The sequence below is a fragment of the Camelus dromedarius genome, chromosome 26, assembly GCF_036321535.1.
Source record: "Camelus dromedarius isolate mCamDro1 chromosome 26, mCamDro1.pat, whole genome shotgun sequence".
NCBI lineage: Eukaryota > Metazoa > Chordata > Mammalia > Artiodactyla > Camelidae > Camelus > Camelus dromedarius.
The window spans coordinates 23,905,198-24,481,913 of record NC_087461.1 but is presented as its reverse complement, the minus strand read 5'-3'; the positions used below and the strand labels follow the sequence as shown (position 1 = coordinate 24,481,913).

At 41.5% G+C, this 576,716-nt stretch overlaps 4 protein-coding genes, 1 long non-coding RNA gene, 3 other non-coding genes and 3 pseudogenes across 12 annotated transcripts in view; 4 read left to right on the top strand and 7 right to left on the bottom strand.

The window, feature by feature from the left end:
- Positions 1-130,664, top strand: part of FAM107B (family with sequence similarity 107 member B) — a 192,227-nt gene extending 61,563 nt beyond the window's left edge. Inside the window, exons 2-5 of one of the 4 annotated variants that reach the window (XM_010998236.3) lie at positions 18,937-18,997; positions 119,206-119,389; positions 126,867-127,017; positions 127,980-130,664. In XM_010998236.3, the coding sequence (XP_010996538.1) occupies positions 18,937-18,997; positions 119,206-119,389; positions 126,867-127,017; positions 127,980-128,096 (513 nt within the window). In that variant the 3' untranslated portion in view covers positions 128,097-130,664. Of the gene's footprint in view, positions 1-18,936; positions 18,998-63,431; positions 63,562-108,832; positions 109,651-115,293; positions 115,827-119,205; positions 119,390-126,866; positions 127,018-127,979 lie in introns of those variants that run through there. The other 3 variants (XM_031444563.2, XM_031444564.2, XM_010998237.3) reach the window with 3 other exon arrangements.
- Positions 115,244-117,588, bottom strand: LOC135319411 (uncharacterized). Its single transcript, XR_010377967.1, has 2 exons — positions 117,425-117,588; positions 115,244-116,042 (listed from the first exon to the last, which is right to left on the bottom strand). It is a non-coding gene; the product is annotated as an uncharacterized LOC135319411 (long non-coding RNA).
- A 20,703-nt stretch (positions 130,665-151,367) lies between the features above and the next one.
- Positions 151,368-152,092, bottom strand: LOC105104516 (nanos homolog 2). Its single transcript, XM_064479256.1, has one exon. The coding sequence runs from the start codon at positions 152,049-152,051 to the stop codon at positions 151,506-151,508; it is 546 nt and encodes a 181-aa protein (XP_064335326.1). The 5' UTR covers positions 152,052-152,092; the 3' UTR covers positions 151,368-151,505.
- A 1,558-nt stretch (positions 152,093-153,650) lies between these two features.
- On the bottom strand, positions 153,651-153,722 carry TRNAT-GGU (transfer RNA threonine (anticodon GGU)). The gene has a single exon. It is a non-coding gene; the product is annotated as a tRNA-Thr (tRNA).
- Positions 153,723-173,763: 20,041 nt separating this feature from the next.
- Positions 173,764-188,178, bottom strand: LOC116154975 (RNA-binding protein Nova-2-like; annotated as a pseudogene).
- A 37,642-nt stretch (positions 188,179-225,820) lies between these two features.
- On the bottom strand, positions 225,821-226,717 carry LOC105101457 (CUE domain-containing protein 2-like; annotated as a pseudogene).
- A 6,865-nt stretch (positions 226,718-233,582) lies between these two features.
- Positions 233,583-233,655, bottom strand: TRNAV-CAC (transfer RNA valine (anticodon CAC)). The gene has a single exon. It is a non-coding gene; the product is annotated as a tRNA-Val (tRNA).
- Positions 233,656-256,512: 22,857 nt separating this feature from the next.
- On the top strand, positions 256,513-479,106 carry MPP7 (MAGUK p55 scaffold protein 7). 2 transcript variants are annotated; one of them, XM_064479543.1, is made up of 17 exons: positions 256,568-256,689; positions 316,196-316,357; positions 346,542-346,660; positions 384,597-384,674; positions 387,001-387,081; positions 397,922-398,053; positions 410,381-410,462; positions 411,276-411,361; positions 414,515-414,589; positions 414,799-414,995; positions 415,469-415,533; positions 441,289-441,459; positions 462,919-462,999; positions 471,982-472,075; positions 473,121-473,229; positions 474,392-474,535; positions 476,155-479,106. In XM_064479543.1, the coding sequence occupies exons 2-17, from the start codon at positions 316,321-316,323 to the stop codon at positions 476,332-476,334; spliced, it is 1,731 nt and encodes a 576-aa protein (XP_064335613.1). In that variant the 5' UTR covers positions 256,568-256,689; positions 316,196-316,320; the 3' UTR covers positions 476,335-479,106. The 2 variants fall into 2 exon arrangements, with proteins under 2 accessions (XP_031300421.1, XP_064335613.1); XM_031444561.2 differs by lacking the exon at positions 346,542-346,660 and having other exon boundaries at positions 256,513-256,689.
- Positions 406,210-406,994, top strand: LOC105101456 (protein yippee-like 2; annotated as a pseudogene).
- Positions 479,107-504,823: 25,717 nt separating the features above from the next.
- LOC105101458 (CPX chromosomal region candidate gene 1 protein-like) lies at positions 504,824-507,478 on the bottom strand. Its single transcript, XM_031444482.2, has 3 exons — positions 507,118-507,478; positions 506,667-507,060; positions 504,824-505,042 (listed from the first exon to the last, which is right to left on the bottom strand). The coding sequence occupies exons 1-3, from the start codon at positions 507,429-507,431 to the stop codon at positions 504,824-504,826; spliced, it is 927 nt and encodes a 308-aa protein (XP_031300342.2). The 5' UTR covers positions 507,432-507,478.
- Positions 507,479-530,071: 22,593 nt separating this feature from the next.
- LOC116150607 (U6 spliceosomal RNA) lies at positions 530,072-530,178 on the top strand. Its single transcript, XR_004134339.1, has one exon. It is a non-coding gene; the product is annotated as a U6 spliceosomal RNA (small nuclear RNA).
- The last annotated feature ends 46,538 nt before the right edge of the window (positions 530,179-576,716 follow it).

Below are 576,716 nucleotides of genomic sequence, written 5' to 3'. Positions count from 1 at the left end.
GATGAAACTGACCACTTGAACAAATTGATCACTAGAAATGAAATTGAATTAGCAATAAAAATCCTCCCTAAAAATAAAAGTCCAGGACCAGATGGCTTCACCGGGTAGTTCTACCAAACATACAAAGAAGAACTCATACCAGTCCTTCTTAAATTCTAGTCTGCTTTGTACAGTCTTTAGATCAGTTCTCATCTCAGCCATGAGTTTACCAATTCTACTTGGCTCTTCTTTATGGCTTCAATTTCATTTTTGACACATTTTATATCTCTAAACACTATCTCTTTTAGTTCCTTCAGTACTTTGATCATTCCTTTTTTGAAATCTTGATCTAGTAGGCCATCATGTCTATTTCATTGCTCATTCTTTCAGGGAATTTCTCTTGCTCTTTTAATTGGGAATAGTTCCTTTTCTTCTTCATCTTGCTCATATCTCTCTGGTGCTGTGGCTTATGGAGTATCAGTTATCTATTGTGGTCCTTAAGGAATTTATTTATTTATATATCTATTTACCTATGCAGGAATAAAGCTTAAAAAAAAGAGAGAGAAAAGAAGATTTGAAAGCAGTGTATAATCAATAATAGGAGAGCAATGTGAATCAGACTAGCAATCGAGTTGAGACATCTTTTTAAAAGTCCTTAAAAAAGAAAAAGAAGATCAAAAAACAATATTTGAAACCTGTGTATAGTCAATAACAGGATATCAAAACCAAAAGAAATGAAAATGAAATCAGGTGGATTTCTTAAAATAATAATAATAAAAATACTTTAAAAGAAAAATTTTAAAGGGATTAAAACTAGAAGCATATACAATTGTTTAGAAAGTAGAAATTTAAAAGGTAATAGAAAATAGAACAGATAAGAAAAGATAGAGAATTTTAAAAGAAGGGAGAAAAAAAGTTTTGAAAACAGTTTATAATGAATAATAGAAGAGCAAGTTGAAGCAGAACAGCAATCGGGTTGAGACGTCTTTTGAAAACCTTTAAACAAGGAGGAAAGAGGGGAAAAAAATTGAAACCTGTGTATAATCAATAACAGGAGATCAAAACCAAGAGAAATAAAAATGAAACAAGGTGGATTTTTTTAAATAATAATAAAAAATATTTTAAAAGAAAAATTTAAAAGGGATTTGAACTGGAAGCATATATAATTGTTTAAAAAGTAAAAATTAAAAAGGTAATAGAAAATAGAAAAGGTAAAAACAGAGTAAAAAAAAGGGGGGGGGGTGTTCTCCTGGAGACTGTGTGCTCTTAATGAGAAGTCTTCTGTCTTTGCCCAGTTTCACAAACTCAGCTTGCTGTTTCCAGAGGCCCTCCATTGACGCCCTCGTCTGTGCTGTTCCCAGTGCCTGTTGGCAAGCAGATTGCGCCCCCTCCCAGCACTGTGGTCAGGGGCTGCGTTCCTGCCAGGAAGGTGGGTGGCCACGAGCCCTCTCCCGGCGCCGGTCGCCCTGCAGCTCTGTGCCGCTGCCCGCTCCACCTCGGGTCAGTGCCCCACCCCTGCTGCATGCCAAAACTCAGCTCCTCCTTTGTCTCGGTGGTGCGAGTTCTCTGAGGTACTTGGGCGGAAGGATCCTATCTGCCTCGGGCTGTCTCCGTCTGGCCTTTGAGGATGCTGAGCCCTTAGGTACAGATTCAGATTTCATCCCCGCCCCTGCCTGGGTGCTAAGCGCCAGAGGATATGGCTGCTGTGCCTGCCCTGCTTCTCTTCGCCCAAAAACTTTCCGCGGGTTTTCAGAGATGGGGGTATGCACCCTTCCCCCCAGGGCACATCATCTATGTTGTTTTATGGAGGGCCCAGGTCGTTCTGCCCTGTGTACCCACTCATCCATGGCACGCAGCACCCTGCAGTTCCCCCGGGCTGCTCAGTGCAGCCACCGCAGTCCTCTGCCCAGCTCAGGCAGCCTGGCCCATCCCCCAGCTGCCTGCTCGCATCTGGGGCTGGGTGTCGCGGGGACCCTTTGTGCCTGTTTAACTTACTTCTGTCAGTCAAGGGCTGATCCATACAGATTCACGCCTCGGAGGCCCCCCCTCCATCCTGCTGGCCTCTCCATTGGAGAAGGGGAGACCCAGTGAACAAGCGCCAGTCCTCCTTTGCCGCTTCCTCCCCGCAGGACTGGTCCTGCACTATTTTGCCTTTTCTTCTTTTTTTTTTTCCTTTTCTCCTACCAGATTTTTGGCATCTTTGTCTTTTGAAGAAGACGAGGTTCTGTCGGAGTTCCACAGGTGCTCTGGGTGGCTGCGTGGGTCCGTGGACGTGAGTCTTGGTGTATTTGTGGGAGAGGGTGAGCTACGAGCATCCTTCTACTCCGCCATCTTGGCCTCCTCCAGAACTGTTAGACACTTAGGACAAAATTACGTGATTGGAATTCTCCTCCTAAGCTTTAAGATCTCTAAGACCTGATTCAAGGAAGTGGCTGTCAGTCATTTAACATTCTTTGAGGATGGACCTGTAGGCCATGTGGACATGTGATCTCCTAGCAGAGAAAGGTGGCTCCTACTGTCTATAAAATGGGAATTATGAATGTTGCTGCTCTCAAAAGGCAGTTTACAGAAAATGCATGAGGTTTACTTATCATCAGCTGGAAACAGAACTTAGATTTGCCCAAGCATTTTACTATTTTTTTCTCTCCTTTCCACTCCCCCTTTAAAAATCCTTATTTTAAAACCATCATGACTGGTTCTCTGCTCAACCATTTCTGCTGCTACTGAACCTGGAAACAAACCAGAAATGGTAGCCTAGGATGCTCCCCTGACCAGAAATGACAAACTTAAAAAAAAAAAAAAAATCGAGGTAGTGTGTCTGGAAAAAGAAGACTTTAAGACCAAACTCTACATCAAGCCCTGCTGTGGGTGTGAAAACCGGAAGGACTTCGTTACTGATTGCTAAAGCAGGGCTGGTTACTAAGACTTAGAAATGAGTCAAACTGTCCATTTTAAAAGGTGAATTTTTGTTTTGTGGTTTGTTCACGTTCAGAAAGATCCAAACCCGACTCTGCTCTGGGAGAGCTGGTCTTCCAGCTACCAAGCGCTGAACGCAAGGCTTTCTGTTGCATTTTTTAAAAGATAATAAATCTGATTATTAAGTCAAAGGCTTTATGAAAAGAAGAAACAACATTACAACAGAAGGTTAATTCAATCGCATCCAGCCTAGGAAAAATGCTGAGAGTAAGATAGATCTTTAGACATATACACACATCCTACATTGTGTATATACATACGATATTGTGTATACACATTAATACACCATGTATTTCTCTTTATCCCTTACGAATATTTTGTTAAGCACACTTGTTTGTGGGAGAAATTGTCATAATTCCTTCATTTCCTTATTTGTGTATTCACTATTCTTCAATTGCAAAGATGGCAGAGCATTTTTATTTCTGCAATAGTTTTTTTCAGGTGGGCTGCTATTGCTAGCAGCAGGAATCCAGACCTCTAAAAATTTGCTTTAAAACATTGCTAATGTTGTGACAATTGTTTTAATTATATTTTGTTTGCTAAGAAGTACATTATGAGTGCAATTAGCTACCTCTCAACCCTCCCTTGGAGAGGAACTGCTGTGTGGCTCTACTCAAAAGACCGCCAACAGGACAAATTTTCAGCGGGCTACTGTTCCCAAAGGTCACCATGATGATACCACACAAATCCCTCTTCCCTCGCCCTTTTGTTTGGGGGTAAAAAAAGGAAAAATAAAAAAACAAAAAAGAAACCTTGCCTGGGACCAGCCATGCTGTCTATCTGGTCTGCCTTTCCTGATGTGTAACCCGAGCTAACGGACTGGAGGCCTTCTTTTCTGTTCCCACATTTGATGATTCTATGAGAGACAGGAAACTGTGATTGGAACTGTTGTGACCATTTAAACGGGAGGGCTTGGCCTGGCACTGATTGTTAGAGCACGTTAAATGAGATCAGCAGGGTGTCAGGGAACACGAGGTTAAACTGGGACATTAAAGAATGTTTTAAGAGACGTGGCTGAAAATCAGACGAACTCTGTGTTCACTTCATGAGAAATCAGCAGGAGAGAGGCGTTTTCCAAGGCAAGCAAGACGGCGTTTCACTTCGGGATCTCGTTGAAGACTAACCTGAGGCTCTTGCTGGTTTAGAGCACGTGCGGGGCCACATGTGGAGCGAGGTGGGATGGGGTGCGTACGCACGCGTGCGGACGTGTGCGTGTGTAGGTACATGTGCGTGAGCACGTGCACCCCATGTGTCAGCCGTTGTCCTGATGCTTCCCTGTGATCAGAGGAACGTTAACAGTGAGCTCAGGGAAACGGCTGCACTCACCCCGTGCCATTTCCCCCCTCTTGCTGTGGCGTCAAAGTGACCAGCTGGGCCTTTAGCTCCTCCCAGGGCTGATGCGATTTCAAATAACATTGGCTGTCAGAGCTGCCAGTGGAAAGTGGAAGTCGTTTAGTCCATTTCAACATCTGGGAAGGAGAGCACCATTGTTGTTTATGGTGGAAACATGGATGCCCCAGGAACCACAGCCGATTATGCATTGTGGATCCAGCTCAGGATACAGAGATAAACCCAGGCTGGGTGTCTCAGCTTCCACTCCCGTCCCCATTTTTATTGTCATTTCAGAATCAGGACATTCATCTTTTTATTGGATCTCGTCTGATGTCGGCACGAATTACTCTCTCCACATTTAATTCTCTGCCAACACCGAAATGCCCCCAAGGCTTCCATATGGAAATAAGCCATCCACTCCATTTTTTTTTTTTTCTCTTGAGTTCTGAAAGTTACAAGTGGAGGAGCCATATGCTCCCCCTCATCTCCCAAGGTGCCCTAGAGGATGCCAGGCTTTATGGCTATTCATGGTGACAGTACTTCCCTCCAGCTTCATAAATTGCCCAAAGAAATGGCTTACCTTCAAAGAATAGTCTTTCCACTGGGGATTATTTCTCAACTCTGTTGATTTTCTCCTGGATTTTGCTTGACCTCATTTAGTCAACTACTTTCCTTGCATCATAATTGTCATTATTGCTTTTTTTTTTTTAATCCCTAAGGCTCTTGATTGTCCTCCCCACTCACAGGCTCCCTGCACACCAAACCAGTCTGCACACTATTTCCAGACTGCTCTGCTTGATGGGCAGTCTTTCTGGTCCAACGTGAGCTTCCCACTGCCTTGCAAACTAAGTGAAAAGCCTTCCCACGGCACTCAAACACTGTACCATGTGGTTGATACTATTTCCCCCTCCCCTACAAATGTCCTCTCTAGGACCAAAACCTGTGTCCTACTATTCACATCGCATGCCATACTCTTCCTGCCTTTCCTCGTATTGTCTCTTTATTCTGGAACTATGAACCCCTTCCTCCCATCTCTTGCTGCTTACAGTATGCCCACTTTCCAACTCATCAAGATTTCCTAGTCCTGGGGGGAGGGGTGGGAATAGCTCAGTGGTGGAACTTGTGCTTAGCATGCGTGAGGTCTTGGGTTCAACCCCCGGGACCTCCATTAAAAATTAAAAAATAATTTTCCTAGTTCCCCCCAGAAGATCTGGTTGCATTCTTCTCATAACCTCCACAGCATGTGCTCCTGCCACTTTTATGGTGGTCAGATCTACTGGGACTGCTGGATATTTTGTTATGGTAGACACAGGCAAACAGATGCAGACTGTTGGGTAGTTTGAATTCCAGTTAATGAAAGTCACAAGCCATCAGCACCCAGTGATGTAATTTATCACAGCTGGGTTGAGTCGCTAGATTTCTCCAAAACAACAGAGGGCCACAGGGAGGAGTGACTCCCTCCTTGTAACTTTTGTGTGTCTCTTCAGAGCCCATGTGTGTTGCATGATCTCTCCAGGTGGTTTCTAGCTCTAAGACCTATAACTCTGTGAATGACTTCTAGTTGTTACAGCTCGTAAAAGTCACAGGCCAATATATGATTCTCACCTGGCACATAAAGGATCAGAGACGTTAGTAACCTGGGCTAGTGCAGCAAAGCAACACTCGTTCTGAAACCAGACTTGAGGTGTCTGAAGCTCACAGTCCCACTGCCTCACCTTCTTTTGTTGATCAATTACATACAGTAAAGATGAGATGATAATTTATCATCTAAATTGACACTTTTGAGAGTGAAAGGGGACACCATTAATAATCATTCTGGAGTGACAGGCATAAATCATGATTCATAGGTACTTTGGGTGTAGGGGGAAAGTAAGGTAGTTTTGTTTTTTCTTTAATGAGGTCATCAACAGATCTTAAATTTGGATTCTTCAAAATGTATGGGGTACTCTAAATTTGCAAGCAGTTGTATTCCTTGCTACTCATGGAAACCCTCCTGCATGGTTAGGTTGGCTGCCGTTGTATCCAAAGGAAGCATACAGGGAAGCTGCCCTACCCCAGCCCCAGTGTGGTTAACCACAAGTGGAACAGCCTTAAATTTCAGATGTTTCCCTTCTCTCCCCTCCTGTGTCACCCCAATCTCTACTACCTCCTCAAAGCAATCATTATTAGCTAGTTCAAGGGGAACCAGAGCCTCCATGGAAGCAAATCTCAGGTGTGCCCCGGCTACGTCTTGCCTTTCTTCTTCATCCCTGGGCAAATTGTTAGCTGATGTCCGATTCCACCATGCAGACTCAGAAGAGGACTCCTGTGAGGTTGGTTCCCCAGCCGATTTCTCACTGTGTGGAGATAATTACAGGGAGTACACCAAAACTGTTGTATAGCTCTTTGCCTCCAAACCTGTAATTGGCTCTTATTCACCAAACACCCTCTGGTCTTGGCCATGAACTGTCTTTTCCTGGAGGAGATGATGCAGTGGAGTAAAGACCCATGAGTGTTGGATAGAGGCTTGAGTTTCAATCCAGACGCTAACACTACTGCTTAGCGTTTTATGCCTCCATTTTCTGTGAAATGAGGAAAACCATGCCTGTTTCATAAGGACTTCCATGAGGAAGAAATTCAGCATTCTATGTAAAGCTTTTAGGTCCCTGCTGGGGTCATGGCGAGTCTTGGTCACCACTGTCAAAGCCTTTGACCCCAAAGCAGCAGACTTGCCGCTCAGCCAGGGAAGAAACAGTCCACAGCATCTCCTGCAGGGTGCAGAACTGTTATCGACCATGCCTGGGACTTCCTCCTCTTGCTTTTTTTCTTTTAGAGACATGGGCTTTGGAGGATGAAGCGAGTCTAGAGTCTAAACTCAGAGTCCTCATCTTCCCCTTGTCCATAGCTATTGAGATCGTATTTTATGAACCCCCCCAAATAAAATATATTGTCTTGACAGTTACAAAGAAGATTGTAACTGACAGTGTCTCATAAAACCCAGACAGGGCGGTTTCCTAATCCATGGTGCTTTCCACATAGCAGGCAATGCCTGTGGAAAGAATGAGTGAATGAATGAGACACCACGATTACCAACACTGGTGTGGATATGTTTACACATTTATATGTACATTTATATATATATTCCTACAAATAAAAAATTTTATGTATTAAATTTATATAAAAATATAAACTTATACACGTTTTGTATGTATGTACATAATTTTGCATCCTCGTCTCCCTGACACAGTCGCTATTTGCTCGATCAGCCAAGGTCCCAACAGGAAACAGATGGCCCACAGATTAGAAGAATTCAAGAGGAGCTTAATAAAGCGACTGTTCACAGAAGTGTGGGTGAGATGGGAGGGACCACGGGGGACCCGAGTAACAGTGGTAGAGCTGTTACCAGTCCTGGGCCCTCAGGGGTGAGGGCCGGGAGGGAGTTGCCGCAGGAGCCTGGATAAAAGAGCGTTTCCTGAGAAGGCTGCCTGGGTAGGAGGCCAGTGGGGTGAGCGCCTTGACCTCAGAGTCCTCCCTGCCTCTGTGTCCTGCTCGTTTTCTAAGGGGCTGAGCCCAGGGGGAGCCGGAGGCTGAGGGAACCCAGGATGCATTTATCAGCAGGATGCGGGAGCAGGATGGGGGATGTGGAGGATATTGGGTTTGTGCACTATCTCTGAGATCCTGGCTATATTTTCTAAGAGGACATTAAAAGTGACTGTTATTAGAGTCTTGGTTTCTTGAAGTTGTTCCCTGCCTGGAATACCACCTCCCTCTTTGCTACATAGTGTCACCTCCCCTTCTATTTGCCTCTGGTCACCTGCGGACACCCAGATGCCTTCCTCTTAACGCCCCTTGCACTTGTCGCCATTTCTCCTCCAGGGAGGTTTGGTCCTCCTGCCCCACGCCCTCCCCCAGCCCAGCAGCAGGAACATAGCAGGCGCTCAGTTCCTGTCAGTTGAGCAAATGACTCAGTTGCCCACAAAAAGAAAGGAAGCTTGCCATTCGATGTCTATACTTGGTTCCCCTGGTTTTCTACATTAAAGCCCAGAACTGCCCCTCCCCTGGCGAGCACATCTCTTGTCCCTTAGAGGGGCAGACAGGTGAAGACCCAGGGAGAGAGGTGGAGGCCAGTGAAGTCTGGAGCATGGGCAGCGGTAGGAAGCTGGGAAGCTGCGATCAGCTGGAAGGTGGGCAGTTGGGGTGCTCAGACACTCAGCCAGGTCTGGAAAAAGGAAACTCTGTCTATTAACGCCTGGGAAAAGAACTCCGGGCATCGTTTAGGTTAATACTCAAATTCCCAGTAACTCCCCTTCTCTTTCTGGAAGCTCAGACAAAAGAGATGCTGAAACAAGAGTCTGATAAGGGATCCTGATTAGAAGGGCAGAGGCCTGGACGGAAGCTGGGGAGGCTGAGCAACTGAGACTTCTTGTCCCCAGACTCATTCTCTGTTGTTGTTTAGTTCACTTTTGGTTGGTGGTGTGTGCGTGTGTTTGCACTCACATGTGCATATCTGTGTGTGAGTATTTACATGTATGTATTTATATGTGTTCATGCACATTTGTGCATGTGTATATGTGTATGCTCGTGTCTATATGTGTATGTGTGTCTGTCTTTGTGTGTGTAATTGTGTGTGTCTTTGTGTTTTGTGCATTTGTGTGTGTATATATTTGAGTATGTGTGTATGTTTTCTATGTGTGTATGTGTTCGTGTCTGTGTTTATGTATGTGTGTTTGTGTGTGTGTATATGTGTTTGCATATTGTATAGTTATATGTTTATGTGTGTTTATGAGTGTTTGTGTGTGTATAAGTTACTCCCGCCCCTCTGGTCTAGGAGAGGTCCTATCAGGCTCTATCCAGGAGTCAGAATTGGGCAGAGAAGCATTTCTAGGCAGAAAGAGAATGAAAATGAAAGAAAATAACTCTTGACAGCGCTTTTCATTATAACCCACTCCTCCCACACCCACACCTGTTCCTTCTCTTGCTGAGTTTTCCCGTGGGCTCCAGGTGGATTGAAATTGTGTAGTGACATTAGCCCACAAACCATAGAGATCTGTTGAGCAATCACAGTGTGCGAGGTGACCGAATTCTACTCACTGTGTTGGGTTTGTATTTGCACAGAACTGCCTGGGTTCTGTTGAAGCAAAAAGATAAATGCTGACCTTTGTAATTATCTCTTCACAAATAACAAGAATGTTGACTCTGCTGTTGTTCAAAAGAGCTCAGGGTGCTTTCCTGGCTGCCTCCCTTATTTGATCTGGAAGCCTGGCGGTGAGGTTGTAAAGGGCTTTCCATCTCGTTAAGGAGAAAATAAAGCCAGAGAAGTATGAACGCGGTCAGAATCACATAATTACGTGGGCTTGGAATTACATGGCTCCTGCCTCCCCCTTTTCATCAGATGTCGTGTCCTTTCTACAAAGATGTTAACAAGGATTCATGGAAGGACATTAAAAAAATTCTTTTTTTTATATACTGAGAGGATGAGAACTATATACTGACCCAGGGAAATCCTTAATCCTCTCTAGTAAGCTTTGCCAGGCTTTTTTGAGCATAAAGCATCTGTGGGGGAAATTCCTGAAAAGCAGTAAGTTCCACGGCACTGCTGTAATGAAAAGAGCTGGCAGGGTTATATTTTTAAAATGATGTTGCTTTAAGAGGTGTGCTTAGCCAGGACCCTGTATACTGATGGAGCCCAGGAGAGGGCTGGACAGCTTTGTCCCTGGCTTCCTCTTTCCTCTCTCCCTCCCATTCTTTAGCTGGCATCGGCAACTTCAGTTTAGCCCTTTTTCTCAGGATGAATCAAGACAACATTTTAAGTTCATTTGGGCAATTTATAAATAATACTCTATATCAATTCAAGCTTCAGGAAAAGAGGTTGCATTTCTGACCTTGAGTTTCAACTTCCTTACAGAAGCTTCAGCTAGGACTAGAAAAACTTAGGTTTACCCCAAAAAAATTCACCTTCAATTTTCCATTTGTTCTTGAAGTTTCTACGGAAACCAAGAGTTGTTGGGTGTCACCACTGAGGGGTGTAACTTCTGCTCAGAGACAAAATTCCAGCTTCCATAAATGTCATGGCTTAGAATAATTGAGGTTAATGTCACGGCTTCTGAAAGTGAGATTAATCAGGGTATGGAACCCAGCACTCAGAAGTCATCTCCAGAGTTCTTATGGAAGCTCGGAGAAAGTGTTCATGCTGGTGGGCTTGGTCTCCTCCTTCCCTGCGTCTGGACCCCTGACAAGAGACCACCTATGTTCTGATCCCTCTGCCTGAGCTCTGAGGGACGGACGGAGCAAAGTGGGGCGTGTTCCTTTACTGGCTGGTGAGCAAAGGGTCCGGTCTTGCCTTTCTTTCCAGCTGTGTGACTGTGGAATTTAAATTCTTCATGTGGAAAACAAGGGTGGGAAATAATAAGTATGTGTATCCATCTCTGGCCCCAGTTCCTGACACAGAGCTCTTAAAACCCTTGTAAGTAGGGGTGCTGGGGGGATCTTAGTTCTCACAGCTGATCTTTGACCTGGGTTCTAGACACAGGGCTCTTAAACCCTTGTGAATTTCCTAAGTGATGAGAGCATCTGACACAGAGCTCCGAGATCCCTGAGAATTTCCTGCTTGATGGGTGTGCCTTCGGTTCTAATGATGTGACTCTTCGTGGGCTCCTGGGTGGGGGCTGGTCATCAGAAAGACCAGGACATGGTCAGAAGCTTGAAACTTTCAGCCCCTCCCCAGTCTTCAGAGAGGGGAGAGGGGCTGGAAATGGAGTTAATAATCGATCATGCCTATGTGAGGAAACCCCATAAACTTACCAGAAGTGTGGGTTTTGGAAAGCTCCTGGATTAGCAAACACATCTACACACTGTAACCATGGAAACAGAAGCTCCTGAACCCAGGACCCTCCCAGACCCCACTCTGTGTACATCTTCATCTGGTCAGTTGCACCTTTTAATATATCCTTTGTAGTAAATCAGCAATAGTAAGGAGACTGTTTTCCTGGGTTCTGGGAGACACTCTAGCAGATTACCTAACCTAGGGAAGGGGTTGTGGGAACCTCTGGTTTGTAGTCAAGTCGGACAGATGTTATGGGGAAACCTACTACTTACAATTGGCGTCTGAAGTGGGAGGCAGTCCTGTGGGGCTGAGTCTTTAACTTGCCGGGTCAGTGTGAATGCTGGTTAGTATCAGAACTGAACTGAATTGTGGACACCACCCAGCTGGTGGTGAATTGTTCAGTGTGGGAGAAAAATCTAGTGTCAGAAGTGTTGTGAGACTATGCATGTGTGTGGAGAGGGGGTATATGGGAAGTTTCCATATCTTCCTGTCAATTTTGTTGTACACCTAAAATTGCTCAAAAAAAAAGTCTTAAAAACAAGAACACTCAGTGTTAAGGTAGACATTTTTGGCAAAATTTTGATTTCAGTTATATATATGTATACATATTATATATGTGTGTGTTTGTTGGGTTGTGATTTTTTTAGGTCAAAAAAGTTTGCAAGCCTCTGTAGTTAAGTTACACTGGCAAATGAAAGCACGAATTAACCTCAAAAAAAGTGTTGTGAGTAGAGGAAAGCAGTGCGTTTTTCTGAGACGGAATCCAGTGAAATCACTTGAAGACAGCACTTTATAAACCGAAAGGGACTAGATAGATGTATTATGAATTTTGTGAACCAGTATGGAGACCAGCAGAAACTCTCATTCTTTCATCCACAATGTACAGATGAAATCCTTCCTGCCCAACCCCTCTCAAACCTGCATTGTCTTCCAGGGACAGTTGGCAGTGTGCCCTGCGGGGCTGGAAGTCACGTCACATGTGTGCATGGCTTCCTAGATGTCAGTTTTAAGCAAATAAAGATTTGGGGAGGAAACGTTCTTCTTTAAACAGTTACTCATTCATTCATTCAACTGGTGTTTAGAGGGCACTGAGGGGGCAGAATTAGGGGCAAGAGCTGCTGGGGAGGCATGATTCTCTCTTGTCACTTATTCAAGACCTGTAATGCAAGTCTATGTGCCAGGTACGTAATGATCCCCAGTGGATCAAGGTGTCAGGCTGCTCAGGCTACTATGACAAACTACCGTAGACAGGGCGGCTTAAACAGCAACCTGTGTGTCTCACCACCTAGAGACCAGGAAGGCCAAGATCAAGGTGCTGACCAACGAGTCAGCGTCCGGTGGTTCATAGATGGCCATCTTCTCACTGTATCCTTATGTGGAGGAGGGGGCTGAGGAGCACTCTGGAGTCTCTTTTATAAGAGCACCAGTCCCACTCATCAAGGCTTCACCCCCATGACCTAATCACCCCTTAGAGCCCCACGTCTTATACCATCACACTGGGAATTAGGATTCAACATAGGAATTTAGGAGTAGGGGAAACCACCAATTCACACAAATTCAGTCCATAGCGATCAGTGTAGGCAACTCACCTTACCACTTCTGTCCCCTGGTAGTTTGACAGTTTGCTTTAATTCAAATATTTTTGCAATCATTATGTAACTTGAAAGTTTGGACCAGACTGTTGAATTACAGCCATAAGGGTTGTGTCAAACTTTCCTATGCTTCTGGTTCCGAAGTTTCCACCATGTGACAGATGTTTTGTTCTGTGGTTTTCTTGGCCTGGGGCTCTCTAAACCTCGAAACTCACAATGGTATGTCTGCGAAATGACTGTCCCTAGCTAAGAACAATCGCTCATTCCTTTGCAGAGCTATTCTATCTGGGTTCTTCTTTACCCAGTGATCTCTTCCGTTAGTCCTTTCACTAAGCATAGCTGTTCAGCAACTTGCTGCTCTTTCCACTTAAGATTACACATTCTAAAAATAACACAGCAAGGAGCAAACATTGAAGAAGGCAGGATGGTACTGCTGAGAGAGCGGGGGCTCTGACCTAGGCAGGCGGTGTGAATCTAGCCCCACCTGAAGCATGCTCCTTCAGTCAACGTCTTCAACCCTCTAGGGCCTCTTCTGCCTGGTGGGGACCCAAATGTCACCACCACAGTTTCCCTGGCAGTGTTGTAACTTCTTGTCTACAGAGTACCTCTTATATCAGGGACATTGCCTCCAAACTTCCGAGGCATTCATCCCATGTTCATCCTAAAACTTTAGGTCTGTTCTACCGACCCTTTTACCATGTAATCAGATCTGTTTTAATATACACATAAGGTTTTCCCTCCCAAATTTTGGAGTGAAATTGATGCTTCAGAGAGAGGCTTTGCATATCTCTAGCATATAAGAGCTTACGTCCAGGATGGACCTATACTTCAGAAGTGTGGTTGTTCAGACAATATTCAGGGCTGAAAATATTCAGCAGGCATGCATCAGGCAGAACATATTGCCTGCTAAAATATTAAAAACTTTTGTTTCAACTTGTAGATAACTTCTCCCCAAGCCGTGAGTGGCATCTCTTTCCCACATCGCCCCTATCCCCCGCTCCCTGAACTCTGTGTGGTCCAGGAATTAAAAGGTTAACGCCTGTACTCCAGGGACCTCCAGGACCCTCCCTATTCTGATTAGTTGGTGGCCTGTACTATACATGCTGTTAAATATTTTGAACATCACCTGTGTCACATGTAACTTATATAAAGTTCCTGGCACATGCTAGGCACTAAATAAGCAGTAGGTATTTTTAGTCCTGTGGCTTTGGAGAATTCAGTCTACTTGGAGTGTATAGTCTGAACACCACTGTGGCCAGCATCCCTTCCTCCCCCACGTCTGGACACATGCTTCCTTCCCTTGGAGACCTGCACCTTCCCCATTCTCTGAGGTTCTGATAGGGCTTCCAACCACAGCACCCCCACACCACACCCACTCCAGTGGTTCACGGGATGGGCGGTGATGTAGGGCTGGAAAGCCATGGTCCCTATTGCCTGACAGCCATGTGCATATGACCCAAGATGGACTGGAGTCTTTCCCTAGGACTTTATACAATCCACAATGGGCAGAGACAAATGGAACCAGGATCCTCAATCTTTGGTAAAGAATCCTTTTTCTTGCAGGGGAGGATATAGCTCAGTGGTAGAGTGCTTAGCATGCACGAGGTCCTGGGTTCAATCCCCAGAACCTCTATTAAAAAAAGAAAAAGAATCCTTTTTCTATTTCAAACAAACTACATTCTGGTTTCTAAACATGCTTTTCTAGAGTGAAATGCCCACTGTCAGTGTTGCAAAACTAAATGATGTTAAATTAATATGACTCAGAGTGTGCTGGTGGAGGTATACTGTTACTGTGTATACAGGTTTCTTCCTTTCTTCCTTTCTTCCTTCCTTCCTTCCTTCCTTCCTTCCTTCCTTCCTTTCTTTCTTTCTTTCTTTCTTTCTTTCTTTCTTTCTTTCTTTCTTTCTTTCTTTCTTTCTTTCTTTCTGCTATTGTTCAAGGAGGTGACTTTTAGGCATGGCTGGATTTGGGGCCTGAACTCCCTCACTGTAACATTGTAAACACTAGGGTTGTTGTTTAGTGTGGTGTATTGTAAATATTTACAATTTTCTGTATATTATGATGTTTTTGACATCTTAAAAAGCCTTTCTGGCTAATCAATTCCTAGAGAGAGGAAAGGGTCCAGCCGGAAGCATGCCTGTGATACACAAACAACCGATTTGGAGCCAGATCTCCTCTGTCCGGCCCATGCATCTGGGGAGACAATATCCCTCTGCCTTATACATCCTGGGATCAGGTGCCAGGCAACTAGGGACCACGTCTGCAGCTCAAAAACTGCTGAAATTATTCATACTAGCCCAACCTGTTTTACCTTCCCCCTGGAAACACCAATGGCCTAAACACTCTGCTCACCCCTGCCTCCGCCTCTGGACCACACTTGTGTCTTGCCCACGTGACCCTGCAAGGTGTGCTGTGCCTCCAACTCTTGGACCAGAGAGTGTAATAAACTTTGGTTTTTTTCCTAAACCTCTCTGTCTCCTCTGTGGCTGTACCTGACTGACCATCCCACAAAGAATACAAAATACATAGCCTCTCAATAAAACATCTTGGGGGTTAGTCCTCAGAGGAAATAGATCAAAAGCCCAATTTTGGCCAGACATTAACAGCACCTCCTTGGTACATCACCCTTGTCACATTCCACTTAATTAGATTGTAGGTGTGTGAGGTACAGAAGCCAGTGACCAACATGCCCCACTCCCAGCTTCTGGGAGCTAAGGTGTCTACTGGGATGTGTCAGCTGGGACTGGTTCTGTTAGAAGTGACAGAAAACCTAATAAAAATGGTTTCAATTTTAAAAATCAGTGTATTTTTGTTTGTTCATTTTTTACTTTTCCTTTTTTTTTCAGTTTTATTAGGTAGGATTGTTACAACTTGACTGCACATGTACAATGTATTGCATGTAAATACATACACACAATATGCTGCCCATATTTTTTAAATTGACATATATGTACTGTTCATTGTTTCTAAGAATGTTTAGAGCTTTAGCTTTTTAAATGTTTGGTTTTTAAAAGGATGTATTTTCTGACTTTGGCTGAGAAATCAACGGTTAGGGTGCCTTCAGGTATGGCTAGATCTGGGGTTCTAATGATATCATCAGGACTCAGTATCAGTCTGTCTCTTGGCTCTGCCTTCCTCTGTGTGGGCTTCTGTCTCAGTTGCATGTGACAGCAGTAGCCCAAATCTCACATCACAGTTATCTCAGAGTTCAAGAACAGTGGGTAAGAATAGAAGCCATAGTCCTGGATGTCCCAGAGGAAAATCTCTCATTAGCCCTGTTGGGGTCACATGACCACTCTGAACCAATAACAGGGAAATGCCGTGGACTAATGGGCCCAGTCCTGGGTCACACGACCACCCCTGGAGTGTCGGGTAGGGAGATGGGGGGGGGGATTGAGTTTGTTTCACAGGAACCACAATTCATTATGAGAGGGGGGAAGGATGACTTTAAAGAGGAAATCAGGACACACTTATTGGAAAGCATGAGGGAATGCCAGGCAGCTAAACCAACAGATGTCTACTACGGTTGGACTGTTCTCATTTTATTCTAGCTTTGCTGGGGGAAAGCCAGTAAGAACAAATTCAGCAAATCCCAGGCTTGCACTGAAGAGAAGAAACTCAAGAATTTGTGGAGTTCAGCCTTTTTTTCTCTAAATAGAACGTAGTTTATCCTATTGAAGACAGATGCTTGTTTATTCTATGCTGAGAGCTCTCCGGCCAAGCAGATTTCAAATATCCTTCCATCTGCAGATCCTTCCAGGGCTTTGCAGTTTTTACTAGCTAATGAGAAGATTGGGGGAGGGGCAATTTAAAATGAAGTCATAAATATGTTTGGAAGGAAGTTAAAGGGCTAAGTTATTTCACAGTTCTGGAATTCAGAGCAATGAAAAAAGTAAACAGTCTTATTGGCACAAAGGCGAATCCTTTCATCCACGAAACAACTTTATTTAGGTTATTTTGGCATCTTAAGAGTCTTTTCCCGTGACTGTATTATAAAATAACTCCTCGTGTTTTCGTTCTACACTGTTCTGTTGGGACTTGTGAAACAAGAAATTGCTGCATTTAGTTGCTCTGTAATGGGGTTTTCTATCACTTATGTGTCCTTTGGTGTACTCTTAATTCGCATCCTTTCTAGAAATGTGATTTTGAAAGCAATTTTCTTTAACATTTCTTGTAACACATAAATTTGAGATAATTAGACCAAAGGCTTGTTTGTCCAAATTGCCCATGCCAATGCTATTTCATGGGTTTTAAAAAATAGGACATATTTTTGAAACTGGTCTCTGATGGTGAACACCTGAAGGTGTTTTTCAGTCTCTGAAGAAACATTTGTTTCCAGCACAGGTGAAATCAATTCCTTTATGAGTTGATACCAATGGTGATCTAAATGACACTACTCTTTAAGAACAGAAAAGGACATTTCTTTATCTTACTAACCAAGCTTGAGAGTCTGGTGGATTCTCAACTAGCTGAGATGTGACCCAGGAGCTGCAAACTCAGAACACATTGGAGATTACTCCTGTGATGGATAATATCAGTTTTTGAGTCCTATTGTTTCACTCTGGATAGAGAGTAGTTATCATTTATGGAACCCTACACCTATATGCTTTATTACAGTCCAGAACATCTTCTATTGGGCTAAATTCTTAGGAAGAACAAAGTATAGGCAGAAAGTGTGACAGCTAAGGAAGGAAGCTGAGTAGGGGACTACCTACACTATAATTCAAGAGATGTTAGAAGGAATCTTCGCTAAAAATTGAGGTCCATATAATGAAAAAGAACATGAAAAAGAATATATATGTGTAAAGATATATATGTATAACTGAATCACTATGTTGTATACCAGAAATTAAAACAACACTATAAATCAACTATACTTCAATTAAAAAAAAAACCTAAAAATAGTCTCACCATATGATCCAGCAATCCCATTCCTGGGCATAAATTCTGAGAAAACTCTAATTCTAAAAGGTACATGTACCCCAATGTTCATAGCAGTACTATTCACAATAACCAGGACATGAAACAACCCAAATGTCCATCAACAAGTGACTGGATAAAGAAGATGTGGTATATATACACAATGGAATACTACTCAGCCATAAAAAATAATGAAATAATGCCATTTGCAGCAACATGGATGGACCTAGAGATTATTATATTAAGTGAAGTAAGTCAGACAGAGAAAAGCAAGTGTCATGATATCACTTATAAGTGGGATCTAAAAAAAATGACACAAATGGACTTATTTACAAAACAGAAGGAGACTCACATAGAAAACAAACTATGGTTACCAAAGGGGAAAGAGGGGATGGATAAATTAGGAGCCTGGGATTAACATATATGTACGACTATACATAAAATGGGTAAACAACAAGGACCTGGGGAACTATATTCAATATCTTGTAATAACCTATAATGGAAAAGAATCTGAAAAATATATGTGTAGATAGATATACATGTCCAACTGAATCACTTTGCTGTAAACCTGAAACTGACACAACATTGTAAATCAACTATACTCCAATAAAAAAATTTTTTAAATGACCCCTTTAAAGAAAACCAAGGTCCCACAGATATAGCCCACAACAAGCACTCGGCAAATATTTGTCCAATGAAGAAAATAAATCAAAGGATCAGCATAAAGTCACCTTGCAGATAAAATGAGAAAACCCTCAGTTAGGCATTCCTCTTAATTCCCCGCCCTCCCTCCTAGCTGGGCCTACTGCCGCCAATGCTACAGGGGTCACGGTTGTCATTAAAGAATGTCAAACCAGAACTCAGAGAAGAAAGTGTTCACTTACCTCCCCAGACAGAAAAATAACTGTGGGCTTGGAATAGAATTTTCAAAAGTAACTGAAATTGGCTTTTTGAATTGTGAAAAGCACAACAAACAAAACAAAACAAAATAAAATTCTTTGTGTTACACCATATGGCAGAATTTTTCTCTTATGGAAAAACCTGCCACCATGTTTAAGTACCTGATGTCCCCAACCTTATTAGTCACAGAGGGCCCCCATGTTGTACGCCTTCAGGGACAACATTCAGACACCTCTAGGTGAGTGGCACTGCGAGTTCGTAACCCAGCACCCCCAGAGTTACACCTACTGTTAAGTGTGTTGCTTACCCAAAGCCTCAGTTCATAAGGGCATGGTTTAATTTTTTCGGATCTCAAATTAGTAAGTTTGCAAAAAGAATTAATGTGTTATTTTTCCTTTCTTCCTGTTTTTCTGGTTTGTCAGACTGGAACTCAGGAAGAGGAAGGATGCCCAAAAGAACCTAAATGCCCCGGGTTGGAAAAGAAGACGGCCTCAGGTACAGCATGTTCAGTGCGGAGCCTCCTTTCCCGGGCTGCTGTTGCTGACAGCCAGGCTCACAGAATCCGAAAGCTTCGCGGATTGCAGAGGAAAATGTCTATGTCCCCAGTGATGGGAAACACGACTAGAAGTGCCACGTGTGGTGTATTCCAGGCACGACGTCTGGACCATCTGGTCATGATGCAGAAAACAGCTCCTTCTCTTTTTCTTCCTTTTATTGATTTCAGTTCTTGCTGAACCGATACTTGCAATGCAATAGATGATGATGATGATGAAGCAATTTCAAGTTCGGTAATACGAAAATAAGTAGTGTCACTTTTTACTTGTGTATTTACGATTACCTTGGAAAACGTTATTTAGGTGCATTTGCTGTTTTCTTTTTTAATGTTTGTGTATAGTTAAGTATGCAGCTTTGCTAAAGCTGTTTACCTCATAGCAGGTCTCTGTATGAGATAATACGGAAAGAAACAAATGGCAAATGAGTTCATAACTTAGTTTCTGTTTATGATCAGCAATGATAATGACAAGTAATGGTCATAAAAATACACACTAGTTGAATGGACTGAATAATAATGAAGGCTAAGTCTTAATACTCTCAGCTTCTATTTTCCAGCGGCTTTTAGTCTGGTGTTTGATATGATTAGGGGTTAGATGAAGGCTCCAGATGTGTGTGCTGCCGGCAGAAGCTCATGTTTGTAATTTAAGGAAGATCAGGGAGCAGAATTAAGAAAATGGAAATGGTGACGAAAAGAATATGCAAAGTGAGAGGGGAAGTTGCCACCTGGCTCTGATGTAGATGGGGGAGAGAGAATGAGCAATTAACCAGCTCCACCCTCTCCCTCTACACCCCTCCCACATGTCGGCCCCACCAGTAGCAAACACTGTTTCAGTTTAATGCCTCTTCCTAGGATATTCTCCCCGTGCAGATCCTTGTTTGACTGGCTTCTCTCCAATCAGTTCTCAGCTGAAATATCCAGTCCCAGAGGCTACCTTGTCATTCCTCAAAATCACTCTTCATCCCGTTGCCCATTTTTAGTTTTTTCATAACACTGATTATGATCCCAAATCATCTTTCTGTTGATTGGTTTCTTTACTTATTGTCCCCTCAGGAGATTGTGGCATATGAACTTGGTCTGGAATGATAGATATGAAATCTATTTGCGGAGAGAGGCACATTAGCTGGAGTGTTTATGAAGTGAAAACCAAAATGATATCTAGTTGGAGTTCTGCCCATTTTCTGACTGATGACCTAATCCTTTGGCATCTTTCACCTTATCCTGAGGTCTATAATTTGTACTTGCAGGGGCCACCCAGGGGCCAATGACAGGTTAATTGGGAGGGGGGTTAAATTTTACCACAATCATAACCCATCCTTTGCTCTCTAATAATTCAGCATCTATGTACATTTGAGGGCTTTTTAAATAAGTGACCTGCCTGTAATGGACAGAACCTGATGCCTACTCAGAATCAGGTAGCATTTCCCCTTGACTTCATGGGTACATTAGGTGAGTGGACAGAGTAGCCCATTTGTAGTAAGTCCCTTTTAATGTGATACAGAGTGGGTTGCTGTCAGTTGGTGCTCCATTTCAGCCAGACCAGCCCTGTGGAGACTCGGCAGCTGGATGAGGATTACTTTTGCCTCCAGCCTGCACCTTCTCAGTACAGTGAGGCTCCTCATCACTTCCTTACCCCCCAGTTTCTCTACCATCAGACGGACACACGGTCAGGCACGTACATGTGATTTCAAATCATGATATTTTCTCTTGTTCAGCCTATGGGTATTTTTAAGCCACATACCTACCTGTGGAATGAAAAAAATGCAGTGGCTGTTAGGGGGATTTTAAGTATCAGTAAGCAGATAAAGAAGACAAGGCATTTCTGGCTACAATCACCATGCAGGATTAGTTACTTTCTCAACCTGAGCATAGCATGGCCCTGAGTCATGGGAACACTCAGCAAAGATTCCATCAGACTCCAAAGGGTGTTCCTCTGGAGCAGGGATTACATCTGTTTCCAAAGGAGGTTAGATCCTTTATTGAAAGGCGCCACTTTAAAAACTTACTATGCACTTCTGATATAATATTCAATGCAAAAATGAAGAAAAGGGTGGAAAGTTAAGCCTGGGTTAAGCGTATCCCTCTGCAAAGGGAAAAGGAAGGAAGAAGCAAGGGACCCGTGAACAATGGTGATGTGCGTGGGGGTCCCATGGAGAAGAGTTTTCCATCAACTTCACAGCCCCTTTGATGTGACCATGATGTTGTTCATAGAGCAGAGGGAAAAAGCAAAGATACTTCACTAGCAGTGACAAGGCGGAGGCCATGACTGCAAACAGGGAGAACTCTGCGTCAGCAAGGGGCACCATTGGAAGCCTGATGACACGACCCAATAAACCAGCTACTGGAAGATGCAGAGGGCAGGGCAAGAACGACAGGCTCTCGCCGGGGCTCAGGCCTCGTTTCTCAGCAGCTGCTGCATCAAAGCTGTCAGACTTCTCAGTCCACATGCCTCACACCCCTACCTCCCCTTGTGTCTTTCTTTCCCTAGATAATCACTTTCCTTCTTGCCTCCCCATGGAATGTGTTCCTTTCCCGCAGCTTTCTGTGATTGCTCAGACTTTTTATTTCGGGGAAGATTCTCATTGTGAGCCTTCATTTAACCTGTTTCTGGTCTACAGAAGGGCCCCTGGAACAAGCCAGGTATCCCATACCCGTACTACAGCCTGTAAAAGGCATCAGTAGTGAACAGGATTAAAACAGAACATTACTTCCTCAGTACAGAGCTTTAGGATGACAGCTGACAGAGAGAAACAACAGATCTTACCCAGGCTGATCTTACTTGGAGCCAAAAGGAAAGAAGTCACGTGGTGCCAGTTTTCTAGAAAGAGGGATATTAGCAACCTTTCCCATGTGGTCTGTCAGAATTTGTTCATTCATTGCCCTGAGGGCAGTGAGACTGATGAATGGTCCAGCTCTGCTTTCTTGAGAGAACGCTTTTAAAAAATGAATTGGATCCTTTCTGGTGGCTGTGTATCAAAAAAAAAAAAAAAGTAAAATGTGTTCTTAAAATGTGGGCTCCGTCTTGCCATATTTCTTGCCCTGCGCTGCTTTAGAAGCAAGCCAAGGGATTCTGAATGCTGAAACAGGTTTAAATGTGTTAAAATCAGAGAAGAGTTTGTGGAATCCCTGTTATCTTTCTGTTTGCCCTCACCCTGTGCTGTTAACAGGGGCCCCAAGATGGCAACTCTTTGTTCATAAGAGGCGGGACAGTCAAAGGACTCCATCAGAATAGCCTCCTTTTGCTAAAGGTCCCCGGGGCCCAGTGGGGCCGAGTGGGGCTGGGTGGGGCCCCGCGCCCTCTCCGAGCTGGCTGTCTGTGTCCTCCTCTGCACTTAATCAAATTTTCGTTTCCTGTGGTTCGTAGGTTTTTCAAGTGTCAAGTCACAAACCCCAAATGGTTAAAATCCTTTAACTAAAACTGGAGACAATGAGGGGAAAATACCTGTATTTTTGTAACCTTAGGAGGAAGTGAGACCAGGGTCCCACTCTTAAGTGACCTGATGGTGCTGTGCGTGTGGGGCCAGCCCCCTGCGGCCACTCCGAGGTCAGGCTTTCTGGCTGAGAGTCCCAGGAGGTGACAAAATGAGACCTGTTCTCTGTTCATTCAGGCAAATACAAGGTCTGCTTTTCCTTCCATGTCGCAGTAGAATGGTCAAAATGAGGTTTCCGCCCCAGCCAACTTTATTTCAGTGTCACTCTGTTTGGATTGTGCAGAAAAGTTATTTCTCTGTCTTACCAATTTTTCTGAGGCTCCAGCCAAAGGATGAACAGGAATCTGTTCAGGTAGGGAATTAGAAAACAGACAGGTGGTGTATTTCCTTTACCTGGAATTTTACTTTCTTTTTAGTCTCTCAAACTTGGAATAGATAAGGGTTCTCAGGGGCCTTTTATTAGAGAAATTGCTCCTGCAGGGTAGATGACTTTCAGTGGAGATCTAATCTCTAGACTCCTCTGTAGGATGTTTTGGTCTGCTTGGCTCCCGTCCCCACCCCGGGTCAGGTATTTGCTGTATTAAGACTTTCTTGGACCACCTGGAGCAAAATTGCAACCTCGCCCTAATTCTTATCTCCTTGCCCCACCTTGCTGGTTTGAAAACCACTGACTCTCACCAAACACACCAGATCCTTTACTGGCCAGTTTTCCCCTCTAGAATGTAAGCTCCATGAAGGCAGGACCGTTGTGTGTTTTATGCGTTGTGAACACCTGGCAGGTAGCAGGTGCTCCAGAAATACTGGTAGGATGGAGAATGAATGCTTTCTCTTTCCTCTCTCTCTCTCTCTCTCTCTCTCTCTCTCTCTCTCTTTTTAATGAAGTATAGTCAGTTTACAATGTTGTATCAATTTCTGGTATACAGCACATTGCTTCAGTCATACATGAATATTCTTAAAAAAAAAAAAAAAGACAAATGCTCTCTTCTTTTTGACTCTTGCTAAAGCAACAAGAGCCATGGGAAACCTGACACTCTGAGGATCTTTTTCTATTTGCTTTTTCCCCAGCTCCTGGAATATGGAAGAACTCCACATAAATGGCTGTTTGGCTAAAATACACATAAATGCGTGCATGAATAATTGAGCCTGGTTGACCACACAACTTTCGATATAAAAACCATCGTTCAGTTGGGTGTTTAACAAACACTAAGTGAGCCATCCTGATGGCGGGGGGCTGGTGTCGAAAGTGAGGGAGATATGGGTCTTGCCTTCAAGGAGTTCAGTGTACTGTCTTCCTCTGAGTTGATTTCTTTCCATTCCCTTAACCATAGGACGGACAGTCTGAGGGCTCCTGGGAGGACTTTTATTAGAGAAAACGCTACTAGGGGTTGTAGATGACTTTCACCAAAGTCCTGGTCCTTAAACTCCTTTAGGGGACTTTGCTATCATGGTCCTGTTTTAGCCTAAGAAATCCCACTATTTTGTCTCTACTTCAAATAATAGTGACAAGATGTTCACTATCATATAAATTCTTCCAAAGAAACAAAGGCAGCCACGTGCTTGTTGCAGGAGGTTTCCCAGAGGCACACAGTCCTCTGAAGGTGATAGGTTCCCTCTTGAGAGAACTAAAATACTGCCGGACAGGCGCTCTAACATATATTCATAAAGAGGAAGACGTTTCTAGAGTTTACTTGCAGGTCTTGTGTTATCCATGTAGGAGAATATCTTTTTTTTACCCCAGATTTTCTTCACCTGCTAAGTCAGTTGGGCTTCCGAGAATCGGAGATGCTTCTCTGGTGACTGGGGGTGGGAGGATGCGGGGGTGGGAGTAAGGTCTGTCTTTGGCAGGAGAAGGTAGCAAGGAAGTGCTTTGAGTCTGAGGTAGAGGAAGACTTCCTGGCCTGAGTGTTAGAGACGTGCCCGTCCGCTCCCAGCTCACCACCGTTTCCTGGGGTAGGAAGGTATCAGACGAAGGAAATCAGGTTTCCAAGTTCTTGGAGCTCTCCTCAGCAAAATCTCTTAAGTGACAGTCCCACCCACAGCGCTAAAACCACAGCATCCATCCTCCTCAGGGTCACCCAGAGAGCGGTCTCGGCTTTTTCTCCTCTTTTCATGGGCAGAGAGCTCATTGCTTCCAGATTTTTCATTCTGGAATTTCAACAGGCCACTTACCATTTGTAAGTGGAACAACACAAGTATAAAACAAAATGAAGGTTTGCTTTGGTCTTGTGTGTTCAAGGTACACTTGGTGCATTATTGATGGACTGTGACCTTGAAGAGAAGCGGACGCCCGCCTGCACAGCTGATGTTTGGTTTGGATATTGTGCCCAATGTTCCAGGAGACACCGAGCTTTCTTTACCCTGTACGGCTCCCCATCCAGTCCTGGGACCCCTTAGAGTGGTGGAAATCGAGGCAGAGGGCTTTCCAGAAGTTCATCCAGGTCATAAAGTGAATCAGTTATCAGGAATGAAATTTTCAGTGTGGTAACACTCAGAGCAGAATTACCTCATATTTGTGTGTGTGTGAGAGAGACAAGATGTGTCTCTAAGCTATTTCACTTTCTTTTATTATTTTCTTGTTTGTTTAAAGTTTTTAATGGGTCTTTTGAAAGACCCTCTTAGAGGAGAAAGGATTGGGAAGGCGACATTTACATCCCGAAGCAACAATGATTGAAGTAGCTTGTGCATTAAATAAATCAAACTGGAAAGTGATGGACTTTAAAGTGGGGAATCTCTGTCCCCACTTCCCTCTTCTCACATCCTCTCCCCTGTGCACGAACGTGGAGACGGCACTTGGGTACCCAGCCAGCTCTCTCCTGGGGGTGGACCTTCCCTCCTGCCTGGATCTGCAGAGTAGAAACCATCACCTCGCCACTCCAGCTGGTTATGGTCACAAAGGCTCTGAGGAGAGAGAGTGTGAAGTTTTTCTCTCTCCAAGATTGTTGTCATTGTTGTTGCTACTTACCCATGTTTCTCCGCAAACATTTAAGTGAAGTGGCATTTTTGGTCCTGGGGTCCCCCGAACTCAGCTGCTTTATTTCCTCACACTCCCCACACTCCAGTTCAGCCTGGCTTCATTGCAGCTGGACTTTACTGTGCACATCATGATTCCTGGTGGATCAGCCCCTATTCCTGAATTTGTGTATAGAAGGGGCACAGGGGCAAGCAGTATGGTTGGAAAGACAGTAATGGCCTTGTCCTGAAGCTGCTTTTGTACAGCACTGAGGAAATGTGATTGTTTGGGTCAAAGGTACAGGAGGCAGGATGGATGAAGTTGGGGGTGTGCCCAGCCGGTGCCGCCCACGCCTTCTTTCACTTTGGCACACACTGGCCCCACTTCCAGCACCTGCAGGTCTCTGCCTGAGGCTTTCTCTTCCAGAAACTGCTCTCAAGCCCCCCAAGAGTAGCCCCCAGTAATCACTGAGGGGAATTGGTCAGTCAATCCCTCTGCTCTCTGGCCCCTTGGGAAGCACATTCCACTGGCTTTCCACAGAGTTACGCCCCTTCATCCCTGGAAGTCATGGGCTGGATAAGCCCTGCACCAGCTGCTCCCCTCCCATATCTGCACCCCACACCCCTCCTGGTGTGTCCTTCACCTGCCAAATAAACTGGGGGAACCAAACTAAGAGAGAGTCCCTTGGCACAGTCACTATTGAATGCATCATAACATTTAAAAGCATCCATGAGATCTCAAAAAGAAAAACTTCCAAAAATGTTTTTAAAAACCTAAATGTAAAGTAGCTGCTTTGATTACTACCTTGTTCACTGGTCAAAATGGTGGCATGCCCAAGCTTCTTAAAATTCCCTTCTTCTGATTGCAGTCCTCTATCCTTACCTGTCCCCTGGGGCATGGTTAATGACTAGTAAGAAGGAATGAGAATCTTCCATCTCAAACTTGACTATCACAAAGCATATTTGCTTAGGTATTGCCATAGTTTGATGCATTTTGATCATGCTTGATTAGAGTTTAATAGTGGATTTGAATCATGTATTTTTGAGTCTCAAGCATGGGAACTCATGTTCAGCTTAATTACTGATAGGTCCCATGTGAACTTGAATCATGATCTACTGTTTTGAACCTGGTTAAAAGCAGCTTAGGAAAGAACACCTCTGGCTCCTTATCCTTCAGCACAGAGAGATGATGGGAGAAAGAGACAATAAAACATGATAGCAAACTGCTAATGAAGACCTTCCTCTAACAAATTATAGCTGAGAGCTGATATCCAGTCTGCATGCTACACAGATATTCAGAAACTGAGTAATCCTGAAAACCTGCAAGGTGATTTTAGCTGCTCATGGCTGATGTTACAGAGTCAGCTCAGCTTGTAGGCGCATTTTGTTTGGCCTGATGTCTTTAATTTTTTTTAATTGGTTGCCAGTGTTTAAAAACTGGAAACCTTTGTATAAAAAATCTTGGGTCTGATTTCTTTCAAGAAATTATAAGAACTGGCCAAACCAGGCCTGCATCCTTAAGTGGTTACAAAAAAAAAAAAAAATCAGCTGGAGTCACATCCTCCAGATGGTCCTCACCATCCTGCCTGTGGTCTGAGAAGCAGGTAAGATTCGTGGGGGCCGTTGCTATGGAAACAGGAGGACACGACAGCAGCAAGTTGGTGAGCACTTACCTCGGCCAGTGATCTCTGCACAATTCTCTGACACTCCCTGCAGTTACTGTTTCCTCTTTGCAAGAGGCTAATACTATAGGCGTCTTGTGATTTCAGTGACAGAGGTTACAGACATTTTGCAGCTCTGCAGGGCACCACCAGGAGACGGAACCACTTAGTGGCTGGGTGTGGCTGATTGGCTAGAGGTAGATTCCGTTTCACACCTGATGACACATGATGCTGGAGGACTCAGGGACCGCTTCTCCTCTGGGTCTTACCCTTTCCTGGGAACTGAATGGCCACTGTGTTCTCACTGAGAGGACTGCAGTAAAGCAACTTCTGTTTCTGCCTTTGCTCAGCAAGCCTGGTGTAAAATCTGCTTTGTGAGCATTTGCCCATCTGGCTGTGTGACTGGCACCTTTTAGATAGAGTTTGATCAAGCATGGCTCCTGGGTGTATAGTAATCATGGAAATGTTCAGCTTTCCTATCCAAGGAGAAGTTGACAAAAGGGACAAATTGCCCTTGGCTTTTTCCAAGCCATAGAAGCAGAACAGATCAAGGACTCAAAAAGTCAGGCCATGTTTTGCCTGACTTCCAGTCAATTCTAGTATTTGGCCATGACTGTAAATACTGTGGCACCCATTCATAGGGTCACATGGTTTGTTTGTCTGTGTCCTCAACAAGGGTGTTTGGAGCCTGCCTCTATGCTGGGCACTGAGATGGGGCCTTCAGTCTTGCCTTCTTGCTTTTTTGTTCACCTGGAACCAGTTATTGCCCTCAACCCTAACAGCCATTTTTCCAGAAGATAATATTTTGCCTTTTTCTTCTGTGCCTGAGTTCTTCTCAAGGCTGCCCTGCTCTAAGTGGGTTCATAGTACATAGTTCCTTCCAACAATTTGGAAAAGGCTTAAGGAAAACGGATAATTGTGTTACTTCCTTCAGGTGACTACAACTGTCTCTGCTCCTGGCCTCCTACAACCGTGGATCGTATCCTGAGTTAATCTGGTCCAGCTGCCATTTTTGGTGTTTGCATGTGCGGGACCACATCATCTGAATTGCTCTTTTCTAACAACTGAACACAAAGCATCTGATAACCATGCTGGCCTGATCTCTAACAATAACATTAGCCAACGTTTATTAAGCACTTGCAATGCGTTAGAGACTGCGCTAAGTGCTTTACATGGATTTCTTATTTAATCCTCTTAACAGTGCTATGGAGAAGGTACTATGTTATCCACACTATGCAGATAAGGAAACGCAAGCTTAAAAAAATTTATTTATCCCAACGTAAGTCTAGCTGAGTCCAAAGCCCTATACTCTGAGCTGTTTTAGCAACTCTGTAAATACCAAGTGTCTCCTGGACAGAGTTGAGAATTTCTGAACAGTACCATATGAGAGGGCTGATTTTACATCTCTCTGATTTGAGCCAGTTTATCAGCAGGGACCTTAGCTCTGGTGCCCTTTAGAAAGGCTAGGCTTCTAGTTTCTCGTAAGGAGGTGACAGCTGGGGTAGAGTTCTTGGAATTGGCCTTGAGTGTATAAAGTCATGTTTGATGGAGATGAAGTAAAGAAATGAGAATCTACCTTTTTTTTTTTTTTTTAGTTTGGTGATGTCAAATATCTGTTTTCAGTCTGCTTCACTCTACTAGGACATGGTGTTTAAATCTGGTAGAATCAAAATCAATAGTAAACTTCCCCCAAACTTAGCTCTTCTTTCCAACTGTATGATTTCCATTTATGGTGTCACTGTTCATCTTGGCTTCAAGCTTCTAGGCCATGTTTGATTCCTTCTATCTACTTAACCTCTATATCAATCTTATTGAGTTCCTTTGTAGTATTTCTTGTATCCATTCCAACTTTTCCATCATTCCTGCTGTTACACTACATTTTGGGTCATTATTCCCTCATGTCCAGACTATTTTCATAGTTTCCTCACTGGACTTTCTGCATCCAGGTTTTACCTGCTCACCCTGCACACCACTGTCTGGGTACTTACTCATCTATTAAAAATCACACCTAGGCTGGAAGGTCCAAGTCCATTACTATAGCCTCCATGAATAGAGTAATGAAGTACATACTGAGAAGTAATGTCACCCAAATCCCTCTTACGGCCCATAATTTACAATCACGTGTGAACATGTCTTATCCCTGCCAGTTGTTTATCCAATATTCATATTATCTCCTCCAGCCACAGGGTCTGATAGTGTTGGATGCAATTTTAAGCGCAGGGCTAAAACTACATTTTTCAGCCACCCTTGCAGATAGGGCTGGCTGATGAATACATAAGCTAGGTTGTCAGGAGGTCTTAATTCGATTCTTCCAGAAGTAGATCCTGAGGCAAGGAGTCTAGCATAGGTTGTTTAGAGGAGAGCTTAGGAATAGACTGTGGAGAGAAACAGCATAGGGCAGGCAGCCAACCAAGGGCTGGTTATTAAGAAAACAATCACTGTTGGTGACTGGAGTTTAATCCTCCCAGGGAACTATGGGAAGCAGGTGAGGGGCAGGCAATTTTAAGTTGGGACCATGCGCACTGAAGATGATAAGAGTGAGGGAATATGGCTGGATGTTATTTTTAACAGACTATTTTTTAAGAGTAGTTTTAGGTTGACAGCAAACTTGAGTGAAAGGTACAGAGTTTTCCCATGTGCTCCTTGCCCCTCATCTGCATAGCCTCCCTCATTATCAGCATCACTCACCAGAGTTGCAATCAACAAACCTACATTCATCCATCATAATCACCCAAAGTCCATAGTTTGCATTAGGGTTCACTGTCGGTGTTGTATGTTCAGTGGATGTGGACAAATGTGTAATGACATGCATCCATCATTAAAATATTACACAGAGTAGTTTCATTGTCCTTAAAATCCTCTGGCTCCACCTATTCCTCCCTCCCCACTCCCCAGCTCCTGGCAACCACTGATATTTTACTGTCTCCATAGTTTTGCATTTTCCAGAATGTCACAGAGTTGGAGTCATACAATATGTAGCATTTTCAGATTGGCTTCTTTCACTTAGTAATATGCATATTCATGTCTTTTCATGGCTTGATAACTCATTTCTTTTTAGCACAAAATAATATTCCATTGCCTGGATGCATCACAGTTTGTTTATTTATTCACCTACTGAAGGACATCTTGGTTGCTTTGAAGTTTTAGCAATTATGAATAAACTGCAATAGATACTTTCATGCGGGTTTTTGCATGGATAAAGCTGGTGGGCAAGTTTTCACCTCCTGTGGGTAAATACCAAGGAATGCAATTGCTCAATCATATGGTCACAGCGTATTTTGTTTTGGAAAAAATATGCCAAACTGTCTTCCAAAGTGGCTGTACCACTTTGTATCCATACCAGCAATGAATGAAATTGCCTGTTGGTCCACATCCTCACCAACATTTAATGTTTTCAGTGTTTTGGATTTTGGCCGTTTTAGTAGGTACGTAGAAGTATCTCATTGTTTTATGGCTGGGTTTTTAAAAAAATTAAATTTTTTCTATGAGCCTATATTATATGTATAACTGAAAAATTGTGCTCTACACTGGAATTTGACACAACATTGTAAAATGATTATAAATCAATTAAAAAATGTTAAAAAAATAAAATAAAATGGGGAAAAGCTAATGATTTCTTGTGAAGTCAAAAAAGGAGTACATAAAGTTATTTATATAATTACAACTACAAAACACAAAAACTGATACATAGCTTTACACAATGTGGGGAAAGGAAACAGAATGCTCACAGCATTTGTTTACCTTTATAATCCTGGCTTCCAGCACAAAGAATATGCAATACATATTTGTGGTTCTTAAATAAGTATTGGAATTAGGGATGAATTAATCTATTTTCCAAAATCTCCATAATGAGATGCTTTAAGTTTCATGAGGAAAAAAATGTCACTATATACACATAAGCCTGATTTCACAGCCCCCCAGAACCATAACATGGGGGAAGGGGCTTTCATGGTGTCCATAGAAAGATTTCAAAGGTAGCATCTACTACCATGGGGCCTCTGGAAAATTCCCCTAAGAGCACACACCCCTCCTGCTTCCTATCTGGAAGCTGACAGGCTATCATGGCAGCCGTCTTGGACCACAGGGCGGCTTTGAGGATGTAATCACATATTAAAGACAGTGGGGATAAAGCACAGAAGAAGCCTTCGTTTCTGGTGCCCATAGGGCTCAATACCAAGTCTGGACTGCCTCCCTGCAGGTTCCTTTTCTGTGTCAGAACCACAGATAAAACCTGTCTCCTTTACTGCTCTGTTGTTTTTGCTACTGTCCTTTACCGCCACACCTGATCCTCACTCACGTTCATCTTAGGAAACCAGAAAGCTCCTGGAAGGGAGGATTGTATCTGTGCGTCTTCGTCTTCAGGGTGGCACTGGGCACCATGCACATAGAACCAAACCTCCGGTAAATCTTTGTGAAATAAACGAACTGAACGCAAGGGACTCAGAGAACTAAGTGTAAATGATGTGAGCATCTGAGAATGAATAAAACATTGTCTCTGTTCTCGATAGTGAAATTGTGTGTGCGCACATGCATACATGCCATTGTCTCTTTCTGTGCGGGACACATGTAGGTCAATAAAGGTGGGAGGGGTCAGCCCTCTGTCTCTTTGAATAAAGACAAGATGCCCACTCACCTCTTGTTCTCTCCTGGCGCCCTTGGAAAAGCCAGGCCTTGCCTGGTGTTACCATGATGACTGTGCTTTGAGAGCTAGTTCCTTTCCTTGGAAGCTGAAGGAAGATTATTCTAGGGATGTGTGAATAGCTCGAGTTGGCTGCGCGTGAGCCAGAGGAAGTGGTTCCCTAGCAACGGGAACCTCTGAGCATTCGCCTGCTTTCTGTCTTCTCTCCTCGAGCTCCCCGGTCAGACACCCACCAGAGGGACCACACCTGCTCTGACTTCAAGGGGCAGCACGACCCCAGCAGTTCAGTTTTCCCAGCCAAATGGCCCTGTTCCTCTTCTGCTCAGGCTTCCTCTTAAGGTCTGGGGCCTGTTTTGCTCCTGATCAGACCATAATTACCTCAGATCACATTTCCTTTTTTTTTTTTTTTTTGTCTTTATGATTTTGACCAGAAATGGAAAATTCTGAGGTGCCTGAGGAGATTTTTGTTTTGTTTTGTTTTGAAGAATACTAGCTTTTGTACGTTCTTTTTTTTTTTTTTCAAGTGAGCTCAATCTCTTAAGGAAAAGTTTAGCAGACTTTTTTTTTTTGCCTTGAAGAGTTAATTCTCACCCCAATCTTACTTTGTTTTTCCACAGAAGCCAAATTCACCTTATATATGTCAGCGCCTTGATACACAGTTGAATACCCAAGATGGCTGGGGAAATAATCTGGTGTCTTCTCACAACATGGCCTCAGTCTAGCAAAATGCTAGGTTCTTGAGCCAGTCATCCTTATGGGGCCATGGATCCTCTTCGTGTTCCAGTGCCCAGAGCCCAGTTTTAGAAAGTGTAAGTCTGTTCAGACCACAGCACGTAGCTGGAGCATGGGTTCAGAACTGCTGCCTGGAAATGCCCTGCTTCATCCTGGAATAGTAATCTATGTGAGAACTGCAATCTCAGAGGAGTTGGTGATATATCTTTATGGACCACTTGGCTGGTATCAGTTGGTAACATTGACTATCTGGCCGAAACTGCTGGCCATGCATGACAACATGCAGCTCATTGTAACTGAGCCTAGCAGCACCTGCAGTTCTTGTCATCTGTACCTTTTAAAATATCTTCACTCATTCATTTAACCAACAGATATTTCTAATTGAGGGTCTCCATGTGTGTCTAGAGACCATGGTGTGTCTTGTGAGAAAAACACATCTGTAACCTTGGGGAGTGGGGGTTTGTCACTTTAAGAGAGGAGGTAAGATACATACCCAAGTAACTATCAAGCAGGATCATAGCCTAAACAGGGATAAACCAGACAGTTAGACATCAGCTCTTTTGAGTTGATGGAGAGAGAGTGAACCCACTTTTCTGAGTGACCTAGTAGAGAGAGGGTGAGAAAAGAAAGCCGAGGAGTTACACCCATTCTGTAGACCGAGGACTTGGTCTCCAAAACAATTCATCTAACTCTTTTGATCAACCTTAATGTTTATTAAAACAACAGAATGAAACAGCAAAATCCCCTGGTGCTTCCATCCAGATGGACTCTTTCTAATCAGTGTTAAGGGCTTGGCATACGTCTGCCAAAGTGGCATAAAACAGAGACCAGGAAAAGAACTTATCTGAGATCTGGGAAAAGAAAAAATGAACCCTAGCTTAAGGGAAATTTGAAAGGCGACTGTTTATCTTATTTTCCTCCCAGGCAGTATTTTCCACTAGTAAATGAGAAAGGAGGAAAAATGCATCTCAGTAGCCAAACCCGCTGGGAGCCAGGCTCTCTTGTTAATAGCTGTCTCCCCTACAAGTTGAGTCTATCCAGGGTGGATTGTGTGCATGGTCACGGCCACGGTCATGGTTAACCAGATAAAAACAAGTTATAAATCAATGGAGATGTGGGAAATGAAGCACCACCCAAAATCAGATAGCCACTGTGTGTGTTTTCTCAGGCTGGCTGAGAATAAAGCAGAGCAGAAATCTAAGTTATTCTTAATACATTTAGGTGCCAAGCCATTGGGGATCAGTTCTGACTTTCAAAGAAATAGCCACTGCCTTCTGTGGAATTGACACTTATTAAAGATTTCTGAAGTGGCGAGGGCAAGAAAGGCAAAAAGGGAGCCTTTTGTAGCCTAATAAGTGATTTGTACCCTCGGGCAGAAAGGACAGTGAGGTCTCAGTTGTGAAAAAAGGACGGAATTCCCCAAGGATGTGTCCTGAGTCCTGAGGCGAGGGCTCTGCTGTGACTGAGCATTTCCTGTGGCATAGTTCTCTCTCCCCAACACACTCAGGATTTTCAACTTTGAACCTAATTGCTTATCAGAAGTTCTGGGCTGATTATTATTTTTAAGATGTTGCAAACAGATGCCCCATGACTTTTGATGAGCATGTCCCAGACAGGGTATTCTAGAGAAACAGAACCAACAGGATGTGTATCTATCTGCCTACCTTCCTATCTATCTATCTATCTATCTATCTATCTATCTATCTATCTATCTATATGTAGATAGATAAGTAGGTAGCTGGAGATACAGGGGAGGCAGTGACATGGTGCCAGTCCAAAGGCCAGCAGTCTTAAGACCCAGAAAGAGTTGATGTTTCAGTTTGAGTCCAAATACAGGAAAAATTCTCTCTTACTCAGGGGAGGGACCGTCTTTTGGTTCTCTTCAGGGCTTCAGCTGATTAGATGAGGCCCACTCACATTGAAGAGGGCAATCTGCTTCATTCAGCCTACTGATTTTTTTTTTTTTTTGTCTTTTGTCTCTTTTTTTCCTTAGTCTACTAATTTCAATGTGAATCTCATCTAAAAACACCCTCACAGGAACCCACAAAATAGAGTTTGTCCAAATATCTGGGCAACTCATAGCCCAGTCAAGTTGATACATAATTAATCCCTGACAGGCTTTGCCTCTGAAGCCCATTCAAAGTAGGGAAATCAGTATTTATTGAGCCCCTCCTAGACCAGACACTCTATGTTTATCTCTTCTTTTAAATCAAGAGGTCATTTTTCACCCACTTTGCAAAGCTGGGTGTGAAGATGGTGAGATAGATAAAGTATATAAGAAAGACCTCTCCTGTCTTTCAAATAGGAATAAAAGTTTCCTCAAAAAATAAACTTATAGAAAAGAGACACAGCCATACCAATGCCTGCAAAAGTAGGACATTCTTCCTAATACTTTCACAATCGTTTTTATTGAACCTGCCATTGAAATGCCTTGAGATGAAGCAGGACAGATACAGCTTCACCCTGCAGGCAAAGAAATGGAGTCACAGAGAAAGCAGACAACTTGCTTAAGGTCACATGGCAACTTTGAAGCAAACCTAAGACCTGAAGTTCACATTTTCTAACTTTACAGGATGGAGGAAAACTTCAGGCACGTCTGTAATATTTATGTCTGCTAATGCACATGGTGCTGACTGGCCTTACCAGTGGCAGGTGTCGTAAGTGGGAAAGATTATGGCTTCCAAGTCAGACAAGTTAGATGTGGATCCCAACTCAACCTTTGTTTTGTTGTTTCACTTTGGGAAATTTCCTTAGTTGTAAAATAAGATAGCAACACTGATCTCATTAGCTAGTGTGAGGTTAACACAGTGTAATACAACGAGTGCACAAGGCCAGGTATGTGGTAGAGAATTAAGTAGAGAATTAAGTGAGAAGAGTCCCCAGACCATCATAAGCATCCAGTAAGTGTTAGCCACCATCATTACTGCTGTTGGGCTGCTGTTTCTGATCCCCAGTGTACATTGGCCTCCCCCTTCCCAGTTCTGCCATCTTACTACACCAACAAGATGGGGTACATAGAGGGGGAGAGACTAAGACAGAGGGAGAGGAAATATCCTTCCTTCTCATACTTCATCTGTCTTCCTCATTACTGGCACCATTAGTTCATTTCTAAATAAGTAATATGACAACAGATTTTTTTAAAAAATTCCCATGATTTCATTCAAGTTTTTCTCTGCAATGGCTGCTGAAGTCCTAGGTCTGAAGGTCAGGCATCTGAAACTTGCAACTCTCTGTCTAACCCAAGTACAGTGCTCAATGCAGTGACTTGTATTTACCCAAACCACTGTTGCCTTCAGTTATTCAGAAATCTCACAGGTCAGAGGACCCCAAGCTCTCCAAGTATGTTTTGTCTATTTACCTTTCAAAATTGGTAGTTATTACACAGCTTGGTAATTGGAGGCGTTGGTTATTTACCTGAGAAGAAACAATTGGATCATAACTCCTGTAAGGCAAGTTTTCTATTTAATAAAAACGGGAATAGGAAAAATGTTGGAACTCGGCATTTCCCTTGGAGGAAAAGAATATACCAATGGATTTTGGAGTATTTTGTCTCCTCTGGCCTCCAGCTTAGGAATCACTAACTAGCCATGTGGCCGAGGACAGTTTGACTACTTTGCTGATCTGAGCCTCAGTCTGCTTGTCATTAAATTAAGAGATTGGAATGCATTATCTATAGGGCAACTTCCAGCTCTAAAATTCCATAATTCTAGCTAGGATCTACACAAGGTGCTATCCTAGGAAATCCAGCAAGTGAAAAGGAAACCCACAGGTTTTAAAGTGGAAATCATCTCTTTATTATCGGTATCTGCTACCCAGCCAGGTTATATTGGGCTTATATGAGAGCTCTAGTGGTCCAAAGTTGGTCAGACCTCTGTTTTATTTTGAGAAGAACTAAAGCATATGAGAATTTCCCTTGAGACACATGGATCCAAAGGGAGTTGACCAAGGATGTGGTAATGTGAACAGTGAAGGCAGATGAAATAATCGATTACTTCCTGTCATTCTGGAGAAATCATTCATTCATGTACATGCTCTTTTGACCAACATTTAAGAGGCGGTGTGGTATGTGGTTAATGGTTCAGGCTCTGGAGTCAGATGCCCTGGGTTCAAATTCTGGTCCCACCACTTCTGTGCTTTGTAGCCTTGAGCAAGTTACCTAACTTCTTATTTTCCTCATCTGCAGTCCTCATCTCAGAGGCTCCCTGTGATAGATAAAAGTGTTACTACACATAGTATAGTGTAGTATACAGATACGGTGCCCAAAACATAGAAGTCTTTCAAGAAGCGTAGCTTGTTACCATAGCCAAACTCTATGTTAGATACAACTGGGAACTCAGAGATGTCTCTATGGGCAAGATAATGAAGGACATATAAATGAGGAAGGGGGCTGGCAGTCAGGGCAAACTTCATGGAGGAGGTGGCTCCAGCTGAGTCTCAACCTTGAGATAAGCCCTCGTTAGACAAAGAAGAAAGGTCATTTCATGCAACCTGAGACAGTGTCAACTACAGCAGGAAGGCACAAATCCTCCTTGTATTCAGTTGACTGTATTGGGTCGGGGTGGAGTTTAGGTGAAAGGAGAAGGCTCAGTGGAAGATAAGCTGAAAATATAGGTGAAGCCTGTGGAAAACTTCTTGGGGTGGGGGTGGGGTGATACTCTGTCCCATGGAAGCTGTTTTAAGTGGAAAAAAATGCCATAACCATCAAGCCCTCTGGTTTGGCGCCACTCTGGAAGCAAAGCTGGAATTGCAATAGAAGAGAAGTCAGGGAATGGGGCTGGACTTGGATCTGGGGTCTGATAGATCCTAGAGTTAGTCTGGTAGGAATAGGAATTTTGTAAATGTTTGCATATTTCTTGATTCTCAGATCCATGTTGATTTCATTATCCCAAGCTGCAACTCTGTACCCATTTAACACTAATCCTCCACTACCACCTCCCCCCAGCCCCTATATTAACCATCATTCTCCTTTCTATCTCTTTAAATTTGACTACTCTAGATCCTATATATAAAGGGAATCATACAATATTTGCCCTTTTGTGTCTGGCTTATTTCACTCAGCATAATATCTTCAAAATTGATCCATGTTGTAGCCTGTGTCAGAGTTCCGTTCCTTTTAAAGCCTGAATAATATTCTATTGTATGTATCTACTACGTTTTGTATACCCATTCATCTCTCAGTGGACACTTGGGTTGTTTCCACATTTTGACTGTTGTGAATAATGCTGCTATGAACATGGGTGTACAAAGACCAGTGCAAGCCCCTGCTTTCAGTTCTTTGGGGTACATACCCAGAAATGGAGCTGCTGGATCACACATTACATCTGCGTCTAATTTTTAGGAACCAGCATACTGTTTTCCACAGCAGTTACACCATTTTACCTTCTCTGTTAGCAGTGAGCAAGGTTTCCGGTTTCTCCACATCCTCATGAACATTTTCTCATTTTTCTGAGCATAGCCATCCTAATAGGTGCAAAGTGGCAACTTCCGTTTTGAGAAAAGCAATGCTTTACTGTGGGGCTGTCTCTTACATTGCAGGGGGTAATACCCCTGCCACTCTTCAACTCACTGGCAGAAAATACTGATTTTTTTTTTCTGTTTTCATAGGTACTGAGCAACAGCTAAACTCTCTGTTTAGTTCTTTCAACATTAGTGGGGCTGCTTGAGGTCTAACTGTTCAGACATAGTTTAAAGGTCAGCCCAGAGATTTGGGCAAATTTTATGCAGAAAATTTGGGGTTCCCCTGCCTTCTGCTCTCTTGTCCCAGGTTTCTCCTCCTCACTTTCCAGCTATCGTGGTTCCCCCACCTCTGTCCTATGGTTCTTCATCCCAGAAAGACTGCAGGTTTCTATTCAAGTTTTCACTACTCTTCCTTCCCCATGTTACTGAGCCAAACTTGGGTCCATTCACCTACGCTCAGTAAAGCCAATCTACTGACACAAGGTCATGGTGAAGGAAAGTGCAGCATTTATTGTAAGGCATTGTAAAAGGAGAAAGGGTGGCTCATGTTCAAAACCTCTGAACTCCCCAAAGAGTTTCAGCAAAGCATTTTTAAAGGCAAAGTGAGGGAGGGGCATCCCAGGGGATGTGATCAGTTGTGCACAATTCTCTGATTGGTTGATGGTGAGGTAACAGGGCAGGGTCACAGGGGTTAACATGATCAATTCTTAGGCAACAGTAGGTCTAGGGGCTACATGCTCGTATCATCAAGTAGTTAACTTCTTTGGTGGTGGTTTTAGCATCTGGAAAACAGCTCAGGAAATAGCATCAGATACTATTATCTGGGTACTTCGGAAAGGGGCTACAGCAGAGGACTGGGGAAGGGGTCTGTCCCATGAAGGCCACAGAGGGTCCTGCTCTGTTATACCCATGCTACCCACCACAACCCCACCCCGTCCCACCTTACTTCAGGCTAAAGGCTATAAAAGAGGGAAACTCAGCTAGTGCCAAATGAGGACCACTCTCTGGGTTCTGCCTGCTTTTAGGTCACTCATGAAGCCTTCGGTAATTGTTTTTGGATTTTATTTGAAGTTGACAGTTGTTTTCTGTGGGAGAGTTGACTCCATCATTACTGGAAGCAGAACCTTACCCCCTTTCTCACTATCCACTCCCTCTCATCCTCTGAAAAGCTAGTACTGTCCTGAGAATAAACCCAGTCTTGTCTGCCTATTTTCCAAATACTGAACACTGAGTATTGATTTTGAAATCTTAAGAGCTACTTTATATAACTTTAAAAATAATAATTGATAATAATTAATAATTATTTATCGATGATAACTGATAATTACTTATTAATTGAGCAGTTAAAATTCAATAATCTTAAAATTACAGCTCAGGAGAAAAAACTCACAGTCCACGTCATAGCACTAAGGGAAAAGTCTGCAATGGCTTCACTTTCTTTACTTGTAGTTATGCGAGTTGAGGCTTCATCATCACAACTCATTTAATCTCTCCCCTAAATTTTGTTTATGCTCCACAAAATGGCACAACGATTAACCAGAAATGTTTTAAATATCTAGCTATGTGGGATGTAAGAGAAATACGAGGTTAATCCTGCAAAACAAATGTCTAGCATGTCAGTATTTTCTCTGGTGGCCTTGGGAAAAAAAGTTGTCAGTTTTCAGATTGGAAAATCGCAATTCTGAGATATGGGGGTTAAGAAGAGATTTGTCTGCCTTCATCCATTTATTTATTTGCTCAACAAATACACGTTAGATTCTATTACATATTAATTCGTTTGTGTAATGAAAATTAATTTAGTAATTTGTGGACTAGTGATTAGCTGGTGTGGTCATACATTCATTTGTCAATAAATTTCATTTACTTCATGAATTTAATTTAGTTAATTTATGGATGAATCCATGCATTAATTTAATTCATCAGTAAACTTCTATGCGTTATTCCAAGGCACTGCAAGATCCTGAAGTGCCTTTTGAAGTATCAATGTAAGTATTAGTTTTGCTCAGGATGGTTTGAGCATGAATTTCACCTTCTTGCACTATTATTTGAAAACCAGGAGCCCATGCATAGTACATGTATCAGTTTTACCAAGTATTATGTAAAGATGCCATTTTCTGTTTGTCAATTTCACAATGAAAGACCTAGGTAAATTTCTCATGCTTTTTTGAAGGGGACTTGATTCAATGACATTCATTTTGCCCATTCATTCTGGCAAATGGGCCTCTGGCTCATCTCTGAACCCCTCCCCTCTCTGGCACTTCTTGTCCTGTACCTCCTGGTTTCTGTCCTAAGCTGGTCAGCCTCTCGATTCCTGGGGAATGTCCTCAGACTCTCCTTTTCTATCTCATATCCACCTGTCTTCTATCTCTCACCCTTCTTCATCCCCATCCTTTCCCTAAGAAAAAAAAATTACTTTGGGATTTCCTTTATGTAATAATTTTTATGTGCAGTTTCTGAATCCTATTGGAGGGGATTCTAATTCTGATGGTCAGGAATCTTCACTTTTTTCCCACAGATATACAACCTGCATGGTCTACAGGGACTTGAACTTACAAGAGCCTTACACTTGGCTTGATGCTCTGCTGTCACCATCTCAAAATGCTTCAATCATTTTTTTTAACAAGGTGCATTTTTAAACATTTTTTATTTTGCACTGGATCCCCCCCCCCCAAAACTAGGTAGCCAGTCCTGCATTTGGAAGAGGTGCTCAGTGGGTCAGGAATTGTGCAATTCATTAGGGAGGGAAAAGGAGCAATCAGAGCTATTTATGACATCATGGGATGGGGGATGAGGAAGTTAGAAAAGGAAGAAAAATGGGGTCATCTTTCAGTCATACTTCTTCCCCCTAGGAATCTCCTTAAATCACAGAGTCAGGGTTGGAGGGTATGGTGGTAGTTTTCTTGTAAATCCATCAGGCACCTGTTCAAATGATCACAGTCAATTCTCGTCTCGAGGAATCTCTGCCAAATTCTAGAAAAGGAATTTATCTCTAAAACATGGATCGATTTTAAAAGCTCTGCCATGGAATTTACACACTGACTTATCTCCTTCATCTAACAGATAAACTCATGTAAAAGATGGACAAGTTTATTCCAGGAAAGCCGGGAGCAAAATCTTGTGGCAATAAGGTACTTTACAGATGTTGGCTATAAGGAGTTGTTACAGTGGTTCAGGAAAGAAATCCTGGGAGATTAAATTAGGAAGAAGGTTGTGATGTAGACCTTCTGAAGAGGTACTAGGGGGTGCCCAGGCAGAACATGAGGGAAAACATTGAGATTCGTAAGTAAGTGGAAAACACATGAGATAACTTCAAACTGTCCTGAGGGGAAAAATTGTCTACGTCAATCTGAATAGAAAGGTCCTTGTAATGATTTGTACAGCGGAAAGAGAGGCAGAGTTGAGACAGCAAATTCATGACTTTCTGTTTGCTTTGTGTTGGTCCTTTTGTTGGCTCTCAGTTAGTGTAAAATAGTAACAAAAGTCCATTGGGTAAATTGTTTCAAACAGACTAGATCTCATTGGAATTCAAGGATTTTCAAACTATAGCATTTGAAGACTCTTGGCAAAGTTCTTTCTTTTAATAATTGACTGCTTTTGAAGAGAGATCGTTTTTAGAACGTGATTTTGAACATGGGAGCTAAGTAAAGCATATAAATGTAAATTTTAGCTCTGTCGAGATGCACTGTTTTATGTCTTATTTGGAGGGGATTCTTGGCAGCTGTAGGCATTTGTAGGTGATCGTGTATTTTACGAATGATTACTCTGGTCAGTCTTGCAAATCAATTTTTTTTCTGCAAGTATGTTTCCATTGTGTCTTTTAACATGGAGAGAGAAGTGATGGTGCCATGAACTCAACAACCAAGTCTAAACATTGCATACGAGGCCTTAAGTGCTTCCTTTAATACAAACTGCTAAAGTGAGCAAGGGAAGTATATCTTGCTGTTTTCATGAAATTCCTGATTACTGCACTGAGCTTGAGGTATGGAGGGCAGGAAATTCTGCAGCCAAGGAAACCCCTCTCCATATCCAGCATCCGGCGGAAGAAGATAAACTCCATCAAAGAGTATTACCATGATCTATATCTTTTTTTTACTGTGAAACCTCATATAAGTATATATGTTCATGTATCTTAGGTGAAAAGACTGTTTACTCTTCTATGACTTATGTACTATTTAATATCAATATTTGATTTTTAAAAGTCAATTTAAAAGTCAGGATTTTTCTTTAAGTTTATAAATCTTATTTGCTTTATATAATAGAATACCAAAAAAATTCTAGAAATCACTCTTTGATTACCCTTTGGATCCCCTTTAAAACCTAAGCTCTTTAAAACATTTTTAATTGCATCTATATTTATACAGTTTATATATTTGGCTTTATTTCTAAGTCCTTCAGTTGTCCCTTTCACACTAAAAGTTCCCAAAACTTACTTAAGTAATTATATATCTAATATATATAATATGATAATATAGCCATTATGCATATCTACTTATATATAATCTTAAATTCTGCAAAATTTTTCAGTACTGTTTATGAATTGGGTTTTACCTTGTCAACTTAAAAATTGTGAGTCTAAATCAATTACCCATGTCATTTATTCTTTTAGACAACACAAACATTTCAAATGCAAGACACACAAAATTTTACACACAATTTAACATAAAAATTTAAATACGAATTGCATTTACTTAATTATCTTTAGACTGTTCTAAGCTGGCCTGGTGGTATACCCCCCAAGGAACCAATTATAGTATCCCATATTAATTTCATTTCTCTTCCCAAGTATTTTCCCCAAGCATTTGGGGAATATTTTTCCAAGGAAGTGGAATTTCCATTCCAAGTGCATTGGGGTGACCTCAGAGATTCAGTAGCATACAAATTAGAGAGACTGGCCTGGGTGTGAAATGAAGAGCCACTGACATCCAGCATAATTTTTTTCACCTGTAGACTGTCACATTGAACCTTTTTTAAAAACTGAGGTGAAATTCATGTAAGATAAAATTAACTTTTAAAGTAAGAAATTCAGGGCATTTAGTACATTCACAATGTGTGAGACCACCCCCTTTACTTAGTTGTAAAACATTTCCATCACTCCAAAATAAAGCCCTGAACCCACTAGGCAATTACTCCCCATTACTCACTACCCCAACCCCAGGTAACCACTAATCCACTTTTTATTCCTATGGATTTACCTATTCTGGAGATTTCATATAAATGGAATCATACAACATGGGAATTTTTGCATCTGGCTTCTCTCACTTAGCATATTTTTGAGATTCATCCATGTTGTAGCATGTATCACTACTTTATTCCTTTTTGTGGGCTGAATAATATTCCGTTGTATGGCTACACCACAATTGGTGTATCTATCTATCCATTAACAGATGTTTGGGCTATTTCCACCTTTTGACTATTGGGAACAATGCTGCCATGAATGTGCCTGTACACACATTTGTGAAAACACCTGTTTTCAGTTCTCTTGGGTATATACCTGGGACTGGAATTGCTGGGTCATGTGTGTGGTAATTCTCCATTTTGCTTTTTGAGAAACTGCCAAACTTTTTCACAGCAGCTGAACCATTTTATATCCCCACTAGCAATGTAGGAGGGTTCCAATTTATTGACATCCTACCCAACACTTGTTACTTTCCATTAAAAAAAAAATTATAGCCATCCTAGCGGGTATGAAGGGCTATCTTATTATGGTTTTGATTTGCATTTCCCTAATGACTAATGATGTTTGAGACTTCTAATTAATGGCTTCTGCCAACGGGAGACTCCAGGTCATTGTCCTATCCTGTAGGTCCTCTGAATTCATGCTCATTCTTTTGTAATTATTCTCAATTGTGTCCTCTGATTAGGGCAAATTATATTATGTGACCCTCCTTCCATATCTTAATTCTATTCCCCCTGTTTGCTCCACAATCTAATTGGATTCAACCAATCTATGTAATGCTTGTTTCTGCTCTGAATTCTTTTCATATTCTCTCTGGCAGAGCTGTGACTTTAAACAGCTTGTATGACATCTTTCAGCTTGTCTCTCCTGTCTGTTTAGTTGCATGGTCAACTTCTAAAGTCATTCTAATTATAACATGCTAAGTATAATATTAAATATATAGGGAGGTAGGAAATTTCAGACTATGATAAAAGTACTTTTGGGCAGAATCAGATTGCAGTACTTCAAGAATTAATAACTACTCATTTAGGAAATTTTCCTTTTTAATTTAATGACCACAATGGGGACTGCAGTGTTCAAGCAATGACAGTTTACCTAAATTGCTTGGCACTGGGGGGCAGTCATTGGTGCCTGGGAGGAACTAGGCTCACCGGGGCCTGCCTTGTAAATATCCTCTCTAAAGCTCACCTTCAGGCCACGATCACATCTAATTAGGAGTGTCCTGAGAGGGGAGAGATGAGAACAGGGAGCACAGGTCAACTGGTACAGAAGAAAATCAGGATCACAGATGAGGATTTATTGTGTGACGGCCAAGGGATGGAGCGAGGCACCGGCAGCTCATGTGAGGACGGATCAGACGCGAATTCAAGGTCACTGATCAGGTCCTCTGTGGTACTTTCTAGGCATGGCCCAAAGAGCTTGGAGATTTACAAGACACCTGATGCTGTATGATGATCCATCTCAAATATCACAATGTTTCCATGAAAGTCAGGTCCTGTGACAGCTAAGGCCTCAGATGAGAAACCACATAGCAGACATGTTGGTGGGGAATCTGCTCTTTTGCATCTATCTCCAGTCCAAGTCTTCCAGCTCTTGGACAATTGTCCAGCACAATTGAAAAGTCAAAATTGCCATTCAAACATAAAACAGCATTGTTTTTCTCGTCCCCCTAATGAATTGTATATTGAAGACAGAGGAGAGGGGAGGGGTCTGTGTTAATTCAAGCTACAAAGAAGAGTCTTATGTAAATCCGGCGACACCCAGGGACTGGCAGTGACCAACAGTGGCCGGCCCTCAAAAAACTAAATGAAATCATCACCGTAACAGGAGGTGGCTTTTCTCTCCTCTTCTGCTTTGCCAGCTTCAAAACCACTGCGATCTTAAAAGAGTCCCAAGAGGACTTTGGGGGAACCCAGTGTCCCCAGCCTCTCGTTGGCCCTAATGAGGGAGGAGGATGTGCTTTGCTTTGATGTACAGCTGTAGGTTTTTTTAATGGGGTGGGCAAGAGATCAGATTCCACAAGGACATCTCCTTTTAAGCCTTGATTATTCAGCAGCCCTGTTGAAATTGCTATTCATTTATCTACAAGCAGCTGCACACAGGGTTGGACGGTCTGTTTGTCATGTCACACTGAGCGGGGCTGGGCTTAGGCACTCCTAATATTTATTCAATTTCAATTATTCCTCGGTGCCACTTTTTTTTCTTCTTCTAAGCAATAGCACTACATTCTGAAGTTGCTAGAATTTCACCATAAAAATGAGCAAAAGAAATCTGATCTGGATTGTAAACCACAGCTCTGTTCCCATAGGAGCCAAACCCTTTCTGTCCCTTCCCCCTTTCCTCTTCTACAAGACATGAATGCCTATTTTGGCACATCATGTCACAGCTGCAAAGCAGGCTGGTCCCTCCTGTTTGCCTGTTCTCATGGGCTCCCCACAGGGCTGCCAGAGCCATCACAGTCATGATTGTCAGGGCCCAGCTTGGAGCAGTTACAAATTCTGTATTTCAGAGCAGGGGCCAAGCTCCGCTCACTGTCCCAGAAAGGTGTGTGTGGTTGAATGAAGTCTTGTTATAGCATCAAAGCAGAAGGAACGAAGGGTGACCCTGAGATGGAGCACAGATTTGGTGCCAAGTTGGAAAACTGGCAGGGCTAGAAGGGATACACACACACACACACACACACACACACACACACACACACACAAGTGACATTCTGATCAACAAATTTATTGTCACGCATCTAATTCAGTGGACCACCAGGAGCACAAGTGTGTCTCACTCTTGAATATTTACTGAGCACGATAAACTTAGTTATGTATGTGCTCTTGGTTTACAAGATCTCTGTATTATTTTTTTAATATTTTATTTCATTTGTTTTTTAAACATTTAATACAATTTTTAAAGATTACTTTCCATTTATAGTTATTATAAAAAAATTGGCTATATTCCCTGGTTGTACAGTACATCCTGGAGCCTAATTTACACCCAGTAGTTGGTAACCCCTACTCCTCTCCCCTATATTGCCCCTCCCCCAGACCTCTGCATTCTTGATTTAAGGGTTCCACTCCCCCTGTTCTTTTCCTCCCTGCACATGTCAGCTGCTTGAGCTGTTTCACTGAATTTGCTATACATGCAGATTTCATGCCTAAATATGGATTTCTACCCAGGGACGTTCAAGCGCCTTGGGAGCTGACCCCCAACTTCTCTTACTTTGAGATAAAATGGGCTGAACAATTCCTGGGCCCAGGGGGAACCGGCTCTGTCATCTCTTCCCCGATCTTTTCAACCAGTGTTGGAGTAGCTTCCACACGTCTCTCATCTCCTGATGGATTTCGTGGTTTTATTTATTCTTAGTATCACTAGATCATTTGCTTTGTTCACAGGCATCTTTCAGAGACCAGTGATTACTGAATGGTCCTCCATGTGTTTTCTGAGTTGGGCACCTGCCTCACCTGCCTCTATATTGTTTCATGTTTGCTAAGAATCACGTGAGGCAAGTACCATGGTACCTGATGACACTGGCAACTGACATTTGACCATCCTCCATTACCCAGAAGAATGCTTTGTAACTGATGTTGGCAATTTCACTAAAAATCGGTGTCCTCAGCAATATTGAGTGTTACTGTGGAGAAAGATGAGTTTGACATTTTTGCTTAAGAGTAGAAAAATCCTGGGAAAATGGACAGCTGTAACTGACTTTAGAATGTAAAGCCCACCTGTGAGATCTTTATCTTGAAGTCTGAATTCATCACATCCTCCATATATATTTGTGCTCCTTTTGCTTTTTCCATATCTCTGTGCTGCTCACTCTCCATGGAATACTTGTGCCTTTTCTGTAGGTGATGCCCTTTAAACAGATGTCCACTGAGCCACCTCCTGGATTGACTGTCACTCTGAATTCTCTCTGTCAGATGGACAGAGTGAGTCCCATGCATCCTAGACTCTTGCAGCTGATGGACTGTTCTCCACACACTCCTGCTTCTACAGATTGGATTGTTTTCTTACTGAGGAAAAGAGGTGTTTGCTTCAAACTTGTTTATGCCTATTGTTATTATAATACTGTAATATAATTAAACATGAAATAAGTCAACAGAATGTGAGTGCCAGATGAAAGGGGATGGTTGTTACAAAAATCAAATCAAATACTTGGGAAAGAATGACAATGAGCTGCTGAAGACAAATGGCTGTCAAATTAGGTGTGGGCGAGTGACTTCTCTAAGATGAGTGAAGTAGTAAAAATCAAGAAGGATTCTTTACTCAGATTTCTTTGTAATTGCCTCCCCATTCCAGCTCCCATTTAAATAAACAAACTGGAAGTCGTGTAGTTAATTTGTTATGGGTATGGTTTGTACAGGAAGGAAGGCAAAAGAACTCCAATTAGAAGGTATATACTTAAAACAAAATCTTGACCCTACAACCAAGTAACCTGGTAAATAAATGCCCAGTGTAAGTTAACGTTCAATTAAGGGTTCAAGATGTAGATTATTTGATATAATTGCCTGCTCTGGTTAATTGCTCATCTACCTGAACCTAGAGCCAAAAAAAGTTTCTCCAGTGCACAGACCCTTTAGCATACATCTTGGGTGATGTCTCCTCCGGGAAGCCTTCTCTGAGTCTCCTCCCCAGCCCGAGCTAAGCCTCTCTCATTTCGGCTCCCACCTGTTTGTCCATCACGATATTTTATTACATCATAACTATTTGCATAGTTGTCTGTCTCCTCCACTGGGCTGTGAGCTTGCTGAGATCAGCGAACACATTTTTAATCTCTAAATTCTTAGGTCCTGAAACACTGCCCAGCCCCAGTGTGGATGCACGAAGGCTCATTGAATGAAGGTTGAGAAACAGACTTCTTTAAAGGTGTTGATGGAATAACCAAGATTAAAAAAAAAAAAACAGGTGTATCACTTTATGGAAAGACTGTGAAAAAACTTTGTTGGTAGAAGGGATTCGTTTCTCTGACATTTGAGATGTGTTCTGTAATGAGCTTAAAGAGCAAGTGCCTGGGAGTCATAGAGCAACTAAAATGAATTTTTAGGTATTGTGTGTTGTCTGGACATGTCTTCTCCTAACTGCGAGATATTTTTGTAGGTCTTTTTCACCTTGCAGAATTTTTGCCCCCCACTCCTTTTTTTTTTTTTTTTTTAACCCTCCCTGGTCTGTATTCTCTTTCCAGTAAGTAACAGGCAAGCTGTGGACCAGGGCTGGTACCACCCCACATCGACTGGGAAAGCCTCAAAGAATCTGAATCCTTCCGTTTCAAATCTTGTTTATTCTCCTTCCTCTCTTCCCTAACCTCAAATCCACATGTGTGTCTAGTCTAGGAGTCTAGGGGACTTCTCAAGGCCATGTATCCTGTTTCCTTTAATAGACTTGCAGCCCAACTAAGCTAAGAATTATCTTTTTTTTTTTTTGTCCTTTACATTCTTTAATTCCTTGGTCTTAACTCTTTAATTATACATCTTGCTTTAATTTTCCCTTGCCCTGTGGCATTTGGCTTATGTCTAGCCACAAAATGTTCCATTTTGTATACATTTTAAAAACTGATCCGCATGAGGAAATATTTCATCCAAAGTGAATTGTACAGTTTGAACACTCAAGAGCTTAGAATCAAAGAGTTTGCAATAGGAGTCAGTCGCAGAACACAAATGACACAGGAGCAGTTGAACAGAGAACTTTTTAAACGAATCTGTTTAAATCAAGCATCAGTTTAATGGGTGCTTTGAAAACATGTAAAATATGGAACTGAATCTGATTCTTCTCATTTGCTGCAAACATGCCCCTTTCCATGGAGTCCCCTGAAAGGGTTGCCAAATTTGAAAAACAGAGAAGCTAAGTAATAAAACTCTCCTTATTGCCAGTGAATGATTATCTACATTAAAAATCCCAAGGGATTCTTTAAAAAAATTTCCTAGAAGTAGTATGAGAGTTTATTAAGTTCATAGGATACAAGGTCAACATATGGAAATCAATTGTAGTTCTATAATTCAGTGATAAATAATTAGCAGTTGAAATTTTTAAAAATGTATCCTTTAGAATAGCATCAAAGCTATGAAATGTGTAGGGATAACTTTAATAAAATATGTGCAAGGTCTGTGGGCTGAAAAGTGCAAAACATTAATGAGAGAAATCTAAAAAGACCTAAATAAATGGAAAGATATACCATGTTTATGGATTAGAAGACTAAATATTGTTAAGGTGTCAGCTCTCCCCAGATCGATCTGCATATTTAATATGATCTCAATTTAAATCCCAGGAAGTTTTTTGAAAAAAGATTGACATGTTGATTCTAAGGTGTATATAGAAAAACAAAGAACCTAGCATAACCAAAGTAATTTTGAAGAAAACCAAAGTTGGATGACTCATGCTAACTGATTTCAAGATTTATTATCAAGGAAGACAAATAATATAGTGTGATATTGATAAAAGGATAGAGCTAGAAATACATGGGACAGAATGGGAAATCCAGAAATAGACCCACATTTATATAGTCAGCTGATTTCCAGCAAAGCTACCAAAGTAATTTGTATGCATAAAAAAAAATGGTCTTTTCAATAAGAGAGGCTGGAGCAATTGCAAATCCATATGCAAACAAAAAAGAAAGAAAAAAAAAGTGAAACTCACCTTTACTTAGCACCATATGCAAAAATTAATAGAAATATTAATTGAAATAGATCATAAACCTAAATATAAACACAAAAAACTATAAAACATCCAGAAAAAAACATAAGAGAAAATATTTTTGACCTTGGCTTGGGCAAAGGTTATTTAGGTACAAAACAAAAACACAAACCATAAAAGAAAAATGGGTAACTAGGACATCATTATATTTAGTTTTTTCTCCTTCAGAAGACATTGTTAAGAAAATAAAAAGAGAAATCACAGGCTGGGATAAAACATTCACAAAACATACACCTGATAATGGATAAAAGAACTCTTAAGACTCTTTTATCCATTATCACCAAGAAAACACACAACAAATAAGAACTGGACTTGAACAGACAGTTCAGTAAACAAAATATATGGATAGCAAGTAAGCACGTGAAAAGATGCTCAAAATCATAGGCCACCAGGGAAATGAAAACTAAAACCACAATGAGCTATCACTATACACTTACTAGAATGGCTAGAACAGAACAGGACAACATCAAGTGCTGGCAGGCTGTAGAACAACCAGAGCTCTCTTGTGTCGTTGATGGGAGTGGAAGCACAGGTGCTGTGGAGAACAGCCTGGTAGCTCCTATCCAGCAAAATGTATGCTTACCATATGTGTTAGTTTTCTAGGACTGCTGTGCAAAGTATCCCAAACAGGTGGCTTACAACAGATATTCATCATCTCACACTTCCGGGAAATCAAGTTGTCAGCAGACCCACACTCCCTCTGAAACTTATATGGGATTATCGTTCCCTGAATCTCCAACTGTTGGTGTTTGCCAGCAACCCTTGACGTTCCTTGGCTTATAGGTCCATCACTCCAGTCTCTGCCTGTGTTGTCACATAGCCATCTTCTTTTTGTGTGTCTCCGTTTCTGTGTCTCTTCCCCTCTTATAAGTTTACCAGTTAGATAAAGGGCCCACACTACTCCAGTATGACCTCATCTTTTAAAATTACATCTGCAATGACTTTGTTTCCAAGTAAAATTACATTCTGGGGTACTCGGGATTAGGACTTCAACATATCTTTTCAGGGGGAAGCAATTCAACTCATGATACCGTACAACCCAAAAATCCCACCCCTAAGTATTTACTTAAGAGAAATGAAAACATATGTCCTCACAAAGACCTATATGAGATGTTTACAGCAGCTGATTCATAGTCACCCAACCCTGGAAAATGTAGAAACATTCATCAACTATAAATGGATAAATTGTGGTACATCCATGCAATGGAGTATCTTTTGGAAATAAAAGGACCAAACTACTAACACATCCAAAACCATGGATGAATTTCAAAACTTCACATTTAGTGAAAGAAGCCATACAGAAAAGACTGCAAACTGTTTAATACCATTCATTCAGCATTCTAGAAAAGGCAAAAAACTGTGAGGCAAAAAGTCAGAGGAGCAGTTGCAGGGCCTAGAGGTGGGAGCAGAGTATTGATCACAAAGGGGCTTGAAACCACTTTTCCAGGTGATGAAATTGTTCTCTCTCATAATTGTGGTGGCAGTTATACAACCACATACATTTGTCAAAATTCAGAGAGCTGCACATTCAAAAGAGTAAATTTCACTGTGTGTAAATTATACCTCAAGAAAACTGACTTTCACAAAAATGTTTATATACTGCAGTGTGAAAATCAAAAGTACTTAAAAAAAAAAAAAAGACCCAAGACTCTTTGAGCTCTCACTCAAAGAAGTCTGTTTATAAACTATTCAAATCTGAGGAATTAAAGTTTCTAACAAAGATTGTTAAACATTGTAGGGTTAACTGAAATTAATGAAGGTCATTATAGTTTCCCCTGGCTGGAAATCAGGAAAGGAAATCTCCAAGGGTCAGGGTCTGTGCTTTGGGGGAATGGCCCTCTAATAAATACAGGGAGCAGCCCTCAAGATAGCCCAGATTTAGAAAATCTAAATGTCAAGCAGTAACCAGGGCCCAGCCCAGACCTTGCATGTGCCTGGGGCTATTTCTTTGGCATTTACCTGAATGTTCCCCACGCCTTATTTCTATTCTCCTGACAGCTCTTCCTGAGATGGACTGTGTTCTGCCTTCCCTACCAGGACAACTACTCCTGGTATTCAACTGTCTTGACTCCGGTCTTATCCTTCTATTTTTGTCAGAGCTCAAACACAGACAGCTACTTCCATGTTTCCTCAATTCAAGGAAGCCATAAGTTATGAAATTATGATACAGGCACACCTCAGAGATATTGTGGGTTCAGTTCCAGAGCATGGCAATAAAGTGAATATAGCAATACAGCAAGTCACACGACTTTTTGGTTTCCCAGTGCATGTAAAAGTTATGTTGTCGGTTTTTATGGCTGAGTAGTATTCCATTGTATAAATATACCACATCTTCATAATGCCATTTGCAGCAACATGGATGCTCCTGGAGAATGTCATTCTAAGTGAAGTAAGCCAGAAAGAGAAAGAAAAATACCATATGAGATCGCTCATATGTGGAATCTAAAAAACAAAAACAAACAAACAAACAAAAACAAAGCGTAAATAAAGGACAGAAATAGACTCACAGACAGAGAATACAGACTTGTGGTTACCAGGGGGGTGGAGGGTGGGAAGGGATAGACTGGGATTTCAAAATTGTAGAATAGACTACACTGTATAGCACAGGGAAATATACACAAAATGTTATGATAACTCACAGAGAAAAAAATGTGACAATGAGTGTGCATATGTCCATGAATAACTGAAAAATTGTGCTGAACACTGGAATTTGACACAACATTGTAAAATGATTATAAATCAATAAAAAATGTTAAAAAAAAAAAGAATAGTAAAGAGAAAAAAAAAGTTATGTTTACACTACTGTGGTCTATTAAGTGTGCAATAACATTATGTCTTTAAAAAAAAAAGTACATATCTTAATTTAAAAAATACTTTATTGCTAAAAAATGATAACCATCACCTGAGCCTTCAGTGAGTTGTAGTAGGCACATCAAAGGTCACTGATCACAATCATCGTAACAGATATAATTGTAATGAAAAAGCTGACATATTGTGAGAATTACCAAAATGTGACACAGAGACACAAAGTGAGCAAATGATGCTGGAAAATGACACCGATGGACTTGCACAAGGCGGGACTGCCACAGACCTTCAACTGGTTTAAAAAAAAAAAAAAAGCAGTACCTTTGAAGCACATAAAGAAAGTACAATAAAATGAGGACAAAAAGCAAAGAAGGAATTCTACATTAAGACACATCTTGGATGTACCAAGTAAAGCAGAGATGCTCACAGACACAGTCCAGAACTACGGCAGCTTGACACTGAGATGCTGAGCGTGGTTCTCACGGAAGGGGGCTTGGCGGGGCCCCTCTCCCTGCTGGGGCGCTCACTGCTTCTATGACATCTTGCCACAAAGCAAACGCTGAACCCTATTTTCACTTTTCGACTTTTCTGTTAAAAGCATAAATCTTCTTTGGATTTTTTCGGTTAGTGAAAACAAGTATGTCTTTCGTAAAAGTGAGGTGGTAAAAAGCAAACTTTCCAGACTCGGGGGCTACTTGTATTGAGCGGCAGAGACAGAATGCACCATTTCATCTTCAATTGTATTCTGTGTAGAGCAATTTTGTTTCTTAAACTGTGTCTCCCACGTGGTTTGACTCCTTCTTGGGCAAGACCAGGGCTCTGTCTCTGTCAGCCGTTTCTAGTTGAGGAGATGTCTGTCTTCCCCAGGGAAAGGCCCTCCCCCTTTGTAGATACTCTTATCTTGATATATAACAACCACTTACAAGGGGCCGACCAAGAATCCCACACATGCCTCAACAGGAAGGTTTGTTTCCTGAGTCTAAGTCACAGTGAAAACCAGGGCATGACCTTCACAAAAAAAATCTTAAAATATCCCGTGTCTTTCTCTCTGCTAATTTCCTTTTCCTTCCCAGCCTCTTTGTTTCCTCTGCTCCCCTCCCACCCTACTCTTGTCCCCAGTAACTTATTCCTTTTCTCTCTCCCTTTTCTCTTATTGTTCCTTATCCCTTTCCTTCTCTTCCTCCTTCTGCTCTTATCCGCTCACCTGCATTTCTTATTTTTACTTTATTTTTCTACATTTGCTATTGTCTCTTTAACAATAGTTAACAGTTAAATAAGGGACTGTGTGTCTGAGTGTGTCTTTCATGATAGCTGTTCTTAATCAAGGGTTGTCCTTATAAACTAGGAGAAAATCTGCCGCAAACTTGCCCACTGTTTACTCCCAGCACCCCTCCACTTTTTCATACCAGGCAGACCTAAGTGAGCAACAATACCCTTTATCAGCCTCTTGGTGTGATTCCAGCTCATGCATATTCATATTTCTACCTCATTAGTAGTCCCCTGGGCTGACTCTGTGTCATCGGGAGAGCACTGAGAATTGTGAAAATCTCAGTTGAAACAATGTCCCTTGTCTTCCCATTTGCCTGGATATATTTCGAAGCCCAAGCTTCCAATTGTTCCATAGACTGCTGATCAGATTATTTTCCTTCGTAGAAAACTGAGACTTAACAAAAGTTATTCCAGCAAATGGGCAATGTACCTTTAGCAAAATTCCTCATAAAGATACTCAGTTGGGCCTTTCACAAGGAGATCAGAATTGTTTTTTGAAATAATGCCTCTAAGAACCTTTTTATAACAAAGTAGGGAAATAGCTAACATCTTTTGGAAAGATTTAAAATAATTGTTGTAGAAACAGACTCATAGGCATACAAAACAAACTTATGATTACCAGGAGAGAAGAGGGTGGGAAGGGATAAACTGGGAGTAACCAATATCTTGTAGGAACCTATAAAGAAAAATAATATGAAAATAAACATATGTATGTGCACGTATGACTGAAACATTATGCTGTCCACCTGGTGTAAACCGTGTGGAGTGGATGTGAGGAAGGGAGTATTGGTGGCTGCCCATCCACTGAGGATTATCTGTGGTCCAGGCAGAATTGGATAGCGATGGAGAGAAACATGTGACTATGAGAGAAATCCAGTGAAAGCAATGGATTGGTTTTGGGACCCAAGTGGATGTGGGGCCTGAGAGAGGAAATAAAGATTGTTCTAAAGTTATAGGAGGGTGACTGTCAGGGGTCCTCTTGATAAGGGGCAGCTGGGAAGTAGGGAAGTTAAGAGTGAAAAAGAAGTTCTGCTTTTAATTGGTCACGTTCATAAATTGTCTCTCAAAAAGATTAAGCCCATCCCTAACCAAGCCATGAGTATCATTAATCATCCTTAAAATAAATTTCCATAGTACCTGATTCCTCCTAATTCTGTGACAAAATTTTAATTGCCGATTCAAGCCCCTGAAAGTTTCTGGGACTCTTCCGGTTTCCTATTTCACCCTGAGTTGTTTGTAGCAAGTGGAATTTTTCTAGGAATTTTTCCATTTCATTTAACTTTTCAGATAAAGTTTTTCCTTGTGTTTTGATATTCCGAGCATCCATACTCTTTGAGTGTCTGTAGTTTTGTCTTTGTCTCCATTCCTAATATATATTTTTTTACTTTGTCTCTCTGTCCCATTTTGTACAGAGGTTTGTCAATTTTATTGGTCTTTCAAAGAGAAAGATAGCTTCTATTATATTTTTGCATTTCTTTCATTTAGCCTTTTGAGGGGTTGCTTCTGCTCTCATGGAGATGAGAGCAGATGGCTTAGCAGTTGTAGGGAGGAATGATCTGGAAAAAGCAGGTGCATGTCAAAGTACAGTTTCTTGCTATGTGTCTCAGCTGTTAACTTGCAAAAGGGCGACCATTGGGGCAAACTGGAATCAGAACAAGGTAGGTTGCTCCAAGTGATGACAGTGACTGAGGCCAATGGGGAGGATTACAAAACATCTCCAGAAACTATCCTTCAGCCGCCCCAGAGGAACTCTGCCCTTTTATCATTCGTTCTTTCTCTCTTTTTCCTTATCAGGTTCAAGTCTTTATTAATGTTAACATTCCCAGCCACAGGTGACACTAGGCAGCATTTTACTCCAGATTAAATTTTGGTGGAACACATAAAAGAATGTTATCAGTCAAAGAACATTTTTTAAAGTCTGGTAATCATTAGTACTTCAAATGTGTGTCTGAGATACAAATCTCTGGGCTGAGTTAATCAGCAAACTTTCTCTGGCAAGACTTAGCGTTAGCTGCAGTTCGGACTTTAGTTGCAAGCCCAAAGTGGACTGAGCAGTTTCCCCTTCCAGCCAAGACTCGGTGGCAACAGAAAAATATTATTACTATAATTTTGAGATATAAGACATATGTATATACACTCCTGTCTATATATACATATGTGTGTATGTGTAATAGTCCTGTAATTTTTAAATGGAAGATACATACATCTAGATGTAGATTACTAGAGAATCATTAACCACTACATCCAGAGGAAACAGCTTCCAGTGAGTTAGATATCTTGTCCAAAGTCACCAAGCTATTTGGTAGCAGAGCCATGATTTAGACCTCTTCTGTCCTAGCCTACACTTTATTCTCTAACTCTATGAACTTATTTTATTACCTTGCTTAAAAGATACATGAGTATATATAAAAGGCATTCAACCAGGAACCCTACTTCAGGATGACACCTGCACCCCAATGTTCATAGCAGCACTATTTACAATAGCCAAAACATGGAAACAGCCTAAATGTCCATAAACAGGTGACTGGATAAAGAAGATGTGGTATATTTGTACAATGGAATACTACTCAGCCATAAAAACCGACAACATAATGCCATTTGCAGCAACATGGATGCTCCTGGAGAATGTCATTCTAAGTGAAGTAAGCCAGAAAGAGAAAGAAAAATACCATATGAGATCGCTCATATGTGGAATCTAAAAAACAAAAACAAACAAACAAACAAAAACAAAGCGTAAATAAAGGACAGAAATAGACTCATAGACAGAGAATACAGACTTGTGGTTGCCAGGGGGGTGGAGGGTGGGAAGGGATAGACTGGGATTTCAAAACTGTAGAATAGATAAACAAGATTACACTGTATAGCACAGGGAAATATACACAAAATGTTATAACTCACAGAGAAAAAAATGTGACAATGAGTGTGTATATGTCCATGAATGACTGAAAAATTGTGCTGAACACTGGGATTTGACACAACATTGTAAAATGATTAAAAATCAATAAAAAATGTTAAAAAAAAAGGCATTCAACCAGTTATTACCGTTATTGAAGGAATACTCCCTGTTAATAGAAATGTACCTAGCATGTGTAGCAAGAAGAAAAAATGGCGCACAATATAGAATGTTCCCAGTGAATTGGACACTCATTTTCTAGGTTAGTTATTAGAACTGGGACATGTAGAGGGAGTGCCTTTACTATGCCTACATGCAGAGACGGTTTGTTTCCTTATTAGTGTCTAATACTGAGTTATCTTAACGTTTTTGACAGGATGAGGGTTTGAGTGTTTCTTCCCTTCTCTTTGCTTTAAAAGATTTTAGTTTTAATATACAGGAAGACTCTCAGGAAATCCTTTTTTTTTTCCCTGGTTTTGGATTTATTTAAAGAAAAAGACATAAAACTCAGGTCTTTGCATCATGCCGTGGCTGTTTATGTAACTAGCAGCTATTTCTCTTGATTTTTAGGCGATATTTAGTGGCAGATTTGAATCGCCATTTTATAGTTATATAAATATATGTAAACATATAACCTTTTGATGTTAAAATTATGAATAGCAAAGAGCAAGTGTTCTGTAAAAACAAAATTAAGCATTTTAGGCAACACATGCATTAAAGGTTTTGACATGAAATCTCTCCTAAACTTTAAACTCTCTAGAAAAGGCAAAGTGTTCTGTTACATTATGAACCACAGCTCTGTTGTGGAGTTTGCAAAATGCTTTGTAGCAGACAGCTATGGAAGGAGAGGGTGTTCATTTTTCTTACTGGTGCCCTTAGCATATTTAATGAAGTGCCTCCATTCCTTGGCTCACAAATACTCATGCAAAGAGGCTGTTTTAACGGAACAGCACCTGATCTAGCTTGCAGCACATTCTTTTTGACGTGGGTCTGTCATTTTGATCCTTTCTAAGTACTACTGATTTTAAAAGGTACACGTATGCTATATTTGCTTGGCAAGCTATACATCATTTCACAAAACATTTCCACAAATGAGTTCTATAAGTCTCTTCATCAAAAAGCATTGTCTTCGCAGATACAGAACACTGCCTTCACATGATGCAACACTGGTACAAAGCAGTTAAGCAAAATAAAGGAGAATATTATACTCATATTATTATGCTATTTAAGTGACAAAATTAGCGTGCTGTAATTTGTTTTTCTTTCCCTGTTTTTTAGTATTCAGGTCATCAGGGTTTAATGAAGACTTACTACCCAATGAGCTGTGTGGGAGCTAGGTTATTAACCTCATGGGAATTGCTTCTTAGGGCCTGGCTTCTTTTGTTTTACTTAAGTAGCTGATCAGCTTGTATGTGATACTTCCTCAAGGCCCCCATCTTCGGCCTACTCTCACGTTCTGTAAGTTTTACACACAAGAACAACTGTCCATCTTCTGATCAGTTCATCTATTTATATTGCCAGTTGTATGGGCAGAATTCTGTCCCCTGGTGTACACACACCTTTTCCTAGTTATTCAGTTATACACCAATCTGGGTACTGTTGGGAAGGGATTTTGCAAATCTAAGAAAGTTCTCAAATCAGTTGACCTTAAGATAAGGAGATGGTCTGGGTGGGCCTGACCTAATCACCTAAGCACTTTACATCTGGTCTAGAGGCAGAGATGGAGGAAGGTGGAGCTAAAGGAGGGCAGAGATTGGAAGCACTAGAAGGATTTGATGGTCCATTGCTCACTAGACAATGGAAAGGGCCACAACATAAGGTATGCAGGCAGCTTTTAGGAGCTGGGAGTGGCTCTCAGTTCAACCAATAGGAAAATGGGAATCTCAGTCCTACAACCACAAGGAACTGAATTCTGCCAATCCAGGACCTTGAGCTCTGGATGAAATGAGCCATGAGTCCTGCCAAGATCTTGATTTTCTGCTTTGGGGGGCCCTGGGCAGAGAATCCATCCAGGACATGTCTGACTAAAGCAGCGAGGAGCTAATATCTATGGGCTGAGTCTGTCATAACTAGTTATGCAGCAACAGATAACTAACAACTGGTTTACAGCCTGTTCAATCTTAGCTTCTTTAGGGTCCTAAAGCTTTTCTCATCTTCCCCTGCCTCTAGTTCTTATTTTAAACCAGAAACAAAAAAGCGGAAATCAAATATCTACTTTGATCTCTCAATTCAGGACGTGAGGCCAGTTGTAATTTATTGAATCCATTGTGGGTTTTATGTTCAATTGCAAAGGGCTTTTGGTTTGTCTATAATCAGAGTGATTCAGCTGAAGACGTCTACTATCCCCTGTGACAGCTGCCCTCCACTGTGTAGGTTCTTAACTCGGACGGAGGGGAAGATTATTTGCAAAGATGTCTGCAATTCCTCCAATCGTAAGTGGCATCCTAGTACTCAGGTCCCTTTGTAATGTGACTCCTGCTTCTACCATCAAGGGGTGGAGCCCCAAATCTTGGAGTTGGGCTAGCTGTGTGACATTTTCAAAGCATAGAATGTAGCAGGATGATCTTGAGGCCAGACCTCAGGAGGCCTGACAGCTTCCTCTTTCATCAGCTGCCCTGGGGTGAGGTCCCCACGATCCTGCACCTGAGGTACTCAGGCAGACAGCTCCAGGCAACTTCTGGACATGGAGGCCACCCAGGACAAGCCAGTCCCTGGCCAACCTCCCAACTGACAGCAAATACATGGTGGAGCCTAGCTAAGACAAGGCGGAGCAGAAACAAGGTCTCCCAGCTGAGTCTTATCCAAATCGCCAACCCACAGCATTGCGAGCAAATCATTCATTCTTATTTTAAGCCTCTACATTTTGGCGTGTGTGTTATGCAGAAATAGCTGATACAGATATTCAAGAACATGACTTTTTAAATATGGATTTTAAATTAAGATTTCATTTCTTTTTGAATTGATTACTATCTATTCAAATGACCACGCACACAGTGCAAAATTTAAGATACGAAAAGGTACACATATAAAAATAGGGGGTATAGCTCATTGGTAGAGTGTGTACTTAGCGTGCATGAGGTCCTTGGGTTCAATTCTCAGTACCACCATCAAAAAACTATTTTTAAAAACTAAAACTTAAATTTCCCTCCTCTACAGCACTGTTAAGCCTTCCTCATCTGCTTGGAGCTTTTTAGGATGATGGTTAGGGCATAAAGCAACTATTTCAAGATTGTGCATAAGGAAAATGACCAAGTAGGAGATAAAAAAGTAATATATCTCATTCCAAACTGATTTGCTTTGCTCTGCTTTATGTCCCCACATGTTCATCGCTGCTTTCCTCAGTTTTCCTTAGGAATGAATTTTGAAAAGGCCCCAGATGTCAAAGTAAAAAGGATGAGGTTAAAGCTGAGTCTACGGGTGGCCTTGCGGGTGAGTGTTAGAAGATGGAAAATTATTATGTACACTTTCCAGTAAAGTGCGATCAGCACTCTATCACCAAGGATTAGCTAAAGGGCTCAAAAAACCACTCTGGGGAGCATTTTCTTTGTTTTGCATTTGGGGAAAGTGAGCAAGGGTGCTTGATATACCTGGTGAACTGTGCCAGCCCAGGAGTAGAAACCCAAGGAGGTGCCTATGTCACTGGTCCCTGAACTTCCTGCAGACCAGGCCACAACCAGAATATGGAATCTACAGGACATCAGCCTCAGGCTGAGGGTTGGGTGCCACCTGATGCACCCTTAGGAAGTCTAGCTGTGCCCTGATGATCCAGCCTGATTCATGGGACAAACATCCATCATGCACCTAATGTGGTCCAGGCACTGATGTGGATGCAAGTGTAAGTATCACCCTAGCCCATAATCTTTAGGTTCTTATCTCCCAGGTGCACCCACAGTGACTGCAAGGGTCCCGTGCTAAACTAGACACTTGATCCCACCTGGATTAAAATCCTCCTGAGATGCCAGGAATGTGAAATGCAGGCCCAAAAGGGTAGCCTTAATGAATGGGCATTGGCGTCCTGTCTTTTAATAAAGCTTTGACTCAAGAAGTTCAAAATCAGCACTTGATCTCTTTTTATTGTTTTTTGTTTAAAAGAATAATGGTTCCTGATACAAAGGAAAGGCCAAGGCTAAGAGCCTGTGGGCATTAAGATTCCAGTCTATCGAATGAGTTGCCCGTTTCTGTTTCCAGGGTAAGGAAAAGTCTGTGTGGTCACCTATCACATCCAGACTCTGTCCACTGTCCTGGCATCATAGAAGTCTGTCCAGGCTGCTTTGGGGTGACATTACAGGCTCACTGGTGGGTCAGTGCTTTTCCAGGGTTAGAATCTAGAATCCAATGCACACTTCTTGTATTAGTCTCTTTGCTTTGCTCAAACAAACAACAGACACTTATTGTCTCACAGTTCTAGAGGTTGGAAGTACAAGATCAAGGTGTTAGCAGAGCTGGTTTCTGGTGAGGTGCCTTCCTGGCTTACAGATCACTGCTTTCTAGCTGTGTCCTCACATGGCCCCTGTGTGCATGCACAGAGAGATCTCTGGTGTCTCTTCTTCTCATCACCAGCCCTACCAGATTAGGTCCCCACCCTCATGATGTCATTTAAACTTAATTAGCTCCCCAAAGGTCCTACCTCTAAATACTGTCACATTGGGGGTTAGGGTTTCAATATATGAATTTTGGGAAGACATGACTCAGTCTCTCGCATTTCTTATACTCCAGACACTACGTTAAGCAGGAGGATGTAAAGATATGTATATATGTCAAGTATCAACTTTGCTCAAGAAGGGCACATATTTATAATACAGTGCACTCATTATAAGGCAGTGCTAAGAATGGGAGGGGCAAGAAAGTCCATTCAGTTTGAGCAGGTCAGGAAGGCTTTTCAGAGGAACTTGGGTCTCAGAGAGGAGTGGCGCTCTTGGGGGGCTGGAGCCAAGGTGAACGTGTGCTAGGCCGAGGGGAGGCACGTGGAAAAGCCTAACAGGTGGCAGATTCTTTCGTCCAGTCCTCATATTCACAAAACAGGGCCATTTACACATATAGTGTTCTGGTGGAGGGAGCAACAGGTTCTTGTCTGGGCAGTGCAGCAAGGGCACAGGGGCGTTGTCAAGATGATGCCAAGAAGTATGCTGCTGTATGGGATACTGCACGAAGGAGCTTGAACTGGGTCATGCAGTAGGATTTGGGCACCTGACAAACGGTTTGAAGAGCAGATTTGCACTTGGAAAGGGGGAAGCAGTTTGGAGGAAAAGCGTAGGTGAGACTGGAGGCTGGAGACAGTGGGGAGGCCACTGCCACCGTGTGATAACTGACCCCAGAGGCCAACTGTGGCAGAACCAGTGGGACGGGTGTCGGGTGGGCTACCCAGGCATCCCATAGAATGTGAGTACTGGGAAGTGACTCCTCTGTGGGGAGTGAGGGGAAAATTGAGGCTGAATCCCAGGTTCTGGTTTGGTGCCCAGTGGACCCATTGTTGAGAATAGAAACAACACAACCCAAGGACGGGGGAGAAGTAAGGCTTGTGGGAAATGCCATGGATAAAGTTCACACAGGTCAGTTTCCTGGGCTGGGAAGGAGCTCATGTCTACATCCTGTGGCAGGTGATCCCACCCCTCAGTGGGCTTAGTGGCCTAGCGATGACCAGGCTCTCAAGTGCCATACACTGAGAGCATCTTTGAAGGAAGTAGCTTATTTATCAAAATCTACCAGTGATATGACTTTTTTGTGTGATCATGACCAAGCTGTTTCAGTCAAAAAAGCTTCCCAATAAATAAACCCTTATTCATCTGTTGCCAAGAAAATTACAAAGGTTTGATCTAAAATCCATTACCTGCTATCTTTATATTGTCTGTTACTCTGAAACAGATACGTCCCATTTTTGTACCTGCTGTGATTCAGGTAGATTGTAATCTAAGAGGCTCAGGGTTGGGCAGAGAAGCAATTTGCTGTAAGAGAGCTGAGAAAAGTGAATATCAGAGAGAAAAAAAAGCGGTGAAACAAACCCCTTTCTCCTTTCCAACAAATTTAAATCTCCAAGTACCCTTTGAGGAGAAGGAATCTGAACAAATTCCCAGGTCACTGGGTTTCAAGCTCTGGTTTGAGAGTAAATTCTTACAATGACAACAAATCTGATTCTTTGTGTGTCCCCCCACCCATTCCCTTTGAGTTTTCTTCGGTGACGTATTGGCAGAATTTCAATAGGAATAGTGTCTCTGAGTGTCACAGGCGTGGAGTGGAGGTGGAGGCCAGACACCCACCAGCCAAACACTCCCGAGTACTTGGGGTCCTGAGTGTGTGTGTGTGTGTGTGTGTGTGTGTGTGTGTGTGTGTGTGTGTGTGTGTGGTGTTTAATTGTGGGCCCCACAAACGGGTTCCCGCCGCCTTTAATTTCCCATTTCTCTCTCTCATCTGTTGACACTCAGTATTTTTCTTCCAATATTCCCTCTGCTTCGAGAGTTTCCGAAGCCAACCAAACTGAAGCCACAGAAGGAAAACCTCCCGGGGCCAGATTCGCAGACTTTCTCCCTGCTCAGTCCCCGTGGGCCGGAGCGCGGAGCAGCAGCCAGCGCGGCGGGGCGTGTCTGGGGCGGGGCCTCGGCCGCCTAGCCCCGCCCCCGCCCCGCCCCGCCGCTTAATTCGGACTCGCGGGGCCGCGGGGTGTGAAACAGCCGCCCTGCGCCGGACCGGCCCCCGTCGCCGTCTGAGCCGCCGCCCGCGCCGCCTCCGCGCCGCCCTGAGCCGCCGGGCCGCTGGGCGCCGCCGCAGCCTCCCGGAGCGAGCGCCGGGGAGGGAGCCGCGCGCCTTTGTGCGCGCGCCGAGGTGGGTTCGCCTCCCGCACTTACTTTGCACACAAAGACTGGGAGCTCGGAGGAGGCGGGGTGCCCGCCGGGACCCGGCGCGGCCGCCTGCCCGCCCGGACGCGCAGCACGAGGGACCCCCGGGCGGGAAGGGCGGCCGGACTTACCCTCCCCGCGGCCGGCGGTGGGGCAGGGGTCCCTGCGGGCGCGGGAGGACGGCGCCCGGGCCACCCCTCGCCGTGCCGGCGGGCGGGCGTGGGGCGCGGGGTCGGGGCGTGGCGGGGGGGCGCGCACGGGGGTCTCCCGGCCCAGGGGGTGCTGGGGAGTCGGGGGGCGCCGCGGGGGAGGCGAGCCGGGGCGGCCTCCTGACTCGTCTTATTGTTGCTTCCTTGGCCTTGAAAATGGAGAGACCCTGCCTGCCGCGGGGGATGCGCTGCCCACCCGGTGCGCCGCGCGCGGCCAGATGCCGAGCCCTGGGCGCCCGGCTCGACCCCCGTTGCCCCGGCCGCCACCGAGCCTCCGCCTGGGCAAACAAAGGGGCCGCGCCGGTGGTGGGGGTGGTTGGCCCGCTGGTTTAAAGGTGGACTGGGGCACCGTTTCCAAAGAGTCTGCAAGTAACTTTTCCATTTTTGACTTCTGTCCTCTTCTACTACTCCAGTGAACCTGGTGTGTTGGGTGGCGTCTGCACCCAAGAAGTCCTAAAATTTTGGTTTTCATAATTTCTCCCCAAGCATCTCCAGGTCCCCCGGGGATGGCGTGGACGTGTATGGCTAAGTTTTGACAGGCTGTGTAGGGGGTGGTAACAGTCCCTCTGAAATGGGAAGATGTCCTGTTGAGGAAAAATTGCAAGTATTCTCAGCAGTAGGCCACCACACACTTCCTTCCTCCGAAGGACTTTAGGCAGTGCCAGCAGAGCCCAGTTATTCGATTGGAATGAGTGTGATGTTCGAGATAAGTACAGAAAACTGGGTTGAGGCCTGTTAGTCTTGGCATTTGTAACTTGAGAATTTCTTGCTAACCTGTACTTAATTTTCTCCCGAGGCAATGTGCCCCGTTTCACGTTGGAGATTTTAGCTGTCCATGTTGCTTTAAGTTGACACACTATCTGGGTTGTCTGTCTAGAGAAGATTTCGTGGTGCTAGTAGTTTCCAGTATAAAACTTTTCAGTATAAAATTATATGGTTATTAAAACATTGGAAAGAAATGTAGGGAAAGAAAAAGTCACTTAGGTTCCCAGCCACCCCAACATAACCTTGATGAAGGTAAAGGCATCTTTGCATGATTTATGGCTTGGCAGGCATGGGTGTGTGTGTGTGTGTGTGTGTGTGTGTGTGTGTGTGTGTGTGTGTGTGTGTGTGTGTGAATAAATGGGGGAGTTACTGATTATTAATCTTTACTGCTCACATCAGTCGAAAACATGACCTCTAATAACCATCGTCTACAACAGTGTTTTGCCAACAAGTTGTTAGAAATATATTTTCGTATAGCCTTGCAACTAACCACCTGTACACGAGGGAGAGGGAGGAAGTAGAACAAAGGAAGTTCCACTTAATAGGGAAGAATGGACTGACAGAAACATTTTATGGACTGTATTCTTTGGATTTCAAGGAGTAGTTTGGGACTGACAATTGTTTTAAAAAAAATTAAAAGTCAACCTTTCAGCTTTTAAAATATTTTAAAAATAAAATTGTGTTCTGAGAGTCATGAGAAATACGGAATGGAAAGGAACTTTTTTTTGTAGAACAAGAAATATAGCTGGTTTTATAACTGCTAAAACACCTTGCTACTAAAAGACCTTGCACTGAGAAAGTAAAATAAGAAGGCTTTTCCTGTGTGTACTGAGTAGTTTTGAGTGTGTGTGTTCTGTGAAAAAAACAAAAACCACGTTGTTCAGCCACAGAGTGGGCCACCGAATGTTTGTCCTTACATACTTTTATTTTCCACTTGTAAAGTTTTCCAACATTTAATTTCTCCAGTGTGCAAAGTGAGAAGAGGTCTTGGAGACAATTGTGTAGAAGCACTAGATTGATCGCTAGGATGATGCAATACTTTTTGAAGGTAGAAGAATTTACAAGAAGGAAGTTGTGGTTAGGTACCGTCAGGTGCAATCTTTGTTCCTGTTTCTAACATGGGACTCCTTAATCTGCATGCGTGCTTGGGGGGGGGCCCTGTATCCCCAAGTTTCACATCCTCATGTTCAACCAACCGAGGATTGAATCTGCAGGTGCCAAACCTGTGCACAAAGGGCCAACTGTATTCATTGTTCTACACCATTTTGTATCAGAGATTGAGCATCTGTGGATTTTTTGGTGTCTGAGGGGGTCCTTGAACCAGCACCCTGTGGATTCAGAGTGTGGACTGCAGTGACCTGTGAGTGTGTGTAGTATATAATGTGCTGTAAAAATGGTACCTTTCTACATACAGAAGTCAAAAGAAACCAAAATAGGGAATATCAGAATCTTTACATCTTATTTTTCAACCTTCCTATGGCCTTGAACAGTCTAAGCAGTACAGCCAGGCTGGACATGAGGTCGGAGTTGAGTAACTTTGCTCTTAAAAGGTCTGTTGCTTTGTGGGTAGGAGAGAAAAGTTTGGGAATAGTCCAAGGTTGCAGACCTGCAATGGCCATTTGTGATGGGCAGCCACTGGTCCCTGTGGACTGGAGATTCCATTCCTAGGATGTTTAACATAGACTTGGTTTGTGCTTGAGAGAAGTGCCATGGGAAGTCCTGTTCCTGCACTGTTTGTAGTAGGATGAGTGCTGTCGTCCATTTATTCATCCCTTTGATTTCTTTATTGTTTAAAATGTCACTAGTAATGGTGGAAAAATTTTTTACTGATCTTTGGAGGGAGTGGTTGAAGGGTGGAAAACTTTTCTCCAAAAAGAGGGAATGTAGTAGATTAGTAATTTGGCTTCATATTCTTAATGTCCCATCTACTCTTTCCCTCCAGACTTCTCTGTGCAAACATTTGGAGAGAATGGGCCAGAAAGCTTTGTGGGGTGAGATCTAGATTTTAGGCATTTTTAGAAGTCCTTGGATAGCTTGAGATAGTGACTTGTCGGCTTTCTTTAGGTCTGGAGAAAGTAGCTGTGGGCACTGACCCATCTTGTGTCTCACTTTGGCCTCACGTTGTATAGGGCAAGCTCTGTGTGACCGAGAAGTCCGTGCGCACGGCCTGGGGCCATGATGATCTGATGAGACTCCACTGCTTTTCCTTGTGTAATTTCCTTGTCTCATCTTTTCCTTTGTGAACCAGACCAGTTTCTCCCTTTTCCTTCTAGTGCAAAATGCTGGACCCTGTCCATCTGTACTTTAAACTTTTCCTTATGCTCAGTACCTAGGGAACTCCACTGGAAAGATGCTTTTACTTCATCTGATTTGTTGATCCCAGGATCCCATCAGTAGGAGAAAGAAAATCACTGGCGGCTGCCACTTCGCCGTGGTAAATGGACAAGGGGCTATTTCTAAGGCTGATGGGGGAAGCTGTTTCCTGTTCAGTCCTTCATTGAACAAACATTTCCTTCCATCTTCCCATGTGGTGGCACTGTCCCAGCATTGGGTATACTGCAGTTGACAAGACTGATGGGGTCCCTGTCTGCGTGGCAGGGCAGATGAGAAAGATATTTAAAGAATTGTATAAAATTACACAGATTGTTTAATGACAGTGATGAGAAGAGCTGTGCAGGGAAGGTAGTCCTTTGTGAGTTAAGGTATCTTGGAAAGAAGGGGGTAGACCCTAGTGAAGGCTGCGGGATTAGGTTTCTGACTGGAAGGTGAAGGGTCTGGTGGGGCGAGGCATGGAGTGGGGTGAGTGTGATTTGCCCAGGGCTGCTTGATGTAAGAACATGGTGGTAGGGCCTCAGTGGAACAGATTTGGAGGACTGTTTGGTTTTGTCTAGAATTTGGCTGAGGGATTGGGACGCTTTCTAGTGCAGAATTGAGGAGGGACTGGGAAACCCTGGTATTGTTCCTGTGTTCTCGCTGAAGGCCAGTGGCCTGGGGAAGCCAGCTGAGGTGGGCGTATGGTGATCTCAGCTGATCTGGGGCACTCCTGGGAGCTGAGGGCTAGTGTTATGTGGGTTGAGGGGGGCACGTGACTACATCTGGGCGCACCCGAGGCTCTGTTACAAAAGATAAGACAAGGGGCTTGTGGGGAAATTGTGGGAAGACTTACTTAAGAATGTTTTTCAAACTGGGGTGAACTGTAGGAAGGAAAATGGGGGGAGATGCAGAAGGAGGAAGTAGTGTTGCTTTAACATGAGGTGAACTCTTAACAGTTCAGTCCTATCAAAAACTTCATTAAGGCCAAGCAGCTGGTGCAAAGCAGGTGTAAAGTAGGAGCTGTAGTCTGTGCTGTGTGTGGCGGGGGAGGTGGGAGGGAGACGTGGTTTGATGACAGTGTTGCCTACACACAGCAAAGTCTTGGGGTTCTGCCTTGTGAAGAAGAGCACCCCTTGCCCCTCTTTGAGGCCATGAAGCATTGCAACCTCTGGGCTGTCCGCAGTGCTGTTCCTGGCTGTGCTACCAAATCATAAATCCTTCGCAGCTTCTGTGGGGAGAAGTCTTGAACGGGGGATTGCAGAGCCTAGGGAAAAGATAGAAAAAATGCAGGTAGACCAGCTGTCCACATGCTGGTGGGCTGTAGGCACGTGTTGTCTAGAGGACTTTCTTGCCTCATCCTCTTCTCCTTTCTGTTGTCAGTGCCAGCCTGTGTTACAGCAGAGTGTCTGTGGGTCACAGCCCAGCTCAGTGCCGGCCCTGGGTGAGAGGGGTGGGATTGGGGAACGGGGCACGTTTCTTACTGTGCTGTAGGGGAACGGTTTGGAGCTTTGAAGCCAGACCTGTCTGAGTTGGAACCCAGGCCCCAGCTTTGTGATCTAAAGCTGTTTGCGAGGTGAGCTTAGCAAGATCTGCCTCCCACGGTGCGGCGCCGGCCTGAAGCCCCAGACACGGTCTCAGAGACATGGCCGGCCACGGGGCTTAGGGTCTTGAGCCTTTGCCCACAAAGCGTCAGTAACAGCGGAGGTGCCACGATGCCACCGAGGGGCACGGCGGGCGGGGTGAGGGGAGAATGAGGGACTTTCTCCCTGCTCTCTTCGCCCGGCGCCGCAGGGTACATTCATGCCCTCAGGAGTGTTTTAAAGATAACTGGGCTCCAGTGTTAGAAGTGGCATGATTTAGTCTATCCTTGGATACAGGCTTGGCGCTCTTCGTGGAGTGTCACAGTCAGGTGTCTGGGAGAGGCTGCGATCCTGTGGTGTAAGCTGTCTTGTGTCTTTGTGAGCCTAGCGTGCTCTGTGAGTGTTACAGTGAAAACTCACATTTTACCCAGGTTTTTCAGGCATCTGGGCCTGATCCATGCTAATGAGCTTACAAAGCCGTACAGTCACATTATAAACTCCCGCAGTAGAAATAATCGGAAGGTGTTCACCAGTGTCTGATAGAGCTGTGTCAAGTTCCCCTGTGCTGCCGGGAGTTAGGAATGTCATTATGGGGAGGTATGTGTAGAAGGACTTTCTTTCAAATGTTCTTTTCCCTTACAACTCAGTGTCATTTAAAATAAAGCTGTGGTCGGCGTCTTCCTTTCCTTTTTTTCACCGACGCCCAGAGTAGTGTGTGTTGGAAAGAGAGAGGCCTAGTCTTCTGAAATGTTCAGAATCCCAGGCCCAAGTTCACTGTTAATTAGTATGTGTATGGTTTTCGAGCAGGTCATTTATTTCTCTGTGTCTCCTTCCTCATCTGGACCGTGGAGGTCATCCTCCTTGGCCCCCTCCTAGAGCGGTCTGCAGGGCGAGGTGAGAGCCTGCGCTCTCTGTGCCCGGTGGCACACCCGGGGATGTGACTTGTCCCTCCTGGGACTGCCCTGGGGTTCTGATAGTGTGCCGGCCACCCCTGTAGGGCAAGGTGGCACTTGGATGGTGAGAGAGGGGGCAGGGCTCAGAACAGGAGGACCGCGCATCATCCCTGAGGCTCCTGCTAGAGAGACCGCAGTCATTCCGTGCTCGGGGGGCGAGGCACCGTGGGTGGTGCTAGACTGTCAGACTGAGTCGGTTAACCCAGTAGGGCTTCCACCTTCTGATCTGTGAAACAGAACAATGACACATGTAATAATATTATTATTTTTATTATTACCTACTAACAGTTCCTGAGCACTCCCTAGCTTGCAGGTGCTGTGCTAATTGCTGTGTGTCTTTATTCCTTCAGCGATTTTTTAATTTTATTTTAAAAAATATTTCATATTTTATTTTTCTCTGTGCCAGGCACTGGGCCAGACTCTGGGGCCAGGACGGTGCGTGGGACTGACAGAGTCCTGCCTGCCCGGAGCGTCTGGTCCAGTGGGAAGACAGCGTGTAAACGAGTGTGCAGATAATACGATTCCAGGTGGTGTCGGTGCTGTAAGAAAAGTCAGTCCGGTCAAGGGGCTGGAGTCAGGCAGGGGAGGAAGTGGGGTTTTGAGTAGGGTGCGGCCCCTGTGAGGAGGGGAACTGGAGATGTGAGGGAAGGAGGGGGTAACCTGGCCCCTCTGTCTGTGCAGAGGCCAGGGGCCAGGGCGCTCACCTGCTGAGCTGGGAGACCCCACGGATTCTGAGCAGGAGGTGGTGGGGACAGGCCTTGTGCGGGGTAAGTACCCTGGTGGGTGGCCGCCAGGACTGCAGGGGGCAGGAGTGGCAGCAGGGGGACCAGTGGGAGGCTCCTGTGAGTCCCTGGGGGCTGGGACGAAGTGGTTTGATGGATACCCGAAATATTTTGAAGATGGAACCCTCAGGACTTGATAGTGGGTTGGAGCTGACATGTGAGAGGGAAAGAAGTCACGAGTGACACCTGCGTGTTTAGCCTCCGTGACTGGGTGAGGGGTGGTACCAGTTATTGGTCTGAGAAGCCTGGGGGAGGATGATGAAATGTGCACAGACAGCCTCTGAAATCAGGACTGTTAGGATTCCCATTTCCCGGATGTGGAAAGTGAGGGTTAGAGAAGTAACAAGTTTGCCATGTAGGACAAAGCCAAGCCCTGGGTTGTCAACCGTTTTCCAAAACTCTGAAAGGCCTCAGTTTGCTGTCATAATAGATTGGTATGAAAACCTGTGCAAACACTTTGAAAACACTTTTTGTTCCCCAGTGCAGCTTTATTGAGGTATATACTGTACAATTCGCCCAGACTTGCTCCTGACTGGCAGTAGCCTTGAGGAGAGGGGATGTGATACGGGGAAGTCAAACCAAATAAAATACAGTTCCATAATTTCTAGTAAATTTGTGCAGTTGAGCAACGTCGCTAGACCAGTTTTAGGCTCTGTAGTCAGTTCCTGTTCCCATCCCCAGTTTCAGGCAAACGCCGATAGGGTCATGCCTTTTCTGGAACGTCCATACATGGAGTCATACAGTCTATGGCCTTTTGTCTGGTTTTGTTCGTTGAACCGAGAAGTTTCCAAGGTTCATCCACTGTTGCATAACACATCTGCTTTCAAGGCACATTCTTTGCTTTTGTCCAAAAGAGGTGCTCTGTGCTGATGGGAATGATTTCCACCGAGATGGGCCTTCAGATTCTGAGACAAATAAAAGCATTTCCCGAGCACTGACTGTTAACATCAGGCGTGGCTTTTCGTTCGCTACCTCCTGTGGTCTTCCGACACATTCCACGAGGGAGGCCCCAGTAGTGCTGGTGTATGGAAAGTAAGAGCTTGCCCCGGATTATAAGAGCTGGGGTCAGACTGGGGCCTTCTCTCTGCAGATTTATGCCTCAGCCGCTCCTCCTCCGTGTTTCCTTAACCATGTGATGAACCTTTTGACGTCTTAGTCTCAGAAAGGGCTTGGAATCCCAGTTGGAATAGTGCACTTCCGTGCAAATCTAAAACTACAGTTTTAAGGAGGGTATTTGCACGACATTTTAATTTTGGCCTTACAGCGTGGAAATAGCATCTTCAGGTCATCTGTATGTGAGAGCTTTGTTGGGTGTGGTGTGAGGGTGGTGCCACACTGAACACCCGTAATTTTGTCATTAGGCAGAGCTCGTGTGTTTGAGTTGTGTTTTAAATACTATGTTTACCAATAATGCCATTTTTTGGTACGAAGTTTCCCAGGACTGCTACCTTATTATTAATGGGTGGGATTTAATTAGGCATCATGCATTTTTTCAGAATGTTCGTGTCACTATACTAGATATTAATGCGTTTCCCCCTCCACGTAACAATTCTGTATTTAAACAAGTTTTTCCAGCTCATGTATCATCCGTTTTGGAGGATTTCGTGTTCCCCATTGAGCGTTCTTTGTGCATCACAAGTGTCTGAAAACTGTGGGAAGAGTTTCAAACACTTCACATCTTACTGTCTGTACTTTTTTTTTTTTTTTTAAGATTATCAGGTAGCTTGGTAAGAGCTAGTTACATCATTTAGCCATGAAAAGTGATAACCTCTTTGGAATAAGGACTAACTTTGCCGCAGGATTCTGCCCTTGGTTTCTGTAAGGCACTTCGTACTGGTGTCACAGTTTCCTGACTTTCTAAAATGGGATCATGGCATCGGTAAACTGACTCCTTAAGTCTGGTACGTCTTTCATTGTTAGGGATTTCGGATTATAGTCTCAGTTTACTAGCTCAAAATAGCAAACCGAAAAAGGAGGCTTTTTATTTTAGAATACTTGGTTTTAAGAGTTAAAAATGAACAGTATTAAATTTTGATCTGGAAATATTTCCTTCACATCTTTGTTAATCTCTGCCTTATGGTTAGAGCCGCAGGGGAGTCTACTCTTTTTGAAAAGGGCGAACCCAGAGAAATGCCAGGTCTTGAAAGTTGGGCGGCCGGGGACAACCATTGTTCCACACCCGTTGGACAATTCCGGAGAGTGGCAGGTTAAAAACCCTTATAACTTGAACTAGAAGCTTTGGGAGACTTAGGATTTGGGGCAGAGATTGAGACTGAAATAGCGTAGTGAAGAAAACTATCTTGAGTTCCCATTGCACTCTGTTTAGCGTTACTGTTTGCCTTTGCTGGACAGCTTGCTCCCCTGATGCAGATCAACAGCCCACAGAGCTCTGAAGTTGGACACAGGTCCCCATGGATTTCTGTCTGTGGTGTGGACTTGCTTCCGACTGGCAGTAGCCTTGAGGAGAGGGGGTGTGATACGGGGAAGTCAAACCAAATAAAATTTAAATTGCCAGAGGTATAAGTGGATGGAGCTGTTTATGGAAGATGTGTGCCCTGAGCTTTATGTACATTGTGCCTCAATTATTAAAAAACAAACAGGCAAAAACTACACAAATCCTACAGGGACAGGAGCTGCTGGGGTGGAGCATTGTTCAAGAATGTTCAAGAATCAAAGTGACCTCTTGGATGTTCATCTCGTTTCCTTCTCTCCTGGTTCATAGGTGCCCTGCTTGCTTCAAATGCTGACTTATCTGCTCAGAGCATTGATTTTATGCTTTGTACAGGAATGGGTTTCATGTGAAGCTCAAGGCTGCTAGAATCCTGTTGACAAAAATTGTGCAGGCACCTGTAAATTTCCTCTCTAGAGTGCCACAGGAACTGGTTCTTGCTCTGCTAGCCAAGGTCTTCTGAATCTTCTTACTGAGGGTTTCCCCTTCCTGTGCAGAGCTGGGAGTGGCCCAGTTTCTGCTCATGGGCCCTGCCCTTTCAGTTGGGGAGTGGCTGGATGTGCAGTTCCAAAACATCAGAAGGCGAGGGGTGGGGGCAGCCCCGGGATGTGCAGGACTCTCCACACTCCCTGCACTGATTTCACCCCTCGTTAGTTTGAAAGTGTCTTTGAATAGTTGGTTTCTTCACACCAGGGTCTGAATAAAGCCCACATGTTGCATCTGATACGCTTCTTGAAGCTTTAACTCTAGAACAGCTCTTCTGCCCCACCCTGTTCTCCCTGAGTTACTGCTTTGCTGAAGAAGCAGGTCAGTTGTCTTGTAGAATGTCCTGCAGTCTGTACTTGGCTGAGAGTTTTCTCTTTAAATGTGTTCCACTAGTCTCTGTATTTCTGAAAGTTAGTGCTAAAGCTTGATGAGATTTGTTGATGAGAAACAATAAAACATCCAGTTATCTTACCAGCAGAATGGGTTTACTGGGAAACAGCAAAAAAGAATTGCAATTCAGGATGTGCAGCTTAGGGTGAACCACAAGCAAGTCCAGAGAACGAAGCAGAGGAACGTTCTTTTATAGGGGAGAAGGGGGGTTGGGAGGGGCTGTTATAAACAGTCCATTGGAGCAAACTGGGAGTTCAAAGTATTGTGGCTTTTCATTGGCTGAGATGTGACAGTCTCTCCTCCCTTCCTCCCGCTGGGTGGTAGAGTGGCTACCTTCTTCCTGTTGGAGAAGCAGTTGACACAGAGTGATAGGACGTGAGAATACCCCCTTTTGGCCTCTTGATTCCATTTTAAATGAGGTTTCTGTTCATTTTCGTAGGTTTATATTCAGCTTTTAGGGGCAAGACTAGTTGGTGGTGGTACACTCTTTGTGTCCCATCATCTCAGGACTGTCTGATTGTCTCCCCTGTAGTGATATTGTGGTTGCTCATTGGGCTCATGTGGTGGCAGCTTGATCCTTTCATGATGAATCAGCCTTTCTCCCAGTTCTGTTAGCATCCACTGAGGACTGTTGCCTGAATTGATTATTTCATTAGAGGTTGTCAATTCTTCTGTCTTAATGAGCATGTTAGTGAGTGCAAGATGAGGTTTAAATGGGCCAGGGTGCTTCTACTTGGGGACAGCTGGAGGATTAATAGAGAAGCAATAACTGGCTTGGCTTTATCCAAGCATAGCAGGTACTTCCAGTCATTAGAGCTAATTACCATGCACGCAGTCTTTTATGAATATACTGCTCTCGGTTCATTTTATTGTAAGTCTTGTTTTGCAGCAGTGTTAAATTCTGTTGGTATTTACTAACTTGGGTGCCTGGCCACCACCTAAACTAAGAGATCACACCATGGGTTTGTTTATGAGTCAGAATTCCATGTGGTGGTGTAGACTATGATAGATTATCTTTGTCAACAATTGTTTAAAATTTCCTGACACATAAGGGAATTTATGCCCCATCTTCCCTTATAAAAGAGTAAGGAAGTCATTGATGAGTTTAAATGAACAGGAGGAGAATGATAAATCTGAAATAGCTGGGTTTCTCTTCTGCCGAGATATCAGAGAAATGGACCTCTGCTGGCAACTTGCGACTTCATTGTTAAGATCAGAAAGGATAGATTATTGCCTTGTTTCCAGCAGGAAGTAATTGGGAGTTCCTTTCAAAGGAGGGGGGTTATAGCAAATGAATTTAATTTGTGTGTGCTCCATCACTGCCAGGGGACACTGGGACATGTTACAGTAGCAGTCTGACTTGGGGACAGTCCCAACATTTCAAGGCCCCTGGGATGGAAATATATTGATTCCTCCTGTCATGGGCAAGCCTTCCTTTTGCCAGAATGTGCTCCTGGAAACCACATTGTGAAAAGGACCTTCATAAAGCTGGTTCTAGGATCCCCACAGGCACAGTCTCATGATTAAGGAGTTGTGCCAGTGACCAGACAAACAAATCGTGGCTGTGACCAATAAGTCATAAAGGTGGGACCTTTAAGGACCCTAAAAGAATTTGAAATTGTAAACTGTCCTGAATTGTCACAGAGGGATTGAGCTTGAGGAAGCCTTGGAGATCAAGAGATCTCTAATGTAGACTCTTTTTTTTTTTTTTTATGAATAAACCAACACTCAGATGTGTTAACTAGCTTGACCAAGACCACACAGCTAATTATTGGAAGAATTGGAACTAGAACTCATCCCAGAATAACAATCACTGACACCTGGGTGTTTTTATATGTGGGGTAAATGCTTTCTGTGCGTCATGTTTCGAAGCTGATCCTATGACGCAGGACTCTAACTGGCTGTACTTCACTGAGGAGGACTCTGGGACCTAGAGACTGGCAGTAGTTTATCCAAGGTCACACACAACTCAGATACAGTCAGCCCTCCGTATCTGCAGGTTCCACATCTGTGGATTCAACCAACTTCTGGTTGAAAATATTAAAGACTATTTTTTCCAGAAAGTTCTGAAACGCAACCTTGACTTTGTTAGGCGCCTTATTTATGTAACGCTTCCATTGCACGTACAACTATTTTCATAGCATTCACGTTGTACTAGGTATATGAGTAATCTAGAGGTGATTTAAAGCACACGGGAAGATTTGATTTATATGCAAGTACTACACCACTTTATGTAAGGGACTTAAACACCTGTGGGCTTTGGTGTCCCAGGAGTCCTGGAACCCAGCCCCCTGTGGATAGGGAGGGACGGCTGTACACTCACTGCAGAGAATGTGAGCTTGTCCTCCCCGCGGCTGTGCCTGTTCTGCACGCTTTCTGCTCTCCTTCCTTCCTCCTTTCCTCTTACTCTTCCTTATTATTATTATTGTTATTATTGAACTTTATTATTCCTCACTTAAGGAATTATTCCTGCTTCGCCCCTCCCACCCTCATGGGCGTCTGCACCAGATGTGCTGAGCCCCTTGTGTGAGCCCTGGTTGATTGGAGGGACGGGCTGGGAGCTGAGGATGGAGGGCCAGAGCTGGAGCTCTGGAGCCTAACTGGAGAGAGGACCAGAGACCACGGGGCTTAAGGGTGTGGATATGGCTGAGAGCCGGCTCGGGTGCTGTAACAAACACCAGAGACTCGGGGGCTTAACAACAGACGTTTGTTTCTCACAGTTCTGGAGGCTGGGAGTCCATGATCAAAGTTCTGGCAGATTTAGTGTCTGAAGAGCCAGGGCCCTCTTCCTGGTTTGCAGACGGCCATGCTGCTGCAGCCCCACACGGCGGACAGAGATCCTCTCTTGTGTCTTTTCTTATCAGGGCACTAATCCCATTCACATGACCTCATGACCTCATCACCTCCCAAAGGCCCTGCCTCCAGACACATGAGGAGTTAAGGCTCCAACAGTGAATCTCGGGGAGATGCAAACACTGAGCCCCCATAGCAGTGGGCCAGGTGAACAGAGGTTTAGGATCTATACACAGGCAGGGGTCTTAGAGACAAAGACATGATCTGTCAGGAGGGCAGGTTTTCGGTGGCCCAGGATGGAAGTGCAGTAGGGAGGCTGCGAGGAGAAGCGAGACAGAGGCTGTGGGTCAGCAGAGGAGGGAATCAGGCCAGTGGGTCACCCATCACCAGGAGCCCACAAGGATGGTGATGCGAAAGAAAGGTTCTCACCCCATTCATTTGTTGGTTCACCAGCTCCTGTAAATGCAGGAATGGATTGCTTAGTGAGGGCAGCCGGACGAGACCCCCCAGGCAGGAGGGACCCAGGGTCAGCATGTGGGGAGAGGAGCAGCCCACCTGGTGCCACCTGATTTGTCACGGGGAGCTTGGGACGCGTCTTCTTGTTCCAGGGTAACTGTCAGGAGAGCCGTCATCCACACCCAGAGTGACCTGGTCTGCTTGGTCAGTCATATCGTCAGGCTGAGTACACGTGTCCTCGGTTGCTGATGAGTGTTTGTTGTGCACGTGACTAAAGCCCTGATCAAAAGTGTGTGTGACTTGAGGTTCTCGGGTGAGCCCAAGGCTTTTAACCTGCCTCACTGAGGCAGCTTTGCTGTGGTCTCCTTGTCTACTTACTGGACCCTGAGAATATTCTGCATTACATGTTTGGGCGTTCTCTTCTCTCTCGGGTTGCTTCCGATGACTGTATTGGCGGCTGTCCGCTGATGCTGTGGACTGCGGATGCCGCAGTGCAGCTGTGGTGGCACAGCTGTCATTGCACCACTTTGCCTGGAGCCGCTTGGGAGATGCTGCTCTGTCCCTGGGGCTCCCTGGGCTGCAGGAGCCCCACCTAAGGGACACCTTGGTGGCAGGGACTGGTGAGAAAAGGAAAGAGGAGAGGAGGGGGAGGACAAGGATGCTGTGCCTCCCTTTACTTGTCAGCCTGATGAGAAGGGTTTTGGAAAGTCTTACTTGCCTGGCTGGGGATTGGGGCGTGATGGAGGGGAGGGAGATGGGGTGAGCAGGGCCCAGGACGCTGTTGATAACACACCCCTGTGTTTCTGGATCTGTTTGGCATGGGTCCCTCTGTGCTTCCTGGTAAGAGCTTCATTCCCCAAAGGAAGAGTTGACAAATCTTTGGTTTGGATACCAGCGTCACACAGGATCTTGTGCTCTGAGATGGCTTCGTTTGTGATGAAATGGGGTGAAAGGCTCAGAGGGCCTGAGTGCCCTGGGCGGAGAGAGGCCTCAGCTGCACCTCGCCAGGAGGAACTTCCGCACCTGCAGGTTTCTCTGTGGTTACGTGATCGTGGACTGTGTTTTCCATCTCTAAGTGGAAACTGCGAGGGCAGAATCTTGTCACCTTCTTCTCGTCCTCCTGAGGGTCAGGGCTTCTTCCTGAATAAGGCTGCTGTCCTGGGTTGGACAGGGACGCTGGATTCAGACCCTGAGTGTTGCTTCATAAAGTTCCTAAGGCTCCTGGAGAGAGCCGGGCCTCTTCTTTGTTTCAGAGTCAGCGCCGGTCCGCATCTGAGAGCTGCAGGAGTAGCTCGGAGTCCTTTTGAAAGCATTGTTTACTTCTGTCACCGTATCATTTTCTTCCCACGTTTCCTGAGCTCAGAACCCTCCCTCCTGAGGACTTGCCTTGAAACGCACACGCGCGCACACACACACACACAAATAACACAATGGATCGTTTTAGGGGGAAACATTTTCCTGTACTTGATACTGTGTCCCCAGGCCCTGGTTCTCGAGAAGCATCAGCCTTGTGATTCCCTGCAGAGGGTCCCAGCCGCGTCGAAGTACAGAAGACCCTCCAGCGGGTGGACGATCTTGTTTGTTTTCCTTTCCTTTGCTTCTGTTGGTTAAATGCTTCCACTGTGAACGTCTCCCCATCCTTCCTGGCAGCTGATGTTGGCAAGTAAACGTGCAGGTTGGTCAGGCCGAGCCTCATCTTCTTCCTGCAACCCCACCCAGCCTGTCTTAATGATTTGGGTGGGGTGGTGTGTCAGACCATGACTTCTGTGACCCCTTTTAAAAGAAAAGAAAACAAAGGGGGAGTGCTGTGCCACACACTGGTGATCTGCCCCAGATGAAAGAATACGCAAATGGAAAAGGACAGCCAGTGGGTGCGTGGGTGGATGCCCAGGGAGGTGAGCTCGCACCCCGTTTTCCGAGTTTCGTGGTCCGTACATGGGTCTGCATTTCATGTCGCTTGTCATTAACGAACAGCAGATACTTTCCCTGGGGTCTGTTTAGTTCTAGGTTACATACATCTCCCTGAAGAGTCCTGACTATTTTATTAGCTAAAAGGAAAAGGGTATGCCCTCTCCTCTCTGGCTGGGTAGCTTGGGTCAAGTATGTAAGTTTTCTCTGTCCAGTTTCTTTAAATAGAGAAGCAGTGTGAATTGTTAGGCTCTGAATCACACTGCCTGGGCCCACCTTCTGGGTCTGCAGTTTACTAGCTTGATCAGTAACATGGGGATGATACTGCACACTCACAGAGTTTTACAGTAACGCAGCTGGTGCCCCGGCAGCCTGCCTGCATATAGTGCAGTCAGTTCTCAGATCAGTGTCGAAGAATGTGGTTGTTGATAATAACGTAAACCTCAATGCTCAGGTGCTGTTTTTAGGGGAACTGTTATCTGTCTCCTAGAGGTGTGGTCACCATCTGTTCTCTCATTGTGATCTGAGGGAATTGTCTGAGAACTGTGCATGCATTTCTGGGGTTGACAAGGAAGAGTATTTGAAATCGGGAGTGCCTGGAGAACCCGGATCCCTTGGGTAACTTGCAGCAAACAGGATGTTGACAATACGCTCTCTGGCTGAAGACAGAGTTTTATTCTAATGTACCTGGAGTTTCAGGTGCTGTCACCAAGACTGTGTCCACGGAATGCCCACACAGAAAGCCGTCAGCCCGAGCCAGGATCCCACACAATTTTAAGCGACCAGCCTCAACTCCTACAGTGTATCTCCTTATGGCAACTGGGCTTTGACTTCAAAACTGTTGCAGGTGTGGGCCCCTGCGGCTGAGGCCCCAGTTAGACGTCCCCTGGGACCTGCCGATGGCTTTCGGGTGGCTGGGGGTGGCTGGGCGGGGTGTTAGGCGTCTCACAGGCCAGCTGATCTCCACCGTGTTTGGTGGCCTGGGGCTCTGATGCCTGACGCAGCTGCTCTTTCAAGTGAGGGAGTGCATGAGAGGCTGGCCTCGCCCTGCCGCCTCCCTGACCTAGTTTCTAGGTACTTCCCTCTTTCGTGTGTTCCAGCCACATGGCCTCTTTTCTGTTTTTCCTAAACAAGCCAGCTCTCGCTTGCCTGGGGCTGGAGGGGCTTTCCAGAGCCGCTCTCTGGAAAGCACATGCCAGATACTGAGGCCCTTCAATCACTCTTTGCAAAGTCAGCCCCCGACCTGCACCCCCCTACCCTGCGTCCTTGTCCCCCTGACACTTCCCCAGGCGTGTTGCAGACACCTCGCCTGCTTACTGGGTTTCTCGCCTGCCTCCCGCCCGCCCTCACCCAGGAACCGGTATTTCCAGCACAGAGATACTCACTGCCTTGTTGCAGCCTCTGCTGGGACCCCAGGTGTCATCAGGTGGGTGAGCTGGCCTCTTCCACTTCCAGAGCGACACAAGATAAGAGGTTGCTAGCTTTTAGTCACCCAGGATAACTAAGCATCCTGTCTTCTCAATAAGCCAGCAGAGGACCTATTTGGAAAGAACATTCTGTAGAATACATGATTTTAAGTTCCATCTTAGCATGAAGTCAGGATCTTGGGAAGCCAAATAGATTAGCATTTCCTTTCAGTGAATTAAAATGAGTGAAAGGCCAGGCAGAATCCTATGCCTTTGGCCTTAAACAGGTTTTGATTTGTCTTTTTTAACAGACAATAGCCATGTGTTCAGCTCACTTTTATTTTATAGGATATTAGCCACACGGTTGCCCATTGTTCTTTATCTGAGGTCCAAGTCGGGAACTTCTTTGAGACCATTCTGTCATGATATTTTTTATCCTTTCTTGAAGACAGAAGACGAGATGCCGATTTTCCCCCATGATGAGAAGTATATAACTTTTTTTTTTGGTCTTGGCCACTAGGAAGCTCAAAACCATATTTAACGCTCAGATCTGGAAATTGTATTAGCCCTAATGTATCCCACTTTGGCTGTTTCTTCTGTAGCGTGGCCTTAACTTTTAAATTCTGTTCGTCTCTTTGCATGTATCACTTTTATTTTGAGGTGCCCTGAATCTTCTTTGGGCGGAACTAGAGAATGACAGAACGATTTTACCCGCCTCTGGTCTCCTAATGAGAGGTACTGAGTAGCCAACTTGGCTTTCAAATTCTTACCTCGTGTGTTTTCGCTCGGGTGATGCAACTGGCAGGAAAAGTCTTTTTTCACTTAGGTAGAGTTTCCATTTCTTTGGCAGATAAGCCCAAGGAAGCAATTTCAGGGTAGTTGCCAGCTGGGTAGGGAGGTAGGAACTTGTAAGTAACCAAGTACAATTCCAAAGTGACTTTCTTTGACTGGTTTTATCTGGTTTATTCCAATTGCAAGACTTTGGTTACTTTGCAGGAGAAAACTTTAAAATAAATAGGACTGTTAAAGGGAACCAGCTAACTTGAATCTGAATTATTAAATTTCTTAACAACAATTTCTGAAGTGTTGCTGTTTCCAAAGGATTTGAGTGTTTTCCCTCAGTAACTTAGCCCCGTCCTGTGTTCAGAGATTCACACTAGTTGTGGGAGTGTTTTCAAGTGATGCTTAAGTAGGTGAACCTGCATTTGAGAAGCTTGTGTTCTAATCAGTTAGTTTTCAAAATTGGTAACTATTTTTATAAGCAATTTAGGGAATATCTTTTCCCCTAGAAATCAGAGGAGCTTAATGCATAGTATGAGTGCGTCTTTTCCATGTATTTGAAACGGAACAGGGCAGTGAGGGTGGGGGTCTTTTCTGAGAGGCCTGTAAAATTTATAGGAAGTGAATGTGGGTTTGTTGTTTTTTGTTTTTGTTTTTGTTTTTTGCTTTGTTATTATTTTGGTAAAGTCTTAAAATGAAACTTGTGAATGAGGCTCTCATTTCCAGCATGCGTTTGAATGAAAAAATTCTGTGCTTTATGGAGAGTCTGATTGAAAAAGGCACGTAAGGGTAGTGGTCAGTTGCAGGTGAATTAAACCACCGCATCCTTGGGCTTAGCGTGTGCTCCTACCCCTGCAGTTTTGCTACCAGCAGTGATTTGTCAGGCAAGACGTGTGTGTTTCTTTTCTGCCTCTTTCCCCCTCATTTTAATCTCTTCTAAAATAGCTGTGGTTTTCTTTTACTCAACAGCAATTCCTAAGTAAATTCTTTCTAGTGACTGAGGTGCACTTTGTGTTTTTTCTTCCCTTATCAATGGCCCCTAGTTGCTTCCTGTGGGGAGAGATCAGAAAGGAAGGATGATGCTATATTTATAGCAAGGACAAAGGTAAACAATCCGTGAGATCCCATCCCTTGTCAAATCTGAGATGGGTTTTTGTTTTCCTCCCAGTGAAGACTGGTCATATTTATAAGACCAGGGTGTTATTCCAGAATCTCCAAAGGAACTTGTATCTGTCAGAGAGAAGGAACTTGTTTATTCTAGATTTTTCCTTCCCTCTGTGTCTGACATTGAGAAAATTACTCAAAGGGGTTTGGCAAAGTGAAGGGAGAGGAAAAATGGCTTGAGTTGGTGGAATGTACCAATTCATCTGATGTTCGTTAAACTCCTAGTGTAAGAACCAGCGTCCTGGGCACAGGTGAGTACGCAGGACACTTACCCTCAGGGAGATTACATCTTGTTGGGGAGGCCAGGCCCATCCTTTGAGTTAACAAGGGTGTTGGACAAAGTAGCTGTTCATTCTGTTGTGAGTGAAGTCGGTAGCATTTTGCTTATGGGAAGAAAGCTTTGTGTTTCTATGGACTTGCTCTGAGCCTAGAGACTCAGAGCCCATGAGGCGCTCTTTAAACATAAAAATAGGTGTCAACCTCAGGTCCGAGTTCAGTTGGGAAGAACTGGGGAAAGGAGCCGTTCTTAGGTGGTGGTAGTGACAGCGCCTCTGCTCGTGCTGGGTTTAACTCGCTGGGTTTTCTGGCCTGCCTCAGCCGCAGAAACGTTAATTGCCTGACAGTGTTTATTTGGAGAAAAAATGACTTTCATGCTGGAGTTGTCTGTGAACAGAAAACTGGATTATAAGTAAGTACATTTATTCACATTTGTGGTAAAAAACCTTGGGCCTCCTTAACCAGAATTCCCACTGTGGATGTGTGTTGTCATGGTGTAAGTGCAGATCTAAGTTTTAGGGAAACTGGATCTGAGATTAAGATGAAAAAATAAGGCTCCCACCCTTTCCTACCGTCTTGAGAGCTGAAATCCTCAGATCTTAACCTTTTAAAAGGCAAGGGCAAGCACTGTAATAGCAGTCACTGTTGCTTTGAAGTGAAAGGAACAATTTTTTGGTAAAAAAAAAAAGCCTCACATGATTATTTTTATTTTGATCTACTGCTTGAAATCAGTGTTTTAATTTCTTCAGTTTCCTAGTTTTTAACAGAAGTGACACATTACTGATCGCAACATACGTTGGGAAGATTTAACCTGCTACAAACTCCCTTTCTGTATTCAGTGATCTGGTCATTTCTCTTAATTGAATTTTCATAGTGTTTCAACATTTTCAGCCACAGGTGTTTTCTGAGCATTACAAATTTCTTTAATTTTGTAGTAAACATTCTTCTGTCTGTTTTATAGTTGGAGGAAACTAAGGCTCAGTGGTGTAGGCTGAGCACGCTGTTAGGATTCTAATTGTTTTAGGGAAAAAAGCGCCCAGTCTTCCCTTCTCATTTGCTCCGTTCTCACACCGCTGCCCCACTCAGAACCCTCTGGCACCAGATATTTGGAGACCCTCCCGACCAGGCAGTTCTCTGTGACACCAGCTGAGTGTCTGACAGCTCAGTTCTGGTGCTGTCTGCCTGGGGCTCAGTCCCCTGGGCCTGCCCCCTCCCCTCTGCAGAGGCCAATCTCAAGTAGTAGGTCCCCAGGTTATCCCACAGCTTCCGTCCGGCTCGGCTACAAATCAGAGGTTCCCAGGACCTCTTCCCCCTTGGATTCAGCTGTTTGCTAGGCCAGCTTACAGGGCTCAGGGAGACACTACTGTGTACCAGTTCTTGTGAGGCTATGATTAAGGACACAGAAGAACAGCCAGAGGAAGAGACACAGGGAAGGGGCAGGGGCCTGGGAGGGTCCTGAGCACAGGGGCTTCTGTCCCCGTGGACTTGGGGTGTGTCATCCGCCCCATGTGCGGATGTATTCCCCAGCCCGGAAGTGCTCTGAGCCCCATGCTTCGGGGATTTTTATGGGGCTTCCTCACATAGGCCTGGTCAGTAACTAAGCCCATTTCCAGCCCCTCTGCCCTCTCTAGAGAAGTGTGGGTTGGGGCTGAAAATTCCAAGCTTCTAGTCTTGGCCTGGTCTCTCTGGTGGTCACCCCCATGTAGGAGCCACCCAGAGTCACCTCATTAGAACAAAAGATGCTCCTGGTGCGCCTACCACTTCGGGGTTTATCAGGTTTGAAGAGCTCTGTGCCAGGGATGGGATCAAAGACCAAATACTAGAGGAAGAGATGCCCCTATTGCTCTTTTTCAGGAGTTCTGGGCCTGGAACTGGGGACGGGACCAGTATGTTCATTTTCCGCTGCCTGACGCTGAGGCTGTAGGTGACAGATTGCTTCCCAGTTGCGCTGACTTCACCGGTATCACATAGTACAGGAAGCCTTCGTCTTTCAGGGGAACTTCTAACTGCTTTCTAACTCAGGGGGTTTTATTTTTGTTCTGTTTTTTTTTTTTTAACTGTGATAAAATATACATAATATAAAATTTACCAATTTAACCATTTTGAAGTGCACAGTTCAGTGGCGTCCAGAGCTTTCACATTGTTGGGCAACCATCATCACCATCCACCTCCAGGACTTTTTCGTCTTCCCGGATGGAGACTCTGTACCTGTGAACACTAACTCCCTTTCCTCCCCTGCCCCAGCCCCTGGCAACCACCCTGGCACCTTCTATCCCTATGAGAAGGACTGCTCCGGGTCCTCTGTGTAAGTGGGTCACACAGGGTTCGTCTCCTTGTGACTGGGCCTGTTCCACTTAACGTAAGGTCTTCACGGTTCACCCGTGTTGTAGCATGTGCCAGGATTTCATTCCTTGCTTTAAGACTAAGTCATATTCCGTTGTGTGTATCAACTACATTTTGTTGGCACATTCATCTTTGGATGGCCCTAGCTCTGTTTTTTATACTGTGAGTCACAGCCAGCATTTTGAAACATAAAATACAGTAGGAAATGTTTGCCCGTATTACAGATCAGTTCTGTTTTGTGAACTGTGTGTACGTGTGTGCGTGTGTGCGTGTGTGTGTGTGTTCTAAACCTTCTTGGTTCAGTCTGTTGTTTACAGGCAGAGCAGAGCTGAACCCCTAAGCATCTCCCAGGTCTTGTGACACTTGTCACATAGAGAGCTGTGCAGGGTTTCCCTGTTTTGGGAGGGATAGATTAGGAAAGAAGGAGCTGGAAAAGCAGGTGAACTCCTGGGGCCTGGCTGTTTGTTTTAAGTGTCACATGTCCCCAGTGATACTCTTGGAAGGAATGCCAGAGCCACACAGCATGTTTGTAAACAGTTCTCAGGGTTTTCCATGGAGCCTCCCTGCTGTCTCTCCGGTGCTTCCCCCGCCGGGCGCTGAGTGAACCGGGGCCGCATCCCTGCGAGAGCCTGCGTCTCCGGGTGCCGGGCGTGGGCGGGCTCCGGGCGGACTCTGGACCGGAGCTGCGGTTGGCATGCTGGTACGGCTCCTACCTGCCGCTACAGCTGTCCTTTCACACTCTTTGCCTTGCTCCAGATTTGCTACTTCCTACTGATTTAATGCCAACGATCTTAAACTGGAAGGAGACTTCCTTGGTTTAGAGAGTCAGAGGTCACTCCGGTATTGGGACAGAGTCGGGACTAGGGAACTCAAGGCCCTTCTTCCCTGGGTTGTGTTTTTATTTTCCCCCACTGTCTTAAACACTTCCCCCTAAATAGAAAAAATGCCAGCATGTTTCATGAGTGGACTGTAATGTCCTGAATTATGATCCTTAGGAGTGCGGATTTTGCTTGTGTTAAAGCCTGTATGCGGTAGGTATTGGGGTGTTGTTAACAGTGAGTGTTAAAACTCAACCCCCTCTAGCTGGGGAGGGTGTTCATAAGTAGTTAGAAAGGTGAATCAACATGGTCACAGTGTGTGACTGTTGGGCTGGGGACCATGGACATGCAGGCCTGGGGAGACCCCAGTGCATTTTTTTTAAATTTAATTTTTCAATTGGAGTATAGTTGATTTACATGTTTCAGGTGTACAACACAGTGATTTAGGTACACACACACACACACACACACACACACACACACACATATATGAATATTTATTCTTTTTCAGATTCTTTTCCGTTATAGGTTATTAGAGATCCTAGTGCATTTAATGTGTGTGTGTGTGTGTGTGTGTGTGTGTGTCTGGTTCCACCACTTAATGAGGGAGCTGATTCATAGGGGAAGTATTGGCTTCCCTTCACAGATTTCAGTCAACTTGTATGAGGGGCATTTGCTCGCAGACGGCGGATGTCTCTGCACAGTCAACACGCACTGCTCAAGACAGCGTGTTCTGTTGGTCTGGAGGGTCGGTAACTGGTACCGGAGTTGGAACAGTTTGTTTTTCACTGTTTGCTCTTGCTTCTGTGCCTGATGAGGTCATTCAGTTGCACACAGAGATGGATACCAAACTCCCCTGCTCTCTGAAGTTGCTACAGCCTCTCCCTTTGAACTTCAACTCGGACTTTTTTTGATTTCCAGAAGGAGCACTTCTTGGTGGGGGGGAGGGGTGGGAGTAAATTCATGCTCTGGGCGCTTTTCTTTTTCACTGGAAAAAAGCGCTGCTCTTGGGAGGTGCATTCTCACTGTGACCTTTTTATTTGTTGCTTTGATCGAGGAGCCTGCACAAACCCAAAGAGATCAGCGTTCGCTTATGCCTCATGTAGGTGACTAGTGTGGAATGATTTTCTGGGCACACTTCATCTTACTAAAGAATGATTTTAAAGCTGTGAATGTTGATGACTAAACCATAATTAGGAAAGTGTGTATCTGAGGTCAGAATAAACCTGGAGATCTTCCCCTGGGTCATTGAATAATCTAGTCCTTCAGATAGGTGAACTTGAACTTGTACGTTCAACAGAACAGCAGACCTACACAAGCCTAAACACCAAGTCACGTCTTGCTGTGGTTTTGGAAGCCATGTCTCTGCCAGGGGAGAGCTTTCTCGGAGGCTGGCTGTCTTACAGCCATAAACTGTCCTTCTTCCCCGACGATTTCTTCAAATGCCCAACCATCTGTCAAACTCTGGGTGACTTGCCCTTTGCTCATCTTTTAAAAATACCTTTTGAGGCTCAGGAAGTTTTATCTCCACTCTTTTATCCAGGCTGTGCTCAGTGTCTGGGGTCCTGATGATTAGACTGTGCTTTTTCACTGAAGATCTCCACTTCCGGTACAACGTGACTCTCCAGTGAAAATCCCAGGACTGATGGGTATTTTGAAGTATTTCATTTTAGCAAAATAGCACTTGCTCTGTGATCGTTTGCTCATGGTCTCCACTTTACCCCAGTTGTGGGGATTTAAAAAAAAAAAATACAAGCTTGAGAAAACGGTAGCAAAACACCCTGTATACCTTGGTTTTATTCTTGCTGCTTGTTCCTTGGTGGGGTTTAGGAGAGGCAATTTGGTGTCCACGATGGAAACGGCATTTTCAGTCTCTGCTAATACCTATCTGATGGCGAGAGGGGTTTTTATGCTCTCCTTCATCATGGGTCCTGATTTCCACAGTGGCAGTGACTTGTGTTCCTGCCTGCTCCTTCACCACACTCCTGCCTGGCCTAGGTGTGTACAGATAAGTGGTGACAAAGTGATGTTGATACAGCTAAACAGACCACACACACACACACACACACACACACACACACACACACACACACACACACACACTCACGCACCATTTTTCTTTCTAGGTGCATTTGCAGTGTCTTTCCGTTTGAGGAAAACGTACGGGCTACCCTTATTAACCTGTCCTGTGCGCATTCGTATTTATTTACATAAAAGTAAAATTTTCAACAGGAGAGATATATGTCATGTTAAGTAATACTGGCTTAACTTTTGAAAGCTTTAACTTATCAAGGAATTTTCTTTCTGCAACTAAGGAAAATAATTTGGAAATACCTATTTATTGGTAACCACATTGGGAGAAAATGGGCTTAGTTGATGGGATTTTCTGCTCAGGCGTCTGCGTTCTGGTTTTGTGCTGCCTCTGGTTGGGTGCTGGGTGGAGGCTCTGTCTGTCTGTCACTTCCCTGGATCCTGGGAATCTGGAAAACACACCTGTGAGGCAGGTGAGTCCCCCTTCTCCTTTAGGAAGCCCAGCCCTGAGTTGCCGGGGAAGGTGGGGAACCTGTGGGCTGGATGAGAGCAGAGGCAGAGGGCCCGTGATTTCCCTCCCGGGTCCTGAATGTTGAGGAACCGGCATGTCTCCTGGAGATCTGTGAGCTTACCGTGTTTTTCTGTTTGGTTAGGGCCCTGCTCGCCCAGGCCTGGCTCACTGACCCGAAATTCAGAGGTCCCACTCGTTGGCCAGAACCTTCCATCCTCCCAGTTCATCTGACAGACCCTTCCAGGTGTCATCAGACTTTTGTCCTTCCAGGTCCACTTCAGCCCCTGCTTTTACTCCGCGTGTCCATCATGCCCTGCCTCCCCTTTCTAATTCTCTGGCCAGCATTTCAGCTGAGCACTTATCAATCCACCAGATTCCCTCCCGTCTGCCGGCAATCTTGGCACATCCCAGCCCTGGAGGTGCGGGCCACCCACTGTCCCCTCACCTGTCCCTGGACTGCCAGCTGATGCCAGGGAAGGTCACACAGATGCTGCTGTAAAGTTCTGGTCCCCAACTTCAGCTCCGCCTGGAAATGAAGTGATTTCTTCAACGACAGTCTCACTCTCCACAATGACTAGTTTCAATTCTCTCAACCCTTTTTTTTTTTAATTGAAGTACAGTCAGTTACAATGTGTCAATTTCTGGTGTACAGCACAATGTCCCAGTCATGCATGTGTATACATATATTAGCTTTCATATTCTTTTTCATTATAGGTTACTACAAGATATTGAATATAGTCCCTGTGCTGTACAGAAGAAACTTGCTTATTTATTTAAAAAAATTGTTTTACTTTATTTTTATTTTTGGGGGGAGGAGGTAATTTGGTATTTATTTATTTATTCATTTATCTATCTATCTCTGTGGAGGTACTGGGGACTGAACCCAGGACCTCATGCATGTTAAACACGTGCTCTACCACTGAGCTAAACCCACCCCTATCTCAGCACTTCTTAAATCTCCTATTACACAGTCAGCCCCAGCCCTCCTGCTTGTCCATCACTCTCAGCGGATCATCTTCACACTGCCCCTTGATGAATCTGCTTGCTCCTGGGTCCTTTTCTCATCTTTCTGTGTATGTGCAAAAGGTATCCATCCCCCCTCACTTTCTAAGAACCAGCTTCTCCACAGCCATCTTCTCCCTCTCTCCATTTCAATCTCTGTCCTAGTGTTTCTTTCTCGGGGATTTATGAATGCTCAAATCTCTCCCATCTTAAAGCAAAAACAAAACAGAAAGAACAGCATGAAATCCAGGCCTTCCCCAGGGCCCTCCTCTTTCAGCTGCCACGTTCTCTCTCCTTCCCTTTGTTTAAACTTTGATTAAACTGTTTGAGAGGGTGTTCTACTTTCTGGCTTATAGGAGTCACCTGCTGCTGCATAGCAAGTTATCATAAATTTAGTGGCTTAAAACAACACGCATTTCTTATCTCACAGTTTCTGCGGGTCAGGAATCCAGGCACAGCCTGTCTGGGTCCTGTACTTCGGGGTCTCTCCAGGCTGCAGTCCACATGTGCACCAGGGCTGTGGTCTCACCTGAGGCTCGGCTGGGGAAGACTCTACTTCTAAGCTCCCTGAGGTTGTTGGCACCCTCGGTTCCTGGAGGTCACTGCACTTGCGTGACACAAAGGATTCCATGTACTTGATGGCAGCATCCTTACGGATGGTGAGGGAGGGAGGCAGAGAGACATACACTCCAGCAAGATGGGGTCACGGGAGTGCTATCCCATCACCTTTGCCTTATTAGAAATGAGCCGCAGGTCCTGCCACACTCAGAGGGAAGGGATTAAACTGGAGGATGAACAGTGGGAGATGAAAATCGGGGAGGCCACCTTAGTCTGTCCACCATGTCTCAGTTGGTTCATTTCCATTCACGCCTTAACCACTGTATTCTTTTTTTTTTCCTTTTACATTCTTTTCTCTTTTTTTCCCCTTTTTTTAAATTTACGTATAATCAGTTTACATTGTTGTGTCAGTTTCTGGTGTACAGGATGATGTTTCAGTCATACATGTATGTACGTATATTTCTTTTCATATTCTTTTTCATTATAGGTTACAAGGTATTGAATATAGTTCTCTGTGCTATGGAGTAGAAACTTGTTGTTTATTGATTTTATATATAGTAGTTTGTATCTGCAGTCTCAAACTCCTAATTTATCCCTTCCCACCCTCTTTCCCCCAGTAACCGTAAGTTTGTTCTTTGTGAGTTTCTGTTTTGTGAATAAGTCCATTTGTGACATTTTTTTTAGGTTCTGCATGTAAGAGTTATCATATGGTATTTTTCTTTCTCTTTCTGGCTCACTTCACTTAGTATGACAATCTCCAGGTCCATCCATGTTGCTGTAAATGACATTATTTTATTCCTTTTTATGGCTGAGTAGTATTCCATTATGTCGATGGACATTTAGGTTGTTTCCATGTTTTGGTTATTGTAAATAGTGCTGCTATGAATATTAGGGGTGCGTGTATCTTTTCAAATTGAGAGTTCCCTCTGGATATATGCCCAGGAGTGGGATTGCTAGATCATATGGTAAGTCTATTTTTAGTATTTTAAGGAATCTCCATACTGTTTTCCATAATGGCTGCATCAAACTACATTCCCACCAACAGTGTAGGAGGGTTCCCTTTTCTCCACACCCTCTCCAGCATTTATCATTTTTATTTTATTATTATTTTTTAATTTTCACTACTTTGCTGAAACTGATCTCAGAGGCAGAATTGGCTACAAAATGCAGGGCTCAGTGCAAAATGAAAATGTAGAACTCTTTGTTCAGACATTGTTGAGAATTTCAGGATGGCGACAGCAAAGCATTAAACCAAGTTCTTGGCCCAGCCGAGCCCAGGGACTGCAAGGGCCCAACCCATGAAGCCAGCCTTGCAGGGAGGCCCTCCTCCCAGTTGCTGAATCCAGAAGGTGCTCCCTTGTGGTCTTTCTCACTTGACCTCTCAGCAGTTTTGTTTGACTGTTTGCTGCTGGAAGCATCTTGCTTTCTGAAACATTCTCACATCTCTGAGCTACTGACACCCTGCGCTCCCCTGGTCTCATTCTCTTTCTGGGTCCTCCCCTTCAGTCTCCTCTGCTTTACCGACCCTTTTATATTTGGGGCCTTGGGGGGCACCTTTGTCACCCTGTTGAGTGATATCCGCAGTTTCCACGGCATCAGGTGTTTGTGGATTTGGGGCTCTGAAATCTATGTGTCTAGCCTGGATTGACTCCGAGCTCAAGAGCCTCTGTCCAGAGCTTCCTTTGTGGTGTAAGTTCCCTTGGGTGTTTTAAGAACATTGAAAATGCAGTGTGTCTAAAGGTGGTCTTGTTTTCTCTGATCCACCAAGCGTGTTTGTCCTCAGGGCCTTCCATTTTGGTGAATGGCTCTGGGTGAGTCTGCATTTCTGGATATGCTCTGTCTGCTCCTGTCCTGAGCCCTTCCTCTCTTCTTCCGATCGGTCTCACTTATGTTTGAGGTCTGTACCTCCACGTGGCTGGGAGGGCTCTCCCTGGGCCTGAACTTCATCCTTCCTCCCGATGGTCATGTTCTCAGGGTCCCCTGCGCTCCCTCTGACAAACCCAGCGTAATGCATCGCTCCTCCTTTGTTAAGTGCCTGCTTCCCTACTTAGGATGTGAGCCTCATGAGAGCAGGGACTGGTTTGTGTTCCCTGCTTTTTCCTCACTGTCGAGAAGCTGGGTGCCTGCTACACCCTTAATATATATGTATTTTAATGAAAGAGTTTTTAAATTTTTCAACCTGGTTTTTTTTAAGTGTGACTGTTTTCATTCCTTTGTAGAAATGATATGTTTTGGAAAAACGAGACAATTGTGTAGAAACCTTGTGACACCAGGAATCTCTATAACGTTGTAACAGTTTTGGGCCTTTTGGCTGGATTGTTGTTGATGAGAAAGTAGAGTTGCAACAGGAACTAAATGGGTGTTTTCCTGTTGCCACTGAGTTGTGGGCCCTGATGGTTGGAGGGGAACATGTGCTGCTTGGTCTGCAGAATTCACAGAATTGCTTGTGTAGTTTGGTAGAAGGAAGTAAAAACAGGTTAACTGTGAAGATAAGTGTGTATCAGGTACCATCATCTGAACCACTCTGCTCTTACGCCAGATGTATTTTGATAATTTTTTATTTTTATTTTTTTAACCAGCCAGCAAGGAGAGATGCTTGTGGTTAGAGGGCCACATCTCTGATTTTCTGGGGTCCTGTTTTCCTTGCAGTATCTGCTGTAAAAAAAAGTGGTTCATAATAGAACGCTGAAATATCTTGAAGTATTTGGGGGCCTAATTTAGAGACGAAATGTGGGCCAGGAGAGGGAGCATTCCACTCAGCGAAAACACTGCTGAAGTCTCAAAGGGCCTGAATCAGTCTCATTTTAAGCAGAAGTCAGATAAATGCAGACAAAGCTATACATAGGTTTATTAGTTAAAGAGGCCCTTTACTCTACGGCCCATTCGTTCTCAGACTTTTTGATCTCAGGACCTTTACATTCTTGGAAAGTATTTGAAGGCCCCTCACAGAGCTTTTCCTATTGTAGTATCTGTTGATTATTTACTGTGTTAAGAATTAAAACTGATAAATTTTAAAATTCACTGAAAAATAGCAAAGATTAACAACAAACCCATTACATGGCAACAAAAGACCATTTGTATTGAAAAATAACTTTTCCAAAACAGAAAAAAAAAAGAAGAAAATTATGTTTGTGCAGATTTCTTTAATGATTTCTCAAAATGAAAAATAACTTCTCCAGAGTGAAAAAAATTAGAAGAGTGACATTTTGGGGGAACATTTTTGCAAATCGATTGCACAACCAGTTTTAATAGAGAATAGCTGGGTTCTTATATCTGCTTCTGCATTCAGTCTGTCGATAGGTTGTTTTGGTTGAAGTATGTGCATAAAATCCAACCTCACACAGGTATGTAACTGGTAAAGGCATGAATACTGAAATAACCTTTGCAGAGAATTATGGACAGTCTTGATCCTACACCAAAACTTGACGAGTCGGAGTTAGTTACAGTATGGATTCTGAAACCACAACAGTGATCTTTTCTTGCTCTGTTACATTAAAATTCATTAAATTATCTTTCGTTTCAGATAGGATGGAAGAGGGATAGGTGAGTCAGCTATAACACGCGTGTATAATACGTATTACACAACCATATTTTAAAAGTGTTTTATCACAGATGAAATGTTTACAGATAATAGTCTACTCGGTATGATCCTAATTTTGCTTAAAAAAATGAAAAGAGGTGTGTGTTTGCACTAACTGAAAAGAAAATACATCAGAACAAGGGTATGTTTCGTGACGCATTCATGGATATTTTATTTTCTTTGGCTTTTTTGATTTTCCAGATTTTTTACAATCAGCATGTTGCTGCTAAAACCAGGGAAAAATAAGTTTTTTTTTTTAATAGAGAAATAATTATGTCTGTTAAACTTTCTCTCATCCAAAGGTCACCTTTTACATGAAGACTTCAGTGTTTACAGTTGGAGTGGAGACAAAGATCCCTTTTTCTCCTCGAGTTTTTGTTTATTTCATAAACTAATGTAACCTTTCTATGGCTCTTTGACTTCAGAACGTTCCCTCTTAATTTTAACAACAGTTAATTGATTTATTAGAGAAACTTTATTCAAAACGTATTCCAGAAGAGTATTGACTGTTGAACTGTTGAACTTTTATGGCAGGGACGTAATTTGCTTTTCCTCATTTCTGTTACACCTCAGGCAAGCACTTTGATTCTTACCTACGTAAACGGCAAAAGGGTCTTGTCACACAGTGGTAACAGAGCTACTGTTATAGCTGAGAAATATCCAGGTTATTAGCATGTAATTAACCCCTCAGTCATTGCCTCTGAGTCGTTTTGTCAGTGGTGTGCTTTGTATTCCTCTTTATGGTTTTATGGCTGGAAGTCGAAGTGTCTTTAGAGAGATGCAGAGGGCCCCTCACATCCAGGGATTAGCTCCCTGCTCACCTCTGGGTTTAGAAAGGGTGCTTGCTCACTGTTCTGAGCTGACGTGGTATTACTGTCCCAAAGTATTGCCGCTTTAAAGCTCTTGTCCTCTGCCCGTGGACAGGAGTCCAGATCTGCGGATGGTCTGTTGTCCTGAAAATGGAGGATTTCATCCTGTTGGTATTTCTTTGTTTTATGTTCCTTATGACATGATTAAGTGGTATTAAGATGTCCACATCCACAAAGCAGGAGATGAGCAGTTTTGCATACCCCACCTATGATCTTAAAGATATAAACGTCATTACTTCGATGTTTCCAACTGAACATAATACAGCTCTGTGGCTTTAGTTAATAAGTTAGTGACTGTCAGTGTTGGCAGTCTCTCCCAAGTCTGTTTACTAAGGCACACCTCTCTTTGAAGTATCAGCAGTGATGGGAAACTGCTTAATTGCTCATTCTGATCCTGTTTTACATTAAAAGGTCATTCTAGCCTCTGCTTAAAACAACTGAGAGGTTTTTACTTGATGGTATCCCTCATGGTTAAAGACATCATTAAATTTGGAAATACTCTAATTTAATTTCCATCAGATTTGATGAGTTAAACATTTTAGAGGCTAGAAAATGCACTCCAAATATACCTAGTGGTTGGTTCCTTTTATGATTGAAACCGTTTTTGAGTTTACTTTTTAAAAATTATTTATTTATTTAATGGAGGTACTGGGGATTGAACCCAGGACCCTGTGCATGCTAAGCTGGCACTCTGCCACTGAGCTGTATATACCCTCCCTCCCCCCTCAACTTTGAATTTATTTCTTGGATCTGTCATCATCTTTTATGTAATAGTTGGGGCTTGGAAGGTATCCCAGATTCTAAGTAAGGAATGAGGAACGTTTATTACTATTGTATTATCATAACCAGAAACTACCAGGGCATTTAGAATATAATCTGAAATCCTTGCCACAATCCAGAGAAGATAGACTTCATGAGGGCAAGAGCTTTGATTCCTTTGCTGCTAATTCCATACTATTTAGAACAGTGCCAGGCACTTAACAGACGTGGGATAAATAATTGGTGAATTCATGGAAGAATGAACTCACCAGATTCCTTCTGGGGGCTGCTGTAAACAGTATGCATTTGCTTTCCAGGAGCTATTAGCAGGAGTGAGCGTGCAGGCTGGCCATGTGTGGCTTGACTCAAACTGCATGAGGCACCCGTGCCTGAAGGTCAGATGTTCAGAGAGCAGACTTCAGTGGGACAGCCAGAGAGGTGGTCATTTAGGCTCATGTCTGTCCGCGCCTCTTAGAATCGTCATGTGCTCAGTAGGTGGAGAAAATGGGGGCATGATGGGGAGCAGTTTTGAATTTTTAATTTGTAATCACTGGGACTTTGGCACACTTGGATGTGGTTTTTTGATGATAGGCATGGAGATGGCGTGGACAACCTTGATTGAAGTCCTTGTTGAGAAGCATTGGTGTGTGGGACAGGGGTCATGGGCTCAGTCAGAACGAATGGCAGCTGTTTTATTTGTGTGCCTAAAAGAGTTTATGTCACGCCATCCTCCTTGGGGACCTGCCACACCTGTGCCTAACTGACCATGTCACGGGGAAAACAGCAGGTTTCAGGGCCCTGGGTTCCCTGTTCCTCCAACCTCCTTGGCCTATTTCCGCCACTTACCTGGTGAGTCCTCAGTTCGGTCAGGCTGGTCTCTCCGTTGCTTCTCCCATCTGTGGGCCCCCGGTGCTTTTTAAAGTACCCTGCTTGGTCATTGCTTATCGCTCTGCCTGGCCAGCCCTGACTTCCGAGGCTCGCTTCAGTGCCGTTCCACGCTCCGACTTGTCTGTTTTCCCTGCTCTGTACAGTTTAGTTCTGAATGTGATATTAATGTGACTTATCTTGGTTTCGTTTTTACAAAAAGACTACTCTTCAGAAGACCATCTTTTGTAGTCCCTAAGCCTGTGATGGGCATTTGTTCCAAATGAAAAAAAATAAAGCATAGGAAATCCAGAATGCTGTTGGGACACGCTTGCTTTTGGAGCGCTCAGCTTTCCCCGTCCCAGGACGTGGGCACGTGAGGGGCGCTGAGCTAATACTGTTTGATCGTCTGGATCAAGCCATTGCGTGGGGATGGGGATGGGTTGGGAGGGGACTGGCATCATGAAGGCTGGGTAAGAAAGGAAGGCAGGCCAGCAGGACTGGAGTACTGGAGAGACAGGTGCGGTGTGAGAACCCAGCCCGGGGCGGGTCAGGCAGGGAGTGAGGGCCACTGTCGGGGGTTTAGTCAGGCTTTTGAGGAGTTACTTGACCTGATTTATATTATAAGACAGTCCCATGGGAGGAAGATCAATTCTTAGTGCAGGCTTCCTGCTTTGACATTTTTTTTATTTAATAATGCAAATATCAGGACTGCATTTTTTGCCCCGAAACTGTTGGTATGTGGGTATATTTGAGAAGCAGGAAGGACAAGGCAACTTTCTACATTTTCACCCTGAAATTACGTTGCAGCTGAACTGTGAGGCCAGGTGGGCAGCCCAGACCACACCCTCCGGGTTCCTGGCAGGAAGAGCACACAGTAGGCAGCTGATCTCCCTGGAGGCTGGCACAGCCTTGTGGGGTCTGGAGCAGGGCTCTCGTCCGTCAGGGCTGTGACCCAGGGGAACACCGTGACCCAGCCGATAGCTGGCAAGCCTAGTGCTGACTGCTGGCACATTAATTTTTGCAGTCATGGCATCCCGGCTGAGCCAGAACAATCCAGAAACTGAGATCAGCACTTGTAGATCTTTTGTGCCTTTGGGAAGAGTAACCAGGGACTGCTTTGTTGTAAATTTCTGATATCAAATTACCCATGGTGAAATCAGTTGGTTCTGATGACAGGAAGGCCATTTGAAAGCAGTTGTTATTAATCCAGTGGGGCTTCTTCCCACACGGAGGACTGAGAGGATGCTCTGCCCTCTTCCTGGTGTGGGCTCTCCCTCTTCCTGGTCACCCCCAAGCATGAAAAGTCCCAGCACGCTGGCAGTGAAGGGCTGCACTTCAGACACAGGCTTTAATGTCAATTTTTTCTGGGTCACAGCCCTGCCTAGGAGTCACACTATTATTGTGTGTTTATAGTTGCAGATGGATACAAAACAGATTTCTCACATTTCCCTTTGCGGAGGGGATGCGAGAGTGTGTGTGGCTTTGAAAGGCCTTTCTCTTGGAGCCTGACTGTGTTGCCTGGTGCAGTGTCTGTGTGTGTGTGTGTGTGTGTGCGCGCGCGTGCACGTGTGTGTGTGAGTCTGCAAGTTTGGGTCAGACTGTCCTGATTACTGAAAAGCTCTTATCTTCTGGTCTAGGGCTCACAGGTGAGGAAACTGACCCCACAGGGCACTGTCATTTTCTGGAGGCACAGAGCCTGTCAGTGGCAAAGCTGGGAATAGGACCTGGCATTTCTGATACTTGGACCTGTGCCCTTTGACAAAACATGTTTAGTTATTTGTAAAGAAAATGGTCAGTAATTGATGCAGTGAGGAGCTGAATAATGTCCAATTATTCCAAGCCACTGAGTTGAATCTTTTTAAATCTACAGCGAACCATTTTAAGAGAAAACAAAATTTATTTCTTGCTGGTGAGGTGGAAACGACTTATTTTAAAAAATGAGAATGAGGCAAAATGAAAAGATTAAAGACAAACAAAATGTTATTCTGGGATACTTTGTTTTATAATCAGGCATTAAGTTAGAATGTCAGTGGGACTGACATTTAATGATTCTAAATTTGTAATGTCATCAGCACTTAATTAAAATAATGGATGTATTAGTGAATCCACTTTTGTTAGATAATATATTTAATCTTATAGTTAGTTTCATAATTAATTTTCTTCTAAGGGTAAAAAACACTATCTCTTCAGATTGTTAAATAGCTTTATGATAATAATGTCCTGTTTTCTGCATATTAATACATTATGTCTAAAGGACATAAACTGTTCTCCAAGTCAGGCTTAATGGGTTGTATTGCCCTTTGGTTTGGCAAACTCATGATTTCTTAATACTTAGAAAGTAGTTAATATAATTAGTGGTAGATGTATAGTGTAGCACAAAGAATTAAACTGCCAAATACCTGTCTGAGCAGGCATTGTTGTCCACTGTTGCTATGACAACTAACAGCTTAAGTCTTGTATGTGGCCAGTTTGTTTACACCTTAGAGGCACATCCTCACAAGGTTAATCTCTGTTTTAAAAAGTGACCCGATTCAATAATTGGGTGATGGTGTATGATCGACCCATCTTTCATCAACTTGATTAGATTAACTTGGTTGATGTATTTTTATTATTTCCATCCAGCAGCCTCCTGTCAGGGCTTCTGCTGACCTGCTTTTGGGGGTAAGGAAGTGTAGGGGGTAGCATTTGTCCACTCGTGTAGACAGGAAAGAGAGGGAGAAATGTAACCCTGTTTTGAAAAGTTCTGTTGACACATTAACTCCTTGGTCCTGGTACTTCCCGTTTCCAAAATTGATTTACTGCAGGCCTGCCCTCCCTTGTGAGCCTGGTTATCGCCTTCAGCAGGATTCCTGGCACGTTTGAGGCCCTGCCCCTCTAGTTCCTGCTGGGTCCCCCAGCCACTGCGGGCCCAGCCCTGCTGCTCCCCCGCCCTCTTCTGTCCCTGGTCAGGACCTTGTTGGGTAAATAAAGTTTAACCAGCAGGTCAGGGCTGTTCCAGGGCCCTCCTTCTGCGCATCTGTGTCCCAGCCTTGATGGCTCTCTGCCTCTCTCTCTTGACTTTGAACTAAGCCTCACAACGCTGCCCGGCCTCCCTCCCTTCAGTAAATACACTCAGGATATGTGTTACATGCTCTGCCCACAGCGCTGATGAAATGGGTCCTGTTCCCTCAAGTCTGGAAAAGCTGTCGGTGGGGGAGCTGTGTTCGAGGCGGGGGTAGGGGGGTGAGGGAAGGTGGAAGGAAAAAAGATAAAATTCCTGACTCTGAACAATAGATAAGATGTTTTTGACTTTGAACAGGTCAAGCCTGCTTACCTGAGCTTACCTGGTGGCAGCTGTGTTTCTGAGTCGTGGTGACCGTGAGTCCTTAGTGTAAGAGGCATTAATCCAAAGAGCAACCCTGAGAGGGAGGAAAAGATGAGGAACCCTGGGCTCAGAAGCATCCCCCCGACCCTGCCACGCAGAAATTTGGAAGTGGGTTAGTTTCTGTTTGAATTCTGGCCTTCCCATGACAAACTGTACGGGTCTGGGTAAGGGGGCTTAGCCTCTCTGGCCCCCAGAGTCTACCCCAAGCATTGTGGAAATTCACTGAGGTGATGGATGTGGGCGTTTAGGACTGCGCTCAGCCCACAGCTAATATTTATTGAGTAATTATTTTAAATGCTTTTTGTTGTTGTTGAACTACGGTCGTCCCGCTGATACGTGACAGAGCTTGACTTTCTCAGACTTTAAAGCTTAGCTCTTTCTACTATTTCGTACCACCATCACTGTTGCCACGTCTCATTTCACAAGGAAGAAAAATGGGTTACTTCCTAGACTTCTCCCTTGCCAGTTTCTGCCTGATTTCCCACGTGGTGGGTCTCCATACGACCTCTTGACTGCTGGGTTGCAGGTACCTGGGACCGGAAAACTTCCTTCACTCATTGTTAACTCTAGTGAAGTGTGTGGACGTCTGTTCTGCTTTCTAGCAAATATGAAAATATAATAATTATTTCGGTATTAAGAATCTGAGTGACACTAGTTTTTAAAAAGTAGGCAATTGCCATTACAGTTAGTTTTAAATATTGAGGGACTATGTCTCTCATTTTCTTTGTGAACAGAGAAGCTATGAAATCAATCTGCGTTTAAAGAAACACATTACTAAGGGGAGAAAATACTTCCTCATCTTCCCTGTTCTCCACGTCCCATCGTCACAGGGGAGAAGTGTGACCGAGCCGTGAACAAATGTGATTCTCTAATCCTTACCTTGTATTCACTTGTGCATTCACACACAGCTGGAGGATGGTTATTCTTGAATGACTGGAGTAAAGATATTTTAAAGATGAGGCAGAAGGGAAGATGATGACTTCAGTATCAGTAATAGAAGCCCAGGTAACCTCTCTGAAAGGTAATGGTTTTAAGTGGTTCCCACTGGGAGGGGTGATGAACGTGGGCACACCGCACTCAACCTGCAAACATCCCATGAATATCTCCGCTGCAGGTTTTCAGGTGCCTTCCCTGGGCCTCAGCGTGCTGCCAAATTACTGTGGCAAATTTAAGTAAATGAATTAGGACGGGATTTTCCAAGCTGCTTCCATTAGTGGGTCATGGAATCAATTTAATGGGTCATGACAAGCATTACACAGAAAAAGAAATAGTGAAGAGTATCAGTGTATATAGGATGTGGGAAAGGCTGGTATCATTTCTGGAAACTTTTACTTTAACTAATTTTAGTGTGGGCATGTTCCTGGGACCCTGCGTGTGAAGAGGGTTACAGACAGGAAAGTTTGAAATCCATTGATTGATCTGATTGATTGATTGATTGGTATTTTAGAAAGTTGATCAGCTCTAGAGCAAATCTTATTGTGCATAGAAGGGAAGTGCTTTAACTGAGTTCTTCACGTTAGTTTTCATGTATTGCTGTCAGACAGAATGAAATCTAGGAATAGTCACACAGATTTTTTTTTTCTCAGAGCTAATACATATTTTATAGCTGGAAGATAAGGTTTATGACTTCAGTTTTGAGGATCCATAGATAAAATTAGGAACATAAAGTTGATGGTGTCCTTTCTGATTCTCATGTCACATGGACCGTTGTGTTTGTAGATTTTGTACTGTAGACTGAATTAAAAAATCTTAAATTGATCCTAAGTACTCTATTTGTTTGACATTTCATGAGATTACAAACTAAAGAGTAGCGATTTTCTCCTTTGAACTCTGAATGGCTTTGAAAACCTTTTAAAAGACTTATTTCCCATGTCCCTTTGGGTACATTTGACTTTTAAATACTTAATTTAAGCAGGTAAACTCTCCTATCTTAATTGAGCTTTTTAGATTTTGTTTTAAGGCATAAGGGAAGTAGTTAGCTGTCATGATACATCTATGGTTTCTTGTTAGAGAATTATTTTATAATTGCTCTTCTGGAAGCAATTAATGATTTCCTTTATAACCAGCTGTAAGTAGAGGACACGTTCTCATTATGAATGTGTTGACATGTCACTTGTTCTTGCCCTTTTCATTTAATTAAATTAACCAGTCGCTCCTGTTGTGTGTGGCTTTTAAAACAGACACAGTTAAAGTTCTGAACCTTTTCACAAGAGCTGTGGGAGAAGTCAGAAACTGATGGGAAGTTTCTGGGTGCTGAGTTGTTGAGTAACGAATCCTATTGCAACAAAAGAAATTAAAACGTTTCAAACGTGGGTAACTTCAGGGGGAGAGAGAAGCAGAGTTCTCCATTTCATGTATGGGCAGAGTTCTCCATTTCGGGTTGGGCAGAGAGCATTTACTGAGCCTGCCCTGTTCTTTTATTTAATCAGTATTGCTACTCCAGACATGTCAAGACTTGGGGAAAACATATAAAGCAAATAGTATTGTTGGTTAGTGGCAGATTTGTCTGAGATGCCAGAGTGAGTAACCTGATGGAGGATGTACGGGTACTCAGGGCAGGAGTCCTAAGCCCTGGGGGCTGTAGACAGGGGTAGGTGGTTTGAGTTCTGCCTACCTCCTTGGATGGGGGAGGAGGGGTGACTGTTAAGGCTTTAAGAGAGGGAGAGTTCCCTTGCAGATGGAAGCTACTAAGTAAATATGAGAGTGTTGCAATAGTCATAAATTGTACGTAAAAGTTTATATATAAATAAACATCCTTAAAACATCTTGTTTGAAGATGAATAATATCATTTAACTTACGTAGGTTCTGAATCATGATTTTGATTTAATTTTTTTTTTTTTTTTTTGTAAATGGAGGTACCAGGGATTGAACGCAGGACCCCGTGCACACTAAGCACGCACTCTACCACCGAGCTCTACCCTCCCCACCCCTCCCCGGCTCTGGATTATGATTGATTAATCTGTTGCTTGTCACTGAAGTTAAATAATTATATCTCTCAGGCCTCTGTTTACTCCAGGAATATATAAATTTGAAATTTTGTCTGTGCTGTAATTAACAGTGAGCCCCTTCCTATTCTAATAAGAAGAAAGGCATTAACACTTCTCAGATGTTGTGGCACCTGATGTCCGCTCGTTTAAATGCAGGTGACTAGTTCGTAGGCTTCTTTTTTCTGTGTCCCTTGTTTGCCAAGTAAGTGGCTTTCATTCTTTCCCCATTCTCATTGTGACAGTTTTTCTCTGCTGGTTCCTGTGGAGGAAGTCCGGGCTTCAGCGAAGGCCCTGAGAAGGTCATACCCGCTTCTGGATGGGCTGTGCCTGTGAGGTGGGGGTGACCGAAATGACTGTTTATGGTGTGTAGACAGCCTCATGGAGCTGGGGGTGCCCCGTTTTTGTTCTCCTGTGACTGCAAGACAGCCAGGGCCAGGCGTCTTAGGATGATGAGCCTCCGGAGGGAGTTGAGTTATGTGCGGAGTTCAAGCAGAGAAGGTGAAGAGTCAGTGTAGTTCCTCCCTTTTTCCGGGGCCCACACTCACTACAGGTGTGTTTACATTTGAACTTTTGCCCAAATACCCTGAGGTTAAAAAGGGAGGCTTTGCTTAGAAGGAAAAGCTAAAGGCTGAAGGTGTTCCCATTAAAAAGCCCGTCCTTGTTGCTTCTGTAGCGTTCATCACAGATGCTGTGAGGACTAAGAGTTCATCGTTGCTGTGGTTCCCCTTCAGCTTTGGAGCGGAGGAGCAGAGTAGCTGTGACCTCACCCAGAGGGGCCCAAGGGCCCCTCAGCAGGAGGTTGGGTGCCTTTGAAGACAGTTAGCTGAACTGAGTGTGTGTCCTAGTCAGCTCCAGCTGCCGTAACAAAATACCATATGTAACATTGCAAACTGACTATACTCCAATTTAAAAAAAAGTAAAAAAAAAAAAAAAAAAAGCTATGCCATGGGGGAAAGAAAAGCATAGCTGGGTGGGGTAAACATCAGACATTTATCTCTCACAGTTCTCGGGGCGGGAAGTCCAAGATCAAGGTGCTGGCTGCGTGGGTTCCTGGTAAGGACTGTCTTCCGGTCTCACAGATGGCAGCCTTCTGACTATGTCCTTATGGGGGGGGTGGGGCGTGTGTAGCACCAGCTCTGGTGTCTCTTCCTCTTATAGGGACACTGGTCTCATCATGGGGGCCCCACCCTTGTGACTTCATCTAATCCCCATCGTCTCACAAAGGCCCCACCTCTAGGTACTGTCCCGTGGGGGACAGGGCTTCAGCAGGGGAATTTGGGGGGAACACCATCTGCCCACAGAAGTCTGTGTGTGACGGAGTTGACTGTCCACCTGACCCTCACTGCTGCCCCCTCTTCTGCTGGAGTGCCAAGCCCCCATCTTCCTGGCATCCTTTGTGCCTTGGTGATCCCATCACACAGTTCTGGCCAGTGAGGTGTGAGAAGGGCCCCAGGGGCTTCTGGGAGTGGCCTCCCTCCCAGATAAAGAGACCTGGGGCTGGGGGGCTTTCCCAGTCTGCCTCTCCTCCTGGAGCTGCCAGGGCTACCAAGGCAGAGCTGAGCGATGAGAAGACCCCGGGCCCCCATGACACCACTGAGCCCTGAAGCAGCCTCAGGCATCCTCACAGCACAGTCTTGTGGGAGGTGACAGTGAGCCCTGGTGGTTGCAGCTCCTCTTAGGCGGGTGTTGTTACATGTTCGCGGGGCTTCCTCACTGATGGAGTCCGGGCACAGCCTTCCTCCTTCTGGAGTTGGAAGGAGGTACAGTCTTAGGAAGACCTTATCCCTGAGACCACCCTGGGCTTCCCAGCCTAAGGTGTCCGTATCACACCATTGGTGGTGGGCCTGAATTGTCCACAAGCCGGAAGCCTGGGACGTCAGGGGCCACGTCTCACTCCTGCCTAGCTCTTTGGGGCCCGGCCTGAGGCCCAAGCAGAGGAGGGACGCTCCTGGTTCTGGGCTTGCTGACAGCGTTTGGCTTAATAACCCTGTCTTGGTTTTGGTGTCCTCACAAGACTGGCTATTTGTTGTTCACAGAAGGCGCACGGGGCAACCTGAAGAGGGCAGGTGGGCAATCAGACTTCAATCAGAAGCACCTGGGCGGTGTCAACAGCTGCTCTCTGGGGTTTAGCTGGAGCCAGACAGTCCTCCAAACACCCAGATGGAGACGTGCCTCAGTCCTCACGCCAGTTTTTCACTGTGGAAGCAGAAATCAACTTAAGAGTCAGCTCATATTTTCCTAATTGTGAAACAGGTTAACCCTTCAGAAAAACACGTACTTGTAACCATTGTTTCTCGTGTGGAGATCTCTTTTGAAAGTGAAAAATGAAGTTTTCCAGACCAACCGTGACTGTGCTGTGTTTCAGAAGTGAAAGTTCATTTGAGTGATTGGAAGTCAGAACATCGTCTCCCATAGAAATAAACCTGTTCAGCCCACAAGATGGTTGACATACAGTGTATTTGAGGTGGAAAGTTGTAAAATACAGGATAACTGCCTGTCGTTTTACCAGTAAGAAACAGACCCGGAGAAGTGACAGGACAGGGCTTAGGTTTGTGGATCTTTTATTTAAGGTTCTTTGTACCTCATGTTCCTAGTAACTTATTAAGACAAAAGAGTGTTGAATCCCCCCAGCCAGCCACCACCAGGAATGTCTGTGTCATTTTAGAGAGGTTCGGTTCACTTAGCTTCTGCAGCAGGGGGAGTGTAGCCCGGAAAAGCATTGGATTGTTTGTGCTTGTGCTGGGGGATTTGAAAGTGGGGTTAGAGAAATGGGGCCAGACCTGGTGGGATGCAGTCAAGAAGCAGGCACAATTCAGTGAGTGGGGATCTTAACTAAATTTTTATATCGGAGGTGGGAGATTAAGGTGGGGTTAGAGCTGTCACTTCATAAAGAATTAGCAGCCACACCTAGTGAGAGAAGGGGGCTGTCCATTCATTTTCAAGGAGGTGCTTAGGGGCTTAGCATGTGTGTCCAGCGCTGAGCCTTTTTCAGGTACGAATGGCAGGATTGGGGGCGATTTTCAGTAAGCCCTGTCTCAACTTCTTCCGTTGTCAGTACAACTGATTTTCACATTTCCAGTCATTTTATTTGATTTTATCCTGAATATGGATGCTTGAAGAAGGGTGGGTTTTAACAGGAGAAGGATGAGACGGTAAACAGAGTGACGAGGATGTCTGAACTACTGTGTCTGAGCAGTCACTGGTTTCTAGCAGTGTAGTTGCTCAGCGTTACTGTCTCAGGTTACAGGCAGATGAGTAGTTTTCTCCTACCCTGAGAGGCATTTTTTGTTTGTTTTGATCGTCACAGTGACATTGTACTCCTGGAATTTGGCGGGACATAGAAGCAGATGGAAGTGTGGTGCTGTTACTGAAATCTAATTTAAGCACATTCTCATCTTTAAAGATGCCACCCGGTTATTGATCAGGAGGTAACATCAATGGTGGTGCAGTGCCAGTGCCAGAGACACACCCCAGGTCAGTAGAAAATGTAGGAAATCAATTTAGAAAATTCAGGGTAGTTCCATACAGGAGTGAGGAGTGAGAGGCCGTGAGGTGCAGCGAAGTGGGGGCCAGAGGCAGACGTCGGTTTTGGTCCAGGTTTGGCCACCTTCTCTGAGCGTAGCCAGGCGTCCCATCTCCCTGGCCTCGGGCTCCTCGTCTGTAGCACTGAGCAGGGCGAACAGATGGTCTCTGTGCTCTAAGTTTCTCTAAGTCACTTGAAGATAGTCTCCTTCTCTGAAAATCTTTGTTTGGTTGCCCATTTGGACCAGATCATGCATTTTATGGACTTACTAGTCCTCTCTTGACGGCTGGAATATTTGAGGCCTTTGAAAATTAGTCCAGCAGGAAGTTTTTTCTGGTCTGTGTAGTTTCCTTCCCCTCAGGAGTGTCTAGGCCTAAGCTCACCGTCTTCTCAGTCCGTCCCCTCTGGAGCTTCCTGAAATGAATGACTGAGGTGTTTCCGCCTTAGAAAATCACATATGGTAAACGTGCCAAGGGAGGCTCCTTTATTCAGAAATTTGCAATTGGGAAATTAAAGTCTTGTAGCATTTGTTTGCAAATTTGAATTTTGTGAATATAAAATAGCATAATATAAAAATTTGAGTTTTATGTTTACAAATCTATGCATGCAAATTTTGAATGCAGAAAGTAAGAAAAACTGATCAGAAGTTGCCTCATTTCAGAGGTGATAGTCCAGGCGGTTTGTGAAGGGTGTTTAGGGAATTCCCAGTGGCAGCCCCACTTAGCGGGTGGTAGGAGGGCCTTCCATGTTGAGTCAGTATCGCGCTGTGCTGTCACTCAAGGGCTTTAAAGTTGCCGCTAGCGTGGGCTAGTATTTAACGTGCACTTAAATTGAAACACCTTTCTATAGCCTCCCAAGATGTCAGGCAGGTCTTTACCTCCAGGTATGTCAATGATGGTGCCAGTGACGGTGCCACCTCCCCTCTGCCCCCGTCAGTAACTTTGCTGAAATATGGTGAAGACGATACAGGGTGGGTGGGACGCGTCACGCTGTTGATTTAGGGGAAGGAGCACCGAGCAGACTTTCACGTTTAAGAGTTGCCCTAGAGGGGCCCTGAAGCAAAGTGGGGCGGGGTGTGGACCCTGGTGCCCACTGCGGGAGCTGCCGCCTGCCAGCTTTGTAGCCTTCAGTGAATTACCCAGCCTCTCTGGGCCTCAGTGTACAATGGGGCAAATTTTAGCGTCTACCTCAAAGGTGGCGAGGCACACAGTGAACGTGAGAACACAGACGGCCGGGCCCTCCCCCAGCGACGCTGACCCAGGGCCTCTCAGGGAGGGCCTCTGCATCCAGCAGGCTCCCCGGCTTGTTCCACAATTCCGAGGAGCTTTGGTTCCCACAGACACACTGACTGGAAAATAAAGGACATACTGCTGTGGAACCTGATGTTTTTTCTCCCATTTGTACATTCCTTTCATCATTTGTTCTAATAATATGATTTGTAAGCTGCGTTGTGTTGCATTATTAGATATGTAAGCGGTTTCCTTCTTTTGCACTATCATGAATCGTAGGCAAAATATTGTCATACGTACGTTTTGTGGACATGTCTGGTTATCTCCTCGGAGTAAATTCCTGGAAGTGGAATTACCAGATTCACAGGTGTGTACGTGTTACAGCCTTTTGTCACATCCCACCAACACGCTCCCCAGGCCGGAAGTAGCAAGAATTTATCTTCTTACGAGTAGTCTGTGAGAGTAGACAGTGATTTTTCTAAATGTAAGGCACTGAGGAGAAAGAACTGTCATTAACTTTATGGAAATTCTGTGTATTTCAGCTTTGATGTGGGACTAGACAGGAAGAATGGAGGTTTATAGGGAGGACAGAGGCATCAAGAGGACCTAGGGGTAGAGCAATAGGGCTGAACTGTGGCTTGATTTCAGGGTCATTTTAGGGTTCAGACTTGCATTCAGCTGATCACAGTGTAATGTATACTTGCTGTGGGTTATTGTATGCAAAGAAGGGTAAATAGTGCTTCTTTTTCATTTATTGTGTATGGAATCTGTGTGATTCCTGGCCAGAGTCTCGAGGGGCCCCCTGGATTGGGGATTTGGGTTTAATAGAATCTAGTTCACGCTCCATCCTACATGGACATCTCCAGCTCTGGACCGAGCGGTTGAGACCCTTCTAGAGGGACTTGGAGGGAGGAAGGGTGGCTGCATCTGGGGAAATCCACCATCAGGCCCAGAAAGCTTGCTCAGCGTAGATGCTCTGCACGGGGAACAGGGAGGAGCAGAAGTGGAGGCCACAGGTGGGGTATGCGTGGAAGGGAAGAGGGGCTCCCTCCCCGCGTCCACCTGGCCCTGATGATGGGGCCAGAGTCCTGCAGCCTCAGGTGCTAAGCCACTGAACTCTCCTGTATTATCAGAATGTTAGAACCAGTAAGGGATTGCAAGGGTCATCTGGTCCAGCCTTCTCTTTTTACAGATAAGGAAAGGAAGTTAAATAATTTATTATTTTCAATTAAGCTTCGCCTCATATGTTTTTAAAATCAGATAGTTCACCTTGGAACAGGATAGGCTGGGCTTTCTTTCCTTGTTCTGGGAGAGCTGAGCTTTTGAGAACTGATATGGCGGATTGGTGGACAGGGAGGCCGACCGCAAGGGTGGCCCTCTGCTCAGCCCTGGAATTCTGAGCTGACTTCATGCCCAGCCCGCACTGCCCCTGAGTCACAGGAGCTTCCCTTGTGTCTCTCTTCAGATCTGCACATGCCTTTCTGGTTCCCAGAGGCTTCCAGGTAACCTTGGACATAGGGGAGCTCTCTCCTTGTGCCAGCCCCGTGTTTTCTAGAATTTACACATGCTAGTTTTCTTAGTGCAATTCCCCAAAAATGGTTTTCTTCATTTTCTTTTAGTAAAGAAACACATGTGACAAATATTTCTTTTAGGAAACAGCAGGCGCTCTGAACACAGCTGTGCCTTCTGCCACTGGGTGACACTGTCAGACCACAGAACTGGTAAAATCGAGGGTCCCTGAGTTTCAGATCTCATCCAGCTGCTTTACGCAGGATAGAGAGAAACTCGGAATCACTTAATGGTCATCTGTCAAATGTTATTTGATAAGTGGAATGTATCAGCTGAAGGCGATTTTAAGGCCAGTGAGTTTAAGGTATTCAATTATTAAATCTGTTCGTTGGGCAGCATTTCAGTTGCTTACAGGTTTGTGCGGATTAACGGGCGGCATAGTAATGAAGTGCTAATTACGTCATGGGGATATTTACGCAAGCCAGTGTACTCAGAATTTACTTCCCAGCAGACAACAAGCTGGGTTATCTTTCTGTGACAAAAGATTCAATGTTCATACACAGCAGTTCATGCTGTGGACTTTTAGGGAGGGTTTTGGGGGATCATCTTATGTCAGAGGGAGCAGAATCTGCTGGTTTAGAGAAATGGGCACTTGGTTCCCTGTGCTGATCTGTATCATGAGAACCAGGAACTTGTCTCTGACTCATTCTGAGCTCCTTCAAGGTCAGATGAGGACAGTTTGTTCAGCGCGTGAGTTGCCCCCATCCCACACCCCGCCCCGTTTTTGGCCCCTTCTGTAGTCTGAGCTCTACGCTTCACCTGTCAACTGGTTACATGTGGTTGAACGAGACATGGAGGGCACACCGAAATGTTTCTGGGGAAAAGAAATGAGGAAAAGTCAAGCCCTCCTTCTGTGAGTTTAACGTGAGGGGTAAGAAAACTAGTTTTAACAGAAGCAGGCGTTAAGTATCCTTAGAGAAGTTTTAGCAGTGTCCTGTTGGGACAGAATGGAGGGAAACCCCAAGAGGACTCAGGAAATGCTTCAGGGGAGGAGCTACTTAGCTTGGATTCTGTAATCCTCAGTGTCTGCCCCCTTCATTCAGAGTAGCTTTGTGGGTGCCCACGGGGCGCCGCACAGTGTGGTGCTGGGAACGCAGGACGGAGTCAAGCCAGGCCCGCTGCCGGCCCCGGGGGCGCTCAGCCACAGCCACTAGAGTCTGTGGCCCCGGCTTTCTCTTAGTCCTTCTTCGTCATCTGGTCACCACGTGTCCGCCTGTCCTTTAACAGCGTGTGTCTGAGGCGTGGTGCCAGAGCTGGAGGGGGTGATACGAGTCGGAGGGCTCTTGCCTTCTGAAGGGATGCACATCTGACCTTCGAGGGAGAAGGCCGGAGACACAGGCAGAACTGGCGGGCGGTAAGTGTCAAGCTTAACGGGGGAAAGGAGCACCGAGGAAGGCCACCCGACACTGCAGACGAGGGGTGGTGGCCCGGAGGAGGGCGGCGGCAGGCTGGCGGAGAGGGGGGCTTCACACGGAGACTGCTCACGTTGAGGGAGGGCTCAGAGCACATGGGGCGCAGGGCGGGCGCGAGGGAGGACTGCGGGGCCAGGGGCCTGCTCCCGAGAGCTCCTGGCACCGAGGGAGTGGGGCAGAGGAGGACGCCTGGGACTCGGGTGCAGGGAGAACCAGAAGCCTTCCAGGTCGCGGAGGAGCTGGACGGCAGCTCTGAATCCCAGGGACAGGCTGAGGAGACTGGGCCCCAAGAAGCCAGGAGCCCTGGGGCCTGAGGAAAACCCCTGGACGTGGGCTGCTAGGCAAATAAGGTGCTTCCTGTCATCTCTTCCTCTTGGGGATCCCCCGGGTGCGTTTTGTCCTTGGGGCTGCCTCGCAGGTCGCAGCCCTTGCGGCCAGACCCTGGGGGCCAGAGCACGGGACCCTTCACCTGAGAGGACTTCTGCAGTGGGAAGGCCAACCTTTGCTGAGGCCCTTCCGGGTTGGGATGCGTGTCGGTTTGTACCCGGGCCCGCTGTTGTATTGGGCTTTGCCTGGTTGAGAAGCCTTCTGTGCTGTGGGGCTGCGGGTGGGACTTGGGGGGCTGGAGCACGGGGTGGCCGGGCCCACCTGGGGGACGGTCTCCCTGCAGCTGCCGCCTGTCCCTGCCCATGGTGACGCCCGCGCCTGGTGGCCCTTTCTCCTTCCTCTCGGACGTGGGCTGCCCATGGCTGATGCGGAGGGGCACATCCCCCTCCCCCAACTCACTGCTCACAGAGTTAGGTAGTACTGCCGTCCACCAGGGAGTTCTAGAATCTTCTCTGGAGGCAAATGGAGGAAATGTGCAGAACATGCGTCTCATCTGAAGTTCTGGGACTTGTTCAGGTGTCTGAGTGGAAAAGTCACCAAGATCTGCCACCTCTAGGACCGGGGGATGTTACCATTGGCTGAAGGCCCTGGAAGGGTTTTATTCACCTCTTTAACCAGCTTCCCTTCCTCCCTCAATTGAGCAGCTTAGCGCATTTTTATCTGTTTTATATTAGTTTTGTTCTACCTGGAGACTTTTTTCCTCACCTCCCCCAGAGTGTTTTTGGTTTTGTTTTCATTTTTCTCAGTGTATCTTGCCTTCACACTTTTCCAAGGTAGCTTGAACATCCAACTTTCTAGCAAAACCAGATTATTCAAGAACTGCTTTTCTTTTTCTTTTCCTTTTTCTTCTTTCTTAACTTTTACTTAGGCTTTGAGCATGATCTCATTGGGCAACATAGCAAACTCCTTTCTCTTCTTTTTTTGGCTGAACGTTGAACTTTGGGGAGCTAGAAGGCAGAAGGAATTCAATCGCAGGGTTAGTTTGCTGCTTCCTAGGAAAGCAACCCAAACTTTCATTTGCCGGCTGTCAGCATCAGTTTCTTCTGCTCAGGCCCCAGCGGGATCACGGGCGCCCATCTCTGGTGCGAGCGTTCTCTGAGGTCCTTTTCTTTCTGGTTACCCCCCGGTTGTGTTTGAGCAATTTTGTGTTAGCTTATAGATGCACTGTTAACAGTCTAGAAGCTTGATGATAAGCACGCGGGAGCAGTGTGCTCCTTCCACTTTCAGCGCCAACAGAGTGAAAGGCACAAGTGTAAAATGGTTTTTTTCAGGATGTTTTTGTTGTCTGTCCTCCACTCATGCATTATGCTTTTATAGATTCCTCATACTTATATGACCGCTCTATGTGCACAACAATTATTACAACAGATGACAGGAATCAGAGCTACGCGGCCATTCAGTTGTGCAGGTGGGAAGACTGAGGCTCGGAGAGGGGACATGACCAGGATTTTCACGGTCTCGGCAGTCTCAGGCTGCAGGCTCCTCTCTGTGCCTGTCTGGGATTTTGTTTTCTCCCCTCCATGTTCTCCTTCCCGACCCCTCTCTCACCTGCCTAAGTCCAAACTGGAAAAATGAGCAGAGCCCAAGATGGGGTTCACCCATGAAGCTTGGTCTAAACCAGTGCACTTGTGGTCATGGTCACCCGTTTTCACCCTGGTAGGACGTTGATCGATGGAGAGTTGGGTTGATGAATGAATTTGTTGAAACTATTTAACTGTCCAGTTTATTGAGCATCAGACACATGGGCAGGTTCTACGTATGGTGAATGCTTTCTGTAAGTTTTCTTTAATGCTTACGACAGTTCTGCAAATGTGGTTATGCGACCTCTGACTTACAGGTGAGGAAATTGAGACTCAGGTTAAGCAATTAGTACAAAACCACATAACTGGTAAGCGGTGTAACCAGGGTTTTATAATCCAGGATGGGTGGTCTTCAACCCGGTGGTATGACTTCTCCTGTATTGAACAAGGTTTAAAATGGATGCGGTAACAAAATTGTAATGATATAGTAGTGACTAAATATAGTAGTGACTAAAATAATTTTAATCGCTACTTAATATGTACTGTATTTATTAAAGTGTAACACACATGCAGAGAAGGGTCTGAAGCCAAAAATGTGAACCGGCGGGTGGATTTTCAGAGTGAGCACACCTGCGTAACCAGAACCTGTACCAGGAAACAGAACCTTACCAGCACCACAGAAGCCCCCTCTCTCCCCTTCTGCTCTCTGTCTGCTCCCAAGGTTGCCATTATCCTGACATCTAACGCCGGAGGTTGGTTTTGCCTGTTTTGAACGTCCAGGATGGACTCTTGTGTCTGGCTCCTTGTGCTGAAGGTTATGTTTACAAGAGTCAGTGATGCTCTGTGGTAGCCATCACCTGTTCGTTCGCACTGTCGTGTGGTCCTCCGTTGTAGCAGCACACCCCAATTTACTTCTCCGTCTAACTGGGAATGGATGTTTGGGTTGCTTCCAGTTTGGCGCTGTTATGAAGAGTGCTACTCTGAACATTCTTATAAAAACATTTGTAAGTTTGTTTAAAAAAAAAATGTGTCTTTCCTACCACCCATCCCCACTTTAATATAATTTTCTGCAAGATGTTGTCTGGTTGGGATGATAAAGCTATGATGTTTGAAAGCCTCTAAAATCTTTTTGAGAGGGAGAGAGGAATCATCCTGTTGTTGTTAAACCTGTTCTCTCCTCCCACCCCGCCATCATCCCCGCCCAGAAGAGTGGAATGCTTAAGAGCATCCCCTTTGGAATCGGACGGACCCAAGTTCAAATCCCAGTCCTTGCCCCTTAGTAGCATGTGACCTGGGGCAGCGGTAACAGGGTTATTTTTATTAATCAACGTTTGTTGCCAGTGACAGCACTCATCACGGGTGACATTTACGGAAGGCTTAGTGTTGCTAGGCCCTGCACTGGGTAAACATTATAACTCTATGAGATAATCTGCCATTCTTTTTTTTTTTTTTCTAACTGGTGAGGAAACGTGGCTCCAAGTCACACAGTAAGTGAGAGTGCTGGAATTTAGACCCAGCCGGTGAGATCTGGAGCCCATGTTCCTGAAGCTGTCTGAGTCTCCTCTGAGGACTTACGGGGAATAAAAGTTCCTCCCTCACATTGTGAGGCTTACATGATGGGGGAGAAGCTTGTGCATCACATCGAGGGAAGATGCCCCGTGACTCCACACTGGCTTGCTTTCTTGGCGTCTGATGATTTCAGTGTGCACTTTTATGAACAGTCTGAGGGTCGGGTGAGGTGTCACTGCTCTGTTGTCATCGTGAAAGTGGACCCCTCGTTATCTGTGGAGCCATCGCCACCTACTGGTTGGTCCCGCCTCCCTGAGACCAGCTCATCTTTTACCTTGATTGGCGCGTGTTCTGTCTTCCCGATGTTTTTCTTGCCTTCTTTCCCATTTTCTAAATATAAAATATGTGCTTTTTTTTTTTTTAGTAAAATTACATTTTTGGGGGATGAAAACACTGATGGGAAAGTGAGTTTGGTATTTTCCCAAGCGTGTGTCACTGTTTGGCATTCGGACAGCGGCAGCTTTGCAGCCGGTTTATTGAGTCTGAAGTTGCAGCCGTCGTGGGCCAGGCAGAGTGGGAAAGTCACATCCCCATGCTCGTGTGGGTTGCGCTGGTTGGGCGTCATTGGTAAGTCTTAGTTTAGGTTTGTGGTCACACAGATCATGTGGGCACTTTATGGAGGCCTCTGGGTACCAGATGGTGCCACCGTCACCTGGCACCGAGACTGAAGTTTTAGGTTTGCCCCAGGCTCAGGCATTTGTAAGTGAAGCTCTTTGCTGTTAGGAAGAAATCTCCATCTTAACTCACTCTCTGCTCTCCCAAGGCCTTTCCCCTCACACCCAGCCTCCCTTCTGGAACCGTGGGTGCTGAGGGAGATTGTGCGGGTGCACGGACAGCCTTTCCCCTTCCAGGGTCACCCAGGCCGGGACTTTGCCCCACTGCAATCTTAAATGACTCGGGTTTTTCAGAGGATGGTGAAGGAGTTGTAGAGTCCCTTAGAGACAGCCCGGGAGGCAAATGCTCTTAAAAACTCCCTTGAAAGTACTTCTAACTTCCTAGAAGAAGTTGCAGCCGTTCAAACAGTGAATTGTCTAGCTTTGCTGGGTTCTAGTACAGCTGTAAACGGCGTGCACAGACAGGTTTCAGGTATTGTTTTCAAAAGGGTTCATTTACTAGTGCCTCTACGTAGAATTAGATTTTAAAGATTGAGGTAAACATAAAACGCGTAATTGCTAAATTCTGATTTTTCATCTCACAGGGCTAGGTTTTAAATTTTTTATCTGTGTGATGTAGAAATATGTAAATGAACTACTGGAGACAAAAATAGTATGATGGGAATCCCAGATGCAGTAAAGATTCGTTTTACTAGTCCAGTTGTGAATTTTTTTCTGTGGGGATGGTTATTCGCCTCTGGAAAGCAGTCAACACCAAATACCCAGGACAGGCAGAGGCCTGGGCCCAGAGCAAACCTCTGACAGGAGGGAAAATGCAAAGCAAGGACTCAGAATGCATTTTTAAGGATGGGATTTCCTTATTCCCTGGGACAGTGGAGTTTAGTAAGGATTTCCATTTGTTGATTCACAGGAATTAAAGGCAGAATTCTCATCAGGTGGCAGTTGTCAGTCCAGAGCTTTAGAATCTCTCTAAAATGCAAACCTGAGTTGTTATTCAATGGCTTAAAATCTTTCAGTGACTCCCCTCCACCCCAGAGCACCATCAGGGGTCCTCACCATCAGCCCTGTTACCTTGCTACACCCTGCAGTCTAGCTGGGGCCAGTCAGAACTCCACATAGCACGCTGAAGGTGTGATAGACCTTTTTACACTTTCCAGAAGGTTCTTAAGAAGTGTAGCATGAGTGGGTCTCAGAGCCGTTGAATGTTACCAGCGAGAACGTGGAGGGGCTTCTGTGCCCCTTTCCCGCCTCCAGTGGTGAAGGAGGCCAACCAGAGAGGAATAGAAGGGGGAAATGTGCCTTCATTTCAGTTTCTCTGGGTCATTTCGTTCAGCTCTTACGTTTTTGAAGAACTCTTATGTTTCAAAGGCCTAGAGAGGTGGAATTTTGTGTACCGGGTTTCCCAGACCTCGGAATAAGATACGGAAAGTTGTTGGTCACATAAGTTTGACTAATAATAGTTTCGGTTTATTGAGTTCTTACAGACACGCTGGAGACCGTGCCGAGGACTTACGTCCCCATGCCAGCCTGTTCTCACAGGAGCACTCACTGTAGCAGGTGGGAGAGCTTAGGGGCAGGGATGCTAAGCTCTGTCCAAGACCTCAAGCCAGGTTTTCTTCTCCTGTACTGAACCGACAGTCATTTTCCTTCACTGACTTGACAGTTAAAACAAAACAAAACTTTATGAATGAGTAACTGGGCCAGGGGAATGTATATGACAGTTTATTTTTGGAAGAATGTTTTATGTAGCAATAATAATACCCACTTACAAAGCGCCTTTACTTCCAGAGGTATTTCTGGCTCCTCTTCCAGGCTGTGGATTCCTGGATGCTCAGACTTCACCTCCTTGCTTTGGACTCCAGACGGCTCAGGGGCTCCCTCTCCTGGCTGTTAGCCCTGGACTCTGTCACTGTGTTTAAGGACTGTTCATTGACCCAGTCCAGGGGGTCTGAGGAAGATGCACATACACCAGACGGGGGCTTTGCAGTGAAGCGATGATACAGTTTATGTCCGTCACACCAGGTGCAGGTCAGTAAGTGCTAGAGAATTCCGTCGTTGTCTAGAGGTTAGAGAACTGCACCTGGGGAATCAGAGCAGGCTTCATGGAAGGTTTGGCATTCTCTGGATCTGAAGGGATGAGGGCGGTCTGGCCTTGCGGGGGTCCAGGGATGGGCAAGAAGAGGATCAGCATCCCTGCTGGAGGGCACGGTGCAGGCAGAGAACCCCCATGAGGAAGGCAGGGACCTGTGGAAATACGGGGAGCAGTGAGTGGTCATTTTCCTTTGATGGGAGGCCGCGATCTGGGAGCCGGGAAAGTTCCCTTAGGGTCAGAGCTGCATTTCCCAGCCGTGGTAGCAGTGGGGGAGATGGTTGGCAGAGGGAAGAACGTGGAGCCAGGGGCTCGTGGAGGTGGTTACTCCAGGGTGGAAAGTCACTGAAATGGAACCGGATCCCAGGTCCATCACCATCACCACCACTGCCGGGAGCACAAGGGCTCCCAGACTTGCTCACAGCCAACTCGCCCTCCTTCCTGTGAGTGACCTTGTCCCAGACGCCTGTGTGGTCTGCTGCTGGGAGGCCACATGGACTCCTTCTGCTTGGTTGGTCCACACACTCAACTCAGGCCGAGGGCCTTCTGTGCCCCCTTTCCCACCTCCTGGGGGAGGAAGGGCAAAGCAGTGAGCGAAGGAGGAAAATGCTGGCGCCTCCATTTACAGCAGGGCTCCTGCGGCCACAGCGCACCTGCCCCAGGGTCGGGCTCTCTCCAGGGGGAGACAGGCCGAGGCCCATCCCATTACCCTCGGCCTGCACAGAAGAAAGACTTCCCAGACCCTAAGTCTGGAGAGGATGCCAAAAAAATCCATGCTGGAGCTTGTTTCCTAGATTCAGAAGCGAAGCCTGTTCATTCCGTATACTGAGGGCTCTACCCACCTCCTGGCGCCCCGGCCCTGATCCCCGGGAATGCGGGGCCAGGGCATCTCCTGCTGCCTCTGGTCATGGGAGTGCAGCTGTGCGGGCGCGGGGTTGGGGCAGGGAGGAGGGCAGGCAAGGTGAGAGACCTTGGCCGTCAAATCACTAAGACCAGGGAACAAGCCACCCAGGGTGTGAGCCCTCACTGCCCTGGCTGCTTGCAGGCAGTCACCCCTGAGGGGTCTGGCCGTCGCTCGGACTCACAGTCCCAATCGGACATCCTGACCTCATCTCCCATCTGCTCTGCCCACAGCCTCCCCACCATGACACCTCTGTCCTGGTCGCTCAGGCCAAAAACCTTAGAGTCCTCCGCATCTCTCACACCCTGTATGTTGTCCTTTAGGACGTCCCAGGGGACTGGGACAAAAATACATCCTACCCAGCCTGTCCTCCGCCTGTGCTGCAACCATCTGGTCTAAAGCATCTCTTACCTGGGTCCCTCTCACAGCCGCCGCCCTGATTCTCCTCGGCTGCCTTCGCCTGCTCTAAACTCAGTAGTTAGAGTAATATTTTAAACTCAGGGCTCAGAGCTTGTCACTTCCCTGCCCAGAACCCTGAATGCTCCCTGTTGTCACTCTGCCTTCAGGTTCCCGCATCATATCCCCGCCACCCCCCACCTTCCCCCATGTCGCCATGGGTTCCTTCTCTGTCCTCACCTTCACTCACCCTCATTCCTCCTTAGACCCACCAGGTGCTCTTCTGTCTGGAACACTCTTCTGCACATCCACAGGGCTCCCTGCCCCTGCTGACACATTGACCTTAAGAGGCAGGAATCTATTCCGATTTGACATCACGGAGACCATCTGTCGTCCAGGGCACAGAAACACATCCTTTTATGGAAGCCTGTCGGCCTTCTTGTCTACTGATTAACTAGGCTGAAACTGCCGTTGGCTTTTAAAGATAAGTGGGGCTCCACACAGGTGTGTACGGTGCCTCTCAGGGTTCCGCCAAGGGGCACATTTCTCCATGGAGCAGCGTATTAATAACGTCAGGCCGGCCGTGGTGGGGTCGCTGACTCGGCACGTGTGAAGTTTGTGATTCTCCGTTTGGTGAAGGCTGCAGCCATTCTGATTTTTAAAAGATCAATGCAAGTAGCAATGAGAATCCCAAGCTAATTAGGAACATTTGATGTAATTTGTTAGATAAATATATTACATTATCGTTTGGTAGTTTGGGGCCTTAATCATGCAGTTATACTTAAAATATGTGAACAGATGGAGCATCTACGGTTTTTCTATTTCAGTTGATTTGTTTATCCTTTGGATTTTTATCCACTTTATTTTCACACTAATTTTCTAAAGATTTTTCTATAAAAAATGTTTAGCATCATAATTTGGTAGACTGAACATGGGTTTTAAGATCAGACGGTGTTCATTTTCATTCATTTCAGTTTGAGATTTACACCACTGGCAAAATGAGCCTGAGCGAGTTACTGAACTTATGTTCCTCCGTTTATTGTCTGTGAAGTGAGATTCTGGTTCTGCTGTCGGCACGATTGTTGTCAGGATCAGATAAGATCCCGCACCTGCAGGCGCCGTATCTAAAGCTCTGAGTAACTGCTGGCCTCCACTTGAACCAGCGTTTACTGCAGGACGCGTTGGAGTCCAGCCATGTTTGGGGACAGTTCAGGGGGTTAGGAAGACATCAATGATGACTTTGAGCCCAAAACCCCTGCTTGTAGCTGACTGCCTCTGGGCGCACCTCCGACTTCTGGTTTGGAGAATGGTCATCCTGCAGGACAGGGAGCGGGGCAGAGGAACCCTTGCCCTCTGGAGCGTCTGCTCTTGGTGGCCAGTAACAACTGAGTCAGTCTGTGGTTTAGGTAAAGCAGGGAGGTGCTGGGGCGGGCGTGCAGGGTAAGCAGCGCAGTTAGGAGGTCGGGCCTCTCCAAGAAGGTGGCATTTGGAGGAGGGCCCAGGATATTAACAGGATAAGCCCCTGGGGCGCTCACATGAGCAGGAGAGAGACCGGGACCAGTGACTGGCAGGATCTGCGCCCAGGGAGACCTGCGCCCTGGCAGTGACGCAGGGCTGGGGCTCTGTACGTTTCTAGTGTGTGTTAATTTTGAGACTGAAGGGGGCATGAAGGAAGTGGGTCTGGTGCCGGGGTGGGGGGTACTCATTTTGAGGCTAAACTGGCATGTAGACATGTGGTGGGAAGCACTGAGTAACCTGGGTCGCAGGGTGCGCCTGGCAGTGGCCACCGGGCTGTGGGGCTCTCTTGCTTCCATCATGAGCAGCTCGGAGTACCATGGTTCCCCCTCTCCTTGACGCCCCCATTGCTCTGACAAAGCACCAGAAGAGTTTGCAGGGAGGGAGTGAAGGGCCGGAGGAGGAGGCCGGGTGTGAGCTGCTGTCCGTGACCCTGCCCTGGGCCCCGGCCTCTGCGGAGATGTCCGGCAGAGGAGACCACAGTGAATCTCACCTTTCTGTTTCAGACTGCACACCGGAGGATCCTGACCTGAAGGACACGTACCTCGTTCCAAGGAACATCATGGCCGAGCCGGACTACATACACGATGACAATCCCGAGCTAATTAGGCCTCAGAAACTAGTCAATCCTGTCAAAACATCCCGGAACCATCAAGATCTTCACAGAGAACTTCTTATGAATCAAAAAAGGTAGGATGGCTTTTTGAGCAGTTTTCCTTAGGGGACTTTTAAGGTAACTAGATTTAACTTTAGTTACATTTACAAACGCTTCAAGGGGTTTTTGTTTCTGGACCATATTTAACTCTTCCTCACTCCTTCCAACATCCTTGACTTGGGGCATGTGAAGTCAGGCCTGGAGGCCCCGCTGCCCCAGCGTTACCCAGAGCACCGTAGTCCTGCCTCCGCATCACAGGTGGACGCACATTTTAAAATGTGTGTGGAAGGGGCTGGATTAAGGATAAAAGAGGGGAATTATACTGAGTACCTTATAATGGCCTGTAATGAAAAAGAATGTGAAAAGGAATATATACATATATGTATAACTGAATCACTGTACTGTGCACCAGAAATTAAGACAACATTGTGGATGCAAAAACACGGAAATAGACTCATAGTCATAGAATACAGATTTGTGGTTGCCAGGGGGGAGGGGGGTGGGAAGGGACAGACTGGGAGTTTGAAATTCATAGATACTGACAGATATATATAGAATAGACAAACAAGATTATACTGAATAGCACAGGGAAATATATACAAGATTTTGTGGCAGCTTACAGTGGAAAAGTATGTGACAATGAATATATGTATGATCGTGTATAACTGAAAAATTGTGTTCTACACTGGAAATTGACACAACATTGTAAACTGACTATAACTCAATAAAATAATTTTTTTAAAAAATGCAAAAACAAAAAATTACAGGTCAGGTTCTTGTGTGAACTTGGAGAAAAAAAATTTCCTTATGTGATTTATGCATCGGAATTCTAACAAGTCAGTTGGGATATAATTGTCATATATTTATTATCAGAAAAATAAATACTACGATAATAAAAGTAAAAAGGAGTCCTCAGTCAGAGAAGAATACAGTGTGTCTGGAACCACATCAGACTTCACAATAGATGAAGACCCCCCTTTCTCATATTTTTGTTTGTTTTTAGGTAGGATTTTAAATTATTACTGTCATCATTTTCATTATTATTAATTTTTGTTTTTTTGGAGAGGAGCAAAATATTCACCTTTGATCTTCTTTGTAAACCATTTGTGGGTTCCATCTGTGCCGTGCATAATTTGGGGTGTTGATTTTGGTGTACTCCGCTTTTTAAGTGATTCTGAGCAGGGGGACTGGGAGAGCCTGTGGTAAATAGTTGCTTTATTAGGACACAGGGTTACTTTCTTCATTTAGGGTCTGTTAAACTTCCCTGAGAAGTGTTTTCAGATCTTCAGAATCCAGCTGTTTGTTGGTCTGAATTGTGGAACTGTGGGTCACTCATCCGCCCACTCTTCGCTAAGCCCTGGTGGAAAGATGGCCACTCCCCACTGCACTGAAGGAGATGCAGACCAAGCTAAGCATTGGGGTAATGTTTTAGAGGGAAGGTCTAATAAAAATAAAAACAAAAATTTTTTAAAGGGGCTCAGGGGACGTTTTTATGGTAGTTCTCCCACTGAATATACCTCTGCCGGAACTCCCGACTCCTGTCCCAGGACTCTGTGTAACGCATCTCCCCCTCCAGAGCGTGCGATGTGACTGACTTCCTTTCTGTCCCCTGCACATGAGCGTGCTTGTTGGAGTAATGCTTATCAAACAGCTCTTGCGTTTGATCCTTTTCGAATAAGGGCTTAGCTTCTACCTGTCTTTGTTACAAAAGAGAAAAAAAAGAAACATACTACCCCAAAACCAACCATGGATGTGGTATCATCGTGCCCAAAGCAGAAAAGGACTGTGGAAGTTCCTAAACAGGCCACAGAATTTGGAGGCAGTCCTACCTGGGAAACCATGTCTGCATTTTGGTGGGAAGATGGAAAGTTTAATATACTCTACAAGAGAGGAGCTAAATAGTTCTCTAAGTGAAATGGTTTTCTGATTGTCTTCACTTCTAGGATCTTAGTTCCCTTATCTGTAAAGTAGGAGCAAGGACTTACTTGATCTCGAAGAAACATTCTAGCTCGAACTCTGGTTGGTTTTTGTTTGCTGTTTCCTGTCTATGTAAAGGCCCCATGCAGAGCAGAGGCAAAGGTAAACCCAAACTGGCAGAACAGTTGTTCTTTGAATTAGAGGCTACACACTGTTCTGCAGAAACTTAGTTAGCAGCCTGGGTCACATCTCTGTAAACCACTACAGTTTTGTGCCATTGAATCTGTTTGCAGATTTCCTGGAGTTGGCATGTTCTGTGAAAACGGACCTCCCTCCTGTCTGCCTTTCTCTCGCCGATGCTATCTTTTCTTGTTTGCTCAGCTGACTCCTTAGCCAGGCCCAGCTCAACTAATTTTGGAGAAGGTTCATGTTGCCTCCGGTCCCATGATCTATAGAGGACGTGGGCTTTGAGGTCGAGGAGAGGTGGTATAAACCCTGGTTTGCCATTTAACTTGACCTACCTGTATGGTCTTGGACAAGGTCCTCCAACTTGAGATCTGTTTTTTCATTTATAAAGTGGGGACAAACATATCTTTCTTTAAAAAGTGAAAGTAAATAAGAACATGTAGAAATACCTGTTAAAACAGCTGGCATGTCGCAGGTGCTCAGCCAGTCCCCTCCATCCTCCACTTCCTGTGTAGCATCACCTGAAAGTTCCCATTGCTTTTTCCCCTTTTTCTCTGAAAGGTTCTGGTCTGATTGAACAAGAACATTCTTTAAAAAAGAAAGAAAAGGCAAGTTTCAAAAATCAAATGAATATATCTTATCTTATGTCTTCAGTTTTTCAAGGGAAAGTCTGAGTTTTATAGGATCCTCTTATTAAAGATACAGCTGGTTTGAGAGTAAAAACTTCTCAGGCAGTTTTTTTTTTCTTTAATTCATCTTCTGTCTTTCATACACATACTTTTTAGAGACTTTTGGTTTTTTATTTGTAAGTTTTAGTGCCAAATAATAGAAAGTATCCCACCAGTAATATGTATATATTTGGTTAAAGGTTATTCATACTTGGTTACTGGTTTGTACCGTAATGAACATCTGTTTACTTTTTTAAACTTTGTAAAGGACCTTCCCATATCTTATCTGGTGATCTCTCCGGTAACCCAGGGTGTGTTGTCTTAGAGTCGTTCTAATTCAACCTGTGAAGGAGAGGAAAAGAGAAACAGGCTAAGGAGTCTTCTCGAGATCATGCGACCGTTTTTTTGGAATAAAAAAGGGTAAAAATCACCATAGAATCACAGGCAGTTTAAATTAAAGGCAGCAATGAGTCGAATAAAATAATAATACAAATTAGAAGATGGGGTAGGGGTAGGAGAGGGAGACAGAACTGAGACCAACACAAGACAAGCTTTCGTGGAGCTTTATGCCTTTGCTCTTCATGCTGCACATTTGGCTCAAAGCCCCGCAGCAGGTCAGAGAGCTGCTCAGGTCACCTTCCAGAGACCGTGAGGTGGAAGCAGTCACGGTTCAGGGGAGCATGTTCTTGTGGGGACGCTAGTGCTGTGTCCTGCACTCTTTCCAGTGCAGCATTCTGCTCCTCCACTCGCCGTCTTTTGGACTCAGCTAAGTTTCAGGTTAAAAGTCTTTACATTTTGGTCTGGCCACAGTTTGCCGCCAGGTCTGACTGTTAAGTCGGCTTCTCAGATTGTTGAGGTGTTCCCAGTGCGTACAAAGGCAGACTGCAAGAAGCTTTATTTTTTGTAGTGAAAAGATCAGTGTTCAAGAGGTCGTAAGAAAACAAGAATATTTTCTAATATAATTTAGAGAGAGTCTGTCTTCTCTAAGAAGAGTACTTTTTGGGGCAGATAAAGCCACACAGGTCCTGAGACGGATCACTACCACAGGTTCTTGACTTGTATATTTCAGTCGACAGTTTCCAGGTCCCTGCATTTTCCGTTGCTCTTAACTTTGTATGCTTTGCTAGACAGATAGTTCCTCGATAAATACTCACAGCTGTGCAGCATGGAAAAAAAATATGGAAAGTTGAGGTAGAAATATTTTGCATTTGGATCCATGCAGGTAGAAAGGGCTCAGCCATGCATACAGGGGAGGGCAGGCCAAACCAGAAGATGCCAGGATTCAAGATCCAGGGCTTGAAAGCCAAAGGCAGCCCTCCACCACCCCGCTAGGAAGGAAAGAAAACTAGGCCCGGAGATGTTTGGCTGGGTGGGCTGGGGAGGAGATGCTCTGTTGGAGTTTGCGCCAGACCTGCCTCTGCCCCGATGCCCCCCCGGACAAGGAGGCAGTTTCCCTTTTGCGGATTTACACGTGGCTGGAGCAGAGGTGGGGGTGCAGTGAACGCGGACTGTTCCCGTCGGCCCCCAGATCAGTTCAGTGGTTTATATGAAATGTGAACTGGACCTTTAAAAGTTGTCTATACGTTTTCATTGCAGCAGTGGGAATTTAAATTGTTTGGAAAGCCGTTTGGCAGCACACATTAGAATACAGAATGCGCAGACGCTCAGTGAGCAGTCCTACTTCTGTGAACGCAGCCCACAGAAATGCTTGTGTAGGCATATGACGTACGTGGACAGGGGAGTCCAGTGGGGAGCAATCAGAACCAACCTGAGTGCCTCTCATTTAGAGACAAATTTTGTGTGGCAAAATCGTGGCACTTGTGCGCTCTGATGTCTTGTGCGGTTGTTACAAGTGAGGAGGAGCTGCGTTTGTTAAGGTGTGGACGGTGTGGAAGGGCACAGACTGAACTGTTCTTAGCTGTGGGGCGGGACTGGAGCGGGCCCTGGGCACAGGGCCTCTGCCTTGTAACTTCTCAGGGCCTCCAGTCACATAGAGCACAGTGCAGGCGGTGTGCGCCGGAGCCCTCTGACAGGGAGCGTTTAGGTGTCCTTCCACTTTTTATTTTTCATGTATGTATATAGATCCACCTAATCTGCTTTGTTTTTTTTTTTTTTTTCAAAGAGCACTTGTTAATTTGAAAAATCATGTTGGCCTACTGTGATATTCACAGGAAGCAGTTCGGGTATGACTGTGGGTCTTGAGTGGTCCACAGCCCCCAGGCCCGGAGCAGCTCCCAGTCATAAAGAGATTGAAAGTTCATGTTAACTGCAAATGTCAGAACTGATTATAGAGAGAATCCACTGTTGTCATGCAAAGCCTGTAATTTTTATGAAATTTAGAGAAGCTCATTTCTTTCTGTCTCTGCTATCTCTGCGATCTGATCCAGTTTTAGACTCAGAATCACATAGGCAGTGCTTGACTTTCTCCATTCAGCACAGGAAGTTAAGTGAGTTGCTGCGATAAAATATTAACTAAATTTGTATGACTTTTTGACTATTGTTAAGTGTAGAACATTTATCATATAAGCACCATTTTCCTGAGTTTTATGTTATTTAATATTTTATCTTACTGCACCGTTGTGTAAAATCCTCTGAACAGAAAAAGAATACCGTGTATTAGTTAAGCCCATTCACATGTTGCGATAGAATGTCAGCTTAATGTGGCATACGTCAAAGTTTGTTCAAAAGCTTTTGCATAACCCAGAAGGACTTGATAGCGGTTGAGGTTCATTTTGCCAGTGAAATACAGTTTGAAATTTAAATTATACAGGTAGCTAAATTCTTTCTCCCAAAACTTAAATCTCTTAACTCTGTCTGTAGTATCATATGAGGCTTTTCAATAGTCATGAAATTGAGTGGTTCTTTACTCAGATTATTTACAAATTTTCCTGTGCTCAATGACACTTAAGTCTATTGGAGTGAAGTACCATCAGCAACTTTTTTTTTAATTGCACTGATTAAAGATTTAATTTCTGGAATAATCTGTACTTCTGTCCTCCTCAGACAGTCTTAATAACTGTGAAACAAATCATAATTAAATCACAAAAGTAACCTGTCTCTTTTGTTTCACTGGAAATTTGGCTGAATTTAATGTTTTCTGTTTTGTTTTTAAACCACAAGTTCTGCTAATGACAGTTGTGGGGAGGGGAGGCATACACGCTACTTTGACTCTGTGTCCTTAATCTTCAGTGATGGAATATACGGATCTTTACTTTGTAAACAACAAGTTTGAAACATCATTTACTATTATTACAGCTAGACAGATGAGGAAGTGTGACATATTGAGGACTGGTTTGCCAATGTGATAGGGTGAACTTGAAAGGGATTGAGGCCAGGGTGTTGAGATTCTTAGAACCAGAGCACATTTTGGAAATTATTAGATTTAACAGGCACTCAGATGACTCCTGGTTGGTTAGTCACATTAGTTGGTAGAAGCAATTTGGACAGCCACCACCGAGGTAGACAACGCCGGCTGCACAGACCAGAAGGCGTCATCAGGAAGGCCGGCAAGTGTGTGGGAAGGTGCACCGGCCGTCCCCGTCCTGTGCTGGGTCAGCAGCGCTGGTGCCCGCAGCCCGGAGAAGCACGCGTGCCTGTTCCATCCCGTGTGTGTACATGTGTGTGCACGTGTACGCATGTGTGGATGCAAGAGTGTGGTTACGCTGTCACTTACACCCTCTGCTGCCTGAAGTGGGTAGTGTTTTTCCTGTTCTGTGGTTTGTTTCATTTTTACTTTAACTGCCCTTCATGACCTGTAACATTGAGTTGAGAGGACTTCAGGGCAAAGGGAAGAGGGAAGACGGCGAGGAGGAGGGGCCGGCTGGGCGCACCGGTCCAGCTTGGCCTTGAGGCACCCCTAGGACTTGGTGGGGGATGGAGCCCAGGTGAGTCCTGGCTGACCCATTAACATGGACAGAAATCCCGCCCGAGAAAGTGCTAATGAACGTCCTGCCCCGGACCTGCCTCAGACACGTGAAATGCCAGTTGGTGGGAGTGGCCTGGGCTGTGGTTCTGTTTTGCTCCATTTGAGGAGACAGCAGGCTAATTTCTCTCTCAGAAGCGTTGAGCTTCCCTAAAGCCTGACTTTGTGCCGTGACAGCAGTTGAACCTCACATCTGGACCAGTTCCGCTGTGAAGAGCACTGGGCTAGGAGTCAGGGACCATGTTCTCTGTAGCCATGCCCCCCAGCTGTATGAAGCCTTGAGCATGCCTTTAAGAAGTACAAGAACCCTCTCCTAAGTCTGAAAAATGATGGGTTGAAAGGGGTTTCCGGGACCATTTTTTGTTGTTGGAATTTCTGTACTAGGTTCTCTCAAGGCTGCATTTAGTACATGGGATCAGGGGTTGGATCTTGGGACGCTTCCCCTGAAACCCCAAGTGGAGGCATCTCCCTCTGTCGTGGGTGATGGTCACATCCATCGAGGGAGCCCCTGTTCCCCTCTTCCCCACCCTAGACCGCCCTCACCAGCCTCCCTTGCATGGCCTCGTGTCTGGCAGACAGTAGGCGCTCAATACATTTTCATCGAATGATGACTTTTGTTTACTCTTGGAAGATGCTGTTGCCCTTTCATGCCCGTGGGTTTCTGAGGCCCCCAGTGTTGACTGTTAGCTGGTGGTAGGCGTCACGGTCATGCTCAGTCACTAGACCCCTTTCCCTTGTTGGATGCCTTGGATTTGTGTCCACAAAGGATGCATCCATTAAGTCAGAACTTTTAAATTTTGTTAACACTTTTTTTTGCAGGGGTCTTGCCCCTCAGAATAAGCCAGAACTGCAGAAAGTGATGGAAAAGAGAAAACGAGATCAAGTAATAAAGCAGAAGGAAGAAGAAGCACAAAAGAAGAAATCTGACTTGGAAATAGAACTATTAAAACGGCAGCAGAAGTTGGAGCAGGTGAGGATGCCAGGGGTGAAAGGCAGTTTGTTCGTGCTGAGGCAGACTGGACGTGCAGCACTGCGTGAGTTTAAGGGGTGCAGCCTGTGGATTCGGTGCATTTGTATCGCAGCACAGTTGCCGCTGTAGCATTGGCCAACACCTCTGTGGCATCATATAATTATCATTTCTTGTAGTGATGGGAACAGTAAGACCTCGCCTCTTAACAACGTTAATGTTTATAATCGTTTTGGTGCCTGTGATCCTTCTACTGTGAATTAGGTCTCCAGGGCTTATGATTTATCTCCAGTTGCAAGTCTGTACCCTTAAATAGCACCTTTCCCATCCCCTCCCCCCGGCTCCTGCTAGTGTCCATTTTACTCTCTGCTTTTCCATGTCATGTTTTTAGATTCCACATGTAAGAGAGATCATACAGTACTTGTCTTTCTCTATCTTGTCCTGAGAGATGAGGAACTAGCAGAATTTCCCGGACATGTCAGATGTATATGTTTATATACCATGAAAGGGAAATCTGAGACAGTTGTCCGCAGATGGACTAAAATCCATTCAGGGTGCAGAGAAGGATTCTGTTGAGGACCTAGTAGAGATTCGGGGGGCAAAGCCCAAACTGGGGAACTGAATTCACAGCCCAGTGCTGGGAGCTCAAGCAGTGAGTGAAGTTCAGCTTCAGTAAGACTGCAGAGCAACTGGGCGCTGAGCTTGGCCCTTGTTTTAAGCCTTAGGCTTGATTTTGTAGGCTCTGGTCATCCCTTGGTATTTCAGTAAGAACCAGTCAGCTGCTGCTCCCATGCAGAATTCGTAGCCGAGGACCTAGATCCAGGCAGACATATACAGTGGCAACCAGGAGAGACTTTCTTCCAGTGGGAAATGACGTCCTTAGGGACTTTGGAAAGAGGAAGTGTTTTTGGAAAGCCTCTCAGTTTGTAAGTAATTTGTAAATAATTTTCCTGTTTCTCATTTAGCTTGAGCTTGAGAAGCAGAAGTTGCAAGAAGAGCAAGAAAACGCCCCAGAGTTTGTGAAGGTGAAAGGCAATCTCAGAAGAACAGGCCAAGAGGTGGCCCAAGCGCAGGAGTCGTAGGCCGCAGAGACCGCACCCGGCCCGGCACGCGCTTAATCTCGGGGCTGCAGCCCCTGGAGAGAGTCTTTGCCAGCAGAGAACTGTGACTTTAAAAAGGATTCAGTTTCGGTTTCCCGACCGTCTGGGTGGATAAGTTACCTGTGACGGTTGCAGTTCCAATTGGCTCAGCGAAGGATGTCGACCAGCACTTAAGTTGGGATGATGGACCTGTATTCAAAGACTTAAAGAAAAAAATAACAACAACAAATAAAGGAAGAGGACACTGGAATCAATTCTTGAGAGTTGCACTACTTGGTTTTTCTTTCAGTCCAAATTTAGTGGGGCACAGAGCCTTTTTTCTTTTAAAAATTAAAGGAAGTGTGTTACATCTTCTTTAGTCACCTACTCGATAATTTAGATTGCATAGAAATGCGTTTGATCTGTTAACGTCCACTGTTTGTAAATTCTGTTTTCTTAAATGTACACTTTCACCCATGTCAGACTTAACACCAGAGAATGCTCATATTAATGTTGAACACAGCTGTTACCTTTGTTGGCATTTAAATTCAGAAATAGGAGAGAAGTTAAAAAAAAAAAAAAAGGATACAAAATACATAAACAAAACTACATAAGCATCCACCTTGATCTTATTTTAATTCCTTTTGGTTCTCTGATGATATGTGGTGACTTCCCACTTCAGAGAAGGTGCCTCATATAAATCCATGTATTGCTTTGATAACTGTTAGGGGGTTTGTTTTATTTTGTTTTTTAAGTTTCTTGCTCAGCATGTCCTTTTCTGTGAAACAATCTCCCAATCCTTTGAGGAATAAAAACTAGTCCACATAACCCAACTTCAGTGTCAAAAGCAGAGACTCCAAATCTTTTGGTTTCTGCTGAGAGCAGTGTGGCGAGAGCTCCCACCAAGAGCTGGGAAGGAGGAGTTCTTTAGGTATTTTAATGTGAAACAAAAGTAGATCGGTCTCAAGGAGGCCCAGTTGGAAGATTTATAGCATTTCTACATTTTGGTTGTTACTCGAATCCAAGCTTTGAAATTTTCTGAATGATCCCTCATTTCTTTGCCCTTTTTTTTTTTTCTTGTGAAAGACTTTTCACCACTGTCTTACTGCCGGTGATGCTGTTGGTGAGGGTGACGTTGCCGACTACTGTACTGCATCTCTCAGGACTAGGGGGGAGGCGGAGGCCTCCCCGTTTACCTTCCAGCTGGCATGAGCTCTGAATTACCAGTCACAGCCAGATTCTTACACAAATTCACCTTCTATTGCCAGTGTGGGCAGGGAAACGTTCTCCTTGGGTTGGTCTGGAAGAATCCGTGGATTCAGTGTATTCTTGGCAGAAATGGTTCAGCCAGTAATTTGTCCATCTCAGGCTCTTCTTATAACTCCTTTTAAGAGTCTGAAAGCTGGATCCCCAATTTTTGAATCCTTAATAAGCAGAGCAGAGATGCACCTCTGTGGGGGTGCAGCAGTTTTCGTGGTTGGGAGTAGGCTCGTGTCATTCAACCCTAACGTGAACAAGGCAGAAGGGAGCGCACAGAAAACGCACTGCTGGTTAGAGAACGTACTGATGATGCCTGAAATGGATCGTTCCTCTCAGCGGCAAGTATTATTTAAATAAAATACCAGATGCTTAAGATAAAATGTTGCTCTATGTAATATGCCTTTGAAGGATGAAATGGTAACTTTTTCTCCATCATTCTTTTTGAGAGAAGAAAGTGTGTTAACCGATCATCTTGAAAGTACGTTTCTGATTGCACATTGACTAGGGTTCTTTTCTTTGGGTATGCGGACTAATGATGCGAATTGTAAAATGAAGATTCAGAACTAGCTGGGAGCCTTTAATCCAACTGGGTGTAGGATCTTTGGATCCTGTATCTTTAAAGCAGCTCTGCCACTTGATAGAGTTCTCAACGGCCCTGACAGGCTCCTTAAAAGGACCAGTTCTGTGCCTAGAACTTACCTGGAATTCATCCTTCACTGGGAAAAAAATAAGTCAGAAAAGCGTTTCCCTTCTGATCTCACAAATCTACAGCTCTTTGTGGTTAGTAGTACAAGGTGTGGCCGAAAGGAAACTTGTAAATAGTGTCCAGTGATGTCTGCTCACGGAGCAGAGGGGTGTGCAGGTAGGGAAGCTCGGTTCCAAGCCTGAGTTTAAAAAGTCATCATTCCCGCCCCCCACTCCTACCACATGCTTTAAACTGTACAGTCCAAACCCTAGGACTCATGAACATCCAAGCAGTTTTGTGCTTTGAGCCGCTTTTTGACCAAAAAGGCTCCATTTTTCCACTCTGTGGTTTTCTTAAACTCGTTCAGTGTTTTCTAGTCTCCAAGTAGTAAAGTAGCGTTGCTTTCTGAACTATCACAGTTGACTTTATTCTTCTACTCTGAAAAATCTTGACTTGTTTGAGTGTATATATTATATATAAAGGGGGCCTTAATGGATTTGTTTTCATAATTTAATATTTTTTGTATTTGCTCTTGTATAATTGTTTTTAACGGAAAGTATTACAGAATTGAGGGTGGAATTCTTAGAACCAAAGTTATTCTTAATAAAAATCACGACGTGCTTGGATCCCGCAGCCGTGTTTGTCTGATCTGTTTAAGACGGGTATCTGGAACTGAAGTTGGGGGCGGGTGGTGCTGTGTTCAGTGCGAGGATTAGAAAGTGGCTCTAGGGTTTCCCACTGATGGTCTTCCCCCAAAATCAGTTCTGTCCTCTTGCCTTGAGTCGGTCAAGGCTGGCAATCTATTATGTCAAACAAACACACTAAGTTATTATGCTACACTTTGCTTAGAATACACAGTATTTTAGCAGCAGCTATCAGTCCTTCAGATCACAGTTTTCTGAGTTAAGCTTGGCAGGACAGTGGGAGATACATATTTTTTTTATTGCTTCTGAGGCTAGTACATCTGGCATATCATGTAAATGTGACCGTGAAATTATTTTGCTTATTCAGCTAAATTAATTCCATCCTCAAAGATATTAGGAAGCTATACACATGACTCCATTATACTATTGGTTAAAATAGTTTGGAGATTCAAGTCTCTTTAGTTTATTAATTATGCTTTTATCTCCCACTCACCCAATTACTATTCAGCTTGGTCACCCAACTCTGTTGAGTGCCTTTGGACTCTTAAAAAAATAAATCTGCTCAGGGCAGTGAAGATTTGTCTAAGGTTATACCATGAGCTGTAAAGACCAGTGCAGGAGATGGGTCCCCAAAATAATTTGAAGAGTAGCTGCATCCTTAGAATAATGAGGCAGTTTTCCAAGGTGACCGTTTTGAGGCCATCAGTCCATTTCATTGGACCACTGTCTGTCATAGATTTGAAAGAAGACAGAGGTCAATTAATGTATCATAAGACTTTAAGTTGCTATTGTGCAGCTAAAGGAAGTATTAGAATACCACCAGGCTGGCATGTGCTAGTATGTTGAAAAATGCAGTGTTTTATGTCAAAGTCTTCAGCTAAATAAAATCTTGATGAGCCAGCCTTACAATCTCACGACTATAATTTGCACTTTTTTTTTCCCTCATGAGAAAATGCAGTCTGATGTTCAATTGGGGATGTTTTGGAACGTCTTCCCACCAGCCCCTAGATTTCCTAGCAAGATGGTAATGCCAACCAGAGTCTGGTGAAGAGGGCACTGGGTTCTTTATTGAAAGCAGGCTGATAGCTGTGGGGGCGGTGCTGCTCCCGGGCCCCTCAGAGTTTGGAAGCAGGAGCTGTGGGTGTAACTGTGAATCTGTATTCTCACATTTACCCTGGTATTCATTTTTTGCATCTACAGTTATGAAAATCCTGAGTTGGCGTCAATACCCCAGTTCTATCCCAGTGGCACCTTCTAGCTTTCCACCTTCCCACATGGCAGCCCTTCTCCAGCAGTGAGCATATGGCTGCCGCCCTCCTCCACACACATACTGTTTCCTCCAGCCCCCTGCACGCAGCCCATCTCCTGTCCTTGCTCAGCAGTGACCTTTGACTGAATTATTCAGGAAGGAAGGGAGGAAACACCCATTTCTCTTGAGCATTTAAACATTTATTGTGAATTTAATTAAATTGCCTCAAACAACTTAAACTGCAATGACAGATGTGGTATGTTTTGAACCTTAAACAGTACATGAAACATGCTTGACATGTTAGGGTTCTCCAGAGAAACAGAGCCAATAGGAAATGTATAGACAGAATAGGTGTATGGAAACATATATAAAATGAGACCTATTATGGAAATTGGGTCGTAGAATTTGGAGGCCCAAAAGTCCCACCATCTGCAGTCTACAAGCAGAGACTCGGGAAAGCCAATAATGGTATAATTAAGTTTGAGTCTTAAGATCTTGGAACCAGGGATGCTGATGGTGTAAGACTCAGTCCAAGGACAGAAGACCAATGTCCCAGCTCGGCAGTTGGAGAGAGACAGAGTGTGAAACCTTTCTTCTGCATTTTGTTCTATGTAGAACGTTTTGTTTCAGGCCCTTAACTGATTGACTGGTGTCCACCCACACTGGAGAGGCTGATCTACTGAGTCCACCAATCAATTCAAATGCCACTCTCAACTGGAAACACCATCACAGACACACCAAGAAATGTGTAATCTGGGCACCATGTGGCCCAGTCAAGTTGGCACAAAATTAACCATTACACTTGAGTACATTAAAAACATAACTTACATAAACCTATTGAAAAAAATCAACTTCTGAGCTTTAAGCCCAATATTTTTATATGTTAAAAATACCTTTCTACTATTGTCATATTTATTTTTATGTCTTTCTGGGGATTCAGTTACACTTTATTTCCTAGGCTTGTAGTCATCTTACCAAGGCTAAAAGAGAAGGCATACGTCCTCAGACTAACTGAGGACTAACTAACTCACTAACTAAAAGAGAGGATAGTCTAGATTATTGACAGTGGGGCCTGGCTGCAGAGGTCAAGCTGATTTAGCCGTGAGCTGCAAGTCCTCTTACAATTAATTCTTACTTGCTTTATCATGGGATTTTTAATACCTTGCTATTTATACTACTTAATTTTTTGGAACTTGGTGTCTTTCCCAGAAACGGAGTATGTTTCACTTTTGCATAGCTAGCATCACCTAACTCGCTGTCCTGCCTTTGTGATACACTGACCTTGTCCATTACGTTATTGAAAGCTTACGTATGCCTTATCAATATCTTGTATAACTAGCACGCTCATATTGAGATTTTGTCTGCTAAGAGTCATCAAGTCTGTGGTGAGTTCTTTTCTTTGAGACATTTGGCCTTATATTGCCTTGGACATACCGTTGGGTCCTTTTAATTTTATTCCTATGCTCATTTATACTTTATGATGTGTGACCACTGCTGATGATCGCTCTTCTTGTGCTACAGTTTTCTAGTTTATCTTTCAGAGTCTCTTATTTATTCCTTCCTGTGTGCAGAGCTGGAAATAAGCACATGCCCAGACTTTATGAAACTGCACATTCTTTAGTTCAAATGGTAGAGTGTATACTTAGCATGTGCAAGGCCCTGGGTTCAATCCCCAGTACCTCCTCTAAGAATAAATAAATAAAATTACCTGCCCCCCAAAAAAAAACTAAATTAAAAAAAAGAAAATGTATGTTCTTAGTAGAACAAACAAAATACCCTCATCTACAAACATTCACTTAAACATACACTATAAGCAACCTTGTTTTGTATTACAATTCCTTTTTCTCTAGAAGATCATGAATCTGAACTTTTATAGATTCAACTTATAATTTTCCTCCCATACTTTTGGATGCTCGGAATATTATAACTTGGTTAGCAACAGCCTTTCAAGCTTATTCCCTATTTTTGTTTTTTGCTCCTAACAAGTACGAAATCATCCTTAGTTTGTTACAATAGAATGTTTCAGGTCATTCTGATATTTTTTCCGGACATATGATGTAAGACTATGTGCCTTTCAAGGAGTCCTGGTTCCTCCCAATGGAGAATAGAAGTAGAGATCAAGACCTGGCATGAGAGGTGCCCAAAAGAGTTGCTAGTAGACAAAATGCCCCTGCAATTTTAGTAACGACCGCGCGAAAAACCAGAATATCACCCTGATTTTCCATTTTAACCCCTTTGTGTTTCTTTTCCCTGTTTTTCCAATAGTATGAGACTCACTGAACCAGAAGTCTTTTCATTACATTCATAAAGATTCACTGAAATATTTTCTTTTAAAGTGAGAATTATAATGGGGGACTTGCCTGATCAGATACCAAAATACACTTTCAAGCAATGGTAATTTAACTGAGCTGATGCTGGCCTTGAGTAGACAAATAGTCAGTGGAACAGAATATAAAATCCAGAAAGAGACTCATGGGTGGGAGAGGCTTTCCTAAGCAAGACATCTAATCCAAATCATTAATGAAGAAAATGGACAGATTTATCTAGTGAACATTAAATATTTTTGTGTAAAAAGAAAGAGATACAAGAAAATGGAAAGACAAGTAACAGACTTAGATATACTACATATATAACAGCAAATGAATAATATCTATATTGTATACAGAATGTCTATAAATTGTCAATCCAATAAAAAATGCACAAAAACAACAGGCAATTTTCAAAAAAGTATACACAAATGGCCCATCAATATATGAAGAGATGCTCATTGTCACGCGTATCAGGAAAATGCAAGTTAAACAACAATGAGGTAATTTTACACAAATATTCACAAAGCAAAAATTATATAGGTTGATAACAGCTATTTTTGGTAAGGATGTGGAAAACAGGTACTATTACATATACACCTTTGGTGGGAATGAAAAATTAGCAAAGCCAATTGTAAGGCGCACGTGTCTCCTTACCCACTGGAAGGAATATGGTCAAAGCACATACAAGTGTTGACGAGGATGCTGATGGGATGTAAAGTGGTGCAGTCGCTTAAGCCTTGCGGTTTCTTAAGTCATGACTCAGCAATTCCACTCCTAAGTATGTGCCCACGAGGGATGCAAATGTGCATCCATATGAACTCTTGTTCATCACAGCATTATTCACAGTAGCTGAAAAGTGGGAACAACCCTGTTGGAGGTGGCCGTGGAGAGGATATGACTGCCAGGCAATCTGAGAACTGGCCCTGGGCGATCGGAGTTTCCTCCCATTCTCCTTGTGTCTCCAGTGGACGCTCTCCTCATTGTTTCCACAGTGGGAGCCATTTTCAAGGATGCAGTCTTGAGAGAGCACTGTTTTGCTGAGACCATCTGGATGGTATATATGACTGAACCCAGTTAAAGCCTCTATAGAAACTTCTAAGATTTGGCGTGCAGGTGCAGAGATCCACTCGGTCACCTAAGACAAGCTTTGTAAGTAAATTCTTCTGCTTATTCAACCTGCCACCTACCAATCTGGAGTAGTCTGCCTCTTTCTTTGGTCTCTCCTTGCCCTCCAGGTACAGAGGCCAGGTTGTGAGCCAACAAACCCATATGTTTATCAACTGGTGAATGGATAAGCAAAATGTGGTATACCCATGCAGTGGAGTATTATTCAGCCATGAAAAGGAATGAAGTACTGATACATGCTTCAACATGAACAAACCTCAGAAATACTACCTTGAAGTGAAGGGAGGCAGACACAAAAAACCACACAGTGCACAGTTTTTGGTGTGCAATGTCCACAGTAGAAAAAACCATAGGGACAGACAGCAGATTAGGGCTTCTGCTGAGGGCTGTATGGTAGAAATGGGGAGTGGCTGCAGATGAGTGTGAGATTTCTTTTTGGGGGTGATATAAATGACTTAAAATTAAATTGTGGTGATAACACACAACTCTTTAAATATACTAGTATAAACATGAATATACGAACACCCACTTAAAATGGGTAACTTTTATGGTATGTGAGATATCTCAGCCAAGGTTTCAAAAATGCACATATCCTTTGCCACACAATTTGATTTCTAGAAATATGGCCTTCAGAAGTATTCGTGTGTACAAAGGTTGCTGTTCAAAGATATTGCAGCTTTTCTCATAATTTCTCTCGGAAACAACCCCATTCTATAGTGGTAGCCTACTAGATGAAGTGTAATACATCCCTTATTCCCTAGGATGGACTATAATGATTATCTTTTAAAAATAATAAGGTATTATTTTATTTACATATACAGAAAAGCCTTCGAAGCTATACTGCTATGTAAAAAAGCAATCTGCAGGTCAATACACATAGTATAATCCTATTACGTGAAAAAATTGTAATTGTATGTACTCATACAACTGTATTACTCCCTACAAATAGGACTGGCAGTTTATTTATCATGTCCACAGTGGTTACTTCTGGGCAAGGGAGAGGAATTGGAGTCAGAAATAAAGGAAGTCTTCCACATTTAATCTGCATAGTTTAATATTTTTAAAAATTTTGCACAATTAAAATGTGTTCCTGAATCATCAGTGTTTAAAAGCGCATTAAGAAACAAAGAAGAAAACTTGGGGGAAGTGTGTGCTTCATATAAAACTATCTCCTAAAAATTAAATGGTATACGTTTCATAACGGTTTGTGTGGAGAATGCATGTGTGGTGAGAAATTATGATGGACTGATCTCAGCGTTTCCAAACAGCAAAGTGAAAGTGAATCCATTTTAGGAAACTTGTCATGAACCCAAGTATTTTAAGCACACAGACCTGTGATTGAAGCAGAGTCAAAGGAAATGAGGGTCTAGGGGAGGGAAAGAGAAGCTGAGACTCAGAGAGACACTGAGGAAAATTTCAGCTCTTTGTCGTCCCCCAGTGATGAGACAGAGACCTAAGCTGGGGCTCTCTGGAAGGGATCCAGCTGTAGACTTCGCCTTGAAAACAATTCTGCCCTTTAACTATTTCCTCTGCTTCTGGAATCTAAGTTAGTGCAATTACAGTATTGGTTTTTCCTACTGTTGTTTTTATTGGCTTGAGGTCAAGGTGACCAGGAATGGGAGGACATGCAGCTCAGTCACGAATCACTGGTGCCCTGGGCACGTGGGGCCTTGGCGGAACTTTGGGCTGGCCCATCACAGCCTTCCTGGCACGTCCTCCCTCTTGGACAAGGCTGAAACTTCTATTTACCTTCCCCTTGCTTCCAGGAGGACCCTTCATCATATGACTAAGAATACTGTTATTTCCCTTTCTGCTACTTCTGGATGAATGCTTAAGACTTAAGCTTAGAAGAGATGCTATAGCCAAGGACTGGAGAAATGCTGGCTCTGTTAGGAGCTGGAATGTGGACTGGCTTAGAGTAGAATTTGCATCGGAGAACACAGGTGGCAGCATCAACCGTCCTGACTTCACTGCTGAATCAGGAGATGCGCCCACATGGGTACCTCCTTGGTCATTTGTCCAGTTATCAACTTGTTCAAGAGGATTCAGGAAACCATCACGCCTGTATCAGCCACGTACCAGCAAAGAGGGGGACAGCATTACTAAAGCACCCACTGGGGACCAGGAGGGCAGACTCCTACTCGATGATCTGTGAACCAGAATCAGCGTCCACAGGTAGCCCCTCCAGAGTTAATTCAACCAAGGGAACATTCACTGCGAAAATTCAAACAAGCGAACACGATTTTCTGGTTAAAACTTGTAAACTGACTTTAACTGGATGAGCTGTGTGTGTCTCTTTCGTTCCCAACCGCTTTCAATGTTTCTCAAAGATAAGCAGTCAGATCAATCAACTAAAAGTACTTACTGAATATGTTTACAAGATATCTTGCTAGAAGCTGGTTTCACCCCTCGGGCTGTTTATAATCTTGTCCAGAGGCAAAACATTGCAGAAGTTGAAACATATAGTAACAAGCATTAAATTAAATAAAGTGCTGCATGAACACCTAGAAGATAAGCCCTATAGGAGCAAATTAAGAAAAGAAAATAAATACAGTAAATCATGTGGTTTTATGATTACAGAGATGCTCTCATAAATGTTCTGAGGGGAAGCAGTGGAAATGAACAGTTCAAATGATATTTTAAATGAAATGTGCATCTTATTTTTCCTTGACCTTCCTCTTTGCTGCACAGACTCTTCAGAAAATAAGCCTGGAGAGTTTGAAAACCCAGGTTTTTATGAGGATCAGTTATAGGAGAGCGGATTGCAAAGAGGAGGGGGTAGCCAGGAAACTCACAGCCCCGCCACGCACAACAGCATGTCGCGTTGCTAGGTAACATCTGACATTGTTTATTTCCAAAGAATTTCCTGAGGTGTTTAAGGTTAGGCTGTGGGTGAGTTTAGATCTGCTTCCTCTTGTGAACCCTGAAGAGCCGCATGGTTTGCTGGGGCATGATTAATAACAAGCCAGTGGCCAGCTGTCCCTGGGTACCTTTAGTGAGTACGCAGGAATGAACAGGGCTCCGGGGAAGGACGCTTGTCCTGTCCAGGCTGTTTGTCCATTTTTATCACAATCCTCAGTGATGGGGATACAAAATCATATTAGGTCCTGGTCTTTTTAGAGCTTGAAATCTAAGGAGGAGAAAGTATCTTTCAGATAATCACACAACGATCAGAACATGACAGCCAGTGTGTGCCACGTGGTTTGTGCCACGTGGTGTGTGCCACAAAGTCCCCCAAAGAAGCTGGAGCCCAGGCAGTGAGGGTGAATCCACAGCACAACAAATCTAGCCAATTAGAAACTACTAGACAGACAGAAAGATCATGGGCAAGTCCAAGTAGAACAAAACTGAACACATGAAATTACCTTTTCTCTTCTGCATTTTATTTTTCAGGCAAGGAAGTTTAACGTACGATCCAAGACTTGGAGGATCCCAAATGTAGGCTATGTATTTACTCTTACTGATAAGCTATTAGTTTTAAGAATAAGTCCCCTTTCCCCTCATTCTCAAAGCAACTCATTAACCAGCCCTCCCTTCTTACATAATGAAACAGAAAAGACATCTTAAAGGCTGATCATACGTCATCCAGCCAGGCGAGTTATATTTTGCGAACTTGCAACCTTGAGGCTCTAATGAATCACCTTGCTGTATCAGAGGTGACGACTTTCTTTACCTCATTTTCCCTAATGGCCTGCTTCTCACACAACATCTTGGGGAATCTGGCCCGCTGCGCTGGCTTTTTCTGCAGTGCTGCGTCATTTTCCTCCATTTATTTTACCCCTGGTGGCTTTTGGCTCTGGGTATCCAGTCTCACCCTGCCTCCTGTTCCATGATGGAGCAGAGAGAGCGGATGGGCGTTGGGGCCCCAAAGAAGCCAAGTGAGGGAGCAGCCAGCTAGAGGGGTGGCCGTCCCAGGAGTCAAGAGGAGACCCCTTATTTCCTGAGCCCACCCTCTCCTCTCCAGAGGGTGAGCTGACACTTTGTCTCAGCTCACATTTATCGAGTGCTGCTGTGCGCTAGCCAGCATGATGGTCAAACATGAGGAGGCTCGAGTCCCCATCCTAGAGTTTATGCTCCTTGCAGGCTTTCAAGTAAACAAGTGTCCCCAACATGGAAGAAGCCTCCCACATGTTGAGCCTCCCTGACAGAGGCAGATATAGAGAGTGCGGGGGCCACAAAAGAGCAATTTATATTCTCCCAGAGAGTATGAGGGAAGGGCCAATGCAGGTGTCACGAGAGAGAACTGCGGCCTTACTGGTGTCGCCAACAGGGACATGCCTATAGGCTCACACACACGTTTGTATAAGAGCAGGACGTGGTGATTCCAAGGCCACAGCCAGCTCCCAGCCTCTGTGCTCCCCTTCCCAGTGGAACTAATTGTTGGACTAATTCCCACCAGCTGACAGAATGAACCAGGAGGTATCTGGGGCTGTCTGCTTTTAGTGGGAGGGCTATGTGTGTGTGTGTGTGTGAGAGCGAGAGGAAGAGAGAGACTGAGAGAGAGAATTCACATATTCACATTGGGTGTGGGTTTGGAGTTTTGGGGAAACTCAAGTGGGCAAGAGGGTGAGGTTAGAACCTCAGGCTCTGGTTGGAATCTCAGCCGCACTGATTCCTAGCTTTGCAATCCCGAGAAAATAAAGTCTCTGGCCTCAGTTTCCTCATCTGAAAAATGGGGATAATGAACATATCCGCCTCTCTTAGTCACTGCATGAGTGACGGGAGTCAGCCCATGTGAAGCAGGTTGCAGACCTTAGCGGCTGTTAGCGTTCCTGTTCCGCTATTTGTGTCTGGCCTCTGTGTGGTATTCATGAGGTTCCAGCAAGTGCAGCCCCAATCAGCAGAGACCCGTGCGGTCTGGGGAGCTTCAGGACCTCACTGATCAGCGAATCAACGCCTGCGGCCAGGGCGACCCCAGTACCAGACCCTCTGCCACGTGGTGTGATTTACAGCCATAACACCCACCTGCTCCCGAATTCCCCTGCTAAAAGCTGAGGGCGTCAACCTTGAAAATCCTGACTACAGTTTAGATCTGTGACAGTTCTGCCATGCCGACACATGGGGAGAGAGGACAATTACCCTCTACCGCCAGGCAGACACCTTGAAGCGTCCTCAGACGCTGGGGACAGGCAGGATGATCCCTCTGGGCTGGGGGAGGGAGGAGACAGGCAGGCCGAGCACAGGCGCAGAGGGGCGTGTGGCAGCCAAGCAGGTGCCCCAAGGAAGCTGAGAGGAGGATGGTGGGGGCTGCATGGGGGTGGCGGCAGAGGGGTGTGGGGGTTGGGGGTTGGTGTCTGGGGCCTGCTGCCCAGCAAAGAGTAGGTGTACAGGAAATACCTGCCATTACAAGACGGGTCCTGATAAACAAGTGGGACCTAATTAAACGTACAACCTTTTGCACAGCAAAGGCAACCATAAGCAAAACAAAGCGACAACCTACAGAATGGGAGAAAATATTTGCAAAGAGTGAAACTGACAAAGGCTTAACCTCAAGAATATATAAACAGTTCATATGACTTAATAAGAAAAAAAAACCAACTCAGTCCAAAAATGGGCAGAAGACCTAAACAAGCACATTTCCAATGAAGACATACAAATGACCAACAGGCACATGAAAAAATGCTCAATATCACTAATTATCAGAAATGCAAATCAAAACTACGAGGTATCACCTCATACCAAAAGAAGGGCCATCATTCAAAACTCCACAAATGATAAATACAGGAGAGCACACATCATCTCCCCAAGCCCACATCATATCCTCAAACCCACATGATATCGCCGAGCCAGCATCCTGTCCCTGAGCCTGCGTCGTGTCAGCGAGCCAGCGACATGTACGCGAAAGCAAATCATCTCCCCAAGCCTACATTTGCCCAAGCATATATCATCTCCCAAAATCCGCAACATCTCCACAAGCCCGATCTCCCCTAGCCTACAACATGTCCCTGAACCCATGTCATCTCCCAGAGCCCGCATGATCTCCTCGACCCCGCATGATGTCCCCAACTTCCATCATCTCCGAAAGCTCACATCATCTCCCCAAGCCCATATTTCTCCAAGCCCACATCAAATCCCCAAGCCTGCATCATCTACCCAAGCCTGCGACACCCTCCGAAGCCCACATCTCCCTAAACCAAATCACCTTCCCAAACCCGTAACACCTCCCCAAGCCCAGGTCATGACCCCGTGCCCACATCATGTCCCCATACCCACATCATCGCCCAGAGCCAGCATCATCTCAGCAAGCACGCATCAAGTCCCCAAGCTCACATCATCTCCCCGTGTCCACATAATGTCCCCAAGCCAACATCTCCCCAAGCCCACAACATCTCTGCAAGCCCACATCATGTCCCCAAGCCTGAATCATCTCCCTGGTCTCGCATCACCTTCCAAGCCTGCGTCATGTCTCTGAGCACGCGTGAACACTGCAAGCCAGCAGCATGTCCGTGAACCCACAGGATCTCCCTGAGCCTGCATCATCTCCCCAAGCCCCCATCACCTCCACAAGCCCACATCTCCCCAAGCCTACATGTTTCCCCGAGCCCACAGCATCTCCCCAAGCCAAATCATGTCCCAAAGCCGGCATCATGTATCAAAGCCCACTTCTACCCAAGCCCAAATCATCTCCCCAAGCGCACATCATCCCCCCGAGCCTGTGTCATATCCCCGAGCCAGCGTCACGTCCCAGAGCCAGCGTCATACCCGGGAGCCCACATAATCTACATGAGCCCATTTCATCTCCCTCAGCCAACACCATCTACCCAAGCCCAGTCATCTCCCAAAGCCCATGTCATCTCCCAAAGCCCACATGATCTCCTCAAGCCCAAGTCATCTCCCCAAGCCTAGTCATCTCCCCAGGTCCAATCACCTCCCCAAGGCCACGTCATCTTCCAAAGTCCACATGACCTCCACAAGCCCATGTCATCTCCCGAGCCCGAGTTATGTCTCTGAGCTCGCATCATGTCCCCAAGCCTGGGTCCTCTCCCCGAGCCACATCATCTCCTCAAGCCTAATCATCTCCTCAAGTCTGCGTCGTATTTCAAAGCCCACATCTCCCCAAGCCCACATCATCTTCCCAAGACGCATTATCTCCCAAAGCCCACATCTCCCCAAGTCCACATCATGTCCCCAAGCCCACGTCATCTCCCGGAGCCCATATGATCTCCCCAACCTCCATCATCTAAAAAAGCTCACATCATCTCCCCAAGCCCACAATATCTCCCCAAGCCCATATTTCCCCAAGCCTACATCAAATCACCAAGCCTGCATCATCTACCCAAGACTGCGTCGTCCTCCGAAGCCCACATCTCCCTAAACCCACATCATCTCCCCAAGCCCGTAACACCGCCCAAAGCCCATATCAGGACCCTGTGCCCACAAGATGTCCCCATGCCCACATCATCGCCCGGAGCCAGCGTCATCTCCCCAACCCCGCGTCAAGTCCCCAAGCTCACATCCTCTCCCCGTGTCTGCATAATGTCCCAAAGCCCACATCTCCCTGAGCCCACATCATCTCTGCAAGCCCACATCATGTCCCCAAGCCCGAATCATCTCCCTGATCTCGGGTCACCTCCGAGCCTGCGTCATGTCTCTGAGCACGTGTGATCACTGCAAGCCAGCGTCATGTCCGTGAACCCACAGGATCTCCCCGAGCACACGTCATCTCCCCAAGCCCCCATCATCTCCACAAGCCCACATCTCCCCAAGCCTACATATTTCCTCGAGCCCATAGCATCTCCCCAAGCAAAATCATGTCCCCAAGCCGACATCATCTATCCAAACCCACATCTACCCAAGCCCAAATCAACTCTCCAAGCGTACTTCATCGCCCCGAGACTGTGACATAACCCAGAGCCAGCGTCATGTCCCAGAGCCAGCATCATACCCAGGAGCCCACATGAACTACATGAGCCCGTTTCACCTACCACTGCCCAGGTCATCTCCCTGATCCCGAGTTCTGTCTCTGAGCTCGCATCATGTCCCCAGTCATGGGTCATTTCCTCGAACGAAAATCAACTCCTCAAGCCCAATCATCTCCCCAAGCCCACATCATATTCCAAAGCCCACATCTCCCCAAGGCCCACATCATGTCCCCGAGCCCACGTCATCTCCTGGAGCATGTATGATCTCCCTGAACTTCATCATCTCAGAAAGCATACATCATCTCCCCAAGCCCACGATATCTCCCCAAGCCCATATTTCCCCAAGCCTATATCAAATCCCCCAGCCTGCATCATCTACCCAAGCCTGCGACATCCTCCGAAGCCCTCATCTCCCTAAACCCACATCACCTCCCCAAGCCCATAACACCTCCCAAAGCCTACATCATGACCCCGTGCCCACATCATGTCCCCATACCCACATCATCTCCCAGAGACAGCATCATCTCCCCAAGCCCGCATCAAGTCCCCGAGCTCACATCCTCTCCCCGTGACCGCAAAATCTCCCCAAGCCAACATCTCCCTGAGCCCACATCATCTCTGCAAGCCCACATCATGTCTCCAAGCCCAAATCACCTCCCTGATCTCAGGTCACCTCATGAGCCCGCGTCATGTCTCTGAGACGGCGTGATCACTGCAAGCGAGCATCATGTCTGCGAACACACGTTATCTCCCTGAGCCCGTGTCATCTCCTCGAGCCCCCATCACCTCCACAAGCCTACATCTCCCCAGGCCCACATATTTCCCCGAGCCCAAATCATCTCCCCAAGACGAATCATGTCCCCAAGCCGGCATCATCTATCCAAGGCCACATATGCCCAAGCCCAAATCACATCCCCAAGTGTACTTCACCTCCCCGAGCCTGTGTCATATCCCCGAGCCAGCATCATGTCCCAGAGCCAGCATCATATCCAGGAGCCCACATCATCTACGTGAGCCCTTTTCATCTACAGGGCCTGGGTCATCACCCTCAGCCAACACCGTCTACCCAAGCCCAATCATCTCCAGAAGCCCATGTCATCTCCCAAACCCGACGTGATCTCCTCGAGCTCAAGTCATCTCCCCAAGCCCAGTCATCTCCCCAAGCCCAGTCATCTCCCCAACCCCAATCATCTGCCCAAGACCACGTCATCTCCCAAAGCCCACGTGATCTCCACAAGCCCACGTCATCTCTCCGAGCTTGAGTTATGTCTCTGAGCTCGCATCATGTCCCCAAACCTGGGTCATCTCCTCGAACCAAAATCATCTCCCCAAGCTACATCATCTTCCCAAGCCCACATCATATTCCAAAGCTCACATCTACCCCAGCCCACATCATGTCCCCGAGCCCATGTCATCTCACCGAGCCCGTATGATCTCCCCGATCTCCATCATCTCTGAAAGCTTACATCATCTCCCCAAGCCCACATTAAATACCCAAGCCTGCATCATCTACCCAAGTCTGCATCATCCTCCGAAGCCCTCATCTCCCTAAACAGGAATATCTTCCCCAAGCCCATAACACCTACCAGGCCCACATCATGACCCCGTGCCCACATCATGTCCTCATGCCCACATCATCGCCCAGAGCCAGCATCATCTCCCCAAGCCCGCGTCAAGTCCCTGAGCTCACATCATCTCCCCGTGTCCACATAATGTCCCCAAGCCAACATCTCCCCAAGCCCACAACATCTCTGTAAGCCCACATCATGTCCCCAGGCCCGAATCATCTCCCTGATCTCGCATCACCTTCTGAGCCTGCGTCATTCTCTGATCTTGCATGATCACTGCAAGCCAGCATCATGTCTGTGAACCCACAAGATCTCCCTGAGCCCGTGTCTTCTCCCCATGCCCCCGTCATCTCCACAAGCCCTCATCTCCCCAAGCCTACATATTTCCCTGAGCCCACAGCATCTCCCCAAGCTGAATCATGTCCCCAAGCTGGCATCATCTATCCAAGCCCACTTCTACCCAAGCCCAAATCATCTCCCCAGGCGTACTTCACCTCCCCGAGCCTGTGTCATATCCCCGAGCCAGCGTCATGTTCCAGACCCAACGTCATATCCGGGAGCCCACATCATCTACGTGCGCGCATTTCATCTATAGGGCCTGGGTCATCTCCCTCATCCAACACCATCTACCCAAGCCCAATCATCTCCGGAAGCCCATGTCATCTCCCAAAGCCCACGTAATCTCCTCGAGCCCAAGTCATCTCCCCAAACCCAGTCACCTCCCTAAGCCCAATCATCTCCCCAAGGCCACATCCTCTCCCAAAGCCCATGTGACCTCCACAAGCCCATGACATCCCCCCGAGCCTGAGTTATATCTCTGAGCTCGCATCATGTCCCCAAGCCTGGGTCATCTCCCCAAGCCAACATCATCTCCTCAAGCCCAATCATCTCCCCAAGCCCACATCGTATTTCAAAGGCCACATCTCCCCAAGCGCATATCATTTCCCGAATCCCACATGATCTTGCCAAGCCCACGTCATGTGCCCTAGATGGCATAATATCCACGAGCCCAAGTCATCTATGCAGACCCGTGTCATCTACTGGAGCCCACTTTATCTCAAGGCCATGTCATCCTCCGAGCCAACATCTCCCCAAGCACACATCCTCTCCCCAAGCTCACATCATCTCCCCAAGCCCACATCATGTTTCCAGACCCACATCTCCCCAAGCCCACATCATCTCCCCAAGCCCACATCATCTCTCAAAGCCCACATTTTCTACCCAAGGAGACATCTCCCAAAGACAGCATCATCTCCCAATCCCGCATCATCTCCTGAAGTCGCGCCATCTCCCAAATCCCATGTCATCTCCCCAAGCCCGCATCATCTCCCCAAGATGCAAATTCTCATGCAAACTAGTTCAGATTGGGTGGAAAGGGAATGGTGGGGACCAGCAGTGTAGTTGATGTTGTGAGTTCACAAGAAACTCCTCACCCTCACCCCTTCACACACACACACACACACACACACACACACACACACACACACACACACAAACTCACCACAGCACAAACACACTGCAGTGACTGATAAAGTGTTTTAAAATATTTGAGAGACTATCATTGTATCCCCTGACAGGAAAAGTCATTTCTTGTGTATTTGACTCCTAAACCTTCAGGACCTAGACTCATGAAGATTGTATCACAAATACTGAGGGGATTCCGAGGTATAGAAGTGGAGGCACCCCTCTCCCTCCCCATCCTGGTTCTCCCACCCATGCACACTCCATTATTCAGGATGATAATGTTCTATCAAGTCACCACTCATTCTGAATTGGCTAGTACTGAACTATTTGCTCCAAAAGGAAATACAGGGTTAGGTTCCTGTGAGCTTCTGGTCTCAGTGTTTTCATCAATATTTGCCCAAATCCTTGTAAAACAGGCCCATCTTATCAGTGCTGGAAACCTGCTTATTCACATAACCCTGCGCAGGCGTTTTAAAAATTCCTCCTGACCTGCAGAACCTGCCTCACCTGCAAGTTTCACCTTTTTCATGCTGTGTTGGCTTTTGAAATGGGTGAGCCAGCACTGGCCCAGGGGAGTTTAATGTTTTCCTGGCCCTGAGGAATGTGATCGTGAATTTCTTTGGCTTTTAGCCTCAGAGGAATGGTGTCCATTAAGCTTTTTTTTTTTTTTTTCCTCCAATCAGTCCTCATCTCTGAATCCACAAATTTAGCCCCTTTTCTATCTCTTCCATAGGTTCATCACACACCAGAGACGTGACATTAGCACTTGGCAGCGTGACTTGATGTGCAGGTCAGTGAATGTCTTCTTCCTTTTTCTGGGTGTCCCATATGATTGATTCCTTAGCATTAAACTAAAGACACAGCACTGTGACTCCTGCCTGAACACAGCTTATTGTAACACACGCATTCTCTTCAAAAGGCATATCGTGACATTCTTGTGCTCGGGAGTACTAGGCAGCACTCTGCTTGGGGGCCATTTCAAACAGTGTGACCACCGTAAAAAGCCACAGAAACGTGAAAGACGCAGCACTAAGTAGGCTGCAGAAAGGACAGCTGTTCAGTGTGAGCTGACACAAGAAGGCGGTGCTGCCTTGTTCAGCCTCTGCTGAAAATGTTTGCACAGGACGACACTACATGTCCTCAAAAGATGGCAAAAGTGCCACCAGTATCAATTTTGTGGCTACAAAGACATCTTGGCAAGTTGGCAAATTTGAAAAACAGAATCTGCAAGTGATGAGGATTAACTCTGGGAATGATGCACTTTGGCTTTGGGAGGACCAGTTTTTAATCCTTTAGGGCTGCTCTAACAGAACACCATCTATTGAGTGGCTGAAACAACAGATACGTATTTCTCATAGTTCTAGAGGCTGGGAAGTCCACAATCAAGGTAGAGGCAGATTTGGTGTTTGGCGAGGGCCCTCTTCCTGGCTTGTAGATGGCTGCTTTTTCCCTCTGTCTTCATATGGTGGAAGGGACAAAGGAGCTCTCTTGGGTCTCTTTTAATAAGGGCACTAATCCCACTCATGAGGATTCCACCCTCATGACCTCATCACCTTGCAAAGGCTCCACCTTCAAATAGCATCACACTGCGGAGTATGAATCTGGGGGACACTAACATTTGGCCTTTAGAAGCCAACATCGTATACTGATTGTTAGTTCTGAATCTATACCAAAATCCTGTAGTAAGGCTGTAACATTCCATCAGTTCTCTTCCAGCTGGTGCTGGCGGACTATGGAGAGCCATCTGTAATCCAGGTCCCAAGTTTCCCCATCAGTCAGCTGCTACTCCAAGCCGTGGACTATCAGTGTTCCGTTCTCCACAGCGTCCGAATCTACCAGATCAGACACCTGATCCAGGAGCCCCATTTCTGTGCGTCTTCCCCAAAACCATTTCTGGACAAAATACTCTAGCAGTCAGGGTTCAGTCAGGCAAACATGTCATTCAGGCTATTTAAAACTGGAAAATACTCCACTCAGTGTGTTCAGGGCTCCCACAACCGCTGAAAGGACTACAGAAGCAAAAGCCAGGAGAGGCAATGCTGGCACCTGGGAAGTCAGGACGTTCAGGAACCCTGGGAAAGTGGCAGTGATGGTCTCGGCCACCTGTGGCACCCTAACACGTGATTCCCAGGACCTGCATCATGTATGGAAACCGTTCTCACATCCACAGAAGCCTGCTAATCTGGCCCCATTTCTAAAGCAGTAATGGCCTCTGTTTCTCTTTCACCTTCCAGGTCTCAAGCAAGGGCCAGGCATGAATGGAAGCCATGCTAGAAGCATGGAGCGAGGGACCTCTCCAGATTTCCAGCCCATACAGTGCCAGGAAGAGTGTGGACAGGGGCAGGGATGGTGCCAAGATAACAGTCAATCTATGGGAAAGGAAAAAAAAAAAAAGCAGTCATAGAGCAATATGCACAAAATAACAGCACTTAGGGGAGAACTTTTACACGATAAATCTGCATCCTATAGCTGGATCAGCACACAGACAGACGTCTAGAAGGAAACACCGAGCTGACTACTGGAGGTTACTTTGTGGCTGGTTGGGATGGGTAAAATCATAGGCAGATGAGTTTTATTCAAATTTTTGGGAAATCTTTTTGCTGTGAGAATGTATGTTCAGATACAGGAAATAAATTGGGTGGTAAAAGGATGGAGGAATGTAAGGTAAAAACCTGAGAGATGTTGGATTAAGAAAATGTTCTTTCATTTTTTTTTGAAGAGAATGCCAAATCTTATGTATATTTATAGACTGAGGGAAGGAGCCAAAGATTCTGAAGATGTTGGACATAAGAGAGCAGGGACCAGTGGGGCAAGATCTCGGTGGGATCCGGAGAGGATGGGTGACAGTTCAAGGTGGTGTCTTGGCCATGGAGACTGAGGGCACACAGGCAGGAGCAGGTGCAGCCAGCAGACTGCAGATAAACCGGGAGGAAGAGCAGAAGAAAGCTGAGAGAAATTAGGCGTGATAGCCAATCACGGAGAGTCAAGCAAGGCCCCCAAATGAGAGTGGAAGGGGCAGCGGACAGAACAACCATTGTGACTGTTCCGAGGGGTTGTGTCGCCTGACCGCTGAGGATGCTGCAGTGTGTTTCAGGGTGTGCGGATCCCACGCCCCTGAGCTGAGAGTTTCAAGCATGGTGTTTCTGAGAATCACCAACCTCTCCCATGACATCGTGATGTAAAGCAGGGCTTCTCGACCTCAGTTTTACTAACATTTGGGATCGGAGAACTCTTTGCTGTGGGGAGCTGTCCTGTGTACTGTAGTGTTTAACAGTATCCCTGGCCTTAATCCACTAGATGCCTGCAGCATCCCCAACACACACACACACACACACACACACATTTCCATGACGACTATGTGGATGGGGTAGGGAGCATGATCTTATCTCTTACTCAGCCGGCCTCCTGCTTATTCTGCAAACACACCAGAGCCAATCCCACCTTGGGGCCTTTGAACGCACCATCTCCTCTGCCTGGAACACCCTTCTCCTGGTTTCCTCAATGTATTTGGACTCTGCTCAAGAGTCACCTCCACAGAAAGGTCTCCTCTGAGCACCCCGTATAAAACAGCCTCTCCTTCCCTCCTCATCCTTTCACTCTGCCCCCTTTTCCTTCACAGCACTTATCACCCACCTGACATGATAGTCTCTGTTTATTCAGTGGTTGTCACTGCACCCTCTTCCCACCTAGAATGTCACCTTCATGAGGACAAGGGTCTTGTCTGCTTTGCTCACTGCGATGCCTGCCGATGTCCAGAACGGTGCCTGGAATCAAGCAGGAGCTCAGCAAACACACGTGGAGCGATGGAATATCAGAAGCCCTGGTATTTAGCACGTGCAACATGTTGTGCACCTGCACAGTTCCCCAGGGCTGGGGACCACAGGTTCTATCACCTCTCCAGTGGGGTCCAGGAGCCCAGAGTTTAATAACAACTGTAAAGTTGGTCCCGGAAGACCTGGGCTCTAGCAGGGTGGGAGGGGACCCTGGACAGAGCCCGAAGAAGGATGCAGAAAGGGAATCTGCGGTCAAGGTGAAGGTTGGTGTTGGGGTCCAGTATACAGGTGGCCTGTGTCCGAGGATGTGGGGGGGCCACGTTCGTGGGAGGGACCAAGGACTCCTTCCTGCTCCGCCTCCCGCTTCCCATGTTTTGGGGCAAATACGGGTCCCCCCTCCCCCACCCTCTGAGGAAACAGACATAGGGATTTCAAAGTCAACCAGAAATGCTCTTTATTCACTAGAGCTCAACACCCGGGTCCAGCCCTGGGCCAAAAACCAAACAACTTAAAATCTGACTCAGGGCTCTTTTTTGCCCCTAAAATAAAATCTAGGGAGTCGCCATGCCCATCCAGGCACAAAACCCACTTTTCCTGTGGGAGCTTCGTGAACTTTACTGTTGCAGGAGAAAACAAAGGAACTTTACAAAACTATCGCAACTTGTGGGTGGGTGGGAGGTGGCAGAGAGACGCCTTCCACTGGGGAAAGGACCCATCGGTGATTTGCCATTGGGGGCAGGAGCGCAGTGAAACTGAATGAAATGAACATAGGAAGAACAACTAGGCGGAGGTCAAGGGTATCGGCTGTCGGCTCACCCCAAAGCCCTCCACCCCCGATAAGCCTGCAAAGATATGGTGCCCCGCTGCTGTGGCCCCTCCTCCCTCCAGCTCCTGATGGATGGGCTGTTGAGGGCAGGGCAGGACCCATCCGGTGCCGTCCACGATGAAACAGTGGATCTACCAGTGGCTGAAGAAGGTGGAGAAGGCGGGTTGAAGTCAGGATCCCATCTTGAAGTTCGTGGGCTGGAAGGTCCAAGCCAGCCTGTTCCCTCTCTCCACATTCTGAGGGGCAGACTGGGAGAGCACAGTGGGGTCCTGTAGGGCCAAGGGTCCAAGAATTCCAAAAGGAATGGAACCCCAGGGGCTAAGAAGTCAAAGGGGCAGGGCTGGTGGCCCAGAAGGACTAAAGATCCATGAACCGTGGCCCAGAAGGAGCCACAGGGGCCGGGGTCCTGCTGCACCCAGAATCCACGGATATCTCCAGGACAGAACCCTTAGGGCTGAGAGGTCCAAGGGGCAGGGCTGGCCAGGCTCTCCATAGCCTCCATTGTTTCAGGATCCAGCAGGGATGGAGCTCTGAAGGTCAGACATTCCAAAGGGCTGGGTGAGTCCATGGGAGGTGGGTGAGCCCAGGGACTTGGTAGGACTGAACCAGGAGGGCTGGGGGTGCGGGGGCTGAGCACCTCATGGTCCTCAGCAGTTGACCTTGCGGCCGGCCGAATTGCGCCCACTGCGGCGGTAGAGAGACTGATAGCCCCCGTTGAGCGAGCAGTACTTGAGCGTGTGGGCCTGGTCACCCGTGGCCCCGCACAGGGGACACACGTAGTGCCGCAGGATGGGACACACCACCACACCCCCCGGGGTCTTCAGCCGGTGCGAGGTGTACACGCGGCGAGACTCCCCATTGTGCTTGCAGAAGTTGCAGAGGGTGGCCAGGGCCTCACTAGGGCCCCGCCCTCCCGGTCCCTGCTCTTGCTGGGCCTCAGGTCTCGGCTCCCCAGGTTTCAGCTTCCCATGTCTCGGCTTCCCAGATCTCAGCTGCCCAAGTCTCGGCTCCTCAGAGCTCAGCTCCCCAGGTCTCGGCTCCTCAGTGCTCGGCTCCCCAGGGCTCAGCTCCCCAGGGCTTAGCTCCCCAGTCCCTGGGGCCTCCTGCACTTGTCCCGGACTCTGGATCAGGGCCGACACTACCTGGCTCAGGTTGAAGTAGTCCTTCCACATGTCGAAGGGTGGCAACTCCATGGCCGCCTGCAGGGGTGGTAGGTGGCTGGAGAGAGATGGGCTGGGGCCCCCGTGGACTGGAGCAGCAGATGGTTTTCTGAAGCAGAGAGGAACTACACCCATTTTTATATTCCTCAAAGACCCTTCTGAACAAAGGTGGAGCTTAGGATTTAAAGGGCCCACTCCTCACCCTTGGTCCCCATCTGACTTTAATCCCCCATGGATAACTGGAAGGGGGTCATTCCCCTCGTCTCTCGTCCTTGCTCTAACTGCCAGGTGCTGTGATCTGGAAAGGCCCTTCCCCCTGGGCCTCAGTTTCTTTATCTGGTCAATAAAGTCCCATGTCTGCAAATTCCCCCACCCCCCCTCCCTTCAAGGCTGGGGGCTGCCCTCTCTAGAGCCATTCCTAATAACAACAACAGCCCCCGACTATGAGCTGGTCGCTGGGCTCCCACAGTTACCTTCATGATCTGACTTCACTCCCACAACAACTCCGCATGGGTAACACAGTTACTATTCCTTTTTCTTTTTTTTTTTTTTAATTGATTTATAATCATTTTACTACTACCCCATTTTCTAGACAAGCTGCTGAAGCTCAGAGAGGAAAACTCCTACTGGCCCAGAGGCACACAACACGCAAGTGGCAGAGCCAGGGCTCGCAACTCCGAAGCAAATGCTTCTTCTATCTCTTTTGAATTAAAACCTGATTTTTTGTCACATCTGGAATTAGGAGTCACTGATTCAACACAGATTTCTTGAGCATGCACCGGAGTGTTCAATGTTTTTGAAAAAGGGTCTCTTTGAACCTCATAACCATTCAAGGAGGCAGGCACCAGAGTTTCCATTTTCTAGAAAGGCTATGAGGCTCAGAGAGGTTAAGGAAGATACTCAAAGTCACGCAGCAGGGAAATGGCAGAGTTGGGACTGACACCCAGCTCTGACTCCAGAGACACTGGGAATTGATCTAAGAAGCAGAAGAGGACCCTGGCGTGACGCAGACTCCTTTAGAATGCCCACACTTCCCCCTTGGCCTGGCACATTTTCCCAGATCCTTTCTGAGCTTCAGGACCAAGTAAAAGCCTGGCCTCCTGCCCATGCCAACTCCAGGAATTCTTCCTCCACCTGTGGTCCCCAGTTGGTCTCCCTGACCGCTCAACATCCAATCACTGAAGTCCCTAGTGTTGGGCGCTGGAAACTTGGCAGTGAGCACATCTACCCTGTGCCTGTTTCACAAACAACCAGTCTAGCCAGCTAATGAGAAAACAGCAGCCCATAAAGACCCGATTACACAGACAGGGTGCTCTGAGAGAGGCTGAGCTGGGAGAGGTGACCGGAAGCTGAGATCACATAGAACAGTCTTCCAGGAAAAGGAACACGAGATATGGAGCCCTGAAGTCTGGGGACAGCAAGGGGGCTGGAGCGGCCAGAATGGGGTGAGAGTCCCCAGATGAGGCCAGCCCGGGAAACATGGGCTGAAAATAAATTTTTTTTATTATAAATTGCTGTCTTTTAATTTCTCCTTTGCAGTTCAGTTAGGACATGATCTTAATTTTCTTTTCTTTTTTTTTTTTTTTACTATATTTTTATTTTATTATTTATTTATTTTATTTTTCCCCTTTTCGGAGGCACTGGGGATTGAACCCAGGACCTTGTACACACCAAGCATGTGCCCTACCACTAAGCTATACCCCCACCTTCCCAATTTTAAAAATAAAATGTGTGTGTTGGTGGGCTCTATTACCTAGGAACTTAATTTCAGAATCCTCAAGGGGCATCTCAATATGTTAGATAAAGTGGGTGTCAGGTCTCACTGGGTTAAGCACCCGTGATGTAGGTCAGTATCAGCCCATTGGTCTTTGTCTTCGGAGCAATAGGGAGCCACTGAAGGGTAAAAGCAGGGGAAGGGCAAATGAGAAATGTTTTAGGATGCTCCTCTGGTTGCTGTCGATTGAATAGAGGCTATCCCCATCAGTTCACATTGTCTTGAGCTGATCAGGGAGTGAAGTCTGAACAAAGTCTGTTGAGGACTCCTTGATGGCAGATACTAGGTCTTGCCTTCGGAAGGAGCTTAATACATGCTCATTGAGTGAATGTATCATCTCTGTGGATGGGCTCAAGGTTGGGAGGGGACAAAGGGAGGAATTTATGAATGTCAGAGGAAAGGTCTTTTTGTGGTGTGATTTCCCAGCTTTCTGTAATTTCTTTTTTTTTCCCTGGGGGAAAAATATGTTGTTGTTTTTTTTATTGAAACATCGTTGATTTATAACATTGTGTTAGTTCTGGTGTTCACCCTAGTGATTCAGCTATACATATATATATTCTTTTTCATATTCTTACTCATTATAGGTTATTACAAGATACTGAATATAGTTCCCTGTGCCAAACAGTAGGACCTTGTTGTTAATCTGTTTTATATATAGTAGTTAGTATTGCAAATCCCAAACTCCTATTTTAGCCCTCTGTAATTTCCTTTTGAAGTAATGATTTGGATAGTGGCTTGTTTGATGTCTGTCCTCACTGGTAACCTGTGAGCCCCAGGAGGTCAGCCCCAGGTGATGATGTTCCCAGCATCACCCAGCACAGGGCCAGGCGGCCACAGAGCAGGTCAGGGGATGTTAGCAGGATGAGTGTCCACAGATCAATAATAAGTCATTCAAATGGGTGATTCCTGTGTCTTAAGTGCTTATGGTGTTCTTTATTGTTCAGCTCTAATGTCTCCTCCTCCAGGAAGTCCGCCAGACCCTCAGGCTGGGTCAGCCTTCTCTGAGTGCCCCCTTCCCAGCCCTGCCTACACTGAGTCATCACTGACTGGGGTTGGGTCTGTCTCTCCTTCTGGACCATGAGCCTGTGAGGGCAGGGCTAAGGCTGTTCCACAAGTACGTTTATGTGCTTCATGTCATTTAACTCTCATTGCTTTCCTAAGTACCATTATTATTCCTGATTTGCAAAGGCAGCAACTGATGTTCAGAGAAGTTAGGTGATTTGTCTGTGGTCACACAGCAGGCAGGCAGCAGAGCTGGGATTCCAACTTGGGTCTGCCCCAGTCTAGTCTTTGCCCTTAACCACTGCCCTACATTGCCTCAATAAATACTCAGTAGAATGAATGAATAAATGAATGCATCTGGGAGCTACCCAGTGGCTTCCAGATCACCTGGTCAAGTTTCCCCTACTTTCTTATTTTTCAGATGTAAATGAGGCCTCAAGATGGGAGGGATCTGAGTTTCAGTCTCTTAAAGCCATGGTTCCCGGCCAAGGTCCCTGGATTCACCTGCACATCAGGTAACTTCTGGAAACCCATTAATAAAAGTACACCTGTGGTCATAGGGTGGGCTGTGAGGTTTTCTGCTTGTTCATCTCCCTGAAGAGGTAAATCAGACCTCTGTGTTATAATATTGGGGTCATGGGGTTGGGCGGTGGGGTGACTTGAGCACAAAATCCACCCCCCCCCCACCACAGTTCACTGGGTGGGTAGCATCCTGGGTAATGTCTCAGTAATCAGCCCTGGGTTCAAGCCAGGTTTTACCACCTGCTCACTGAGTGGCTGTGGGCTTATTATTTAATCTTTCTTAGCCTCAGTTTTTTCATCTGTCAAGAGGAAATGACATCAGTGCTCGTCCAGGGGCCATGGACTGTAATTGTGTTTGCAGACAGCACAGAGCTTGGCTCGTGGGATATGCTGATGACACGTTAGCCATGATAATTGACAAGATTAAGGCAATAATCTCAAGGGGACTTATTTACTGAGCATCTCCTCAGGGCCAGCACTATGCTCAGGGCTATACCCACGTCTGTTTCCCTGTACCATCCCCAGACCCTGTGAAGCAGGGTCTAGCAATAGCCCCATTTTACACTTGAGCCACGGGCGTTTCAGAGAGGCCGAGGGGCTTGTCCAAGGTTATATGGACAATGAGTGGTAGGCTGGAACTGGAACCCAGGACTGGCTGAAGAGCCTGCCAAGGTGTTCAACAGAAAGCAAGGGAGCAAGAGGGACTTGCCAGGCATAGGGACAGAATGAGGTGAAAACCAGGAAGGATGAGGGGATCTGAGTGACATAGATTTTCACAGGGAGAAGCTGTTGGCCATCAGTGGACATATTCCAGGGCAGGAGAGACCGAGGTCCGCCATGTGGCAGGAGAAGGCTCCTGGAGGGAGGACCCAGGATGGGTGAGGGGGCCTCTGCACCAAGTGCTTTCCACAAAGTCACAGCTGAAACCTCCAGCATGAGAGGTGCGAGCTTCCCGTGAGCAGCAGGGCCGGGCCCCAGGGACCCAGTCAGTGTTGGTCGCTGCAGCTGAGGCATCTGCTGGGAATCTGAGAATGACTAAGGAGTGGAGCGGCTTTCGAGGCTCCATGACTTCCTTTAACAATTGTGCCTATTGTTTGGAGACTCTCAGATTCTGTTGCTTGTGAGTTTTATTTTCTTTCTTACAAAAAAATTTTTTATATTGACGTAAGTTTACAATGTGTTAATTTCTGGTATACAGCATAGTGAATCAGATATATATATGTGTGTGTGTGTGTGTGTATTCCTTTTCATATACTTTTTCATTGTAGGCTATTACAAGATATTGAATATAGTTCCCTGTTCTATAGAGTAGGACCTTGTTTATCTTTTTCTTTTCTTTTTGTTTTTTCCCTGATTGTTTTCTTCTAGAACTCTGTTATTGGGGCCATGACTACCCTCCTCCCCCCCACATCTGAGTGGTGCTTTATTGGATCAGTAGCTGCAAGACAACCCTTCTCAGATAAGCTTTCTTCCATGGTGTGGTTGTTGCCATGTACTGAGGGACAGTCAAAGAAATTCATCAGCCTGGTGTTTACTTGATCATAACCTCCACCCCCATGCCAAAGCCTTACCACTCTCTGCTGACCAGACGCCATGGCTGCCCTGTTTACTTGTGAGTTTCCCTCTCAGTCTCACACCTGCCAGAAAACAGCTCATGGGGGGTCCAGAGAGGGGGAGGAGAAGCAAGAGGGAATCTGGAGGAAAGAAACCCTGAGAAAGAGGAGGAAAGACACACAGAGAGGCAGCAAAGACTCCCAGAGGGACTGAGGGATGCACTTGTGCAGGGACCAAGACAGGGGAGATGAAGACCAAGGGAAAGAAAGACTGTCAGAGACCAAGAAGGTCATGGTCATTGTCATTGTGGTCTCTATTTATTAGATGCTGGCCCATGTGATATCACGAAACCCTCACAACAACCTTGTCAAGTAGTGTTATAATATCCCCATTTTACAGAGCAGCAAACTGAGGCCCAGGGAGGTGACATCTCCCGTCCATGTCATCCAGTTAGCCTGGACTCATATCCAGGTCTGAAGAGAGAGAAGAGGGACACATTCACAGGAATCGAAAGGGACAGAGGTTCCAGGAGAGAGAGATGGAAATAAGAGGCGGAGAAGCACAATAAAGTGATACGTGGCACGGGTGTTGGGCATGTGGCTGCTGCAGCCAGAAGGCTTGGGTGAAATCTTGGCATTGCCACTTCCAGATGCGTGGTTTTTAGCAAGTGATGTCACTTCCCTGGGCTTCGTGTCCTCCCATTTCACAAAAAGGGAGGTCACTGATGACTCTCTACTATGGGGCTGCTGACAACTAACAACACAGGTAGCCATTAGCATAGGTACACAGTGAACTTTAGCCATTATTTTTAGTTTTATTCCCTTGCTAAAGATTTACCGAAGAGTGCTAGGCAGGATAGGAGACTGTGCAGGCACAGAAAGTGGAGACTGCTCATTCATTCAACAAACCTTTACTGAATACCTAACATGCATCTGGCCCTGTTCTAGGTGCCAAAGATAAAGCAATGATCAAAAAATATAAAAATCCCTGCCTTTATGGAGCTGGAATTTTATATAGATAACAAATAAGATATGCAAGTGAAATATAGTATGTCAGGTAATTCTGTGTGCTGTGGAGAAAAAATAAAGTGTGTAGGGAGATAGAGAGTGGTCAGGGAAGCCCTCTTGGAGGAGGTGATATTTGAGAAGAGTCTTAAAAGTGGTGAGAGAGGGAGCTTTGTAGATATGTGGGGGGAAAGTGCCCCTAACTCAAAGAACAGCCAGTGCAAAGGCCCTTCGGTCAGAGTGTAACTGCTTTTATAACTGGCACTCTGGGTGATTCTGATTTGGAGGTAGGGCTAAAAGAGGTAATTAAATTAAAATGAGGCCCCCATTAGGGTGGGCTCTAATCCAGTCTGACTGGTGTCCTTATAAGAAGAAATTAAGACACATAAAGGGACGCCAGGCACATGGGTGCATAGAGAAGGGCCCATGTGAGGACACAGAGTTCTCAGAGGTGGCCATCTGCAAGTCCAGAGCCCTGAGAAGGAACCCAACCTGGTGACACCATAACTTGGGCTTCTAGCCTCCAAAACTGTGAGAAAATTAATTTGTTAAGTCATCCAGTGGGTGGTAATTTGTTGTGGCAGCCCTAGCAAATGAATACAACCTACATTCTTAAAAGTCACTTCTGCAGACTATAAGACTACACTAGGGGTTATATTCTTTAAGCACGTTGGCACGTGGGCAGGGCTAGGAGAAATCCCACAATTAAATATAAATGGTCATCAGTCAGAGGTAATCAGGACTGGGTTGTTTCCTAATTCCTGAATCTCAATCCTTGGCACTGTTTCTCCAAGTTTGGGAGTACAGTGGGGTGATGGTGGTCCAAGGGCCAACAGAAAGAACTTGGGATCTTGTTAAAAATGCAGCCTTCTGTGTCCCACACCAGAGAAGCAGATGCTTCTGAGGATGTCTTAAAGTATCTGCTTTTTGGGGGGAAGGTATAGCTCAGAGGTAGAGTGCATGCTTACCATGTTCAAGGCCCTGGGTTCAATCCCCAGTACCTCCATTAAAAAAAAAAAATTCATTTTTAACCAGCACCCTGAGTGATTCTGACGCACACTGAAATTTGAGAATTCTCCTTCAGAACTTTTTTTAAAAGTTTTTTTTCTTTGGGGAAGTGGGATTAGGTTTGTTTGTTTGTTTGTTTATTTATTAAAGGAGGTACTGGGGATTGAACCCAGGACTTTGTATGCACTCTACCACTGAGCTATACCCTCCCCTAGCCATGGTGTCACTTCAAACATAAATACTTCAGTATGTAACTAGAAAACAGATTATTTTTAAAGCATAATGATACAACATTATATCTAAATATCAATCATAATTCCTTAATGTTATCCAGTGTTCAAAACTCAAATGGTCAAATTTCTCCGATTATCTCATAATCCTCATGGCATCAATAAAATTTTTTCAAACTTAGTACACCAGATACGTTTATTTACAAATTATGTATATATTTGTGTTGTTTCCTCTACTAATATTTTATGTTCCTTATAAATTTACACCACCTGAAAAATCAAGAAAGAAAAAAGGAACCAGATAAAAATCAACAATAGAAACAGGTTCTAATATTTTCTCCTGGCCTCCTGCTGGGCTATCTTGCATGCCTCCACTTTGTTTTTTATTTATTTTTATTTTAAATTTTATTATTATTATTTCTTTTTTGTGTGGGGGGGGCAATTCAGGGAACTTAACATAGATGACCAATATCACCAAATATATATGTTCAAAATTTCCTAATCATTCCAGCATTCTAATAGAGTCTTTTACAGTTGTGTTTGTGTATGTGTGTGTGTTCCTTTAAATCCAGGATCCAATTCAGGATCCTTGCTGCAGTTAGTATAATATCTCTTCAGTCTCTTTGAATCTACAATAGTCCCCTTCCTTTTTTTTTTTTTTTTTTTTGTGATATTGATACATATTTTTAAGAAGGCCAGGTATTTAGGAAAATGTCCCTCAGTTTGGATTTGTCTGATATTTCTGCAAAATTAGATGTAAGCATTTCAAGCAGTTTTAGTGCATAAATGCTATTGTGCTAGGAGGGATGTCCCCTGGGGGCACACGATGTCAGTTTTCCTGTCATTGGTGACACTGAGTTCCAACTCTTGGTTAAGGCAGTACACACTAGAACTCACCAGGGTGTATGTGCCCTCTCCTCTTTGTAATTACCAAGTAATTGATGGAATAACACTTTCAGACTCTGTGAATATCCTGTTTAGTATACATTTTAACATTTTTAAAAGTGCCTGCTATTAGAGAGGAGACAGAAACCAAGAAAACATTTTAGCTGGGGGTGTGGCGGCAGGAAGACAACAGACCAGCAAATAAAGGAATAGTTACAAAGTTCAGAATGTGAACCCCTGAATAGGGAGCTTATCTTGTTTATTCCTGTGTCTGTGCCTAAATTAGCAGCACCTGGCACATACACTCATTAAAGACATGTTGAAATGCATGAATGAATAGCATTAAGTGCTATGCGGAGTCTGAAAACAGGGTTATTTGCTAAAGAGACTCTGGGGTGGGGTGAGGTGGGGTGTGTGGCTATTTTAGGTAGGATGTTATTAGGGATGTCAACACCCCTATGCTTAGAGGTCTTTTGAATGGAAAGAAGGGGAAAACAAATGTAAAATGTCACTGAGGCAAGACAAAATTTGCTGTGTTTGATGAGCGGAGGGAGGGCTCCGGGTCAGGATGGGGGGGAAGTTGAGAAAAGAAGTGAGGCTGAGCCTAGGTTCCCTCAAGATCAGGTTGGTGGGCTGGTGGATGGAGTGGGATTTTGCAGACCACGTGCGTCGTGAGGAATTTACATGGGAAGCCACTGGGTCAGGGAGTTGCAGGGAATGTGGTCCAAGGTCCCTTTCACCCTTGCCTGGAGAGGGACACCTCTTTGTCTATGTCTTTCTCTGTGCGTCTCTCACCATTGCAGAATCTGGTACAAGCTCTATGTAAACGTGTGCAATTTTGTGTGTGACTTCAGAGGGTTCACGGAATTCTCGGGTACAGACTGTCTGGTTTGGGCGACACCACACTCCTCACACAGGTGAAGGGAGACTCACAGCTAGTCGTAATAACTAGCATCTACAGAGCATTTAGGCTATGCTATGCTTTGTTCTGAATGCTTTGTAAGCAGGTAACTCAGTGTTCACAACAACCCAAAGAGGAAGATCTTGGGAAGGTCCTTGGTGATCCTCATTATCCAGATGGGAAAATGGGAAACGGGATAACTGCCTTTCCCATAGTCACACAGGTGGTCGGTGACAAAGGTAGGGTGACAAACCTGGAGTCTCTCTGGCTTTAGCCATTAGGCTAGGACCGCCTCCAAGTTAACTCAATCTCAGAGGTCAAGGATGCCCTAAAGTCCATCCTGGGTCTTACCAGATGTCTCAAGCCCAGCCAGAAACTCTGGTAGGTTATTTGACTCCGCATCTGCCAGGAAAGCTGGGCAAATCAGGGGCTGTCACTGGTAGGTTGGGTGAGGACCCCAGGCTTGGGGCAGGGGTGGCTGGATTGGGGGTCCCACAGCTGGCAAGGTGGGTGTGGAGGGAGGATCATCCAGTCAGGTGTGCATAGTGTGCGTTTGTTGCTTGTTACCTCGTGTCTGCTGCTGGGGGTCTGTGGGAGTACTTGAGTCTTAGTACATCAAGGCAGTGGCTCGGGAAGTTTGCATGGTTTCAACTCCAACCTCATGCCTCACTAGCTTGGTGACTTTGGGCAAGTTACTTAGCGTCCCCGAGCCTCCTTTTCCCATGAAATGGAGATAATCACAGTTTCTCCTTCATAGGGCATTGTGATTATTCAAGATGGTGCTTGTTAGGTGCTGGGCATAGGGCCCAGACTGTGCTGGGGGGTTCATGAAGGGTAGCCACCTCGATTCAGTGTGTCATTTTGCAGTGTGTGCTGGGTGAAATTCCACCAGTTTCCACTATGTGTCCATTGGGTGTTACGTTTGCCATCCTGTGTACTCCTGAGCGGTTGGAGTAGCTACCTTGGTACTAGTCACTCCTCCCTAGATTTCTCTGGTTTTGGTCTTTCTCTCTGGGCCTTTGTCTTCTACCCTTCTGGGCATCTGCTGCCCCCCCATCTCCTCTTCCCTTGGATCCTCCCTCCATCTTTGGATCTCTGTCTCCTTCTCTCTCTGTTTTTTTACTCACTCCTTCTTGGTCTCTGTTCCCCATCTACCTAGGTTTCCATTTCCCCCTCTCTTTGTCTCTGTCCTTTCTCTCTGGATCTTTGTCCCCTTCTCTCTCTAGGTCTCTGTCCCCTAGTCTCTCTGAGTTCTCTCCTTATTCTCTCTGGTCTCTGATCACTTCTATCTGTCTCTTTAACCCCAATCCAGTTCTAGATCCAAATCCAGCCCTAATCTTAGCCACAGTCCTAGCCTTGACTGTGATTCTAGCTATAACCAGAATCTTAACTCTATACCTCGCCTTCACCTTATCCTAACTCTAACCATGTCTATAACCCATAAACCACGGCTAGTTGTCATCTTTACCTGAATCTGAACCATTTTCAACCCCAAACCAAACTCCACTGATATTGATTGCTACTGATCCTTAATCTTAGCCTTAGCCCGATTTAATTTCTACTCCTAATTGGAACCAAACTCCAGTCCTGAGAGCTTTATGTGGCTTGGAGTCATCTCTGACTTCTTTTTCTTTCACTTCCCACATCCAGTCTACCAGGAAATGCTGTCAGGTTTACTTTCTAATTCTATCAGTGTCCAGCTGTTTTTCTCCACCTCTAGAGCCACCTTCTGGTCCAACCACCATCATATTGTACTTGGACTTTGATAGTAACCTTCTTACTGGGCACCTCCCATTTATTTCACTCTCCTAGCCCCCGTCCCCTACAGACTGTTCTCTACATGATGACCAGAGGGATCCTGTTAAAACCGGAGTCAGCTCACATCCCTAGCCAGAACCCTCCCATGGCTTCTGTCTCTTTAAGAGTAAAAGTCAAAGTCCCATATTGGCCCCCAAGATCCCAAATAATATGGCCCCCTTTGTCTCCCCTCTGACCTCATTTCCTCCCACCCTCCCCTTGCTCACTCTTGCCTCCTTGTTATTCCACACATACTCCAGGCACATCCCACCCCAGGGCCTTTGCACTTGCTATTCCCTCTGCCTGAAATGCTCTTTCCCCAGATATCGACATGTCCACTCCCACTTCTCCTTCAGGTCCTTACTCATATGTCATGTTTTCGGTAAAGCCTTTCCATTCCCCTTATTGAAAGTTGCAATGCCCCTCCCTTCCAGCACTTTCTATTTCCCTTCTCTGCCTCATTTTTCTTCATGATATGTATTATCATCTAGTATACTATATAATTTTTAGTTATTTACCCTGCTTGTTGCCTCTTTCCCCCAGTTGAGTGTAAGCACCCTAGGATAGGGAAATTTGTTGCCTCTTTTGTTACCCAGTGTCTAGAACAGTGCCTGACACATAGTAGGTACATAATAAATATTTTTGGAATAACCATGTACTTTCTGAGAAGAATGCAGTTCTATTTCTCTGCAGGTCTGAGGTCATTGGGTAAGAGGAAGAACAGTGAGTAGAGGAGAGGGTTGAGGTTGCCACAGCTTCCAGGAAAGCAGGCTGAGCTGTCAGTTTCATCTGGCCAGCTGAAGGGCCGGGCTCTGTCTCCAAACCCTCGTGGCCACTCCAGCTCTGGCCAGGAACTCACCAAACTGTTTCAGTTCATCTTGTTCACCTGTGGGGGCTGGATTTTCCCACCTGCAGGGAGAGCAGCTGAGAAATGCCATAGCATGGGTCCTCTTCCTGGCTTGTCCACTGAGCCAGGGGTCACCCATATCTTCCCTCCCTATAGCACTGTGTCTCTGCTTCAGCTTAGAATAGGGTGTGGGTCAAGAGAAAGACTCCCTAAATACTAGAGCTGAAACTAGGGAAAGAGGTGAGGGTGAGGCAGGGAAGCTATGAAGCTTGGCACTGATCATGCACCCAGCGATGAAAAAGAGGACAGAGAAAGGACTGAAACAAAACTGGACAGTGAAAAAAGGCAAAAACCAGAGACGAACAGAAAGACTGAATGTGAGAAACACGTGCCCAGAGAAACACAGATGGACAGAGAGAGTGCGTGCAATAATGGGGAGCCAATGGGTAACCTCAACATCTTTTCCACTTAGTGTCTATTCTACTCTCCCATGGCACTTTCCTGGAACTGCAGAGACCGGCAAGATAAAATTGCATTTCCCAGAATGCCATGTGGTTGGAGGGATTCTGGATGGAGGTTTAAGTTCCACCAATCAGATGCCTCCGCGGGAAGCTTGCATTTCCCACCAAGGTAAGCTGGCTGAGAGACAGCCACGAGGCTCTGCCAATGTAGATCTCAGTGAGGTGGTGGTGTTCAGGGGCCAGTGATTAACTTCCTGATCGCAGAGTGGAGCAGCAGTTTTTGGGGCAGCCCTTTCTGGGTGGTGGATTTGGGAGTGCCCTGGAGGTTGTTTCTTTTGACAGGCTCTGTCTGTGTCCCTTAATAAATCCCTTTTTGCTTACACTGGCCCGAGTGGATCCTGTCTGCTGTGACTGGCCGATAATAATGAGTACCCACACGGGGAGAAAGAGATACAAAGGCAGGCAGAAACAGGAAAAGTGATCCAGAGTGGTGTACAGAGACTCCACCTTCCAGCAGAGACAAGGAGAGAGAGCGAGCTCTGTAGGAATACAGTGGATAAAATTTAAAAAAAAGAGAGAGAGAGAGAGAGAGATGGAAAGGTGGAAGATGTGCTGAGACAGACACTCAGAAATACTGAAAGTAAACTGAGGCAGAGAGGAGCAGTATAGAGCCCTCCCCAGAATGCTGGAGTGGGAGTGTCGGTAGAGAGGACCCTTCAGCAACTAAACTAAGGCACAGCAGTTGGAGGCAGGAGGATGGAGGGGATGTTGGGGAGGTCCCTGACTTGCCAGGATCCCCAAGGAGCATTTTTCTGGCAGAATGTCTCTTTTTCCCAATGCCTAGTCCCAGCCCCAACTTCGACAGCCCTGACTGAGGAAGGAGTAGTGACCCCGAAGGTAATCCCCACCTCTCTGTCACTTCCCCTTAAGGTCTTACCCTCAAAGACCAGCCCCTTTGAGGACTTGGGAAGGGGGACTCAAAGGCTTTTGATGTCTGACGCAGATTCCTGAGGGTAGAGGAAGGCTGAGGAGCTAAGAGGAGTGGAGGGATCAGAGAGAGGAGGCCTCTCCAGACAGAGCTGGGGAGGGTGAGGCAGAGAGAGGGGGAGACCCAGGGGCAGAGAGAGCGCGGCTGTGAGCTATGTGTGCCAGATTTAGGATCCCAAGTAGTGGACTTGGATGCCTTGGCTCCTCGGACTGGTTCTGGCTTTGCTGCGGCCCCTCAGATCTCTTTGTCCTCCTCCCTCTAAGGTTGCCCGATAAAATACAGGGTTCCCAGTAACACTTAAACATAAGCAACGACTAACGTTTTAGTGGAAGGATGGCCCCAATATTGCATGGGATCTACTTAAGAAAATTAATGGGCTTTTTTAAATTTGACATTGAAATTTCACCGGACATACTGTATTTTTATGTGCTAAATCTGCAGCCTTATCTCGATCTCCGTCCTGTTTCTGCCTTTTTTCCTTTTCCTGTTTGTGCTTGTTTTCTCTCTCTGCCGGTCTATTTCCACCTTTTTCTGTTCATTCTTGATGATCTTGCTGTAATGTGCGATGGCCTCTCAGATCCCTGCTGAGACCACCCCACACCCACCCCAGCTCCCTCCTTCCCTCCTCCTCCCACCCCAGCCCCCTCTCTAGGGGCAGCTCTCTCCTCCAGGCGACGCTTCCATCTTCTTTCTTCACCTCTTTCCTCTTTGCAGCCCCCCTACTTCTGCAATCCCCCCCCCCACCAGGGGAGAAGATCTGGAGGTTTTGAGGGAGTTAGGAATGCCCCATTACTCACCTGCATCCTGATTTCACCTCTTTTCCTTTCCATCTCCTGGGCCAGAGAGGTCATCCAAGTTTCCCAAAGTCACACAGCAGAACTGAGACCAAACGCCACCTCCCCTACCCCCACCCCCCAGACTCTTCCAAGGTCCCAGATTCCTGGTGGAAAATTTATTTACTTTTTCTGAAAATGGGCCTGGCTTGGTGATATTTTTGAATATCGGGTCACAGGCCAGGACCAGAGATGTCTGTGGTGCAAGGGATGGTAGACTTTTGAGCATCTGCTACGTGCTAAGAGGTGGGGATACGGCTCTTAGGCTGTACGCACGAGAGCTGTGACTTGTCAAGGTTGTTGCCATGTCCCCATGTCTGAGAACATAGTAGTTGCTCAATAAATGTCTGCTGAATGAATGAATGAATGAGTGAATGAATGAAAAACTACACCCCAAGGAATTGAGGACTCCTCTCCATGTCTGCCCTTCTCACCCCCACTGCAGTCTGTTTCATACTTTGTCCTCACCTCAGTCTTCTTTTACCTCCCATCGCCTCTCTTGGTTTCTGTCTTTCACTAGAATCATTGTTTTTTGTTTGCTTTTTTTTTAACAGAGGTACTGGGGATTGAACTCAGGACCTCATGCATGCTAAGCATGTCCTCTATCGCTGAGCTATACCCAACCCCCTCTAGAATAATTTTTATTGTTATTTTTCAGCTGGAAGGTTCACGCCGGTGGCCACCATGTGCTGAGCATCTCCCCTGTGTCAGGTACCAAGGGGGTGATTTTTCTTGCAAAATCCTTCTGGAATATTCCAGAAGGTAAATACAGCTTGGTCGGGTGATTTCCAGATGTGGAGACTAAGACCAGCCAGAGGAAGCAAGGTGCCCTGGTCACACGAAAACCACCACATCTGGCCTCCCCCTAAACTTCTCTTTTTTTTGGTGGGGAGAGGTAATTAGGTATGTATTTATTTATTTATAATGGAGGTACTGGGGATCGAGCCCAGGACCTCATGCATGCTAAGCACGTGTTCTACCGCTGAGCTACACCCTCCCCCCTAACCTACGTCTTTTGTCTCTCCACCTCCAACTTCATCCCTCCTCCTGCCTGGCTCATCATCCCTTGCCCAGCTGCATCTCTGACACCTCCAAAATGTTAGGAAGTTGGTATTAAACATGTACCACGGGGTTGCAAACACACACGTGGCCAGGGGCCAGGCATGTGACAGAAATGAGCAGGAAGGGCTGAGGTTGGCTGCCCTGGTTGGTGGGCAGTGAGTGACTGCCCCACTCCGGCCAGTTATAACCAGGTGGCAGTTGCCACTCAGGGATGCTACATCTCATTTCCTGAGAGGGGCACATTTTCAGGCCAAGTCTCCCAAGGTGGAAATGCTGGCACCAAAGTCGCACAACACTGTTCAGGCCAAGTGGGGTGATTTGTGCACCAGACCTGCCTGCTGGCTGATGGCTTGCAGTCTCTGAATTGTCTTTAGTCCCATGTGCCAGGCTCTGTGCTAAGGAAGAATTTCCAGATTCCAATAGAATGTCTGCTACATGAAGGCAGAGACATTTGAGTCTCTTCTGTTCATTGTTTTATCTCCAGCACCTACAACAGTGCCTTACCTGCAGTAGGTGCTCAACAAATGTTTTCAAGTGAATGATATATGGAATCCTAGCATAAACTACAGAAATAACATTTTAAAAAAATCTCCATTTTACAGACAGAGAGATGGAGGCTCAGAGGCTCAAAGTCCCAGGGTTACAGAGCAGCACTGGGATCTAAACTTACCCGACTCCCAAACCATAACCCTGGGCTGTCCTGACTCTACCTGGGGCCGTGCATTTGTGATGCTGTGTGGGGATGTGCATCCCCAAGCGTGTTTGTGGGATTGTGGTGCCGAGTATGTGTGGTGGCGGTATCAGTCCTCCTGATTGGACGCTGAGGCCCTGGAAACTAACCCGGGCCACTTGCTCTGCTTAGGCACACCCTGGGCGGTCACCCAGTCCAGAGGGAACAATCCGCCCCTTCCCTACCCCCTCCCCAGGACCCATCCTCGGGGTCCCCCCTCCCTTAGATGCCCAGAGCCCTGGGGGAAAGCGGGAAAGAATTCAGGATGAGGGTGGGGGTGCGGGGAAGAGGAAGAGGGAGGGGGATGGGTTAAGAAGGAGTGTGTGATGTCAAGCAAAAAAGACAACATTAGACACAGATGCTGAGATGGCGTTTATCGCGGCAAAAAATGGTGAAGTCGCCGAGGGAGAAGTGGGGGGGAGGGGTGTGGTGGGGGCCATGGAAGCTAATACAGGGTGCACTAGGTCACATGACAGACACTGGGGGGGTAGGTGGGGTGGGTGGGGGGTGGGCATGGCCCAGGCATGGCAATAGGGGGAGGGGGAGAGGAGAGGGCAGTGGGCCCCAGCCAGGAGCTTCTGGTGGTGGGGAGGAGGTGGGCAGCAGGTCTGGTCGCAGAGGATGGAAGGAATCAGTTAGAGGGGGTTGAATGGAAGCACTGGAGGCATGGCCACATGGCAGGTGGTCTGGGCCCAAGAAGTGAAATGTGGGAGTTGGGCAGCAGGCAGGGGGCCAGTCCTGGGCTTGGAGCTTTGAATCTAAGGATTGGGGGTACCCAAGGGGCCTTAGGGGTCCTCCAGCTCCTACCTCACCATTTTTCAAGAGAGAGAACACACCTGAGAGGCACTAGCTTAAGGGCCTAAGGAGGATTTAGCAATCAGTTCTCTAGAGACAGTCCTACCTCCACCCCCACTCTCCTCCCCTGTCTGTCCCAAACACAGAAAGAAGGAAGAGAGAGTCTAACTCCTCTGACTCCACCATTCTCTCACTGGGGCTCCTTAGAGAACTTGGAGGATGAACCCATTTCTCAGATGGGGAAAACTGAGCCATCCTTTCAGGCTACACCTTTTCATACCTCTACCACCTCCCTGCCAGGGAATCCGTGTCCCCCATCCCTTTAGGAGTAATACTGATATCTTGAAATCCTTAACACTGGTGGTAGGTGAGGGGACACATTTTGGGATTCTCCCAAATCAAACCAGGATGTGGGCCATGCCTCCAGTGGCCTGAGATGCCAACACAAAGGAAAAAAAAAAAAAAAGACTCCCCACGTCCCCTGGCTCAAACTCAGTACAAAAGTAACTATTTACAGTGAAGGGGTGGGGAGTGGGAGGGGCACACAAAGGAGTGGGCCAGAGTGAGTTCTCCACTTGGGGGAGGCCACGCCCCTGACCCTGCCTTTGAAAGGGACAAAGCCAAACAGCATAGATATTTATAAAGGGTCTCTATCCCCAGGCCGGGAATACCCGAGGGGTGAGGGATGGGGTTGGGGCATGGGATGGGGTGCGGGTGGGGAGGCATGGGCGGTGGGAGGAGATGGAGGAAAGGTAGCTATTGCCCCTCACCTCCTCCCTGCCCCCCGCCGGACACAGTTTTCCGTGGGATGAACACAGAGTTAATCAAAAAGAGTTCGATCAGCGAGTCTGACGGTCGAGTGGGGCGGACTGGAGCAATGAAGCCGCAGGTCCCGGTGGCCGGTGGTGATGGAGTCACTTAGAAGATGAGAGGTTGGTGGTTTTGAGGGTGGGGCATGGGGGAAGAAGCGAGTAGGGGAGGGGGATTAGGCAGTCCCCCCCCCCAATTATGTCTGGGAGGCAAGAGTATCCTGGACTGGCTGAGAAAGGGTTAAAAACCAGCCGCCTTCACCACCACCACCCTCGCCGAGACTCTCCCCACGTCCCTCCCGGCCACCCATCAGTCCCCCACCTAGCGGGGCGGAGGGCGCTGAGACGGACCAGACACACGACGGCGGCGGCGCCACGGAGGGAAGCCCGCTCCACCAAGGCGTCCAGGCGGCTAGCTGCAATGGAGAGGGATCGCGACAGCAGGGCTGGGTGTCGCGACTCCACGAGAGCCGTGAAACCAGCGTCCCTGGCCCGCAGTACCCGAATTTGGGCATCGCGATCCCGTTCTCCCCATCGTGACATCCAGTTTAGGCTTTCGCGACAACCTGCCTGGGGGTTCTGGACGGCGGGGGCAGGTGCGCATCTAACAGGAAGGCTGTGGCGACAGGTGTGCACCCAGTCAGCAGCCTGGACGCCTCAGATGCCATCCTCATCGCCACTCTTAGTTAATACTTTTTTCCACCGCTCAGTCTGTCACAACCTCTGATCCCGGTCTTGAAAGAGCAATAATCAAGGCAGGGGAATCCACTCGCCTTCCAAGCAGTAGTAGGCCACCAATCAGAAACAAAATAAAGAGGGCGTGGGGTGGAGGGATAGGCAGGAGAAACAGAACAAGGGGATGCTGAGTGATTTGGGGCTGAAGAAGGGGAAAAGAAATACCACTTAGAGAAGAGTGGCACCATATTCTTCCAAGTATAGCTCCCCCATCGTCTATTAAGCGGACTCTTAAAAACTCCATCTGGGATATTTATACTTCCCTCCTACAAGTCCAGGGCAGGCGTTAGGGCGGGTAAAAATGGCCCGATCTTGGCCTTCTGATCCTTTAATAATTATTGCAGTGCCGCCTCCTTACTCGTGTAGAGATGGCTGGGACAGGGTGGAAGAAGGTGGCTGGGGCAGGTTGGCTCAGAGACCCCCTGAGATGGGGGATGAAGGAGGTGAATTTGGCACATTGAACCCCTTCTTCTCATAAGTGCTTTGAGGTCCCTCTCTCAAATCCAGCTGGCACCATCCCTCAGGCCAGAGGAGGAGGGGTTGAGCTTGTCTCCCCCTCCCCAGGTTCTACAGATTTGCCCAAAGGAGGCAAGTGGGGTTCTCCCTGGCTGGTGGAAACTGGGGGGATCCAAAGGATTAGGGTTAGTTGAAGGGGACTTTTTTTTTCTCTTTTTTTTTTTCTTACAAAGATTCTAAGAAAAACTCAGGGGTAGGAGGGCTGAGGAAGGGGGACCCAACTGAGCTAAGTGTCCAGAGACTTCTTCAGTGCCTCTTAGGGGCCTCCTCAAAGAGGGAAACAGAGTAAGGGAGGGGGTTGAGAGCAGAAGAGGGAGAAGACAGACACAGACAAAGATAGAGACAGGACAGGTAACAATGGAAGACACAGGGAGAGAAAGGAGAAAGCCACTGGGAGCCAGAAAGGGGAAAATGCTGGGCGCTAGGGGTGGGGGGTGTTGGGGGCTGGAGGGCAAATGGGAAAGAACAAAGAGACAATTCAATGCAGCAAACACTTATTAAGCACCTACTGGGTGCTGAAGAGCAGGGTGCAGGGAGGCCACTCAGAGTCTCTGAGATCTGACTGGCTAACAGAGAAGACGAGGAGAAAAAAAAAGAGGTGATGGGTTTTTCAATGATCCCCATCCCTGACCCCACATCTGTGTCCCTTCTGGACAAACTGCAGCACAGAAGATTGAGGTCAGATTGCAGAAGGGACTTTTAAGGGATGGGGAAGATGGGAGAGTGAGTTTCCTAGGGTAAAATGGGAAAAGGGGTGTGGCTCTCCACTCACCAACATAGTGAATGAAATAGCTCACTGAGCTAGTTAACTACCTTTCATATGGCCCTGGCTGGTGGGGTAGGGGGTCCCCAAAAAATGTGAATAGGGAGGGGGCTGTCACACAGATACCCCAAGGTAACACTTTTCAAGAGGCCCAGCCTCCAGAGACATGTCTGTGTGAGAGGAGTACTAGACCCCGCTGATTGGGACCCAGAAATAGGTCTACAGAAAGCATCTGAGAAGCCAAGGGCAGCTGAGGATGCAAATGATATGCAAATGAGTGCTTTCAAATCCCACCTTCCTACTCCCAGACCTTACTTCAGCTCTCCCTGGCTCCTTCCCCTCCTTCTGGGGGTCTGGGCAGTTGTAGGGGGAATAGTCCAGCTAGATACTGCAATACCCACGTGTGAGTGGAAATACTGTGAAATACTGTAAGGTCTTTTGTGAGGTGGAGGGGGGCAATGACCCACAGGGCCACCTCCACCTCTGACCCCAAGAGCCCCCAACGACAGTAGATATGTACAAAGTTACATCAAGAATTGTTTTGGCACTCAAATCTCCATCTGGGTTCAGTCTGGAGATTAGGGGTGGGGACAGCAGCAATGGGAGGTTGAAGGATGGGGAAATGGAGTCTGCCCCCCATTCTGGAGATGAAGAGGGCATGGAAAAAGTCACCCTAGTGCCCAAGCTACAGCCTCCGATCAGGTGGAAGGACTGGGGTGGGAAATTCAGTGCAAGGTTCCTTGAAGGCTATTGCTTTCTAGGGACTTTCACATTTTGATTTGCGGGTGGCTCTCTAGTGAGGGGCAGGGGTCTTCCAGGCTTTAGGGGTGGGAATTGTCTCTGGCTTTTCTTCCCTCCTTTTCTGGGAGAGAGACGAGGATGCCGGATTCCCCTAAAGCCATGGAGAAAGGAAGGGTCTGGAAGACCTAGGAGGGGGACAATTGGGGGAGAGGGTGGGCATGGGGTGCCCCTCCCCCAGAGATGCTGATGATGGAACCAGGGCACGGAGGGCCCTGCCTTGGGTTGGAGGAAGTGGAGGTGGTCTCCATTGGGGAGGGGGAGATGGATAGGGGTAAGGTGGGTCTCAGCTATCCTAAGTCCATGGGTTGTCAGGCCCCGAAAACTCAGCCTGCCAACAAGGTCTTAGAGCTGACCACAGCCACAGTGCCCAGGGAGCCACTCACAAACCAACTCTCGGGGCTGCCTGGCTTGGCAGATTTCATCAGAACATTCTAGGTCCTCAGAGCCTATGGTGAGAGCACCAAAACATTCTGATCCATCAGACACCACCAGAGTACTCCAGCTTGCTGGAAACCACAAGTCAATCTATGCATTAGACCACACGAAGCATTCTGGCTCATGAGACCCTGCCGTGGCTCACTGAACACTCCTGGGCCGCCGTGGCCTGACAGAGCCACCACACACTTGGCTCACCAGACTTACGAAGCAAAGCCACACAGACGCAAGCATGCACGCGAGGCGGGGGTGGGACTGGGGGTCTTTACGGTTGTCACTAGCATCATCTCCCAGCCTTCCCTGCTGGGGGAGTCAGACTTGGTGTGTTTGGATGGAGATGACCCTGACAGTAGTGGGTCTTTTCAGAGTCCTCCAGATTAGATCCAAGTCCCTCCCCTCATTCTCCTCCTAGGAAGACCCCCAAGCCAAGACTCACCGAAGAGGGGTGTGGGTAGAGAAGGAGGAAAAGTGACTGGCCAAGGCCCGATGCAGGAAGTGCATACGTCACCCTGATGACATCGCAGGAAGTAACATGCCCCCAGGATATCACGGAAGTAACCTTCACGGAAGGCTCATTGAGACCTCATAGGAAGTACCTGTCTCTCCTGTCGTCACAGGACATGACCTCTGGTTGCAGCTACTTCCTGTGACATCACAGGGAGCGCCAGAAGCACTCCGAGAAAGTGCTTGACTCAGTGACATCACAACAGGGATCTTCATACCCATTACTCTAGGAAGAGCCACAGGAGATGCCACAGGAAGTTGGTCCAGCCTCTCGCAAGAGTCTTACCCACCAGACTGGCCGAATCCCAGAGCCGGCCTCATTCCCAGCAGCACCACACCCCCCCAACACCCCTTTACCACCTGACAACAAGAGTGAAAAGCTGCACCTAGGAGGGGCAACTCCAGTGGGGGGAGACTAGCTGAGAAAATCTGGGAACTCTGGGGTCCCTGCTCCAAACGCCCCGTTTCAGCTCAGACTCCTCTGTTCCCTTTCCTCCCAGCATTTCCCTCAGATCTGGAGCTGGAAGAGGAGAGGTGGGGTGCAGTTTCAGGGAGGCCCCTCATTCTAGGTGACCCAGAGGCTCCCTCCCCTCCTCCCATATGGAAACAAAAACTTACAAAGGAGGAAAAATCCTTATCAAAGGGGAGGGGGGAAAAGGAGGGAAAGAAAGAGAAAATAACACTTTGTTTTCTATTAAAATCAACAAAATGCAATATATACAGATATCACACAGACCTGGGCCTTGGGAGAGGAGGGTCAGGCCCAGCCAAGCACAGGGAGGGAGGAAGGAAGGAGGGGTCAGTTCAGGACTGGGGAGGGAGCTTCTGGGCCCCATCCCCAGCCATCACTCAATCCTGCCTATGACTACCAGAAAGGAGGGGTGCACTCAGGCCTAACCCAGCCCCATCCCAAGAGAAGCAGGACTCTACCGAGCTGAGGTCAGGAGTCGGGGTGGGCGGAGGAGGAGGAGGGGCAGGAGGAGGAAGAGTAGGGACAGGGAGACGGGTGGGAGCACACACCACAGGCCTCATCCCACTTTCTGGGGGTTTGAGGCCCTCACTCCCTGCTCGTAGGTCACCCGCTGGCTGATGAGGTGTTGAGCGGCTTGCGTGGCCGCGGGGCTGCCAGGGATGGTGGCCCGCCGGCTCCGCGTGCCTGGCAGGAACTCTCCCTTCTTGGAGATCTGGATGCGGGCGCCTGTCAGCTCCTGGTACTCCACCAACGTCTTGCCCCCCTTGCCCAGGATGGCTCCCACCAGGTTCTCAGGCACCGCAATCTCCAGCAGCTCTCAGCTGCCAACTTCTCCGCAGTCAGGAAGCCCCCAGCCGCCCCCGCAGCGCCAGCGGGCCACCCCCTCCGCCTGCCCCTCCACCCGCCCCGGCCCCGACGTAGCCATCGGCGGCGGCGGCCAAGGCAAAGGACCCCAGGGCTCCGGGGGGCGGGGGCGGAGGTGGGGCAGCCCCTCCGGCTGGCCCGGTCCCTGCTTCACCGGCGTAGGATGCCAGGAGGTTGGCAGCGGCGGCGGCGGCAGGGTTGGCACCGGCAGCCACGGCAGCCAGGCCCCCGGAGGCCGCGGCCGAGCTGAGGCCCAGGCCGAGGGAGTTGGTGTTGCAGCCGTAAATGGCCAGCGTGCTAAGCGCCGTGCTGATGGCCAGCAGATCGGTGCCTGAGAAGGCAGGCAGGGCGGCAGGGAAGGCTCCCACGCCCGCCAACCCTGCAGGGCCCAGCAGGCCAGAAGCGGCAGCGGCCGAGGCAGCGGCAGGCAGCGCATCAGCGGGGCTGGCGTCCGGCGAGCCGGTGGGGTTGGAGTTGGCCACGGGGCGGGCCACATTGGCGTAGCTGATGTTCAGGCAGCTGCTGCTCTGCGGATCTTCCGTACCTTGTGCACGATGGCGCTCACGGCCTTGTGCACCCGCTCTGGTTCACCGCTGACCGTCACCACGCGCTCCTGCAGGTTGATGCCCTCCGGCTTCTGGGACAGCTGCACGCAGGCACCCGACTGTTACATCATCGCCTTCACCGTCGCGCCCCCGCTTGCCGATGATCAGGCCCGCTGTGCTGTTGGGGACGATCAGCTTGGCCCGCATGGGGAGCCAGAGGGAGGGTCATCAGAGATGGAACAGTCACATTAGTCTACGACTTGCCTTCTCAAGTCATTCCCACCCTGACCCTCAAGCGTCCAAACTCAGGCTCAGTATGCCCCTTTGATAGGCATCAGTATGGTCCTACTGGTTGTTAGAAATACTGAACACTTTCCATATTGTTGGTGAAAAACGAGCTAGTACTGCAAGTCCCCTCAGTAGCCTCTCAGCCACCCTGTTCCACACCCCCTGGGACCTCTGGGACCTCCCTTCCCTCCAGCACTTCAAAGCTTAACGACTGACCCAGTGGGGGCCCTCCTGGACCCCCGCTCCAAGCTTGCCTTGGTGCCCACGCCCTTTTCTTACACTGAGTCTGACTCACAGCCCCTAGAAAAGGCCTCACAAGTCTCACTTTACAGATGAGCCACGCGAGGCCTAAGAGATGAAAGGACTTGCCCCAAGGTCACCCAGACAGGGAAGGAACTGAAACCCAGCCTCATGGGTTCCACTCCATTGTGCTCCCCGCTCTGTGGTGTGGTCACCTCACTCAACCACACTTTCGTTATTGTTGTGGGCTGAATTGCTGCCCCTCCCCACTCCCCAGTTCACATGTCAAAGTCCCAACCCTAGTACCTCAGAATATGGCTGTATTTGTCACATTCTGCATTTGGAGATTGGGTCTTTGTTATTAAGGTTCTGTTTTTTTAATGAGGCATTGGAGACTGAATCCAGGACCTCGTGCATGCGAGGCACAAGCTCTACCACTGAGCTACAGCCTCCCCCTTGGAGACTGGGTCTTTAAAGAGGCATTGAAGGTTCAGTGAGGTCATTAGGGTGGGCCCCTACCCAATATGGTTAGTGTCCTTGTAAGAAGAGGAGATTAGGACACAGACATACACGGGGGGAAGACCATGTGAGGACACAGGGAGGAGATGGCCGACTAAAGACAAGAACAGAGGCCTCAGAAGAAATCAACCCTGTTGATACCTTGAGCTCAGATCTGTAGTCTTCAGAATTATGAGAAAATGAATTTGTTTAAGCCACCCAGTTCGTGTACTTTGTTATGCAGCCCTTGTGATCTAATACAGTTGTCTTATCTGGAAAATGACGGTAACAAAACCTTACAGCTGAGAAGATTGAGAAAACTGGTCACTTACATATGATGGTCCCCCTTTCAGGTTATAGGGCAGCCCATCCTTTGCAGCTACAAAGCTAATCAGTCTTAATTCCAATGGGGATATTTCAAAACCAGATGTCTCTTTTCACATCTCCAAGAGCATTTCTACACATAAATTCCTGCTTCTCAGCCCTTCCCACGTTCCCCTCAGACCAGTGGATTCTACTCTCTGAAGCTCTCATCTCTGCCTCTCCTTTCCACCCACAAGCCAGACCCGAGGGGTGTTTGAGAAATTGTGGGAGTGGTTTTGGTTGTCATAGTACCTGGGGGGCAGATGCGGGCATTCAGTGAGCAGGGACCAGGATGTCTGCACCTGCAACATGAGAGTCAGATTCTCACAATGAAGAACCGTCCCAGGTCCTGTATGACTTTTGAATGTCCCCCTCAACATTCATGTTGGTGAAAGTCTATTTCCAAATCTCCCAACCTTCTGAAACATGTAAGTACCAAGTTTTGTTTTTGTTTTTGTTTGGCACGGTATGAAGATCTACTGAAATTTCCAGGAATGTAACTCTCAGTAAATCGAGGGATGATTGTACTTTGGTTCTTAACTTTGCCAAGAGTCATTCATCATTTGAGAAAACTGTGGCATCGGTAGTAATGCCACGTGTAAAACTTAAATCCAGGACTCTGCTCTGGATCACCGTGCTTGTCTCACTCAGGCCACGTTAGGTGTGAGCAGCTGACTATTTCATGATTTCTTCTACTGTGGTCTCCAAGCTGAGTATTTACATGTTAAAATTCATCTTACTTTCTAACAAATCAACTTCATTCACTTCTCCTTTATTTAAAAAAGTCTTACCGGATATAGAAGATGTACATCCATACAATGGAATATTATTTGGCAATCAATTTATCATCTAAACCTTTCTGGGGGGCAGGTAACTAGGTTTATTTATTTATTCATTGGAGTTACTGGGGATTGCACCCAGGACCTCATGTGAGCTTGAGCACGTGCTCTACCACTGAGCTATACCCTCCATGGGCAATCAATTTAAATGAACAAAGTCAGGATGCATGCTACCACATGGATGAACCTAGAAAACATTATGTGAAGGAAGTCAGGCACAAAAGACCACAGATTGTATAATTCCATTTATATGAATGTTCAGAATAGGCAAATCTATAGAGACAAAGTAGATTAGTGGTGGCTTAGAGCAGGGGTGGAGGGAGCTGGGAGGATTGAGGGGTGATAGCTAAGGGGATCAAGATTTCCTTTTGAGGAAATGAAATGTCCTAACATTGACTGTGGTGGTGGATGCTGAAGTCTGAATATAATAAAGCCATGGAACTGCACACTTGAAATGGGTCAATTGCATTTATGTGAATTATATCTCAATAAAACTGTTTAAAATCTTACAGATGTAGCTATGTTTATATATATATATATACACACACACACACATATATATATACATAGTACATATACATAATTTCAGAGTAAAATGGGCATGGGAAAATATTTGCAGGAGAAAAGGGACATCAGGTGTGAAAGGGCTGAGAACTCTACACGCTGTTTCCTGATACCACTCTGACTTCACTCTTCCCTGCCCCTTGCTAACTCCATGGCAGACATATCAGATTCCCTGCAGTTCCTCCAACTTGATCAGCTCGGCCCAGACTCAGGGCCTTTGAACCTGCTGTTCCCTCATCTGGAATGCTCTTCCCTAGAAAAGGTGGCTCATCCCTCTTTCCATTCAGGTCTTCGCACAAATGCACCTCCTCAGAGAGACCTTCCCAAACCACCTGATGATCAAAGCTTGTCTACCTGTTTATGTCTCCAGCATCGACACCTCCAGACTTGTAACAGCCAACCTCACATCTCTAGTATGATGTTGCGTGGACATCCCAAACATAAAGTCCAAAATTGACTCCTTATCTTCCTCTTCAAAAGCACTTCTGCCATGGTCTTCCTCATTTCAGTAAACGGAAGATGCATCCATCCACCACTCAGGCCCAACCCTTACGAGTCCTCTCTTCCCTTTACAAGCAACATCCAATCAGCAATTCTGCTGGCTCTACCTTCAAAAATACATCCCAGACTATGCTAGATTAAAAGAGATTACTGAGGGGGGAGGGTATAGCTCAAGTGGTAGAGCGCATGCTCAGCATGCACAGGGTCTTGGGCTCAGTCCCCAGTACTGCCACTAAAAATAAATAAATAAACCTAGTTTCCTACCCCTTCCCCCAAAAAAGTTGAAAAAAAAAAGATTACTGAGGTATAACCACCAAATGCAATGCACAAACACTGACAGAATTATTAATAAAAAATATTCTAGAGATATAAAAGATATTTTGGGGCAATCTGAATATGTATTAATTTTACAGGAGTGATAATAGTAATATAATAATATAGGAGATTGTCCTTGTTCTTGGGAGATACATGCTGAAATATTTAGGAGTGAAGAATCATGAGGCCTACAACTTATTTTCAAATGGATCAGGAAAAAAGAAACAAAAAACCCATATGTGTGTGTGTGTGTGTGTTTGTGGAGATAAAGCAGATGCTAACAATCAGTGAATCTAAGTGCAGTGTAGACAGAGTTCATTGTCTTGTTCTTTAAACATTTTCCAAATAAAATATTAAGAGAAAAAAAAGCCCCAGTATTTCCTTTCCTTCTCTGTTTTTCCTTCTTAGTCGTTTCACTCTCTGACATCCTACACATTCTATTTATTTACTTGTTTACTTTCTGCTTCCCATGAAAGAATTTAAGACCCATGGGGATAGAGATTTTCATCTGTATTGCTTACTACTGGGTTCTCAGTGCCTAGAGGAGTGCCTGGCACATGCTCAGCAAAGGGTGGGTGAATGAATGGATGGATGAAAAATGGATGATGACATGCCCAAAGGACCAAGCAGGAATGGGGCTGAGTGGAGGTGTGGCTCACCTAGTGGTGGTGGTGGGGTGTTTGTATATATGAATTTAGGTAGCCAAACTCAGCCTGATATGAGCTTTATAGACTAACTGGAAATTCTGACTTGTAAAATGTGAAGCATCCTAGTTTCTAAATCTTGGCAATCACTTAAAACTGCGTGAGAACCACTGTGCAGTAGCGAGGCCACCAGACTGCAATCTGTGCACACAAATCCCTGAAAAGCTGCCTTGGACTCTGGAGACGTCTGCTCAGGTTCAAGTCCTGACCCCACCACTGATGCTGGGCAAGGGACCTAATCTCTTTGAAACTCAGTTTTCTCGTCTGTAAAATGGGGATAGTCATATCTCTTCCATAGGATTACTGTGAGGTCTAACAGAGATCATGCATGAAATGATGAGTTAGAAATTCAACCACGGCCACAGTCAGCTAGAACTGCGCATGGCTGCCCTTCAGGCGACATGCAGTGCCTACCACTGCCAGGTTATAAAGAGCTGCCTCCCCTCAGTTATGTTTCTGCTTGTCCCTTTGAGCATGTTATCATCCATGCATTCAAACCAGCAACATGTGCTGAGCACCTACTATGTGCCAAGCATTGGGTGCCATGAGAGCATGCACTTAATATGTACCCATAGTAGGTGGTCAAGAAATGGTTGTCATTGTTATCCCTATGGGTGGACCTGGATTTAAATCCCACATCTGTGGTATAGCCACTTGGGAAAAAAGTCTGGCAGTTCTTAAAAAAGGTTAATATTCATAAAAGTCATAGATCATGTGACCCAGAAATTCCACCCTAGGTATATACCCCAGAGAATTGAAAACATATGTCCACACATACGTTCATTAGCAACATTATTCATAATAGCTAAAAAGTAGAAACACCCAAATTTCTATCGTCGTGAATAGACAAACAAAATGTGGTATATCCATACAATGAAATGTTATTTGACCACAAACAGGAATGGAGTTTTAAAAAAAAATGAGGGGGGATTAGGTTTATTTATTTAATGGGGGTACTGGGAATCAAACCCAGGACCTTGTGCATGCTAAGCCCGCACTCTACCACTGAGCTATAGCCTCCCCACCAGAAATGGAGTTTTGATAAATGCTATAATATGGATGAATCTTGAAGACATTATATACTAAGGAAAAGAAGCCAGACACAAAATGCCACAGAAATAGCACTCAACTTATGTAAACTATTCAGAATAGGCAAATCCATAGACACTAAAAGCAGACTAGTGGTGGGAAGGGGGCAGAGAGGGAGGGGACTGGGGGAATGGAGAGGAACTGTTGATGGGTATGGGGCTTCTTTTTGGGGTGGTGAAAATGTTTTGGAATTAGATAGTGATGATCAATTTGCAACTCTGTGATTATACTGAAACCACTGAATTATACATTTAAAAATAATGAACGATACAGTATGTGGATTATCAAAACAGCTGTTATTTTGAAGAAATCATTAGGAAAAAAAGAAGTCTTGACAAGTCAAGGGGATAGAACAGAAGAATGTACAAAATCAGACCTAAGAGTAAAGGGGTATTTAGTATGTGATACAGCATTTCAGATCAATGGGGGAAGGATGGAACCTTTTCATCCAAGGAACAGTGTTCACTCCGTACTTGTTTCTTCATCTCTGAAACTGACAAAACCACAGCTACTCTATACAAACATTGGGAATACTGAATGACTGAAGTGACCTTCTACTGCCTGGCACATGGGAAGCCCTCAGAAAACAGCAGCTGCCTTCATGATCGGCCCAGATCGCAGAACCACAGCATCTTAGAGAGATATGCAGGTGCAGTTCAATAGAATCCTGGAGTCCCAGGATGTCAGAACAGTAGACTCTAAGAATAATATATGTCTAGAATGTTGGAATCACAGAGCCACAGAATTATAGGAGTTTTAGAGCCAGAAAGACCTCAGAGACCATCTGCCCCAGGCAGTTGCAAGTCTGGAGATTTAAAAATAACAGTAACAACAACAACAACAGTAGCAGCAGCCCAGTAGCTTCTAGCAGTGCATACCACATGCCAGACACTTTTCTAAATACTTTCATATAGTAGCTTACTTAATCTTGGCAACAACCCTACAAGGCAGGTACTATGATTATCACATTTTATAGACTGGGAAACAGGGGCACAGAGAGGTAAGGAACTCGCTTAGAATCACACAGAAAGTGAATAGTAGTGCCAGGATCTTATCCCAGGCCACAGTTCATGTTAAGATTCCCAGGCATTCTTCCCAGGAATTCTGATTCACTGGCTTCAGGCTGCAAGGGGTTTTTTTTTGTTCTGTTTATTTGTTTTTGAGGGGATTGGGTTTATTTATTTATTTACTTATTTATTTATTTAAATGGAGGAACTGGGGATTGAACCCAGGACCTCGTGCATGCTAAGCATGGGCTCTACCACTGACCTATACCCTCCCTCGAGAAATCTGTGTTTTAAGCTACCTAGATGATTCAGATACCAACCAGGGCTGAGAACCACTGGTCTAGCCCAGAGGTGGCAAATCTGGTGATGCTCTGGCCAGAGCCAGCCCACAGCCACACAGCAGTTTAAAAACTAAGCCAACCTTGAAAAATCAATTATTTTAAAATATTTTGGACTTCTTTTGAAAACTGTGGAAGATGTGGTAACACTATGTCCACATTCACAAAGGGCAAGAATCAAGTCATGCTGAGCTTCTCTCTTTAGGGAGGGTATTATATCTCTATGATGAGGCCACAGTCCCCAATCCTTTATGTTCCATTTCTGAATCCTGGAGGCATTGAAATTAAAAATCCCTGGTTTGGCCCGGCTTCCCCACTGTAAAGGAAGGGAAGCTGAGGTATACAGAAGGGAAGAAGCAGAGGAACACAGCAAATCCAAGGCAAATAGGGAACAGACCTGCCTCCTGAGTCAAAAATCCCATAACAACAGCTAACATTTTTGGAAAACTTTCTATGCCTTAGGCATACATGCTCAGTGCTTTTCAAACATTAATGAATGCTAACCATCACTCTTAAGTAGTTACCATAATAAACCTCATTTTATATGGAGAAATCAGGTAACTTGCTCAAGGTCACTCAGGTAAGAAGTATCAGAGTAAAATTCAACTCAACATCTGATTCCGGAGCCTGAGCCTTCAGCCATCAACTTTCTCATTCTTTGGAACCCACGAGTAATAAGGCAGAGAAAAATCTTGATTCTGTAACATTTCGACTCCACTAAGTCAGAGTTCTGTGGCTTAGGGGGTGGGGTGGGAAGCTCAGGCACAGATGGTGCTGACCCCATTTTCCCTGTAACATGTACAAACTCTTGATGAACCCGGAGCCCCTTGCGGCCACGACCAAGGCGGAGGGAGGAGGCAATACCCTCGCCTCCTGTAAAGTGAGTAAGCTGTGGCCTGCTGATAGGACGCGGTTCAGAAGAGGCCTGGCAGGGCGCAAGGAGCGGAGCTGCGTCAGCACCAAGGACAGCAGCCGTGCTCCAAGCCCTCCGTCTTTTTTGGGAATGCTCCGCTCTGCAGCATTCTTCCGCGGTTTTCTGCCACCGTTTCCCCACGAGCTTGGAGGGACTCAGGCCCGTGGTCTACCTCACCCCAGAGCCACAAGAATTCCCAACAATTCCAGCTTCATTTTGCCGAGGCCCTCTTCTGCTTTTAGGCAGACGTTAAGGAACCCTCACAAGAGGGCTGTCCGTCTGCCCAGAACTTCTTGTCTCTGCATCGTGCGCTCATGTGGGAGCTGAGAAGGGTAGAGAAAACAGGGAATTTACTGCAGTCAACCCCGCGTTCTCCTCCTCCTTGGATCCGTAGCCAGTCAGGACCACGCTGCCAAGAGCTTTGAGGCAAGCCCACCTGTCTGGTACCCACGGTGGTCCTGGCAATCGGAGAGGCCTGTGAAGTGATTGGATCTGCTCCTTGCCAAGTCCCTACGCCACCCCCCGTAACCCAAGAGGCTCTGCCATCCTCCTTACAGAGACCTGCCCCTCTATCCCTAAGGAAACACCATTTCTCCAAAATGGTGGTCACTCCTATTCAGTAGTTAACAGAGAGATGAAGTACCAGAGGCCATTTCTAAACTTTTCTGTATGTAGATGAGGTGTTACTGAGGTTACTTCCGGTGAGAACAGGAAGTGGGAAGCAGATGGTTTTGGAAAGACAGTGGGATGAGGTGGAAGGGAGAAGAGGATCTAGAGAATCCAGGAAGGAGGTATAAGGAAGGGGGTCTGGGTCAGATTGTCCCAGACCTTTATTCTCTGAATCAGATCACCCTAAGAGGTCTGGAGTCCTTAGGCTGACTCCCCAGTAGTGGAGTTACTATGCATTTGATTGATAAACATTTTATAGCCATTATCCCATTGAACGTCCATTGCAGTCCAGTGATGTGGAAGAATTATCTTCTCCCAGAGCCCCACCAGCATTACAGAAACACAATCTCTGGCCCTGCTAACCTGCTTGGCTCTGTCAGGGTTCATTGCGGTTTGCGGTTGAAGGATGTTGACCACCTCAGGCTTGGTCATTGCTTGTGGGATTTCTCAGACCTTCTCAGCAATAAAGCTGTGCACAGCATTCAAAGCTTCTGCTGTGCCCTGTACCAGGCATACTCGCTCTGTGGTTCCTGTGGAGCAAGGAAGAGAGGGCACACTCATCAGATAGGAAAAGGGGCACTCCTGAGAGACAGGTCCCATTTAAAGGAAAGAGAAAACTGAGGTCCAGAGAGTGGACCTGACTAGCCCCAGGTCACATGGTAAGTCTGGGCAAGCTGGCATGGGCTCCCAGACCTTGATGGGTAGCTGGGAGAGTGAGTGAAATCCCTGTTTCATTATCTGCACTTCCTGTCCCTCCCTTAAAACAACCCCAAGGGATGGAAGAACGATGCTTAAGTGATTTGCAATGCCCACAGCAGACCTGGGCAAGGGAGACAGGGCTCAGCTGCCTCTTCCCAGTCCTTGCTGGCTTTCAGTTGCTTTGGCAATCATTCACTCCCTCACCACTCCCCTCCTCCACCTTCTAGAAGCCGAGAGCTCAGGCCTGCAATGGTTGCCACAGTAACTGGAACCCCCTTATCGGTGTGGCTGGCCGGGTCCTCAGCCTACCCCCAGGGGGACGAGGGACAAGGCCCCATTGGTATGGCAACCCCTGAAAGCCTGCAGCGACGGCCTCTGGGCTTTTGGAGCGGATGGGGAAGGGCTGGGGGATGGGGGAGACAGGAGAGGGGCCTGAGTGCCTGCCTGGACCCACCAGATGGAGGGCTCAGGGGTGGGGGAGGGCATGGGTGTGGATAGGGGAGAGCAGAGTAGGTCAAAGGTAACTCGTGAAAGAGTGGAGACAGGGGGATGGAGAAAGGAGGGTAGGGTGGATGCCTTTACTGGAGATCTCCAGATATTGGCTGTGGTTCTGAGCTGGTCATCCTTATGGTGTGTGTGTGTGTGTGTGTCAGTGTGTGTTGGGGGGCAGCAAGAAAAAGAAGCTAACTGGATGATGTTGGCATATATGTGTATGGGAGAGAGACTCTGGGTGACACTGACTGGCCAGTGTGAGTACATCTGTGAGGCTGTTTGGGTGAGTGGTGTGTGTGTACTTGTGTATACTTGGGCAGGACTGGATGAATTATCTACGTATGTGTGTGTTCAGGAAAGAGCAGGAGAGACCGAGATACAAACTGCATGACATAGTGATTCCAAAATGATGTTTGTGTGTACTCTTGTGTGTAGGAAAGACTTTGGTGTTGCTGTGCTGTTCAAGGTTATGTACACTGTTTGTGAGACTGAGCTGGGTGTCCGTAAGGGTTTGAGAGTAAGAAACAAAGAATTCCACGAAGCAGCATTGCCATCTCTCAGCTGGGCATGCCAGTCTTGCTGTGTGTCTGAGTGTCACTGTCTTGGGTCACTTGTGTAGTTGACATCCCCCATCTCCTTTGGGCCACTGTTCCGCACTCTTACTCCCCTCCACCCCAGAACAATGGCTTGGTCTGAGCCAAGCGTGAGTCAGCGTGCAGGCTGCCTTCGTCTGGTTGTAAATAGGAAAGGGTGTGGGTCAGGGTGGGAACTGGGGTGTGGGGTGGCCCCAGGGAGAGCCCAGCTGAAGTGGCCAGGCTCTCCATCTCTGTGAGGCTTCCTTCCAGCTCAGGGAGCCTGTGATCTCACATCCCCTTGTGGTTCTTAACCAGGGTCCACAGGGGCTTTGGGGGACTCAGTTAAACCCTGAAAGAATGTCTAATAATAACAGCTGGTGCTTACATAACACCGATCGCCAGGAACAATTCTAAGCACTTTACATATATTTGTTCACTTTAATATATGATTTACTGGTAAGGACACTAAGGCACAGAGCTCTGGGGTTTGTCCAAGTTCCCTCAGCCAGTAGTGAAAGATCAGGGTTTCGGACCCCAGGTGTCTGGCTTCAGAGTCTGGGCTGTTAACCACTGAGCCACTTTCTGCTTTTTGGCACCCACAGGCCCCCTAAATTTCTAGTTTTTGCCCAAATTCATTATCCCACTCCCCATCAACATAACCAGGAAGCCTTCCTTACTCCTACTGGGAAATCATATTCAGAAAATGTTAAATCCAAGCCCCAATTTCTAGTAAAGATGAATTCTCCTTGCACAAATCATGCTGGACATAAAATTTGATATAGTGATTTTTTTAAGCTATTTTTCCCCCTGGAGAAAGTAGGTATCAAGGTGGAGGAGGCTACACTGTGCAGTGTCTCTCACCAGTTGGTCCTGATAGATAGATAGATATTTTTAATTCCAAAAGTACTTCCAAAGAGGTTATACATGCTTAAGCTGTTACCAGAGAAATTCTTAGGAATTATTTTATAGCAGCTAGTGGAGACGAGATACCCAGAAGCTCAAGAAAAATGGTAGATACATTGGTTTGCATAACATCTTTAATGTTGGGGGGAAAAAACCCACACAAAGTTAAAAAAATAACAAATTGGGGAAAAACATCTTCAACAGATATGAGAGACAAAGGGTTATTCTCTCATACAAAGAGCTCTTTCAAATTAATAAGACAGAACAAGAGAAATATGAGTGAGTGACATGAAAAGGAAATTTACCAATAAAAAGGTGAAAATAGGTTCAAGCTCCCTGAAGATCAAAGAAATGGAAATAAAGTCAGGAGAGCATCTCCCCTAGCAGACTTGTCACGGTATGTCTGATAAAACAGATTGTTGGTAAACACGTGGTAAAATGTACAGTACCAAAAAATATTGATGCTACAAGAAATTGTTACATTTTATAGGCTAGTTCGTCCACATCTATCAAATATGAAACACAAAATACAAAACGTGCATATCCTCTTTTTCACTTTTCAAAATTTATTGCTAGAAGGTAACCCCACAGTTACGCAAAGATGAAATATAAGGATGTTCAGTGCAGTATTGCTAGTAATGGCAAAATGGAAATGAACAAAGAAAGCAGTCTAAATGTTAAATTGTTCAATAAATGACAGGCACATAGGATAAAGTATTATTCAGCCTTGAAAAAGTATGATGTAGAGCCATGTTCACTACAAGGAAAGATACTCGTGTATCCACATTGTAGTTTTCAGGGCAGTAGTAGTGGTAAAGCAGGTTATAAAACTGTAGTAAGAATACTACTGAGCCATAAAAAAGACTAAAGTAATGCCATTTGCAGCAACATGGATGGACCTGGAGATTGTCATTCTAAGTGAAGTAAGCCAGAAAGGGAAAGACAAATACCATATGATATCACTCATATGTGGAATCTAAAAAAGTGACACAAATGAACTTACTTACAAAACAAACAGACTCACAGACATAGGAAACAAACTTATGGTTACAGGGTCGGGGGGAGCAGGTGGGAAAGGATAAATTGGGAGTTTGAGATTTGCAGATACTGACTAATATATACAAAATAGATAAACAAAAGGCTCATACTGTATAGCACAGGGAACTATATTCAATATCTTGTAATAACCTATGGTGAAAAAGAATATGAAAATGAATATATGTATGTTCATATGTGACTGAAGCATTGTGCTGTAGACCAGACATTGATAGAACATTGTAAACTGACTTTAATTCAATAAAATATATATATACAAGAAAAAAATTATAGTAAGAGCCCAGTTTATTTTAAAAATAGAACAAAACTATTTGCACATACACACAATACAGTCACCATATTTGTGTGTATGTATATATGTACATACGTGAATGTACATCAATGTATGTGTATATATACACATTGATATATATCCATTGATATTCAGGAGAAAGAAGAATTTTTGCTAAAATATTGGGTTAGGGAATTATGAATGATTTAACTTTTCTTTATGTTTTTATATATTCTGTTTCTTTAAAATGTATTTAATTTCAAAAAGAAGTTATTATATATAACTTCTTTATATATATATTATATATATATATATATATATATATACTTTTTTTTTCTTTTTCAGTGGAGGTACTGGGCATTGAACCCACAATCTCACGCATGCTAAGCATACACTCTACCACTGAGCTATATCCCTACCCCCTAAGATTAAAGAAAAAAAAATTCTGGTCAACAGACAGGAGCAGAAGTGTGAGGCTATTTCCGGGGCTGACCCCTAAGCCTCCCACCCCCCCCCACTCCCTCTCGTCCCATGTCCTCTGACATGAGCCAGAGATCTTGTGATGGAACCACTTTGGGGAAGCCTGGCTCCCTCAATGACCCTGTGGGGCCCCACCCCTCACTCCCAGTGGTCCCCCAGTGGGAAAGGGAAATTAATCTTTATGGGGTTTAGTCATTCTTTCAAGGCTGTTGGTTACAGCAGTTAACCTCTCTTGACTAATACAGAAAATATCCGATGAACTCCACCAAACATTGACCAGAGTCAGTCACGTGGCTCCACCTGGAAGCACGGACCCTGGGAGAAATCACCTTCCCATGTGTCCGAGAGGAAGAGAAACTGCTTCAGAGAACCCACCTCACCGTTTCTGCCCACTGTCCAGGGGAGGAAGGTTCTGAGTCTGGCAGACGCCTGTCGTTTACACTCATGTGGTTCGAGGGGAGATCTTAGCCTCACCGTGTCCTGGAGGATAAGATAGCCCTCACGAAAATCTATCCCCATTGCTCTAAACAACCTCCTAATAAATAATTCAGTGTCCTATGTAGCTCGATATTCTAAAGGAGTCAGATGATGCCAGCATGCCTGTCTCTGGAAAGGAATTGGTTTCTTCCCTCTCTTGCCCCTATGGTTTAGATAATTTCTCTTTCTGGTTTATGCATCTGTAAATTTTGCGATGGAGTTTAGTCTCAAAATAGAGTTTCTGGGCCTGGAAGGCTGTGGGACCTGAAACAACAGTGACCCTGGGAGCTCTGCTGTGCCCTGGGTCTCTGTCCGACCCCTCGGTGTCATCTCAGTCAGAACGCCAAGTGAAGCATCAGAGTGGGGCAGGCCCGAGCCCTTCAGAAGGCAAAGGATGAAGCCCAGAAAATCAATTAACGCATGGCCAGAACTAAAACCAGAAACCCAAGATCTGGAAGCTGGAAAAATGAGGCTGACATGATTTTATTATCTGGGTAAAGTGAGACTGGGGCAAGGGATTCAGGCAGCTAACTTTTCTTTCTTTCTTTCTTTTCTTTCTTTCTTTCTTTCTTTCTTTCTTTCTTTCTTTCTTTCTTTCTTTCTTTCTTTCTTTCTTTCTTTCTTTCTTTCTTTCTTTCTTTCCTTCCTTCCTTCCTTCCTTCCTTCCTTCCTTCCTTCCTTTCTCTTTCTTTCTTTTTAAGCTTATTATTTTTAGTTGAAGTATAGTTGATTTACAATGTTGTGTTAATTTCTGGTGTACAGCATAGCGATTCAGATACACACACACACACACACACACATTCCTTTTCATATGCTTTTTCATTATAGGCTATTACAAGATATTGAATATAGTTCCCTGTGCTCTACAGTAGGAACTTGTTGTTTATCTATTTTATATATAGTAGTTTATGTCTGCAAATCCCATAAAGCAGGGGCTTCTCACACACTGGGACTTATCCTGAGAATGTCGGGGAGCCTGACTTTGCAAAGGAAGATGAAACTGGACCCACCTGGTGGGTGGGAGTGGTAAGGAGACCAGGGGGGCAGCAGCTGGGGGTGGGTGTAGGGAAGGGGGAAGCACTGCCTCCCCTAATTCTGGACCTGTCCAGGGCACACCCAAATCCATCTAGGCACCCTCTCCTCTGAATGTTAATTTCTGCTCTACTGTCCCTGAACGTGCCGTAAGCATTTATTTAGTCGAGAGGCATGAACACGCTCCTTGAGAATTCGCTCTTCTGGTCACCAAATTTATTCATATGAAAACCTTCAGGCTCCATGTTCAACTTCCCAGAGCCTCTGAGCTGAGGCTGGTCGAGAAAAGAGAGCCCAAATCAGGGCCTTATTTATTCTACTATGCTGAGTTTTGATCCCAGAGCCCTTTAATTTGGCACTTAATGTCCTCTTTTCTCATATATTCTCCCAGTTTGCCACAGTAAAAGTTAGCCATCATCCTAAGATGTTTTGTCCACCTACCAAAAGTGATTCAGACCTTGTCACCAGTCAGCTGGTGAGTGATCCAATTCCAAAATCCGGTCTTGGAGACTGCTTTCTTGTCCCTCTCTCCCAAATAGGGTCTCCTAAAAAAGGGTGGGCCTTAGTGGCCCAGAAAAAAAAAGAGCCCTTTAATTTGGAATCTATGACTTTCTCTTGGGGCATGGACTGTTGGGCTTGGACTGGTTAATTGGGAATGAGAAGGTCTGATCATGCTTCCTGGGAGAGGCTGAGAGTCCACATTTCTGCCTAAGGAAACCCATGTTCAAAACTTTCCCTGAAGACAGCGGCTCCAGCACTGGTTCTTAGCCAAAAAGAGGAACTGGCTTAATAGTTTGTGGGACCCAGTGCAAAATCAAAATACGGTGCCGCTTGTTTAAAATTGATGGAGACTGTCAAGATGGTGACAGCTGAGCGCCAAACCCAGTGTGAGGCTCCTCGAGGTGTGGGTCCTGAGTGAAACACAGGTCACGGCCCCTGATGCCGATCCTGCCCACAGGTTTCCTTCAAATTATACGAAGTCAAACTCAGTGCCAGTTTTCCCTTCCTTGGATGTGTGTTTTCCTTGTGTACCTCCTTATTGTATTTAATGGTGCCACTGTCTACCTGGGCCAACAACTGAGGATCACCCCCAATTTCTTTCTCTCCCTCACCTCACCATCCAGTTGGTGACTATTCCTATGGATTTTACTGGAAAACTTTCTTTTTCAGTAAATCTTATCCTAACCCCTATCCTGGTGGAGACTCTTTTTACCTCTCTCTCTGCCTGGATCTGCCCTCCAAAATGAGCTCTTTAAATTGCTAACCACATCACTGCCCTACTTAAAAGCCTTCATGATACACTCTACTACATATAAAATAGATAAACAACAAGGACCTACTGTACAGCACAGGGAACTATATTCAATATCTTGCTATAACCTATAATGGAAAAGAATATGAAAAAGAATACATACATATGTATAATCCAATCACTTTGATGTACAACTGAAACGTTGTAACTCAACTATACATCACTAAAAAAATAAAAATAAAAATAAGAACCTACAGAATAAAACCCAAATGACTTAGTATGACACACGTCATCCTCTGCAAGCTGGCTCCGCCCTCCTGCCGGAGCACTGCCTGTCTCACCGCTGATGCTCCAGTAATACTAAGTTATGAGGGATCCCCACACGCTCTGTGCCGAGTTCAGCCACGGTTCCCTCTTAGGCTGTTCCTTCTGTCAGAATACCCTTCCCCCTTTTCCTTAGGTTACCTCCTGTGGTATGGCCCCCAAAGATATCCAGTTCTAAGATTCTGCAGATGTGACTGTGTTGTGAATCTTGAGAGGGAGAGATTATCCCAGATTATCTAGGTGGTCACCAAATGCCATCAGAGTAGAAGGAAGTAGAAGGTCTCACTACACAGAAGAGGAGACGTGACAATGGAGCAGTTAGACTTGAAGATACTTCAGTGGTGTCCTTGGAGATGGAGGAAGAGACCATGAGCCGAGGAGTACCTGGAATGCAGCTCTGGAACCTGGCCAAGGCAGGAATGGGTTCTCCCCTAGGGCAGCCTTCTCAACACCTTGATTTTGACCCAGAGAGATCTGTCTCAGACTTCTGACCTGCAGAACTAGAAGAGAATAAATGTGTATCACTTGGAGCTCCCAAATTTGTGGTTATTATGGGAAATATGGAGAATTAACAGAGCTCCCTCCCTCTCCACCACCCCCTGGGCTGAGTGCCCATCTCTGCACCCATCACACCTACTGCATTGTCCTGACAGCACATTTCCAATTTCCCCATTAGGCCTTGTGCTCTTGGAAGGCAGAGACCATGTACAGGTCCCTTTTATATCCCTGGTGCCTAGCCCAGTGCCTGGGACAGAACAGTACCTCATAAATATTTATTGAGTTGAACTTCCCCGCAGGGTGAAAAGCAGAGCAAGGGGGGTGCTGGGGGAGGGGAAACCATCTACTTTCAGCGGAAGAGGTTACTCTTTCTATGACCACAGTCTTCACTGCTCTCTTCAGCCCTCAGACCCACCGCACCTGTAACCTGCCTCCACTGACGGCTTGCTGTAATTGCTGCTACAGAAAACTTGCATGCACTCTAAGTGGCTCGCAGCCTAAACAATAAGATATTTGCCCGAATTATTGCCCAGGAACGTGGAGTCAGCTGTGTCCAGTTCAAATTCCCGCCGGTTAACACTGGTTAGGACCATCGACCCTCCAACTGGGCATGGGCTAGTGTTGCTCCGTGACCTTCTGACATCAGAGGGTCCAAAACTCCACCCTCAGAATGTGCTCACACCACCATTTTCTTTTTTTTTAATTTTGTAAATTGAAGTATAGTTGATTGGCAATCTTAAGATAGTTTCTGGTATACAGCATAGTGATTCAGTTATACATAGTTTCCTTTTCATATTCTTTCTCATTTTAGGTTATTACAAGATATTGAATGTAGTTCAAAGAAATATATAGGGAACAAACTTAACACCATCATTTTCTGAGCACGCGTCCCATGAAGAAGCCTGAAGCTTAGCTGCATCCGTGCAGAACACAGTTACCGCCCCTTTTTCTTATTTCCAATCACCTTTCCCCAGCTCCCCATGCCTCAGTTGTATCCCATAAAAACCCTGAGCCCCCCCGCCTCTCAGGAGGAGGGTTTGAGGTTTGTTTTCCCATCTCCTTGCTTGGCTGCCTCGTGAATAAGCCTTTTTCTCTGCTGCAAACTTTCTCAGCCTCGGGCTGGCTGTGTGTCAGGTGAAACGAGCCTGGTTCAGCCTCAGGAGTATGGAGGAACCCGGCACATTATAAACCAGGGTTAGGACTTCTCCAATGGAAAGAGACAGCGGTCCCAGAGCAAGACAATCATTTAAATGATTTTGGTAGTTTGTTTTATAGAGAGCAGTCTTCTCAGGGCAGCCTTGAAACATCACTGATAAAGTTTATGTCAACTGTGGTTTTTGAGAAATTGTACGGGCAGAGACTCAATTTTTTTGTGCAAATAGTTGTAAGGACTCTGATACTAGGTAGTAACACCCCACACAGATTCAGGGACATGCAGACGAGCATCAGCAGAACTTGGAAAAAGCACGTAAAAGATTTTGGTCTGGAGGAAAGACTGTTCTCTTAGCCATGCTAAGTGTTTCCAAAGGCTTCCTCATGAGGTGGAACTGGAAACTGTTGACATCTCACTGCTGGCTGGATCTGGTTAGATGTGTGAATTTCTGCTCGTTTCTTGTGTTGTAAAAACTGTCAATTGTTATGACATCATGTAATCATCAGCTGTGATCAACCTATTTTTTTGCTGCCTTTGTAAATTCCAGACTTCATGCACACCCTGGGATACTATTGTTGAAATTTATCTGACTGACTGGATGCCGTCAGGAATCCGGTGGCCGCAGTGAGTAAAACAAGCAGCTCCCTTTCCAGAAGCCTGCTTTAGCGAGGGCAGTCTCTGCCGGGGTGGGGGGCTGCATGTTGCTGGTGTAGAATTCAGAAGAGCGTGAGAGTTCTCTGGTGTGATGTGACACAAATTATAATCCAGTATGAAGACCAACGTGGAAGTGATGGGGAAATTCTGAACCTTGTACAATTGCCCAGACTCACTGAGAAAATGCTAGTCTTACAAAAAGTAGAGAAAAAGTCAACACAGAAACTAAGCTCTTAGCACAGGGAGATATATTCAATATCTTGTAGTAGCTTATGGTGAAAAAGAATATGAAAATGAATATATGTACATCCATGTATGACTGAAGCACTGTGCTGTACACCAGAAATTGACACAACATTGTAAACTGACTATACCTCAATAAAAAAAAAAAAAAAAGAAAGAAGAAAGAAGAAATCAAGCTCTGATGCCCCAGTGCCACAGCAAATCCGGTGTCTTAAAAACTCTGCTTGGCTCTTGCCTTCTGCTGGGGCTGTTTCTTAACGCAGCACCACCGCTTTGGCCATCCACCCTGTCTTTAGTAAAAACCAAGTCAAAGTTAACCCTCTTCGAGAAGTTTACTCCAAGAGGAGTTAAAGCCATTAAAACCCGTTGTGGAAACAGGACTGACAAAGATGTCCATGATCGCACAGTCTTAAACAATTACTCAAATAGATGTGGAAAATCAGGAAGAGGGTTAGCCTAACCATTTCAGTAAGAGTTCATGTTTCCAAACAGGAATCCCTGCTGCAGACTTGGTGAGCTTTCTAAGGTATCTAAACGTGCCGTAGGCGTTCAACAGAAATTAAATTAACGTATCAAGACATCAAAGGGAAAATCATTTTTTAGACATAAGAGAACACAGCTGTGTTTGGGGTCTGTTGACTATTTTGAGTGATTTTGAAAGTGTTTTGTTTTGGTAACCCATCTGGCAAGTTCTCTTCCCCTTCAGATTTATACCCAGTGTGTATTTACGGGAGAATTTAATCCATATGTTCCTGATTCAATTACACTTGACTCATCCCAGGATTGCTTTGTAAAAGTAATTTGAATGCCAAGAATCTTGCAAGTTTCCTAACAAAGTCTGAAGCCTTTGTGGTTTTTTCCCCAAGGACTAAGAAATTTACTTTTGCTCGTCCAAAATTGAGTACCTATAAATATTTAAGGAAACGTGTGGGCTTCCACTTATTACTATGTTAATATTTAGTTACAATTTGGGGTGATGAGTGGCAAAATGATGGCATGAATAAAACTGCACTGAATGTTGTTATTGGTATTCCTATTACATAACTTGTCCAAGGAGACATCTACCCCGAAATTGCAGGAATTGCAGGAATGATTAAGCTCCTGAAAACTCTCTTCTTGGTCCAATTCAATAAAAAAAAAATACTGAGCATCAAGAAAAGCAGGTCAGTCTGCTCTTACAGCAGATGACTTCCGGAATGTCTGCACCATTCCCCCATTACATGCCCCCACCTGCCTATCCCCTGGCAGTTCACGAGGGGAGCTTCTGGCCTCATGCGTGACAACTGGACTGGGTGGGTACTAGCTCACTGGGGCCTGCCGAAGTCACTTACGTTGACAGTTTGATTGCAGGGGGCATGGTGGGGGGTGGGGGGAGGGTAAGAGAGAAGAGACTGATTTAGTCTTTGTGTGACTTGTACCTACCGTATAAACTCAAGAGCTGAGAGTGAGTGTTTTCTGCCATAGAGTCTATGGCACAGAATGTCAACAAGCCAGCACACAAAGACAAAATGAACCAGAAAATCAATGCATATACTTAATGTGTTAATTTCCACTAAAATGTGCTACAATCAATGCATTTTTAGGATCTGAGAAATTCAGCATGCTTTATTATACTTTGATGAAATCTAGAGAAATATTTATTTTCTCTTAAGGGAGTGAGGGTGGGGAAGGAGGGTCCACGTTGTTTTCAGTGTGGAGAACATAATTTGTATAAGGAAATGTTGAGAATTTATGTAAAGATTCATTTTAATCAAGGGGACAAGATGCATTACAAAAATTATACTCCTTGCCATTGGAAGAATGACACTCATGTCTAGAAGGTAAAATGATACAAATACTATGAGACCAAATGGTAACTATGAAATTCAGTTTCTGCAAAATATGTTTGCTATTCAAAGGACAAAAAGTTATGTTTTTATTTTTAAAATTTATTCCCAAGTTTTTGTTTGTTTGTTTGTTTTTGGATTTTATTTTGTTTGGTTTCTTTGGTGGGGGTGGTAATTAGGTTTTTATTTATTTATTTTTAATGGAGGTACTAGGGATTGAACCCAGGTAGGTAGGCACTCTGCCACTGAGCTGTACCCTCCCCACAACAAGTTATGGTTTTAAATTCCTGTTGCTAGAAAGATCATAAGGAAGAAGTGGATAGAGCTCTAGAGAAAAATCTGGCAAGCTAAAATTTTACAATTTAATATTTCTCATTAATTCCTCATCATTAATGTCATCATCACCACAATAGTATGTTTTTAAGCCATCTCTTTAATTAGTGCATAGTTTTAGTAATATATTCTAACAGTATGACATATAAAATGGCATACTCACCCTTAAATATAAACACGAACAAACAAGGAAACTATGAATGAAATGTATCAGATATATTTTGTCTCCTGTCTTAATCCTGGTAGTTTATTCATAGAAATGGGAGTCCAGGCATATAAGGTCGAAAGTCAGAACACCACACTTTAAAAAAGTTCTAATAATTAGGGCTTGATAAATAACACCCCAGGGTCCTAAAAGAACTTACTGGTGTGTTACCAAACACATAACGAACAATCAGAGGGTTGGAAAGGTACCCAATGGAGGCAGATACTCTTTTTAAAGAGAAGAAAAATTCCAGAAATTGAAAACCACGGAGCTTATCCTCAAACCCTGGAAAAATTATATAAGAGGTAATTGAATAGTCCATTTGTGAAACTAAGAAAAGGAAGGTGTGATTACAACGCATAGATAGCACAGAGGGAGAAAAATTATCTTGTTCCATGACAGAATCACGTTCCAAGAAAAAGTGATTACTAAGTCTAATAATGAAAATGAGTAGAGATGGATGTACCATGTTGCATATGATTGCAAAACCAGTTGCAGAGTAGATGGGGCCCGCTCCCAGGACAAGGATGAGTGTGAGCGTACAGTGCAAAGTGGTGAGCAGGACACACCGGTAACTAGCCGTTCATGGAGCCCAGCACCTCAGCATCTGGGGCACTGCGGCCCCCTCCAGGGGCCATAGTTTAAGAACACTGACAACTTTGTGGACATCCAATAGAGACACAAAAGAGTGTGAGGGAAATCTTCAAATACTAGGAGGCCTCACATGGAAGAGGGATTGAATGTCTCTTGTAGAAATCCAGAAGGCAGACAGAGGGCAACTCCTCCCCGAGTCAGGTAAAGGGAGAGGTGATAAAAAGCCAACATTTATTGGGAGCTTGCTGCATGTTGGACACAGTGTAAATGATGTTTATCATTTTATTAAATGTTCCCCAAACTGATAAAGTATCTGTTCTTATACCCATTTTACAGATGAGAAGAATGAGCAATGGAGAGGTTAAGGTCCACCTGCCTGTAACTCACAGCACCCTGATCCCGGATGCTTTAGAGGTACTTCTTTCCTTCAGAGAGACATTAATGTATATCATCTCTAAGCATGTTTTCCCAACTCTGACAATTATGAATTTGGTGGGTTTTTTTTGAGAGGGTAATTAGGTTTATTTATTTACTTAGTTATTTTAATGGAGGTACTAGGGATTGAACGCAGGACCTCCTGCATGCTAAGCATGTCCTCTAACCACTGTGAGCTATACCCTCCACCACCCCTGAGAATTATGAATTGGAAAGAATATGTTCCAAGATGTTACCAGTATTTAACCCTGATTGTTGGGATTGTAAGCTATTTTCACTTTTTTATTTAAACTTCTCTGTACTTTTTGTATTTTCTTACAACGAGCACATATTACTGTTGTAATTGGAAAGAAACACTGAAGCTATTTCCTTTTGAGGCAAGGAGGAGGGTCCTGGAATTCGTGTGCAAAAATGTAAACAGATGATTTCTACATGTTCAAGGGGGTATTAAATAGGCTTTACATTCCTCCAAAAATGTTTAAAAGTTTCCTGGAATATGATTATTCCTAAAAAAAATCAGAACGATCTTATATAATTTTCCCTTTACACTAAATTTTTTAAAAAGGCCATTATATTGAAGAAGCAGGGTCATGGGGTAGTTCTGCTATGAAGATATTTCTGTTTCCATTCCCCTTCCCGACACCTGCCGTGGGCATCTATTCTGTGGGGTTATTTGTGGGTCCTTGGGAGCCTCCCCATCGCACTGGACAGTTCATCAGCATTTCTCTTAGGTTCGAGCAGAGCTTATTCCTGGGTCTCTGATTTCAGGAGAACAGCTTCATCCATCTTCTTTTGTTAAGATCTCCGAACCCCTCCAGCTCACGGTCCCACACCAGCCGGCACCCCCAACTCCGGGCACGGCCCACATGTGGCCCATCAGAAACAAGCCCCTCCGATCCGCCACTAGAGGGTGCACGATCACTTTCCAAACACGCTTCTCCCGCTGCCCTGCAGTTAGTTGCCTGCAGATTATGTTCCAAGCACAGGGCAGACACCATCTGCATCATGGAACAATGACCACACTTCCCACTTGGCAAGGAACGTGCACAGCACATCAGTCATGCTCTCCAGAGAAATCTTGTCCAACCTCCAACTGCAAAGATTTGATACCTGCAAGAAGGGATCTGGGTTAAGGGTCACAAAACTGGTTTGAAATGTCTGCTTTGCAACTTCTGGCTGGGTGGCCTAGCCCCTCACTGTGAGACGAGCACGCAGTTAGCACCTGCCGTCTTGCGGTCTCTGTGGAAGCAGAATGAGCATGAGCTGTTCCGTGTAGACTGACATACATAGACTCTTACCAAGGTTTTGTCATCATACTTGGGGGAAGAGGGAAAGGGCAGACAGAAACATGGAAAAGAGAAAGGACTTTCTTTTCCTGAGCGTCCCCTGTGTCTGCTGCTACACCGAGCCTTTGAAATGTACATATCTGGGATGATATTATCCTAGAATTTACCAGTGGGTTTAAAACAGAGGCTCATGGAAATGAAGGAACTTTCTCAAGATTACACATCTCAGAAGTGGCGGGCTCCTGGGGCCACCTAACTCTATAAATGTCCTATTTTTTCTATTGTAGCTACACTTCCTTTCATGACTATATCATGATCAATTGCTAATACACGTGGTAAACCAATAACCTTTATTTTTTAAATAAATAAAATACCAGAATGTTATTTTAAATTGTAAAATGCTGGAGGCAGGTGGTGCTCCTTTTAAAAAGGAAAAGCTGGATGAACTATTGATCACTTCTGTTGCCAGAGGCTGTACCTAGACAGTGTTCCTCCAAGAACATCAGCAGTAGAATCACCCAGAACTTGTCACAAGTGCAGATTCCTGAACTAACTCTTGTGCAGATTTTCCTTGATTTATGATGGAGTTTTATCCCGATAAACCCATTGTAATTTGAAAATTCCATTAAGTCAAAAATGCATTTAATTCACCCACCTGTCGGACATCATGGCTTAGCCTAGCCAACCTTAAACGTGTTCAGAACACTTACCTTAGCCTACAGTTGGGCAAAATCATCTCACACAAAGACTGTTTTATAATAAAGTGTGGAATATCTCAGTAATTTGTTTACTACTGAAAGTAAAAAGGCAGAATGTTTGTCTGGGTCCAGCATGGCTGCAAAGTGTACTGGTTATTTGCCCTTCTAATCTGGTGGCTGAGCGGGAGCCCCACCTCACAGCTGATGCCCGGGCATGAGGGGGTATCACGCTGCATCTTGCTGGCCTGGGAAAAGATCAGGATTCAAAATCTGAAGTAGTCCGGTTTCTTCTGAACACGTATCGCTTACACACCACCTTGAAGTCAACTCATGAGTTGAACCACGGTAAGTCGGGAACAGTCTGTATTAGTTTCCTGCTGCTGCTGTAACAAGTTGCCACAAACCTAGTGACTTAAAGCAACACAACTTTATTGTCTTGCAGTCTTGAGGGTCAGAAGTCTAGGATGAGTCAGGCAGGTGCACGACTTCTGGACGGTGTAGGGGAGAATCTGTTTCCTTGCATTTTCCAGCTTCTAGAGGCCACCAGCATCCCTTGGTTCCATCCTCTGCCTCTGTTGTCACATCTCCTTCTGACTCTGAAACTCCTGCCTCTCTTTCACTGATAAGCACCCTTGTAAGTACATTGGGCCAACCCAGATAATGCACGACAATCTTCTGATCTCACGACCCTTAATTTAATGACATCTACAATGCCCCTTTTGATGAGTAAGGAAATATATCCAGAGGTTTTGGGGGACTGGGAAGTGGACATCTTTGGGAGGCCACTCTGCCTCTTGGGATGCCTCAGGGATTCACATTCAGAAGTTTGATGTGGGGGCCAAGAATCTTCATATGTGAAAACCCCTCGATTGTCTTTACACTATAGTTTGGGAACCAGTTTACTATAAATGAATACACACCTTCGTTTTAAAAGCAAGCATCTTTTTTAAAAGCTCTGGAATGACTTAAGTGGTCTGACAGGCTTGGGAGGGTGTGGTGTGGCCCTGTAGAGAAGGAGTGTCCTGCTCAATGGAAAGGTTGGGGTGACAAGTTGGACAGTCTCTCAAAGGTCAGGGGTCAGAGGCATTACACCTTGTCAGGAGGAGGGCAAGAGGGACCCTCAAGGAGAGCGTAGTACCTGCCAGGGTCCTAGCAGGAGAGACGGCTCACTCTAACTGGGATGATTTTAGGGTGAGGAGTAGAGGGTCCTGGGACTGGTCACAGCAGGGGTGCCGTTACCATCCTGCGGCCTGAAGGGGCATCAGGAATCAGAGCCGGCCATGTGGAGGGGCGGTGGGGAAGGAGGGGATGCGGTCTGCCCCGGACCACCTCCAGGCAGCAAGTGTGCGGGAGAATGCTGACCTCGCTCTCCTCCCTCCCGTCTCCTGCTGGGGTCCTCAGTGGCCAACCCCCCCAAGAAGCCAGAGGACACTGGGTAGTGCCCGCAGGCCAGGCCCTGGGGCCAAGAGCAGGGCTGAGATGGCCGGAGAGCAGGTCCGGAGGAGCCGTGAAAGAGCTCCAGGACAAGACGTGTTTCCACTCCTTGAGGAAGGGGTCGCCACCCTCCACCCTGTGGGCCAGGCCACCTGACAGAGGTGGTGGGGGTGTGATAATCCCAGGGTAACCGGCGGGCGCCCAGGGCAGCCGAGACCTGGCCAGCAGGCTGGTGGAGACGTGCAGAAAGCGCCAGGTAAGCCCCAGTGGGACAGGTGACAGGCCTTGTGTGAGCCTGGCTGCTTCAGAGGGTCCCCCTGGGGCCGTGCTGGAGGCAGGGTGTGTCCTGCAAAGCTTTTGCCAGGAATCACCCACGCTGTCTCATCATCCTCCTGAAAACACCTTTGCTGACAAGCTAGAGTGCTTAGAAGTCAGCAGCATTGAAAGGTCTCCCAGGAGATGCTATGCCATGTCCTTGGTACCCCAGGCACATCTGGGCCCAGAGATGCACTTCTCCACCACACTGCATCCTGATGTTTAAAATGCCCCTGGAAAGAAACAGTATTCTTTCAGGAGCTTTAAGGTTCTAGGTATGCAGAGAGAAAGCCAACAAACAAAAACAGTGAGAAAGAAAATGAAAAGGTTTTAATCTGGAAAAAAAAAAGTGGAGCAGGTTGGGAAACCAGGTGGAGACACCTGTCAGCGGGGCAAACCCAGGGAAGAGAGGAAGGATGCCTAATGCCAGGAAAACAGCCAACTTTGCATCCTGTCTCTTCTGTCTTGTTTCCGCCGCTATGTTGAAGAACAGTCTTTTAAAAAGACAAATCTGAATGTGTCACTCATGTGCTTAGAGACTCCCAGTAGCTTCCCACAGAGCTTTGAGTGAAACCCAACCTCCTTACTCTCCCCGCGTGAGCTCTCCCCACACTTGCGGCCTCTCCTTAAATCCTGCACACTCACCTTCACTCACTGTGTTCCTTCGGTGTCCACCATCCCTTCCCTAAAACTGCAGGCTCTTGGCCGCCTTGCAGCTCCTTCTGCCCGGATGGCTGCACCATTTCCTTCACCGGCTCCCACAGGGCAGGAGGCTTCCTTGACCACTTCATCTAAACTAGGCTGCCCTCTGTCTCTGCACCCTAATTGCTTCCTTCATAGGATCCATCTTAGTTTGTAGTTTTTATTTGCTTGTTGACTTGTTTATGGTCTGCCTTTCCCACAAGAGTATAAACTCCATGAGGTCAGGGCTGAGTTCTGCTTTGTTTACTGTTGAATCTCTATTTCCCATGCTTGGCGTGGGCAGGTGGACGGGTGGCTGGCTGGCTGGATAGTTGGCTGGCTGGCTGGGTCTTACGAAATCTAGTCTTTGCCTTCTCTGCTTGCACTTGACAACTATGTTATTTAAGGTGGGATTTGTTTGGAGTTTGCTCTGCCAGCCACGGCTAAAAAGTTCCTGGCACTTCACAACCAGAGAGAATCAAAACAAATGGAGACAGTGCAGAAAGTATTTGGACACTGGGGAGAGGTTACATTTATCTGTTCCTGAAGAATTACTCCAGAGATAATAGCTCTTACTTATTTGAGAAATTTAAGATTTGCTTTACAAAACTAAAAAAAAAAAAATCAAAGCCTAACCTCCTTGCAGGAGAGATGAGTGTGTGTGTGTGTGTGTGTGTGTGTGTGTGTGTGTGTGTGTGTGTGTGTGTGTGTAGCCTCCATATGCACAACTAACGGAAGGATTTAAGGCTTACAGAAATTCCACCTAGTGCTTTGGCATAAATGGAATTTTCTTTCTTTGCAAAAACCTAAAAAAAAAAATAATTCCAGGCAAGTCTGGAAAACTTGTTTGCATCTAAAACCTCTTAGGGCACTTTCTCAAGGATTTATAACGTCTGAGAAATTTTATACCTCGAGACACTAAAAGCCAAGATGGTCAAAAATTAGAAGGACCCATTGGAAAGAATTTACCCTTATATACCATCCTGCCTCTAAATTTGTTATTTAATATGGGTCTAGGAAAATATGGTAGGGAGGGAAATCTTTTTTACCTGTCTGTAGAATTTACAGTGAGGTGGTCCTACAGTGGGGGAAAGAAAAGGCTTTATGACAAGCCACCAAGCTGGTCAGGGGGTGAGAGCAAGGAAAAGACTCCAACAGAGGCAGGACCAGGGACAGCCGTGCTGATGGGTCTGTGCCTTGTAGATAAGACTATCCTGGACTTGGCTTGTTAATCATCCAGCTTCAAGAACAGGCACAGTCACATCATTAAAAAGTCCACAAACGACAAATGCTGGAGAGGCTGTGGAGAAAAGGGAACCCTCCTACACTGCTGGTAGGAATGCAGTTTGGTGCAGCCACTGCGGAAAACAGTATGGAGATTCCTCAAAAGACTAGGAATAGACTTAGTATATGACCCAGTAATCCCAGTCCTGGGCTTATATCCAGAAGGAACCCTACTTCAAAAAGACACCTGCACCCCACTGTTCATAGCAGTACTATTTACAATAGCCAAGACATGGAAACAGCCTAAATGTCCATTGACAGATGACTGGATAAAGAAGAAGTGGTATATTTATACAATGGAATACTACTCAGCCATAAAAAAGAATAAAATAATGCCATTTGCAGCAACATGGATGGCCCTGGAGAATGTCATTCTAAGTGAAGTAAGCCAGAAATAGAAAGAAAAATACCATATGATATCATTCATGTGGAATCTAAAAAAAAAAAAAAAAAGACACAAATGAACTTATTTACAAGACAGTGACAGACTCACAGACATGGAAAACAAACTTATGATTACCGGGGGGGGAGGGGGTGGGATGGGACAAATTGGGAGTTAAAGATTTGCAGATACAAAAAAAAGATTTGCAGATATTAACTACCATATATAAAATAGATACACAATGTTTCTTCTGTATAGCACAGGGAGCTATGTTCAATATCTTGTAGTAACCTATAATGGAAAAGAATATAAAAATGAATATGTATGTATATGGATGACTGAAGCATTATGCTGTACACCAGAAATTGACACAACGTTGTAAACTGACTGTACCTCAATTTAAAAAAAAAAAGGCAGAGTCACACCAACCACATAGCCTGTTCCTAATTGTGAGTCTCAGTTTCCTAACCAGTAAAATTGGAGTGATAACATTACATATTTCTAATACTACTATTATGAGAATTAAATGAAAAACCAGCATCCATAAAACCTTTAGCCTATGCAGCAAGCTTTCAGTAAACATTAGCCATAATTGTTTGTGGAACTCAGCACTGTCCAGTAGAAAAATAATGGGAGCCATGTGTGTAATTAAAAATTTTCTAGTAGCCATGTTAAAAAAATTAAACAGATAAAATTCATTTTAATTTTTTATTTAATTCACTGTATCTAAAATGTTACTACTTCATTATCTAATAAGTACAGATAATGAGCAAGATATTTGATACTCTTTTTTTTTTTCATACTAAGTCTGAAATCCAATGAGTATTATATTTACAGCAAAACTCAGTTCAGACTGGCCATGTTTCAGTGCAGAATCTCCATCTGTGGCCGATGGCTACCACATTGGAGAGTGCAGGTCGATCTCCTGGGCCTGAATGCCACAGAATGACCTGGACTTGCACAAAGCTCCCATTTGACAGTACCAATGGCAGATGGCAGCTGGAAGAATCTCTTGCTACCCTGTGGCTAATCCCATTTTACAGAAAAGCAGCCAATGAAACACTGTTGAACTTAAGGGCAAAGTGATTTTTTTTTTTTTTTGGTTTAATTCATGCATCCCGTGTTCCCAGATGGCAACACCGTGAAACTAGAAATGCGTAGATTGGTTTTCTGAATTCTCTCGGTCTCGGAGGATTTTGTTACCACTCTGTAGTATCAGTGTCCTGCTAGTTTTCTCAAGAGTCTTTCTAGAGTTCACAGTCTGAAATACACTGCCAGGTACCAAGATAAAAAGCCCAACACTTCTTCTTCAAGTTTACCATGGTCTCATCTGGGAGATGGTCTCCAAAAGAGAAGAAAGTTGAAAAAAAAAGAGAGGGGTTGGGGAGGCCTCTGTGAATTTCACCCCCTCTTTCCCAGCAGTATCCGTGGGGAACCAGCAGATGGCAGCCTAACACCCTTAACGAGAAGTTTCAGCCACCGGACCCAAGGGAAAAATAGCAAAAAATCCCAGTCCTGTCCCTGTGCTGAGTCCGGCAGTGTCGGTGTTGGTCTTTGCCTGGAGTTCATGAGATAATTACAGCATCGTGGTGACCACGCTACCATCAAGGCAGGGTGGATATTCCATCATTGTCTCTTCTCTGCTTTCACTTGCTTAAAATTTTTCTAGATTCTTTTCCAGAAACTAGAACTTTTCCCGTTCAGAAGACTACTTCCAGGGGGGTGGGAAGGGATAGACTGGGATTTCAAAATGCAGAATAGATAAACAAGATTATACTGTATAGCACAGGGAAATATATACAAGATCTTACAGTAGCTCACAGAGAAGAAAGTGTGACAATGATTATATGTATGTTCATGTATGGCTGGGAGATTGTGCTGTACACTGGAATTTGACACAACATTGTAAAATGATTATAAATCAATAAAAAAAAGTTTATAGAAAAAAGAAAAAAATTTTAAAAAGACTATTTCCATAGTTTGAGTCATGGGATTCAAATGTACAGGGAATAGTGTATATTTCTGGTTATTAATAAACAGTCACTGCTTTTTTCCTTTCTTCCACACCATTCGCTCTCTGATACACTTTAAGAAAATGTTTGATGTGTCTAGTTGGGTGTTTCTGGGGAACGCTTGTCCTGGAAAATCTGAAACTTTGTAGAATACTTCACATTAGGCAAGGTTTTGAATTCCATGCAGTAAACCCATGGCTTCTTCTTTTTCCATAATTAAATAACTTTGCTGAGAGTCTCACTTCTCAGAAGGCTGTCTGAGAATTAAAACCACCCCTAATCGTAGATCTGATCTCTGATCACCTGGTCAAGTAAAACTCTGGAAAGAAACACTCACCTGGGTCAGTTTTCTCTCCCGGCAAAAGGCATTGGCTTACTTCAACTTAATAGAACAATTAGATAACAGTTAGATGATGACAATGCATTGTTATTTTTGGCAAGATGATCTGCAGACAGTGTATGTGTGCTTCCTAAAAGAGTTTTTCTTTGAATAATAAAATTGTAGAGATTAGTGAGAACTAGTTACTTTTGATAAAAATGCAGGAAAAAAAGGAAGGGTTGTTTGTGTTTAGTAGATTCCGTGCTATATAAGGTCTCATTCTTATATTCAACACATCAAATGCTTGCTGGATTTGGTGAACTGTTCGGTAAAAGGCTTTGTGCTGCACATGTGAGGATAGGAAGATGGTCCTTTCTCAGAAGCTTGCGGTGTGATGAGGACCACTTGAGGGTGTGGCATTTAGAGCATATCTTTATAGAAAACAAGCTTTTGGTTACCAAAGGGGAGAGGGGAGGAGGGAGGGACAAATTAAGGGTAAGGGATTAACATATACAAACTACTCTGTATAAATATGTAAGCAACAAGGATAGACTGGAGAGAACAGAGAATTATACCCCTTTTATAATAACCTACAATGGAAGATAATCTGCACAATTACTGTATCACTGTTGCGAACACCTGAAACTGACACAATGTTGGAAATCAATTATACTTCAATAATTTAAAAAGAAGGATCTTAAAAGATTGGTAAATTCATTAACAGATGAATGGATAAATAAAATGTGGTAAATCCATTAAGTGGAATACTGTTCAGCCATAAAAATGAGAGTCAGCCAGGACGTGGATGAACCTTGACAATATTAGGCTAAGTGAAATAAGCAGGACACAAAAAGACAAGTATTATGTGATTCCATTTGTATGAGGAACCTACAGAGGCAGATTCATTTGGATAGAAAGTAAGATAGTGGATGCCCAGCTCAGGGAGGAAGGAGGAACAGGGAGTTATTGTTTACTGAAGATAAAGTTTCAGTTGAGGATGATGAAAAGTTCTGGAGATGGAGGAAGTAACGACTGCCCAACACTGTGAATGTAGTAAATGCCACTGAATTGCACACTTCAAAATGGTTCTACATGTTAAATTTTATGTAATATATATTTTACCACAATAAAAAAATGATGTATAAAAAATTTGTGTTCACCAGAGGTTCTGAGCAAAAGGAACAGTACAATCAAAGGCTCAAGGGGCAGAAAAGATCCAGGAGGATTTTTTTTTTTTTTTTTTTTTTTTTTTTTGGTGAGGGACAGAAACTGCCAAATCTTAAAGACTCCCAGGTACCCTCTGTGGAATTTTGGCAAGACAAGGCAAAACAGGATGCTGATGGAGCAAGTCTGGGAAAGGGGGTGTGACGCAGTGGGGTGAGCGTGAGCAGCTGAGGAGTTTGTCATGCCCCCTCCAGAGCCCAGGGGCCCCAGACATGGGCCAGGTGCTTGCAGGAGATCTCACTCAGTGAGCAGAGTACTGTCCTGGGAAACCTAGCTGTCGGTCCAACAAGAAGTCCAGAGGGCTGAGTGGGATCCAGCAGAAGCCTGGTGGGAGTTGTGCAAAACACCTGGTCATCATTTCCTTCAGGGAAAAAAAGCAGAAGAACCAAAGGGAACAGAGCAGAAGAGGCCCCCACACCAGGCCAGGAGCTCATCTGGAAGGAGGGCTGATGATGCTGAGATGCCCTCATGGCTCCCTGCTCACCACACTGCAGGCTCCCAGGCAGGGCAGTGCCCAGCAGCCTGGGGCATCTGCCCAGACCAGCAGACATCAGCCCCCAGGAGGCAGGGGCTAATTCCAACCTCGGGGCTTGGGGTGCTGAATCCGCTTCTGCCAGGATTATCTTGGAGCTGCCTAGAGCTACGAAAGAGCAAGGATTGAAATGGGGCTGATCAGAGGAAACATATAGGGGGGAAAATGGAAGAAAAACCTCCAAGGAAGGTTAGGGCCAGATTGTGGACAAATATAATGCCAAGCTGAAGAGTATGAATCGAATTCCATGAGGAACAGGAAGACAAGAACCTCCTGAACAGGGAAGTGATAGAAAGAAAACACTGACTTAAAAATATTAATCTGGCATGTAGGATGGTTACACAGATGAGAGTTGATATGCAGGTAGGAGATCATAGGGCCAGGGCCAGGGCCAGGATGGTGAAAGGACTGGAAGACTTAGACTCTGTTGGGGAGAGGGAATTACGTGACAATTGTGTTTCCCATGTTTCATAGCATTGCAGTCATTTCAAAATGAAATGTAAACCTTCCTACATGGTGGGAATACAGTTTGGTGCAGCCATTATGGAAAACAGTATGAAGAGTCCTTAAAAAACTAAAAATAGAGTTACCATACGATCCAGCCATCCCACTCTGGGGCATATATCCAGAAGGAACTCTAATTTGAAAAGACACCTGCACCCCAATGTTCACAGCAGCACTCTTTACAATAGTCAAGACATGGAAGCAACTTAAATGTCCATCAACAGATGACTGGATAAAGAAGTTGTTATATATATAAAAAAAAAAATACACACACACACACACACACACACACACACACAATGGAATACTACTCAGGCATAAAAAAAGAATGAAATAATGCCATTTGCAGCAACATGGATGGATCTGGAGATTGTCATTCTAAGTGAAGTAAGCCAGAAAGAAAAAGACAAATACCCTATTATATCACTTATATGTAGAATCTAAAGGAAAAAAACCCAAATGACACAAATGAACTTATTTACAAAACAGAGACAGACTCACAGATATAGAAAACAAACTTATGGTTACTAGGGGAAATGCGGGGAGGAGGGATAAACTGGGAGTTAGAGATTTGCAGATACTAACAACTACATTTAAACCAGATAAAAAACAAGGTCCTACTGTAGAGCACAGGGAACTATATTCAGTACCTTGTAATGGCCTACAATTAAAAATTTATGAAAAGGAATATATATGTATGTATAAATGAATCACTATGCTGTACACCAGAAGTTAACACAACATTGTAAATCAACTGTACTTCAATATAAAAAAAAAAAGAAAGAAAGAAAGAAAGAGAACAGATTCCAGACCTGGCTGCCTGGGTTCAAATCCCAACATCTGCTGTTTACTAGCTCAGTTTCCACAGCTGTAAAATGGTGGTAATAATAGAAACAATCTCACAGAACTGTTGTGAGGACTCAGTGAATTAGCACATAAAACGCCCTTAGCACGTAGCAGATAGTATTTACAGGTTAGGTGCTCGACTAAGTTACTACAAATGTGTGTGAGGTGTTTTGAGGATTTTCCCCTCAAAATGGAAAGCAGGGAAAGTCACTAAATGGGGATGTCATTAACATTTACAGGAAAGCAGGGAGAATGGTATGGGTGATGATGAGGAAACACATGCAGTTTTAATTGTACTGACTGGAGTTACAGACAAAAAGAACAGGTGGAAAAAGGGGGTTTGGGGATAAAATACAAAAGTTCAAAAATGAAGTTATGATACAAACTACTCTATATAAAACAGATAAACAGCAAGGTCCTACTATACAGCCCAGGAGACTACATTAAATATCTTGTAATAACCTATAATGAAAATGAATATGGAAAAGAAGATGTCTATATGTATAACTGAATCACCTCGCTGTTACACCTGAAACTAACACAGTATTGTAAATTAACCATTCTTCAATTAAAAAAAAGTGAAGTTATGGCCAGACATACAGATTTAGGAGACATCTTCCTAGAGGTGGCTGCTAATTACCATAAGAAAATGGTGAGATCGCTAAAGGAAAGAAAACAGTGTTGAGGACAAAACTTTGGAGAGCACTGACACGTGACGAAGGAAGGCAGTGAACTGGGAAAGATGAAAGAAGAGTTGAAAAATTAAGAGGAAATCAGGAAGGAGAACTCAGGTAGTGTAAGATGGTGTTTGGTCACAGAAGCAGATTCTCCTTGGTGGGGCTAAGGCCCAGGATGGGGCAGCATGATGGACAGGTGACCTCCTGGGGTCCTGGATGGGCAGTTGGCAGGAGTCCGTCCTCTACTGACCTTGACCTCTTCCAGGATGGAGCCTGGAGAGGGAGTGGTTAGGACACAGTTCTGCCGGCTCTCTTTCTTTCAACCTTCCTCTTCTCACAGCACCTAAATCTTATTCTTCTCTTTACTCCCCTTCCCTGGACCCTGCAAAGCCCTCTTTGGGATTCCCCCCAGCCAATAGCAGAGCTGGAGGAGCTGACCCAGTAGAGCCCAGCTGGCCTTAGACAGCGGTAGAAGTGGGGAGGAATAAAGGCAGAATCCTGTATTGCATCTTGGAAGATGTTTCTGCCTGCCCTTTGGGAATTGCTGCTGTTCCTTTGACAGCAATCCTAATCTCCTTCCAAATTCACAGCCGTCTCAGGGCCACAAAGGACGGCGCTGGTAAAGGTCTGTGTCCTGGGCGGGGCCAAAGGAGAGCATGTTAACTTCATCCTCATGCTCAGTTCCTTCTCTGAAAAAGGCAACAGAAGGGAGCACAATGAGAGGCGTGAAAGGGTCTCAGAAGGGGCAAGGGAGGGGCAGGAGCAGGGGTGAGGCTTGGAAAAGAAACCGTCAATTTTTGAACAAATATAGGGAAGACTGAAAATACACTGACATTTTGAAGTGAGGAGGAGAATAGTGGAAGAAGACCTTGTGAGATGACTTTGGTCGGAGCCGTAAGTGCACCCACCCCAGAGGCAGACCCTCTGCTTCAGATCCCAGCTCAGCCTCTTCCCAGCTGTGAGAAACTTCCTTCCTCCCTCAGTGTCTCAGTTTCTGCATCTGTGAAAAAAAAGTGCGATGATATTGTAATGTTGACTTGGTAGCCTTGCTATGAGGATTAAATGCATTGCTTGCCTCTGTGTTAACCGTTTCTAGTTTAGGTAGTCAGACCAAGGTGTGTCAGATAATCTTGGGAAAATCCAGTGATGGATGGAGGCAGGAGAAAATCCATCTTATGATTGATAACAAAGATGCAGGCAGACATTCTGCACAGGCGTGGCTCAGTGCCTGCCTTTCTTTTTTATTATTCTCCTAACCGCCTCTGGAGGTATTATAATCATCAGCCATCCTCCACTAAAAATGTACTTTCTTGGAGAACAGGGACTTTGGTCTGTTTCATTCATGATTAACACAATAATTGTATAAGTAAATAACTAATTAAAAATACATTAACTTATGGGGAAGCCGGTTCAGAAAGGAGCCTGAGTTCCACAAGACACAAGCGTGGCAAGGGAGGGGCGGAGGGAACAGGGTTGGTGGTACAGGAAGGGGTCTGGGTGGGGGAGCAGGGTGGATAAAAGAAAGGAGGAAGCAGAGGGTAGGAGTTCAGGGTGCAGAGATGCAAACAGCATTCTCCAAAGTTCACGGGAGGAGTCAGCGGGACCCAGGCCAGCAAAGTGCATTCCTGTTTGGTCTGTTCCCATTTCTCATCTCTCCTGTTGTCATTTTTTTGGGAAAGTACACTTGTCGACATGAAAATACATGCTCCAGTGTTTATAATGCTGTCACTTATTTCATCTGTTCCGTGGCTTTTCTTATTTTTCTTCTTGCCTTTGTGTTTTTCTCAAAGAACATTTCAGGATTCGTCTCTTTTGGTGGGGAGTTTTCTTATTCAGGGAACCTCCTTTGAATGGAGTTGGTCATTTAAATTATGTCCTGGTTTCTAATTTATTCATTCATAAATCACCTTGCTTTTTTCCTTCTGATGCCTTCAGGATTTTATTATTTTCTCTTCTTCTTTTTGAAAGTCTTGAAGTAAGTGTTCAATAATTTAAAAACAAAAATAATTGTGTGTATCCTGAAACTGGCATTGTCTGCAGTCTCCCCAACCTGGAGATTGGGGCAGGGAGGGGCAGAGGGACAGAATGAAAGGGGATGCTTTGTACTGATTTGTGTCCCAGTGGCCTGAATTTTTAAGTGGCTCATAATGTTAACCCCTAAACTGTAACTGTTTCCTTTGCAAACCTCACTTGCCTTGAAATTACTGCCTTGCATAATTTTAAAGACAGCCTGCATTTATTTTCTTTATTATTTGCTTCTTTTCTATAACCTCACGCTGATGCAGTGCTCAGCCTTGTACCCTGGGCTGGTTTACAGTTTTTCTACTGATGTTTTGCAGGCAGAATAGTCTGGAGTGATGGAGGGCAGAGACCCCGGACTTAAGCCATCTGGATTCACACCCCAGCCCTGCGGCATCCTTGCTGTATGATCTTGGTCAGGTTATTTGACCCAAACCTCAGTTTCCTCATCTGTTAAATGGGGGGTAATCCAAGCACCTTCTTCAAGGAGCAGTTTCAACGTTAAAGGAGATGTTGCCCGTCCAAGATTTATCCCTGAATGAATATTAGCCAATCTAGTGTGTTACATTGTAAAGGGCTCTCCCGTACAGATTTTAAATTCCATCCACACGCTGCCCTATGATTTAGGTAGACAGCTATTATTTCTTCTATATCATGAGGAAAATGAGACACAAAGATATTAAAGGCAATTTCTGTGGTTTACAGCTAATTAGTGACTAGGATTTGAGATCTCCAGTCATGTGCTCTTTCTAAAGAGTGAGGTAGCTCTTAGCAAAAACTGGGAGACAGGCATATGCAGACTAGATAAACAAGACTATACTGTGTAGCACAGGGAAATACGTATAAGATCCGGTGGTAGCTCACAGCGAAAAAAATGTGACAATGAATACATGTATGTTCATGTGTAACTGAACAATTGTGCTCTACCCTGGAATTTGACACAACATTGTATAATGACTATAACTCAATAAAAAATGTTTAAAAATAAAAAAATTTTAAAACTGGGAAGTAATTTTTTTTTCTTTTTTTTTGCTTATATTACACAAATACCCCTTATTCTCTGATTATTTCCCAGGGTATTTCTCCGCCTGCTACAATGTCCACAGATAAAGTTTAACATGTTGTATCTGTCAGCAGGCATGTATGTTTTATCCGTGAATTCTTGAAAAAGCAGAAAGCTTTCAAGGGGTGAAGAATGAGTCTCTACAAGAAATCTTAAGGCCAAGAACAGTGTTGAGCAAGGGACTGTTTAGTGGGTAGACTTTCTTATTACATCTGGTGGTAGATGGAATCATGCCCCTGAAACACGTCCACATCCTAAGGCCTGAAAGTTGCCATGATGTCACTTAGCACAGCAAAAGGAATTTTGCAAATGTGATTAAATTTAGGATCTTGAGATGGGGTGATTATCCTGGATTATCTAGGCAGACCCAGTGCAGTCACAAGGGTCTATATAAGAGGGAGACAGGAGGGTGAGAGTCTGAGGAGAGGAGACAAGGGAAGCAGAGGTGAGCAGGGGTTTAGGGGGAGAAAGAGAGAGAGAGATTTGAAGATACTATTCTCCTGCCTTTGAGGGGAGGAAGGAGCCCCAAGCCAAGGAAAGCAGGCGGCCTCTGAAAGCTGGAAAAGGCAAAGAAAAGGATTCTCCACTAGAGCCTCCAGAAGAGCTGTCACTCTGTTGACATCTCTCCCTGCACACCTGGAGCATGCATATTTCATCTGCATATGCTCATCTCAAGCATAAACCTGCTGCCTCAGGGCCTTTGCACTCACTGTTTCTTCACCCAGCACATGGCTCCCTCCTTCCTTTACTTCCTTCCTTCCTTCAGGTCTCTGCTGGAAAGGCATTTATTCAGAGAGGGCTTCCTTCACTGATCATCCTCTATAATAGCGTAACCCTTAGGCTTTAGTCCCTATCTACTCAATTTTATTTCTATTACTTCTCGGTAACACTGTATTTATTTGTTTACTCCCTGTCTCCCTGACTAGAACAAGGCCCATAAGTACAAGAACACTGTTTTGTTTGCTGTTGCTCCCTCAGTATCCATTGCCTAAAGCACACAGTAGGTGTTCAATAAATATTTACTGAATGAATGAACCTTTTTCCTTGTCTTAAAGCTGCCTTCCACAATAAGATGCCTAGGCATTTCATGGGGTTTTTTCCGTGTGTGAGTTTTACTCCCTGGCACTGCATGGAGGTGAAGGTGAGGATGACTAGTGTGTCAGGACTTGTCCCGGTCCCCTTCTTCCTGGTGTCACCATCTTTAGGATGCGACCAGGGCATAATGAGTCATAGAACAAAATGAAACATTTTGCTTAAAACTGACCAATGGAAAAATGTCTGCTTCCTGTCCTGTTCATCTTCACCTGCAGAACTATAGATCCTTCATGTTAAAACTCATGCTTAGTAAAGAAAAGCAGGCTGACATCTTACATTGATTTAATCATACAAAAACTAATCTCTAAGTTTTCATTCCAAGAGTCCTAGTCGATATGTAGGAAAGAGCCACTCCCACCCCAACCTCACCCCTCCTTGATTTTCCCTCTGCTGGCCCTGTCTCTGCCCCTGACTCTCTGAACCCTCTGCTGCAGTCCCCCTACCCTTTGGCCAGGTCTGGGTAGCCCTTCAGGTAGGCAGGATGCGGAAGCTCCCCATCTCCCTTCTTTTCTGAAGAAGCTGAAGTCATTCTAGTCCCTGGGGTTTGGGTCCTTTCCTTAAATGTGAGCCTGATAGACCAGTTGTCCTATTTTCTGTTTCTCCTCACTGAAGGTCATTTCTGCTTGTGCCCAGGAATAACTTCTAGCTGTGCCTTCTAAGTCATCGGACTTTAAGGACACCCAGATGGTGGGAGGTCTAGAGAGGAATTTATACCACCGAGACTCTCACTATATTTTTTGCTCTCAGTTATTCCTTGTAAGGAGGTGGAAGTCTCTAATGATCACTAGATGCCCTGGCCCACCCCTCTTCACTTGGTGTGGCCTGTGTTCCTTGATGCTGTGTCACAGAGAGGCATGCTTTTCCTGCAAGATCAGCATTCCCTGTAACAAAGGGTGGTGATGGTTACCTGGTCTGGGTCACCATTCTTTCCTACACTGTTTTCAGTGTATATTCTGAAACACTGGCCAGCCACTGGAAGACACTTAAAATATAGATCTGTATTTGAAATATCCTAACTATTAACCTTCTCACTGTAAATTCCTCTGTTAATTATGGGCAGATACACTTGGAGAGAAAGCTGAGTCTAACTTTGATCTCCACTGAACAGTAGCCTTCCTTCTTTTCGGCCACGGGAAAGCCTCTGTCCCCCAGTGGCTGGGACCCACATCAGTCTGAATGGCTTCATGTGAAGCAGAAGTCTGACTTCATTATCTGAACAGAGCAACTTGGCCTCACTGTGGGAAGCTCATTAATTTCAAGTGGAAAATAATCAGCTCAGAAAAGGATGGGTGGGATTCTGTCTTCCTCTTTTTCCTGCAAATTAGAGGCACGTGAGTTCTGGCTGAAAGATGGCTTGGCAAGAGCTTTGACTCTCCAAAGGAAACCCTGGTGAGGAGCAGCTAGGTTACAGCCACCCAGACAGCGAGGACAGTAGAGGCCACGCACCTGCATCCACTGTCCTCTGCTGTGGAGGTTGGCAAGGGTCGCAGGTGCAGACATCACAAGAGGGTTTCCATCAGCTTCACCTTTTCCAGGAGAACGTTCTCCAATAAGCGTTCTCTGCAATGACTACAGGACATCAGTGCTAGATGTCCAGCTGATTCTTTCTGTCTTTCCCCTTTTTCTGGTCTGCTCAAGTCTACGTTAACATTGTGGGTGGTTGAGAAGAGGCTGGGGAGGAAGTAGAAGAAAATTAGACTTTCTAGCTTTTTTTTAACAGTAATAATGAAAGCAAAACTTGAAAACTGCTGGACCGTGTGCCCCAGTCTGTAAGATACAAGCAAATTATATATAAACACTCTATCTGTATAAACAGCCCATTTCCCGGTGTCCTTCCTCCACTGTTTTCATCACTTTCTCCACCCAGGTTTTTTCTCTTCTATTTTTCTCAATCTGTTTTTTTTTTCTTTTCTCCAACTCTTTCGTTGTCCATCTTTCTTCTCCTTAACCACTTCTCTTATTTTCTCCTTTAGCCTCTCCTTTGAAATTCCCTGTCCCTGTCTCCCCCCACCCCCACAGATAAAGGAGAGAAAGTTCTGGGTTTCACGTCCTACGACCTGAGATCAGAATAAGAGGTGAAGCCACTTTGGTTCATGTAGTGGCAACAATAGAGTATTTGTAACGTCTACGGGGACCCTTGGAAATGTCGAGGATGAAACTTCTTTTAATGTCACCATATGATCCTCTTGCATTAGAATTAAAAAGAAATTATACTGTTATAAGTTATTAAAAGTAACTTAAGAACTTTGGCTTATAAGTAGTTCAGTATTCTTTTGGGTGGGGGGAGGTAAGCAGGCTTATTTATTTATTCTTAGAGGAGGTACTGGGGATTGAACCTAGGACTTTATGCGTGCTAAGCATGTGCTCTACCCACTTGAGCCACGCCTCCCCCCTGAGTTCAGAATTCTTAAATCAAGGCTAAGCTTACAAGTATGCATGGTGGCTTCTGTGCAGGTGGGTTTCGGCTTTACCTCACCTTTTAAAATTCTTTCATTAGTTTTTTTTTTTTTTTCTCAGTTTATCCAAAGAATTGGTATAATAGATCATCACAGGTCTCTGCATTAGAAAAGGCCTCCTAATTCTAATCATGAAGTTGGCTAATTATTCATATCTTTAAAAATTATTTTGTTACTAGTGAAATGCAATGATACCCTTTACTTAATGCTTCTTTTGGAATATTTTATTAGTTTTGTTGCAGTGCCTCTTACATGGATTCTGGGATAGCCCCTTCTTCGCCTGCAGGAAACACTGGTCCTGGGCACCATGTTCCCCCACCTTCTATGGCAGACTCTGAGTAGCCCTTTGCTCACGTCTTGTTCCCTATCCTCCACATTCCTTCCTTGGATGGTGTGATGGTTCATTTCAGGTGTTAGCTTGCCTGGGCTAAGGGAGGCCCAGGGAGCTGGTAAAGCATTACTTCTGGGTGTGTCTGTGATTGGGTTTCCTGCAGAGATTAGCATCTGAAATTGTGAACTGAGTACAGCAGGTGGCCCTTCCCAATGGGTGGGAATCATCCGATTCCTTGAGGGCCTGGATAGAACAAAAAGGAGGAAGAAGGGCAAATCTACACTCTGTTAGGTTTGGGACATCATCTTCTCCTGCCCTTGGATGTAGGTGCTCCTGGTTCTCAGGCCTTTGGACTCAGATTGAGTTATACCCCCCAGCTTTCCCGGTTCTCTGGGTTGCGGACAGCAGATGGTGGGACTTCTTGTTCTCTGTAATTGCATGAGCCAATTACTAGACTAAATCTCCTCATTCACATATATGATGTATAGTATATATTATAATCGGTCTAATCTAAATCTGTATGTGTATCCACGTCTATATCCAGATCCCAGTGGTTCTGTTTCTCTGGAGGATCCTGACTAGTATAGATGGGTGTCACCATTATTCTTCACTCACTCATGGAGTCTGTCGGTACTGGGCCCCATCAGTGTGCGATGCAGTGAGTCCACAGGCTACTTGTGACTCCTGGAGACCATCAGCACTCTGCTGGTCCAGGTAAACGTTCCTAATTCTCCTGGTATAACTGCCCTTTTGCCTGCAGTGGGGAGTCTGATACATTCCTCATCTTCATAGGAATGTCTCTAGACTAGAAAAAGAATAAAAATAAAATATAATACATGGTATCATCTTCCAAGAAAATACCAAAATAAAATACTGCCTGAAATTAGCAGATATTAGCACAACATAATGGCAATAAATCCTTAGAATCATCATTGGACTCACTTATCTTTGTATTCCCAGGCATCTCAAGACTCCAGCCCATAATAGGCTCTTCATAAATTTTGAATGAATACATGGAATAAAGGCAATAGTTTCCAATAGCATTCTAGAATTCCAGAATACAGGAGAGAGAGAGAAAAAAATGAGTGCAGGCAAAACAGTAATATTCTAGCATCAATTAATTATTTATATTGGTTAAAGACATCATTTACTACATATGAGCAAAAGTAATTAAGTCAAATAAATCATGAATGTACAAAATTTCACCAAAGACTGTTAAACAAATGGCAAATAAATTATGGTTCAAGAGCAGACACTGTTTTCTCAGATGAATTAAATAGAATGATACTAAAAAGTACTCTGGCTTTTTTTTTTTTACAGTTTAATTGAGGTGTAATTGATACAAAACAAACTACACATATTTCAGAGTATACACTTCAAAGGAATGATACACACAGCAATGTGGATGAATCTCAGAATAATTACACTGAATGAAAGAAGCCAGACCAAAAAAAAAAAAAAAAAAACCAGTACACACTGTATGGTTTCACGTATACATTCTAGGAAATTTGGTAGCTTTTGACACATGTATCTATCCATGAAACAATCACCACAATTAAGATAATATATCCATCACCCTCAAAAGTTTCCTCACATCCTCTTATAATCCCTTCCTCCCACCCCAGGTGACTCACTCCCCACCCCCAGGCAACCACTGATCTGCTTTTTAGTTACTGCAGATTAATTTGCATTTCCTAGAATGTTATATACGTGGAACTATATAATATATACACTTTTTTGGTCTGGCTTCTTTCATTCAGCATAATTATTTTGAGATTCATCCATGCATCAACAGCTCATTCCTTTGAAAAGCTGAGTACCGTTCCATTGGATAGGTAAGCAACAGTTTATCTATCCACCTGTTGATGGACGCTTGGGGTGTTTCTAGGTTAGGCTATTACCAATAAAGCAGCTATAAATGCTTGTATACGATACCTTCCAAAGTGGTGGTACCATTTTACACTCTCACTAGCAGTTTATGGGAGCTCCTTCTATTCCACATCCTCTCCAGCACTTGGTATGGTCAGTATTGTTAATTTCAGCCATTCTCATGGGCACAAAGTGGTATCACATTGTGGTTTTAATTTGTTTTATGAGTGACTCATGATTTGAATGTCTTTCATGTACTTGTTTGTCATTCACATATCTTTGGTGACGTGTCTGTTCTGCTCTGCTGCCCATTTAAAAAATCAGATTGTTTATTTTTTATTATGGAATTTTGAGAGTTCCTTATGTTTCCTGGATACAAAATCTTTATCAGACATGTGATTTGCAAATGTTTTCTTCCAGTTTGTGGTTTGTCTTTTTATTTTTGTAACAATGTCTTTCAAAGAGCAAAAGTTCTTAATTTTTATGAAGTCCAACTTACCAATTTTTTCTCTTATGGATCATATCTAAGACCTTTGGCTAATCTAAGGTCATAAATATTTTCTTTTAGTAGTTTAATGGTTTTATGTTTTATATTTAGGTCAGTGATCTGTTTGAGGGAATTTTTAATATGGCACAAGGTGTGAATCAAAGTTCTTTTTGTTTTTTTCCTGCATATGGTTATCCAATTATCCCTGCACTTTTGTTGAAAAAGATAGTTTTTGTAATCATTTACTACTGTTCTTTGTTGAATATCAGTTGACCCTGGATGCATGGCTTCATTTCTGGACTTCCCACTCAGTTCTACTGATATATTTGTCAGATTGTGCCCTGTTTTTATTCTTGAACTCAATGGTTTTGCTCTTTTTTTAGCTCAGCAAGAAAACTGAAGACTTGTTAAGGAAATTTTCAAACTATTGGATGAGTCATCGTTGGAGATCAATAGATCATTATTGGAGACATTTTCATTAATATAGATTGATGTTTGGTTTTACTGGGAGTTGTTTTAAACTAATCTAATCAGCATTTGACCATCTTTCTACAAAATGTCTCAAAAAGATTCATGGAGCTTTTTGGAGTGGGGAGGAAAAGCAACCTTTGCAATCCTGAAAAGAAAAATATTACATAATACAAAATGGTATGAGTAGTGACTCTGTTCTTTTTAACTAGAGGAAATGGTTTTATTGATTCACAGAAACATTAATGATTGAGTTTATCAAAAAAGCATATTTCAGCCTGGGCTTCAAAGATCTAAAATTTCCTTAATTTTCCTTACATTTCAATTTGTGTGTTCAGAGAAGCTTATCATTCCACATACTACCAAATAAATGTGCAAATGTATACTATTAGTGGGTGTTAATATTTTAATTAGTGTTTTTCTAGTTTGTAAAATGGGAGGTCTGTAGTGGCATATCCCTGGCTATTCAGAATAAGGGAGTTGATTTGGGTCCTGGTGACCGATAATCATAGGCTATTCAATAAAATCACCCTTATGTTTGGTTAGTGCTTTATATTACTTAATTTGCACATACATAGGTATTTTACCCAGCTTCTGAGCGTTTAAAAGGTGGCACAGTAACGCTTATGCTGCACCACATGAAGCTGATTTGAAAAAAATTAGACCACAGGCATTTTCCACATGTGATTTTGCTATGGCTCCACATTTCAAAATAGGAAGTTTGTAAAACAGGACTGACTAGAAATAGGAGGTCTGTTTCCAGTTATGTAATTAATTCATCTGACTTCTGATGGTGGATCATCTCTGCCTGTTTTCCCATCTATAAAGTGGGACTGACTCTACTGGTAATACGGAGATACTGTGACTCACAGTCTGTCACGTGTCACTCTGTGTAATGCATCACATTTCTACAGAGTTTGGCTGTTTTTAAAGCACTTTCACAATTATTTTGACAATTTGAGTCTCCCAGTTCCCAAAGAAGTAGGCAGGTAGGAATCAATATCTCCATTAAATGACTTCTGGGGGCAATTGAAAGATTAGAATCATGAAAGTAATGATTGAAAAATAAATGCCCAGGTGTATAGTATCATTTATTATAATCATATAAGACCCATGTCTCTGGTGGTTGCTGTGGACCACAACAGTGACCAGTTGGTGACATAGTGACATGAGTTGGTAAAAGAATTTACCAGAGATAAAGTATGAGACTAGAAAAGGGGTTTATTAGGGGTACGCTGCCATAGACCACAGCCGGCCACACAGAGGTGCCTGTGTGATCCCCAAGGGCTGGTGGTTGGGGTGTTTTATAAGGTAGGGTCACAAGGTGCCTGATCAGCTTGAGCACAAGACTCTGATTGGTTGTAGGTGAGGTAAGAGGTTGAGGGTCTGTGAAGGGCAGTAGGGTTTCTGACTCTGATAAGGTGGGCTGAAACAAGCCAGCCTGAGATACTGTGAGATTAGGCATTACCTGGGGCTCTTAGTTTGTTACGGGAAACACACCCTTTAAAAAATGTACTTTATCCATTAAGGGACCGCAGGCAGACCTCTGAGAGCCCAGGAGTCGGGGTCATTGGACTTTGAAGGACATCACTTGGCCCCACAGCAATATTTTCCTGTGTTAAATTCTGTAAGCTCATGAATAGTAGCAGAAAATGATTTAAACTGTTTCTTTAAGAGGTAATGTGACATCGTGCTATAATCATAGTGACCATATATTTTATGTTCTATTTTTATAAAAGTCAAATGTGCTGCCTTTTTGGGGAAGTGGCAGGGGGGTGATCTGAAGGAGCTCATGTCTGTTCTGACAGGACTGAGGATGACGGAAGAATTGGGGTGAGACTGAGGAGAAGGATCTGGAAACTTGGGGAGCGCAGCAGTGAAAAAGTGTGGGAAAGCAGACACAGGCTGGCAATGGGGAGGGACGGTGCTGAGAAGAGGCCAATCCCGTGGTAAAGGATGCACGGAGACTGGGGAAGAAAGTGTATTAACAGGGAGCAGAAAAGGTGAGAGGAAATGGTATGGACTGGTGTCTGCTGCTTCTGTTGTGGTTCTAACTGGGAAAAGGAATCCAACAGATGTTGAGAAAAAAAGGAGGAGGGGGAAGGATATAGCTCAAGTGGTAGAGTGCATTCCTACCTAGCATGCACAAGGTCCTGGGTTCAATCCCCAGTATCTCCTCTAAAACTAAATAAATAAATGAACCTAATTACCTACCCCCCAAAAAAATAAAAATTAAAAAGAGGAGGAGGGGAAGGGGGAGAAAAATGGGACAAACTCTGGGACTACTCAGAGGACAATTTGTTGTTTCTAATGAGCTCCCAAGAGGTCGGTTGTAGAAATCTTAATCCTAAAATCTATGGGATGGCTCCAGGGGGCAGTTTCACAAGGCCCACAGTGCTAGGGAGGAAAAGGGGAAGAATTCAAGGGGTTGGTCAATTTACAATCTGTTACTTAAGGAATCTCTAAAAGAAAAGAGGAAAACCGTTGATGGAAGTCTGTCACAATGCCAGGGGGCAGGTCAGGGACCAAGTCTGCTCTCTTCTAGTTACTGAGATGTGAAATGGTTGCTGGAGATCTAATCTGTTGTCCAGTATGCCACTGGAGTTTTCTAAAACACAAATCTGGTCATGTTGGGTTTTTTTTTTACTAATTTTTAAAAGACTCCCCAATGCACCCCAGAAAATCCACTATCCTTAGCACAGCTTAGAAGAACTTTCATCCTTGGCACATGTTTACAGCTCTTTTCAGAAAATCCCCTAAGAGCATGGGGCTCCTTAACACAAGATAATGCTTCTTCCTCAGGGTACATTGATTAGGAATTGAATTTTGCTGCCTAGAACACAAGTCTAATTACGTTGGCTTAAATAATTTTTTGTTTTCTCACATAACAAGAACTCTGCAAGTGGGCAGCCCAGAGCTTTCTGAGCTGTCAAGTTGTAACATACCCAGATTCCTTCCACTCACCACTGGGAACTCCAACCACCTAGTCAACAGGATAGCGACGAGGACTCAGAACTGGGACCACATGTGTCCATCACTGGATTAGAAAACAAAAACAGGAATTTGAGAGCAAAGACTGAAGTGGAAATGTTCAGCCGAGCATGGTTTATTGTTGGTTCTAGAAAACTCTGCTAAGGGAAAAACTAACCAGTTTGTAATGTCCCTGGTGCTTTGGGAAATTTCTGCATGTCAGTATATCTGGGGCAACAGTCTGCTCACCTGCGCAAACAGCCTACTGTCAACAACAATTCATTATTGACACTCACTGCTGAGACCCTGTCAAGGAGGTGCGCTCCCTTCCTGCAATGAGTTCTGATAAACTGAATGTTGCTTTATTAAGGTTGCCTGGTGATATTTGAGGGATTTCAAAACCACCCTTAGCTTGTGATTTCCATCCTCTATCTGGAGATAACATATTTTTATTCCAGGCTCAGAGAAAAGGGAAAGGGTGAAGGGTAAAAACACATGCCAATGAAATCTTACCTTTTATTAAATCAACTTGCATTGTTGAAAAGTGAGGACTCCAGCACCACCCTGCTGTTAGGAAAACCAAAGTGGTTTCTTCTCTGTTCTATGAAAGGACCCTCAGAGTGGGACGAGTCCCCTCAAGTCAGACTCCTGGCTTGTTATCTTGGAATTTTCTCGATGCATAATGTGAGGACTTGTGCTCCCAGTACATGCTCAGGAAAAGATGGTTGAATGATGTAGACAATTTGGGTGGAGTGACATACCTTCCATGTTGAGCTATTTAGGTTACAATTATCGAAAATTACTACTACTCCCCCAGTATCTGCAGTACGTGTAACATCACATATCCTAAGGCTCCCTCCCCAGGACGGCCTCTGCACGTTTGTAAAGACTACAAGTCAGAGAACCATCTCCGTGGAATCTGGATGCTTGAGAACTTTGAATTCTTCATGTTGGCTGATGAAGCCTCCCATGTCTAAAAAGAAACCATTGCCAATTTCAAATCTGACATGTGCTTAGTGCAGAAATTTACAGGCTGTGTAATGAGAGTTCTCCCTCCCCACCATCAACAAGCCCTCCACCACACCCTCGACTAGAGAGCAGTGTTATTACTATTTATATCCTTTCAGATAATTTTCAAGCCATTCAGAAGCATGTGTGTACATACAAATCAACCTAAAAATGATTTGTTACATAAATCATATCACATAAAAATTTTCACAAGCTGGTTTCTCTTCTTATTTTTCAGAGACTTTTCCATGTCAGTACCTATAGTTCAAATAACTCCTTTTAATTCCTGCAAGTTTCTATTGCATGAATGCCATCTAACTGGCTTAACTCAACCTGCTCCTTGAGCTGTTTTTCCCCCTTTCCTCCCCATTTTCTCCCTTTGCTTCTTTTCCTTCTGCTGTTACAAACAATCCTATAAGAAACCTGTTTGTGCCTAAGATTTGTTTCTAATGGTTTTTGTCCTTTCAGTGTTTGTCAATGTGATGGGTGAAGGGCAGTATCTCCTTGTTTCTTTCACTTGTATTTCCTTAATATGAGTGAAGTAGGGCACATTTTAGTCCACTGGCATTTATATATTTGTGAATTGTTTAGATCTGTGCTGTCCAGCATGATAGCCACAGGCCAAATGTAGCTATTGAGCACTTTGTAAAAAATTGAAGTATAGTCAGTTTACAGTATTGTGTCAGTTTCTGGTGTACAGCATAATAGTTCAGTCATATATATACATGCATTTTTTTCATATTCTTTTTCATTATTGGTTACTATAAGATATTGAATATAATTCCCTGTGTTCTACAGTATAAACTTGTTTGTTTATTTTATATATAGTAGTTAGTATCTGCAAATCTTGAACTCCCAATTTATCCCTTCCCACCCCTTTCTGCTACTGGTAACCATAAGTTTGTTTTCTGTGTCTGTGAGTCTGTTTACGTTTTGTAAATAAGTTCATTTATATATATATATATATATTTTTTTTTTTTTTTAGATTCCAGATATGAGTGATTTCATATGGTATTTTTCTTTCTCTTTCTGGCTTACTTCACTTAGAATGACGATCTCCAGGTCCATCCATGTTGCTACAAATGGCATTATTTTATTATTTTTCATGGCTGAGTAGTATACCACTGTATAAATCCATTGCAACTTCTTTATCCAGTCATCAGTTGATGGGCACTTAGGTTGTTTCCATATCTTGGCTATTGTAAATAGTGCTGCTAATTGGGGTGCATGTTTGTTTTTCAATGAAAGTTCCCTCTGGATATAGGCCCAGTAGTGGGATTGCTGGATTATATGGTAAGTCTATTTTTAGTTTTTTGAGGAATCTCCATACTATTTTTCATAGTGGCCGCACCAAACTACATTCTCACCAACAGTGTAGGAGCGTTCCCTTTTCTCCACACCCTCTCCAGCATTTCTTATCAAGCACTTTTGTGCCCAGCCTGAACAGAGATGTTCTGTTAGCACAAAATACACAAGAGATTTCAAAGAGTTAGTCTAAGGATGTAAAATATTTCATTAATATTTTTACATTGATAACATTTTCAAATAATATTATCCATATATTGCTAGAGATAATTTTAATGTGACTACTGAAAAAATTTTAATTACATATTTAGCTCACATGATATTCCTGTTGGATGGAAATAGCTTAGCTTTTTCACTTAGGTGAGTTATTATCTTTTTCTTACTGATTTATAGGAGCTCTTGATATATTGTTAATACCTCTCCGTTGACTGCTATATCTGTAGCAAAGACTTCTTCTCAATCTCAGATTTATTTTTTAACTTGAATTTGGAGTTTCTTGCCATACTAAAAGTGTAAGTTTTTAAGAATCTGTTCATTGTTTCCTTATCGCTTCCGGGTTTTGTGTCCTGCAAAGGAAATCTTTTACCATGTCCAGATTACAGAAATAACTTCCTGTATTTCTTTAAAGCCATTTATATCTTTAATGTTTGCCCCTTTCAGGCATCTGGAATATGCATTTTTAAAAACAACTTTATTGTGGTATAATTTCTATAAAGTAAACTGCACATGTTTCAGATGTACAATTTGATGAGTCTTGATAGATGTACACACCTATGAAACCACCACCGCAATCAAAGTAGCTAACATTTCCATCACTCCCCAAGAGTCTCCCAATTTATCCCTTCCACCCTCCTCACTCCCTGGTAACTGTAAATTTGTTCTCTGTGTCTGTGAGTCTGTTTCTGTTTTGTAAATAAGTCAACAGCTTTTTATTCAGTCATAAGATAGACAATTGCACGTCCCCTTCCCCCCTGGTGTGAGCGAACTGCCTTCTTTCCCTTGTACTAGAACATTTCTGTTACAAATGAAATATTTTGAACTCTTTCTTCTACATGTTTGATTACTCCTGCACCAGAATCTCATTATTTTAAGTACTAACATTTTATAGACTGCTTCTATATTTAGGAGAGTAAGCTTTTTCAAGAGTTCATTCAGGGGTGTAGTCTTTTCTGACAAACTTCAGCAGCAGCTGGGCAATGTCGCTATAAAATCCTGTTAGATTTTTGATTGAGATTGCACCGAGTGTATAGATTACTTTAGGAGAGAACTTAACATCTGCACAATATTAAATACATCCATGTTGGAGCAAGATACACCTCTTCATTTATTCATGTCTTTTAAAATGTGAATTCTATGTCTCTTAATATATGCTTTGCTTATAATGTATTAAGCGTTTTGTTAATTATTTTATCCTGTTTGATTTTATTATTTGTTCTTGTTGCCATGGTGAAACAATGGGGTTTTTTTCTCTACATTTTATCATTAGGTTGATTTTTTATCCAAGCAACTTAACTGAACCTTCTTTGGTTTGTTAGTGTTTCACTTGATTCGCTTTGCTTTTTTAGACACACAATTATCTGATGTCCCAGGATTGGCTTAGGCTAGCTCAAGAGGGTCAGTTGTTAAGTTTTCAGGAATTTTGTGAGCTCATTGCTAAATATAATCATTAATAAAAATTATGTAAGTTTACAGGTAAATATATTAAAAACAAAGATAATAAATGTGCAGAACTCATCATGTCCTAATTATTCTATTTATTTGTTCTCTTCTTTTCCTCCCTGGGGCTGCCTTTACTGCCCCATGGCAGCTCCTAGAGGAGCTTCGGTAAAGAAGTGGGGCAGGAGTTAGGGCGAACCCTGTTGGGGGGGGATGTGGGGCTCCTGCATCCCTCTGGGGTCTGAACCTAGAAGGCTCAGGCAGAGTCTGGCTAGCGCCTCAGTGGATGCAGTACTTTCTGGCTGGCTGGAGGTTGCTGCGCACGGCCTTCATCTCCTCAGCCTCAGGGGTCCACACATCTTTGAGTTGCTCCCCTTTGCTGTTCACTACCTGGCTTTTGAGGTGTCGGATCAGCTTCTTGGGTGCCGTGGGCAGAGAATCTTCCCAACCTCTGCTCTGTCCTCCATCACGTGCTTCTGTAGGGTAAAGGACTTCAGTTCATCCTTCTGGGGACTTCTGAGGTACCTGGGCAGGTCGTGGTTGGGGCCATTCTAGACTGGAGATTCCCCCCCTTCCTGTACCAGCATCTACAAGCTTCCTCCAAGTACCCCCAACTTGGCCAGCACCCATTGGGCCCACACCACTGAGCGGGTAGGGAAGAGTACGTCCATCTCCGGCAGCATCTCCTCCTTGGCACCACTGCCAAGTCTTGGGTGTCCCCAGCAGCAGAAGGAGGAGACCTAGTCCCTTCCTTAAGCCTTTCAGGCTGCTGCAGTTGCTCTGGGGAGATAGAAGCCTGACCTTGGACCTCAGAGCTCTGCCATTGAGGTTCTCCTTGCTCCTGGTACCACTCAGCTGCCCTGAGAGCTTCGGCATCATGTCCCCTAAGGTACCCCTTGGGATGCGAGTGAAGCCAGGCATGTAGGCCTCCATCATCTTGGTGAATGCCTCCATAGCGAAGTTCTCTTCTGATGGGTCTGATGGGCCCAGGTCCTCCAGGACCCCAAGCACGTAGGAGAAGGTGACGGCATCCAAACCCCCAAAGTCAACCTCTGGAGGCGCATCTGGACAAGGGAAGGAGGGCTGTACTGACAGTCCTCTGCTGTTCCATGCTGTCCCCTCTTCTGCTCCATTGGGTGATGATGGTCCAGCTCTCACTGACCCCCCCCCTTTTCTGTGCTCTTAAAGTTATTTTTTTCTAGTGTTTCTGTACAATGTAAGTTCTTTGTAGTAGTATGCTACCGTGCGTCTCTTCCAACATTCATAGCTTGAAAGCAACCACAATGAGAATATTTACACGATGAAAGTCAGCAGACTCTACAAATCAGGTCTTCAGGTATTGATCTGTTAATTGACCAGATTTAGCAAAGGAATGGAGGAAATGTTAATAATGGAGATTAAATTTTTAAATGTGTCACATCTGTTGTCATTACCTTGTGAATAGTACCAAAAAATTGAGGAAATACTATTGCAGTATTTAAAACCTAAGTTTCAGTTTACTCAAGAAGCAGCTCACATCACGGGCCAACAATCCTAGTTAGGACTAGTTGTCTTACTCATTAGTGGGAAGAAAAACAACTGACATTCATTTTTGGGAATGACACTCAGAGAACCCATGTCACATCTATCACCACACTCCTGATTTTAAAGCGTGTAAATAATGTAAGTCTCTCTTCCTTTCAAAATTACATCTGATTTCATTTTTTGTGTCTATGGCATTGGTTAGGGCTCCAGAACAGTCTGGAATAATGGTAGTGTTCCTTGGCATTCTTGATTTGATCCTTATATTATTATTTCAATTTTATCATTGAGAATGATGGTGACTCTGGCTTCTGGTGGATACCAGTTAGAATTCTGGAATTTCGTGCGAATACTTTCCGACATACTCATAGGAAACTTCTGCAGCCTGTTCTCAGTAAAATTTCCTGTTTAAAAAAATCTTCCATTTTCTACAAATCTCTATTTTCTTTCCAAAATTTTATGACCATATAGATTCCAGAGTCCTTGCAACATTTGGCACAATCCGAGTTAAACACAACACCTCTTTATGGCTCCTCGAAAAACTTGCCTGTCCTCATTACTTCTACCTCCTCGCCTGCCATGTCTCTTCTGCTCACTCCATTCATGCTTCTGTCCTCACCCAAACCCTGCACCACTGGAACCACTCCTGCCAAAATCCCTAGAGGCTCCGTTTTGCCAAGTCCGACGGGCAACTCTCTGTCCTCATCCCAGCCATATTGTTATCGTCTCCCTTGAGTCCCTGTCTCTTGGCATCTGGCTGGACACCATGCTCTCCTGGTCTTATTCCCACCTCACTAGCCACGGCTTTTTAGTTTTCTTGACTTGCTTCTCTTCCTCACCCTGGCCTCTGAATGTGGGAGGTCCAGGCATGCCCTGGGCTCAGTCCTCAGCCCTCTTCTTCACCTACTTCAATGGCTTTGAGAACAAAATATTTGCCAGCAATTCCCACAGTTGTGTCTTTGCTGAACTCCTGTCTAGAGTATTGAGATGCTTACTCCTGTATCCCCGGGGCTCCTCCATCAGCATTTCCAGCTGAGCAAAGCCCACACCACACACTCAGGCCTCAGCCCCTTCCCCGCGTCCACTCCTTTTGTAATCATTCCTTTCTTAGTTAGTGGCACTGTTAGCTGTTTATACCACAACCTAACACTTCACAGCCCAACCCTTTTTATTTTATTTTAAATAGATGATGTGAAAACACTAAAGACTCCACATGAAAACAACTAGAGCTGATAAACGAATTCAGCAGTGTTCTTCTCTTGTTAAAATACATCCTAAATACAGGCATGGCTCATCAGCACCATCTTCGCATTTGGTCCAAACCCCACTTGCGTCTCATCTGAATGGTCTGTACTATCATTCTTCCATCTCTCATAGCAACCACAGGATGAAGGTGTATTTGAGATATAACATATAACTCTCAATATATAATGTGTATTATATATTGATATATTCATATATTATATATTTATATAATATTTTATACACTATATGTAAAATATTGGTTTATTTTAATATAAAATATTTATAATATAAAATATAAGTAAAATATAAAAATATTGATCTAATATATATTTGATACATAACATTCTCTTAGCTTCTGGGGTGCAGCATAATGATTGGCTATTTATGGATATTGCAAAATGACCGTGACACTAAGTCTAATTAAAGTCAATCACTACACATAGTTAGAATTTTTTCTTCCTGTGATGAGATCTTATAAGATCTATTCTCTTAGCAACTTAGTACACATATACGTCCTATCATTCTTTGTGCAAAAAGAGAAAAAAAAAAAAAGAAAAAAATCTTTTGCAGCATGCTGTTAAACTTAGTGGGGAAAAATTCCAGACTCTTTGGTGACTTGCTGTGTCTCCCATCTGCCCCTCCAGTCTCATCCCACATCACCCTCTGCCTAAGTCATCCTGCTTTCTCTCCACTAAGTTCCTTGTGGTCCCTGAAACATACTGAGCTTGTTCTGGCCTCCAGGTTTTACACTTGCTGGTTTCTCTGCATGGAATACTCTTCCTGTCAAGTTGTTGTGTCTCTGGCTTCTTCTCCTCAGAGAGCTTTTTTCTAACCACCTTTTCCAAATAACGACTGTCTATCACCCCTTGCTTATTTCCCCATTGCCCTCAACAGCATCTGAAATTACAGTATTGATTGATATGTTTAATATGTTTATCGCCTGAGCTTTTCTGTTGGAATATAAGCTCCATAAAAGTAGAAAACTCATTTGCTTTATGCCCTGGTATGTTTCTGGGTCCTAGGACAGTGCCTTATATACAGAGGGACTCAATAAATGTTTGTTGAATGAATGAAGGAATAAAAAAATAAATGATGCATTTGATTACAAAGTACAGATAACTTAAATAGGCTTAAGTAAATAAAATAATATATATGTTCAAGTACTTGAGAAGTCCAAAGGTAGATGTACTAAAACTTCAGGCTCCCCTGGATCCAGGGGTTCACATATCATCACTAGGTCCCCGTCTTGCCAGCTCTTGGCCAGGTATTCCTCAGTTTTAGACAGTGGCCCCTTCATGGCAGCAAGATGCTGGCTGCATCTCTGAGCTTCCCTCTTCTAGTTGACAATCACAGGAGAAAACAGAGCTTTTCTCTCCGGAGCAGAGTCACAAAGTCCTAGAATTGAGTCTCATTAGGTCTGACAGCACCATGTGCCCCTCCCTAAACCAAACCCTGTTGCCTAGAAATGTGATGCTCTGAACTGAGGGCTTGGCAAGTGCAGCCCATGGACCAAATCTCATCTGCTTTCTGTTTTTATAAATAAAGTTTTATTGGCAAACACCATACAATTCAATTTATTTTGCCTATAGCAGTTTTGGCGCAAAATGGCAGAGTTGAGGATTTGAACAGAGATCATTTGGCACGTAAAGACTAAAACATCTACTATCTGATGCCCACTATAGAAAATGTGTGCCAGTCCTTCTTCTAATTGGCCAGGACGTGACTGACCGAGCCCCAACGACTAGACTGACCAGGCTCATCTTCTGTTCTGCTCAGCTGTTGCTGTGTATCAAACCACAGCAACACTTTATGGCTTAAAACAATGATTTCTCATGATTTGTGGGTTGGTTTATTTTGTTTTTACTCTAGTTTTAGTTTTTATGTGTACCTGCTCTCATTTGTGCTTGATCAGACTTTTAAAAGCTTTGCTGTTTGGGCGCCTTTTTAAAGGGAACAGCTTTTGGTTTTATTGTTCAAAAGTACTTTTAAAAACTCTCGTGTCAGATAAAAAAGGCTGATATTAATAAGCTTTTATAATTATATGAGTTGAACATTTAGTTAATATATTTTCCAATATTCTGGGTTTTCTAATAATGAATTAAGACTATGAGTATCCCTCTGAGTATCACTTTGACTACTTCCATAGGTTTTTATATACAGGATTCCTGTTTTAATGTATCTTTAAATATCCCATAGTTCCACTTGCTTTCTACCATTCCAAACATCCTCATGGTTTCTCATTTTCTGATGTTACCATTTGCCTTTTACTTTTGGTGTTTGGGATTTATCTTTTTGTGGTACCCAGTCTCCAAGATAGCCCCCTACGATCTCCTTGTCCTAGTATTCACATCCTCGTGTGGTCCTCTCCCACATTGTGCCAAAGTTAGTCTGTGTGACTAATATAAGATGGCAGCAATAATGCCATGTGACTTCTGATGCTAGGTCATAAAAGACATGGTGGCTTCCACCTTGCCCTCTCTCACCCGGGTCACTCGTGCAGAGGGAAGCCAGGTGCCATGTTGGGAGGACACTCAGGCGGCCCCATGTAGAGGCCCACTTGGTGAGGAACTGAGGCTTCCTGCCAACAGCCATGAGCGTGAGCGTGGCAATAAATCCTCCCGGTCCAGTCAAGTCTTCAGATGACCGAAGCCCCACCAGCCCTGACATCTGGACTACAACCTCATGAGAGATCTGAGGCTGGAAACTCCCAGTTAAACTGCTCCCTAAGTCCCACCCAAACTGTGGGACTCAAAAAACATTTGTTGCTTTAAGCCCCCAGGTTCGCTACACCACAATAAATAACTAACGTAATTTTAAAATACGTTTTACCTCATAGATAGATTTTGGAAAGGAGCAAGAGAAAGTGCATGTGCTCCGTCTGTCTGGAACCATCTCTCTCCTGGAACCATCCCACTTTCTCCTGCACTTAAAATATTTCCTAGCACCGGGGTTCAAGGTATTTGGACAAAACGTTTACAGTCGTAAAGAGAAAAAGTTTGAGAGGAATAGATGTCCACAAAGGGAAAATATTAGAATTGCACAAAGTATTTTTAACTACCGTAGATGAGTATATGGTTTGTCTCCGAACAAACAAACATCCACATTTTAACATACACACTGAGGGTGATGGGAAAGAACATCTATGTGAACACGTTGCTTGGCAACCAGAGAAAAGGAAACAAAACATCAACTTCAATCAGACGCCACCGCCATCATCTCATCCTGGAGTCAATTGTTGTGGTGAACAGTTGAGTGTTCAGAGGGGGAAACCCCAGCCAAGTGTGTTCTCTTCTGTTTTACCTAGATCAAGCTTTTCTTATGTTTTGTATTTTGGACTGGAGCTTTCACTCCAACGCCTCTACTTCAGTTGTTCTAAAACTTTAAGAACTCTTTCTCCTTCATTTTTCTTTCTTCACTCCTTCCTGGTGACCTCCCCCCACCTCTTCTGTCACCCTCATTCCCTCCACCCCCCAACATACACGCAAGTTTCTCCCAGCCCAAATTCTATTCGCATATCTGAGTTCAGGTGTCTGGGGGAACCCTCTGCTTTTCCTTCGTTTCTAGATAGACTTAACAAAAGTCAGTTCCAGGGGCTTTGCCCTTATCATTCTATAAAACATGTCTACATGGGTCTCTTTTCAAATGGAAACTGTTTCTTTGAAAATGCTTGAAAAAAATTACATTCTGCAAAAGGAGATTAAAGTTGTTTGTACTGCCAAATTGTTAGCAGACTTTAGTTACCTTATTTCCTGTGTTGTTGTACTTTCACAGATGTATAAGGTCGCATAACAGAGCATCGCAGAACTGCATGTAACCTTTTCCTGTTCCTTCACAGCGATTGATTTACTCCAGCTGAAAATTTATGATGTGTGTGCTAAACAGGATTATATAATTGCATTACTCAGGAATTAGAACAACACATTTCAGAATACTGGAATTTTCACACATGGTGTTACATTAAGTAGAATTCTCACAATGCCACAGCCGTAACCTTTGCAGCCAGACAGGAATGAGTTCAAATCCTGGATGTGGGTATCAGCTGTTGGACATTTGGTGTGGTAGTTAATCTCTCTCTGCCCCAGTTTCCTCTTCTGTAAAAAGCAAATGATAATATGTACCACGCAGAGTAATTTGAGGGTTAAATGTGGTAAGAGATTATTAAATATATGCTACAATTTATGTGCTCAATAATGTTGATTTTGTATATACACATGACATACTGTGATAGTTTTCTAGCTCTAGTAATCCTAACAGGCTTATGCTACTGATATTCTAAATTATTATTTAGGTTATAAAATGTGTCCAAACTGCCAAACATAATAAAACTGTAAAGCAGTAACTTTAAAACTCCCATGCTTCAAAATTTTTTAAATGATATCCTTTCCATTTTAATTGACATCATAAATCACTTAAATGGAGTGAGGTTGGAAAAGGGTTAGGACAGTACTTAGGGAATGGATGGGAATAGAAATAGTGTGTCAAGATAAACCACTTGTAATTTATTAATGAGACACAGACACAACATTGAAGAAACTGGCATGCGTGTCTCTCAAATATTACCTCAGTTGCTTAAAACACAGTGCTAATGAAACCAAGATTTGCAGGTCACTTAATTTCTGTAAGAATAAAAACTCCCCAGTGTCTTTGAGTAGTTGGAAAGGGAACTCAAGGGAAGAGCAGTTGGAGTAACCCAAACCGGTGCCATAGCTGAATAAACAGGGAGAGTGGCCATTCGATTAGCAGTGAGTCAGTAGCTCATACTCCCTTATAGAGGGCAGAACATATAATTTTTGAATGTCTAAAGCATGGAATTAGTGTCTGTGACCTCCGTAATACCAAGAGATGAAATGTGAGAATCAACTTTGTCCTAATTTTCTCTGTAAAGATAATAATATTAAAAAAAAAAAAAAAGCAACACTACAAACTGAAAATTACTTTTTGGGGTAGCACCTTTAGCTTGTATGATCATTTTTATTGCGGGTTGATTTGCTAAAATAGGGGTGAACAAGACCAATTATTGGGGTTGAAAACAGCACTATGATATTGTGTCTGTGGTTTCTTGCCTTACAATTCCAATCACGATTTTTAGTTAAAGTTACTTAAAATTTTTCCTAAAGACCTCCCTGAATTTTACACCAGGGACTTATCCTTTATTCACTTTTGTGGGGGGGGGATAATTAGGTTTGTTTGTTTGCTTGTTTCCTTTTTAATGGAGGTACTGGGGATTGAACCCAGGACCTCATGCATGTGAAGCATGCACTCTACCACTGAGCTATACCTTCCCCCAAAGGGACTTATTCTTATAGCTCTACTTGATGGAGGCCCCTGTCCTCAGTGAAATTAGTCTGGGAAAGAGAAGACGAAAGTCCGTGGAAGGCAGGGTCCACTCAGGGAGGAGCTGGGAAGGGGGAAGGGGGTGCCTGCATGAACTCAGAAGCTGCTTCCTTCCATGCGCTCACTTATCAAATACTTGCTGAGCACCTACAGTGTGCTGTTCCTGAGCTGAACAAAATCGCTGTGACTCTGCCCTCACTGAGTTTATATTCTAGTGGAAAGATGGTCAATAAAGAAGTAAAAGAATGCACAATTTCAAACCAGCATAAGTACCAGGAAACGAATACGGTGCTGCGTGGGAGAATGACAAAGATCAACTTCAGGCAGGAAAGTCAGGGAGGACGTTTTAGAATAAGTGGCCTTCTCAGCGGAGACCCAAAGGTAAGGGAGGAGTCAGATATTTGATGAGGAGATCCCTTTGCAAAGAGAGAACTTCTGTGAAGGTGCTCAGGTAGACGAGGAAAGGGTCTGCCATATTAGTGTCAGTATATATAATATTGGTATGGGTGGGATGTAATAATCTCAGAGGAAGAGTTGCAAGTGATGAGATTGGGGAAATAGGTGGGGGTTTGATGGTGGAGTAAAAAATGTGAATTTTGTACTAGGTGTGATGGAAGCTATTGAGTTAAGTAGGAAAGTAATGATTTAATGTATATTCTTACATGATCACTGTGTTTGGTTGATGGGTAGAGAAAAGATGAAGGAGGAGATGAGTGGGAGGCAGAGAAATCAAATAAACATCAATTTCAATAGTTTGGGACAAAGATGGCGACAGCCTGAGATAGGAGGATGGCAGTGGAGAAGGAAGAATCATTAGCTCTCGATGGGCTGAATGGGGGGGTGGTGAAAGGGAGGAATCCAGAAATACCCCCACATTTCTGTTAGGGCATAAGTAGGCAGTTGGAGACGCAATTTGCTAAGATCGGGGAGGAGCAGGTGTGGGGAAGACATCAAGGGTTCAGTTGGGAAGAAGATGAAGAACCAATGGTGGCTGCTGATTCTATGGGCTCCCCTTCTGGGTCTGCATGGACGTGCCACCTTCACGTGAAGGGCCTGGACCTGGGCAGCAGTTCTGCGTCTTGTCATCCCCTGTAAGCGGACTGTCTCTCAAATCTTGTAGTCACTCTGAGCAGAGCACGTTTTCCCGCTCCCATTCCTTCACCGCCTTATTCCGACTACACCTATTCTTCGACCTCTTTGAAAGCGCCGCCTTCTAAGCCCTTGCTATTTTCGCCCCGTCATCCGTCCTCTTCTGGCCGCGCTTTGTCTCCGCGCTTGAGTCAGCAGACAGGACCACGAACCTCTTCCTCAGTAGCCCTCTCAATGTCCCATCTCCTTTTCCCTTCAGATTGTGCAATCATTCGTTCAACAAATTTTTATAGACTGCCCTACCTTATTGGGGAAGTAAAGGATAGTTTCATTGATAAAACCAAGAAGCCGCCTTTGAAAAAAATTGCAGATGTTTCCAGGGAACTTCCCCTTCCATTTAGGATAGTTCTGATTGGATCATCAAGGACAATGCTGAGATTCATGCCCTTGGAAGGAAGTGGGGAGTTGGCCTACATAAAGCTGTTCATCCAGAAAGTGATTCTTCAGGAAGCAGTTCTAAGAGAGCTTGCTGGAGCCATAAACACAGCTTTCCAGCTGTGTAGAATCCAGAACCAAACTGAATTGATCAAATCCTGCATGGGGACAAAAGTCCTCAAAACCTATCCAACTGTACCTTTTTCCTTGACATTTTTGGATCTTTTTCCTCTTCATTGTTCAGGTGTTTTCTTTCTCTCTCTCTCTCTCTAAGACTGGATGATTTCTACTGATTTGTGTTCAAATTCACAGATCCCTTCTTATGCTTCTTCATCTGCTGTGAAGCCCACCTGGGGACTTTTTGGGGAGGGTGAGGTAATTAGGTTTATTTATTTATTTAATGGAGGTGCTCGGAGTTGAACCCAGGACCTTGTGAATGCTAGGAAGGCACCCTACCACTGAGCTATACCCTTCCCCCATCCAGGACATTTTCATTTCAGATATTGTACTTGGCAACTCTAGAATTTCATTTTGGTTCTGCTTGCCCTTCTCTCCCTCCTCCTCTTTCTCCTTCTCCTTCTCTTTCTTCTCCTCCTCCTTCACTTTATAATATAGTCTCCATTTCTTCTCTGAGACTCTCCATCTGTTCACTCATTATGCCCATCTTTCCCTTTACTTTTTTGGAACTTATTTATAACATTTGCTTTACAATTCATACCTGCTAATTCCAACATCTTGCTCATTCAGAATATATTTCTACTGACTGATTTCTCTCTTGACTATGGATTACATTTCCTTGTTTCTTCCTATATATAGTAATTTTTAAAAATCATATGCAGGACATTGTAGATGATACATTGTAGACACTTTAGAATCTCTTACATTCCATGAAGAGTGTTGATTTGAGGAATAGCAAGCAGTCAGATTACTGACTGATCTACTTTAACTTGGGGATGCTTGGTTTAACATGTATAGAGGGCAGGTCTATTTTGGTTTTTCCCCTTACTCCTAGGGTGACACCCCCCAGTCCTGGGACACAGATTTTTCTTGTAAGGGAAGGCCCTTCTATAGTTTCAAAATAACTCTGAGATGTTTACCAAACTCCTCTAACCGGGTAGGTTTCAAAATTCTAAACATGTTTGCTTTGCAGTGGGGAGAGCTGGAATCTCTTCTTAACTCTTTCAGTCTCATACCTTTTTCTCTCTGCTAGACTTTATGCAGTCTGCCCAGCATACGCACAGTTTGAGTCAGCTGAGGGTTGGAGAGGAGTTTATATTCAGATTTGGGGGCTTCCTCCTCTGTAGCTCCCTCTGTTCCAGGATTTCCACCCTCAACCTCCAACCACTCAACCATCCCATACTCCACCTTCTACCCCTCTGTCCAGTAAGATGGTGGCTTTCTTCCAGGCTCCTTGCCACTCCACACTGCATGAAGCTTTCACCCAATTTCTCCCTAGTGCTTTCAAATCATTTAAACAATTATTTCAGGGTTCATAATTGCTATATCAAAAGTAAGGCTGGTACGATAGAAGCTACTCCACTCTTACACTAAACTAACATGAAAAATCTTCAGGTAGCATTCTTATTGGTTTTGGCAGGTGTGTTTGGTAGATTCAACATAGTATTGGGAAGCTGTTCACAGCAACTTGCTTCATTGTCTCATGTATCCTCACATCACCTCAAAGTGGGGAGAAAAGAGGAATCGTTACTCTTTCTGTTGTACAAAAGTAAAAACCCATAATAAAGAGAAGGGGAGAAAAATGCTTATGATCAGGCTGTTTTAGCCAGTGAGCTGGGAGTAGACCCTAAACCTTCAGGTTTATTTTATTATCATCGGACAAGGTTCAAATCTGTAAAGGTATGAAAGCTAAAAAGATTTCTAGAAAAGTGCATATCCTCAGTTACAGCAAAACGTCACTCTTTCAGACTCTACATTTTGACAATTGAAAGTACAAATGTGACTCAATTTTGCATAACCTATAAAAGGAAGTTTCTCAACTGAAAAATGCTTAGAAAGAGTAAAAGAATACAGCAAAGTAGTTGGCTTTAAAAGTGGTGTGCAAAAATCAGTACTTTCCTAATCTCAAAACAAACAAAAAACAAAAAACAAAACAAAAGAAAGAAAGAAAGAAAGAAAGAAAGAAAGAAAGAAAGAAAGAAAGAAAGAAAGAAAGAAAGAAAGAAATGGAAGTATCCAGTAGGAGAGATATAACACCCACTCAGTCACAACAACAGACCAAAAACACTTAACTCTTAGGAATAAACTTAATGGGGAAGCACTCAGGGAATATCGAATATTTTTATGCTTCAGAGTATGCAATATTTTGAAATATTTATACTATCTAAATTAATCAAAGAACCAAAAAACATTCCAATCAATTAGAAGAGAGGGAGCAGGCAAGAAGACTTGATAGATTAGGCTCCAGATTATTAAGAGGTTCAAGGAGTCACCAGGGCCATTTTGGAGAAGAACATAAATGATGAGCAGTATCTTTTTATAATACACTTTAATATACAGTATAATGAATATACAATGTGTTACAACATACTACAGTGATTAAAACAATGTGGCAACATGAAAGATAATACTGGTTAAAACTGTGGTAATTAGAATAGATATAGTAATGGAAAGGAATAAAGAGGCCAGAATATATAAAAATTTAGTATATAATAAAAGTATTTCAAATCAGTGCCACATTGTATTTAGACAAATGGAAAGCCATTAAACAGAACTGGATTTATACTTTATTCTTTATACCAAAATAAATTCCAGCTCTATAGAAAATGTAAATGCTTGAAATAGAACTACAAGGTATTACAAGAAAATATGCGTCAGTATATTTATGAATATGGAAGTCTTCCAGTGGAGGAGAAAAGCATACAAACCTTGCTTCTGTTAGGTAGAAAACTAGGATCAGAAATATGAGTTTCTCTATTTGGAATGGAAATCAGCTTGTAATCAAAAAGTACTTGCTAGTTAAGGAAAAGTCTCACAGTGGAAGCTTTTTCCTTTCTCTTTTCTCAGAAATGACTCTGAGCACATTCTTGACACTCAGAGAGAAAAAGCTAAGAACCCTACCAGGGCTGTTATAAATGTATAAACCTCATCCTTGTTGTGTTAAAATTCTGCCCTACTGAAAAAAAAAAAAAAAAGAACACTAGGATTAATGTTCAATTTCAAGGGACTCACACTTTTAAAACTATAAAACAGAACTTAAAGAACAATTATTCTGTACTTTTGAAGATGTGAATCCGAACACCGAAACTGTTTATTGCACGTAGGTAAAAATTTGTTCTAATCAGATTCAATTTCACTTATTTTAATCCTTCATTTAAAAATTCAAAAGTAAATACAACAGAGCTGGGATTTATTATCAACCAGGCGTCAAGACTCTATTATATTAATGAGGCACTGGAAGTTGAAGTTAAATAAGAAAAGCATTCATGGTTCTGGGGACAGAACAACAGTGTGCATGAGGACAAGCACTTCTTTGCTGATTGAATGGAGACCAAGACCACATCAAATTCAACAACTGAAAGATACAAAAGCATTTTCTTGTTCACCAGGTCAGGGGACGGAGAGAACCCCAAGTCAAATGCCACTTCTTTCCACTTATCTTGTAAGGAGTTTTTATCCAAGCTATTTTTGGCCCATGGAACTCTTCCAATCATCCCTGTTCTGTGTAATACAATCAGTGCATGCAGGCCAACATCGTGTCAGACAGAGCACAATGGCCGGAGTGTGCTGAGCTTTAAGGCTCCGATTTGGGAATCAAAATTTCACTTGGGTCTTGACTTGGAAAACCATGTTCTAAACACGTCCCTAAATGGTCTGAGCGTGATTCACCCCCATTGGTAAAAATAGAAACCTTCCCGGAACATTGGGGGATGAATTAAACAGCTTCTGTCAAATAAATAATGAAATAAACAAATTAGAACTTCCATGAATCTGTAAATCTGAGTCTTCAAAAATCATTAACCATAAAGCACAAGTTTTCATTTCTCTCTTTATTCCGCTCCTCCTATTATCCTGTGTACTGAGGAAGTTCTTTACCAAGTTACTCTGCTGTTCTGCCAGTTTTTCTTATTATAGTCAAGCAAGAAGAAAGACAAATACTTTTTCCCCCTAGCTATAAATATTTTTCATTCTTCTGCTGATGACAGTCAAATGAATATGAAATAAGCTAGGTAAAATGTGGAACATTTCTATTTTTCATCTCTCTTTCCAAGGCAGTTTCTCCCAGTTAAAACCTTTTTTTTTTTTTTTTTGGAACTTTTTGGCAAGTTGAAATCAAAACTGGAGTGGCCCTAAGACTCTGCCTGGCTCCTAGTTTGGGCTCTGCTGGATGAGAAACTATTTTTACCACCGGCTCAGGGCCATCTGGTTTCTCTGCGAAGGTTCACGATGGTATTTTTCAATGCAGCTGGTCACATGTGTGCTTTTCCCAAGTCAGAGCTGTTGACCTGGAGAGGAATGTGTGCAGGCTCTCTAGGCATCTCCGACCTCCTCATACCCTTCTGCGTTAGCTGATACACTGGGTTCCTCATGGCCAAGTGTTGGGCGGAGTGGCCACCGGCACTTCAGGTCCTTTTTGGCACTTCAGCTCCATTTTGCATGTTAGTATTGAAGCTCTGGAGGTGCAGCCTGTGAACTTCCCAAGCCCTCTGGTGCATTGTCTGGCGTCTACCTTGATGGTGGGACAGGGCACCTCATGGTACTTTTTCTGCTTCTCCATTGGAAGCAGTGCGCCAGGTGAACATTAGGAACTGAGTGCCTTGTCACAGTAAAAAAAAAATGCTGTAGGTGGGCAATCCAAAAAAATGCCTTGCAAGGCAGACTTACAAGAAAGTAGAAATCTTACCATCCTCCACCAGCTGCGGGCAGGGCTTTCCCACCTCTGGGGGAACATGTGTGCCTGGGAGCTGGGATGGCGGTCACCCAGCACACCAGGAGAACCCTTCTAATGATCTGGACAACTTTGTGGTCTTTTTCTTTTAAAAAACTGCAGCAGAAGTGTTGCCTGTCACCATTTGGAGAAGAGTAAGTTTCTTTACCTTATCAACACCTTTCAATTCAACTAAAACGTATAGGGTGCCAGGAGGACCTGCCCCAGCCTTGTTCCCCTGACTTCTCACATTCGCAGATGAGAGTAGGGGAGAAAAGAAGCTGCATTCATTTATAGCAGCCCCTCTCTGCAAGATGAACAATGTTCTTTTTATTCTGCACATTGATTCAGGTCCTAAGGTCTTTTGGTGACAGTACTTATGGGCAGTGCAGAAAAATCCCAATCATTAATACAGGATTATATGAATAAAAATGAGATTTTCACAGACCCAAGAACATTTCTCTGCATTATCGCATCCCCCAAAGTCTTTGGCGTTCAGCCCCCAGAAGGACTGCTCCCATGCAGAACCTGCCTCGGAGACATGGAGGAACCTGGTCCTCTCCAGTTAATTTCATTGCTACAGAGTGGCTTTTCCCTTTAAGGATTTTCTTAACACTTTACAAACTATTCCTCATCCGCTAGATACATTCACTTGCTAATACTTCTACTACTTAATCAGTTACTCCTTTCAATGACCTGCCACTGTTACGACTCTGACCCTGAGGTCAGCCCTAATCTAAACCAGGGACTGCATGTTGGTTAAGAACTTAGGTGGCAGCCAGATCTCAGCTCCATCACTTAGGAGCTTAGTGGACTCACTTAGCCTCTCTGTGCCTCACTTTCCTCATCTGTAAAAAGGAATAGTAATGGTGATACCTATTTCATAGGGCTATGATGAGGATTACATTAATCCTGGGGTCTACAAGCCAGTGGATGGAGTTCTGGATGCCTGTGAACTTGAATGGGGAAACGAGTTACATCTAGGCTCATTAGTTTTTCAAATTTATGTTAACATTAAACAGGTCACTGGGTCTTATTATTTAATGTGTTAGAAGAAAATAGAAAATTGATCGCTATGTAATTTTGTATTGTTTTGGTGACTGTCTCAGTATTTTTTGTTTCTCTTGTGTCCCATCCCTAATAGGCTTGCCAGAGGGAACAGTGGCCAAAAAAAAAAAAAAAAAAAAAGTAAAGAATCCTTGAGTTAAAACAGGTGCCAAGTACTTACAATCATTCCTGGCACATAATAATCATAACATATGTGTTCACTATTATTATTATTATTATTATTATTATTATTATTATTATTATTATTATTATCTCATTTAATTCTTACATAACCTAGGAGGTAAATATGGCTACCAACATCCCACTGGAATGTATGCCAATGAGGGCAGGGATGGTTTTTCTGTTTTGTTCATTGTATATCCCTGGAGCCTAAAATGTGCATGGCACATAGACATTCAATAAATATCTCTTTAATGAGTGTCCAGATCCCAGTTTTGCAAATGAGGACACCAGGGCAGGGAGAGATGAAATAACATGTCCCCAGACAACCAGCACCTATGTCATCAGGCCTCACCGATGTGGCTCCAGGGCTGAGGCTGGACTTCCTCACCTGTTGCCTCCTGGTCATTTCATCATTCTTATAGCAGCATTCCTTCCCCAGCTTAGGACTTGTATTTGGGGAAAACAATGTCTAGTTTTGGCCAGGACTTTTTTTTTTTTTTAATTCAAATATAGTTGATTTAAAATGTTGTGTTAGTTTCTGGTGTACAGCATAATTCTTCAGTTTTATATATACATATATATATGTATAAAACTATATACATATATATATTCTTTTTCATATTCTTTTCCATTATAGGCTATTACATTTGAATATAGTTCTATGTACTATATAGTAGGACCTTTTTGTTTATCTACTTTATATATAGTAGTTTGTATCTGCAAACCCCAAACTTCTAATTTATCCCTCCCCTCCTTTGCCCTCTGGTAACCATAAGTTTGTTTTCTATGTCTGTGAATCTGTTTCTGTTTGGTAATCTGTTTCTGTTTGGTAAATAAATTCATTTGTGTCCTTTTTTAGATTCCACATATAAGTGATAGCATGATATTTGTCTTTCTCTGTCTGACTTACTTTACTTAGTACTATCATCTCTAGGTCCATCCACATTACTACAAATGGCATTACTTCATTCTTTTTTATGTCTGAGTAATATTCCATTGTGTATATATATACCATTACTTTTTTACCCAATCATCTGTCAATGGACATTTAGCTGCTTCTATGTCTTGTTTATTGGAAGTAGAGTTGCTATGAACATTGGGGTGCATGTGTCTTTTTAAACTAGAGCTTTCTCTGGATATATGCCCAGGAGTGGGATTGCTGGGTCATATTGGCCAGGACTTCTTAATGGAGAGATATAAAGGCTGGAGGAGACTTTCAGATAATATGCAGAATTAGATAACCCAAATTTCACCTGGTTTTATCAACAAAATGCCAAAAATAAAGTCACATTAACATCTGAGTATTCATAGCTTTTCCCATTTTACGTCTGGTAAAGGGTATTTTGTCTTTCTCAGTTTAGTTCCCAGGCTTTTACAGTACAGGGTTTGGGTTTAAAGAAAATGGAGAAGTGACAGCAGGGATGTACTCCAGCAGGGATGGAGTCTTACCCATGGAAGAGGACAATGAGTAGGAATTGGAGGAAAGAGACAGTGGCAAGGAGAGATGAGATCCACTATCACGGGGTGTCAGGGAGAGCTGAGTGGGACAGAGAGAGGTTTGGGGACTGGCCACCATGTGTGTGGAGAATGGGTGTTAAGAGACGGGATTTTTCAAAGTTTTCTTGTGCAAAACTTCTTGACTTCCTCTCTCTCTCTACTCCTGAGTGATAAGAATTTCTTTTAAACAAATAGTTAAAGTGTTAACTTCTAAGCCTCTGAACTAACGGTTAGCTTAATACCACTTCTTTAGGGATTACAAGACCTTTCCAATCTTACATATCTTATAATATCTCATCTGCTCAGTCACCACAAGGTCTCCACTGGCCCCTTCTCTCCTATCCCGTTTCCCCTTGCCAAGGTCGGTGCTGCTGTGCTCTCCCGAGTCCTGGAGTGCAGGGATCCTGACACAAGGCAGAAGACTGGTTCTTTCCCTGGCTCTGTGATTCATTTTGTCACGTGGCCCAGAAGTGGCACAAAATGCATCCAGTGTTTCTCTAAATTTCTCAGAAAAGCAGGGTTGTTTTTTTTTTTTTAATCCTCTATGAGTATCTGCACAGCTAAACACACATATGTCGACAAACACAAGTGGTGGCCAGCAGTTTAAATAAATTCTTTAAAATCAGTTCTACAAAGAAAAGCTCATCTGGAGGGTTTAGAGTGACAGTTAAGGTTTTCGACTTCGACATGAGATGGACAGGTTTAATTCCCAGCTCTGTCAATTATTAATCCTATAAATTTGGGCAATTAACATAATCACACTAGCCTCAGTTTTCTTATCTGTAAAATAGAGATAATAATGTTCATCCTGTGGTGTTTATTGTGAGGACTGAATGACAGAATCTAGGTAAGATTCTTAACAGGTGACCACTATTACTGTTATTTAACGTGGGACAATTAGATGCATAGAGCAATAACATGAAAAGATCTTTCTCATTTGGCATCTATTTTTAATTAACCAGGAAAAGGTTAATTACAGATACCAAAAAGCCTGCCCCAAAGATATATCCTGGTCTCTCTCTTTCGCAGCCTAGAAAACTGCTACCTATTTGAAATGTCAGCTTTTCTTTCTGGTTTCTACCAGCATCATTAAGGTTTTAAACCTTCCAGATCCAAGTTTGGGCTAGGCTTCCTGGTTCAGAGTGTTTCAAAATGGATGCTGGGCCCTGAGGGGGCCCCGGGGCAGGGTCTTCCTCCTCGGGTCTTAGCTCAGGGACCCATCTGTGCAAAGGAAAGGGGATGGTTACAGGGAGGAAGATGAACCACATGTGTGTCCATTCCCAGGGCTTTCCTTTGCAACAAAGCACCGTAACACACACACACACACACACACACAAATACATCAGAAACTGAACATGTGAAATTAGATGATTTGAAATAGAAATTAAATAATTATTTTAAATTAGTGGGAAAAAATACTCTATATCAGCAATTGTGAAACAGAGATTCGGCACCCACCCTGAATAATTGAGAGCACATCAGGCAAAATGAGTGTGAAAAGATTATGCAAAAACTTCAACGCGACCAGCTCCCACTCTCCGTGAGTAACTGGGAACTTCCATAGTTTAATTTTTTTCAAGGAGGCTTATTGGAAGGGTCCCCTTTCTCACTAGTATTGTGAAAAATAGAATAAGAAATAATACCAATGATTTTAGGAAGCGTGGCTGTAGCTCAGTGGTAGAGTGCATGTAGATACATGAGGTCCTGGATTCAAACCTCAGCTCTTCCATTAAAAGTAAATAAATAAATCTAATGATCCCCCCCCCCAAATATAAATAAATTTTTTAAAAAAGAAATAATTTCAATGATTTTACTTTGAAATAGTCTTTTTTCCCCTACCAGATTAATTTTCTTAAAATACTATTTTCCTTACCAGCTAAAACGCTTTAGCAAATCCTATTGGCTTTAGGATCTGATCCAAATATCTCAGCCTGGCAATCTAGGTCATTCTACTGTTGTCCAACCCTTCCCTGCAGAAATCTTTCATTCCGGCTGGGATCCTCATTTTTCTCCAAGTAAATATAGCTTATTGCTTCCTCAAACATTTAAACCATATGGTACTCCAAAAAGAAGACCCTCCTCCAAGGTATTTCTCTCCCTCAGTTCATTTCTTTTCCTTCAGTTTGTGTTGACCTCTCACACTTCTCTACTCCAGTGACACTAAGTGACTCCTTTACTTAGCGATGTCCCACATGTGACTGGACGATGTAAACAAAGGACCTTCAACAGAGAGAGCAATGTCCCCTCCTGAGGCAATGAAGGGCACTCAGAGATGAATTTGGATGGAGAAAATGTGTTTTTTTGTGAATGGCATTTTCAATTTTCAATATTCAAATCCCTCCTCTGGATTAATGTCCTTCATTAACTGCACGGTAGCCACATGTCACTCAGGATTCAGCTACCTTAAGATGCACACCTTCAATCTGAGGAAATAAATAAAGCAAGCAAATCTTTTTTCAAGGAAGAAAAATGGATTTCTACAGCTTCATCATGTTCCATGTAGAAATTGGCTCTTTTGTTAACAAATAGAAGTCATAACCTGCCTCTTGCCACACAATTTGTGAAGAGAAAACACACATTGTCTCTGGATGGTGTTTATTTGGATTTGGCTTCACAGAAGCATGACAGGTAAAAAACTGTTGTGTGTCCCCACACACAGAGATGGAGGACTTGTCTGATGAGCCGTGTGATATTTTTAAGTAGGGAAGGAGGACCCGGCATTGAAGGAGCCCTGGTGGTCTGTGAGGTCCTGGGAACAGTGCTTTGATGTGTTTTCTCGCTTCATGGTTGTCACACTTCTGCACCGCAAGTGCTACTGTCCCCATTGTTATGGTTAAAGGTGCTGCAATTATAGGATCAGCCAAAGAATAAAGTCCTTATTCTTTATTTCAGTCCAAGGTAAACAAAATAATGATTACCCATGACAGCTGGAATGCCCACTCTGTTGGGGGAATTATATATAGGGAGGCTTTGAAAGTGAGCTCAAGCTTGCCAAGGCTCTAGAAAGAAGACACTTGCTCATAACAGAAAAAGGCACCCAGAGTGATAGCATATGGTTGTGCAGCTTGGGTAGGACACAGGTGATCATGGTCACATTGTAGGTGTCACACATTTGTAATTTTATTACGACAAACTCCTGGCAGGTGTCAGTGAAGTGTCTTGTTCTACCCAAAGCTGCATACTATGGCAAATTTCCAGCAAATGGAAATGAAGCATCTTGAGGAAGGGTGTCTTTTTCTAATTTCTGCCAAGGCACCAACCGCATGGACCAACAGAGGCGCAGGGAAGGCAGCCCTTTGGTCGCTGACTATCCCATGCATCTCTTAGCCGGTCTCCACTGCACTGCTCTCTCTGCCTCTGCACAGTTTCCATCACCATGAGCCCCTGTCAACTTTCCTTTAATATAGTTTTTAAGAAAGTAAAAGAAATTGTATTTAAAAGTCAGGAGAGTTGGCATGAGTACCTGGGGGCTAAGCCAATGTGTTTTCAGAAATTGGTTTTTATAAATATTAATTTCATAAAATCTTATAATCAACACAGGAGCTTTTCTTGCATGTGTAAATGGCAAATGCAAATGATAAGGATGTTGCTCCTATGTTTTGGAACATCTGAGCTTGAAGTTTCAGGATATTGATTTCATCAGCTAAGCCTCTTCTCTTATAGCATCACACTCAATATTTCCAGAAAGAGGCCTGTCTGGCTCAGTTTCCACTTTTATGAACATGGTCGCCTAGACACAGGCATGGGGACAGCAGCCATGATCCTGCCCCCAAACCCTGGGCAGAGCGAACAGATCCAGGCTTTGACTCTGTCCCCAGCCCATGCAATGGGCTTTTTTCTTTGGGGGTTTTGAAATGTGGGACCGAGAGACACAGTGCCTGAAGGGTGACAGAACTCAGTCACACTGAAGGCAGTGTCTTAGTCGAAAGATGCTGACTTGACTTTTTCTTCTCAACTTTGGGTCCACATCTTCCACTGAGCTCTTGAGCGACTTCTGTATCCTTCATACACACATATACACACATGCACATACAGATGTATAATCTCTTAAAAATAAACTTTTTTTCTTCCATGTAGTGGTGTGTATCTGTTAATCCCATACTCCCAATTTATCCCTCCCCCTTCCCTTCCCCTTTGATAACCATATATTTGCTTTCTATGTCTGTAAATCTGTTTCTGTTTTGTAAAGAAGTTCATTTGTATCATTTTTTAGATTCCACACGTAAGTGATAGCATATAATGTCTGTCTTTCTCTGTCTGACTTACTTCACTGAGTATGATCTTTTCTAAGTCTATCCACATTGATGCAAATGGTATTATTTCATTCTTTTTTATGGCTGAGTAGTATTCCATTGATCGTGTGTGCGTGCGTGTGTGTGTGTGTGTGTGTACCGCATCTTCTTTATCTAGTCATCTGTCAGTGGACACTTAGGTTGCTTCCATGTCTTGGCTATTGTAAATAGTGCTGCTATGAACATTGGGGTGCATGTATCTTTTCAAGTTCAATAGAGTTTTCTCCAGAGATATGCCCAGGACTGGGATGGCTGGATCATATGGTAACTCTAGTATTTTAAGGAATCTCTATAGTGTTTTTCATAGTAGCTACACCAAATTACATTCCCGCTAACAGTGTAGGAGGGTTCCCTTTTGCATCTTTTGTAGTTAGTTTTCATCTTTTCCAGATATATTCTCAGGAAAAAATAAACTTTATTTTAAAAATAATTTTGCCTTAAAATTTTTTTTCTTCCAATTTATTGAGATACAATTGACTTAGAGCACTGTATCCTTTTTCGGGGGATATTAGGCTTTATTTATTTATTTTTAAATTTTTTATTGAAATGTAGTTGATTTACAATGTTAGTTTCAGGTATACAGCAAAGTGATTCAGTTATACATATATGTACATATATATTTTTTCTTTTAAGATTCTTTTCCATTATATGTTATTATAAGATATTGAATATAGTTTCCTGTGCTATACAGTAGGACCTTGCTGTTTATCTATTTTATATACAGTAACGTGTATCTCTTAATTAATTAATCAATTATTTTAAATAGAGGTACTGGGGATTGAACTCTGGACCTTGTGCTTGCTAGGCACATGCTCTATCACTGAGCTCTACCCTCCCTACCAAACTTCATTTTTTTAAGTTTTAGCTTTATAGAAAAAGTGCAAAGATAAGTACAGAGAGTTCTCATATACCCTGCTCTTAATCTTCCCTACTGTGAACACAGTACATTTATTACACTTAATGAACCACAATTGATACGTTGTGATTCACCAAAGTCCACACTTTATTCAGATTTCCTTACTTTTTACATAGTGTCCTTTTTCTCTTCCAGGGTCCCACCTAAGCTGCCATATCACACTTACTTGTTATGTCTCCTCAGCCTCCTCTTGGCTGAGACTTGTCTTGTTTTTGATGACCTTAACAGTTTTGAGGAGTACTGGTCAACTATTTTGGAGAATGCTCCTCTGTTAGGCTGTGTCTGATGTTTTCCTCATGATGAGACTGGGGTTCTGGGAAGGAAGACCACACACACTGTCAACATGACTCTCATCACTGTTGATGTTGGCCTTGGTCATCTGGCTGAGGTAACGTTCGTTGGGTCTCTTCACTCCCTCCCCTTTCCTCACTGTCATCTTTGGGAGGAAGTCACAGCGCACAGCCCACTTAAGAAGTGGGGAGTTATGCTTTGCCTCCTTGAGGGTGGAGCTTCGGCATAAATGACTTGGGATTCTGCTGCATAGGAGATTTGTCTCTTCTCCCTATGTCGTGTATTTTAAATTTACATTTTCTTGACACAGTTCCCGTAGCTTTCCACTGACACCAACCAAAAGCCCTTACAAACCATCCAGTTCAGGAGATGCGAATGCAAATAACTGCAGAGGCCAGATGGGTAGCAGAGAGGATGGTGAGCTAAGCGGGCTGGATGTGGCACGTCGCTGATTGCAAAGCTATGGCAGCTGGAAAGGGGGCACCACTCTCCGCTCCTGGTGATTGCTGCCACATGGAAATGGGTCAGCCTTGGCACAGCTTACTTTTTAAAAAAAAAACAGAAAATGGTAAACTGATCTCTCATGTGAAATCTCCTGGTTTTGAAATGTTGGCAACAAATTCAAATTTCTGCAAACTTTGTGCTTACCCCAAATCACTTCTCGGGTAGATTAGTAACTACACATAGTATTAGTAAGGAAACAGCCTCAGAAAGGTAAACAAGATGTCCAAGTTCACACCATGCGTTTAGTCTCTAAACTGGGACTGACACTTAGGGCTCTAATATTGCTGTATATAACTCTCCTTTGGAGATTCTTCAACAGTTTGTTAAATTTCTCAGAATCATCTGGACTTTGTGCTAGATTTACAGCCTTTAGTGAAATACATAGAAGTTGGATCTCTGCAATACCACTCTTTCATCAAGCCTGCTCCAATGCAGTGGTGCCATTAATCCTATTTATGTACCATTTGCCATATTTTCCTCTGTGCCTTGCTAGATTCCATCTGTTACACCAGAGATGAACAAGGGCTCGGCCAAATGCCATATTGGCAATAATGTATGAATGCCAACGCACAACTCAGAATTCTGTGATTGTCAAAGGCCGTGAATTTTGCCTTAAACATGTTTGTATTCTTTTTCCCTCATCCATTACCCACCAAAATACCTGGCACATAGTAGGTGCTCAGTAAATGTTTGTTGAATGAATGACAGTCTTGAATGACTTAAGTAAGATGAAGTATCAATTCATACTAATATTGATGGCGCACAGGACAAATCTAATAGTGTGGAAATGAAAGTTTTTGGCATGTTTATAGGAACTAGCCATTCTAAACAGCACAGACGCTCTTAGCTTAAAGACGTTATTATTCAGTTGTTTACAGAGGATAATTAGAATCTTAAAATATGAGTATCATCAATCACTCTTCTCCGCAGGGACTTGAAACATTTTAGTCAATTCTTCAGCTATGTCATGTATATCTTGCGGTCTTTATTATTTTTTAGTGTGTCCCTATATATTCATTTGGTTACATGATTTCTTTTTTTAATCTTAGAATTTAAAGTCACATATCAGAGACTTATCTATTAAGTTCCTTTGTTGCCTGCTCATTTACTAGGGAGAGAGAATGTTTGGATGAAGGTATAATCATGGGAAAAAGATGTGAGTTAAGAAAATAGGCAATGAAGAAAGAGCCCTGTCTCCTAAAGCATCATCTTTGCTGGCAGTACGCCAGCGTCCCGGAACACCCTCTGTGTGTGCACAGCCTCGTGTGGTTTCTTCTGCTGCCACTTTCATGGTTTTTTATTTATGGCATTTCTTTACATGTTTCTCCATCCTCTACAGACTAGAAGGAGTTACTCAGTTTTCAAGTGGTTGGATGAGGAAGCTTCTGCTTTCCAGGTCAGCACTAATTAAGGAATGATGGTGGATTGCGGTTTCTGGGGGACCACAAGTAGAGCAAGAGTGATTCTGCTTGTGCCTTTCCCTCGTGAGTTCAACCAAGTGCATCCAAAGATGACTGAGGTTAATTACATGTGAGTTCTGAGTAACTCATTTCACTCTCGGTGTATTTTTTCTCAGCTTTGCTATCAATGCCTTTTTCCTCAATGTAAAATGCTTATTCCAACTGTAACTATTACAAAGTGAAGGTGTTCTTTGTTCCTGGGGGCCATTCTTGTGCAATGACAGTGGCCAAACAGCGATGACTCATTTTGGGTACTGTGATCATTATTCTCCCTTTATAATTATGGTAGAAAGACTTTTCTGTCTTTTTAAAAAATGCTAAATGAAATTAAAAATTTATTATCTTATCCTAACTTCAAATGCCACAGATATGAAGAGTGTTTTAAAACTACTCCAAACTCCTTCAAATTAACGGCTTTCCAGACTTGGGCAAGTGGGAGAAAGGAGGCGTATTTGGTTTAGTGTGAGAAACTTATAATGTGTGTGTGTGTGTGTGTATCTGTGACAATTAGGGAGGCACCTATTATGGGTGCATCTGAGATCACACCAGGCTGAGCCTCCTCAGGGGAGCACACCAGCATTTAAGTAATTATCAATCTCTTTGACGTGTCTCATCATCCCAGAGGTCCCTGACTGTCCTCCTGTGACACAAACGGTAACACACCATGCTGAAGCCCACAGCCAGGTGTGCAGAGAGCTGTGCATGGGGTCATTGGTAATCAAGGTTCAGATACCCACATATGATGCTATCATTCCTTACCCCTCTTCCTAAGAGTTATCAGATGGCTCTCAGTTTACACCTACAAGTCGGCGAGGAGAAAGTCAGTCGCCAAGTGCATCAGAAACCAATCTCAGAGAGTTGCCAAATAGGCTTAAATAAATAGAACATATCGCAGTCACTGCTACGATTTTAGATGGATGCTTCTTGCTCACAATTGGTGGATTAAACTCTCCCATCTTAGAATGAGTTTCAAATTATTTCATTTAGCAAATGTTCCCTGGGCGCTGACTATGTGCCAGACTTGGTGGTGCCACCGGGGAAACTCTGGTGTATAAGTCAAAGTCCCCCTCATCATGGGGACAGTTTCTTTCATTTATAAGCAACATCAGGCTGGTGTTCTTAGCTCAGAGAAGACGTAGTCCCCCAAACTTGTACTCAGAATCTTGACCAAGGGCCTGTCGGATTAGTGAGGGATGAAGCCGAGTTTCTTAACCTCCTCCCAAACATGCATGCAAGTGCTCTTCCCCCACTGACAGGAGCACTGCTGCAATGAGTCAAGTGTGCATATTTGGGGAGAGAATAGTGGGAAGAATCTAACCGGTAACTCAGGGCTTCTTTTTTTTTTTTTTTTTTTAAACTGAAGTATAGTTAATTTACAGTGTTGTGTCAGCTTCTGGTGTACAGCATAGTGATGCAGTTATATATATATATATATATATTCCTTTTCATATTCTTTTCATTACAGGTTATTAGAAGACATTGGATATAGTTCCCTGGCATACACAGTAGGACCTTGCTGTTTATCTATTTTGGATATAGTAGTTTGTATCTGCTAATCCCAACTCCTCCCCCTCTTTCCCCTTGGTAACCATAAATTTGTTTTCTATGTCTGTGAGTCTGTTTCTGTTTTGTAAAGAAGTTCATTTGTATCATTTTTTAGATTCCACATATAAGTTATATCATATGATATTTGTCTTTCTCTGTCTGACTGACTTCATTTAGTATAATCATCTCTAGGTCCATCCTTGTTGCTACAAATGGCATTCCATTATTTTTTATGGCCAAGTAACATTTCCCTGTGTGTGTGTGTGTGTGTGTGTGTGTGTGTGTGTGTGTGTGTGTGTGTGTGTGTGTGTCTGGGGTGACTTGACTCTGACTCATGGACATCGCAGCCTAGAAAGCTGTTTTCTGGAGAATAGAGCACAGGTAGGTTTGAAGACAGCGAAAACTTCGGCTGAGTTCCTCATGGCTTTATAGTTTCTGGCTCCGGACCTTTCTGAAGACTGGCTTACTTTTTGCTTATATCTGGATTCTATGAGACACCCTCTATCTTAATAATTCATTTTTGAACTCTATTATTAGGGTATACAGATTACTTTTCAGTGGCTTCGCAGCACTGTGTCAGGCATTTCAAAGCCCGCATTTTTTCTTTATTAGTTGCTGTATCTTTTGATGCACTGTCAGCTGGATGTACTGAGATGCTATGACATTTCCCAGCACTGCCTCTGATTGGGCCTCCATGGCGGGGGCTGGCTCTCATCCCTTACGGATGTCTGCTAAGTGTAAGTTCAACTGATAAAGGAAACACGCCAACAAGCACTGGGAAAGGCTGAAACTGGGGACAGATTGCTACTCTGAGGGCTTCAGCTCTGCCCTAATTCTGGTCAGATAGGATTAACACTCTTAACCCCTTACTGTCCAAAAAAGAAAGTCAGAGTGAAAAGCGTGCATCCACTATTTCTAACGACTTCTTTTTTTTGACATTTTTTTTTAATTGAAGTACAGTCACTTTACAAGGTTGTATCATTTTCTGGTGTACAGCACAATGCTTCAGTCATACATGAATAAACATATATTAATTTTCATATTCTTTTTCACCGTAAGTCACTAACAGATACCAAATATAATTCCCTGTGCTATACAGTATAAACTTGTTTATCTATTTTATATAGACCAGTCAGTATCTGCAAACTCCTAATTTATCCCTTCCCACCCTTTTCCCCCCGGTAACCATAAGTTTGTTTTCTATGTCCGTGAGTATGTTTCTGTTTTTTAAATAAGTTCATTCGTCATTCCACATGTGAGTGATATCATACGGTATTTTTCTTTCTATTTCTGGCTTACTTCACTTAGAATGACATTCTCCAGGGCCATCCATGTTGCTGCAAATGGCATTATTTTATTCTTTTTTATGGCTGAGTAGTATTCCATTGTATAAATATACCACAACTTCTTTATCCAGTCATCTGTTGATGGACGTTTAGGTTGTATCCATGTCTTGGCTACTGTAAATAGTGCTGCTATGAACATTGGGGTACAGGTGTCTTTTTGAATTAAGGTTCCCTTTGGATATATGCCCAGGAGTGGGATTGCTGGGTCATATGGTAAGTCTATTTTTAGTCTTTTGAGAAATCTCCATGCTGTTTTCCACCATGGCTGTACCAAACTGCATCCCCACCACCAGTGTAGGAGGGTTCCCTTTTCTCCACACCCTCTGCAGCATTCTAATGACTTTTGTTGAAGAAATGAAGCAGGTGATGCTGTGAAACTGTAAGCAGCCTAGTCTCATATTTGGTCAGCTCTCATGCCTTCGGGACGTTGTTACTGATTGGATTTTTATTTCCATCTCCTGGGCCGATCTGTGTTAGGCAAGCCAAAGTTGGTTTTTCATGCAGGGGTCTGTAAGGGTTTGCATTAGGTTCCTTTCTTTCTGCCTGCTGCCCAGTGTCCCACTGCTGTCATTCCTGAGTCTAGAATCTTGTCCCCTTTCACAGGGATGACTCCTGATTCGGTGATTCCTCATTCTTTCAGGACAACTTCCTTGGCCCCTTTGGGATTGTATTCCCATAGCATCCTTGATTTCCCTGCCACTTGTGCAGGACTAGTTTGCCTATGGGTCCACCAGGGTCTGTGCCCTACACCCAGCCTGTCCTTGGCAAATAGTATGTCCTTCATAGATCTATGCTGATAGACTGGCTTAGTGAGTGAATGCCCATCAAAAAAAATTAATGATTTGATTCCAACATTAGTAACTTAATAGAAAGAAGGCTCCTTTGCCCCTTTCTGGAAGAACACGGCCTGCCTGCATCAGACCCCAGCTGGGGAAGTAGAGAGAAGGCCTGCCTTTCAATGAAGCTTGAAGTATTGACCAGAATATAAGGAATCCACCCAATAGAATGTGCAGCTCTACCCACTGCCTGCCAGGCCCTGCCGCCCTCCCTGCCTGCCTGCCACCACTCTGCTTCTGCACCAGCCTAGTCACACTTGTCTTCTGTCTGTTCCTCCAACATATCATTTGCCTTCCTCCTTCAGGGCCTTCGCCCTGCTGTTTCCTCCAGCAGGAATGCCACCGACTTGGAGTTCTGCAGAGCTGGCATTTCTCACTTAGGTGGCAACTCAAATCTGAGCATTTCTCATTGGGCATTTCTCCTTGGAGTATTTCTCTCTCCCTTCCCAAATGTGAGTGGCTCTCCCATCCCTCAGATGACTGTTTTCCTTTTTGCCCTTATGCCTTTCTGTAAGTTTATCTGTTCACTGGTTCATGATCTGTCTTTGACTGATAAACAGCTTCCAATCTGTCTCGTTCAAGACTATACTTTCTAGAGTGCCTGGTTCTTGGGAGGAACTAGCATTTGATTATTAATAATGATTACATGGTTGATGAGTAAGTGGATAAAAGAATAATCTTTGATACAAATTATTTAATCCCAAAGAAAGTTAGTGATGGAGTCCCAGGCATTACTGTGGAATAAACTTTTGGAGTGTTTTCTTCCCGATTTGTTCATACTAGGCAATGCTAAGCCCTTCCCCTCCCCCCTCTCCTCAACCCCTCCCTTCTTCCCCTTCCTCCTCCCTATCCCCTCTCCTCCTTCTTCTTTTCATATTTTAAACATAATTAGATCTCAGTACTGAGTTACTTGCTCAGAATACTCTGAACATATACTTTCAGACTACCATTTAGAATTCCATTTATTACAAGGGTTCTGAAAAAAAAACTTTGTTAGGTAATGAGGTTACTCTGTCCTTCAAAGAGCTTTACCTTAAAGATTTGAAAAAAATTTTTTAAAAGATGTGTTGCCTTCTTCATGTCAGGTTTCTTGTCATTATGTCTCTCGAAGTTCACGTTTGCCTTAACATCCCATCCCTTCCTTACATTTGATTTTTGTTGAATTCTGTTTCTTCCCAAAACTATAAATCTCACGGAGTTGTTGGCTGAAGTGCTTTATTTCAAGCAGTCTATTTCAGAACCTCCAGGGAATGACAAAAAGGACAAATAAGAGTAAAGCACCTAGAGAGAGTTGAGCAAGTGTGGTCCTCAGGTGAGACGTGCTTCAGCCCCTTTCTAAACTGGCTGAGGTGGTCTGAGAGCCCCAAGACTCTAATTTTGGGTGGTTGGTCATTATCCCTACTCCCTCCACCTCTCTCAGCTTTCACTCTTTAAAGTCTAAATCTCATCTCCAAGTGCCGTCACACTCCTTTCTTAAAATTCCCTCCATTAGCTGAGTTTTCCAATTTACTTTCCAAAGTTCCTTCTGTAGTCTATTCTTTTGTACTTTGGCTTCTAACTCTCGTTATGAATCTGTTTACAGGGTAGGTCATTGTGCAGTATGTGTTGGATAAATAATAGTTATATGGAAAGAGTATTAAGGTTCATCAAGACAGCTCAGGCATATTTATACACTTCTTTTAGACAACAGAAAGGGGCTGATACCAGAATGTACTTTTTTGATGGCCCTCCCTCAGATGTTGCATTTATTACTGTATTTTCTTCTTTTTTGGACGGATTAGTCCCTGAATACCCTCAAGGTTTGCCTTTACTATTCTCTGCACCTTATTCATTTCCTATTAAAATTTTTTTTCTAATTATGAAAGTAATAGACGTTCAATATGGAACACAGAAAGGTAATCAAAATACAGCATAATCTCTCCGGAGGTGAAAACATTTTACACCTTTTCTTTGCATTTCCAATTTCCCTCTGAATCTTATGCAGCATTTAAAAAAATACACAATAGACGGCTCTAAATCCAAACGAAGATCAGCTGTTATTCACCAAGTTCACAAGGAAATCAAAGACTCTCAGTGGAATAAGGAAGCTCGCCTCTAGCAAAGGAACCTGGGTATCTGGGGTGCCTTTAGGGAGGCGGCTTGTCTATGAAGCACAGCGGGTTCTGCAGCCACCTGGGAACCGAGTGGGTGGAGGCGGAGCTTCGATGATTGAGGGTTGGGAGAGAGGAGCTACAGGGCGGTCACCAATCAGGGTTCTGCTTTGTTTTCTCGTAACGACCAATGAGGGAGCGCTTCTGGGGAGGCTGTCTTCAAATCGGAGACGCCTACCTCTACCGCAGCCAATCAGCAGGCGGCCCTTACACAGCGTCCGCCTCACCCTCGCCCCGCAGGCGATGTGGCCCCGCCCCCGACCCGCCCCCCCGGCCGCGGCCCCGCCCCGCCTGAGGGAGGGGGCTGAGTTCGCGACTCGCGGCTCTGGAGGTGGGGGCCGGGTTGCAGCCGGGCTTGTGCGTTCTGCGTCCGCCGCGGCGGTGCAGATCCCGCTGGCTTCTAATTGTCCTTCGCGGCGGCCGCGGTCGCAGCCTCCTTGCCTCCGGGCCCGGGCTGCCGGCGCTGGAGCGAGCGCGCCTCCCGCGGACCACGGCTGCCCCGAGAAGGTAAAGGGGCTCCGGGGCTGCAGCGCCGGTCCGAGCCCCAGGCGCGGTGTGGGCGGTGGGGCCGGCTCCCTAGCTCTCCCGCCGCCGGGGGCCGGGCCGATCCGGGCCGCGTCTGCCGAAGCCTCCCGCCCGCCTCGAGGCACCTCCTCCCGGGAGCCCGCGGCGGCCTCAGGCGGGACCCCCAGGGACGCGGCGGGACTCCGGGTGCGGCGGCTGCCGGGCCCAGCGGAGGGCAGGAGGAGTGCAGGTGGAGGAAAGACGCGGAGTTGAGTCAGAGTCGAGCTCCCAAGGGAAAAGGATCTACTGCTACGGAGCGATTAGCTGAGCAGCTTTTTTTTTTTTTTTTTTTTTTTTAAGTAAGACAGCTATCTGGACTTGGGTAGATGTTGATTACACATTTTCCAGAGACAGGCGCTTTGCAGTGCGTTTACACATGAGCATGATTTACTTATTATTTATTACAATTCAAAGCAGTCTTTAACATGAACTTATTTGGAGCTTTTTCTCAAGTGACAAGTTGACCGAGCAATGTGACTCACCTTTGTCTGGGCTCAAGTGGGGCCAGTGCGGTGGGGTGGGGGGCGGAATCTGGGTGAGGAATGCAGGTGCCAGTGTGAAAGGATTGTGGGGGTGGGACCTTGTTTCTGTCACTCTGTCATGGGCGGGTGTAGGATTGTGATTCTTTTTTCCTTTTCTAATTTTTTAAACATTAGCGTTCGAATAAAAAAAGCCGTTCTAAAAGCAATCGCTGAGCTTTAGGCTTTAGGGATGCACCTGCTTCCCACGCAGTTTGCAGGCAATTAACTGCATGATGTGATTTACCTGTAGAGAAGCACCTTGGATTGCTGTTACCTTTTCTTTGGCGTGCTTAATAACCTTTTTTCGTTCACCATTTGTTCACAAGTGAAACAGGTCACTAGTTTTATCAGTAATGGCTTAGTAAGGGCGCTGGGAGAAGCTTTCTCCCTTTCAGGTGCGCTGCATTAGGTCTTTTAATTGTGAAGCTCAATCTTTATAGTCTCCTCCTCTCCGGAAGCCGGTAGTGTACCTCACGTCCGTTTTATAGGTACATAAACTGAAAGCCCTGGAGATGAAAGGAATTCTGCCCAGGTCACTGGACTCCTACTAATATACCTGCAATCCCGGATCGAGTAAGGTTCCCACCGTCAGGCAAGCTTCTGCATCCTGATTTGATTCACATGATTACGAGTCAGCGGTGGAGATGGTTATTTCTAAGTAAAGAAATAGTCTCTCAGGCTTTGTTTGTTTTTCTCCTAGGCTGCTAAAATTGCTTGAATTTAGCCAGAAAGGTAGTTTTTCACATAGACAAGAACATCTTGTGGTGTTATGTGAAAAACGTCTATTTTAAGTTTTGGGAGGCTTTTCACATGAGAAAACCTTATCTCTGCGTCTCTGGCTGAGCATTGGACTTGAGTAGTTTTCTGAATTGAACTGAACTAATTAACATTCATAAAGCAGAGACAAATGAGGTGTAATACATTTGGGTTATGATTTTGTTTCAGGAAACTTTTACTGTAAATTTCGATGTTGAACATGTAAGAATCGTCTCTTCTTTGATTAGGATAACTCAAAGGAGTTTGGGAGTTAATGGGGAGAAGGTTTAGATGGATAGTTTGGAGGGAACCCCAGAGAGTTGTTATGTTAAATGTGTTAGTCATCAGGAACATGGAAATATCTTATGAATTACTGAATGGAACTGTCTGATGGTGAAGTAAGCCCTTGTCTTCATGGCAGATGCTCTGTTGCATGGAACGTGTACGTTTGACATAACTTGTTTGTTATGTAAGGCATCCCTTACACAAACCCTGTGTGTCCAGCTCTGATTCTGTTTACTCATTTGTTTGTTTTTGCATTAATGCCTTTACTTAATTTCTACTCTCATTATCAAATTAAAATTTCTATCACCCAAGCAGAACATATCATAAACCTTTATCGTCTGCTAATTTGTACAGAAAATGAGACCTCTTCTGAAGAACATCTCTTAGACTGTGGATAGTTGGAAAGAGATTTAGGTTGTTTTTATTTATCTATAGTCTTACCTAGGGCAGTTAGCCACCCCCCTCCACCCCGCTCCCCACTGTGGTTTTCAGGGTTTCTACCCTTCAAAAAAACTTAATTACGACCTTACACAGCTTCCACTAGATGGTGCACTGGGTGCTGTTTACTGGAGATTTCAATCAGATTTAAAAAAGAAATTATAAGCATTTCACTGACAAGAATACAAATGTGCTGCAGCCGTCATTGAAATTCAGACAGAACTGCAATGAGTAGTTTAAGTCAGTTTGATTAAATGAGATTATTTGGGAGGACACGGCAGTGAGGGAAGTTATTAGTCATTGTAGAAATAACTTCTACTGAAAAGCGCTCTGGTTCTCTCTGGTCAGGATCCTAGAACAGAGTGAATTTATTGGTCCTTATTTATGTACACTTGAACTGGTTTTTTTTAAGTGATTTGTGTTTTGTTTAAATCTTATATGAACTCTGATGAGCTGTTTGAACCTGGTTTTAAGCTTTGACTTCTTAGGTGACTGATTCTTCAAAAGAATGCGTAGAATAAAATGGGTATACACAGCATGATGGTTTTGATACGTACTATGAACAAGTACTTAAGTTATAAAATTTTTTTTCCCAAGCATGTAAAACAGTTTTTTTTTTTTTTAAAGCACACGTAATAAATCTTTCTATTCTTTTAGGAGAGCATGATTATCAACTTGCTTCACTTAGGGAAAGAGAGGGAAGCTTTCTCTCTTGGATGGCAGGAGCTTGTTGGTTACTGGTTAAATTGTTTGTCACCAATTGTTAGAAAAGGGAGGTGAGAAAAAAATCACCGCTGCTTTGATAAAAAGCCATGCCTGTTTTAGGTATAGAAGTGGCAGTGTCAGTGGAGAATACAGACTTGTTAGGATGATTGCATTTTGTGAGATGTTTTGCAGAAACCACTGGACTTTTCAAAGGCAGGATGAAAACTGGTGTGGGAAGGTCGTTAGTTGGTTGGGGTTGGGTGTGTATTTCAGTTCCCCTGAGCTTTGTGTGGGCAGGAGAGCTTTGGTAATTTTTCTTGGAACCACCTCTGGTTCTCAGGGGATTTGATGGTGATTTTGGATGGGGTAAAAAGGAGGTGCCATTCCTTCGAGGAAGGTGCTTCCTGGCAGGGCTGCCAGCCATCAGGTGAGTGTGGGCATGGGCACGGACAAGTGGGTGGCTGTAAGCAGCCAGGCAGGTTAAAAAGCTGCCTGAGCCAGGGCTTCCCAGGGCGCTCTGCACCTTGGCCGGCATTCATCAAGTCAGTATTTTGAGTCAGGTTTATAGCTATCCCGTGGTTCAGGCTTGGGCCAGTTAATGCTGGTCTTCAGATTTATGTTTTTCACTTTTAAAATAAGTAGAATTCTGAACTTTGTGCAATTAATGACTTGAGTGTGCAAGCGAGTATCTTGAAAAAGTTGTTTGGCTTATGCTAGGTGCTTGAATATACTTACTTCTGATACTGTCTTCCACTCCCTTTGCAAGAAGGCTTCATTAGAAACAGGAAACCTCAAATACACGTGGACCCACATTGTTCAGATTGGTCACCTGATTTGGGGGACAGAAGAAGGCGTCTGATCTAAATACTGCTCTGCAAAGAGAAGGGCCTGGTAGGATGCTGTAAAGGGCTGGTCGAGCTAAGGGGAGGGGTAATTCTGGCACTTTTTGTTGTAGTGTTTACGGTAAAAGCCTCTGATTAGCTTTGCTCCTAATTAAAAACTTGCTCTTTGCGAAACAGTACTTCTATATTCATACTTGCACCAGTATGACTCTTGAGAATTGAATATTTCTGATGGTTGTAACTTCTTACTTTCTGGCAATGGCAAGTTTGTGGAAGTGATGATGTAAAAATCTGGAGTTGAGCCAAGGATGAAAAGGATCATGGAGCTATGGACTGAGATTTAGCAAGCTGCTACAGCTGATATTCAAAATACTTTTTTTCCCTCTTCCTAATATGGCTTGTGATTTAACTTGCGAAGATCCTGTTTGGACCTCTGTGCTCTTTTCATGCTTGGAATTTAGCTCAGTTCCCAGTAAAGCCCATCAGAGCTGAACCCTGTCTAATCAGGGTTCAGAGTAGGTATTTTGTCAGGTGTAGGGGGAGAAGATGCTGTGGGCAATGAGGAAATGAATTAACGTCATTTTGATCTGTTTACAGTCTTTTGAAATAGGGTTAATATTTTGCATTTTGGAATTTTCAAAATGGTAATCATTTTCACCTTTAATGTACATAAAGTTGAGTATGACAACTTCAGACTGGTTCTCAAGCGTCAGCATGCCTTGAATCACCTGGGGGGCTTAGAATTCAGCCAGCTGGTTCATTCCCGCAGTTTCTGATTCATCAGGCCTGGGGATGGGCCCTGAGAATACACATTGCTAATCCAGTGATGATTGGTGATGCTTGCTGTCCAGGGACCACACTTTGAAAACCACTGCTGAGATTCTGGAGGGAGTATAAACGTAGTGGTTAAGAACCCAGGCTTTGAAGTTTGAAAGACCTGGATTTGAATCCCTTTTCTGCCACTTACTATTTCTTTGACATCAGGCAAGTTTCTTGCCTCTGAATTTTCATTTCTAAAGTGGAAATAATGTATTATGTTTGGAGTGTTACATAACCTGAAATGTGTGTAAAACCTCGTAGAACAGATCCTGGAGAACTGCAAGCATGCCATAAATGTTGGCTTTTCATCATAAAACTCAATTAGTGAATGAAAGAAATAGAATCCTGAATCTTGTAAAGTTGAGGTATGTTCCTTAAGGACAGAAACTTTCAGATTTCTCCTCACTGTGCTGTGGGAAAGGTACATGAGTCCTCAATTTCTCTTTAATGAATGAAGGAAAAGTTTGTGGATCCTAGTAATTTTCTAGAAACCTTTTCTCAAGACATAGGATATTCACATGGGTGGTGCCTCCCCCCAAACAAATTGAACTTTTTGGTCAAAATATACTAGATTCTACCTAATAATCATTGTGGTCCACACTTCATGGAACAGGAGTTTTAAAGGTTGTTTGTGGGAGTTCTGTAACGAGAAGGACCTGAAGGCATCTTTAGAACATCTTCAGTCTCACATGGTAAATGGTGACTGGATTTGATGCCCCTGCATGCAGTTGTCAGAGCTCTGTTTCCCCATCTTGCTGAATGCCTGGTTCCCTGTCTTTCTTTCTCTGAGAGCCCACGTCTCTCTGGGGCCCTCTGGAAAATCTCATCCTCCCTTCCCATCACTTCCTCTCACAATCACCCATTTGTTGACTCTTTACTTTTTCCTTCACCAGAATGTGAACTTTGAGGGCAGGGACCTGATCTTCGCGACTGTGTCCCCATTCTGGGGTGCAGTATCCGGTCCACAGGGACTTACTACATACTGGTCCAATGAAGGGATGTGGGCGGTACAGACTCCTTCCTACCCGCCTGCCCCCAAGTCAGGTGTGCAGATGTGAGTTAGTGGTTCTGTCATCATTGGTCCATGCAAAGCCTCTCATTTTATTACGTTTTCCCCCCTTCTTCCTCAAGGACACTCTCTTGTAATTTCAGTAAGTTTCGCCAGATTGTTATCTGGGATGCTGTTCTTGTTTACACTCTGCTCAGCTGTTGCTCCCGTGGTCTTGCCGGTACTTGATAATTTCTGACCTTATAATTTTTTCCAATCTGATGCAACAGATGGAGCAATGTGAGCACGAAGTGATCGTTACTGTTCTTCCTGGCAGTTCTGACTACTGCTGCAGTCTAGTAGCCTATCGTATGCTTACTAGCTGTGTGGGTTTCCCTTTTTGTGAACTGGCATTTACGTCGTCTTTGCCTCTTGTTCAGTTAGATTGCTTTATCTTCCTCCCTTTCTGCCATAATTCATAGGAGTTTTTTTTTTTGAATATTCTAGATGTTAATCTTTTGATAGCTTTTAAATGGTGTGTATTTTTCTTAGTGTTTTTTACCTGTCGAGTATTTTCTTTGAAATCCTTTCTTGAACAGAATCTTAAATTTGGTTATAATTAGATTCATCCATTTATTCTACCTTCCAGGTCTTGTTTAGGAAATAGTTTTCCATTTTTAGTTTAGGTGGGTTTCTACAGTTGGTCTGTTCCAATTTTTCTTCCACTGGTTTTTGTTTTTATTTTCACCGCAACAACTTGGTTACATGTTTTGGTCTCTGGAAGTATGAATCCCACCTGTGCTTCTTCCAAAATATTTAAGCTGGTGGTTTGCAGTCCTGGCTTTACATTAGAATTAACTACGTAGCTTAAAAAAAAAAAAAAAAAAAAAAAAAAAGACACAGCCCCGCTCACCCCAGATCAACTGAACAGTAATCTCTAGGGAGTGGAGCCCAGCGTTTGTACTTTTTCAGACGGCCCGTGGTGGTACTGACACATAGCCAGTGTTCAAATCCTGTATCAAAGATATTTATGTTTTTTCAGTGCAGTTTAAAAATTTTTCTCCATCATGGTTTTATGTCTGCTCTGTTAGGTTAGTAACTAGGTATTTTCAGCTTTTGTTTCTATTGTGAATGACATTTTTTTTTTCCTAATCTCTATTTTTTTCCTTGAGGAGGGAATACTATTGATATATACGTGTCTGTATGTGTCTGTATGTATTGATATCAATCAGCTAATCTATTTAATTTTTTGAGGGGGAGCAGTTGCGCTGAACTCTTACTGTGTTTTAATGGCTAGTTTTTCTTTTGGGTGTTCTACTTAGTTCGTCTTTAAGTAATGGCTTTTTTTTTTTTTTTTTCCTTTTTAGTTCTTATTATCTTGTTCTTTGTGTTTGGTTGACTTACTGCATTTGTGTGGACTTGTGGTGGAAAATAAGTAGAGATAGTGGCTTCTTGATCACTTTAATATCCTAAAGGGAATTCATCCTTACTTTTACCTTTAATGGGAGATTTCATTTTTTAAAAATTGTTTTTTAAATTGTTGTGACTTCGTTGCTGTGGTTTTAAAAGCTTGAGAAGTAAGCACAGAATTCTCTTCTTGATTTTGGTAAGGAAAACTGTCGTGGATGGTATATAGTTCTGAAACCTGGAAAGTTGCAGGTGTTTATTGAGTTTTTTAATTAAATATTTGAATTATTTTCGTCAGGCTTTTTCAAAGTAAGTTGTATATGACGGCTACTTTGTTTAGTTGAAAACCATTGTGGGTTTGGAAAAACAAAGTGGAAATGGTTACACATCTTAACCTGTGAATTTTAAAAAATGTATTCAAGTATAGCATAGACCTAGAAATATGCATGTAACATACATATATCTAGAAATATATAATGCATATGTCCTAGGCGTGCAGCTCACTGACTTTTCCCAAAGCAAACACACTTTTGTAACCAGCACTCAGGTGAAGAAACAGAACGTTCGAAGGACCCCAGAAGCCACCGTCCTGCTCATTTCCATGATCCTGACTTATAACAGTGTGGAGCAGTAATGCGGGTGGTCTGGCGCCGGGCTCCCAGCTAGGTGATATCAGAGTCACATCTGAGACAGAGCTCCTTTTGAAGAAGCTCAGCCTTGACCTGGATTTCCGATCCTCCCAGCTGCAGTTTTCAAACTTGGGGTTGCAGTACCACTTCATACTCTTAAAATTATTAAAGACGTTTTATTTTTGTGGGTTATGCCTATGAATGTTCACTGTGTTAGAAATTTAAACGGGATATTTTATTTATTGATTCATTAAAAAAATAGTAACCTCGTATGTTTAGTTACTTATTTTTATTGATTCTAGTTGATTTACAATGTGTTAGTTTCTGGTGTCTTGCATAGTGATTCAGTTATACATGCCTATATTCCTTTTCATAGTCTTTTTATTATAGGCTGTTACAGGTATTGAATATAGCTCCCCCACTGTATGTTAACATAAATAACACTTCATGAAAAATAACTGTTAAAATATTTTAGTGAGAAGTGTAGCTTTTTTTTGTTTTTACATCTTTGCACCTCTCAATGATGTCTGGCTTAGTAGAAGAAGACTAGATCTTCGGATCTGTTTCTGTATTCAGTCTGTTGTGATTTGTTGTTTGGTTGAAATACACTGAATGAAATATACTGAAGGTAATCCTGCCTCAGACAGATGTGCAGTTGGAAAAGAGAGGAGGATCTTAATGATCTTTCTAGAAAATCATGGATATTCTTTGATACTACACTAAAACTCCATGAGTGATAGTTTCTTGGTTTGATTGTGGAGCAGAAGCAGAACCTGTATCAGTGAAGTTTTCTCACTCTTCATTTAACCCTATTTTTTTGTCTTGTACTTGGAATCTTTTTATCCAAGCAGCATTTAGAAAGTGTTCGCTCATAGAATTACATAAACCTACCACCAGTGAGCCCATCAGAAGAATCTGTAAGTACTGATAACTTTCATGAGAGCTCCTGGTGACAGGTAGAATTTTTCAAAAACTGAATTTTTGCTCAAAAACTTGAATTTTTTATCCTTGGCAACAGATAGGTGTTTTCCTTGAAGCATTCGGTCACCTTTGTTCAGTTTGGAGAAAATGTTGACCAAATGCCCAACTTTTAATACTTGTTTTTTCAGTTACTTATATAAGAATAATTTCAGGAATGAAAGAGCTGCTGGTTAAGCTTAAACAGCAAACAATGGGCACAATTTCTTTTCCTTGAGACAATCATCGTTCTTCAGTGTGTAGCTCAAGTTCTTCTGTATTACTTCCTATTTTGTCACACAGACTATTAAAAAGACATGTATTCGAGGGTGAGGATGTCACCTTATTAATTTCCACCATTTCCTCAAGGACATTCTTAGGTGAAACAGGCATTTTTTCCTCCAAGTTCCTGTTGACCTGTGCAATTCGTGCCGCTGTCTTGCTTCATGCTAAGGTGCCCCCAGTTTTACACACCCTGGCTTGCGTATCATCAGTGCAAATGTCGATGCAGTGGAATTCACAACCTCTGCATTGTTACACAGGTAGTTTTGATGTCATGGTTATCCTGAAAGGTTCTTGAGGGTTTCCTGGACCCTGAGAGCAAAGAGCTGGCCCCTCTCATCTTCTGTCAGGGCAGTTGAGGATCAGCCCCTCATACTGTCTTCCTGAGGTTGCTGACCAGATCCAGCTTCTTCGCTTACTGACTCCTAAAATGATATTCTTAGGAGCAGGGACCCGCTACTTCTTGGCTCAGCTGTGCTATAATTTTCCCAGTGAAAGAAAGTTCAGTAACACTAGGAAAGAAAATATTTCTGAGATCAGCAACTCCAGACCTGTACGAAGCTGTATTTTGCTGTCTTAACACAGTAGACACACCCATAAACATGCTAATACTTGGTTGATTTCCCTCATCTTGTAAGATGGAGATAATCGCAAACAGACCTGGAGGAAATGACCTGTGCTTGTATCAGATACTTGCTTGGTAACATCATCATAATGAAGCAGAATTATAACAGGTAGTAACCTGTTGCAATGCTTTTAACTTAATGTGTGTTTTAACATGTTCTTCTGTTCTTTTGTTTCCTGTAAATGATCTTGATTTGATTCAGTTTCTTTCTTTCTTTCTTTGGACAAAATTGTTTCACAGGTGGTGGCATGTACTTGGAGCTGGATTCAGGCAGTGTTGATGACCTCTCTGTGATGTTTGTGGCCATTGATAATCACTTCCTAGGCCCATTATTTTATTATTTTATTAGCCATTATTTTATTAGAGGTTTGCAAAATGGTGATATTTAAATTCTACCTAGAATATTTTAATAAAGAGAAGTTACAGTATTTGAGATATAGTTAGTATAGAAAAGGCAGCTTACATGTTCGATTTATTTAAAAAAAAAGTTTTCAACATTATGAGATTATAGGACAAGTCTGTTCCAGATGAATAAATTAAATTGGTCCATCGTTTTTCTTTGAAACACCAATCTAAATTGCACTAGTTTTTAGAAACAAGTAAATCCAAAGGAAACTATTAATAGAAAAGTCCTTTTGGTATATTCTTACAGTAGCTGAACTCATTTGAAATTAAAATTTAATTGTAGACACATCTTGATGCTGTTAATGGAAGTGGAATTTTGTTGAGTTATACCAAGATTTTTCTTGCCTCTAGAATAACAGGTTTATTGCATGTAATGATCCTTTTATGTATCTTACATTGTGCTCTGAGAGCAGATTTGAAAGTGCACAAGGCATCCTTGCCTCGACGGTGCTGGTAGTGCAATAGAATAGGTGAAAAGTTGACCTTTAATATACATTTGTCACTGGCATTCTGTGGGTGGAATGAGAAACGAAAGACATTTATTGCAATATTTCCCCCTCTTTAAAATTTATAATGTTGAGCTTTGGATGATAGAAAATTATCTTTGGAAGGAAAGGAAAGCAGGAGGTGAAACTGATTATCAGCGGAACAAGTCAAATGGAACTAGATTATCTACTGGAAATGGGGTGAAGCAAATGGAGAGGGAAATGGCTTCTGTCTTAAACTGCAGACTTTCACCCTGATACCTGCCAGTGCTGATGGTGACTTGAAACAGGTCCTGCTGCTTCAGGTCAGGCTGGTTTTCAGCTGCTCCTCCCTTCCTGCATTCCTTCTTATAATTTGAGTGATTGCTGAATGCACAATCCTTAGTCCCTAGATGCAAAAGGTTATGTAAATACTTGTGTATGTTTGTGAAACCCCTCTTGGGAATTGGTTAACATCAGTTGATCAGCACAGGGAATCTTCACACGCAAGTTCTTCCTGTACCCTTCCTCTGCTGTAGTTCAGATCGGTGTCCTCAGTCAGGTGTTTTATTTCCTTATTCGTGCAAGTACTTTAAACACCAAGATTTTGTTACCTTGTTTTCAGTTCAGTGTCTTACCCTTCATTAATGATAACTAAAGTAATTTTTGAAATGGCTTCTTTTCTCAGGGTTTCTGATCGCCTGGTGGCTCTATAATTGGGTAATTAAGTTTACTCTTTCTGTATACGGAACCCAATATATCCCTAAGGGACAGACTGTGACTGTTATGGCAAGACTGCTGATCAAAATACATTTTTCTATCTGAGAATTATGGACTTTGTAAAAGCTTGGAAAGCTTGAACAGACAGGGACAGGCTTGGAGTTTATAGGAAATAGCTGCTGTTCGCTGATTTCTTGCTGTAAGCCAGGCACTGTGCCAAGCTAGTGCTCCTTAGATATTTATGCTTAATTCTTACAGCAGCTCTTGGAGAATTGTCATTTTCATTTTACAGCTTGTCTTGGAGAAATTACATAATTGGCCCTGAGTCATGTGTTTGGAAAGTGGTAAAGTTAGGGTTCAAACCCAGGTTGTCTGTTCTGAACATTAGAGACCAATGTGTGAGGCTATCATATGACCTGAATCATATGATTGGAAGTTTTCCCCTTTATACCCCTTCAATCTTCCTTTGGCTCCTTATCTTAATCCGGACAAGCACAAAGCTCACTGACTTTGGCCAGTGCTCTAAAAGTTGCCACCAGAGCACACCCTCTAATGATGGAGGTTTACCTAGGAGAAGTCGGAGGGCTCTTCAAAGAATAGCCCACCACGAGCATAAAATTGTTCTTAAGTTTGTGTTTGATCTAACAGATTAAAAATCACTTTCTGTTGTGTAAAAATGACCCTCCAGAAAGATGTGTCATTTTTATGCAAGCATAAAGTTGTTCTGAAGTTCTATGTTTGACCTAATAGATTAAAAATCACTTTCCATTGTGTAAAAAAACTGACCCTCCAGAAAGATGGGTTATTTTATGCCCACCCTTGCTTGGCCTTCTACAGTGTACCCCAGTTTGAGAAACAAGTCTTTAGGACTTCGAGTGATGTCCTGGTCAAATATGGGGTTTAGATAATTTACCCTGTTGGTGTGGTGGGGCCCAGGTGGGAAGGAGGTCCCTGACACCGTGCACGTGGATGGTGGGAAGGGGTTAAACTGAGGAGGAGGGAGTTGGGGGGCAGGGATGATTTAGTGCAGATTTGGGCAGAATGGTGGGGTTAGATGTGATGCTTGCATTGGGGAGCTTAGTTTTCCTCCTTCTCAGACAGTTAAGTTTCTTCTTGGTTTTTGCCACTGGCTTTTCTTCTTGCTCCTGTCCCTCAACTGGGGGAGCGGCTTCAGTCCTTGACCCATATTCAAGCCCCCGCCCCCACAGCATACCTTTGCTCATCATCTTGGTCTCTGCTACCTTTTCTGGGTGAGCGACTTCTAAACTGCCGGCAGTTCAAGCACGTGCCCGGCCAGCGAGCCCAGCTGAACCCTTGTTTCCTGGAGCCAGTTTGCAGCTCTGCTGTGACATCCCTGGATGTTTGAACATCTCAGAGTTCATGCTGATTTCAGCTGCTTTTCCCTCTAAAACCAGCTGTAACATTTTTTGGTGGTCCACAAATGGGCAGGAAGAAAACATTTGCACATCCACTGTGGATTAGACTCAGGTCCCTATTTAATTAGCCCCGGGGACTCAACTCACCGGCAGGTGGGCGGCCACACTGGCGGCAGCTGAGGCAGCAGGACATGGAATTCCTTTCTTTGGCCCCGTGGTTCCCAGAGAGGCTTGCCGTTGCCTGCGAGAGTGTCAGGGACTGCACCGTGTTTCCAGTAGCTCTGACAGCCACGACTGTGTACCTCCTTCTAAGGTAAACGGCAGGCTTGCCTAGTTTTTCAACTAAACTTAGCTTCCTCAAGGCCAGAAGCCTCATTGTTAGGAGGCCGGATTGATGTTCTTCTGAGCCATGACTCCACCTCCAGTCTCCTGGAAAGTCTGTTTCTCCCAACTCGCTTCCTCATTAAGTCACTGGAAACCTTTAGGCTGCACATCTGATTGGTTAAAGATGTAGACTGTGAAACAATGTTTTTTTTTTCTTTTTTAAAACCACTTTATTGAGGTATGATTGATACACAAAAAGTTGAATGTATTTAATGTATACAGTCTAATGAGTTTCCAGAGACGTACACATCTGGGAACCGTCACTACCCTCAAGGCTGTAAACCCTTTTCACCACCTCCAAAAGTTTCCTCCTGGCCTCCTCATTGTTATTAGCAGTATTTATTTTTACTTCGTAGTAAGATCTACCCTCTGAGCAGATGTTTAAGTGCACAGCATGGTCCTGTTAACTGTAGGCCCCCTGCAGGGCGGTGGCTCTCTGGGACTGACTCATCTCGCCTAGCAAAAGATTTGTACCCTCTAGTACCTCCCTGTACCCCCCTCCTCTCAGCGCCTGGCAACCACCGTTCCACTCTTTGCCTCTGTGAGTTTGGCGACTTCAGATGCATCCTGTAAGTAGTGCCATGCAATAGTTGTCCGTCTGTGTCTGGCTTATTTCACGTACCACAGTATCCCCCGGGTTCATCCATGTCATCACTGATGACAAGTTGTCATGTTCAGGCTAAATAATACTCTTAACATTTTGGGATTCAGATTCCAGCTCTGCTCGTGGCTGGTCATAGGAATGAAGGCAAATTATTTAATCTCTCTAAGCCTCAAATTTCTTAGCTGAAATAGGCTGCCAGTAGTGCCTGCCTCAGGTGAGGGTCGTGAGAAACAGATCAGAAAATGCTATAAAGCACTTGGTATGGTGTCTGGCACCAATCAAGGGTCAGTCAACAGCAGTTGCTATTCATTATTTTTTTTTTAATTCTTATTTTTTATTGAAATGTATTTGATGTACACCGGAGGTCTGCACATGATAAAAGCTGGAAGCCCGAGGGTACTGTTAAGAAACTGAGAACTTACTAAGAGGTACATTGTAAAACTCATTTTAAAAATACATTTTATGGCAATTACTGAAATAAAACTGATTTTAAAAATTTTATGGCAATTACTGAAAAGCATTAGGAACAGCATATACATTATTGTGCCATTTAAAATACTGGCAACATCTATTTACTTACTTTGCTGTTTTTATAAAACCAGATATTGACACAGTATGCCCTCCGAACCACTTATTACTGACACATACTGTGTTTTTTTAATCGAAGTACAATCGATTTACCATGTTGTTAGTTTCATGTGTACAGCAAAGCGATTCAGTTATACATATACATACATAGGTATATTGTTTTGGTTTCTTTCCCATTAGAGCTGATTGCAAGAAATTGAAGATAGTTCCCTGTGCTCTACAGTAGGGCCTTGTTGTTTTATCTGTTTTATATATAGTTGTGTGTATCTATTAATCCCAAGCTCCTGTCTCCTATTCATAATTAACACTGTTGTTAGAGACTCTGAAAAGCCGAGTTTTCCCATCTCTGCCATCTAGGCAGTGACCACATGCTGTCATTCCTTCCTTCCCCGTGTCTCATGGAGCCGTTCCTGTCTGTATCTCAGCTGTGACCACGTAGATCGGATACACCCTGTCTCTTGTCTGGGTGGCCGTGATCAGCTCTTAGCCGATGGTCACGTCCCATCTCCTTGAGTGTGTCAATGCAGGAGAGATCTTCCTTTTTAGAAACAACCACTGATTCATTGGCTCTCACACTGAGTCACATTACTCCACGTGACTTTCAGAGCCGAGTGCATTTAGGTCCATATGTGTTTTTTTCCTGTTATTCTTTCTTACATACCCTCTAGTCAGACATAGGAATGTGTTCTGAGACATGCGTTTTCCTTCTTGTCTGAACTGACGTCCTGGATTCATGGGACAATCTCACCGGACAGTTTTGACCTTGTTATGTAGGGGCCCTCTGTGTCCCCCATCTGCTCTGGGCTTCCGCGGTCATAGATGATCAGGGCCTCGGTCATCACACCCCCTCTGGGCTGGGCCCTGGCCTGCCTTTAGAGGTCTGGGGTCTAAGAAATGTCGTTACTCTGTTGCTGTTACTAGAGTCAAGAGTACCAGAAATCACGCCCAGCTCCTTCACACCTAAGCCCTGCTCACAGGAGTCTGGCTCCCAGAGGCCTGAACTGCAAACACCTGTGCTGCTCTTCCTGAAACTCGCAAGTGTCCAGTGGGTACACGCTGATGTTTCCTTCTTACGCATTTATTTTTGTCCTCTTCGTTTTGTTGCTAAAATGTATCTCTTGGTTTAAAAAAAAAAGGGAGGGAATACAAGATGAGCAAGCTTTTGTCTCCCTCATTCCCTTGAATTCCCGCTGTCCTGTTGGCCTGCCTGTGGTGTTCTGGGCCCAGAGGGGGAGCACGGAGCTCCCTGGGCTTCTGTCCCCATCAAATGGCCCGACCTCACTTCGCCTGTTCTCCTTACCTTGGCTGCCTGGCTGCTTTTACGTAGTAATGATTCTGCGAGGCCGTTTAGCTACAGTTGAGATGTGAATTTCCCTGGGTTTGATGGTGGGGACACTTTAGGAAGTTGAGAGGAGGGAGGGGGAAGAGAGGTGTCTGAGGCTGGTCATTTCAGCTCCCTGCTGCCCATCTGGTATAAGTGATTGTTGAGTGAACGCAGGGCTTTCTTTCTGAACTTGCTGCACATATCTGTAGTGAGCAGAGGAGGAGCCAAAAAGGTTAGTTCACTGATTCACCTCTTGGAGCAGAGGAGCTTCAGTGCTGGGAAGGTGTTCATGGTCCGGCGGCTGGCCTTCAAGGAGGGACTTGGGGATGGGGATGATGACTGGGAGGTGGGAGGTTAGACTATGGACTTACTCAGAGTAGTCTTTAGTGGGTTCTTTCTTCTGGCATCTTCCTCTTGGCCTCCCTACAAGACACGGAGACTGGTTGTCGCCACTGAGGACAAGCCCATAGTTAAGACCCACTCTGTAGATGAATTTCAGGAGATCAGACCAGAGTTCCAACCTGCCCATTAGGCCCTTCTATTTCAAGAAATATGTGCAAAATAGAAATGAGCTGCTTGGTGAAGAAGTGAACTTCCCCCCACGCCTCCCCCATCCCCCAGAACCCAGAGTTACTCAGGCGAGATCTGTCAGATGTGTTCCGTGTGATGTTTTCATCAGGTGAGAGATTTGGATTTTTTTAAATAATTTGGGTAAAATTTCAGAAATATTGAATGGCAAAGAGAACACATAAACACCATATGATTTTCACCCCCGACGAACAGATGTTAACATTTTGGCATATTTATTTCAGGTTTTTTTAAATAAAAGAAAGGAAGCATTGTAGATAAACTTGAAGCATAATTTGTTCCCCTTCCCATTTCTATTGCCTTTTCTTCCCTGCAAGCAATTGCTAATAGGAATTTGTGTGTATCCTTCCCTTTTTTGTTGTTTTGTTCCTAAATGTGCTTTTACATATGGACGTTTCTGTAATTTTAAGGGCATATGTGGTGTTAAAATGATCATCAACATAAATGATACGCTGTGTGTTTTGTTTCTGTCACTTTTTTTTTTTAAAAAGTGTGTTAATATCTAGCTGTGGAGGTACAGAGGTCAGATGACATTTTCAATTCTAATTTTTTGTCTCGTCTGCAGATTTTTATTTTTATTTTTCGATACCCGGTTGCTAATGGTTCTAGGTTCCCTGACATTTAATAGAAATCCTTATTTGTTTGTCATGGCTTAATAACTTGATTAGAATTTTAAAAAATTGCTACCATTAGGAAATTGAAAGCCTAATGCGTGGCTGAAATTCCCATGTGGGCTTTTTAGCAGGACAGTCTCAATATTTTATGTTCCACAAAGATGCTGCAAAGATACTGCAGTGGGTGTGGACTCATTGGCAGGGGGTGAGTAAGTGGCAGGGAGGTTCTGGCTTGAGCTGACTTAATGCAGAAGTCCTGTTTCTTAGCGCGGCTTAGGGAAGGTGGTACTGTGTGGAAAGTACTGTGTTATTAAGTCTCCCCCCCCCCTTTTTTGGTAAGTTTTTTTTTTTTTTTACATTAAAACATCTCCTTTGGTTTAAAAAATACACAAATACAATGTTAGTACTTACAATACTATTTTTTTTTTTTTGGCAGGGTGGGAGGGAAGAGGTAATTAGGTATTGATTTATTTTTTTAATGGAGGTACTGGGGACTGAACCCAGGACCCCGTGCGTGCTAAGCACACATTCTACCACTGAGCTACACCCTCCCTCCCCTAAGCAAGCTTTAATATCACTGCTCTCACTCTCTGGCTGGTGGGCGGTTCACTGGGATATCTCATCTGGACCTCATGCAGAGATCTAGAGTGGAAAAACAGGTCCACTTTTAAATTTGCCCAATTCCTGTTTGTGGTGTCACTCTCACTTTTCATGTCTAAGACCAGGAACTGTAGAGTCATCTTTGAACTGCAACATCCTTTTATTTTTCATTTTTTGGACCTGCTCTTCTTCCTCTTAACACTGCACTAGTCTCCTGCATCCTCATTGCTCTGCTGTGCTTCTAGCCTAAGGATGCTCGCCTCTGACCCAGGTTCCTGTAGCTCCTGCCTTGCTGAATACACAGCCTTTGGTTTCCCCTGTACCCTGTTACTGGATTTAAGAGCATTACTTGAATTACACTATTTTCAAAGAGGACTTCTTCCCCGTGGACCCTTAAAGGCTCTGAAGTTGCTGTTATCAAACCCCAGTTCTGCGACTTCCCAACTATATAACCTTGGACGTGCTGTAAATATTTCCAAGACTCAAGTTTCCTCATGTGTGAACTCAGGCAGTAATACTGGTATTACTGTCACAGGCCTTAAATCAGAGAATACACTCACTGTCCTGCAGCTGGCACGGTGAAATGTGGGGGCTGTTCCCCTAATCGTATCGAGTCTTTATCCCTTTACCCGGATTTCACTGTTTTTCATATTGTGCTGCTCTCTGTATTCAGCTTTAACCTTTTCAAACTATAAACCTGTTTAATCAGATCAGTCTCTTTAATCTTTTCTCCCTTTCCTTTCAAATCAAACGTTTGCATGCGTGTAGACAGGTGCTCCTGCAAATACATACACCCACGTGATTGGGTACTTCATGGTTTTTCATTTGTAGTGTTTTTGTTTATATTCTACCCATCTGTTAATAATCTAACTCAAAGACCCTCTTTTAAATTTTTTTTCCTGCAGCACTTGACTTACAGCAATATGTTATTTTGTTTATCTTTATGTAATGCCACCTTGAAGAAGCTATTTCCTTATCTCAGTTGTAAGTCCCTTCTGGGCTGGGCCCTGATTTTGAGCAACTCTTGTAGCCTAAGCAATGCTGAGTGTTTAATAATGTCTTCATAAAGCTTGCTGCTTTGTAGTGTCGATGCTTGGGGTAAAAATTACATGACGGTCATATTGGTTAGAAATACTTAACACGTGAATGGGTATTGATATTTGTGGACTTGCTGTGTGCTGGGTACTTCAGAGTATGGTGGTGCGTAAGATGGACAAGATCTCTGCCCTTGTTGGAAAGGGAAGACTGCCATTAAAAAGTGCTTGGAGTAAAGCGTGCTCAGTGGGTTGTGGGAGCACAGGGTCACATCTGGAGGAGGGCGAGCTGAACTGGTCCAGGGGTCATCCTGAGGAAGTGGTGTTTAGACAGAGCCTGAATGTGGCGGACAGGCTGGGGAGTGGAAGTTACCCACCGGGGTTCTTGGCCTCCTAATCCATAGAAATTGACAAGATGAGAAATTCAGGCAAGGCTTTACAGGACTCCTGCTGCAGCGCGAGGGAACAAAAACAAGTAACAGGTTCCCTTGCTCACTCCCTGAGTGAGGGGCCAGCTGGTCCATTACATGGGTTGAGGGTAGGGGCAGGTCGAGGGGTTGGGCTGGAGGGTGGCGTCGGTAGTCTGCCCACCCCCTCGGTGGTGCTGTGTGCAGGGATCATGCGCAGTAAGCCCCCTGCTTCTGCTTGGTACCCTGCTTTGGCTCCGGACACCTCAGAAGTGGCAGTTGGGTTTTTGGTCTTTTTGTATCTTATTGCTCTTACCTCGCCTCAGCTGCCTATGCACACAGTGTTCTAGTCTATTAAATGGCCATTAGAAAGTTGGCCAATTTTCTGACACTGTTATCTTATTTGTTTCCAAGGTGTTAATGTTCTGTGAAATAGTTGTGATTGTTGAAGAATTTGGGGCAGAGTTCAGGGAGCCTTAGTGACTAAAGGTAGTACTTTCTCAATGTTCTGAGATCTGTATCTGTTTGTAGCTTTTTTTTTTTTTTTGCAGGGGGTAGATAATTAGGTCTATTTATTTGGTTTTTCAGTAGAGGTGCTGGGGATTGAACCCAGGACCTTTTGCATGCTTAGCACGCACTCTACCACTTGAACTGTACCCTCTCCCCTCCACGTATGTAGATAGCTTTGATTATTTGTACAGAGATGGGAATAAAAACCAGGTTTCACAAATGCAGAACTTTAAACTGAGGCAAAGAATAGTTGTACTCCTGTGGAGAGGAATTTCTTTCATTGCGTTTGCATTTTGTCAGAGCCTCTTGATGCCGTCTGTCTTAGACAGAATGAAATTTGCTTTCATAGTCTCTTAATGCAGATCCCTTAAGCATTAAGGTAGGTGTGGGTGAATGAACTGGAATGTGAGGGTGGATGAGTCTGTGTATTTCATTGTGCTTAGTACCCTGATGTACTGTGCTGAGCAGTTGCTTACAGATGTTTCCAGCTACCTTGTAACTGTACCAATAAAGAGGTCCCCTAAATAAATAAATAATAAATAAATACATTAATAATAACAAATAGAAGTCACCTAAGAAATCTTGAGAAAATACATTGATGTGAAAGCTTTTAATCTTTCTTAGGCTATGATCTTTCTCTAGATAGAATTCTTTTGTAATTTTACCAGATAGTATGGAAAAGACTTCCTGGCTAATTAATTTTTTTAATTGTAATTAGAAAAAAATTTTTAATCTATTTTTATTGAAGTACAGTCAGTTTACCATGTTGTGTCAGTTTCTGGTGGGCAGCACAATACTTCGGTCACATAGGAACATACATACCTTTGTTCTCATATTCTTCTTCACCATAGGTTATGAGATACTGAATATGGTTCCCTGTGCTGTAGAGTAGAAACTTGTTGTTTATCATTCCTGGTTAATTTAGGTCACCTTGATTTACCAGTCTTTTTTTAGACTACTTCAGATAACTTTTAAACTGTTTATATGGGGTAGTTTTGTTCACGGTATAAAATGACATTTTGGATGGTTTCACTTGGTTGATGATAAAATCGTTACTTTCCACAGGAGATGGTAGTAGATAGTGAGATTTAATAAGTCATGTATTAAATGCATGAAACGACTCAAACATCTGCAGGCATCAGCATCCATGTGTACTTTAAAAACTTTTCAGTTCTCTTAAAAAAAAACTCTTTTTTTTAGAATAGGTATTTATAATTTATTCCAGATAAACAAATAATTTGTAGTACAAATATTTCCTATACAATATTTTTATTTTACCCTAGTGTACCTAGGCAACGACTCTTTGCATGTTTTTAAAAGTAAAAGTGAATATAACATTAAAATCCAAGCCAATCTTTCTGAAGATCCAGTTAATGGAAAGATGAACTTTAGTTGAGGGGTCACTGAGCTATATTTGATGATGGTTTATCAACACTTACTGCTGGAAGTACATTATTTTCTAGATGTCTTCAGCCTTTTAGATGGTTGCAAATAACAAATCCATAAAACATCATCTTTCTTCATTATTTGAGTATCTATCAATACCTTACATTATCTCAGTTCATAATTTTATGTGTATATAAACATGTATATAGATTTACATACATGCATATTTAATATATGTATGGATAGAAATCAAACTTCCAGAAGTAAAATTCACAGAGAAAAATGCCCATGTAAGTGTATATAGCTTGATGAATTTTCGACAGATTGGACTCGTGTGTAAATAGGTGTATTTGAGTCTATCTTAAGTATATTTTACAAGTAATTATGCTCGGACTGTGTATCCGGAAGAAGTGTTGCTCTAAGCCGTGAATCTGGAGGTGCATTGTAGCTGGTTATTCCTGTCTCAGGTGTTTTTCTGACTTAACTCCTCAAGGTCAAGCCGCACGGGCTGGCTAGGATCTTGACTAGGATCTTGACCGTCTGTTGAGTTTCGGAGGCGAGTCTTCACCTGGCCTCCCCTGGAGCTGACATGAGCTGGCTGTTATTCACATGCGCCTTGTTGTTTCTCCTGAGCTTTATGGGAGAATCTCAGCCATGCCCTTAGATGGCCCCTCAGGCGGATGGATTTGTATGTGTCTCGCAAAAGTCTTGCTAAAGTCTCATTTGAAAGAAGCAATATTTAGGGAGGAGTCTTAAAGGATATATACATCATACATTATACTAGCTATTTTATTTTTTATTTATTTTAAAATTTTATTTATTTTTATTTTACTTACTTTATTATTATTATTGAGTGTGCTTTTCTTTTTTAATGGAGGTACTGCGGGTAGAACCCAGGACCTCATGAATGCTAAGCATGGGCTCTACCCTTCCCCGCTATATTAGCTATTTTAAAACGTACTCCTGGATGAAGCTGGATTAGCAAGGAACAGCATTGTCATATCATGTTTTACTGACATACCCAGTTTTACTTAATTGTTAGTAGGTGTGATGTTAGCAAGTGTTGCTGTCAGGAGGTCCCCTGGAGATGTTACACATTCTCTGGCTCCATTGCCTATTAGCTTTCCTTCTCAGATAAATCAGATGGGTTTCAGAGTCTGACTGTTGTCTGTCCTTGAGTGAAATAGTCCTCAGGTTTCTCTGTTCCTTCCAAAAAGACAGGCTGCACATCTGCAAAGAGGGAAAGGCACTTGGCAGATCTTGCTTAAATCCCCTTTGCTTAGAACCCGTATTTGTGAGCTCTTTTGTGTCTTTCAATTATGCACATGAAAATTTTTAAAATGAGACTTTTTTTTTAGGGTACTTTCAGATTCACAGTGAAATTGAGAAGATACAGAGATTTCCCATATATGCTCCCTGCCCAGATGCATACATCATAGCCTCCCCCATTATCAACATCCCCACCAGAGCAACACATTTGTTACAGTCGATGAACCTACATTGATGCATCAGAATCACCCAAATAGATTACATTACCGTTCACTCTGGGTATCGTGTATTCTGTGAGTTTGAACAAAAGTATCCATGATGATGAGTATTAAGAGTATCCTACAGAGTATATTCATTGCCTGAAAAATCCTCTGTACTCTTCCTGTTCATCCCCATCTGTGTCTCAACCCCTAGCAACCACTGATCTTTTTACTGTCGCTATGTTTTGTCTTTTCAAGAATGTCATAGTGGGAATCATACAGTATGTAGCCTCAGATTGGCTCCTTTCATTTAGTAAAATGCATTTAAGTTTCCTCCCTGTGTTTTCATGGCTTGATAGCTCACTTCTTTTTTAGTGCTGAATAATAGTCCATTGTCTGGATAGACCAGAGTTCATTAATCTGCTCATCTATTGAAGGATATCTTGGTTACTTCCAGGTTTTGGCAGTTATGCGTAAAGCTGCTATAAACGCGTGTGCGGGTTTTTGCATGAACGTAAATTTTCACTTCCTTTGGATAGATACCAAGGAGTGTAATTGTTGGATTGTATTTGCAAGAAACTGCCAAACTGTCTTCCAAAGAGGCTGTCCCGTTTTGTACTCCCTCTAGCAGTGAATGAGAGTTCCTGTTGCTCCACATCCTTGCCAGCTTTTGGTGTTGTCAGTGTTCTGCTTTGGGCCATTCTAGTAAGTATGTAGTGGTATCTCATTTCCCTGATGACCTGGGATGTGGACATTTGATGTGTCTCCTCATTCTCTTGACACTGTCTTTTGTAGAAGAGAACTTTTTAATTTTGATGAAGTTCAGCCTATCCATTAGTTCTTTCTTGGATTTTGCCTTGGGGATTGCATCTGAAAGTCACTGCCACCCTCAAGATGAGCTAGATTTTCTTCCAGGTTATCTTTTAGGAGTTCTGTAGTTTTGCATTTTGCATTTAGGTCTGTGATCCATTTTGTGAAATATTTTGATTGATCTAATTCTTTAAAAGATGAAAGCACCCTAGTTGCAGTTCAGGACAAGGTAGACAGTTCTGCCTTTAATGGATCTGGGTCTGCTGACCAGAATCTTTGGCCGCCTGGTGTACTACAACGTCCAAAAAGCAGACAGCTGCAGGCAGGCCCACAAAGAGATCCTCCGGGTCGCTTAATGTCATTGGAGGAAAAGTAATGCGTACTTATTTCAAAGAGCTTTCAGTTTTTTTGAAACGGTTCTTTCCTTCTCAAAAACAGCAGGCCAAGCGGTCCAGCTGGTGGTATTTGATAACTCCAAACCACCAGCTTCCTCAAAGACAGTTATAACTTGTGGTCATTTTTACACATCTTTTACAATAAATGTCTTCATTTCCTACTGAACATTTAAGGAGATAGGATGGGGGATATTCATAGTAAGTGGGGGCTCCATTAACATAATTGTAAAGTAGGCACCCCCGCCCCACCCCAACCCTAGAAGGAAGATGTAGGTTGCTACCATTTGTCTGTTTTCCTTCCCTCCCTTCCTTTCTTTTCTTACTAGAAAATGGCTTTGAAACATCATTTGAAGCCTCTGAACCGCCTGGGTATTGTGATTGCAGCCATGCAGGTGAATTTGGCATTTGAGGAGAGCAACAGACTTTGTGCTGAAAAGTGCAGGCCGTGATTCTCTTAGCTGAGATTCGCCTTCACTTCATCCTTACGTAGGATGGGGTCTGCACGTCCCTCAAAGGCAAGCTCGGACACCTCTTTATCCTCGAAGCATTTCACCCTGTTAACTGGCTTCTCCCACCCTCGAGTCGTGGAACGGAGAAGCTGTGGGGGACCTTGGGGGTCTTGGATTCATCTACTTAGCCCGGCAGATGGCGAAACCGGAGGCCTGGAGGGGTGTGGTTCTGGCTGTGGCCGGATCTGGATCACTGCTACTAGGAGAACGGGCAGGACTAGGACTGGAGCCGGATTCCCTGACTCCAGCCCAGGTCTCCCTCCATCCCACTGTGGGAGCCCCCTGCCACCTTACTAAACAAAGGATGATGCCCCATCAAGCCACCAGCCACTGCGGCTGCCCCAGTGGTGCACCTGGGGGATCCAGGATGGAGAAAGCCGGATACCGGCCCTGGAAAGTGAAGGTGTGATTTCAGTGTGCCCAGACTCTTACATGTTCTCATACATAGAAAAGCGCTAAGTTCATTAACTTGATGTGTTTTTCTTTAATTAACAGTCATCTTTTGACGTTCTGGCTACCTGTTTTTTTTTCCCGCCCAAAAAAGTCCTGTGTATCCGGGCTCCTCCCTTACCTCTTAGAACAGTTCCCCAGAGCTGTCTGAGAGGCTGCCTCCCTGTCTTTAGTCCTCAGCAAGACTGTCAAATAAAACAATTCTCAACTTTCAGGTCATGCCTTTTTCTTCCATTTGACACTAGTATCTTGTCCTGTTTGAACACTCCAATCTTACACACAGAAAATTAATCAAAGTTCGAAGAAAAGTGATCTGATTTTATGTAATTTGAAGCACTACTTGCTGATTTCCTGTTTAAAATATTCCAACATTGAAGACATTGATTTTACATGGTGGTTAATCAAGAGTGGTGATGGACTGACGTCTTTGCCAAGTGATGGTGGTTCTGTGGTGTGGTTTACGAGGTGCCGTAGGCTCTTACTCCTGCCTGCATTTCTTTCCTCGTTTTATCAGAATTTCTCTCTGGCTCCTAATGTTCCAGCCCACCTTTTCCTTGGAACATCCTGGGTTCTTTCGTTCCTGGAACCTAAGCTCCTGCTGGAGCCGTGCTGGGATGCGCTCACCTGTCATCCCCATCCTCCCGTGATTCGGGTGCATTAAATTTCACCTTCTGAGAGGAACGCTCCCCTTTGCCCATTGTGAAATGTCTCCGTCCCACACTCTTTCTTCTCTCAGATTATGTAACTGACTTTTCTTCCTAGTGCTTATCCCACTTGGTAGTTAATTTATTGGGGTTTTTTTTTTTTTTGATGACTTGTATGTGTTTTATCCTTTTTGCTTGCTAGATGAGCAGCTCCGTGAAGACAAGGGCCATGTCTGACTTGTTCCCCACCATATACCCAGCACCCAAAGGCAGGGCCTGCCTCACAGGGAATCTTCGAATATCTGTTGACTCACTGAGTGGATCCAACCTATGCAGAGCTCGACAAAGATTTCGTGCAAAGAGCCAAATAGTAATTAAGGTTTGCATGCTTTGTGACCTTTGTTGTAGTTTACTCAGCTCTACCGTTTTTAGTGGCCTTAGACGCTGCAAGTGAATGCAGCTGTGTATCAGTAAAACTTTATTAGAAACAGGTGGCCAGCTTGCTGTGGTTGGCTGGCTTCTGAATGGGTGCACATAGCAGGACAGACAGCATGTTGTGATTCGGTTTTTTTTTTAGGATGCCTTCTGAGTTAGGTTCTATGCGGTGGGCACTCTAAACAGATGGAACCCTGGAGCTGAGTGTTGACCAGAGTTAGCTGAAACCAGAATCATTTCTTGAACACTTACTACATGCCAGACACCCTAGAAACCAGGACTTCAAGCCAGTGATGGACAAAGGCCCGGCCTCCTGAGGCAGACAAATAAACCAACAATGAACACTGAGTCCTCAGTGCTGTTAGAGGTACACACGTGGGGTCTCAAGATCAAGGTTTTAAGTGATTGCAAAATGAAGTAGACAAGGAAACCAACATCTGTTGAGGACTTTCTATGTGCTGAGAGCTAGCCACAGACTACCTTTCTTATTTCTTTATTGCAAAATTCCAGAGAAGGTGTTAGGAGGGCGTGAGGCCCAGGGAATCTGGGGCTGGGGGCGGGGACACTGAGATTGGCATGGTTTGGGTATGGTGAATGGATTGCCTTTGGAGTCAGACTCGAACTCAGATCCTGCCTCACCTCTTTTTCATGACTTGGGCCGGCTGTTGAACCTCTAAAACTCAGGGTTATTGTGACAATCAGATGAGAGAGTCCTGCAAATCACTTAACAGGAAAGTACTTGACGCTTGTGTGTTTTCAGGCAATGTTGTGCTTGTGTTGGTGTGTTAAAAATACCTTTGAAACCTAGGTCTGAATAATTTAAAAACCACTTCTCTCCCTCCTCCTACGCTTTCTCTGCTCATTACCTACATTTCATTACAAAAATAAGAAGCACAATTTGTGTGAAGGTTTATTAATTGCCTTGATAAAGCTAAGAAAGCTGTGCTGTCTGTTTCTTAGTGGTTGAACAGTAGAACAGACACATTAATGCACTGAGAAATTATAGAGGTTTTACACTGGGAAACAGCCCATAAGGGAAAGATTCAAAATGGGACGAATTCTTTTAGGTATAAAGGCGTTTTGACAGGAGCTGAGCTCGTAGTTCTGTCCCTTTCAGCTCTCCTTGTTTGGTCGCTTACCCAGTGCTATTTTTTGAGTCTCTAATCTCTTGGCTCAGGTCTACCTGGCTTTAAAAACACTACCAGCAGGGAACTCTCTCTCATCCTCTTCACGCCTGGCCTCCCGATGGGATATATGTGCTGAATTCTGCTGTTCATGGCGAGTGAAAACTACTAGTGTTCTTCCTTTCTGACAGCTTAATATTTGCAGATTCTCTACTGGATTCTGCCCTCAGCCTGCCTTCCCCAAACCTCCACTTTAATAAAACTGGTACAGGAGATGGCTTCTAAGCAAAATTCTTACATTTCTGAATGTTGCTAGCATATGGAGATGAAGGTTATGCCTCCTTCTGTAAACTCCCTCCCCCTTGGCATCTCCGCCGGTGCCAGTGAATTCATCTGTAAGACACAGTTCCGAGCACACACGTGCGTTCCTTCCTGCTCCCTCTCCCACCCGTAAACTCCTTAGGCTGCTGTTCAGCATCCTTTTCTAATCTCATCTCCATTTGCATCCTAACACTTACCTTATATTTTATCCCAACTGTAATAAACAGTTTGCTTAACGTGTCTCAGGCTTCCCACTCCCATATGTTTGTTCAAGCTGTTGGGAGGCTGTGTGGATGAGTTGCTGGAGCTCGGCAGACTGTGTCCTTTTCTTTAACCGTTAGAAATTATGTTCTGTTTCTAAAAAACTCCAAGGCCAAGATGGGTGTTTGTCACAGTTATCTTTGCTCTGATTTGGTGATCCAGGCAGACACTAGGAAGTTGGAATTTAAAGCTGAGCCCTGTCACCTGCTGTCGGGTCTGTCCTAAGGCTCTGGTGGTTTCAGGGCTGAGGAACAGGTGTCCTACATGTTCTTATTTTAATTATTGTCACCAACCAGACCAGGATCTGGTGCTCCCCTATGTCAGCTGCTGCTGTTAGTCCCAATCCTTGTGAGGATGGGCTGCCTCTGGTTCCTGCAGCCCTGTCTTCACTCAACCCTCCTTTTCTGGGGATGTAGATTCTGCCTCTGGAGTTGAGTCTGGGGCGCCATAGACCTGCCTTCCTCGATGGTGAGCCCCCTCCCTTCCTGCTGCTTTAGAACGTCTGCGTGGTTGGAGACCATTACCCAGTACAGGGAGAAAACCACTCCCCTATCGTCTGCCTCCACTCCTCGCAGTAACTCACCGCAACACTGCTTCACTTCTGACATCAAGTGGGTGGGGTTTGCGCACAGCAGGCTATTCTGTGACACCAACTGGGTGTCCGTCCTGCATTTTAACTTGGTTCCGACACTGTCTACCTGAAGGTCACATCAGATCAGTCCCCTTCAGGTGCCATTTGCCAGTCCGGGTTGTCACTTGTGCTTCTGATCCACCAGCAGTGAACTGGAGGTTCCCACCACCCCCTCCTCGGGTTTGATTAATTTGCTAGGGCAGCTCACAGAATTCAGAGAAACATTTTACTTACTAGATGACCTGTTTATTATAAAAGGAGATAGAACCCTGAACATCCAGATGGAAGAGATGTGTGGGTGGAGCTTTCCTGCCCTCTTTTGGTGCCTTACTCTCCCTGCACCCACTCGTGTGCACCAGCCTGGACTCTGTCCTTTTGGGTTTTAATGGAGGCTTCATTACATAGGCATGCTTGATTAATTTCATTGGCCATTTTTTTTTTTATTGAAGTATAATCAGTTAGTGTGTCAATTTCTGGTGTACAGTCATTGGCCATTGTTGATTGGACTCAATCTCCAGCCCTCCTCCCCTCCCTGGAGGTCAGGGGTGGGACAGAAAGTTCCAACCCTCTAAACACTGTTGGTTCCCCTGGTAACCAGCCCCCATCCTTAGGAACTTTCTAAAACTCACCTCTTTTCACATAAACTCAGGTATGGTTGAAAGGAGTGTGTTACCAGTAACAAAAGACACTTCTATTGCTCTAATCATGGAAATTTCAAGGGTTTTAGGAGTTCTGTGCCAGAAAAGGGAGGACGATCAAATACATATTTAAGTCACAGTATCACATACCTTCTGTTGAGAATTCTAGCACCCACCATCCCCGGAGTCAAGACAGTTTCCTACATTTGTGAGATGTTTTGCCTTGCTTTTGTTAAAGAAAAAATATTATTTGGACTGTTAAACTATTTATTACACTCATGAAAGTAAGGCTAACTTTATTCAAGGGAGGCCACTGTGGTGATTGTAGACACCACTGCAATGGGGTCTCGGAGTAGGGGAGAGAGATTGGACTCAACTCCACATCCAGCCTGGACAAGTAGGAATTTGTAGCCAAGGATTGGGGTGGAGGTCCTTGTATAGAGATTTACTAAATGGAAATATGAGGGATAAGGGGGGGGGATTTTGTCTAAACCAAACTAACAGCATTTTGAAGGCAGCCCAGGCTGATCTGACATCACCTGAGATGGTGGAGGTTGAGGGAACCCTATGAGATACTGAGGCTGATCAGACACTGAGGGTGGGAGGTTCTGGTGAGACTGGCTTAGAAGGATTCTTGCTCAAATTGGGCAATGCAGAGGGAAACACGGAAGTCCAGAAGTCAGGCCTCATTGAGAAAGAGTTCAGGGAATCCTAGGTAGAGTTCAGTCAATGAGAAAATCTTCAGGGGGGCAAGGTATAGCTCAAGTGGTAGAGCGCGTGCTTAGCATGCACAAGGTCCTGGGTTCAATTCCCCCATTTAAAAAAAAAAAACCTAATTACCTAACCACCCTGCCGCCTCCCCACCCCCCAAAAAGAAAAGAAAATCTTTGTTACTCTCTCAGCTGCAGCTCCTAGAAGAAGCCTGAGCTGGACCAGACTTCTCATGTCCACCCTCCGCTCCGCTCCTGTCCTGTCTGCAGGTGGGCCAGGCTCCAGGATCCCTCCCCTTCTCTCCTGGCTGCCCGGGTCCTGCTTCACAGCCAAGTCCTGAGGAGGGGAACACTCCAGTGCTGACGTTAAGCGTTTCTGTATGTGTCTCTCGGGCCAGTCTAATTTTTCATCGCAATAAACATTGATGGAAAAATACAGCTTTGTAGTCGTTTTAAGATCCTGCTGACAGTGGTGAACCAGGTAGGAGGGGTGTGCTGTAACCCCCCCCCCCCCCATTATTTGATATGAACCCTCGCTGTTTCCTCAGTGTTAATTTGGAGAGCCAGGCAAGCACAGCCTCAGGACCTGCGACTCCCCTCCCCCACCCCATCACGGCACATTCCTGTTGACTTGACTCCAAGAGCCGCTGCTGCCAGCTGGTGGTGGCCTTTTCAGTGTATTTAGATATAAAGCGATATGAATACACTGCCACCGAAGAATTTCATTTTTCCTTGACCATATTTTATAATTGCATCTGACTTAGATGTGATCGGGGACTTAGACCTGCGGACCAGCAGCAGATGGAAGGCATCTCTTCTCCGATTGAGTTTGTGGCCCGGAGTTAGACTTCTCGAGCTTCTAGACCTGGGTACTAGAGTCTTCCGGCTCCTCCGTCTGCCCAGAATAGGTGCAGCTTTCTGTGTATCCTGTGAACGTTTCTGAGATCACAGGTGTTTTCATCTGATTCAAACATATCTGGCTGTGCAATGCCAGAGGCCACTGTACCAGAGTATATGTGTAACTGAAACAGTGACATAAAACACGGATGACAGTTGATAAAGGTGCCTGGCACAGGACCTGGCACAGTGGCTGATGCGTTGTGTCTATTTTTGAGCTATGCTGTTTTACTCAGAGTTACTAGCTCAGTCAAAAATTATAAATGGAGAGAGAGAGAGAGAGAGATAAACTAGTCTGTCTCTGAGTCTGGTAACTTACTCAACCAGGTGGGGGGTGTTCTGTGTCGCCATCCTTGGAGTGCTCCTGACCACCCTCCGCACTCGGGGCCCCTGGTGGAGAAAGCTGTGCTGTTCAGGAGAAATATATTTGAACATACGAGGAAGAATGGAGGTGTTGACCTTGAACAAGTACTGTGGCTTTTCACTGGTGGTCCTGGTGTTACAGAACAAAATTCAAAATAAATTTTTTATTCGCAAGGAGATTCTATTTTTTAATTTCTTATGAAAGTATAATTGACTTACAATGTTTCAGGTGTACAGCAAAGTGATTCAGTTATACACATATATATTCTTTTTCAGATTCTTTTGTTATAGATTATTATAGGATATTGAATATAGTTCCCTGTGCTATCCAGTAGGGCTTTGTCATTGATCTATTTTATATATTCAACTGAGTAAATTTTAAAGCTCTCATTGACTTCATTCCACGATGCATGGATCAGGCATCATCGCATCCAGCTGAGAGGAAGGAGCTCTGAGAGCTGCATAGGGAGAGAGACTTCTGTTGACCAAAGTGAGTGGGGGGCAGGGAAGTTATTGAGGGCATTGGCTGGTTGGTTAAAGCAGGGTGACTTTTTTTGAATGGAGCAGAGGGAAGGTTTGGAGGTGGGTCAGGTGACCAGTGCTCGGCAGGCAGGTGCTGACTGGTTGGCCCAGGCCTGCCTTTCCTGGGAGAGCTGAGCATAGAAACTTACGGTTTGGTTTGCTGACGTGGGACTTAGCATGAGTGACTCCATCCTGGGCCGAATCTGGTTACTTCCGTGCTAGTACGACCATTTTTAGGACCTAATGGTAGGGACAGGGATTTGTGTTACTGAAGTCCTTGTGGAAGTACAGTGGCTGCTCATGACCTGGCCTTTGACTTGTTCCAATATGGAAAGCACTGCCTGGTGGGGTGCAGAGCCACTGCGCTGACGGGCAGGTGCATTGGTGATAAGCACGTAGCGTCCCAACCCCAGTGAGTGACCTGTAGGAGCTTATATAAATTGTAGTTCAGTGTAACAGCTTTAATTAATTCCTTATTTTCTCACCTGTGTGTAAGATCCGCTTTTGCTAACGAGCACACATCATCCTGACTGCTAAAATGGTCAAGTTTTGATTGGGAAATAGTGAGAAAGGAGGTAAGAACAATTTTTCTTTCTCAGTTGAAAGAGGAAAGACAATTGAACTGGGGATCCATCTGGCTTTGTGATTTGCTGAATTGACTTAAGATGAATTTGCTTTGGTAAGGAAGTAGGCTACTCACGGAATAATTTTACAGTATAATTTTTTAGGCAACTCTAGGTTCAAAAATTATTTAAATTCTTTCTTTAACAAGAATTGGGCATGAAATAAGTCTCAACACTGAGTTAAAATTTATCATATAGGAAAGTGTTTTCCTTTTAAGAGCATCAGAAGAAAGACACTATTTGGTTAAAACAGTTAAGTATGGTATCTGGTATTTTCACACTTTCTGTACTTGGAGAGGAGGCTGAAGGAAAGGACCATCTGTAGTTGTCTGTAGGTCTGAGGACGACTTACACAACTGCTTCAGATCATTAATAACTACATAGAGACAATATATTCACTGATAGCTAGGAAGACTAGAATAGAATGGGTTTCCAACCAGAAATAATTGAGCACTTTTTAGGTTAAATCGTGTATTAACAAGTACAAAAAGGAACTGCCACTGATACAATCACATAATAAAGCCATAAACGTTTACTGTATTTACCAGTAAAGAACTTGTAAATAGTTGCTAATTTTTTTTTTAAATTCATGTTTTCTAAGTTTTCTAAGGGATATATTAGGAATATTCTTTAAAAAAAATTTTTTTTGGAGTATTGTTGGCTTACAATGCTGTCTCAGTTTCTGGTGTGAGGTATAATGTTTAAGTCATACATATACATGCATGTGTTTCTTTTCATATTCTTTTCCATTGTAGGTTACTACAAGGTATTGAGTAAAGTTCCCTCTGCTGTATAGTAGAAACTTGTTGTTCATCTCGTTTATATAGGATAGTATCTGCTAATCTTGAACTCCTAATTTAGCCCTTCCTGCCCCTTCTCCTTCCCACTCCTGGTAACTATAAATTTGTTTTCTATGTCTGTGAGTTTGTTTCTGTTTTGTAAGTTCATTTGTGTCACTTTTTTTAGATTCCACATGTAAGTAACAGGATACGGTATTTGTTTTTCTCTTTCTGGCTTACTTAGTATGACAATCTCCAGGTCCATCTGTGTTTTAGCAGTGTTCTAACGAACAGTTTTTGTTTTATGCATATGCCTTTATTTTCATGTATGTTAGAAAACATAACTAGCTCATCAAATTCATTTCACTGCTGTTTCTTTTAAGAGGGTCCCAAGTAGGTATTTAAGTTAAAGAGCTGATTGAAGAAAAATGTTATCGGTAGCTTTTTATGTCAAGTAAAAGCTGTGAGGGTGCCATATGAATGAGCGAAGTTCGGGACTGCTGATGTGAATTATTGCCGCGTAGCTGTTGCTACATGATATTGCTACATGTTGCTGTTTCTGTTTAACTTTGAGTTGATGTATTTTAAGGAGTAATGATAAACTGGGGAGTGGGGTGGGTGTCACATGAGCAATTTCCTCTGCAAAGTTGAGCCCCAAGCCTTTCCAGTGAGTAGCAGTTTTGTTAGGACGTTACTCCCAGGCTCGTAATTTCTTCCTCTTAGCAGCTGTTCAATGTAGCAGTCACTCGGCATTTCCAGTGCTTCTGTTCCACTTTTCTGCTTTACGTGGAACTCTCTCTCCCAGTACAGTGTGCTCTTCGAGCAGGGATTATACCATCTTTACCTGTGATGATCCAGTGCCTGGTAGTTGCTCATTGAATGTCCTCTGGATACATGGAGCTATTACTTAGTAAAACTAATAGAGTAAAACCTCTATTTAATTAGTCTGAAGTTGAAACGACACCACCACCCCTCCCCCAACTTACCAGACAGTTGTGTGTGTAGACAAGCTGCAGACTTTTGGTACTAATAGCTCAAAAAATGCTCCCCCCTCCTTTGTTTGTTTGGTTTACTTTTCCATCTTCTTGGTGGTATCACCTTGGTCCTGCTTGGAAAGACAGCACACTCGGGAGAGAGTAGAGGGAACGCAGAGTCCCAGACCCAGGTCTGTCCCCATCCTGTTGTGTGTATGGAACTGGACAGGAAGGTATGAAGTGTAACGTGCCTCAGAGGGTCGTGGATCAAATGAAATCATGGCTCTGTAAATACTGCCAAGATCTGCAGTGGGGCTGGGTGGGGGCTTGGGGAGATGTTTTTATCTACCTGCTTTGAGTGTCAGCACATGACTGTAAATACCTAAACTAGAAACTTGTGTATGCACCCCCACATAACCTGTCTGCCCTTTTCTCATGGAAAAACAAAAGCAAAGCCCCCATAGACAAACAAGCCTGCTTCCTTGTTTATGGGCATCTTTATAAGCTACCTCAGATCATTTTGGGGGGAGTCAGAGTATGACTTCATCAATCACTTTTTTTTTAACCGTTTATAAATTTTTTTTTTTTTCTGAAGAACATTGATCTTTCCAGAACACAGTACTGGCGATTCGAAACAAAAATAAACATAATTGTTTTTGTCTTTGAAAGATATTTTTGTTAGGATTTGACAGTAGTGTGTTACTTTGTGACATTAAAAGTGTTCCAGGAACTTACTTGGTCCTGGGATAAGGTAATTCTGGTGTTACCATTTATTTTATTTTTTTAACACCTTTTTTTGTGGTATAATTCCTGTACAATAAACTACACATATTTCAGATGTACAATTTGATGAACTTTGATGGATAGATCTGATGTACCATTTACTGACCATCATACCTGACTTAGTGTTTACTGACTGTCACATGTCAGGTACTGTGAAAGGCATTTAATGATCACAGTTAACATCATGAGAAAGACATTGTTTCTGTTTGGGGAGAAAAAGAGGCTTGTGAGTGGCAGAGCTTGGATTTGAATCTAGGTGTGACGGAATGAAAAGCCCTGGCTGTGTGTCTCATTCACTGGGGAGCTTTACCAGTGTTGGTGAAATTCTCCTTCATGGTGTACATTTTCTTCAATATAAACTAACTGTGATTAATAATGTTCATGTCTGATGATTCCAAAATCTGGTTTACCAGGTGTTGTGACTTTGTTTCTGCTTTCTGTCTTTTTCTGTTGGCTCTGTCTCTTGATATGTCTGGTAATTTTTGATTGAATATTGGACACTATGTGTAGAAAATTGTAGTGGTGTGGTCTCTTTGGGGTCCCAACTGAAAGCTGGTGGGGTTTAGCAGTGCTTTTCTACCCTTGCGGGGCCCCAAACTCCAGTTTGTATTTTTCCAGGCGCAGCTAGATTCTCTCTCTGCTCAGTTTCTCTGCCTCTCTGTGGCTGTGTTCTGTTGTCTTCTCTACTCTGTGGTTTGGTTTGCTGATGAATCAGTGAGTGCTTTGGGAAGAAAAGCAGCTCAGGCTGCTGGACTCACTTCTTTGTGCTTTTCTTCTCTCTGGTATCTTGGCCCCTCAATCCTATCTGCCTTGCTAGCCCTGAATTCCAGTTTTGGCCTTCTCACCCCTGCCAAACTGACCAAGGCTCCTTTAACTCCTCTTTTTAACAATTGTCTTCTCTTGATCTTCTTAACCTCTCCATCTCCAGTGCTTATAATTTAGGAAATGTGTTGGGGGGAGAGCAGTGTTGGGTGCATTCTCAAAGTGTTTCCCTTTTTCTTCAGGATCTTGGCCATTCAAGTTCCACTTTGGGAGGTGGTGTTTTTGGGTTTTGTTTTGTTTTTTGTTTTTTTTTTAGGATTTCAAACAGATTTAAACAGAATTTACCGATGTTTCTAGTTCTTTTTTTCATCATCATCATCTGGAACTAGGAGTTGTTTAATAGAGCATGGGTTTTGTTAATTTCCATAATGGCTGCATTTCTTTGTGCTTGGCTTTTGAAGTCGACAATTAGCCAAGATCTAATTTTGATGGAATTTTATGACTTTTTTTTTAAAAGAGATGTTTATTTCTAAAAAACAAATAATTGAACCTAATTAAATTTTCATTAAAGGGACCATTAGTTTTACAGCTTTATAAAAATGATTTTCTCAAAGTCTTTACATGTGAATGTAATTTTATGATTTACACTTCCAGAATTTTAAGTTAAATGAAAATGAACTTTTAATTTCCTCCTATTTTTCTCACTGCAAGACTATTTTAAACATTCTTAGATTGAAGGTTACCTGAAATATTTTGAAAAACTGCTTTTCTGAAACAGTAAATACCAAGAACCCTCTTAAGTACTTCATATTTTAAACAATTTAATTAAGATATTTATTTTCTCATTATAATGTAAAGCTTTTGAATGAAAGCTTGGAAGTAATAAATTAACAAGATAAATATAGAAACCTAAAATTAACAATTTGGCATGAATTAGGTTATGTAATAAAAGATGATGTCACATTTGAACTTGCATACATTGATAATTCTTCTCTTTCTCAACCTAAACTACCTCATTTGTGTGGAATGTTATTACATGAAGCAGTGGTACTATAAATAGACTATTCTGGTACCTTAAAACAAAATGTTCATCTTACGCTGGATAGATTGGTAATTTTTTCAGACCTGGAAAGGCAAAATAAACAATTGGTTTTTGAGTTCAGTATAACCCTTAGACTGAATCATGAAGCTAGTTACAAGACCACACAGTTGGTTACCAAATCTCCAATACAATATTATTGTAGAATTCAGAATTGCTTTATTTGCCGGGCTCTCAAGGAGACTTTGAACACTGTCAGAAGCTAGTGAAGAAAAGAAAATTTAAAACATTTAACTTCTAATATTTTTAGTAGACCTACTGATGACAAGATTACATGGAGACAACATTTATCCAGAAGATTATTAAATCACAAGAAGCTTCATTTCAAGATGGATCAACACAAGGTATTAACTAAGACTTCAGTCACAGCGCTCTGTAGAACCCTTGGAGGCGCGCACTTTGAAGGACATTACCTGCCCTCCACTGCCGGCACGCTGCTGAGTTTTGAAATACTCTTAATCAATGAATGAGTCAAAGCAAATAGGGTGAGCCAATAAACAAACTGGCGAATGTTTTTATTAAAGTTGGTTTGAAAAAAACCTAATCAAAAGTGGTACTACTCAAAAGTATAAAGTTGGCTTGAAAACACTTTGATTTGAATTATATTGTTTTATGCACAGAGAAGCTTTTATGTAAAAGCTTGCCGTACATCTGAATTCTTTATTAAGTGATGTTATAAAAACTAGTGAATCTAGCCCTGATGAAGTTTAATGCTGGCCCTGTGTCTCCTCCCACTCACCTTTTTTTTGACTTTATGCAAAGAAACGGCATCAGTATACCATTTTCTGCTGTTTCATATTTCAGGTGTTAGTAGACCAAAAGAAGGGTTTTGACAAGAGTTTGAGTATGAGAGAAAATTATTTATTTATTTATTTGTTGAGTGAATGGTTCTCACTTTGGGTTTGTAGGAAGATAGTTGTTAAGTTGAAAGATGGCTTAGATAAAAATGCATCATTAACCATCTTAATGAACTTAGTAAAAAAAAATTGGGAGAACGGTGTGGATGTGTATTACTTTTTATTGACAATTCAAAGTAAAAATTCAGCTTAGGAAAAATAAGATTAAATTAATGGTGACCCTAATCATGTTCAGTGAATACAAAATTTTTTTTCCTGTTGGAAGGAAAAAAGATGCAGAGCATCTTTTTCAGAGCAGTTTGAGAGCAGAATTGAGTGGAAGGTACGGAGGTTTCCCGTTTCCCACAGGCGCCTGGCTCCCAGGTGCATGGCCTCCTCCTCTTTCGGCACCCTCCACCAGAGGGGTACGTCTGTCACTATTGATAAACCTACATTCACACACATCATCACCCAGGGTCTATAGTCTATATTAGGGTTCACTCTTGTCCTTTATATGAATTTGGGCAAATGTATAATGACAAGGATCCAGTATTTCAGTATCATATGGCGTAGTTTCACTGCCCTTGAAAATCCTCTGGGCTCTGTTTATCCCTTCTCCTCCCATAACCCCTGAAAACCACTGATCTTTTTACTGTCTCCATAGTTTTTGCCTTTTAATTTTAAAACATTAAAAGTGACCTGATATGGCAAAGTGTGATTCGATTGAGTCTATTTGCAGGATAACAAAATGCATTTATTAATGAATAGGAAATGTGAAGTCCTACTGATTTTTGAATGATAGTAAAAATGGTTTTAAATGTATTGCCTGGTGTGAACCAAGTTTATTATTGATGGGGGGGTCCATTAGAAATTTGAAGAGATCATCTGTCTTGATCAGTATATAATCATTTAAAACTTTTTATTTAATTTACTTTTCAATTGAAATATAGTTGATTTACAATATTAGTTTCAGGTGTACAGCATAGTGATTCAGTATTTTTATAGATTATACTCAGTTTAAAAGTTATTGCAAGATAATGGCTATATTTCCCTGTGCTATACAATCAATCTTTGTTGCTTATCTATTTTATACATAGTAGTTTGTATCTCTTAATCCCCTCCCCCTATCTTGCCCCTCCCCCTTCCCTTTCTCCTCTGGTAACCACTGATTTGTTTTCTAGATCTGTGAGTGTTTTACTTATACATTTATTTGTATTATTATTATTTAGATTCCAAGTGTAAGTAAGAATAAGTGCTTATTTCATAAGCATCATATTCTTCAAGTCCATCCGTGTTTCTGCAAATGACAGTGTTTCATTCTTTTTTATGGCTGAGTACACTGTAGTCATTACAAAAACAGAACCCAATGTGAAAAAGTTTGCTCATCGAAACAAGCTTATGTTTCTTATGAAAAAATTCAAGCTGATTTTCTTTGGGAGTTTTATATAAGTTCTGTATTTAATATCTTTCTTGATACTTCGTGTTTCGGTTTCCTGATCATAATGATAGGGTGTAAGGGAAATAAAGTTGATTTGTTTCACTAAGCACAGACTTCCCTTCCAGGCAATGGAAAAATACTATTTCCAGTCTGTGCCGTAGCATGAGACGCCCAGCTGTATTTGCTGCTTTGTAACACCAGGAGTTGACCCCCAGTGGATTCTTTTGGTTTTTTATCTCCTCTAGGTGGTCTTGGTGAGGAATGAATTCGATCTAGGGAACCTAGAACCTTCCAAGGGATTGGGGAACTTTGTGGAATGCATACAGTTTCTTGAAAGTCATCTTTATCCTTTCCGTTGGCCAGGGTAACATAGCTCAGAGAGTTTCCGGTCATCACTTTGGCCAGGTGTGGTTGCCCAGGTAACCTCAGGTCACATGGGCACTTGCTCATTTGTTCACTCAGCATGCATTTAATGAGCATCTCTGTGCCAGGCATTGCAGAAGATAATTTATATTCATCTTTGTTCTTAAGGAATTTACAGTTTCACGGAGGGGAGAGACTAACACGGTTACATAAATGTGTTAAGTACAATGATAGATAAAATAGGCCTTGCGACCCAAGATGGAATTGTGAGTGGTGGTCGCCCTTTGAGTTTTAAATATTACCATAGTGTATGTGATATTTGTTTTTAATTGTGTAAGAACTGAATAAGTATTTTTGAAGTTAAAAAAATACAAAAAACATAGTCTAAAAATTTATTCCCATTTTATATCCCACACTCCCTCCTGGTTCCACTGTGCATTCATTTTTTTAAACCATTGCATGATTGATGGACATTTTAGGGTTTTTGTTTTTGTTTTTGTTTTTGTTGTCATCAGTAATGCTTAGGAAGTTTCCTTGTACATATATATTTGCCCACACATGTGAATTATGTCTGTAGCAAAAATTCCTAGGAGTGGAATCCTGGCTAAAGAAGATTTCTCTGGTGTATTTGTAACTGGAATCAGAACTTGTCACTGGAATTAGAATTAGTAGGCTTTTCTTTTAAAGATAGCTGAAAACTCCGGAGGATGTGGGCGGTTTAGGTGGCAGAACTAGTCTGGAAGACAGCAGTCGCCATGGTTTCGCAGAGCATCTGCAGCCATGTGTCACACCGAAGGCGTTTTGGGGTACCCGCGCTGGTCCCTGAGTCAGCTTCTGCCCCCCCTTCCCTAAGGCACTCACCTCCTCCTCCTGCCCTCGTGGTCCCCCGCCCACTCCTCCATATCCCAGCCCTCCTGTTCACAGTCCTTGTGCTCTGTGGACTTCATCGTAAGGCACAGTTCTGGTCGCCAGGGTCTTCTAGGATCGCCAAAGAATTGTGTTCTCAGAGTGACGTTTCTCTAGTCCTAAAAGGTGAAATTCCTGCTCTGGAATGTCATTTATCGCCTCCCCCACTCCTCCCTCATGCTTCTTCTGCAAACTTTTTCTGGTAGAGCTAACGACTCCATAGAAATACTTCTAGTTGTTGAAGCCACAGATAAGAGAGCCCCTCTGTATTTCTCTGGATTCAGGATGCTCTGTGATCATAATTTTGTGAGCTGGTCAAAATAGACCAGGAAAAAGTATTTCAATAATTAACTTGTAGAATTAAATACATGAGTTCCTATCTCTTTTCTATATGTTTTTTTTTTCCAAAGCACCTTTGCAGTGCATTCAAATGAGCACCAAAATTTGCAAACCAAAGGGGGAAGTGCTAAAAATGCAGTTCTCTCCAGTTTCCATTTTAAAGCAAGTTCATGATGTTAGTTGATTGCAGATTCCCACCGGCTGCAATTCCCAGTCTCCCACCATTAGTCAGTCGTTTTCAAATCCGTGATACAGAGCGATACTATGGGGGGGGGGAGCAGGCTCAGGAGTGTTTCCCTTAATTCTGTACAGGTTTCCTTGCATAAAGTCAGAGATGCTCCCTGAAGTGCTCATTAAGCTGTTTGTGTGTTGAGACAGTCCCCCTTGGTCCACAGCCAGGACCCCACTGTTGATGAGCAAGTTTCACCCTGTTTTCCCTCAGCCATTTCTGTGCTTGTGGTTTTGAGACCGAGTGAGAGTATTAGGCAGCAGAATTACTCAGTGAAGTGTCATCTGCCCCACTTTTCATTTTGAGATAAATCTTTTTTTATGGTTCTTTGCATAATACTTATTATCTCCACTCTGGATAACTCGGGTAGGTTTTAAGTTACTAGTCTTTCTTTTTGTTTACTATTTCAGGGATAGTGAATCCAGGAATCCTTGCTATGTAAAAAGATAAGATCAGGTATTAACTTGGGATGATTCAGTACTGATTTGTTAGTTGTATTTGCCATAGCCTTACGAAATTAGTGCTTACAAACGAAAGCCCAATGGTCTTAGGTCATACCTCCCTCGCTGAAACATCTGTTAGAGCAATGGTGTTGCTTCCCACTTGGGAACCTTTTATTTTATTGGCCTGTTCCTTCCCTCTTTCCTGTCAATAGCAATTTACTCTTCAGGGATTAGAGCAAGAAACAGCCCTTGAGCCACAAGACAAGCAAGAAACACAGCCCTTCAACCACAGGACACGTTTAGCAGGATTTTCAGAATTTGTGCAGCTCTGATTTTTCTGTTAGAAATCTTGGCTCCATTGTGAAGTTAATGTCTGTAGAAATGTCCTCAAGTGGTTGAAAGGAGAGTGAAAATAATCTCTCTGAGATGTTATCACATTTTCTTACTCCAAAGAGATTTTAATGCATTTGAAGGCAATTCACATAGGAGTGAGCATAGCAAAATTACCTCTTTTTGGTAACAGGGAGATGATGTCTTGAACAGTCAAGTGGACAGGATTGCTTTGTTAACTGTTGCAAAAATTAAGGAAGAATGGTTTTTAATGGTGTGAACAAAAATACTGCAACCATATCAGTAAACAAAGAATGCTGAAACCAAGTCTTCAGCGGCTGCCGCCACCGCCCAGTGGGGACAGGCCTGCAGCCAGCGTCTGCAGCCACTCACAGTGGTGCCCTCTGAGGGGACTCAGAATAAGAAAGGACAGGATACTGGCCCTAGAGAGCTAGGTGCTTGTCAGAGGAATGAATTCAATGAGCCCAAATGTTTGCTTCCTCCCATACATAGAAAAGCACTAAATTCTTTAACTTGAGATGCCTGGTTTTCTTTAGATAACAAGCAATCTTTTATTGTTCCAGCTACCTGGTCTCTGTTGTAAAGCTCCTATATATCCCAGCTCCTCCCCTGCCTCTTCGGAGCAGTCCCTCAGAGCGATCTGAGAGGCTGCTATCCCGGCTCAAGTCCTCCCGCCAAATAAAATGTAACTCTCAACTTTTAGGCTGTGCATTTATTTCAGTCGACAATGGTCAGTCTTAATATAGGCTTAGCAAGTGGTAAGGAAAAGTACTAATAACTAAAAAAAATATATAAATATATATATAAAATATGTCTACTGATATATATGTGTGTGTGTGTGCGTGTGCGTGTGCGTGTGTGTGTGTATGTGTGTGTATGTATATTGGTGGGGGGAGGTAATTAGGTTTGTTTATTTGTGTTTAGAAGAGGTACTGGGGTTGAACCCAGGGCCTCGTGTGTGCTTAACTTGTGTTCTACCAATTGAGCTCTACCCAGCCCCCCAGAAATGTTTATTTCTACCTGATGACATTTACAGGGTTCCTTGATGGTGAGATAGTGGTAGCGCAGATGTGTTACTCTTCCGCTTTATGATTACTCCATCCCTGGAGTCAGGCTGCAGAGAAGCGAGAGTCTTGGTCTTTTCATGTGTCTTTTACGTTTATCTGGCTGACCCCCTGAGCTGTCCCAGCAGCCTTTGAAACTGTAAAGTCCTATTCTTAGTCTCCCCTGTTCCTGTTGGGCTGCAGTCTGCTGGGCATTTCTGTATATTCTGTCCTCATCAGCTTATCTTTTACCCCAAATCAAACATCATTTTGCTCTCTCAAGAAATGCAAATTGAGAAGAGGCTTTTTTTAGGAAACACCGAAGAAACATGCAGCTGTGAGTCCAGCTGGAGTTCCTGCCAGACAGGTATGTCAGAAATGGAAACTTATTCTCAGGAAATGATTCATTTTTTAATGTGACCTAAATAAGTTCAAATTTCTAACAGTCCTAGCACCTATTGAGTTTCCCACTTGGAATAATCTTTATCTGAGTCTCTTTTACTGCTTTTGTTTGAGATTAGAGACATTTTTCTGCATTTTTACCCATTGAAGAAAACTGGGTAGCAGATTATTTTGCAAATGGAGGCCCTTGATGGGGAGGGGCACGCATGAGAAGTGATGCTTGCTTCCTGGTGTTATGAACCAGGCTTGAGTAATACCTGATTTTTAATACCTCACTGAAAGCTTAATAAATTCCTTGGTACTCCAGTGGCTCCATTCTCCTCCAGTCCCGTCTCTCCCTCCTTTCAGTAAGAATGAGATCTGACCGTGATCCACTTTCTGCAGGAGGATACTTGCATCAGAACACACTTGAGGGTAACTTGCCCTTGTTTATTTGAGTCCCTGAAGTTACGAGTAAAACCACAGAAGAAAATCTAGCTCAGATTGCAAATTTTAGAAGTGAAATTGATTTTTAGATAATGAAATCTAAGTATGTTTATACTTAGGTATTCCCTGGTAACAGCCCAGTATACTGCTATGCAGATCATCAGAGTGTGCTAACTATTCATTTGATAACTGTGAGCAATCTATGTTAACTCACAAAAGGTAGACATTTATTTTGAAAGTGCTGGAAAATTTGAGATCTCTTGTCCCTTTTTTTTTTTGGTGTGTGTGTGTGTGTATATATATATATATATATATTTTTTTTTTTAATTGAAATATAGTCAGTTTACAATGTCAACTTCTGGTGTACAACACAATGCTTTAGTCATACACATATTCATTTTCATTTTCTTCTTCAACATAAGTTACTACAAGATATTGAATATAGTTCCCTGTGCTATACAGTATAATCTTGTTTATTTTAAATATATTAGTCAGTATCTGCAAATCGCAAATTCCTAATTTATCCCTTCCAACCCCCTTCCCCCTGGTAACCATAAGTTTGTTTTCTATGTCTGAGAGTCAGTTTCTGTAAGTAAGTTAGATTCCACATGTAAATGATATCATATGGTATTTTTCTTTCTCTTTCTGGCTTACTTCACTTTGAATAACAATCTTCAGGTACATCCATGTTGCTGCAAATAGCATTATTTTATCCTTTTTATGGCTGAGTAGTATTCTGTTGTATAAATACACCACAGCTTCTTTATCCAGTCATCTGACGATGGACATATAGGTTGTTATTGTCCTGTCTTAAAATGTGGTCCCTGTTCGTTGTCAGTATCTGTGGAGCTGCAAAGCCAAAACTAAAAATGGATTAGGAACTAGCATAGGAAACTATAGACCCAAAGACCGAACGTGAAGCGGACTGCCTTAGTTTGAATAAGGAAGTGAGGAGTGGAGGCTGCGTGAGTTGGTGCACGTGTACTGCCGTCAGGATACCTGGGCATTGGAGTCACTTCCCTGCTGATGCTGTGAGTGAAGCAGGAGCTCTGCACTGTCGTTAGAAACATGAACATTTCCCTCATTCTGTTTCAGTGCAAATTGATCCATTGTTGCATGCTTGTTAATTTCTCTGGGTAAACTACTAACAAGTTGCTGGGTCAGAGCGTGTAAACATAGTTAGGATTTTGCTGTTTCATCATGTGGTTTCTTTGTTAAATGAGGAAAAAAGACGCTTGTCCAGATACATCAGTATTGGATGTTTATTTTCATTTTCAAATTCCTCATTTATTAGAAACAGAATTTTTAGAGCTCGCAGCAAGTCCAAGTTGTGAATGTTGCTTTTGTTAATATGGCCACAATTTTCCTTTTTAAAAATGAAATTACGGCACCCTCTGCTGATTTTGAAAGGAATTGCTGAAGAGTAGTAGGTTTGAATAAGAGAATGAATTCAGACCTTCTTATCCCTCACATGGTGGTCCATTTTGTATCGCGCATCATTAGCTCTTGTGATAACATATACGCAGTTACACCCCTAGTTTAAAGCAGGCAGAGGGACCAGAGTGGGAAATGCACAGAGGCATGAAATAACATGGTGTTTCAGGATCATTCTATAGAAAATTGGAAAAGAGGATGTCCATGTGATTTTTGCAATGAAAGAAGGGCATTGTATCATTTTTAGGGAATTTAAACTTTATTACAAACGTGCCATCGAGTCATCAGATAGCTTTATTTAGAGTAGCAGTGCGATCATTTTAAGTATCTTAGAAAGTCGATGCTGGCAGCTGCATCCCCGGGCAGGAGGGTTGGAGGTGAGGACAGAGCAGTTCGAGGATCAGCGCGTTTGCCCAGGGGCTGAGTAGGGTCTGAGAGAGACACAGAACTTCGCGGAACTGGGTTACATAGTTTTTTTTTTTTTTTTTTTTTGTCTTTGTTTTGTTTTGAAAAACTTCAAACACAAAGTAGAAAGAACGGTACTCTGATATGTCCACCTTCGCTCCAACAGTCGATAACATAATGCACTGTCTCTCTCTCCTGAAACATTTTAGAGTAAGTTGCAAATATCATTACTCTACATCCTTCAGTTCATCAGGAAGCATCTCTCCAAAATAAGGACATGAAGAAGAGTCATTCAGGGAGATAAAATCTGAGAAGTGTAGGATTTAGTGGTAAAGATAACATTCTGTTCATCCAGGAAGAGGCACAACAAAAGCTTGGTTTACTATTAATTATTTGTGGCTCTCTGGTATTTTCCACCTCTCCTTTGAAGACTTTGGGAGATGGATATATGGTAAACGCTATTAAATTTTTTTTTAATTGAAGTATAGTCAATTTACAATGTGTCAGTTTCTGGTGTACAGCATAATAGTTCAGTCATACACATGTATATTTCTTTTCATATTCTTTTTCATTATAGGTTACTACAATATATTCAGTATAGTTCCCTGTGCTGTACAGTATAAAATTGTTTATCTATTTTGTTAGTCTATTAGTGAGTGTCTGCAGATCTCGAACTCCCAATTTATCCCTCCCCACCCCCTTCTCTCCCGGTCCCCATAACCATAAGTTTGTTTACCGTGTCTGTGAGTCTGTTTCTGTTTTGTAAACAAGTTCATTTGTCTTTTTTTTTAGATTCCACATATAAGTGATATCATATGGTATTTTTCTTTCTCTTTCTGGCTTCACTTAGAAGCTTCTAAAAAAGTTTTCTAAGGTCTTTTTTTTTTTTTAATTTAATCAGCAAAATTTCAAACACATTCAGTAGTTGAAGAGGACAGTGTCCTTGGCCGACGCCATGGGCCAGGCCAGGCAAGTCCTTGGGAGGAGAGAAAGCTGGCCAGCCTTCCCCCACCAGCGGGGAGAAGGGCCAGGCCCTTGAAAGATGCCCAAGGCCCAGGTCAGTAGAAGTCTGAGGAAGCAGGTGTGCACCTAGTGCAGGTGCCATCCAACCCATGCGTGAGGGAGAGAGAGTACCCCCGGGAGCCCCCTGGTGGTCTTCTTGGCACAGTGGGGGTGTGGGGAGAGCGGGAAGGGGGAAGTGCCAAAGGGCACCAGCTGACCTTGTAATATGTTTGATTAGGAGGGACTTTGCCTTCTCTGGTTGAGTAAATTTCGTGATCAATGAGATGAGCAAGTCTTCCTCCTTTGGGCAGGAGAACTGGGAAGGGGGCGGGCAGAGGCATATAATGTCTTGAAGAATATCATCACAGCAGGAATTGGTAGGGGGTCCATTGTTGACTCATTCATTCAACAAATACTAGGGAGCCACCTAGGATTATATACAGCAAGCAGCATTCTGAGACACTAGGAATTTGGCAGGGAGCAACACGGGCAGAAGCCCCTGCCTCTTGTAGCTGATGTTCTAGTAGGAAAGACAGACAATAAGGTAAATGAAATACACGTAGTGTACTAGATTGTGATAAGCACTGAGAAGAAACATTAAGTGAGGGTGGGGGTATGTGTGGAGATTCTAGGACAACCCGATTGAGAAATGGGCAGAGGACCTGAATAGGCATTTTTCCAAAGAAGACATACAGGTAGTCAACAGGCACATGAAAAGATGCTCAGCATCACTGATCACTAGGGAAATACAGATGAAAACCTCAGTGAGCTGTCACCTCCCACCTGTCGGGGGGCTGTGGTCCAAAAGACAAGAAGTAACGAGCATTGGCGAGGGTGTGGAGAAAAGGGATCCCTCGTGCTGTTGGTGGGAATGTAAATTGGCACAGCCACTGTGGTAAGCAGTATGCAGTTTCGTCAAACAATTAAAAATAGAACTACTGCATGATTCTACTCCCTGGCATTTATCTGAAGAAAATGAAAATACGAATTCAAAAAGATACACACACCCCTGTGTTCATAGCAGTATTATTTACAGTAGCCAAGATACGGAAGCCACCAAAGTGTCCCATTAGCAGATGACTGGATAAAGATGTGATATGTCTATATCTGTGTGAAATAGTACTCAGCCATAAAAAAGAATGAAGCTGTCATTTGCAACAGCATGAATGGACCTGGCAGGTATATTTAGTGAAGTAAGTCAGACTGAGAAAGACACATACTTTGTTCTCACTTTTTTTGTGGAGTCTAAAAAATAAAAGGAATGAATGAATGTCACAAACAGAATCACAGATAAAGAGAACTAGTGGTTATCGGTGGGGAGAGGTATGGGAGGAGGGGCACCCTGGGGGAGGGAATTAAAAGATACAAACTATTAAGTATAAGATAAGGTACAAGGATGTAATGGACAGCACAGGGAAGAAAACCAGTGTTTTATAATAACTTTATACAGAGTACAGTCTTTAAGAATGTCAAACCACTGTGTTGTACACCAACTATACTTCAATGAGAAAAATAAGATGAAAAAAGAAGAAACATTAAGTGAGGGTGGACGTGTGTGTGGAGATGGTAGAAAGGGAGGCCAAGGGAGTCCACTGAGATGCCTTTTGGGGAAAGGCCCGTGACACTCGAACCACGTTAGCTGTGTCCATGTGCGCAGAGTTTGTGTCGCAGGCTGTTTCTTCACTGGGCCTGTCTCCCCTCGAGAACACTTGAATAGGAAGCACCTTAGAGCTGGCTTCGACATGGTCTTTACATTTTTACTTCTGTCCCTGCATGTGCTGGTTTTTTCAGTCAGGTTTCTCCTGTAATCCTAAGATATCTTGCCGTAAATGAATGATGCATGAGTTTCTCCTTATCGCACCGTGTCTTCTAGAGAGGGTTCGGATAAGACAGCACGTCTCCAGGTCCCCCAGGAGCCTTTGCAGAGTCCTGTGGAGTGTTCTGTGTAAACGTTTCCCGTGGTTTTTGAACAATGACTGCCATGTCACTTAGCAACTTAATTTTTGTTCCATCTTCACATGGAACATTGAAATTGTGAGCTTTTTCCCTTTTCTGTTCATTCGTTTCACTCTGGAAATGAAAATCATCCTTTTCAGAGTGATGATAGGCACGTTAAAAATTTATGAAGTGTCGTTAGTAGATTCCAGCCACTAATATTAATGGTTTAGATATTGACGTAGTTGAAGAAAATAACATTAAAGGGTGTATGAATAGTGGAATACGCAAAGTTACCCTTGGGTATAACTGACTCCAAGTGTGGGATTCTCTACTATTTAGTACCTGAATGGCCAGTACAGAACAAACACCCTTTTTATTAATATAGGATTTGCTATTTTCCTATACAATATAACATTAGGGTTTTGAATTACTCTTAAGGGGACTGTTCCCTGTGGTTTCAGCTGTGGGTGTCATTAAAGTAGATGAGTATGGCTATCAATTGTAAATCTCAAAACTCCCAAATTTATTCCTTCCCACCCCCTTTCCCTGGTAACCATGAGATTGTTTACTATGTCTGCGAGTCTGTTTCTAATGTTAGCCATTATATATAAAAATAGATTTTAAAAACTTTCTGCTGTATAGCACAGGGAATTGTGTTCAATATCTTGAAATAACCTTTAATGAGAAAATATGAAAATGAATGTATGTATGTATATGCATGACTGGGACATTGTGCTGTACACAGAAATTGACACATTGTAACTGACTGTACTTCAATTAAAAACAATAGTTAAGAAAATTAGATGAGTGTGATAGAAGATAAGAACTTGAACAAAGTCTCACATGCTAGAAAGTAAGAATTTCCTTTAAGAAATATAAAGACAGATCACCCTGGAGGAAGATCCAAAATTGTATTATAAACGATCAGTGCTTTTGAATTACTTTCCTATTGCTCTCTGAGATGGCTTTAAAAAATACATATGTAAATGTGCATTCACCATTGTGTATTACATTGAGTTTTAACTTTATTCCTGTCCTTAGAAAAATACAATTAATAGTGGGGCAGGTATAGCTCCTGGGTTCATTCTGCAGTCCTTCCTCCAAATATAAATAAATAAATAAACCCAGTTACCTCCCTCTCATAAATCTAAAGGAAAAAAAAAAAGAAAATACAATTAATATTGGTATTATGACATAATTAATATTTTACAGATAAGAACTGATTTTTGGAAAGCTTATTTTTTTTATGAGGGGGAGGTAATTAAGTTTCTTCATTGATTTCCATGTGGAGGAGGTACTGGGGATTGAACCCTGGACCTTCTGGGAGCTGAGCATGTGGTCTACCACTAGAGCTATACCTTTACCCCCTTGGAAAGCTTATTTTTTGATAGCTATGTTGTAGGGCCTGAGAAACTGACAAAAGTAGACAATTTGCATGATATCTGTGAAGTTAGTAAACCTGTGAAGTCATGTTTATAAGTGTCCAGAATCATTTCAGATGTTTTTAGCCAGCAACATTTTAAGGAACTATTGTTTTGAACCACACAGTGTTAATTAGTACCAGGAAATAACAATGTAAATACATGATTTGTTACTGAAAAGTAACTGATGTTTGCAGTTGATGAGTTTATCAGGATGGGCTAGGTGGTGCTTCAGTCACAAACAACTCCAACAACAGCCGTTCACTGATAGCTCATGGGATCTGTACGCCACGTTTGGGTGGGGAGCTCTGACCCATGTCATCCCCCCATCAGGCACTCGAGTTGATGGAGGTGCTATTATCTGGAACATTGGTCAGCTTGAGAAAGGGGAGGTGCCGAACCTCACAGTGGCTCTTAAATGCATCTTCCTGGAGGTAACAAGCCTTCTGCTTTCACTTTACTGATCAAGGCTAGCTCTAGGACCTCATCTGAGGCCAAGGAGGCAGGGGAGTATGATTCTCTCCCCATGTACCTGGAAGGGGAGAAGTCACAGAAATACTGTTGAGTAGCACCATTGTCTAACCACAATTAGAAAAAAAATTCAAAATGAATGAGTGTTCACGATGTTACATGCTTTGGTATAGCAATTGGGTTGTTACTCATAGCTGGTAGTGATGGTTAAAACCATTGATTATAGAACAGATTTATAACATAACCCCCGGTGTTAGTCTCTCCCCTCTGATGGAGTGTGTCTGAGTTTCAGACTTGAGTTCCGAGACTGCTCTACAGACCCCACCATAAAGGCTGGCTTTTGTTGACAACTCTTGCTTAAATCAGTTTGCTTGTTGCTGGAATTAAGCTTTTTCGTCTCTGATGATGATCTCTAGATTATTGGGCAACGATTCTGGCTACTATTAGTTTGTAGTAATTTCATTTCTTCCTTAGTCTGTCTTCGATTGTTGCACTTTTTTTTTTTTTGGTAAATTGTGGTAAACAGAACATAACATAGAATTTATCATAGTAACCATTTTGAAGTATTGAGTTCAGTAGTGTTCAGTGTATTCACGCTGTTGTGTCACAGATCTCCAGAACTTTTTTATGTTGCAGAATTGAAACTCTACCCATTAAACAACTCATTTCTCCCGCCCCCCAGCCCCTGGCAACCACCATTCTATTTTCTATTTCTGTGAGTTTATACTTTAGATGCCTTATATAAGTGGAATTACACAGTAGTTTTCTTTCTATGACTGGCTTATTTCGCTTAGTGTAATGGCCTCACGTGTCATCCATGTTGCAGCATGTGACAGGATTTCCTGCATTTTTAAGGTGAGTGATATTCCATTGGGTGTGTATCACATTTTGTTCATCTGTGGATGGACATTTGATTTGCTTCGACTTCTTGGCTATTGTGAATGATGCTGCAGTGGTTGTGGATTTGCAGATATCTCTTCAGATCCTGCTTTCATTTCTTTTGGTTATATACCCAGGAGTAGAATTGCTGGGTCGTATAGGAAGTCTATTTCTAATTTTTTGAAGAACTTCCATACTGTTCCCCATAGTAGCTGCACCATTGTATATTCCCACCAATGGTGCACAGGGTTTTAGTTTCTTCACATTCATAAATAACATTTGTTATTTTCTTTTTTAAAAAAATAATAGCCATCATAATGATTGTTAAATGATACCACATTCTGATTTTGATTTTTCTCTAATTATTAATCATGTTGAGCATCTTTTCATATGCTTGTTGGCTTATGCTTGTTGGAGAAACGTCTAAGTCCTTTGCTCGTTTTTTGTTCTTTTTTTTGGTTGGTGAGTTGTGGGAGCTCTTTATATATTATGGATGTTAACCTCTTATCAGATATATGATTTTCAAATATTTTCTCCCATTTCTGTAGGTTCTTTTTACTCTGTGGATTATTTCCTTTGATTCACAGAAGTTTTTAAGTGTGATGTCATCCCATTGGTCTGTTTACTTTTGTTGCCTGTGCTTTTGGTGTCATATCCAGGAAACTGTTATCGAATTATATGTGTTCAATGACCTAAAACACAATACAAATAGATTCCTAAATGAAACCAGGAACACAATGCATGAACAAAGTAAGAATATCGGCAAAAGATAGAAACTTTAAAAAAGAAAAGAAAGAAAACATTTGGAGCTGAAAAATACAGCTATATTGAAATTACTGAGTTATGGTTAATACTCTGGTGACATGTTGCTATTAAGAAAGGTTCAGTAGCGTCTGAGTTACATTCTTGAGCTTCTGACATAATCTATTATTTGCTATAACCCTATAAAACATAGAAGAACAGTGTCCTTGGCCACCTTGCAAGGTGTGACTGTAGGTTTTGGAAATACCTGAATTTCGTAGGGTTTGGGTTTTGTAGATGTGGGTCTAAGTGTTCAGAAATCAGTGGACCGAGGGCTGAGAATGTTGTGCTCTGAACCTACCTGGGTTTTGGGGTCTGTGAGAGCAAGCATGAAATCAGGTAACTGAAGAGCAAGCCAGACGATGTGGGTTTGAAATGGGCAGGTTTCTTATTTGTGAAGAAAGAAGAGAAAATACAACAAGGATCCCAAGGAAGAGTTGAGGGAATGGAGGGGCTAATAATTGAGCACCGCGTATGTTCCCAGTGCTTCAGGTAGGTTTCATCAAATCATCACAAGAGGTAAATGAATCATAGAAATGATTTCCATTTGACCCCTGAGAGAAGTGAATGGGAGGGATTAAGTCCCAGAATTAAGAGGCAGCATTGTGTAGTGTGGCAACAGTGTGGGCGTTGGGTTCAAACCTGCTGACGCTAGAATCCCTTCACACCATGGGCTTAGGGCAAGTTGCTGAAAATTCAGTTTCCTCGCCTCTAAGACGATGATAATAGTGCTTATGTTACAGGATTATTGGGAGAATTAAATGAGACAGTGCATGTTTGAGTTTTTAACCTCACGTCTGTGAAATTGTGAGCGCTCAGTGTTATCTGTCACTCACGTTTAAAAAAAATCCTTAGTTTTTATTGAAGTGTAGTTGATTGACAATGTTAGTTTCAGATGTACAGCAAAGCAGTTCAGTGATGCATATACATACATACTTATACATATTTTCAGTTTCTTTTCTATTACAGTTCATTGCAAGAAATTGAATATAGTTTCCCGTGCTATACAGTAGGTCCTTGTTTATCTATTTGATATATAATCATGTGTTATCTGTTAATCCCAATCACATTTATATATGTGTTTGTGTATGTGTGTATATACGCACACACACATAAATGTATATGGGTATATTTTATTTGGTTTCCCAAGATCTTATACTTTGTAAGTTGTGCATGAAATAAGTGGTGGAATCGGGAGACGGGACTGTCTCCCACCAGAGCCTGTTTTCTTTTCATCACAGGGCCTTTAAGAGTTTTGTAGGTTAGAGGAAGTGAGAAATAGAGAGTGATGACAATGAGGTTGAAAAGTATTCAGAGAAGCTGCCGTCTGCTGATGGGTTAGGTGTTTTGCTTAGGTCATTGCGTTCAGTCTCATGTCATCCAGTAGACTGGCCAAGATCGTGGAGTCAGGAGGGTGGGGCTGGGCTCTGATCCGTGGTCTGTCTCGTGTCAAAATCTGTGTTCTCTTCATCAGAAGTAGAGTGATGAGGTCACTCTGACCTGTAAAGGCAAGAGAACTCTTGGAAGGCTGGAATCGGTCACATATGAAAGTACTTCTGAGTGGGGGCCACTGTGCAGTTTTTAGGAACATAAGATGATTTGGGTTCCATCTTTATGGAAATTCTAGTGGGGGACAGAAGCCCCCAAAAATATAAAATTACGTTGATGTACCTTAAATTATCAAAAATGATCAGTTTCTTCAATAGAGAGGATTTAAAGGGATGCAGGTGCAGTGCTGGGGTGGAGAATTCGTCAAGAAAGATGTACTGAGGAAGCCGGCATCCACCCCTGCCCCCAGCAATTAGAGGAGAGAGTTCAGTGCAATGGAGATGTGGTCCGTCGCTGGTGAATGGTGTAATCATGAAGACTGTGCAAGACTTTTTAGTAGTGGGTGGTAGAAAATAAATACCACGAGAAAAGGTGATCATCAGAAGAAATGTTTCCCCCAAGGGGGAGGCGCCCAGCACTAGGAAGGCTGCTGGTTGTCCCTTGAGGACAGTCAGAGTGACCTCAGGGTCATGATGCACTGATGGCTGCAGGTGGCTTGGGGAGCCTGGAGTGAGGCCACTGCCTGTGAAGGCCAGTTCGTTACACCTGTATTTCCAGACAGGGGACAATTGAGGGAATGGGTGTGGCAGTGTGTGTGCACCTTCCCCCGCAAGCCCGGTGGCCTGTGGTCCGATGGCCTGTGGTTCGTGTCCCTGGTTGGCGCCCCTCCAGGGCAGGTGGTCCCGGGCTCCTGAAGACTTTCCTAGCAGCCTTGGAGCCTTGGCTCCCACCCTGGGGCGTCCAGAAGCAGCATTCCTCTCATTTCCTCTTTTCAGCCTCCAGAGGTTTATAGGATTCTTTCTCTGCCGGGAGTCTTCTTTTCTGTTGCGTTCGTAGTTTCCTTTCCACTTGTAATCCGTAAGTTCTGTATTGCATCATAATTGAGCCCCAGTGAGTTTGTCAACTGTGAGATGTTTTCATTTTTTGTGATTGTCCCCTCCCCGCTTTTTTTGTCTAGGACTTTCTGTGATTGGTTGTATAAAGCGTATTTTCTCTCAGGTGGCATCCGCACTCATTGCCAGTTGTAAGCATGTTTTTCATTGTCAATGTATACAAAGTCTAAGATCCTTGGAATAGACAAAATTGAAATGTGACCTCGTGTGTGGTTAGGAATTGCACAGTTTAAAATTCCATTGCTAGATTTTGCCTCTACTTCTGCATAATACAAAACTAGAAAGATAATTTAAACTCTTTGAATATTTGATAAATAACCGATAAAAATGTTGCCGGAAAGCATGCTACTCTTAGACCCTTAAGTCAGGGTGTGATGATACAGGATGGTGGTCGGCAAATCCGACCCTCTACTTTTCTGGAAATAAAATATAATGGGGACAGGGCCACACCCACTCATTTGCATATTGTCAAATGATGAGACCACATGGGCCACAAAGCTTAAAATGTTTACTTTGCCTTTTTCAGAAAAAATTTTGCCTGCCCTTGGCATAATGTAGCATTTCTCAACCTTTGGGGTCTCTGGACCTTTTTACAGTCTTAGGAAAAGTTCTACTTACGTGGGTTATGTTCATACTTACCGTATTGGAAATTAAAACTGAGAAATTTTAAAAAAATTTCAATTTTAAAAAGAACAATATTAAACTTGTTATAGGTTAACATAACATTTTTATGAAAAATAACCCTCCTCCCCCAAAAAAACCCATGAGTGATTTGGGACTAGCTGGCCTAATGGAAGACAGTCACAGCCTCTTCCCTGGGTAGACTGTGGACTTGTGGCTCTGTCTTTTGGTTGAAGGATATGAAGAGAAACCAGTCTTACACAGATCTGTAGTTGGAAAAGGGAAGAGTATTTTAATAACCTGTTCAGTTGTAAATTTTTTCTTCATTGCTACAGTTGAGCCTCAAACAATGTGGGGCTTAGGGGCGCCAACCATCCATGCAGTTGAAAATCTGCTTATAACTTACCGTCGGCGTTCTGCATCCGTGGAGTCTACCAGCCACAGATCACGTGGTACTGTTCAAAAAAAATCTGTGTAAGTGGACCTGCACAGATTAAACCTGTTTTTTGTTTGTTTGTTTGTTTGTTTTAAGGGGGAGGTAGTAATTGGGTTTATTGATTTATTTCTATTTGGAGGAGGTGCTGGGACTGAACCTGGGACCTCGTGCAGGTCAGGCAGACACACTACCACTTGAGCTATACCCTCCCCACTAAGCTTGTGTTTTTCAAGGGTAAGCTGTTCATCACAATGCTGCACGTGGTAGTTTTTTAAAAAATTTTTTTGGGGGTAATTAGGTTTTTAAAATTATGATGATTATGATTGATTATTTTCTTAGTGGAAGTACTGGGGATTGAACCCTGGACCTTGTGCATGCTAAGCGCGCACTCTACCACTGAGCTATGCCCCCCCCTTGAGTGACTGATTCACACGTGACTTTCTAATACAAATGCATTGATAATTTTAAAAATATTGGTTCGTTATCCAGAGGTTGACACAATATTAACAAAAATCACATTTGCTTATGTCACCACTGATCTTCTCAGAAGAGCCTTTGGGTGTTGGGAAGCTGATGGAACTGTGCAGGGTGGGAACAGAGTCCCAGAATGCGGGCATTTAAATTAACACGGTACCTTGCAAAGCCAGGGCAGCCTCTGGTGGATGCAAGTTTTACAAAATTCTGTTTTTTGCTTGAATTTTTATGTTTTATCATTAGCAACACCTCCAGAGTCAGTTATAAAGCTTACGACTTCATTAAGGGCATTCTAGAGTCAACATTTTTCTTCTCTTCCTTTTTTTTTTAAGTGAGAGAGTTTGGCAGTGAGGAATACTGTAACTAGGACGGGTAGTTTCTATTTGGTACTGTTGTCCTGATTTGTGCTAAGGTACCAGTGGTTTTGTCCATCAGTGCTTGTCATCATTGGTGCAAATGTCCACACGGTGCAAAAGGCAAATAACATCTCGATATTTGTATGAAAATAGTTCAACATCATGAACGCCTTTGAAAGGATCTTGGAGACCCCTGGGGTCTGCAGACAACGCTTTGAGAACTGATGGTATAAAAGGTTTAAATACCATTTTCTGTGAGCAGATTGATGCCACCTACCTGCATTGCTTCTTTTATTTTCTAACAATTACGATTTATGAAGGTTTGCATAATGGTAACAGATACCACTTTGATGCTTGCATTGGCTAATAGAGCTCATGAATATTTCAGATAGAAGTTTTTTTGATTAGTTTTTTTAATCTGTCTCATTAGATTTGTTAAAAAAAAAGTTTACTTTTGTGTTATTGCTGTTAGGTTTTGAAAGTACTTGAGAGTATTTATAACTCATGAAGAATCTACAGTTGGATTAGTGGGCCCAGTTCTTGTGTCTTGAAACAATGGGATGTTAATACAATTATTTATTTATGATGATGGTTAGTTAAAAGTTTTCCTGTTCTTGGATACTCCTCCAAATAGAGAGGACACGCATTGGGGAAATTAGGTCCAGTACTTGATTTTCTTCTTTGTCTGCATTAACTTTGTGTGTGAAGTATTGTAGTTTATAATAAGAAATATATATTTGGTGTTCTGTGTAACCCTTTCTCCTTCTAAAACCCTTGGAATTTTTCCTAAGTGATAAGAGAGATTGATAAAGGTGGCTTCCATTATTCCTAACTACTCTGAGCCATACCTTTGTTTACCTTAATGAGGTGAGTGTTGGAAAGCCCTTAAGGATGGGGGTCTGGTTGCCGGGGGTGAGTGGAGGGTTGGAATTTTCAGTCCCACCCTGACCTCCTGGGAGGGTCGAGAGCCTGGAGATTGAGTTCAGTTGCCAGTGGCCACTGATTTCATCAGTCATGCCTGTGTTATGAAGCCTCCATAACAAACCTCAAAGCATAGAGTTTAGAGAGCTTCCAGATTGGGAACACATGGATGTTGCCTCTGGCGAGGACGTGGTTGCTCTCTTCCCCTTCCTCACTCTGCATCGCTTCCATCTGGCGAGTCCTCATTATATCACTTTACAATTAACCAGTAATCTAATAAGTAAATGTTTTCCTGAGTTCTGTGAGCCACTCTGGCAAATTAATCGAACCTGAGGGAATTGTGGGAGCCGCCAAGTTATAGTCACTCCATCAGAGAAGCCCTGGTGACAGCCTGGATTTACAGTTGACATCAGAAGTCGGGGCATTGTTGTAGGACTGAGCTCTTAACCTGTGGGCTCTGATGCTCCCCCCATGAGATAGGGTGAGAATTGAGTTAAATTGTAGGACTCTGAGCAGGTGTCACAGAATTGGTTGATTGGTGGAAAACCACATTTGGGGTCAGAAGTGAAGTAGTGTTGTAGTGAAGTATGGAGACTGGAGGAGACACACAGGAGGAATATGTGTGTGTGTGTGTGTGTGTGGGTGTGTGTGGGTGTGTGTGTGCGCGCGCGCCCATTAATAAAAGTTTTTGCAGATGACTGTTTCACTGGGTGCAATTGAGGCATTTTTGCTTTATGGGAAGCTCAAAAATACTTTCTGCCACCAATACCCTCACTTCCGTGGTTGGCCACTAGGTGTCACGAGCGTCCTGGGAGCCCTGAGGGTTACCCAGGGTGTGTGGAAACTGAACATTGTAAGCTCGAGACCTTCACGTATTTCACTGTTTCCACATGATCGACGCCAGAAGAACCTGATACAGTGTGATATATAGAAGCAAGGTACAACTGGAATAATGAAATTTCAAAAATAAGCCCTTTTAGAGGACGGTTGTAATAATTCTGTTGGGTATTGTAAATGCTTCAGGTGCCCTTGATGCTGCAGTTACGTTCCCGGCATTTGGGTCGCTCTCTTTTTTTTTTTTATGGAAAGATGGATTGAACTTCAATTTAAGAATATTCGGTAATCCCTCTCAGGACATACTGTAACAGCTGGTATTTTTGTGTTGTAGTAAATCGATTCCATACAACAGTCAGTAATAATCATGGCTGGGTTCTGACAAATTCCAAAGCATTTTCAATAAATTTAGCCAAAGAAAATAACATGATTACGACAGAAATTTAGCTCAGTTTGAAAGTTGAACCCAGCAACTCTGCTTTCGTTCCATAGAATATTAAGCACTTTTCTGGTTGGGATTTTATCAAATCACTTTATTATTATTATTTTTTTATTAATAGACTTGCATATGTTCAGAGAAGGAAATTACTTTGCAGCCTATATTTCTTAAATAATATAACTTTGGAAAAATTTAACCCTGAGTGTTTATTGTGAAATAAAAGATGAGAAATGCTACAGTAAAGTCTTCTGTATACGGCATATGTGGAAAGCTACAGACATCAACTCAGAGAGATATGCTGATTTAGAAGGTTGTTTTCGTATTAATAGGGTGTTCGTTATAAGCATAAATCGGCTGTTATGCGGGGTACATGGTTTATGAAAGTGAAACATTGTAAGTTCCTTAAGGCATGAAAAAAATTGTAGTTTGCATGGTATAGATTAGATAGTGTGTTTTCCTGTCATTAGATGATCAGTACCATACAAATGATGACTTACGGCATAAAAAGCTTACACACATGTAAAAAAAAACCTGCCTCCCTACTTATGTATATGCATTTTGCCCTAATGGTAAAAATATGTGCATACACTTTACAGATTATGACCGTTTGTCTCTTTTTTCTCAGGAAAACAAAAGTTTACTGAGTGAATGCATTTTAAAAATCACATGTGGTCTGTTTTTTACTTTCTTTGTGTTTGAATGGAGGAACACTTTTATGTAGTTGAATATGAATCCCGATTGTTAGGATAACACACGGAAAACAAAGTAGAGTTGCCGATTAAAATTATTAGGAAAAACAGCTTCAGAGATGGGCATTCATGAAGCCTTGCTGTGTCTTTTTTGGTCTAATTTTTAGCTTAGTGATTTATATTTTCATTTGGTATTTAAAATAACTGCCCTCATATTTTTAAAGTAACACAGAGTGGATCTCTGTACGGATTTGTGTGCAGTTTCAAGTACCTCAACCTTTGTAATGTGAAGCAAAATTCAAGACATTGCACCGGATAGTCTGGTCCAAGATAGTCTATTTGATGGTGAATATTTTTATACTAACGTTTGCTTTGACAATTAAAAAGCTAATTTAGAAGGCTTTAGTAGAATTTTATAGTTGGGGCTTTTTCACGTGGAACTTGCAGGGTCATTTTCTTTATTCTGAAATACGAATCAGCAATTTAAAGGCCTTCAGAACTTAAGTGAGCCAGTTTTCGAGTGTTTACAGGTTCTGTTTCTCTTGTTAATAGATGTTAAAATACGCTTTTAAATTACTGAACCTGCTTTACAGAGAACTGGGGAAAATGCATTTAAAAAGTGAATTGAAACACACTGTGTGGTTCTTCTGATTTCTGAAAAACGTAAATGCAGTGTATTTTCTGTTATTAGGCCGCAGTGGCCCAAATTTAAACCACATGGTCTCCTAGGTGTCAGGCCAATGTAAATTTTAATCTTGCTACTTTGATGTTTTCATTTTACAATCTCATTACCAGAATTAAAAAAAAAAAACAAAAAAAACCAGTCGTAATAGCCAGCATTCATTGTTTGCAGAATGTGTTTTGTATCCCCTCGCAAACTGGATTCTCAGACAATTCTTATCTCCATTTGCATGAAAGGAAATGAATACCTGATCAGATTAAATAACTTATCCCAAATCACAGAGCTTGCAGGATTAGAGATGAAGCCAAACTCGAGGGCCCTTGCTTTTAGTTACTGTACAAGAGTGCGTTTACTGCTTATTGGGGGATAAATGTTAGTTAAAATAGTTACTGAAAAAAACTGATATCTTCCAAGATAACAGCAAAGCTTAGTTTTTCCTAAAACAATTTACTTTCATATTTTCGCTGGAATTGTTAGGCTTAGTTGAGTTTATCAACAGTTCTGTAAATCTATAATAATGTCTTCCTTTAATTCTAATATTCTTGTTAGGTTGTTTGCAATTTTCAGTTAGAGAGCTTGGCAGTTGTCATATCAGGATGATCTACTTAAAAAATGACAATTAGTTGTAAGTTGTTGCTAAATGACAATCTCTGCTCTACAGTTAGAAATAGGAATTTTAGAATGACACCGGCTTACAACAGCTCCCTTTTGTTCTCCATCTATTGCAGTCAGCGGTTCTCAAACCAACTGGAAAAATCTTCCAGGAAGCCTTGATCCAGGCACAAAGAACTTTCACGTTTTTAATTAGAAATCTCACATCAAAATCTCAGACTTCCCCACTTAGAAGAAATTCTGAAGAATCGTGATCTCCTCTAATGTGCTGGGATCAGAACTTTGACTTCATTACAGAATGTTGTTGCAAGTCAGCAGCCTTCCCTCTTCTCCTTTTGAAAGTGTTCCTTTTCTTTGTAGACACGGCCTGCTCGGTGCGGAACCCGCGGCAGGGACGGCGTGGCTGCAGGCCGCGGAGTGGGGCCCCCGGCCGCGTCTGAGCGGAGCGTGTCTGCAGAGCCCGGCCGCAGCCGGCAGCCTGCATCATGCCAGCGCTGGCCACCGGCTCGGGGAGTGACACAGGTACGTGGGCCCGCCAGGGCGGCTTCCCTCCCATCCTTGCTTAAATCACATCCTTGCTTGTTCACAGTGAAATCCAGCATTGCTCTCAGCGAGCGCAGGCAGGTCCGGCTGGTTTTCCTGTAACCAACACGAAGGGCATCCCATCAGCCTTCCAAGGTGAAAGTTACCGAAGGGCGTTGCCGGACCGCAGCTTTCTCCAGGTCGTGATGGCTTGTGCTGATGCTCTCGGACCGGCTTGGGGGCTTTTTTTTTTTTTTTTAATTTTTTAATTTTTTGCTTTTTGAGGAGGGTAATTACATTTATTTATTTATTTGTTTGTTTATTTTAATGGAGGTACTGGGGATTGAACCCAGGACCTTGTGCATGCTAAGCATGCGCTCCACCACGGAGCTATATACCCTCCCCCCCCATCTTGAGTTTTGGAATAATGCCATGTATTTCCTTTTATTTAAAAAAAATTAAGCATATTAAAGATACAGAAAAGTGTGGGAAATACTGTGATACATTACACTTCACTCTGATTTAGTAATAGCTATGAAGTTTTCTTGCCATGCTTGCGTCAGACTTCTCATTTCCCCCCTTTTCTTCTCCATTTTTCCATTTTCTTTCTTCCCATCCAGAGGGAAGAACTATTCTGAAGTTGATACATGGCATTAAAGGATTCTTTGAAAACAGATGAACATCCTTCACCTTGTTATCAGCTGTAACGCTTAGTGATACTCAGAGTAAAGATTTCCAAGAAAGGGAACAGACTCTCAGGTGGATGTAGGTGTGAGATCCCTTCCTCCTGAGCTGATGGGGGTGCTCAGTGCCCCTTTGAAGCCTTATTCTGGGCTTCTCCAGAATCAGCACTTTTACAACGTGTAGATTCATGGACCTTTTCTCCCCTAGAATTTTTAAAATAGAAGGTGAGTGGGGTTGGAGCTGTACCTTCCATTTTTAAGAGTGCTCCCAAGAGGTGGTGGCATAGAATGTCACTAAAAGGAATGTTCTGTGTTGCACTGACCATACTGAATTTATTCCGTTTAATACTGTTCTGTAACCAGCTGAGACAGCTCTTTTCTTTAACTGGACGCTCACTGACGCCATAATTTTAAAAAAGCTGAATCACAGGTTTGCTTTTCCTTGTTATGTTGCGCTGCACGTCTAGTTCTTTGCTATTTCGAGTGTGGTCATACTTATGTTTTAGCAGGTTCTGTCTTGTCTGTATCCGTCAAGAGTGATGTTTTTCTACCGTGATTTACACCGAGGGTTAGTTTTTCTTAGGAAGTGATTTTGATTTTTAAATTACATAAAAATCTTTTTTTTCCCCTCAAGATGTTAACTTGGAAGCCAGCTCCTCTGAAAAAAAAAGATTTTTTTTTCTTTTCAGTTTTTATATAGTCCCATGTTGTGTTCGACTATATAAAATGAATGGTTTGACTTTCCACAGTGGTTTAGGAAATTAATAGATACAATTTATTTGAACCATAAATTTTCTACAGTTATGTAATGAGTAAGTGTTATGCCTTGCTGTTCACCAAAAAAAAAATGCCTCAGTTTAGTTGAATGCAGAATAGTGTTGATTACATCTAACATGGGAAATGATTAAAATGGAGCACTGATAGTTTATGAGGCAGTTTAGATATCTCTGTTTTTGGTTTTTAGGGGGCTAGGTAATTAGGTTTATTTATTTACTTATTTATTTTAATGGAGGTACCGGGGATAGAACCCAGGACCTCATGCCTGCTAAGCACACACTCTACCACTGAGCTATCCTATCCCCAGTTTAGGTGTCAATTATGAAAGATGGCATTGGCTGTTTAGGATTAAGAAAGGACTTTTACACACAGAGTGAGCCCATGTGGTGCAAATCTAGAATGCCTGTGTGACTTACACCTTGCTTCGTGGGAGTTTTTCACCAGTGTGTCCCAGTGAGGTTTAGGTCAGGCAGAGGAGAGGTGACTGTTACAAGTCACTGCATTTGGGGAGCCCCAGAGTGTGGTGTAACACTCGAATGCTAATGGTTTCCTTGTGTTCCTTGTCGACCAGATGTAGTTGACCGGTCAGGGGTCATTTTTACCATCAGCGGCGTTGCTTAGCTGTGGCGTTGCCGTTGCTCTGTTATCAGGTCCCCAGGGGAACAGCGTTAGCATAAGCGAAGGGCAGAGCTCATGGGGCAGGAGAAAGACACCCGGCCAGCGGTGGCCCCCATGCACGCAGTGCTCACGTGGGGAAGCACTTCCTATGTGCCTTTCGACCCCTTCCTCTCCCTCTCTCTGCTTATGTCACTTGAGAGCAAAAAATGTATAAACTACACAAGTAATGCATAAAAACATTCTTGTCGTCAAAGAGACAGAGATAGGAAGGGAGGGTATAGCTCAGGGGTAGAGCATGTGCTTAGCATGCATGAGGTCCTGGGTTCCATTCCCCAGTACCACTGTTAAAAAAATAATAAAATAAAAAAAGAATAAAAATAAATAAACCTGATTACCTCCCCCACCCAAAGATACATAGGTAAAGGAAGGAAACTCATTGCCCACTCTTCCCCTCCCCTCAGTCTCCTTTTCTTTCTCAATTTGATGAGGATCCTGCAAGAATTTTCTGTATGTTAAACACTTGGGTGCATATATCCATAAATGTGTATGTACATAAATATGTTTTATGTCTTTTTTCTTTATTTTTTAATCATAGATTCTGTCATACTCTCTGGATTATTCTATAACTTTCTTTCTTCACCAAGTGATACGTCTTTCTTGGGGGGGAGGTAATTAGATTTATTTATTTATTTTAATGAGGGTACTGGGGATTGAACCCAGGACCTTGTGCATGCTAAGCACGCACTCTACCACTGAGCTCTACCCTCTCCCTCCAAGTAAGATGTCTTGAAGAGGTATTTCTATGATGTGTGTATCTCTTGTCTCTGCATACACCTGTATATAATGATATAAATATATCCTCCTCATTATTTTAAACTAATACTTGGTCTTCCTTTGTGTCACAGTTCAGTGAATCAGACTCCTGCTAAGGAAAATTGTAGTTTTGCTCCTTTTGTAGGATTTTGAGATAAAAGATGTACTCATTTAATTGATGTTGTCAAGTTATCCTCCAGAGTGGTTAAACCACTTACTAATCCATGGACAGTGTGTTAAAAATCTTTAACCCTACATTCTTGCCAATATTCAGTATTCTATATCTTGATAATTTTTACCAATTGGATGGGGAAAACACGGTATCTTCAGTGTTAAGTGTGCTTTACTGACATAGAACATTTATTTCTGTTGATTTAATGGCCAGTTATTCCTCTGATTTGTCTGCTCGTACCCTTCCCCCATTATTTTATTGGTTTATTATTTTCTTATTTTTCATAGTATTTCTTTATTCGTATTTTGTATATCAACTCTTTGGGTCATTTTAGGTTGAACGCCATTCCTTCAGGTCAGTCATTTGTCCTTTCTTTTCTTACTTAAATGGTATCATTTTCAAAATAGAAGTTGCAGACTTTTATTTAGACTAATCAAAATTTTCTTTTCTTTTCCCTTCTGCCTAAGAAGGCCCATCCCTACCTAAGGCAGGATCATGAAGATACTCTTTAAGATTTCTTTTAATAATTAAAAAATTTGTTCTTACACATTTGGTTTTTTAGTCCAACTAGTTTGTACGTGGAATGAGAGAGTAACCTAATCAAGTCTCATTTCTCACGTGAACAGCCAGTGGCCCCAGAGTCACTTGCTTGATAGCCCATCCTTTTGACATCGATCTGTAATAGCCTCTCTGTTGTACATCAACATTACACCCGTTCTGGGTTTTCTTTCTTCGTTTCTATACTCTGGTGATCTTATTAAAAAAATTTTTTTTCAGTGGAACTTTTAATTTTTTTAGAGCGATTTTAGATTTAGAGATTCTGAAGACAATACGGAGAGTTCCAATATACCTTATTCCTTGTTTCCCTGATTGTTAACATTTTACCTTGGTTTGGTACATTCATTTCAAGTAGGAAATCAATATTGATACATTATTATTATTAACTTAATTCTGCACTTCATTCAGATTTTCTTAGTTTCCCCTTAGTACCCTTTTTTGGGGTCCAGGACCTCACATTATGTTGAGTTGTCATTGTCTCATTAGGCTCCTCTTGGCTGTGAGGTTTTCTCAGCCTTTCCTTGTTTTTGATGAGATGTCTAGACAGTCTTCAGGAGTCCTGGTCAGGTCTGTGTGGTAGAATTTCCCCTCTGTTGGATGTAAAGTGTCACTGTCATATTTAATACTAAGGATACGTACTATCAACTTGGTTCACGACTGTGGGTGCTGACTAATGGGCTGAGTGGTGTTGGTCACGTCCCCCACGGTAAAGGCACTCTCTGCCCACCCTTCCCCACCGTCCTCTCTGGGCGGACATCCCTGTGTGCAGCCTGCGCTCAAAGAGTGGTGTCTTAGGCTCTTGCTCCTTGAGAGTTAAATATCCACATATGTTATTTGGAATACTTTGTCTCTTCTCTCCTGTTAATTTTTTCAATCATTGTTTCATGTCAGTGTGGATTGGTGGATATTTATTTATACTTTGGGATATAATCCAATACTACTTAATTTATTTTGTTGCCCAAATTGTTCCAGCTTTGAGCACCAGGAGCTTTTTCAGTTGGTTTCTTTTATGTATCCCTGTCAATGTGGGCTTGTGTTTTTTTTTTTTTTTGATAGAGGTGCCGAGGATTGAACCCATGACCTTGTACGTGCTAGGCAGGCACTCTCCACTGAGCTGTACCCTCCCCCTGAGGGCATATCTTGCAGTGAGCTCTTCTAGAATCAGCCATTTCTCTAAGGAGCCTCTATTCTTTTTACTGGGAAATGGGAATAGAAACCAAGATCTGGATGACAGGTTTGCACATGGCTGTCAGAATGTTGTTCCTTTTAAGCCCTGTCACTTGACAGAGCAAAGAAACACATGCATGTGTACTAACCTATGTATGTACGCACGTATATGAACATTTCTGTGTGCAACCATCTGTAACTATATTAAACTAAATACAAATTCTTACTGATGTCTCCAGCTCTGATCCGTTAGGAAATCGATCACTTAGCCTCTTTCCCTTGTCTGTAAATTCCCACTCCAACAGTTAGAAACCTGGCTCTCACCGCCCACCACCATCCATTCGCTTAACTGTTCAGTTCCAGTGCCCGTGTGTAGCAGTATCCGAATTGTTACCAATCCCTCCTTGGGAAATAGTTTTATCAACGAGCCAGTTGATCTGGATTTTTTTTCTGTGATAGTTACCATTCTGTTTTGAATCTTACGGCATCATTGTTTCCCTGCATAGTACCTATATTAGTTTTAATTTGATAAATTCATGAGGTCTGATTTTTACAAACATCGTATAATGTGAAATATAATATATATACAGAAATGCATGTAAAACTTTTATAATACAGTTTTAAAAGTAATTAGAATGCCAGCCTCCATGTGACCACCACCTGGGTAAAGAAATTGAACCCCCAGAAAGCAATCCGTGTTCTTCCTCCCGGCCACCACCTCCTCAACCTCCGTAGAGATGGACAGCAAAGGAGAAGACTTCTGTCTCGCACTGTACATAAAACAGATGTTTTAAAGCATCCCTAGGTACTTGGGTTTAACTTTGCCTGTCGTCGAACTTTATAAATGGAATTACACCATATGAATTTTTTTCTAGGTTGGTGGTGACTATTTAGAATGAGAAAAAAATAACAAATTACAAATTTTTAAAAGTGGATACATAAGATAAATATTATAGGAAAAGCATCATATTTTAATTAACTGCCCGACACACCTCTACAGTGGTTTTTCTTCTTTATTGTTTGGCTATCTCCTTTTTGATTGCCTTTCCCTATGACAATGATTTTGTAATATTTAGGAGAAGAGAAGAGAAAGACTGTCCAGTCTGTAAGGGAGAAACACAAGATGTTGTGTAGACAATACTTCTCACGCAAAATAGCTCTGCCACTGGTTGTGTGGGGTGTCTTTCCCCACACCAAGTGGCTCTCGGCGACACCAGCTAGGTGTCCTGCGGTTGAATTCTGACACACGTTGGAGTGATTTAGCGCACACCCCACAGGTTAAGGGCTCAGTCCCGTAAGACACTCCCCCTGCCCCACTTCAGATACAAGTTAAATCACAGGTCCTCAGGTTACTCACAACTTTGGTCTATCTCCACTACAAAACCAGAGGTTCCCACAGTCTTCTACTTGGATGCACGCGTTGGCTAGAACAGCCCACAGAACTAAGGAAACATTTAACTTCTGTTTACCGGGTTATATATAATAAAGGAACCTGGTGAAGGTTACGGATGAAGAGGTACATAGGACGAGGTCTGGAGGGTCCAGAGATGAAGAGGTTCTGTCCCTGTGGAGCTGGGGTCCATTACCCTCCTGGCCTACAGATGTGTTTACCAACCTGGAAGCTCGCTGAACCCCAGGCTCCTGGGATCTCGATGGTGGCTTCATCACACAGGCGCGACCCATCATTAACTCTGCATTCAGCCCCTTTCCCCCTCCTGGACGCGGGAGAGGTCCTGTGGCCACACATCTCCTGCTCACCATGGTGGACGTGTAGGCATGGTTCACGGTAGCTTTAATTTGCATTTCTTGGCTTATGGTGTCAGACTTTCACGTTGGCCATTTAGATTTTGTCCTGTGGGAAGGACCGATTGAAGTCTCTGGCACATTTTTCAATTGCAGTGTCTTCTACGTAGCACGTTTTAATATTTTCTAAATTCGGTCCTTGGCCAGTTGTGTTAGTTCCTTGTGTTACAAGCGCCTTCTTGTTCTGTGGGTGTCTTCTCACCCTGTGCCGCCTTCCTGTTCTGTGTGCAGGGGTTACAAGCGTCAGTGGAGTTGAGCACCATGTTCCTGTTTATGGTTAGTGATTTCTGTATTTTATTCACGAAGTATTTCCGTAACCTGTGGTCAGGAAGTTACCCCTTCTTCCTTTTGCATTTTGACTCTGATACTTTAAATAGGTTTTGTGTAAGGTGTGAAGTAGGGCTCCAAATTCATTTCCTTCTCCCCGTGTCCCGCCATCCCCCCAAGACTGCCCTCTCTGGGGTCTTGACTACAAGGTTGACTGTGAGTGACCAGATGCAGCATCCTTATTTTCAGTTCTGGATCACAACAGGCATTACTTCAGCAGTTTTTCTTTCTCATATTTGCTCTAGGTTTTTTTGGTTGTTTGTTTGTTTTATATATGCCCTTTATTAGATTAAGGCAGATTCCTTTTATTCTTTCTTAGTTTACAGAAGACTTTTTTTAAGATTGGGAATCAATTGACTTTATTTTTTAAATTTTTGCTTACTTTTTAAAATTTATGTATTTGTTTTACAATATAGCTTTTAAATTGAAGTATAGTTGTTGTACAATATTATGTTAACAACTATACAGTATAGTGATTCACAATTTTTAAAGGTTATACTCCGTTTATAGTTATTATAAAATGTTGGCCGTATTCCCCGTGTGGAACAGGACATCCTTGTAGCTTATTTTATACCTGGTAGCCTGTACCTCTTCATCCTCCACCTCCATCTTGTCCCTCCCCCTCCCTCTCCCCAGTGGCCACCACTAGTTCCTTCTCCACATCTGTGAGTCTGTTTCTCTTCCATTATACTTACAGAAGTCTTTTTAAAAATGACTAGCCACCAAACTTTGTCAAGTGCTTTTTATTTACTTATGGTAACGATCCCATGATTTGTTTCCTGTATGTCTCAATATAGTAAATCTCACTGATAATTTTTTTCTTTTTTTTTTTTAAATTGAAGTGCATCAGTTACGATGTGTCAACTTCTGGTGTCCAGCACAGTGTCCCCATCATGTGTGTATGTATATGTACTCGTTTTCATGTTCTTCTTCATTAAAGGTTATTACAAGATACTGAACAGAAGAAACTTTTTTAAAAACTATTTTTATATATAATGGCTAACATTTGCAAATCTCAAACTCCCAAATTTATCCTTCCCACCCCCTTTCCCTGGTAACCGTAAGACTGTTTACTTTGTCTGCGAGACTGCTTCTGTTTTGTAGATGAGTTCATATAAATCTCACAGACTTTTGAATGTTAAACCATCTTGCATTTTAGAGATAAAACCCATTTGGTCATAATTTATCATCTTTTTTCATATCATCTGCTGGATTTGGTTTGCTCACATTTTGTCTACAGTTTTAGTATCTGTGTTTACGAGTGAGTTGAGCCTGGAATGTTACTTTCTCATCGACTCATCAGATCTTCAGTTACGTAGTGTGGTGGGATGGGTATTCTGCTCTGTTCTAGTCTATTCTTTTTGACTGGTTAGGATCTTTTTATTATTTTAGACTTTCCCTCTAATTATTTTGAAGTTAGACCTTCTCTTTCTTTTTTTTAGTGGCTACTTTAGAAATCGCACGAACCCTTCTTTGTAAAGTCCCCTCTTAATTGGTGCCTTTGTTGCCTCCCTGGACAACCCAGAGAGCTTAGAACCCTTATATGCTATTGTGTCATGTATTTTATTCTCTATTAAAAAAAAAGACAAACCTGCCAAACCTTGAAGACGTCATCATTACAGCTTTATGGCATCTTACAACTTGGCATTTTCATCCAAGATGAATTTTCATTTGCTTAACATAAAAATCTTTAGAATTCCCACCTTTGAAGGCCTGCTGCTATCAAACCCTCTTTGTTACCAGGTCTGACATGCTTTTGCTCACCTTCACTTTGAAAGGTATTCTTCCTGAGCGTAGCATTGTCGGCTGGCGTTATTTTCCAGCTCACTGAGAACCGGAGATGAAGAAGTGATAGCTTTCAAGTTGCTGTTTAGAGATGAGCGGTTTTCTAGTAATCTGTCTTCTCTCTCTGGCTGTTTCTAAGATTTTCTTTTTGCTTTGGATATCTACAGTTCTACTCTTATGCGTCTAGGTAGAATTTCTTTTTCTGTGTCTTTCTTAGAATTCTTCTGGCTTTTTAAATGTGTATATTCACGTATTTCATGGATTTTGGAAAAATTTCAATTGTCATCGTAAAATATTACCTACACTTCATTCTCTCTCTCATTTCTCTTTCTAGCATGTCAGGTAAATATGTGTAAGACTGTCTCTGGGTCCCATATTTCTCATGTCACTCTTGGACTTACATCTTTTGGTCCTTCTTTTCTGAGTTAACTCTCACCTGTCTTCCATTTGTACTAATTCCTCCTGGAGCTGTATCTGATCCTCGTTATAGCCCTGCATTAAGTTTTACAGTTTGGAATATATATATGTTTATCCATTAATGTGTTGATGGACACTTGGGATGTTTCCATCTCTTGCCTGTTGTGAGTGGTGCCTCAGTGTACATTACTGTACGAGTATCTGTTTGTATCTCAGACTTCAGTTCTTTAAGGTATGGGCCTAGGAGGAGACTTTCCTGGTCATGCTCTGTGCTTATATATTTGAGGAACCACCAGACTCTTTCCCACAGTCTGCAGCATTTTATATTTTATACTTATACCGGCAGTGTGTGAGAGTTCCATTTCTTTACATCCTTATCCTCATCCTTTCTTACATCCTTATCCATACTATGTATTTTTTTGAAATGATAGCTGTTCTAATAGGTGTGAAGTGACATCTCATTGGGGTTTTTGTTTGCATTTTCCTAATGACTAATGATGTCGAGCATCTTTTCGTGTGCTTGTCGGCCATTTGTACAGCTGAGCCTTGAACAACACAGGCCAGCTTTTCCACACGTTGCTTATGCTTTTGTGCACTACATCCACACTCTTATTCATTTTGTAACTGAAAGTTATTTTGCTCAACCCCTGCCCTCACTTCTGGAAGTTACCTGTCTGTCCTCTGCGTCTATGAGCTACTGGTGGTTGTTTTTTTCACATTTCCACGTATAAGTGGTGTCTGACTTACTTCAGTTTGTATAATACCCTCAAGTTCCATCCATATTGTCACAAATAGCAAGATTTCATTCTTTTGTTAATGGCTGAGTAACATGCCTGCGTGTGTGTGTGTGTGTATTTGCACGTGTGTGTGTGTGTATGGATCGCATATTCTCCATCTGTTCATCTGTCCATAGACATTTAGGTTGTTTCCATATCGTGGCTGTTGTAAATAATGCTGTAGTGAACATTGGGGTGCGTGTATCTTTTTGAGTTAGTGTTTTTGTTTTGTTGGAATAAATGCCCAGACGTGGAAATGCTGGGTCGTGTGGTAGTTCTATTTGTAATTTTTTTGAGGAACCTCTGTGCTGTTTTCCACAGTGCCTGCCCCAGTTTACATGCCCACCGACAGTGCACGAGGGCTCCCTTTCTCCACATCCTCACCAGCACTTGTTATTTCTCATCTTTTTGGTAACAACCATCCTAACAGGTGTGAGGTGATTTCTCATTGTGGTTTTGATTTGTATTTCCCTGATAATTAGTGACATTGAACATCTTTTCATGTGCCTGTTGGTCCTCTGTATGTCTTTGGAAAAATGTCTATTCAGATAATCTTCCCTTTTTTTAAACCCTTAGGAGATACATGATTAGCAAATATTTTTATTTTGTAAGTTGCCTTTTGATTTTGTTGCTTATTTCCTTTGCTGTGTAGAAGTTTTTCAGTCTGATACAGTCCTGCTTGTTTATTTTTGCTTTTGTTGCCTTTGCTTCTGGTGTCAAATCCAAAGCATCATTGCCAAGACTGGTGTCAAAGGAGCTTCCTGCCAGTGTTTTCTTATAAGAATTTTATGGTTTCAATACATTCAAACGTTCAAATCTTTAATCCATTTTGAGTTAATTTTTGTATATGGTGTAGGACCATGACCCAGTTTCATTTTTTTTTTTTGCATATAACTGTCCAGTTTTTCCAGCATCAGTTGCTGAAGGGATTCTCCTTTCCCCATTGTATGCTCTTAGGATCCTTGTCATACGTTAATTGACCATCTGTGCGTGTTTCTGTAATCTCTACTTTCTCCAGTTGACCTGTGTGTCTGTTCTTACACCCTTACAATACTGTTTTGCCTACTAAAGCTTTGTAATACAGTTTAAAACCAGGGAGCATTATGCCTCTAGCTTTTTCTCAGATTTGCTTGCTGTTTGCGGTTCCGTACAGATTTTAGGACTTGTTGTCCTGTTTCTGTGAAAAATGCCATTGGAATTTTCATAAGGATTGCCCTGAATCTGTGGATTGCTTTGGGTAGTATGTCTATTTTAACTGTATTAATTTTTCCAATCCATGAGTGTGAAGCATCTTTCTGTTAATTTGTGTTTTTCAGTTCCTTTCATCAGTGTCACAGTTTTCAGTGAATGGGTCTTTGACTTCATTGGTTAAATTTATTTCTAGATATTTTATTCCTTTTGATGCAGTTGTAAATGGGATTATTTTCTTAATTTATCCGATACTTTAGTGTATGGAGACACAGTAGATTGCTGTACATGACTTTGTATCCTGCAACTTAATTTGTTAGTTCTGCCAGTGATTTGATTGAGTCCTTAGGGTCTTCTGTATGTAACATCATGCCGTCTGCAAAGAGCAACAGTGTTACTTATTCCTTTTTCTTTCTTTTTTTTTTTTTTTTAATTCCTTTTATTTATTTTTCTTGTCTTACTGTCATACTGGCTACTACCTTTTCCAGTGAGATTCATACTTTGATATACTTTTGTGTTAATTAAGGAGCATCATTTCTTTTCAGCTGAAGGAAGTCCCTATAAAATTTCTTTTAAGGCCCATTTAGGGGTAATGAACTACTTTCCCTTTGGCTTGTCTGGAAAACTCTCTCTTCTTCAATTCTGAATAGTAACTTTGCCTAGTAGAATATTCATGGTTTTGAATATTTTGAATATTCATATTCAGTTTTCTTCTTTTAGCACTTTAAATATATCATGCCACTCCCTCTGGCCTGCAAAGTTTCTGCTGAAAAAAATCTGCTTGCATTCTTTCAGGGATTCGCTTTCACGTAAGAAGTTGTTTTTCTCTTGCTGCTTTTAAGATTCTCTCATCTCTAACTTCTGACATTTTAACTGTAATGAGTCTTGGTGTGGTTGTCTTTTGGGTTCATCTTTTTTGAAATTCTCTGGGCTTCCTGGATCTGGGTGTTGTTTCCTTCCCCAAGTTAGAGAAGTTTTCAGTCATTATTTCTTCAAATAAATTTCCTGCCATTTTTCTCTCTCTTCTTCTGGGACTCCTGTAATGTGAATGTTAGTCTGTTTGATGACGTCCTATAAGTCCCTTAAGCTATCTTCACTTCTTTTTCTTCTTTCATGATTTTCTTCTTCTCTGAGTTCCTCTTCTCTGCCTTTCAGTTCACCGATCCTGTTTTCTGATTCGTGTAGTCTGCTGTTGAACCCTCTGTGTAGTTTTTAGTTCAGTTATTTTATTCTTCAGCTCTGTTACTTCTCCTTGGAACTTTTTATATTGTCTGTTTGTTGTAGTTCTCACTGTGTTCATTCTTCTCCTGAGTTAAGTGAGCATCTTTATAAGACAAATTTCCTCTTTATGAGACAAATTACATATCTGTTTCATTAAGTTTTTTTTTTCCCCAAGGTTTTATCTTATTCTTTCATTTGGGACACATTCTTCTGTATCTTCATTTGCTTAACTCTGTGTTGGTTTCTGTGTATTAGACGAAAGAGTCACCTTTCCGAGTCTTGGAGAGTTATGAGGAGATGAACCCTAGTTTTCAACCCTGCCCAAGCTGTTGTCTCTCAAACCTTTGTGATTTTCCAGTCATCCTGTTTTATTTTTACTAGCTCCCAGTAGTTGAGGGTGTGCTAAGACAGTCATTGTCCCAAAGGGGAGGATCTCAGTCAGCACCTAGATTCAGACTAATTGGACTTCAGACCCTCAAGCAGCAGCTTTTAAAGACTGCAAATACAGATTCATCCTGTGGGATTGCAAATATAAGCCCTACTGTCCACAGAGCCCGATGATCCGAAGATGTCCTTTGGGTGACTGTCAGAAAAATCAGGGCCCCAGATGAACGTGTAAGCTCCTTTCCAGGAGTTACTGGTGAACTGTGGTGAGGCAGGGGGAGGACACACAGATGGCATCCTCCGACCAACACCTCTGTTGCCCTTGGATGTGTGACAAAGCTGAAGCCAAACCTGAAGAATGCATCCTGCTGGAATTTTCTGTGTTGGCATAGTATTGCTGACAACATTTGATAGTAACACTGCTTAACTTTTCCAGCAGGATAATAAAAAAAAGCACTTCAACAAAAATACCTGGAGTGTTCAGTTCCTGCAGGTTTTAAGTTTGGCTTTCACACTGTCCCCTTTGAAGGGCAGTGCAGTGCCAGGCACGTTAGGGTCTTCTTCCTTGGTTGGTAACTGTTAGACCTCTTTCAGAAGCTCATTCATCAGCGTCATTTCTAGTGGTTGGAGCACTTTTCCACTTTCGCCTTTGTCAGCCCTGTGAAATCCAGGTGACCTGCAGTGATGTTGATGGCATCCAAGATAAAAACCAGGGACGTCAGTGTAGCAGGTGTGTGTTTGATAGGAAAAGGTGTTGCGTGAGAGCCAGTATAGTGTGTTGTCAGTTGATTAGTGAATATCTTTATGTTTACTTGGTTTTATAACCTTGTACACTTGGTGCTCAGATTATAAATACACAGGAGATTGGGAGCCTTTATGTTGGTGTTACTGTTTTCTATCGCTGTATTACGCTTCTGTGAGCGAGTTTTTAAGTCAGTTGAACATGTGACTTGATATAATTGTTGTGTGAAGCACTAACTTTCCAGACACAAATGACAGTAAGTGGGGTCTGTGGAGATTGATGAGGAGGGTTTTGACCAGCATAACCTCTGCAGCACAGTGATGGTGTAACAGTGATGGTGCTGGATTTCTGCAAACATCATTACCTTGTTGCAAATTTGAACATGAGTGGACAAGATTTTACTGAACTTTTCCCCCCTTGGACAGTGCTAAATACCCAGTGGAAACAATGTGCCTGTGGACCACAAGAGGGACCATTGGACCCTGCAATGATCAGCAGGCAGCACCGTAAGAAACGAGAATTAATCTGCTCTTTCATTATGTTGTGCACCTAAAACTAATATGTTACATCTGTTGTATGTCAATTATATCTCAATAATAATAATAAAAAGACTCTGCTCTCCTGCACTGTGTCCTCAGATTGAAGCCCAGTTCCAAATTTGGAAAACGTCCTTCCTTGCTCCCCAATACTCTTGATTGGTAGAACATGCTGTGCTAAGTGATATTTAAATTAAAAAGGGTATTTTTTGGTGTTCTTCCTATGTAAGAAATGAGAATAGTTATATCAAGAGTCTGTTTCCATAGCCCAAATTCCTGTATATGTTTGTGCGTATACAGTGCTGACTAAAATTAGCCAAATTACTAAGCTTTATTTTGCAATAGTCTTCACTGTCACAAAAGAAATTTTGGCTTATTAAAAAAAATTCTTAACACAATCTTTGAGTTCAATTCTAAAAGGGGGTTCTTGGCAGTTTGAGTGACCTTGGTAAATTTCAAATCCTTGTTGCTGTGGAATTGTTCGTTAGAAAATACTCTTTTCTCTTTGGTATTGGAACTTGGTTTAGTGGGTTTATATTGCTTTTGGAACTTGGCATTCAAAAGATGTGACTCTTTTTTCCTTTTAGAAGAGAACTTGAGGGATACATGGTGAGCAGTTGCAGTAAAAATGGAGACCAGACTGTTACTGAATTGGTCGACTGGACCAGTGCCGGGGTTCTAGCCTGGGCCAGGCCCCTTCCTTGTCTTGGCCAGGAAGGTTCTTTTTCCAGTTGGATTCGCACAACCAGTAATGAAACCCATACTGGGACTGGAACAGTACAAGCTTTATTCAATGGCCAAAGAACGGAGAAACAGGAACCTAGTTTGCAAATCAACTTCTCAACCCAATTTGGGTGGAGACACCAAATGTATAGGAAGGTCCTGGTAAAAGGGAGGAATTGGAAAGAGTGAAAGGAATATTCACGAGTTACCTTAAAATAGGGGTGTGGTTTGGACCCCAAACTGAGGCAGCTCTCCTTCTCAGTCCTTGTGTGGGCTTTTTTGGTGGTTGTCATGTCAGTCATCAACTGTCATGGCACCTGTGTTACACATGGCGGCTAATGTGTTACAGTGAGCGTACTGTGAGGCTCAAGGTCCACTGGACGTCAAGTCCTCCGTCATCTTGGGCCTATTTGGCTCTAACCTGTTTTTTTCTCTGGCCGTTTGCTCCTGAAACTTAGATAAGAGCTATTGGTTTCCATCTGAGGGAAGGGTAGGGGTATGATTCTGGAGCAACAGCCTTGGTAACAAAACCAAGAAGATGGTTTCATGCCATTAAGATGTAATCGAACAGCTATTATAAAGCTATTGAAATCAATAAAATTTAAGAAATCCTTGATTTGCCAGCACTCAAATTAACTGTTAAACTTCTCCTTCTGATGTAGTGCTATTGTACCTCCGAAAATTTTAAATATTCTTCAAGAAGCTCACGTGAACATGGGACAGAGCAACTAAAGTCTTGTCTGTTTTGTTTTGCTGCTTCTTGACAAGTGAGGACCATGAAAAAAAATCACTCTCACCCAAGGGCCAGGTCCAGCTGGTACCAGGGTAGAGTCTCGCCTGTGTTTGTGGGTTCCTTCCACAGGCTTTGGGATTGTTGTTTTCTTATGTCTGGTGTCTTCCCCCACTGGTGGAGGAAGCTTGGACTAGAGGCTTATGCAGGGTTCCTGGCAGGAGGAGCCGGTGCCTGCCCACTACTGGGTGAAGCTTGGTCCTGGACCTCTGGTGGGTAGGGCTGTGTCCAGAGGCCTTTGTGACCTAGGAAGGCTAATGGGCGGGGCTGTGCTCCCACCCAGTCTGTTTGGCCTGAGGCTTCCCTACAGGCTGTTGGGTGGGGCTCGGTCTTGGTGCTAATGATCCAATCAAGGTGCCAGCCTCTAGGAAAGCTCAGGTAGATGAAGATTGCCGGAATGTCTGCCACCAGCTTTTATGTCCCCTGGGTGAGCCACAGCCATCCCCTACCTCCCCAGGAGACCCTCCAAAACCAGCAGGCAGATCTGGCCCAGGTCCCCGTGAAATAAATCACTGCCTCTGCCCTAGGACCTAGTGCACATGAGATTCTGTTTGTGCTTCCCAGGAGAGTGAAGTCTCTGTTTGCCCCAGTCCTGTGTGTCTTCTAGAGTTAAGCCCCGCTGGCCTTCAAAACCAGATGTCCTGGGGTCTCCTCCTCTTCCCAATGCTGGCACCTTGGGCTGGGGACCCTTAGAGCTCTCACTCCTGTGGGAGGACCTCTGTGACATATCATTTCCTTCAGCTTGCTGGTCATCCACCCAGGGGTATGGGCCCCAATTACATGGCGAGCACGCTCCTGCCGTCCTGCTATGGTTCTCTCTTTATGTCTCCAGTTGGAGAAGAACTTTCTTGCTAGATTCCAGTCTTTCCCCCCCCCCATGGTTGTTTAGCAGTCAGTTGTGGTTTTGTTGTAGTCACGAGGAGAAGCGAGCTCATGATCCTACTGCTCCGCTATCTTGACTGGGAAAAAAAAATCATTCATAAATATTGTGAGAGGGCTTTTTTTGATAGCAGGTATTTCTTAGACTGAGTTTTTAGGACACGATTTGAAGGTAAAGATGTTATTCAGGATTGACTTCATCATATAAGGATTTAGGTTAGTATTTGGTTTCTTTTTTTTTTTTTTTCCTGAAACGGTAAAGCAGGTATTTAGCACTTTTAGGGGAACAGCTTCTCACTGCTTACCTGATCTGAAATGCTACCTTTGTCTTACGCTCAGCTCTTCACCTTGCACTACTAGGTCTCTTTCTGGATATTCTGTTAAATTTCAGCAGATTCAACGGGTGATTCTTCTGGAGTTGAGGGCGGGGTTTACCCCCTGATGATTATGATTTCTGTTACAAACAAAATTTCAAGCATTTGAAAGAAGCTTTGTGTAGGGTTGGAAAGGCAGGAAGCATTTAGTTTGGTGGTTATCAGTTTTGAACAGCCGATTTGTTATTTTTATTAAAATGAAATGTAAGTACACCATAGGTTACTCCATTTATTACTAAAACGCATGCATGGAAGTACCATTGTCATCATTCATTGGAAACTGGCTCACCTCCCGTATCTTTTCCCTGTTGAAACGAGGGTTTTGAAAATGTTTTTGATACCGTGAGTTTTCTGAGGAGTGGGGCTCCCGCGCTGTTTTGTAGCAAATTGTTCTTGGGGATTCCGTGCAGGATGTTTCAGGAGAATCCTTGAAAAGAAAGCCATTGAAGGTGATTCTGTCTCTTGAACTCTGCTAGGGGCTTTTCTCTCACTTCATTGCTTATGCATTCAACTCACAAGCCTCCGAGAGGAAATGGTCCAGAAGATGATAGCGGCCACCATGTGGCTGCTGGGGGTGGTCCAGGTGCGACGTGTTTTTGAATTCATTCCACTGTAAAACAGGGCGGTGTAAGTTAGGTTCCAAGCGCTCATTTTTTAAAATCTCTTATTGCAGTAGTCCTGTGAGGAACACCTGTCTGTCTTTCTACATCATTCCGTACAACCAGTGAGCCACCTTCTGCTTCCTTGGTTTCTCTCGCAATTAATTAACCTTCCTGATGAAGGTTGGTACCTGGTGGTCTGTCCATTATTTACCATTTAATACGCTGAGTGGTAGCCACCGTTGTGTGATTAGAGTTAAGATTTAGGTTGCCACTCTGCAGTGTAAGTTAAAATCCAGATAGACTGTGTGGCTTGGTCTAGCTGCATGTTATACTAACTTTTAAATGTAAATACTGAAATAAACGGAGATAAATCCAATTGTACCGTTAACTATGATAAAACAAATACAATGCTTTAACTTTTATAGCCAACTATTCCAGGCTAGGGGGCCCTGGAACTGGTTCGATGCAGTGTCAATGGAATCCTTTGTTCTAGAAGACAACCATAAGCCATAATTTGTAAGAGTTTTACATGTAATTTTGGCTTGGCCATAGCTTTATCTTCTGGATGGACACTGCTAAGAATCAGAGCATTGTCGTATTGACTGGTGGTGTGGAAGGATGCCTGGTTGCAAGACTGCAGATTGCCATTGTGAAGTTACCTATACATTGGAACCCACAGAAGCTTAGAGATGGCGTCTAAAAATGAAAGTTACCTACAGGCGTATACACTTACCTCTGTTAACTCGCCTGGATTTTATAGACTGTAAGGTACGGGATAACTCTTTTTACTTGCACTTCACAGACACCATTTTTACAAATTAATGGTTTGTGGCAACCTTGCACTGTCAGATGATGGTTAGCGTTTTTTTAGCAATGATTTTTTTTTTTAAATTAAGATACGTACATTGCTTTTTTAGACATAATGCTGTCTCACACTTAATAGACCACAGTATAGTGTAAACATCATTTTTATATGCAGCGAGAAACCGAAGAATTTGTGTGACTCACTTTATTGCGAGCTTTGCTGTATTATGGTGGTCTGGAACTGAAACCCCAGTATCTCCGAGGTCTGCTTGTAATGGTGTAAGACGTTACTAAGCGAATTGCCGTACTATAATTATTTAAATTGTTTTGCATATTTAAAAACTTAGCTTGCCAAATGCTTTAGTAAGTTATTTGGAGTTGAAGGGGGAGTATAAAACATAGAATGCCTCTGTTGGGGTTATATTAAAGTATTTTAGTGGTATAGGTACTTTTGGAAATAAAACATACTTTAAATGAGAAAAATTGAGTCCTGTTATGAATGGCACCGAATAGTGCTGATTATTTTACCTTTGACAAAGTGGAAAATTTAAAGCTTGGTGTATCCCATTTTATTAATATAATAAAATTTTATAGTGTTGTTCTGGGCGCCGATATATGTTCTTTAGTGTTTATTAGCCCTTGGTTATAGTAAAACGTTTTAGTCCTATGCCTGGCTATACTGTACAGAATGCAAATATCAAAACAAAGGGAAAAAACCAAATAGACACTTTTGTCCTTCTCAAGTCTTTTTCTATATGATTTCTAAATATTTTGGTTACTTGTGGTACCTAATGTGACTGGACACGGGGAACATCTTTTTTATCATTTAACGTAGGTTTATAGCTTCCCCAGACTTGTTCTAATAATGAAGCTATGAGGGAAATGACAAGAATGGTGATATTAAATTTCTCTAGACTAACAGTAAATTTTTCCATTCTGATGTCAGGAATGTTGAGCATCTGGAATCTGCAAGAGGAGCGAACCGTTCGCTGCGGGAAGACCTTCATCAAATTCTGGGCCTTTTATTCTCTTAGGAACTACTACTGTCTTGTACAGAATATTATATTTTTTACAGAAGCTGTTTTCTGGAACTGGAAAAACGTCTTCACTTCTTGATGCTTCTCTGTTTTTGAGATGTTACTGTTTTGAGAATTAACGTCACATTTTAGCATTAATTTAATTTCCCTTGATTTAATAATAATTGTTTCTATTTGTTCAAGTACAGTAAAAAAAAAAAAGTAATAGGAAATAAATTGTCCTGAACAAAGCTTTCTTTATGGTTTATATAGGTAGAGCTATGATTTATACTTTGTCATCTTTTTCCTTGAATTTTCAGAGTATCTACAGTATCTACAATATACATAGTGACACCTTATACCTAGACTATGGTGTAGATGTAATTATACAGACATGCGGTGGAGGGGGAGGGAAGGAATGTGTGAAATTCACTGTTAGTTAAACCAATTCTCAAATCAGGGATCTACTAATGTCCTGGATCATACTGGGTATTTATAGTAAGTTTAAGTTGGTATAAGTTTGTCATTCTTTTAATTTTTTTTTAAAACATTCTAGTGTGTGTGTGTGTGTGTGTGTGTGTGTGTTTTAAGAGAGCAAAACCTTCTTCTCTGGTAGTAAATTTTCACTCTGCGTCAGACTCTCCTGGGTCTTGATATGGTATCATTCTTGTGTTTGGATATAGCGTTGCTGGTGCCGGATTTGATTATGGTGGTGGTAGGCATCACCCCTCAAGACGGGCCAGAATCTTTGATGTGAATGCTTCATATTGGGTCTTACTGGTGTCTTAATGTTCTGTGAATACCTACTCTGGGTTCAGTAGTTTATTTACTTAAGTGAGATCTTTTTCTTCCTCTCAGTTCAGTGATATTTAGTCAGTCAGTACGTTTCCGCCTTGCCTGATGCTCCGTCCTCAGCTCAGACCGAACATGGAACCAATGAAGCTGAGTATCTTCCTTCCACATGCAATTTGGTTGCTCAGGTATCCAAATAGTCCTAGTGTCATACTGATCCTTGAATCTGGAGACTTAATCGTCTACCACTAAATCACAATTCTTCCTATGGTACCCCCGCCCCCACCCTTCCCACCGCCCAGCATCCCCTTCCTTTCCACCAGTCTCAGGTGGCCCATGGGGACCTCGTCTTCAGTCCGTGGGAGTCCCCTCCCTACCGATGTGAATGAAGGCGGTCATCATGGCTCCTCTGAATGGTTGTCTGCTTGCTTTGATCAGGCCCTCCAGGAACTTGAAGTTGCGTTGGGCATAGTTATTTTCATTTTGTCTTCAAGTCTGCACGGCAGGTAGGATTCATCTTTCATCTCATGAGTGAGGGAAATCACAGCCCCATCCTTTGCCTATTTCTCTTTAGACTCTCTGAACCACAGCACTTGGGTAGGTTAGAGGCTTCTGTGTTTTGTTTTGCCCTTGGGTTTCTTCTGATGGAGTCCAGGCCGTGTGTCTACACTACAATCTTCTTGTTGAAAAGATACTTCTCCTTTGTTTGACAAGTGTGACAAGTCTGGTCATTTTCCTCTGTTAGAAGGCATCATGACCTTTTCTCATCTGTGCAGGAAATGAATATATTGCCCGATTTCTTTCTTTCTTTTTTTTTCTTAGTCCTTTATTCCTACTCCCCTCCACTGCCCCATTTTCATGATTCAGAAGAAAATTTTTGACGATCAGTTTTGTGAAGTGGTCTGTACCAAGTGGTAAGGTCTCTTTGTGACTCCTGGGGGTAGGTTCTTGAAGGATGCCATTTTTCTAACTTCCGAGAATGTTGTGTCCTGTGCAAAGGATATCCTTGCTAAGTTTCAAATCTCAGAATCTTTTGTGTTTTGATAAAACTCTGTAACTTTGACATGGAAGATGCACGTCTCTCAGAAATGTTCAAAACACTTAAAGTGTAAACAGGGATCTGTAAGCAGAAATTCTGAATGTTTTTCTTACAGATATATTAATTATATCAAGAACTCTTGGGGAAATTGCTGGGAGACTGATGTTAAAAAGTTTAAAAGCAACATCTCTTTTGTGGTGGTGGTTTCATTGGTATATACATCTATCAAAATTCATCAGATTGTACATTTGAAATATGTGCAGTTTACTGTACAGGAACCAGACCACAATAAAGCTGTTAAAAAAACCTCAGCTGCCATATATAGTTGTAATATATGTATTTTGAAATTTATTTTCATGCAATGTTCTTTATATGCATAATTCGACCAAAATATGTTATTCTACATTATAATTTCTTCATATGATATTAAATTATAAACACTGACCCACCATTAATAGAATATTGAATAGAATATTCCATTGAATAAATATTCTATACTTTAATCAATCTGGTTTTGGACATTTAGATAATTTTCACATTTATCTTCCTGTATTACTGTTACCTGTTTGCCTGATCTTTAAGAGACGTCATGCCTTTTACATATTAAAAGTTTTCTTAATGATTATGAAAATAAGCTTACGGAAGACTCTGCTAGCCAAAAAAAAAAAAAAAAAAAAAGCAGTATCTCTTTAAAAAAAACAAAATGCAAAAAATGACTCCGTCCTGAGATGAGTCACACTTGCTGGCTGGTTCTGCCACCATCTCTGCACATGGCCTTTCCTGAGGCCTAGATCTGCCGAAAGATAACGGTGCTTATTATGACAAAGTTGATCTGTATCTAATGAGCCCTTTCCATGGTTGCTTCAAGAGGCAGGGTTCCAGAGATCCAGAATGAGTGATCAGGTGAGCATGGGATGTCTGCTCTATTCCGAGTCACTTGTTTTCATCTAGCACGGAGTGGCTGATCGCCGTCAGTGTGTCTCCTTTTTATGTCTACACTGGCAGTCTGGGAGAAGTGAGAAGAAGGTAGAATTACCTCAGTAACGGGATTACTCTTATTTTTCTGTAATTGCTTGAAGCATTTGAGGATGAATTGCAGTTATTCAGCACGTTTGGTGTGAATGGCATATGATTGGCTTCCGGGAACCTCACTTTGGATTTTGAATTTACGACAGTGCATTGACATATAGGTTACAGAGGTCAGTATTGTGCGGACTTTCAATGAATCTATGACACAGAGAGCACCAAAATTAAGATTATTGCTGTTTCTTGCAAGTGTTTGTTGCATTATGTTTATCTTGAAGGTTTTTAAGCTGTTTTAGAGCCGAGACCATTTTGTCCCTTTTCTTCCCCACTTGTCTTACTGTGGAGACGTCTGGACTGACCCGAGTCAGGGGCGAGTCATCACTTTCATCATTTGTCTTCTCTCTAGTCCGCCCTTGACCCGATATGTGAGGTCCACCCTTGCCTGTCTTTCTTGCCTTTTTCCAGCAACATAAACTTACCTTTAGTATTCTGTCTCCTTGGTGCTTGGGTGTACTTTTATGTTTTAGCATTTAATTTGGAATTTATTTTTATTTCAGAAAATGCTATGTAAAGTTGTATAGCTATGTGAAGCAGCATTCTGAGCTTTACAAATCCATTTAATCGTCATTACAATCCTGTAAGCTTAGAACTATGATGCCTATTTTATGGATTAAAAACTGGATGCACCAAAATGTTAACTCACTAGCAGTTACTGAGTTGGTATCTCTATCGACGTCATTTGGCTGCATCTGCCCCAGGACCTTTGCGTGTGCAGTTTTTCCTACGTGACTTTTCTACTCCCCGCTTCATCACCCCCCAGTTATCACCTATACTTTGACCCTCTCAGCACAATCGTACTTCACCAGGGAAGCTTTCCCTGAAATTGCTGACGTCCACTGTTAGGCTTTCATGGTCCGCGACCCCCTCCCTCGCAGTGCTTTTCACAGTTACAGCTTTACATTTATTTTCACCAGGTCTAATACCCGTCTCCTGCACTACACCGGGTGGTGACTTTCTTTGCTAACCCCCCTCCCCCCATCTCATTCCCAGCCTTAACAGTCTGGCACATGGTTAAGTAGTCAGTATTTGTGCAGTGAGGTCAGGAAAGGATCCGGAGGAATTCTGAAATGCCGAGGGACTCGGGGCAGTTTCCCTCTTTCTCCACACACTTGAGATGTTGTCAAGTGTGTTATGTTAAACCAGTTTGTGAAACTTTGAGGTCAGACTGTTAACATGTTTGCTTTGTCTTCCAAATAATCTCAGGGGCCCTGAGGGAGGGGCCTGTGACAGCAGTAGCAGTCCCCAGGACGTTAATGATCTGGCGGATTGGGGTAAGAGTGCATGGAAACGGCTACACTTTCAGGGGCTAGCAAGTGGCGGTCCACTCTGGCAGGAACAGAACTGGGGGGAGGTTGTGAGCTGTAGTGCTGGAGAAAGGTTGCTGTCCAATGACTACCAGAAGTGAAATTTTTTAAATTATAAAAGTAACGTCTGTCTGTAAAAAGTCAAGCAATGCTGAAACACACGGAGCAGAAATGAAAGTGATTTTTTCCTGTTCCTTCTGGTTTCTCTTCCTAAACGCTGGAGACAGCGGGGTCTGGGCCCTGCAGATGGCCCTCCAGGTGGCCTAGAAGTGGAATGAATGAATGAGTGAATGAGTGAATTACTGGATCAAAGGAAATGCAGGCTTTAAATTTTCATATTGCCAGTGAAATACCCGTTGATGATGACCCTGCTCTGTCCATTTTTCCATCCTCCAGGATGACTCTTCCCAGCCTTTGCGAATGCATACCCTTGACGTGCTGTTCTCACCCCTGACAGATGACCGTGTTTCAGAGTTACTGAGAATACAGCCGTGATTGTAAAGGAATTACCCCAGATTCCCTCTGTCAACCGCGTTTCCCTGCCCTCCCCCTTCCTTGTTGGAACCACAGGTGACCTGTCCGCACTGGGATCTGAAGCCATCCCTGCACTTGTGTGTTGGGCAAGTCCTGGGACCAGTCCCCCATGGGGACCGAGGGACGACTGTAGCTTTTTTCTCCTAAAGGGAAAGGACAGGTATGTTTCCCCTTCAGCGTAGCCAGCCTAACCAGTTTAGAGATCTTAAAAGCATCTTGGCGTCTTGCTGCAGTCAGCCCCTATTACCATGAACACCTTCCTTAGCCCCTAAAATTTTTACTTGCTGTGTGCTTTGTGTGGTTTTTCCACTTTCAGACATGATTACTACTTTTTTTAATGTTGGAAAACATGACTCTCTGTTTCTATCCTCTTTTATAAATACCAAACATTTGTGAGGTGGGGGGAGGGTACAGCTCAGTGGTAGAGCGTGTGCTTAGCAAGCATGAGGCCCTGGGTTCAACCCCCAGTACCTTCATTTAAAAAAACAAAATCTAATTACCACACCTAATTAAAAAAAAAATTGGTGAGGAGGCTGAAGTTGAAAGTGCCCGCTGAATAGGCAAGAGTGGTCTTCATTAGTTGAGATTAGAATTTTGGCTTAATCGTCGCCTGGGCTGTTGGGTCCCGGCTCAGCACACTCTTCAGATGGCCTTCCTGGTCCTGGCTGGTTTCATGTCCCCAGCGCTCCACCCTCCTGCACCTTGAGAAGCAGGGTCCCACCACTGGCTTTCTGCCCACGTGCGTCCTGGAGGAGTGGGTCCTGCTTGTCTGGTGACAGTGGACAAGCTCGTGCCCAGAGCGCCAGCCTTCCAGTGGGCTGGGACCACACCTCCTCCAACGAGCTCTGGTCCTAGTCTTGGGGTAGGGGGTCCCTCTCCAAGGCTGTTTTCTTCTGGGTCCTCTCCTTCAGCCCGAGAGATTTTTCTTTACTGCTTTGTAGAATATCCTGTCATAGTGAGTAACTATTCACATTGAACTTTCCTTGTTCAAATTACTGCACAGCTCTAGTCTCCGAATTGGACTATGACTAATGCAAACACATAAAGTGAAAATTGGAGTTGGAGTGCTTACTACTGTTCTCTTCTGCGTGGCGGAAATTGAGTGCATTGGAAAGTCTGTGGGTTTACGTGATGATTGCTGATTTTCATCTTGGATGTTCTCCGGTCTAGAAAGCATCCTTCTAGGTCGCATTCCCCTTCCTTCAGATCCTGGCTCGTGTCCTGCCAGCTTCACTGTAGCCTTCTCTGACCTCTATTGATTGCTCTCTTCTTAAAATCTGCTATAGTAATTATTGTATATATTAATCAAGTGAACCTTGACATAGTTTTGCTCTTAATGGCTTTTCTCTCACTATGTAAAATAGACTAATTTTAAAATGCTGCTTTTTTTCTGCTGGAACCTTTTTAGGAAACAATTTTATTGCAGCCCGTCCTGTGCATCCTCAACAGTGTCTTGTATCTCTTGTGTCATATGTGCCCAAATACATGGTGAATTTTTTCCCTCTGTAAATTATTCTTTCAGAGAAGAGAGAGCTGGCTTATACTCAAGTCCTTCCCAAATCTCTTACAGAACACTTTCTCTGTTACTCACATGCACAAAAATGTATTAAATAGAGAAGCCATAATTATTCTTACAGAACCTAAATTCGTAATTTTGGGCATTATTGAGAGCTCACTTGACAGAATTATTTTAAAAAGAGGAGACAAAGAAACTTAAACCAGGTTTAATTATTCCTTGGAGAAGCATTAAAAACCTCACATTTGCGATTGATGAAGAATTTTTAAAGAGTGGGTAAGTGGTTTGGTTGATCAAAAACATACAACTACAGCAAATGAAAAAGCTGGTCAGCTTTACCCAGATTCTCAGTGAAGGCGTCTCTCCCATATTCAGAAATGTGCTGTATCTCAACTTACCCAGAGCTGAAAATGATCTGTTCTCACTCTGCAAATGACACTAGCGGTGAGGAGGAATTTCACTATGAAGAATTTAAATAGAACGGTTGCATGAAATTTTCCAATTGGGCAAAAACCAAGTATCTAAATTAATGTGTTTTTACTTAATAGGTAATTCAAAGTAAGTATTTCTAACCAAATTACAATTTGAATATTAGAGGCGGTCACAAGCATCTTATCAACATCCCTGAAAATTAATAGCGTCTGAATATTTCATCAGCGGCTGAAACGATTTTGCTTGGAAGAGAAAATGTTTTGGATCCTGACTTGGGCAAATAGGAGATCATTATACTGAGGATTGCTTGATGTTTGGCCATATGTGAGAAGTATGTTGTGTCATCCAAGATTGTAAGATCTCGGGAGAAGAGGTAGTGGAATATTCTGTGCTTAGCTTTGTCCCCAGTGACTGACGTCGTGCTCTGAATATGAGAGCTCATAAACGTTGATTCTGAGGAATGTAGCCTTCCCGGACCTAGATCAGGTGTGATTCCTTGCTGAAGGCTTGCCCAGTGTCCTCTTCTTTCCCTGGAGGGACTGACGTCAGGAATGACACCTTGTTTTTGCCCCAGCAGTCTCCCCTGTCCTGCACTCACTTTGCTAACAGACCTGTCTTTGCTGGGTCATCTGCACTGTGGACTTTTGCAGATGGAGATCATGTCTGATTGGTCCTAGACCATTAGAGCCATAGACAACGTTGGTTCATAAGTACCCTAGATGTTTATTGGAATGAGCTTGAATGACCACAGAGGAGGTAACTTTCCTGGCTCTGTTCTTTTTCAGGGACCAGATAGATTTAGGTAACATTTTTTGTTTTTATATGTGAATTTTTTTTTTATTGCGGTACAGTCAGTTTACAGTGTTGTGTCAATTTCTGCACAAAGCCTCAGTCATACATGAATATACATATATTCATTTTCATACTCTTTCCCACTGTAAGCTACTACAAGATATTGAATATAGTTCCCTGTGCTCTACAGTATGAACTTGCTTATCTATTCTGTATATACCAGTCAGTATCTGCAAATCTCAAACTCCCAATTTATCCCTTTCTACCCCTTTCCCCCCTGATAACTGTAAGTTTGTTTTCCATGTCTGTGAGTCTGTTTCTGTTTTATATATAAGTTCATTTGTCATCTTTTTTAGATTCCACATATGAGTGATATCATACGGTATTTTTCTTTCTCTGTCTGGCTTAACTCACTTCGAATGACAGTCTCCAGGTCCATCCATGTTTCTGAAGATGGCATTTTATCATTTTTTATGGCTGAGTAGTATTCCATTGCATAAATTACCACAGCTTCTTTATAGATTTAGGTAACATTTTTAAAGATGCACCTTGCTCTCTCCACTCTCCTTACTTGCTCTCTTGAGTCTCAAGGACCAAAGCCATTTAGATTTCATAGTATTCTTCATGATTGGAACCCCAGGAACTGAATATAGGAATGTTTTAATGCACATGTTAAGCACAGACTCAGTTTCAGACGTGGACTGAAGCGGTTTCTAGGGCCTGGATAATTGATTTGAGTGTAAGTGTTGTCTGTGTTACCTACATTGAGACTCTGTACAGCTCTGATGTAGTGGCTCTTTTAACCATCTTTTAAGTTTCTGACTGACCCTGTTGCCTTTCTTCTGTGGTTCCCACATGTGGGAGGTGAAGAGAAGTGACTGCTGTCACTGGTGTACGCAGCTAGGGTGGCATGCAAATTAGGATTGCATAAAGCTAGAAAAAACCCAGAAAACTCAGGTTTATGAGTGTTGGCTAACAGAGAAATGATCACTACTTATGAATTAAACCTAATTTCTGCTCAGTTTTAAACTGAGACTGCTCTAAAAGAAGAAGGTCTATTAAAAAAAAAAGAATTAAACCTAGTATTGTTTATTCCCATGAAAAGCTAAGCTGTGCTTGGGTAAAGTGAACACTCTGCGTATATAAAAGGCTGTAGTGGTTTCATTTCTGAATGTGGTTATGTGTCCAGTTGGCAGCTGCCACTGAGCTGTCGTGTTCACTTTGAACCACGTGATGGTGCGGTCGTTGGAAGAGATATATTAAGGAAGGAAGAATATCTTTTTTTTTTTTTTTTTTAATTTTATCAAATGCCTGCCCTGAGCCAGCTGCAGTACTGAGTGCTGTCATGTTCCATGTTCCACTGAATTCTTACAGCAACTCTTATTTACCAGAATTTCTTCCTTTGTCTCAGCTTTATTTTGAGATAATTGTAGAGTCACATGTTGTAAGAAATAGTACAGAGAGATCCTGTGTCCCTTTGCCCAGTTTCCCCTGTGGTGACATCTTGCGTAACTGTACTAACGTGTGTGTCACAGCTAGGAAGTCATGGTCCATCCCATCTGTTGACCTTTTTCAAATTTCATCAGTTTTTATATGTGCTTGTGTGTGTGTGTTTAGTTCTATGCACTTGTATCCCTTGTGTAGGTTACCATCTTTTTCAACATGTGAGGAAAATCGGGCTCAGATAAGTTACGTGGAATGCTTACAGTGTAGACCTGGGATCTGAACCTTGGATTGCTTGAATCAGACTTCTGCTTTTTTAGTAATAATATGGATGAACAATAGTAGTAATCAATAATACAATGGCTGAAACTCAAGTTACATGTGAAACATTGAGTACTTACCACATCCCAAGACTGTTCAGGAGTATTAACTCGTCTAATTCCCCCAACAACGTACCACATAAATTACATTGCAGCATCATTCAGCTCTAATCATATTCCCAAGGAATAGGGAATTGCTTTTTTTTTTTTTTTTTACTACTTTTGAAATCAGTAATAAAACAGTGAAATCCTACCTTTTTACGTAATTTCACATTTTGAACCTCTGACCTTTACCGCTGATCTTGGCGGCTGAGATTACTTTATATGAGTGTGTGTATGTATGCATGTATTGGTATAAACTGAGACCTGTGTTATGATACATTGAGTTAGATTGAGATAAGTTAGAAATATTTTCACTGAATTGTAAATAAGAGCTAGTTTAGGCAGAATGCCAGATTGTTAGGGGAATAAATATAACCCACCAAGGATACTTAAGAATGTAATTCGGAGAAAATTTTTGTTTTTCTAGAATATGTAGATCTTTCTGGCCAAGTGCAGCCCCGGGAATGTTTGAGTTTAATTGAATCTCTCAGATTACATACCTAACTTTCCAAGTGGCACCAATGCATTTGGTTGCGATGATCCAGGATATCGTAATGCTCTAGGAAAGTGGTAGACACACTGATCAGAAGTCTGTAACTTACGAGCCTTTGCTGGTTCAGTATTTTGTAAAGCTGCCCCTGCAATGAACAGCAGCGTTTATTCAGACCAGGAGTAACAACAGGCCCATGTGTTGTAAGTCCCAGGAGGTCTTGGTGTTTTTGTAGACAGCAGGCAGAAATAAAAGGAATTTTGTCCTTTTTACCTCATGTAATCCCACTGGAAAAGGAAACATGTGCTCTGAGCTGATACCGACCTCTGCCAGGTCACCTCCCTGAAGAGTCCCGGGCAAGCACTGTTGCAACATTTCTTGGACAGGAGTCTGATGGCCCCCGAACGAGATGGATGGTTTGTGCCGTCTGCTCCCGGGAACACGGCGCTACTGTCTGCTCCGAGGGACCTTCTAGTAGTAAACGCGTTACCTGCATCTGTCGCCTTGACTCTTTCCAAGAGTGTCACGTACCCCAAGTGAGAGTGACATTTAAACTGAATTCTGCATAGTTTGTTGTTGTTTATAAACAAAACAGAAATGGGTGGCTCCAGATAATGCTGCACCGAGGATGGTTTATTCTGGCTTGTTTGCGAGAACTTGATTTTGGACATTGGATAACCCAAACGTTTTTAAAGCTATATATTATTAGGAACTGTTTGCAAACCGTAAAACCTTTTTAATGGACCATGCTATCAATTTTCTGCTCTTCTTAAGAAGTTTTTCCTATTCATGACTCACTTCACTCTTTGGCTAACATTGAGGGAAATGTAATAACAATTAAGGAAAGGAATGTATGCGTTTTCTTCTTTTTATTTTTTATTTGAAAGCTTGTACACATTTCCTGTCTCAGGTCGTGTACACTTGGAGGACTGTAGAATGTTGACCATTACAAAAAGTTTAAAAAACAAGCCTGTCAATGCATCTGTCTTTGGAATTTAAAAATCCAAAAGCTTCCTTGGCTACTTTGTAGAGAAGTGTTTTGCTTGATGGCCCAGAATACAGATCCAGTGGAAAAAAAAAAAAAAAAAGACACGTTCCAGCTGTCATTTACACACACCTTAAGTGAAATTAATGAGATCACGCTAAGATTATGCTTTGTGTTTTATTTTCATTTTATAGGTCTGTATGAGCTGTTGGCGGCTCTGCCAGCCCAGCTGCAGCCACATGTGGATAGCCAGGAAGACCTGACCTTCCTCTGGGATATGTTTGGTGCAAAAAGCCTGCATTCACTAGTGAAGGTAAACCACGCTGATGTCAGAGTCTCTTTGCAGAAAGGCATATGGAAAAATATTTTGAGCGCCATCTAGTAAACCCGAGATCAAATTGTTGCTCTCCGAAAACAAAACAGCCTTGTTCCATTTCACTGACGGGCGTGGAAGTTGTTAAAAAAAGATCCTACCGAAAATACGGGGATGATTTCCCTTGATGGTGGGGAGCTGGCTGTGCATACTGATGGGGCACGCATGTGCCCTGGTTTAGAAAAAGACTATGAAATAGTAGCAGGAAGGTTTAGATTCCTGATGGTCAATGTTCACGAGCTGGCGTTTAACTTAAATAAACAAATGTTCGCAGGAAAAAATGAGAAGGAGTAGGTTTTCTGAGGTTAAGGACAGCAACAGTTCGGTAGCCACGTTATTTAAAATAATTTCCTTTAACAAAGTCAACTGAAATCCAAGCACGCTTTTTCTTTCCTTGGCACAGCACCACTGAAATGGTATTTTGTGTCTAGATACACTGACGCTATAAATGCGAATGAAAAACAGTTTTTGGAGACTGTTTCAGTGAAGTGTCATGCCATGGAAATGATCAGCCACCAGAAATCAGATCTTGCCACACATCAACCCTGGGAGTGATCCGAACTCTTAAAATAGTCAAACGAGAACAAGAAACTTCACTGGAAAATATGCTGCTCTCACTTCTGGAAATACGAATTGCGTTTTTTCTTGTTTAACTGAAGCTGACAGAAATTGAGGCTTTCACTTGAGTCTGTGGGAGATAGAAACTTACGATGTCTTAGAAGGATCTGGACCAATGCTTCATTCAGCTGAGTTTGTTACGGTTGTCTCTTGTGATCAGAGGCTTCTTGATGGATGGATAGTATTTAGAAATGAGCAACTTCGGAGGTACAGTTGCTTCACCGGATAGGAGAATTCCTAATGCATTTTTTTCCTTGTTGCCATTTTGCCTGAGATTTGCATGCCTCAAGTAATGGCGATTCTCAAGGAGTGAAGGTGTTGATCGGTGGCATTTTCGTAGCAATACAACCAAAGATGACAGCGTTTATTGGTTTATTTAGTTTTTCTGTAATTGCCGAGACACCTTTGTGTTCTGAATAATTTTAGGTAGTTTAGTCTCTCTCTCTCAGGATGTGTTATAAATTGTCTTGGGATGTTAACTGATGAAGTTTATGTCTTACTGAGGCAGTCATGAAAATATTCCTGTATTGAATGTTTGGGATTAGATAGCTATGGATTTGTTTAGATTGATTTGATCCCTTGATAGAAGAAATCAAATACACTTCAACTGGCGTCATCACTCCTTAACTGTTAAGTAAACATGGTACCCAAACAATGGATGCATGTGTGTTTTTATTTAGAAGGTGGCTACTATCTCGGTTTCCTTTCCTATAAAATGGAAATTACAGCTCCTGTTCACAAGGTTGCTGTGAGCTTCAAATAAAATAGTGAGGATGTTCTTTGATACTCACGTAAGTTAGGCAAATATAAGTAGGCATTACTACATAATAAGAAAAAAGGTTAATTATCATAGCATGTGAAGGACAAAAAAGTATGGTCAGAGATGGTTATTTTTATTAAAGAATAAAACTAGTGTGTGAAAAAATTCTTAGCTACCCTAGCTGTTTTCAACATTGGTTGTTATTCAAAGTATGTGTCAATACATAGGAAACAAATTTATGGTTATCAAAGGGGAAAGGAGGGGAGGGGTAAATTGGAGTTGGGATCAGCAGATATAGACTTCTCTATATAAAAGAGATAAACAACAAGGTCCTGCTGTAGAGCACAGGGCACAACATTCAATAGCTTGGAATAACCTGTAATGAAAAAGAATATATGTATATGTAACTGAATCACTATGCTGTACGCCAGAAACTAACACAACACTGTAAATCAGCTGTACTTCAATTAAAAACCAAAGACAAAGTATTTGTCAATAATAAGTGGTTAGGAGAGCATACCATTATTGACACTCGGTTTTATAAAAACAGTGAAGCAAATAAAGAGATGTTGCCAGTGTTTTAAACAGCACAATAATGTGTGTGCTGTTTCAAATGTTTGTCAGTAGTTGCCATAAAATATATTTTTTAAATCAGTTTTATTTCAGTAATTGCCATAAAACGTATTTTTGAAATTATTTTTATGATGTGCCTCTTAGTACGTTCTCAGTTTCTTAACAGTCCCCCCCACCCCCCCGGCTCCCAGCCTCTATCACGCGCAGACCTCCGGTGTGTCCTCTGACTGACCCGTTCTGCTCGTTTTCAAGTAGGAAAACCGAGCATCCCTCCAGGAGGCGGGTCTCAGGGGATCGCAGTTGCAACAGCTGGAGCAGCCCGCTTCACTGTCTTCCAAGTGCCTCTCCTGGAGGCTGGAGGGGAGGAGGCTCCGGCTTCTGTACATAAATCTTGGGAGAGCAAGAGGAATTTGTTTGCGAAGACCTGTTTTAGAGTGAATCAGAATGTGTTTCGATGTTACGCTCTTTGGCCGACAGTTGACGCTGTTGGTCTGTGGTTTTAGAACTGGGTGAACGCAAAACTTGGTTTTATTCCAGCACAGAGTTTTCACAGTGGTCACCTTCTTTTAGGTGAAAAAGGAAGTGGTGGTTAAATCACCACACAGTTGTACAGACAACAGGCTGCAATGATGGAAAAGACACTCAGAAGAGGCAGTCTGGGTCTGTGACAGGCACGGCACGCCACCTGAGGGCTTTGAGCCCCACTCTGGCGGAAGGACTGGAGGTTATGAGCTTGTCGTTGGAAAGGAACTAAGATGATCCCATAGGGTATTAGCTACGGATTTTTTTTTTTTTAAGAAAAATTTCTAAATAGGAAAGTTGAATAATAAAACCTGTAAGCACGAGGTCTTAGAGTATCAGAAGAAAGACGGTGCTGCTCAGAGATCTGGGAAATATCACATGTAAGATGGGAAATACAACACATGACGTGTAGCAAGACAAGAATATGTTTTCACATGATCTAACAAATGGGATGCAGCCACACTTGGACCCATGTTTTGCAGAAATATACAGAATATAGTTTGTGTCTGAACATCATTTCTCGGTTTATCTCCTATCCTTGTGTTTTCTCCTATTGAGTTTCGTTTATTTAAATTTTATTCAGTTGTGTGTATTTTTGTAATCTGGTTAAATTCATTTCAGAACAAGGTGTAGCCTAAAGACTTGCTTAACTCTTTTATTTATTTTCAAGGAGATTGGTAGTTCTCTTTCCTCAAGAGAAATTTTTGCTTTTATTTCACAACTGTGCTGGATTTCGAGGATAGGAATATCAGATTTTTTAGTGCCTTTGAAATAGTTGCCTATGTTTTTTTCTGCCCTTTGAAATAGTTGTATCTGTATATGGGGTCGGGGGGCAGGAGAAAAAAAGGTAGTAATCTGAGTTTTAGCCTTGCTGGGATTCTGAAGTATCTCAACAAAACACAAACTGATTATTTTCAAGAAAATTCTCCCATTATGATTGAATTACTGTATTTCTGTGATTTCAGTATTAAAGGAGTCATGATGAAACTCAGCTGGATCCTTAAGACATTTAGTTACGTAGTTTTGACTTTGGATGCTTGACTGCTTTATTCATACGGTCTTTGTTGAGTTCTTGCTATGTGCCAGACACCGTGTAGGACACCAGGGCTCACCTTTCCAGCAGAGCAGGCACAGTCCCTTGTCTCACAGTCTCCAGTCTCCCAGAGGGGTTGTAGATGAGGGGGTGGGCAGGTACAGTAGTCCATGACTGGTCACTTTTTATGAGAGGCACAAGGTGGCTCCCCAGCGCTGGCCTCAGAGAAGGGGCTCAGGGGGGATTTGGTCTTTTAAGCTGAAATGTGCATGTTGACTCAAAGTTGCTCAGGTAAGAATTTATGGAGGAGGTGGGGGAGGTCAGGCCGAAGGAATAACACACACCAACACCTGGAGGCAAGTGTGAACCTTGTGTCTTCAGGATGGAGGCTGACAGATGCTCTTGGCTGAGTCAGTAAGTGAGGAGGTGTGGGCAGCGAGGCAAAGTGTGGCGAGAAAGATCAGCAGAGGCCAATTCTTGGATGGCTTTGAGTCTGTCCTGACCATGGGAGCCACGGCATTGAAAGTTTTAGAGAAGATTTGCTTTTTAGAAGTAAATTAGCTTAACATGGAGCTCGGCCAGGACGTGCGATTTCCAAGTCAGAGATGACGGTGGCACGCTGCAGAGAGGGAGGCTGACGTCCAGCCTGTCCTCACTAGCACATGTGGTTTGTTAAAATATTGAAACTCCTCCCCATAAATCATTGTCAAATAACTGTTGGCCTCAGTTCCTGGACACCCGCCTCTTCCCCACTCACCCCCTAATCCAACCACTAAATGGTTTAGGCCAGACCAGTAGGGGTCAGCAGGGGGCTTCAGGAGACCCATATAAGCCCTAAGGTACCAGTCTTCCTTACATGTTTTGACTGTCTCCTCAGTATAAAGGTGATTTTAGTTTTCTCTATGTTCACTTGATATTTGGGGGATAAACAAATAAAGCTGCCTCTTACGTAGCTGGATACTGAAGTGAAGATCTTGAACTGAAGATAATTAAGTTCTAGATTGCAGATAATGGATTTGGGAGTAGGGTTGCCAGATAAAATACAGGCTATTCAGTTTAATTTGAATTTAAGATAACAATGAATAATTTTTTTTTTTAGCAGGAATATGAACCGAACAGGATTTGTATTTTGATTTGTGAAATCTGGCAACTCTCTTTGAAAGTCATAAATATTTAGATGGTAACTTTTTTTTTGATAACAGCTTTATTGGGATGTAATTCACCTACCATACAATTTACCCTTGTGAAGTATGCATGCAGTGGTTTTTAGTATATTTACAGGACTGTGCAACCATCACCACAGGCAACTGTGGAGTGTTTTCATCATCTTAGAAAACCTGTGCTATGAAGCTACCATCCCCCAGCCTCTGCATGCTCCCTGCCCTCCCCACCCAAGCCCTGACCAACCCCTAATCTGCTCTCTGCCTCCATATATTTGCCCATTCTGGACATTTTGTATAACTAGAATCCTATAATATGTGGGTTTTTTGGGGTGACTGGCTTCTGTAACTTAGTTTAATGTTTTCAGGGTTCATCCACATCATAGCACATATCAGTACTTTGTTCCTTTTTTACAGCTGAATAGTATTCCATTGTGTGTCTCTATTGCATTTTGATTATCTGTTCATCTTTCCTTGGATATTTGGGTTGTTTGCATCTAGTGGCTGTTACAAACCATGCTGCTAAGAACGTTCCTGTGTAAGTTTCTTTGTGGATATGCTTTCAGTTCTTGGCGTAGATACCGAGGAGGGGAGTTGCTGAGTCAAATGGTAACTCCATGTTTAACTTTTTGGAGAACTGCCAGACAGTTTTCCCAAGTGGCGGCACCATTTTACATTCCCGCCAGCAGCCTATGAGTGTTCTGACTTCTGGACATCCTCACCAACGCTTGTTTTTGTCTGCCTGTTTGACCCTTCCCACTGGGTGTGAGGTGGTTGTGATTGTGGCCGTCCCACCCACAGTGCGTGAGACTTCCTGTTCCAGCCCAGCACCCCCGCCAGCATTTGGTGTGGTTAGGTTTTTGGATGATAGCCATCCTAATAGAGACGTGATGGTATCTCATTACTATCTTAATTTGCTGTTCTCTTATGTGGTGTGACGCTAAGCGTCTTTCTATATACTTATTTGTCATCCGCATATTTTCTCTGTTGAGGTGTCTAGTCAGATCTTTTGCCTATTTCTAACTGAGTTTTTCCCCTTATTGTTGAGTGTTTTAAAAAAATATGTATTTTTATTGGAATATAGTCAGTTTACAATGTGTCAGTTTCTGGTGTACAGCACAGTGCATCAGTCATATAGGAACATACATATATTCATTTTCATATTCTTTTTCACCATAAGTTACTACAAGATACTGAATATAGTTCCCTGTGCTGTACAGGATGAACTTGTTTATCTATTTTGTATATATTAGTATCTGAAAATCTCGAACTCCCAATTTATCCCTCCCCATCCTATTCCCCCTGGTAACCATAAGTTTGTTTTCTGTATCTGTTTCTTATTGTTGAGTTTTAACAGTTCTTTGTCTTTCTCTTCCTGACATACACCTTCAATGCTATAATTTCCCTCTGATCACTACTTGTGAAGCATCCCACAAATTTTGATCACTTACATTATCATTTAGTTTAAAGACTTTTAAAATTTTCTCTTGAGACTTAATTGACCCACGTGTAATTTAGAATTGTTGCTTAATTCCCAAATATATGGAGATTTTCCTGCTGTCTTTCTGTTACTGATTTCTGTTTTAACTCCATCTGATCTGAGAGCAAATGCTGTATGATTTCCACTCTTTTAAATTTGTTCAAACGTGTTACAGCTCAGGATGTGCTCTGTCTAGTTCTGTGTGAGACTAAAAGAATGCGTGTACTTCTATCATTAGATGAAGTCTTAGATCCAGTTGGTTGATGGTACTGGTTGGTGCAGCTATATCCTTACTGATTTTCTGGCTGTTGGTTCTATCAGTTACCAATAGAAGAGTGTTTAAGTTTCTGAGTATAATAGTGGTTTTGTTCATTTCTCCTTGTAGTTTTATCAGTTTTGCATCATGTATTTTGACACTCTGTTGTTAGGCTCTTAACACATTAAAGATTGTTTTCTTGGAGAATTGGCCCCTTTTTCATCATGGCATGCCCTCCTTGATCGCTGATAATTTTCTTATTTGCTCCTCTGCTTTGTCTGAAATTGGTGTCCACTTTCTCCATTAGAGCCATTAACCTATTAGTCCTACGTACTTTAAATCCCCTATTTCACAGTTCCAAACTCCGTGTCAGAGCTGAGTCTGGTTCTGATGTTTGCTTTATCTCTCCAGCTTTCTCTTGGTTGGTGTTAGCATGGTTTATCTTTCTCCATTCCTTTACTTTTAACCAATCTGTGTCTTTCTATTTAAAGTGAGTTTCTTGTAGACAGTAGATTCTTCCTTTTTTATCTACTGTCATGATCTTTGTCTTTTAGTGGATAGATTTAGACCATTCACAGTTAGTGATTGTTGATATAGTTGGGTTAATATTTACCATTACCACTAATTTTTATTCATTACACTTGTACTTTTTATGTTTTTATCACCCTCTTCTCTTCCTTTTCGGCTTTTAGTTGAACGTTTTATTTGATTCCATTTATTCTTTTCTAACATATCAAAGTTTTTCAGTGCTTGCCCTAGAGTTTGCTACATACATTTACAACTAATCTAGGTCTGTTTTGAAATAACATTATACGATTTCACAGGTAGTTGGAGGTACTTTATAACAGAATGTTCTTAACTCCTTTTTCCCCATCCCTCATAACATTGCTGTCATTCATTTCACTTATCCATATACTATAATCACCCAAAACATTGCTGCTATTATTACTTTGAACGAAGAGTTATCAGATCAATTAAGAATAAGAAAAATAAAAATTTTGTCCTACCTTTATTTATTCCTTGTCTCTTGCTCTTCATTTCTTGTGTTTCTGAATGCCTGACCTATGTCACTTTCCTTGACTCTTGAACTCCTTTTAACACTTGTTGCAAGGTACTGGATGCAAATTTCTTAAATTTGTTTGTTTTACTTTTTTTGTTTGTTTTTGTTTTTTGGGGGGTAATTAGGTTTGTTTATTTATGTATTTATGTATCTATCTATCTATCTATCTATTAATGGAGGTACTGGGGATTGAACTCAGGACCTCATGCATGCTAAGCCTGTACTCTAACCACAGAGCTATCCCCCCCTCCTTTACTTTCAAAGTACAGTTTCATTGGATACAGAATGCTATGATGGTATTTTTTTTTCTTTCAACACTTTAAATATTTCACTCCATTTTCTTCTTGCTTGCATCATTTCTGATGAGGTGTGTGATATAATGTCCTTGTCTTCTATAGATAAGGTGCTCTTGTCACTTGGACTACCTTCAAGATACTGTCTATTTTGGGATGTTGCAGTTTGAATGTGGTATACCAAGGTGTAGATTTGGGGGCATTTATTCTGTTTGGTGTTTTCTGAGCTTCCTGGATCTATGGTTTGGTGTTCTGTCATTAGTTTTGAAGAATTCTCACCCTTTATATCCTTGAATATTTCTTCTTTCTCTCTTTGTTCTCCTTCTGGAGTTCCAATTTTGTGTATCTTACATCTTGAATTGTCCCATAGTTCTTGGATATTCTGTTCCTTTTTTTCCTTTCTTTTAAATTTATTCTATTTCTCTTTGCATTTCAGTTTGGGGAACTTCCATGAACATATTTTCAACCTCACTGATTCTTTCCTTGGCTGTGTTCGATCTCCTGATTAGCAGATCAAAAGCATTCTTCATTTCTGTTACAGTGTTCTTCTTTTCTAGCATTTCACTTTGATTCTCTCTCAGAGTTTCCATCTCTCTGCTTACGTTATCCATCTGTTCTTGCATGTTGTCCACTTTTTCCATTAGAGCCATTAACCTATTAATCACACGTATTTTAAATTCCCTATTTCATAGTTCCAAAATCTGTGTCAGAGCTGAGTCTGGTTCTGATGCTTGCTTTATCTCTTCAGACCATGTTTTATTGCCTTTTATCATGCTTTGTGATTTTCTGTTGAAAGTTGGACATGATGTATTGGGTAATAGGTACTGAGGTAATTAGGCTTTTCATGTGAGTTTTTATGTTGACCTGGCTAGGAGCTGGGCTGTGTTTAATGTTTGCTGTAAGTATCAGTGCCAGAAACTACAGTTTCCTTAATGTCTCCGCTCTCCCTTGTCCCCTTTGTCTTTCTTTAAGAGTTCTGAGAGTCTGTGTCTTGGTGGCTCTCTGTTACAATCCACTGTTATTTTGCCGGAGCCCTGTTGATGGGGGTGTGTTGCTGGGGAGAGGAATTATTCTGTAATCTTTTGATTAAATGTCAGTTCCTGGGCTCTGATGACCTTCAGAAGCATTTCTTAGCCTTAATTTTTTTTTCTTTCTCTCCATTTTGAGCCAGGAAAGCTAGAGTAGGCTGGAGTCATCTTACTGCCCTTTCAACAGGTCAAGTAAAGCTCTGGTAGATAAAGCAGCCTCCCTTAAGTGGGGAGGGATGTCTTTGTTATGGAGAAATCTTTTGGCCTGTGTATTTCAAAATGCATATTTTCCTTCTTCCCCTGCTTGAAACACCCTCCTGTCTTCACCAGGAGAACGAGGTGAGGCTCCTGGGAGAAATGGAAGGGCCTCCTTCAAGACTGGGTTGGGTCCCCAGAGTTTTTAACCCTCAAACTCATCCACATTTGCCCACTATCAGTTTGTCAAAATTACCACTTCAGGGTTCCTCCAAGCTTCTGGCTTCAGCAGATTCTGCTCCTGCTAAGCTGATCTCGGCTGTGATGCCCTGTGTCTCCATCTCTCCTGATTTCAGGGTGGCGATTTGTCCTGTGACTTCCACTCTCTATACATGTCTGAGCTGAAACCCAGTCTCCCTTTGCCCACTATTTGATTTGGCTGTCATTTTATTCCTGATTTGTAAGAATTCTCTATGTACTTTGGATAATAGCTCCTTACCAAGTTACATTTGTGATTGGAAATATTCAGTTTCTCTTCTTAAAGGTGTCCTGAAGTTTTGTTTTTAATGAGACACATGACGTCGTGGGCAGGTTAGCTGACGATTAGGAAGCAAGGTGTGAGGGGGGACTTAGCAGGCGTTTATTTCCAATCTCCATATTAATATGCATTCATGAAGTTTTTAATGCTCACGAATTTAGGCAGAATTTAAAAAGTGATAATCTTAATCCTGAGTCGGAAAAGTGAGCCTTGAGTGGGATGCTCAGAAAGCAACCTGTGAATGAGAATATACTTTAAAAATGTTATATTTCCAACCTGGAAACTTCAGGAAATGAAAAAACAGTTCAAAGGTAAGCTTGATCTTAATCTTTCAATAATTCCAGTTTTCTTAATCATTAGCACCCTGAGACTTGCTTGGAAAGTAGTTATTTCCTGGATAATCGATGCAGTCAAGCCATAAAGAGAGGGAGAGATAATTTTATTGAGCTGTGACTTTATAATCACACAGGCACTCCAGATTCTTCTTTCAATCTAGAAGCAACGAAAAGCATCATTTTGGGGGAAAAGGTGATATTTACACAGTAGTAAATCAGATTCAAGGCTGCAAGGCTATTTTACAAGACACTTGCTGGTCCAGGGCTCTTTAGAAACAAATTGTGCTGTTTGGGGAGCAGAGAGGTGGTGTTAGGTTCAGAGAGGAGACCCACTGGGGAGGTTCTGTTACCTGCGTCTGCAGTACCATTTGCCTTGGGTGGGAGGAAAAGGAAAAGACAGCCAGACACTGTGAATGATGCATGGCCACCTGGTCTGACAGAGTGAGCTGGATGTCAGCAGCTGGTAACGCTCCTTGGCCAATCAAAAGTAATTGTTCGGCCAGCTCCGTTGGAGGAGCCAGACGAACTTATTTCTTAACGTTACATTTTACATTTTTTTCAGGCACGGAAACATGTAAAGTCTGCCGAAGATACGAATTCCTGAGACCCTGAGTAAATCGTTGCCTTTGTAATTCACACTCTCAAAACAGAGGCCATATGTAGCCCTTCTTAGAGATCTGCTTGGGACTGGGGATGGGGGAGTAGGAGCCGGGATTGTGGGACCTTGAGGGGGCCGTGTCCCATCGCTGGGGTCTGTGTTTAATATAACGGAACAGTGTCTTTTGAACGTTACTGTGAGATTTAGATATTTACTTGAATATTAGCTTCAGAAAAGCCATCTTAAATCTGCATTCATTCATAATGTACTAACAGAGATAGAACATTTACTCTACCAGAATGGTTCATTTACTCTTACCAAAATGGACGTGGTGAGGACCCTACCTGACAGGAAACACCTGAATTAAGAACAATTCGTTTATTAGAGTGGGTGGAGTCAGGAAGTCAAATTACCCTCTCACTTCTCTTGTGGAGGTGATTTCCTGTTACTCTCCAGCTCCAGAGAATAGGAATTCCAGTAGGAAACACCAGCTTCTCTCGATCTGATACCTGACAGTGCGGTTGCTGGGCCACAGAGATGTGCATGTCCCTGGTAGTTAGGTTTTTCAAAATTCTTCTACAGGTGATGGGACATGTCCAGTTGGGGATGGTGGGCTTAGTGCTTTGTGTGTTTGCAGTTGTAGGTCCCTGGACCTTCTCTCTTTAGCACCCCAGCTTCTGGACTGTGCTATCTGGGGGTCCCTTAAGGCTAAGGCAGACATTAGTTCCCATCCCATTGCCGGGATGGTGTTGGACCATGAGCGTGGTCCTGACGTTTTGAACTGGCTCTCTAAGTACACTGACCACAGAGAGCTGTGGACCCAGAGAGAGAAAGGGAGTGGCCTGTTGCCCAGGGACTTGATGGACTGTGACGTGGCAGGGTCATGTAGAGGCTGGGCCCGCACATCTCTGGGTTGTGTCAAGACGTGTATGGGAACGTACGTTCTGCTCACAGAAGGCTCAAGGTTGTCGTGGAATTTCACATAATAGATTTTAACATGCTTCGGTGGGCTAGCTTGGAGGCCTTGCTACCATTTAAAATAGTGTTTCTAGAGTGTGTGTCCCCAAATCTAAAAAGATGAGAATCACATAAACCTTTGGTGTAAACTCCATGATTTGGGGGGAGGGACTGCATAACAGCCCCTGCAGTTCAGTCTGGCACATTAGGCACTTGGCTGGTAGTCATGAAATGAATGAGTGATTTCCATAAAGGGAGGGAGAAGGTAGAGGTACTTCTAGAGGGAGGAATCTTGTAACCTCTGGGGCAACCTTGATAATTCAGATCACGTCGGGACCTTTTGCTGCTTCTCCTTCTTTTCCCTTTTCTCTCACTCTTGTGATCATGTCATTCTCATTGTGTCTGTCTAGTCCCCTGGTGGGTAGCTCGCTAATGATGGATAGTTGGGCGTGTTGAGGCATGTTCTCTGTGTCCTGGTCCCCATGCCCACCCTTCTTGCGAGCACACACCTGCAGGGGTGGTTCAGAGCTGGGAGTGTGGAGCCTCATTGCTGGGACTCAGATTTGGCTGTGCCAAGAATATTGTGCCAACAGTAAGATGAAGATAAGACTCATATTATTTTAGTTCACAGTGCTCCTTTTCTTTACATATTAAATGGAAGCAATAGGAGTACCTACCTTGTATGCTTCTTATGGGAGTGAATGAATTAACATACGGAACATGCTTTGCATGGTCTGGCACACAAAAAAGTCATTGTTACCATTATCACCTGCCACCTCCATTTCTTTCTCTTTGTTAGCTGTGTTCAGTGCTTCATCCTAGGGTTTGCGCTATTCTTTTTATTATCCCTTTGGCTATATTTCTGGGGTTTTTTTCAGGATGATTTCTTGCCTTAAACTTTTATTCTTGCATTTTTATTTCCTTGCTCTCACTCTGTAAAATTGCAATGGAAATTAATACCGTCTATGATTTGAAATTCTTGAAAACATTCTTGAGTTAGCTAAATGTGTTTTCTAACGTTGCCTTCACTTTAAAAACTCTGTGGAGTGTTTGAGGCATTAAAAAGATGAAACACCCATGTATTCACCACACAACTTGAGAGAGAAGATACTGCAGATTTAGTTGAAGCCTGAGTATCCCTTCTCATTTACATTGCTTCCCCTCTTCTGCCCCAGGGAGTCACGTTACCTTGAATTTCTATCTGTAAAAAATAGGAGATAGATATTTCATAAGTTTGAAAACTTTTTATAATTAGAATCATACTTAACACATTCAGCTTTCTGGCTTTTTTTTTCCTTAACATTTTGTGACATAATTTGAGGTGTATTTATGCTGATACAAACAGCTCTGATTCAGTCATTTCTGTTGCTCTGTGGTGCTGTAGGACTTGATTGCAAGTTATTTATTCTCCTGTGATGGCTGCTTATGTTGAGCGTGTCCTGAAGGTATGAGATTCCTTCATCTGGAAACCTCCGTTGTCTACATGTCACTATGAGAAACGAAGCAGTGAACAGCTTTCGAGCAGGTGCCTTTGTGTGCGTGCGGGATGTTGCTCTGGCTGTTACACCTGAGGTGAGGTTGCTGGGCCGCAGACACGTGCCTCTCGCTTTCGACCAGATCACCAGGTTCCTCTTCTAAGATTGCTCCCTGTTACACTCCGAAGGCAAGTCCCAGTTGCTTTACATCTTTGTCAACACTTGGAATTAATTTTTGCCAGCAGGGGCCATTTGAAAGACTATCTCCTTGTTTTAGTTTCTGTTTGAATATTAGAGGTTGAAGTGTTCCAGTTTCCCTTCGAATGCCTTTTTATGTCCTTGGCCTGTTTTCTCTCTTGTGTTGATCTGTAGGGATTACTTCACATATTCTGGTACTGGATCTTTACTTCAATGCATTGTAAGTATCTTTTGGTCTGTGCTCCATCTGCTTTTTCTGATGGTCTGTTGTGTTGAAGCCTGGATGTACACCGGTTCTTTGTCTCAGATGCAGAAGACGGAAGCATCTTGGACAGACCCACTCTCCAGTACAAAATCCTCAGCTCGTGGACCTTAAGCGAGCATGTATCAGAGTGTGGGGCGTAGGTGGCCCCTGCTCAAGTCTGAGGTCTGATTTGTTTTTTAAGCTGGCTCTAGGGGGGTCATCTGGGGCTGTTTGCTCTGATCCCATATTCCCATTTGGTTGTAACCATCTATATAACGTGTTTTTGGCCCCCACTATAAGTATGGGTATGATTGTTCATTGAAGCCAGTCCTTTCTGGGCAGGAGCTGTGTATAACTTATCCCCGCGCAGTCCACTCTTCCTGCCAGTGATTCAGGTGTTCCGAGGGGAGGGAGGGTTGCTGCTGTGAGAGACTGGACACCTTCCCGTCCCTTCTCTTCCAGGCTCTGTCCTGCCTAGTTTGTTTTCCATTTATTTCACAAATACTTGAGTGCGTGCTGGGGGCAGAGTAATAGGTGCTCACATCCTGTCGGATTTGTTGAAATATCATGGTCCCTTATAAATAGTGGATAACGTAGCTTGTCTTTTAATCACTTTCAGTTCACTCATGTTGTTGCAGAAGTTGTGTCACCTTTGTTACAGATGGATGACAGTAAAGAAAGATCTTTCATCCACCTGTTTTAAAATGAAAGTTCCTACTAATGCTTTTTAAAACGTCATTAAGGACGGTAGGAACGAGGGCTGCTCTTTGGTGGTCATGCCTCGGACACTTGTGCAGTTGACTTTTATGCTTCTTTCCATTTTCACATCAAGTACTTATAAAATGTTTCACATTTTCAAATGAAGTGCTTTGAAGAGTTTCAAAATGTTATTCATAATGCTTTATTGTAACGAAAAATAAGTATCTGTATGTATGTGCATGGCTGGGACATTGTGCTGTATGCCAGAAATCGACACTTTGTAACTGTACTTCAATTAAAAAAAATTGCTTTATTGTAATTTTATAAACCAAGACTGGAATGCAAATTGATTATAAAAAATCCTGAAAGTGGAATCATAGGCTTTTGTGTATATAAAAGGAAATTAATAAAGTGATTTCACTCCGAATCATAAAAGCATATAATGTTTTATCCATCCGTCCATCCATCCACCCTCCCGTCTATGGTGGTACTGCTCACAGGCACATGTAAGGTGACGTCAGTTGGGCCGCTTGATGTCGGTCGTAGCCACATGACTTGTTGAGTCAATAAAACGTGAGTGGAAGTGAAGTGTGTCCCCACAAGGCAGAAGCCCTGAAGAGCCTGCAGTTTTGCCTCATCTTCCCGCCCCAGGCCCTGCCTCCCAGCCACTGGTGACTGGTGATGTCCAGATGTTGGACCCTGTCTCCACCTGGGTCCCTGCACGTGGAGACGTGAATAGAGTGCAGGAGCCTCGAACTATGAGTGAGAAAATAAACCATCATGGTTAGGAGCCACCCAGATGGGGGGGGTGGCGCATTACCAGAGTTTAACCTCCTTAATCCCAACAATACCTTCACGATGTTCTCTTTCAGTTCTGTTTTTCAAAAATAGCTTAGGGATGGAGAAGCTAAGACAGTACAGTTACCGACGTTCCGTGCAGTCAGTTCTTTTTAAGTGGGTGCTGCTGATCTGATGGTTGCACTGTGAAAAGTTAGTGCTTTTTTTCTTGTCAAAACTCAGCAATATTTGCTCTCAGTAGGCCTGTACCTCCCTCCAGCTGCTGGGGCAAGGCCTGAGGAAAGCTGACATGGACTGTAAGGTCTCACTGTTTCATGTGATTGTTTTTTTCCCCAGTGCAGTAGAAGAGCAGGAGGGTGTTTCAGCCTGGATCACACCCTCTGTAATTTCAGCTTCTTTCTCATCATGACAACTATTTATTACTCTCATATTCCCTTATTTTCTTACTAAACATCATGAGGTTATTTTGGCCTAACAAGCAAGGGCTTTCGAGATCACAGTAGAAAACATACGTACCTTCTGATAAAGAGCCTTCCTAATTTAAAAAAGAAAAAGTGGCATTTAACACATCAAACCCTGTATTTCTTGTGCAGCCAGGGTATCAGTTGTAACTTCATTTTCTTTTGCACCTGGGGAGTAGAGCAGCTCTAATGGCTTTTTTCCTCGTTTTAACTTCTGTGGTTCTGTTAAAAGCTTAAATTAAATTGTGTTAACTGGCAACTTAAAAAATATGTACTATTTCTAAATTTTGTTTATTTAAGTTGGTATGTTTTACATTATGTAGATGATGAAGATGTGGTCTTTATTACTTGGCAGAGTTGATATGCATCTTTTGTGTCTAATTTGAGTCCGGCTTTGGTCGTTCACTCTTCAGTGCCTGGTACGTTTTATTAGATAATCGCATCGCGTTGGTTTTTCCTCTTAGGTCCTTCCAGTAGGTGGCGCTCCTTCCTCTAGGAAATCTGAGATTTAGTTCAAGGAACTTGTCAGTTATGTCACTGACGGGTTAAAATAAAAAGAAGCAAATGCAGGCCAAAGCAGTATGCAGATCTTGGGAGATTTCCTTACGTCCATGTAAAGAGCCGAGGAACTTTGTAGCAGGGGTATTTTTGATTAATATCGTGTACTTCCAAGGAGTCAGTGATTTTAGTGTGTGGCTCATTCACATAAAAGGCACTGAAGTGCCCACTGTACCTTGTGTTAGGTGATGGGGTTCGATGGCAAAAAATAGACATGGTGGTCTCAGCTGCTGGACTCTTGAAATCAATACTCAATCAGTTAAATAAGCCTATAATTATAACCAAGAAACAGACGGGGTTTTGGTTTTTAGAGCATATAATCGGGGTAGTGGGAGCGTTTGCTCACATTTTGGGAAAGTTTAAGCAGTGACTACTGAACTAGGGAAATGAGATATGAGGATTGCTTAAGAATTCACTGGGTAAGAGTGTTTTGGGGGCAGGAATTTCACAGGAAGGGTTATGATGTCGTGGGTTCTCTGTCTGCACCCCCAGTCTTTGTAGTGAGTGGTTGTATCCTAGGGGCCTTTTCTGTTTGGAGACTTGTGTTTCTCAGCCCCTACGTCTTCGGTAATTTCCTTCCCTCATCTCCTTTCTTTTCCAGCTATCTGGGAGTTATTTTAGGTGTGTATTGGTCTTTCTGGATTGTAGTCTATTTTTTTTCTTCTGCTCTTGCTTTCTGAGAGATATCCTCAACTCTTACTTTCTGTTTTTCTACTTAGTTTTTAAAGAATGTGCTATCAAAATTGTAATTCCAGTAAGTTTGTGTTTGTGTGTGTGTGTGTGTGTGTTCCTGTTCCTTTTTCATAACATCCTGGTCTTATTCTGTGGATACACTGTAGAATCCAAGAATAATTAAAACAAACCAAACCAAAAAAAAACCCCAAAAGACCCGATGTATTGATTCCTTACTATATGCCATGTGCTTTTCAGTGTTCTAAATACCTTGTTCAGTTCTTCCCATCACCCTGAGAGATATATATGAATCTTTATCCCCATTACGAAGAGTAGAAGAACAAGGCACTGCTTTGACTAAGGTCACACAACCAGTTAAGTGGTGGAGCTGGCCTGTAACCCAGGTTGGTTCTGTGAACTTAACATCAAGCTCTTCTGAAGATCTGAATAGACATTTCTCCAAAGGAGACATACAAATGCCCAACAGGCACATGAAGAGATGTTCAGCATCACTAATTATCAGCGAGAAATGCAAATCAAAATCGCACTCAGGTACCATCTTACACCAGTCAGAATGGCCATCATCAAAATATCTACAAATTATAAATGCTGGAGAGGGTGTAGGGAAAAGGGAACCCTCCTACACTGTTGGTAGTAATGTAATTTGGTGCAACCATTATGGAAAACAGTATAGAGGTTCCCTAAAAAACTAAAAGTAAACTTAAAATATGATCCAGCAATCTCACTCTTGGACACATATTTGGAGAAAACTCTAGTTCTAATAGATACACGCACCCCAGGGTTGACAGCCACACTATTTGCAGTAGCCAGGACATGGAAGCAACATAAATGTCTATCAAAAGACAAATGGATAAAGAAGATGTGGTATATTTTATACAATGGAATACTACTCAGCCATAAGAAAGAATAAAATAAAGCCATTTGCAGCAACATGGATGGACTTAGAGATTATCATACCAAGTGAAGTGATAGCATACGGTATCACTTATATATGGAATCTATAAAAAGATACAAATGAACTTAATTACTAAACAGAAACAGACTCACAGACATAAAAAACAAACATGATTACCAAAGGAGAAAGGTAGGGAGGCATAAATTAGGAGTCTGGGGTTAACAGATACACACTACTGTATATGAAATAGACAAGCAACAGGAATTCACTGTGTAGCACAAGGAACTATATTCAGTATCTTGTAATAACCTGTAATAGAAAAGAATTCTAGAAAAGAATATATAAATATATCTATGAATCTATACACGTGAAACTAGCACAGCATTGTAAATCAACTGTAGTTCAATGATACAACCAACCAAACAAACCAAGCTACTCTGCTGGTTGATGGGTACTCAGCAGGATGGTTTGGGTTTTATTTTCAATTCTTTGTGTTTCGTTCTCAGTCCTCATTTACTGTGGGACTGTCTTTCTCCTGGCCTGCTTGGTGTTGATCCTGTTGAAGGCTTCTGCCAGATGTCTGAATTGCTGGTTACCTGCCCACGTTCGATAGTGAGGTGTTAAGACGCTGATCCTCGTGCCGAGCAGGACCTGGCGACTGGTGGACTCTTCTCTTTACAACAGTGGTTTTCAAATTGGGAGGGGAGTTGAGGGGAACTGGGAAGAAGAGGGAGGCAGTTTTGCAATATTTGAAGACATGCTTGATTGTCACGATTTGAAGGGAGGGGGGTGGGTTACAGGCCAGGAATACTGCTAATGTCCTGCAGTGCCCAGGACAGCCTCCCACAGCAGAGAATTGTCCAGCCTAAAATATTAGTAGTGTCAAGATGGAGAAACCCAGCCTAGGAGTGAAGGGCTGAAAACTTAGCTGCAGGAATTCGTTTCAGGAGGTTGTAGATTCCAGGATATAGAGACTGTCTGGCTTTTCCATCATGGAAAGCTGAGGTCTGCTGCCTGGGACTTAGGTGGCTGGCTGCATGGCCTTGGGGGTGGGTGAAGGAAGACACCTCCCTCCTGCCCCACCCCAGGATCTGGGTGCTCTGCACCCCTCAGGCTTGGCGTCTCTGAGCCCTGAGCATCCCACTGTTCTCTGGGCCAAATGGGTCCTTTCCTGCACAGTCTCCGACTTTGTTCTGATTCTCTGCTGTGGCTTCCCCTTTCTAGAATTTCACTTTCCAGTCTTCTGATTGCCACATAGCCACTATTTTTAATTTTAAAATCATCCTAGTGCATCTGTTGTTAATCACTCAACTTGTTAGCCATAAATTTTAAAGGCATTATTGTAATCCATCAGCGGCTTATACCAAAATTTATCTCATCATTTTCTTAGAGTTAGAATTTTTCCTTATCATTTCTTAGGTTACAGTTTATATTGGGGCCATAGGATAAATGCCTGAGTCTTTCCTTTAACTTACTAATTTTCAGAATATGGTTTCGGTACCCTTGCATTTTCTGAAGTTAGTCTGTAATTTCTGTTTTGTTTTGTTTTTTTTTTTAAGTGTGTCTTATTATGAACTCAGGGATTTTTATGTATTTGGTGGGTGTCAGTCTGTTGTTGTCATTCTCTGTGAAGCTCTGATCACCCTGTCTTTGGCCCGTGGGAGCCCCTTCAAGTTGGCTCATGTGGACTTGGATCGCTTCCTTGTTTTTTGGCCTGACAAGGTGTCTCAGGCTTACTTTGTACATTTCCTGCCCCTGTGTATTTTAAGGCAGATTCCCAGAAATGAGGCTGTCTCTTTTTCAGCTACTATCTCTTGGTTCCTAACAGTGAGCAACACGCACTCGTTTACTCTGCTTTTCCCAACTTCTGAGTTGATGTACGTACTGTCTTTTTACTGCCAATTAATGCCTGTTGGGTGATCAGTGACCTAATTTTATTTTCCACATACGCTCTCCCTTTCTGTTTTTTGGTCCCTGTTTCCAGATCTGTTTTTTACCTTTTGCCTCACCAGTTGGCCTTAGTTAAACAGATTGTTTGGTAACCATTAACCTTTATCCAGAAGCTTCTATAATTGTTTCAGAAATTCATTCTCCAGTAGCTTTCTCCTGGGTGGGGCTCATGGGAACAATTTTCCTAAAAGTTCTAAAAGTTTTTCTTGTGGTCATTGTCTTAATATTTGAGGGTCAGTTTGTCTGAAATTGGAATCCTGGGTTTCAGTTTTCTTCTTTGAATATCTTAAGTATGTTACCCCTTCAACTCCTGGCACAAAGTTTTCTTGCCTAAGTCCGATGCCAATAGAACTTTTTTCCTTTGTATGTGTTTTTGTCTTGATGATTAAAAGATATTTTTCTTTTATTTTCAGATCCTTAAAGAATCTTTCTCACTGTTGACAGTACTGTGTTGGTTTCCCCAGGTATTTAGTGAGCCCTTTTCATCATGTGTTCACATACTTTTTTTCATGGGAGTCTTTTTTAATTCCCCTAAAATGCCCATTCACAACCATCTCTCCTTCCTGAGGGTAAATCACTATTCTGACTTTAACCTTCACAGATCATTTTGCCTCTTCTTGGAAGTTTTAATGGAACTTCACAGTGTGTAAATGCATGTCTGTATCTGTCTTCTTTTACTCAGATGATGTTTATATGTGGTTCACTTATGTTGGAATGAGATGAGTTCATTTATTTTTGTTGCTGAAGGCTATTGCATTCAATAAGTATATCATTGTTTATCTGTTCAGCTGTTGATGGACATTTGGACTGTTTTTGGTTTTTGACCATTGTGGCCAATGCTTCTGCCATAAACGTTGCTGTCCAGGTCTTTGGTTTACACATGCATGTTTCTGTTGGATACGTACTAAGGAATGGACCTGTTGGGACATGGGGTTTTCATTGAACAATTTATATACGTGTTTCTGTAATGTCTGTACTTAATAATGGCGGTAATAGGTAATAGGGTCTTGTTCAAAGTATCTGTTCCTGTTTATAATCCCACCACACTGTGGCATTGGCCACTGTTCTGCCTCCATCCTTACTGGGCCTCGGTGTAGCAAGGGGTTTTGTTTTGTTTTGTTTTAACCTCACTTTGGTGGGTTGTAGTGGTATTTCAGTGGGTTTTAAATCTGGATTCCAGGATGACTAACAAGATTGAGCACATTTTCATAGGTTTGTTGACCATTTGGCCAACTAATGAAGTGCTTGTTCAGGTCTTCTGCCCATTTTCTTTGAGACTGTCTTTTCCTTAACTGATTTGCAAGAATTCCTTATAGGCCCTTAGAGTTTTTCCTAGGTATTTAAAATACAGTGTCATTGTTCGCTGTTGGTACATAGACATATACTGATGCAGTATAGCACCAGCAGCAGTGTGCTACGCTCACTTAGAAATGTGATTAGTTTACTGTAGATTTTTTGAAAATAATGGCAGTTTTATTTTTTCCATTGTAATCCGTATACTGTCATCCACCTGTTCATCATTTATCTATTTATACAGTCATGTCTTATTGTTCAGTCTAGGACCTCTAGTGCATTGTTAAATGGGCATTACAAGAATGAGTCTTCTTATCTCTCCCCATGAATTCCCTTTTTTCCATCTTTTTTCTTTACTATTTGATTTAAATTTTATTTCTTCTTTCAGTCATTTATTTCCCTTAACGGTAACTTCCCTTGTCTCTTGTGCTGCTTCTGGTTTAGTCTGCACCACTGATCAAGCGTTTCCCACGTGTGCTGGTTCTCTTCATCTGGTCCTGTTTCCTCATCACTTTTCTGAGCCTTTTCTAATTCTGATCATGCTATTTTTTAAAAGTGCCCAATGTTTTCTTGATTTCCATTTGCTCAGTTTAACATATTAAGCTACAGTTTGCATCTGTTTTCTGGTCCAGTTTTTCTGGTGTATCTTCTTTGTTTTTTCCGTATGTTATTCTTTTTGTTGTGCTAATCTCTCTCTCCGTTTGAGTGAAGTGAGTCTCCTTGTACCTTAAGGAGGATGGAAGGAAGTTGGCTGTGTAAGGATTGGTGATGTTCGAGGGTAACTTTTCTAGATTTGTGCCTCCTCTTGCTTCCTTGTCTACTATTGTGATTTATATATATATATATATATATATATATATAAATTTTAATTTTAATTTCAATTTTAATTTTTTCCTTAAGGTGCTCTCAGTGCAGGGACCATTTTATGATTTTGTGAAATTTGCCCTCTCCAGTCCCCTCCTGCACTGACTCTGAGCCCTCTCTCTCCTGTGCCTCCAGTGTTCCTGACCTGTTCACATTGGTTCTACCTCCAACAGTTTCTCTGTCCGATGGTCCTCTCTTTTTGGAAAGGAGCTTCTGCCACCATCTTGCCTCCCTCCCCTTGGCTTATATTTTTTTTAAAAAAATTATTCAAAGCCATTGTTTCCACTAAACCAAACCTAATGATAAACAGACAGTCCATAATGTGGAAAGTCATAATGCTTATAGGATTATTATTTTTTAAATTTTATTTTATTGAGTTATAGTCAGTTTACAATGTTGTATCAATTTCCAGTGTAGAGCACAATTTTCAGTTATACATGAACATACATATATTCATTGTCGCATTCTTTTTCACCATGAGCTACTACAAGATCTTGTATGTGTTTCCCTGTGCTTATACAGTTTAATCTTACTTATCTATTCTGTATATACTTGTCAGTATCTACAAATTTTGAACTCCTAGTCTGTTCCTTCCCACCCCCCTCCCCCCCGGCAACCACAAGTTTGTATTCTACATCTGTGAGTCTGTTTCTGTTTTGTATTTATGTTCATTTGTCCTTTTTTTTCTTTTCATAATGCTTATAGGATTATTGAAAACATTAAAGAACATTAATCCACATGAAATACCTTGAGCAGTATCAGGCAGTAATAAGCACTCAATGTTGGGGGCGTGATTACAATTATTAGTAATAATTAGAAAATGCCATGTTCATAATTCAACAAAATAAATAACTTTGAATACAGAGTCAAAGTTGGTAGTGATTAAAAGAAAAATGTAGGAATAAGACAAATTTATTGCTAGTCTGACTCATTTTTTTGGCAAATGTGTGTAGTTAGATATACAAGGAGCAGTCAGTGTAATTGGTATAATTTCTATAACTCAGAAAGCCCTTTTGGGGGGATATTGCATTCCTTAATATTTTATTAGATTTATTTTTCTTCTTTGGAACTTGATGAAAAGCATTATTTCATCTCAGCTGGAAAAGCAATTTTCTGCCACCTCTCACTGGCAAATATTTATTCTACCCACATTATCTGAGTTGGTATCGTATCTTGATACCTGAACAGTAGCTGCTTTGGCAGAAGCAGAAATAAAATACAAGTATGTCTAGGGCAGAGCAGGAGTCTAGAATGAAATAAGGTTTGTGCATGTGCTATACAGAGCTTTTTAATCTTCCTCTATAAATCAGAAGTGGGGGAGGACTGAATCATGTCTAGCTTTTTTTTTTTTTTAAAGCTTTCTCATACAGTTCCAACAGTATCTATTTCTAAATCACAAATTTTACCTGGTGATATATTTATTTCTACTATATAAAAAAAATTATCCATGGTGTGTTGAGGTCCTAACTTCCATTTTGGTAAAATATGCTCTTGAAATTCATTAGGACAGTTTGATTTGGTATCTTGCAACTTCATGAAACTGTACGGCCAAGGTCTGTGACATCATCCTCTCTGTAGGCCAATGAAAGTACATTGCATCATCTGAGTGCTGGCAGTCTGTGAAATGTGCAAAGATGTTAGCACACGCTCTCCTGTGCTGCTGGGATAGTGATGACTGCTGCCTTGGCAAAATTACCGAGCGTGTCCAGGGAAGGACTGTAAGGATCTAGGGGATAGTGGAGCCACTGGGATGGAAAGACGTTTGGTTCTTGAATAACTGCATGAGACAGAGAGGCGAGCCACTCATCCCTCTTTCCTCTTTCTCACAAGACCCAGTCTGGAACAGGACATCAGCAAAACGTAAGATGAGCCAGAAAGGAAAGGCATTATAAAACTAGAGACAGTCTGCTATATAGAAAGACTGAACAGAGCGAGAGAAATTCAGTGCAGGCATGGGGTATCGTAATCGAGATTTACATAGAACATGTGCAGGCATCACCAGTGGTTTGTCTGTCTGAGGATTCCATAAAATTCTTGCTTCACCTGCCAAGTTTAAAATACGGTATACTTAATAGGTTTGGTCCCAGACGTGCTCTTTTAACAACGTACCTGTTAAAAAGCTTTATTATATGTGGAGAGAAGACCAGCTAAATTTTGGTTGCTCTTTCCATTGAGGGGACATACTTTTACTTTAAAAGAGCTCTGGCCTCATTTGAAGTGCCCTTGACTCCACAGTTTGGCCTCCTTCACTTACTGCCACCGAGCCTAATCAGAATTTTTTTTTTCTTCAGCTCTTAAAAAAAAAAAAAAAACAAAAAAAACCAAAACGTAAGGAAAATAGACTTTTCCAACAGCATGGAATTCTGAGGGTATGAATAAAAATAACCAAGTAAGAGGTAGCATATCCAGAACGTCCCCTACTTTCCTGCTCTGGTTTTCATTAACTTCGTTAATTTTTATTTTCTTTTGCTCACATCTGTTTATTTTCTTTTTGGGGAGAAAATTGGTTAAAAAGCAATTTAAAACAACTATGATTAATTGTAGTTAGTTGCTTGTCGATTCGGCCAACCGGTACACTATAAACTTCAAGAAAGTAGTATTTGTCCTAAATCCCTTCAGTATCTCCTTGATGTGTCACCTTACTTGACATCCAGTAGACTTTTTTTTTTTGTATATAATGTGGCATTCTCAGAATTTTTGTTAACAGTTTATCTTGTGCAACCATGCTGGAATGCTGACGTTGTTTCAATCAGCTCGGAGTGATCAGGCTTTATTACATAACAGTTATGTAATGATGTCAGAGAACACCTTTCTAAGCCTGTTACCTGAGTTAGAAACTAAAAGGGAGGAAGCAAAGATAGGAACAATGCTGTCGCAAAGAGGAGCTGCAGTGAGAGAGTATTGGGAATTAACAGGCACAACTAAGTGGAAAATGGAACTTCTAAAAATGTAATTGTTGAAATAAAAACCTCAGTAGATTTAGTGGCTTATATTCAGCGTATATAGAGATGAAGAGAATTACTAAGCTTTAAAATATATCTAAAGAAACAGGAGCTAGAAAGGCTACAAATTTTCCAGGACTGAAGGAAAGCCAGGACTTCACAGATTCAGGAAGCATAGTGTATCCCCCCAAATACATACGTTTCAAAAATTAATAAAAAATACATCTGTATCTCCATGTTGAGGTGCATGGTTATGAAACCACAGAGCAGCACTAAAGGGAAAGAGAAGATCATAAAAGGATCAGGAGAGAAAGGACGAAGAATGACAATTTGACCATTAGTGGACTTCTTGAAAAAAAAAAAAAAATAAGCCAGAAGGTAGGAAAAATCTTCAATAAGTGCTGGAAGTACTATCAGTCTAGACAGATCTAGAAAATTATTTTCAAGAACTAAAGTGAAATAAAAGTGGTACACAGTTGACCCTTGAAAATTGCATTTGAACTGCCCGGGGCCACTTATACCCAGATACTTTCAGTAGTGGATACTCCAGTACTACACGGTCTGTGGTTGGTTGGATCCAAGGATGCTGACGAACCATGGATACTGAGGGCTCAGTGTAAGTTATATGTGGATTAGCCTCTTCGTTGTTCAAGAGTCAGCTGTATAAGGGAAACAGAAAGGGCTGGTCAACGTAAGGCTGAGGAAACTTCTAAAGGATGAATTGAGGGAGGAAGGGAATCCTGAATGGAGATAGATGACCTGAGATGCTGGAAGGATTGATGATCAAAGAAAAATATTATCAATCTAACCAACCTGAACCAAACCAGTTGTCAGTCTAAACCAACATTGTTGATGATAACTTCTAAAATGTCAGATTTGGCCGTTTAAAATAAAAGTAGAGCTGGGATATCATGCGTGAGCACCGCATTTGGACACAATAGCGTTTGAGTTGGGAGGGAAAGGGTGTGTTCTAAAGTCCACGTAGTGCTTTTGGTGGAGGTTAAGATGGTGTTTCACTTACTCACATTAAATGTGCATGGAAAAATGAAAGGTGACCCTTTAAAAGCATAATAGAGATGGTAAGTTTCAAACCAGTAGGAGAGGGGGAAAAAGAAGAAAAAAGAAAAAAAAGAACAACAAAAAAATGAGGCGGTCGGTACAAAAGTAAAAGCAAGATAAAAGAAAAAGTAGTACAAGTAGAAACACAGTGAGATGTAAAAATAAAGTCCAAACATATCAGTTGTCACAGTACATATAAAAGTGACTAAGCTTTTAAGTTAATAAAAGCTCAGAGATAGACTGTTTAAAAATATAATTTAATTATATGCTATGTATAAGAAACATGCCTGAAATATAAGATCATGAAAAGCGTTAATTTGAAAAGATAGAAACTGATTTCTAGAGCAAACATTAAACCAAAAGAAAGTGAAGAGGCTTTGAAATAAATACCATTATAGCATTAGAGATGGAAAAGGTCATTGTAAAATAAACTGAAATTTTATTCTGAATTTGCATATATGCAACAACATAGCCTCAAAATAAATAAGCGAAATTTTATTAAGGAGAGCTGATTCAACTTCATCATCACAGTAGGATTTCAACACATGGAACACATATAAAAATTGATCATGTAGAAGTCCTTAAAGCAAGACTCAACAAATGTCAAATACTAGGTTTCCTAAAGACTATTCTCTGGCCCTTCGCCAGAGTCTTTTTAGGAAAAAAAATCACGATAAGTAATTCAGACAGAGGTGATTTCGAGGAGGGAATGGTTACAGACATGTTAGAAGGTTGAAAGAATTAAAAGGGCGAACTCAAATTTATTACTGTAGAAGTTGGCTTCTCAGGGCAACAGCACGCAAGGGAGTCTGGGAAATGTAGTCCACTGGCTCCAGTACCCCCGCCAAAGACCTCAGAAAAAATAGATAAATAACGAACACCAGCTCTGGTGCATTTAAGGTGGAAGTTAGTTAACAACAAGAAAAACAAACTCCCATATATTTAAAACTTAAAAATGCGTAGAATGAGGTTCTGTAACTCATAGGCCACACAAGAAATCATACTGAGAGTTAAAAAGGACTTAGAACTGAATGCTGATGTTTATATATCAAGACTTGGGGATTCCCAAAAGGTGGACTGTTTTTAAGGAGTCACTCATAAAATGCCTGAAATGCATTTGTTAGAAGAGAAGAAAGATAAAAAATAGTGAATGAAGCAGTCAGCTTAAGAAATTTTAATACAAACTTGCAGTTTCCAAGGGGGCAGGGAGTGGGAAGGGACAGACTGGGATTTCAAAATGTAGAATAGATTATACTGTATAGCACAGGGAAATACATACAAGATCTTATGGTAGCTCATAGCCAAAAAAAAAAAACCCAACAATAAATATATCTATGTTCATGTATAACTGAAAAATTGTGTTCTACACTGGAATTTGACACAACATTGTAAACTGACTAACTCAATAAAAAAAGTTTAAAAAAAAAAGCTAAAGAAATTTTAAAAGAACAACAGAACACTCACTCACTCCCCTCAAGTAGAAGGGAGGACATAGTGAGGATAAGCGTGGTGAGGAGTGAAATGGAAAATAAAGATGACCGGTCGGGGCAAAAGTTGCTGTTGTTTTATGGACTAATGAAATAGACAGTCTTATAGCCAGATGGAGGGAAAAGGGAAAAAGGTACAAATAAAAACGAATGAAAGGAGGAATACCACAGATCCAGCAGAGATTAAAACAGTAGAGAATAAGGGGGGAGGGGATAATTCAGTGGTAGAGTGTGTGCTTAGCGTGCCCGAGGTCCTGGGTTCAATCCCCAGTACCTCCTCTAAAAATAAATAAACCTAATTGCTTCCCCTGACTTCCACCAAAATAAAATAAATAATACAATAACAAATAAATAAAATACTTTAAAAACAGTAGAGAATATTATGAATAATGTTAGAGAAATTAATTTGAGAACTTAGGTGAAACGTAAGAATTTCTAGGAATGTAATGTAAGAATTGTTAGGAAAAATCAGGAAGTTCAAAATTAAAGAGGCCACCAGGCTCGGAAGGCTTGACTGATGGATTCTACCGAAGTGTCAAGGAACAGGTCATTCCAGTCTTCACCATATTCTTCCAGAAATAGAGTAAAGAGAGGATGCCTCTCTCTTTCCATGGGACTTGATACAACCTTTATAGGACCAGGCAGTACCACTACAATGAGGGAAAGTTACAGGTCAACCTCAGCTCATGAGACAGAAGTAAGAATGTTAGTAAAAGGAAACCAGTAGTTAATGTAAAAGATAATATACTATGACCGAATTGGATATATTTGAAAAATTTATAAATGTAATTATTACATACAATTATTTTGATTGATGGGGAAAAGGCGAAATTGGTAACAGTTTTAACCTTCATTTATGAACTAAAGAAAGATCTGTTGGCTCCCTGTACCCGTGGGCTTCACACCCACGGTTCAGCCAGTCGCAGTGGCACGGAAAGATCTGAGTGAGGAAATGACAACTAATTTATGACCACTGGGTGTTTCCGCTGTGAGTGAAGTCTGCTTCCTGGCCGGCACTCATTTCCACCCGGTCACGTTGGAGTGGACTCTGCACGTTCCCTACCAGACACCAGCTCATCTCAAAATGATGCATTTTCCTTGTCAGCTTTGACAGAACTTGGGATGGTGGGCAAAAGGTCTTTAAATCCCCACAGGGAGATGGTCGCTGACTCTGGTAGCTAGCTCTAAATGGTCTTTGCAGTAATTCTGATGATTACTCTTTTCCCCGAGAACCCTTCCATCTGGCTGTTCAACTTTTTTTTCTGTGTGAGGATTTCATCCTTTATTCTCCCCAAAGAACTTTCTCCTTTAGGAACAGGGTAACTAGAGTAATGGTTGCTTTAAGACAGGTCCTTTTTAGCACAAGTTAAATGGACGGATCCACATTTTTTCATCACAAACCACATTCTGCCTGGAAATCGCACTGATCTTTCACTCTGTCCATCACTTGATGCTTGCTGTGGTCAAACTTACCTTCTGCCTTTCCCGTGTCCACTCAGGCTCTCTTAACCCCATGGTCACTGCCTTCGTCGAGGTCCTTTTCTTTTACTTCGTTTTGGAAGAAATGGTAAGGGGATATCGTGTAGTTCAGTGTCCCTCAGAAATGCATCTTCTCCACTTGAGCAGAGGTAGTAATTCTGCCTTGATTTTATCTTTAGGCATCCGTCGTATCTTACACGTGTGTGATGTGATGTATCAAGGGGAAACTAACGTGTCCTCTCCCTGGGAATGTCAGTGGAGGGTCTGAGGGAGAATCAGGACATACACTGGCAAGTATGGGGTATTTTCTATTTTCTAGAGACACCATGAAGCTCTTTTAATGGTTATTTTAATTTTTGCAATAACCCTATGTAGTTGGTACTATTATTATCCTATTCGGAATATGAAGAAACTGAGGTTTAGAAAGTTACTTAGTTCCTTTGGGCTACTTTAACAGAATATGTAGATTGGGGGGCTTATAAACAACAGAAATGTATTTCTTATTGTTCTGGAGGCTGGGGAGTCCAAGGTCAAGGTGCCAGCAGATCTGAGGTCCGGCGAGGGCCTGATTCATAGACATTGCTCTTTTGTTGCATGTCCTCATGGAGTGGAAAGGAGGTGAGGGGTTCTGGGGTCTCTTATAAGAGCACCATTCTCATTCAGGAGGTCTCTGCCCTTGTGACCTAATCTCCTCCCAGAGGACCCACCCCCTAATAACATCACATGGGGAATCAGTTTCAGTATACGAATTTGGGGAGAAACATAAACATTCCATCCAAAGATCAAGTAAATTGTCTAACCAGCATGTAAGGGGCAGAACTGGAGATTTAAACCTAGATATATTTGAACTCAAGGCTCTTAATAAATTAAATTGACACTTTATTTTTAACAGCTGAAAATGTTATACAGTCTTCATTTTTTTTTCTTTGCCCTTGTCCTTTTTCCCCATGTGAGTAGCAATAAAATCCCTAAAACATAATGAACCTGTATGCTTATCTTTGGGGGCAGCAAGAAAAACAGCAGCTGGGAATTTGGGGTGGAATCTGCAGATGGGGAACCCGCGGGTGGGGAGCCCGAGGATGGAGAAGGCCAGCTGTACTCCCAGTACCACCCCGTCTTACATAAGAGGTTTGCACATCTGAGGATGCTGGTGTCCGCGGGGGCTCCTGGAACCAATCCCTTGCAGATACTGTGGGGGAGTGTCTGTCCCACTTCACAGCAGACTGGGGATGGAGGTAGTTGTGGTGGCTGCTGGGAGGTGATGGAGTCCATTGAGCTGCTGCACGGAAGGAAGGAAAGGCCAAGGAACCTTAAAAGTAACCTGTGTGGAGCAGTGACAAGCCCCTTGGAATTTGTTAACTGGTTTCCTGTTTCCATCCCCCTCCCCCGATTTCTACAAGGGAAACGGAAGGAAGCACAGATCAGGTACTGTCTCTCCTCTCTAACAGCATTTTGTTGTTGTTGTTGTTTTTTGTCTGTTTGTTTTTTTGATAAGGTCTAAACCTCTTGGCATGAGTCATCCATCTGTATTTGGGACCCTAAAATAATAGTTTTTAACCTTCTTGGGATCCTAGACCCCTTTGAGTTTTTGGTGGAAGTTTTGGATTTAATATTTTCCTAGAAAAATACATGCAAACAATTTGCATATAGCTTCCAGGAGGCTGTGATCTGCGGAGGACCACCCATCCCCCAGCGTGCACCCTAGGTATGCAGTTTGCCACTTTTTAAGACCACTTACTCCATCTTTTGTTCCTAAAAGACTGTCTTTTAAGTCTGTAATTATAGTGCTTGCTCGTTTAAATGTAAACTACAAACAAGCCCATGACAGCGTTGATTGCTGCTTGCGTACTGAAACTTGTCCAAGTTCATGATCTCACACCACCCCATTTGCCATTTGTAATAATATCCACCAACCCCTGATAAATATTTAGCAGTTTCCAGTTCTTCAATTATTACTGAAAAACAGGTTTTTAAAAGGGCACATCTGTTCACTGTGCTGTGACAGGAGAAATCAAAGTGGTATGTACAAACATTGGACCATTTATATACTTCCTGAATGGATAATTCAAGTTCAGTTTTTGTTGAATCGCTGAAACATTCCAAAGGAACATTTAATGCCCTGGCTACTGTCTGTAGAATATTGTTCTGGGAACTCAAGGAATCTGATCTACGGAGAAGGTTCTGGGAAGTGATTTCAAATAAAATCACTATGTAGTTAACCAAAATCAAAAGGTTGATGGTTTGTTGCTTTTTATAATTTAAGCCTAAAAACCGTCTTTGGTGTTTGTAACCATTTTATACCATGTCCCTTATGAGTGTTATTCATCTTTGCAGCAGTGTTATAGATGCTCTGGCTTGAATTGCAGGCAGAGTACCAGGAGGTCCTAGGGGTTTCCTATGGGAAGGCATTTTTGTTTTTGTTTTTGCCCTTTTCTGGCTGTGCCCCTTGAGTAAAGTCACAGCCTCAAAATTCTGTTTGTTAACTGTGCTTTAAGCAAAAGTATGCTCATAAACTCTACCTCATACAGAGGAGGGTCTAAAGACAAAAGCATTTGAAGGATCTCCTTTAACCCCGCAAAAGTAATTTTCATTCAAAAGTTTGTGCAACTTAGATGAACTATTATTTGCATCTTAAAACAAAACAAAACAAAACAAAACATTGAGATCATGTAGAAACCAGGATGGATCTTGCAAGTCAAATGACCGTAACAGCTCATGATAGCTTAAGTATAAAGGTACCTAGAATCTCCTCCTGGAAGTAAAAAGTGATTTTTTTTTCCTTTTGTAATAGTTTTGCACAAGGAAACTGGGTGCTATCTTGTTAGATGCCAGAATTAATTAACATTACATAAACAACCCAGCCTTCTAGTTCCTACAGTAAGTACTTAGAAATTCTGAAGGAGTAATTGTGAACATTCTTTAATTGCATTACTAGCTTGTAAGAAAGTAAGGGAAATCCACTTTTTCTTGAAACAAAGAGGAAACTGAATGCTCTACAGGTAATTGCTTGAGTTTAGGTTGCGGCTGTGTTGGAGAGATTGGCCAGCAGTGGGGGAGGGGTCACTCTCCTGACATTTGGGCGTGGCCAACGTGGGGAATGGGTACTGAGACGCTCATAGAATGGCTGCTTTTCTAGGGTTAGTTACTCTGTTAGTGAATGAGAAGCTGAGAAAAATTCCAGGTACCTCTCTTGGGAGATGGTCAAGAATCTGGCCTAGCTTTTCCCGGGATTAGGTAGGAGCAGACGCAAGTCTAGTTGAAGAATTTGTAACCATGCACCAGTTGGCCCGTGACTTGGGGTTGGAGGGTTTTTTTTCTCTACAAAACCCAAGAGTCCTGAACTGTGAAATTAGCAAAGGGGCCAGCGATAGTCCAAGGTCATCCATCGGAAGCAAATAAAAAATATTTCTGAAAAGATCTAGTTTTCACCCAGGAATTCCCTCATATAATGCCCCACTGAAGACTCACTAACAACCCCAAATTACAGAACATTTGAGAAAACAGTTTATCTTCAGCCTCCTGTCAGCAGGCGTCACAGATAGCAAGATTAACAGCTAAGCACTCTATATAATAAAAGTCTTACAGCCTATAAAATAAGTGCATTTAAACTGATATTAGCCATAAAAGAAGGCCTCAATTATAAAACACTAGGTGCTGGGAAAAGAGAACAGAAAGATGTCAGAAGAGATGTCAGAACTACAGGATTAAAAAGTATAGTCATTTAAAAAAAAACAAAAATAAAACCCCAAAAACTTGGTGGGTGGGTTCCTCAGGGATGAGACACAGCCTAAGACAGCCAAGTGAATTAGGAGATAGATTTCAGGAAAATGCCCAGAATGCAGAGAGTTAAGGAGGTTAAGCCGCCATGCCAGTTTGGTTTTTTGTGAAGTGTGGGATCTAGAAAGCTTTGCGGGAGAATAAAGGGCCAAGAAGTTTTGCCTTATTAAATGTCAGGAGTGTATAGATAAAAATACAGGAATGGTATAGGTTTAGAGAGACAAACCAAGGAACAGAAGAGAGAGCCCAGATACAGACCCTCGTATGTGGGAGTTTGGTAAGTAGCCAGTCATATTACCCATCAGTGTGGAAGGATCAGATCTTTTTGGAAAAAGATAAACGTCAAGAGCTCCTTGTAGGTTGTGAGTAAAGACTTCAGTGTACCAAGTAAAACTGTCAAACTTGAAAGAAGTCACAGGGGAAGCTCTTTATTACATTAGGAAAGGGGATGTTCCCTTAAGAAATGAAATGCATATCCATGAAGAAAAAGCTTGATCTATTTGGCTGCATTAAAATGGCTTTGGTTTGCCAAGGGCCGCTGTCTTATTTAAGGCCAGTTGAACAGTTGACTATTAGTCCCAAATCTCTTAATAGTTCAGGGACCATAGAGGGTTATTTCTCACTCAGTCACCGTTAAGAGGGATTTGCGAGACTGAGACTGATGCATTCCTTTCGTCCCTAAGGTATTTGGGGGACTCAGATTCCTTCCGTCTGGTGACTTTGCTGTCTCTCAAGGTCCTGGTCATAGTCCACATCCAGCTGGAGGAAAGGAGGAGTATGGAGGAAGCAAGACTGGTTTCTTCAAGGCCTCTGCCTAGAAGTGACACTTAGAACTTACACTTAGGTCTCCCGTTTGTCAACCAATCATGGGTGTTAATCTCACTGCAGGGTGAGGGGAGAAGGTGGATGTCTTAAGAAAGTAGCCCTGGACTTGGCCTCCACTTTCTAGCTCCAGTTGAGTTCCTGTGAAGGGAGAGAATTGATACTGGAGAGCACTTGCCTCTTCCTTGGGAACTGTTAAAAAGACAAATCACAGATAGGAGACAGTACACATTAAAACCTTAGGGACATTTTCCATTTCATATCCATTTCATTAGCAAGGGGACGGGGACACAGGAAACACTGAAACACTTTTAGGCATCCACCCCAGTGAAGGAAGGAGTCATGTGGAAGGATATTTAATAGCAAAAAAGTGGAAACAACCAGAGTATTCCTCAATTTAAAAATGGATATATAAACTACTGTTCATTAATATGATGGAATATTATATAGCTGTCAAAATGAGTGAACTGGATGTACATGTATCAACCCAGATATCTCAATATAGTAATGAATGAAAAATCCAGTTGTAAAGGAAACAGTGCCATTTATGTACATTTAAAACAGTAATAGCATGTATTGTCTTTTTAGTTAGAATTGATTTACAGTTTCAAGGGTACAGCAGAGTGCTTCAGTTACATATATATCTATTCTTTTTCAGATTGTTTTCCATTATAAGTTATTATAAGACATTGGATATATAGTTCCCTACAGTAGGCCCTTATTGTTCATCTATTTTATATATAGTAGTATGTATCTGTTAATCCCAAATTCCCAGTTTACCCCTCCCCCTTTCCCCTTTGGAAACCATAAGTTTGTTTTCCATGTCTGTGGGTCTATTTCTGTTTCATAAATAAGTTCATTTGTATCACTTTTTTAGGTTCCACGTATAAGTGATATCAAATATTTGTCTTTCTCTGTCTGACTTACTTCATTTAGAATGATAATCACTAGGTCTATCCACGTTGCTGCAAATGGTATTATTTCATTCTTTTTTATGGCTGAGTAATATTCTGTTTTGTGTGTGTGTCTATATAGACACACACATAATGCATCTTCTTTATCTGTCCATCTGTCAGTAGACATTTAGGTTGTTTTCCTTGCTATTGTGAATAGAATAGCATGTATTGTTTATAGATGTATATATGTTTAAAAACATGTATGGGAGTGCATCCAGCACTTTCAGCATAACGTTTCCCTGCCAGGAGAGGGAGGAGAAGGGGATGGGAGGATGGGTCTTTAGTCGTTTAATGTCATTCAATAACCTTGATTGTGTTTTTCAGTTTATTCATCATTGGGAGATTTAAAACATGACTGTGCTGAGACTAGCCAAGCTTTATTTATACTTTTGTTATTGAAGCTTTATTTAAAGCAGTTTCTGCTGTACATGTACTAAAATTAGATTATTGGCACCAGATTCCCTGGCAAAAATTGGACATTTATTTTCAAGATGTGACTTATAGATGAAGGTACTTACAGCTTTCTGATAAGACTTGGTTACTTACAGAAACAATTTTTATTTGAACTGACTTCTTCTGATTATAAATGTAGTAGAAATCAATCAGTATAAATGTAGAAAAAGCAAACCCTTATGGAAACTATTGAATAGAGCAAGTGTATATGTTTTGAATTGTCCTTTTTTTCTTTTCTTTTTTTTTTTTTTAACTGGGGATTGAACCAAGGACCTTATGCATGCTGAGCATGCGTTCTACCCTCCCTACCAGTCCTTTTTTCTTAATAGTGTATTTTAAACATTGTAGTACATGCCATTCTATTTTAGGGTCTTAATTTTGAATAACTGCATATTTTTGTATCATTTGAAATTAATGTAACCAGAGCCTTTGCTTCTCTCCAGACTTTTTTACCCTAAATCTTTTCTCTCCTCAGCTCTTGTTGTTCAAGGGAGAAAAATGAAGTCCACTTTTATTACTTAAATCTGCAGAGGGAACGGTTTAGTTAAAGTAAATGAAATTTCGCAGATTTGGCTCTGCACGGTATTTAGTAAGATGTTAATTTGCCTTATTGATAATTAAGCCCTGTCTGGTTATATATTCATTTACTGGCTTCCACAGTGTTACAACTCAAGGAAATTTGCCAAACTGTATCAGAGTGAACTTTTCTGTAGTATAAGGGGAAACGACAGACTGGATAATATAAAGCGACGCCCTGTTATCCAGTGTGGAAGCCACTAGCCGCATGTGGGTATTTACCTTTAAATTAATTAAAATAAAAATCTGATTCCTCAGGTACACTAGCCCCAGTCCAAGTACTCAAAAGCCACATGTGGCTAGTGACAAACCACACTGGACAAGCAGAGGACATTTGCAACATCACAGAAAGTTCTGTTGGACAACCTTGGGGTAAAGTCTGTACATGTTACCTGTTTATTATATTAGAATTTAAAAATCAGTTTGGTTTTAATTTTTTGTTCCTAGTATTATAAATCCTAGTACAAAGCAGAATTTCAATATTTTTGGTAACAGTGAACAGTTCAGAATTATTTAGAGTAAGTTTTACTTTGCTATTGACTTAATTTTTAAAATTATGTACTGAAGTGACACACAGCTGGACAGAGGATTTGCCAGCATTTGGAAATTCTCGAAAAACATTTCAATTTTTCTTGATACAATACAAAGTCCAGGGATGGGCAAGGGAGAGGTGGGCTCTTATATTACTTGGGTGAAGATCTAGAGAAGATGATGTCAAAAGAGGAAGCTACCTGTTTCTAAAAGCCACTCAGAAGAAGCAGATCAAATGGAGAAAAAATGTATTGATTTGGGGCATGTAATTTGAGGTTATTATTACAGTAGTTTGATATCTCTGGAAAAATCAGAAGCCGTAGGAAAGGAAAAATAAGAGGGAGGGGGTGGACAGGACCTGCCAACCATCCTGCAGTCATTGGAAACAGCCATCAGGATTTGTCACCTAACTAGCCAGCCGCCTTGCCGTCACCTTCATTCATCAGTGAGTGAGGTCAGTGGGGAGAGCGCAGGAGATGTTGGTCTGAGAGGCAGGAGAGCAATGTGATGAAGAGCCCTGACGTGGAGCCAGATGGCCTGAGTTTTAAATCCCAGCTCTGCCATTGACTATTTGTAGGAGCATAGCGAGGTATTCAACTCCTGTGCATCCGTTTACCTAAAAAAAAAAGGAATGACAGCGCTATATCTCCCTTTCAGTGTTCTTGTGGCGGGTTACAGAACTAAAATAATAAACGCATTGCAGACTGCAGTAGCAGTGCTGATGACTGTCACGCAGGTAGTGCAGGCACGTGGTAAGTGCCTTGTGATGCCTACGCAGCCTCGGTGTTTATTATTGCAAGAAAGCAGACCTTTAAACAGGTCGTTGCAATAAAATGAGATGAGTTTCCTGAGAGGGTAATTTCAGTTTTCTATGATAGTATATGTTCCGGTGACCTAATTCTTGATAATTGTTTAAGCAGAATTGATTTAGCTTTTAGGGTGCTTGGTTTTATTTTAACTTATACTTGAATAGTATTTCTCAAGTCCACTGTTCCTTATTCCATAGCTTGTATTCTTTAACATTTGTTTATTACCTGACTATGATAAATGTTGAAAGCTTCCAAGATATTACGTAAAGATGCTGCCCTAATCATTCTGGTAAGATCATAAGTGTCAAAATTCTTTCCCCGATGCTCTGCATTATGGACCAGGTTGCCAGAAAGGTAATAGAATCCTCTCTTAGCAATGACATCTGGCTAATCAAAGTAAAATCGATCTTCCAGGCTTTTTACAAGAGAGTTTGGTCCGCTTTGAGTATAATTTAAAGAATGTATTACTTGAAACCTATTAAAAACAGGAAATCGTGAGGTACACCTGTTTTTCATATATAGGGGGGTCAGTTCCCTCAACTGTAAATAAGAAGAGGATAAAGTACATTTTCAAGCATAAAATTTTCAGGGCACCTGTATAAAGGCTGAAATAGATGAAACTTAGGTACCGACAGTCAGCGAATTTGTCAAAGCACCTTTCATCTCTTAATTGTAATTCTAGGTTTTTTAAAGGGACTCAGTTTGTCTTGTGATGCCTTGAAATTTATCTTTCGCCTTTGTGTTTCTTGGGCATTGGTGATGGGAAATGAAGGACGAAATCATCTTGTGTTAATAGCATTTCACTGTTTCACAGTATGTACAATATTGAAGCTCAGTAGTTATGAGAAATGCCTCTAGTTAGGAGAAATCCCTTTGTTCTGGAGAAATCTGAATTTGGGGGGAAAGCTGACAATTTGAAGAAAGAAGAAAGGAATAATAAGTGAAGGGACTAGCGCCTGGTAAGGTGTTCCTGGAGTGCTGGCACTCAGGTCCGCACAGCACCTGTTTCTTTGCTCTTGGCCGTTATTACAAACCAAACGGTCAGAATGTGACTGCCAGTTTCTTGCTTTGCTTTAATCATCATTTATGTTTTTAGCAGGAGTATAACCTACAACCACTGCTTGAAGTATTGAAGCAATTATGTTTTAGAAATTAAAGATTTTATAAAGCTAGTATTTATTTGGCGGTGGTGGGGCGGGGGACAAAGGTTGAATTTTTACGTGGGTTCAGTGTAATGATGACTTCTCTCCCATTGGACTTCACATTACAAACGCCAAACCACAGCAATAGATGAATTAGCACACCTGTTTGTCATCTGTCAATTTATAGAAGTAGGTAATGTTTGTTTAGAATGTTCAGGACATCAATTTCTCTGAAAATGATTGCAGGGTTTAAATGTCTCAGATTGTTCGCCAGTGGGTGAACTTAGATGCATTTGCTTTTTCTCCCAGATTCATGAGAAGCTTCACTACTACGAGAAGCAGAACCCCATGCCCATCCTCCACGGCGCGGCAGCCTTGGCTGATGACGTAAGTGTGCCTTTCTGAGCTCAGTGGGTCTCTTCCCCCACCAGCCCGGCTGAGGCAGAGCCCCTCCCAGTGCAGACGGATGCATGTGATCCTAGGAGTGAAAACCAAGAGAAGGTGGAAATATTTCCCAAAGCCCTGTCATCGCTGAGTTTACACTGAGACTCTGCCGATTTTCATTCACTAGAAGTTGTGCATGGAGATACCCTGTTGTCCTGCCTTGGTGACTACATGATAGAAATTTTAGGCTGTGTCTCTATGGGGAGAGAAACGCTGTCAGTGGTTAATGTTTGGAGAAAGTCACAGACAAGAGAAATGCTTTGGAGAAATAGAGACAAATGATTGGACTCTGTCACTGACAGTACTAAAAATGACAGACCCTAGTGTAAGAACGAGACATATGAAGTACATAGAAAGACAGGATTGTTTTTAAAATGGATTATAATGCACAGTATAAAGCCTGATTTATGGATATTAGACCTTTCTAAATTACCTTCATAACCAAAGACTCAATCTGAGCAGCGGTTGGCATTGATGGAGTAGTTAATTTCCTGTAGCTATAATTTTATTTTAAATCTGGGGGAGGGAACTAACTTGCTGTTTCTTACTGTTAACTTACGGACTCGGATGAACTGAGCCCACACCTGGATAAACTATAAAGGACACAAAGCTAGACAAGAAATGCATGCAGTGTGAAGGCTGCTTTTAGAGATACCCTGTAGCCTGTCTGTTGCTTACTCATTTTTTACGTGATTATGATAAAACAAACTAAAGTTCAGTTTCGTTATTAGGGCTGTAAGTGTAATGAAAAAAAATTGACCATCTTCAGAGGCCGATTTTCTGTGATAATACCGTGTGTTCCAATTCAGAAAGCAAAACATGCATAATAAATCTCCGAGTTGTATGTTAATCTCTTTAGCCCTCAAACATGTTTTCTTCCATTTGTAGCGACAGAGATTACGTATTACAAGGATGTTGTAATATACATGGTTTATGAAGAAACGTGCCTTTGCCTTGCACAGCCAAGACATTTGACACCCGAGAAAGCCTTACAAACCAGTTTTAAAACATTTACTGTTGAGGGTTTGGGGAAATACTTATTTTTAGACCAGTGTAATTGAGGCCCGATCATGTTATGACAGTATTGCATTTTTATAGACTTTATGTAAATATAAGCTTAACATTTTGTAATTCATCAGAGCAATAGAGTCGGATGTTTTATTCAAGAGTGCAGAGAGCCCTTTGTGTCTTTTTGTAAATTAGAAATTCTGTTAAAAAAAAAAGTTATCTTGTAAAAGAAAAAACACTTTTTGAAGTGTAATCAGGAAATATATCTATTTTATCTGATTTTATTTTGTGTGTGTAATTTACATTATACCCCTCGTTTAGAGAAAAGTCCTTTGCAGAGATAAGAACAATTTTTTTTAGCTTGTTAGAAACAATAGGGACAAATGGAAATTTTTGTGCAAGGTTTTAAGAAGGGTTTTTAAATGACAATATAGGTAGGTATTTTGAATTGTGTGCTGCATTTTTCATAATCCTGAATTTTTTCTATTTGAATCTTGCTTTTCTTACAAAAATGATATGATCCTTCCTATAACCTAAAAATCGAATAGACATTTTGATGGGGAGACCTCTTAATAAAGAACATGAGGCAGGTTCAAAGTTCTGCTTTTTTCTTTAGCCAGAACCAGCAAATGGCAGTTTATGATCACGAAGGTAGAGGGCAGTCAGCATTTTTGGTACCAGCATATCGTTGTCAACCTGTTATAAGTCACTTTATGATTAACCTGGTTTATACTTAACAGACTGTGTAGGTAAACATAATAAAAGTTTCAGATCATTTGCTCTTTTAGTGGCATTCTCATTTCTTTTCTACCCTAGCTCTAAACAGCACGCTACTGTGGGTTTTTGGAAGCCCTGTGGACTTCACCACCTCATTGAGAAGTTCTTTTTTCTGTTTTTTTTTTCCTTCTTTTTTCTTTTTTCCAGCGTCAAAGCTCGATCCAGTCCTTTTTACAAGTGGTCCTTTGTCTACATGCAAAAGACCATTTTGTAGATGAAGTGCCAGGATTTGCCCTCCTTGTAATAAATCAGACCATGATCTGGCTGTAGCAGGGTTTCTTGAGTTGTACTCAGCTGAGAGCCTGGGCTGAGATCAGGGCTGCTAAGAGCCTCAGAAGACCAGCAGTGATGGATTGTCTGTTTTCTTCCATGCTGACTTCTCCTTAATCACTGGAAAGTAGCGAGGGAGAGTCTCAGTCATCACACGTGGAGCGCCTCTGCGCTCTCACTAACCGTTCTGTGTGTCCATGTGCTTTCCTTGCAGCTGGCGGAGGAACTTCAGAACAAGCCATTAAACGGTGAGATCAGAGAGCTGTTGCGACTCCTGTCAAAGCCCAATGTGAAGGTGAGGATGTGCAACACCTGTAATAAATAGCTCCAGAAAGGGCCACCTTCTGGGACTTGAGATGAATTTTGTGTCGAGCATCAGTTTTCAAGGAAATGTATTTTCAAGGAGGGCACAGTATTTTAATTCCCTAAATCCCATTAAGGAAAAAGAGTTGAGCTTTTTGATGATAATATTGGGAGAATCTATAAAAATACTTAAATTGGGAAGCTCAATATTGAAGTTGGCCAATACGATGGAGCTTCAAGGTCATTTTTCTCTTAAATGAAGTTAAGAATACAGGATACAGAACCTATTAGTGATTTTGTGTAGGTTCGTTTTACTCGGCTGGTTAATGGTGCACCAGTATATTTGACAACAGTATCTATTTTTTCTGTAGGATCCTTTCAGCATTCTCCTTCCTCTCCCCCACCAATTTGTGTTTAAATACATTTCCCATTTTACAGAGCAAAATAGTTTTCCTGTGTAAATATCAATAAAATATTGGTAGAGCCATTTCAATTCTCCCTGCTGTTTCCCTCCCAAGTCTGTCCCTTCTTTTTCCTCCAAATGTGAGTAGTCAATAGGAAATGTTCCTGTTAATCCTGAGGTCATTAATGCTCCAGATCCTATAACCTATATATTTTAGATTTGATACTACTGTAGTTGTGTGTAAAAAACTATTCCAGGAGTCAGCATTACACTGGGGTTAGTAGTTATGTAATGAAAATGATCAGTAATCTTATGATGATTTCTGTTAAGCACATGTAGACAGTTGAATGAATGTGTCCACCTAGATGTGAAAACTGTTTCTACATCCTTAAAAAATCTCCTTTGGAACTTTGCTCAATGAAGTCTTAAATTACTCAAAAAAAAAAAAAAAGTATTAAGCAAAAGATGAAGGGAAAACATGTACTGACTATGATGCCTGTGAGTAAATATGAAATACATGAGTGGACTGCTGTAAAGGGTAAATGAACTGTGATTAGTAACACAAGAGGAATTGACTGGTGCAGGGGGGAGGGAGTGAATTTTAGTTCTAGAAGAATAAGGATGAGATGAGGGCAGAACGGTTGCTTGGTACTAAAGACAGAGTGCGAGGGGAGGGAAGGGCTCCGAGAAGGAGGTTCATGAATGCTCTGCAGAGTTCTCCCTCTGGTCTTAAACTGCACCTGGACGTTAATATTAATCCGAGCATGGTGACGGTAGCTAGGAGGTGCTTGGTCAGCCCCTTTTTGGGGATGTTGTCTCGGTGTGAATGTTAGAAATTAAAGAGGAATGTTTCTGACCCCCCCCCCAAAGCAAAACAAAATGTGATTTTGGTATTCTGTTCAAGAGTGTTTGAATAGCTAATAATGAAGCGATTATACTAGATAGAAACTGGCCGTTAGCGCGAGAGGGAGGTGTGATCTCGGTCGCTTATGACATAGTGGAAGACGTAGCTATAGGCATCTCTGCCCCAGGCTCCCGGCGCAGCACTCCTAAAGCCCCAGGTAATTTCCTAAGTGATGGCAACACCAGGAGCACCTGCTGGACCAGCGTTTGTCGTTAACACCGTCCCCGACGCAGGTCTCCTAAAGCCCTTGTACGTTTTTAAGTGATAAGAGCTTCCAGAGCATCTTTTGTTCTAATCAGTTGATTGCAGGTGGGCTCCTGATTGGGGGCAGGACACCAGGAAGACCAAACCAGGATGAGAAGCTTGGAATTTTCAGCCTCACCCCCTATCTTCCAGCGAGGGGAGAGGGGCTGGAGATGGAGTTAAGGAGATGAGTTAAGGATCGCTGATGCCTATGTGAGGAAGCCTCCAGAAAATCCCAGTAGCGTGGTGTTCAGAGAGCTTCCAGGCGGCAGACACGTCCATGGGCCTGGAGGGTGATGTACACCAAGTCCATGTGGACAGAAGCTCCTGCCCCCAGGCCTCACCTGACGTATCTCTTCCTCCAGCTCTTCATTTGGTTCCTGTATCATACCCTTTAATAAACGGAAATGTAAGGACATGTTCCCCTGAGTTCTGTGAGCTGCTCGAGCAAATGTATTTAAGCCAAGGAGGGGGTTGTTGGAACTTCCGATCTGAAGCTTGTTGGTCAGAAGCGCAGGTGACAGCCTGGCCCTGTGGCTGCTGTCTGCAGTGCGTCCTGGTGGCGGGAGGGGCAGTCTTGTAGGACTGAGCCCTTAACCTGTGGGATCTGATGCTGTCTCCAGGGAGACAACATCAGAATTGCGTGGAACGGTAGGACACCCACGTGGTGTCCCAGAGGATCGCTTGGTGTGGAGAAAGACCCCACACGTTTGGCGACCAGAATTTTGTTCTGTGTGAGCAATAAAGGAGACTCATGGGAAAGAAACACAGTCGGGAAGGGAAAAACTCCTACACGGAAGGAGGGAAAATATGGGTTTCCTTCCCTTTATGGTGGTATGAAACTTTCTAATTGAATACTTAAACTTTCTTACGACAAATACTTTAGATGAATAATTTTGTCAACTTTTCATATTTGTGTAAGCAGTCAGCACGGGAGGTGTGTATTCGGGGAATAATGTGTAGAAAGCGGGTAAGACTGCAGACACATGGTGCTGCCATGGACAGTGGCAATTTCTAGTTCTCCAGTCTTGGGGAGAAAATATCATTCTTCCCTGTTTGATCTAACATTTAACATTGCTTTCCTTGAAATCGTTTTTATGAACCAGCATCCCTTTGAGCCTCACTTTTGCAGGTAATTACTTTTAAGAAGTGCAGTCCCCAAATAAGATTTAAGCTGTTTCAGAATATGATCCGCCACTTTTTTTTGTCCTGGGAGTAAATGAAAATATTTCCTTCCTTCCTTCCTTCCTTCCTTCTTTTCTCAGAAGCAAAGTACAGTAGAACGTAGCATGTATACATGAATTGTTAGTTGAACTGACAGTTAAAATATGAAAAGTGTTCTGAGGTGTTAACTAGAGTATTGTCTTTGAACTTTACTGGCTAAGGAAACTAATTATTTACTGTTTAAAGTTTGCTGTTCCACTTCCAATATTTAATTCACAGTACTGAAAGGTAACCTGAGGTGTACCTCCAGAGTAATAATGACTTTGTTTTTAAACACACAGCTATCCACAACCAAGTGCATAGCCAACTATGAAAAGATAATGCACACTTTCTATAGATCTGCCAACTCGTTTTGAAAAGTGTTAAAACTTGTAGTTTGTAAATGTTACCAGAGTTGGATCTTCATTCATTCATTTTTTTTGTATGTGTATATTTTTTATTGAAGTACAGTCAGTTTACAGTGTGCCAATTTCTGGTGTACAGCACAGTGCTTCAGTCATACATGAACATACATATATTCATTTTCATATTCTTTTTCACTGTAAGTTACTACAAGATATAGAATATAGTTCCCTGTGCCCTACAGTATGAACTTGTTTATCTATCTTGTATATATTAGTATCTACAAATCTCAAACTCCCAGTTTATCCCTTCCCACCTCTATGCCGGTCCCTCCAGATAGAGCTTGTGGATGACACACGAGGATTAATGGAGGTGATGGGGGAAATAAGGGGTAAGAAGAGGGAACACCCAGCAGTCGTGTGGAGCACGTGGTGGGGCCAGCTCTCAGGTCGGTTAGGGGGGGCGGTTGAGGAAGACTTCCCAGAGGAAGTGGTCTGTTCAGGGTGACACCTGAGGCTGAGTCTGAGGTTAACCCGAGCGAGCAGAGGAGTGAGGCAGGAGTGGGATATGCAAAAATAAAGGTTTCAGGTAAGGGGAAGAGTCTGGGAAGTCCCACAAAGAAGATAACTTGTCAAGTTTGAAGATGTAAACTGAGCTTTGTATGGCTGGGCGATAGTTTATGAAAGAGGAGGCGGGGGCAAGAGTTTAGACCTAGACAGTAAGGCCTTTGGGTAGGGGCTGGACGTCCTGGTTTGCCCAGGACAGTCTGGCTTTTGCCTGTAGTTCCAGCATTATAAATAGCCTCCTTTTTAATTTTAGTTGTTTCCTTATTTAGGTGATAAATTATATGGCCACTCTAATTGTGAGCATATTAAAAAGTTTGAATTTCATCCGAAGAGCAGTAGAAAGTCATTGGAAGGATTTAAATAAGCAAATGACACCATCACTCTGCATGCTGTATACAGAACCGTTTCTTAGGGTTGAGGGTGGTGGCAGGGTGGGAGGGATGGGACACTGAATGGAGGAAAGTCACTCGGGAGCCCGTAGAAATAATTCAGGTGAAACATGATTGTGGTCCTCGTGAACGATGGGAGGGGTGGATGGAAGGAAGGGATGGGTGGAACTCGATGTATGTTCAATATGAGGTGTTGCAACAACTGGTTCATTATTTGGAGAAAAATAAGACAGACCCCTACTGGAATGAATTCCAGCCAGAAGATTTAAGTGTAAAAAATTGAATCATAATCGTAGGATAGAGACAAAGGATTTACAACCTCAGGGACAGATGGACAGACACACAGAGACGGAGGAAAAACTGGACAAAAATTCATACATGAGGTTGGAAGGAATAACTTATCTTTATAAATGATTTATGATACTAGCTTTCGTAAGATGTGTGATAGTTTACTACTTTGACTTTGATTTTATCTTTTACAAGGTAACTTGATGAAAACTTAAAAATAAACAAAGTTTTGGATAAAAAAATAAACAAAGTTTTGGATAACGCATGATTGTAATTTGAATTCAAACTGTAGGGAAAGTGGAAGTCCCTGTCCTTGTTGCTTTATTAGTGAAGATGAGCATCGTTTCATTTGCTTAATGACTTTTTAGTCTGTGATTTGTATGTTCATATACCTTTAAAGATAGCTACTCTTAATTGGCTGCATTATGAATGTGGAAATACTGCATACACTTTTTTTTCCCCTATTATAAACAGGGGTAATAGAATGCACTTCTTACTGTATTGTATTGTACCCTTTTGATTGGTCAGTTGCCATACACACACAAAAAAATTATTACTCTGTAATGTCTACAAAACCCAGTCTTACTGTCCAAGTCTTAAAGTCCAGAAAAAATAGTAAAGTGTAACAGAAACCACATGGTGAGAAAGGGGAACGGTAGTGTCACAAAAGGTGTACGTAGATATAATAGATTATAAAACTTGCTGCGGTGGTGGAATGGGCAAAAGCAATAATACTGGTGGTATTTCAGGGCACTGATGGAGGGATGTTGATTTCTATAGAGGCGTTGTTTCAGGGAAAGCAAAGAAGGTCCCTAATACATAAAAACCACTTCCAGGCGTCACATTGCCACATGAAAGGCGCATCAGCCTCCCTGAGTTGTCATTCAGGGGCTCATTTTTGATAAAAGTGAAGTGACATCTCTAGAACATGGTATTATAATTTAGGAAGTCAATGAAAATTTGGTAGATTTTTTAAAAGGCCATAAAATAAAAAGATTTGTTGTAATTTTTCTGCTTTCCGAAACATTCACTTACGAGAAATTACTCATTGCCTGGGCATGCAGCAGGGATGAGACTTCATTAAAGCATGCTAAAGGGAAAAGTTAAGCTTCCTTCTGGAGGAATAAATCAATGTTACTCATCCTTATGGGTTAGGCACTTAATTCTATGGCCCTGACAGATATTTAGAACATGGAATTAACTCCAGGGGGTCCAAGACAGCGAGAGCTTGTGAGCCTGATGAGTTACAAAGCTCAGTGTTCAATTTCCTGCAGATTCTTCTAAGTGACAGGTAAACCCATCAGTTGTGATTGGTGGTTATGGCATATGGAAACACAATTTTCATTTAGGTATTGCGTTTTGAAAGGAAAATCTGTAGTGTGAAAAATAAAGTCACCAGGGTTAAAATAGGAAAATGGAATACAAGGTTACTTCTAGTTGTCTAAAATAACAATGTTGCTAACCAAAAATATTTATAAAACAAAGCCATTAACAATGATGAACTTGGTATCTGTATCCTAAAAGTATGTTTTTGGAATCCAGACATAGAAATGAATACAAAGCTAAGGAAGAAAAAAAATATACAGCTGATGTCTTAATATTGCCTAAAACTATAATAATCACTTTATTTTAAAATATGCTCATTGGCAATCCCTGTTATTGTTACTGTGTGCAAGCTGGTTACCACTGATGCCCAGATAATGCACATTTCTGGTGCTCTTCCTCCTCTTTATAGATGTGTTCCCCTCTGCAGTCCTCCCTCCTGAGACTTCTTGTAACATTTTTGGTAATGCAAGTCTGCTGGTGATGAACTCCTTCAGCTTTTATGTGTCTTTAAAAAGGCTGAAGTAGCCCTTTTTTCCCTAAAAGATATTTTTGCTGGGTATAGAATTTTACGTTGCCTGTAGTTTTCTTTAGGTATTTTAAAGATTGTGGCTCCATTGTCTTGTGGCTCACATTGTTTCTGATGGGAAGTGTGTTGTCATTTCCATCTCTTTGTTTTGTTCTGTCTTGTATATAATGTGTTTTTTTCCTTTGGCTGATTTTAAGATTCTCTCTTTCTCAGTGGTTTTAAGCAACTTGGTGTCATTTGTTTGTTTCTTATGCCTGGATACATTGAGATTTGTGAACATACAGGGCTTTTTTTTTTTTTTCATGAAATTTGGAATATTTCCTGCTATATTCAGAATTTTTTGAGCACATCTCCTGTCTTTGGAGAGGCCAATTAGCTGTATCTGTTAGACCACTGAAGTTGTCCCACAGCTTAGTAATGTTCTGTTCATAATTTTCACTGTATTTTCTCTGTGTTTTGTTTTAGATAGTTTATTGCTCTGTCTACATGTTAACCTCATTCAGTGTACTTTTTTCATTTTATCCGTTGTAACTTTTATCTCTGGAAACTTGACTTGAATCTTTTTTGTATATTGAAAATCCTTTTAGCTTTTTGAACATTTGGAATACAGTTAATAGTAAATTACTTTGTCTGTGATTATCTAATTTCAAGATTTGGTTCTATATAATTCTGTCATCTGGGTAATTTTTCAGAGTTTACTTTCATGGCTTTACCTTTTTCTTCATTATGAGCAGTAGTTTCTACTTTCTTTCCATGCCTGGTAATTTTTGATTGACTGCCATTCATTGTCAGTTTTATTTTCATGTTGGATATTTTTGCATTTTTCTAGATAATATTCTTGAGTTCATGTCACACAATTAAATTACTTGGAAACACTTTGATCCTTCAGAGGCTTGCTTTTAAGCCTTGTCAGGTGAGATCTTAGCAGCATTTAATCTTGGACTAATTATTTCCCACTATTAAGACAGTACCCCTCTGTTAACTCTCCTTAATGCCCTGTGAATTTCCAGGTATTTCCTTTTAATTTGTAGGAACAGGAGCTGTTCCTGTCCTTTGTAAGCATTGGGGCTTGTTCCCTGTAATGCAGGGTTTCTCAGCCTTGGAACTGTTTACATGTGAAGACTGGATACTTGTGTGAGGGTGGGGGCGGTGGGGCAGGGACTGATCTGTAGCTATCAGGTGTTTAGGAGCATCTCTGGCCTCTGTGTGCTAGATGTCAGTAGCATCCCTTGAACTGTGACAGACCAAGCATGGGTCTAGACAGCCAGCGGGCCTCAGTTAGGAACCACTGCTCTCATCCTTCCTGGCAGTTTTCTGCATGCATGCCTTGGCTGAGGACTCAGAGAGCCCTGTGTCTGTGCAGCTCTCTCCATTCTCGTCCCTTCCCTGAGAACTTCCACCCCTTGACCTTCCTGGATTCCCAGGTCTGGTGTCTCAACTCAGGGAGACCACTGGATTCTTCCTGGGTTCCCTCTCCCTCTGACACACAGGAAACTCCCTCTCGCAGTAAGCGGGGCCACTTGGAGGGCTCCTGTGTGTTTCCTGCCTCTCAGTGATCAGTATCCATTGGCTGACGTCTGGTGTCCTTAAAAACCATTGTTTCTTTTTTTTTTTTTTTTAAGTTTTTTCCAGTGGGTTCCTGTTCACGTCACCTTGGTTCTCATCCTTATTCTTGGCTCATACTTTTGCTGGGTACACAAGTCTGGGCTGGCTGCTATTTTTCCTAAGCACTTGTAAGGTGTTTTACCTGTCTTCCAGTTTCATGGCTGCTGATTGGCCGGTTCTCAGTTTTCTTTCTCTCTTTTCTGAGGATCTTTGTTTCTCTCTCTGGTATTTTTAAGAACTTCTTTCTGCCTCTGGCGTTCTGTGGACACACTGTGATGTGTCCAAGCATGGGTTTATTTTGGGTACATTGGGCTTCCAGAATCTCCAGACTCTAATCAGTGTAAAAAATTTGCAGCTATTATCTCTTCAGATGTTTTATCATCCTGATGCTGTTCATTCTTTCCCTTTGAAACTTCTATTGGATACCAAACAAACAAACAAACAAACAAAGCAACGCAGCTGTAAAGGAAAAAACATTACTGGGCTCATTAATTTAGATACTTTTTTGATCAAAAGACACTAATAGGAAAGTGAAAGGTAGGCTACCAAATGGGAGACTATATTTGTGGTCCCTGTAACCAGCAAAGGCTGGGCTCCAGTGTATTGTAAAGCATTCTTACAAATCAAGAACAAGACAGGTGGCATAGAAAAATGTGCAAGAATCTTGAACAGGCGTTTCACAAAAGAAGGTATCATGCGTTAAAAGAAATGAAATGTCAGCCACAAGAAGCTATCACTACACACTCAGAATGGCCAGATTTAAACTGATAATGTGAACTGCTGGGGGTCATGTGACACACCTGGCACTCACATCCGCAGCTGTTGAGGATGGAAGTTGGGCAGCCACTTAGAAAATGTTTTTGTCTCTGCCTCCCTGGGTTGAATGACCCAGACTTCCACTCTTCAGTATCCTGAGCCCAAATTATATGTATATGTGCAACAGCAAAGATCTATAGCAGCACTGTTTATGGTCGCCAAGAGCTTGGGAAAACACCGTAAATGTCCCTCAAAGGCATAGCGGGTCAAGAACCTATGAAATTTGTGCATGTCGGAGGGCCACACGACAGTGAGAATGAGTGACGGCTGCTGCCAGTAGCAGCACGGGCGACTCACTAGCTCAAAACCAGGGAAAACGTGGAAGTGCACTTACAATTCTGTGTACGCAATACTTAACTAGAGGCCAAAGCACCACCCCCAGGGGCCATGACGCCCGGGAAGGGCATGCGTAGGGGCTTCTGGAGTGCAGTTGACGGTGTACTTCTTGTTGGGGTGATGTTTACCTGGGCATATTCTTTTCTTATTTGAAGTGTAGTCAGTTTACAATGTGTTAATTTCTGGTGTACAGCATCGAGATTCATTTATACACATATATTCCTTTTCATATCCTTTTTCATTATAGGCCATCACAAGGTATTGAATATAGTTAGTTCCCTGTGCTATACAGCAAGACCTTGTTGTTTATTTATTTTATATATAGTAGTTAGTACCTGCAAATCCCAAACTCCCAATGGCATATTCATTTTTGAAGATTCATCGTGCTGTGTGCTTACAAATTGTGTACTTTTCCATATGTATGTTATAGTCAATTAAAAAAAGCTTAATTACAAAATCAGCATCATTTCTTTGCCGTGTTAGAGCTTCCATTTCAGTAGATAGCAGATACTAAATATATGCACATAACAATGTAAATATGGTTAAGAATCGTGAGCATGTATGAAGGCAAAGAAGATGGGGCTGTGAGATCGAGTAACCAAGGGGTTTGCTTTTCTATGGGGTGTTTTGGCCAGGCTTCTAGGAGAAAGCGTTGTTTCACCTCATTGAAGAGGAGAGTGGGTGTAAGATGACATTGGAGACGAGCACAAGACTAGGACGTGCTCAGGAGTTTGATCTTCATCCTGAAACAGTGGGGAGCTGTGGAATTTTGGGAGGCCAGTTATGTCATTTGCTCTAAGTTTCAAAATACTCACTCTGGTTACACTGTGAATCATGGGTTTGAAAATAAGCCAAAGGTGAATGCAGTTGGGCCATTTAGAGGCTCCAGGTAAACATGCTCCAGGTTAAAAATGATGGCATCAATGGTCCAGACCAGTGGTCTGCCAACTTTTTATGTAAAAAATGCCTGATGCTTCTACTCAGTTTTGCTGTGGAGCGTGACAACGGCCATAAGCAATGCAGAGATGGACGAGCGAGGCTGTGTTCCTGTAAGGCTCCATTTACAAAAGCAGGTGGCACAGCTGGCCGACCTCTGCTCTGGACTGGAGGGAAGATAACAAATGGTCACATCCGTCTTGGAAGGAGGTTTAACAGGATAGGGATTGGACATGGGGAGCGCAAATGAGAGGACGGATTTCAAGGAGGATTTCTAGGCTTCTGCCCTGCGTAACTTACGGACCGTGCTGTTGCTGATTCAGAAACAAGTTCGTCAAGAGTCCAGACCCAGTCGCCCCCGAGAGCAGTGGCATGTCAGGGTTCCAGTGTTTTTCTCACCTTTGCTCTCTAACGACCATATGTTTTGTGGAGTTCTAGCACCATAACAATCATCACTTAAAAAAAAATTTTTTTACTTTATTCTTTCATAAGCATATTAATCACAAAACAGCAGAGGAATGAAAGCTTGTCGGTTGTATAGATCAATTCCTTTGGTGTTTTCTGCTAACGGAAGTAAAGAAAAAATACCTCATTTTCTCAGACTCCTGGCTGCTTAACAATGTATCTGTAGCCTCCTTTTCTCCCTCCTTTCAGAAGGCACAGCCACCTCACTAAATCTCCCGCAACGACCACCTTTATCAGGGTGAACCAGAGGACACGCAGGGTAGAAGCGGTCTCGGGCCCGTTCTTGCTGCGCGCTGGTATCCACACTGTTCCACACACACCCCCGCTTGTGAGAGGCACCTCTTCACGTAGTTGCCTTGTTACTGCCACTGCGTCAGAATTGCAGCATCACTTAGATTTCCCTTATGGTTGGACGTGCTCGGGGTTTTCTCTGTGATGACTTTTTTACCTTTGACTTTGATAGGCTTTGCTCTCTGTCCACGATACTGTGGCTCAGAAGAGTTACGATCCTGTGTTGCCTCCAATGCCTGATGACATTGATGATGAGGAAGACTCAGTAAAAATCATCCGTCTGGTCAAGAACAGAGAACCGCTGGTGAGTTTGGGTCTACATTTTATGCTCAGATGTGAGTAGATATCAAAAGAAAGCCAGAACTGATGGGCACACACCATTTATTCCTCTCTTCATTTTAAATAAATTTTATACTTCCTCTCTGTCCTCCAGCTTTGAAATAAATGGAGCACTCACATCTGGAGAGTATGATTTAGAAAAATTAAAATGGAGCCAAATAAAATGGCAGGCATTCTCTTGGTTATAAATAGTAATAATCTGTAAAACGGAGCTTGGTGACATTTATAAAAGAAAGCATAACATGCACCAGTTACAGCTGATTTAAGATTAAAAAGTGCAACTAAAAATGATTGCTTATGGCTTCTCTCGAAAGCTGTTGGATTTTAAAGTGATAAATTAATCAAGGGTCTGATACTTCAAAATGTAGGTGTAACCATTTATGTTAGCACCAGGGTTTACGCAGTGCTGAGTCATGTCAGAGGTCTGTGGTCGGCAGGATAATGCCTCCCACTTGTCCCCCGTGATGTCATGTCCTAACCTTCAGAACCTGTGAATGTGTTACCTTAAGCAGCAAATAGAACTTTTCACGATGAGTGAAGGATCTGGAGATGGGGAGTCTCCTGGATTAGCAGGTGGGACCAAGGTAATCACAAATGTTCTTATTAAAGTGAGAGAGGCCGGGGACAGTATAGCTCAAGTGGTAGACCGCGTGCTTAGCATGCACAAGGTCCTGAGTTCAATTCCCAGTGCCACCATTAAAAATAAATAAACCTAATTACCCCTCCCCTCAGAAAAAAAGCGAAACTAAAAACAACTTTAAAAAAATACATAGAGTGAAAGAGGTTGGCAGGAGAGTCAGAGTCACAGAAGGAGATGTGAGGATGAAAGCAAGGGTTGGAGTGATGTGGCTGAGAGCCAAGGAACGCCAGAAGTTTCTAGAAACTAGTAAAGGAAAGGACCGATTCCTCCCCCAGATCCTCCAGGAAGAATGCAGCCCTGCTGACACCTGGATTTTGGCCCATAACACCCGCCTTGGCCTTCCCACCTCCAGAACTGCCTTGCGTTAAGCCACTCAATTTGTTCGGCATTTGTTAACAGCAGCAATGGGGAAGGAGTACAGGGGGTAGCCACGTGTTTATGAAACTACATTCCAGAGAAAAATAAACAAACTTCCTAATCTAGCACTTGACTTTAAATGAGTTGTGGCTCGTTTATTGTAATAAACCCATTGTTGTGTTCTTAGAGCAGACAGCAGTTGATAACGTAATGGTTGCTGGGCGCTATGTTAAGGTACTTTATATCCTAATGATGTGTGATCTTCATATTTGGCATCATTGTTCTCTTTTTACAGACTAAGAAACTGATACTCAGTGAAGTGAAGCAACTTACCCAAAGTATCACAGCGATCGAGAGATAGAACTAGGGTCTAAACTTGACTCTTCATCTTCAAATACTAGTTTTTTCTTCTACACCACATTCTGTCTTGATACTTCTGGGTAGTCTTCATCATCTTGTTTTGTTTTAACACAACTTTGGTATATTGGTAAACACACTGGACACTCTTACCCAGAAAAATACACAGATGAGTGTGCATATTTGCATATTATAGAAGGAGATTCATTGAGCCCCTGAAGCTTATCCGTGGCCATCCCAGGGCTCCCTGTGTTCCTGTTTAAGACTTTAATTTAGATTATGCATTCATGCTTTTCATCTGTGTTTATAACTCTTTACTGGTAACTTAAATATCCCCTGATCGTTATTGTGGATGTGATATGCTTAGTAAGGATACATGGTACTCAGGTTGGCTGTAGAAAGAGCTATCTTGGGACTTATCACCATAAAGTGACTAATTCTTGGTGGAGTCTGCATCAGTAAGAAATACATTTCTGTTTTGACAAATTCAGTCTCTTAGATAATTGAAAGACTGACCATCTCAAGGAATTCAGGAATTCATTACTAACAATTCCTTTGATCCATCATAGTTTTCCCAAAGGCAGTTGTTTTTGGTATCTTGGTTTAGTGAGCTAACATTTAAACAGTCCTCAGTGACTTTTAAATCCAAGGCTTCTTCTGATCAAGTAACATCTTCACATGTTTAGCAGAGAAATCAGACGTGTTCTGTATTGAGATTTTTCCAAAGTGTTAACTGGGCCTGCTGTAAAGTAGTTTCAGTTTATTAAATTCAGTGAAGTATGTACAATAATTTCAAGCTATGTCAGTTTGTGACTGAATATATTACATCCTTTAGCTTATCATAAACATGTAACAACTGAAATAATTAGACCTGGCTTTGAGGTGGCAATTCTTTGTCTATTAGCTCTCTTTTGTTGCAGTTTATATAATACATTCAATTTATAGTTTAAAATGAGAAACTGTGTTAGGATAATGGCAAACGCCACATATGTCAGACTTGATAAGACCAGGCAAATCTTTAGACGTAGAGGGCAAGAGGAGACGGGGTAGAAGATGCCATGGGAGGTTTTCATTTAGGGGCGGGAGGTACTGGCTGCTCAGCTAGCAGGAATAGAAGGAAATGTGTGGGAATAAAAAGGACAGATTTCTCTATGGTTATATTGAGCCTCTGGGACTAGGAAGAGAGATGAGAAATTTAGGAACGGGAACCAGGTAAATTTAAAACTTGGTTGAATTGTCAGGTTGCTTTAAAAAGGAATATTTCACTTAAGCATGAAGATGTTTTCCAGGTTTGTAATTGTATATTCAGGGGATGTTCCAAGCATTTCTCAGAATTGTTCAGTTTCTTCTTAGTGTATTGCGGTGTAACTTGACAACTTTGTTATATGTACTTAATAGCATTTCTCTCTCCATTTCCCATTAAATTTGGGGTGTTTAAAAATTTTAGTTCCATTTCTCTTTATCCATAATCCCCATTCTGTTTATTGGCCTATTTTCACACGAGTTAAAATTGTTTTCTCTGCTTCTCAGTTATTTAAAAGTAAATTAGTAAAAGTTTTTTTTTCCCTAAACATATGCAATTAACTTTTTTGAACTAGAAAGAGTTTTTATATTTAGGTTTCTATATTAAATGTGATTTAAAATCATTTTGAATGACTTTAAGTTACTTTGTTTAAAAAATGCACTACTCAGACAGAAGACCTAAACAAGGAATTCTCCAAGGAAGACATACAAATGATCAATAGGCACATGAAAAAATGCTCAATATGATTAATTATCAGAGAAATACAGATCAAAACTACAGTGAGGTATCACCTCACACCAGTCAGAATGGCCATCATTCAAAAGTCCACAAATGACAAATGCTGGAGAGGCTGTGGAGAAAAGGGAACCCTCCTACACTGCTGGTGGGGATGCAGACTGGTGCAGCCACTGTGGAAAACAGTATGGAGATTCCTCAAAAGACTAGGAATAGACTTACCGTATGACCCAGGAATCCCGCTCCTGGGCATATATCCAGAAGGAACCCTACTTCAAAAAGACACCTGCACCCCAATGTTCACAGCAGCAGTATTTACAATAGCCAAGACATGGAAACAGCCTAAATGTCTATCAACAGATGACTGGATAAAGAAGAAGTGGTATATTTATACAATGGAATACTACTCAGCCATAAAAAAGAATAAAATAATGCCATTTGCAGCAACATGGATGCTCCTGGAGAATGTCATTCTAAGTGAAGTAAGCCAGAAAGAGAAAGAAAAATACCATATGAGATTGCTCATATGTGGAATCTAAAAACAAACAAAGCATAAATACAAAACAGAAATAGACTCACATAGAATACAAACTTGTGGTTGCCAAGGGGGCGGAGAGTGGGAAGAGATAAGACTGGGATTTCAAAATTGTAGAATAGATAAACAAGATTATACTGTATAGCACAGGGAAATATATACAAGATCTTATGGTAGCTCACAGAGAAAAACGTGACAGTGAATATACGTATGTTCATGTATAACTGAAAAAGTGTGCTCTACACTGGAATTTGACACAACATTGTAGAATGATTATAAATCAATAAAAAAAGTTAAAAAATAAAAATAATTTTGTGACATTTGAAAAAAAATGCACTACCCAGAGAAGTAGAAAATATTTATTTTCAGCATACGTGTCATTTTACATCTGTCAATCATCCTTTGTCGTTTAGGGGAAGTTGGTGGAAAAGCCACAGCTGTCAAAGGCAGGTAAAAAGCAAAGGCCAAGTGAAAATTAAGAGTCTAAGAATCAGAAATAGCCAAGATGAGGGAAGCCCAGCTGAGATAAAATTCTAGCAATTAGACACTCAGGAGATGTTTGGCAAATGATTCTGGAGGAAAGGCCGTAAGATTTAGCAACCAACGGGTTAGGTTATCAGTGTTTTCTAAGAGTGTAATTTTGCTGTGAGAGTGAAGTATACCGTGCTGAAGTCAACCCCAGCTGGTGTTGGGTGACCTCAGTGGGAGGGTTTCTGGCGTCACTTACTTCTCTGTGTCCTTATAGGAGCGAGTCACTTAACGTCTCAGCCTCAAGCTCCTTATCAGAGAATCAGGAGATAAGCCCTTTAGAGGGTGTTGTGAATATCAGCTGACATGCGGTGTATTGGAAATGCTTTGTAAATGCCGTGGGAGCCTTGTGTAAACATCACGGGGGATGGTAAGGTAGACACTAGGTGATGGGTGTTTAGGGAAAGAATGGTTTCCTGGGGGAAGAGGCCCTGAACACAGATTGCGGAGGTATTTGGGAATGGAAAGAAAAAAGGGTGATAGTTTGGGGGGGGGGCGGATAGAAGAATTGAGAGAAGTGGAGAACACTGGTCAGGAGACAGTTAACAGTCATTCCGTCTCTCTTGTGAGCTTGGAGCAGTTTGTATGTGTTTTATCCAGAAGATTAATTTTTAGGCAAGCTTAATAAAATGAAATTCTGTTAGTGAGTGAGAGGATTATGGTCTTAATCCTCAGTGTTTCTTGCATAGGTTGGCCTCCTGCTTCTTTGAGAACAGTGGTCCTCCTACTTTGGCATTCCTGGAGCACCTGGGGTGCTCACTTAAGACGCAGACATCTGGGCCCCTATGCCGAAGAGCCTGCCTCACAGGCCCAGGTGGGGCTGAGGATCTAGAGGTTAGAGACGTCTCCGGGGGTCTCGGTGCCAGTGTTTGGTAGACCGTCCTTGAAAACACTTAATTCAAAAGTTCAACCTGAAACCAGCTGCACTCCCACTCTTACGATATTGGCTGTGTTGCGGGGGAGACAGTTTTTATTCACGGAGACACGATGGCCCAGTCTTAGCAGATCTCTTTTATAAACCGTTTTACAGAAGTAACAAGAAAGGGCTAACCAGAATTTTAACTTCTCTGTCTTCCCTGAGGTTCTCTGTACTCTCTTTTTTGTCAAAACCACATAAAATAAATGTAAAATAATTGTATAAGGAAATAGGTTAAAAACATGAGATCCGATTTCAGTTCACACCGCATTTTTAGACTGTGCCGTCGGGATGTCGACTTGTGTGCAATATCACACGTGATTCTCCTGTTTTATTGGGTTGTGATCTTAGTTTCATGCAAGTGGAACACAGCAGGAATTGTGATTCTGAGGGTTTGGGAAGCAATCTGGAAACAAAAAGTCTTCAGGAATGAAGGGATCAAAAAGAAGACTGAGTCAAGGGGCTAGCGTCATGTAGAAAGTGGGAGGCTGTTTCTCAGGTCCATCGTTTACCCTCCCAGGGTAGGTGGAATCAGCAGATGGCGTGCATTTCTATCTCAGGGTCCGTATCTTACTATAAGTCTGTAGCAAATCCCGTAAGTGTTGGAGTGGTTTTCTTCATCTACACATTCTGGAGGTGACGTCTTCCAGCCCGTGGCTTTAAACCCATTTGTGCGCCTGTGACTCCCAGGTCAGTTTCTCTTCTGGACCTTTCTTCTGATCTTTAAATTTGTATGTCCGCCTGTCTACCCAGCATCTCCGTTTGGATGTCTCGAAGACATCTCGGTCTTCACACGTCCGAAAGTAAACTGATCTTTGTCTTGGATCTCTTCCACCCCTCGGGACCCCCCCCCCCCCATTGATTGATAACCCGTCTTTCCAGTTACTCTGCCCAAAGCCGTAGAGTCTCTCTTGGAACCCCCTCTTTCTTTCACATCCCATCTCCAGTCCGTTGGGAAGTCCCTTCAGCTCTACTAGTGCTACCCTTGGACCACTTGTCATCAGTCCTCTTCCTGCCAGTCAGAGCCAAGCCTCCATCGTCCCTGCCGTGGGTTGCTGGAAAACCTCCTGCTGCTTGCCTTGCTTCAGCCCCTGAGTTCCTTCACTCTTTTCTGGTTAGCAGGTGGAGGGGTGCTTCTAGATTAGGTCACTCCCCCTGCTCAGGTTCTCCCAGTTTCTTTGAGAGTGAAATCCAGAGACCCCACAGTGACCTACAAAGCTCTGGCTCCCCGTTCCTTCCGACCTCACCTCCTGCTGCTGCTCCTCGTTTACATGACCCCAGACACAGCAGCTCCTTTGTTCTTCCTTGATGGGTCCGTTCATGGCCCTACCCCAGCACCTTTGCACTGGCTGTTTCTTCTGTCCTGTCCCTTCGGCTCACCCCTTCATCTCCTTCCAGCCTTCCTTTACTCGGATGCCATCTTCTCACTGACACGTGTCTTCACACACTGTCTCTCCTCTCCCTGCCCTGACTCTCATCCTGATCTTTCTTCCTGCCCTGCCTCCTCCAAGTCCCCATAGCATTTAGCACCTTCTAACTTCCTGTATAATAGAGCTCATTGTTTTATGTTCTGTTTATCGTCTGTCTGTGGGAGTGTAAGCTCCAGGAGCAGACAGAAATATTTGCGTTTTTTTTCCCACCAGTGCTATTATTACAAGCCCTTAGAACAGAACCTGGCATGTAGTAGATTCTCAGTAAACATTTGTCAACTTCGTTGAATCACAGACTAAGTCAAAGGGACGAGCATGAAGCACAGCAGACTGGATGGTTCCATCCTGAGAAACAGTACAGTCCACAATGGCACCAGATTTGTTCCAATGACCTAATTCTATGTTACCCCCCCCCCCAATTTTGTGGCTAAAACAATAATATACTATGATCTCTCCCAGTTTTGGAGGTTGACAGGCTCTGTTGGGTGGGTGGTTCTTCCTCAGTCCCCCGTTTGTGGGCAGACGGTGGCTGAGAGGAGGCATCTGAGGGTTTCCTCATTGCCCTGACTGATGCCTGGGCTGCGGGTGCTGGAAAGTCAGGGGCTGGCCAGGCATCTCTTTTAACAATCATGTCTCCACGTGACTGGCTTGGGCTTCCTCGCAGCATGGCAGTAGACTCATGATTTCTTACGTGGTGGCTGCTCCCTCAAGAGCAGGTGTTTAAGGGGCACAGGAGGCAACTTAGATGCCTCAGAACCATTTTCACCACCTGATGTGGCAAGATGATGGGCAAGAACTGATGATCTCCGTCATGGAGACAAGCTGCTGCAGAAGTAATTCATTTATACACTTGTGAATAAGAAGTTACAGAAGGATATTAGGGTAGGCAGCGCTGAATGATAATTAAGGTTAAGAACAGCAATTCTGGCAGGGTGCAGGTCCTGCGGCCCCTCCCGCCCACTCCTGCTGCGCCCGCGGCGCCCTCTGCCCTGCGTGGCCGAGGGGGGCTCCGGCTGGGGGGCTCCGAGGGGGCCGCCGGGGCCGCGTGACCGGTTTGTTAACAAACGCTGCCGGGCCCTGGCAGCGGCCGCTACGGGAGGGCAGCCGGGAGGGGAGCCGAGGCGGCACGGGTTCCCGGGTGGGGGCCTGGGACCTGCGCGAGGAGCTGGGCGAGTCTGGGGCGCGCCGTTCGGCAGGGGGGACCTGGAGACCCGGTCGCTGCTTCTCCCTCAGCATAGTTCCCGCAGCTCGGCCTCCGTGGGGCCCAGGATGGGGGCTTCGGGCGTTTTCGGTCCCCGGTGACCCTGGGTCTCCGCTGAAGACACTGGGTCTGGGGGCGCCGCCCTTGGTGCCCCCGCCTTTGGGGACTGGGCGCTCTCGAAACTCCCAGGAGTGCTTGGCGGGCCCTGGGCTGAGGTGACCGCAGCTGAGTTCCTGCCAGGCTGCTTCCCGGAGCCTCCCCAGTGCCCTTGCCAAGGGGGTAGGCGCGAGTTCTCTCCTGCCCGACGGATGTAGGGGCCTCTCCAGCGAGTACCTCTCAGGAACTGGCCTGAAGGGCAGCCCCGATCTCTCACTGCTTCACTGCTTCACTCTTTCAAGTTCACCCTCCTTGGCTGCTGACCTCCTCTGTGTGTCTTTACCCAAGTCGTGGCTTTTCCCACGTTGGCGGATGGGGGAAACCACCTGTTCTTTTGGACCCAGTCCAGGAGACTGCCACCTCTGACTTCACTCTCAGCTTACAAGAGCTTATAAACCAAGTGAGCTGCTGAGAACCAGCCCTCGACCTCTGCCTGAGGGTCCTTCCTCTGAAGACATCACCAGTGTATAGAGCCTGCCGTACACCCACCCCTTACCAAACCAAGGCCTTTACCTGTGTCTCCCAGTGTTTCCTGTGCGACCCATCCTGTGGGAGTGCCTCATGGGCCACCCCGGAGTTCAGCCCACGTTCAGCAATGCCAAGGGTGAAGAGGACAAGATCCAAGACTTTCCAGGCATATCTGCCCTCATGCCATTGGACCTACAGCTGCATTCACTGCAGAGCCCACTTGGCCAATCATGATGAACTCACTTCCAAGTCGTTCCAAGGATGTCAAGGACGAGCATACCTCTTGAACTCAGTAGTTAACGTGGGCTGCGGGCCTGCGGAAGAGCATGTGTTGCTAACAGGACTGCACGCCATCGCAGACATCTACTATGAAAACTGCAAAACCACTCTGGGCTGGAAATAGGAACATGCCTTTGAAAGCAGCCAGAAATATAAAGAAGGCAAATACATCATTGACCTAGCACACATGGTCAAGGACAATGGCTGGGACTGATCAGAGAGCATCTCCCCAATGCAGTGTCCGCATGAACGCCATCCAGCCGAACAATCTACCCAAGCGTGAGAGAGCGACTGAACACTTGGTTCCATCCATTTAGGGTTCTTGCCATCTGGGGCATTCTGTCACCCTGATGCCATCTATCTGGTGACCAGCCTCTAAATCGCTCTCTGTCTCTTTGCTTTGTATCTGTTTGTGAGTTGATCTTGGCTTCTCTCTCTGTTTGAATGTTGGCTGAAAACGAAACAACAAAAGGAACAGGTATCTGTCCGCATGGTGGCAGCCCACTTCGAGAAGGGCCCCGAGGCCCAGGAAGAGCTGCCTTATGGCCTCTTGTCAGGAGAACAGTGGTACAGCACGGGGGTGTGAGGACGAGGGGAACCGCGAGGGTCCCAGGGTGGGGAGGGGATGGGAAGGTAGAGGTAGGAACAAAATTGTGCTGCTCCTGGAGACCTGGTAACTCAGGTTTGAAATAGTCGGCTTGTCTAAATGGACAAAGAGAAAAAAAACAATTCATGGCTGCATTCTCTCTGATCAGAAGCTTCTGTTCCTGACACCAAATGTGCAGGTTAGCGAATGAGCACAAGAAGTAACCCTCATTCCGGCTGGTGGGGCAGGCGCCCGGTTCTCCTGGGCCGAGCCGGGGAGTGTCCAGGCAGCAGTGAGAGACTCGGCAAAAGCCCAGGTGGTTCTGAGGACCCTGATGCCTCACTGCTCCTCTGGGTAGTTTTTGCCTCTTCAGCCGCTGTACAGGGGAGGGGACTGCCATTTGCAATGGGTACAAGTTCCAAACATCCCAAAGACTTTGACCAGCAACCAAGTAAAATCAGTAACTGAGGAGAACAGGGAACAAAGCAGGGCGAGGTGCCGCTTGGGAGCTCCTGCAGAAGTGGCTCAGATACTGGGCCACAGAAAATCTAAGTAGAACCAGGTAGCAATTCTGACTGACCTTTTTTCTGAACCTTAATAAGAGAAGAGCACTGTGGCAAGGAAGTGGGGTTGGGTAGGGCATTGCCGGGAATAGTTTAGGTTTGAACCATTACAAGTTAGGTGCATCTTTCTTCTTTGGTTTGCAATGGCTTCACTGACATCAGCAATTCTTTGTACATAGAGTTTGGGGGTGTTTTTCTCCAGTTCTGTCGTGGTGGATTGTGGAAAGCAAAGTCCCAAGTCTTTGAGCTTAGTGATAACCTGGCTGGAAGATTCTTCATGCTCCTACCCGTCCTCCTTGTTCTTGTGTGGGGAGAAGTCTGTCAGTATGTTCCAGCAATGAGGATGGCTTAGATTTGATGTCAAGCATCCAGTATTACCGCCCACCCCCACCTTCCCAATCCAAAGTTGTATCAGGGAAGTGGAGAACAAATCCCTGTAAGGCTCATGAGAGAGAGAGAGACAGAGACAGAGACAGAGACAGAGACAGGAGTTCGTTACATTTAATCAACACTGTGAAGTCTGTTCTACAGCAGTTTAGCCAGTACGCCTTGCATGACCGAAAACCCATTGAACTGAGTTAATTTCATCACTTAGGCCGAAAATATTATTATTGCTAAGATGTGTGTAGGTTATGTTAGGTAATTCTCAGCATTTCATTCCCCAAGTAGGCTGAGCCCGTAAGGAAAGTTCACCTGAAAAGTCACAAAGGCGTGAGTTCGCGGAGACAAGAATCTGTAAAATTCTTACCAAGATTAAAGCAGCAACCCAGGACATTGTCAGAGTTGCACCACATTTCCAGAGGCAGTGAGTCTCTTGCGGAAATGCCCTTTTTTGTGTCTCTGTGCTGAATACCGAAGGAGGGCCCCGAGGTGGGGGTGGTCCTGCCCTGCAAGCAGGGTGCCCCAGGTTTAGCAGTAGCCTCCCTCTTTAGACAGAAAGGATTCTTTAAAAATCTGATTTTGTTCCCGAAGTCTTCTTGCCCACATCTTTTGGAGCTTTAGTAGCCCTGGGAGATTAAGCTGTTCTCCCCACGTTATTAAGAAACAGAATGAGGTTCAGAAGAAGTCTTTCATTTCTGATCCCAGAGAAACAGTTCCTCTGGCTCCCAGGCCCAAGATGTCAATTAAAAAAAAAAACAAAAGAAACAGCAATTCTGATCATTTTAGACAAGTCTTTACTGCACATTTGTTGTCTGATCTCAGACAAGTTAATACACTTGGGATTCAATTTCTTATCTATAAAGTAGGGGTAAGTAACTGTCAATTACATTACTGGACCCTCCTGCCATTAGGCATACTTGGGTGTGAAAGTTCGAGACACCCTGTGAAAGACAGCGAAAGTTGATCTAATCACACTAACCAGTCGTATTACGAATGGTACATTTCCAGTCATCTTGGCTACAAGTTACTTGGTTAAAGGCAGAAAAATACCAGCAACTGGTGAGTCTAAGGTTTATGACCACGCAGAAGGACTCACTCAAGTCTTTGGCCTTGAATAGCATGCGTAGGTGATGAAAAATGCCACAAAACCATCTTACCACTTAATTATCTTTTTTTTCTTGGCTGTTACTAGTGTGTATCTGATAGTTGTCATGTATAAAACAAAATGTCATACATAAAACACTTACTACAAATGGATTCCTAATTTTGTTTCCATACCTCTATTTTAATGCTGTAAATGTGTTTATTGACAAACATGAGAGAAATTCCACCACCTTCTTGGAGGTGAATTCTGCTATCAGCTGATTTGTGTCTCTTTAAGCATCTGATGGAACATGGAATGGCTTTTCTAAACCACTGCCAGTTTCTTGGAAGGAAAGTCATGAGAAGGTGTTCAAAGTCACCATTTGTGCCTGATGTTCTGACAAAGGGCATTCACTTAATTTGCTTCTGAGCACCCATCAGTGAAGAATTTCTGGATTCTTTTCGAAATTGTTTGCTAATCTCATGCCAACATGTTCTATTTGTACTGAATGCAATCCTAGTGCATCAGACCCTTGGAGTGGCAGGTCTTCCTTTTTCCTCCACTTTCTTTTCATTGCTGAGTTCCTTTACAATAATGTAAGGGAAGGATCACTGAAGTTAAAGTCAGGTGATCTGGGCTTTGGTTTTCTAGTTTATATGATCTGCTTTCTATTCACTTAACCTTCTCTAGATAGTCTGCCTCCTTCCTGGGGCATTTTAAAGATAAAATGAAATGAGGAAGTGCTGTCAAAGGGTCACACGAAGCTGTATTCAAATCCACAGTGTTACCATGGACAGGAGAAAAGATACTGGTATACTTTCCATATTATCTGAGAGATGAAAGGTATGAGAAATCTTTGCCTTGTGCTGACAACCTTAGATAAGGTCAAAAATCATGTGCCTAGTAACACGTGGTTGTGATGTCTCTGCCTCCTTTCATTTTTTGTAGCTCTTTTTACTTTTTCCAGATGATTGTCCTAATTTCTGCCCTCTTTCTTAGTATCCAGTACACACAGTTACCCACAAATACTATTTTTTTTCTTTCCTTCAAAGGGAGCTACCATTAAGAAAGATGAACAGACTGGGGCCATCGTCGTGGCCAGAATCATGAGAGGAGGAGCTGCAGACAGAAGTGGTAAGAGTTTAAATAAATAGTTAAGTGGTACAGATGAGTCATGTTGTGTGTTACGTGGAACGTTGCCAATATATAAAAGGATGATGGTCTTTCAAAATAATATTTTATTTGTTTATTTCTATTTATTATTGTATTATTTTTTTGGTGAGGGGGAGGTAACTAGGTTTATTTATTGCCAATACATAAGAGGATAATTATCTTTTAAAAACGTTTTATTTATTTTTATTTATTATTGTTATTATTATTTTTGATGGGGTTGGGGAAGGTAATTAGGTTTATTTATTCTAAGTGGAGGCACTGGGGATTGAACCCAGGACCTTGTGCGTGCTAAAGCACGTGCTCTACCACTTGAGCTGTACCCTCCCCCCAATGACGGCCTTTAACATAACACAGCAAAACAAGTATATTTTTCTCTGTGTTAAAAGATGAGGACCTGTTTAAATAAACGATCTCATTTTGCTTGATGGTCTTTGCTTACGTGGGCTTCCAGGTTCGCATTAAGACTTGGTTCAGTGTTCCTAATTTGAGGAGTAAAAGCATGCAGCCTTTTAAAAAAGTATTTATCAGAAGAAAGTAATGTGCATTTCTGGACAAAGACCGAAAGGCTGCTGCTGTTCCACGGCCAGCGTTGTGATGTCTTTGATTCATGGTCCTGCAGAGGCACAGCGTCTGAAACCGGAGGAGCGGGAAGGTCTCCTTTCCATCCTCAGATGCACTAAGGGAGCCAGACGGAGCCTCAAGCATAGACACAGTTGCAAACACAGTTTCTTTTGTAGGTAACGTGGCTCATTTTCCGAATCTGCTATTTCTCAGGTCTTATTCACGTGGGCGATGAACTTAGGGAAGTGAATGGGATACCCGTTGAGGATAAAAAACCTGAGGAAATCATTCAGATTTTGGTAAGCTGAAAATTTATTTTAAAATGGCAGTGAAAATGAAATTGAATCGCTGTATTTCAGACTAGATTATGAACACAGGGTTTGGATTTAGGAGTCCAGGGTTTGGATTCCAGCTCCATTAATTAATCCCTGTAGGTCCTTGGAAAATACCTTAATCTTTTTATTGCTGCTGTGTTTTCATTTACAAAATGAGAGTAAGAAGTGGTACATCTCTCACTGGAGTGTTTTGGGGATTAAATGAGCTAACGTAGGCAAGCAGTTTGACAGGGCTCATGTCAAATAAGGCACTTGGCATCTCCTCTGCTGTTGGTGATGCATTTATCTCTAGAGACCATGCTCTCTGGGTATATAAAATAGTGAAACTAATTTAAATGTCTTATGAAATATAAAATGGAATGAAATTATTATAGACCTTGACAGGATTAATCCTCAAGTCCATTTGTAACAATAAAATAAAAGGAGACTGTCCCTGTTACCTATGAAAACATATTACTAACCTATAGAGAGTGCGGTATCTCAAAACAGACCCCAGTATATACAAAAATTCGGTATATGATTAAGATGGCATTTTAAATAAATGTGAAACAAGGAGATCATTTCACAAATGGTGTTGGATTAATTGATTATTTAGTTAGAAGAAATAGTCCTTATTTTACAACTCACACAAAAATAATCCCCTGAACTGAGTTTTTAAAAAATCATAAAAATAAAGATTTTTTTTTTAAATGTTGGTGTGAAATTCAAATAGGAAGATAAAACTGATCCAGCTACTAGAATTGAAAACTTTTTCTGCAGAAAAAGATGCTTACATAAAATTTAAAAGACAAATGAGATTGTAGGCAAAGTAATTTATATGATAGAAGGCTAATAATTTAATGTATAGAGAATTGAGGAAAATTATTAAGAAAAAATATTTACAGAAAAATTGGGAAAGCATATGCACAGGCAATTACAAAAGAAAACATGGTGTCTGAAAAATATTGGATTGGTGGTCATTTAAAAGTTTGGTAGTGCCTGGAGTTAGCCAGATTATAAGGAAATAGATAACATTTATGTGCTTTCATTAGTAGAATAAACTAATAGGACCTTTTGAGATGGCTGTTTGAAACTATCCGTTTTTCAATCTGCATCCCCTTAATCAAGAAATTCAACTGTTGCAAATTAACGCTAAGGAAATAATTGGGCCATGTGAATAAGAAAGATATGTTTTTAAATATTGGAGATATTTAGTTTATTTAAATCAAGTGTAGTTTATCTAAATCAAGTCTCTCTTGATTTATAAAAATTAGTTTATCTAAATTTAGTTTAACTAAATCAAAGTTGCATTGATGGAATAATCGTTAACTACCCATGAGAGATTACTGAAGCCATTCACAGTGGCTGATAGACCTAAATGACTTAATAATAGTAATCCTACTAATTGCTTACGTTGTTTGAGTCCTTAATGATACTGTTCTCAGGGCTTTCCATATAGCAGCGTGCACGCGCGCACACACACACACACACACACACACACAAGAACGGGAAGGGATTACAAAGATTTTTGCTTTCTTTCTACATAGGTAATTCAGTATCATAGGAATTCTTGGTAAGATTTGGGACTTACTTTTATGATAAGCAATAACAGTGATATTTTGAAATCACTCCTTGATAAAATTCTGATAGTTATAACATGAAACCCTCATTAAAATTTTATTTATTTAAAAATTTTTTTGGTTTTTTGGGGGGGCAGGTAACTAGGTTTATTTATCTTTTAATAGAGGTACTGGGGAGTGAACCCAGGACCTCGTGCATGCTAAGCATGTGCTCTACCACTGAGCTATACCCTCCCCTCAAAACCCCCATTTTATGGCATCTCTGTGCCCTACTCGACCTGCTTTCTGATGCCTGCAAGAACTGATACTATGCAACTTTTCCCATCTTGGTTTTTAGTGACTTCATGGTGATGAATTGAAATTGGCTATGGTGGAAGTATTCAGACCATGGAAATTGGAAAACAGTACCAACCAGGGCCTTTTTTTTTTTTTTTTTTTTTTTTTTGCCAAACTGAGTCCTCGTTTACAGCACACACTGCTAGTGAGCCTTGGAGAGCTCCCCCAACTCTCCCAGCCTTTCCTTCCTTCCCTGCATCCTTCCCTCCCTCCCTCCCTGTCTCCCCGCCTGTCTCCCCATCTTCCTCTCTTCCTCTCCATCCCTCATTCCTCCTACATATGTACCAGATACTTAGTGCTTTCAAGGAGCTCACAATGTAGTTCGGGGAGTGGGGGGTAACAGACATTCAGAAATAATTGTATAAATAATTATATAGATAGGATTATGACAGATGCTAAAAAGAGAATTATGTAAGAGTGTGTTAAAGGAACAACTACTTAAACTTTTTTTTTAATAGAAGTATAATTGATTTACAATATCCTGTTAAGTTTCAGGTGTACAGCAGAGCGATTCAGTTATACATACATATATCGGTTCTTTTCCAGATTCTTTTGCATAATAGGTTATTACAAAATACTGAATGTCGCTCCCTGTGCTCTACACTAGGTCCCTGCTAGGAAGAATACTCAATCTGAGATAGCAGAGAACTGTGGGTGTCTTTGCTTGTTTTAATTAAATTAGAACAGACAGTCTTTTCATTTTATAGTTAATCTACTGCATTTGGCATTTTACTCACTAACTGGAATAGAATAGAGATGAGTGTTCTTCGTTATTTTTTCTGATGAGCCTTGCAGCTAATTGACTCATATATTTATAACCGTGTTACTGACAGTTGCAGGTGTTTTGTCCCTAAAAACATATAGTTGCTGATCCTTAAACGTAACAGTGTGAACCTTGCACGTGATCTGTTCTTGCCATTTTATACTGTGTTTCTATTTTGAAGAAACTCAACAGGGATGGTAGTAAGTTCATCGGCATTTTTAAAGTGCGCAGGAGGTAAGAGCGGGTTTAGTGGTTAATGTTTTTCAACTTTTTTGACAAACTTTAGCGCTTTCTCACGTTACAGGAATTTCTACAGAAATAGTTTCCTCAGTTTGGTCTATCTAAGAGCAGAAACCCCAAGCTTGAAAATTTTCAGAATCATTTCATTTTCGACCTATTTTACCTTCTTTCTCGTTGGCTCTAGAAATTTTCTTCTGGTTTTTTTCCCTCTGATACCAGGCTCAGTCTCAGGGAGCAATTACCTTTAAGATTATACCCAGCATCAAAGAGGAAACACCATCTAAGGAAGGCAAGGTAGGTCATCGTTCCTTAAAAACCTTTTTTTTCGCCGAGAGAACTCATGTTTTTCCATTTAATGCATATCCTCTTTGTCACAACAAGTTTACTTGAATATTCAACTTAAAAATTTGTTCTTAAATCAGAGTTAGGAGACTGTTGGCCATTTCACATCTGTTTATTTCTTTTCTTTGTATTGATTCATCTTCGATGGACCTGGCTTACAGATGTTTATCAAAGCCCTCTTTGACTATGACCCTAACGAGGATAAAGCGATTCCATGTAAGGAAGCCGGGCTTGCATTCAAAAAGGGAGATATTCTTCAGATTATGAGCCAAGATGACGCAACGTGGTGGCAAGCGAAGCGTGAAGGGGATGCCAATCCCAGAGCAGGCTTGATTCCCTCGAAGCATTTCCAGGAAAGGTGAGCGACTGGCACAGAATCATGGCCTTTCTTCTGCTGACGTTTTGTTCTCTGCAAAATATCATTCCAGCGGAGCTGAGATAAAACAAGCACTAAACCCTTGCCCAAGAATCCTTTATCCCTCAGGCTTGGATTTCTGTTTTGTCTAACTAAGGATGAATAATGACCAAAAATAATATGACAGTACCAGGTCATAGTCGGTTTTTGTTATGAAGCAGATGGAAAATAGCACGTTAATATCTGAAACTCTATTGATGCGAAGGATGGGAAAAAAAGGAGTGATTTCAGAGTGGGGAGGATTTATAAAAATTGGAAAGTAGAGGATTTATTTCTTACTTTGAGTAGATGGCGTTGTGTTCATTTTTTCTTCCAAAGTTCCATTTTTTTTTTCCTTAAGACTGGTAATATTTTGGTGTGATATTCACCGTGGATCTGGACTGGAAATTGATAGCATATTGCCCTTCTCTCCCCAGGAGATTGGCTCTAAGACGGCCAGAAGTGTTAGTCCAGCCCCTGAACGTTTCCAACAGGAAATCATGTGAGTTTGTTCATAAGAATGCAGGGTGACCAAATCTTGCTGTTTATTTTTGCCTGCGAGAGCGGGTGTTTGGGGTGGTACGAGAGGTCCTATTACCTTGTGATGACTTTTAGATCATCGCTTCATGAGAACGAACAAATAAATTTATGGTGGGAATGTCACGTGTACCTCTGGAAGAAAGGTGTGTTTGGGGCTGTTGATACTATACCCAGGCCTCACTCTTAAAGAAGAAATCCCGATCGCTACTACTGTCTTTGATTTCTGAATTTAGGTATTTTACAATATAACCTACAATGCAACTCTAAAGCCAAGACGTTTGGGTAAGAGATTTCTTGGTAAAGATTAGGGGGAAACACCTGTCACTTTCTTGGGCACAAAAGTATTTGTGCCAAAAAAAGAGTTGTTCTTGTTCTGCTTTGTTCCTTGCTTATCCAGGTGTTGTAGTAACTTTGACCATCCACCTGTCTGTTGGGAGTTATGACCAGGCTAGACTGAGAGAAAAATAAGAGGAAGGAGGATGTAGGATTAATGGGGAAGATGGTGCGGTTTTTCCTTCAGCCGACCCTCCTCTCAGCTTCTCTTTACTTCTCACCTCCCACTACTTTCAAGTCCCCATCCCATAAAATTCCTACTTCATCTTCTCTGGTTCACGGTTCTAGGTATTTTAAGAGTTTTTTTTTTTTTTTTTTAAAGCCCTTTCTTTTCAGCATGGAAATTGTGCATTCAAAGGTGAAATGAGCAAATAAATGGTCCTGGAGTTTTACGCCAACATCTGTTTTTAGTATCATTGCATTTTTCACATCTCCTGTTATTTCTGTGACTTTGTAGAAGTGAATATAGCCCAGGAATTACGTTATAAGGGAGCCAGACTGCAGTTGAGTATAAATCCCACACTCAAGGCGATACGTCACATGGAACACTGATGCAAACACCGGCTTGTTCTTCGCTCTGTTAAGTCTGGGAAGAAGGACAAAACACTTATCACAGAAGGCCACATGTCTTGTGACATCAGAAAGCTTCCAGTTGAACAGACTGTTGGATTATGTTTAAGTGCGGTGAATTTTCACTGGCAACTCATCCAGCCAAAAGTTTTGAGGCATCTACCTGAGTTCCACCTTGAGGAATTTTAAAATTTAGGGCCTGCACATTTCTTATATATTTGGTGCACATGGGATAAAATGTAACTTGAAAATGAAGTAGGTGCGATTTTATTCGAATCTGAATCCATACTCAGATTTGCTTGAGCCTTAGGCAACTTGGAAATGTACTGTTGTTTATAATTATGAATTTTCATTGATTTAAAATTTTGGATAGATGTATGTGTGGTTTTGTTTGTTTGTTTTGTAAAGAACTATATAAAGTAGAGAGATTGTGTTTTTAATAGCTGTCCCGAATACTGGTTTCAGTATAAATTTGTGTCAGTGTGAGAGAGTGTGTGTGTGTGTGTGTGTGTGTGTAGAAGCATTAATTGTAATGAAGGCCTTTTGTCTTTTACTTTACATACTTTCTTTTATATTTTAATACTTCAGTAACTGAACCTTAGAAATATTTATTCCAGGATTTGTCTTTATGAAATGTGCTTCTCTGGATGTTTTATTTATTTATTTATTTATTTATTTATTTATTTATTTATTTATTTATTTATTTATTTATTTATTTATTTACTTCTTCTGTCTCTTGAATATCATTTAGAGATGTTTACTGATCCTCCTTTCACTCTCTCCCTTTTCTTTTAACCTAGATTTTGATTCACTGAGAGACGCATTATTTGTTCTCATGTGTTGAGGTTCTTTATTTTTAAATAAAAATAAATCTGGTCACTAGTATCCAAATTAAATCACGAGTGTATAGTAAAGACAGCCTTGTTCAAATAGTATATTTCTGTGAAAACTAAATAGGAAGCCAGTGCCTTCATTCTCAGAGAATTGAAATTCCATTTGAAATTTCTCTGAGTGTTGTCTCGTAAACCCCTGAACTCACAAGTTATTGCAGAAATCATCACCCTGGTTCTGAACGTTTTTAAAAGCATTTAAAAGCACTTTGTTTTGTAACCTGTGTATTTGAAAGTGATTTTTTATGTAACTAAATCTTGTAAAGGCCGTCTGACTCAATACTTCCTGGACTTCAACCTTTGGTACTTAGATTTTTGGATAGGACATTTGTGTTATCATGCCATTTGCTCAATAATACTATGAAGAAAAGCAGAAAGTTGATATAAAATCTTTTATTTTTTTATTTTATTTTATTAAATAAAATCTCTTATGTAGATTTTAGAATCTATTAACCTATTTAGTTACATTGAATACTTTATAGAATAGGTTTTAAGAAAAGTTTCTGATTTAATATAAAATTTCCAAAAGAAGAATAATTCTGTCACGTTGGTGTTTATCAATTTATGAAAAATACTCAATGTTGGTAAAAGCTTCCTGCAGTTAAGTTTTGCAGGCGCACTTAAAACCTGGGGAGATACTGGTTAAGCACGGAGTTTAGAATGATGACTTTAAAGCGGCGCCGCCGCGTGTCCGATTAGGTGGTTGCCTTGGACAGCTTTGCATTGCCGGGATTTCACTCTGTTTGATTCACAGTGTATCATCATAACCGAAGTCTGCACAGAGGAGGAGTTCAGGGGAGACAGCTCTGGCACAATAGGGGTTCAATCAGTGTCAACGTTAGAAGTCAGAAAGCACTGGCGGGAAGGGTACGGCTCAGTGAGGGAGGAGGGGATAGCTCAGTGGTAGAGCGTGTGCTTAGCATGCATGGGGTCCTGGGTTCAACCCCCAGTCCCTCCATTTAAACAAACAAACAAACCAGCCAACCAGCCAACCTACCTAATTAGCCCCCTCCCGCCACCAAAATTTAAAAAAAAAGAAAAAGGATTGAAGAATCCCAACTCTTTACTTTGCCTTTATGCTTGTGCGAGAACTCTGGGTCCTGGCTCCATGGTGAATAAAATCAGAAGCCACGAGAATGCCGACTTCTTCAGGCTTCACCACTAGCGTCCTTCCGCGGAACTCTTTGAGTGTGGCTGGTACTCATCCCTGATGCTTGGTGTTCCCCTTTCCTTCAGAGTCGGGGCACGTTGAATACATCCAGAGAACAGGCTCCTCAGACAAAACAATCTGCCTCTTACATATTCCTAAGAACTAAACCGTGAACTCTTAGAACTAAAACGCTCCTAAGTCTTGGAAGCTTAACCAGCAACTCATCTTCTCCTCATCCTGTTCCTCTTCCTCCTATTCTTTGGAAGAATAGCTTATTCAACAGAGAAATCTGTAGTAGAATTTTGTCTTCCCTCCCTCCTTCATCTCATGATAGGTTCTCACGTGATGGATTAATGCTAGTGGTACAGACAGAAGAGCAGACCTGGAAGTCTCATAGGGTTTCTTAGATATGACCAACTTTTCAGTTGCTACCAGGAAGACACAGGGTGTGTGTTCTGGGAATGAGTGAGGGCACCTTAGGCCTCAAGTGGCCCGCAGGGGCAGGTTCATGGCGGACACTTGGCAGCTTGCAATTCTGGTATCGATATACTTTAAAGTGCTCTATGCTTTTCTGCCAGAAGCTTATTTTTATAGTTCAGTCCATGAAGCCATTTGATATCACTTAACCTTTAAAGAGAAACAGGAATTTCTTTGATTACTTGAAATATTGTTTGTTCCCTTTCTATTGAAACGTAAGTATATATGAGTTAGGAATTGGCTCCCTAATAGCATAAGCATTAACTTCAGTAGGGTATAATTTATATTTAAATCGAGTCTGTGTGGTATTCATGAAAGGCTCTTATTCATGTAGTGTATTTTACAGCAGAATATTCAATTATGATGTTTATTTATGGTACGTAGTTTCCTTTTTTAGTTATCAAAGTATAAATACCTGAACATTTCTAATACTGCTGATTGAATAATATTAATGAACATATTTTCTTTTACAAAATAGCTCTTACAGAATTCTAGTAATAAAAAAACCCATAATGTATAATTTATTGACCTTTTAAAGATTAGAAGGTAAAGACACAGCATATTTTTGAATTTGTTTTTAACCAATTTTGATTGTTATCATGTGGACAAAAAAGAAAATATTTAACTGCAGCCAGGGGGTATCCATTCAAACAGGGTGTCACCAAGTTCATTCAAAGGCAAGTATTTTGTGGATTCAAGTTCACAGTCCACCAACAACAGAATTTAAACCTTGAGGAAAGGGGCGGATTCGTTCTACATGGTACCAATATTCTGGAAGGCCAGATATTTGAGAATAATATATATAGTTACTCTGCAGGTGACTGGAATTCTACTTTCCAAGTTGAGAAAGCCTTTCCTCCTGGCATCTTAAATAATGTTTATCTACTGTGTTCACATAAATTTAATTCAGAAATTAATGAATTGATTGCTTATGTTCTTAAATTAATTTTGTCTATTTAAAACCTTGTCGGGTATTTTCTTAACATTGGCAGGATGGTGTGTAACAGAAACATACAGGGTTTTTAAAATACCGTCAGTGTTTTTCCTCCTCATACTTACTGGTGCTCTTTGGGAGATGCCGAAGGTCGGAGTTGGTGTAGAAAGAGGGGTAGATCAATTAGGTTGTAAACTGCACATCTGATGACTCACATCAGGAGCTGGTTGAGGTGGAGGCTTTTCTTACTATGGTTGCTTATTTTTGATCCCAGTCAACTGTGTTCTCCTCACGAGATAACACGATCAAGGTGTGTGCTTTTAGCTTTTCCACATGAGAGATTCTCAGCCACACCATCTTTTGCCTGTCGCCCTGGGGACCCAGTGCCATGCAAGTGAGAAAGTGTTGATTCGCCGTTAGGGGTCTGGTCTGTGGTCATGGATCATTGCTGTCTTTTGGGGGAGATGTCAGTGGGGGTGAAGGGGGCTAAGAAAACTCTTTCTCGAGTGGGGATCTGACTTTGCCCCTGAGGAGATCACACCAGTGTAGACACAGTTTCTCCACTTGCCAGGAGCCTCAGACGTGTCCCATCAGGGTGACTTTCAGCAACATGGGACGGGTCCTCCTGCCCTGCTGTGCCGAGCTCATCAAATGCTTTTTACAAGAGCTTTCACATTCCGTTCTCTGAGGACAGCAGATCTGTCTGTCTGTGGCCTTGGCCTCTCCTCTGGGCTTTTTATAATTGTCGCATCCTGCACGTCCATCAGTGCTTGAAGGCGGAGAGTGGACTCTTGTTCTGGTGGAGAGAGGAGGTGATCCTCCCCCAGCTCTCCTGTCAGAGAAATGCCCCTGGGAGATCGAACTTTTGGGGCCAGGCAAGAGGCTGGAGCAGCAGAAGGTGGAAGGAAGTGGACAGGAAGCTTGGAAGAGACATGTTCGTTCCCATGATTTTTCCCCTGACTCGAGTTTTCTAGCTTGAACATCCAGGTATTCAAAAGGGATTTTGGAGGGGAGGGTATAGCTCAGTGGTAGAGTGCATGCTTAGCATGCATGAGGTCATGAGTTTGAGTCCCACTACCTCTGTTAGATAAAAAATAATAAATTAATAAACCTAATTATCTCCCCCCCAAAAATAAACAAAAAAATTAAAAGAAATAAAACCCTAAAAGGGATTTGGGGTATGATAGCATAGCACAGTAGTTCAGAATTCGGAGTCTGGAGCCAGACCGCATGGGTCCAAATCCCAGCTCTCACACACACAATGCTCCGTTTCTCTGTACCTCTGATTTCCCATCTGGAAAATGGGGGTAATACTCTTGGCCTCATGGAATTGTTGGAGAATTACGTACATTTATGCATTTTAATGTGCATGAAACGGTGCCCTACCAAAGTCAGTATCATGCAGCCTGTCACACTTTATTTTTCCTCCTCGTTCAAACTTGCTAAGTCCAAGGAAACCTGTTCTCTTCCTTTGCCTCCTGGATGTCTGTCACCCACGGTACCTGCTCTCGGACGCTAACATGGATGCTGTGTCGTGCTAAAAATTCCATTCTCTTCCTACTTAAGAATTGCATGGAGGAAATATTCTTTTGAGAATTTATGCAGCATATTCAGGACCTTGCATTAGAATGTGAAATATACATGTACTGTATGTAATTTAAGTTATAGATTTTATTTTTATTGTGGATTGGCTTTGGTGTTTTAATGTGTGTGTGTGAGAGGGACATGGCTTTTATCATCTGACTTATGTGTCACGGAGTCTTTAATCAAGAGTGCAGTACTCAATCTATCCTATTGTTTCTATCAGAAAATACACTGTCTGTTGAACAGTCCACTTCATGGCAGAAACGTCAGAGATGGCAGGTTGATCAGTCTTACATACTTGCTTGTATCATTTCTACCCAGATGCTTGGCTTGGCTATCCCATGTCACATTGTTGATGGTTTGTTTTCTAATAATTTGTTATTGATACACATGGCATTTCAGATCTACTAAGAAATGAGGATAAATAGACCTACAACTTAAATGACTCCTCCTATGAGCCTGAATAATCATGATTTGCTTGTCATTTTGGCTAATACTGTCCAAATTAGAACTAGCGCAGTTTGATAGACCCCTAGGTATTTGAAAATTAAAAATAGGGTGCTGTACACACTTCATCTTAAGTGTATTCTTGGACTGCCATTCTGTAGTTGGAAGAGATAGGTGAGCAGAGAACTGTCCCAGCGGGTCCTGTTCACTCTATCAGATTGTGGAGCAAAGTGTCCTCTGTCGTGACTTGTGGATACATTGCACTTCGGGTAAACTTCCAGCTCTTTTTCCTCCCTTAATGGAAGGCGAGTTGCCTAGGTCAAACCTAACTCTTAAATTGCTGTCCTATTAGTAACTTAAGAATTATTTCAGATTTATTTTTTAAAATACTTTTCATCAAGTAATAGGCACAGATTAGAAATAAAGGGTCATATATATAATAAGTTGGTAATTGTTAGAATATTCTTAAATTTACAGGATATGTAGACATTTTAAGGGCAAAATTTGTTTCTAAAATACTTTCTTCCTTTCACTGTCTTCATCATGAAATATCTTCAATTTTAAACAGAGTATAAACAGAAGTGTTCTATGAAAATAAATGGTTATATTTAAGTTCCGTTTATTGAAGATATTATTTTGAAAAAATACTGATTTTTTTCCCCTCTTTGGATATCTAATAAGTCATATAAAGATTTTGTATTTTTACTGAAGTATGTTGTTTTTAGACTGTAACTACAGTGTAGTCTAAAATGTAGTTCTTCATAAATTCTGTTTATTCTTTGACTAATTATTTTGAAATATTTAAAATACATTTGTTTTTTTTTTTTCCTTTGGCTTTTCTAAGGTGAGGAAACAGTTGAGTGTGGTAGGTAGAATTTTTTTTTTTTTTTTTTTGGTCCCTCGGATGCAACATCTTCCTAGTTTAATTGCATTTTCTGTACATTTAATCATTTCCTCTTTTTTTTTTTTTTCTGCTTCTCAGAGGAAATTAAAGGTACATGTATAAAAGTTACCTTACATAGTTTAGTAATTTTATTTAGTGCACATACCTAGAGGGTTAAATTGAACATAGCAAGCAGTTTGTAAAAGATTATCGTACATTCAAACTTCCATCTTGACATTACAGTGTCTCCCAGTCACAGTTGGGCTTTGTTTAAGAAAGAAATGTACATTTTTTTGCTTCATACAGCAGAAATACAGAAAGTAATCTGATATAGTCCATCATTTTTATCTGTCAGTCTTGAATAAAAGTGAATGAAACAAACAATGCGATTCAGATACACTGACAGACTTGTTTTAACATGAGGATGTGATTTTTCTCAACTACTTGATTTCTGCACTGTTCATTTTAAATACATATATACATAAAAACTAGAAACCTAAAATAACAAGGACTACACCATTTAAATTAAAATTCTAAGATATGCATAACCCAGTGTTTCAAATTCCCAAAAATAATTAATAGCACATTGTTTAAAAAATGATTGTAGCTGTTTATTTTTTTTAAAAAAAGAATAAAAATTAAAATATTATGCCTTTATTCCTTCCCCACACAGACTCTTATTAGCAAAAGAAAGGCTGTAGCTTAACTTTAACCTTTCTGTCTAATCCAGTGAGCCAAAATCAGTGCTACATTTTACATATTATCAAAAAGCCTGATTTACAAAAATAAACTCACTTTGGGGATCGAGTGGTGTCATTTCCTTCACTGCCAGAGTGTAAACGTATCAGGCAGGTCCGTTACCATTTTCTTGGAACGGCCTCAAGGCACTTCTGAAGAAGCTTGAAAAACACAATTGCATGATGTCTCAAAATGTGACTTTCAACTTAAACATAAAACGCAGCGTTTTATGTTTAAGGGTGGCGTTGTGAGGGCCGTTCTGTTGCTGTGCTTCGTAATTGTTTGAAGTGATTTATTTTTTGCATCTGTGGCTGGGCTTCTAACCGTTCTGCTCTGTTTCTTGGCTTTTGTTCTGTGTGCTTTTACACTCCATCCAGAAGATGCTGAATGTGGTGGTATCAGCAGAGGAACCGATCTAGGTGAGCAATTGATCATGGAAGAGGACGTCTTTCTTTGTTGCTTTCTTCAAAGCTGTTAGAATGTTTTATCTAAAACTAGCCTATTTGCCTTAGCATGCTCTGGTATGGGGGGGGTAGCATGAACCTTTATATTAAACTGGCTCAGTTGGTTGGACACAAAAGAATTCACAGTGTGCTTTGGTTTATTATTCAGGAAGCTTGCCAGATGCTCTGTTTTCGTAAACCGCCATATATTTTTTGATAGAGGATGAAAAAGCCTCTGTTTGTGCTAATAAGTAAGTTTACTCAGTTAACTGTGTCTGGACTTTAATGAACTATCTGGTGAGCTGTGGATCATTCAAAGCTTCTAAATAACTTTCTTCTTACTAACTTTTTGGTTCTGTTTTCTAATGATTTATGAGTCCCATAGCGGCCCCCACGTAATCACTGACTGACCAGCCCCCGGTACAACTAAGCCTTATGATTAACTTGCTCATCTGTCCTGGAAGAAAAACTTCCCACTTTGGACCTGCCAAGGGATGTGATAAACAAAAGCCAGGATATCCAGAGATTTTTGTTTGTTCTGTTTTGTTTTTGTTTTGGGGGGGCAATTAGGTGTTTATTTATTTAAATGGAGGTGCTGGGGTTTGAACCCAGGACCTCATGCATGCTAAGCATGCACTCTACCACTGAGCTCTCTCCCCTTTCCCCGCTCTGCCATGAGCACTGACAAATTCTCCGCTTGTAGTAGTGAGTGGCGGTGGTGTAGAAACTCAATTTGAGAGAGAAATGCTTCAGCCTCCTTATTTTCAGATAAATATTCATGTCTAAGGTGATGTAATCTCTTGGTTATTGAAGAAATGTGCCAGATACTGTATTTGGCACTTAATGTATCTTCTCTCCAACACGGTGAGACGAGTGGTGTTTTATCCACTTTGTAAGAAGGAGACCGAGGCACAGAAAGCTTACGGGCTTTACATGTACAGACAGTCCATCGTGCATCCTGGCTTCAAATGTACATCTTTGCAGGTATAACACCCACTGTGTCCTTCATGGTACGCTGCCCTCTAGTTTTTCATTCTACAAAACAAACAAACAGATAAACCCTTGCAGAAACAGAGGATATTCTCATTTCTAGGCTAGAAAATCTATAATTTACAGAGAATTGGATGATCAGGGCGAGGTTAAAATTGCACTAATGCTTTACTCGTTTCAGAACACTGCAGTGTGCCAGATACTCTGTGTATCCATTGATACCTTCCCGTACAATCTTGGAAATCTTAGTGGCTTCAAACAGTGAGCATTTCTCATTCTCCTGCTTCTCCGGTCAGCTGGGCGGCTCCAGTCCGTGCTGGCCTGTGAATCACCGCAGTCCCGTTGTCTGGTGGGGGCCTGGTCGGTCTGGGGGCAGGAGTGCTCAGCTGGGGGAATTTGTTTGCATTTCATGTAACTTCCACTCCTTCGTAAGCTAGCCCACGTAGTGGTCTCACAGTTCCAGAGGCCAGCAGAGAACACGATCTCCAGTTTTTTTAAGTGCTTTTGAGCTCACATCACACCTGCTCCTGGCCCGTGGGCCAAAGACAGTCTCATGGCCAAGCCAGAGTCGCTGTGGGAGGAGGCTGCCTGGGAGTTTGGAGACCTGGAGAGGTGAAGAGATGGGCACCCGTAACTGCCAGCTTTTCTCTCTCTCCAAAGTAGAAGGATGGGTACCCATTCTCCCTGATTTAAGGGCTTATACTTGATCTATTAGATGGTAAGTGTAGATCCATCTAGTGAGTACCTGTAGCATAAAGCATTTTGTGATGTGTGTCACATAAAATGTTGTAATTCAGAGGGAGTGATGGTCATCTCAGTCCAAGGAGGCAAGGGACTTCATCCCACAAGAGATGACATTAGAGCTGGGTACCATGGGTTGGGTGGAATTACAGTTAGCACCGGAGGATGAGGGTAGAGGCAATAGCGTGGAGGGAGGTGACTGTTGCAGAGCACAAGGCATATTTAAGTTTGATGACTTGTAGGTGACAGGCATGGAAATTTATCGTGGCCCTTGATAATATGTGACCTTCAGTGACAGGCTAAGTAATTTACACATTTGATAAATGTTCTGCCTGACGTTTGCACTCACATTATTCTTTGTATAAACTTTTTATGCAAAGAACAAAATACTGGTTTTAATCTACATCTCTCTTAGAGAATGTGGAGTTTTATAAAATCAATGTATAATCAGTAGATATTAATGGAAGCACAAAGGCAAAGGTGATGAGCACAATGGGTTTCTTTCAAGACCTCTAAGATGATGAGATCTGATAAAATGCCACTGATCTAGCAACTTGGAGTCACTGATGACACCTGAGAAACGACTTTCCCAGAAGCCGAAGTCCTGCAGGTACGAGTGGACAGTGAGGGAGACGAGTTGTGCTCAAGGGGATTTTTATAGGTGAGGGTATTATGAAGATCGTTTACTGCCGGTGAAGGATTGAGACTCTGAGATGGGAAGTAATTCATTGAACAAAGCCCCAAAGCAGGTGAGGCTGGATGGAATTAAGACTGGGGGAGCTTTAGGTAAAGGAATTTGGCATTAGTGGGTGAAGTTAAGCATGCAGATCTCCCCATTTTCTCTGACCCAGTTAAAAAAAAAAGGGGGTTTTTTTGTTTTGAAAAGGCAGAGGACTTTGTCCTTCCAGGAAACCGTTCGGCACCACCCAATTACGGATGAAAATACCATTTTGCCATCCAGGTAAAATGGGAGTATCACGTATCATGTAATAATTCGTCTCAAACTGGGGGCTCACAGTCTTCAGGCTGTGGTTAGACAAAAAGACCTATTTTTGTCAGACCCACAAAGAGGAGAAATTTTCATATAAAAATTCCTGGCTCCTTTGACAAAACAAAAGATTTGACCAAACAGGGCCTTTGTTTCTCAATGTTCATAGTTTACTGGAGTCTCTTTTTGTTTTGTAAATAAGTTCATTTGTATCCTTTTTTTTTTTTTTTAGATTCTACATATAAGTGAGCAGATACAAACTACTATATATGAAATAGATAAATGGCAAGGTCCTAATATATAGCACAAGAAACTATATTTAATATCTTGTAATAACTTAAAATGAAAAAGAATGGATGTATTTATGTAAATAACTGAATCACTATGCTGTATATCAGAAAATAACACAACATTGTAATCAACTACTTCAGTTTAAAAAAAGAAAAGAATTAGCTGGAACTGAGTTACGCACGTGACCCCTTAAATGGAAGCCAAGCTCTCCAGTTCAGCATGGTCCCCACCGCTCCTCTGGCCTCGCCAGTGCTGAGACCGTGTCTCTGTTGGCACTCTCTTAACAATTGTGTTGGTGTTTGTGTTATAATAGTGAAGTATTGCCCTGTATCCACGTTTCCAAATGTGAGGAAGTAAAAGTAACCAAAGAGCATTTAAGGAAAAATGGGACAACCTAGTTCTTGGAGGAGTGACTACTGTGCAAAATGTGTCAGTGTTGACAGAATGCAGTTTGAGATTTACCTGCCCATCTACTTCTAACGGCTTTGGGATTTTGCAAGCCCTGCTTATAGGGTAGAGCTATCAACTCCTTTCCATTCCTGGGCTTGAAATGAGTTTCCCTTTCTGAACCTCACTGTGGCAAAGCGGAAAACGTGGCCAACAGATCTTAATATATATGCAGCCAAAAACAGAAGCCTCTTTCCGTGTCCTTCCTGCAAAGACAACTGTGTTGGCTCTGGTTAGCAGTTTCTTCTAGTCTTTACAGAATATAACTTTCTTCTAATGCTATTTCTGGATTTTTTCCTAATATTTATTGAGCACCTGTTAGCTTCTAGGCACTGGAGTTTCAACAGAGATCAAAACAGACCCACTTTCATAGAGCTGCCACATGGGGGTGGAGCTGGAGACAGATAAGTAAATAAATTATGTAAAACGTTAGATGGTGATCCACGCTATGAGAAAAAATAAAGCAAGAATGAGGCAGTGGGCCAGGTGAGGAAATGGGGCTTCAGGTTTCATTAGGGTGGTCAAGAAAGGCCTCCCTGAGGCCATGTTTGAGCTCAACACTGAAGGGAGTTTGCGGGGAATGAGCCTGCCAAGCAGTGGGACAGGCATGCGCAAAGGTCCTGAGGCAGGGCCCCAATGCATCAGAGGAGCAGTGAGGAGATCAGCGTGGCCAGAGCAGAACATGGAAGACAATTGGGGTTGGCACAGTAACAGTGCTTGTGTGAGGGGGGCTGGGCGGGGTTCCTCGGCTCGTACTCTCTGTGAGATGGGAAATCACTGAAGAGTTCTGAGCAGGGCATTGACGTGTGCTGTTGTACATTTAAGGATCCTTTTGGCTGACCTGTTGAGAAAGGATCCTGAGGGAGCTGTGTAGTGATCCAGGCAAGAAATGACTGCAGCTTGAACCAAGATATTTCAGTGGAGGCAGTGAGAAGACAGGAGATTCTGGATATATTTTGAAGGTAGAACCTCACAAGATTTTCAGACAAATTGGAGAATCAAGGGTGAGCTTAGTAAATTCAAGGAGGGAGTTACCATTTACTGAGATGGTAAAGACGGTGGAGGAGGGCTTTGGGCTTGGGGGAATTTCAGGTGTTTCATTGGGATTCATTCAGTTTAAGACATCAAATAGAGACACCAGACAGGGTAGCACTCTTGAGTTTAGACTGTTGATTTTGGAGCTGTCAATATTAGATCAGATTTAAAGCTCTGAAGCTGGATGAGATCTCCCAGGAGCGAGTGATGATACAGGCAAGAAAAGGACCCAGAGTGAAATGGAAGGAAAACCAGGAGCGTGACTCTCTAGGAGCAAAGTAAAAGTAACGTGTTTCAGGGAGGAAGGCGTGATCATCGCTGACGAGCGCAGCTGTTCAGTCAAGTAAGATGAGGAAAGAGAACTGACCACTGAGTGTGCAGAGCGTGGGGGAGTTATCGGCCACCCAGGTGAACAGTTTCGGTAGCTTGGTTGGGTTGAGAACCATTTGACAAAATCCAGCACCCTTTTGTGATTAAAACCTTAAACAAAGAATAGAAGGGAATTTCCCCAACTGATGAAGGGCATCTACGAAAATCCCACAGCTAACAGCACACTCAATGGTGAAGGCTGAGTGCTCCTCCCTGAAGATCAGAAACTAGACAGGGATGCCCATTCTTGCCCCTTTACTGAACGTGGTACCGGGAGTTCTAGGGCAGATACACGAGAGAAAGAAACAAAAGGACCCCAGATTGGAAAGGAAGTTGTAAAACTGTCTCGATCAGAAGATTACCTCCTCTTGTGTATAGAAAATCCTTCTTCTGCACCAGTTGGGATGATAATGTAGCTTTTTCCCTTCCATCTACTAATGTCGTGTGTAACATTGATCACCTTCCTATGTTGACCTGGCATTCCTAGGGTAAATCCCACTTGCTTATGGTGCATAATCCTTTTTAATATGTTGTTGAACTTGACTTGCTAGTATTTTGAGGATTTTTTGTGTGAGTGTTCATAAGGGATATTGGTCTGTACATTTTTTTTTCCACAGTGATGTCTTTGATTTTGGTATCAGGATGATACTGACCTCATACATTGAGGTAGGAAGTGTTATCTACTCTCACATATTTTTAAAGCATTTGTAAAGGATTGTGTTAATTATTCTCTGAACATTTGATCAGATTTACCAGTGAAGCCATCTGGTCCTGGGCTTTTCTTTGTGGGAAGTTTTTCAATTACTGACTTAATCTCTTTGCTTGTAAAAATCTGTTCAGATTGTGTTTGTTTTTTCAGTTTCAGTAGTTTGTGTCTCTCTAGTAATTTATCCATTTCATCCAGATTATCTAATTTGTTGGCATCCAGTTAGTTCATAGTATTCCCTTATGTCTTTTATTTCTTCGAGGTCAATGGTAATTTTAATAACTTTGATCTCTCCCCCAACACACTTTTTTAGCCTGTGTAGATAACAGTTTGTCAATTTTATTAATATTTCAAAGAACCAAATTTTGGTTTTATTGCTTTTGTCTATTATAAGGGATACTGAACTGTTGAAATTGATTTTGCTACTAATTAAGGAAATATTAGTGTATTCTAAAATTTTAATATTTCCCTCCTAATCTTTTGTATTAGTCAGGCAACAGAATGTGTATACATGTAAACACACACACACACAGATTTTAAGGAATTAGATCATGTGAATGTGGAGGTTTGGTAAGTCAAAATCTGCAGGGCAGGTAGCAGACTGGAGACCCAGGGAACAGTTGCAGTTTTAGCCTAAAGACAAGAATTCCTTCTTGCTCAGGGAGAGGTTAGTCTTTTTTCTATTAAGGCCTTCAACTGATTGGATGAGGCCCACCCACATTATGGAAAGTGGTCTGCTTTATTCAGAGCCTGCTGTTTTAAATGTTAACCTTCTCCAAAAAACACCTGCACCAGAAACACCTTCACCAAAATAATGTTTGACTAAATATCTGGGCACTGTGGCCCAGCCAAGTTGACATGTAAGTTTAACCATCGCATTCTCCATTTTCTTATTCTACTTTAAATATATCTATGGTAGTTATTGTATTGAGGAAAAATTTACCCTTTGGTGATTTGATATGACTTCCACATCAAATGTTTCTCTCACTAAAAGAAGTAATTTAAACAAGACAAATCAACAGAATAGAGTGGATTTGTAACATTTCAGTCACTTACTGCTTGCAAAACAATCACAGTATTCTGGTGGACATCCAGTCCCAACGTATACCACCATGCGTCTGTGACAGACGCGTCACAGGGCCGCAGGTTTTGAAGGACATCCTCATACACAGGGTGTGTCTGCATCCATCCTTAGCACATGGCATCTTCATCCAGCTTTCAGACCACTCTGGAATATAGTCCAGATTTCCTAGGAATTTCACCATCTCATGAGGTCTTTTCCAAGTACTATTTATATTTAAGTAGAAGCATTTCTGAGACCCTGGCTTATTTTACAACATTACCCTTGTCCCTCACCTGCCTCCACACTCTGTATCTCCTGAGCCTACAGAAGGAGAGGAAAAGCAGAAGTCACAACCCTGCAGACAGAATTCCCTGGGACCCACACTGGGCCTGCCCAGGGTCACCTTGTAGACCTATGACAGCTGTTGATTTAAATCAGGCTGACCACCCAGTGAATACATTTTAATGATTTTCACTTTCTCTGATGTGCAAAAACAACCTATGTATGTAGCCCTTTCCCTGATGACTGGTTACATTTTTGAAAAGTACATCCCATGTCAAAATGATCTATGTTGACTCTTTTGAGAAAAGTAACATCATAACACTCTAAGAAGTGAATGTCTGTTTGTATAAGAATTGTATTTTAAAACCATGTTTAGTGAGCCATCCCTGATAACACTGTGCCCTGGGCTGTAGGATTCTTACTAATGTGTATGGAACATGCTAGATTTCTTGAAGGTCATTGTATTTATCAATAAAAAGAGGCTTGGCTGTTGTTATTGGAAGGAAAGAAAAAGCTCACTGATTAAGTGGTGTAAGTTGTGTATTGTTTGCCTGAAATTAATCAAGCGAAGGTAAACTGATAGTATGCTGTAAGTATGAATTGCAGGAAATTGCACCTTTTAAAGTGTGTGTATATATGTTCATACTTAAAGTATATACACACATATGTACACACATACGAATTATTAGGAGTAATTCATTTCCTCCTATAAGCTCTTGAAAATTTCCTTTAGCTTTGGTGGGTGGCGTGAAAGCGTGTTTTCGGTTTGTATGTGGGTGTGTGTATGTTGGCTTCCAAAGGCTGATTGCTTCTCCATGGCAGAAGAATAAGCTTTAAAGATTGTCTGTAATTTTCTCCTGCAACAATACAAAATAGTCCATATGAAGAGTGATTTCTTTTTTTTTTTAACATTGGTGAGAATTACAGTGTTCTTTTGCTCTGGTTAATTCATTATGGAAATTGTGTAACGAACAATTCACAAAAGCACTGCTTATCATGCGCCTGTCTACAGACATAATTTCTTGCAAATGATCTCCTGAAAAATCATCAGTTTTCCTCGCCCTCTGCCCTTGCTGGAGTACTTCATGCATTCTTTGAAAACAAAATCAGTTTGAGGACTTAACGTAAGTTAAGACTGTTCTTTCTATTTAAAGTGTTTACCATAAAGTTCGATAAAAACAAAACTGCCCATTTGCTGTTATTTCTTTTAAGAGTTGTTATTTACCCATCTCTAGTTCTGTGTTTCTTTCTAATCCTGTTTCTTATTTTTCTGATGTTTAAGCACCAGTGATCCTCAAGTTACAGTGCCTATTTTATAAATCTAGCAAAATTCTCATTTGTTCTAATATTCAGTCATATTAAAGATGTTATGTAAGTGGGGAGGGTATAGCTCAGTGGTAGAGTCTGTGCTTAGCATGCACAAGGTCCTGGGTTCAATCCCCAGTACCTCCATTAAACAAATAAATAAATAAGCCTAATTACCTCCTCCCTCCAAAATAAATTAAAAATAAAATAAGATTTTAAAAAAGTAAAAATACAAGTTAAACAAAAAGAATATTATATAGGTAAGTATAGCTGTGTCAAAATATACTATCTTAGTATTTTTCCTGAAAAATAAAAATTGCACAAAGAGAACATTTAGAAGCATTCTTTCCAAAGTGGTGCAGGTTGTTTCTTGAACAAGAAAGTACTCTGCATAATCTCAACATGTCTGGAATACTACTTGGAAATATTTTCTCTGAACAGAAAAAAAAAAAAAATTCCTGCTTGGAGAATTTTAGATTGCACAGACTCAACTTAAAAAAATACATTAAAATTTCAAATCCAATTTTCCCCTTTTCAGAATTACATTTTTATATTCACTTTTATGTGTGCATGCTGTATTTTCTCATAATTTAGAAAGAGTAAGTAAGAACCCATTTCTTTATTAGCTGGCTGGAAGAAGATTAAATTCTCATATGGTTTTTCTTTTTTCTTTTAATAGTAATGCTGTGCTGTGCTTTAAAAATAAATTGGTGGTGGTATCAGGAAAACTTTTTAAGACAAGGTGGTTTTTTTCTTGGAAATTGCAAATTGATATTTTATATTAGCTTTCATGATTTCATGAGGTACTTTGAGTTTCTATTTTTGTTTTTAGCTGGAGATGAGCTGAAAGATTCCAGGGTATTTATGGCATTTGAACGTTTCTGTATACTGAGAGTAAATTTGTACCTGTGACATTCCAGAGGTGAATTTTCCATTAGTTTGTTCAAAAGCCTTTTCCCCCTTTATATACAAAATCATCACATGTCTGGCTGGTCAGTATAATCCATGGTAACATTCACGTTTCTTTGATTTTTTTTCCTGACACTGTTTTATAAGATGGATATAGAAGATGACAGATCTCAGTAACTTTTATAGTTTTGTGCTGGCATTTATTTTCAGTTTCAACCTCCTCCCGAGATTTTTACTTGTGTGTTGTTGTAAGATGTTCTTAATCACTGTCCTTTGTCTTTGGGATAATTTTATGGTTGGCATACTACGGGACCATCATTTCAAAAATAATTTTGTCTTAGGATCACATTACGTAGTTTTTACATGTCTATTATGATCTATATCATTATAACAGGATTGGCATTATATTAAAAATGTTTATTTTAATAAAGAGTTTTCAGCATTTTGTTGTCAGGAGCCTAACATTGTATAATAATTTCCAGATGCTTAGTTTTTATTAATATCTACATGAGTTTTTTAAAATTATCTTAAAGAGTTCATTTGTATTTATATTTTCTCTTCCTTGTAATTAAGGTACCTACTGAACTCATTAAATATTTGCTTGGTCAAATTAATCCATTGTTTTAAGATGCAGAAAAATAACTCACACAGTGTTTTTGGCAGTTCACCCAATTAAAAAAAATGCATATTTTAGTATATTTAAGGTGAGAAAAAAGAATTAAAATATTTTTACCTTTTTTTAAGAAACAAAGTCGTTTTCTTGACTGTGTTTGCTTCAAATAAATGTATTTCTTCAAAAAATTAGGAACTTTAGAGTGGGTCTTTCCATAAATCTCTGATTTTTGAGGTGCCTAAGACCAATATTGCTGTTATGATTTCAAGCAGATTTCACTGAAATACTTCTTTTCCCAGTATACAAACATCTGTCAAATTTAACATATTAAAAGCTTCTTATTCTTAAAAACACTGGGGATGCATAATATCTGATGTTGTTTTACAAGATTAGTTACAGAAAAGAAATGTAACCAAAGATGGAAACTGGCCCATTTGAAAAGTGCAAGTAGTAACACAATAGTATTTATTTTCCTGTAATTAACAGGAAGGCAGGTCCTCCTTTCATTCACGTGGGTGATTAAATGAGGCTGGTCGTGTTGGTGGTGAGTTACCTTGACTCTGTTGGAGGCGAGGGCCTTTTGTGTTAGTGGAGATGTCTGTTCATGAAATGATCTCTTTTTTTTAATGTCATTGTCAATTTCAAAATTTCATCAAAAAGATCATTAAAATTATTTTTACCTCATAAAAATTCACACTGAAGTTACTTATATGTGGGAGGCAAAGAATATACCAATTTGTGTTTTTTTTTTAAATTTCATATCAATTTTATTAGTTTGGTTGTAAGTTTTCAAAACCCTAACTGCTTTTCTTTCACCATCTTCACTGCTTAGGTGAGACTGCTGGTTCTCTCTTTCTTGATCTTTGCTCTTTAGTTCTCATACCATATTCTCCTTAAAATTTTTTTCCACTGTTTTTACTTGCATTGTTTTTCTAAAGTATTTTCATTTATTGGCTATTTCTAACTATTGAGAATATAAAAACTAGATCTATTACTGTGATCATTTCAAAATATGGAACACTGGAACCTGCCTCTGAGACACAGTCAAAATGTAATTTCTGTTATATGCATATATATGACCGCATAAATACATTTGCCAATACTGGATTTCATTTGCTTGGTAGTTTTTGTGGTTTTTTTAAAATTGTAAAATTACATAACATTATGGAAAATTAAAAAAATAGGACAAAACAATTGCCTACTGCCCTGTCTCCCTAATACAGTCATCTGTTTCTATACTTTTGAAATATATACTTTTTAAATATATTTCTGTATAAGTACCAATTTTTATATCATTAAATGTAAAATTCATGGTGTAAATATGACTATAGTATATGTCCATTTTTTCCCAATTTTTATTATATCAAATGCATTTTTATGGTGCTGTATAGTTTTATAATTTTAATGGCTTCAACCTCATTTCTTTGAAAAGGTGTTTCATAATTAATCCTTCTCATACTTCTGTATATTTTGGATGCTTTAAGTTTTTTTTTTACTGCTGAAAGCATCACTAACATTTGAAATTATAGGATAGATAGGCATAATACTTACCTATAATTTGAAACTAATTTTAATACCAAATGATTCTTAATTTACTTTTTTAATGCTTAATATAAGCATTAAATTTAATACTCTTTTGGTGGTGGTTTATCAATAAAATATAGTGAGGTGACTTTGAAAATAACCAAATCATAAGTGCCTAAGTTTAATTTACTTAATTTCAGAGATATGTCAAAGGTCAAATCAGATTAGAAGTACTTGCTAAAAATCTTAGTTTCTGCTCATGAGCCCATGTTGTGAAAACCGTTAAATTACGAGTATTTGGAATAATTTCTGTGTCCCCTAGTAGATCAGGAACTCTTTGAGGATAGTGACACTGTTTTATATATTTTTGTATTTTACACATCATCTGAAATACAGGAGTATCAGAAATGTATTTAATTAGATTTGAAAAAAGTCTTCTAACAGAAAAAGAGCTTGTAATTTTAGTCCCTTTAATTAATTAAACTTAATTAGATTAAACAATTAAACCTTAATTAAATTGCTGATTCTCTTTGGTAATTTTTTCTTATTAAATTACTTCATAGAGTAACAGAAGTCCCATCAGTTTCTCTGTCATACACCCATACGCCTGTATATGCAGAGTGACATTTCAAACTTTCTTCTTGATATTCTTTCATCATTTAATATTTGAACCAAAGCCTTGGTTTTGTTTTTTGTTTTTTTCTCTTATGCTAAAAGAAGAGTTACTTAAACCTGTAGATTGTTATGCCTACCTCATTGGTTGCTGTGAGAATTAAATGAACTAAATCCACATAAGCAGTTCAAATGGTGTCATCTAGTGATTTCTCAACAAATATCCACCATTCCCACCACTGCTTCTGTTGTTTTGGTATTGACGTTATGAAGAAGAGAATGCTCTAAACTCAGACCAAGAATCACTTTTTTTTTTTTTTTGTCATGACATGACAGTGAACTTCCTGCAGCACAAAGTATGTATTGACATAAAGTAGTAAAAGGAATGTTCAGTAAGTATTTCTGGGACCACTGGTTAATAATTTAGAAAACTGTAAGGTTACAGCATCACCTCACAAGCTTGATCTTGTGATCACAGCTGAGTAATTCCAGGTGGGATTTAAAAAATTAAGTGTAAAGCCATGTAACCCATTTTTTTTTTAACTTAAGAAAATTTAGGTATTTATCAGACTCAAGGATGGGAAAGTCACAAAAACAATGAGGGAAATGACAAAAGAAAGCAATTCACAGACTCAAGCACATAAACCTTTAAAATCTCTCCAAAAAGGAAAACTGAAAAATCTTGCAAAGTCTTTGCAAGAAACAGGGCCAAGCAAGGGCTTTGACCTTAAAGGACAGATACATGTGTTTGTATTTATGAAGACCCCAATCAAAAAGGGAGTGAAATATTTTAACCAACAATTTACAGAAGGCATAAATGCAAATAAGTCACGTGAAAAAATCAACTTTACTAACAGTTTAAATGAAATTGATAGGCAATTTTTCACGTGTCAGATCACTAAAGATTTTAAAGTGATTAGAAGTCCTTTGATGGGAGACTGGTAATGTGGGCGTTTGTACTGGCTGCCATGGGGAATGTACATTGTTATTAACCAGCCCGAGGGGCATTTGGACAAGATCAAGCTTCTCGCTCTTTGCCCTAATAAAATCATCAGTGATACACCGTAGAAGGAATGTTCATTGCTGTCTGATTGCGATAAGGAGCCAATAATGAGCAACTTAAATGTCATCCTTTATAATAAAAAAAATTTCTTTTAGCAGAGCGACCCAACTAAATAAGTTAACAAGTCACTGTAAATTATTCCTGCTGGAAAATATTGGGTAAAAAGTGTCTCTTTGTAATTAAGGGGCCGACCCACAGCTGCAGTCTTACCATAAAGTCACTTTCCTATTGTAATAAAATAAACGTGCTGTTCCCTCAAAAAACGCAAATCTCCAGCAGCTGTGGGTAAGAGCCCTGGAAAAAGCCTGTCCATAAAAACGTTGAGCCAATTACAAATTACAAAAATGTGAAATATAAGGAAAAGTGTATTTCGTATGAAACTGTTCCCTTACCCCCAAATTCCTGGGACTGCTGCCTTCCCGCTCCTTCTTTTCAAAGCCAGCTCTTGCTCAGACTTGTGCACTGAAAACGAGCTGGACTTAAGCAGGGTCTCGGTTACTTACTCATGTATGTTGGAAAGAACCCTCTGCTTGCTTTCAGCTTAAGTACACAGCCTTGACCTTCCTTTTAAAAAGAGAACCCCCAAAGACCTGAAGGCCAGGAAGTGTTAACCCCTCTCCCTGACGTCAGAGTCACTCTCCTTAGAGCTCAGACCATGAAGGTGTGCTGGCATGTCACTCATGTCACTGAAGGCTGTGTGCTGCCAAGCATGTCACTGCCTCTGGCCGCCCAGTTTGGTTTGGTTTGGTTTGGTTTGGTTTGGTTTCGTCTGAGAAGCAAGCGCTCTGGATTTCGTATCTTGTCATGGCCTCTGTTCTGATTGTCTTACTGGTTTTCCTGGGTTGGGGGCTGTTCTTGATGTCCGACTCTGTGTCTATGTATGTGTGTATCTGTATGTACCTGCCTGTGCGGGCACGCACGCACGTGAGCCTGTGAGTACGGAACACACACAGGTGTGCGCACTAAGCGGGTAAAGGACCATAAGGAGGGAGGGGTGCTGTCTAAATTGAAATGCAGGAACAGCAATGACAAACCCCTAGGAAGAGTGTCTAGAAAACCAAGGCTCGTTAACGCACGCTTAAGCTTTCTGCTTTCTTTAAAAATGCCTTACCACTTTAATGAGGTACTTTCAATATTTAATATATTTAAATCTGACTTTAATTTCAATATGTTGTGTCTTTTATAACATTATCCAGTTAAAAACTTTTTAAGCCCCTTCATGTGTGTTTCCTAAATTTGCTAGGTGTGTGGTGGGAACACAGGAGGGTACAGCATGTTCCTGCCTTCAGGGTCCTTTCAGTGCTGGGACATGATCCAGTCTGATCTGTATCTAATGTGTAGGGCTGTTTACCGGGCGCCAGGTGCTGGGCGGAATGCTCTACGTGAACTGTGTAATCCTTCATAACCCTGTGACATGGCGGTAGTATGATCCTCATTGTGAAGCTGAGAAGTGAGCCGCAGAGAAGCTTCGCCACAGCCGGCCAGTCACAGGTCGTTCAGTTAAGTTAACCCAGGCCTGCCCGCCTCTGGTCTCTGCTCCCACCCCGGGAAGGGAGCGCTGCCCTCCTGGGATGGGGGTGACCTGGGGGAGCGCGCTGGGCCAAGGCACTTGAGCCTCAGAGCCTGTGGGAACTCCACTCGCGTGGTCGTCGCCGCCTGCAAAACTGAGGAGTGCGGTCAGGGCCGTGCCGTGGGCGAGGGCAGCGACATCCCAGACTGTGCGGGCGCGGGCGCGGGGGCGAGCCGCCGCCATGGTCCCCAGGGCTGCTTCCGGCGCTGAGCCCTCAGGTGGGCGGGGTTCGTCCTTCCTCCCGCCTGCCTCTTAACTTGTGAAAGTACCAAATGTGTCCCGCTCTCCTGGGTGAAATTGATGTTAAAAAAATGAAACAGGGCTGAGAGTAGGGTCTTCGGTGTTGCCTTTAAAAAATTATGTTTAGAAAAGTTCCCTGTGACTTTATCAAGCACAGACCCTGCACCAGACCATCCTGGAGACCAGGGTCCCCACCCCCGATGTCCATCAAACTCTCAGGGTAGAAGTCCGATCACCCTCTCCCCTACCCCCTCTGTCTTATTATCCTTTCTGTTGAAAGGGAAACTTCAGTTAATTGTGAAGATGCCCCTAGGGAAGCACCTGCACTGAAATGCAGGATTTAGCTGGGATCCGTGGGTCGGGAATTTGTCAGGTCTTCACTGTGGATGAGGCGTTGATGTCCCAGGTCTGTTTCTGCACCAAGTACTTGCAGTGACTTGAGGAAGGCCCTCCCTCCGCACGAGGAGTGCTTGTGAAGAACTTTCTCGTTCTATCTGCTCACCCTGCAAGATCTGTGGGAACTCAAAATTAGAACACGGAAATGCCAGCAGAGCAAAGTTAGAAGAGCTAATGTATGACTTCTGTGTCAAACCGGAAGCCAGCGTGTACTGGATTCCAGTTCGGGCCAGTGGTCGCAGGTGTTTGTTGTGGGGGGGTGAGGGGCAGGAGCTGGGATGGCGTCCTTCATTTCTGCAAATCAGGAAGAGATGATGGTCTGAGAAGCACTTAAGCATCGGGAGCGGTTGTGAGACTCCGCAGCCTCTGGTGTGGTGTTGGGAGGTCTCAGAGGTATGATGGGTCCTTTTCCAGGTTCCCCAGAGTCTGTCCCAATATCCTAGGAAACAGAAACAAAAAATAATTACACCTTGTCCTCTGACCCTTGACGTAGACGTTGGACTTTTCTCAGCAGGTGAGGTTTTAGAATTTATGTATGTTTCTTTCATCCTAGGACCAAGTGGGCACACTTCCCCTTTTTCTTCCCTCGAATCTCATCCTTTTGTGTAACATAATGATGTTTCATCGTTTATCTTGTTCCCTTTTGCCTTTGATAAGAGAGCTTTAGAGCAATTGTTTCAAATTCTTTGTAAATCTTTTCCCTCAAATAACCTGAGTGTCTCCTCAAAACCATAACGACTCTTGCTGGGCCACAGGGTATGTTACAGATGAACTTTTATCACTCCATTCTTAATTTCTTGATTGATTTTTATTACACTGTGAATCTGTAAGGTAAGTGCTGTAACTACATAGTTAATGATAATTATTTTGTAATATTGCCTTTATTTTGAATATTACTCATTTTTTAAATCCAATAGTAATAATTATTTTCCTTTGTTTCCTAAAATGCACACAGATCAGTTATTACATTGCTGCATTTTATCATAAAATATCTTTATTAAAATGTTTTACTCTTCTCAAATTTGATCCATATTCTTTTAAAAGAGAATATTTTTATAGCTTTCAAAATGTGCTTGCATTTTGTTCTGCGCTGTGGAGCTGATATAGAATATATATTATGTTTTGATAAGCAGGCAGTTTCCTTTCCCTTCAAGTCTGGGTTATGAGAGCATATAAAGGTTGGCTAGGTCGAGACTTCTTGAATGGTGTGGTGTATACGGCGAACATCAGTATTCTAGAAAAGAAAAAACCAGAATGATGCAGCAGTATGAACAGCAAGCAGAATGAAACAGTTGTCTGAGGAAAGGAACTTCCGCCTTCGCTTTTCTAAGCCAACATTGTAACTGATGGCGCTAAGCCAGAGGGAGCTCCTTAAGCAGACAGGAAATTTATTTAATTACTTGAAAAGCTATTTTAGTAAAAGATCATATGACCTATTGAAAAACATATGCAATTGAGGCTCTGGAACTTATTTCCAGTTTTTAGTCGGCTTCAAGTTACAAAAGCATACAGTTTCCATAGGAGAAAAAGGACCTCAGGACCTCACTGACTTCACACGCCAGAGACGCGTAACGGCTGAGCTCCTTGCTCTCAGTGACAGGCTGGCTCTGGCAGCCTCATCCATGCACAGGCCACTCTCCCTAACTTTAGTTTTCTTTTTAACGAAAGATGATGTCTTTGCCACAGGTATGTTGTTAGGCTGTGCTTAGAATATAGTATAAAACATTCTAGTATTTATGAATGGAAGAATTCATCATTTATATTTAAAATGTACCTTTAACAGTGCTTTTAAACTTTTGCTTATCAAATATGTTCATCAATCAGTCCTTAATTTTTCTTTATGATTTCTGGCCTCTTATTTTTTATTGTTTTTTTGTTTGTTTGTTTTATAACATCGTTGCTTTACTGACTGATTTCTGAAAACTGTAATTAAATGTTAGACAATTCTCTTATTAGTTGTTTTAATGAAAATGTGGAGTATCTGTTTTCCTTTTATTATTAAGTGTACTTGTAATGATAATTATGGTGAATAAAATCCAGCCCAACTTTGAGGGTGTTTGCATTTTGGGGGATTTCTTGTTTTAGTTGTTAGTGCTAAAAATAATCTGTTTTTGTTTTTTGCAGTTGGTTTTAGGAGAAGTTTCCGTCTTAGTCGAAAAGATAAGAAAACGAATAAATCCATGTATGAATGCAAGAAGAGTGACCAGTATGATACAGCTGACGTGCCCACTTACGAGGAAGTGACCCCCTATCGGCGACAGACGCATGAGAAATACAGACTTGTTGTCTTGGTTGGTAAGTGATCGTCCTGTGTGCGACGCTGAGGAAGTGGGACAGGAAGAATTTAACTTCAGAGAGCATGATGCTGGAAGTCTTCAAGCTAAAAAAAAAAATTGCATCTTGAATACCTTTGGCCTCTGAAATGAAATCTTTAGTCTTTTTTTGTACTCAGGTGACGCTGAGGAGACTTTTAAGATACCTGTGCCGATGGTATCGGCATTCTAGTGGACCCTGTGTAGGAGAGGGGATAGCAGACACTGTCCCAGTGTATTAAGCATATCAGGGCAACCAAGTAGAAATGAATATTTTGTAATATCACGCAAGTGTCTTTCAATTCATTTTGAGGCTGCAGCCATGATATGAGCTTCCTGTAGCATTTAGACCCTCAGTGAAGTTCAAGGACATTTAACTTAGAGTCCTAGGATATTTAAAGCTGGAGAGTCAGCAAAACTGCTTAAAGTAAATGTACGTGGGGGTTTCCATAAACCTTGGTTTGATTTGCATTAACGTTCTCGTAGATACCTTGTCCGACCCTGAAGACAGGAGCAGTCGCAACCTCCGTGTTCCCCCACCCCACTTTTGTTTGTGTTTCTTTAAAAATAGCGTGACAGGCATATAAGCTCTAAGGATCAAAACCAGTGATTTGGGGGAAACACTGGAACCAAGGAGCCTAGTCTGTATCACTTGTTGGCTGTTCCTTTATGAACTGAAATGATAGTTCTGGGGTTGGGAGTAGATGGGAAAGCTGAAGAATCACCCCTCCCACAAAGATGGAGTCCTTTGCAAGGTTACAGCCCTTGTTCTTAACAGATGGTAGGTGACCAACAGGAAGTGATGCCGTTTCTCCGGTGGCCCCGGAGGTCATCATTAACATCGTCAGATAGTCCCACTGTTGGCAGTATTTAGAAATACATATTCACGTTTCCTTTATGGACAATGTCCACTTCTTCTAATCTGTGTATACTGAGCCCCACCTGGAAGGATATTCTCCGCGGGTTCTTACATTTACTGTAGAGCTTATAAATGCCCCAGCGTCCACTCCCTGTAGAGCTGGGCACTGAGAGTTCAAACACTCTCCAGTTCTAAATCCTCTTGTCTCGCCCTCGGGGTCCTTGGACCGCCTGCTCCTCCCCGACGTCCAGTGTCCCTCAGCAACAGCTGTCCCTGCAGAATCTCTCCCATCCCTGTTGCAGCCTCTGCTCTTCACGCAGAGGCTGCTCCTGACCCGAGGAGAGAGACTCTTTGTGATGAAGGAGCAAAGTCAGTGGGGTTTTCTGTGTCCCCGTAAATCTAGATGACTCTGTATAGTCCGGGAGTTACTATTCCGACTGTGTACCTTTTGGTTTTTCCTAGGGGATCTAATTGAAAGAGGAAGGTAGGGTAAATGTTGCCTTTTTCCTTTCATGTAGGTGCTAACAATAAAAACCTTTTTCTTGGGGGTGAGGAAGGGGAGATAGATGGGGATAAGCTGTGAGTCTGAATGGTAATCCAGGGAAGAATAAAAATAAATCATAGGAGCAACTAAAGATAGTTTGTGGTTATGGGAAAGCAGCAGCCACTCCCTAAAATCTCCCAGAGGAGAAGAGGTTGGGGGAAAGCTTGGCTTCCTGCAGTTAGAGTTAATCATGGAATTGTGTTCAATGGTGCTGTATCCAGGTGTCCTTCTTTATCCCTGAAGGGAATTCCTAGTATCTTTTTTGTAGATTCCTTGAAGTTTTTCAGGAGTAGATAATCCTGTTTTCTGTGAAAAGAGACAATTTTGTTCCTTCTTTCTAGGAGTTTTTTTTTTTTCTTATTATATTCTCTCCTTACTGTAGGCTCCCCAGGATGTGGTGAATGGGGCTGGTGAGAACAAACATCTTTGCTCAGTCCTCCATCATGGGGAGAAGGCATTCAGTTTTCACCAGGAAGTACGATATTCGCTATAGGGGTTTTTTTTTTAATAGATGCACTTTACCAGGTTAAGAAAAGTCCCTTCTATTATTAATTTGCTAAGAGTATTTATCAGGAATTGAAGTTAAATTTTGTCAAATGGTTTTTTCTGCATCAATTGAGATGATTTTATGGTTTTTGTTACTTGATGTATTGAATTGCTGACCTGCATTGATTTTATTGAAGGTTGAATGAGTTTTGCTGTCCGCAGCAGAAAATCCACTAAGTCATGGTGCCTTTTGCGTGGTACTAGGTTCAGTTTGCTGGCCTGCAGTTTTCTCAAGATGTTATTTGTCTGCTTTCATATCAGCGTAGTGCTGTGTTCATAAAACATGTTGGGAACTGTTTCTTCCTTTCATTTTTCTGGAGAGTTTGTGTAGAATTAGTGTGACTTTTCTTTTTGAATGTTTGGTAACATTCCCCAGTGAAAACATACCTGGACTTGGAGCCATTGTTTGGGAGAGATTTTTAGCTACAAATTTAATTTATTTTAAAAAAGAGAGAGTGGAGATAGGGAGGAGGGAAGAAAGGTGAGCAGACATGCAAGAGAGAGTGCACCTCTGTCTTTACACGCACACACAGACTGTTGAGGGGATCTTCTTGAGTGAAGTTTGGAAAGTTTATGTCTGAAAGAATCTGTCCATTTCACCTGAGGTGCCAATTATATAAGCATAAAGTTGTTCATAATATTCTCTTAGTACCGCGTAACTCTCAGTAATGACCTATGGTAACTTCCTCACGTTTATTCATAATATTGGTAATTTTTTCTTAATTTTACATCAATTATCTATCACCCCATAATAAGTTACGACACACGTAGTGACTTTAAAACAGCAAAAAGTGTATTATAGAAAAGTTTCTGTGGGTCAGAACTGGGGAGCTTGGGCATGACTTAGCCAGTCCTCGGCTTCAGGGTCTCTCCCAAGGCTGCAGTCATTTTGGCCAGAGGTGAGTGTCACAGCTGAATGTTAGACTGATGATGGGTCTACTCCTAAAACCACGTGTTGGCAGAATTCATCGGCCACCTTCAATTCCTTGTCGTGTGAGCATCTGCGGCGTGGTAGCTGCTTTGTCCAAGTGTGTAAACTGAGAAGGTTAACGGAGAGTCTGCTAATAAGATGGAAGTCACAGTCTATGTAACGTGTCACAGAAGTGACAACCCATCACCTGTGACAAAGCATCACAGGTTTTGCTCACAATCAAGGAGAGGGAATTACACAAGGGTGTTAAAAACAGGAGGTGGGGGGGTCATTCTTAGAATCTTTCTGTCTTAGTGCTTTGTCCAATTTATTGATCTTTCATAACACTAACTTTACATTTAAATTTTTTTAAATTTTTCTTTTCACAATTTCATTGATTTCTTATCTAGTATTTCCTTATTCTAGTTTCAAGTTGAATCTTAGATCATTGAGCTGAAACCCTTTTTAACAAAGTATTAATAGCATAAGTTAAAATTTCCCTCGAAGCACTGTATCTTGTGAATTTTGATCTATTGTGTTTTTATAATGTATTCAGAATATTTTCAAATTTCCTTTGTGACTTTTTTGATCAAAGAGTTGTTTAGAAACCTGTTATTTAATTTAAAAATATTTGGAGATTATCCAGATTATCTTTTGGTTGTTGATCTCTTATTTAATTGCATTATTGTCAGAGAATATGCTTTGTATGATTTCAGTTATTTTAAATCTGTCAATTTTTTTTTTTGGCCCAGAATATGGTCTGTGTTGCATGTTTTGCGTGCGCTTAAAAAGAACGTGTCCTGTTGTTGGACAGAGTGTTTTGTACACATTATTTAAGTTGGTTGATCATTTATTCAGATCTCCTGTGGTCTCCTGTTTGTCTGCTTGTGCTAATTGTTGGGAGAGGAGTGTTCGTTCTCCATAACTATGGATTTGTCTGTTTCTCCCTCCACATCAGTCCACTTTTGCTGAGTGTATTTAGAAGGTCTGTTGCTAGGTGGATGTGTAGTTAGGAGTATTATGTTTTCTTAATGAATTCACCCTTCTAAAGTGGGACAGGCTGCTGTGTTCCAGTCCAGTTCTGCATTCAGTAGCTGGGTGACACCTGCTTCAGTTTTTCCAATTTCCCCTGGCTTCAGGCTTCAGTTTCTTCATCTAAAAAGCAAGGCTAATGAGATCACCTGCCTTCTAGGTTTGTTCGAGGGTTGAGTGAGATATTTGCAGAGACTTAGCTTGACTCCTGGTCCTACTAAGCTTTTCATAAAATGTAATTCTTATGTTTTAACTAAAAATACGAACAAGAGAAAGATGAAATGTTCAAATGTGAGGCGGCCTCTGCTGATTGCGAAGCACAGTGTTCAAAACTCTTATTAAGTTAAATTAGATTATTCTGCAGTTTATCATCTAAATGAGGTCATCGAGCAGTGGACTCAGAGTTTGGAAATTCCCATTGCTCCTGCACTGGCCGTTGACTTCATGATTACAAAAATGAGATATTTAGAAAACAGTTCTTGGCTGCAGTACCATGGGCAGAAGACGGGGAGAGTGTAAGCACTGTGGTCCTCCTCTCGCCTCATCTGTTTCTCAGAGCCATTAGGAATCATGGTTTTGCCTTGAAACTGTTAGATAACATGTCGTTAAGGAGCTACTGAGGATTATTTTCCCTACTTTTTACCGTAATATTGGGTGATTTTAATTCTCGGAGTTAATGTTCAAGAAGTTAAAATTAGCCAGTTTTGTTAACATGATAAAAACATGACAGTGGAGGAGTTTGTTTAAAAAAAGAAAAAGGAAAACATACCAAATGTCAGGCATTCAGTACATTTTTCTACATAAGTTTCATCTTTAGCAAAACATGACTTTTTAAAACTTAAAGTAATAAAGCCAGATACTATGTGTGTGTGTGTCGGGTAAGGAGCAGGAAGAAACCCTTGGTGTTAAAAAGCTACTAGCACACTTTTCACAGCTTAAGCCAATAAAAGGCAGAAATCCATCTTGTGGATAGTCAGACAGTTTGGGACGTGTCCTGTCGGGTTAGGAGGCGCAAGAGGAAACAGACAGTAAATCTTGTATATTTCACGCTCCCAGCTTGAACATTAACTCCTGTTCTGCCCGCCTTTGTGCTGAGCCTTAAAGGTTGCCTGAAGACTGCTTTGTGGAAGGAGTTCGAATCAGTCGGCATTTATAAGACTGTCGCCATTTCTCCATAAAACTATGACAGAACAAAAAGTGTCCCCCATAAAGCAGAGAGGAAAGTAAGCACTCAAAGCTAAACATGAATGTTTGATGTCGATCAGGATTCCCATAGCATTTGTTGAACTTGGATCGAAGGTTTGGAGGAGTCAGTCTGCTCTGGAAGATTTTGTGTAGACAACTGTCAACCCAGAAGTCATAATTGAATCTGTGATTGTGTGATGGATTTCACATGACAGTCCTGTACTGAAGAGGTAAATACGATCTGCATTAGAATCACCGTTGCCTCTTTATGCTGTTGGTCTATCTCGAATGTTTGCACTCTGGCTTAACTTCTGGGCACAAATCATAGTTATGTTCGTGCAGTGGATTTGTACGGTGCCCTGACTGCACCAGGCACTGTTGTAGGCACGTGAGCTTGTTATTGAACATCACCAACATTTTTTCCCCCTCATTCTAGTGGAAGGACACAGACAATAAATATATATTCATAATAAATTAGTAGTAAATAATAGAGTCAATTGAATTGCTTTTAGAGGGTGATAAATGGCACAGAAGGAAGTAAAAGCAGAGCAGCATCAGCAGACTTGGGTGTTTTGAATCGGAGATCATGGTAGCCCGTAGCCTCATGGAAAAAGTTGCAATTTTTTTCTGGGGGGGCGGTGCAGGGGGAGGTAATCAGGTTTACTGACTGATTTATCAGAGGTACTGGAGATTGAACCCAGGACCTTGTGCATGCTAAGCATGTGCTCTACCACTGACCTATACCCTCCCCTCAAGTTCCATTTTGAACAGACTGTGAAGTTAAGGAAGTTATCCGTGCTCTCTTCTGCTTAGCTATGGAAGACTCAAGGATGGTTTTTATTTTGCCTTTTTTTTTTTAAGTATAGTCAGTTTACAATGTTGTATCAACTTCTGGTGTATAGCATTATGCTTCAGTCATCCACATACATACATACATTCGTTTTCATGTTCTTCTTCATTATAGGTTACTATATTATTTTGCCTTTTAATTTTCTTGCATCCTTGTCATACCCTGAGTTAGGGCTGAGATAAGTACTTAAATCACTCTCAAGTCTGCTGTAGGTGGACGCTTCGGGGAAAACGGTGCTCTTTCAACAAGCTCCCCACTTCCTTTTTCTTTTCTTCCTCTCCCCCCTCTGCTGACATCAGCATAAAGATTGATGCTTCATTAATTGCATTTTTTTCTTCCATTATGAAAGCAACAGGGGAAAGAAAATCATAAGCTCTGTCAGGGCTTGTTATGAACTGCTAAGTTGCTATAGTTTCTATGTAGTTTGATTCCAAGGGGACTTGAAATTGAGTTTTATTAACCGATTTGTCACTCTACAACGCAGAAATCCAGCCACCCACTAATGCGATCATTATAAGATCACGAGTCAAATATAATAGCATAATTATTTTTATTTTATGCTGCAGTATGATAAATAGACTTTTTATAACGTGTCTGATCCAAGGGATACCTAGAGATTCTGTTTGATTTGTCTTGCAGTAAATCAAGTGAGTAAGTGGGGTCTTTTTCAGGTCACAAAAGCAGGTTAGATACATTTGTAGTCTCCAGCGATTCTGGTACTTTTCACTGGAGAGTAAGAGGAGCGAGTCTGGCCAATACCATAAAATGTCTGGTTGTGGGGAGGAAATGAGGAAGAATTGTCATGTTAAGCAGTGCAGGTACACTGAGGGTAAACACATATTAAAAGCTGCTTCTAAAAAAAGAAGAAAGAGAAGAGTAATGAACTCATCTACAAAACAGAAACAGTTGCAGACATAGTAAACAACCTTATGGTTACCCGGGAAAGGGAGTGGGAAGGGATACATTTGGGAGTTTGAGATTTGCAAATGTTAGCTACTATATATAAAAATAGATTTAAAAAAAAACAAATTTCTTCTGTATAGCACAGGGAACTATATACAATATCTTGTAATAACCTTTAATGAAAAAGAATATAAAAATGAATATATGGATATACATGCATGACTGGGACATTATGCTGCACACCAGAAATTGACACATTGTAACTGACTATATACTTCAATTTAAAAATTTAATGGAAGTGTTCATTAGTTATGAGGGAGAAGGAGTAAATATAATGAATCTGTCTTAAGGGAAAACTGGCAAATATAATAAAACATTATCAGGAAAAAAGAAATACATAATAATTTCTATAAAAACTAAAAAACAAAAAAAAGCTGCTTCTGTGACAAGAGCTTTTCACATAATGTGCCATTTTTATGTTTGTGCCAACATGTTCAAAGATCAATAGCAGTGGTGAATAGTACTTGGTCAGAACAGCAGATTTCTTCCCAATATATAATTTAATATTAGACATAAATAAAAATCGATTTTCTCATTAAGACACTGTGACTGTTACTGGAATATATAGTGTGTTAAAACTAGTTGGGCTAATCCCCACCAATCTGTATCTCTTTCTGAGAAGTTTATTTCCTAATAGATTGACACTATAATCTTTATTGACCTTTTCTGTGGAAGGTACCACCCACCGATACTTATATTCTGAAATTAAATTTGATGCTCATCAGCCTCAAGAAAAACTACAACTAAATTCTGTGCTGGACATTTACAAGTGGATATTACTTTATGCTCATTCTTTGTAGGGCTACATGAGTGTCATTTTTTAAAAAAATTCACATTTCATCGATTTCAACATTACTTTCATAATAGTAATACATTATTGTTCTAGCAAATAATTATCCATTAACTCCAGATCTGTGCTAACACATAAATAAGTTCATGTTTGATGCTTTAAAGTACAATGTTGTAGAACATGGCTGGTTCTTGTTTGTTTGTCTGTTTAGTGTAAGAATACCATACCAATATTTTAAAGCATTTGTTTGGTGTACTTAACAGTTTCAGAATGCTACTGGAGGCACTGGTTTTATTGCCTCAATGCTTCAGTTGCACTTGTCTGTTTAGATTCAGAAAGTAGATCTTTTAGGGGCCATGTTTACAGAATGAAAAACTTTTATGCGTCAACTAACTATGAATTGACTTTGAAAAGATATTGTGCTTGCATTCTAATGCAAATCCTTGTTCTCTACACATAAACATTTGTTGCAATCATAAACGCTTACACATATTTGTGGCATAAAAAAAGAAAATCTGAAAAGAGAACAATGAAAAAAACTCAACCTCTCGTGATTACATGGATGAGTCAGTAATTTCAACAGACTTTGGGGTCATTTGGGTCAAAGTTGTCATGTATGTCTTAATTCTCCTATGTAAATAAGGGCTGAGAATTTACATATAGAGCTTTTAAAAATCTTACAATTATAAATTAATCTTTTGGTTCCATATTTTTCATTTGAAAATGATCACCAAGATAAGTCCACTTACCATCTATCACTTAAAAGTTATTATGATATTATTGACTATATTTCCCATGCTGTACATTATACCTCCATGACTTATTTATTTTATAACTGAAATTTTTTTTTACCTCAGTCTCCCTCACCTACTTCACTTACCCATGCAGCCCTCTTCCCTCTGGCAACCACCAGTTTGTACTCTGTGTCTTTGAGTCTGTTTCTGTTTTGCTGGGTTTGTTCACTTGTTTCGAGTTTTAGACTCCACATGAAGTGAAATTATACACAGGATGTCTTTGTCCATCTGACTTATTTCACTTTCTCACAAAACCCTCTAGGTCCATGTATGTAGCCAATGGCAAGGTTTCATTCTTTATTATGGCTGAGTACTACTCCGTTGTACGTAAGTACCACATCTTCGTTACCTGTTCATCTGTTAGTGGACACAGGTTGCTTCCATATCTTGGCTATTGGAAATAAGGCTGCAGTGAACTTAGGTGTGCATATATCTTCTTCAATCAGTATTTTATTATCTTTGGGAAAATATCCAGAACTGGAATTGCTGGATCGTATGTTAGTTCTATTTTTAATTTTTTAAGGAAACTCCACACCGTTTTCCGTAGTAGCTGTGCCAATTTACAATTCCATCAACATTGTACAAGGATTCCCTTTTCTCCACATCCTCCCCAACAATTGTTATTTGCTATCTCTTTGGTCTCTTTGCTGACAGCCATTCTGACTGGTGTGACATGGTATCTTGTGGTTTTGATTTGTAGTTGCTTGATGATTAGTGATGTTAATCATCTTTTCATGTATCTGTTGGCCATCTGTATGTCTTCTTTGGAAAAAATGTCTATTCAGGTCCTCTGCGCATTTTTAATCAGGTTGTTTTTTAGATGTTGTATAAGTTCTTTGTATATTTGGGATATTAACTTCTTATTAGATATATCATTTGCACATATCTTTTCCCATTCAGTGTCTTTTCATCTTGTTGATACTTTCCTTCACTGTGTAAAAGCTTTTTAGTTGCTGTAGTTCCCTTTGTTTATTTTTGCTTTTGTTTCTGTTGCCTGAGGAGACATATCCAAAAAAGAAATACGTTGTGAAGACCAGTGTCAAAGAGCATACTGTTTGTGTTTCTTCTAGAAGTTGTATGGTTTCAGGTCTTACATTTAAGTCTTTAATCCATTTTGAATTTATTATTGTGCATGATGTGAGAAAGTAATCCAGCTTGAGTCTTTGGCATGTAGTGGTCCCATTTTACCAACACCATTCATTGAAGAGGCTGTCTCTTTCCCATTGTATATTCTTGCCTCCTTTGTTACAGATTAATTGACCATATCTGCAGGGGCTTACTCTGGGGCTTTCTGTCTGTTCACTGATGTGTGTGTCTGTTTTTGTGCTAGTACCGTCCTGTTTTGATTTCTGAAAGTCTGTAGTATAGTTTGAAATCAGGGAGCGTGATACTTCCAGCTTTGCTTTTTCTCAAGGTTAATCTGGCTACACGGGGTCTTCTGTGTTTCCATACACATTTTAGAATTCTTTGTTCTACCTCTGTAAAAAATGCCAGTAGTATAATTGTGACAGAGATTGCATTGAATCTGTAGATTGCCTTGGGTAATATGGTCATTTTAACAGTACAAACTTTACCGATCCATGAATACAGTTAATTTTTCTGTTTGTGTTGTCTCTAATTCTTTAATCATTGCCTTATAGTTTTGTAAGAACTAATCTTTTACCTCCTTAGGTAGGTTTATTCCTGGGTGTTTTATTCTTTTTGATGTGATGTTAAATGGGACAGTTTTCTTAATTTCTCTTTCTGGTAGGTTTTCATTAGTGTATAGAAATGCAACAGATTTCTTTTTAACATTTTTTTAATTGAGTTATAGTCATTTTACAATGTTGTTTCAAATTCCAGTGTGTAGAGCACAGTTTTTCAGTTATACATGAATATAGATACATTCATTCATTGTCAGATATTTTTCTCTGTGAGCTACCAAAAGATCTTATATATATTTCCCTGTGCTATACAGTACAATCTTGTTTTTCTGTTCTACATTTTGAAATCCCAGTCTGTCCCCCAGCAACCACAAGTTTGTATTCTATGTCTATGAGTCTGTTTCTGTTTTGTATTTTATGGTTTTTTTTTTTTTTTGGTTTATTTGTTTTTTAAGATTCCACATATGAATGATCTCATACGGTATTTTTTTTTTTTTTTTCTGGCTTACTTCACTTAGAATGACATTCTCCAGGAACATCCATGTTGCTGCAAATGGTGTTATGTTGTCGTTTTTTATGGCTGAGTAGTATTCCATTGTATAAATATACCACTTCTTCTTTATCCAGTTATCCGTTGATGGACATTTAGGCTGTCTCCATGTCTTGGCTATTGTAAATAGTGCTGCTGTGAACATTGGGGTGCAGGTGTCATTTTGAAGTAGGGTTCCTCCTGGATATAAGCCCAGGAGCAGGATGACTTGGTCATATAGTAAGTCTATTCCTAGTCTTTTGAGGAATCTCCACACTGTTTTCCACAGTGGCTGCACCAAACTGCATTCCCACCAGCAGTGAAGGAGGATTCCGTTTTCTCCACAGCCTCTCCAGCATTTGTCATTTGTGGACTTTTGAATGATGGCCATTCTGACTGGTGTGAGGTGATACCTCATTGTAGTTTTGATTTGCATTTCTCTGATAATTAGTGATATTGAGCATTTTTTCATGTGCCTATTGATCATTTGTATGTCTTCCTTGGAGAATTGCTTGTTTAGGTCTTCTGCCCATTTTTGGATTGGGTTGTTTGTTTTTTTCTTAGTAAGTCATATGAGCTGCTTATACATTCTGGAGATCAAGCCTTTGTTGGTTTCATTTGCAAAAATTTTCTCCCATTCCGTAGGTGTCATTTTGTTTTACTTATGGTTTCCTTTGCTGTGCAGAAGCCTGTAAATTTAATTAGGTCCCATTAGTTTATTCTTGCTTTTATTTCTATTGCTTGGGTAGTCTACCCTAGGAGAATATTTTTGAGATGTATGTCAGATAATGTTTTGCCTATATTTTCTTCTACAAGGTTTATTGTGAAATGCAACAGATTTTTTGTATGTTGATTTTATATTCTACAACTTTACCAAATTCACTGATGGATTCTAGTAGGTTTTTGGTGGTATCTTTAGGATTTCCTATGAATAGGGTCATGTCATCTGCAAATAGCGACAGTCTGACTTCTTCCTTTCCAATTTGGATTCATTTTATTTCTTGTCTGATTGCTATGGACTATTGGTTAGGACTTCCAATACTATGTTGAATAAAAGTGACAAAAGTTTTTCTTTGTAGTTGATTTCTAGTCTAGTGTTTGGAAAATATACTTGACATAATTTCAGTCTTCTTACATTTACTGACACTTGTTTTGTGGCCTAGTATATGATCTGTCCTGGAGGATGTTCCATTTGCACTTGAAAGGAATGTTCTGCTTTTGGATGGAATGTTTTCTGTGTATCTGTTAAATCCATCTGGTCTTAGGTGTCATTTAAGGCCACTGTTTCTTTATTGATTTTCGGCCTGAGTAATCTGTCCATTAATGTTAGATGGGTTTTAAGGTCCCTTATTATTATTCTGTTACTGTCAGTTTCTCCCTTACGTCTGTTAGTATTTTATGTATTTAAGTGCTCCTATGTTGGGTGCATATATATTTTCAATTGTTATACCTTCTTGTTGGAGTGACCCCTTTATCATTATGTAACACCTTTCTTTGTTTCTTGTTACAGTGCTTGTTTAAAAGCATTTTTTTCTTCTTTTGTTCTCTTCCCTTTTGATTTGATGACTATCTTTAGTGTATGTTTGGATTTTTCTCTTGTTTGTGTGTATCTATTATACATTTTTGACTTGTGGTTACCATGAGGTTCATTTATAATCATATATACATATATACATACACACACACACATACATATATATATGCACACACATGATTATTTTAAATTGCTGATCTTGAATCTGAATGCATCATAACAACTCTGCATTTTATTCCCCCTCCCATGTTTAATGTTTTTGACATCATATTTCACATCTTTTGTGTGTCCCCTAACTACTTACTGTGCATAAAGATGATTTTACTGCTTTATCTTTTAATCTTTCTGCTAGCTTCATAAGTGGTTGATCTATACCACCTTTACTGTTCGCTTGCCTTTACCAATAAAGTTTTCCTTTTTCCTTTTTTTTTTTTTCCTGCTTAGAGAAGCCTTTCTAACATTCCTCGTAAAGTTGGCACCGCGGTGCTGAACTCTTTTGGCCTTTGCTTCTCTGTAAATCTCCTTACTGTGCCTTCAAATCTGAAGACAGAGATCCTTGATTATAGATTTTTTCCTTTCATCACTTTGAATATATCATGCCGCTCCATTCTGGCCTGCAAAGTTTCTGCTGAAAAGTCAGCTCATAGTCTTATGGGAGTTCCCTTGTACATAATGAATTTCTTCTCTCTTGCTGCTTTTAAGATTTTCTCTTTATCTTTAACTTTTTGCCATTTTAATTATCATGTGTTGATGTGGGACCTCTCTGGGTCCATCTTGTTTGGGACTCTCTGTGTTTCCTGGACCTGAATGTCTGTTTCTTTCCCCAGGTTAGGGACGTTCTCAGCTATTATTTCTTCAAATATGTGCTTAGCAGCTTTCTCCCTTCTCTTTCTGAGACCACTTTCGTGTGAATGTGAGTACTTGATGTTGTCCTAGAGGTCTTTTAAACCATTCTCATTTTTTAAAGTTCTTTTTTCTTTTTCTCTGTTCAGCTTGTGTGATTTCTACTACTCTGTCTTCTAGTTCACATACCTATTCCTCTGTATCATCTAATCTACTGTTGAGCCTTCTAGTGTATTTTTTATCTCAGTTATTGTATTCTTCAGCTGTTTCTTCCTTATATTTTATCTTTTTTTAACTTCTCACCATGTTCATCCATTCTTTCCCCACGTTTGCTGAGCCTCTTTATGATTGTGACCTTGAACTCCCTATCGGGTAGATTGCTTACCTCCACTTCCCTTAGTTCTTCTCAGGTTTTGTCTTTGTTCCTTCATTTGGAGCATATACCTCTGTCTCCTCATTTTGCATTGCTCTCTGTTTATTCCTGTGTATTAGTAGGTGAGTTACATTTCCCAATCTTGGAGAAGCGGCCTTATGATGGGAACATCCCATGGGGCCCAGCAGCACACTCCTCTCTGGTCATTGGGGCTACCTGCTCTAGGGAAGTCCCTGTGTGGGCTGTGTGGGCCCATCTGTTGTGGTAGGGCTGACCACCATGGGCATGCTGGTCCACAGCCCAGTTGGCTGCCGGGCCCTGCCTCATGTGGTGGCTCCCAGCCCACCATTGTGCAGAGCCAGATGCCAGCATGGCTGGTTGCAGGCCCCAGGGTGCCCTAGGGCTGGTCCTGGCCTGCTGCTGGGCAGGAAAGCACCCAATGCTGATGGGCTAGAGGAAGACTCCAAGGTGATGGCACTTGCCAGCACCTGTGTCATTGTGGTAGAATGAGCTCCCAGAAGTGTCTACTGCCTGCATCTGTGTCCCCAGGGACTGGGTGCCTCCTCCCTCTCCAGAAGGCTCTCTAAGATCAGCAAGTGAGTCTGACCCAGGCTCCTATCAGATTACTGCCCCCATGCCAGGACTCAGAGCATGTGGGATTTTGCGTGCGCCCTTAAGAGTGGGGTCTCTGTGTCCCACAGGCCTCTGGCTCTCGTGAAAGTAAGCCCTGCTGGCCTTCAGCGCCGAAGTTCTGGGGGCTCATCTTCCCGATGCAGGAACCCCAGGCCGGGGAGCCTGATAAGGGGCTGAGACCCCTCACTGAACAGGGAGGACCTCTGCTGTCATACTTACTCCCTGCTTGCGGGTCTCCCACCCAGGGGTGTGGTGTTTGCGGGTCTCCCACCCAGCGGTGTGGTGTTTGCGGGTCTCCCACCCAGCGGTATGGATGGGTCTGGACTATACCTTGTCTCCACCCCTCCTACCCGTCTTGTGGCTCCTTCTTCATATCTTCAGTTGTGAAAGGTTTTTTTTGCTAGCCTTCAGGTCGTTCTCATCCATACCTGCTCTGTAAATAGCTGTGATTCTGGTGTGCCCCTCGGGAGGAGGTGCGTTCAGGGTGTTCCTACTCTGCCATCTCAGCCCCAGCCTCCAAAATCTTTTTCTTTTTCTTTTTCTTTTTAAAAAGCATCTTTGCATTTAGTTAATATGAATAGTTTATTAAATGTAAAGCTTTAAATGAAACTTTTCCTAGCATCACTTCATTAACCCCTAAGTGGGCTGTATTCCTGTGGCTGAAATGAATGTGCTCTTAATCAAATCACACATGACACACTGGCCTACTCTCAGGAACGAATTAAATGCACAAAAGTAATTAAAAGTAATAGGCTTTTCTCATTATCTTAATTATCCAGCTGGCACTTTTTAAACACAAGTTTAACAAGCGTTTCGACTAATGAGGATTGATGTGCGTGGCCTTTATTCTTTCTTCCCAGAATCTGCACACAAAGTGACTTCCTAAATTCTTATGAAATAATAATAAAAAAAAGTTACATTTCTGCTTTGAATAGGAACATTCTTTTACTTTCGAAGCTAGCAAGCACATTCACTTAAGTGCAGTGTCTGAATTCCCAATTTGCAAATTCCAAAATGATTTTTTAATGCACTTTTTTGGTTTTTCCTCGGATATCATCATCCAGTTTGATCTTCCTTAGCCCTGAGTCAAGAGTCCTAACAGACCTGCCGCGTGCGTGCTGCACGGGCTCAGTGCGCTTCTCATCTTCATTAAGCTGAGCTTCAACTTCTCAGGGTTTTTTGAGATCAGAATGCATTTTGAAATCAGCGGATTTGACTTCTGCCACTTTCTGTAGCCAGAGTCTCTTGCCTTCCACATACACCGCTTTTCATCACTGTTTGAAGTGTGGGACAGCTTGGAACAGGGTGAGAGGCTTGGAGACGTAACGGATCACGGCCACAGACAGACAGCAGAGCAGCAGGCTACCTGCGCTCGTGTTCTGTCTGCTTTGATAAGATGCTAGATTGAAGGGAGAGAACGCAGACTCTTGAAGCAGACGGACAGGCTTCTGAATCACAGTTAAGCTGCGCTCCAGATGTGCGATCTTAGGAGAATTCCTCACCCTCTCATTGTCTCAGTTTTCTCATCTGTAAGACGAGGATAATCATACCTTTCTCGTAGGGATGTTTTGAGGATTAGTAACGGGGTGTGGAACGCAAGCCTGCCGCACAGGAGGACGTGCTTGTGTCACTGCCATCCCCTCCCAAAGCCTGTTGTCTGTGATTATAAACATGTGCCATTTAGACGGTCTTCCTGCTTCTCTTCAGCTTTAACAGGCACAACTGAAAACAAACCAGCGTAGCCTATTTGTATACATCCGTATAAATGTATTTCACCAGTTGTGATGAAAATTCACGTACTGGAGACGAAATGAATCTGTCCCATGCCAGAGGCGGGTGAACCAACCTGACTCGTGTGCGCCCCTAAACTGACTGGTGGAAATAGGTCTCGTATTCTAAATACAAACCAGCCAACTGAAAAGGTGAACGTAGGCCTCCCCACAGAAGGGGACAGGAGTGTGGATGTCAGTTGGGACCTTGAGGTCAAGATCCAAAGAGGAAAAACTCTAGAACTTGGTCTGCGTGGAGGGCAGAGTTGATCCAAGGGCCTGGCAGGGAAAATGCTGTTTACTGGCCGGCCGCACAGTTTCGTAGTGAGCATGATTGAAAGTATATCGCTAGTTTAACCTTTTTGGAACAGTGTCCTACCTTTGAAGATGATGACTTCAGAGAACCTAATCTAGGGGAAGTTTTTAGATAAAATCGTTTGCCACCACACATTCTTGGCATAGCGCGCGAGTGTGCGGTGAAGCCAGCTCGCGAGTAAGGGGACGTGACGGTGGACACTGCAAACAGTCCAAACTGAAGGGTGACACATTAGAGACAGCATACTTTTCCCCACTAATTCAAACATACCTAGTTTTTCCCTCCAGAGTTAAAATAAAGTACTGTGGTTTTTTGGCAGGGGTAGAAGAAGAAAGGAAAAAAGAAAAAAAGGCTAGACTTTCGCTCAGCAAATTAGCTCACACCCTGGGAAGCACTCCAGAGCTGAGACCCGCCGAAGGAACCGTAAATTCACATTCTCCTTTCAGGCCTCAGTGGAGAGGGGGCATCGCAGACCGCGGCCCACTCTTTAAAGTTTTGGTGTCGTGTTTTGTTTGCTGCGGTTCAGAGCTTATGTAACTGAGTTTGCATCATCTGTAAAAGGGTAAGTTTTAGCACTTACTCAAAGTGTTGCTTGTCCCATCGGGGTAGACAAAACACACGAGCCCTGCGCAGGGCGTGGCACTTCACAGACCGCCAGTGAAAGCTGATCGCTGCCCCCTCCTTGTCTCATAGTCTCCAGTTTTACCTCCATGTGATTCCATCTGCAAGAAGACCCCAGCCCTGGCCTCTGAGTTTAGGAGATGGACTTCTTCTCCTTAAACTCACTGTTCCACAGCCAAATTCATCACCTTCCCCTCTGCTTCTCTTTATCTTAAGATCAGGAAAGCCAAGTTCAAATGTGAGCTCTGCCAGTTTCTCTCAGTGACTTTGAGCACTTCACCTAACCATCAGACCCAGGCATTCTGGCTGCAGGTGCTTTTCACTGGAACTCCCACTCCTTTGGTTCATTCGGCAAATAGTTTTACCTCCATAACGGCATGATGACTGAGTCTAATTTAAATTGACAGCTAGGAAAACAGATGATGACCAAGCCAATGACATCTGTGTTCACAGAGCTCAAGTCTGTTAGAGGATAAAGACAAGTAAACGGACAATGATGACAGAGTATGACTGGTCCTTTGCGGTGGGAGGACAGGGAACATGTGAGCTCGGTCCCCAACCCAAATGTAAAATGTCAGGAGAGAATCTCTACGGCGTATCCAGGATGAATTCCGAACAACAAGCGTGAATTTGCAGGCGAGGAAAGGGCGGGAGTGTTTCTGCAAAAGCAAGCGGCGTGTGGTGAGGACCTGCCCGCACAAAAAAGAACCTGCCACATCCCAGGAAGCGGGGGTCCCGTGTAGCCAGAGTGTGCGGTGCCTGGTGGGAGCAGGAAGGATGGAGAGGAGAGAGGAGGGATGCAGAGCTCACAGCACGCCCCCTGGGCAGACCTGGCAGAGGGTCATGTTTGATTCTGTTCTCAGTGGAGGAAGAACAAGAGGTGCCCGTGACCCCAACCCGTGACCCCAACCCGCTCGGTGGAGACGGGAGGGAGCAGTCGCTGGAGGAGAGCATAGGGCTATGGCAAGTGTTCTTGAGTGTTTTTGGTTTTCCTGTTGTTTTGAGGTAGGAGACAACGTTCATTTTAAGTAATGGTGGGAAGGAGCTAAGAAAGCGAGAGAGGTTAAGATTCAGGAAGCGAAACCTCTAAGAGGACGTGGGAGCACCTGCCTGGAGAGAGGATGGGGTGGTGCCGATGGGCCCCGAAGCGTTCCTGGAAGGGACTCTGCAGAACTGCCTTTGTGGCACTTTGTTCTCTGAAGTCGCCGAGGTCTTCTGCTGAGCCTGCGGTGGCGGCGGTGGCCCCGAGCCGTCAGTTCACGCAGCGGTAACATTGAGGGCAACACGTGACCCAGCTGTTTACTTAGGGTTTTTGAGTATCAGGAGGGAGAGGTCCAGGATGCTCTGATAACGTGAAAATGAGAAACAGGGTCAGGAGAGATGCTCTTGAGGAAGAGTTCCTCAAGCTGAGCCCTGAAGGAGGTGTCGGAATTACCTGGGGCTTCGGGTGAAGGGGAGCTTGAGGCAGGAGGAAAGTTGGGGATCAGATGCCACAGAGCTTTCTAAGCCACATCACGATTTGAGTCCTGTTCAAAAGAGCCACTAGAAACTACGTTTCCAAGAGTGTTAGGCAAGGGAGCACAGGTCAGAGCAGCTCTGAGAAGCCCACGCTGGCGGCTGAGCAGGCGGGGAGGCTGACCCAGCAGAGGAGGCACAAAAGGTCATCTCTTGAACTCATGGGCAGCTGTGGTGAGGCGCAGATCTGAGGATGCTTCCGAGGGAAAAGGGACAGCCTCCGGCAACTGTCTCATTACATGGATGTGCGAGAGTAGCGGAAACTCCAGGTGTGAGGAGAGAGGAGTTGGAGGACCGAGATGACCATCTGGAGATCCGGGGAATGCAACTGGTAAGGAAAACGGAGTAACAGCTGGGGGCACGGCGGTGTGTGCTGCTGCTCCGGGCTTGGGTGGCTTTTCCGCAGTCCCGCGTGGATGTGGGGAAGAGCCATGAGCCCCATCTTAGGGAAGTTTCCTCCACAAGTGTGATCAAAGGCCAGCGTGCAAGAGCCTTCAGGGAGAGATTATGGCCCATGGATGTGAAGACACGAAGGACTGTCAGATTGAAAGGGAAGGAGAAAAAACACAGGAGGTCCTCTGGATAATAGGCATGGGAGAGGTGCCTGCGTGAGAGATCGGAAAGGATCAGAGATTGAAATCACACTGGAAAGTCTGAGTTTAATACTTTAGTAACAAAATAGCTCCCAGTGAGGGCAGAGGCAGGGTTTGCCTAAGTAGCTGAAGTGAAGGTAGCAGGGAAGGTTGCCAGTGCTCAGGCATCAGGGAAGTAAGAGGGTGGGTACATTCTGAAGGGTATCCCCAGGGGTGTTGAAGCCACCCAAGATGGTGGCAGGATTGGGGTGCAGAGAGTGGCGAGCGGTGGTCCCATGCGGGGCGGGACTGACCACTGGGGAGCACTGTGGACATCTGCAAAGGCACTTTTTTTCTTTCTTTTTTGTTAATGTCGAATGGCTGAGGCCCCCAGGGACATAGACTTGACATTTCTACGGAACAAAAATCTGACCCGCATCCCACGTGACGTCCAAATGTGCTGGACGCTCAGGGACTGAAGAGATGACTCAGCTGCCCCGTGCCACAGAGATGCTTATGCTGTATCTGCACATACATCGCAGCTCCTTTGTAAAATTTATATTTTCTCTACTTTGATAGTCTTGACATGTTGCGTCCCTGTTTCCCTATTAAGGCTGGTTTTTTTCTTTCTTTTTTCCCCTCTTCCCCTATCACATGCCAGTAGGACGCCTCTGTGGTTTCTCTCTAGTTGCTGGTCTCTGTTCTGATGTCTGCCTGTGCCTCTGGGCTGTTGTCTTCCTGTGCTTTCTTGTACAGAACGGTTCCAGATCTTACGACTTCAGAGTCCAAACTTATTTATTACAAGTAGGTGCAGACATCTGACTTCATTTTCTTCAGTCACACCCAAGTATTTACATACTGATAAATGCCCACTGTTTTATTATAAATTACTTTTTCTTTTATCTTTTCTGTATCACAATCAGGGTATTATATGAATTTGGAGGGAGAAGTTGATATGCCCTCATGAGTTACATTAGCTGGGAATGCCATTTCAGGATCCAACTGGGGTAATACAGAGTATTTTAAAAAGAGAGAGTTGAGAAGTGCTGTCTCAGGGAATTGGTGCGTGATAGCAGTGTGTGGGAAGGTGGACGGCGGTTGTGAATGACCAGCTGGGGGACAGGTCCAGTTACACAGGGCAGCACAGTCCCCAACTCGGGCATCTTCATCTTCCCTCAGACTGTGCCCTCTGCCCGGGATGCCCACCCAACTCTGTTCTGTCCACCTGTATGTTCTTTATTGTCCGGAATAAAACCTCAGTCTTCTCAAAGCTTGGGAGAGTGAGCACGCAAAGGAACGAACACGTGACCACCTGGACGCTGTGCTGGTTACTAGCCATAAAGCGAGCATAATTCCTTTTAGAATTAGAATGAAGTACACCCAAGGCTCAAAGCCTCTAACTTGTCTGGTGTCTTGTCCTTTCAGGAATACCACAACAAATGTCACAGCCCGGGTGGCTTGTGAACAACAGAAGTCAATTTCTAACGGTTCTGGAGGCTGGAAATGGGGGTCAGGGTGCCAGCAGGGTGGGGTGGGGTGAGGCCTGTCCTCTCTCTTCATGTCTGCACGTGGCCAGAGAGCTCTGTGAAATCTTATGTCAGAGCACAGATCATACTGATGGTGGCTCCACCCTTGTGGCCTGAGACTCTCCCAAAGGCCCCAGCTGCCCACAGCATGACATTGGGGCACCAGGGTTCAACCTGTGAATTTGGGGGGACACAGACACTCTGACCACAGCATCCAGCATCACCTGGTGAGGGAGGAACAAAGATGGGGATCTGACAGCCTAGCCCTGCAGCTTGTGTTCTGCTCAGCACGTGACCCGCCGTCACTAAGTAGACCCCGATGGCAGGGCAGTGAGAAGCCAGCCGTCTGGGGCTTCCAACTTCTGATTTTGGGCACATACTTGAAACCACTCTTTGTTCTCTGGCCCATCTCTAACTTTGACTCTCCCAACCCAGTTACTTTCTTTGAAGGCAGACTTCACTTACCATCTTTTATTCTCCAAGCATTTACTGTACGCCTTGCTCATTAGAGGCATTTAGTGTGGACACGTTGGCGGATGTAAACACGTGTGGTCTTTGCAAGTTTTCTAATGCTTAAGGACCAACTGAGAACACGCTGTGTTGGAGAGGATCTTGATGGTGGAAATACACAGATGGTTCTACAAATTTAAAATGCATAATTAGGTCTGCATGTAAAATAAAGTCAAGTTTAAAGATTTTCTTTTATTGAGATCTAGAAACGTCTGAAATTGAAAAGATTCCTATCCAGACTGTGCAGTTCACTCTTTTTCAGGCTCACCTTGTTTTAAGCTCTTCTGGGTGCCATTACTTGTTACTTGTTAATGTGCCCAGATGCTCTTGAGTGTTTCACTTAAAACACACAGGTGTCTAGTCTTTTGAATGGAAAAGTGGGGATTTAAATTTAAAAAGCAAAGAAGCAATCAAAGAACGCCTGGCTTTCTCTTCTGTACAACTTAACCAGAGATAGTCTCTTTACTTGGGACGCAAGTGAAGTTGGACACATGCTTTCATGGCTTACTTATGGATTCATGTCAATTACAGCAGCATATGTACGGTGTTCGTTTAGGAATGAATTTCTGTTATTCTGTTTTTCAGGTCCTGTAGGGGTGGGTTTGAATGAGCTGAAACGGAAGCTGCTGATCAGTGACACACAGCACTACGGAGTGACGGTGCCCCGTAAGTCCCATGCTGTTTGATGCTCCTGCGGTGACATTAATGACTGCCCAGCACTTGACAGTGTGCGTGGTGCCAAGCCCCGCTGTGCGCGGTCGCCACCCAGACCTCACAGCAGCCCTCAGCAGTATGGAGGGACGCCGTCCACGTGTTACACAGGAGGACACTGAGGCACCAGAGTTAAGGGATTTGCCCCAGATTACACAGACCACTGGCGGGGTGTTTGCAGATGACACCTTCCCTAGTCTTAATTTTTACAGTGAGTTTTGATACGTGTATGACATCAAATCATGACATACAGCTTTTCTTCTCAACAGAAGTCTGTTCTGTTTCTTAAATTTCCAGAGTTTTCCACGAGCTTCAAGATTTGAAGGACCAAACACAGAGAGTGGAAGGAAGCTTATACAAACGTTTCTTAATTACTCTTTATGCTGTAGTAATCAGCAGAGAGTAAAACAGCCCTTCTGTGGCCACAGAACCCCAGTGTGGCAGGCGTCTTCTCAGGATACAGAGTTAGACCTATTTCTATGAAAGTGGTTTTCATAGGCATTCTTACGTGTGAAATGTGACACAGGAAGCAGTTAGATATCCAGAGTAATTGCCACTTGGCTACTTCATTTGTTGATGTTCGAGAGCCATCTAAAAGACTACATTGAAATGTTGGCTTTTTAAGTGATTTTAGTAATGTTTAAAAAAAAAAAAAGCTCACTTGTATATTGCCCTTAGCAATGTTCTCTAGTTTTGGACGAGTTCAACTTTACTTTAAAATTACAGTTTTCTGTACCTCGTTACTCCTTGTTACTACATTTTTCCAAATTATTATTTGTAATCATTTTCAGCCATAAGTTATAGGGCTGCTGGCTTTCACCAACAGATGAAAGTAAAGGAAAATGTTTTTTTTTTTCACTTTAATTACTCACTTCTCTTACAAAAGCTGTATCGCAATATATAAGTAATTAGAAAATTTTTACAAAACAGTTGCTAAGCTCACAGGTGAGCAATTACAGAAGAAACCAAGAGGGTGGAAAACAGCTTAAAAGGAACAAAACAAATGTATTAATTTCCTTCTGTGTCTTCATCTCCTTTATTTGTCCTAATTAATTTTGTCCTTCCAGCAACACGAGGAGATGGGCAGCTTCTCCGTTTCACAGAGGACGGGGGTAGAAAGCACACTTTAATTTACTCAGAGGGTCCAACAGGCGTAGTCACACCTGGATTTGGAACCAGGTTTTATACCCCTTTTCCTCTTCTTCCTCCTCCATGGTGCTATGCAGTCCTTTCCAACCACAGATTCTCTTTACTGTAGCCCAATTAGTAGTAAGAACTGATTGCTTTTGAAGAAGGTAGGTATTAATAAGGCTGTCCATCAACGTAACCATCCATGCTAATTTCCTTATTACTCGGGATTTAGGGCAAGGCCCTTTGGACTCAGTTTATCCTACTGTTAAAATAACATTGGCACCTAAAGTTGCTATAAAAATTAACAACATCCAAAAATGTTCTTGGGCTGAGACGCTCCAAAGAAATCCCTAGAGGAGTAACTTTCCTTTTTAAACAGGTGCTAACGTCTAAAGATCCTAAAGATTCAGACTGGCCTGACAATAAGAATCTCTTGAGGTGCAATGAATTCTCCTTTCGGAGATTGGCCAGAATGCCTGAAACCTGCATTTATAGCAAATATCCCTGATGATTCGCTTTATGAGACATGTATGGGAAATACAGCCACAGCATTGACTCAGGATGATTTAATTAATTAAAGATGACGGTATTTTAAGAGCAATTTTGGAATTTTAGATTGTTGTGCTTTGTAAAATACTTCAGGTAGAGTCGCGATTATTGGAGAAAAATGATCGCTTAGATTATACCACCAGTAAGTACTCTGTTTGACGTTTAACTCTGTAATTCTCCACTCCAAAACATGTGCCAGAGATCCACCAGAATGGGTAAATGGAAAAAGATGTGGAGCAGTGGAATTCTCACACCTTGCTGGTGGAAATGCAAATTCATTCCGCCACTTTGGAAAACGAAGTGGCAGTGTCTGCTCCGGCTGAGCAAACACCCTGCAACCCAGCAGTCCCACTCCTAGGTCACACCCGGCCGAAACATGCACTTGGATGTTCATAGAAACATTCAGAAGAGCTCAGAGCTGGAAACTTCCCAAGTGCCCGTCAGCAGTAGATTGGATAAGCAAATGATGGTCCATTGACACAGTGGGATGTTGTCATGCAGTGAGAACCTGCTACTACCTGCGACAGTAAAAAGGAGCCCCCCCCCCCACATTATGTTGCAGGAAAGAAGCAGACACGCAAAAAAGAATGCGTTTGACTCTATCGTTTTGTAAATGCAATCGAGGCAGCGCTACTGCGTGCTGTTAGCGATCTTGAGGAGGTGGGTTTGAGGGGTGATTCTGATTGCTGGGAATTTTCTGCTTCTTTAGAGTGCTGGTTACACACAGGTGTCTGCTGTGTGAAAATTCATGAAGCTCACATGTGACCTTATCTGTAATATCCTACTTGAGGTTTTAAAGCATTAAAAAGAAATGCTTGGTGGTTTAGTTAATTGTTGATTTGGTAAATTTCCTGGTTTTGCTATGGTCTGTGGTTATGGAAGATGCTACTGGAGGAAACTGAGTGACAGCTACATGGGGCCTTTCTGTGTTCTTACTGCAACTTACTGCGAATCTATTTCAATTTTAAAAATTATTTAAAGGGAAGCTAAATTAGGTCAATGCGATTATTCGGGGCTCAAATGGATGAACAAACGATCTGATCTTTTAAAATGATCCATGTGGCCATATTAAACATTCCACGTTGCTTTTGCTTTTAAAGAAAGTGGCCAAAGCCCCTGTTTTCTGCCGAAAAATGCTTCTCTGGGAAATTTCGTCCCTGGTGGGCAGTGTCAGTGTTGTTTTAAGGCCTTACTTCATCGTCAGCAAATCTGTATGACTGTTAACATGAGTCTTTCAAAAGGCTCCTTCAGTAAGTTAGAGTGGTTTACAAAGTGTGTTACAGTAGATATCAAATCCTTAACGGATTCCACGGTCTTTCTAGTTTGGAATCTGGGCGTGCGCTCAGCCAGGCACACCTGTCCGTCACTTTCCGCGGTTTCTCACGAAGGCATACATTACAGTTCTGTGTTTTCATAGGTTTCAAAGTACTCACGCTGGAACACTCCTTTGTAGACAGGCTATCTCTGTTGAGATTTCTGAATATATAGCTAGCAAACTAGGGGACCAGTTAACATTTTTTTTTCCTTCTTATCTCACTGTGATGGTTACTCTGGGATGTTGGCGGGAGCACGGGAAGACGACGGAGTTCATCTTACACCTGTTGGATGTTTGTCTTAAATGGAAAATAGGGCACTTAAACAGTGACGTATGGCAGGGGAGTGGCCTGCGTCGTGGTTCGTATGTCCATCTTCCCTTCTAATTCCTTCTCATAAGAGTTTTCTGATCGCTGATCTGGCTTCCTGTTAATGAGTTTATGAGATTTCTTACACTGTCTCATTACAGTGAGACAGTAAAATTCTTCATGAATAAAATTACATCAGACCTGGATAGTTCGGGTTGATCATGGTAAGTGATTTGCCTGTAGACCTGTCACTTTCTAAGTGTGGTTAGCAGTGTCATAAACGTCTTGTTCACTTGATGTGGTTCTAATAATATTTTTAACCCTCCCAAGGGCACTCCTTAAAATTGCGCAGTAATCCTTAAATTGTGTGTGTGCTCTAGGTTTTCAGTGTACTGCCATTAAAATTGGATAACTTTATTCAGCCTTTTCTCAGTTCATGACCAACAAATTAATGCATATACAATTCTCAGTTTTGATTTTCAATAGTACATTTTAATTAAGCCTACTATTTGCTAAAGGAATACCAGCAAACCACAGTAACAGAATTAAGTAATAAATGAATATGAACCCTACACTCCAAAGCCAGGCATCACACTAATTTTATTATCTTTCAAATTCTTGGATACATATTATGTTATATACACTTAATAAAGTCTATTTTGCTGCTGTGAAAGTCATACTTAGCTTTCATGATAGAATTAAATGTATCAGTTTTTCATGCTGTTAATATGCAAAGCAGTGGCGTTCCAGAAAGAGCGGCACCACCTCCTGATACCAGCAGAAGCATGAAAAACTGTTTCAGGAGATCTGAGTGTTATAGTAAAACATGCTTGCTAACTAAATAGAAAGGAATTTAAATTTTGAATGTAATTTAAATTAATTGGGTTTTATAAACCTATTATTTTTTTGTATTCAGTTACTTTTTCCCCACATTTTTCCTCTTATAACATTGAGATATAATTTAAATTAATACACTGCACATGTTTTAAATGTACACTTAGATCACCTATATATACATACGTGAAATCATCACCACAGTTAATATAGTGAACATTTTCATCTCAGAAAATTTTCCTGTGCGCTTTGTAATCCATCCTCCATCCCTGTCCCCGGGCAACCACTGATCTGCATTGCATTCTGTCACTGTAAGATTAGTTTGAAGCATCTAGCATTTTATATGAGTAGAATTATACAGTGTGTTTCCCCCTGTTTTTTTCTTTTTTGCTTGGCTCATTTCATTCACCACGGTGAGTTTGGGATGCATTTATGTTGTTTCAGAGATTAGTAATTCATCCCTTTTAATTGTCAAGTAGTGCATTGTATAGAAATGCCACAATTTGTATATCCAATTACCCGCTGATGGATACTTGGGGGCTTCCCCCATTTTTGGCTATTACAAATAAACCTACTATGAGGATTGTATTCAAGTCTTTTAATGGACTTTTTTTTTTTTCCTTCTCTTGGGTAAATAAGTAGAAGCAGAACAGCTAGGTCATATGGTTAAGTGTATGTTTAATTTTTAAAGACACTACCACTGTTTTCCAAAGTGGTTAAACCCTTTTACTACCAACTAACAGTGTATATAAGATCCAGCCGCTCCACATCCTTGTCAACACTTGGTATAGTCGGTCTTTTAGATTTTTATCAGTGTAACGTGTGTAGTGGTATCTCATTGTACTTTGATTTGCATTTAACTCATGACTAATGATGTTGAGCATAATTTCTTGGACTTTGACATTTACATATCTTCTTTGGTGAAGCATCTATTCAGATCTTTTGCCCATTAAAAAAAATACATTATTATTGAGTTTTGAGAGTTCTTTATATATTCTGGCTATGTGTCCTTTACTGGATAAATGTGTTCTTTACTGGATAAATGTGTTACAAATATTTTCTTCCAGTCTGTATGGCTTACCTTTTCAGTTCTTAATGGTGTCATTGAAAAAGCAAAAGTTTTAAATTTTGACAAAGTCTAATTTTATCAATTTTTTTTCTTTTATGTTTTATGCTGTTTGTGTTCTATCTAAAAATTCTTTGCTATCTCAAGGTCACAAAGACATCCTCCTGTTTTTTCCTAGAAGTTTTATAGTTTGGGGTTTTACGTTTGGGCCTTGATCCATTTCAAGTTAAATTGTTGTGTTACTATTTAGCAGACTTTCCATGCTGGTGACCTCAGGAGGAAACTGTTCAGTCTTTTACCATTATGTATGATGCTGATGCATTGATACCCTTTATTTGTTTGAGGGCATTCCCTGTGATTCCTAGTTTGCTGAGACTTTATTGTGAATGGGTGTTGAATTTTTTTCTAATGCTTTCTCCACGTATATTGAAATGACCATGTGTTAGTCTACATTCTGTTAATACGGTGAAGCCCACTGATTTTCAGATGTTAAGCCAATCAATCTTTCTTATGATCTGGTATCTAAAAAAATATATGTGTTGGTGAACTTGACTTGCTGGTATTATTGTTAAGGACTTTGCACCTAAATTTATGATGGATATTTGTCTGTAATCTTCTTCTTTCCTGATGTGTTACATTTTGCTATTAAAATTGTACTAATATCATAAAATTAATTAAACCATGATCCCTCCTCCTAGTTGCAGAAAATGTTTATGTAAGATTAGTGTTATTTCATCCTTGAATGGTTGATAGACTTCACCAGCCATCTGGGCCTGGAGTTTTCTTTTGGGGAAGGTTTTAAAAAATAAATTTGACTTATTTAATAGATGCAGGGCTATTCAGATTTTTCTGTCTCCTCTTGTTTCCATTTTGATTCATTCTGTTTTTCAAGAAATCTGTCCATTTGTCTAAATTGTCAGATATGTTGGCATTAGTGCATCATATTCTCATCCTTTTTTATCCATAGGATCTGTGCTAGTAACTCCTATTTCATTCTTTATATTGGTGATTTTCTTTTTTCATTGATCACTGTAACTAGATTTTTAAATGTTGTTTTCTTTATTGCCTATCATTTTTTTTTCCAATTTTGTTAACTTCTATTCTTTACTATTTTCTCCTACTTCTCTGGCTTTATTTTGGTCTTCTCTTTCTAGCAATTTTCAAGATGAACCTTCAGTCATTGATTTTAGATCTTCTTTTTTAATATAAAGATTTACAGCTGTAAATTTCCCACTGAGCACTATATTACCCCATAGGTTTGATAGGTTGCATTGTCATTAACTTCACAGGACTTTCTCACTTCCTTTGTTATTTCATCTTTGAACCATCAATTATCCAGAAGTGTGTTATCTAACTTTCAGGCATTTGAGGCTTTTCCTGGATATCTTACTATTATTAGTTTTAATTATTTTGTGATTAAGGAGTATACTCTTAAGGATTTAGGTTCTTATAATTGTCCATTTCTCCATTTACCTCAGATAAATTTTGCTTTATGTATTTTGAAGCTTTGTTATTATGTATGTACAAACTTATAATTGTTAAACATTCCCCTTTTATCATTATTAAATTTTCCTCTTTATCTTTTATACTTTTTCTTGGGATCTCTTTTATCTGGTATTAAAGTAACCACTTCAGCCTTCTCGTGCATACTGTTTATATGATATATCATCTTTATTTACTTTCAACTTATCTGTGTCTTGTAGACAGTATGTACTAGGGTCTTGCTTTCTTACCCATTCTATTGATCTCTGCCTTTCAATTGGAATATATAAACCATTAACATTTACTGAGTTAATGAAATGACTGAATTTAAGCTACAATTTTATTATTTGTTTTCTGTTTATCCCTCTGTTTTCTTTTCCTTCCTTGTCTACTTTTTTGGGGGAGGGAGTATTATTTGAATGTTCTTTAGGGTTCCATTTTAATTTACCTATTGGTTCTCTGCTTATATCTCTCTTCATTGTTTCCTGAGTGCTCTAGGGGTTACAGTATGCATATATCTGACTATTCACAGTCTCCTTGGAGTTAACTGTGGGCTATTTCCCATAAAATACAGAAATCTTGCAATCATGTAAGTCCCTTCACCTCCACTTCTCTTTGTGTAGTTGTCAAATGTATTATATCTGCATACATTGAAAACTCCACCAGATAATACTACGTTTACCTTAAATCAATCTTAGATATTCTAAGGAACTTAAGAAGAAAAAACTAGATCTCTATACTTAACTATTTATTCTGTTGTTCTTGCCTTCCTAACATTTCCTCTGAGCCTGAAAAACTTCCTTGAATATTTCTTTTCGAACAGATACGCTGGTGAATTCTGTTAGTTTCTCTTCATCTGAGGAAGTCTTTATTTTGCTTTTATTCCTGAAGGATATTTTGACTGAAGCACTTTTCTTTTAAGTACTCTAAAGATATTATTTCTTTGATTTCTTGTTTGGATGGTATTTGGTAAAAAGTTTGTAGTTACTGGTCTGGTCATTATTCCCTTGTCTATATTGTTTGGGGTTTTCTTCCTAGATGCTGTCAGGAGTTTTTATTTATCTTTGGGTTTTAGTTGTTTGGTTATGATGTGCCCAGGCGTTATTTTCTTTGCATTTTTCCTATTTGGGATGTATTGAGCTTCTGAAATTTGTACAATGTATGTCTTTAACCAAATTTTAGCATTAAATACATAAAAATACATGTTTTCAGCTTCAGTCTTTTTCAGTCCCTCTCGCATCCCCATTACACATCTGTTAGATGTTTTGCTATTTTTATACAGGTCCCTAGGGCTTCATTTATATGTTTTCAATCTTTTTTGTCTTTGTTGCCCAGATTTTATGATTCCTACTGACCTGTCTTCAAGTTCACTGGCACTTTTCCCTGTCATTTCCATTCTGCTGCTGGGCTCATTCAGTGGTTTGTTTTTATTAAACATTGTGTATTTCAGTTCTAAAGTTGCCATTTTGTTCTTCTTTATAGTTGCTGTTTCTCTGCTAAGAATTCATATTTTCATTCTTTTCAGATGTGTTTTCCTTTACCTTACGAAGTGCAGTTATAACAGTGGCTTGCAAGTCTCATTTTAGTTGTAACCAGCAGGAGAGACAGACATGCAGTCAGGTTTTCACTTGCCATGTCAGCACTGCAGTTCCTTGGGGGGGTTGTTTCTGTTTTTAAAGTTAATCCTGTATTTTCTGCTCCTTTATAATTCAGTAGCAAATAATTAGGCAAACTTACTGAGAGTTTAGAAGTTCTTTTGTACTTCAAGAAGATGTTTATAATAGCACGTAACTTTGCCTTCGGTTAGTAAAACAAGACTGATGGCTCACACTATGTGCCGTGTGTGGAATATAGTAAAATAATTTGAGTTTACCTTGCAACCTAGTGAGCAGTAGACTTGTTTCAATGAATAAAGAATAAATAATGATAATCAGAATATTATTTGCAAAAGAAAGGAGTTTTTCCTTAAGGGTCGAAATGCCCTTTTTATTTAATTAACACGTTAAAGCCCCCTCAAAGTAATTAAGAACACAGATGTAAGGCAATTAATTTTGAATCCATCTTCAATCAGTATAACTTTAATATCAGTGGAAAAGCTGAATTAATGACATTCCTGTATTTCATTAGCTAATTTGCTTTTTTATAAGTTTTAAAGTCTTGTTTAAGAAAAGTCCTTTCATCAAATACATAATTCCTTTTTAGTATTTTCCTTAAAATGCAGACTTCTCTGAACTCTTTTTAATTAAATCACAGATACCACCAGACCAAGAAGAAGCCAGGAGAGTGATGGTGTTGAATATATTTTCATTTCCAAGCATCTGTTTGAGACCGATGTACAAAATAACAAGTATGTGGGGTTTTTTGGGGGTTTTTTTAGAATTTTTGTGGGACTGTTTAAGCATGTGCCAATATATCCATTTGTAGACAACTGAGGGTCCCCTTCCATTTGAAATATATTTTCATTTTTATGAGAATATTTGAAACTGATAAAGAGAATTCAGTTGGTGGTTATTACCAGTCTTTGCCTGTAATGTTTTAATCACCTAGAGTTGTTGCATTTCTGTTAAATGTGGAGTGATTATTTTGAAGAATGAGGGAAGGTTGCATATTACTGTGACCCCTTTCCACCCCACTAGTTCAATCTTAACATACAACTTGGACAGAACTTTATGTTAAAAACTAACAACTGTGAAATAGGTCCCTCATTCCAGTCTTTTCCATACACCTCTTTCTCTCTCATTGGCTCTTCAAAAAATAACTGAAGTAATGTTAGTCATCTTGTCTGTACCATATCCTCCAGCTAACTCTAAGGCTCCTACCTCCAGGTTTTTCCATTTGCTTAAGGATGAATATTTTGTGGTATCAGGGAGCAATGGGTGTTTTAATACAGGAGTGTGGGATTTTATTGAAACATCAAAATGCTTTTTTCTTTTTTTTTTTTTTTTTTGCATTTGGCACAGTGGTTGTGTTTTTATAGCATGTAGCCAGCTGCCCTGGTTCCATTAGCCACCAACCAGCTCCTCCTCTAGTTCTGAGGCTGAGCTCGGTTATTTTTTTGTGTGCGGTGAAATTTCAGTAGTTTCTGTTGTTTGGCTTATTCACTGTTTTATTGCGCTGCATTAGTTCTGAAAAAGAGGTGATGGAAAACATTAGAGTGCTGCTGGGCTAAGGTGCTTTTTTCTGCTTACGCGTAATACAAGCCAGTGTCACTGATTTGAAAATGTAAAGTACTAGATTTTTTTCAGAAATTGACATTCTGGAGTGCTTGGACCTATTTATTTTATTGAAAACAGTTTAAGAATTACGTGTTCAGAAAAACATCTTTTATATGTATATGAATCATGTCTTGCCATATATGCATAAAATTCACGAATGATTCTAATTTTCTGCAGGTTTATTGAATACGGTGAATATAAAAACAACTACTACGGTACGAGTATAGACTCCGTTCGGTCGGTCCTAGCTAAGAACAAAGTTTGTTTGTTGGATGTTCAGCCTCATGTAAGTGAACACTGAACCATTCAACACCCTTCCCGCCCGTGTAATCTACCACATTTGAGCATTTCAATATGGGGTAAATCTGAAATCTACTCACTTTTGGCTTAGAGGCAGCTTTCCTAAGGTGACAAAGCATTTAAATATAATTCGAGGAGTCTGCTGGGTCGGGAGAGGGGGAGGCCCACGTTATTATTAGAAACGAGGAGTTGGGGAAGCCTCCAGATCTGTGTTTGTAACTCACATTTATATTTAGTGTTTGCCAAGTATAATGACTCTGAGATATTTCTTCCATTTTGTATTTTTTGAATACATTATGTATATAATGTATTCTTACATATTATTATAAGTGTTTATAGTTTTTGACCATGGAGATTTTGGTTCTCAGCCAGCTTTCATTGATTTTGGTTCTCTAAGTACCCTAGAAGTGTAACTCCCCCACCACGAAGAGCCACGGGCATCACTCAGGAATGGTCCGCGTGTGACCATTATAGCGGCTGTCAGGTAGAGCTTGCCTGGCACCCTGGGAACTCATGAACACTGTGGACCGAGTGCCAGGGGATGAAGCCATTCAGTTCCCTGTCCCACTGCATACCCTCCAGCAGAAATCCAACCCACAGCATTTTCCTCGTTACCCGGGGGGAATATTGACCAGCTTCCTGAAAAGCCCTCTGAAGGGCAGAATGAAAGGGAAGGGAGAGCTCAGCCTGAGATCAGGAAGAGGCTTAAATGGAATGGTTGGAAGACTTTCATGTAAATATAGTTAGTTAACTCATAGCATCTTTTTGGGTATTAGATCTAGAAACCAGTTTCTTGGCATTTTTAAATGTTTCTGTTCAGTACTAATTAGGACATATTTCAAAGCATTTTTAAAGACAGGTTATAGTCTCCATCTTTTCAGAGGCTTACTTCATTTCACACGTCGATCACCTGCCGTGGGTCGGGTGCCCCCGAGGAAACACCACTGTCACTAGGTTTGGGTGACATGGCGATCAGTGTGTTAACTGTCAACAACTGATTGAGTTAACAATATACTGAAAGACGTACTGACCTTCAGTAGAAAATAATTTTAAGGAATTTTCTCCTTAGAAAGAAACTTCAATTTCACTGTTAAACTCGCTGCTGATGTTATGAAGAAATATAAGAAAACTTGTTTTCTTCCTTGCAGACAGTGAAGCATTTAAGGACACTAGAGTTTAAGCCCTATGTGATATTTATAAAGCCTCCATCAATAGAGCGTTTGAGGGAGACAAGAAAAAATGCAAAGATTATTTCAAGCAGAGATGACCAGGGTGCTGCAAAGCCCTTTACAGTAAGTACGACAATGCTTTACTGAAGACACGTCAGCAGAACTTGAAATCCTGCATGCAGTAGTGACGACCTCAGGAAGACTGTTAGGGTCTACTAGATGATGCATTGTGGGAGGCTATAATAAATACAGTCTGTTATAGAGGAGGCTGTGATCCAAACACCCATGCAAGGCAGCATGGTATTTAGGTACATGTATTTTGAGTGACTGCTTTTTGTGCTTCTGGGAATGGACCCTCATATTATGTTGACCCAAAACTATTTTGTATGCTATCATGCATACTTAGGAAATTTTTATAGGCACATATAGAAAGTTAGACTGCTTAGTTTTTAACTAGCCTTATTTTTATTTTTAAAAGAAAAAATACCAAAATAAGTTACTATTACTCATTAATAGCCTAGATGAAAATTTTAATAATTTGCCTTTTTGTATCTTTGTATCGACATATTTAGCATAGGAAAAGAAAGAGCCTCATTTTGGGTATAGCACAAGTAGACACATATTATTCAATAATAAATAATATTGCACTTCCTTTGAGTGTTATTAGAAATGGCCACCATGGTGTGTTAATGGTGTGTGTTAATAGTGTAAAACTGTGATGTGTTAGACTAAAATGATTTCTGGCAAGGCCTTTCATTTTTTGTTTTGTTTTGTTTTGAACCTTAAAATAATGTATTCTACTTTAGGATCAAAAATAAAAAGCAAAGAAATTTAATGTCGAGTTTTTTCTCCCCACCCTATCTTAGTTAACTCATCTTTAACATTAGCTGTATTAATTTGTCAACTATTAATTGTGCTTACCAAGTACAGATTATGTTTTTGACTCCCAGTATTTGATTAGTATCTTTTTTCTAAAGTAGTGACAATATACAACCAATCTGAGTAGGTACCATTATATGATGTTAATTACTCAGGGCCCTTGATTAACACTAAAATGAAAATTTCTGTTGTGAAAATCTGTGACATTGAAATGTGGACTCTGAAATGACTCCAGGGTGTTGCAGTTACTGTGCTATTTATTGTAGCAGTACACCATTTAAAGGCTTCTCAGCGAAGATGATACAAGATAGCATAGCCATAAGATTTAGCTCATTTATAGTTATGGATACAGTTGGCATAGTCTTGTTATTATAATCAACTGAAATTCTTCCTGGTTTCAAAATGTGAGTACGACGGGTCCCTGACCCACTTCTACTGAGACACAGAAGGACACGGTATGAGTGTCCTTTTATAAATGTGTCTGGAACAGTAGTTCACGTTACACGTTCCTCTCATGGACAGCACAGTCAAGAGCATCAGGGTAAACAGCCGCCTCCCACAGCTGCTTTAATACTGCAGTATCCCTACAATGATAACGTGGTGACTAATTATCCTGACATTCAGGTGGAGGCGGAGTTTTGACTCTGGTCAGAGCAGTTTGGTTACAAGCAAATCAGAGAGACACTGTTAGACATTGTGGCTTCTGAAGAACTTACAGTTTAAGGGGATAATTTTCTTTCATGGCTGAGGTGAAATAGTGAACACAGGACAGCCTTAGGTAAAGCAGTTGTGCAGTGTTTGCACTGATGTGAAGTGATGAAACTGCCTGGTTAACCAGTTTTTTTAAAAAACTTCTTTTGTAGGAAGAAGACTTCCAAGAAATGATTAAATCTGCACAGATAATGGAAAGTCAATATGGTCATCTTTTTGACAAAATTATAGTAAATGATGATCTCACTGTGGCATTCAATGAGCTAAAAACAACTTTCGACAAATTAGAGACAGACACCCATTGGGTCCCAGTGAGCTGGTTACATTCATAACTAAGGGAGATTTCCATCATCTTTTTTGTAGAGTGCATGATTAACTCAGTTACCATTTTGGTGTTGGGGTTTTTTAAAAACTGTATCACTGTTATAGATGTGCAATCTTCGTTAAAATTGAATGTTGGTTTTATTTGTGTCTTTTTACAATCTTATTTCAAACACAGTGTTTGAGTATAAGATCCAAAATCAAAATTGGCACAGTACTGTATTCTGAGCAAAACTTTGAACTTTCTGGATGTCTTTAACATATATCTCCAAGATGAGGTTGAACTTTTTAGAGAGACAGAGCTTGAGGATGTAGGTGGGTGTTCAGTGTTTCGGTTGGTCTCAGACGTGGTCCCCTGCCATTGAGATTGCATGTTAGCTGTTGAAGGTATTAACTTAGCATCCTTGACCAGCTCCAGACAAGACAGCTTTGTTGTCTTTGGGTGGCTCACCATAGATTCACCTGGGCTGGCAGCAACGCGCAGTCCTCTTAACTATTCTAAAAGGACATTTTTCTTATGTAGATACAGTATATTCACAGTGTGTGCGTTTAAGAATCTTTATACTGAGAATTTGCCTTAGTGAATGGTCTTTGTGTCACAGTTTAAGAAGATCTTTTGAGTGCGTATCAGTAACTCAACAGATATTTTATAAGGGAAGATAGACTTTTAAAAATTACTACATATATAACTAAAAACCTCAAGAATTACTACATATGTAACTAAAAACCTTTCCTTATGGCATTAATCTTAGTAATATGTTGGAGCAAGTCATGATTATAAAGGACAATTTTATTTGTAAGTCCTCAGACAATTCTGGAGTCACCAGAAATTCTGGAGCCAGGCATCTGGCTTTGGATTTTCCCCATAAATGGTAAGAACAATTCCTAGTCTAAAAGTAGGTTTTTCATGCTACTGATACAGTTAAAGGAAATGTGCTCATTTTTCAAGTATGTGCAACTGATCACCATATATTTAAATTGCATTACACGATGTGTTTTAGGAAACTTTTCATGTACTGGTAACTTCTTTGTCATTAAACTATTTCTTAACACGGGCTTGATACCATACTAATCTTGCCATTTTCAAAGAAGTTTAAGACTGTGATCTTTAGATGGGATCTCATTTTTGATACTAGTGATCTTCAGCAGGTGAATTATATGGCTCAAAATATGAGAACTTTCCATAAGTTGTATCAGAGAACATGTCCTCCCACTCTTGTATGCAGTAAGACCCTGCCAGTCAAAAGTCATCGCATGTATGACTTTCAAACAGAAAAGAAATTATTTTTTGTTGATTGTAAAGAGAGTTTAGATGTCATGTTTAAAGAAAAATAGTATGTAGTGAAATTTTATATATTTATGAAACATTTGAAAGCCATATTTTTTTAATTCCCAAATGGAGCTATTCATAAAGTAAATTGTATGTAAAGATGTCATAATTTAAAATAGTAGTTTTATAAGTCATGGTCAACATTCCATGTAAATACTTGACCTTTATTCGTACATGGAGTCACAAATGTGTTATTTGTGCCCTGCACACTGGGTAGCATGATTCAGTGGGTTTCCTTCAGGCACATCAAATTTCACCTCAGAAACAGACAGAAGTTACTGCAATGGCCTTGGTACACACTCAGAGCTAAACAGATAACCTGACAATGTTACTTAACTTAGAACTTGCTATTTGGACTATGTTCTTAAATAGCAAGCAGTTTAGTTTAAAAAGGGGTTGGAGGGGTTGCCAAATCTGAAACTGATGCCAGACTTTAAAGTTGTGTGGCTGGCCTAAGAAAATACAAGTCTCTCTTACTGAGATGGTTTGATTAGAATATTCTCTTTGAACACTGATTTCCGATCAATCAAGGCTTCCTATAAAGAGTCATAGGAAATGAATTAGGATTTAGGCAGTCCAGATTCTTTGTTCTGAACTAATACATGGTGGGGGTTTTTTTGGTTGGTTCTTCGTCTTTTTCATTTGCAGATAATTACCTCAGTTCTTTACTGTGGAGTTTAGAGATACTGTAACGTGGTGGAAACAGAGTCCTTTTTGGTGGTGGTGATGGAGGTGTTAATACAAATATAATTGCCCAACCTTTCTCCCTTTTTACACTAGAGCTGAACAGTATTTTTTAAAATAATGAAAAGAAAAGGGGCACTTCAGCAAGCTGAGAAATCTTTTATCAGATGATAGACATACATGGTCTTGCAAGTGACATTTACATGGCCACCTTCATTCTTAGAAAGAGACTCAGTTAAAATTGACTAACACAGGGCCAACTCCAAGGGCTCGTTAGTAAGTGTAGCAAAGGGCCCTTGACTCTGCACCTGCAGCCCCCCGCCCCCTCTCTAGCAAGGAGGGACTAGTTCTGCAGGCAGCCTGCTCCCAAGACAATGTCAGCCACTATTTGAGAGAATAGTAACATTTATTTTTTTAAGTCCATATATTTAAAATCTAAGATCAAGAAAATAATTCTATATTCCCATTGTTAACAAATCAGAAGCTGTTTTTTTAAAGAAGAGTGAAATTGAAATATAATTTTTTACCATTGTTTCACTTACCAGTATAGATATCACTGATACCTTTAAGGCTGATGTTCTGGTATTATGTTACGATTGAATGTATCTAAATTGTAATAATTTAAAATTGACAAATATGTAAAACAAAGCTATGTTGTTAAGTTTCCTGATGATACAGATTTTTATTATTTATTTTCTTTCTGACTAGTAAGAGTTTATAAATAAATGTAATGGAAAACCCTTGATCTTAATAAACTATCTTCAAATTATGTATGTATGTTTGGTATCAACTACACTGTTTCCCATGGGAGAGCAAATTCTGTTTTTTACTGATACTGAGTGATTTTTTTTCTTCCAGTGACTTATTTGAACTCACCATATCTAAAATTAAAATTTCATATTTATTTCAGACATTCACTGGTTTCCTCAAGGTTGTTGGAGAGATGGAACTCACTAGCCTTGCTCCTTCCCACATAGGACAGCCATTTCACAATTCTGGAGAAGAGTAGGAGGGTTGATCCAGCCCGTCCACGGTGGGAACGCCCCTGCCCCACTCTCGTTAGGCAAGGCTTTATTTTTTCATTTGTACACATGAGGACACACCGCCAGCTGCTGATTCAGACGAGATAATGAGCACTGGCCTTGCTTCAGTGGTTGAGCTTACTAGCCCCACCTTTGCTTCCACCAAGAGACTAGGATGTAGCAGTTCGGAGCATGAGAGCTGGAGCCTGAATTCTCAAGTTCAGATTCTGGCTTTGCCCATGACTAGCTTTACAACCTTGAGAAAATCAGTAATTTCCCTGGTCACTCACTTTCTCATCAGAAACATGGAGATGGTAAAAGTGCTTACCTCTTAGGATTGTTGTGGGCATGAAATGAAAGAACTGATCCATGTAAAGTGCTTGGAACAAAACCTGGGATAGAAGCCATCTGTAATCATGAGCTTCTGTTTTATCTTGATCATTCTCACATCACACAGTTTAAAGGCAGCTATATGAATATTCTTAATTATCCCACACAAACACTTCTATTAGTAAATTCACTGGGAGCTTCCTAACAACTTCTATTACCAGCTTTCTTATTTAAGAAAAAATTCCAAGGGAGGTGCCAAGATGGGAGTAGGGAGACTCACAGCTCGCCCTCTCCCACAAATACACCAAGAATTACATGTACAGACCCACTGAATCACACAGAACACCTACTGAATGATGCAAATAAAACTTTCCATTAGTGTCAGACTAAAAAACCCTGGCAGAGTGTCTCTCTCTTTGAAATACAGGAGGATTCTCCCAAAATCCAGTAAGAGAAAAAAGAAAAAATCAGTGCAGGACTGGTCCTGCAGGGAGGGAGTGGCACAAGAAGACAGGCACCCTCACGCTGGGACGCCCCCTCTCCAGCCACGAGGTCAGCAGGGATGGAAGTGGAGCTTTCAAGGGTCCGAGGAGAAACTGCAGCCACTTGGCAGACAGAATGAACAGAAACTGGCACAGAGGATCCCTATGATCCCCAGCCCTAGACACGAGCCCTCAGGGAAAAGCTGGGACTGGCTGCTGGAGATCAGGGACAAGCCTGGGGAGAGGGCTGGAACCCACTGCACAGAGGCAGCCTCAGGACTGGAGGGTGGTGTGAGATCTGGCTGGGGGTGTGTGCAGAACAGAGCAGCCTGGGACCCCCATAAAAAAGCACCACTGCTGGTGTGGGGAGGGGGTGCGCAACACAGCAGCACCATAGCCACTTTGCCCACTTGGCTCCATTGTTGTGTTCTCAAGGGAAGGGATGTGGGGCTTGGTCTTAGCCATCACTGCAGTGTGGAGTGGGGCTGAAAGCTGAATCCACACCCAGCAGTCCTGCAACTTCACAGGCAGGACTGATTTATTTACAGCCCCAGGCAGAGAAGGTGGCTCTCTGTACCCTTTGTGGACCCATATCTCTGGGATGAGCAGGCAGTGAGGAGAGTTCTGGTGCAAGGCGGGGGCCAGCACAGGTATTTACAACAGGCCTGTGTACTAGACCATATACGTGGAGGTGGGGCTGGGGTCTGCCCTGCCCCTGAGGTGCACCACAGATTCAGGCGTGTAACGGCACGCTCACTCCAGTGGGTCCTAGGGCCTACACTGAAAGGTCTGCACTGGTGATTCCTGGGGCTCAGAACCTGGAGGACACCAGGGCAGGTGGCCAACATCCCTGCAGCTAAGGCAGGGACAAAGGCAACATCAACAAACAGTACCTTGTAAGTTCACACAAGTTACAGACAACACCACAGAGGGCACTTCCCCTCAGACATCTGTGGAGGGACACTCAGCGACTTGTCTTCCCAGCTGAAGCACTCCAACCCTGCTGACCACACACAGCTTAGAAAGTGATCTAGAAGCCTCTACTCCAGCAACAGAGGAGCAGACCTGACCCCTGTCAAGCTGTGACAACCACAAAACAAAAAATGAGGTCCTGCTCAACAAGAACAATCGGGGCAGGCTTTGATCACCACAACTCCAACCACATCCCCAATCAAAGGGATAACAGCCAACACACGGAAGAAAGAGGTGGCAACCATCCATACTAAAAATAACCCTCGCAACAAAACAGACGCACACAGTCTACACGGGAATGCTCCCACTTTAAACAAAAAGAAAATAAAACAGCCCTTCAAGACCACAGTAGATAACTGATACTCCTAAATCCACAGAGCCAGGAAAATATAAGCAAAATGAAGAATCAGAGGAATCACTCCCAATTAAAAGAACGAGAAGTCCCCTGAAAGAATGAACAATGGGATAGATCCTGACAGTCTACTAGATCATGACTTCAAAAAGGGGGTGATAAAAGCACTGAAGGAAATAAAAGAGACTATGAATAGAGACAGAGAATACTTTGAAAAAGAAACTGAAACTATAAAGAGGAGCCAATTAAAAACAAAACTCAGTGGCTGAGATAAGAGCCAAGCTAAAGGCAGTCAAAAGCAGACTAGATAATGCAGAGGAAGGAATAAGTGACTTAGAGGATGCCCAATCAGAACAGCAGACAGAAGAGCAAGTAAAAACCAATGAAAGCAACATAAAGGACCTATGGGATAATATAAATAAAGTGTGCCAACTTACACATAATAGGGGTCCCAGAAGGAGAAGAAAGAGCAAAGGGGATTGAAAAGGTATTTGAAGAAATCATAACTGAAAACTTCCCAAACCTAAAGAACAAAACAGATATCCAAGTACAGGAAGCACAGAGGGTCCCAAACAAGAACCCAAACAGACCTGCACTAAGACATATTACAATTAAGTTGGCCAAAGTTAAACAAATGGTTCTAAAGGTAGCAAGAGAAAAACAAAGAGTTAGTTACAAGGGAATCCCCATAAGGCTTTTAGCTGATTTCTCTACACAGACACTGCTGGCCAGAAGGGAGTGGCAAAATGCATTTGAAGTCCTGAAAGAAAAAGCTGCAACCTAGGATACTCTATCCAGCAAGACTATCCTTTAGAGCAGAAGAAGAGATAAAGAATTTCACAGACAAGCAAAAACTAAAAGAATTCAGCAATACTAAACCTATCCTAAAAGAAATATTGAAAGGCCTACTCTAAATAGAAAAGAAGCTGAAAGCTATAGAAATGAGAAAACCATAATTGGAAATGTGGTAACTACGATGAGTTACAAGAGAATAAACATGAAGCTGTTAAAAAAAAAAAAAAGGAAAAGGAAAAGGGCATCAGAATCATAAAATGTGGAAGAGGGGAGCAAAAAAATAGAGATTTCTCTCTCTCTCTTTTTTCTTCTTTTTTTCCCCCTCATTCTTCGCAGGATGTGTTTGAGACTACATGACTACTGGTTTAAAGCAAACAGATATAGTAAGGAGTTAACATGCTTGAAAAACAGGGTAACCACAAATCAAAAACCAAAAAGTTTTTGGTCACAAAAACCAAAAAGAAACCAAGATAATACAAAAGAAAATCATCAAACCACAAAAAGAAAAACAAAAAGGAAAAGAAAGGAACAAAGAAGAAATACCAAATCAACTAGAAAAACAAAGTTCAAAATGGCAATAAACACAGATCTATCAATAATTACTATAAATGTCAATGGACCAAATGCTCCAATCAAAAGACACAGAGTGGCAGATTGGATAATAAAACAAAAGCCTACAATATGCTGCCTACAAGGGACCCAGCTTAGGGTTAGGGACACATGTAGACTGAAAGTGAGAGGATAGAAAAAGATATTTCATGCAAATGGAAATGACAAGAAAGCAGGAGTTGCAATAGTCATATCAGACAAAACAGACTTTAAAACAAAGGCCATAAAGATAAAGAAGGACACTATATAATGATCAAAGGAGCTATACAAGATGAGGATATTACACTCTTTAACATATATGCACCCAAAATAGGAGCACCTAAATATATAAAGCAAATACTAACAGACATAAAGGGAGAAATTGATAGCAATGTTCTCCTAGGGCAGTCTACCCAGGCAATAGAAATAAAAGCAAAAGTAAACAAATGGGACCTAATTAAACTTATGTGTTTCTGCACAGCAAAGGAAACCATAAGCAAAACAGAAAGACAACCTACAGAATGAGAGAAAATATTTGTAAAAAATGGACTGACAAGGGCTTAATTTCCAGAATACATGAACAGCTCATACAACTTAATAAGAAAAAAACAAGCAACCCAATCCAAAAATGGGCAGAAGACCTAAACAGGCAATTCTCCAATTAAGACATACAAATGGCCAAAAGGCACATGAAAAAATGCTCAATATCACTAATTATCAAAGAAATGCAAACCAAAACTACAATGATCACACCAGTCAGAATGGCCATCATTCAAATAGCAAATGCTGGAGAGGGTGTGGAGAAAAGGGAACCTTCCTACACTGCTGGTGGGAATGTAGTTTGCTGCAGCCACAATGGAAAACAGTACGGTGATTCCTCAAAAAATTAAAATAGGCATACCATGTGATCCAGCAATCCCACTTATGGGCACATATCCAGAGGGAACCTTGATTCAAAAAGATACATGCACCCCAATGTTCAGGGCAGCACTATTTGTAATAGCCAAGACATTGGAATCAGCCTAAATGTCCATCAACAGATGACTAGATAAAGAAGTTGTGATGTATTTATACAATGGAATACTACTCAGCCATAAAAAATAACAAAATAATGCCATTTGCAGCAACATGGTTGGACCTGGAGATTGTCATTCTAAGTGAAGTAAGCCAGAAAAAGAAAGAAAAATACCACATGATACCACTTATATTGGAATCTTTAAAAAACAAAGACAAACGAACTTATTTACAAAACAGAAACAGACTCACAGACATAGAAAACAAACTTACGCTTACCTGAAGTGGGGGAAGAGGGTGGGAAGGGATAAATTGGGAGTTTGAGATTTGCAGATACTAATATATATATATATAATATTATATATATATAATAGATAAACAACAAGTTTACACTGCATAGCACAGGGAACTATATTCAATATCTTGTAGTAAGTTATGATGAAAAAGAATATGAAAACAAATATATGTATGTTCATGTATGACTGAAACATTGAGCTGTACATCAGAAATTGACACAACATTGTAAACTGACTATACTTCAATAAAAGTATCACACACACACACAGAAAAAAAGGATAATTCAAGAAGTAAAAAAAAAAATCCCATGACTTCCAAATGATACATGAATAATTATTAGGTACTTCTCAAGAGGAAAGTGAGCCAATTTCTGCACCACTGGTTTGCAATCTAATTGATACCTACTGAAAGAAATGTCCCTTAACTGTTGCATTCACACCCTTTCTTCTGCTCCCACACTTCGTTTCCAAATGCTTGCTCACCCACACTTAAGCTTCTGCAGGGCAGGGAACATTTACTTTTGTAGCTGCTGTCTCCCACACATCCACCTACACGGGCCTGCTCCCTACAGACCACACTGTCTTTATTAATCATCAATCGCCCATATGTTTTGCCCACGATCTCATTTAATCCTCATAACTACCTTATGTGGAAGGAGGCTCTGCATATTTCACAGATGAGAACACTAAGGGGCGGGGCTTACACACCTTGCCCAAGTAATGGGTGATGAGTAAGGAATCACGGTGGAATCAGTGTCTGGCTTCCTCCAGCTCCATGCTCTTTCCCCTGCATTGTGCTTCCTCGTGCTGCTATAACCTGAGCCAAATCTGGAAACAGATGAAATGTGGCATTTAGGGGAGTGATTGCTCATCCTTATGCACAGGCAGTTTACAGATTTCTCAGAACATTGTGGTTTTAGTCAGATAGAACTTGATTTATCTATCCCTGCAGAATGGGTTAATCTGTGAACTGTGGCTATTGTCAAAGGCATACAAAAACTAAGATAGCATAATTGCCAATTTTTCTGTTTAGTTTGTTTGAGTCCCAGTCCTTAGTGATGAATCATGATTGGTCTAAAGTCAATCATGACAATCTCCTCTCTGCAAAGATTGATCTGAATTGGTCATGCCACCCAGTTCGAGGTAGTCTGTCAGAGGAGCTATGAGTAAGTGTTGTTTTCCTGATTCAAAGAAACCACTGCATGAGATGAAAATCTTTTATGCTCCCACTCCTACCCTTCCTGTTTGAGATGCTTCCATGATGTTGTGCTTGCCAAGATGACAGCCATAATCCTAACCCTAAACCAACAGATGATAAAGGCCAATCAACAGATGAATGAGGAGAAAAAGGAAAAGATCCTAAATCTATAATATCACTGAACTGCTGGAAAAAAATCCTGGGACCTCCTTCCTTGATTACTGAATAAACAGTGTTCTTCTTATGCTCTGTTGGTGGGAATGTAAACTACTGCAGCCACTATGGAAAACAGTACGGTGATTCCTCAAAAAATTAAAATAGAATTCCTTATGATCCAGCAATTCCACTTGTGAGTATATATCTGAAAAAAAAAATGAAATCACTATTTTGAAGAGAGATCTGCCCTCCCACATTCACTGTGGCATTATTCACAATAGATAAGACCAGGAAACAAGTGCCCACCAACAGATGAATGGATAAAGAATGGGACATAAACACACACACACACACACACACACACACACACACACACACACACACACACACACACACAGAGAAACATTATGCAAGCATTAAAAATAAGAAAATTCTGACAACATGGATACACCTTGAGGGCATTATGCTAAGTGAAATAAGTCAGAGAAAGACAAATAACTGTATGGTCTCACTTACACGTGGAATCTAAAAAAGCTGAACTCACAGAAATAGAATGTAGAATGGAAGCTACCAGGGGCTGGGGGGAAATGAGGAGATGTTGGCAAAGGGTACAAACTTCCAGTTAAGAGATGAACAAGTTCTGGGGGGTTAACATACAGCACGGTGTCTACAGTTAACAATACTTTACTATATACCTGCAAGTTGCTAAAAGAGCAGATCTTCAATGCTAACACACACACAACGGTAATTAAGCGAGGTGATCGAGGTGTTAACTAACATTGTGGTCATCATTTCATCACCTACACAGGTATCAAGTCGTCACATTGTGCACCTTAAACTTACACAATATCATGTTAATTATATCTCGGTAAAACCAGGAGGAAAGTTCTGTTAAAAAAAAGTCAAGTCACTGTTAGGCTCTTGTTTACTTGCTGCTGAAAGCATTCCTAATGGAAAGCAGTATCCACACCAGCTCAGGCCACCCCCACTGCCTACATTCATTTACCAAAGGTTGTCTTTTTGTTCAGCTGTTAACATGTCCTGCATTGATACACTGAACTTTAAAACATTCTGAAGCCTACAGGGTAAAGCAAAAGACTCCATTTAAATTTGATTTTTCTTGGATTCCACTTTTCTTTCCTCCATAATATGGATAAAATTTAAGGGGGGAGGGTATAGCTCAGTGGTAGAGTGCATGCTTAGCATGCATGAGGTGCTGGGTTCAATCCCGTGTCTCCATTAAAAAAATATATATTTAGATATAGAGATAGATATAGATAAACCTGATTACCTCCTGCCTCCAACAAAAAGCTTAAAAAATAAATTTTTAAAAAATTATGGTAAAATTTAAGTTTGGAGAAAATTGTTCCTATGTTTTTGGATTTACTAATTTATCATGGTTCCGAGTCTACCATTTTGAACATAGTAATACCTGTTTAGTTGTTGAATTTGACCTGGATGAAAATAATACCTAAAGTTTCCACTTGGCGAGCCCCTACTCTACGCCAGACACTCTGCTAATTAGTAGCAGGGCGACCTGTTTGCAGTCATTGGCTCCACTTAAACATAGAGAAGATCTAACCATATTTAAATAACAATGGTTACAAAATAATATAATTGCTATAAATGGTAATGAAGAGCTATGTAGCATGATGCAATAACTTAGGAAAACATACTGCTGTTGGGAATCTAGAAGGTACCAGAACAACTGAGGGTGTTGACAGAAGGCAGAAACACAAGTGTACTTCAATATTACTTAAATTACTATGCTTTAAGCACTTGAAGGCAGCCACCCATGGGATTAAAAGTAAATACAAAGAGGAGTCAAAAAGAGACTCCATTAAATGAGATGACAGAAACAAATCCAAATGGAGCTTATTACCGATTTAAGTGGCATAAAGTCATGGATTAAGAGACACCTTTTCAACTACATCAAAAATGGACACCAACCATGTGCTTCGAGAAGAGAAAGATTTAAAGTAAGAGAACTGTCAACAATATGCCAGTAGATGCAAACAGAAAGAAAGCAGAAGGCATGGTAATAATATCAAAACTGAGCTCGGTGTTTATTAGTTGTGTCAAAAAGTCACTCTTTGGTAGTCAGTGGTGTAAGCCACAAAAGGAAGAGCAGCGAAGAAGACAAAGTGTAAAACCTTGAGAAGTGGAATCAATAAAACCACATTACTTAATAATCTTTCAGATACTCCTCTTAGACCTTGGAGAAAAATGGTTGTAGAAGGTCCAACTATCACAATTCAGGCTGATCTCATAGCCACGGAAAGAATGTTTCCTCCCACAAACTGAAATGACACTTTCTACTCCAGATCCACGTTGACTACAAAACCCATCCTGAAGCAGACCACAGGGAAAGACTCATTAAATTCCAAAACATTTAAATACTTCAAATTACATCTAATAACCACAGTCCAATAGAACGGAAGTGAAAAACAAACAGACACCCAAAAAAAGAACTCCTAGAAAAACAAACAAAAAAATTTTTAAATGTATTTTAAGCATGGAGGAAGTAAAAATAAAATTTCAGATTATTCAGAAAATTACAATGTAACTATCAGAATCTATGGGCTAGGACTAAAACTGAGCTCAGGAAAACTTGTTGCCTTAAAAGCTTTTCTAAGGGAAGAAAAATAAAAATAAACACTGGCTCAGGCAACTCGGGAAAGAATAACATGAGTGGTATTCTGGCTGGGTTATAATATACACTGACTTTTCCAGGAATGCGCTCGGTTATAATACACACCGACTTTTCCAGGAATGTGTTACCATGCAAATCAAAGGAAGATTGTACTTCATTTTTGCAGAACTTTACCAAGAGTTTTTCACTATTTTGGAACATCATGTCACTAATGGCAATACCGCTAGTGCAGCCTCGTCTCCAGCACCGCATGTCAGGGAACGCCCGTGCCAGGCTGTGGGCACCTACCCCCGCGCTTGTGCTGTTGTCCTTGGGGAACTGCTGCTTGTGTATTTACGTATCAAAATGTGTATGATTTTACTTTCAACTGCTTTCCTTTTATTTCTCCCTTATATTACAATGGGGTTTCTTTTTCATTGTGCAGGTTACACTATATCTATGGATTTCATTTCAGGATATCAAAAGAGATGTTACAAAATCATTCTTATAGAAAGACACCACTGAGTGTCATGGGTGATCATTGCTGCTTCAGATGGATGGCCATTTAAATCCCATCTATTCTGTACCGTTTGAGCTGCACTGCTCATCCTGTTTTAATACTATGTTTTGATACTATTAATATGTAACTGAGCATCAAGGAGTATCCTTGAAAACTTTCCAAGCCTGAAGAAAGAAAGAGATCTCCAGATACAGAAAGTACAGAGGGTCTCAAACAAGGACCCAAACAGACCCACACCAAAACATATCATAACCAGAATAGCAAAAGTTAAAGATAGAGATTCTAAAATTAGCAAGAGTAAAATAAAGAGTCATATACAAGGGAACCCCCATAAGGCTATTAGCTTTTTCTGCAGAAACTTTGCAGGCCAGAAAGGAGCGGCATGGTATATTTAAGCACTGAAAGGGGAAAACCTGCAATCTAGGATACTCTGCCAAGCAAGACTATTCATTTAGAACAGCAGGAGAGATTAAGAACTTCTTAGACAAGCAAAAAGTAAAAGAGGTTATTGCTACTAAGCCTACCCTAAAAGAAATGTAAACAGTTTTCTCTAAGAGGGAAAGAAAAGGCTACTAGAAGAAAGGAGTGTCTATATAAAAGGAAAAATGCTACTAGTAAAGGCAAATATATAGTAAAGGTTGATGGTCAAATAAGCTAGTACTTAAATAAGCCAGCACAAAGATGAAAAGACAGAGAAGTATAAACACAACCGTAACTACAGTAAATAGAAAGGGGTAAACATGATAATGTAAAATATAACATCAGAACCCTAAATGTGGGGGAGGGGAATAAAACTATAGATCTTTTGGAATTGTGTTTGAACTTAAGTGACTGTAGTTTAAAACAGGTAGACACAGTTGCAGTCAATATATATGAACTCCATGGCAACCACAAATCCAAAACCTGTAATAGATACATAACAACTAGGAAGAAAGAAACACAGCATACAGCTAAAAGAAAAAATCATCAAACCACAAGGAAAGAAACAAAAAGGAACAGAGGACTACAGAACAACCAGGAAACAAGTGACAAAATGGAAATTAGTACACACTTACTGAGAATCACTTCAAATGTCAACGTTCTAAATTGTCCAAAAAGAAGCCCCATCTCATTTTCCAGTCAAGATGGCAGAGTAATAGGACCATGAGCTCGCCTCTCCTGGTGACTACAGCAAACCCACAACTGACCGCTCAACAACCAGCAAAAAAAAGACTGGAACCTAGCAAAAAATACCTCCTTCAACTGGAAACATAAAGAGGGAACCATGGCAGGGTGGTAGGAGGGGTGTGCTCGCAATATAATTGGGTCCATACCTCCCAGGTGGGTGACCCACAAGCTGAAGGATAATTAAGTCACAGAGGCCTTCCCACAGGAGTGAGAGCTCTGAGCCCCACATCAGGCTCCCCAGCCTGGCGTTCTGGGACGGGGGGAAGAGACCCGAGGATATCTGGTTTTGAATGTGAGGGGAGCTTAACTCCAGAAGCCCGATGGGACTGCAGGAAACAGGGATTTCATTCTCTTGGGAAGCACACACAGAATCTCACATGAGCGAGGTCCAAGAGCAGAGGTAGTGATTTCATAGGAACCTGGGCCAGATCTGCCTGCTGGTTTTGGAAGGTCTCCTGGGGTGGCAAAGGATGGCTGTAGCTCACCCAGGGGGCATAAAAGGTGGTGGCAGACATTCTGGGAGTGTTCCTACATGAGCTTTCCTGGAGGCTGGCATCTTGATTGGATCATTAGCACCAAGACCTAGCTCCACTCAATAACCTGTAGGCTTAACGGCTGGGAAGCCTGAGGCCAAACAACATACTGGGTGGGAACACAGCCCCACCCATCAGCAGACTTCCTGAGCTGCAAATGCCTCTAGACACAGCCCTACCCACCAGAGGTCCAGGACCAAGCTTCACCCAGCAGTGGGCAGGCACCGGCTCCTCCTGCCAGGAAACCTGCATAAGCTCTAGTCCAGCCTCATCCCCAGGGGAATATACCAGAAATGAGAAAACAACAGTCCCAAAGCCTGTGGAAGGAACCCGCAAACACAGGCCAGACTCTACACTGGGACCAGCTGGACCCTGGCCCTTGGGTGACAAGAGAGGAGTGTCCTGCTGGGATGCATAGGGCATCTCCCACAGGGGGCCACTTTTCCAAGATCGAGAAATGTGATGAACCTACATAAAAATGCAAATAGAAGACAGACAATATGAAGCAGCAGAGGAACATCTCCCAGGCCAAGGCACACGATAAAATCCCAAAAGAAGAAACAAGTGATGAGGAGATAGGCAACTTATCTGAGAAAGAGTTTAAAGTAATGATGGCAAAGATGTTCAGAAAACTTGAGGAGTATAGATGCACAGAGTGAAGATTTTAGCAGAGTTGGAAAATATAAAGAATACCCAAACAGAGCTGAAGAATAAAATCACTGAAATGAATAACACACTAGAAGGAAACAAGAATAGACTAAATGAGGCAGAAGAATGGATCGGTGAGCTAGGAGACAGATTAGTGGAAACAACTACTTCAGAACAGAAAAAAGAAAAAAGAATGAAAACAAATGAGGATAGTTTAAGAGAACTCTGGGACAACATGAAGTGCACTAATATTCACATTACAGGGGTCCCAGAGAGAAAAGAGAGAGAAAGGACCTGAGAAAATTTTTGGAGAGATAATAACTGAAAACTTCCCCAACTTGGGAAAGGAAATAGTCACCCAAGTCCAGGAAGCACAGAGAGTACCACACAGAATCAACCAAAAGAGGAACACACCAAGGCGCATAGTCATCAGATTGACAACAATTAACGGTAAGAGAAAATATTAAAATTAGCAAGAGAAAAGCAACAAATAACATACAGGGGAACTCCCATAAGGTTATCAACTGATTTTTCAGCAGAAACTCTACAGGCCAGAAGGGAGTGGCATGATATATTTAAAGTGATGCAAGGGGAAACTTACAACCAAGAATACTCTATCCAGCAAGGCTCTCGTTCAGAGTTAATGGAGAAATCAAAAGCTTCACAGATAAACAAAGGCTAAAAGATTTCAGCACCACCAAACCAGCTATACAATAAATGTTAAAGGACCTTCTCTAGTCATCAAACCATAAGAAAAGAACAAAAAGAAAGAAGAGAAAGAAAAAGAGAGAGAGACCTACAAAAGATTGCTTTGGCTGTTCGGGGTCTTTTGTGGTTCCTTATAAACTTTGGAATTATTTGTTCTAGTTCTGTGAGGAATGTCATGAGTATTTTGATCAGGGTTGCACTGGATCTGTGGGTTGCTTTGGGTAGTGTGGCCATTTTGATAGTGTTGATTCTTCCAACTCAAGAGCACAACAAATCTTTCCATTTCTTTGTGTCATTTCAGTTTTAAGAGGATAGGTAACCTCCTTGGTTAAGTTTATTTCTAGGTATTTTATTGTTTTATGCAATGGAAATGTTTATGCTGGTTATAAAATTCTGGTTTTTGAAGTGAAAAAAAAAAGTGAGTGAAGGGCCACAAATGCAAAATAGCCTTTTTTTATGGGTGAGTTGTATTCCATTCCATATATATACTGCATCTTCATTATCTATTCAACTATTGATATGTACTTAGGATGCTTCCATATCTTGGCATGATATGTTGCTGCTAATAGCAGGGTGTATGTATCTTTTTAAATTAATTCTTATTTTGTGGTGGGCTTTATTCCTTTGATAACTATGTAAGTTTAATAAACAAAAGCTCTAAACGTTCTTAGAAGCAATAAATAGCACATATATGTAAATTAAAAAATACATGTGCGGTAAAAAAAAAAAGAAGAAATGAGCTATCAAGTCATGAAAGACATGGAAGAAACTTAAAAGACATATTACAAAATGAAAGAAGCCAGTCTGAAAAGGCTACAAACTGCACGATTCCAACCAAATGACATTCTGGAAAAGCCACAGCTACAGAAACAATAAAAAGATCATGGTTTCCAGGGGTTTGGGGAGAGGGAGGGAGGGAGGAATGAATAGATGGAGCACAAGGGATTTTTAGGGCAATGAAATTACTCTGTGTGATACTATAGTGGCGGTTACATGTCATCATGCATTTGTCAAAACCCATAGAATGTACAACATCAAGAGTGACCCCTAATGTAAACTATGGACTTTGGTTGATAATAATGTGTCCATGTTGGTTCATCGATTGTACCAAATATGCCACACTGATGAGGGGTGTTGAGGGTAGAGGAGTATGTATGTGTGGGTGGGGAGAGCTATGTGTGAACCCTCTGTATTTTCTGCTCAATTCTGCTGTGAACCTGAAACTGCTCTAAAGGAATAAAGTCTATTAATTAAAAAAAATGTAAAACGAATGAATATAGCAAAACAGAAATAAACTCATAGGTATAGAGAACAGACTGGTTGTTACTGCTGGGGAGAGGGAGGAGGTGAGAAGCAGGATGGGGAGGGGACTGAGAGGTACAAACTACTACATATAAAATGTATACGCTACAGCACAGGGAAATACAGCCGCTATCTTGTGGTGACTTTAAGTGGAGTATAATCTATAAAAACATCAAGTCACTACGTGTACACCTGAAACCAACCTGATGTCATAAATCAATTATACTTTAATTAAAAAAAAAAAAGAAAGTAGATCCAAGAGACTCAGTGGCCACCTAACAGCATATCCCGTTAGGAGAAAATTAAACCAAAGACGTGAAACAAACAATGTGGCTCCCTAAATTGAAGATAGAGTCAATTTAAAGTTTTAAATAGTTCTTCCCTAAATTTTCAAACCTCAGCAAGAGAGAAGGAATCCCGTAACATGAGAGAGGGTGGGAAAAAAAGAGAGAGAGAGAGAGAGAGAGGGAGAGAGAGAGAGAGGTTCCCTAGAAGGAAAAGAAAAATCTGCTGGGCTTCCAATGTCATCTGCAACAGGATGTTCGATCGTGAAGCCACGTTATGTACCGTGGGGGAAAAGAGTATGAGTGTGGAGTTCTACAACCAGCTAGACCATCACTGAAGAGTAGCAATTAAACAGACTCACTTAGACATACAAGGACCTAAGACATTTTTGCTACCCTTACATTCTTCCTGGTAGAAAAGTCTCAAAGATTCACTCCAGCAATGAAAATGAATTTATGAAAGAGGGACTTATGAATAAAAACCAGTAGTGGTAAGTAAAAGAATCAGGAACATTTAATTTAATTTAATTTAACAGATAATATTAAATTGATAGGATTTTGACTGAAGACACTGCTATCCCCCGTCTTCTCAGTTATGTTACCTCATTCAAATTACCCATCGTCCCTGCACCTTCATTTCCTTGTCTATAAAGCAGAAGTAATAGTCATTGGATGACACAGTAGGATTCACTGACATGCTCTTCATAAAGCCCCCAGCAAGGTATTTGCATCTGGTTAAGGTTCAATAGATATTAGCTATTATTTTATTGAAGTGGTGAGCTTCAAATTGCTAAAACATTTTTGGACGGCAATTTTGTAGGTCCATCAAAACGTAAAAGACCCTGGGCCCTAGACCAACCAGTTTCACTGCACTCACGTTCGTACAGAAATGTCAACTGCGGCAGAATTTATTATGGAAAAATTATCATCAGTCTTACTGTTATCAGTAAGAGAATGAGAAACCATGGTAAAATATAGTTTTGACTACTACGCTACTGTTGTAAAATATGAGGTGGTGGTTCTTTGTGTATCATTTTATTATAATGTACATATAAATGATGTGTATACATTGACCTGGAAGGATGTTGCACTCCTGTATGTAATGGTGTCTGTAAAGTGGTATGAAGGGTCCAAACCAATGTTGGTGTGGTCCACCTGGAGGCAGCGGTGGTGCTGAGAAGTCTCCCTCTTTAGTACATACCCTTCTTACTATGTGAATTATTTTTTATTTAGCATGTTCTGCTTTTGTTGTTCAATTTTTTAAAAATGAATGAATTCCTCACACATATCACTCCTCAATTTTGGTCACAACATATTCTAGAAGTTCTTTATTTTATAGAAAGTGTGCCTTGATGCAGAATCTAATGTATGAGGCAAGACAGATTGCACACGTTTGCCCTCATTAGGGACGTGGGAGGTTAATGTGTGTCCCTCTGCGGAGTCCTGATGCATTATGAACATGTGTTCTCCCACTTCCCTCTCTTTTACTCCCCACACTGTGCCAACCAAGGTGGTGTTTCTTCAGTTTCCATCTTTCCCCTTCCTTGTTCTTTTCTAGAGGCCTTCCCTGGACAATCTCATGCCCAACTGTGGCTTCATCCACAACTAACATGTGAAAGTAAGACAAGCACTAACATGTGTTGGGCACATATTTTGTTCTAGGAACTTCTAACAAGTGTCCTCCTTCACTGCTCACAACAATGTTCACAGCAGCACTATATACAATAGCCAGGACATGGAAGCAACCTAAATGTCCATCAACAGATGATTACATAAAGAAGTCATGGTATATTTATACAATGGAACACTACCCAGCCATTAAAAAGAAGAAAATAATGCCATTCGCAGTGACATAGATGGACCTAGAGATCATCATTCTAAGTGAAGTAAGCCAGAAAGAGAAAGAAAAATACCATATGAGATCACTCATATGTGGAATCTAAAAAAAAGAAAAAGAAAAAGACACTAATGAACTCATCTACAAAACAGAAACAGACTCGCAGGCATAGGAAACAATCTTATGGTTACTGGGGGAAAGGGAGTGAGAAGGGATAAATTTGGGAGTTTGATATCTGCAAATGTTAACCACTATATATAAAAGTAGATTAAAAAACAATTTCTTCTGTAAAGCACAGGGAACTATATTCGATATCTTGTAATAACCTTTAATGAAAAAGAATGTGAAAATGAGTATGTGTATGTATATGCATGACTGGGACATTGGGCTGTGCACCAGAAATTGACACAGTATAACTGACTGTACTTCAATTAAAAAAAAATCTGAAAGAAAGTGACACCCTCACTTTACACATAAGGGAGATGTATATACAGTATAGTATAGAAGACTTGCCCAAGGTCACACAGCCAGGATACGGCAGATTTAAAGTCCGAGCTGCCTGGTACTAAAACCACATTTTACTAGCCTTTAAGCCATATTTAAAAAAATATACTTAACCTCTCAACTATATTGTCTTCTATACATGTAATCACACCACTTGTTTACATGGTCAGGCATAATACCTATTCAAGCTGTGCCTCGGTTTTCTCATCTGTGAAGTGTATAAATATAATAATAATGCCCATCCAACTAGGATTGCTATAAGGATCACCCCTGAGTTAATATTTGTGAAGATGCTCAGAACTGTGCCAGCCACACAGTGAGTGCTACATAGGTATGTTTTCCCCTTGAAATCTAGACCCTCATTTCCAACTGCATCCAATTTCCCTGATTAGCTCTCATGTGCAAAAATGGTCACCAGCCTCTCTTAGATCTATCTCAGAGATGTCTCTTCTTAGCCCACTGTCACTATCTTCTCACCTCTTGCTGGACCTATTCCAGTACCCTGCACTGGCCTCTCTTCTGCAGCCTGGCCCTGGAGTGATTCATTCTCAATACTTCCTGCTTGAGTGATTTTTTTTCTAAAACATAAATTTGATTATGGCAGTCTCTTGCTTAAATCCCTTCAGTGTCTTACAACTCAATAATAAAAAATGCGCAGAAGATTTGAACAAATACTTCACAAAAGAAATATATATATATATATATGATAAGTATGTAAAAAGACACTTAATGTCATTAATCAATAGGGAAATGCAAATTGCAACCACAGGGAGACATGGCTGTTCACCCATTAGGTTGGCTAAAATGAAAATGACTGACCACGCCGAATGACGGCAGGGATGTGGAGCAACTGGAACTCCCACACATTGCCGGAGGGAAGGGAAAATGGTGCAGCCACTTTGGGAAACCAGTTTGCACTTTCATAAGTTAAACACACTTCTCTCACGTAGTGCAGCCATGCCACTCCCAGATATTCGCCAGAAGGAAACGAAAGCACATGTTCACATCAAGACTTGTACACAAATGTCCACATCAGCATGATTCGTAACAGCCCCAAACCAGATACAACCTAAACATTTACCAATAGGCAAGAGGATAAACAAATTACGATCTGCTCATTCAGTGGAATAGAACTCCACAATAAAAATAAATAAATAAACTAATGAGACATGCAACCATATGGATGAACCTCAAAACTGTTATGCTAAATAAAGGAAGCTAGACAAGAGAGCATACTGTATGGTTTCAGTTACAGAAAATACTAGGAGATTCAAAGTAATACATAATGACAGAAAGCAGATCAGTGCCTGCCAGGGTCTGGGGAGGGAAGAGCGGGGTTGCCAAAGGGTACGAGGAAATTTAGGGGTGATAATGGCCATGTTTGTTATTTGCATTATGGTAATAACCTCAAAGATATATCCATTTGTCAAAACTAATCAAACTGCACACTGAAAACCTTACGCAGTTTCCTACACTTAAATTTTACTCAACAAAATTGTAAAAAAAGAAAAAGAAAAACAAATTCTGAAATAAAAAAAAAAAAAAAAAAACCAACCACACAGACAGAGAACTGGCTCCTAGGCACCTACAACACAAACCAGGGTAACACTACCCAGTCCTGCTATAAAAAGTCTTTCACGATCCATTCTCTGGGTGGCTTCTGACCCTCATTTCCATCCTTGGAGCTCTCCAGGACCTCACCATTAGCAATGGTCTATTAGCAACAGTCAGCTTGCATTGTAGTTACCTGCCCTTAAATCTGTCTGCCTCCTGCCTTCCTGTCTCTGCAGGATGAATGCAGAAATGGTTTAGCTGCACTGGGTTCCTCTCTCCCCTTGGCAATGCTGGGCATCTCAGCAATTTGCAGGAAGGTGGGAGAAATAATGAGAACGTATTTAACCAGACAGAGGAAGACCATTTGGTAGTCTCTGGAGGTGCTGCCCTGGGTAGATGGTATTTTTAGACATATGGACAGGTTTCTGAGGAAGAAGGAAAATTACCTGGCAGCTTTTCACACTGAGGGCTTCAGTGGGCAGAAACACACAAGGCCGTTATCCAGCAGACCGCCGTTTCCTGCCATGAAGTAGAAATACCAACCCCCCAAAGTAACGGTTTTATTAGGTGGGGCCCTTTGGAAGGTGATGACATTGTAAGCGTAGATCTCATGAATGGTATTAGGGCTCTTATAAAAGAGATCCCACAGAATTCCCTAGCCTCTTCTATCATGTGCCAGTGACAATGAAAAGCCTGCCACCCAGAGGGGGGCCCTCATCTGATCATGTTGTCACTCTGATCTTGGACTTCCAGCCTCTAGAACTGTGAGCAAAAAATGTCTGCTGTTCATAAGGCACCAAATGTGTGCTATTTTGTTACAGCAGCCTGAACAAGCTAGGATGCCTTCATATTTTTGTTGTTTGTTTTTTGCCTGATTGTTCTGGCTAGAACTTCCAGGGCTATGTTTAATAGAAGTAAGAGTGGGAATCCTTATCTTGTTTCTGATCTTAATGGAAAAGCTTTCCACTTTCACCCACTGATTATGACATTAGCTGTGCGCTTTTCACATATGGCCTTTACATATGCAACCACAAACGAGACAGCCGAGAAGAAATGGGTAAATTCCTAGAAACATGCCCTCTACCAAGACCGAACCATGGAGCCATAGAAGGCCTGAGCAGACCTGTAACTAGCAAGGAGGTTAAATCAATAATCAACAGCCTCCCAATAAAGAAATGCCCAGCATCAGAAGGTTTCACTGGCAAACTCTACCGAACATTTAAAGAATTAATGACAATCCTTCTCAAACTCTTCCAAAAAAAAAAAAAAAGAAGAGTGAACACTTCCCAACTCATTTGGCACCAGAATTACCCTAATACCAAAGCCAGAAAAGGACAGTACAAGAAAGGAAAATTATAGACCAATATCCCTAATGAACATAGATACAAAAATCCTCAGCAAAATATTAGCAAAACAAATTCAGCAGCAGACACCATGATCACATGGGATTTGCCCCTGGCTTGCAAGAATGATTCAGCATATGAAAATCAATTAATGTGATATATCACATTAACAGAAAGAAGGCTAAAAATCACGTGAACATCTCAATAGACGCAGAAAAGCATTTGATCAAATTCAACACCCTTTCATAATAAAAACTCTCAACAAACTAGGAAAAGAGAGAAGTCAGCTCTACCCACCCTGCTGTTGTCTGTGTTGAGAAGCCCCCCCCCCACCATTATAATGGCCTTAATGGTCCTTTTTCCGTGAGCATCTTCCCTTTCTGTTCATCCTTAACACTGTCACCATTAATCTCCCCTTCCACCTCTTCCCTGCTCTCTTACCATCTGCCCCTCTGCCTGTTCCTACTATTAACAATTCCCCATTCCTGTGGCAGAGAAACAGCTAACAGGGATAGAGAAAGCAATTATGCACACTTTGCTTATGGGAGAAACATCTGAGTGTCTGCTACCCAGCCAGCCTATGCTCGGGAGGAGAAGCGGGGAGCTGGAGTCACAGTGCCTGACTTCAAGGTGCTCACATTGGAGAGGGAGCTATGAGGCCAGCCATAAAGGCAATAACAGACATGCACAGGTGGAAGCTCAAAAGGGGGTCTGAACTGTTGAGCAGAGGGGGCAAGCTGTGGCAGAGAAGGGGGGGGGGGCGTGACATTACAGATGGATGCCAGAGAGGAGACATGAGCTGAATCTCAGTGGACACACAGGAGATAACCAGGCAAAGGGGATGGGCAGTGAGGGGCAGTTGCTGGGTATTTCAGCAGAGGCCTGGGCAAAATCACAGAGCGAGACACACTTAGTGTAGTAAAATACAGACGTTTAGGATTCTAAAAGCATGGAGCCAAAGTCAGGGGACAGTGAGAAAGAAGTAAGATGGGAGAGGCAAGGACCAGGATCAGGAGGGTCCTGGGTATCGCTGGGCCAAAGGTTCCAAAACTTTGATGTGTGTATCAGGCACATGTGGGGAAATTCAATATTTCTAGGCACCAGCTAGAGATTATGATTTGGCAGGACTGTTACTCGGTTCTGAAATCAGCACTGTCGCAAGCACCTTAGGTGAGCGAGATGCAGAGATTCTCCAGCTGACAATTTGCGAAACACTGTTGTCGGCAATCAGGAGGAATGAAGGGACCTGAACATAATAGGAGGCAGTGGAGTCTTGCTTGGCTATGTTTCCATATTAGGCCTTCTTGAGGATTGTAAGAGGCTTAATTTGAAGAGAAAAAGGAAGACCTAATCCATAAGGAAAATGACAATAATCCAAACTATGGTTTAGATGAGGAGAGGGGGTGAAGACGGAGGAGAGAAACCATATTCTGGAAGTCTTTGGGAGGCAAAGGCTGCAGGATGCATGACTGATTAGAAGAGAGAGGTCAAGAAAAGGGAAGATTTGAGAGTCTAGCCTGAGTTACTGGGTGGTGGTGGTGTCAATCGGACTAGGAAATGTAGAAGGAAGATGTGATGGGGTTGGGGGAGTGTTACTGGGTCAGTCTTGGACCTGTTGAATGTGAGATGAGTAGGCAGTTGGATGTAAGAGTTGGAAGCTTAGGGCAAAATCTGGGATTGGGCATCCAGATCCTGGAATCCATGGAACACAGTGCTTGCTGAGGCAGGAGAGTGAATGAGATCATCCATGGAGAGGATGGAAGAGGAGAGGAACAATGTGCTAAGAAAAGAATCCCAGGTGATGCCAACTTTCACTAGGCGCGCAGAAAAGGTATAGAGGAGGTGGTAATGGAAGAGCTAGGAGTGTAACGAGAAGTAGAAGAGAGCGATACAGAAGCCAAGGACTAGAAAGCACCCAAAGAAAGGGATGGCCAGCGACGACAAATACAGCAGAGGGCTCAAGAAACATCCACTGGATTCAGGATGGTGTGGGCACCCGTAATCCTCATGGAGACGTTTGCAGGCAAGCGGAAGGGAGAGGTCCAAGTGCAGTGCCTTGGGAGGTGAGGCAATGGAAACAGGAAACTGATGCTACTTACTTGCAAGGTCTGAAGGAGAGTGGTGGTTAAGCTGGATTGCCCGACTGAAGGCCAGGAGGCTGCAGAGAGGGGGAGGCGAGAACACAGCAGGGACAAGGGGCCAATGAAGAAGAGAGGTCCTGGGAGATGGCGGAAGGCAGACTGTCAAGGGCACAGGGGTGAGGAAGTTTCCCACAGGAGTCGCCCCCTCCTCTGAGAGCTCAGGAAGAGAAGGGCCACGTTGATAAGCGCGTCCAAGTGCCCTTAATTTTCTCACAGATCAGGAGGCAAGGTTCTCTGCTAAGAGTGACTTCTCATTAGTTTAGTGGTTTTTTTCAAAAACCCTCATCTTCGCTGACTGGCACAGAATAGTGTTTGCCTGCTCCATTTCTTAGGGTTCCCTTAGTCTTAAGTGTCAAGACACCTGGGCCAAATCAGCTTCAGTAAAAAGGGAACCCACGTTTGTACCTGGATAGCCCCGGGCGGAGCTGGTGTGGGACGGTGCTTGGTGTCTGGGTCCTCCCCACCTGAGGCCCAGGGCTTGGTGGGCCCTCTTCCACGCACTGGCTCCACCCAGACTGGTTCTCCGCTGGGGGTGACAAGCCAGCTGTTCAAAGAACTGGCCGAAGGCAGCTGGAGGAACGGGAGTTTCCTGGGAGGTTCAGATAAAGTCCTGACACTTAAACTCTCACTGGACCAGCCCAGGTCCTGCGCTCCCCGATCTGGGTGCCTGAGATTAGGGAGGAGGTAGGTTCCCCATGGCAGCAGCATCGGAATTACCTGGAGAGCCAGTTAAAAGACAGACTTCTGGGCCCTGCACTGGGATGTCTGGTTCAGGAGGGATCTGCATTTCTAACACGTGCCCAGGTGAGGCTGACGCTGCCGGTTTTGGGGCCACACTTGAAGAATCACTGATCCACGTATGGGAGATTGGGGCTCAGCAACCCAAGAAGAGGAGATGCTTGCTACACCCATTCTCTGCCCTCCAGAGCCGCCTCTGATATGTGTCTGGCTTGTCCTGTGACATGAGGCTAGGGAAGCTTCGTTCCTTCCACGCAGAATGCACAGGCAGTTAGAACCAGGCTGGTGAAAAGTGCCAAAGCACAAAGCACAGTGGCAGGGTCGCAAATGACATGGCAGTGCCTTTCTTCACAGTCGGAGTTTCTGCAAAATTCTTTCAGGCTGCTGCCCGCAGCACATTGAAAAAAAATTTTTTTTTATTATATTCCTGATGCATGGGTTTCTACTCTTTAAGCCAAGTGAAAAAGTCTGTCTAGATAATGAATTTTGACACATCTATAAATGATATTCTCTATTCTTATTCTCTTATATTTTATCCAAGCTTGTATTTTCATCAAGTTAGTTTAATATTCTAAGATAAAATATCATGGTTGGTAGAATGACTTCCAGAAGCTGATGTCTCACTTGTGTGTATTTTCAAGCCCTCTCCCCTAAACACACACACACACTCCTAGGTTGAAATAATATAAATTTAAAATCCAGATTTCTTACTCATATTTGAATAGATTTTTCTTCCATCCTATAATAATTTTTAATCCCTATTCTCTAAAATAAGTGACGCTAAGATTGTCTTTAACTGGTTTATCACCAGTGGATGATGAACGGATGACAAGCCAGCCCTCTAGTCCAGTGATGCGCAGAGTCCCTTCTCTGGGGTTGAGGTCAATTTCTCACTAAGGTGTGGTTCTCCAGTCAGGAAGGCATCAAAAGCGTGCCAGGTCTTGGTGGGGGGAGAGAGCTGGGAGCTCAGGAATAACCATTCCATGCACGAGACCTGAGTTTGACTCATATCTGGGAAGGAAGACAAATCTGGGTACAGAACCCGTGGTTTGATTCTAATTATTGTCATTGTGGAGATCCAGCTCCCTGTGGACATCTCAGGGATTTGCCTGCCCTAGATTTTCAAATCAAGTCAGGTGCCTGGAACTTTATAAAGTTAGTTCGCGTACTGCCTCCTTCTGCCCCTTGACCTGAGGTCCCAGCCCCTTCACTAATCCTGCTAATTTTTCACTCTTGCATTGACCGCAAACCTGAGACCTCTTTTCCATTCTCTACCAGTGGGCCTTAGTCCACTCGAACAAATGCTGATAACATTTTATTTTAAGGTGCAGAGTCTGGATTCCTTCCACTGGGCACCTTATCACCTAAGCCCATCAGGTTTTCAGTTCTACATAACAATCACCTCCCTCTCTCGTCCCCTCTTTCTAATTAAGGCCTTCCTAACAGAGACTCCTGTACCACAGTATGGCGCATAATACAGGTGCATCATCGAGATGTGGGGAGTCGGGGAAGGTTTCTCAGAGGAAGGCAATCTAGCCAACCCCCAGGAGAGTCAGCAGAGGTATCCAGGGGAGAGGGCAGCTGGCTGGAGGTGCAGGGGCGAGAAGACGGAAGAAGCTAGCATGGCTGGATCACAGACTTTGAGGATCATGGCTCAAGAAGAAAATGACGAGATAAGAGTCAGATCGTGCTGGGCTCCACAAACTCCACTAATGACATCAGTAAGTTCTTAAAAGCAATGGGAAGGAAAGGAACAGTGCTGATGAGAGATGATGGTGGCCCAAACCAAGATGGTGGCCATGGGAATGGAGTAAAGGAGACGAATCCTGGATAATTTGGGAGTTCAAATCAACAGACTGTGGTGCTGTTGGGGTGTAGGTGGTAAGGGAGAGGGCAGTTATGAGCAAAGATACCTGGGGGATGGTGGACCAAGCTGGGGCGGGTGGAGGAGATGAGTTCAACTTTGAATATGTTGAGTCTGACGTGTCTGTGCAAGGACCAGGTGACAGTGGCTATATGGATCTGAAGCTCTGGAGAAAGAACCAGGCTGGAGCTGTAGATCTTGGAGTCGTCACCATGCAGGTGGGAGGCTAAGGATGGACTATCACCCAGAGCATGGAGAGCGGCAAGAAAGGTATGCCTGGGATAGAATTACAAGAGTTGCCTGCATTTAAGGGACAGACAGAAGAAAAGGAAGCACAAAGGAGACAGAGAGACCAGCAGCTGTGGTAGGAGAATCAGCGGAGTTTCAAGGTCACTCAGTCCCTTGAAGTGAGTATTTAAAGGAGAAAGCAGCCCTAGGTGCTAAACCCTGGCAAAAGGTCAGGCCAGGCCAGGTTGTGAAAACGTCCTTCACGTCTGGGAGCAAGAAGCTTGTCAGTGACCTGAGTGTCTGAATGAGTTGCTGGGCCTGAGTGTAAGGTTGCGGAGGGTTAAGAAGTGAGTAGGAGGTAACAGAGTGGGAAACATAGCGTCTCTTAAGAAGTTGGTATAAACTTCCCCCAAAGTTTCAAGCTTTGAAAAGCTTTGAAGTAGAGGAGAGAGAAAGGGAACTAGAAGGGAAAGTGGGGAGAAAGAATGGGTTTAAGAACAGACACTTGAGCATTTAAAACTTTTAGCTGAAGGTATAGGAGAGAAAGGGGAGATATTTAATAAAGAGAGACCCTGATAAGATGAGAGATGATGGAGTCATTCTTGGAGAAGACTTCTCTAATAAGGAGCATGTCAGCAAACCCAAGAAGGAAGCGAAGGAGTGAACCACGTGGAGACTGAGGGCAAAGTGTATCAAACAGACAAAACCACAAGTGCAAAGGCCCTGAGGTAGGAGCATTCTTCACTGATCAAGAAGAGCAGCATCGGGGGCTCAGATCAGGATGGTGGAGTGAGAGGACATGGACTTACCTCCCCTCATGGGCACATCACAAATACATCTACATGAGGGACAATTCTCACTGAAAACTAACTGGAAACAGGCAGAAAGACTCCTGTACAACCAAGGCTGTAAGAAAGATACACACATAATTGGGTAGGAAGGGAAGAAAAGCAATCAGGTTGGGACTTGTGCCCCTGGGAGGGGACTCAGAGGAAAAGCGAGATGACACAGGTGGACACACACCCTGAAGGGTGAGCATTTTGAAGCACAGACTGGGCGCCCCAGTCCTGCGCTCCTACACAGGGAGACAAGCCCCTTGGCTGGTTGGAGGACTGATGGGACTAATAAAGGGCTGTGGGGAGCCTGGACCTTGCTGGTAAGATGTGTACACATACAGACTTGCCCCCAGGGCAGGGCAGAGAGGGGTCCGCTCTAGCAGTTGCTACATTTCCTGTCACATGCTTGAGCCCAAGCCAAGCAAAACCTCTCTGGCCGTGTTTACTTGACATCACTGCACGGCACTGGATCTGGGGTGGCCATGATGGGGAAAAGACATGACCGTGAGATGCAGACATGACCCAGTCCCAGGGCAGAGCCTGGGTCGGGTGGTGGTGGCCATGGATGGCACAACGCAGAAGCAACCCGGATCTCTGGCAACAGCTGTTCCACCACAGCTGTCTGTCGATGCACGCTGAGAGCCACGAGGGCCCTGCTGCCCTGCGGAGCAATTACACACCAAGGACGGGGGGTAGGCAGAGGCTGGGGGCAGTGACTGGCTATGAGGAAGAGAAGAGATTTGCATGTGAGGCTGTGTCTGAGCAGAGCCACAGCGCCTGCACAGGTGGTGCACTGGACCTCTGTCTGTGACCAACACGAGCTGACAGCCCACACCATGGACAAGGACAAGATCCTAGTGCCAGGAGAGACAGAAACAAACACTTGAAAGAAACACAGCCAGCTCAGGCCCAACCCTCACGGCTTCTGCTCCAGCAACTTGGGATCAGACCCCACTGCAATAGGGTGGTGATGGCCACTGAGCAGAGGAGAAGTCCTGCCTCACACCCAGCACCAGCTCTAGCCCCACCATCTCCAGCTCCACCCTCTACCAAGGTGAGAGCTGCCACACACCTGGAGGAAAGATGTGACTTGCATCCACGTCAAATCCAGCTATCCTACCAAAAGCACTGGGCACATGCAGTCTGCACAGGGGCACTCCCACATCAGATCAGCCCTTCAAGACTGCAATAGGTAACTGTTTCACCTAAATTCACACAAACAGAGACAGTCAGGCAAAATGGAAAGGCTACTCTCAATTGGAAGAGCAAGAGAAAAACTCTGGAAAAATAAACAATGAAAGAGAAAGAAACAACTTACCAGATGAAGAACTTTAATAATAGTTGGTAATAAAAATGTTAACTGAATTAGGGAAAAGAATTGACATACACAGTGACCACTTAAACAAGGAGCTAGAAAATATTAAAAAAGACCAAACAGAAAAGAAGAATTCAATAGATAAAATGAAAAAACACACTAGAAGGAATAGTCAGCAGACAAGTGATACAGAAGAATGTGTAAGTGATCTGGAAGATAGAATGACGGAACTCACCCAATCAGAGCAGCAAAAAGGAAACAATTTTTTAAAATGAAGCAATTGTAAAGATCTCTAGCATAACATTAAGTGTACCAACATTTACATTATATGCAAGGAGAGAGGCAAGGGAATTGAAAATGTGCTTGAGGAAATTATGGCTGAAGTATTCCCAAATCTGATGAAAGAAAGAGATAGATATTCATGTATAGGAAGCACAGAGGGTCCCAAACAAAATGAACTCGAATAGACTCACACCAAGGAATATCGTAACTCAAATGGCAAAATTTAATTGCTGACTCAGTACAGATCCAGGGCATGGCATTTTGATGATCTGTTTGTAATAGCACCATATAAACAGAGGTTTCCTTAGGAATGGTTCCCCTCTTCTCAGAAAAAGAAATGGTGTTTCTTTTTGCTATGTCCTGTTTTGTGTTCCTTTCTGCAACTCCATCTAATGCAAAAAAATTTATGTTCAAGCTATTTTGTCTCAATTTAGTAGTCCAATTATTTAGACTTCTTTAGAAATTAAATTTTAAAATGAATTTGCCCATTTACCCCAGTTGAACTTCCTAGGAAAGCTCTCTAAATTCAACCAAATTGTTGAAACGACTTTGGCAAATGGGACATCAATATTTCTAGTTGTTACTGATGCTTATAATCACAGCCCTCGCGTTGTAGGGAGACCCCAAGTGCTTTCCGATGAAATGTGTTTTGAATTCGGGCCTGTGGGACACAGAACACAGGCCTCACTAAGATGTGGACTCCATCCTTTCCTTTAGCATCAGTTGATTCGGAAAATTTTCCTGATGTCAGACTCTCAGCGAGGGGACAGCAGTGATACGAATTCAAAGGTCTTCCAAAGATCGTGGTTCTCTCCCCGTGAGTGAGGACATTTGGATGAGGAAGAAATGCTGTGTATTTTGGCTTCACCCACACGGTATTTTGGCGACCTGCAGCCCGCCAGAAATGTCTCCTACACAGCAGGCGGAGGGCCATTCTTATCTCATGGCTGTTGATGAATGGGATTCTCCATGAAATGGAGAACTGGAGAGAAACTCTGTAATTCACAGCGTGGTGACAGAAATCGCTCGTTTCCACCTCCACTTCTCCTGAGCCGAGTCTTGCTCCCTTAGTTAAGGGGTAGCTTTTATCAATTTTTACTGGTGGGATACCCAGGTAGGCAGTTCTCCCTGATCCTGACATGAGAAGGATCCATTTTCTAGGAGTGGGAATCTGAATGAAAAGGGACCCTCTTTTTACACCTTCTTTTTGAGAATCTTTTTGGAGCTTCTCAACTGAAAGCTTATTGTTTTCTGCTGCTTGAGGAACAGCATGCCCCTGGCAGGTTGGTGTGTCCTGCTCCCTGCTCGCTGGGTGGCTTTCCACCTGAGAGATCATAATAGAATCAGCAAATGAAGGCTCTATATCTGTACTACAGTCGTTCGGAGCCCCATTTTCTAAAATTTTGAGAGCACTGTCAGCTGGATCACTTCCTTCTTTAGTAGGAGAAGCCATCCTGGGTTCTGTTTACGAGAAAGAAGACAAAGGTCTATTAAACTGAGGAATTCTCTGCTTCATTAAAAAAACCAAAAACCAAAAGCAAAAGCAAAAACAAAAACCAACAAAAGAGTTTAGTCCTAGAAAACAAGCAAGTGGGTGTGTTATACCTGAGCCTTCTTACACCTTTAAGTAATATATATATAAAGTTTATAATATATATAGCTCACACCTTTAACATCAGAGTCAGAGACCCATAAAATAAATCAAATAAGGGAAAAAAATAAATCAAATAAGGAAAAAATCCAAACAGAGGACAAATATGGCCCCTATTAAATAGGCAGTCCCATTACTTAGTTCTGGAACTTGTATACATTTAGAATAACATAAACTTTCATCTGGCTGATGTAGGATTATACTCTATGCACTAAAGCACGTATAGTTCCTCCCAGTAGTATGCCCAATTATTACCTTTTGGGTTGTAAATTAAATAGAATTTTTATTTAATAAAATTGATTCAAATTACTGACCTGGGATTTGAAAATGAGACCAAAGTAGAAGACAACTTTTTTTTTTGAGTATGTATGTTTAAGAGAGAATCGAGACCTATATGAAAATAAAATGGTTGAATTTATAAGGAGAACAAACTATTCTCCCCTTGGAATTTTTTTCTTTGCTTTGTTCTTTCAGCTGTTATTTTAAAACAAAATCTCTGCAAAAAGCAACAATTATGAATTATGTAGGAGGGCAAGGCAAAATAGATAAGAGAGTAGAAAGCTGAAAAGTGAAGTCCAAACTCTGAGTCATTTATTAAAATACCTTTCAAATTCACCATTTCCTTTTCATTCTCATTGCCTCAGCACTTATCAAACTGATAATCACATCATGCTTTTTTTTTTTTTTTACTGCTAATAGTAGCTGAATTCCCTGATTCCAAACTCTCAGCCCATTTCTCTACTCTTACCTATTTCTTCCCTTACATCACCCACTTGCTCAGATACCTTCAGTGGATCCTAATTTTCTGAGCCATGTATTTCCCATTCCTCTCTCTGAGGGGACTTGAGATAATCTGGCTTGGAAGATTTCTTTAGCATTAAATAGAGTGGACAAACAGTTTCTTACTTCAGTCATTGTGGAAAACAGTATGGAGATTCCTCAAAAGACTAAAAATAGACTTACCATATGACCCAGCAATCCCACTCCTGGGCAGATATCCAGAAGGAATCCTAATTCAAAAATATACCTGCACCCCAATATCCATAGCAGCACTATTTACAATAGCCAAGTCATGGAAACAACCTAAATGTCCATCGACAGATGATGGATAAACAAGATGTGGTATATTTATACAATGAGATACTACTCAGCCACAAAAAATGACAACATAATGCCATTTGCAGCAACATGGATGTCCCTGGAGAATGTCATTCTAAGTGAAGTAAGCCAGAAAGAGAAAGAAAAATACCATATGAGATCGCTCATATGTGGACTCTAAGAAAGAAGACAATGAACTTAAATATAAAACAGAAACAGATTCATAGACATAGAACACAAACTTGTGGTTGCCAGGAGCAGGTGGGTGGGAGGGACAGACTGGAGTCCAAGATTTGTAGATGCTGACAGGTATATATAGAATAGATAAACACATTTATACTGTACAGCATAGGGAAATATGTTCAAGATCTTGCAGTAGCTCATGGTGAAAAAGAATATGCAAATGAATATATGTATATTCATGTATGACTGAAAAATTGTGCTACACATCAGAAATTGACATAACATTGTAAACTGACTATAACTCAAAAATAAAAAGTTTCTTATTGAAGGCAATGGTGGGGAAAGGCAAATGCAAGTCGGCTGAAAACAAATCTGGAGGTATCTGAGACGTTAACAAACGTTACTTCCATTTTTTTTATGGCTAGCTTTTATGAGCTAACCTGGACAGAATTTATGGATAGGTCCACTGGATTGAAACATGTAAAGTGACATAGGCCTTTATCTCATCCTGCAGTCTTCAGAGACCCTCCATAATCTGATTCCACCTTTCCTATTCAACTTTCTTTCTTTTATTCACTCAACATGTTTTTTTTCTAACACTGCTGGTTTTTTGTTTTGTTTTGTTATTTTATGCTCAGATTTAACTTACAATTTAACTATTAAGTATTTTTTTCCAAAATTTGATATTGGGTCAAGTGTAACTTTTTCTCTCAAACAGATTATACATACAGAGAGAGCGCATTGATCACAATGAGATTTTATTCTCTGTGTTCCACTCTCTAGTGCCGTTCTCCTAAGTCATGGAATGGTACATTCTACACTCTATCTTTCCATTCTTTTAATCACACTATTCCTTAACTTCTGTTATCACGTGATAGTTGTCACCCTCCTGCTTCTTTTATCTTTATCTAATTCGATTTTTTAATGTTTTTTTTTTAACTCTTTCTAACGTTTAAATGTAGGCATTCCTCAAGACTTATTTCTTGATCCTGTAGTCTGCTTTTTCTTACTCCCTTCTTCAGTGTCTTTACACACAGTCCTTGGCTGAGTCTGACTGAGTTTGATCTGTTTGGGATGTCAGTTGTAGAAGCTCTTTACCACAATATCTCAGCATCAGCAGAGTTACAATCAAGGTAATAAGCAGAGTCCGGGTTTTAGAGGATGCCTAAAATAACCAAACTGAACTCACTGAGTTTAAGGGTAACATGATTACCTGTTCTCAGTAAGGTTAAGATCCAGTAATTTGGTGGGAACAGAAGTCCCTGGTGGTCACCTAGATCTTGTCAGATGCACCCTGAAAACAAATCAAGACATTTTCATTAAACAGAAGGAGACTAGTCAGCTCCTGGACCTTTAACCTCCAAGTAAAGTACCTGTCCTGCCTTGCCCTTTGGTGGGGTCTTGTCCTCCACATCCCAGGCTAGCAGCGAGACTCATTGTTTCCTTCTGCATTCTGCACTGGCAATTTATGTGACAGAGGCAGTGTGCAGACTCACATCTATCACAGGTATTTATGCTATTAGACTATATTAAGATGGGTTTGTTAACAGAGTATAAGTTATATCTGAAGGCTTTTTTCCTCTATAACAATGTCACATTAGCAATCTAAGTACTTAGGGCCATTATTATTTTTTAAAGACCTTCTTTTAAAAAATTTTATTTATTTATTTATTTATTTATTGGGGGGAAGTAAACAGGTTTCTTTATTTATTTTAATGAAGGTACTGGGGATTGAACCCAGGACCTTGTGCATGCTAAGCAGGCACTCTACCACTGAGATATACCCTCCCTCTCAGGGCCATTATTGTTTATTTAAAATATAAGTCCTCACTAAGATTAAAAATCACATAGGGTATTCTATTCAACATCCTAGTCTTTATCTTTTAATGCTTGGATTTTATGTTTGGAAATAGCCGAGTCATATTTCTTCTTATCATTTTCTAATTTTCTGCCAAATATGCATGTGTTTATTTAAATACAGTCTTCTATTCTCTTTTCCTGTTCTTTGTTCTTTATATTTGATGTTTATTCTCTGTCTGTCTGTTTGTCTGTCTGTCTCTCTCTATGTATACATAGAGCAATATTTTACATAAGAAAGAAAACCAAAACTATTATATTTCACAAAGATAAATGTAAGTGTGCCTGGTAGCTTTTAAAACCATAATTTTTAAATGGGTTCTTGAAGAAGTGCATTATTATACTCATTATAAAGGCTACTTCAAAAACTATAACTAAATACCAGGGTTGGTGTCTTTAAATATTCTATCTTCTGATTCAGAGTTTTACATACAGGGCCTGCTGAAATTTAAAAGATACATATATGGAGCTTGAAATAAATCTGGCTATTTTGAGCCTTTTTAAATCAGATTCAGTTAGACCCAAATTGAGGGAAGTATGTATTCTTCTCAAACTGTGTCCTCCAATGCCCACATGATTTGGGCATTTGGGCCCACATGATTTAAGAATTTTTGCTCCCTCTACCACAAATTTTAAAAATTTACACCAATTTGCATTAATGATTCATCAGCTCAGTTAAAAACATCTGTACATGAATTGAATGTCCCATGTTTTTTCCTTCTGACAAACTTTGCAAGGTGCACTTTTACATTATCTCAGTTGAAAAGTCCTCAATTAACATATGTTTTCTGAGCCCCATAAACTTACGAGTGTCAGGAAACCCCTAACTATGCCCCAACCCTTTTATCTGAAGAAACTTAACACCTCTTGTACCCTCAAAGGTGTTAATTTACTTTTAAATATTTTTCTTACTCAAAAAAATTTAGTGACAGATAAAATGAGCTAATTTTCTCCATTTGAGGTATATTCACAGAATTATATTTAAACATATTGAAGGCCTGACAGAAAGAATCAAGCCTTGGGGTAGCATCTCTATCAAAGAATACTAAATCAAGCAATCAAAGCTCACTTCAGAATAATTTTGTAAACACTAGAAAAAGGACACATAGTGCTGAATAAGAAGTACTTATTAAGGTCTCCTGTATTTTCCTTCTCTTTTAACTTACCCTTTATCTTCATTCTCGGCAGTACAAATCCCTCCACAAGATATGCTTCACTAAACCCAGCCTGCTCTCCTCCTCTCCTGCTCTCCCCCTCTTCATTTATACATTTTTCACAGTTATTTTTTCCTCTGTATCACAATGTTCACAGAACTTGGCAACCTAGCAACCAAACAGAACTCTGCAGAGGGCGGGAGGAGGGAATAACTGTAATGGCAAATCTTGAATTGCTTTTAGCTGGTAGGGAAAGGGTAAAGGTTGGAAATAGTCATAAAATAATAAAGTTTACCTCATCACAGATAAATTCCTAAGTTTGTGCTTTCCCCCAAATTGCTCTGAAAGAAGATAGGATTGCCAGATAATGAAAAAGACTTTCAGTAAAATTTGAATTTCTGATAAACAATGAATACTTTTTTAGTATAATTATGTTCCAAATACAGTCAAATATGTTTTGGGACATACTTCTACTGAAAAAAAGTCATTGTTTATCAGAAATTCAAATTTTACTGGTCATTCTGTTTACTAAATATGTCAATCTTACATGGAGATAATATATGATGGTTACATTTTAGAATGGTTTACAAACTTTCAGTTGTCTTGACATGATTTTCCTTTTTGCTGCTTTAGGTGAGTATTTTACAGTTGACCCTTGAACATGGGTTCACTAAAGTGATAAACCTTTAGCGAGGCTCACCAAGAAGAATAAGGGAGATGACCCAAATAAATAAAAGAAGAAATGAAAGAGGAGAGAAATAAAAACCGATACCACAGAGATATAAAGAATCATAAAGAATTCTATGAACAGTTACATGCTAACATATTGGAAACCTAGAATCAACAGACAAGTTTCTAGAAATGTACAGCCTGCCAGAACTGAATCAAGAATAAACAAGACAATTTGAACAGACTGATATATAGTAGTAAAACTGAATTTGTAATAAAGAAAAAAACTTCCACGAAATAAAAGTCCGTAACTGGACAGCTTCACAAAGAAATTCTACTAAAGATATAAAGAAGAACTAATACCTTTCTCAAACATTCCAAAAACCTAAAAACTGTGGAGCACTCCCAAATTCATTCAATGAGGCCTTCGTTATCCTGATACCAAAACCAGACAAAGATTCTACAGAAAGAAAAAAGTACAAGCCAGTATCTGTGATGAACACAGACACAAAAATCTTCAACAACATATTAGTAAATGGAATACAACAACGTATAAAAAAGGGTATACATCCCAATAAATTTTGGTTCCACATTTGCAAAGCAATGCCTTTTGTAAGGGAATTTAAACTTAGAAAAGGAGTCTCTACTTGTTAAGCATCTCTCCCTCTTTGTATCAGTAAGAGAAGGATGACTGAATCATAAGACACTCATAAAGAGAGAAGACAGTAACTTAAATCTGTGTAACACACTTTACTTTTTTTCTGTTACTATGCTTCTTGTGGTAACTCCTTAACTGGCGTCTCCCACACCTTACATCCTTTTGTATTTAGAAAATTAACATTTAACTCCGAATTCTAAGCCATCTCTGAGTTACTCAGTTTTCTCTGGGTATCTCCTGTATACATGTGAGTGATACATGTCAGTAAACTTCTGTTTTTCTCCTGTTAATCTTTGGTTACAGGGACATCATCCAAGAACTTAGAAGGGTAGAGAGAAAATTATTTTTTCCTTCCCTACAGAAGAATCTTTCCCTGCCTCTTCTCACTTCTGCTGGATTTAAGTATTCCTTGGCTTGTGGAAGCATAACTCCAATCTACTTCCATGTTAATAGGGATTGTCACAAGGCCTCTCTCTTAAATGTTGATGTCTTCTTCCCTTCTGTGACTTATAAGAACACTGGACATTGGATTTAGGGCCCATCCAGTTAACCTGGGGTGATCTCATCTTGAATTCATTAATTCTATCAATATAAGACCATTTTTTTCTAATCGCAGTCACTGTTAGAATACTTAGAACTAATAAAAAATCAGCAGAGATGCCATATACAAAATAAATGTGCACAAATCAGCTAAATATCTATATAGTAACAATGAACATATGCAAAGGAAATGAAGAAAACACCTCTATTTATAAATACATGAAAAATAACAAAAATACTTTGGAATAAAGTTTACCAAGAAGGCAAAGATTGTACACTAACAACTAAAAATTAACTGCTGAAAGAAATTAAAGAAAACACAAATAAATAAAAAAACATGCTGTTTTCATGGATTGGAAGACTTAATATCACTATTATGTGAATACTTACCTAAAGTAACCTAGAGATTCAATACAATCCTTATCAAAATTGCAGTGATGCTTTTTGCAGAAAGTAAAAACAAAAAAGAATCCATCCTAAAATTTATATCAAATCCTAATGGACCTCAACTAGCCAAAACAATCCTGAAAAAGAACAAATTTGGAAGACTCACATTTCCTAATTTCAAAGATTACTACAAAGCTACAATAATCAAAACAGTATGGTACTACAACAAAGGCAGATATATAGATCAATGGAATAGAATAGAAAGCTCAGAAAAAACCCTCCCATTTATGGTCAAATGATTTGCATCAAGAGTGCCAAGTACTTTAATGGGGACAGTCTTTTCAACAAATGGTGCTGGGAAACTGGATATTTACATGCAAAAGAATGAAGTTGAACCCTCAGTTTACACCTTACACAAAAATCAACTAAAATTGTATCAAAAACCTAAACACAAAGCTAAAATGGTAAAGCTCTTAGAATGAAACAAAGCGCAAAGTCTTTATTTAATTGGATTTGGGAATGATTCCTTGGATATGATGCCAAAATCACAGGTCACATACACACACATTGATAAATTGAACTTCATCAAAAAAAAAGAACTTTTGTGCATCAATAGATTCTACTAACTGAGTGAAAGTCCGCCCATGAAATAGGAGAAATATTTGCAAATAATTTATCTGATTAGGGGTTAATAGCCAGAATATATAAAGAAGTGCTACAATTTAACCGTAAAAACAAAAACAAACAATCTGATTTAAAAACTGAGTCAAGGACTTGAATAGACATTTCTCTAAAGAAGATACGTGCATGTTCAGTAAGCACATAAGAATGATGTTCAGCTCACAAATCATCAGGGTAATGCAAATGAAAACCACAGTGAGGTACCACTTCACCCTCATTGGGATGGCTACTATCAAAATAACAAAATAACAAGTGTTGGCAAGGAGGTAAAAAAAATTGGGATCCTTGTGCATCACTGGTGGGAATGGTAAGGGTGCAGCCACTGTGGAAAATGTTATGGAAGTTCCTCAAAAAAAGCAAGCAGAATTACCATATGATCCAGCAAATCCACTTCTGGATATGTAACCAAAAGAATTGAAAGTTAGAACTCAAACAGATATTTATATACACATGTTCATAGCAAGACTATTCACAATAGCCAAAAGGTGGAAGCAACCCAAGTATTCATCTATAAATGAATCAATAAAATGTGGTATTAGATACAATGGAGTATTATTCAGTCTTAACAATGAATGAAATTCTGATAAAATGCTACAAGACTGATGAACCTTGGAGATATTTTACTAAGTGAAATAAGCCAGTCACAAAAGGACAAATACTGTATGGTTCTACTTATAAGAGGTACTTAGAAAAGTCAAATTCATACTGGTATAAAGTAAAATGGTGATCCTTAGGGGCTTGACAAAGGGGTGAATATAGAATTATTATTCAATGGGTCCAGAGTTTCAATTTGGGAAGTTTTTTGAAAAAGTTCTGGAGATGGATGGTGGTGATGGTTGCACAATGTGAATTTTTTTATGTTTTTTTAATGAGTTATAGTAATTCTACAATGTTGTGTCAAATTCCAGTGTAGAGCACAATTTTTCAGTTATACATGAACATACATATATTCATTGTTACCTTTTTTTTTGCTGTGAGCTACCACAAGATCTTGTATATATTTCCCTGTGCTATACAGTATACTCTTGTTTATTCATTTTGCATATGCCTGTCAGTATCTACAAATTTTGAAATCCCAGTCTGTCCCTTCCCACTCCCCGCCCCCTTGGCAATCACAAGTTTGTATTCTATGTCTATGAGTCTGTTTCTGTTTGTATTTATGTTCATTTTTTCTTTTTAAGATTCCACATATGAGCGCTCTCATATGGTATTTTTCTTTCTCTTTCTGGCTTACTTCATTTAGAATGACGTTCTCCAGGGACATCCATGTTGCTGCAAATGGCGTTATGTAGTCATTTTTATGGCTGAATAGTATTCCATTGTATAAATATACCACTTCTTCTTTATCCAGTCATCTGTTGATGGACATTTAGGCTGTTTCCATGTCTTGGCTATTGTAAATAGTGCTCCTATGAACATTGGGGTGCAGGTGTCTTTTTGAAGTAGGGTTCCTCCTGGATATATGCCCAGGAGCAGGATTCCTGGATCATATGGTAAGTCTGTTCCTAGTCTTTTGAGGAATCTCCATACTGTTTTCCACAGTGGCTGCACCAAACTGCATTCCCACCAGCAGTGTAGGAGGGTTCCCTTTTCTCCACAGCCTCTCCAGCATTTGTCATTTGTGGGCTTTTGAATGACGGCCATTCTGACTGGTGTGAGGTGATACCTCATTGTAGTTTTGATTTGCATTTCTCTGATAATTAGTGATATTGAGCATTTTTTCATGTGCCTATTGATCATTTGTATTTCTTCCTTGGAGAATTGCTTGTTTAGGTCTTCTGCCCATTTTTGGATTGGGTTTTTTTTTTTTATTATATCATATGAACTGCTTATGCATTCTGGAGATCAAGCCTTTGTCAGTTTCATGTTTTGCAAAAATTTTCTCCCATTCCATAGGTTATCATTTTGTTTTACTTGTGGTTTCCTTTGCTGGGCAGAAGCTTGTAAGTTTCATTAGGTCCCATTTGTTTATTCTTGCTTTTATTTCTATTGCTTGGGTAGACTGCCCTAGGAGAACATTTTTGAGATGTATGTCAGATAATGTTTTGCCTAAGTTTTCTCCTAAGAGGTTTATTGTATCTTGTCTTATGTTTAAGTCTTTGATCCATTTTGAGTTGATTTTTGTGTATGGTGTAAGGGAGTGTTCTAGCTTCATTGCTTTACATGCTGCTGTCCAGTTTTCCCAACACCATTTGCTGAAGAGGCTGTCTTTATTCCATTGTATATTCTTGTCTCATTTGTCGAAGATTAGTTGACCAATGTGAATGTAAACTTAACATGATTAAACTGTAAACTTAACATGATTAAAATAGAAAAGTATATATTTTGTATATCCTATTAGAATTCAAAAAAGGATATTTTCACTTACTGTCATATTCAGAGTTGTATTTGTTTTTAGTATTTTAACAATTCTTGTGTACTTTCTTCTGGCTCCTTTTTTTTTTTTCTGATGAGATATTAACAGTCATTCTTCTCAATTTTTCCTTATATGTAATGTGTTATTTTTCTCTTGGTGCCATCAAAAATTTGTCTTCATCTCTGGTTTGTTTATGGTATGCATAGGCATGGTTTCTTTTGAATCATTCGACTTTGCTGAATTTCATTAATCTGTACAATATGTCTTTTACAGAATTTGGAAAAATTTCAGCCATTCTTTCTTCAAGTATTTTTCTGCCCCATTTTTTCTCCTATCATTATGGTACTAAAAATAACATGTTAGACTTTTTGCTTTTCTGACATAGTTTCTTGAAATATGTTATTTGATGTTTTGAATTATTTTGCTGTATATTTTGCTGCTTTTTTCTTTATATTGCCTACTTTATATTGATTTGTTTTTCAGTTAACTAATTCCTTCTGTTATCTTTGGTACACTCCAGTGCCAATCAAGTGTTTTTTATTTCAGATATATTTTATAAAACTTCGGGAATTTTAAGAATGAATTTCAATTTTTGTTTCAGTCTATCTGATTGAAGATAGCAAACATTGAATAAAACTTTTTTTAATTCACAAAAATAAACATGTGGAAATGAAACAGGAAATATTAAAACATTCAAATGATGTTTTTGGTGCTTAACAGTATTTAAAGTCAGGGTTTAATTTTAAAAAGCATATAACATTACAACCATTATAAGTGAAGACTAAAAAGAGGATTTAATAGAGAATAAAAGGTGCCTGATTTCAGTATTTATAGAATGTCTGTAAGAGTAAATTATAGGCTAGTCCTCTATTAACTCTTCCACAGCACTGGTCTGCAAAAATACTGCTATGTCTGCCATCAGCTGGGGAATGGGGAATCAATTAGCCTTACTTGTGAGAAACAACATTCAAAGCAGCTGGTATATGACCTATTCACTTCTCATTTTAAATTTCTAGTTAGTGGGACTTAATCTGCAGCTAGGCATTTAGTTGCAAAGGATATTGAGAAATATAGTTTTTAACTTAACCAAGCTAAACAGTATGGAAAGACACAGTAGAAGGATGCTAAAATTGAGGCTGTACTGTTATAAGCTTTCTTCTAGAACTGCTTTTGGTACATCCCATAGATTTTGGTATTTTGTGTTTAGATTTTCATTTGTCTACAGGTTTTTTTTTTTTTTTAATTTCCCCTTTGATTTCTTTCCCTGATGACTCATTGGTTATTCAGTATCATGTTGTTTAAATTCTATGTTTTTGTATATTTTTTCAGTTTTTTCCTTGTGATTGACTGCTAGTTTCATATAATTGTAGTCAGAGAAGAAGCTTGATACGATTTGAATTTTCTTCAAATTATTGACTTGCTTTTTTCCCCTTCTTTTTCTCTCTTTTATTGAGATATAATTCACATGCTGTAATATTCATACTTTTAAAATATATAATTCATTGGTTTTTGGTATATTCACAAAGTCATATGATCATCTGATCCTAGAACAATTTTATTACTCTTTATAAAAAACAATCTTGTAACCATTAGCAGTCACTCCCCATTATGCTTACTCCGGCCTGTGGCAACCACTATTTACTTTCTGTCTCTGTGAATTTGCCTGTTCTGGGCATTTCATATGAATAGTCTTTTGTGTTTGGCTTCTTTCACGTAGCAAAATGTTTTCAAGTTTCATCCATTATTGACTTGCTTTTTGATGTATCATAATCTATCCTGGAAAATGTCCTATATACACCTGAGCCTTTGTATTCTGCTACTTTTAGATGTAATGTTCTATGTATCTATTAAGTCCAATAGATCTAATGTGTCATTTAAGGCCAATGTCTTATTTGACTTTTCAGTCTGGATGATCTATCCATGTAAGTGGAATGTTAAAGTCCCTTACTATTATTGAATTCCTTTCAATTTTTTTCTTTAAGTCCATTGATGTTTGCTTTTTATATCTTGTTGCTTCTTGGGTGCATATACATTTATAAATATATCTCCTTGCTGGATTGACCCCTGTATCAATATATAATGCCCTTGTTTGTCTTTTATCACACTTTTTAAAATGCCTATTTCATCTGATATGAGTTTATCTACTCCAGCTATTTTTTCATTTGTTTGTGTGGAATATATTTTCCCATTCCTTCACCTTCAGACTGTGTGTATCCTTACTTTTGAACTGAGTTTCCTTTAGCAACTCATATAGACAGATCTTGTTTTTTTCATCCATTCAGTCACTCTCTGTCTTTTGACTGATGAATTTAGGTCATTTATATTTAAAGTAAGTGTTAATAGATATGTATTAATTGCCATTTTGTTAACTGTTTTCTGGCTGTTTTTGTGGTTTTCTCTGTTTCTTCTCTTCCTTTGTGCTTTGGTGGTTTTCTTTAGTGTTATATTAGATTCCTCTATCATTTTCTTTTATTTATCTACTGTAAATTCTTTCCTTATGGCTGCCATAAGATTCACATATAACATCTTATGCAAATAGCAGTCTGTTTTAAGCTGGTAGCAACTTAAATTTGAACACGTTCCAAAGATTTGTGTTTTCACTCCCCCACCATTTTATAGTTTCGATAACATATTTTACATCTGTTTATGTATTCATTAACTAAGTATTGTAATGTTTCATCAGTTTTATGACTTTTTGCCTTTTAACCTTAATGATTGCTTTGTAAGTAATTGATCAACATCTTTATATTTACCCATTCCAGTGAGATTTTACTTTTGTATGTTTTCTTATTATTAATTAGTACCATTTCTTTTTAGCTTGAGGAAGTCCTTTTAATATTTCTTGTAGTGTCCATTTAGTCATGATAAACTTAAGTTTTCTGGGAAACTCTTGATCTCTCCTTTAATTCTGAATAATAACATTGCTGGGTAGATAATTCTTGGCTGGATTTTTTTTTTTTCTTTCAGCATTTTGAGTATGTCATGCCTTTCCCTTCTGGCCTGTAAGAATTCTGCTGAACAATCTGCTGATGACATTAAAGGATGTTCTTTTCACTATTCAGCCATAAAAACCGACACCATAACACCATTTGCAGCAACATGGATGCTCCTGGAGAATGTCATTCTAAGTGAAGTAAGCCAGAAAGAGAAAGAAAAATACCATATGAGATCACTCATATGTGGAATCTAAAAAACAAAAACAAAAAAACAAAGCATAAATACAGAACAGAAATAGACTCATAGACATAGAATACAAACTTGTGATTGCCAAGGGGGCAGAGGGTAGAAAGGGATAGATGGGATTTCAAAATTGTAGAACAGATAAACAAGATTATACTGTATAGCACAGGGAAATATACACAAGTTCTTATGGTAGCTCACAGAGAAAAACATGTGACAATGAATATATGTATGTTCATATATAACTGAAAAATTGTGCTCTACACTGGAATTTGACACAACATTGTAAAATGATTATAAATCAATAAAAAATGTTAAAAAAATAAAAAATAAACATACAGATAAAACTAAAAAAAAAAGGATGTTCTTTTTATGTAATAAGTTGTTTTTCTCTTGCTTTTTTTTAAAATTTTCTCTTTATCCTTAATTTTTATAATTTTATTTATGATATGTCTCAGTATGTGTATCTTTGTGTCCACTTTATTTGGAACTCTTTGGGCTTCCTGGACTTGAAAGTCTCTTTCCTCCCCCAGATTAGAAAAGTTTTCAGACATTATTCCTTATTTTTTCCCCCTGTATCTCATCTCTTCTGGGACCCCTAAAATGCAAATATATTTCACTTGATATTGTCCCAAAGGTCCCTTAAGACTTCTGCAGTTTTTAAAATTCTGTTTTCATTTTGCTGCTCTGTCTTGGTGAATTCCTTTTTTTCATCTTTCAACTCATTGATTCATTTTTCTACCTCAGCCAATCTGCTGTTGAACCTCTAGTGCATTTTCCAGTTCATTTATAACTTCTGTTTGGTACTTACATTTTCTATTGATTTCTTGAACCTCTCACTTTTTGTCCATCCTTTCTCCTCTAAAGTTTTGCAATCATCTTTATGACTATTACATTTAACTCTTTATCAGGTAGCTTACTTATTTTCATTTTATTTAGTTCTTTTTCTGAGGTTTTGTCTTGCTCTTGACTGAAACATTTTCATCTGTTTTCTCATTTTGTTTAATTGCCTGTATTTGTTTCTATGTATTAGGTAAATCAGCCACCTCTCCCAGTATTGAACAGTGGCCTTATGTAGGAGCTGCCTTGCAGGACTCAGAAGCACAATTGTGCCACTAAAGTCAAATCCTTAAGTGGTGTCCCCACGTGGGCTAAATGCAACCTCCTGTTGTAGTGGGGATGCAGCTTCTGCTGCAGTGCTCTGGTGGGTGGAGCTGGCCCCCAGAATGACTGCAAGATCCAGTCCCAGTTATTGCCAAGTGCTGACAGGAAAGGATGGTCCTTAAAATAGCTATCTGTGATGGTGGCCCGGTGCTAATGGGTGGGGCTGGCCCTGAAAACAACTGTGAAGCTTAGCTGTGGTGGCTGCCAGGTACTAGTGGGCAGAGTTATTGCCTGGCTGTCTATGAGACTTGGCTGAGGTGCAGGTGTAAGACACTCAGTAGGACTGAGATACTGATGGGGGCCATTTTTTAAAATCTCAGGCTATCTTGCTAATACCAGCAATGATGAGTACCATTTGGAAATCTTCTTATAACCTGTTAGTGCCAGTGGGTACACCCTGCCAAGACCCCTCTCTACCCCAGTTCTTTTCCCCGGTAGATGCTTCAAAATTAGTAAATGGGTCCCCTTCACCAATGATCCGCACTCGTCAGTCTAGTGTTATGCTTTGGTTGTTGAATTGAGTGTGCAAGTGCACCCTTTAAGAGTAGGGTTGTTATTCTCTGTAGTTCTATAGTTTTCCTGGACATATTCTCTATTGGTTTTCAAAATAAAGAGTTCTGGGTGCTCATCTCTCCCGTTCAGGATCTAAAGTTTGGGGTAACTGATGAGAAGAAAAAAATCCCTCACCCCTCAGGGAAACCAACTGTAATCCTGCTTAATTGTGAATACAGCTGGAATGTGGAGGTTTTTGTGGCATGACCATATCTCTATTTCTCCTACTCATCTCAGTGCTATCCTTTTACCCTCTGTTGTGGAGACTCTGGTTTCCAAGTCCCTTTCTGAGGGAATTATTATGTATGTAGCTGTGGATTTGCTGTGTTCATGGGAGGAGCTGAGTTTCGGCTCTTCCCACATTGAAATCTTAAACTTTTGCCATTCTTCCTGATCTAGTTTATTTTAACTTCTTGGGCAAATTTTTGCCTAAATATGCATAAACACACTATGAGGAAAGCCCTCTATATTAAAGTAACAATAGAAATGTTAGATTTTTAAACTTACTGGGCATTTCACAATGTCATGTGATATTTGTTGTTGAAGAAAAATGTCTATACAGTAGTAAATTTATGGAACCATTACTGATTGCATAAAAGAACTATTAAGCAAGTCCAGTAGAGAATGTATATATTCTCTCTCACTCTCTTTCTCTCTTTCTGTCTCTCTCGGTCTATCTATCTATTTAACCCATAAAACCAATTAAAATTTAGAGAGTACATAATACTCTATAATTCAAGCACTTTTTGGCTTTATCTTAAGTAGATCATACTTACATTGCATTTATTTACCCGTTCCTACTCTAATTTCCTAGGAAAGTGTTTGCTATCATTGTATTAATCAGTGTGAAAAGTGCTGATACAATGCCAAGAAAAGAAGGAAAGTCAAATGTATGTTTTCAATGGAAAAACAAAGTGGGAGGTGATATTTCAGTCAGGAGTCTTTCTTAGGGCTCTGGAAAAAAATAGAACAAGACTATCAATGATTTCCAAAGGAAAACTTACAGCTGGAGCAAAGCCTCTAAACTTGTTTTCGACTTCTTCTACCCTGTAGATTTTAACATTCTCTTTTTATTTTATGTTTTTGCTGCTTACATGTTGACATAACATTAGTTATTTACAACATGATAAGAAAGTACATCCAAAAAAGAGGAAGTCAGTATCCTTTACCCTCTACAGAATTACAGGGAAAAATGCTTGATTTTGAATGCCTTTATCCAATATTTAGAGGTTTCACTCACCAACTACTTCAAGTTTTCTTGGGAGTTTATTTTAGAACATCAGTATAATTACATCAACAATCGCCTATCAAACCAACCACAAAATACAGTGCTAACTTCTTGTCATTCTCTTTCACTGCAGAGATGCTAATTCTGATTTCTTTTATCTAGGCCCATCTATTGTATTTTTAAAATGGATAAAATATTTTATTTATTATAGAATAGATTAATAGCTTTTATCTACAAATACACATACATAATTTATACTCATGAATGTCAAATTGCTCTTTTGACTCATTCTGTAAGATCTGATTGAGTTCATTTTACAAATATGATTTGTTTTGAATGCATTGCAGTTGGACTTCAGTATGCATTGTAATCGTCCTCAAAATAGTAGTTTTGAAACTAAATTTTGCCAGTGTTAAAAAGTAACATTTACAAAAATGCAGCATGAACTATTTAATGTAATGAAATCAAACAGAAGCACAAAAGTATGAATAGTTGGATTTTAGAGTTATCATATATATATCATCAATATATTTTGACACTAGATTCTATTTGATCTATGGATCTGTATGTACAGTTACTTGTTTCTGGTGCTATATGTGGGCAAGTGAAACCTGTATCCATATACTTTGCATCGAAGGTTACATTCTACCACAGACGGGTATAACCACTTAAGACAAGGACGACAGCTTTGCATCTTACTAATATTATTTGCATAATTGATGGTTTTACCCCCAAGTTGATGTCTCTATTATTGTAAAGAATGTATTTGTACCAAGCAACAGTTGTGGAACTGGATGGAGAGAAAAGCAGAATGATACAAAGAAATCACTAAAAATGTCTGAGAAAAAGGATTGGTTTCACTAGCAAGCTATGAGTCACTTTGGAATTAATTTCTTCCACTTGCTTTCAGAAACAACTTTAGCACTTCTTGAGGGGATTATTGTCAAGAGCTGATCATGATCCTGGCTGTGCCCACCTGAATCTGGTTTTGCTCAGAGACAAAAGTATAAGACACCTAGAAGTGGTCCTGGTCCCTTATCTTCTTTTTTTTTTCCCCTGGATAATTTCTGCTTTATCCAAGAGCGATATCCTCTATGAATGTTCTTATTTGTTTCTATTTTTAAGATTTTCAGTTCATTTATTTTTTTGTTTGTTTGTTTGTTTTTAACTGAAGTACGGCCAATTACAATGCATCAATTTCTGGTATACAGCACAATGTCCCAGTCTTGCATATACATACATATGTTTGTTTTCATGTTTTTTTCCATTAAAGGTTATCACAAGATATTGAGCATAGTTCCCTGTGCTATACAAAATAAACTTAAAAAATCTATTTATATATAAGTGGCTAACATCTATAAATATCAAACTCCCAAATTTATCCCCTCCCACCCTCTTTCCCCAGTAACCATAAGATTATTTACCAAGCCTGACAGTCTGTTTCTGTTTTGTAAGTGAGTTCATAGTGTCTTTTTTTTTTTTTTAAGATTCCACATATGAGTGATGTCATATGGTATTTTTCTTTCTGGCTTACTTCACTTAGAATGACAATCTCCAGATCCATCCATGTTGCTGAAAATGGCATTATTTCATTCTTTTTTTATTGCTGAGTAGTAGTCCATTGTATAAATAAACCACATCTTCTTTATCCAGTCATTTGTCGGTTGCTTATTGACAAATTTTGGTTGCTTTCATGTCTCAGCTATTGTATATAGTGCTGCCATGAACACTGGGGTGCATGTATATTTTTGCATTAGAGTTCTGCCTGAGTATATACACAAACTTGGGATTACTGGGTCATATGGCAAGTCTATTTCTAGTTTTTTGAGGAACCTCCATGCTGTTCTCCATAGTGGCTATGCCAAACTACATTCCCACCAGCAGTGTGGAGGGTTCCCTTTTCTCTACACCCTCTCCAACATTTATTGTTTGTGGACTTTTGAATGATGGCCATTGTGACTGGTGTGAGGTGATATCTCATTGTAGCTTTGATTTGCACTTTTCTGGTAATTAGTGGTATTGAGCACTGAATGTTCTTCTTTGTAAGATATTGCAGCAGTTTGGGAGAGGGGAACAAAAGGATTACCTAGGAAAAAGTAGTAATTTAAGAGTGAATGTATAGTAGAATGCCTAATTCATTAGTGTACAAAAAGTGGAGGCACTTGCCTGAGATGTGGTATAACCTAATTCTCTGGTTAGAAGTTAAAAAAAAACACCCCTTCTTTTTATTCTATTATTGTCTATAAAACATACATTGAATCACTCAAATTTAACTAAGTTATCAAGGGACATATAACTGCTTATATAATTATTGTCAGCACAGGATAATTATTGCCCCATCCTCCACAACACTCCATTGTTAGTGTACTCAGGGAATATATGTGGTATACCTAAGATAATGACAATTGAAACTAGTACATTTGAATTTTAGAAATATTCAGTGTTTAGAAATTGCATACATATTTTTAAAGGAGAAATTCAGAACAGTGTGAGATTATTAAAAAAAACTTGAAAAGAAATCAAGTTCAACAATACAAAGAAGAGGAAGTTTTGACTAAAAGTTCACATCAAACAATATTTTACTTTTACTTGTTCTCGATCCACAAAATGTTTTGTATTTCTTTTGCTCCTCAAATCTCTTCTGCCTAATTCAGGAAATTCCTAGGGGTTTTTTCACATCTGTTATCAAATGAGTTTCTCTTAGTTTCCAAGTACCAGGTTTCCTCTTTCTTTTTCCTGGGACCGTTTTTGTGACCCTCTAAGCTTTGATGCAGCAACATGATTCTGGTATCATGCCTATGTATCTCAATTAAGGTACATGGTTTGGCATCTTGGGGAGAGTGAAGGGGCAGGGGCTGCTTCTGATTTTGGCCTTGTGTGACTCTGTCTTATATGTTGTTAAACTTCATATTGTCTGGCTAGCTGCTTAAGATACTGTTCCTTTCAGATCAAAACTATCAGAGTGTAGCCATTTGTTATTCTAACCTATTACACATACTCTCACAGTCATCTCGGTGAAGTGGAGAAATCTCTTTGTTACACAAAGCAGATCACCTTTTCTTTATTTTTTGTTTCTTAACTTTCCAATACATATCCTTAGGAGGGCTATGCCAAAACAAAGATAGTTATATGGTTAAACTGACAGATACAAAAATACAGATGTGTACTATATTATATTCAAAATAATTACTTAACCTTTAGCTTTGTTCTAAACTTACTTGACTCTGTCTTTGAGGTATATTGTTTCGCATGGAGCTCTTTATTGTTTCATGAAAATAAACCACATAAAGAACTTCCCCACCAGATTTCTAGGGATATCTCTGGGAATAACATGAAAACCACAAATCCTTAGAGATCTCACACTTTAGAGCCCTTAATCACAACTAAACGGCATAGCAACAGTAGACATGAGGAAAGAGGGAAAGCAAGAAATGTTTGATACAGAAATATCTAGTGAAATAAAATGGTGTCTTAGTCCACTTGGGTTCCTATAGAAAAATACCATACGCTTTGTGGCTTTTCAACAACAGAAATTTATTACAGTTCTAGAAACTGGGAAGTTCAAATTCAAAGTGAGCACCCTTGAAGCTTTTGTCTTAATGCCTGACTGACTGATCAGGAATTCACTGATGACTCTGACTCCTGAGCCAGTGCTTAATATGGTAATCTGTTGAAGCATGGTAAGGACAGATTTTAACTCTTAAGAGTCTCAGTGTACTCTATGAAGTTGGGTTAGAGTTCCAGGCTTAAAGTTACCTGTTAGAGCAAGAATCTCAAGAGTATTCCAAGGTACTCTGGGGCACAGGCTTCTGATGGCACTAGTTAAATATCTTTGAGACCATACCGCTGGACTGAGCAAGGGTTTCCAGAACCCTAGCGGAGAAGCTGATGGGTTCATGAAACTGCTAATCCAAGATCAAACAGTAAAAAGTTAATTATATGGGACTAAATTGATACAGGATAATTATGGGTTTTTTGTTTGTTTGTTTGTACTATTTCTTTTGGATATGAGGAACCCCTTTCTCTTTTCTCTGAAGTTATATACAACATGTATTAACTCATAGATCATACTTTGGTAAATAAACGTGAAACATTTATCTTTTCTCCCTACCTCGTCTCTTCAGAGTTTGAACATTCTTATTAAATATTCTTACTGTCATGGCAATATAATTATTTGCATAAGTCCAATAAGAATCTGTCTTCTGTGTAAGAGAACTTAATTGGAAACATTGGTTCTATAACCAAGGCTTTGACTAGAATGTCATATTTGAGAAAGACATGTAAAATCAGATACGATCAGTTTTAAAGAACTACGGTTGACTTCAAGCTATCTTGGAAAAAGCAGCCTGATACCTGGCTTACAGGGTCCCCAGCCTTAGAGATGAATAAGCAAGATGACTTCATAGCAGAGTCAGAAAACTTAGTCCATTTGGAGGACCTTAAGAAGAAGAAATTTACCCAAATCTATAAATTTTGCAAGTGAAGTCTTGTGGCAAGTTTTTGGCTTGGGAGATTTTTAAAAGTCTAACCTGAGATTCCTCAGGAAAACTTCAGCAAAGCAAACTTAAAAGGTTTATGTGATCAATTACCATTCTTTTTTTTCACTTATATAAATGACCAGGCCAAACCTAAAGAAATAAAACTTACTTTGTGAACAAGAATAACCTTACTTTGTTTATCTTTGATCAAAATGGGGAGTAACTATTGACATGAATTTTATGTTTCAGTGGAAAAACTACAGTATGCTCTTTTGAATTATTAGATTCTAGTCCTCTTCATTGTATTTGAGATTTTGTTATCTACCTATAAATTGGACTAGATTCTGCAGTCTTGTACATTTTGTCAGAAATTACCAAATTCTCAGTTTGTCTAGTTTCCTTCATCATCTGACTATGAATCTCCAAATTAACATTCTAATTTTTCTCCCACTCTTCTGACTTAGAGTAAATAAGAACTAGAATCTGACTGATCAGATTCTCACAGGAATTCTAGGTTGTCTGTAGCTAACCACCCCTCCAGTATCTCAAGAAGCCCTGTAAGCTACAGCTGGACACCTAAAGCTTCTGCTGTGCGGGCCACTCAGAAGGCTCTGAGCCCAACATCTGAAAATCTTTCCAACTGGCTGCCTTACCACCAAGTCTCAACAAATGGTTCAGCTGATCTTTAATTAATGAAAAGGGACTAAACTACAAAAGAACTTATATTGCTCAAAGGAGAGAAAGATGTCACTTCTTTTCTTAAACAAAAGGAAGGCCTGAAAAGACTTTGTCCTTGGCAAAGCGTTAGTCAGATTTCTCTGGGCCCTTTCTTTATCTAGGCCTTGACTTGGGCCTTGTTCTTGCTGGGCTTATATTGCCCAGTTTTAGAAAGAATCCTTTTAAGTCAATTTAGACAGAATCCTCCACCCTCAATATCTGATCAAATTTTTTATCCCCTACCTTTGTTGTCTAGGTCCTCGGCCTACCTGCAGGAAGAATCCTGTTAAGTTGATTTAGCAAGAGTTCCCACACCCTTGATGGCTTCTCAGTAATTTTTTATCCATCAACCCCGGACTTCTACCTGCTCCTTGTGTGTAAATCCCCACTTTGTGTGTGTGTGTGTGTGTGTTTGGAGTTGAACCTGATCTTTCTCTCTCTCTCTGACTATGACAGCCTTGACACTTATCAAAATAATTCTCCATAAAGCCTTCCTTACAGTTTTAAGAAGTGTCAGAATATATTTTCTTTAACAAAAGAAAGGCCATCGGAGCTGCCTACTCCACCATTTTCACCAGCTTACATCCAACAACAACATTTTAAACATTTTTTTTATACTTTCTTCAACTGGGGTCAAGACACACAAATGATTGAGAAAGTTTTGTCAAATATTTTAATAATAAATGACATAGTCTATAGATTCTGTGTTACCTGTTCCTATGAATAGTTTATATTTATATCTTTATAGCTATGTTTATATTTATCTATCTTTTTTCTATCTTTTATCTATCTATCTGTCTTTCTATCTATCTATCTGCATTGCTTTATAAGACATTAAGTGGGTTCTGAAATGCTATAGGGTATACATGACAAATGGCTGATATTTAAGATAAAGTTGTAAAAGTAATTTTGATCTATAGAATAAATCATATTGTATTTAAGCAGAATAATATACTTGGTGGTGACATTGTCTTCAATAATTTATAAAAGAGAAATAAGAAATCCTTAATTTTGGAAGGTCAAATATGCTCATTTATAATGTTTTACGTATAAATTTTTAAAAAAGTAATCTGGTTAACTACTTTTTCCGTGTTGCATTTTTAAGAGATGATGAATATTCACTAAACCTACTGTGGTAACTATTTCATATTGTACGTAAGTTGAATCATTAACTTGTACACCTTAAACTTATACAGTGCTATATGTCATATCTCAATAAAACAGGACCAATTTTCTTAAAATACACCTCAAGAATTTGAGTACACACAGCATGATTTCCTTTATATAAAGTTAATCCAAAAAAAGCAGAACTAATACATTTTAGCAGAAATAAGAAGAGAAGTTGTCACAGCAGCAGGGAAGGGGAATTAACTGAAAGAAGTACAAATAGACTTTCTGGGATGATGGACATTTTTGATATCTTTATTTGGTTTTGGGTTACATACATAAAAATATCAAAATTAATTTACCTGTGTTCTTACAATTTTGCATTGTTACTGTGTATAAATTATTCCTACATAAAATTAAAATAAAATGTTAAGTGCTCACTTTGGCAGCACATACGTTAAAATTGGAACGATACAAAGAAGATTAGCATGGCCCCTGCGCAAGGATGACATGCAAATTTGTGAAGCATTCCATATATTTTGGAATTTGACACAACATTGTAAAATGACTATAACTCAATAAAAAATGTTTAAAAAATGAAATGAAATGAAATAAAATAAAATTTTTAAGAATGAGCTTAGTTTCATGAGTAGTCACAATACATTTGAAAGGAATAGAGGCACTAACTGAAAAATAGGAACATTCGCTAAATGCATAAAACCACATTTAAAACAAACCACTAAGATACTGAGCCATATGCTGTTTAAAAGAGGCACATTTGAAACAAAATGACAAAGGAAATTTGGAAGGAAAGAGATAAGAATTCTATTCTCAGCAATATTTTGGAATACTAACTTAATTTCCTTTGCTGCAGAATCATGTAGAAATTATGACCAACTATAAATATTTCTTGTTTTTTAAAAATTTTCTTTTATTCTTTCCTTAAACAGAGGGAATAGCAAATGAAATGTCAGAGGAACAAGTAAGGGTCAGATCTAATAAAAATGCTATAATTTGGATTAAGTGTTACAGGCAGGCAAGATTTTGAGCAGGGTTGTGAACTGATCTGTTTTACATTTTTAAAAGAAAACTTTAGATGCTTTATGGACACTTGAGGGACAAAAGCAAAAGCAGATAGACCATTAGGGTGTCATTGTTCTACCCAAGTGAAAGCACTAGGGTTTTAGCAGTCAAAATGGTAAAAAGAGAATAAATTCAGGTTATACTTTGAAGGTTAAGCCCATAGAACTGGTTGATAGATTGTGCAACTCCAGTCTTTTCCCCTAAGAAGGATGTCAAGATTTTTGTCCTGAACATAAGTTTGAGATGTTTCTTGGCTAGCTGCGCGATTTGAAATTCAGAAAAGTGGTATGGTATGTGTGTATATATATATATATAGAGAGAGAGAGAGAGAGAGAGAGAGAGAGAGAGATGCACATAGATGGCATTTAAAGAAAAGACATAGAATAAGATTACTGAAAAATTGAGTGTTGACAAAGAAAAAATTGAAATATAGGACAGATTCAAAAACCTTTTCATAGAATGAGAAGGAACAAGCAAATGTGTGCAGCCAAGAGGGACCAATAATATAGAAGAAAAATAAGGAAAGTATTATTTAGTTTTTGACACATTCTGACATTTTCCTACCTCTTTAGGTGTGTGTCACTGACTTCTTGTTTTTAGTCATAGGATGCTTCACCATCCCTCTTTTTAATTTAATTTACTTATTTTATAATTTACCCACTCCTTTGTAAATATTCACTTCATTCAACTCTGTTTCACCCTTTTTTGAGTATGATATCTTGATCCTGCTAGGAACTTCACTGATCAAGCCTCTTCTCATAATTTGTATTTTTAAAGAAAATTTTCATTATTATATTTTTTCAAAATTTTAAAATAAAAATGGTAGTATCATTTCCCATCATGTACTAAATCTTTATTGTATCTGAAACTATGTCCCTAATTTTATTTTTAATAGTATTTATTGTATCTTGTATCTGTCTTTATCTTGATTCTTTCTGATTAATTGAACATCCTTTATTATAATGTAGTAATCTGCTTTCTAATTGTGCCATGTACTTTAAACTCTATTTGATGACATATCAATATGGCTAACCCAATGTTCTTATTCAACAATAATAAAATTTTCCATTTCCTCTCTAAAATGGATTCCTTTATTTTAGGTGTATTTCTTGTACAGTACTAATGCAAGTTTCTTCTTATTCTTCTTAGATCCTTGAGTTATTAAAAAGAAAGCTCAAAAGGTCTTGTTTTGTTAATTTCTATTTTAATTGAAGCTTTGCCAAAATGGCAATCAGTATGATTTTTAAGAATTATTGAGATTATTTTCTCCCTTCTTGCATTATCCCTTTTGAACTCTGGTATGTTTGTGATTTTAGTCCTTATCCTAATGAAATTAAACACATCACTCAAATCTAAACCTTTTATAACCAAACATTGTGTTACATTCAAAGGAACAGTCAGCTGTTAGTCAATAATTGGTTTCCATTTCCTTTTCGTAGTATTCTCGGTCTCTATTCATAGTCTCGTTTCTTTCTTTCAGTGCTTTTATCACCCCCTTTTTGAAGTCATGAACCAGTAGACTGCTGAGGTCTAGCTCATTGTTTGTTCTTTCAGGGGACTTCTCTTATTCTTTTAATTGGGAGTGATTCCTCTGATTCTTCATTTTACTTGCATTACTCTGGCTCTGTGGATTTTGGAGTATCAGTTATCTACTGTGGTCTTGCAGGGCTGTTTTACTTTTTATTTGTTTTTATTTAAAGTGGGAACGTTCCTGTGTAGACTGTGTGCATCTAATAGTTCTGTTGTGAGGGCTGTTCTTAGTATGGATGGTTGCCACATCTTTCTTCCCTGTGTGTAGGCTGTTATCCTTTTGATTGGGGGTGTGGCCAGTGCTGTGGTGATCAGAGCCTGCCCTGATTATTGTTGTTGAGTGGGGCCTCCATTTTGTTCTGTGGTTGTCACAGCCTTGACAGGGGCCAGGTCTGCTCCCCTGTTGCTGGAATAGAGGCTTCTAGACCCATTTCTGAGCAGTGGTGTGTGGTAGGCAGGGTTGGAGTGCTTCAGCTGGGAAGAAGGGTCACTGAGTGTCCCTCTGCAGGAGATGTCCCCTAGGAAGTGTTCTCTGTAGTGCTGTCTGTCACTTGTTATTGGGCTTAGAAAGTGCTCTTTGTTGACGCTGCCTTTGTTCCCGCCTTGGCTGGGGTAACGTCAGCCACCCGCTCTGGTGTCCCCCAGGTTCTGGGCCCCCAGAACCACCAGCACAGATGCACCAAGGTCAGGCGCTAGGACCCGCTATAGCAAGTGTACAGTCACACACCTGAATCTGTGGTGCACCACAGGGTCAGCACAGACCCCAGCCTCACCTCCACGCACAGTGCGGTACCCCGGCCTGTTGTAAATACCCATACTCACCCCTGTTGTGTGCCAGAACACCGCTCACTACCTGTTCATCCCAGAGGCATGGGCCCCCAAAGGGTCAAGAGAGAGCAAATCCACCCTCTCTGCCTGGGACTGTAAACGAAGCTCAGTCCTGCCTGTGAAGTTGCAGGGCCCTTGGGTATGGAGTCAGCTTTTAGCCCCACCTCCATGCAACAACAGTGGCTATGACCAAGCCCAACCCCTCTTCTCATGAAAACACATGAACAATGGAGCCAAGCCGAGACAGTGGCTGTGGTGCAGCTCTGTGCCCCTCCGCCACCACAGACACCAGCAGAGGTGCTTTTTCATGGGGGTCCTGGGCTATTCTGTTCCACACACAGCCCCAGCCAGAGCGCACACAACCTTCCAGTTCCCCTGAGGCTGCCCCTGAGCAGTGGGCCCCAGCCCTCTCCCCAGGCTCCTCACCCATCTCCAGCAGCCAGTCCCACCTCGTCTCTGCAGGCTCATGTCTAGGGCTGGGGATCACAGGGACCCTCTGTGACAGTTTCTCTTAGTTCTGTCTGCCAAGCGGCTGCCACTTTCCCCTCTGAGCCTCAGAAGCTCCGCTTCAGTCCGTGCTGACCTCCTGGCTGGAGAGCGAGCATCCCAGTGTGAGGGCGGCTTTCTTCCTTTGCTGCTCTCTCCCTGCAGGACTCGTCCGGCACCAATTTTCTCTTTTTTCTTTTTTTTCTCTCACTGGATTTTGTGAGAATATTCCTGTATTTCAAAGCAAGAGGAGCTCTACTAGAGTTCAGCAGGTGTTCTGTGCAATTCAATGCGTTTGTAGATGTAATTTTGGTATATGTGTGGGAGAGGGAGAGCTATGAGTCTCTTTACTCTGCCATCTTGGCGCCTCCCCCGATCTCTGACTTTGAAACTGATTTTGCTACTGCGTCTTTTCCTACCTGTCAAGTCCCTACTCTAATTAGTTTCAGCTATAGGTCCTGGTAGATTACCTTAGCCCTGGTTATCTACACCCTGTGTGGATAAAGTGTGCCTGGAAACAACATGCCACATGCACACAACAGAATGACGTAAAATATGAATCAGCCTGGGGACAATAAGAACTATGCTGTTGGATATTTGGGGTGGCCAGTCACACTGATGTGATCACAGATATCAACACCAAGGCTTGTCCTTCTCCTTCTAGCTTTACTACTGCCGGGAATACCTCTTCTAGTTAAGCTGGTTTCTGTCAGGCCTCTTGTGACTCACAGATGCCTTCTGAGTCCCTGGAACAACTTTTACTTCAAATCAGATTAAATCTACTATTATTAACTAATTCCCTAAGACAAATAGACAGATGGGGTGTCACTAATCATGTCTTATTTTAAAACTGCCCTAAAATAGTTGGACTGAATACAACAACTAGGATGCTTATGAGTGATGTAATTAAATTAAACACTCTAATCCAAATCCAATACCAAGAGAGTCTACATGATTACAGGACTAAAATATTGACCCTTACCAACCCGTGGGATAACAATAAATGCAATCTCTGCCAACAATATTCACTCTTACAGCCATTATCCTCTTTTCCCACTAAATATAATGATCTCTTTCCACATCCAGTAAATTTATTGAGGCAGAAATAAATTGCACCAACCAAGTAGCCAAGGGCACATTACCATGAACCTCCTCCCTGGCCACTAATCAACATATGCAAGAAAGCCCATGTATATAACAATATTACCTGGGCCAAGGCGTGTCTAAAAAATCAGGGGGTACAACCACTTGGGAATTCTTCCCCAATCTAACCTTCTTATAATACCAACTGTAAATTTTATATAACAGCAAGAGGAAGCAGGCTCTACTGCAATTGCAAATGTTGGCTGTCCACAGTAAATGATCATAGTTTTGTGGTATTACAGTAAAGACAATTCTTACAAAAACAAACAAACAAACAAACAAACAAACAAACAAAACCATGCTTCATCCCACAGAGAAGTATGACTCTTCTCTATCTTGAGAGTTTCCCTATCTAAGTTGACAACTACTTTCTGTAAACTATTATAAAATTTGTTAGGCTTACCAAAACCACTGTTCGTAAGGAATTCTGAAATGTTTGTGGGAGATTGGTTCATTTTGGGGGATTCATTTGCTGAATCCTCAAAAAAGAATCTCATCTCACATTTGCAAAGATAGATGGAAAAACACTCAAATATCTCCCCCCAAAGTTAATCCGAGACTAGTAAAGCTATACAAGTGACTGCCATAGAAAAGTGTCATCTGGAGTAGAGACGACAGAATAGGTGGCCCAGCAGTGACATCCGGCGTTATTGTAAAACATAGCTGCAGAAATGGGTCAAATGTGCTACATAACCGCTGTATATTTTTGCAATAACTTGGCCCATTTGGGAGTGTCCCTTGTTCATTATTTAATTTGGTACATGGCTAAATTAACTTTTTGTCAAACCACCAAGAGGACCTGCAAAACCTATCCTGAACCTATGGATGCACATGAATAGTATCAGTATCTGTGACTTCTATATAGCAGAGATAGGGAAGCCTCTGTTAGTATACCTGCAGCGAGGAAGTAAAGGTGAACTATATTTTATAACTGTATTTCCTTTAATTTAAAAGAAAACATCAAAAATTTTAACACCTTTATTGTGGTGTGGTTCCTGTATAGTAAACTACACGTATTTCAGATGTACAATTTGATGAATTTTGATAATTTTGATACACACCAATGAAACCACCACACACACAATCAAGATAGCTAACATTTTGAGGGGGAGGATATAGCTTAAGTGATAGAGCACATGCTTAGCATGCACGAGGTCCTGGGTTCAATCCCCAGTACCTCCTCTGAAAATAAAGAAATAAACAAACTTAATTACCTCCTCCCCCCTCCAAAAAAAAAAAAAAAAAAAAGAAACTAAATAAATCACTCTTCAAGATAACAAGATAGCTAACATTTCAATCATTCCCCAAGAGGTGCAATTTTCAAATTCCCAATTTATTCCTTTCTACCCCCTTTGCCACCTGGTAATCATAGGTTTGTTTTCTATGTCTGTGAGCTTGTTTCTGTTTAGTAGATAAGTTCATTTGTGTCCCCCCCCTTTTTTTTAAAGATTCTACAAATAAGTGATATCATATGGCATTTTTCTTTCTCTTTCTGGTTTACCTTACTTAGAATGATGATCTCCAGGTCCATCCACATTGGGGCAAATGGCATTATTTTATTCTTTTTTATGGCAGAGTAGTATTCCATTGTATACATATATGACAGCTTCTTTATCCAGTCACCTGTCAATGGACAACTGGGTTGTTTCCATGTCTTTGCTATTGTAAATAGTGCTGCTATGAATATTGAGGTGCATGTGCCTTTTTTAATTATATTAGAAAATATAAAATTTTATTTCTAATCACTCTAATAATAGCAAGAGACTAAGAATAAACTTAGTTTATCTTTATTGCATCACAAAAAAATTTAGTTTTATCCAAATTTTATATATATGTGTAAATTCATGATAAATATATATATGTATATATGTGAATAACTTATAGAAGTAATTGAATTTCACATTATAATTCTGTATCATATGGATTGAGAATGAATACTGACTTTGAAATCAAAAGACTTGCGTTCAAATTCTGTATCCATAGCCAACTTTGAATCTCAGTTCAATAATTTATAAAATGAACAAAATGCCAAGCTCATCACGGTTCCTATAGACTCATAGTTTGAGTAAAGCATGCGATACTGACTGACCAGTGCCTGGAACAAAGTGAACATTAATTTTATTTCTGTGGACTAATTTACTTGGTTGAAATTACTGGAGTCTTATTTCACAACAATGACTGCCTTTGTATCACACCACCCCCTTTTCTCAGCATAGTTTGACTTTAAATGTCTGATCTTCATTAACACAGTCTATACATTGATATTATCTTACTTTTTAAATAATCACTAGTAGGGTACCGTCATGGCTGATATATTACTTGTTCTAGTTCTTATTTTGTATTGTTAAGCATTAACCTAGCAATATGTGTTGTCTGACCAAAGTTTGATACCTCAATTTAGAACTAGTATGAATTTACATGTGTGAAAGGACATCAGTAATTTTCTCACATTTACCTAATCTTCCCTGATGGATTCAGGCCATGCTTTTCATTTATTCCAGATGTGATAACCAGACTGTCAGCTATGTTTCTGCTTTTCCTTTAATCTTTCCCCGGAGGCAATAATAAAAGATTAATAATTGACAGTGGTATGTAGGCTAAGGGTGATGCTTATTTAAAACATGGGCAGCAAGCCTACATTTTTTGAATGAACAATTTATAACAGACCAGGAAATTGGATTATTTTGTATCTATTATATAAATGACAAAAATATCCAGTATCCTTAAAATGTTTAGCCAAACTTAATTAAAAATATAAAAATTAAAAACTATTCAGGACTGGTAATACAGATAATATTGCAAAATAAGTGAAAAATAAGTAATAGAATATTCAAAAAATTAAAATTCTTTAATACTCAATAACATAATAAAACTCAAAAGCATTTCATACTACTAGAAATATTTATTTTTCTTTATAATTTATGTTTTACTAGATGGAATAAGATGAATTGTAGTAACATTCTTTATTAATGAGGTCCCACTTCATTACCAGAAAAAAGACCCAAAAGTAAATTATTGTTACAAACTCAATAGAGAGCATATTGACGATAAAAATACTCAAATACCTAAGTGATGTTAGATAATTTAGGTTCTATTTAAAAATCTTGTTAGAATAAATTTTTCATTAGAATTATAGTAGTCAATAACTCTTAAAAATGATTTCTTAAGTGTCTCAGTAAATTGTCTTTTCTCTACTTTCTACCCCATTTCTTTATCAATATAATAGGTTTCTTTTTCAAATGTTGGTTAGCTTGATTTATACTTTTAGAATATGTACAACATATGATAGATGGGCTTCCATTTATATTCTTATATTCTTGTTCCAGATCTTATAAACATTAGGAAAAGAGCCTGGTCTTAAGTTAATAGGCAGAAGCTTCAAGAAGATGAATTTTGGCTTAACATGAGATTTTCAAACACTTGACATCATGCAAAGATGAAACAGATTGCACAGGGAAGCATTGGAGCACTCTCACTGAAGGGTTTGTAGACAGAATAGATGACAATAAGACAGCAACATTATACACGGATTCCTATCACTTTAAGGCATTTGGGTAGAAGCAACAGTAAGATGTTGCTAAAATTCTAAAATCCAGTCAACCTTTAACGCCAATGCTATTCATTTTGACATTTACCCATAGCCATGTAGTAGTCACTCACTTCATGTACTTATGTCTTATATATTTAACCAAATTCTAGGTCCCTAGAGGGTTGTGACCATAGCTCCAATACTCCTGTGTTACACTCAGTACCTTGACAAGGCTGATCACATACATTGTTGGTAATGCAGTGCACATTGAAAGGAGCTGGAATATGGATGACAAAAATAAAACAGTCGTGGTATTTTCAAATTTTGCTACTCAAAATATATTATTTTTGAAGCTAAAAATATTCAGATAAATATGATAAGACAATTATAGACAAAATACATGAAAAAGGTTAAAATTTTCAGAGTATTTTAGAAAAGAAAAATACGCATGCTCTTCAACAAAGAGAGAAAGAAATGGCTCCAAAAGAAATCACTATAAATGTTGTACAGAAAGACGGCAAAGAAAGCTACGCTGAAGAGCCTAAAAGAAATGCATACTTATTTTATCGTTCATGATAGAAACTGAAGGTCATTTTTTCAAGTGGGAGATAAATTTTCTTTGGGACGGGGAATTGAAATGGTCAAAGTTTTATGTTCACACTGCAGCAGGTAGTTTGGAAATTAGAACACAATGGTACATAAAGTTTCAACAAAAGATTCATGATATAGAATTCTAAAAGTAAGTAGGAAAACAGAAAAGCCAGAGTCATGGATTTTGATAGTGGAAAGGGAAGAAGAAAATTGAGGGAAGAATGGATGATGGATAGATTATTTCTACTTATGTAAAAACAAAACAAAACAAAACAAAACAAAACAAAAACAAACAAAAACCTAATAGGCACTTTTTCTGTGTTTGAATGTAGCTCTCTCTTCAGTTTGGGCTTATAGATGGCAGGTTTTTGATTGCCTTTTTGTTTGTTTATTTTGTCTCTCTTTTTTTTTAAAGCAAATCTAGTTTTCTAGGCTTGTTGGCTTTGAAGCAACCATGTCACTTGCATATTTGCACAGACAAATAAAAATTCTGAGACTACTCTGAGAATTTTTCTCTACTGCAAAATAATTAGTGAGTAATAAGAGAAAAGCAGTAGAAATGTGTATGTCTTCTACATGACCTGCATCATATGTCTTATTTCAAATCAATTAGGATTATGTTCAGCTGCATTTAACAGAAAACTCAAAATAACAGTAGCTGTAAACATAAGTCTTTCTCTTTCATGTAATAGAAATCTTGAGGTTGGCAGTGTCTGGCTAGTATAGAATTTCCACAATTATTACAAAACTTGCATATCTATATTTTTTTCCCTTCAGCTTCCAGGCATTGCTTTCTACCCTCAAGGCTACTGTATGATCTAAGATAGATGATTTGGGGGCAAGAAGAAGAAAAATGTAAACATCTAGAAGGATATAACTGCCGGCAAAGTTAACTCTCTTTAGATTTCTTCCCAAAGTCCCACAAACAATTTTGCTTACATCACATAGGTTTCCACTGAGTCATACCTGGATTCTTTGACTTAGGAAAAAAAGGGACACTGGGCATTGAAAAGGTAGACAGCATTTTCTACCACAGAAGCTACCAAAATAATGCTTCCTCAGAAGCAGATTTAAAAAATGTTTGGATAGTAATGGGTGATTTGTTGAGGGATAGTTGAAAACTGAGAACAGTGTAGAGTAAAAGGGTGATAAGGATTTTCACATCTGGTCCTATTAAGAAAGGACATACTGAGCAATTTAGTATTAATTATAACTTAAGGTAAAATGAGAATCTCATTGTCCCCAATTTACTTCATTAAATTTTAACAATAAAAATTTGTTAGAAGGAATCTTGTTTCCCAATATACGTCTTCCATTAGACATAGCTCAGGCATTATATTATGTGGTAGAATAAACCAGTTATTTAGTTAACCAGTTAGGAGATATTAGCTAATTGAAACCACCATCACCTATTGATATTAAAAAAAAGTACTGATTAAGAGAATGGACTATTAGATGGTTAAGGACTATATATGGGTGAATAGAAAATACTGTAATATGGAGAGCACTCTGTGGGTACCGAAAGGTCAATAAGATTCTTGGAAGGAAGGCTGGAAAGATACCTGACATTAAATAAACATCTTCTGCTTATATTTATCTTTCAATAACATTATTTGATTTTGTAGCTACCCCTAAGTTAGTGGAGGAAACTGAGACTTAGAAAAATTAATTGCCTTTTTCTAAGTCCTTTATTGCCTAAATAGTGGAGAAAAAACATAAAAATTCCCATAAGAATCCAAAAAGTACATGGCAGAAAACTTTCTGAGCCATAGCCAAAGACCAAAGTAAGACACTGAATGTCAAATCAGATAAAGGAATGGATAACAGAAAGATAGAGGCGAGAACTTCTAATGGATTTATTTATTTATTTATTTTGGTACTGTCATTCAAACCATAGCTCTTCTGTGCAAGGGCAGCCCTCATTATGATAATGGGCATGCCATAATTAATTAATTCAACATAGGCATTGTGCAAGTATAGCCTTTGCAATGCTAACATGCATGCCATCAGTGATTCCTCGACTCAATAATTAATGGAATGTGTTATTTGTCTTACACACTGTGCCAGTCTCTGAATACAAGGATTAATAAAGTGCAATTCCGATCTTCAGTAAACTCATGTTTTGGCAAGGATACGGGTGTACAAAGCATTTTAACAAATGCAGCAAGTTCTAAAATAAGCATGAGGATGGTGATATGCAAGAACAGTTGAGATATCTAACTGTTATTGGGACAACCATTAAAGTAAGTGATAAAGGCTTTTCCTGTGAGGCAATGTCTAAGCCAGTTTTGAAAGGTAGGTGTTTATTCCCAGAAGGAATAAAGTGAGAGAAGTGTATATCAGACAGAGTTGAAAAAGTGACAAATCATGAAAATGAAGGGAAATGTATTGCTTCTAGAACCAAGAATGTTTTACAGTAGTAGAGCGAGGCTACTCGTAGAAGTCAAGGTTAACAAGGTGATTGGAATTAACAAGGTGATGGGATTATGTTCCACACTAAGGAGATTTGATTTTATTTTGTGGTCAACAGGGAATGTGTGAGGCCAAAATGAATGTTATGTGTGACCCTAAAGTGTGACTTGATCAGACTTTGATATTAGAAAGATGATGTTGCCAGTAGTGTTTGACAAGTGGAGATGTTAAGCATGTATGTGTTATGGCAAAAAAAGAAAAATCACAAATTCCTTAGATCTTAGAAAGTTATAATGAATGGTTACCCCTCTCAGAGCTTTATTTGCTGGAGCTGAAATGATCTTTCAAACACAATATCTTAAAACAGGAAATCTTAATTTCCCAGTGAATGACATAGAAAAATATGCTCTTTTCCTAGGAAATTGAACCTACATAGAAAATTTAATTTATTATTATATGATTGGGCTACTAGGTCAGAAATGGATTCCTTTGCCAAGGAATTAGTTGAACACTCTCCCACACCTAAGACATTTGGTGTTTTGTTGCTTGTTTGCTTTGCTATACTTAAGTCTCCAAAACCATTGGTGTACTATGTCAATCACTTTATTTTCTTTGGTCATTCTGTTGGCTTGATTTCAGATTCCATACATATGAACATGAGGAAATCTGAGGAATAGATAAATTGGAAAAGTACAGAGGCTTTTAAAAGAACTAGTTAGTGGGTCAGGATGTGAAGTACACCAAGGGACCATGTGACAAATTTTAAACACACATGTTAAAACACACGTTTGTCTCCAAAAGAATGGATAAAAACAAATTGTTCCCCGCTCCCATCAGAGATTTGCAAGTGCTAACCACTATATATATATATATATAAACTGATTAAAAAAACAAATTTCTTCTGTATAGCACAGGGAACTATATTCAATATCTCATAATAACCTTTAATGAAGAATATGAAAATGAATATATGTTTGTATATGCATGACTGAGACACTGTGCTGTACATCAGAAATTGACACACTGTAACTGACTATACTTCAATTTAAAAAATGAGGCAAAAATTGGTAAAACTAAAAAGAGAGAGAAAAAAAGAAAATAATAAAAGAAACCACCCTTCAGGGAACCCTCCTACACTGTTGGTGGGAATGTTAATTGGTGCAGCCACTATGGAAAACAGTATGGAGGTTCCTTAAAAAACTAAAAATAGAATTACCATATGATCAAGCAGTCCCACTCCTGGGCATATATTTAGAAAAATGAAAACTCTAATTTGAAAAGATACATGCACCCCAATGTTCATAGCAGTACTGTTTACAATAGCCAAGAGCTGGAGCAACCTAAGTGTCCATCAATGGATGACTGGATAAAGAAGATGTGGTGTGTATATATATATATATATATAATATACAATGGAATAATACTCAGTCATAAGAGACAATGAAATAATGCCATTTGCAGCAACAAGGATGGAGCTAGAGATTATACTAAACCAAGTCAGAGAAAGACAAACATTATATGCTATCACTTATATGTGAAATCTAAAAAATAATAGAAATTAATTCACTTACAAAACAGAAATAGACCACAGACAGAAAACAAACTTATGGTTACCAAAAGGGAAAGGTGGGGGAGGATAAATTAGGAGTATGAGATTAATAGATCCACATCACTATATATAAGAGATAACAAAGATTTACTGTATAGCACAAGGAAATATATTCACTATCTTGTAATAACCTATAATAAAAAACTTGAATATACATATATATGTGTGTGTATATATATATATCTGAATCACTTTGCTGTACATCTGAAACTACAATATTGAAAATCAACTACATATCGATAAAAAAAAATAAATCACCCTTCATAGTCTAAGAAGGTAAGTGAGAAGTGGAAACTTGAGATGTCAGAAGACAATATATGGAATATGACAACACAAAACACCAGTCCCCAAACAAAGCAAAATGCAATTAAAAACAGCAGCAACATAAAAATTTGCTATTTTGTAATATATTTAAGTGGTTAACTTTGAAATTTTTTAAAGCCCAGTATTCTGCATACAATAAGATTATATACAATTTTATACAATTTATGTACTACTCTTCCTTGGTCACTAATTGAAGTAAATTCAATGTAAATTGTGTGCCATAAATTAAAATTTTACAGGAAGTGCCTATGACAGGTCTGAGGTGGCTTCCACAGGAAACTTTAATTCCAAGAATATATTTATTTCTAGCAAAATGACAGATAGGGGCCACCACACCGTAAATTTTCCTATATTTAGCAAATATAGGATCGATGCTCTCAAAGCATTGATGGGTAAACAGTGTGACCTTTGAGAAAATGCTAAGGAAGAGTGTTAGATGTGTGTGTGTGTGTGTGTGTTCCCATACTCTAGTAAGTCTTGATAGAAATCAAATGCTGTAGGAGTTTAAGAAACATAATTTCATATTAAAACATGTAAGTTTTAGGTTATGTTTGATAGGAAAATTTACAGTTAAATCTTTTTACCCAAAATAATATTGCTGCAATATTTTTTTCAATGTTGGTATCAATATAACTTTAGATAAATAGAATTCCTGTGTAATTGCTCTTTCCGTTGTTACTATCACTGGAATTCCTAGAAAAAAGAAAATTCTCCCAAAGAGAGTTTTATAAAGTTTTGTTTTATTATTTTTCCTATGCTAATCTATGCTTATATGTTGCATATATTTGTCAAAAGTATATGCTTTTATATTTTCATTTAAAGTCTACAAAATTCACTACTAGGAGAAAACCCAGAAAAAAACACACTAAATAAAAATCTTTGTTAATTTAGAGGTTAGACTACATTTATGACATTAAAATTTTTGTACATTTTCTAAACTACTCTCACTTATAAATAGCAAAGTCAACAACAACAACAAAAAACAAAAACAAAGAAAATGGAATAATTCAAAATCAATTACTGTTAAACAATGGAATGTAGGTTTGTTTATAGTGTCAGGCTGTTTTTTAAACATATTTTAATTTATTTTTATTTTTTAATTGAAGTATAGCTGATGTATCATATTATATAATTTACAGGTGTACAATATAGTGATTCACAATTTGTAAAGGTTATACTCTATTAATGGTTATAAAATATTGCTTATATTCCATGTTGTAAAATATATTCTTGTAGCTTATTTTATACGTAAGTTTGTACCTTTTGATTCCCTACCTCTATATTGCCCCTCCCCCTTCTCTGTCTCTACTGGTAACCACTAGTTTTTTCTCCATAACTTTTGTTTGCTTCTTTTTTGTTATGTTCACTAGTTTGTTGTATTTTTTAGATTCCATGTACAAGTGATATCATACAGTATTTGTCTTTGTCTGCTTATTTCACTTAGCATAATGCCCTCCAAGTCCATCCATGTTGCAAATGGCAATTTTTTTTCAGCTGTTGATTACATAACAAATGCTTGGTACAGCATGATATCCATGAAAGTTTTGTAAAAACTCGTTGTTAGAGGAGACGAGAAATGCAATATGGAGCTTCATATTCTCTAGGCCTAAAAGGTGGAGTGGAATAATGCAGTTTGAAAAAGAAAGTCAGACACCCTAACTTTCTGAGTTCTTCACTTTTTAATAATGGTTTAAAGTAAAAAGAAAATGTGTCTGATCTAATTATTTCTAATTAGGTCAGATCTTAAAAGTGCACAAAAAGATTTGAAGAGACATATTTCTCTTACTGGTCTTTTTTTTTTTAAACTTTTTTTTATTGAGTTATAGTCATTTTACAATGTTGTGTCAAATTCCAGTGTAGAGCACAATTTTTCAGTTACCCATGAATATATGTATGTTTCCTTACTGGTCTTGAAAAAGCAAATAATCATGTTGCAAACTATCTATGAATGGAGTTCTTTGGTAAGGCCCTCCAGAAGCTGAGAGTGATCTCTGGTTGACACACAGCAAGAAAAAGGTGACTTCAGTTGTCTAACCACAGAAACTGAAATCTTCCAACCACAGGCATCTTGAAAGGGGACTTTGAGACTCAGATGGCAACCCTGAACAAAACCTTGACTTCAACCTGCTTGGACTCTTGAGAAAAGAATCCAGCTAACTTATACCAGAATTCCTGAAAATGTGAGATAAAATAAATTGTGTTGTTTCAATCTCCTAAGTTTGTTGTAACTTGTCAGGCAGCAAAAGAAAATTAATAGTGTCACTTTTGAGAATCTGGGATAGTAATTTCAGAGTTGTTTTCTCTATAGAAAGTTTTAAAACTGTCTCTGTCTCTGGGAGTTCTGAAATTACATGAGACACTTTGATAGAGTTTCATTTGACACTAGTTTTGCTGGGTAATTTGGATTCTTTTAAAACATGAAAAAATGCGGTTTGGATCTTAGAGATTTTTCTCCTATCTTTTTTTTCTGTTATAATTTCCTCCTCTCACTTTGGCTCTTTTATTTTTCTGAAACTTCTATTGAGCAATATTTTGATCTCCCAGATTCATCACCGAGTCTTCATATTTTTCACTTATTTTTAGTCCTCAGTTTTATTTACTTTTCAAATCTGCTATTGATTTTATTAATTTTTTCACTTAAAAAAAAAAGCTCATTATTCTCTGGATATTTTGTTTTATTGCGTCCTGTTCTTTCCTATTTTGTGATTGCAATATATTCTCTACCCTTTGATTATATCATTTAGATATTGCTCTGGATTGCATTTGTCCCTTTTTAGTGTTAGTCCTCTTTGCTATTGGAGGATTTCTCAAATATCTGGCAATTGTTGGCTATCCATTCATATTTAAGAATGAAGTACTAAACATTAATGGGAAGCATATGTATATTGGCAGGGGTTTCTAACTTAGAAGTCTCAGTATAGGTTCTTTCCATCTTGTATATGAAGAGTATAAACCTACAGGGTAGGGGTTTCAGAGGTAAAATGATTAAGATGTCAGTATTCAGCATGCACACTTTCGTTAATCATCCTGTTTTTAGGATAGTGCTATAGCTCTATTCTCAGCTTAATGAACTTATTTACAGAGTCAGTTCTTGTTCTTAGCTGGAGTAGGAAAGGAAACGTCTGGCTGTGAAAGATGAGGAAGCTGATCCAGAGGTTCCCTATACAAGTTTTCAGCTAAATCTCCTATTCAGCCAAATCTTGCACTCCCATCTTTAGAAGAATTTAATATTTCTGAGCTATCACACTTTCTGGGTTTGCGAACTTAAAATCAACTTGCTCCTTGTTGGTTTTCTGCATTGCAGGTGAGGGGCTTTAGCTTTCCACTGATATCCTCAGTTAGCTGAGACTTTCAAGATTAAAACTTTTGACAACCACTCATTTGCCATTGTCTACTATCCCATTATTTTTGTCCATAAGTTGCATGCTTTTTCATTTCCCTTCCTATTATTTTAGGGGCTTAGGTAGGTGATGGAGGTACATATGTTCATTCAGTCCACTGTTTAATTTATACAGTGTTAAAACCCTTTCCATTATTGAGTTCTATGATCTGTTGTTCTTTGTTTAATATCCTTCAAAACATCATAAATTTGATTATACTTCAAAAGTTCATTTGGTTTTCTTTTCTTTTCTTTTTCTTACAATATAACTTTTTTATTGATTTATAATCACTTTACAATATTGTGTCAAATTCCAGTGTACAGCACAATTTTTCAGTTATACATGAACATAGATACATTCATTGTCACATTTTTTTCTGTGCACTACCATAAGATCTTGTGTATATTTCCCTGTGTTATACAGTATAATCTTGTTTATCTATTCTACAATTTTGAAATCCTGTCTATCCCTTCCCACCCTCCGCCCTCTTGGCAACCACAAGTTTGTATTCTATGTCTATGGGTCTGTTTCTGTTTTGTATTTATGCTTTGTTTTTTTTTTTTGTTTTTGTTTAGATTCCACATATGAGCGATCTCATATGGTATTTTTCTTTCTCTTTCTGGCTTACTTCACTTAGAATGACATTCTCCAGGGACATCCATGTTGCTGCAAATGGAGTTATGTTGTCAGTTTTTATGGCTGAGTAGTATTCCATTGTATAAATATACCACTTCTTCTTTATCCAGTCATCCATTGATGGACATTTAGGCTGTCTCCATGTCTTGGCTATTGTAAATAGTGCTCCTATGAACATTGGGGTGCAGGTGTCATTTTGAAGTAGGGTTCCTTCTGGATATCTGCCCAGGAGTGGGATTCCTGGGTCATACAGTAAGTCTATTCCTAGTCTTTTGAGGAATCTCCACACTGTTTTCCACAGTGGCTGCACCAAACTGCAACCCACCAGCAGTGTAGGAGGGTTCCCTTTTCTCCACAGCCTCTCCAGCATTTGTCATTTGTGGACTTTTGAATGATGGCCATTCTGACTGGTGTGAGGTGATACCTCATTGTAGTTTTGATTTGCATTTCTCTGATAATTAGTGATATTGAGCATTTTTTCATGTGCCTTTTGATCATTTGTATGTCTTCCTTGGAGAATTGCTTGTTTAGGTCTTCTGCCCATTTTTGGATTGGGTTATTTGGTTGTTTCTTATTAAGTCATATGAGCTGCTTATATATTCTGGAGATCAAGCCTTTGTTGGTTTCATTTGCAAAAATTTTCTCCCATTCCGTAGGTTTTCTTCTTGTTTTATTTCTGGTTTCCTTTGCTGTGCAGAAGCTTGTAAGTTTCATTAGGACCCATTTGTTTATTCTTGCTTTTATTTCTATTGCTTGAGTAGACTGTTCTAGGAGAACATTTTTGAGATGTATGTCAGATAATGTTTTGCCTATATTTTCTTCAAGGAGGTTTATTGTATCTTATCTTATGTTTAAGTCTTTGATCCATTTTGAGTTGATTTTTGTGTATGGTGTAAGGGAGTGTTCTAGCTTCATTGCTTTACATGCTGCTGTCCAGTTTTCCCAACACCATTTGCTGAAGAGGCTGTCTTTATTCCATTGTATATTCTTGCCTCCTTTGTTGAAGATTAGTTGACCAAAAGTTTGTGGGTTCATTTCTGGGCTCTCTATTCTGTTCCATTGGTCTATATGTCTGTTTTTGTACTAATATCATGCTGTCTTGATGACTGTAGCTCTATGGTATTGTCTGAAATCTGGGAGGGTTATTCCTCCAGGCTCTTTCTTTCTCTTCAGTAATGCTTTGGCAATTCTAGGTCTTTGATGGTTCCATATAAATTTTATTATGACTTGTTCTAATTCTGTGAAATATGTCCTGGGTAGTTTGATAGGGATTGCATTAATCTGTAGATTGCCTTGGGCAGTGTGACCATTTTAACAATGTTGATTCTTCCAATCCAGGAGCATGGGATATCTTTCCATTTTTTACAGTCTTCTTTAATTTCCTTCATCAATGGTTTATAGTTTTCTGTGTATAATTCTTTCACCTCCTTGGTTAGATTTATTCCTAGGTATTTTATTACTTTGGGTGCTATTTTAAAGGGGATTGTTTCTTTACTTTCTTTTTCTGTTGATTCATTGTTAGTGTAAAGAAATGCAACTGATTTTTGAACGTTAATCTTGTAACCTGCTACCTTGCTGAATGATCAGCTTCATTTGGTTTTCTATTCCAGGTACATCCATTCCTCCTCTTTACATCGTGTGGCTTGTTCAAGATTCAGTGCAGCAATTTTGTTGGATGCAATGAAGCAGTGCAATTAGGTAGAAATGTATAGCAATCCCACTTGTGGGTATATATCCAAAATAATTGAAATCAAGATATTAAAGCACTATTTGGTGTTTATTGAAGTATTACTCACAATAATGGAATACAATCTGAGTGTTTATCAATAGAACATGGAAAAATTACAAGTGTTCACCAGTGGATTAATGGATGAAGAGAACATGGTATACACTTACAATGGAATATTCTTTGGATTTAAAATAGGAATTTGCAATACTTGACAACATGGATAAATCTGGCGTATATAATGCTAAGTGAGATAAACCAGTTACAGGGAAATACTGAATGACTTCACTTATATGAGATAGCTGAAATAGTAGTATTTATAGAGACAGACAGTGCAATGGTAGTTGCCAGAGTCTGGGGAGAGAAAACAGAGAATCACTATTCAATAAGTATAAATTTTTAGTTATGTAAGATGACTAAGTTATAGAGAACTGCTGTACAACATTAATATTGCATAGTGCACTTACAAATTACTGAGGGTAAATCACAAGGGAAATATTCTTACTACAATAAAAAAAGAAAAGAAGATCTAAAATCAACAGTCAACCTTCAACCCGAGGAACCTAGAATGAAAGAGAGCAAATTAAATCCAAACTGAGCACAAGAAAATAAATACTAAAAAACAGAGGAGACATTAATGAAATTGAAAACAGGAAATAGAATAAATGAAATCAACAAAACTGAAAGCTGGTTCTTTGGCAAGATCAATACAACTGATGAACCTGTAGTGAGGCTAACCAATAAGTTAAAAAAGACACCAATTACTAATATCATAAATGAAAGAAAGGCTATCATTACTAATCCCCTAGGCATTAAAAGAATAATAAAATAATGCCATGAATAACACTATGCCCCAACGTTTGATAACATAGAAGAAATTAACTAATTAGTTGAAAGATATAATTTACCAAAACACACAAAAGAAAAAAATACTCTTAATAAGCCTATATTTATTAAATGTATTAAATCAATAATTAACATCTTTCAATATAGAAAGCAGGCATGATAGATAGTTTCACTGGTGAATTCTACCCAACAATCAAGGAGTAAATAATCAACTTCTCTACAATCTGTTACACAAAGTAGAAGCAGAGGGGGCATTTTAAACTCAATCTATGAGGCCGACATTAACCTAATACCAATCCAGATAAAGAAATTCCAAAAAGGAAAAGTGACAGAACATTATCTCTCATGAACAAAATGCAAAAATCCTAAACAAAATATTAACAAATTGAATTTAACACTGTATAAAAAGAATTACCATGACCAAGTGGGAAGTGTTAAGGTGTGCAAGGTTGCACCAACATTTGGAAATAAATTAATGTAACCTATCAAATCAACAGGTCAACTAAGAAAAATAATATTGTATCAGTAGATGCAGAGAATACATTTGGCAAAATTCTGCCCCCAATCATGATACAAATAAAGTCTCAGCAAATAAAGAAAAGAGGGAAATTTTCTCAATTTGATATTAAATATCCACAAAAACTACAGATAACACACAATTATGAGAAAAAGTGCTTTTTCCTAAGCTTAGACACAAAGCAAGAATGTCTCCTGTCACCTCTCCTATTCAACATCATACTAGAAATCCTAGCTAATGTAATTAGGTAAGAAAAGGAAGTAAAATGTATACAGATTGGGAAGAAGAAAGTAAAACTATCTTTGTTCTCAGATGACATAATCGTCTATATAGAAAATTCCAAAGAATCAACAGAAATACTCTTGGAAATTACAGCAAAGTTGCTAGATACATTTTTTTCCATTTTTCAATTTTATTAAGTAGAACTGTCAAAATTTGACTGCAAATATACAATATACTGCATATAGATACATATATACAATACACTGCACAATTTTTTAAATTTACATATATGTACTACTCATTGCTTCTAAGAACAATTTAGAGCTTTAGGTTTTTAAACTTACATAATTATCAAAGGAATAAAGCCAACCACAAGATAAGACTCAACAGAATGCAGTAATCCAATCATAAAGGACAGTCAAATGTGCTTACACATATTCAAGAAATCAGTCATTTAAGTTATAAATAGTAAGTAACTCATTTGTGTCCTTTTTAAAAGATTCCACATGTAAGTGATATCATATGACATTTTTCTTTCTCTTTCTAGCCCACTTCACTTAGAATGATGATCTCTAGGTCCATACATGTTGCTGCAAATGGCATAATTTTATTCTTTTTCATGGCTGAGTAGTATTTCATTGAAAAAAAAAATATATATATATACACACACACACCACATAGTCTTTATCCACTCATCCATTGATGGACATTTGTGTTGTTTCCATATCTTGGCTATTGTAAATATTGCTGCTATGAACATTGGGGTGCATGTGTCTTCTTGAATTATATTTTTCTCCAGGTATATCCCCAGGAGTGGGATTGCTGGACAAATGGGATCTAAATAAACTTAAAAGCTTTTGCACAGGTAAAGATACCATCAACAAAACAAAAAAACAGCATACAGAATGGGAGAAAATATTTGCAAATGATGCAACTGACAAGGGACTAATTTCCAAAATATACAAACAGCTCATACACCTTAATATCAAAAAAACAAGCAACTCAATTCAAAAATGGGCAGAAGACCTAAACAAGCAATTGTCCGATGAAGACATACAAATGGCCAATAGGCACATGAAAAAATGTCCAGCATTATTAATTGTCAGAGAAATGCAAAGCAAAACTACAACAAGCTATCACCTCACACCAACCAGAATAGCCATCATTAAAAAGTCTACAATCTATAAACATTGGAAAGGGTGTGGAGAAAAGGGAACCCTCCAACACTGATGGTGGGAGTATAGACTGGTGTAGCCACTATGGAGGACAGTATGGATGTTTTTTAAAAAACTAAAATAGACTTACCATGTGATCCAGGTAGATACAATGTTAATATACAAATATCACTTAGTTTTCTATAAACCATCAATGAGGAATTAGAATTTGAAATAAAAAAAAAACAATACCTTTACACTAGCAACAAAAAATTGAAACAATTGGATGTAAATCTATCTAAATATGTATAAGTTATGCCTAAAGAAATGTATACAAGTCTGAAAAATTAAATCAAATAATATTTAAATAAGTGGAGAAATATTCCTTGTTAATAGCTAAGAATGCTCAACACTGTTAAGATGTTATTTATCTCCAACTTGATCTATAGATTCAAAGCAATTCCAGGCAAAATCTAAAACAATTAATTTCTGGACATTCACCAAGTGACTATAAAGTCTATATGAAAAGCAAACGATTCAGAATAGTCAACATAATATTGAAGAAGTAGAACAATGTAAGAAGCCTGACAAAAGCTGACTTCAGGACTCACTACACATAGTGTATGGGAGAAAGAATAGACAAATAGATCAATAAGATAGTGTAGAGAGACCAGAAATAGACCCACACAAATACAGTCAAGTGATCTTTGACAAAAAAGCAAAGGAAATCCAATGGAGAAAAGATAGACTTTTCAACAAATGATGCTGGAATAACTAGACACTTACATGCAAAAAAATAAATCTAGAGACATATCTTACACATTTCATAAAAATTAACTAAAAATGGATCATAAAACTATATAAAACAGAAAATTATAAAACTTCTAGACGATGACAATGGAAAAAATGTGGGTGACTTTGGATGTGGCAATGTGTTTTAGATACAATATCAATAGCACAATTCATGAAAGGAAAATTTGATAAATTGGACACTGCTAAAATTTGAAACTTCTGTGAAAACACTATTAAGAAAATAACAAGCCACAGACTGGGAGAAATATTTTCAAAACAAATACCTGATAAAATATATGTATTCCAATAATACAATAAACACTTAAAACTCAACAATGAGAAAATACAGAATCCATTAAAAAATTGGCAAAGATCTGAACAGACAGCTCACTAAAGAAGACATACAGATGGCAAATAAACACATGAAAAGATGCTCAATATGTCATCAGGAAATTACAAATCAAAACAAGATACCACTACACACTACTACACTGTTAGAATGGCTAAAAGTCAAAACTCTAAAAGAACCAAATGCTGACAAGGGAGGGAAGCAATAGAAACTCTCATTTATTGCTGATAAAAATGTAAAATGATACAGCCATGTTGACCTAAAACAATGAAATATCCAGGTATTTTACTAGAAAAATGAGTTAATTCAGGAAAAGCAAAGAATTGCAATCTGAAGTATGCAATGTATGGCAAACCACAGGCAAGTCCAGAGAATAAAGGAAGGGAGCCTGCTTTTATAGGGAAAGACGGAGAATTGGGAGGAGCTGTTGTGAAAGAAAGTTCATTGGAGAAAATTGGGAGTTCAGTACGGTGATGGCTTCTCACTGACTGAGCTGTGATAGTTTTCATTGGCTGGGCTGTTGCTGAGCAAGGAGAAACTCTGCCCTCAGAATAGTAAATAAAGTAGTTGTACTTCCTGTTTGGGAGTGCTAGGTACACTTCTTCCTGTGGGGCAGACAAACAAAGGTTAATGCATGCAAATGATGTTAAGGGAATGCATAAAAGCTCTCTCTACAGGCCATTCTTGACTTTAATTTTAGTTGAGGTTTCCTTTACTAATTTCATCCACTCTGGGAGACATTTTGGCAGTTTCTTACAAAGCTAAACATAGTCTCACTATGCCATTTGACAATTGAGCTCCTAGGTATTTATTCAAATAAATTAAAAACTCATGTGTATAAAAAAGCCTGCATAAAACATATATAACATTTTTATTAATAATTTCCAAAATTTGGACATACCCAGTAAGTGGAATGAGTAAGTATCATCTATCCATATAATAAAATATTATTCAGAAATAAAAAGAAAGGTACTATCAAGCCATGAAATGATATGAAGGAATCTTAAAAGCTATTTTTGAATGAAAAAGCTAACTGAAAGGAGTGCATACGGCATAGTCCCAAGGAAATGGCATTCTGGAAGAAACTAAAGTGATGGAGACAGTCAAAAGACTAAGGGTAAGGGTAAGGGGAGGGGTGAATAGGTAGAGCAAAGGGGCTTTTTAGGGCAGTAAAACCATTTTGTATGACATTGTATTTGTGGATACATAATGTTATACATTTGTCAAAATTCAGAGAGCTGTACAAAATAAAGGATGAATGTTAATATAAACTATGGACTTAATAAGCAATGTACAATATTGCTACAATTTATGTTAGAGAATGTTTTGCCTGTGTTTTCTTCTAGGAGTTTTATGGCGTATTGACTTAAGTTTAAGTCTTTAAGCAATTTTGAGTTTATTTTTGTGTATGGTATGAGGAAGTGTTCTAACTTCATTGATTTACACGCTCTGTCCAGCTTTCTCAGTATCATTTGCTGAAGAGATTGTAAAGATTAAATTTTGTAATAAATTCTATACTGAGTCTCTCTCTTGCATATGTACCTTTTACAGAGCAGATGCCAAGTGCTAGCTCTTTGCCATCCCATCCACCCCAACCCTTACTAGTTTATACCCCCACAAAAATTAAGAAGTAATTTTAAGAATTCTGAATAAAATAGAGAGCCAAATTATAAAAATTTAAAAAAGCAATGTACAACACCAATGCAAGATGTTAATAATAGAAAAAGCTGAGCTGGGAATTGAGAGGGAGATTAAGGGAAATCTATGTACTTTATTTCTTCCTCTTGGAAAATCCCTTTAATAGTTTAGTTTGGAATAATGTCACTTGTTTTCTAAATTCCAGAGGATTTTTTTTTAAATCAAAGTGTTTCATATATCTGAGTCTTATTGCTCCCAAGAAAATGACAGATTTCTCAAAGACAAGGACGCTTGATCCCATCTCTATAATGCCCACTATATAATCAACATTTTTCAATTAACACTTGTTAATTTGGTGGTACCCTGAAGTTTTACTGATAAATAATCAGAAAGAAAACTCATTTATATGGAGATAGTACCACAGTGAATCAAAGGTTTCATAAGGTTCATTTTAATTTTATAGCATATACACATTTAGATCTTGACTAAAAACTTGATTTAAACATAAGTATTTTCATGTTTCCTTTAAAAAAAAAGAAACAGAAATTTGATATAACTCACAGACCAGAATGAAAGTTTCTTCAGCAAATCACTCACAATACCCAGAAGATAAAATGTACCAGCTTAGTTTACAACCAGGCAGTTGCCTATAGGTAGGTCATTATAAAGTCATGTACATGATATGACTAAAACTTAAATTTGGATCCAATTCTAACCTCAGAAGTGAATAATACGAGAATATTGATTTCTTTCATAAAATCACTATGATGAAAATTGACAATTTCTCTAGGCATAGTAATATCATGAGGTGTTTTTGGAGAAGTAAACAAATGTTGCTTTGTAGACAAAGCTAAACTATTTTTATTGATACCTCTGTGGTTCATAAAACACATAGCACAACAAATTTAAAATGCTATAGAAATACAACTCATAACTAAAGCTTAATTCCAAGTAGATTAGTTTCTTTGTTTTCTCTTGAACTTTGGTGTTTAGCAATCATCAATTTTTATCATACCTAGTAATTTAGTACAATTACCTGGAATTTAATGGTGCTAACTTTGGTCATAAAAGGTCATTAATAGCAATGAATATTTGTTTAATCGCTGCAAGTGTTATCATGAAGGAAAACTATTTTTGGAGTATTGTCTTAGGTTATATGGACAAGTGTTAAATGCTAACTCCATCTAAGTCATCATCTTCAAATATTCATGTTGTCTGCTAGGGTGAAATTACTTATATTATTTACCCAACATTTGTTCTTGATGTGGTAATGGTGAAAACTCCAACTTTCTGGCCCCAAAATGCTTATGATTTATATCACAAACAATTTATTGTAGCAAATTTAAAAATGCAAATGTAAGCAAAAGAAATCTATGAATCCTTGTAATAACAGTATTTTAAAAATATTAGTAAAGCTGTACAGTTTTCCTTGGAGGCATTTATTTTTAATTTTAAAAATTATTTTATCTTCTGTACTATCAATATTTGAGTTTGGCAAAAGCCTTTATTTAACAGCATGATTTAAAATGGAAACAGTAGAAGGCATTTTCTCATTAGTAACAAGGAAGAAGAAAAATGTTCACGTTGCCCAGAATTGTCCCGGTTTGATAAAGGTTTGTGGAAAGTATTCTTTCTTATTCATTATTCCACACAACCATTGTCTGATTCTATGTATGTTTGAATCTGCAGCAAAGAAATTATTGGTCTATTGTCAACACTGATTTTGTATATCAACAAAGCAAAATAAATGTTATGTCAAAACATATGTGTAGCTTGTTTTTTTTAATTCCCCCCAACATGTGGAAGAATAGAATTTGCCTATTTACTTTGGTGGGCAATACCTTACTCATTGTTCTATTTTCCCATTTCATTGCTTTTGACAGCTTCTAAGCATTTTCTTCCTAGGTGTAAATGTCACCAAACTCTTTGTTCTAAAAATTGAATTTATTCATTTTCAACCTCTGTTAAATTCATTGCACTGAATAACAATAACACAGATTCATGTAGGGGAAGAGAAAACCTAATGGGTTATATTTACTTGTCTTAAAATAGCTAGTAAACAAAAAATTTAATACAGTTATTGCACAAGACAGTTCATGCAAAAGAAATATGTGAAGACATTCTAAAGGTATTGTAAATAGCAGTACTACTGGAAAAATTTACAGTCGTAAAAAGTTTTGAGAATTCTCACCAAGGAATAGCTTCCTGGATTAGCTAGGCGGCATTAAAAGTCAATTCAGATATTTTTTTGTTTTGACTAAGAAATCATGACATCTGATTTAAGAACACAGTGAGAATATATACCTGTTTGTTTGAATTGTATAATAAAGTGTAATTAATGGATATTATTCAATATTTGTATTTAAAAAGATAAAAACACCTTAATGAATTTACAACAAAGCTTGTGAATTCCATGCACAATTCATTGTTTCTAAATATAAATTTTTAAAGCCAAAAACTGTATAATTTATGAAAACTTCAAACTACAATGGGTCATATTTATATAACAGAAGGCTAACTCAAGAAAAGAAATGTACTATATTGAAAATGCATGTATTACATTGTCTTAAAATAAATTCTGTATCAAATATGAATTAGGTAAGTTTCTGAACTGGCTATTAATTCTCAGTATCTTGGTTCTTTTCTGCCCTAAGGGCTCTGAAAAATATTCTTTGTCATCTTAACCCCAGTGGAGCAGAATATGTTCTGAATTTTTTAAAGTTCTCTGTATAAGGAAATGAGTAAAATATATTGAAATATTACCAAAATGGAACATAACTCCTAAAACTTGACATTTATTAGAGGTTATTATATAATATCAAAGGTATTAAGTAAGATTTTCACTAATTATTATTTCTTCAAATATTTATAGTTCCCTGAAGATGTTTGGAATCTATAAGTTATTCTATGACTTGACAGAAAATTGAGAATAATACAGAAGAAGTAAAAGATTTGTTTCCCAAATATTGAAACAGTCATAGAAATAGTTCATCTTCCTTAAAAGATTATGCAGTACAGTTGAGGCAAACACAAGTATTATACTGCACATGATAGTAAACAAATGGAAATTTTCAACAGAGGAGATACATAAGATAAAAGCACAAAGCATTTCAGAAATGGACAATACATGTTCACAACATAGTGTATTTAATTTATAAAGAGACTTTAGGACAATTAAATATCAATATAGTGGTTCATATGACTTTGCCATAAGAGATGTAAAGGTCTCAATAAATGACCTATTGTTCTTATCTGAGACCTTGAATAAACTACCAAATCCTTCTAATTCTCAATTTGCTCATCTATGAAACAGAAATATTTATATTTAGTTTTTGGCTCTATTGTACTGCACATAAACTCTTAGTTCCGTTTTCAACAATTGGTAACTATCACATTATTAATAATAGCAATAATATTAAGTGGAATGTTTTGGTAGTGATGTCTTTACCATTTAATATTAATATAAACATAATTAACAATACTTTTCCTTAACATGTCTATTGGTATCAGAATCAAACTATACTGCTGCATAAACATGTAAGTACATGTTCAATCTCCTCAGTAATAGAAGAAATGCAAAATATAAACCAAAATAATTTTTACTGATACAATGGGAAGAAGGAAATAATAGAGGTGTAGTAAAGTGTAGCATTTTTTTTTTAAATGAGGAAAGCATTACTTGGCATAATATTTCCAGAAAGATGTTTGGAGAATATCAGGAACCTTAAAAGATTCATAATAAGACATATGAAGATATGGCTCCATTAAGAAAGCAACAAAAGAATGTTGTTCATCTCTCAATAAGAAAAGTAAGTCACACCACCTACAGCAGCATATGTTTAACCCATTCAGAGACCTGCTGTTACAAAGAAACCCAATGAATTAAAATCACAAAGATTGATCAGCTCTCCTGGGAGAGAGAGTACTCCAAAGCAGCTTCCATATTTAGCACAAAAATGGGAGAAGAAATACCATCACTGATAGAGCCAAATTTTTTATCAAGCACTTCATTATGAAAGGTTTCCAATATACAGCAGGTTAAAAGAATTTTACAGTTAACACCCATATAAGTAACATCTAGATTCTACCACTAGCATCCCATTATATTTGCATTATTCTATATCTAGCCATCTGCCAATCCTTCTATCTATCCATCAGTCAGATTTTTAAATGTAACTTAGAGTAAGTTGCAGGCATAGGTACTCTTCTCCCCAAAACTTCAGCATGAATAATTAACGAGTTCAATATTATAATAGACAAAATCTCAAAATATTTTAAAGGGCTGAGTGTGGCATTTATTATCTCTGCAAGCTCCAGAAATAAGGATAGGGAGCCTTTGGTTACCATCAATGATTTTCTAAAGGCTTTCACCAAGTGCTCATGAGAAAGATTGTAGGCAAGGCAAGAGATCTGAGAGAGAATGTCTCTAAGATGCCAGTGTTTACAGCTGTCTGAAGTCTGAGGCCAAAGCAAGAAAATTCAGATAAACCAAGCAGTCATTCTGGGATTTACACTGAGTACAAGGAAAAGTCCAATAACTATCGGGGAATATCAGGAGTACTGAGGTAAAACTCTTGCACCATCTTGCAGGTGCATAAATCCTGCTGAGATGTAAAGGCAGGGAAGGAGAACTGTAATACCATGAATATTCAGAGTCCTAACTAAGTATAAGACGGTGGTATTCTCCAACTTGTAGAAGGGAAGCTATGAGAAATCCACCAGTGACACACAAATCCATAAGTTCTGCTAAACGACAGGGCAAAAGATTGAAAGGGAACTTCCCAGCACTTAGATCCCTCATTCTGGTGAAAGGAAAGTTCTTTTAATATCCTCAAATCAGGAAAGGTCTGTGGTTAAGTGAATGTAGATAAAGAACAAGCAGTAGTCTCAGATCAACTATACACACTAGAGCGTCTCAATCTCCCACACTACTTCCCTAAAGGAAGAAGGGGTATGCCTTCTTCTGGGCATAAACATTATTGGATCTCTATTGTTCTTTTCCATGTCTGTTTAGAAGTCTTTCAACAAGCGAATATGCAGTCAGGGCACAGCAGAGAAAAGAAGCGGTGAACAGATCAACAGGATTTAAAGTGAAACATTAAAAAAAATTAAATAAAAATAAGTAAAAATTAAATAAAGCATCTGACATTTGTGATATAACACCAAGCATTCCAACATCTGAGTAACTAGAGTCAAAGAAGGAGAAGAGAGAAAAATAATAAAGAGATGATGAATGATAATTTCCCAAAATCAAGGAAAGCAGTCCATAGAAACATAAAGCTCAAAAAAAAAAAAAAAAAGCAAAACTAAGAGGATAAATAAAAATAAAACTACAACTAGACAAATCATACTCAAATTTCTGAAAACAAAAGATAAAAATAAAATTATGAATGGAGCCAGAGGAACAAAACTCCAATACATTACATGAGAGGAACAATGCTATGAATAATGGCATGTTTCTCACTAGAAACAATGGAGACAAGAAAATAAGCCATTTTTAAAGAGCTAAAATAGAACATCTTTAAAATGCTGACAAGAAAAAGCTGTCAACCTAGAATTCAAAAAAGAGCTTCAAAAAATTAAGATGAAAAAGTTATTTTCAGAGAGAAAAATAGGAAAGAATTTGTCTCCAGCAGACCTATGCTGAAAGAATTGATAAAGTATACTTAAAATGAAGGCAAACAATAGTAGAATTTTAGGACTCCAGGAAGAAATTAAGAACATTGGAAAGAGTAAATATATCAGTAAATATAAAGAAACTTTTAAAAAATACCCATTCACATGCACAGATACCTATCCATATGCATGCATATGTACTTAAATCTCTCCAAAACCTACTGATTGAAGTAAAAATTACATCTATTTAATATGAAATCTATAGTATATTTAGAAATAAAATACATGACTCATGAACAAAAAGAGAAGAAAGAAGGTAATTGGGAAGATGTAATTGTAAGATTTTATATTAATTATGAAATAGTAAAATATTTTTCTAAAAGTAGTTTATAATAAAATAAAGATATATATTGCAAATCTAGAGCAACTAATTAAAAATAACACAGACCTAACTAACAATCAAATGGAAGAGTACCATGGAACACTAAAAAAAATTCCAAATATACCAAGCAAGAACTACAAAAGATGGAAAGAGGTGTAAGTGCCAAATGAGACAAAGAGAAATCAGACTCCAATATTTTAGACTTAAACCCAAACATATCAGTAATTATATTAAATATAAATTGGGTAAATGCCCATAATCAAACATCAGAAATCATCAGGATGAATAAAATGAAAGCAAGATTTAACTGTTGGATTATATGTTTATAAGAACACATTTTAAAGATAAAGAATCAATTTAAAAGTAAAAGGATAGAAGAAAGATATACCACAAACACATTAACCATAAGAAATCTGAAGTGGGTATATTAATGTTAGAAAAAATAGAGTTAAAAAGAATTACCAGGGAGATACTTAATAATGATAAAAATGTTACTACATTAAGAAGACAAAACCAGTTAGAATATATACTTGTTTAATGACTGAACTCTCTAATATATGTAGCAAAAATTGACGGAACTAAAGAGAGAAAAGCATGGTTAAAATTACGTTCAGAGATTTAAAAAAAAAAAACTTGCACACAGTATTTAATAGAAATATTAAAAAAAAGAAAGAAATATTTTAAAAAGTCAGTAAGTATATAGAAGATTTGAATGACTCTATCAACTATCTTGAGATAACATTTGAAAATCACTATATTCAATGACTGTAGAATGCACTTTTTTCTCAAGTTCACCTGGATGAGTCAACAAGATAGACCATATTCTAGGCCACAGTATCAATATCAATAAATTTTAAAAATTACAAATCATACAGAATATTTTTTCTGAAAAAAATATTAAAGTAGAAATTAACAATAGACTACCTAAGAACTCTCAAAATACTTGTAAATTAACTTTCTTCTTAATAGCCCATGCATCAAAGAAGAAAAGGGAAATTATGTATGTAAGTACACATATAAACAAATCTATATATATTTTAAAACAGAAGATAATGAAAAACAATAAATAAAAATTCGTGAAAGCAACTAAGGTAGTCTCTAAAGGGATGTTTATAAATGTGAAGACTCATTTTAGAAAATGAGATGGAGAAATACTAATTTTTAATTACATTAAAAAATAGAATTAAGAAAGCCAATTCAAAGTAAGTAGAAGAAAGAAAACAATAAAAATCTGAGCATGAATCAATAAAATATAAAACATTTAAACAACAGATAAATCAACAATTCAAAGACTCTTTAAAAACATAATAGAATTGATATATCTTCAGTAATACTGATCAACTGAAAGAAAGAGAGAAGATACAAACTACTCACATCAACACATAAAGGAAACAAGGGGCATCAGTACATATTTTACAGACATTACAATAAATCCTAATGGGACTTTTCCAATATATTGTCAAGCTTATTCTAAATTTATATGGAAATTCAAAGAATCTAAAGAGTCAAAACAACTTGGAAAAAGAACTGAGTAGAAGGATTTACACTACCTGATTTCACGACTTGTTATAAAGCTAAAATAATCAATACAGTGTGTTATTGATGTTGTATTAATGATGCTTGTTAGTTAGTTAGTTTGTTTGTTTTGACACTTTGACATCTGAGGCCTTGCTGACCCTGGAAGAACTTTCCCTGCCAGTGTTAGCCAATTACTAGAGAGAGTAAACAACTCACTCAGAAGCATGACTTCCAATTGTAAACCACACAATTCATCCCAAACATCAACCACTTTCTCTATGGGGTTTTCACACTCAGGAATGCTCTCCACCTGCCCTAATTACCCCAAGTCCAGCTACTAGACACCTAGGGGAAGTCTCTGTGCCCTGAAGTCTCAAATCATTCTACCTAGCTAAACCTAAGCTTGCTTGACCTTTCTTTCCTGTAGAAACCACAATAAAAATTCTTGTCCACATTTTCCTCTACTTTCTCTGCCTCCCATCTGACCCCAGTGCTTCCTCATGTCCTCTTCTCTTGGGATCTCTGATTGTGACAATGATCTTTTCAATGGCAGTTATATTCTGATTGTTGGCCTCATCCTACCTGAATACTACCAGAATTTACATCTTTAAACAATTGGTACAGTGAGTAGAGTGGTTTGGCCTCAGACTGGAATGATATGCCATTAGACTGCTCTTGCTTACTAACTGATTCTATCGGATGGCCGCAGCAGCCTGGGAAGACACCTGTACCTGTGGGTGTCCTGCTGCACTAGGACCACAGTTGCTGTTTGTTGCATCTGCTGTGTGATCCTATGGATTCTCTATCTCAATTCAGAATTCAAAAGCTGAGCTTGCCTAGAGTTTTGGTCCAAGCTAAGCTACTTGCATAGATCTGAGATACACTCTTGGGAGTAACTTTTTTTTTTTTTTTAAATTAACTAGCTAAGCTTATGAAAGTTTTCTTCAGAGGGAAGGAGATCCGACTTCTATCCAAGTGCTACGAGACAAGCTGATCACTGATAATGTGGTAGAGAAAACTAGGTTGCTATTTTCTCACGCATTCCACCCTGCACAGTTGAGCAAAAGGAGAGTGCCCTTTGGAGGTGCTCTTGTGTTGTGGGGCGCACACACATGGAGTCAGTGTGAAGACATCCAAGTCATGGGCATGGTATAGCACCCTACCACAGGTGCTGTTCTAGGTGTAAACTCTTGTGTTGTTGCTCAACTTGCTGCTGGTTGCAAGTCAGCCCTCAATGCAGTGGGTTGTTGGAGACCAATGTCACAACCCATAAAGGAAAGAAAAAGATGGAGAGAACACTTTATCCCTGCCTGCCTAAGACTTCTGACACAATTGATTCAAGAATGTAAAATACCACGATGATGCACATGGGCCTTATTAAACATTACTATTTACCAGAATGTCAAGAGCTTTCTGCTCAAAAATACTGAACCTCAAAAATACTGATAAGGTAAGTGTTACTCTCCTAGAAGTGATAACCTCACTTCAAAAAGCCCTAAAGAGGTCAATAAGGTCACCCTGGAGAGAGAGGTCACCGTCCATGGATAGGACATCAAGAGTTTATTCAGTAAACACCCAAAGGGTAAAAACACCAAGGACAAATAGAAGACAAAAATTAAAAAAAAAAAAAAAAAAAGACCATCAAAAGGGACTGATACTTCTGACAACAGACTTAACTATGCTGTTTCAAGGAGAGGAAACAATAGCTAAGTGTAAACATTGACCTCTGGGAGGTGGATTGGGAAGCCTTAAATCAAAAAAGGGCTGCAGAAGAGATAGGCCACTGGGCCCCTTCCTCTCCCCACTTTTTCCATAAATGCCCAGAAGACCCACACTAGTAAGGTACCACTCAGAAACAAAAACTAAAAACTGTGGCTTCTGGAGGCTAAAAGTGTAAATCCAAAAGGTACCAGACAAACAGCCAGAGCTCCTATGCCCCAGAGTCTACCAAAATTATTCAAACCAGTCAAACCTAATTATTTACCTTGTCTTGCCTTTTTCTTTCTGCAGAAACCACAATAAAGGGCTTTGCTCACATTTTCTCCCCCTCTCCCTGCCTTCTTAAACACCTCCGTGCTTCTCCACCCTCTGCCTGGTGTGCCCCTAACTCTTGGGATCTGTAAATGCAAAAACTATCTTTTCAATGACAGTCATCTCCTAATACATTGGGCTTACCATATTCAAATATGGATATCTGAAATAATAACAAAGCCTATATTTTAAAATAGGCATAAAGATGGACATATACATCAATGGACCTGAATAAGTGTGTGTTTGTTTATATATTCACACACACACACACACACATACACACATATATGTATATGAGATTATCAACAAAGGTGTCAAGGCAATCCAAGGGGAAATGTTAGTCATTTTAACAAGAAGTGTTGGAAAAATTGTATAGTCATTTGCACTAAAATGAAACTTGACCCTTAATATCCCAACATTTAAAACATAGCTCAATATGAATCATAGATCCAAATGTAGATGATAAAATTAGAAATTTTCCATAATAAAACATAGAAGAATGTCTTTAGACTTGGACAAAGATTTCTTAGAAAAGACACAGCAACAACCATTAAGAAAGGTGGCTGAATTATACTGCATCAAATTAAATATTTCTGTTGATCCAAAGACAACATTTTGAAAATGGTCAAGCTAGAAACCGGAAACTTTTAGCAAAAAATAACTATTGCAACTCAATAATAAAAAAAAAAGACCATCAAACCAGCATAATGATATGGACAAAACAAACAAACAAACAAACAAAAAACTGGACCATTCACGTCACACAAAAGCATTTTTTACTATCTGTAATAGAAATCTCTGCTTAATGGTACCCACTTGTATTAGTCATCAATTCAAATTAAAACACATAAGATTCTATAATAAACCCATTAGAATGACAAAAATGAAAACAGGATTGACAAGAACAAATTTTTTCTGAGAATCTGGTGAAAGTACAGCACTTACACATTGCTGCTGAGAGTAGAAATTGGTACAACTATTTTGCAAAACCACTTGCTATTGCTTAAAATGTGAAAAATAAATACGGTCTGTGATTTAGCAGCTCACAAAGTCAAAGACATAGCAAAGTGTATCCACAACAATTTTAATAGAAAATACATAATTTCTTTATATTTTCCAAGACTTGGAAACAAGTAGATGTCCATCAACAGATTAATGACAAATATACTTTGCTGTATTTATACAATGAAATACTATTCAGTAATAAAAAACGTACAACTCTGGATCAGATACATTTCAAAAATACTATGCTTAGTGAAATAAGCCAGATATCAAAAAGTACATAGCATGATTCCTTTTACAAAAAGTTTAAGAACAGGAAAAGTTAATTTATGTTTAGAAAAATCAGTTTAATGGTTCCTTTGAAGGGACTGGAGATTGGAGAGGCATGAATGAACTTTCTGGCATGGTGAAAATATCTGTTGTCTTGATAGGTGTGTGGACTTCACAGGTGTATGCATTTAGCACAACTGATTGAACTGTATGTACACATAAAATCTGCAAGTTTCACCATATGTAAGTTATATCTGAAAAGAATCTTTAAAAAGAATAATGATAAAATTCTTTGGAAAACTTTTATCTGTAAATTCAAAAACTGAGATAAAATGGAAAAATCCCTTGATAAACATCAAAACTACCACAAGAAAGATAAATTTTGAATAGCATTATGCAAATTAAATAACTTGATTTTATAATTTAAAAAATTCTTCAAGGTAAAATCCAGCCCCAGGTGGCTTCACTGTTGAATTCTATCAAATATTCAGGAAAGAAATAATATCACTATTATACAAAGTCAATGTAATTCAATATATTAAAACAAAGAAGGGCTATGTGATAATCTCAAAAGATGCAGTAAAAAGCATTTAAAAAATATGACATCTACTTTTGTTAAAAAACTTTCAATAGGTAGGAAGAGATGGGATCTCATCTGGCCTAGTAAAATGTAGCCACAAAAATCCCACCATCACCATTATAATTATCAATAAAATACTGAATGTTTACCCAGATAAATAACAAGCCAATGACATCCACAACTATTTCATATTGTGTTGATGGTTCTAGTTATACCAATTAAGCAAAAGGGAAAAAAAGAATTAAATCATATATGTTGGCAAAGAATAAGAATTTGACTTATTCATAGATGACTAGATTGTGTACCAAGAAAACCTTCAAGAATATACAAAAATATACCAGAAATAATATGCCGAATTTAGGAATGTCACATAATACAAGCCAATAAAAAATCAATTATATTTCTTTACATAACCAATATATGTTGGAAAATAACATTTTAAAAATTCAACACAAACAGAAAATAATTAGCTACACCAGCTTCTAAATGAAAAACTCTAGAATGTCAATGAGAATAAATAGAAGTCTTTAATGAATGGAACAGTAAACCATGTTCATTGATTGAAAGACTCAATATTGTTAAGATATTTATCTCCCCAAAATGATCTACATATAAAAATCCTAATTAAAATCTCAGCATGCTTTTAAGGAAACTGACAGATAAATTCTAGAAATTTACATGAAAATTCAAAGGATGCATAGCACTAACCACAAGAATCTTTACAAAGAAAAACAAAGTTTGAGGACTTAGTCTATCTGACATCAAAACTTAGAAAAATCATTGAAGGACAAATACATCAATGGAAAAGATTAGGAAATATGGAAATAAAGCCACATGCGTAATTTTAAGTGATCTTTAACAAAGGCATCAACATAACTCCATAGGAAATGGAAATTCTTTCCTAAGAAATTGTGCTGAAATAGCTGAATATCGATACAGGAAAAAGCGATTTCAAACCCTAACTCTCATCATACCCTTAACATTTATAAAAGAAGAATCATAGATCCAAACAGAAATGATAAAACTAGCAAGCTTCTAGAAGAAAACATAGAATATTTTTAAGACCTTAGATTGAGAAAGATTTAGAGCAAACAAATAAAGCATTAACCACATAAGAAAAAATGGTAAGTCAGTTTCATCAAATTTCAAAACTTCTGTTTATCAAAAGACTATACTAAGGGCAAAAATATGCAAAATGCAGACTAGCAAAATGTTTTGCAACGCATATCTGACAAAGTACTTGAATAAAGAGTATATAAGTAAGTCTTACAATTCAATATGAAGACTGAGAAATCAGTTTAAAACTGTGAGATAAAACTTGAAAAGACATTGCACAAAAAATATTAAAATGACCAACAAAAAACATTTTAAAAGTTTTGAATCATTAGTCACTGGGGAAATGCTCACTAAAAATATTAGATGCATAGAATCATTAAAATAGACAATTTTGACAACATCAAATGATGAGACTACAAAGAAATGGAACTATTTTATGTTGTGGGTGAGAATGTAAAATAGAATGACCATCTTGGAAAATCATTTGACAGTTTAAAAAAATAAACATGCATTAACTTTATGAGTAAATCATTTCACTTCTATGTGTTTACCCAAGAGAATAAAATCATTTTTAAAGAAAAAGACTATTTATGAGTGTTCATAGCACCTAATAGACAAAAGTGGAAATAATCTAAGTGTCCATGAATAGGAACATAAATTTAAAAAAATACTGTAGCATATTAATACAATAGAATATTAAATAAGAAAACAAAGCATGAAACAATGGGGATTAATATCAAAAATACTATGACATAGAATACAAACTTGTGGTTGCCGGGGGTGGGGGTGGGGTGGGAAGGGACAGACTGGGAGTTCAAAATTTGTAGATACTGACAGGCATATGTAGAAGAGATAAACAAGATTATACTGTATAGCACAGGGAAATAGATACAAGATCTTGTGGTAGCTCACAGTGAAAAAAATGTGACAATGAATATATGTATGTTCATGTATAACTGAAAAATTGTGCTCTACACTGGAGTTTGACACATTGTAAAATGACTATAACTCAATAAAAAAAAGTTTAAAAATTATGTTGAGTAAAAGTAAAATTTACACATTTCGTGATTCCATTTATATGAAGTTCAGCAGCAGACAGATAGCAATGAGGTCATTTTACTTTTAATGAGTTGTTGACTGGGTGGGACATAAGGAACTCATTGAGATGATGCAAATGTTAATGTGTATGTGTTACACAGGTGTATGCATTTCTCAAAATTAATTAACTGGTGCACTTAAAATCCATGCATTTCACTGTAGGTAAATTATGCTACTATTAAAAATTACGAAACAAAATTTGATGATATTTGACTCCAAAATTTGACTTCTTGGACTCTATCTGAAGTATGTATTTGGAAATGTGAGGTAGGTATCTAAAGGAATGGCCATTTAAAAAATGGAAAATCACAAGCAACTTAATATTAAAGAAATACAAGGTTGATTGAATTATATTAATTGTAGTAGACACATTCAATTATAAAAATGTGTATTATCTAAGCATATAGTATATTCTGAGCAATGTTTTGGTGCTGGGTAAACAGCTGTAAATAGCAGACAGAAACTTTGCCTTCAGGAGACTTGCAAATATTAGAGGAATCAAAACAATAAATATGTAAACAAAAAATCATTTTATAGAGTAATAAATAGTATAAGGAAGATAATGGATAACAAAAGGCTAGATTGATTGACACTGGGGACCACTCCAGTTTGTGTTACCAATGACATCATCTCTGAGAAGATATTTGTGACAAATCTTGAATAACACAACAATAAAATATGTATTCTTGAAGAGTAAGAATTTTGTGGTGATGAAAATACAAATTCATACAATATGAAGGCAGAAAGAAAAGACTTGATAAGGGTGTAAGTAGTCAAATAAGATGTTTTTGGATGAGGGTAAATAACTTAACCTTGAGGTTTAGAAGGAATTTAGAGGAGCGAAGGAATGAGAAGAATTTATTGAATAATTGTGGAACAAGTAAAACACACAGGTGGGAAAATTAAAACCCAGGTTGCAAGAGACTGCATATCATGGAGAGTAAGATGGGTAAGGTAGAAGACCTTAAAAAGTCAAGGAAAAGAGTCTGTAAAAACTATGAGGCAGAATACACTTTTTTTAAGAATAGTAATTTTAGAAAAATTTCTGAAATAATATTCACATACATTTAAGGACTGCTAAGGATGTTTGCAGAGAACATGATTTTCTAAAAAAAAAAGTCTTCTAATTTGCTAACAGGGAAAATGTTTACTATCTAGTGTTTTATTCAACAGTTCTCTGGATTAAAGTTGTGAGGCACACACTGGGAAATATACATTAACACAGAGAATAACTAATAGGCAACACATGCATATGATTTTGCTGGGAATTTTGCAGAATGCTGCACATTTCTGTTATGGTACAATTTCCATGCAGGAAATGCATGGATTTAAAGGGTACCATTCAATTAATTTTGATAAATGCATATACCTGTGTAAAAATAATGTTCCAAACTGTGAAAAGAAATGGGAAATTCAAGCAGGTCTTTTTTTCAGAGAATGTAAAATTTAGTGAGAGAGGTAACAAATATCTATATTTCAATGCAGAGTGTGACACTTTCCATGGCAGTAATATAGATAAAAGGGATTAATATGGCTTGACCACTTACTATGAACTGGTATTATGCTATGTTTTTTACATATGAATATATTTTTTCTGGGATAATCAAAGATAAAACATGGACATTCAAACATAATGATAATGTACTGATAGAAGTTCAACAACAGTGATGGGTAGGGGGCATGCCACAAATAAAGCTGTGGGAGAAAATGTCATCATCTTAAAGAAAAGATTAGAAAGATAAGATATATGGGGACATCTAACTGAAAAGTCCTCTTGGGCTAGAATGTAAATGTTCTTGCTAAGTAAAAGCAATGTGAATTCTCTTGTAATATTCCCTACCTTTAATAGCATGCACACATCTGAAGGGTAGTTTGGCTTAATAAATGCAACCCACTCCCGTTTTTCAGAGGATTTGTAGTCTATATTTACAACTTACGGAAAGCAGGCTTAATTATGTAACCAATAGAAGCCCAATGGAAAGCAATGTGAGAAAATTAAAGAAAGCTATATCTTTTGCAGAACTCAAAAAATATACATTCTTTAACAACATCTTAAAAGTTAACATCAAGATGAATATTTTATGCACTCACTTCTTTATCAGATTTTAATAACGTGTACATTCATATATAATACATTGATTCAACCAGTATTTATTGAGACATTTATTCCATCCCAATCCTTATTCAAACATCTGAAGATAGAATAGTGAACAAGTTATAGCGTCCTTTCCTTCACAGAGCTTAAACATTAGTCAGAGAGATAAATAGCAGGCAATTAAATAAGTACTAACCAGCAGATAAAAAGAAATCAGATAAGGCTTCATAGAGAAAATGATACTTAAGCTGAGACATTAAAAAAAACAGATAAACTGAATAGTTTTTGATCCAGGTTAATAGGAGGTAAAGTGCTATTTACAAAGATCATGTGCAAAAGAGATAATGGCAAAATCAGGAAATAGATATAAATTTAGAATGGACTGAATTTAAAAGTTGGAAGAAGAGGAGAGAAAGAAAGAGTGTATGCTAGAAATGGAAGAAAGGATTGAATCTTGCAAGGATTTTTAAACCATGTTAAAAAGTCAGAACATGGTTTTGATGAGTGAGAGTCACCGAAGCTCAATGCAGAATGTCTCATTTTCGAAGATAAATCTTTTCCACATCCAAGCCAGGAAACACTTAAAATATTACTGCCATTTCCCATAATTTGACTTCACTTATGCCAGTTACTACAACCAGATGGTCAAGTTTCCTACATAGGACTTAACATTTTAGTAAAAATGATTCCAAAGAAAATGGCTATAAGAAAACAATTAATCTGAAATCTAAAACCTATGTTGTAATATATTTTTCCTATCAAAAGTTCCTACCTTTGATGAGACTGATACAATGAGATGAGGTTGATACACTGTGATGTTTACAGGCACCAGTAGAGAAACAAATAGCAAAGAGGTGATTTCTACTCACTGACCAGGGGACAAGGGTGAAAGAGGTGCTAACAGAAAAAGGTTTGTAAAAAGCATGCTGTTCAGGAATAAAGGTGAAATGGAACGATTACAAAGAGAAGATGGAAAAATTCATTCTAGAGAAAGAGAAAATGTACATGAATAATCACAGCATTTATTGGTTATGAATAAGAAATCATTTACTGCTAAAAATTAAGATTTTAAGAGATTTTTCTGAGAATTCAAACTGGAGAAGTAATCAAAGTCTTTATCAAGGACAGTTTTGGGGTTTAAGTGCAATGAGAAACTATAAGCAAATAAAAAGTTTATATTTTCAATGGATAAAAATTATTCTTGCTGGAATGGTTTCCGGTTATTTGTCAGGCATGTAAGGAACTTGAAAGTTACAACTCCATCCTAACAACAGGCAAAAAGATGAACAGACTGAAAGTCAGCAACTCTTCTTAGATGAGTCAGAGAATTGAGGTCACTGAGCAAACGGTTGCTCCCCAAATTGGAGAAGCAGGGAAATAAATACAATGATAGATACAATGTACTAGAGTAGAAACTCACAAGCAGAAATCTAAAAACCAGTACTGAGGTAAGAAACTTAAACTGTAATGGGCGAGTGGCTGGAGACTTAGTGTGGACAAGTTTTTAACTCTCCAATGGGAATTTTTAACTATAAGTTTTAGTTTCTAATCTTAAGAGGGGGGCCCTAAGCTTTTGAGAGTTTTACTTAAACGAGTTCTTCCAGGTTCTCAGAGTCAATATCAAAGAAAACTCCCAACATGGGTCTGAAAGTTCTGGAAGAGGGAGCGAAAAAGTAAGCATTCTGAAATACACCCAGGACATTCTGTTCTTCTTAACAAGGCCTACCTTTAAGAGAAAGTAATTCTCATTGTATGTGCATATGACCTCTTTCTTTCCTTGTTTTTGGTGCACTTATGGAGAAAGAGAAAGCTCTCTTGTGTCTCTTCTTATAAATCCACTAATCCTGTAGGATCAGGACCCCACCCTTCTGACCTCATTTGACCTTAATTACCTTTTTATAGGCTCTTTCAACAAATAGAATTACACTAAAAGTTTGTGTTCTAGTGGGGAAAACAGAAAGAATAACCTTGCCAATATGTTAGGTAGTTTAGACAGAAATGAGCACTGGGCAGGGGGAGAGGAAGGAGAAAGGAACAATCCAGAACACAAGGAACCTGTGCTGTCAATTAACCAGAGCAAAGGGAATCTGAGCTATCAATTAACCAGAGCGCAGGGAACCTCAACTGTCAATTAACCAAAGTGCAGGGAATCAATCAGTTAATCAACCTGTTAATCAATCACTCAATCGCAAAACCAGGATATAAAAACAGGAGCAAGGAGCGAGCAGCGCCATTCTTCCTCTCTTGGACTGGCCCGCTCCCAATTCTTGGGCGTGTACCATCTTTCACTATTTTTTTTAATTTCACTAATAAAATTTTGCTTATCATGCTTTTTCCTGTCTCTCGTCAAAAATCTTTCTTTTCAAATGACAAAGAACCGAGGTGATTCTTATTTTCCTCTTCCCGGTGACAAATATTTATGATAAATTTTAGATAATAAGCACAATGATAGCAAAACTACAGGGTACAGGGATTAAGAATGTTGAGCGATATGGGGTGTTTTATTCAAGGGGGTAAAGGAGGTCACTGGGTAGGTGACTGTTGAGTAGCCATCTGATTATAAAATGATGAAAGGGACCATGTGATGCTCTAGGAAAGGGAATTTTTAGCAGAATAAACAACACATGCAGAAATACTGAAGTGAGAGCATACTTGGTAGGCATCAACGAAAATGGAAAGACAGTGTGGCTGAAGGGGAGGAGTTAATGTGAGTGATTGGGAGGATGGTCAGGAGGGAATCTGGATCAAGTATAAGTAGAATCTTACAAGGCAAAATATGCTTGGAGGATTTTATTATGGATTTTATGGTGCTTATTTTTTTTTTAAAGATTATTATTGTTCCTTTCTGGAGACTCAAATGAATTTGTATATAAGTAATGAGGCCAGGAAAAAAGTGTGAGATCAAAAGGAAAGTTACTGCAATAGTTCAAGTTAGATGTGATGATGGTTTGGGCCAGGCCAGTTTTAATGTAAAAGAGAAGTCATTGGTTTGAGGATATATTTTGAAGATATAATTGAAAAGGCTTGCTAATAAATTAGATATAAGGGAGAGAGACAGAGAGAGGAAGCAAGAACTCTTAAGTTTGGGGCCTGAGCAACTTGCTGTTTAATGGTAACATTTATACATGATGTGAAAAACTGGACTATGTACACATTCTGATGGAGAAAGGAAGTTCATTTTGGTAAGTCTGAGATTTCCATTAAATATTCAAGTAGAGAAGTCTGGAGTTTAAGAGAGAGAGCATGATAATGAAGATATACATTTGGAAGTCATCAGAATACACATGGAATTTGAACACTCAAACGATGAGATTACCTATATTGTAAGTATGCACAGAGAAGAGGGTTTTTTGGTTGGGAAGATGATTATTAATTAGCAAAGGTGGCTAAGAAGGATTAGTTAATGAGGTAAGAGGGAAATAAAAAAAAGAACGTTGTTTTAGAAGACTAGAGAAGAAAAATGTCAAAAAGTAGTGACAGATCAAGTGCTGGGAGGTGAGATAAGATAAAAAACTTAAAACTGACTCTTGGATTTTGCCCTCGAGACCTTACAATATCTTTAGGGGAAAAACCCTACATTCAGGGCACCTAGAAAAAAAAAATTCAAAATGCTACCTAAGCAAACATTAAACTGTTTTAAATATACTAAAGTGGAATGAATTAGATTATTTAGAGAAATTGTAACATTAGCATTAGTAATATTATTTAACACTAATATATAAGTATTACCTATGTAACATTAATATTTGAAGAGGAGTAGATCTAAAATGGAAAAGAATAAAGACACCTTTCTCAGGATAAAGGGAACAATTAAGGAGCAAAGAATTAAGGACAGAGCCATACGTTCTACCTTTATTTTCTTTCTGTAAGAACCAAAAGAATAAAATTTCACTGCAGGATTTTTTTCTTATTGATTTATAATCATTTTACAATGTTGTGTCAAATTCCCATGTAGAGCACAATTTTTCAGTCATACATGAACATATACATATTTATTGTCACATTTTTTTCTCTGTGAGCTACCATAAGATCTTGTGTATATTTCCCTGTGCTATACAGTATAATCTTGTTTATCTATTCTTCAATTTTGAAATCCCATCTATCCCTTCCCACCCTCTGCCCCTTTGGCAACCAGAAGTTTGTATTCTATGTCTATGAGTCTGTTTCTGTTTTGTATTTATGCTTTGTTTGTTTGTTTTTGTTTTTGTTTTTTTTAGATTCCACATATGAGCAATCTCATATGGTATTTTTCTTTCTCTTTCTGGCTTACTTCGCTTAGAATGACATTCTCCAGGAGCATCCATGTTGCTACAAATGGCATTATGTTGTCGGGTTTTATGGCTGAGTAGTATTCCATTGTATAAATATACCACATCTTCTTTATCCAGTCATCCGTTGATGGACATTTAGGCTGTCTCCATGTCTTAGCTATTGTAAATAGTGCTTCACTGCAGGATTATATGTTATGAATTCTCCGTTGATAATTTCTCATCCAAATGCATTTTTCTACAGTAGCTCTCTGGAAAAAGAGAGAGAGATGGAAGGAAGGAAGGAAGGAAGGACAAAAAGGGAAAAGAAAGAAAGAAAGATCACTTTTCCTAAGGCTAATTAGAGAGAAAAAGATATGTCCAGTTAAAAACCCCAAAACCTTTATGAACTGACTAAATTATACTGTAGAAAGCAAGTATGTTGTTTCATAATCACACTCAAGTATTTATTTGCCACATGCTTCATTTTTTCACTATACAGAATCTAATTCATTCAATTTCATGCATATGCCAACTCATCTCTTACTGTGATATATGTTTGATGAGAATGTAGACCATTGTAGCTCTTTTACTTTCACAAGCTGCCAACAAAATTTATAAGCATGGAGCTGGCATTCAAAATAGATTAAAGTTTATATTGCTTCTAGAGGCAGCAAGAGAAAAACAATCATATACAAGGAAATCCCCATAGGGCTACCAGCTAATTTTTCTGCAGTAACTTTGCAGGCCAGAAGGGAGTGGCATGATATATTCAAAGTGCTTAAAGGGAAAAACCTGCAACCTAGAATATCTACCCATCAAGATTACCATTTAGAATATGAGAGATAAAGAACTTCTCAGATTAGCAAATTCGAATAGTTCATCAATATTAAACCTACCCTAAAAGATATATTAAAGGGTCTTCTCTAAGTGGAAAAGAAGTAAGAATCTATAGGAAAAGGGAAAATCCCCACTACAGAGGCAAAAATATAGTAAGGACTGAGGATCAGTCATTTAAATAAGCCAATATAGGATAAAAAGAAAAAAATTATAAAAGCAACTACAATTACAGTAAACAGTTAAGGGGTAAGCATGAAGATATAAAATATGGCATCAAAGACACAAACTGCAGGGAAGGAGAATAAAAAATGTAGATCTTTTAGAAGGTGTTTGAATTTTAATGACTACCAGTTTAAAACAAGTGGATATAGTTATAGGTAATCATATGAACCCCATGGTAACCACAAATAAAAAAACCTACAATAGACAAGCAAAAACTAAAAAGAAAGGAACACAAGCATACTACTAAAGAAAATCATCAGACCACAAGGGAAGAAACAAAAAGAAAAAGAGATGAACAAAGAACTACAAAAGCAATGGGAACACAAGTAATAAAAAGGGAGTAAGTACATACCCACCAATAATCACTTTAAATGTCAATGGACTAAATGCTCCAATAAAAAAACCTAGGGTGGTTGATTGGTTTAAAGAAAAAAACTAAGACCCATTTATATGCTGCTCACAAGAGACTCACTTTATAGTTATACACACATGCAGACTGAAAGTGAGGGGATGGAAAAAGATTTTTCATACAAATGGAAACAGGGGCAGCAAAACCTATCACACAAAATAGACTTTGAAATAAGATGTATAACAAAAGACAGAGAAAGGCATTATATAATAAGTGGATCAATAAAGAAGAGGAAATAACACTCGTTAATTTATATGTACCCAATACAGGAGCACCTTAATATATAAAGCAAATACTAATAGACGCAAAAGGAGAAATTGATAATAATACAGTAATAGTAGGGGAGATTACAGGCCAATATCTTTGATTAATATAGATGCAAATTCCTCAACAAAATATTAGCAAACTGAATCAACAATATATAAAAAGGATCATACACTATGATCAAGTTGGAAGGTTCAATATTTGCAAATCATTTAATGTGGTACACCGTATTAACAAATGGAAGGATATAAATCACATGATCATCTCAATAGATACATAAAAAGCATTTGACAAAATTCAACATCCATTCATGATAAAAACTCTCATCAAAGCAGGTATAGAGAGACCATATCTCAGCCTAATAAAGGTCATTTATGACAAAGCCACAGCTAACATCATACTCAAAAATGAAAAGCTGGAAGCCTTTCCTCTAAATCCAGGAACAAGACAAGGATGCCCACTCGTGCCACTTCTAAGTAACATAGTATTGAAAGTCCTAGACACAGCAATCTAACAAGGAAAAGGAAAGAAAGGCATACAAATTGGAAGGGAAGAAATAAAACTAACAGTATTTGCAGATGACATGATACTTTATATACAAAACCCTGAAGTTTCCATCCAAAACCTATTAGAACTAATAAATGCTTTCAGTA

Excerpts from the sequence above, each read along its gene's own strand:
- MPP7 (XM_064479543.1), top strand. The coding sequence starts at position 316,321 with ATGCCAGCGCTGGCCACCGGCTCGGGGAGTGACACAG. Across the intron at positions 463,000-471,981 it reads CTACGGAGTGACGGTGCCCC|ATACCACCAGACCAAGAAGA; the intron begins GTAAGTCCCATG and ends ATTAAATCACAG. Across the intron at positions 474,536-476,154 it reads GTGCTGCAAAGCCCTTTACA|GAAGAAGACTTCCAAGAAAT; the intron begins GTAAGTACGACA and ends CTTCTTTTGTAG.
- LOC105101458 (XM_031444482.2), bottom strand. The coding sequence starts at position 507,431 with ATGGCTTCTCCTACTAAAGAAGGAAGTGATCCAGCTGACAGTGCTCTC. Across the intron at positions 507,061-507,117 it reads AGAAAATGGATCCTTCTCAT|CTACCCCTTAACTAAGGGAG; the intron begins GTCAGGATCAGG and ends AATTGATAAAAG. Across the intron at positions 505,043-506,666 it reads AGGATGGAGTCCACATCTTA|GGCAGCAGGGCCCTCGTGGC; the intron begins GTGAGGCCTGTG and ends ATTGCTCCGCAG.
- LOC105104516 (XM_064479256.1), bottom strand. The coding sequence starts at position 152,051 with ATGGAGTTGCCACCCTTCGACATGTGGAAGGACTACTTCAACCTGAGC.